General features: G+C 43.1%; 2 protein-coding genes, 5 long non-coding RNA genes and 1 other non-coding gene across 22 annotated transcripts; 5 read left to right on the top strand and 3 right to left on the bottom strand.

Moving 5' to 3' along the window:
• Positions 1-107,457: 107,457 nt before the first annotated feature.
• EBF1 (EBF transcription factor 1) lies at positions 107,458-483,632 on the bottom strand. Of its 11 annotated transcripts, none has more exons than XM_072953719.1 (17): positions 482,833-483,632; positions 480,578-480,734; positions 479,946-480,009; positions 479,244-479,299; positions 468,828-468,901; positions 459,045-459,113; positions 244,361-244,442; positions 229,909-230,026; positions 202,488-202,618; positions 183,061-183,187; positions 137,927-138,015; positions 121,849-121,914; positions 120,717-120,894; positions 119,979-120,158; positions 115,844-116,038; positions 115,599-115,666; positions 107,458-107,755 (listed from the first exon to the last, which is right to left on the bottom strand). In XM_072953719.1, exons 1-17 carry the CDS (start codon positions 482,964-482,966, stop codon positions 107,741-107,743), a joined length of 1,803 nt encoding a protein of 600 aa, XP_072809820.1. In that variant the 5' UTR covers positions 482,967-483,632; the 3' UTR covers positions 107,458-107,740. The 11 variants fall into 11 exon arrangements, with proteins under 11 accessions (XP_072809820.1, XP_072809813.1, XP_072809816.1 ...); XM_072953712.1 differs by having other exon boundaries at positions 202,488-202,621; positions 229,885-230,026; positions 482,833-483,629; XM_072953715.1 differs by having other exon boundaries at positions 229,885-230,026; positions 482,833-483,629.
• LOC140691067 (uncharacterized) lies at positions 110,074-115,632 on the top strand. The gene is made up of 3 exons (XR_012066516.1): positions 110,074-111,101; positions 112,010-112,184; positions 115,205-115,632. It is a non-coding gene; the product is annotated as an uncharacterized lncRNA (long non-coding RNA).
• Positions 211,319-213,960, bottom strand: LOC140691064 (uncharacterized). Its single transcript, XR_012066512.1, has 2 exons — positions 213,871-213,960; positions 211,319-211,970 (listed from the first exon to the last, which is right to left on the bottom strand). It is a non-coding gene; the product is annotated as an uncharacterized lncRNA (long non-coding RNA).
• Positions 215,916-217,769, top strand: LOC140691070 (uncharacterized). The gene is made up of 2 exons (XR_012066519.1): positions 215,916-215,990; positions 217,532-217,769. It is a non-coding gene; the product is annotated as an uncharacterized lncRNA (long non-coding RNA).
• Positions 233,522-237,151, top strand: LOC140689350 (uncharacterized). The gene is made up of 3 exons (XR_012064288.1): positions 233,522-233,603; positions 235,170-235,444; positions 236,982-237,151. It is a non-coding gene; the product is annotated as an uncharacterized lncRNA (long non-coding RNA).
• On the top strand, positions 483,416-495,473 carry LOC140691056 (uncharacterized). Of its 2 annotated transcripts, XR_012066504.1 has the most exons (5): positions 483,416-483,510; positions 490,666-490,837; positions 491,077-491,164; positions 493,198-493,612; positions 494,010-495,473. It is a non-coding gene; the product is annotated as an uncharacterized lncRNA (long non-coding RNA). The 2 variants fall into 2 exon arrangements; XR_012066507.1 differs by lacking the exon at positions 491,077-491,164 and having other exon boundaries at positions 493,440-493,612.
• Positions 495,474-505,663: 10,190 nt separating this feature from the next.
• Positions 505,664-572,129, bottom strand: RNF145 (ring finger protein 145). 4 transcript variants are annotated; one of them, XR_012066478.1, is made up of 13 exons: positions 571,776-572,129; positions 563,569-563,771; positions 555,744-555,852; positions 543,836-543,927; positions 537,544-537,779; positions 534,250-534,425; positions 530,516-530,656; positions 527,924-528,106; positions 522,692-522,839; positions 521,418-521,774; positions 519,016-519,208; positions 513,197-513,326; positions 505,664-505,850 (listed from the first exon to the last, which is right to left on the bottom strand). XR_012066478.1 is itself a non-coding variant. In XM_072953672.1 (13 exons), exons 2-12 carry the CDS (start codon positions 563,750-563,752, stop codon positions 513,310-513,312), a joined length of 1,836 nt encoding a protein of 611 aa, XP_072809773.1. In that variant the 5' UTR covers positions 563,753-563,771; positions 571,776-572,129; the 3' UTR covers positions 505,664-505,850; positions 513,268-513,309. The 4 variants fall into 4 exon arrangements, 3 of the variants coding, with proteins under 3 accessions (XP_072809773.1, XP_072809779.1, XP_015101262.1); XM_072953672.1 differs by having other exon boundaries at positions 513,268-513,326; XM_072953678.1 differs by lacking the exon at positions 505,664-505,850 and adding an exon at positions 512,576-512,867 and having other exon boundaries at positions 513,268-513,326.
• On the top strand, positions 533,414-533,486 carry TRNAV-AAC (transfer RNA valine (anticodon AAC)). Its single transcript has one exon. It is a non-coding gene; the product is annotated as a tRNA-Val (tRNA).
• Positions 572,130-576,716: the final 4,587 nt, after the last annotated feature.

Here is a 576,716-nt window from a genome sequence, read left to right as displayed (position 1 = left end):
ATATAAAGTCCTTCCCATTAATATGCTACTGATTTCTTAGAAATTAGTCTGGGTTTTAGATAGCATTTTTTTTCCTGTTATAAAAGATGACAAATTGGTTTTAGCTCATTTAAAATTATTATCAATTGACAGTGGTTAGTTGGAACTCTCTGTTGAGAAGAATTCAAATTGGGTTCAATGGAAAAAGAGGACTGTGATTGATTAGTGATGTCTGTTTTGGGCAAAGAGGGAGAAAGTGGTGGTGCATCTTTCATCCCCGACAGAGAATACTCCAGAGTATTACATGAGTGATACTTGATTATGTGGTTCAGGCTGAAGATATCTGTGTAAAATGGTGAGAAATAAAGGAGGGCTGGGATGATGCAAATGTTTGCAGTTCCCAGGTACCTTGAATTTGAGAAAAAAAAATTGGTAAGTAAAATTAAAACAATTTGTTTAAAAACTTCTATTCAGATGTGTAAATAAATCTTACCAGTTTAAATTGCCAAAGCACCAAAATATGAAATTGCAAAAAATTATTCATCTAATCATATTATATATAGACTGAAGCAGGTGTTTGGTATCTTGGGACAAATCACCTTGAGATTCTCTGTTGTCTTTATTAATGCCATCCATCCAGTATTTCCAGTATTTCTTCTGCTGGGTACAGGATAGGGTTGCATCTTCTCTGGCTCTTTGAAGGGGGCGTGGCTATAGACTTGCACTGGCCAATGAAATGTGAGTGGAAGTGACAGGGGCCTCCTTTGGACAGAAGCCCTTAAAGGCCAGTGTATGGTTTGCTCTTTTTGGTCCCTCTTTACAGCAGCCAGCAAAGCTGCAGGTGGCAGATCCTTCTTCAGCTTGAATCCCTGACTGAAGACAGCATGGAGCAGAGCAGAGTCTCTAACTGATCTTCTGTGGACACAAAGCATGAACAAGAAAGAAACCTTTTTGCTAACATTTTTAAGCCACTGAGTTCAGGTTTTGTTTATTGCTACAATATAGCTCACTCTGTCCCGACTGATACATTTTCTAAATTGGGAATTTGCGGTATGTGAGAGCACAAGGCAGAGATGAGATTAGTCGCCAAGGACCAGTTACTTGGCTAAGCATCCCCTTGCCTAAACTGTGGCTTCTGTTCACCTGAAATATTTAGGAAAAGAATCAATAGAGGGAGAAATGAAAGCTCTACCTCCCACTGCTCCTCGTCATGAACCTTGTGCTCCAGCCGAACAAAGCAATGCACTGTTCTTTATAATCACCCCCAGGCTTTCTCATTTCATGCCTTTGTTCCCACTGTCCTCTCTCCTTAGAAAACCTTTCTGTCACCTTGCATCCAAGTCAGTCCCAGCTCCCAAGGACCAGCTACAATGCCCGCTCCTCCAAATGTGTCTTCCCGCCGGCTGGGAGTGATGTCTCTCTTTTCTGAACTTTCAAAGCACTTTACCATTCTCTCTCATTACAGTGTTCATTGTCTACTGTAAAGTTTGTCGGTGATTATATGAAAGAATAGAGGGATGGAGGAGAAAGGAAAATGGGAAAGAGAAGGAGGCGAATTTAGGGGATCATGGGTGGCGTTGTAGAAGTAACATTTGCGAATTTGGGAAGTTGGTCTTTGCCTCTCCATTTTCTATTTTGGGCTTCCCTCCACAAAAAAAAAAAAAAAAAAAAAGTACTTTCTAATTCTAGTTACCCCCTCTCTGCCATCTCATTTTTCCTGTGCCCCACAGTTGCTTCCTCCCAGCTATGCCTTCTGATTGGTTATGACAGGATAATCATTCAGATAAGATATAGCCCTGCTAACAGGTGAAGAAATCCACGCTCCTTTGTGATTGACGTAACACATGCTTCTGTTGGCCTTCCCTCATCCCCTGGTGATTCATGATACACACTGATGGCAACTCTAGGTCTTCAGGATAGAAACATTCAAACCTCGGCTCCTTTAATGGTCCTTTTGAAAGACACAAACCGATTTGGAGTGCTTGGCGCCAAATGAAAATTCTAGGTCTCTCGTTCAGAAGGTACTGAGATTCAAGGTGACGACAGCAGAGCGTTAAACCAAGGGTGGGGCCTTTCTGAGCAGGGGACCCTGGGTCCCTGTGTGTGGGTTGCACGGCCATGAAGTCAGTTGTTGTGTGCGATGTCGGAGTTCTCGGTGCTTTCAAATCCTGCTCTGTGGGTGAAGTCAGTTTTGCTTCCATATAGCTCCTCTCCAAACTGGCAACACCTTATCTCCATCTTCCTATGAAGCACGTCCTCACAGTCATATGAAGGCGGTGACTTCCAGGAATCAATTTCCTAAGGAGTTTCAGGAACGTCGGGAATGTTGCCTGCTGATACCTTGGTTCCCTGTAGAGACAGTGGGATGCGGTCCAGCAGCAAAGCAGCGGCTTCACCGGGCTTCCTCCAGGCACCCTTCAAGCCGCTGCTAGAGGTTGAATGTTTGTGCCCCACCCCTCGGATTCATATGTTGAAACCGAATCCCCAAAGTGATGGTATTTAGAGATGAGGCCTTTGGGAGCTGACTAGATCACGGGGGTAGAGCCCGCCTGATTAGAAGTAGCACCTTTATAAAAGTGACCTCAGAGGGCTTCCTCCCGCCTGTCACCTCATGAGGACACAGTGACAAGACAGGAATCAGGCAGGCCTTTGCCAGCCACCGACTCTGCTGGTGCCTCCAGAGCTGTGAGAAACACACTTCTGGTGTTTGTAAGCTGCTCAGTCTACGACACTGTCTTCCTGCAGCCCGGATGGACGAAGACAGGTGTCGAGGAGGAATTCTGATTTGTCCTCATTTCCCTGTAACAGTCTGTCTGAGTTCGTCGACGAGAGCACGTACCTATTTCTTGACAGAGTTGAAAGTTTGCCCACGTCTTCTGAGAACTGTGGTCTTGATGGTCTGGGAGTATGTTTTATTTTATCTTAAAAAAAATTTTTTTTTCCCCTACCTAAATCAAAGGGAAGTTGAGAATACTTTTAGCTTATGTTGTCTAACTCCTCTGCAGTTCAATTCCACATCAAGGTAACAGAGAAACTGTGGGATGTTCTCCAGTAGGGCAGGCCAGCAGGAGTTCCCAGCATGGATCTGTGATGCTCTGTGATCCACTGGCAGCTTTGGAGAGTGCACCACACACAGGGGAGGACGAGTCTGCTCCTGCTCAGAATTCCAGGAAACACCAAAAGATGACTACGGGACCTGGAAGTCATATTGCTATTGTCCCTGCCCTGCCTTTGACAGACGAAGTCAGTGAGTTTGGTAAGGGAGTGCGCAGGACAGGTGAGGTCGGAGTGGTGGCTCCAGTCTCCCCAGGGCCAGGGCGCTCTCCTTGGCTACCCTTGTCATTTCCAGCTCATGTCCGCAGGTAGACCAGCATCCGTTCTGAGGGACCGGCACACCTGTCATATCAGTTGTCACATTCTGTTTGCTTTCATTCCTGAAACAAACCGTATGCCCATTTTCAATTTGGCGTTTCCTGTATGTCTAACTGAGGACTCCCGCAAGTAATTCAGTGATGTAGCGCTGATAGCTTAGAATTAGCCATAGTGGGAGATTTTACACCACAGAAATCAGCATGTGCTGCAAACCAGAGCCTTTTCGGTTTTGTTTTCAGAAAGCCAGCTTACCTGTTCATCACACATCTCAGACGGATGAGAGATGTGTAGCTCATTTGTTTAGTCAGTCATCCATTCTTTCACCCATGATACCATCAGAAACGTTTGTGGCTATATAATTTATCTCCCAGATGAGGACATTTCCAAGACTACAAGAGGACACTGTTAAAAATGACACCACAACAACCCAGAGTAAACAGGGACTGTGTTGGGCCAACGAGACTGTGTCGACACCATCTTGTGTTGCCTCTGGGCCCTGTGCTCGTGGTTGGGGACACGGCGATCATATGAGAGACATGATCTCGGTCCTTCTGGTGTGACAGCCTCGTGGGCTAAAGGGGTATATCAATAAATAGCATTATTTACTGCATCATCTACCACAAATAAGATAATGAATAAGCTGTCCAAATCAAATCTTATAAGGCTAGCTATGTAAAAAAAAAAAAGGTTTTATCTTCATCATCTAACTTTAAGAAATTTTGAGTTGTGACTCTACCAAGTAATTTTACTGTCTTAGAAGACAAACCACATAAACACTCTCATGTGCAAAGTGGTCACCCTAAGAGGCTGTAAGTTCATCCCAGTGAAGCTACCATTGCAAGAATACGCAAGTCCTCAGGCCGTTTGGATTAGCTTTGATGGTGGCCAGTCTTCATCTCTACAGCACATATTGAACTTTTTATGCCTAGCGTTATTTGGCATAAAGTGTAATGAAGAATGAAAATGCCCGAGCTGGGTAGAATATTTTGGTTTAAAACAGTGTGGAATCGTAAGATCTGGAGATAAAGCTTCCTGTGTAGTTAGCTAGAGGGGCTTTGCAAATAGACACTCCCAAGAAATCTTACCGAGTCCAGTTTCACTTGATTTATAAAGTTTTTTTAAAATCTGCCACAAGAATTGAAATAAGCTAATCCAAAGTCAAAATGTCTTAAATAGGGTTAACCTTAAATGTTGCTATGGGGAGAGAGCCGTGGCTGGTTTATTGACCTTTAGAAGGTGCTGCTTCTCACACGCATTCCTGTCAGTGGAGACTGAACTCCAGCCCTGGTCCTGCCCCACATTCATTCACTCAGCACAGGGTGATGGAGCGCCTGCCGCCTGCTGCGTTGTGGCACTTGGCCCTGAGCATGCGGGGCAAGGAGAAGTCCCAAGGCTCCTGTTTTCCTGGAAGTTACAGCCTCGCAGGCTTTGATCAGACAATATGCAAGTAAAAGGATGGTTTCGAGCTGCTGTGCTAAATCCCATTAAAGGAAAAGTGCAGGGCTCTGTGAGAGAGTAGAACCCTCGTGAGGAAGTCAAGTTCAAGTAGGATGTGCGAAGTATAAATAGGAATTAACTGGACCAAGTGAATGAATGAGCAAACTGTGGGAAGACATTAGCAAAGGTAGAGACTCAAGGGGCTCACGTTAGGGATCAGGGAGTCATTCTAATTTGGGGTTCACATCACCGAGCTCTTTTTTTTTTTTTGGCTAAGTGAGGAAAGTGAGAAGGTGGCTTCTAGAGACCAGATATCCTGACTCAGATGTCATTCAGAATGGTTCCCGGCACCCTCCCGGCTCTTCTTGGATTCCAGATGTGTCTGGAGCATACAGAGAACCTAAGAGTTGGGATGGTCAACAGGTATTGCTCTTGAGATAAGCATCCAGGGCTTGCGCGCATGCGTTCACACACACACACACACACACACAGAGGTGCACACACAAACACGTGCATGCACCTTTGAGCATAGATGCACACACACTCTTATATTTACACATATGCACACGTGTGTACACCCACATACACACCTATATGTATGTTTTGCAAATGCAAATGGCTCTTTATCTACTTTATACTGCACAGCAGGGTAGGATAACAGAAAGGACGCTGTATTCCACTCCGGGCAGTGCTGGCACAAGTCACTACCTCACTCCATGCCTCTGTTTCCTTTTCTGTAAAACAGGGGTGAATCTTCTGGTCTAAATAATGTGTTGGGTTTCAGAGGTGCTAATCAAGTGGTTAATAGGAAATTGTCATGTACACACAACACGTGATTATATTACTATCAGGCAGCCAGAAAATTAAACGGTGGTTTGGAGAGGTCCCTTGCGTGGTGGCACTATGACTTTGCTTTCTTCTTTCCCTGTCGATCTGGAAATACTTCCCCTCTGCATGGCCGCTTGGTGCAGGCTCCACAGACCGCGCCTCATGAGAACCACCCCACTGGGCTCACAGCCCTTCCAGGGAGGCTTCAGGGTCCTGAGGTCTGGATGTCAGGTCGTCATCCCAGCTCTGTTGCTCTCCAGCTCGATTGCCCTTGGGAAATCTACATCATCTCCCTGAGCCCCAGTTTCCTCATTTGTAAAATTTAGATGTTAATATTTCCCTCACAGAGGTTGAGAGAAGCAGGGGCTATTTTGGGAGTCCCCTGGGCCCCTGTCTGATGCTCAGTGAGCCTCAGGAGGCTGCATTTGGCAGGGCCAGTGCTTTGCTTCCAGCATCAGCTCCAAACGTTGCCAAACACCCAGAAGTCCCTGTGCATCTGTTGCACCATTATGGGTCTGCCATCCTGTGAACGTTACATTTTTCTTTTGGTGGTACTGTTTATAGTTTTAGTCTGTCCTGTGTCTTGGGGTTGATTTAGTTGCTTGTTCATTCAACAAACATCTAATGAGCACCAACGCTGTCCCAGACAGCATTCTAGGCACTGGTACACAGCATGAACAAGATAAACAAAAATCGCCACCCTAGTGGGCGAAGATGGGTAATAAACAATAAACACCACATATTAGTGAGTTCTGGAGTATGTCAGAAAGTGCCGAGTGCTGCGGGGGAGTAAAGGAGCAGTGTACTTGTTTAATGGGTAGAAGGTTTCAGTTATGCAAGCTGAGTAAGTTCTAGAGATCTGCGGCATAGCACGTTGCCCAGAGTTAACAGTACAGTGTTGTGTGCTTCACGTCCATGAAGGATAGATCTCCTGCTAAACGTTCTTACCACAAAAAACCAAAAACAAACCAACCAACAGAAACCAGTGAGACAGAGGAAAACTGTGGGAGGTGACAGGCGTGTCTCTTACCTTGATTGTGGAGATGGTACCATGGGTGCTTGCATATGTCCAGACTCACCACATTGTGCATATTAATTATACACAGCTCTTCATGTAGCAATTATCTGTATATCATTATCTATTACATATTAAATGTATATATAATAAATATGTATCAATTGTATAGAAAGCTGTTAAAAAAAACAAGGAGCAGTGTAAAGTTACCAAGAATGCCAGGGTTGGGGTGGCAGGTGCACCTTCTTACGGTGCTCAGGCAAGCATACCTGGAAAGAGATCATTTCAGCAAAGACCTGCAGGAGGTGAGAGAGTGAGCCATGCTCTCCCCCTGGGAGGTGGAGAGGACAGGGAATGTTCCAGGCAGAGGAAACAGGACCCTGGGTGATGCATGAGGAAGAATAACAAGGAAGCCAATGTGACTAGAGCAGGGTGAGCAAGGGGGGAAGTGGTAGGAGAGGAGGTTGAAAAGCTAAAAGAAGGCGAGATGATTGAGGGCTTTCTAGACATTGTTTAGACTCTGCATTTTACCCTGAGCTTATTCATTGCAAGTAGGTATTAGGTTTCCGGTTCATGGACGGCCATGTATTAGAAGCCACAGTGGCCAGGAGGAAGTCAGCAACAAAAGGAAATAACAGTGTGTTGGTCCTTTGCTATTTAGACTTGGGGACAATCAAGGACATCTCTTAATGCACCCCTTCTTTTGCTTATCTATACAACACATAGAGCCCTTCCTTTGATGGCTGCCAGGGCATAACTATGGGAAAACACCAGAGAGGGTCCCTGTCCGCTTGTGGCTTTCAGCCTGGCACAAGGTCTCTCCATGTTGGCACTAGTAATATTTTGGGCCATCTAATCCTGTGCATTGTGGGGTGTTGAGCAGCATCCCTGCCCTCTGCCCACCAGATGATAGTAGCATCTCTCTCACTTGTGACAACCAAAAATGTTTCCAGACGTTGTCGGTGTCCCTGAGTGGGGCAGGCAGAGTCATCCCCAGAGAATCGCTGTTCAGACTGGAAAGATGTACTGGACTTGTGTCATTATTTTTGGCTGTTAGCAGCTGAACCTTTTCCCTGTTAATCCGGAATCCCCCACTTTATGAGATTTGGGGATCTGAAAATGCCAGAGACTTGCTTTCAGGACTCCCCTGACAACAACGGTATGCACCTAGGTGGGGCTAGTCGCATATATCTACTCCTGGTTTTGTTTCTGAAGATACAGCTGCCGGAAGCAGAGCCTGTGGCGAGTGCTTTGGCAGTGATGGTGGGCACAGTAAGATGTAGTTTCCAGGTAGGCAGAGGAGGGGTGAAACCCAAAACAGCCTGGTCCAGGGAAACAAGTTCCAGAGCTGAGTGCTCAGCTCCCGGAGGAAACACTGCTCACATCATTTTGTGACAAGCCAGGGTCATCTTTCAGGCTTATAGTTTCTGTGCTTGGTTCCCACCGGTGTTTTCCCCTGTATCCTTTTGATAAATTAGTTTTCTGTGTAAGTCGCCCCCATTCACTTTCTGTTGCTCACCATCAAGCTCAGTTGTTTGCCTGAGACAGAAGATGAGACCCTGAATAGACAATAGCTAATTTCTGATGACAGATTGAAGGGGGTTGGTACTCACACCTTGCACGGAATGAGCTCTTACTGAGCACTTGCCATTTAAATGTTCCTGTGCATTTTGATATTTCAGCAGCCTACCTTCATGGCCTTTGGGTTTTTGAAAGGAGAAAGCAATAAAAAAATCTTAAGTGCTCAGAGGTACTGCCTTAGGCTTTTCCCAAAGAGAGACTAATACCTGGGGGACAAAGGACATTGTGCTACACCTGGGGACCCAGACTGAAGCCTCAGAGAGCTACCCCCCCATAACCCCCAAACTTTCCTTGAACTACAAAATGGTGGCAGCAGTCTACTAGAATGGGCCGGTGATTTGGCTTGGAAAGTCTGGTCACCTTCATGACCTAAGACCTTCTTGGTCTCTTTGCTAGTTGGTGACTGTGCTTGAATTTGGCCCTTCCTCAAGCAGATTCTGTAAGAGAATTAAATCCTGGTATCTTCACACATCCTTTGTATGTCATGAATGAGAGAAGAGATTTGTGCAGTAATGATAACAATAAGTAAATATCAAGAGCTAACACTGAGCACATTCCTGTGCCAGGAACCGTTCTAACTGCTGCACAGGCAGAACTTGTCCTTTAATCTTCACCTTGATGATATGAAGCAGGTGCTTTTATTATCCCCATTTTATAGATGGGAAAACTGAGGCACTAAGTGGTTGACTAACCTGTCCAGGGTCACACAGTCAGTAAAGGGCAGAGATGCGAGACTGATGACTGATGATTGATTGATGTAGGAGCGTCTCTTTCTACATAGTAATGAAATCTTCTGGCCTGGAAGCCATGGGTTTAAATGCTAGTTCTGCTTACTAACTGTGAGGGCGTACCTTTAACCTCAGTTTTCTCCTTGTTAAAATAAGCAAATAATAGTATCTAGTCTCATAGGGATCTGAAAAGATTAAATGAGCTAACACATGTAGAAACTTAATGCCTGGCACCAAGTAAGCACTCAATAAATGTTAGCCAATATTGTGAATATTATTGTTATTTCTTTGTGTTACTCAGGCCGACTGGCTTCAGAGCCTCTGTTCTAACTACTGCAGTATATTGTTTTTCTCACTAGACTCTGTGTCCTCAGTTCCTTAGCTGGATGGTTGATGCATGTTAAGCAGCCAGTAAATACTTGATGAATGAATGAACAACATGAGTAACTGAATGAATTAGCAAAAGCTGCAGAAGAGAACTGAGTCTCTTCCTACTGTGTGCGGTTTGGAAGGAGAAACACAAACTCATATTTCTTAGGGAATAAAAATAATCACCTGTGTTTGCTAGCATTAATGGACCAAGAAGTGTCCCTTCCTTCAAAGGAGAAGGACCAGCTTGTCTACACTAAAGCAAACAACAGGCCCCGGGACCTCCCAAGCGCTCCGAAGCCCTGGCCCCTCTCACGCTTTTTCGTTGCTTCTTCATCCGCACCTGACCACCGCCCCCCACCCCCTCAGCCTGTGCTGTGAATTTCATGGCCGTAGCTTATGCCACTGAAAAGCCTTTCATGCGCTGCTAATGTGGCATTTGTTTGGTAATATGCGGGAGAGAGCATTAAAAATAAATCCAGAAATGGCATCTTATAAATTTGGATTTTCTATTCTCATAATTTATAGGAGTTCATGTTAGAGAGCACTGTCTTATGCATAAATACAATTTCTTTGTGAGCTGATGATGGAATTTATATCAAAGGGAGTCGAACATATACTTCATGAACTCAGCATCCGCTATTATAAGCTATTTCATGTATAACTGGAGACAAATGATCTCTCCCCCTGTTTGTCTTAACTTAAAATTCAGTTGGTTTGCTTGAATTCATTTCCAAGGCACAGGAGTGGGGGCAGGGAATCCAAGATTTATACACCTTTAATATAATCAATTCCAAACGTATCTTTAGCCAAATAATTTAAAAATCTATGCATCACAAAACACCTCTATTAATTTCAGCATACACAGTTTGGTGAATTTTTATATGATCGACAGTTTGTGTGTTCAAGGAAATTTGGGGGGAAAAAAATTCCATCGTCTCTTTCCTTCCCCTTCAGAAAGAAATTTTAACAGCAACGTTTTGAAATAAAATCCCACAAGGAAACAATCCCCTTAGACAATTAAACTGGGAGAAGGTCCCCTGAGGGCAGACAAAAAATCCGTAAAAATAATTGCTGTGCTGGGTTTCTGCTGTGCTTTGGCTGGGCGTAAGCAACGACGTCGGGTGCCTGTGTCCACACTCACTGAAAGTACACACACAAACACACCCAGAGTTAGTGAGTCCCTCTGTGGAGCTGGCTTGTGACACTACCTGGCCACACTTGGGGCCTTTCTGGCAAGCAGCAGTGATTTGGAGACTGTAGGCAATATAAAATAACAATCAGGTCATTTACAAGGTTCTGCCAAATATTAACCTTCTATCCAATTCTCCTCCAGCCCTTCAGAGCCCCTAATGTAAACCAGGCCAGCTCCCACATCACTTTACAATATTCTGCAGTGGGGGTGGCAGCAGTGGGCAAGTGGGGGGAGCTGGTGCACATTGGTTACAAATACCTGAAGGGGGTGTGTTTATATCAAGATAATGATGTGGTTTGTTGTTGGGTTTTTTTTTTTTTAAGTGCCAGAAAGATTGTTTAATTGCCCTCCCCTCCCTTAGGGGAAACTCAAAGGTTAATTCGTCCAAGAAAGTGGGGTTTGCGCTTGCCCTGCAAGATAACAGAATTACTTGAGCTGTGGTTGAGGGCATAGGAAACTGTGGTTTAAGGCCAGGTGGCCGAGAGTGTTTTGGCAGGGAGCACTGAAGTTATGGTTTGGTGTCTGCGTCAGGGAATTGCTTGGGACGAGAACCAGGCAGGACTGCACCGAATGCCACACTTGAGAGCATGCGCAGACAGTTAATGCTGCATTAGCATTTATTGTTAACACAGTATCATAATGATCGTTAGCTCTTTAAAAGAGATCGCAGATTTGGACCTTGATTTCTACTTCCTCACTTCTCTCTTTCTCTCTCTCTCTCTTTTTTTTTTTTTTTAAATAACTGCTTTTGGGCCCTAACCATGTCTTATTTAATCCTTAGAACAACTCATAGAGGTAGATGTTGTTAACATCTCCGTCTCAGAGATGAGGAAATGCCTTCCCTCATGTTAAGTCATGATCAAATACGGAACTGGATGCAAATCCCTCTGCCCCGGCAGCCCACACTCTTGGGCACCTAAATTAGCCTCTGTTTTAAAATGGCATTAGCCATCCATGCCTGGATCTCTTCTGCAAGGATTTCTAGCTCTTGCTTTCACATGACAAGCCAGCAAAAGTTGCTGAACCCATCTGAGCAATGTCCCAGAGAACTCTCCTCCTCCAATCATCCGTGAGCACCAAGATTCAATACCAAAATCATTCCTGTTTGAAGAATGGATTTTGTTCCCTCTCCCTGCTGCCTAAATCCTAGCCAACTATCCCTTCCCCCATCTAAAGACTGATCATGCTTTTCTGCTGAAGGCCTTGGAGAACTTCAGTGCAATTTCCAGTTTGAAATTAAGCCAGGTGACTGGTTCAACAATAACTACAACAACTGAGCTGGTCTCTCTGGGTCTTCTTTGGAAATCGGTGGTGTCACAGCTTCACTGGAATCAGAGGTGACATTTCTTGTCAGCTGAGACGCTATATCTTACAGTTAGTGGTCTTTGAATGTATTTCTTTCTTCGTGGAGTGGAAAGAGGGGCGCCAAATTCTTCAGCAAATGGAGTGTTAGAATCAACAGCTCTGCTTGAAGGCAGGGATAGTGTTTTAAAGTGAGTACCAGCGTACGTAATCAGGAGACCCAGATTTAACAGCAGGGCTGTTATTTTAACAATAGGTTACCAGATCCATTGGGCAATCTGACTAAAAGCCCATATTTATTTCCCTAATTTTATAAACATTTAATAGGTCCTTATTAAACACATCAGCCAGCATGATTTAATAACACAATCAGTCTAGAAGTTTAAGAAAATTGAAAACAGGATTTGAATGTAATGCAGCCACAATTACTGGAGATTATAGAGAATCATTCCCATATGTCTCCAGTGGAGAGCTGCTAATCTCTGTTTGCGTGGAGGTGATTTCCTTTGGAAGTCTGCCCAGCCTTCAACAGCACTAGCGCTGAACAAATTAGATTTGAAAGTCCCCAATTTTATGACGAAGGTAATATACTCTGTGAATTTAGAGAAACACTGAGTTCCTATTTTCACTGGCTCTCAAATGCTGGACAGAGACCTTGATTTCATTTAGTTTGGCTCCACTTAGAACATGGTCATAGGTTTGAAGGGGTCAGCATATGTTTTTGCGTGTCTTTCATAGATATTCTAACTCCTCTCCACCCATCATGCTGAGGCATTCGCATCGTGGCTCGATGAATGACGACAGATCTCAGGAATGTGCTGCAATTAGACCTGGAAGACAGCCCTGAACTCCCCCCTCTGCACTCAGAGTCCCCTCCCCCCATCCCCGTCCTCTGCTCGTAGGCCCTCCAAGTGGCTTTTATTACGCTCCGAGTGGCAACCTGGGAAACTAGGCTTTTGTTTTTTGTCTCTTTCTTAGGCAGCTTCTAGAAAAAAGGGTGGATTCTTTGCAAGGAGGCAGAATTTCTTGACTCTGGGTAACACCCCAAGAGGCAGTAAGCTTAGGATTCAGGCTCTGAAAGGTGTGGTGTTAGGGGCAAAGCTGAAAATAGGTTTCCTGTTTTCTGACGGTCTCTGCCTTAACGTCCTCTTCCCATCCTGCGTCCTGTTTCCGTAGAACTAGAAAACCATAGTGATGGTATTAACGACTCTAAACCTCATCCTAACCCAGTAAGGTCAGTGTCACCAGTTACACTCTGTACAAAACGAAACTGGTATTCTGTCAGCTTCAGATCCTTGCTGTGGCCTCAGCAAAGCAAGGACTCCAACCCAGAGGTCTTTGATTCCGAAGCCCCTGTGCTTAATTGCTCTCTGGAGCTTGCTTCCAACAACCGGGAAGAGAGTGAGATGATGGCAGCACCTTATGTGTGTGGGAGAAGAAAGTGTGGGTTTTCCTAGACGTCTTCCCACTCAGTCCCGGGGTCCTGGTTTCACCCATTCAGTTCCTCCCTGGCCTTTCCCCTTTACAGTGGTTCTTTCAGCTTTTGAAGATACAGAAGCAACAAGAGGGGGAGAGTCATAGGACTAGAGGCAGAGGTGAGGTGAGGTTCAGGTGGCGTACTGGACATGAGATTACACAGTTCTTGAGTGAAGATGTATCCATCACTTCCCATGTTCCAGGAACTGTTCTGAGCACATTTCTTACACTTCCCTTCATTTCAGTCCTCCCAACCCTGTGAGGTAGTTCTATACATTAATCTTTATTTTACCCACGTTAGGTAATTTGTTCAAAGGTACCCTGCTAGTAAGTGGCAAAACTAGGATTTATACCCAGGTATTAGGGGTCCAGCATCCATCCCACCCCGACTCAGCTGTGTATCACGTAGAACCTTCACTCTGACAAATGCAAGTGAGGAATTCATGTTACGTGTAGGTTAATTTTTGGACCTCTTGCCTGCAGGCCTCAGCAGATTTATCTCTGCAGAGTGGAAGGAAAATCCATCACTTAGGAGCTCACCTTACAACCTAAGCCCCTCCTCCCCACTACACACACAGACACAGACACAGACACACACACACTCTCATGTGATACAACTCACAAGCACAAACAAATCCATTACTGTATGTTAAGATTATATGTGTTGAATATTAAAACAGAGTAAAACAAAATTCAACCCTCCGGCAATAGAGAACGCCAGAATTCTCCATTCATTCTCTCCTGTAGCCACAGATTTGAAGATTTGATGGTTACCCCGAAGGTGGAGTGTCTGACACCCAGACATTTGTGTACAGACTTTCCTGTTGTTCTTTCTTTTGATCTAGAGCAGCTGGTCCCCAGCTCTAGCATTAGAGACACTGTAGAGAGTATGATGCGTGATGGGTAATTGAGACGGCACTGGGGATGGCACCGGCACATAATACTAATACCACAGAGGATTGAATGCGCTAAGTCAAAGGGCCTCCACTGAACATGGTGGGTGCTGAAGGGTCTGCCTCCCCGGCAGACTGGAGACCACCCAGGAAAGAATTGGTTCAGGCGCCCAACACTTTGAGGCTTTTGAAATGCCCCAGCCACCTCCTTCTCTACGGTCCTTACACCAGCTGTGGGAGGTACCAGCCCAGGGCCTGGCCCAGTGAGATGTCAAGTTTATATCAGTTTCTCAAGGAGGGCGGCTGCAGCACAGGGAAAAGCCTCATCTTAAGTCAGAATGTGCTAAACTCTTACAGAGAACCTCAGAACTGCCCTGAAATATGTGGCTGGGCCACCCACAGTAGCATCTCTTATCAACATTCAACTTTTACGGGGAGGGTGTAGCTCAAGTGGTAGAGTGTGTGCCTAGCATGCAGGAGGTCCTGGGTCCCATCCCCAGAATCTCCATCAAAATAAATAAATAAACCTAATTACCTCCCTGCCAAAAACAAACAACAACATTCGACTTTTACTATTAGTGATTCAGATCGCTTCTAGAGCCATTGAACATAGCAGCCTGGGTGTTCAACAACTTTTTAAAAGAAACACAGATAAGCTCAGTTGAACTGTCTGAGTACAAATCCAACTAAATAAGTAGCAAATAGGCCTGGCTGTTTTCATAAAACTATCCCTCCTGAGTATCCTCCCATCCCATTCCATTCCTAAATACTGTATGTAGCCAAAGTTTTCCAGTGTGGATTTTCCATGAAGTCCTCAGGGTTAATTCTAATTTGCTAGCGAGGCTGAGTGACTGTGTAGCGTGACCTCCCCAGAGCCCACCCCCTGGATCTGAATCCTCACCCTGCCAACCACCAGCTTTATGTCCAAGGCAAGTTCACCTCATCTCTCTGGGCATCAGTTTCCCCATCTCTAAAATGGGGACAATAATGGAATCCACCTCCTGAGGTGATTGTGAGACTTAAATTAGTTAATCCATGTAAATTTCTTAGAAATACGGTTCCTGGAACATGTGAAGAGTTTAATGAGAGTTGTCTCCTCTGCCTTCAAATTGGAAAATGCTGCAATCAAGATGGAAGTCATTGGGCAAGATACAGATTTGGTTTTAAAATTAAGAAAATCAATTGAGTGTTTTGTAATGGACCAAGGATGGGATTTTAGGATCAGACAAACCTGACTTTGCATCCTGGCTCTGTCTCTTTCTAGAGTTGTTGTCCATGTAACTTCTCTGAGCCTCAGTCTCCTCATTTATTAAAAAAAAAAAAATGGGCGATTGATAATGTCTACCTTAAGATGCTTAATGAATGAAGTCTACGTGAGACAGCATGTGATCAGATGTGTGAACTTTCAGAGCCACACAGTTCTAGATTCAAACCCTCTGCCACTTACTGTCTGTGTGATAAGGGGAAAGACAGGTGCCTTTTCTGAACCAAAGGAACAGTGAAGCCCATTTTATGGAGCTGTAGTGAGGGTTACATGAGGTTTATGGACAGTTCCTGACATACAGTCAACACTCAAGAGATGGTAAGAATCTTATTATCATCAGACTTTTTCAGATCACACAGAGAGCTACCACCTCCACAGCCACACCTCCTGAGAATGACTTTTTTATTTTAATTGTGCTAAAATACATATTACATAAAATTTGTCATCTTAGCCATTGGTATTAAGTACATTCATGTCGCTGTGCAATCAGCACTACCATACCTCTCCAGAGCTCTTTTCATCTTGCAAAGCTGAAACTCTGTATCTGTTAGACAATAACTCATTTCCCCTTCTGCCCCCAGCCCCTGGCAACCACCGTTCTGCTTTGCATCTCTATGAATTTGACTCCTCTCGACACCTCAGATAAGTGGGACCATGCAGTATTTGTCTTTTTGTGACTGGCTGATTTCACTTAGCATAATGTCCTCAGGGTTTATCCAAGTTGTAGCATGTGTCAGAATTTCCTTTCTTTTTAAGGCTGAATAATAGTCTATTGTCTACTGATCCCACATTTTCTTTATCCATTCATCAATGAACACTTAGGTTGCTTCCACATTTTAACTGTTGTGAATAATGCTGCTGTGAACATGGATATACAGGTATCTCTTTGAGACTCTGTTTTGAGTTATTTTGGATGTACACCCAGAAGTGGAATTGCTGGATCACATGGTAATTCTGTTTTTTTAACCTGTTGAGGAACCGCCGTCCCGTTTTCCACAGCAGCTGCGTGCGCCATTTGACGTGCTCACCAACAGGGCACAAGGGTTCTAGTTTGTCCTCATTCTCACCTGCCCTTGTTCCTTTCTGTGGGCTTGATGGCCTTCTTAATGGGGGAAGCGCTATCTCCTCGTGGCTTTCATTTGCATTGCCCGAATGATTATTAACGTTAGAGCATATTTTTCTGTGCTTATCGGCACAGGAAATATTTGTATGTTTTCTTTGGAGAAATATCTATTCAGGTTCTCTGATGACTTTTTAATAAGGTTGTTTTTGTTGTTCAGTCATAGAGAAAAACATTTCATAAAACTTCCTGAGATTCAATCTATAGAGAAACTTTTGTTTTCTTTTTTCCTTAAAAAAAAAGGAAACATTCTTAAAGGACCTATAAGGTTATTTTTGCCGTAGGCTATCATAAAATCTCCCTTTCCCTAGAAGTAAATAGAGCTTGTGGGGAGGCTGGGGGGAGCAGAAGCACAGCTCCCTCCCGGGCCCTGACACTTTCAGGTGTCCATTATGAATGGTCACCATGGGGGTTGCTAGTCCTGCCTGGCAGCTGGGCTGTCCCTGAGGCTGGCTAACCCAGCTCGTCTCTGGATAACTTCAAGGGAAGAGCATGCCCTTCAGTTAACTGGACCCCACCTCATCCGCCCCCTGAGCTGAAACACTGACTCCCTCACTGCACCTTGTCACCTGGGAGCGAGCATTGTCTCTGATAGCCCTCAGATAGCTCCTAAGTGAAGACTGAGCTGGCTCAGTACGTGTGACAGTAAAATCCTGCTGTGTTTTACCAGCTCAACTCCGTGGTGAGAGGCCAGGAGAAGCAGCAGGTGGATTTTGCGAGAACCCAGAGGCTTCCATTCCTTACATTCTCTTGCTGCTGATCTAGTGCCCCCAAACCCCAAGGCCTACCTGGCACCATCTCCTGCCTCCATCCTTGGGGAAAGGCTGGATCCTCCCCTCTTTGCCTTTACCAGGTGGGTCACTTTGAATCCCTTGCCTTAAGCTTCTTTTATTTAACACCACTTGATTCTATTTTACCCACAGCCTTCTACCCTCAATTTAATATGCATTTACTCAACCACAGAGCTGGATGAACTTGCCATGAAACAGAAAGGGAAGTTCAAAATGTGAAGGGATATAGTGTACAAAGACCAAAGGATGTAAGTTCTTTGGAGCCGAGGACCATCAAATGTCTGGCAGGAACCTGTGAAAGTAACATTCCTGTGGTTATTCCTCCTAATGTGCAGACCTGAGAATATTTCAAGCATTTTATTTTCATGTCTGTGCCAATCACTGAAAACAATTTAAAGAAGCAAAATATCAGGGCCAAAATTTTTCAAAGAGATTTTTTTTTCCCCACCTCTAGCTTGAAACCAAATTGTAACTTTCTGAGCAAGCAAACAAAAAGGGCTTTTATGCATATCTGATTAGCTCATTTCCTTTGATTTTTGGCAAGTGATGTCATTTGGGCCCAGCTGCTGGTACACTGCAAATGATTTCCCTTCCTTGTGTTTCAGCAAGCCACTTCTGCCCCTAATGGAATTACTTTGACTGGAACCCAGCATTTTTCATGGTTCACCTCTCCTATCAGCTGATACCCAGGACCCCTCTGGAAAGAATGAAGAAAGCCCGCAAAGGCATTTAAATGCTTGGAGAACAGTCATTTCATGTAGACTCTTACCAAGCAATTGTTTTATTTTTTTTTTTTTAATTGAAGTACAGTCAGTTACAATGTGTCAATTTCTGGTGTACAGCACAGTGTCTCAGTCATGCACATACATACATTCGTTTTCATATTCTTTTTTATGAAAGGTTATTACAGGATATTGAATATAATTCTCTGTGCTATACAGAAGAAATTTGGTGGGTTTTTGAAATCTTTTTTTATATAGAGTGGCTAACATTTGCAAATCTCAAACTCCCAGATTTATCCCTTCCTACCCCTTTTCCCCCGGGAATCGTAAGGTTGTTTACTATGTCAAACAGTTGTCTTTTTGCAGTCTGTTTGCTTCCAGTGCCTGAACTTCTTCTCAGTTCATCCCATGAAATAGTAGTGAGAGTCTCAAGTCATTGAGAGGCTCCAAATTAAAAGGTCCTGGGCCCTCAGAAGCAGACTCAGCCCCCTTTCTGCCTCGAGTGCTCGCAGCAGATCTGACAGGTTAACTCAACAGGGAAGGCAGCGGAGCCTTGGAAAGACCTCGGCCATGCACTAGAGCACAGACTTTCAAGTTCTGCTGACCCCAGTCCAGATCCCAGGGCCGCACCTTGTTTGCTGAGTATTGGAGCCCCTGTAAGCCTCAGTTTCTTACAGATGAAAAATAAAATAAAAACCAGCTACTAAAAGTAAGCACAAATAGGGGAGGAGGCTGTGGGTTTCTGGGGTCAGGGGGTAAATGGGAAATCTCTGTTCTTTCCATTCAGTTTCTCTGTGAACCTAAAACTGCTCCAAAAAGTATACAGTTCGTTTCAAAAAGGATGTAAGTAACAGAGGGTTGCGGAGGCCTGCAGAGTGCTTAGAACCCTATGGGACACAGTAGCCATCGTCTGCTGCTCCTCCACTGGGTCAGGGATTTTTCAGTTGAGCCACTCTTGACCTTTTGGGCTATTTCATCCTTTGTTGTGGGGTGGGGGTGTCCTGTGAATTGTAGGATGTTTAGCAGCAGCCCAGCAGCTCTGCCCCCTCCACCACTAGATGCCAGTTGCACCTCCCCAGCACACACACATCCAGTTGTGATAAACAAACATCCCCAGACATTGCCAAATGCCTCTTGAGGGGCAAAATTGCCCCTGATTGAAAAGCACTCTGTTAGGTTAAAGGAAAAATAATAATCAGTGTGTTCAATGGCTCCACTGCACGGTCAAGGTGAAAACTCACCTGTCTCCACGGCGCACAGACTCATTTGCTTACGCTGATCTCCCAAGCACGTCTGATTCACCACATCCCTCCCCCTGATCCCCTGCTCCACATCTGGGATGCACTATAGTTCCCTCCCTGCCTCTCTCCTCCAGTCTGGACCCTTCCTAGCCTCAGCCCCCACCTCCTTCCATAATAAATTACCCCGAATCCTTTAAGCCTCTGAGTCATCTTCTTTTCCCACCTTCTTAGTCTGCCATTCAGTACAGCAGCTAATTCTGTCCCGGCTCTGCAATGAAGGTCTTAAGATAAGGGGTTTTAGAGCCGGGAGGGAAAGCACCAATCTTGTAACCCAGTGGCTTCCTGGAGCAGATGAGGAAATTAGGGCCCGGAGAGGTTAAAGACTCAGCTAAGGTCACAGTGCTGGTTGGTGGCAGTGCTGGGCTTGTAGCATCTACCCGGCAGCTGTTACCCCGGAGTGCGTCATCCTAGGAGCTGGTCCCTGTGCCCAGCCTGTGCCTTCATTCATGAGTAGCAGCTCCATGTTGAGACTGGTTGGCAGGTGTGGGCTCCTCACCTGTTCAGAGATGTTCAAAGCTTCTGGTCCCCCCACGGATGCTTAGTGGTAAAGACTTTTCTTCCTTGTTCCCCCTGCTTACACGAACCCTGTTTAAACTCAGAAGTCAGAGAAATTGTATAAGCAGAACTTCTCCAATTTGAGCCTGCATCACTGTCCCCCGGGAGGCTTTTAGAAACGCAGATTGCTGGGTCCCAGCCCTGGAGTTTCTGGGGTGGTCCTGGGACTTCGCATCCCCAGGCGATCTGGTGCTGCCAGTCCAGGGCCCCCACTTAGAGAGCCTGATGGAGAGCAGTGAAGAACCTGCGCTTTGGGACTGGGTAACCCACAGACAAGTGACTCCGTCTCTCTGCGCCTCGTTTTCTCATTTGTAAAGTCAAGATGATAATCATTGGAAGTGCTCGTAAAAATGAACTGTGATTTTTATTACTAAACGTAGTACTCTTAATTTCTGACATTTTTCCGGCTCTCGGCATATATGACCTGCGCAGAGGAGTAAAAAGAGGCCAGTTTCCTTGGATTTGTCTAAGCTGATGGCTTATGAGGAACTCACAGGGCAGCTGAGCTCAGGGAATGTGTCAAATTTGGTATGGAACTCTGAGGAAATCACTTGATTTCTCAGCCATTTCTTTAAAATAAGCAAAATGGTCCTTCTCTGCTTCCTCCCAGCCCGGAGCACCTGTTGCACAGGTCAGAGGAGACTGAGTTCTTTGAAAAGCATTACTTGATAATCCTTTATTCTTGACTCAGAGCCTCTTTCGGGGATCATCTTTTGCTTCTTTCAAAACCCTGCGTGTTTTCCTTCCCGTAGGCACTTTCCTCCTCGTTCTAGCCCACACCGTAGCTCCCTTTTCTGACTTGTCTCTAGTACCTAATTGCTACTCAGCTATAAGCTGCTTACTTTGAAACTTACCTGCCTAATGAGTGCAGGCTCCATGTCTCTTCCCTCCAATTAGAATAAACATTCTTCGAGGCAATGGAACTGTGATTTCTTTCCATTTCTTTTGAATTCTCCCTGAGTGCCTGGCATCATTCTATAAACAGTAGACAAATGTTGGTTGAATGTATGTTATATAGTTTGCATAGAATTAATATCAGAGTTTTAACCAGGACATGGGGACATACTTTCCTGTATCTTTTTATTTAAAGTGTAGTTCTCTTTTTTCCTCTTGTTTAAAATTTTTATTTATTTATTTATGTTTTTTCCTTCCAGTGTTTTGGAAGTATAATCGGCATCCACGCTCTGTAAGTTTAAGGTGTGCAGCATAACGAGTTGACGTGCATACAAATTGCATGATGAGTACTACTGTAAGTTTAGTTAATATCCATCACCTCATATAGTTACCTTTTTTTTTTTCTTATAACCAGAACTTTTAACTCCCTTAGCAACTTTTCAGTGTACCATGCAGCAGTGTTAACCACAGCCATCATGTTGTACATTACATCCCCAGTACTCATTTATCTTACAACTGGAGATTTGTGCTTTTTAGCCACCTTCCTCCAATTCCTTCATCAAAGTCTTTTCATTTCTTTTTTTTTTTATTGAGTTATAGTCAGTGTTGTGTTTACAGTGAGTTTACAGTGTTGTATCAATTTCCAGTGTAGAGCACAATGCTTCTATTCTTTGTTATATTGGCCTGTTCCCGTTCATGATCTGATCTTTCTTGTGTGCTTTGTCTTTATGCTTCAATTTGTTTTGTTTTTGTTGTGTGCTTGTGTTCGCTGAAACCTCATCAGCAGGACAGTGGGAATTCTTTGTAAAATGTAGTTCTTGTCGTCTTCCATGGTGTTTTGTTTTGTGTACGAGGGATTGGTCACTGACAAACTCCTGACCACTTGAGTTGACTGCCTGCAGAAGGCCAACTTCCTGGATGAATCCACATGCAACATATTTATCTGGTATTATATTAACAAAATTTCGTGGTGGTGGATCACAATCTTAGGAAACTGAAACACGTCTGGCTCTCAATCATCATTATTACTTTTGTAACTGAAATTATAAAAGCATTATGCTGAGTGAGTTACCCAGCTGTCCCGATTTAAATGGACAAACATTAAACTCTTAAAATAATAAAACCCTAGAGTAATGGGAAGTGGAGTGGAAAGGAGTTGAGAAATGAGACGAGGGCTTCCAGTCCTAGGGTGCTCATTTTTGTCCCACTTAAGTGTAGCCATAAAATACATAATAGGCTGGTTGGAGTACATGTGGTTCAACTTATATTTCCTCTGCCTTCCCAAATGTGCTTTATTTTAATAGAATAGTGATTCTCCAAAGATAGGTTCCCCTGGGGAGAAGTCAGGGCGAGATCCGTGACCTCAGGGGTCCGCGGAGTATCCACCAAGTCTAAAATCTTCCCATATTCTGGGTGGAATTCCTTGCTGTATATTTTTTAGCTAGTGTATGTCACTTCAGGAACACTATTCCACCTCTTTTAAGTCCCACTCCCTTGTTATTGCCACGTCTTCAAAGAGGACTTGGCATGCCAACCCCATTCCACTTCCAGTCATGAAGAATAACTCTGCTTAGCCAGGTTTGTGGCCTTTTAAGGAGACAATTGGATGGAGGTGACAGGATAGAGGACTTGTAAGAGGAGGCTTGATTCTCCTGCGATGCCCTTCACTTTGGACCAGCAGATCTCAAACATGACTCATGGCACGTTCGCATGTGGCGCCACAAGTCATGTGTTGCTAAGCAAAATGTATAGCCCTGGTAGGTGATTTTGTCTTTGTAAATTCACCTGGAATTTCTGTCCCTCTTGGGGGACAGAAATCACTCTCATGTATATTTTAGTGTGCTTTCTAAGGTGGGGTTCAACTATTGTGCCTACATATGCCTGTGTAACTGAAAGTCGATTGTCCAATGTTAAAAGTGATTTTAAAAGACTGAGAAGCATCATATTAGACGTTTGGATTCCGTCTCTGTAGTCTCAGTGAGTACAGTGTAACAAACAAGTCCTAGGTCTGGGGAATCCCACCTCTGCCATCTACCAGCTACGTGGACTCAGACAAAGCTGTTTAACTTTGAGGAAATCTTAGATTTCTCATGTGAAAATCAGAAAAATAAGAGATTCTAGCTCAGAGAGTTGTTGTGAGGATTAAATGGGATAAACTTTGTGCCTATATATAGTAAACCATCAAGTGTCAACATGTGTCGATACTGTTATGCTTATTAATCCATACCAGGTGCATAGCAGCAGGCCTAGCACATAGTGAATGCCTAGCCATTTTTAGCTGCTGTTACTTTTACTATTCCTTTTCCGCAAAAAAGTTAAATGGACTATAATTCTGATAGTCTCAGACTTTATATTGGCAGTTTTATTTCCCATCTTCTCTTTGGGTGACACCTAAACGGCCAAGTCACCACTAGAAGTGTTCCTCCTTTAGTGGATCAAGAAACTTTTCTTTTAAACTTCCTTTATTCTTTCTGCACTTTTCACCCAGGACTTCTCCTTTATCTAGAGATGATGCGTCTTATAGATAAAACACTGTGCTTTTCTGATGGACACCAATTTCAAACTTCACAGTCATCAAATTATTGCTGGAATTTGTTTTTTTGTTGCATCCTGAAGTCAGTGCAATGTATTTACTTGAAAATAAGTATATCTGCTTTGCCCCCTTTTTATTCAATTATCCAGAGCCCAACTACTGTACTAATGCTGAATGTTCTGAAAAATCATAAGAGCTAAAATATATTGAGTGTTCTCTTTATGCCAAGCATGAGAGTACGTGTTCGCCATGTGTGAGCTATTTTAACTGTGGAGAGAAGCCGCATGCATTTGGTATTTACTGCTAACCCATCCCACACATGAAGAAACTGAGGTGGAAGAATGAATTAAATGTATTGTCCTGAGCAAGTGGAAAAGCTGGATCTCAAACCTGTACTTGTTGGATTCCAGAAGCCGTGAACTTAAATGTTGCAGATCCAGTCTTAAAAATTTTGTCAGGAATAGATGTGTCCTCTGTGGTTCAACTGGCCTTCCCAGGACTGAGTTTTACTCTCCTAGACTGTAAGTTCCTTGGAGGCAGACACCATGTCTCATTCATCTTTTTGTGTTTCTCCCCCCTTTTGGTGTGCCTAATACTTTGATGAACTATGAAAAAAAAAAGCTCATGAGATACTTGCTGAGTGTTTTTACAGCACCCATCATTGTTGGTTGTATGATATCATTATTGCAAATGAGTTTTAAAAACAATTTACTCCTCTTCTTTTGAGGGATGCAAATAGAGACCATGAAAATAGTTCTCAAGTTCCTAGATCATAGAACATTTTCTGGACGCAAATCCTTCAAATGGAGAAATGGAAATTTCGGAGTTGTCTTTCCTCTTGATGCTTCAAACTTCATTCCTAAGGTAGCGGTTGGTTAACTCTCAAATCATACCATGTGTCCAGTGTCCAGTAATGGGCAGTCTCTGATGTGTGAACGAATTTAATTGTGGGCCCAGATGTTACTTTCAGGAGTCATTTGTCTGTGATTTGAGGAGGGGGCGTCCCACACATATCAATTGGGAAGGAGAAAAATATAGTGATGTGTAGAAAGCAGTCACTGCCGGGGGAAAAGGGTGTCTTTTCTGAACTCTCTCTCTACCGGGGAGGCAGGATGTCTTACGAGATTAAAAAAAAAAAATGCGTAGTGTGTGCACACTTCCCTGTCCAAACATTTGTGTCAGCCAGATCCCCATCTCTCAGCACATCAGGAAAGAACCAATATGAGCCCGTCAAGAAGGAAGTGGCTGTGTTCTGTCCTAAGTAGAGGAAACTTGAGGCTAAGTCCTCTCAAATTTTGCCCAAGCAAAGCTAAAAATGTCAAGTTGTTTGAATTGCAGACACTTGATCCCAGTTTTTGTCCTTTTATTCATGATGATGATAATAATGTTACTATATCCATATTTTTTGTTGCAGCTGGCATAACCCAAATTGCTCTAAGTGGTAAAATGAACAAGAAGCTTTCAGTAAAGTTGAACTCATAAATAGAGCAGGACAGATACAACTTTACCTGTTGCTTATTCTTTGGCCCACGTGATGTCACCAGGACCCCGTTTCTCTCCATTTCCCAGTGACTTGTCCCACAATGCTGGCTCTCTTGTCAGGCTCCGCATGCTCACAGAATGGCTGCAGCAGTCCGAGATTCTACTTTTGTTCTGATTCACTTCCTAGAAGGAAAAACTGATGATCCCTTTCCAGGACTCCTAAGCAGTGTCTCACTGCTGTGATGGGGTCGTTGGCCCATCTCCAAACCAGTCGCTATGGTCAGGGGTGGGGACGTGACCAAGTGATAACCTGTTCCTGGCATATGTGCTTCTCCCCAGAAGCCCATGGGTTCGGAGTTACCAAACAGATATCCATGATCAGTACTTAACACATACTACTATCGCCATGTATGAAGAACTCTGTACCAGGCACTACCTAATACCCACCACAGCCTCTTAGTCATTTATTCATTCACTTACTGTGGTCCTTCCATGATGAGCAAAAACACATATGGTCTCTGTACACAGTTGGGAAAGGGAATGTATGACAGGATACTTACTACATCTACATTTTACAGACGGGACAGTTGAGGCTTCCTACAGATATTTCAGTTCCCTACTAATGGAAAAACTGAACTCCAAACCCGAGCCTCTGTTTCCAGAGCCTATGTCCTTAACTATATGCTGGTCTGAAATGCCCTGCTTCGGGGAATAATCTGCCCCAGGCTAATATGTTTATCTGTGACCGTGGCCCCTGTCATGAGGATCATCTGATGATAAAGAATGGGGAACAGAATGTAAAAGGTCCAAGGGATATGTCTCCTCCCACTCCACCCAATAGCCATGAGCCAATATTAAATGCCTCTGGCTTCTTAGCAAAGTGATCAGCTGACGTTTGTGAAGGTGCTGTCACTTACACCTGTGTCTCCTCAGTGCTTTGTAAGTAACAGCCAATCTGGTCCCGAATACTTGGTCCCGGATACTTGGTCCCGTGAGAGCATCTTTGCAGCCCCTTTGGTAAGATCGGCATTTTTAATCCTCTGTGGCTTCCAAGAGTTCAGCAGACCACCTTACACTACATATGAAGAAACTGAAGCTCAGAGAGGTTACATGACTCGTCCAGAGTCACTCAGCTACTGAGGGGTGGAGCAGGAACTTAAATTAACTCCCCTGTTCTTTTAACTCCTGTGCTGGTGTGGCCCAAACTGCTCTCATCCTTCCAGGTTTTGTGGTGACATACTTATCAGCTTTATCTAAATATGTACTCTGGTCTTATTCTAAGTGATAGTATTTGTCAGCGTTACTGAGTGTGTATTTTTCTAAAGCACATTTCTTTTTTTTTTTTTAACTTTTTTTATTGAAGTATAGTCCATTACAGTGTGTCAATTTCTGGTGTTCAGCACAATGTCCCAGTCATGTATATATATGCATATGTTTGTTTTCATATTCTTTTTCATTAAAGGTTATTACAATATATTGAATATAGTTCCCGTACTATATAGAAGAAATCTAGTTTTTTAATCTATTTTTATATATAGTGGCTAACATTTGCAAATCTCAAAATCCCAAATTTATCCCTTTGCACCCCCTTTCCCTCAGTAGCCATGAGATTGTTTACTGTGTCTGCGAGTCTATTTCTCTTTTGTAGATGAGTTCATTAGTGTCCTCTTTTTTTCTTTTTCAGATTCCACATATGAGTGATACCATATGGTATTTCTCCTTCTCTTTTTGGCTTACTTCACTTAAAATGATGATCTCTAGGTCCATCCATGTTGCTGCAAATGTCATGATTTTATTCTTTTTTATGGCTGAGTAGTATTCCATTGTGTAAATATACCCCAACTTCTTTATCCAGCCATCTGTCAATGGACATTTAGGTTTAAAGCACATTTCAGTAAACATCCAAATTTTACAATCCATCCATGAAGCCCCTAAACACTTTTCATGCATCATCAGCAAGTGTCTGACACATTGAAAAACCTGTTTTGTGCTATGTAACTGCCTCGCCAATTTGTTTCAGAACCAAGGCCTAGGCTTACAGGCAGGCAGTAGGCAATTTCCATGGAAAGCTTTTTTTTTTCTTTCCAGGAAGAGGCATATATATATATATATAGTAAAATATATAAAATATATTTCTGTCAGCTGGACGGGGACATGGTCATTTTCAGTTCCTTCCCATCCGGTGCTGGCCTTCCCAGTTACAGTCATATCGCACACTCTGCTCACTTCCTGTCTTTGGCTGTGAGTGACACACACCTGCTACTTAAAGGCTAACCCAGCTTTTCAAGCCCCACTCTTTAATGCCTCTTAATGTTGTGCAACTTGCGTGAGTTTTTGTGGCATACTTCTTTAGTGGCTGTCAAACTGCATTATTGTTCAGATTGAGAAATAGATCTTTTGGAGAGTGACTTCAACAAAGCTATCGCCACCTTTACTTTACTTTGTTATAAATATGTTGGGCTCTCCATAAATTTTCCGACCGATTTCTGAAGATCTGCTACGCTCCTAAGCCACTTAAAGATGAAATTCAAATCCTGAAGTGCATTTTTATCCCTAGTTATACTTAGAAGAAAGGATTAGGAAAACGACCTAATATCTCCCTGTTTAAACACAGAGATTAGGAGAAAGAGAAAAGACCCGTTGCCCGAGCACATTTCTTCACCAAAATTCGAGCACTTGGAGGCGGCTCATTTGTTTTACCATTTAACGATGAAATTAAGGAAGTCTTTGTTTGGCTTCATAGCTGTTCTCAGCTGCCATGATGCTCAGGGAGATTGAAGATACTGAATGCAAGTAAGCCTTCTTGAGGGAGAAGAGTTGCACGTTTATGCTGTGTTTTAGTCTTTCTTATGGGAGAAGCTATCAAACTGCAAAACAGCAGTTTGATTTTTTTTCCCCAACTACACGTTAGGGTGTTAACCAGGTTACTAATGGCCACTGTTAACTCCAGACAGAGTTTAGATCCTTTCTCCTACTGTACTAGACCACAAATCTGTTGCACATTAGAATCACCAGAGATGTGTTTAGCAGATGCTTAGGCCCCAGGCCAACCAATCAAATCAGGATTCCTCAGGATAGAACCTGGGTATCCTTTTATCCATTTGAAAGTTCACTAGGTGACCCGAATGTGCACAAAGGTGAAGGACCTCTCTTCTCTGGGCCTCTGGCTTTAATGGCTAGACTTCCATGGCTAGATGCAGCCAGGCAGAGCTGGGGTTGAATCCCTGCGCCATTTACTAGCCTTGACATATGCCTGTTCATTTAGGATCTCTCGCTTTCATTCACGTGCTCTTTTTTGTTTGTTTTAGGTCATACACTTTTTCCCGTGACTCTTTTCTCTACCTGTCCATCCTGAAATAACACTAATTGAGCACTTACTTATGTCAGATGAAATTCGCTGTTCCCAAAGATGTCCATACATTGATTCCTCAAGTCTGGACAACAACCTTTGAAGTAGGCGCTCTTGGGTCTGTTTTACAGATGAGGAAACAAGGGCACAGGAAAAATAATATGCTCACATTCACAGTTAGTCAGCAGTAGAATAAGGATTGAGAAATACACAGGTTTATCTTCCTAATAAGCCTGCTGTAAGGACTAATGAGTTAGTGAAGGAAAAGAGTTTAACATCCTGGGTTTCCCAGAGGAGTTCCCAGTGTTGAAGCTGGTATTTGAGTCCCTGTTTTGCTGCTAAAAACCTTTCTTTAGTTGTCTCCCTACAGCTCAAGTCCTAAGCAAATACTGTTGTGTATACACAGATGTATATTGCCTTAACTCATTCATTCTTAGAGTTTTGCTTGCGCCCAAATTCAAGAAGCCATTGGAGCTTATTTGAGTCATCTTTGTCTTCCTATTAAGAAAAATTACAATAGTTATCTGCTTCTTGATCAAAAATGATCAGAGAAGTTGCTTCAACCCAGCACACTTTAATTAAAGACTTGGAGGTCCAAATGCTGATATTCAACTCTCTACAACTGAATTAAAGACACCTCACACAGAGAGAGTGTTCAGGAGGCCCAAGGCTTTATAAGACACTACAAACACCCATTTCAAGTAGCCCTCTGAATTTTTGGTTGGCAACCTCTAGCCAGATTAATTGATCACCTAGTTAAAGTTAAATGATGCACAGATCCCACTGGTAGGCTCAGAATTTGTGTAAGACAGTGGGTGGATTACCTTCTTTTCTCTTTATTGCAGCAAACAAAATTTAAATACTTCTGCATATCATACCTGCTGGGGATTCACTTAGTGTTCTTTTGATACATGTTCTGGGGGATCTTGTTAATATTTTGTCCGGGAGGCACATGTCTCTATCATTAAGAGCTTCCATTAGCAATGAGCCATGTATCCCAAAGGAAAAGAGTTTTCAAATGTGGTTGAAAAGAAACCATCTCAGATGGGAAAGACACAATCTTAATGAGAGTCAGGAATCTGGAAAGGGAAAAAATCCTTAGACCATCTTTGGAGTCACAGGACATTGGGTTCAGCCTGAACACTTCAGGGAGCCTGGGACATAGAAGATTCTGCGAGGATAAAGATGTCTGGTATATTTGAACTTACATCAGACTGCTTCCCCCTTCCATGTGACAGAAACATAATATTTGTTTTGAGCCCTTCTTTTTTTTTTTTTTTTTTTATTAAGGAGCATTCTGTTTTTGTATCCTCAGGGTCTCTGTCATCTTGCTTCCTAAAGACTCCAAGATTATTAGTTGTCACTATTATGATGCTTTAAACAGTGCAGAGAGGTAATGTGGAAAAACTAGGAATGAAAATCTGGTTTGGAAAGGAACACAGTTCAATCAAGGGAGAAGAGAGAAAAGAGAAAGGAAGGAGGGTGGGCAAGGGATGAAGCCCCACCCAACCCCCACACCCACAGCTGGGTATAAAAGGAGAACTTGATTGGGAATTGAGAGTGGGAGAGAGTTTGGGGGTGAATAGAGGTCATCAGTGTGCAGTACATAGGGTGACACAGGTGAGGAGAGATCATTTTCAGTGTATTTGGAAGACAAATGTACTTCTCCTCCTGTCCTTTCAGAGTCATTAAAGATTTTAGTGGTTTTATTGAATTTTTCCTCTGGCCTGCGTTGCTGGCGTGCGCTGCTGCGCGTGGACTTGACCAGTTATATGCCCCTTATTTGTGGTCACATATGTTAGGTTTCACTCAGCCTGTAGGTGAGCCTGGGTCATATTCAGAATGTCATGATTAACATTCATGGCACTGTTTCAAAAGACCTATACTGGCATTTAGTTTAACTTGAATGCAACCAGGGAGATGAAAAGAAATCAAAACCACTTCATTTTAGTATTATTCAGAAGAATCAGGGGCATTTGAATGTTTAGCTTAGAGAAAAGAAGACTTGGGATCATCCTGAGAGATCTTAATACACCACTTAGGTTAACGGTCTCAGGGACAGATGAACTTCAAGTTCCCCTCTTCCTTTGAGATGCTCTGATTTCTCAAGCTACTGATTCTATCTCAGTGTTGACGAGCATGAGCTCTGAATCAGATACCGGCATTAGGATTTAACTCTGCATGTCATAAGCTGTGTGATACTGAGTAAGCTCTTTAACCTCTCTGAGCCTTGATTGCCTCATCTGTACAGTGGAAGTAATGCTAACACCTACCTCATGGAGCTTTTGTGAGGATTAAATGATGTGTGTAAATAATTTGGTCTAGTGTCTGGCATAGAGTAAGGACTTGGTGTTAAATACGATGATGATGGTGATTCTCTTGCAAGGAAAAGAAATATAAATTTGGACGTTGGATAGCTGGATATTTCTTAAGATGAAATATGGCCAAAACACATATCAAGTGCGTATGTAGTAGGTTTTATGGATGAAGGTTGTGGGGTGAGAGAGTCACTGACATGGAGAAATATTCTTGTTTGAATACTATAGGATTAAAAAAATAAAGAGCTGAAGTTACTCATTTTTAATGACTCTTTTATAAGATGACGCTTAGATAGGGCTGAGCTTCACCCCTGCAGTTTTTCGCACTGGTTGTGTTAACCAAGAGGCAGCTTCTGCCCTGATGTCTAGGAAAGACAGGATGTGTCTGAGAAAGATCTTTAGGGGCAGGTGTATGTTTAGACTGGCAATGTTTTTTTAAAAAAAAAAAAATATATATATATATAGTCAATAAAAGGACATGGAAAGCCACCAAGCATGGGGAAATAAGACCATAGTTTGAGACTTCTGGGAGGTCCAACCTCTATCAAATATCTGCATGTGGAGAAAAATAACGTGGCACAAAGTTTCTAAGATTTTATTTTCTAGCTTCAGAAAATAAGAAAGATTGATGATCCTTCATCTGCCAGAGGATCCGTTCCCTGCTGCTGCCTTTTTTCCCCCCTCCTCCACCCGCTTCCCCCCAAACCCCCTTAAAAACAAAATCAGAGCCCAGTATCCGATTAGCACACTTCTGGCAGACCTTGGCTTTGGCATTGCTTTTCTGACCAGTTTACTGATTAGTGTTTACTGCTAATCATCTGTGGTTAGAAACATGACCCAGAGAAGAGAAGGAGCAGGGTGACAGCATGCGGTGACATTGTTAGAATTATTCCCAGTGTTTTCAGCAGGAATCACTCAGCTCAAATCCACAACCACAACAGATGCCTTCGCACGCCAAATCCCAGGCATTGGCAGCCGGGCAAAGCAGGCTTCCCTTAGCATTTGGCAAGAGTCCCCTTCCCTTTGCCTGGTATCCGGAGCCCAGTGCTTGGCCGGGAGTGAAGGTGAGACAGGCTGAGGGAATAAGAGTTTGCTGCATCTGACGGCAATGCTCTGATGGCACATATCTCCCCCAACATACCAGAGAAAATCAAAACTTGCAGTGTGTAAGGTCGTGGGCACACTGGGCCACAACGGCAAGGTGGCCAGGAGAATTTGGGTTTCAGTGCCTCTTTGAGTAATTTAACCTCTCAGAACTCAGATTTTCTGTTGAAGAAATTGATTCACTGGTGTAGGATGTCAGCAAATGTTCATTGAGTTCCTGCTATGTGCCAGGTCTGCAGGGTTGGAAGGCAGTAGATAAACAGGAACATTGAAATTCACTATTCAAACAAATGATAGAAATGTATCTGCATCTAAATCCGTGACTTTGTAACTGCCACTGTTGCTGTAAGCACTTAGAAGAAACTCAGACTGAGGTTTACCTTACTGGATACATATGATTGTATTACCTATTACCAGGTCCAGTGCATGACGATTGTTCACTTTGCTGATACAGTAGTTCCTTTGTCTGGAAATGTCTTTTAGTAGTTAAGTTTTCCTTCTACTTCCCAAAGTAAGAATTCCTGTTCTTAAATTCATTTGGAAAATGTGGGAAACACTTTTTTTTTAATCATCCATCACCTTGCCACCACCCCCCAAAAGCCACTCTTAACATTTTGGGCATAGAATGGCGAATTGTAGACCATGAAAACATGTGTTTAGTTTTTCTATTAAGCTAATAGATCTTATTATTATATTGCAAATTCAGCTTCCAGGAAACAAAGACAGGAGCAGAGTATTCCAATGGAAGGATTCTTTAGGAAATGATGGTTTCTATCCTGGGTGAAATCTTTCAAGTTAATGTAGTATTTTTGCCAAACCAGGAGGGTATGAGAGGTTTAGAAAACAGAAGAGAATGAGATGGCGGTGCTTTGATGTTTCACAAGCGTGTTTGTATGATTTTCAACTTTGGAGAGAATTCTGGTGTCCAAGAGAGCAATATAGCTGTAGCCTTGCTATAGTTCTGAATGGTGAAAATGGCTTTTTCTTACTTAGTCAATATTTTTATCAAGTGTCTCTCATACGCCAGTAATTAGGAAAAGAGACAAGAAAGCAGAGGTTTGGAGGTATGTAGTCTGGGGGACTAATGACCTCAAGCTGGTAGTAATACTCAGTTAAGTATCACGGGTGCAGGCCATACGGGGAAATGCAGACGCTCTGAGCTCACATGGCAAGGTCCGTTACTCACCCTAGGTAGTGAGAGACACCTTCCGTAGTCAAGCCCTTTAGGCTTAGGTTTGAAGGCAAGGGGTTTAGTCTGGTCCACGGTGGAGGCCATTCCAGCAACCATGGCAGGTTAGGACTTGGATTCCAGCTGTTCAAAATAACCATCCAACACTGGGGGTATTTTGTGCCTTCCTGAGATTTTGGTACTTTGAATATGATTGCATAGTGAATCTAGAAAATTACATACTTATGTGGTCAACCTGCTAAGTGACCTTCCTCGGAAGAGAATGCCACTTCCTGGAGACCATTTGCTGGAGCCCCAAGCCTTCAGCATTTGATGTATGGTATCACTTTGGACCAAGTTAAAGGGATACCAGGAATTCCAGGCTCTGTGCATAAATGGATACAAAAAGCATCAGATAGGTTCTTTGAGTGGTTGTGGCAAAAAGATTCATCATGATTTATGCCCTGTACATTGGGAGATGTCTGATGTGAAGTCAACAACTGAAATCGAATGAATAATTCAGCGTGCGGATCAATCGCATCATCTCCCTGGCCATGTTATTGCTATTTTTACGTAATTGCAAAGTGAAAAATAAATTGATGTCATAAATAAACAACTGTCATTTGATATGTATGAAACAGACCCTCGCATCTTAGGGATTTTCTACTTTCAGGTACTACTCTGAAGCTTTTTATACAATTAAAAATGTAACCTCATTAAAATATAGGGAGAAATATCTCTACCGGTTATTTCAGTGCCAATGTTGAAAGAAAACTAATGCAGAAGGATGAAGCATCAGATCTCTTCAAAGGCCAGTCCTTTGCTGGTCTTGTTCTGGAAGGCATTGCTCAAGAGAAAGCTTTTAATGCCCATTACATGGTGTGATAGTGCAGTTGTCTGCGCAGCCAAACCAAAATACTGTTTAATTCCTTTCATAATAGTTTTTAAAGTAGGTGGATATGAATGGACGCAGTCTAACAGCCTCTTTTTCTTCTCCACAAATCTTTCCTTGATTCGGTAAATAGTAATTGCCATATATTCATTTTATGCCTCTTTAAAGAAAAACACAAAACACAGCCAAGATAATCTCAAATCTTAGGCTGCAACTGTCACATCATTGTCATAATTCATGTTACAATGAGCACTTGTTCAGAAAAAGAATAATCAGTTTAGTTAATTGTGCAGTTATTGGCTTTTCTATTTTTTGAGGAATTTTTTTAACCAAAGGTTTGCCTCCCTTTGATCAGAAATATTGCTTCTTGAAACTGTTAAGAGAATTTGTTTTCTGGGTGGGAAATATAAAATCTCTGAAGTTTAAGCTTACTATGAAAATTAGAAACACCTCTTTATTTATTAGCCTTTGATCAAAAACGATCTCTAGCCTTGTTTTGGATTTGAAAATATGTGTGATCAATACAATTAGTGAACCTTCTAGCATGTTACCAACTGTATCTGCCCTTAACAGGATAGTCTTATTATCTTTAAATATCTTATCTCTGAAAGGCTGAACTTCATTTGAACGTCAGTTAAATCCACATCAATATTTGTTGTTTTAGACTAGAAATTCCCTCTGGGTCAGGTAAAGTACCTAGATAATGTATCTTGTCTAACAGTACACTAGGTAGAGTTAGTAGTAATAATAACAAAACAGTCGCATGATTGAGAGAGCACAGCCTTTTCTCCGTCCTTTCCGATCACTGCAGTTTTCTTTTATTCACTCTCAGAATTGAAAACACAGCGAGTTTTTAAAGCCAAATATAATTTAAAATAAACTCTTGCCTTCTCCTTTCCCAGCTCAGATCTGGGAATGGACAAGACCTAAATGGGAAAGAATTAGACCTTTTGAACCCTTCGGGGCGGGGGCGGGGGGTGGGGGTGGAAAGCAGAGAGAGCTTGGAGGCTTCTGATGTTTCTCATCCGGGCTGGGTTTGTATCCCTGAGATGCTGATGTTCTTGACTGTGCTCTTCAGTATGGTCGAGCATGTTTGTGCAGCCAAATGTTATTTCATAGGAAAAATCAAACTTGATTTGGTAAGATTTCTGGAGAAGAATGAATCCAGTCTAGGGTGGGACTGACAAAGCATACCGATGAAAATAAATGCTATGCGGTGCCCTGCACGCGCCATTGTAATGTCTAAAGATGATTGCTTTTGGAGAAATACAATGGTTTTAGCTCAGAGGTGACAAAACACATTCTCTTGGCCTTTTCTCTTGGTAGGGCTTTCTTTCAGAAGGGAAATGAATCTCTATTATGTCCCAGTGATCAGGGAGGAAAAGAGTACCTTCTGCCAGAGCTGAACGTCAGAAGCTGTTAGTAATAATGACTGAGCAAATTGGATTCATGGAACTGAGATCCACACTGCACATCTAAAGGAATACCATGACTTTGTCAAGTGCATGCTTATATCTGATTCTGTATTGTAGAAGCTTGATAACAGTTTTTTCAGGACCAACCTGGAATGATTTCTGTAGCCTAGAGTTAGATGTCGGATAGTTGGACCCAAGTGCCAGAGAGTCCAGTAGTGCAGGTTGGGCACTGCACCTTCAGGCTGTCACTCACTTAGGCCACAGCATGGACGTTGCCCCCTAGTGTAAAGGTGCGAGGCCTTTACAAGAAAGGGGCGGGGGGCAGTCCTGTAAGTCCTCCTCGTCCAGATCTGCTCCATTTAGTTACTTAGCCGTTTCACTCAGCCTTCTTCAGTACAAGAATCCAAAAAGAGGAAGTTGTTTACAGTGATCATTTTTTAAAACAACAACAGAATGATAGATACATCCACTGCAGTCCGGTGCCTCACCCTTTCTAGATGCTCGGTACACATTCGTTGGGTGTATGACTTTCTGTTGTATGTGTCGGTGAACTTCCTTCTCTACCGTTGAGCTGTAACTCTGAGGCAGCGGGGACCATAACTGTCCCGTTCACCTCTGTAACCGAGGTGCAGGCCTCAGGCAGTGGCAACATTAAGTAGGCATCCAATTAATATTTGCTAGATGGATTCAAAAATGATAAACCATTGCCTAACAAAGTACGTGCTATTAATAGTCCCATTTTACGTATGTGGAAACTGAGTTCTAAAAATAAAGTGAGGATCCCGAAAGGACTGATGCAGGGTGCTGTAGCCACCTATCCTTCTGTTCCGGGAGCCTAATTTCAGTTCAGTCATGAGAGGTTTGCCCTTTTCAACCCTTTTGGTCCACGTAGAATCCGTCACTTTTAACAAATTCTTTTGGATTCTTGCCATCAGGGATGCTGAGAGAAATGGCCAAACAAAATTTACTATTTTATTTATTATCAAGATATTCTTAAATACAAGTAATGGCCTGTTTAAGAAGACTGAGATTGATTTTTTTTCAGTCCTCTGAGCTGGGAAACTTTTGACTCCTCCCGAGTAACTAGTGGGATTTTAGTTTTGGATTTTGTGTATTTTGTGGGGGGTAGGGGTGGTATTTCATTTTTATTTTTAAATAGACTTTAGTTTTCAGGGAAGTTTTAGGTTCACAGCAAAATTGAGAGGAAGGTACAGAGGGTTCCCATGTAGCTTCTGCCCCGGTACATGCATTGCTTCCCCCGTTACCAACATCCCCCGCCAGACTGGTGCTTTTGTTACAACCGATGAGCCTACACTGACATGTCATGATCCTCCAGAGTCCAAAGTTTACGTTAGGGTTCACTTTTGGTGTTGGACAGTCTATGACTTCAGGGAAAATGTACAATGCATACATCCATGTTATAATAATCACCCGGAATAGCTTCGCCGCCCTAAAAACCCTCTGTGCTCCACACTCATCCCTCTGCCGCGCCCCACCCCACCCCCAGCCCCTGGGAACCACCGATCATTTTACTGTCTCCTTAGATTTGCCTCTTCCAGAATGTCATATAGTTGGAATCACACAGTGTGTAGCCTCTTCAGACTGGCTTATTTCACTTAGTAATACGCATTTAAATCTCCTTCCTGTCTTGATGATTCATTCCTTTTTAGTGCAGAATTTACTACAGTCTGTTTATCCACTCACCCCCTGAGGGACGTCTTGGTTGCTTCTAAGTGTTGACAGTCGCGGATACAGCTGCTGTAATATCTGTGTGCAGGTGTTTGTGTGAACATGAGTTTTCGGCTTTGGGGCTACATTCCAAGGAGTAGGAATGCTGGATCCTCTGGGAAGAGTACATTTAGTTTTGTAGGACGGTGGGCTTTTCATCTTGTGAACGATGTACATTGTGTAGCTGATCACAGTTCCCTTGTTGCTCTGTCCAGTAGGAAAGTCAAAGCCAACTTTGAAAGCCACCTTCAGTCACTGTGTACCAAAGTGTGTTTTTCCCTTCTGGCATTTTTATAACTCTGTCTTTCTTTGCTTATCATGATGCTTTTTAAATCAGCTTTACTCTTACTTCGTTTTGCTACGCTGCTTGCTGTCTGTAAATTTATCATTTGGAAATAAGAATTTAATAAATAACTCCAGCAGAGGCAAAGTTTGTGGGGGAAGTTAAGAGCTTAAGAGATCCTGGGTTGAAATGTCAGCTCTGCTGTTCACTATTTCTGTGACCTTGAGTAAACTATTTAACCAGTTTCTTCATCCATAAAGTATGATGATAGTAACTTCTACCTCCAGGAATTGTTGCCAGTATGAAAGGAGGTAATCTATGCTTGTTATTTTATTTTTGTGTTTCAGTCCCAGCCCCACCTCTTCCACCTAAATCCACTTACTTAATGCCCTACAGAAGGTTCTCTCAGCCTCCCCACTGTTGGCATTTGGGGTCAGATAATTCTGACCTATGGGGGTGGTTCCATGCTTTGTGGGATGTGTTGCAGCATTCACGGAGCCTACCCACTAGATGCCACTAGCACCCCCTCTGCTGTGACAGCCATAAAATGTCTCCAGACATTGCCAAAGGATCCGTGGGGAGCAAAATCATCCCCGGTTGAGAACCACTGTGTTAGAAGTCTCCAGGGGTCATCGGATGATGGGGACCACCCTCTCTCCAGTAATGCTCTAGTCAGATCCCGTCTACCCAGGCCAGTGCACACGGTGTTAGGTTCATTTATTTCTTAAATCTAAATTTATTAGAATCTTGCTCTCCACTAATCCTGGAGAAACATCCATTGGGCACCAGCAGTAGACTTCGTCTTTGAGGAGACATCATCTGGGGAGGAATTTGGGCCATGTATGCAAACCACTGTGATCACATCCCAGTGATGCTGAAAGCTGGTGACATGCAAACTCCCCAGGCCTGCACTGTACTTTCAGAATGAAAATGGAAGACACATGCTTTGACACAAGATTTTTTTTTTTGGTTGACATTTCAATTTATGTAAACTATTATGAGTGTATATGAATCAAATGATAAGTAGGTAAAAGTTTAGTGAGTCATCCTTTTGAAAGGAGTAATTACATGAAATTAGAAAGTGCTTGGGAAAACTGGGCTCTGTGACAACTGTTCGAGGAGGGAGTGAATAATTTTTCTAGAAATAGGCAGGCAGCCTGATTCATACTGAAGCAATGATCATTGATAAGAGGTTAAAGTGATGTCCCTTCCTGGTGCCAGTTACGTTTTGATGTGGGGCTGTGATGTGCTAGGTGATAGTGTGAGTAATACGGGGGTGATGGTGCTTGTAGAAATGGAACCTGAATGTTTTTTGTAAAACAAACTGAAAGCCACCGGGGAGACGGACTAGGCAGGGAATGTTCCTTTTAACAAACAAAAACGAAGCAAAACTCACCTTAACAACCAATAAACAAAACACAACAAGCCAAAACAAGAAAGATCAGGGTCCCTGATGATCTTGGGGATTTCTGCCAGGACTGGAGCAAAAGGAGCTTGGATAGAATCCACTAAGATCCCTATGACCAATGACGATGATAGGAAATGGATGAGTTAATGATGAATGAAAGAAAATCTTGGCACTATCCTTCTTAATTTTTATTAAAAAATAAATCAAGCAAACGTGACTTCAGCAAAACTTTCCTCCCTGCCTTTTTCCTCTTTGCGTTCCTGGCTACTCACCATCGCAAAAATGAAACCACCCCTTGAGTGCACAATAATTTAGAGATTTACTGAAACATCCTGGACTGCATTGGTTTTATCAAACCTGGTGCTGCGAATCACCAACACTATTTAATGGTTAAAGTTTTCTCCTATTACTGTGCTTTATAACTGCCTCATTTCCAAATTCAAGCATCTTTGAGCACAAAGCACGCTGACGTGGATGTGACATTTCTTTGCATTTGTTGCCGAGACTGTGGTGGGTTTCAGAGATGGAGGGAAGATGAGAGAGAAGACAAAGTGCTTTCTGAGGAAGGACTGCATTTATGTTTTTACATCAGGCTGTACCACAGAAGTTACGAAGGACCCCCCCATACCTGTATACTCATCTATTTGCCTTTGAGCCTAAAAGAGCCATATAATTCAGTATAGGGACTAGGTGAGAAAGCACTAATAGAAACCAGAAATTCGTTCTTGATGTGTTTTTCTGAAGCTCAACTTTGTGCAGTCCCATGAAAAGCATAGAGATGCTTGCCCGGTGTGTATCATGGGGTCATTTTAAGGACACATTTGTTGGACTTCAGCCTTTTGGCATCTGTTCAGGACAGCTAACAAAAGTCAGTTGTCTCCTACCTTCTGCTCGCCCCTCTCGGCAGCACCCCCCACCCCAACTCCCCGCAACAAATCCCTAGCAAATTCTGCTTGCTGCGTGTCCCCGTATTAGCATAATGGTGTGTTTTAATTTGGAGAAGAAGCATGTGTTTCCTATAAGAAAGTTGTTTTAAGTCTTTAAATGTCTCTGTCAAACACTTTCTTTTTGTTTGGAGAAATAATTACAGATCAGTACTGTTGAAACCAAGACATCAGAGAAATTGCCTTTCCCAATGTTTCTAATTTGGTGGACGTCTGCTAAGTGAATGACAAAAGTTTAGCTTGGCCATGCCAAGAAAAACACATCCAGTTTGACCATTGCAATTGCTGACTTGGTTATAAGGGAGGACAGTCACTGCACTTTGGTTGTTTTCCTCTCATCCCAGTGAAAGAGCTCTCCCTCTATGGGACAGATCTGTTTCTGTGACCCCAATAATGGCAGATACTCAGCGAAACCATGATGTCAGCCATGGTTGCCTTTGGAGACCACTTTTTCCCCCTTTTTAAGGAGGCATCGTATGTTGGCCCATTGATACTCAGAACCACCACTTTGGTATCTTAGCTGCTGTCTCCCCTCTGTAAGCATTTCACCCTAGACTTTTTCAGATCCCAGACCTGAATGTGTTTTTGTCATAACTGTCGTGGATCTACTGTCTGAAGTAAGAAGTAGATAATTTTGAGAGACTTGTATATAGTAGCATTTAAATGGACAGTATATTCATGGCAGAGAGGCGACACAGATATATGTCTGTACATAAAACTGTCTTTAGGAAATAGAGAAAATTACAGAGTGGAAATAAAAATCCGTCATAGTCATAGCACCGAGGGTGTATCGCAGACAGTAGCGAGTGGGTCAGCGGGAGGGGACGGATGTGATCTGCACCTTCCACCCCTGCTTCTGCCGACACAATCTCTCTCCTCTTCGGTGTTTCACGTAGTGGGATCCCACATGCAGTTTCATATCAAAGAAAGTTTCTACTGCTAAAAATTATAAAAGTTGAAAAATCACTCTCAAGTCACATATAGAACAGTCTCCTGACCATAGGAACGAACGGCCCACAGCTACACACAACAACCTGGGTGGGTCTCACAAGCATCATATTGAGCAAAGAAGTCAGGCAAAACAGTATGACGTGTACAATTCCACTTTTATAAAAAGGACAAAATCAGGCAGACTAGTCTATGGTGTTAGATGCTAGGGTAGTGGTTACTTACTCTTGGGGGTAGTGATTAGAAGGGAGTGTAAGTGGGGGTGCTTCTGGGGTTCTGGGAATGCTCTGTTTCTTGATCCGAATGCTGGTTACATGGGCGTGTTCAGTTTATAAAAATTCACTGAACTGCAGTTACATGTGCGTTTTTCCTGTGTATGTTCTACTTCAATAAAAAGATAAACACACCCACACACCCACACACCCACACACCCACACACCCACACACCCACACACCCACACACCCACACAGCCAAAGTTTGGCTACTAAGGTATAATAGTCATGTATTTTGGAAGTCTACTGAGATGAGGAAGGCTTCGAGAAGATCTCCTGGGGAGAGGCAGGTGGAAAGAGAAATGCAGAGTTTGTTAGTCTTCAAAACAAGTCTGTGGCTCTCGGATAGATGTGGGTGGGGCCGCCTTGTCTGCCCTCCATGGTGAGCCTCTGATACCAGCCAGTCTCTGAGGTCCAGTCTCATCCATACATCTGAATCCCAAACACACCTGCCTTTAAGATCCACAGGTGGTTGCTGTATTGATCCCTGGCTCTATGTTAGACAAACAAAGCATTCAAATCACAAAAATGTACATCCTCCTCTGAAAAGTCTTGCATTAAAAATTTGGTTTATTAGAGCAACAATTTGGAAATAGCCTAAATGGCCAACAATAGGTGATTGTTTAAGTCACCTTAGACCCAAACATCACAAGGCTTCATAAGAATATTTTAATAACATATAAAATGTTCTCATATGTATAGGGAGAAAATAGGTGAAAAAACATACTTTATAGTATGATAGCCAGATATGTATACATAGCAAACAAACACACACAACCCAGAAGGATATGTTCAATATGTTGTCATCTAAGTATGAGACGACAGTGATTTTTATTTAACTTTCTTACCTGAATTTGCTAAGTTTGTCATCTGGAGCATGTGCTGTTTTTGTACTCCAGAAAAAATTATGTTTTGTTTCTTTTTTAAATAAGGGCCATTCTGTTTAAGAAAGGAAAACAAAAAAAATATAAACACAAAAATTCAAATTCCAGGGAATATGTAAGTGCCAAGCGTAAGTATTGACCTTAAAGCTTGTGAGCTCAAAGAGGGAGCAGATAGAGGGGAGGGAATAGCTCAGTGGTAGAGTGTGTGCTTAGCACCCACGAGGTCCTGGGTTCAATCCCCAGCACCTCCATTTAAATAAATAAATAAATAATTTAAAACCCTACTTACTTTCCCCCTGCAAAAAAAATGAAACAAAACAAAACGAAGCAACAAAGAGGGAGCAAATACTAGGAAGTCATCAGAGGTGGTGGGACTTGAGCTGAGCTTGAATTCTGATGCCAACAGTGATGGGTGGGGCCTGCCTGCTGCCGAGAGCTGCCTCATTAGAATTGCCCATACGTTACCTCACAGCAGCTCCATGATGTAAGTGACGGTATTTCTCCATTTCTTTTTTTTAAGTTGAGAAAACCCTTTAGAACAGGAGGAAATAATTTGTCCGAGATCCCACAGCCAGTGTTAGAAGATCCCACAGTTGTCTAATTCCAAAGACTAAATTTCCCCGTTTTGCCTTCTTCCTTAGAAGGAGAAGCAAAACTGAGAAAGGTTACTTTTCTTTGTTCTCAGTCAGTGTGTGTGTGTTTGGGGTTGGGGGAAGGTGATGGTGGCAAAAAAAAAAAAAAATGGAACCATTCAATCAAGTAGCATTTCCTCCACCTAATAGCCTTTTTGCCTGATAGTAAGTTACGGGTCAGGAAAAATGGAAAAGTTCTTTCTCTGTCTAATTCAGCATAGGAAATCATTATGCAGAGGCTCTGTTGCCTCTTTCAGAATAAAATGTAACGTGACACTTTGGGTTTAACTTTTAGACGTGTACAGCCAAACTTTCTGAGTTTGTTGATATATATTGTCTTCCAAATTGTCTGCACTCGATTACCTGATTGGAGATGCTGTGCTTTGAAAAGGCGTGGAGCGCATCCTCCAGGTGTCTGTGAGAGCACCCTGGGCCTATTTATCCGATAGCTTGCTAGTGTTGCAAACAGAAGGATCTTTGAGAGGTGCAATGAGTTTGTGCAGGTGGTAGATATAAATCCATCAAAGATAAGTTCTCTACCTCTCTGATGAAATGGGTTCAGAGAATGAGAGGTGCATGAAATGCATTTGCTCCTATGCATCATCTGCCTGCAAAAAGAATTAAAATTCTGACTGTTCCTCTAAACGGGTATGACAATATCATTTGACATATATTAGACAAGTTCAGATGTTAGATCTTAATTTATGTTTAAGAGAAAGCTTTCAGCTTTATTACATTTTTAAGGAACCCCTCATACATGCTGTTTACCAAAAGGCAGACCAGGGTGACACTTTCTGTGTCTTTTGTTTACTAAATTGCAATGTCAGGATAATAAATGCTGCGGTTGGAGTATGTGTGTGTTTCATTTCTCTGAGGGAATTCTGTACTTCAAGGGCTTTCCTCTTCAACATTGCAGATAAAACACGACATCACACTCTTTAGTGAAAGAGACACTTTCTCCTTCAGGATGCCTGTTCAGCTGTTCCACAGCTGAAGAGCTGGGAAGACTTAAATTACATTCTTTTTCCTGCCATTAAAAGGGAACTGGGGGGAGGAGGGTGGATAAGAAACACACATCTGGTTCGATTTCTTTGCCAGATTCTTCATTTAATTGTTTTGTAATTTGAAGGAAACCGCAAATGACAAGATGAAATGGCTAGGAATATAAATACAGAATTTAATTGTTCGTGTCAGGATTTCAGTTCCCAAACCACGGTAATCCAAGTCGCAGCTTCGGACCAACAAACAAGAAAAACATTGAAGGCTGCTGCTGAGTTTGCTCAGTCCCCAGGATCCCACCTCCCTGCCCCCCACCGAGTTCAGAGAAAGTGTTTCAGTCAGAAAGAGAGAGAGGAAGAGGGACGTGCACTTCTCACATCTCTCTGGATTTGATCCCGACAGCGAGGATGCAAGATTTCTCAAGAAAAGCCGTTAATTACATCAAGCCCATGATCCTAAATAAACCAGCACCCAAGTGTTAAATACTTCATGGATGGGCTCCTACAAGTTCAAACAATCTTTGATAGTAAAGAGGTTCCCCTAAAGAGATGGCTTTGCTTTGGTTCATTTGCAATAATTGGGGTTCGTCTCCCCAGAGCGGTGGGCTTAGCCTCCTGAGAAAAGGACATAAGTTTCCCTGGACCGAGGGGCAGTTTAACCCAGTTGGGGTTATTCTTGATTTTAAGCTGGGAAACGTGTGTTATCTCAGCCACCAAGCTGAGTGTGCTGCTCTTGTTCTGCTGCCTGGACTCGTGTTCCACCTACAGTATAAGCTCAGTTCATACTTGTTGGATAAATTTGTTTGATGAGCGAATGCACGATAGAATGGGCCCTAGGGTTTTATAAAATAGTTGAGTTCCCTGTTCTGTGTTCTTTTCAAGTCTTATGAAGTCTCCAAATTCTAGCTTTCCAGATCTGTATCTCATTCCCTTCAAGTCCTGGTTTAGGCTACATTAAAATCTAAGAAAGTAATTGAGGCTAAGATGCTATCGACTTAGAATGTTTTGATTTGCCATCTGACTCAGATAATTTTCTTTTTGCCAGCCTGGTTTGCAGGCAGAAATCTCAGAGTCTATTGCAGAATCAGAAGGAGCGGTATTGGGGGATGGAAGCACCTCTGTGTATCTATAGGCAGCCAATTGATTTCTTTCTTTGAATCTGAACCTTGAACGGGGGGATTAGCTCCTAATCTTATTTCAAGGTACTATTTTATAAGATAGTTTGTAGGAGTGATTGGTTCTGCCATACACTGAAGCAATTTAAATCCCTTTTATATAGACATATTCATAAATCATGGAACAAAAAAACCCTAAAAGAGTCACAAGAGAGAAAAATCTAGAATTACTAAGGTCATGTGCATGATTAGGAAAGTATATTATGAAAGGAATTTGTTTATCCTGAAGACCCTGGTGAGGTTTTAAAGGCAAGTGTATTCTATATACATACTTTAAAATACTTTTTTTCAACAGCACACAGTGGACATGACTCACGGCTTGATGAGATATGAAGCCTTAAAATTTATATAAATACTTTCTGCTAAAGAAAACTAAAATTTTTATAAATACTTTTTGCATCAAGAAAACTATATTCACAGTTTTCCCTCTTCCTGATAATAGTGGGAAAATCCAGACAGATCCTAGTTACCCATCCAGTGTGGTCCATATTAATGGCTCTCAATCTTATTTACGTTGAATCCCCCCCCCAAATCTATCCAAAATCTTGGTTTTATCATGATGGGGAAATTTTTTTTCCCCTCAATGAGAAAAACTCTGTTTTGACAGCTACACTGTTATATTTTTAAGGATGTCAAATACCGTAGTAAAAAGTATTACTAGGAATGGATTGTGTAGTTCTGGCTTTAAGACTCAAATAAATGAGAACAATGGTGCATTGTTTCTTGAGTTGCATTATGATACTTTCCAAAGATTTTCTGTAAAATCTATAACTAGGACCAAGAGGAAATAAGAGTCAGGTTGTCTGTGTGGCTAGAAGTTAACGTGTAGACTAAAACTGGGAGTGGCCGGATTCTGCCACGTGTACAAGAGATGCAGATGCAAAGAACGAAAGAGGCACAGGGAGACAGAGCTGAGAGAAAGGGAGAGATGGAGTGAGTTCCTTCCAACTTCCTAGTTCTAACTACATCCCGAGGTCCAATCAGTTCTTGCCCTTGGTTCCTATGAGAGACCCTTATCTCTCATAATAAATTCTCTTTTTTGCCGTGAACTGGTGGCCAGGAGTTAGCTCTTATTGCTGGCTGCTGCCTTAGTGGCCCAATGAAGTCAGGTAATTTACCCTTAGGAGGTTTTGAAAATATTGGCCTGATTTCCCCTATTTGGCTGCATGCAGAGCATCTTGTTTCTTCTGAATGCACCCATGGCTTGGTTCAGGGATCTGACTTCAGCCTGTGCTGCCACATTGGGGGTTGGGGGAGTGGATTAAGATGAAGGGATTTCTCCTGACTTCCTAATTTCTCTGGGAACCATCTCAGCTCTTCTGAGCTGCCAATCTTTTTGGAAGGAGGATTCAAAAACTGTGCTCTACTTGATGTTCTCACGTGTCTCAATAACAAGTTTATACATAAGCATATTATATATAATTTTTAGCTAGGACATTGGTGGGAATCTTACAGCAGGCATCTTCTGATGACTTCAGTGCCAGTTCCCAATTACCAAAATTATGTTTTGAATAGATTTAGTTACATGATGTGTAGAAGCCAACTTTCCTTTATTACATTTCATATTTTGTAGTTTGACTCTTAATTTGCTGTAATCTTATTTGGAGAAATTTCATCCTTGGCTTTAGAAGGGAAGTCTTGCAACCTGCTTCTTCTTGCCATGACTAATTGACTTTTGACCATTGTTTTTACTGTGATGGCTACAGTTTCTTCAGTGTCTTGGTGGATTGGGAATCATAGATCCTGCTTTAAAAAAAAAAATAAAAACATGGTCCTGTATTTTAAATTTATTCATTCTCTCCTTGGTAAGTGATCATGTTGGGATTCTAAATTAGTGGCCCTCAAATTACAGAGCATGCCAGAATCACCTGAAGGCCTTGTTAAAATGCAGATTGCTGCATCCCACCCCAGCGTTTCTGATTCAGCATGTGGGGTGGGTCCTGGTAACTTGTGTGTCTAATGTGTTTCAAAGTGATGCTGTTGCTGCTAATCAGGACCACAGGTTGAAAACCACCATCGAGAGCATAAAAGAAAGAGCTGCTCTTGGCTTTCCCCATGTGTTACTCAAATCACCAACTTTTCATTTTGTTCAGCCACTAAACTAGTATCATAGAAAACCCACCAGGCTCCCTTTTATTGAAAACCCTTGCTATTATCATGGTGCAACTCAAGGATATAAGGAGCTGTACTAGGCTTATCCAGAGAAATGGAACCAATAGGACACACTGATATTTATTAATAAACCAGTGGGATGTATATTTATTAATAGAGAATTATTATAAGGAATCGGCTCATGCAGTTAAGGAGACTGAGAAACCCCAACATCTGTAACTGGCAAGCTGGAGACCCAGGAAGGCCAGTAGCATAGTTCCAGTGTGAGTCCAAAGGCCTGAGAACCAGGAGAGCCAGTGATGTAAGTCCAGTCCAAGTGCAAGAGAAGACGAGTATTCAGCTCAGTTAGACAGAGGAATGTCCCTTTCACTCCTCCTTTTTGTTCTTTTCAGGTGTTCAGTTGGTTGGATGAAGCCCACCACATTAGAGGGGGAATTTGTTTTACTCAGTCTATCAGCTCAAACGTTAATCTCTTCCAAAACACCCTCGCAGAGATGCCCGGAATAATGTTGGACCGAAAGTCTAGGTACCCCATGGCCTCGTCGAATTGACACTTAAAATTCAGCATCACAGAGGCCATTATTATTGTTTATTGAGATAGTAAAGCCAGAACTACATGGTTCCTTCTCAGCAGTACTTACTACTGTAGCGTTTCATATCATTAATAATTAAAGTTCATGAAATATATAATAAGGTAGGTACCAAAATAGAAATCTTTATATTGGGGAAAAATAAAGGCGTATTTGTTTCTATTATGATGAAAACCAAGACTTTTGGGTTTATTATAGACATTTTTATGTTGATTATAACCAATTCAAGGCCATATGATAATTCTGTCACTGTCTGTCTTGTTCAATACTGTATTTTCTTGAGTAGGAAAGAAAAGTGTGAAGTTGCCTCTATCACTGACCCTCAGCCTACGAGATTTAAGACTTTCTCTGATCCAGCTGTTGAATTGTGTCTATTTAACTGCTTATATTTTTCTCATACTCTTATTTTGTGGGGTAGAAAGGCTTTGGGGGGGTCAATATATGGGTAGCCCTTGGGAATATGTTACGAGTGTGAACTTCGTGGGTATAGTGAGGGGAGAAAAGGCTGAGATCCACTGCCTTATGGGACCAATGGCCACTTCTCTCACCTTGGATTTCACGAGCTGCTAATAGGAATCATAACTTATTCTGGGTGATCAGTTTGTCCCCGTTGTGGACATGGCAGGGTTGCCAGGCAACATGAAAATACAAGCAATAGTCTTACCATTATCACCGGTGGTTAAAAGACGTGGGAGTAGGAGGGGTCCCAGGTACTGCAGTCGAGAGCCATTCACAGCCAAAGCGGTACTGACCTGGGGGCTGGAGGCAAAGATTGACGTGAGGGAGGTGGAAGGTCAGGACTGTGAGTTGGAAGTTGCCGGTGTCCACATCTGAGGAGCACGTGAGGTAGGTAGGATTCTAGGTCCAGCAATTCAGTTCTGAAGGGAGGAAGGAAGACTTCAGTAGTCCTCATATTTCATTCATTCATTCATTTATTCATTTAACAAAGAGTTATTGAGAGTCTCCTTGTGCATTAGGCACCATGCTGGGCCCCGGAGATCATGAGATGGACAAACCAGGCATGGTCCTGCCTACCCACAGCTTACACAGTAGCAGGGAAGACAGGTCAGGAAGGATTAATTATCCCATAAATGATTTCATTCCATTTCTGCTGTTATTAATAAGAAATAGGTACAGAAGCTTGGACATTCAGGAACGGCTTCCAGGACAAAGCAAAGCTATTTAAGCTGAGACTTAAAGCAATGAGAAGAAATTTAATTATGTTTAGAGGAAAGGGCTGGAGGGAAGAGGAAGATGATGGGAGAGTGTTCTTGGTGGAGGAAACAGCGGGTATGAAGTGGCTGAAGTAGGAAGGAGCACGGGGTATTGGTGAATGGATGCAGGGGCTGGATTTCAGCCCCGACTCACGCCAGCAGCCAGGGGTCCTTGTGCAGGATGCAATCTGCAAACTTACACAGTAACCTGGGTTTTATATATGATGGCAAATTCTCTTTTCTCAGTTTATTTGGCCTCTCAGTTGTATTTCATACCAGTTAACCACCACCTTCTTCTTAAAGCTCTTTCTTCTCCAGGTTCACATGACCCCGCCCTCCACTTGTCTTCCTTCCTTCTCAGCTGGCCTCCATGTGCTTTTGCATCCCAAGGTTCGGTCTGTAGTCCTCCTCTCCTTTTTATTTACACACTACACTGGGGATCTTTCCTGGACCCCAGGGCTTTAAATCTCAGTACTGTGATTATGGTTTTATTATTACCTCCAGCCCTAAGTTCTCCTTGGAGATCCACATTCTTGACTTCTACTGCTTAGTGACATCTTTACTTATATATCTAACACACATCACCCCATGCATGACATTGATTCAGCAGATCTTCATGTTTCCTCAAATCCATCCTATGACTTTCCTGTCTCCCTCCCATCTCAGGAAATGGCACTTAATCCATGCAGTTGTTTGGGTCAAAAACTTAGGAGTTATACTTGAATCCTCCCCTCCTTTTTTTTTTTTTTTTTGATGCCACTGTCAATCCATTAGCAAATCCCATCAACTCTACCTCTAAAATATCTCCCACACTTTTATCACTTTTCACTATCTCTTCTCTGCTTCTCCCATCTTAGTCCATGCCACCATCATCTTGTACGTGGACAGAGGCAACAGCCCTCCACTGGTCTCCCTGCTTCTACCTCGTCCTCTGTAATCTCTATTCTATCAAGAGGTTAGGAGGCTGTTTCCTTGCATCCATCTCTCTAAGGGGTTCTTATTTCAACCAAAATAAAGTTCTTCCATTGGTCTGCAAGATCGTATGTGGTGTGTTCCCTGGCTGACTGCCTACAGCTCTCAACTCTTCCTCCTCCTCCTCTTCTCACCCTTATTCTAGGATCTGGATTGGAATGTATAAACAAGTAGGTAGTTTCTAGGCCAATGGCCACACCTGCATTGTAAACTTAGACAGGGGTTGAGTGTACAGCATGTGGCTGACATTTACACTTAGCATCTCCTCGGAAGGGAGAATACTGAAAAAAAATGTGGGCTCTAGGTTGAGGACCTGGGTTTTAGTCCTGTATCCAATTTTGTTATGCCAATTTCCAAACCTTATGCTCTGTCATCAGCTATACAAGGGAAATTATTCTGCCTGACCTGCAGGTCTGTAGTAAGGATCAGCTATTCTTACCAAAAGGCGTAATATGACGTCTGGCACATCGTAGATACCCAGCAAACTGCACTGGGCACGGCGGGGGCGCTAATGCTGTGACTGTCCTGACTGAAGCTATGAGAGTTCCGTGCTGATCCTAGTCACTGCCTCCTCCTTGCCCTTGTATTCACTCTGCTTGATTTCTACTTGCCCTTTCACGGCTCTCCTTTCCCTCAGAACTCTTTCCCTGACCACCTCTTCCAAGTCCTTCATCCTTTACGCCAGTCTCTCTTTGTGCATTTGGTATACTCCTCAGGGATTTATTGACTGCCTACTTTATGACAGATTTTCGGCTTCAGCAACAAACAGCACCACTTACCGTATTTAAGCTCTTATGGAAATAAGGGTCAAGAGTAGCACATTTAAGGGATAGGAGCCAAGCCTTATGGCACGGTACCAGCACATAGCAAATACTCAATAAGTATTTCATGACTTTGAAGACTGCTGAGTGTAGCAGCAAGTGTAGGGGATCTGGGGCTAGGTAGACCTGGGTTCCAGTCCTAGCATTACCGGCGATTACCTGTGTGACCTGAAATACGTCTTCTCCATTTTCCATCCCTCTCACCAGTATAACTGATGCTTTTCTCATCTCTCAAGCTCAGCTCTGGGAGGCCTTCCCTGACCCATCACACTCCAAGTTCATCCCTTTTCCTCTGAACTCTTAAAATTCTAGGTACCTCTGTTTTAGTGCCTAACCGCATCTGGCATTGTGTCTTTCTCCAATTTTTAAGCTCCTTGAGGAATAGAAAAATCATGTTTGTGCTTCCGTCTCAACTCTAACATAGCACACATGGTGGTCAGTCAATGTCTAAACTGGTTCTAGTGAAATTTGCCTGCTGTCCTTTTTCTGCTGCCCCACTCAGTTTGCACACGTCATTTGCCCTGGTTAGTTGTTCTGGAAGCATTGCTGAGATATTATTTGAGTGTTTGACCTTCCTAACCAAAGTATCAGCTCTCCAAGGACAGGGCCCCCATCTTCTCCTCCTTGTTTATTACTCCTGCCAACCCATGCTCTGCTCTGGTCTGTGTAAATGTCCCCTGTCCATGTTGTTGACCAAGCAATTCCTCAAATGTTAAATCCTTTAAAGAGGTCAGCAAAATCCCTATTTTGCCATTTTCCTTGTTCTTTGAGGACAAAAGAATCCCCCTAGAATTTCTTCTGTGCTGTTCACTTGCCATCAGCCCCAGGTGACCTCGCAAAGGCACAGCCTCTGTAGGTAAAAGGTATTTGTTCATCTTTATGAATGTCAGTCTCTTGACATTCGTGGTAAATAGACAAGTTCTCAGTCTCTTGACATTCATAGCAAATAGACAAATCCTTCAGTAAATGACAGTGGACCCAAGCATCACGTTAAAAACTCTTGGGGATAAACACTCAAGGGTAGTCGTGGTTCAGGCTCAACTTTCAAAGGCTTTGTAACGTTCTTACCTCCAAAAAAAAAAAAAAAAAGTATGCCGTCACCTGTTACAGCCCCAACAGCGGCATTTTTAGAGGCCTCATCTATATTTAAACTTGCTCTTGCTTAGTCAGGAGCGGAGATGTTGCCTGCCAGCGTTTCCAAACAGCGAGACAGACATGACAGCTTCCCGTAGAACAAGCACGCTTGCAAGGGCTGCTGCTTTGGTGCTCATCGCTGCACTGATTTGCCAGATGATGCTGATCTTAGGCCATTTCGGTAACTTCCTCCCTGATCCGCAACAGACTGGAGGGCTCTGGGCCTCCCGGTAGGTCATTTAAGCAACATTCTAGTCATTATTCATTATTGGATTAACAAGTACTTGTCGAGTAGTTACTGTGACCTGAGCACCTGCTCGTACTTAAGAAGGAGATTGAGTGATGGTTAAGAGCATGGACTCCAGAACCAACTTATGTAGATTCAAGACTCAGAATGTCCCACTTATTAGCTGTGGCACTTGGGGCCGCTTATTTAAGATCTCTGTGCCTCCGTTTCCCCATTAGTCAAAGAAAAAGAAGAAGAAGAAGAATCGTTTCTTCATGAGTTGTTCTGAAAATCAAGAGTTAACATCTAAAGTGCTTAAAGCTGGTTAATGATGGCTATTGTTCGTGTCACTACTACGTCCCTGGCCCTGAAAAAGGTTCCTGGAGATACAATGATGAGCAGGGTTGCTAATGTTCTTGCTTAGAGTTCAGTAAGAGAAATTAATAAAATAATGATGCTAATGACTCTATACCTTAATTACAAGTTAGAATAAGGGTATATATACGAAAGGAATGTGAGGCCATAATCACAAAGGAACCTGTACGGAACTTGAGTATTAGGTCTGCGTTCTACCTAGTCTGTAAGCGCCAGGTTTGTGTTCTGCATATCTATAAGCACTAGGTGTGGGTCCTCTGTAATCCACAAGCATGTACCCAGGTTGCACAAGTGGAGGTAGACAGTAGGCCGGGAAAGAGTAGAAAGAAAGAGCTATAAAGCGTCTTTCAAACCACAGTAAAGATTTTAGTCTTTATCCATTTGGGACTGAGAATTCGTTGAAGGATTTTAAACGGATAGGGACCCACTGTCTGATTTGTGTTTGAAACGAGAATTCTCGCTGCACTTTAGAAAATGAGTTAGAGAGGTGCCTAAAAATAGATCCGATGAGATTGCCTAAGTGACCATCTTAATGATCAAGGCACAAGACGAAAGTAGCTCAGATTACGTGGTGTACGTAGAGATGGAGATACGTAGACTAGCTCCGTCTCACGTTGCCTGGTGTCTTCTGTCCTTGGAATACCAGCTCTGCCTTTGCCCAAGCTGATGGACTCTGAGTATTCCCAGATCTCCTAACGGGAGGGACGGACCACCAGTTGATGTTCAAATGTTCAGAAATCATTTGCTTATGTGTGTGGGATCTTCTGGTGGTGCTGAGAGGCCAGAAGAAAATACATATGCATGTTCAGGGGGTAGAGAAAGGAAGGGATGTTGAAAGAAATTATAAATTCTGTTGTCATGCAGTGAACATAAAAGTGCTCCAACGAAGTGTGTTAACCATGGCTTTTCCAAGAACGGATGAGTTTTATAGGAGGTACACAGCCCTTTGGCACCTCCAGTGGAAAAGCTCATCTCCCTGAATATGGTGAGACTTTCTGCTCTTGCACGAAAGCAGATTTTGGCTAACATTTCACAGGCCTGTGTTGACAGTTTTCAGATAGGAAATTTTCAGAAACAGAGGTTTGGAAAATGGGTCCTTAGCCAGAGTGCCTGATGCAGGAAGAAAACATTTGGAATTAGATTAGAACCTCTCCATTTACTACCAGGAAATGGAGACAGGATAACAGCTCATACAGTGTGAGACACTGACATGGCAAGAGGCAGAAAGGATAAACATTCTGAATCTTGTTGAGCTCTGTTGTATGCTACGGTCTTCACCGGCCTGGTGCTTATTTAATCTTGATGGCAACGCTGGGGTATTTAGTGGTAGCCTTATTTCTCAAATGAAGACAGTTCAGTTCAGAAAATTTAAACGATTTGCTCAGATTGACTCGGCCTGGAAATGCAGATAAGATTTGCACCTGCTGCCACCTGGTCCTCCTTGCAGTCCCTTTTTGCTACTTGAGGCCTCCATGCTTGTGGCATTGTTGTCCCAACCTTAGCTGGCTTCACTGGGCCGCTCTACAAGGGCTTTCCTCCTCATTCCTCTCTTGAAAGTGTCAATAGCGCCCTTTGGGAATAATGAGAAAGCAAGACAAGAGGGGAATCAACTGTAATGCTTTTCTGTTTCTCCGGCACCAAAGCTTAGCGCTGCATGACAAAATACTAGAAGAAGGAAGAGAAAGCTATTGTATAAAAAAAAAAAAACAACAGTAAAATGGATTAGAAACATCACCATCCACCAATAATATTTCGTAGCATTGAAATTGGTAGCAGGTGCTACTTTCTGGGGGTCTGATGGATATGCCACAGGGAGCATTGTTATTAAACTTGGGTGCATGTTCCGTTTATTTGCGTAGAATCTCTATTTTGTGTCCCCCACGGGCCCTCCTGGGCCCAGCCTCCATTTGATAACGTTCTTCTCATCAGAACGATGAGCAGTGGTCTCCTCGCTGGGACATGACTTGGTTATGTGGAGTGCCAACAGTCTCTGGAAGGAACTGACTGCCTGAGTCATAGGCAGATGCCCATAATCCGATCTCTTAACAGCTGTAGCAAGGATGTGTTGGCAAGTTATACTGGAATTCTAGGATGCATTAAAAATACATGTATTCCAGTCCTTATGTGCGAGTCTCAACCTTGTAGCTTTTTCTTGATCTTTTTCCTCTTCTGCATTAGTGATGAGACAGTTCTTTCCCCTCTGCTTCGATAAATCATATCCATAGTTTTAGCCATTTCATTGTCTCATCTGTATTATTAGTAATTTTAAATCAACTGAATTTTTAATACTTAGTTTCATCCTAAACATAAGAGACGTGAGATCAAAGGTAGTTATATTTCTCTATTTGCGTTAGTATAAATGCAACACTATTTCTCCCACTTACCATCCATATTAACCTCCCATTGGATCAGTGACATACATACTGTATTGGAGGAATGTCTTGTACAGTAAAAAGAGGCCAATTCTGCTACTGAAAGGCCATGTAGGTGCAGTTATCTTTTTTTTTTCCCTTTCTGAACATCAGTCTCTCCATCTGCAGAATAGGAAGGTATCTACCTACCTTCTAAAGCTGTTATAAAGTCTTAGAGAATCAGAGCTAAAATTTGTTGTTTCATAGCGTGTGCCAGAGACCATACCACGTGTTTTCCTATTTAATCCTGACAATGATCTTGTGACAAAAGTACCACAATCATGTCCGCTTGACAAAGGAGGACCCTAAGGCTTTGGAGTGCTGTGTAACAGGCCCAGGGTTCTTCTTTCATCAAGTGGTAGGGTAAGAATTTGACCCCTGATCTGCCTGATACAAAGCCCTGGCTCCTGACCTTTTACTCCGCATCTTCAGTGTGTCTGGCACTGTGCTTGGCACCAGTAAGTGTGGAATAACCATGTACTCCTTTCCCATTGTTTGGAGATACCAACTCATGTTGTTCAATCCTGGGTGCTCGAGTCTCGCTGGCCAGAGCTGCCTCCTTCTCCCCCCATGGCCACCAGTAGCATGTTACACAGAGCTGATGCTCAGGGGCTGTTTGTGGATGACTTAACTGAAGGCTCTAGGATCCCAGTGGAATCACCTCTCACATTCGCCTCGAGGAAGATGATTTTCGCATCTCTCTAGTGGCTCTGAGATAGCCTGGTTGTGGACAGAAACTACATAAGCCCGAAGCACTCACCAGCTGACGGAGTCTGAGAGTCTACTTCCCTGGTTTTTCCCACCAGATGAAGACTTCCGTCTCCAAAAAGGAAACTTTTATAAACACTTTCTGTTGTGTACATTTTCAGAGTGAATTAGGAATCAAAATTAAGTTTTCATAGGGAAGGGGGGAAAGATTGCATTTGGATGTTTGGTGTCTAGGAAGGATAAAGGCCAGTATTGACCTGAGGAAAGGGCATGGTTAGAGGAGAGAGACTTCGCTTGCTTCGTAATTCCCCACAGAACTCTTCCTCACTCTGACCATCTTCACTCCCCTGATATAACCAGGTATTAACCTTTTATGTTTTATGATCTGATCTCATGAAAGCGATTGGCCCTCTTCCTAGGAAAATGCATGCCTGTGCATACACATGAATTTGTACACAGTTGCAGGGACTAAATGGACCCTCCTAAGAATCGATGGACCTCCCCCCACCCAGGTTAATAATTCCACAGGTTCTGGGGACTTGATGAGATAATCCTCTCAGGGCAAGAAAGCAATCCTTTTGGGGAATCTTTATGTTTAGAAAACTTGATATTTGTTTCTTTGGAACTAGAATTGTTAGGAGGCATTCCAAACAATAGTCTTCAGTTTTGGCATTTTCATTAAAAAAAGAGTTACAGTAACACTACAATTTCTTGCTTTGGACAATGCATTAATATCCTATTCCAGCACATAAGCAAGAAGGGAAGAAAAGATAACGAAAAGAGAAACAGAGATATGCCATATCAACTATTACAATGAAACCTCAAAAATCTGACCATTTAAAGATAACGTTCCTCTGTATACACTGATGCGCAACATAGAAATAATAACAATGATGAAAGGAAAAAATTAAGTAGCCTTTACAAAGTACCAAGCATTATTCTGTGTGCTTTAGCTAATATGTGTGATCTTGTTACCCCTTCCTCCACGAGAAGGAAAATATTTTCTTGTTCCTAGATGGACGGAATCCAGGGTGAAGGGGGATTTAAAAGACTCCATTAAAATGACAGAAGAGTTTGCATTAGTTCATTGTAATGATACTTTATTATGTAAGTTTTTATACCTCCGGGGACTTAAAAGGATCCACTGAACTGGTCACTCAGCAGAGGGGTCCAAGAATTCCTAACCCTCCAAAGTTCATCTTGACCGCCACCAGTGGGTTAACTTTTCCAAGGCCCGAGGCTGCCTTCAGAGGAAACTTGTGAAGCAAGATGCCTCCCTTACCCGCATTGTTCTCTAGGAAAACTCTTGTTTTCCACCTCAGTTGGTGTTTTGCAAACACTTTATCCCGGGGAAGCTGGGGGCCGTGGGGAATGGAATGCTGCCCACGAGCCAGATGTTTGTAAACCGTAGCTCTGAAATGTGGCACAATACCACAGGCTGTCAAGTTGTGTAAAAGCTAAAGCAAAGACAAAAACAGAATGTAATATTTACCAGATGAGATTTTTCTGTGTGTGTAATCTTGCTGGAATTTTGGGAGTATCCAACTCTCATACATTTCAAAATGAGCCTTGTGTCCCACCCCACCCCACCCCACCCCCAGCCCTCACCCCCAGTTTTTCCTTCCTGCTCGGGGAAGGAGAGCTGGAGTGAAAGGCTTTGTCCGAATAAACAGTGAGCTTGATGGTAGCCCTCGGCAGTCAGCTATACATCGAAAGATGCACAAGACTTTTTTGGCCCCATCTCAGAGGGAGAGTCCTGAAAATATTATTTCTGGAACAATTCTGAGAATTAATGCGAAACAATGGGATAGTGTGTGTGTTGGCAATTTTTTATTCAGGATAAGTGATTTAACAGTTACATAAACTGTACGTTCATTAGCTTGTCCAAAATTTTAGTGTGTATAAAATAAAACTAGATTCAGATGAGAATTTCCAGTCATGTGGGAGAAAATACTTTTTTTCCATATGACTGTTGATGTCATTATGCTGCGTGAGCTCTGACACAAACGAACAGCCTGAAGAAACAGTTAGAAGATACCCATTTAAGGGGATTTAATTTAGAAAGACTCAGAATGGGAAGAAATGGGCGAATTATAAGTGCATGTGAAACGCAAGCCTTCTGAAGAGGCATCAAGTCATTTGGGTTGTCATTTTGAAAGTATTCGGAAGACTTACATCATGAGATCTCATTACCAACGGGTGCTCTCTCTGTTGAGAGAGGAAGTGAGAACTTTGATTCAGTGGCTTCGTTATGACCCATTTGTGAGCGCTGAGTCTAGGCCAGTGGACTTGTACCATGTTACCTCCCCCATTACAGCTGGTTAGGTCAGGGGTAGACTCATGGCCCAGGGGAGCCGGTCTATCGATTCGGTGATGACTAATCCCGTTTTCCCTTTCTTTGGAAAATCTGAACTTGGAGCCCCGGTGCCTGAGATCAAACGATGGTAGGTTTCTAAATTGAAAGGGCACATTCAGATGGGCAGCGGGAAGGCTTTTTCAGCCCGGTGCAAGCTGGAGGGTTAGTAGAGAAAGCTAATCTGCCCAGAGAAGTGGGAAGTTTGGTTGCTTGCACAGAGAAAAGGATATAAGATGATGTATTCCCAGAAAGAGAAACATGGTGAGCGTAGATGGCTCAAGAATGGGTGGTTTTCCATTTCTGGTCCCTCTAACACCCAGAAACAGGTCACTCTCCTTCGTTTAAGCTAGCTAGGCAGGTAGCTAGGTAGATTTTCTGTAACTAAAACACATACAGGTCCTTCTTACACAGACATCAGTCTCCAAGAACACTTTGATTGTAGTACAAAGTTCCAGCGCCGGAAAACCCAACACTAGAAAATGTTGTCCATTCCTTCACATTTCAAGTTAAGAAAATTGAAAAAAGTTTAAATTTTTACACACCGGGATGGAGATTTTTTAAAGTTATTGCTTACTTGGTTTTTTTTTTTATATATATATATAAAAGTCTTTTACACATTTGGGTGACACTGGGGTGCAGAAGAGCCGGCATAAGAAATGGGTTTGCTGGGAAGGCATAGAGGCTGTGCTTGGCATAAATCTGTATTTGATGATTGTTTATTGAGTGGAATTTGTGCCGTGACACAAGTAAGGTGAGAGTACGGTGGGTTTGCAAATGAAACTGCTAATAGCTACATTCCAATTCGACCATAGACGGTTGATTTCCATTCTTTTTATCCAGCTGTGTTGAAGTAAGTGAAACTGTAAGTGTTAAGAGCAAATTAAATGAAATAGATACTGTACATGTGCATTATGGGAACCATAAACTCCGTAACCTTAGCAGAAGATTCCAGAGGAGGAGAAAAAGATCCTTGTGGTATGCTAGTGAATCATTTGAAAGAAACGACCTTACTTTCAAGCCCCACTTTTGACTAATGGAGGTTCTGATGACAGAAGATCACGCTGCCACTTTGGGAGGTCAAGATTCTAGTCTCAAATTGCCATTAAGATGGATTTCTGCATCACCAACCCCTCCCACACCTTGCCCAGCACCTCCCTTCTCCAGTCCCACCCCTGGATTTCTCAGTATGTTATGGCTTTCCCCAACACTGACCTGGGAAGTAAGGGTTTTATTTTTGATGTCTTTTTGTTTACTTGTTTGTTTTGGAATTTTTTTATTTCTTTGTTTTTTACAACTTTAACATACATATTAACAGTGGATACTGTTGGGTGACACTTACCTGCTGGGAACCTTGCGAAGCACTTTGCATATATTTTATCTCTTTAAAAGTCACAGCAAACCCAGGTAATGGGTGGGCATTTCCTGATCTCCCTTGTACAGGGGAAGAAAATGATGCCCGCAGAGGTTGGGTTACATACCCAGAGTGACACAGCTCTCAGGGCCAGAGTTGGGGTTTGCCCACAGCTGGCTACACAGCTCAGCTCGTGTTGTAAATTACATTGTTGTGTGCTTGAGTCCTGAAAGACCCCATCTCAGGGTCACCTCTGATACTGTTTTTTCATAAATAACCAGGAACCTGGATCAGAAAGCTATAGATCCTGAGAAAACACCAGTTCTCAGTTTAGGTAGTATAATTTTTCATGTGCTGACTAACCTGCAATGATCTTGAAGATTTTTTTCTTTTTTCTACGTAAAAACAAAATCACCCCTTATTGTATATCTACAGCAGCACGTTAAGTCAACATGTAATAAATGTTTTATACACTTTATAACTGCGAAGGTTATTTAACTTCATATAAATTAATATGCGTACCTTTAGACTTCATGCTTTGAGACTGTGTTATTGTGAGACCCCATTTCAAGGGACCTAGGACAGACCCACCTCCTGCATAAATTTGTGTGGCAGCAAGACTCAAGTCATAACATAACAAACACAGCATTCTTTGGATTTACCTGCTTTTTTCAGGAATTATTAAGAGAGAGAGTTGATCTAAGAATAAATTGAGGCTGTTTTTGGAGACCCGTCTTCCAGAAGAACACAAAGTTCTCACATTCTGGTTTTCAGTTTGTTTTTAAGGTTATACCAAATTTCCATTTTAAATGTAATATCAGGATAGAATTTAACCTATAGAACATGTAAAAGATCTTCCCCAAAGCAGTAAGGTGAGGGGCCAGGGTAGAGTAGGGAAGATTTCCACCTGGCAGGTGGACATCAGCTTTGGAGGGGAGGATGATTACTATTTAACCCCCTGGCAGTTCCCCAATAAGTTGTAAGGTCTCTTGTTCTGTGTCCTTCTGAATTGAACACTGTTGGCTTTGCTGCTGTGCTAATGCGGGAATGGGAGTCACAATTATGCAAATAAACATTTGTTTAATGGAACAAATTGTTCTATTCTGGCTCCTTTAGCCGCGTTGCATGTTTTTTTTTTTCCTTTGAAAATAAGCTGACATTGGAAAGAAAGGAAATGTAATCATTACCACGGGAAATAGAGTTTGAAGATGGCAAAGGAGCCGAAATAGCAATTGTGGAAAAGGGAATCCAAATCATTTGATGTCACCAACTGTACTATTAATAGGGCTCCAAGGAGAGGAAGGAGTGAGCGAGTTCCCAGAGCTATTAAGATTCCATCAGCCCTTCCCCTGCTTTCAGCAGTCCTGTTGTATACCTTTGATTGTTGGCATGGATTCAAAGCATGGAAGGGTACTTCACTTAGAAATTCTCTCTCATACTTGCAAAGAAGGGCAGGAGATTAATGAATACGATGCCTAGAAAGGGAAGCCTCAGCGCACCACCAAGCAAGAATCCATGGCAAATTCGGTTCACACATTCCCCACGCACACTTAACCCCCCTTGATCGCTCCTCTCTCCACCTCTTTTTTTTTTTTCTCTCCTCTGTTTCTTGTTTTCTATCTTTTTCTCTTCTTTAAAGAGAAAACGACATCTGATCTGGCAGGGAATGACAAACCTCCAAAGCAGGTATTTTGTATTCTGATGACACACGTTATCTTGGGGCAGTGACGCGACCCGGATGCACACACAGAGAGCGTTATCCAGTTGTAGCTGGGACAATGCCTGGTAAGCGGAGAGCTTGGGAAAGGCCTTCCTTCAATGGCTGGGTGCATTTTCTCTTCTGAGGAGAGTCCGAGTCTGCAGGTGGGTTTCTCTTCTCACCCACTACAAAGGGTTAGGGGCATTAGTTAAGACTGCAGCCCTCACCCTTATCGGAGTGGTCAGAATACGGTAACATGAGGCCTTTCTTTCTCTTACTAAATGTGAAACCCTGCCTCAAAGAAGGCAGTAGGAAACCCTTTGTGATTTCCAGGCTTGGACTTAGTTGAAGCTGCTTCTCTGAATTTGTGGTGCATCCCAGCTCGGAGCTCCCCTGCACGCTAGGCTGGCTTGTGTCGGAGTGGGATTCAGGGCAGGGGGAGGGGAGAGATTTAAGGTTCCTGCTAAGACTGTAGGATAGGGAAAGTTTGGCTTTTTATTTTAATTTGTTTCCTTTGGCCCATCACTGCCTGCATGGCCTTGGAGATAGAGCACAAAGTGGAAGATAGGGGCTGTTTGTTTAACTTCTAAGAGGCTGCGGAGTGGGCTAGTGTGGACCGTGAATCGTGGGTACGTATATAGCGTCATACATGCTACCATGCAAACACGTACACAGTATATCGTGGGGGAAATAAAAACGGGCCATGACGAATATGCATGGTATCTCTTTTTAAAAAATGCAAAATGTATGTATTTTGGGAAAAAGAAAAAAAAAGCCTAGATGGTAATAGACCAGAATGTTACAGGAGGTTGTTTTGAAATGGGAGATTTGGGTGGCTTCACTTTTTTTTTTTCTCTTTGCTTATTTACAGTTTCCCTTTTTTTTTTCTAGCATGTTCAACCGTACATATATTTCCATTTTAAATTAAAAAGTAAAAAAGTAAGATACCAAAGGGACAAAGTACATGAGACTTCCAAAGCGTGGGTCCTGCCCCCTGCCTCATTCTGGCTGAGGAAGGTGGGACTCAGCCATTCTTACAACCTCAGACCCCACTTGTCAAACAGGGATGATATCTGTATCTTCCTCAACATTGTAAGCATTTAATAACTTAATACCTAGGACAGTGCTTTGTAGAGTGACTAAGGAGTTGCGTTGACTCATATTTGCCGTCCGTCTAACTGGGAGAGCCTAGCCCTCCCTTAAGAGTTTTCTGTGAGCTTCCACCAGAAGCCCACCGTCTTCCCGGGTCCCACTGGAGCCCCCTGGTTTCCATCTGGCACTTGCTTCACCATGGCGGGAGCAGTGGTATGGGTGTTTGGAGTTGGGGTGGGGGTGACTCCTGGAAATCTAGTCGGGGGGAAATGGGAACCATGTAGAAATAGCTCCAGGATGGACTTGTGGCTGCAAAGGAGATCAGATAGGCTGGAATTTAGCATAATCAGCCTGAATCTCAGCTTCCTCATCTAAGAAAGGGAGCTGTCATAGTGGCTCGCTCGCTGGTACAGCACACGTAGTCATAGCGGGAAAGTGACCTTGTAGAACTTAGCAGAGAGCCTGGCCCAGAGTGAGCACTCAGTGAATGTCAGCTGCGCTGCGCTTAATCCCCTGAACAGTCCCTGCTGATGACGTTCAGCGCTGATCGCAGGGGAGAGTTCTTACTACAGACTGTTCACTAATAGTGAGAAGCAGTGTCATGTGGATTCGTGAGAGCCTGGATGGCGTAAGATGGTAGTGCCCAGTGGGCTGCATTCTTCTGATGCTAACTTTCCTATCTTATTGGTGTTTGAAATGCAACAGGCTTGGTCCACCGAGTGACTTCAGGGTTCTGTTAGATTCTGCCCAAGAGCATTTTCTTTGCCCACCCCAGGAGACTCAGGGAGAAAGTCGGGGAGAGAGAGCAGCTATTACAGCAATGAATAAACAAAGCTGTAATCTGAACATTTCTCCCCATCCAGTGCTTCAGGGCTTGCAACTCACTTTACAGCTTTGCTCTGACTGCCTAAGTCAGGCGCCCCGTCATTTCTTGGAATTCGCTGCGTCAAGTAAGGTGGCATGGAGGATGGCGAGGAACCCCTTCTGAAGCCCAGGGATCTGTTTGGCTCCTTCCTCCTCTATCCCTCAGTGATTTGTCCCTGTCCAACCTCTCAGCTGTCGTAAGAATGAGAAATGATGTATTTAAAGAGTCTGGCAAAATACCTGCATATACTAAGCACTTAATATACGTTTTGTTATTATTAATACCCCTCCTGTTACAAAGCTGAAGTAGGAAGGGAGGAGAGTCCTCTTCTGTCTGGTGCTAGACAAGCAGCTCCTTGTGCTGGGCTCTGCTCTGATCACCAGAGCAAGCGCGATGCAACACCCTGGGTTCTGGAAAAGACCAGGGAGGTGAGAGCAGCCGATTCTGGGCCATGTCATGGTTGTCTGATAAAAGGATACTTAATCTAAAATTGAGAGAACAAGGGACTCTTTAGGAAGAATAATAAAAACAGTAACAATTAACATTATTGATCATTAATTATATACCACATCACACCCTGTTCTAAATGCATTGCAAGTAGTAGTAAGTGTTTTAACCTTCAAAGCAACCATCTGAGGCATAACATGCTCACCGTGTTTAACAGATAAGGACATTGGGTCCTCAGGGAGGTTAAAGAACAAACAGCTAGTAAATTTGGGACCTGAAATTCAAAGCTGGGCCATGAAACTCCTGTGCCCATGTTGTGCGCTGTGCCAAATTCATTCCCACTATCTAATGGGTGGTCAGGGGAAAGAGAAATTAAACATTCTCTTTTACCCTATGAGGTCAAAATAGGGCCAGTAATGGAAACTTCAGGAAGTGGGATATCATCTCAATATAAGAAAAGTTAACAGTCATCAAAACTTCAAGGTTTGGCAGCCACATGAAGTGGTGAGTCTTCTGTCACTGGAAGTATTCAAGTAGTGGTTAGACAGTTATCCAGGATGGGCAGGTTTTGAGGGGATTCTAGTATCTGGAAATGGGCTGCAGTAAATAAACCCTAGTTCTTCTTAACAATGCTGAGCTTCTCCTGGTCCTTGCCTGACACACCGCAGTCCTTTAGTAAGAATTTCACCAAATGAACTGAATGAGTCCGCTGATTCCATGCCCGTATCAGACCAAAGACTTACCGAATACGTGCAGAGCAAAACTGACCTTTTCTTCCGGGTGCCTGGAGTGCTTAGTGACTTTAGATGTGTCAATCAACAGGAAAGGTTATCCTCAGATTGCAATTTTATATTTGACTGTTTTCTTTGCTGTAATTGGATTTTAAAATCTTTGCCCACAGAGATAATGCCTTACCTAGTATAACACAGAGCACATATTAGAGGCCCTAAGTATGGTGCTAAATGATGAAGTCAGTAGAAATGTGATTCGGTTCCAGGTAAATATTCTAAATGCTGCCAAGATGTCCTGGGTCAGAGGTCCGTCCTGAACCACTCATCCATTCATTTACCAGAAGTTGATGATTTTGCTTAAATTAACCTTTACTGTGTGCCAAGTGCTGCACAAAGAATGAGAATGACCCTGCCATCAAGGGCAGGCATCAGCCATGTGAGGTGGTAGATAAACTCAGAGTGGAGAAGGCACAGATGCCCTGGGAGCCCAGTCGAACTCAGCCTTGGAGGTAAGGAAAGTTCCAGAAAAACTCCCAGCCAAAGAAACTGGATGTTCAAAGACCTAGAGCAGGTACAGGGCCAGGCAAAGGAGGCGTTTAATAACCGATGTGTTCCCTTAATACAGCGGATCTGCAGGGCCACCTCACATAGACCAGAGGTTCTCAAAGTGTGGTCCCTCACCTCGCAGCTTCAGCGTCATCCAGAAACTTGTTAGACACTGAAGTCCTCAGGCTCTACCCTGGACCGGACTCAGGAACTTTGGGGGTAGGGGCCAGCGCTCTGTGTTTTGACAAGTCCTCCAGGTGATTTTGAGGCATGTGCAGGTTTTTTGTCCTCTGTAGAAACCAGGCACCCAAATAAGATTAAGCCAACTAAATTTTACCCAGACACACACACACGCACACCACGAATGAGATTACAGGTGAACACGGGTAGAGTGTCATTTCTCAGAAAAGGCAAAGCTCTTCTGCCCTTCGATCCTTTACAGTCTCAGTTTGGGAGGGGCAGATGGCCTGAGGGGTCAGCATCTGGAGCAGTAACACACAAGAGGAGGCTAATACATGCTGGCCCGAGCAGGCAGCCTGTAAGCCCTCTCTGATGACGGCACAGCTTCAGCAGTTCCTCCTTGTTCTCACAGGGGCGAATGACAATTTGTGGCTGCTTTCCTGGGTCATTCGAAATCAGGGATACAGGTCTGCTTCCTGGGTCTCCAAGGACAGCCCTGAGGTTTGGGCTTTGAGTCTCTGGACAAACCAAGGAAATAGAAAGTGAAAACAAACATGGACGTTTATTTTCCTAACTTGCCAATTGCAAACAGAATTTTGTTTAATAAACCATGAAATGATTCACAGAGGTCTGTGTATTATTCCAACGTGCAGCTGGCTAATGTAAAAGAATCTCTTCTCTTGGTCTTTCAGGCCATGTACAATTCCCAGGCATGCCAATTTGTATTTATTTAGTGGTGAGACCTGTATCTGCCTTGTGAGTCGGTGTATTGGAAATCCCACTGTCAGGTGGGCATGGTGAACAGGAACGTGCAGGGACAAATGAGCTGCTGTTAATCTCAGACACTCCTCCCTGTCTCCACGGCCCCCACCCCGGTCCAGGTCACCGTCTGCATCAGTGAATAACTCCATATCAGTGATTAAGTCTCCAAATCAGTCAATCTGTGTATCAACATTAGTTCTTTCCAACCTAACATCCACAACCAGGCAGAATAAATTTTTTTTTTAAATCCTATCTGATTATGTCAACCACTTGCTTGGAAGAATTTCTTCACTGTGTCTTCACTTGCATTCTTACAAGAATATCTTTCCACTGTGATTAGAATGAAGCACATGGTCCTTATTATGGCTACTCTCCTTGCATGTGGCCCTTCCTGCCTTTCATCTGCTGTCTCTGTGGCTCGTTCCACTCCAGCCACAGTGACCTACCTCCTTGATTTCAGTTTATGGCAATTACTTTGTTCTTCGCTGCCTCAGTGCCTTTGCATGTCTACAGTCCTCTGCTGTAAATGCTCTCACTTCTGCTCTTCACTCAGTGGTGTTCAATTCATTCTTGAGCTCTTATGGGAGCTGTGCTTTCTCAGGAAACCCTTTCCCTCAGCCCCACCAGACCTCACAGGCTAGGTTAGGCCCTTCTGTCACGTACTCAGAACATTCTGAAGATGACTTCCACATAATCATTATCAATTGTAAGAAAGTAATTGTTCACTTGCCTGGATACTAGCTTCTTTCCTTGTGAGACAAAACCTTGTAAGAACAAAGACAATGACCGCTCTGTTCACTGCTGCATTCCCAGCACCTGGCCCAGTGTGTAGCCAAGAGTAGGTTGTCAATCACTATCACTCAGTAGCATTCAATGACCCAGTGAATGAACTAAGTCTTTGTAAGGATTTAGGATTTCTGAAGCAATTTAAAGGAAGGGAGAGAGATGTGTTAGACATAGGGTGAAGACCATTCCAGCACAGGGAAAAGGTCTAATTCGAATTTCTAAGCCGAGGACTTGTGATTCAGAGGCCACAAGGTGGAAAGTCATCATTTGTGAGTATCCGCGTGCAGGCTCTGCTGGCGTTGCTGCCCAGGAAAACAGCTTTCCAAGTGGCAGGGAATACACGGACACCCCCAGCACGTGGGGAAAAAGACAGGATGCAGGATGTATCTTTTTACCTAAAGTTGGATGTGCTGTTGGAAAATCTTTATGGTTTATCAACTCAACCTCGATTTTCAGAGTTGAGGAGCAAGAGCATTTCCTCTTGCCATTAGCATTTAAGGGCCTCGATTCCCATCAGACTGTGCTTTCTAGAAGCCTCTACGCACAGACGATACCAAGTCTGGAGGCTCTGAGGACCGGGGCAGCTGTGGATTTAGGGTGAGGGAGTGGGGCAGCTGATGCAGCCTGTGACCTGGCTTCCCTCGGGTCTTTTGGAAGGCGAAGCTGTCATATCCATTATTATAGACTTGTGCCAGCTGGGAGGAGACATACATAAAGAGAACTGTGTACTTTCAAAGAAATATTGATGTCATGAGCTAAACGAAGTGTCAAAACCACATCTTCTCTCAGCACACACACACGTGTACACACACACACACACAGTCCATCGGACTCTGTGCTACAAGGTGGCTTCCTCGCCTGACACACCAGCCACAAGCTGTCTGCGTCGCACGGTGTGATCCGGGTTCAACACGTATGCATGTCTGAAGCCACCTGAGGGACGCTAGGCAGAGACTCCTTTTGTTTTTCTCTCTTCTCAGGTATTTTCTACTTAATGCCTCGGTGCCTTAAATCCCCCCATTAGGTGGTCCTTCTTTGGGGTAAAGTACTGCCGTTTCTACGTAGCCTCTTTAAATAGCGAAGTCTTAAAATTACAGCAAATCAGATCAAAAATAAGCTGCCTAATATTCTGTATCTTGATAACAGTTTGAGTCACACAGACTTTATGCATTTGTCCAAAGTCAGTGAATATACCCTTAAGATCTGGGTGTTTTTATGTTTTGGGTAGTTTACATCCAAAGAAAATAAACAAAACACCGTGCTTTCGCTAATGATACACGTGTGAAATATTTAAGGGGCGCTGTATAGACGTCTATAATTTACTTAGAAATAGGTTTTAAAAATAAATAAATTGATGGATAGAGGGACAGATATATGTAAAAACCAAAATAGTAAAACATTAATAGTATAATCTAGATGATCTTTATTTGTTTTTGTTTTTTTTTTTTTAATGAAAGCACTGGGGATTGAACCCAGGACCTCACAAGGCAGGCTAAGCGTGTGCTCTCCCAGTTGAGTTACACCCTCCCTCTAGGTGATCTTTAAATAAGTGTTCTCTATAAAATGATTCTGAATTTTCTATATAATAATTGTCATAATAAAATGTTGGGGGAAAGAAAAAAATAAGTAAGCTGCCGAAGTTCCCGTTAGAGAGCCTTGTATCCGGAGGCCACTCAGTAAACAGCCGAGTATTTGATTAATGAGAGGGCTGGGGAAGGAGTTTTCAACCTTGGATGCTCTTCAGAATCAATGGGGAAGCTTTTCTAAAATGCAGAGGCCTGGGCCCTGCTTCCCAGCATTCTGCTCGAATCGGTCTGGGGTGGAGCCCAGGCACGAGCATTGCTGACTGTCATCGCAGGCGATCCTTCCAGGGGACAGCGCTGGGCACCACTGTCGCACTGGCCTGCTGAGATGGCCACGCCGCCTTCCTCCCGAGCTGACGGGCAGAGTACACTCCGCCTTGGGTCGGGCCTGGGCCCCCGCAGGGAAAAGAAAAGGAGAGGATTCTTCTAACGACCAAGACCTGCGCTCAGAGCACAGGGCTGTGCTTCCCTGTTTACGACCCAAGCAGAACAGAAACAGTAAAGATCACGTCAATTACTCGGAGATTTTTTGTTTTTTTGTCAAGGTAGGAGGCTTAAATAACCCTTATTACTTTTAACTTTGAAAACCAGATATAAGAGCGTCCATGAAGGGGAAAATCTTTTCTGTTAACTTTTATTCACCTTCGTTTAATTTTTAAATACGTAGTAAACATGAGTGCAGGGCTTCTCATTAACTGGGATATCTTACAGTCATAATTTTTGATACACAACATTACTTACCAATTAGCTTGTCTTGTTCGTTTAAATTTCTTTGCTCATATTTTAATGGGAGCTAATGAAGCCTTTGTTGACTTATTTAATGTTATGTAAATGTGGCTATAAACTGTGAAGGGTTTAAGCAGAAGCATTATTTTTGCTTACTCTTCAGATTTTGGAGTGTAGAGAATCCCCAGGAAGCACACATATCAACACAATGAACGCAAGCTACTGAGGACACCAAATAATAATAGTAATTTTTAAAACAAGCAGTGAAGGATGTTTAGAGTATGAGATTTTTATTTGCCTCTGGGTTAATTGTTCATTTGGGCATCGAAGGAGTTTCAAAGTTAACTTCAGTGAAGTTTCTTATTTTTTTTTTCTTCTTCCGCTCCCATGATCACTCAGCCTAGACCAGTCTAAGACCATCTTCTCAGCTCAGGCAGGGACAGTGGGGTGAAAGGGCGCTCTTGTTAGGTTTCCTGCGCCTTGCTCTCAGCACAACTCCATTCTCCCTTATGGCTAGCATATGAATATTTGAATGAAGCAATGAATGAATAGGAACTGAATAATTTCACATACGTATAAATAAAGCTTCTAAGACACTGGATTCTAAGTACCATGGCCCCCACTCCTCCATCAGCCTTGCCCATTCCCCCACCTCAACCACCCACTGCCTTGTCAACCTGAGAATTTGTGATCAGCAGCAACCAAACACCATCTTGTGTCAATGTCACATGCTTCGCTCTCGTTACCACTTTGTGACTTTCCAGCTTGCTTCCTCAAGTGCCCCAACTTCATCTTTCCACCCTGCCAAGAACCCTGAGCCGTTGATCCTAACACTTTTTCTCTGTCCCTTACCACCTTCAAGTCCTCTCTTCCCTTCAACTGCATAGTAAATCTTCAAACTTCAAACTCCAGTATTAGACTGTTAATTGATTGTCTCCATTTGGACATCTGACATGTCAAACTGAGTGCATCAAAAATTAAATTACTCCCCTTCGTGTTTGTATCACTTTTACTTGCAGCCTTCCCCATCTTGGAAGAAAGAGATACGTCCTTTCATTTGCTCAAGCCAAAGATCTTGGGGTCATCACTGACTCTGCTGTTTCTCTCATATCTCATGTCCAGTCTCTCAGGAAATCCTGTTGGCTTCGCCTTTACCATAGATTCAGAACCTGACCATTTTTTTTTACCACCGCCACACCTACTGCTCTAGTTTGAACTGTCATCTCTTGGTGATGAATTATCGCAAATAGCCTAAGTCTTATTCTTAACACAGAGCCAAAGGGATTCTTTTAAGATACTGGGTCATGTCACTCCATTCAGAACCCAGCAACTCCATTTCACGCAGATACGAAATCAGAGCTTACGAGGTCTTGCCTGACCTGTCCATCCCCTCCTCTCTGACCTCACCCACTGCTCCCCCTGGCTCCTTCTTTTCCAGTCACATTCTTCTCCAAGGTTGTTCCTCAACATACCTGGAGCATTCCCACCCTAGGGCCTTTGTTCCAACTGTCCCTTCTACCTGGAAACCCCTTTTTGTAGGAATATCTCCATAGCTAATTCCCTTACTTCTGTCGTGTGTCTGCTGAAATCTTCGCTTCCCCAGGAGACCCTGTTGAATATTGCAGTATGTTCTCCCAAAGCTCCTGATCACCCTTAGCCTTGTCTTCTTTCACCTTTTCTCCAGAGTACTTACCAGCTTCTCATGTTAGGTGTATTGGTTCACTGGGGACACTGCAACACAATGCCACAGGGTGGCTCAAGCAGCAGAAATTGATTTTCTCATAGTTCTGAGGGCTAGACATTCAAGATCAAGGTGCCAGCAGGTGTGGCTTCTTTTGAAACCTCTCTCCTTGGCTTGCAGATGGCCACCTTCTGGCTGTGACTTTGGTCCTTTGTTTGTGCTCGCACCCCTGGTGCCCCTCCTTGTGTCCAAATTTCCTCTTCTTGGAAGGATACCAAACAGATTGGGTTAAGCCCCACGCCAACAGCCTCATTTTAACTTAATCACCTTTTAAAAGCTTATCTCCCAAAACACTCACTTTCCTCAGAATATACTGGGCATTAGAGCTTCATTATATGAATTGGGGGCAGGGAGGGAGACACAATTAATTTCATAACACTAGGTAACCTGCTACGTTTGTTAATTATTCCCTGCCTCAATTCCCTAGCCCCAAACGTGAGAAACTCAGTCATGACCACAAGCACCTTGTCTGTCTTGTTCCTCCTGTGCCCTCTGCATCAGAACCTATACCTGATACAAAGTGGGCTCTTGATAAATAATTTTGTTGAATGAATGAATGAATGAATGGATGGATGCAAGTCCAGGTTATTAAGAGTTAAGAAAAACAAGGAGAGGCTTTGTGGATCCCTCGGATTTAGGAGATCTCAGTTGCATTTCCAGTTATGTGATCTTGAGCAAGTAACTTATTCTCCCAAAATCTTAGCATCCTCATCCTTAAGAAAGAGGGTTCTTGTCTGCCTGTCTCACCAGATGGTTTTGAAGTTCAAATGTCATAATGTATTTGGAAGTGCTTTGGGGCCCTGGATTCTCATTCAGATATGAGTCACCGTGTTTACCACGTGGCTAGTTAGCAATCGTAACAGTGATCATGACAGCTGCCCTCTGCTAAGTCCTTCGTGTGTGGCAGGCCCTGTACGGAGTGCCTCATAGCCACTGACTCACTTACCCTCATAGAAACCTTCGAGGTAGCTACCACTCTCTCCCTTATTCTAACTAGGAAAAGCTGGGTAATGGTCATCGAGCATTGAAAAGGTGTGTTTGCTCTATGGCATTTGGCAGAAATTAACATGACCTTTAGAACTTCAAAGAAGCGTGTGTGTGTGTGTGTGTGTGTGTGTGTGTCTGTGTGTTCACAGGTTAGTGTTAAAAGTCTGTCCTTCAGATGATTAACAGTAAAAATCGGAGATCTGTAGATTGCTGTGTCTTCTGATATTTTACTCCATGCAGTATTGTGGTATCCAGGGCATTTCAGAAGTGGCAAAATCTCTGGGGTTTTTCGTCCTTTTTCTCTTCTTTCCTTTCTTTCTTTTGTTTTAAACTCTTAAAAGGGTAGCCACTAAGCTAGAGGACTTGGGCGCATTCTCCTCTACCCTCTAGATAAATATAATCTACTGGCTGTCCTGACTGTGTATTTTTTTAAAATTCATAACTGCCTCATCTCTCTTTGTTTTTCCAGCATTGTAGCAATCGCTAACGGTCTGCCAAGAGGGATTTTTGCTAAACCTCGTCAGAGCGAGAACCAGAGTAATTTGTGTACAGTAGAGTTAAAATTGCACCATTATACTTGAAACTAATATTATCCTAATGAGTTGAAATGGAGGAAGAAGGCTGCTCAGAAAAGACTGTTAAGTGACTTAGCGCTGGTTTCTCACTTCCAACGATAATGTTCCTCAGAACTGTGTTTTGAACACATTATTATAGATTTAAATATTTTAATATTCATTTATTCTAATTTCCCTTCTGATAGATACCATCTCCGTGCTTGCATTTCATCAGCTCTGACTAGTGACACCACTCTGTTTAACATCTTCCGTGGCCAAATTTCTTATGAATTGGGAACTAGATTTTAGCTGCTTAAGGAGGTTGCAGCAGCTCCTTTGTGGGTCAACACTGAAAACTCAAGATACTAACGTAAAACCCTTTCACAAGGAATTACTCAACCTCAAGCTTATATACATGCACTAGGATGCAATCTGTTGGAGATATTGTCAATATTTGCCCTAAATTGCAACCTCACTCCATTTTCAGTTGTGTGTGGAATTGAAATAGACATCTTTATCCTTAAGTGTCAGTTCGGAGTGCCTTCCAGGCAGTCGGTTGTTTCTGAAGCCAGCCCTGAAAGGGACCATGGGACTCGCCATGCTGGGCAGTGTGGGTGCCACGAGGCCCCTCTGCTCTAAAATGCATCCTCAGAGGCCTCCATCGTGCCTGGATGCCTTCATCTCTGCCGTCCATCTGTGATCATGTTGCCTTTAGTTGGTCCCCGTGAAATGCAGACGTCGTCTGGAAGAGTAACTTACGTTGCTTACTGTGTTAGCAAATGTGAGTGGCTGAGGACATGGGACGCAGGAAAGGCCAGTTTTGATGAAGAAAGAAAATCAGGAAAATAACAAACCCAGAGTCTTTCTGAGAAGGGGGGGACCATGGATGGTTCCTCAGGGACCGAAGGTACCAGTTAAGGTGCTGAGTTCCTGCGCATGAGGTGTTACTGGTAGACTCTGGTGGAAGGGGAGTGGACGAGAGGTGAATTGATGTCTAGCTTTTTCTGTGCCATAATTATCGAAAGGCCCAGTCTTCCTTACACATCCCTCTTACTCCAAAATTTCCTCCTTTACCCCAGATCTTCACTTGACTGTCTTTTTTTTTTTTTTAATCAACATTCAGGTCTTACCGTAAATGTCAGCTTTTTAGCGAGACCCTCTTAGAGAATCCTGCCTAAAATGGCGGTCCCCAAAACCAGTGTCTTATCGCAGGATGCCATAAAAACCCATAAATGTATGATCCCACAGATCTGGAGTCTGGAAGTCTGAGATAAGGATGTCAGCATAGTCGGGTTCTGGTGAGGGCTCTCTTCCTTTCTTCCAGATGACTGCCTTCTCGCTGTGTCCCCACGTGGTGGAGAGTGAGACAGAGGTAGAGACGGAGAGACAGGAAGAGCAAGCAGAGACTATGAGCTTGGCCTGGGGCCACAGAGCTAGTAAGCGTCAGAGATAGCATTTAAAGCAAAGAAATCTGTCTCCACAACCCACACCCTGGACTGTTACGCTCAGTTCCCTCAATACCATGAAAGTTACAGAGATCTGGATCTAAAGAATACGACCCAGTCTGTGAAGGATGGAGTCTGTAGCTCTAAGTTCTTTTAGAAGATGCAAGAAGCGAAATGGAGAGAAAAATAAAATGGAGTGAGGGAGCAGAAGTGTAAGGAGGGAAAGGAAAAGAGGAGAGAAATATGCCTGTGGTGTAGTGGGAGGGGGCTGCATTCACTTTCTACGACACACTCAGGGACCACGCTAACATTTACCCTCACTTGGTGACGGTCAGCGCTGCACCTTCCTGAACTCCCTCTCATGTGCAAAGTGGACAGGATGGTGCAGAGGGCAAAACAATTGTTTTGAAACTGGACAGATACAGGTTCTCACTATGGCATGTAATCCCTGTGACCATGGGTGAGATCTTACTGATCTCCTCTTTTACCATCTTAAGAAATGTGGGCAATGACATTTAAAAGTTTGTAAATACTAGATTGAAGCATATAGACCTAGAACTCTCCTTTGGGTATAGTAGATGTTCAGTAAATTCAGTCTCTCCCCTAACCTTATGGAATTTTTTTAGGGACGTTAATATAAATTTCAAACACCTGTGCCTTCTTAAAGTAAACCATAGAGAAGCCAGCAAAAATAACAAAATAAATAAAAGACACGCTTGGTTAACATTAAATTCAAAGGGTCGTTTATTTCCCAGTCCTTTTTCTTTTTCATCTGGAAGCCACAAATTGTTATATGAATGTTGTGGTTGTTTGTTACTGAAAGAAAATTTTATAAAGAATAAGAAAATTATACTTCACTTTTGGTTCTCTTTTGACATGTTTCCATTGGTCTTTGAATTAAAATAATATGGGTTTTTTGCTAGAAAATGGGCCTGCCAGTGACTAGATCTCCCTCTTTGAATTATTTTGTGATCTTAGGCACATCCATTACCTCTTCCCTGACTCAGATCCTCCCATAAATTGCAAGACCTAAAATGTATGGGCGTATAATAGAAGCGGTCGAAATATTGGGCATAAAAATTCCTGGGAAAACTTACATGTACAGTCATATGTTGGGCAAGAACTCTGACGCCTTCTGATCCCCTCACACACACATATTTGGAGGGTGAGTTTGGAATCGCACGTCTGTGAGGGCTAAAGTGAGAGAGGCAGAGGTGTGAGGAGGGAGGCAGAAAAATGAGACTCTTGAGGGAGAGGAGAGGAGAGGCAGTTTTTCTAGGTTGGTGATTCTTGATGCTCCAGAGATGCTGTCGGCCCCATCACGGAGCGAGTACCAGCCACCACTGTGCCTGCCTTGTTTCTTTCCCCCTATTCTGAGCTCGGGGCCATCAGGAGGAGATGATGCTTGCTTGACACGTGAGCCAGACACCTGAATCCAACACTCCTCACCTCCCACCGTAGAACGCTCCTCTCTCTCCTGATAGATTTGAACTTGAACTCAGTGACCCCCTGAAGTGATAGTAAAACCATGTGTGTCTGTGTGCCCAGGGGCACTTTTGTAGTGAGCAAGGCCATCTTTTTCTTGGTAACTTCCTGGAAGTTCTCCAAAATATCAAAGACTCTAATTTTCTGCATATTTCTACTGGGTGATCGCTCACTCCCGCAGTGTAACCGCCATCCTCAGCTTCACCCTCAGATGCATACAAGGTGTCTCCCCCGGCACCTAGAAGGCAGTGTGGCTGCTTCTCTCTCCGACATCAGAGTTCCTCGTCCCGTGTAATCTCTTAGCTCATGGCGCCACACTGTCCATCCTTCACCCTCTTCCTCACTCCAGCATCTAGTCAATCACCAGTCTCAGCAGTTCTTTGACGTTTTCCTGGAGCCAGTCCTTTCCTCTCTGCCCTCAGCATCATTTCCCCAGGGCAGGCGTTCACCGCCTCACACCCTGACGGGGATATCAGCCTCCCTCCTAGTCTTTTTATTTCTGTCCCTAGATCTGTCCTCCCTGTCACAACTGGACTCTACCGCCTAAAACACAGCCTGACCACGTCACTGCTCTGTTCACACAACTTCCCGGGGTTTCTTGGACGGAGGCTTATTCCTATAAAGGTAAATGAGACCAGCCATCCTGCCTACCTGGGCAGTCCCATTCTTCCCATGTCCCCAGCTACACAGCACATTCGAGTCAAAGTTTATGACTCACCGTGACCCCTGTGCACCCGCTGCTTCGTGTCTTTCAGAGTCCTGTCCTTTTCCCTTGGAGCGCCTTGCCCTCTGTTCTTTCAAGTCAGCTTCCCCTGACTCCTCTGATACCAGCTTCCTCACTGTCTCTGTCTAGATGGACCAAGTATCTTTCTGCCCCCTGAGTCCTCTTGTGCACCAGTGTTTCCCAGACCAACCCCGGTGTGCAAGTGAAGCCGTCTTCTGCGCGTCTGTGCTCCCCATGAGACAGCAGGCTCCTCAAGATCCCCATCCTTCCTGATCCCCGTGCCCGTCACGTGGCCTGTCCCTTCCCTGGTACTCAGCAGTGTCTTCTGAACTGAAGATAGTTCAATGAAAAGAAGGTCGCGGTGCTTGTGAGGAGTCACGTTTCCACGTTCGGCAGTGCAGAAAAGTGGTAACTAACACAGTCACCTAGTAACAACTTTACTTACTGATACTTCAGATGACCTCGAAGTTGCTTATTTTCTGTTTTCCTGCTTCTTACTACCTACATGCTAATAGGAAATGAAGAGCTATCTAGTTTAAAACCCTCTTTGAGAGATAGCAATCACACACGTCACTAAGGAATCAGCGTCATCCCACAATGTCGCTGGGGCCTCGGTTGGTCCCATGACACTTCATACTCTCCGTCAGATTCCGCTCACACAGTTGATGGCAGTCCTCCAGAAACGGTGATCCACGTTCATCCTACATGCCAAATTCCGAAGTCGGAGCAGATTTCTTACTTGGTAGGTGAAGAGTTCAGAGTTGTGCTACGAGATGCACTTGAAAACCCACGTGACTAAGGACTTACTGGCCCTGGACAAAGACCCATCGCAGAACGGGGCCTCCCAGTGATGGATGAGCTTTTGCAGGGCCCGTGAGCCCTGAGATGAATGTGTAGTTCTGGAAGTTGGGCCATTTCACAGGAGAAGATGCCCACAGCTTTGAGCATATGCTCAGAGGGGTTCATCCAGCACTTAAGAAAGCTCTAGGTCCCTTTTCCTGTGATGTCTTGTTCTGTTTATGAGTATTAATTCTGGGTGGTGGTGGTGGTGGTGAGTGGGCGGGAGATACCACGTTGAAGCAGTCTGTTCTTCATTGACCAACTTATGGCTCATAAGTGAGTAATCAGCATAATCTAAATACTCTAAAATGAAATATTCTTTTGGGCTCAACAAAATGCTTGTTAGGTTGAAACCCATGAGTAGGAAATGACTGGTGTTTGTTAGTGTTTGAGAGGAGAGACCAGATTCTTTGCACATTAGCATTCCAGTTGGTGCCAACATAAACCTCCAGACCTCCAAGTCACAGAATGTGTTATTGTTTTCATATGAGTGACTCTGGGACCTCTTGAGTCCTATTTCCATCCCTTCCTTGCAAAAGGGAGTTCCATGTTTCCACAGGTTCCACAGAGGTAACAGAACAGTCCCTCTGAGGGTTGAACATGCAGAGAAGACCCTTCTCCCTCAGGCTGGTGTCGTCCTGGCTGTCTAGTCGTGGAGCTGGGAGGGGACGAGTGGCACTAACTCTACTCTGACAGCCGTGTAAGCTAGAAAGCTTGTCTCACGGAACCCAGCCCGCACAGTGAGGGGCCCTTCCTGCGCCTGAAGGGAGCTCCCCCAGGAGGGACATGATGGTTCAGGCCTGTCTGGCATTTTTCTCAGTGTGCTGTAAGGTATTATGTTCTAGCATATTGCCTCTTACATAACGCCAATTTTCCAGGCCCGCAGAGCGTGTTATTTCTGTACGCAGAATCTTTGGATGCCTAGGCTGAGCGAAGTGATGCTGGCTGGGGGCTCTCCAAAAGCCACTGCTCTTCCTGAAACGGTGGGTCCGTGAGGAAGAGGGTCAAGGTTGGAGGCATCTGTTTGCCACCACCTTCCCGTTTCTGTAGTAAATGTGGTGCTGAGATTCCAGCAGGGAGGCTCCATAAAGCAGAATCTGAGCCCCAGCACCACTTACTAACTGCGCCCCTGAGGATATTACCTAATCTCCTTCAGTCTTAGTTTCATAACCTGTAAAATGGCCCGACCATTATATCTGTCTCATTGGATTGGGGTGAGAATTAAATTCTCAAAAGGCATATTGAGTGACATCAGCAAAAGCGGAGTAATAAATAGATCTTAGGCTTCTAAAAATTATCTCCCCCACAAAAGTAATGAGGAAACAGGCAAAAGATGTCAGAATCAATTTTTTTTTTTTTTTAGAACTCTGGAAATTAACTGAAGGCTTACAACTACCCAGGGAGCATTTATTAAGGAAACATAATTGCATCTCAGTAAGAATAGAGGCTTTGTGGCATTTTAGGTAGCCCTACTTCCTTTCCACTCCCATCCACCTTGAAAACTCACAGCCCACTGGAACGGTGAAAAGCCACAGCCAGGCAGAAACTGAACGGGGGGGCAGTATGGTGCTGGGGCTCCTTCAAACCTCATTCCCATTCTTTGATCTATACGGTGGTTCCTTGAAGACCTGACTAGGGAGGTTGTCTGTTTTTAACCTGACCGGGTGCTTGCCGTGTAAAAACATCTTTTCCAAGAGGGCATTTGTATAAAAGAAATAGAGTCAATTGATGAACATCACAACTGCCTGCAGACTGGATGACAGTAAACAACAGGGCTTCTGTCTCAAACGCTGGTGGTGGGACAGTGAATTGGTACAACCTCTTCAGAAGACTATTTGGAGGTATATATTAAAGCTGATTGTACCATGCTGATGACACGGCAATTCTGTTCCTAAGTGTAAATCCAACAAATATACACTTTTTGCACACAGGCACGATCTTGAATCTTCATAGCAGCCTTGTCAGTAGTCATCCCAACCTGAGGGCCATACAAATCCCTATCAAAAGTAGAATGCATAAATAAATCGTGGTGTGCTCACACAACGGAATCGTCTACAACAATGAGGATGAGCAGACTATAGCCAGATGCAGTAAGTTGGATGTGTCTTCTGAACGTGATGTTGCAGGAGAGAAGCTAGACACAAAAGACTCTGTACTGTATGATGTCATGTACACAAAATTCAAAACAAGCAAAACCGCTCTATGCTTCTAGGAGTCGTAAGAATACAGTTGGGAGAATTATCAGTGGCTAGAAAAGGGGAAAAGAGGAATTCTGGAGGTATCAAATATTCTATTTCTTGACATATTCATTTGTGTAACTCTGGAAAATGCATCAAGTTATACATACATGGTGTGTGTGCTTTTCTGTACATATGTTATGCACACATACTCCATTCAAAGACCTGAATACAAAGAAAAAGGCGAAGGAATGAATACCCATAGTCCCACTAACCCATTAACCCCAAATGATTGCAGCTAATATTTCAGATTATGCTTATATTTGAGTACCTGTTTATTTTTTCTCACAGAAATTGGATTCTACTATATTCCCTACTTTATAATCTGATTTTCTTCCCCTAACAGCATGCTACAGCCGTCTTCCCATGTCAGTATACGATATATTTGCTGGAACGTATTCAGTCTTACTTAACCATTCCCCTGTCATTGGGCACAGTGGTTGCTTCTAGCTTGACCTTTGCTGTGAATTGTTAAAATACGAAACATCGTACTCATCTTTATTATTTTTTTTAACATAAGAGTAGAATTGCTGGTGAAGAGGAATGCAATTTTGAATTTTTTTTAAAGCCTTTAGGACAAGTTTTAAAATCATTCTCCAAAACAACACCGAAATTGTACTCCAATCAAATTTTATGGAAGGACCCAGTCCCTTGCCAAGACTGAGGGTTATGATTCGTGTTCATATTTTCCATTTTACTGGGCCAAATAAATTATATCTTGATTTATTTTTGTAATTTTTATTACTGGAAGAGTTGAACATTGTTTGCATATGTGCCTTAGCCATTTATAGTTCTTTTGTGACTTGCATGTTCATATACTTTCTACGTGTTTAGGAGAGCAATTCTTGGTCCACTTTATGTTCCAAATATCATTCCCCAGTTTGTCATTTGCTTGTTGGTTCCTTCATACCATTTTGGGGGTACGAGCCAAATCTGTCATGATTTTCCTATCCATCACTTATTTATTTATTTAGTGTTATCTTAATTATTGTTTTATCTTTTACATTTAATTTCTTCATCTGTCTAGTGTTTACCTTAGTATATGGAGTAAGACAAGAACATGACTTTTTGTTTTCTAATAAATAACCATTTCTCTTCATTTACTGAATAATCCTTTCTAGGGCTGGCATATTATAGAAAGCAGTGTTTTTCCCCCCAAGGACTGAGGAAGAGAAATTTTAAGATAAGATCTTAGCAAACCCTAACATTCAAAGAAGTAATTCTTTCTGAAGATTTAATATTTTATTTAACATACAGAAAACAAAATTTTGCTTCTCAGCATTCCAAGTGGATTACGAGACCCTTAGTTCCTTTTGTCTTTATCTGTTTAGGATATTAACTCTTTGCTTTCTAATATATACATCAAACTATGTTTCAAGTGATCTCTGCCTTCCTGCAGGAGAAATAATAAACTTTTGGCAAAGTATAGATAAATTTGAACATGCCAGAGCAAATATAGGAAGTCCTGTTGTTTATTTCCTTCACAAATGGAATGCCAGCCACATGCCAGGTTCTTTATAATGTATACGAAGCACTTACAACAAAGTATACAAATTACATAGAATCCATAGCTAATTACCACATAGTGTAATGACTATATTGACCATCAGGTATTCATCAGACTCAGGAGTACCTTTGAGCACAGCCCTCAAAGTGATGGTGATTATTCTATGCATAGCTTTCCTATTTGTCGCTCATGAATCACAGTCACCAGCTCTTTGTTCCAGTCAGTGTAACCACAGGTCTAGACTCAGCTTCCTTATTGTTAGGTTGCTAATGAAAAAGGAGGAGGAGGGAAGGGAGGGGGGAGGAGGAGGAGGGAAGGGAGGGGGGAGGAGGGGGAGGGGAAGGAAAGGAAGAAGGGAGGGAATGGAAAAGAAAAGAAAAGAAGAGAAAAAGGAAAACTTCAAGCTAGGTAATCTTAAAAAGAGGTTTATTAATGCACGCAGACGAAACATTCATCATGGTCCGATGCATGCATTCACGTTATACGAGGAATCTCTCTCTTTAGAGTTTTTAGCCCTGTTTTCTCTACCCTTGGCTTTTCTTTCAGGCAAGACTTCACCAAATGGTAGTAAAAGTAACTAAGCTGCCAGCTGCTCTGGGGGTTTAGCTTCCTAGGTTAGCAATCCCGCCAGGAAGTAGAGCACCTCTCTCCCCCCAGCTCTGGCGGGTGCCCCGTGCGTAATTCTCACTGGCTCATCCGAGGTCCCGTGCACATTCTCGAGTCAGTCCCTGTGGCTGGAGAAGAGAGGAGTGTGCCCAGTGGGCAGGTGTGTGCCTTGTGCCCGTGACATGGCCTGAGAGTGGAAGTGATGTTGATTCTGTGAATAGTCGTTCTCAGGAGGAGAATGTTTGCTGGCTAAAGAGATAACCTTAAAAATTCTAAATAGTTGACTTGTGCAATCTTGCTTTCCTGTCCGCATTCTGCAGAGTACTGCCTATGGTAAAAATAAGAACTCTCTTATAAAGGGAATTTGAAAGAGACTTTTATTTTGTTTTGGAAGTATAGTTGATTTATATTTCATTTTAGCACTTGCTTTTAAAGAGGAGAGAGAGACCTTCCACATCTTGCTTAGTACTAACATTGGAAAACGTACACCATTGTTTCTTGCATTTTGTTTTGCCATGTGCCATTGACTGTCACATTTCACAAGTTAGGAAGCACGTTATTTCTTTGTTTGTTTCATCAATCTTTGGTATTCTCTGGAGAGAAATTATAATTATGTATCTGTGTTTCGGTGGAGTAGATTTACTCTGCTTGTCTTGTCTCTAGACTAACCTCACTCCTTGTCTTTCACAAAGGTTTTCCTTTTTCCTCACTTGGCGAACAGGCGAATCTGTGCTGGATTCTGGAAAATGCAGATTTCTAAGTAATATCCCATTAACAACTTTCTGTTGTAGAAGGAAGTTGCCCTGAAAATTTTATCTCTTGCTCCGATACTTTTTGGAAGTTGCACTGTCAATACAATTATTTAAGAACTCCAAAGGAGCCACTGACCTTGTGCTTTGAACTTTTCTACCATTCCGGTCATACTTGGCCTGCAGATCTCTTGTTAATTCTCCCACACGTTAAACATCCACCTTCTTATAACACAGATTATGTAGTATATTGTACACCTGAGATTGAGGTTCGAGGCAAGTCCTTAGAATGTCCTTCCAAGTAATTTGCCTAATTTTGTAGGTTTCCTCCTGAGCAATGTTGGGGATCATTTGGTGACATCCTGGTTATGTTACAAAAAAGGAAAGCAGTGGACCAGCTGGAGGCTTTACTGAATGTCTCACTAGTATGTTTTTATGAAGACGTTGGCTTCTCATCACTTCAAGTGGAAGGAAGTGTAGGTGTTGTACATGAGGCCTAAGTTACTCTTATCTTCAAGCTGCCTTATTATTTATTTGCAAGTTACACCCTATATTTTGAAAGTCTTCTCAGCCACCTATATATAAACATTATATATAGGCATATATTGTTTAACACATTGATTTATCATCATTAGTAATTAAACAGATTAAGGTCTGCAGCGAGCTGTCTTTGGCTGTCTTTCCTCCCTTTTTGAAAGCTTCATTCCCTGATGCACAGTCCACGGAGCACTAGTTCTGGACTCTCCAGTTCTCCAGTAAGTGTTGCCAAGAAGGGATTGGGGCTCCTTGAGCAAATGTACTTGGGAAAGGCCAGATGAGACCAAATGGAGCCTTTATCAGGTCACATACACTGTACTCTCCAAACAGGTTACTCTATGTGCTTCCTGCACTTACAGGAAAGTGAAGCCGGTCTGACCATCTCCTGAGACTAATGACCCATGAAGTACAACTTGGGAGGGGCCTTTCTGGAGCGATATCCCCAGTGTCAGCATTCCCTTGTTTCATCCTTACATTCTGACCTGTCTTCCTCCTGGCAGGGCTATGATTTGCCCCTCCAGGATTCCCCCAGATGTGTCACAGAAGACGTCAGTGGAGCAAAAACTGAGTCCCCTGATTCTTGGCTTATAACTGCTCACCAGGAACTTACCTCTGTTTGGATTTCAGTAAATTCCCTTGGACTTCCCTTAAAAATATGAAGAGGTGATGGCATTGTCTCATGGTCACGAATATATGGAAACTTTAAGTCTCACTAGTCTCTCCTATTCTGGTGAGGAGGGTTAGAGTATTTTTCTTTTTTATTGAGTTATAGTCATTTTACAATGTTGTGTCAAATTCCAGTGTAGAGCACAATTTTTTAGTTATACATGAACATACATAAATTCATTGTCACATTTTTTTCACTCTAAGCTACCACAAGATCTTGTATATATTTCCCTGTGCTATACAGTATAATCTTGTTTAGCTACTCTGCATATGCCTGTCAGTATCTACAAATTTTGAAATCCCAGTCTGTCCTTTCCCACCTCCCACCCCCTTGGCAACCACAAATTTGTATTCTATGTCTGTGAGTCTGTTTCTGTTTCATATTTATGTTCTTTTTTCTTTTTTTTTTTTTTAGATTCCACATATGAGCGATCTCACATGGTCTTTTTCTTTCTCTTTCTGGCTTACTTCACTTAGAATGACATTCTCCAGGAGCATCCATGCTGCTGCAAATGGCGTTATGTTGTCAGTTTTTATGGCTGAATAGTATTCCATTGTATAAATATACCACCTCTTCTTTATCCAGTCATCTGTTGATGGACATTTAGGCTGTTTCCATGTCTTGGCTATTGTAAATAGTGCTGCTATGAACATTGGGGTGCAGGTGTCTTTTTGAAGTAGGGTTTCTTCTGGATATATGCCCAGGAGTGGGATTCCTGGGTCCTATGCTAAGTCTATTCCTAGTCCTTTGAGGAATCTTCACACTATTTTCCACAGTGGCTGCACCAAACTGCATTCCCACCAGCAGTGTAGGAGGGTTCCCTTTTCTCCACAGCCTCTCCAGCATTTGTCATTTGTGGACTTCTGAATGATGGCCATTCTGACTGGTGTGAGCTGATACCTCATTGTAGTTTTGATTTGCATTTCTCTGATAATTAGTGATATTGAGCATTTTTTCATGTGCCTATTGATCATTTGTATTTCTTCCTTGGAGAATTACTTGTTTAGGTCTTCTGCCCATTTTTGGATTGAGTTGTTTGTTTCTTGTTAAGTCGTATGAGCTGCTTATATATTCTGGAGATCAAGCCTTTGTCGATTTCATCATTTGCAAAAATTTTCTCCCATTTTGTAGGCTGTCATTTTGTTTTACTTATGGTTTCCTTTGCTGTGCAGAAGCTTGTAAGTTTAATTAGGTCCCATTTGTTTATTCTTACTTTTATTTCTATTGCTTGGGTAGACTGTTCTAAGAGAACATTTTTGAGATGTATGTGAGATAATGTTTTGCCTTTATTTTCTAATGTTTAAGTCTTTGATCCATTTTGAGTTTATTTTTGTGTATGGTGTAAGGGAGTGTTCTAGCTTCATTGCTTTACATGCTGCTGTCCAGTTTTCCCAACACCATTTGTGAAGAGACTGTCTTTATTCCATTGTATATTCTTGCCTCCTTTGTTGAAGATGAGTTAACCAAATTTTGTGCGTTCATTTCTGGGCTCTCTATTCTGTTCCATTGGTCCGTATGTCTGTTTTTGTACCAGTACCATGCTGTCTTGATGACTGTAGCTCTATAGTATTGTCTGAAGTGTGAGAGAGTTATTCCTCCAGCCTCTTTCTTTTTCTTCAGTAATGCTTTGGCAATTTAGGTCTTTTGTGGTTCCATATAAATTTTATTGTGATTTGTTCTAGTTCTGTGAAATATGTCCTGGGTAACTTGACAGGGATTGCATTAAATCTGTAGATTGCCTCGGGCAGTGTGACCATGTTAACACTTCCAATGTTAAAATGATTCTTTGATTTGATTCTTCCAATCCAGGAGCATGGGATATCTTTCCATTTTTTTAAGTCTTCTTTAATTTCCTTAATCAGTGTTTTATAGTTCTCCGTGTATAAGTCTTTTACTTCCTTGGTTAGATTTATTCCTAGGTGTTTTATTACTTTGGGTGCTATTTTAAAAGGGATTGTTTCTTTAATTTTTTTTTCTCTTGATTCATTGTTAGTGTAAAGAAATGCAACTGATTTTTGAATGTTAATCTTGTACCCTGCTACCTTGCTGAATTCTTCACTCAGCTCTAGTAGTTTTTGTGTGGACCTTTTAGGGTTTTCTATATATAGTAACATGTTGTTGGCATATAGTGACACTTTTATCTCTTCTTTTCCAATTTGGATCCCTTTGATTTCTCTCTCTCACCTCATTGCTGTGGCTAGGATTTCCAAGACGATGTTGAATAGGAGTGGTAATAGTGGGCAGCCTTGTCTTGTCCCAGATTTTAGTGGGAAGCTTTTGAGTTTTTCACCATTGAGTGCTATGCTGGCTGTAGGTTTGTCATATATAGCTTTTATGATGTTGAGATATGTTCCTTCTATACCCACTTTGGTGAGAGTTTTTATCATAAATGAGTGTTGAATTTTATCAAATGCTTTTTCTGCATCGATTGAGATGATCATGTGGTTTTTGTCCTTTCTCTTGTTGATGTGATGTATTACATTGATTGATTTGAGTATGTTGAACCACTCTTTTGTCCCTGGGATGAACCCCACTTGATCATGACATATAATCTTTTTTATGTGCTGTTGGATTCTGTTTGCTAATACTTTGGCAAGGATTTTTGCATCTATGTTCATCAGTGATATTGGCCTATAATTCTCTTTTTTGGTGGTGTCTTTGCCTGGTTTTGGTATCAGGGTGATGGTGGCTTCATAGAATGAGTTTGGGAGTATTCCCCCCTTTTCAATCTTATGGAAGAGTTTGAGAAGGACTGGTATGAGTTCTTCTTTGTATGTTTGGTAGAACAGAGTGAATTCTTAACTCAGTAAATGTTGAGAATAATTTTTATATGCTTTAAGTATTGGGAAAAAAGAAAAAATATATATGACATGATTCCTGCCCTCAAAGGGAAGGTAAGACTCACACAAATGAATGTTATACAATATAAGATGGTATGTTTTTAACAACGGAACTGAATATAGAATAGACTCTTGACATTCAAAAGGAGTAAGTCCGGAGACATCTGTGAATCCCCCAATATGTACAAATTTGTTATATAAGATGCATGGGATAAGAATGGTATTGAGTGAGTGCTGATGTAAAGGGCTTCCTCACAGAAGAGACTCCAGTTCAAAATCTCTGCCAAATGACCAGGAATTCTGAACTGGACATTTTGGAAAGTTAGCAAACGGTTGAACCAGAATGTTAACTATGAATTGCAGTCATCAACTGCAGTCATGCCAATGCATGTCTTATGCATGACAAATATTATGAATAACTTAGAAGGGGAGATGATTGCTTTGAGGGAGAAGTATCGGGCTTAAATCATGGAAAATGGAAGTCAAAAGAGACTCTGAAATATTAGCAGAATTAGGAAATCAGAATAACCGTATTCCTGGAGAGGAACTGGGGTAGTTCTGACTCTATTCTAGGCTAGCCGTAGTCGTTGGGAAAGACCTTGTAGAGTTATCAGTAATCCATATCCTCTCAAGCTGGTGTCCCTCCTCTGACCTCAGACCAATTATGTATAGTGTCCTCCACCGTTACAGCTGGTCTCCCAAGGTCTGTGTCTCACCTTCCCATCCGTATTTTGCCCCTGGGTCCAGTACCTCCATAGACGGTTGTGCAGGTTGTACACTGCACACGATGTCATATGTAAGGGAGCACAGCTCACACAGTCAACATCACAGATTGGTAAAATTATTATGAGAATTTTTCTGCACATGGCAGTAAAGTATCCACTTAGAGCAGCATTAGTGCATTGCAGGGAAAGCATCTCAAAGGAACAGGTGTCATTTTCTGATGTGCACAAAGGCATTCTACGGGCAACTGGCGGTCTTTGCTGAGCGGTCCGAATCTCGGACACGCTTCCAGGGCTTAGCAGTCTAGGCTCTGCAGGTTTGTCAAAGCGTGCGAAGGACGTGGAAAGCAGCCCTTGTCCTTTATGCACAGGTAGAGAGTATTTTCTAACACTTGCATTGTTCCCAGAAAAGCTCGGAAGCGTCATGTGTCATCATCTGGTCCTAAATTGCTGTCTTACGTCAGAGACGGACAAGTATTACGTATTAAGTTACCCAGGGATATTGTCATGATTTACGAGTTGTATCCACGTGTGCATCTTCTTTTAAATTTCGTACAGCTTTGGAATTCTTCTATTCTCTGTCCAGACTTGAGGCCTCCTAGTGGGAGTGGCTTCTGAGATGCAACAGCGTTTTGCTGTTTGGACCCTTTTAAGTGAGCTCCTGCTGGTCACCCCACCCTACGCCAGACAGGTGCGTTCAGCGCAGTCCTCTTGTGCATTTGCGGGCCACTCGGCAGGCTCTAGGTCAATTTTCACAAAAAGACCAGTCTGACAAGTTGCCAAGTCACCAAAAACTCAGACAAATGCCCTAAACCAGGTCTGGAAGAGTCAGTCAGGCCATTGTGCCAGGGCACTCATCGGAGACCAGCCTACAGCCTACGTTGCCCTGTTCTTTGGAGCCTCTGAATTTTCAGAATGAAAACTCCTTTTATATTCTAAATTAGGAGCCGTGTGCACATTGTGAGTCCAGGTTTATATAAAAGACTGAAATTACCTTCTAAAGCTTTATGTGAGTCCAGTCTACTGAGTTTCCATCATCTTTTAGTTCAATGATTTGTTAAACTATCTTGATTAAATGTATATTCTGTGAGGAATTCGAATTTCAAAACCCAAACTAGGCTCAACCATTCAGGCACAAGGATATCCGTGCCTTTTAAATACAGTTCTGTGCTAATTTGCATCCCTTTATTGTGCGTGGGCTTCATTTGTTTTCCAAATCGTGGCTTTATATGCATGTTCATTTTCACCAATCTATGACAGCTTTCCTAATTGCCGAAGCTGCAAGTCTGAACCAAATAGACCCTCAAAGCCTGGAGAAACTGGCTCATCAGTATGAATTCTGTCAACTTTACAATTTGACAACTTGGTTATTCGGAATTGCTCATCTGGTGGATTGGTCTGTTTCCCATGAAGCAGCTGTGCAGAGAGGCTCCCAGCCCCTGCACCCCAGTGTACATACATCCTTCCTGGTGCCCTCACAGGAAAGAGAGGCCCTTCCCGGTAAGAGCTCTCTTCCGCAGTGTCGGGTTGGAGAGACAGCAGGACACCTCTGTTGCTGCAACACGCATCACTTTGCTGTCACTGTGGCTCACCGCTAATGCGCCCAACATCCTTGACCCAAGTCCACTTTCTTTCCTCTGCTTTCCTTGTCTCGCTTCCAGCAGCAGTTAACTGCCAGGTGCTTCTCAGTTCTCAAAGTTTGAGGGACCTCTGCAGCAAGTCAAAGTTCCTTTATTTTACTTCAACCCACCAACTTGCAATGCTGCCTTGAGGGTGATCCCTGCTGGGTCCATTAAAATCCTTTTTCTTTGCTGCATGTCCAAGGGCTGAGTTTTCTTCTGACTTTTGTTTCTTGTCTACTTGGGAGTTTGCAACTCTCACAAAGTAGCAAAAGGAGTCCTCGTAGGCTTGTCTGTCTACCAGCTGAAGAATTAACGTGCAGTAAAGCCTCTGATTTCTGGTGGTGTGGGAGTCAGGCTCACTAATCTAGAATTCTGGCTATAATATAGTCATCATAACCATTATATATGGATTATTGTTTTTCCAGGGCATAAGGAGACAACTTGTAATTTCCTGTAAAATTAGATCAAATAATTGCACCTTTGATAGCCCAGAACGTACTTGAAGAATTTATGAGACTTTGAAATCCTTTTTACTTCCACCGATTTTGAGTTCACCATTAAAGTATGGAAATTGTTAAGGGACACCTTTAACTAATAGGATATTGGATGATAGAAATTGTAATGTGCTAATTTTCCTAATGATGCCTGATTCTTTAAGATCTCTGGTCTATTTTGTTTGAGGGGAAGGGTGGTTGGTAGGGTAGAATTGGAGAAGAAAGAAGGAAATCGTGATTTCTCACCAGGGTATAAACATGACTACAGTTTCGGGGTCTTTGCCTGTTTGAGTCACATTTATAAGGCAGTTATTCCACTGAATAAACTTGGGGCTGTTCCCGTCCTATCTTCTGATGGGGAAAATTCAGCCACCTTTCTGGAGGAAGAGCCAGAGCTGAAGGACATGGCTGAGATCCTCTGGAAGAGCCCGGGCAGATCTTAACGATTAGTTCCCGGCTTACTTGACTACAAGTTAATTCCTCTTTTCAGAAACTGAACTTCCCTGACCATGGACAGAAATCTCGAGACCCTCTGCCTAGCCCTTTGGTTCATTTCCAGCCAAGCTCAGGGCGGCTGTGTCTTCTGATTGGCGATGTAGGCTGTTCTACTGTCAGAAACGGCTCGGAGGAAGATGGGGCTGTGATTAGCTCTAAATGAAGTTCTAAACCAGTGGTACATGAAATGAAACTGTTTTTTCTCTCTCTCTTTCTTCTTCCCCTTTCTTTAACCTGAGCTGCTGATGTAAGTAGCTCTAATTTACTTTCCTGGAGAAAACAAAGCAAAATAAAAGGCGGAATGGCAAAAAGATCCCTTTGCGAAGTGTAGCGCTTCTGCTCCTGATAAAAGGGAGTCATTTGCAGCTTTCATGGTGTCAGTATTAATTTCCAAGCAGTCAAAGCCACCGCTGATTTATTTACAGAACAATCTCCTTGCCCAGGAGCCGGGCTGGTGAGGCAGCGGTTTCTTAGCCTCCAGCTTTGTTTGTTGACAGGCTGATTTCCCACAAGGCCGTTTCCACCTGTGTTTCTGTTGTTTTTAGTGCGTGTCTCCCTTTCTTCTCCCGCACCACCGCCTCCCCAATGGCTGCTGAAGGCCCTTCTCATCTCCGGTCTCTCTCATCCGCTTCCTCCCTCCAGCCCCAAGGCCTCCTGGCAGGGCTTTGCAGTCACTCGCACTTACCCAGAGTCTCTGCTGGCAAAATCCCAGGGGGCCCCGCATTTCTTTTTCCTTTTCCCCTCTTTTTTTGTTTCAAGGACAAGATTCAAAAGAGCCTGCTACACACGGGTTGTAGGGTGCACCTTCAGATGTGCCTTCAAATAGGGGCTGAGCAATTTGAATTTTTGTGCTCCAGGAAATCAGCCTGTAAAATTGTCCCCCAAAGCCCATTAAATTCTGCAAAATTGCTTAGCTTTGAGGGCTTCATTATGGAGTCCAATTTGGGGCCCTGGCACCTCTCTGCCAAAGCACTCGTCTCCAAAGACGCCCACAATTGAAATTATAGAGTGGCTGATTTGGCCTCAGCTCGTTGCATATCAAAGGGTGGGAGGGCAGGAGGGAGGTTTCGCAGGAGCAGTCAGGTGCTTGCCGCCTGCCAGACCCAGACAGGTAATAGACTGAGATGTTTAAAGCGCATTTCTCATGCATGCACGTGGGCCTGCCTCTCTGCCCTTTTGTAGCTCCTCTGCAGGGCAGCATGGGAGAGGGTAAGGCATGTTTTGAAGTTCGCGATGGTGCCACATGGACACGGAGTGGGAAGTAGGTACTGGATAGCCCATTTTCCAGATTATGTTTTGGCTAAATTGATAAGGACTGTTGAGACTAGAAAAGACACCATCACAGCTATATAACCTGCGCCAAATATTGCCATCTCGGACCCATGAGACACTTTCTGATGAAGAAACACCAGGGGTAGAATTTTGCCCAGACAACATGCCTTGTGCTGGCTTCTCAGCCTCTGCATAGTACACAAACCATCTTGTGCGTCTTCTTTGCAGTTGCTGTTTCTCTGGATTTAGAGATACATGTCAGTTTTTTTGTGTTTAAAGATGCTGTGTTTAAAATAGCCATTTATTTGTGAAGGGAAAGAAACAGAAGGAAAAGCACAAAGCTTTGTCCATTTGGAACCATACAGTTTATCTGGAAAATTGTAAGGAGCTGGAGGCCTGACCAAGGGAATTTTGTTGTGTTCAGTGGTTGAACAGAAGAGGGTAGGGATGAGAGTGTAAGAACTGGCCTGTGGTTTCCGTCCCCCCAGTAATTATGGAATCTGAACTGAAAAAGTTTCGCTTTGCTAGCAGAATCTGCTTTACTTCCCTGCCCCCCTCAAACTCCTGCATCTTCTTGATTCAGATCTCCCAAGGCTCTGAGGTTCGATGCTTACCAGGGATGCAGGGATGCGGGACTCCCGGAGTTGGAAGGTTCAGCCGTTTCTTAGTTCTCACTCCCGAGCTCTCCGTGACCAAAAACTCTTCTATTTATTTCGGAAGCGGAAACAATGTCATTTCATTGCCTGCATGCATAACTCCAAGATGCCTGAAACAATTTTGCTCAAACTTTCTGCCCACTCGCCTTTGGGCTGAGGCGAAACAGGGAAAGTTTGGGCCCCAAAGGACAGTTTTTCAGAGAAGTCGGGAGCAGGTGGAGGCAGAGCGGAGTGATGAAACTGATCTGACCGTTGTCGTCTGCCCTCTTTGCATCTCCGGTCTCATTCCTCCCTGTCTCCTGGGGCTGCCTCCCTTTTCTCTCTTCTCCGTAATGTCGGCAGTGCCTCCCTCCCTTCCCCTCGCCTGCTTGTCCTCTGGGATGAAGCCAAGGCTTTAAACCTGTAAACTGTATAAATTTTCTCCCAAATCAACTTGAAACTCGGTTTAAATTGGATGGAGAGGCTTTGCGGATGGAAGTGGCAGCTGCGCACCCACACACGTCTGACGGAGCCTCCGTGCTGTCGGGGCTGCAGTCTGATTATGTGGGCTAGCCGGCTCTGATGTCTGCAGACCACAGTTGCTTGTGTCTGTCTGTATGAAGACAGCTCGCCCTTGCGAACTGTGAGAATGTGGGCAGACGCTCGGGTGTTCCTGCCGCACTTGGTGGGTAGGGTATCTCCGAGTCCCCGTTTAGATACGGGGTCTCCAGTGCAGGAAGTAACCCAAGGCCCTGTGGAAATGGGCACAGCAGCCGCAGCCTTGCGTCCATACCCTCCGATGTGCAAGAAGTAAACTTTCCCTTTTTACTAAAGTTTTGGTTTCACAGACCATTCCGTGATGAGGCAGAAACCTGAGTTTCCTCGACCCCTCTTCCCCCAGGGTGAGTTTCAGTTCCACACGGTCAGCATGGTTCCCAGAACTTTGGGAGGTCATTTCCCTGCTCCTCGTTCTCAGCGTCTGTTCTGAGCTCCCGTGGCCGTGTGGTCCTCAGCTGGGGGCCAGGCCGGATGCTGCTGAGGCACCCCTGTGCGGCTCGGCGTCACCCTCCACCCTGCCGGCTCGCTGGTCTGCTTGTGAGGGCAGGGGTGCTGTTCAGGGACCAGGTTTCTCACGGGGATTTGGAAATCCCTACCAGGCGGTCTAGCCCTGTCTGTCTCGTTCCCCACCGGCCACTCTCTCTCTGGGGGACTTGGGCATCCTGAGGAGGCAGAGGACAGGGCCCTTCTCTGGGACCCCTCCCCAGTTCTGCCTCACCAGATCCCCTCCACCTCTCCATTTCCTCAAGCCCAGGGGAACGTTTTGGTCTTTAGAGGAAGCCCACTTCTTCCGGAGCCTCTTGGCTTTTCTCCTGCTGTCTTTCCCGGACATTTTGTGAATGCCCAGAACCCTCTTTGTAAGGACTTTTGAAACAAGAAAGCCTGAAGGAAACTTCTCTTTTTCTTTGCTTCGCATCCTGTCGCAGCCATTTTAAGAACTTGTGACTTGGACCGTGCAGGGAATGACACGTAGAAGGGGAATCTGGAAGGGAAGAGGAATGTGCAGCCACTATTAAACCAGCTCTCCCCACCTTTTTAAGTATTAGTTGCAGCCAGTTAACCAGCTTAATTAACCTGTCCTTTGCTTAGAGACTGAATAACTTTTCTACCATATCAGGAGCCATTGGCAACAGTGTCCATAGTTAATGCTGGTGACTAGGACCTTACTAAGCAGTTCCTTTTAGCAGTCTTTCAGATCATTTCCGTGGCAGGTTACAGTCTTTGAATTAGCACTGTGATTAAAAACACGAGCTTTGGAATCAGACCCAGTTCTGCACTTACCTAACAGCTCATTGGCCTTATGCAAATTAAAGAACTTCTCTAAGCTTCCAGGTCCTTGGGTGAATTACATTAGTGTTATTAAGAGACACAGTTGAACTAATGTGTGCACAACACCCAGCGCATGGTAAATATTAATCTTTGCTTCTTTTATTATTCATCTTCTATTTCTATGCACTGCCATTAGAACAGATTTCTACTTATGAAAGCAGATCTGTCGCATAAGTGCTCAGAAAATGAAGTGAAATGGAATGAGGTGGTCATTTATAGCCAAAATTAAAGGGTGGCAGTGAGAGACATTCTTCCGGTCATCTCACTGGATGAACAGAGTAATTGAGAAGGAAGAACAATAGATAAATTTTCTAAGCTAACTTTAATTTATAGCCAATATATTTAAAATTGGGAATGATAAGAACCTATATGGAGCAAGCAATGCTGTTCTTAAAATTTTGTGGTTGAACTTTAAATTTTCTCCTGAGCTCCCTAGAAGCCAAAGCAAAAAGGGAAACACATTGCATAGCCTACATTATTAAAAGGGAGAAGCACATAAAGATGCTATGAATTATATAAGGGAAATAAACATTTCTTCCTCATTTTGACCTTGTTTTTATGTTGTCATTCTGTAGACTGGAGAGATTAAAAGAAGTACAGGGGGAGGCATAGAAGATAGATTGCAGAATAAAATTTCTCTCTCTCAAATGAATAAGGCTGGCTCAGAAAAATTCTCCTTAGATCTAAAGCTATGAAAAAGAAGAAGGAGGAGGAGGGGAGAGGGAGGAGGAGGTGGAGGAGGAGGGGGAGGATGAGGAGGGCTACTTGATACAGCCTCAGAAAGTCTTCCAAAAGCTTGGCAGGTTCTCCCTTGCTTCAGGACGTCTGCAGCAGCCCTTTCTAGCATCCTTGCTTAGAGGTGCAGCCTCTGGGAAACCCCTGCCAATCACATAGCAACAGGAATCCTGGGAAATTAAGTTACAGCTCTTGATCCACTTGGAAAAATGTTAAACTTCAGTTTCTCTATGTGAAAATAGTAGGCATAACCCTTGCCCTTCCCTGTTCAAAAGGTAAGTTCTCTTTTATTCCCCCTAAAATACTTCCTAACACCTATTTGGCACGAGGCGCTGTAATATGGGCAGAGGAAGCAATAGTTAGACGTGGCTTCTGCCCTGTGGTACCTGCATTCTAGTGGGAGGAACAAGTAAACGAGTAAACAGACAAAATCATCAGAGCTTTGGACTAAGTACTAGAAGACAGAAACACAGGGCTTGAGGTAGGGGATATCTGAATTGGAAAAGGCTGGGATTTGGGAAATTCAGAGATAGTCCATTTGAGAACGTGGCATGTGAGCCAAGACCTAAAGGATAAGAAAGTACCAGACATAGAAAGAGAAAGAAGAAAAATCCTTTTAGACGGTGGAAAGGGCAAGTTCAAAGGTCCTGTGGTGGGACAGAGCACGGCATACCACTGGAGCATAATGAGCAAAGGGGAGATGGGTACAGGATGTGCCTGGAGAGATAAGCCAGGCTCCTATCATGTAAGGCTCAGTGGCCCTAAGAAGAGGCAGGTGTTTTCTTCTAAGGGTGATGAGCAGATGAGAAGCTATCAGAAAAATTTAAGATGGAGTATTACATGGTCTGATTTGTGACTCAAGATGCCCACACTTGCCACTAATAGGAAACAGAATAAGAAGAGAGGCAGAGAGGCAGTCAGGAAGGGCCAGCATCTCTTGCCTGGATAGCTGCAAGCGTTTTCTAACGTCCAGACTCCACCAGGACAGCTTCTCTCATCAGAGGCTCCTAGTGCTCAGAAGGAGGAGCCTGGATTTGCCTGTTTGCTAGTTAACTTCTCCTGATCCCCCCAGGGAATTCTAGCCATATATGACTGGGTGCATCATTAAATTGACTTCAAAATTAGGAATTACATGGGCTTTCTAAAAATGACATATTTTAATATTTCTTGGATATTATTTTAGGAGACCCCCCCTCAGCAAGTAGAGGACTTTTTTATTCAACATTTCAGCTTTAAATATCCCCTTGACACATCTCTGTTCTCACTGCCCCAGAAACAAGGGGCGCACAAAGAGGGAGTGAGAAAAACAGCTCTTACCCAAGGGTGGCGGTGGGGGCCTGGTGCCAGCTCTGCCCTTGCTGTATGACAAGGCTGCCTTTTCCTGAGTCACTCCTCCTCTTGGAAGTGCGAGCGTAAGAAAAATAATCTCTTGTCTCTTTAGCTCACAAGGGTCTATGATTCTTTGGCCTTGGATCAGGGCACTGATCAAGAGGTTGGTCATTAGCTACTGATTTTTCTGAGCGTGAGACTGGTAGGAAATGGCTTCATGGTTCCTTACTATGTTTTTTTGGTCCTTTTTCTGAAGCCCCGTTTGGGGGTTTAACATGTCCAGAGTCTCCTTTGGAAGCAGGTGATTTTCAGTCTCTTCACTCCCGACCCCCGTAAAGGTGTTCGAGGGCGGCTAAGTGGGCGACAGTCTCTGCTTTGGCTGCTGTGTGAGCTGGAGCCCTGTAGGCTGGATGCATCGTGCTGGCTCCCCCCCAGCACCACCCCTGGGTGTGTTTCTGGTTCTCCACTTACTGGTTTCTTCGTTCTCCAGGATACTTCCTGGAAAATGTGATCAGCGGCCTGAGTTCTCTTGCTGTTCCCACTGCCCACAAATCAGGCTCTTAATAGCCCAATAAAATCATGAGACTCAGGGTGAAAAAAAAAATGATTGCCTTGCTCAGATACTAATGAGCCACATATATCTGAAACAACTGATTAAAGACCGTGGAAAGACGGTCTGGACACAACGTGCGAGGTGGCTGATTTACAAAGGGTGTGAAGCATTCCAGGTAACAGGACGTCAGGCCTCTTTACTTCAGAGAGATGTGTTTTAAAAAGAGCCTACTTTTCCTTACATGTTTTGCCATGAAATACTGGGACACCGAAGGAGGGAGTACGCGCAAGATGGCTGAGTGATTCTCCCATCAGGAGCCTTTCGTTTGCTGGGTTACAGCTCGCAAACACACCAAGCTGGCAGGCCAAGTGTCTCCAGCATGTCTCTAGCATGTGTTGAGCAGTCGCTAACAAATAACTCCTAAGTTGTGTGATGACATGACGACCGCCACGTTCACTCACCTGTCTATCCAAGGAGCCATACTTGAGTTTGAGCTCCCTTCCCCTGGGCCCGCGAGGCATTCAGCGTGGAGTCTTTAAAATGCCTGGCAACCCTGGGCTAAGTGCACTGGGGTGGAACGCAGTCCCTTTTGCTTAGTAATGCATTAGCTAATGGGCGTGAGCCCGTCAGTTTTCTGTTTATTCCTTAAACCATCAAGGTTCACCTGCTGTGCAGGAGACTGCACTTGACAAAAAAGAGTGATAGTTGAAATACAATAAATATCAAGCCTTACGAGATCTGATAGGTATTGCTTAAAACATAACGTGCTTCACGGAAAGGTAAAGGTGAACCCGCGATTACGAGCTGACACCTAGCATCCTGGGCACCACGCGGCGAACGGAGCTCTTTGTTACGTTCCCGCCCAGACGTGCTCACTGGTGGAGGAGAGTTATTTGAGAATTGACTTCCAAGTGCCCCCCCCATCCACATTCAGTATTTGTCAGCAATGTCTACCTGAGTCTCTTGGAAACCATTGATAAATTTCTTAGCAACCTTTCAGTGGCTTTTTTTTTTTTTTTTAATACTCTCTAGAAAAAAAAATCAAACTCTTCACTGATGTGCAGGTGACTCTGCATGGTTTGGGTCTTGCCTCATCTTTCACCTCCCTTCCCTTGCTCCAACCACGCTAATCTTCCTCGGGTCCTTTGCACAGGATACTCACCCTCACTTTAATGTCCTTTCTTGCCTTATTCATCCTTCAGATCGCAACTTGAACACTGTTTTCTCAGGGGAAGCTTTCCGTGATGGTGCAGAGGAAGTCAGGTCTCTAAGTAGATGACCTCTTGGGTTCCTGTCCTCCTCCGTAGGCATTAGAACCATTCAAAATACTGTACTTAGCTACATGTATACCTTAGTATGGTCTGCCTCTCCCACTAGTTGAAAAGCTCCTTGAAGGCGAAGACCCATTCTGGCTTAGCTCACCATGGTTTTCCCAGCACCTATAGCATAGAGCCAGTTGAATAAATAAAGGAATTCATTCAATCTTGAGCGATCTCCATGGACAGAAAAAACAGAGGTACATTGATGGCTACTGAAAAATAAAGCTTGTCATTCACTGGGTTTTATTCCTTACAGTTAAGGTTTATTGCGTGGTGCCTACTTTTGACTTGATCGGTTTCCGTAATTATCTCCAGCAATGATCATTTTGCCCTATCTAGACCAACTTACCAACAATGAAAACGTTTAAGATGGATATACTGCAATTAACACTGTGGTCCTCTGTTCATTACAAGTCAGGCAAGAAGACGGTCTCCTAGATGGCTCATTTTCCTGAATCATCACTTAGAAATCATTCGACTTGTTGCCTTTGTCCAGAAATCACCAAATTAGGGCCGGTACCACATGGGAATTCCCAATGAGCTGTAACTATCCCTGATTAAAGAGACTCTTCACACTGATTATACCAGTATTTTTGAAGCATGGTTGAAGGCAGAAACCAAATGTCTTCATCATATCCCCAGTGCAGTCTAAGCTTTTGAGGACTATAGAGAAGGGACCTTTAAATCAAAGGGCAGCTAGCCACTATTGCTGTGTGTCAGGAGCAGTTCTAGGCACTCGACTATGGCAGTAAAAAGGAATATTTACAAATAAACAGATATGTAAATGGAAGAATTCCAGAAAGAGAAAAGGGCTGTAAGAAACATGACAAACGGTAATGTCGCAGAAGGTGACCAACAGGAGCTGTTTACATTGGGTGTTCAGAGTCCGTTAGGTTCATATGTTCCACATCGTATCCCAGAGCCGGAATTGCACTGTCAGCTCTTGCCACAGCGGTGCTGCTGGACCAAAGCCATCTGAGCAAGCCGCACGGCTTCCACTCACATCATACCCATTAATATTCCATTGGTCCAAGCAAGTCATGTGGCTAACCCAGCATCCGTGGGCTGGGGGACTGTACTCCACCCACATTCTGCCTCTTTGAAGTAGATTCTTGACAGCTGTTTTCCACATCTCTTGCCTCTGGCTTCTGTGGGCCCCTTCTTTTTTTTTACTTTATTCCTTAGTCATTTCTGAAAGGGCAAGGCAAGGGTTTCTCCTTATCAGCAACTGAGAAACTTTCTCAGCCTGCTTCCTGCCTATTAGAAATGTTGGCGACTCAGATGTCATTTTACATCTCTAATAGCCACAGTCTCTTCTAATTCAGGATGGCTACATGATTGCCAATACAACTGTCTCAAAAACTGAGTGGACTGATTATGTGTTTAATTCCCTTGAATTCTGTGCACTGAAGCCATACTCATAATGCTTTTCAAAAACGCCTTTCTTTCTAGAAATAATTGTGGTTCTTAACTTGGGCACTCTGGGGTCTGCGCGATCTCTCTAGGAGCCTCTTTGTCTGGCTGAAGGAAACTACTTCATCTTTCTGAGGTCTTAGCAGAGGCTGTGATGGCCACATTCTTGACTTAGACGATGTTCCTGGCTTGTATCTTAATGGCCATGTCCTTGTTTTCAGTCTTTTCCCTCAGGCTGCATTTCGCTTTGAAGATATTTTACTGGATACAGAGTCTAGAGACGAAAAACAGTATCATTTTCCAACACAGCCTGTCCCCAGTTTTCTGACCTCTCTGTATTTTCTCTCAATTGTGTTTGTAAACCAGACCGTTTCTTTTCTGAGCTCATCAATTTCATGTAGCATCTTATCAAACGTGGCTACCTGCAGCCAGCTCCGGCTTTTAATATTCTGTTTCCAAATCTCCTTACCCGACCCTGTCTTCTGCCTGTCTAGATTATCTCAGGTACCACTTTAACCACATGTTTTACTAAATGCTTATTAAATGTTTTCAGTGTTGCATGACACAGGTTATTCTCTCAACCTCCCCCCCTTTTTTTTCTTTACCACCCACCACTGAGTTTTAAAATAATTTTTTAAAATATTTTCTTATAATCGTATCCACATCTACGGTCTATTTCAGTGTCAGTCAGCCATTGCCACAATAATTTCACATAAAAAAATCACTCCAAAGCTCAAGGGCTTACAGCCATGGCAAGGATTAATTGTCGCCCTTGCAGATTTGCAGGGCAGTAGGTCCAAGGAACAGCTGATACTGTCAGCATCGTGGGGTGACTCTGCTTCAGGCCAAGGGTCAGGGCAGCGCGGCTCTGAGATGTCAGCCGGGCTCTGGTCTGCTCCATGTGTGGGCACATGAGGTTCCGGGTTGAAGTTTCTACAGCTTCTTGGGGGAAGTTCTCCTGCCGGCAGATCTCTGGAGTGTGAGAACCTAGTCAGAATTCACAGTCACACCTGTAGCGTCTGCCTGTACCCTGTCAGCTGATGCTCCATGGACCACAGCAAGTCACATGTCCGTGGCTACCGTCAGTGAGGGGCAGAGGCAGACGGCATCCTGCCAGTTTCCCTCATCACCGGGCTCTTCTCAGCATGTGATTATATGTTTGCTTATTAGTTTGCTTTTGTTTTGTGCTGAATGATTGCCTGTGTCCAGCTCCTCTTACACTCAGCTCCTGGGATGATGACTGGTATACACTAGGCACTTAAATATTTGAGTGACTGAGTAAAGAAGAGATAAGTGATCAAGAGATTTCTTGTTCTGGATGCCAATAGGCTCCTAGTAGTCTGTTCCATGCCTTTGTTAATCATGTCTAAATTTCACCTAATTTTATTTCACCGAAACCTGTTACCTTCATATTTCTTGAACTATGAAAGAGCTTGGCAGGATCACACTTCATGAAATGATTTATGGATGCCAACATTTAAGTATTTCTTTACTCTTCTTCCTTGTGTCCCTGGGTTACCCATCTGCAGCCTTTGGCCTGACTCATCTTCACCATCCACGCTGAGTCCTTGCCCTGCAGATGTAATTGCCCGGGGTCCCCTTCCTTTGGCATATGACAGTGTGCAGAATGACTCCTCTTTTTCCCTGTCTGGAGCTCCCTGGTACCTACTCCAGTACCAGAGTATAAGACTCAGGGATTTTTTTTTTTGAATCAAGAATGTTCATCATAATGTTCCATATAATATCAAGAAATAGGAAACAACCTGATATCTGTTGGTTTGAAATCAGTTAAACATGTTATGATAAATCTATCAGTATCTCTATCACCTCTTCCTCCCACTCCGCCTCCCATCCATCCATCCATCCATCCATCCATCCATCCATCCACACCCACATGCACACAATGGAATCACAATCTCTAATGCTGACAGAGTGGCTCGTGTGTCCCAGGCACTGACAGACAGCTCATTATGTGGCTTACTTAATATCATCTTCTTAGCTATCTCTTAAGATAAATACTCTTATTGTCAATTCTTTTTAATAGATGAGCAGCTGAGGGTGAGAAAATTCCAATGATTTCTTTTTTTGAAGTCATTTTCGGTAGATACTGATTATTGGGTTAATTCATCCCATAGATACGCTAACTTCTTGTGTCTGCATGTCTTAAACAATGGCCTTCAAGGTCCAGTGGGGACCCTCTGTCCTCATACAAAGTAGGTGAGCATTCCATTTTCAGTTGAAGATCATTACACCCCTGTGTCATGACCATTGTGAGAACTGAACAAACACATTTCTATCAGGTTAATAGAATATCACTTCTGTGAAAGTGGGTCCCCTGCAAGAGAATGCCAGGTGCCATTAATACCATCTCCCTGATTTCCTGGACAAGAGGGTTGCCATGGTATTCCGTGCTTGTGGGGGGAAAATGGGAGCTCCGTGGGGGCCTTCTCAGTTGAGCACTTTGGGCTGTGGTGGTTTCTTCGAGGGCTTGAAATGTAGGGTAGGAATGTCTACCTGCAAATTCTAAAGAGCAACATGGGGACACATAACCTTTCATCTGGTTGCAGCTGCTTTTACAGGATTAAGGGAAAGCTGGCCACATCCCCAGAATCCCACGCAGTGAATTCGTAGGGCAGGCAGGAGGAAGGGTGGAGGTTTAGCAGAAGAGAAGGCAGAGAAAAAGGACATGACAGAGGAGTGAGCTGAGGAGGAGGAGCATTTTGTGAGCAAGCCTCGAAGGGCACCAGTCCTCCGCTCTGGGTGGCCCGTTGCTTCCATTTGGAGTGATCTCTCCACCCACCCCACCCCGCAGCTTTGCCCCGCTAACTCCTGCTCCTCCAGGTCTTGTCTCAAACGTGGGCGGATCCATGCATCTTGCTGTATGTACTCAAGGCTCCCTGTTCTTGCCCCTCAAAATATAACAGGTCAAACATTATTAACAAGGAACATTATTAACAAGGAGTCTGTTTCTTTATAATTAAATGTGGGTGTTGAAGTAGTTTTGAATGTGTGCAAAGTTGGAGCCTCATGCTCGCTCAGATGCATTAGGGTTACAGCAGCATTTATGACAGTGAAATGATGCTTGTATGGTTGGTTGAGTCAATCCTGTGTCGTCCCTAGGTGGGAATGGGGGAGGAAATGGGTCTGTTTAAGACAATCAAGTCCCCGGGCCTCAGCACAATGCTTGACACAGAGGAGGCCCTTGGTAAGAATAGGACCTTGAAGAGACAGAGGAGTTAGAGAAGGAATGGCTGTTGCTTGGTTCTAGTTCATTTCTTCTTACCGTCCCTGATTTTATGGCCACTACTCTCCTGATTCTGATTCCACCCAAATCTATGTTACGGAATGAGCCACCTTCAGTGGGGCCCCCTCCTTTCTGTTGACTCCTTGGCGGAGGACTGGATTCTCCTCATAGCCTAATTGCCTGTGTGAGACGTGTCCTTCAGAAAGCCGGCTTTCGGTCCTGTGGTTCACTCCAGGGCTCAGAACGTTCGTTCTTAATATAGAATGTGGAAATTCTACAATCAGTGGGAAAAAAGTATGCGGAGTAGATAAAAATCAGTCCCACTGTAGCATAACTCTCCAGAGAGAAGAGATAAAACTGCTTGATGCTTAAGTTTAAAAAAAAAAAAAAGGCAGCAAAATATTTCTAGTTCCGGAAACTGAATTTCATTCTAATGTAATTATAGAAGCCTCTGGAGAAGAGGATCAGACTTGGAAGAGGGAAGGAAAGCAGAGGAAACAGGAGGAAGAGATTTCACCATCAAGCTCCATAGCTTAGTAGCAGGGAAACAGCCCAAAGAGAGAAATCAACCATTTCTTTACTAGTCGGAGCCCCAGTCAGAAAACTGAGTTTTATCTTGATTTTTTTCCCTCTTCTTCAATCCCCACATTGCATCAATCACCAAATCCTGGTGGTCTGCCCCTAAATATTTTTTGTTGGGCTGTAATTGACCTAACATTGTGTAAGTTTCGGGTGTCCATGTTAGTTGCAACATGAGTACCACCCTAGCATTAGCGAACACCTCCATCACCTCCCGTAATTATGACTTCATTTTGTAGTGAGAATATTTAAGACCTAGCCTCTTAGCAGCTTTGAAGGGTACAGCACAGTGTTGTTGACTATAATCACAGTACTAAATATGCCTAATTCTGCCCGTGTCCTTCCTTGCCATTCTTCTGGTCCAAGGTGTTCGTTTCTCATTCATTTCTTGCCTCGCCCATTGCAATGGCTTCTAATTGTTCTCTCTGCCTCTCTCCAGTTCATTCTCTATGTAGCTACCAGGATACGCCTAAAATACACGTTTGATCCCTTGTTTACAATCTGTGAGACGCCCCACTGTTCGTCATTCCAGGAAACACCTATTGTACGTATAACAAGAGAATAGAGATGAAGAGGAAAAGACAGACCGGGCAGCTCCTTAGAGCGGACTTGCTATAAAGCAGAGCAGAAAGACGGTGGGCAGACTGAGAGCAAAATGAGGTCAAAGTCGTTTTGCCTTTTTCTTTAAGACGGGATAATGTGTGTAGGCTGATCAGAAAGTAATATTGAGGGAGGAGAGACTGATGTCAGAGAGGATGGTAATGCCAAGAGCAACACCGAGGATGTGAGCGATGTGGAGCCTGCCGGGCGACACGGCCAGGAGCGTGGTGTGCTGGAAGAAGTTTACTTCTCTGAAAGTCTGTTTAAAAATGAACTTGCTCATGAGAGTGTTTTGGCAAAGCAAAAGGATATTAAAAAAAAAAAAGCTGATCAATATATTTCCCATTGAACATGGCTACTGTAGCATACAGGGAAATTTTTCACAACTGTGTATTCCATTTTCCCATATTCCTGTTCCTTTTGATTCATTTTATTTTTTTTCTGACAGAACCAGCTCCAAAGGCGTTGAGCAGGGCCTTCCACGCACTCCTTGCCTTTATCTGCCCGGAGAGTGTCTATTTGCACCACTCAGGCCCACCCTTCTTTGCAGGCTCCTCGATCCCCACGGCCAGCACATAGCAGTGGGACCCTCAAATCAGGCTGTGTGAACATCTCCTTCAGTAACTCGTCATTTGGCCAGAAGTCCCAAACTGACATTCTTAGTGGCTCGTGAACTGTTTTTTCCCCCAATGCAGTGTTTTGAAAGTACTATTTTTGGATTAGATGACATTTTAAAAATGAAATTTTGCACCAAAAAAAAATTGGATAATATATCTAGCATTCCCTCCCTCTCCCTCTTGAGAAAATGAAAGCTGAGCATCACGGGGGCCATATTCCCTCCTGAGAATGACTTGAGTGCAGCCGGCAAGGTGCTGCTTGTCTGTTTCACCCCAGCTGCCCTGGCTTCGCGTTTCACCAGCACGGCCCCTGTGGGTGGACGCGGGGCAGTGAGCTTCTGTGTGAGCTGGGCTTTAGGCACCAAGGGCTGGACCGACGCCTGGTTTGCCTAGTGCATCCTCGCACCTAGTCCAGTGCCAGGCACAGAATAGGTGTCGGGACGTGTTCTGAATTGACCTTCCCAAGCTGCGCGGTGCCACCTGGCACATCTGCATGGTCTACACACACCGCCTTTCTGTTCTTGAATGCGCCATGTCCAGCCCCAAAGCTCAGAGTCTTACACCTGCCCTCGTTCCCTCTGCTCGTGTGCCCCCCCCCCCGCGTACCTCGTCCTTCACATCTCAGCTAAGGGTCACCTTCTCTGGAAACCTTCCCCAACCCTTCAGGTTGGATCAGATCCCACTGTAATATACTTTTGGAACATTCTTGACTTTTTTCTTGGTTTGTTAGTACAGATTTGTATGGTTGCTTAATGTCCGCCTTCCTCACTCGACTGTACACCCTCTGAGGGCAGGACCAGTGTGGCTGCGCTTGCCAGGGGATTTGCCACACCTGCCCTGCGCCAGATCCATACATAAACCCTCAAGGCTTATGTGAATGGATGATGAATGAATGCTTCCAGGAAAGAGGTCTTAATGAAAGTAGAAACCAGTGTGTAGATGTGAGGATGTCCGTTTTACTCTGTGGAGCATTGTGACATGACTGGCTAGCCCTAGACTTTCTAGACTCCTTTGGGTATAGATTTGTCTTGTCTGAGATTGTGAGCATCCTGAGGGCAGGAGCCTCGTCTTCATTTTTTTTTTCCTTCTGCATCTGATACAGAGAGACCTGTACCTAATACAGAATTGCAAAACTGTATATTGAATGACCAAGCTAATCACAGGTTTCTTCTCAAGAAAAGGTTGATAGCTTCTCTACCTATTAACTTATTTGCTGCACCCTTTAATTACCTCAGATTGGGCTCTATTCCAGAGCAAAAGTGTATCAGTGATGCACACCACGAATGATCGTGATGGTGGTTGTATGGCACCCTGTTAGCTGTGGTCATCAGGTTTCCGTTGGTCTGTGGCCTATTTGCTGAGTTTTCAAGGCATTTTACAAGCGTCATTAACCTTATCATGTCTAGTAATTGCAAAAGTAGGGAAACCATTGGATGTGCAACTGGAAAGACTTACGACGATGATGGAATTTAAAGTGAAACAGTTTCACCGGGAGGGTGTATCTATTGGGTGTTTGTGGCATGTTTGACTCCAGATACACTTGGTTTTATCTGACAGGAAAAAGTGTATCCACATGGGATTTAAAACTATAGATCATGGAAGGTTCTGTGTTCACACGTGTTCCTCGTCATCAGTGAGCCAGGGCACGTAATTAATTGACCAGAAGGCTCACTGGGATTAATTAGCAGCTGTGTGTGAAGAGCTTGGTTCAGACTTGCAGCGCGGAGGATGGCTTTCCGAGTGGCCAGAGCCTGGATTCACAATTCAGTCCCTTCAGGGGGATCTCATCGCTTGCCTGGTGAAATCGTTGGGGCTCTTGGCTCCTCCTTGGGCCAGTATGGGCACTGCGTGTCCAGCTGCTACCAGCAGAGGGCAGCAGTACGCTGTGCGTGTTCAATTTGCATCCCAGATTAGCAAATCCCCAAGGACTGACCAAGAGGGAAAGTGGGTGTCCCAGGACCACCCTGACTGCGTTTCTCTCGGTGTCAACAGTGGTCTGAGTAATTGGAACCACAGACCTTTTACATTACGTTGGACTTGGGCTCATCCGAAACAGAGAAATGAATACACAACCAGGAGCTGCAATCACAGACAGGAAGTAACTTTAATTAAATATTGTGAAAGTTGAAAAGTTTTTACAGCTTGAATTTTTGCAAAAAAAAAAATTATAACAATCTCTACAGTAGTTAGGTTCTCTAACAATTGAACTGTACAGTGTGTGTCGATTCCAAAAGTTTGATAAGAAGGTGAAAGGTTAGATTTAGAGATGACTTCGTTAAGCTGCATCCTAGTACAATGTGAGGCCAGGGCAGGTTATGCAATCCAGTCATCCAGAAGCTGTATTTTTCCCCCAAAACTGATATCTTAATTTAATTCTCTTATTTCACTTTCTTCTTAAAGCCATATTCTGTATTCAGGGGAACAATTTTTTTACTTGTAAAAGTTTTGTGTTGAAGAAAGAGGGTCAGAGGGTCAGAACGTCTTTTCATCTAATCGGGATAAATAGAGGCAATGAAACACAAATTAGTATGCACATTTTAAAGGCTCTTTGGACTTTCAAGAAAAGTTCTAACCACTACACATGGCTGACAATGGGTGGCGTTTGTTGTCAGGGTCTGAGCCGGACACCTCACGGGCTGACCGGTCCTTCACAAACGGTTAAGGGGCTCACCAGACAAAATATGGCTTTAAATTGTACACATCTTCAGGCCAGCACTTACCACACCAATTCAGACAACCTTTCTGAGTACCGAGAAGCAACGCGTCCACCTTGCTTACATTTTCCAGTTTTATTATTATTATTAATCATTATTATTATTTCTCACCAAGAAAAATCAGCTTTCCTCCCCGCCCTTCCCTCCCGCAACACCCCTCCCCCACCCGCCCCAACCCATAAAAATCGCACTCTGACAGTCTAGTGAAAACCATTGCAAAGTCCATATGGGGGCATGCACAGTTGCAGCATTGTTGTAAATTTCTTGCTCTACTAGAAAAAGTTACATTGTCTTAAGGTAACAAAACAGTTCTTTTGTGCTTTTCGATTTCTTTTTTTTTTTCTTTTTTCTTTTTCTTTTTTCTTAGAATGTTAGTGATGACTGACAGTTCTGGTGCACAGTTACAATGTACAAGTGAAACGAATATGATTTGCATTGTTAAGGCATCCAATCTGCTGGTTTATATTTATGTGAAAGACAGAGGAAATATACAAGCAGACTTAGGAAAGAAAGTATGTTCACTGATTTCTATGAAGTTTCTCCCCAGAATTTAATGCGCAAAATGCGTCACTCCAAAGGGAGAGGTTCCATGCATATTAATAGAGTAAAACAGCATTAGGGTTTTTTTTCTGTAAGCTTCCAAAGCAAAGGATACATTTTTTTTTAATCTACAGAACTAAACGCTACAAGAATAATATGCTACTATTTTTTTTTTTGCCATATATTGGAAAAAACTTCTTAACTTACAAATAATACAAAAATAGACAATGGCTTTTGGGTGAAAATTAAAAAAAAATTGAAGCATGGTTTAAAACAATACTAAAAATAACTATAAATGAAATGTTTAAAAATCACATTGAAACAGCAAGTACAACTATAGGAGACCAAACCAATCCGCACTTTTCACATAGCAAACGTACACAATCAAATAAACTGGGGGCCGGAGGAAGAGGAAGAAGGGGAAAGCAATGTACAAATTCCAAAGATAAATACATTATTTATATGGATATCTTACAAAATCCCCTTTAAAACAAAAAGCCTTTTAATTAACTTCGCAAGTATGTGCAAGCTAAAGGTAGTGAGCTTTTTTTCTTTGCAAAATATGCAGTAAAATTTTTGTGTGATATTGAAAAACTGTCTTAAGACATTAAAATGTATAAATAGAACAACAACTTTGGCAAAAAATCACAAAAATCTACAGTATTTATAACTACATACAAAAACACAACAGCAAAGAAAAGAAGTATCGGGCAGATGCATCCTCAGAGCTTTACGGCATCTCTGCTACTAATTCCTATTTTTAAGAACCCTTCCCAGATAATGAAAGCAAAAATTCCCATCGAACAGAAAACTATGTTTGGAAGTCTCAACTTTCTGCTCCTTTCTCCCGGTTTCCTTTTACTCTTATTTCCAAAACCCTTAATCTGTCGTTTTAAGCTACGAAGTTACAAATGATAAGGGTCGACTGATAGAGGCGCTGTCTGGAATAGGAAATCTGAAAGATCTGCCGTGTAGCTTTTGTCAGCTTTTGGAGTGTTGGTGTGAAGTCAGCATTTAAGATGAGTAAACGTGAAACGTGGAGATGGCGGAGTGTTAAGTGGGCTTTTGGCGTTTGCCACTTGGAGGGTGCATCGTGGAACCCTGTGCCTGACACTGTCCCATGGAGTCTCCAAGGAGGTGCTCACACAGTCTGGGTGCCAACCAGGTCTCGAGAGGCCATCAGCTTCAGAGGAAGTTGACACAAGCAAAAGAGAGCGTGATAATCAGGTTTAAATATGCAATTTTAACATCTATCTAGAGGCACTGGGTTTTTGAGTAGAAGGGGAAAAATTTGATCACTTACATCACTTTTTAACTTTCCAGGCTGCATTTATTTACACAGTTACTTAAGACAACAATACAAAAGAGATAAATAAGCTTGCACTGCTAAGGGATGGCATGTTAAGTTAGATATTGGAAATGCACTGTCCGAGTAACTACCGTTTGATATGCTTTAAGGCGCAAAAGCCGACCCTTAGTTTTCTAAAAAATCTAACTGGCATTCCTATTCTGTCCCATACAAGCTTTTTTTTTTTTGCTTTTTTTTGCTTTTTTTTTTTTTTACCTTTTTTGTAAATATCACCACTTCATTCTCCTTTTACACAGCTTTAAAAACATCATAAATTAAAATGTGGAGTCTTATTTATAGTGTCCCTTGTATACAGCTTTATGGTTTATAAAAGACAAATGATTGCAGAGTTAAGCTTAAAAAAAAAAAAAGAAAGAAAAAGTGGATTTGCTTTTATCAACACAGAATAAATATATCCCCAAGGACTTGGGAGGTACAACTGTAACCAACACCCTGCGTTCGCAGACCCCTTCCAATTTCAGTATCTGCAAGGTCGGTGATATTGTTTGTTTAAAAATCTGCAGTTATTGTGATTCCTCTTAAAAAGGCCTGAGTTAAAAGTTCCACTCTGGGACTTGTATCAGATTACTCTCTGTAGCAGAATCCAACCTCTTCATTAATAAAATTCTTCAAGGCAATTCTTTCACATGGGAGGAACAATCATGCCAGATATCGCTGTGGAAAGAGAAGACAAGAGTCAATCGTTCTGCGTCCAAACTTCTCACTGAGCGAGAGAGAGGAGGGGAAAAAAAAAAAAAAAGGATGGAAAAAAAACACCCACACACCGCTATGCTGGTTGCCTACTGGCCGCAAATGTGCGCTCTCATCTTGCCTGGAATGAGTTTTTGTTATGAAATATACATGTACTTTACTAAGAATGATAATATATCAGCCTGTGTATGTGTCTTTAACAGAACAGAAAACCGTCCCTCCAAATCTGATTTCAATTTCAGAACAAAACTGGAAAGTCACATAGTTTGAATACTGCTGGGAAAACTGCAGCCTCAAAGCTTGCAAAACAGTGAGAATTTTCAGTTTGTCACTCTTTTTTCCTCCCTCCCTTTCACTTCCAAAATATAAAGTAAAAAAATGGCCCACCCTAACTGCCAGCTACTTCTACAAAAAGCCGTGGCTCTCCGTGTGCTCTGGGTTAGCACGAGGACTGAGTACCAGGGCAGCAACCTGGGTGCCTCAGTGCCGGTCCTCACGCCCGGAAGACGGAGGTGCTTGCAGGAGGCATTGTTCACCGGGGAAGTGCAGTTGGGAGAAAGGATGGAGACGCAGGGGCAAGACGTCCTCTGTGCCACTGCTTCACTCAGGGTTTCTGGAATTGTCTCCCCAGGTCTCTAGAAAACTGGAGCTCAGGAAAGCTGAAGGGAGAGCCCAGGAAAAGAGAAGGCTGCATGGGATCATGAAAAACCTTGCCAAGTGTTTATCCAGGGTGTCGCGCACAGTTGCATTGGGAAGAGCGCGGGCTCTGACGGCCAGCATCCACCTCCGGCTTTTCCGCCTGCTAACTATGCCTGTTCCCCAGAGGTCCTTACTTGTCTCCTTAAGCCTCTGTCTTCTCAGCTAGAAAATGCGGTGTGTCGGGATTTGTGAGGGCCGTGGTAGCGAGGGTTGGTGGAGATTTAACTAAAATAACACATGTGAAGTGCTTAGCCCATATCGGCTCCTAGTAAAGACCTCATCGAGGTGGGCTGCTGTGATTTTTAACCCATCCTTTCTGCTGCTAAATCAGCTGTGTGACCTGGTGCTAACCGCTTAACTTCTCTGGGCTGTGTGTTTCCTCATATCAATCAGGCACCATCTGATACGAACACCTCACATGGTGGGGATGGGGAGCAAAGGGGTGAGTGCAGGAAAATGAACACAGTGTGGCAACCCTGAAAGATGTGCAGATGAGAGTGATGCTTACATGAGAAGCAGGAGGCAGCCACCTTTGGCTCCCAGTGATGGTTTAGCATCCCTTTAGGCAGGGAGAGAAAGTCACTGCTTTCTTTTTGTTGGCAATTCTAAATTTAAATTAATGTCCTTGTCAGTGGTGACTGCATCTGGGAAGTGACCCTCTAAATTTCCCAACTCATGCCTGCAAGAATGTGTGTTTTTTGTTTTGTTTTGTTTTGTTTTGTTTTTAAAGCCAGCCCCAGCTGCCTCAAATCCTGCAGCAGACACAGGGAGGCTAGGTGAGGCTCTGCGCCCTGGGCCCCACATCCTGCTGCTTCCCCTCCCCCACCTCCTGACATTTTAGATTCAATTAAAAAAAAAAGTATTTTGCCACTTTTTCCGTTAATTTTTAAACCCATCTGTATTCACAAGGAAATTTAATCCACATGTTTCTGATTCATTTACACGTAAATCATCCAAATGTTGTTTTGCAAGAGCCGTTTTGCAGTCCAAAAGCTCCTGGAGTCTTTTTCGTAAGCCCTCATAAGCCATTTTTCTTAGAAACAGGAAGTGTCTCTTGCCAAATGCAGACCAATGTAACCCCCCAAAGATTTGGGATGCGCTGGAAATGCAGTCCCCTAAGATCCAAGTGAGCCCTCGATTTGACTGAAAATGGGGAGCTGAGCATTTCAGTCTAAGTCTTGAGAATTCAAGACGCTGTAGCTCCAAGGACGAGGGGGTGGAGGGGTGGTGTCTCTGCAGGGTGACCGCTCAGCGTGGCTCTGCCTCCCTAAGGACCTTTTCCTCCAGGCTGGAGGTGGGTCCAGGCACCTCCACAAAAGGCAGGCCTTTCTGTGGGAGTTCTGAGCCTCTGGAAGCAGCAGTGTGTCTCCTTGTGCCTCTTCCAACGAAATCTACTCCAGGTGCCGGGCGTTAAAGGCCCGTCCCCTGTAGCACAGCCTGCATTATCAGGCTGCATCAGTACGCTACAAAGCAAAGTAGGAAACTGCCCAACTTCTTGCTAATTCGGCCGGTGGACCCAGCCCAAGTTTATCAGTTGGGCCCTAAAAACATGTCTTTTTTTCTTTTTTTAATTCTAGATGATCAGAATTTTTTAAAAAGACATCTACGCAGCGTCCTGGCACCTGAAGGATGTGTTAGGTCAATGAGAGTTAACCTCCACGAAGGCCACGTTACGAGTTACCGGGCAAAGCTCGCCGACGTACTGCCAGCCCAGCACCGACGGCGTGTCTGAGGCTGGAACATGGGGTCCCAGCTCCAGCCCCTGGAGGCCCAGGTGGGGATCCTACGCGAGCAGGGTGCCCTCGGCGGGGAGGGGCTGGCTCGGCCAACGCCGGCCTCCTGTGAGGTGGGCAGCCCTGCCTGCTCCCAGCCACCCATCTTCCCACTCACCTCCAGAGAAGGTGGAGAGGCGGATTTTTTTTAAGAGATGAAAAAGCCCAGTTTATACATGACAGCAAAAAAAAAAAAAAAAAAAAAGAAAACCAAAGAAACAGACAAATCTGAGAGTGACTAGGGGTGGCCTGCGTCCACCCACACTTTCCTCTCTGTCCTTCGCCAGCCCCCAGACTTCTCTGAGGGTCTCATGGAAGCTGGGGAACCCCTCTCCAGAGGAAGGCCCAGAAGTATGACACCCAGAATTTTGCCCATAACATTAGGGGGTTACAGCTCCCCAAATCTCATCTGTCACTTCCTAAACTCCAGATGCAGGCCTGGGGTCCTTTTGGGAAAGGATCCCCATTCGTGGCCTCTGAGCTTCGGCACCTCTGAAGAGGCCTTTTAACACAGAACCCTCCCTGCGTGACCAGAGGGAAGCTCCCGGCATGTCAGAGCAGTTTTCCTTGTGTCGCTGCCGCAATCCTCAAGATTGCTTACGTGGGTGAGAGGGATGGGTGTCGGAAGCTTAGAATGTTCCAGAAATGTCACTGGCACACAGACTCGCCCAAGCGAGGCCCGTGAAGATTTCCACAAGGACGTGACAGTCTCTGAAAGCAGCGTGGGCCAGGATGTCACAAGACCGAGGTGGCCCTGCCAGTTCCCTGGCAGCCGGAGGAGCACGCTCTCGGACAGAAGCTCAGAAAACTCCCGGCTTGGGAGGCAGCGTGCTTTTCAGGTCAGTTTTCACAGTCTGATAAGAACAAAGGCAGGACAGAAAGTTTTGCAGAGCTGGGGGAGTTTGGAGCAAGAGGGAGGAGTGTGGTCTTCCTCGAACCACCCTGTGTGAGAATGCCGCGCTAATCAGGAACAGAGCGGGGAGGAGAGTTTGCACAAGCTGAACACGTGCATCAGGCAAAAGATGGTTCCCTGAGATTTGCTACCAGACTCTGAAGAGCTGGTGGGGCCGTCCAGCCTGAGCTTCAGGAAGGTGGGGAAAGGAAAAAAAAACCAATCACTGTGGGTTGTAATTTTTGTGAAATCATTCTGTCCTTTTGGTTGTAATGTTTCCCTGCAGAGATTGTCTGGGACATGGTTAGGGTTTAAAATCACCACCCCGGGGGCAGGTCCGATGGCCTGGTGACAGGATTCTTGGGGCTGCCTCTCTCCTGATTAATGGAGTCCTTTGAGGCCTGAAATTGCACAGAATCCACCCGGTAGGGACACAGTGTTAGGAGAAGGGAAGGGATGTCTCCAGGACGAAAGCTGAGCACGCGAGGTGACTCAAGTCTCCGACCTCTGAAAACCGACCCACTTATGGAGTCTAAGATCAGGACGGATCAGTGACATTATCTACTAAGGATGGAAGAAGATTTCTCTGTGTTTTTCTCTTTAAATCCAACACGCGCCTGCATTTTTCCAAAGTTTTTCACGGGATCTTCACTGATCTTCACGTTCAGAAAAGGGTTCTGTGGGCAAGTAAGTTTAGAGAACTAAATGGGAATCTCTTTTGTTTACGCTCAGGATGTCTCAGAGCCTTTAATAAAACCGATGGGCGCCATGGCGCTCTCAGACACGGGTGCAGTGAGCACCGCCATCCGGGATTGTGTGACCATAACATTTTCTTTATTATTTTTTTTTCAACAGAACATCTTATGAGATTCCAGAAGTGCTGAGAGAGAGTGCCTTGTCCTAGAAGATGTCCCAGATGTACAGTAAATTGTCAGAGGTTTTATCTACCTGGGAGAGAGAATGAGTCAGAATCGCAGCAGAAACTCCGAATTTTAAAATAAATGTAAAGAACGGAGCTTAGGACTCCCAGGTGAGGACTTCCCTCTTCAGCCTGACCCCTGCTTCTTGGCGCCCGTGCCCAGGGATGCTGGGCGGCTTACTGCGTACCGCATGTGAGTCTTTGGCTCAGGTCATCCTGACTCCTTCTGCTTAAAGTGCACACCCTGTCTCCCTGTGTCCCAGTCCCGCTCACCCTTCACCCAAGGTCCAGTTCAAAGGCAACTTTCTCCACGAAGCTGTTCTGAATTCTTCCTAATCTTTCCCTCCTCAGAACTTCCACCGCGGGGTACCCATTCTCTCCCAGCCAGATCTGCCCTCTCTCCTGTGGCGTCATGTTTCCTCGAACACAGGAAAAGCTTTTAAGGTCAGGATTTCCTGGTCCACATAGGCCCAACCCAGTGGCTTGGGTATGACCATTCAGTTTAGCACAGGGGCTTACCAAGTAGCCTGTCCACCTGGGTTTTAACCCCAGGCTCCCCCCCATCTGCTAGCTGTGCAACTCTGGGTGTGCTGTCCTCGCTCTGTCTCGGTTTCTGCATCTGTGAAATGGGGCAGCAAACAGCCTGCACCTCAGGGTGGCTGGGAGGAACACGAGATAAAGCAGGAGCCAGGCTGGGGGTGTAAGGCCTCCTCCAGTGTCAGTGGCTGTGCCCTTGTCACCACCATCACATGAGCCTGCAGTGCGTGCATTTTGGGGGTCACCGGAGGAGGCTGAGAAAGGGTGCTGGGGAGAAGGGCCTCTAAGGAGTGGCTTAAAAGAAAAAAAAAAGACTGATGGACAATTAGCAGAGTGGTAGTTGGAGGTAAATAGACCTTTAAAACACTTAAACAGCCTAAATGTGTCACCTCCAATCTTGTTTATATGGTCAATTTGCTTAACCGGCTCTTCCTCCGTCACTTGCCCTGTCTTAACGATCACAACTCTGAAGACGCGGGTCCGAATGGAGCAGGTGTTGCTGTAACGATGGAAAGGAGCAGGAGGAAGAGGGCACTTCGGAGAGCCTCAGCCTCAGTTCTCTAACCCATCGATGTCCTATTTTTTTTTTTTTATAGACGTGGGATTTAGAGAGCTAAAGATGAAGTAATTCTTTGCTTACAGGTCTAGGAGCACACTGTCATCTTTCTCAGTGGCGTCTCCAAGGCCCCAGGCAAGAGCTCCCTGAAGACAAGGCTGCCCCGCACCCAAGGCTGCAGGGACCGCGTGCAGAGGGCAGGGGACAGCCCGGACGTGCGGGCGCCCAGTGAGTGCACTGGGTGGGGGTGGAGCGCGCGGGACGGAGGACAGCTTCCAGGAAGATGGTGTCAGTTCGCGTGACTTTAAATCTCTACTCATGCCTCCTCCGCTGCCCCCTCCCCAGTGTACGAGACAGTGTTGGAAAGACAAAAACCACCAGAAAGAACCTCCAAGACACATGCTCAACCAGAAACAAAAGGCAGTGTCGTCCACAATAGCAAATCCCCCACAAAGCGTGTCCCCGAGTCACACCCCGAGCCCCCGAGGCCGAGCAGCTGTGTGGCAGGCGCGCGATGGGGAGGTGGAGACAGAAGAGGGAGCGGTCTCTGTACTTTGGGAATCTGCACAGACGTGGGTTAGAAACGCCCTGGGGGTGACAAGGACACAAACTTTCTATGTGTCCCTGTCTTGACGCGGTTTCACCGGTACTTAAGTGCACACACGCACGCACACGCCCCGCTACACCAGATGTTCCCTAGAGCTAGCAGGTTCTAAAATCCGAGCTGAGTCCCTGTTTTCAGTCCCTTCCTGCTCCTTCCTGGGTGCACACGGCATGAAAGGACACTCGGCCTGGCCGAAGGGCTGCGCGCTGGGGTCGCTGGTGGCCAGCGAGACAGCGGCTGCGCCACCCCTGCAGTTGAGCACACACACCGTGCCACCGCCCTCCTGAGGCCAGGTCTCTGTGTAACAAGGGTTGGGACTAGCAGCTCGAGAACAGCAGACTGACTTCCCCTTTCCATATGTTTTATCCTTATTTGAACCCATTGTTAAGTTACGTTCGCTAAGCTTTCAATCCTTAACTTGCCAGCTGGAGGTGTACTGGGGGTGACAAAGTCTTATTTTTAGCTGAAAAAAGAGCTTAGACGGGCATGAATGGGTGGGTCCCCTTTGTGGGGTGGGCATTTCCTATCACAAGTGAAACTGCCTGAGGTGTAGTTACACAGGCCCATTATCTTCCTCTTCCCCCTAAAACAATGGCTTTGCCAGTGCATGTTTCACCGACCTTGGCCATGCCGGGCAGACTGGCCAGCAGGCTTTTGAGGAATGCTCTGCAGAGCCCGTGAGGAGTCAGAAAGGCAGAGGAAGTAGGAGCTCAGGTTCTGGAGACACACAGACTGGGTTCAGTGCTGGCTCCATCATTACTGGCAAACTGGGCCTTAATTTCCCCATCTGTATAATGGGAATAGTGCCGGCCCCATAGGGCCTTTGAGAGAATGGATGTAAATTTACATCCATGTAAAGTGTCCACTTACAGAATCCTTGAATGTGAGTATAAATAGAGGTGTAAGACACAGGGCTGCCATCCTGACCCCTCAGCCTCCACAGCTGACCCCCATCAGTGAAGATGGGCCTGCTGGCCACCAAAGGAAGGCTCCGTGGGGCTCAGGGTAGGCTGGGGCTTAGGGCACAGACCCTGTGGGGTTCGGATTCATCTCCACTGAGTCTGGCTATGCCTATGGGCAGGTACTGACTCTCCCTGTGCCTCAGTTTTATCATCTGTACAGTGGGGATCATGATTGCCCTCCCGTTTCATCAGGAAGTTGCGACAACTAAGTGAGACAGAGCAGGCTCGGGGCTGAGCACTGGTCAGTGCCCAGGGGCGGGCCGCTGATGATTTTACTGGTCTGTCTGCCCCACCAGCTGCCTCAGGAGTCCTGAGCGCATCCTGTTTACCCCTCTGACTAATAAAGTGCTTGGAGGGAGAAAGACGAGATGGAATTTGGAGCCTGAGTCTGAAGCCAGCCTCTGCCACGCACCACGTTGGAAGCCAAGCAATGTCCCAACGCCCCTAACCTCTGCCTTTCTCATCTGTAAAGCAGGGGCTCTGAGGGCCTCCCACACTGTCCCACTGCGGGGAACGAAGGCGGCCACACAGGTCAACGTCCCAACACAGGGCCAGCACAGAAGATGGACCCGTCTTAAAAGGGTGAGTTTTTCTTTTTCCTCCTTGAATAGCAAGGTCCCCTCAATTCTTGGTGACCGTTAGTTTCCTATTCCATGATGGGGATGAAATCAAACACTCTTAATATGAACCAGAGTCCTCTGGTGGCACTTCGGGGTTTCTGGTTCCCAGCAGGAAGTCTTGGGTCTTTGGTCTGAGCTGCAGTAACCTCAGGGCTCTGGTCGGGCCATCTCACCCCCTCCCCGTTACCAGCCCCACACACGTTCACGCTGACACAGGCAGCAGGAAGGGAAGGCTGAGTGACCTACGTCAGGAGAAGGCCAGGCCGGGAGGGACCCTGCACTGGAGAGCTTGCTAGAGTCCTCAAAAGACTGGTCTGATCATGGCCACCACAGGGAACGAGCGAGGAGAAAAGAGAAACGATGGCATTAGTGAGCGGAAACAGGATTCTCGAGCAGGTCCCGGGCCCGAGCAGAGCTGCCGAGCTGGACGGAGACCGGGGCTGCTCAGGCGGGCCCCGGGACGGGGCGTCGGGGCAGGGTCCGGGGCTTACCTTGCAGGCTGTTCCCGTTGGTGCTGGTGCAGGTGGGAGGCGGGGAGGTCTGGGGTCTGACGACGGGCGCGAAAGCACTCTTCTGTTTCACGGCTGAGACCATGTTGGCTGGTGAGAAGGAGAAGATGCCGGAGGAGCTGCTGCAGTTGGAGGGGAGGCTTGTGGAGGAGGCCATGGTGGGGCTGGATGGCACGACTGAGAGGGGCAACGGGAAAGCAGAAATGAGCGCCTCCTCTGGCGTCCTGAGATGAGGCCCCCCTGCTACCGCGAGCCTTCCCTGAACTCTGGGGGTCCCGTCTGCTGTAATCGTTAGGTACGTGGCATATGTTTCCTTTTGTTGGTGGTGATCTTTTTTATGGGTTTATTGTGGTCCTCCTGTGTGTCGGGTGGCGTGCTGGCGCATCCCAGGCCAGAAAACAAAAGTGCTTTTATAAGGGATAGAGTTGCACACCATAGCCTCAAAGGTGAGCATGGCCAACTCTGGGGAGGCAGGGTAGGGAAACCAAAGAAGGCTTCACAGAGGAGGTGTCCGGGGAAGCATTCCAGGTAGGGCTAAACTAAGGCTCCAGCAAAAGGGCTGGTGATACGAGAGCCAAGAGGCGGCCAGCCTGAGAGGGTGTGGTCAGGGGAAGGAGAGGTGTGAGGAAGAAGAGGGAGGCGAAGGCAGCGCCAGGATTCCAGCTTAAGGCACTAGCTGACGGTGGGGTGTGTGTGTATGTGTGTGCGTGTCCCTTGTCTCCCCCTGAAGCTACAGCCTCCTTAAGGAAATGACTGTATCTTAACGCTCCGCGACACACATAGGTAAGTAGGTGGCCAGGAGGGTAAACAGTCCGCCACGTGCAACATTTGTGGAGAACGCGGAACCGCAAGTCCCAAGCTCTGTCTCCCGGAGCGGCGGGCTGGGAGCTCCGTGTGAGCACTCCCAGTCTGGGGCCAGGGGTGTGGGCTACCAGTGCGGGGAGGTCTCTGGCCGTCCAGACAGAGGGAAGACCTGGCTGCTTGGGTACGAGAGAGGCTGGCTGATGCACACTGTCCAGCAACCGCGGTCCCCTCCGCCTCGCCTTTTGTCTTTCTCTAGCTGCTCGTGGTCTCCGGGCACTTGAGGAGACAGGCTTTGCACACGTTAACGCCCGCTACACTGCGGACTCGGACTGCCATACACTCACCTTGCGTGTCCTCCGTCTTCTGGGGAAAAGTATGAATCCTGTCCGACGATTTTCAGGCACTTAATTCGAAATTCTAGGTACCTCCTCCTTACCAGATTATTTTTCACATTATGTAATAACATCCTATAGTGCTTTATCGCTCACAGGAATCTTCACCTTTTTCTCACCTACATCACTGGACAAGCCAGCTTAAGTTGGGGCCTAATCCATCCTTTCTACACCCGAGCAAACCAAGATAGTTCAGTGACTTGCCCCGGAGCCATAGCTGGAAGGTGGCAAGGCCGCGAACCAAACCCAAACACAACCCTGCAAAGCAAACAGATCACCACGGGGGAGGCCCCTCCCCGTGAGCACTCCAGAGGCCAAACTGCCCATTAGGTGGCCTTCCCCTCGGCCTCCTGGCTTTGGAATCCAATCGGTCACAGGCAGCAGTTGCCACTGGGGCATCAGGGGGAAGTGACCACTGGTAACCAGCCCTCTGCGCTGCACAATCCAAGCATGCTGAATGCTTCATGGAGCAGAAAACGCCGCGCCGCCACCCTCAGAATTTTCACAAACATTTTCTAAACTGTACTTTTAAATGAGACCAGCATTTTTATACATCTCGTAGGATTTGTAAATGTGAAAATGCGCTCAATAATCACACCCATTTAAATTGCAAAACTCCTGCACTGGAGGTTTGATTTTTAAATATTCGTAGACTTGAAATCCTGCTGGTTCACTGAGGAAGGCAATTAATCTCGTTGGCAAATGCGATCATTATGTGTATTTAGAGGTGGGGGACTGGAGGGGGGTGGTTAACAGAGGAAGGGGCGAAATATAGTCAAGCAGTTCCATTTGTTACATTATCAGTTATCAGCCACCACACCAGAAAGTGTGTTCACCAGTGCAATGTCTTATTTTACTTTGGATTCTGGTCGGAATTTTTCAACATGAGTGGTTGATGAATAATTTAAAGATTATGGAGGTAAAAATTCACATCAGCTGGGCTTTGTGTTTATTGTTTTATTTGCATTTATGCAGATAAAACCGCCCCGTCTGAGAGCCTGTTTGAGAATTTAATACTATATTAGTGGACACTGAGGAAATCAATTAATGGAAAAGAAACGCTGGGAGTTTTGCAGCCTGACAGACGCGCTCTCAGGCTGAAGTTGCTGGGTGTCTGCACCAGCTTGGAAGGCAGGGCAAGCCAAGCCCCGGAATTGAATTGCTACCCTATAGCAATTAGGTTATTGATTTAATTAAGAATGCCACCTTTTAATTTGCAGGTCATAATTGAAACATTTTCTGATTGAGGAGAGAACACTGAAGTGATGGATCTGTGAGAAACAATCTTTCGATAAATCAAAGTTGACTCTTGGGCAGACAGACATAATGCATGCAGCTTGCTGGGGGAGGGGGCGGGAATCCTCCCTTCCCCTCCCCCGTAGTTCAGTGGACCCCTGAAGTAGGCACTGGAGGTTTTCATTTATCAGCCTAGCTGCTCTGGTCACAATTTGAGTTACTTTTATAACTATTCTGTCCCCCTCAGTGGGATGGTAGGTTTCCATATTAAAGGTGGTCTGTCTACAACTCACACAGATCTGGTAAGTCACTGGTTTTCCACCACTGCCACAAATATGCCTCAGCGTTCTGATTTAGTTTGGAAAGTGAGTGAAGCTTTGAAAGCTCCCCACGTGCTTCTGACCAAGGTGAAATTTCCTAGCCCCTGACCCCAGCCCATCCAGGAGCTGCCTAAAAGCAGCTGCTTTGATTGACCAAAGCACCACGAACATCGCAAGCCTTCCCACCAGTTTTTTTCTAAATTGTTTCCTTTCAGTTATAACTGTGTATTATAGCTTTTGCTCAAACCTAGAACACACAGTTCTCCCAGGTTAACTTAGTGGGAATCTGCTATTTCCTAGGAAGGACATGTGCTAACCTTCTGTCACTTACTGCATAGATTACTTGGTTTTTATTATGTTTCGAAGGTCGCTCCCCAAACAAAAGCCACTGTCTCCACGCTCAGAGGGTGGAAGCAAAATATGATCTAAAAGCTTGTCTGGGCTGGGAAGTGATCAATGTGGATTCTTATGATGAAGGAAATGAAAATGAGAAATCTGGGTAAGTAACCACTGTTTTAACAAAAAAAAGTGCTTGAAATGGAGAGAACAAACTGAGAATGCCAACGACAAATAAATAATTCTCAGAGGTTTAAATAAAGTTCTGTTAGGGGTTTTGACTCATGACACCTGCGTGTTATCACCAAGAGGAAGAAAGGGCTACTTTCCGGCCCAGGCAGTGAAGGTTTGACACAGGTGGGCGCCTCTTCCCACTGGAAAAAAAAACCTTTATGCAAACCCTTAAGACATTTACAAACAACATTTCCTGGGTATGTGTTCTATCTTGCTAAATGCTTGAAAAAATAAATTTTTTGACTTGTTCACTTTTGTTTTTTTCTTTGTACGTATCAAACACAAGGGGGAAAAAACTTCCATGCGTTAAAAATAATAAAGGAGGCAAATTTCTAGAGGGAGAGCCTTTCACTGTTAGCCTGGTGTCACTATGCTGTACTCCCAGCACCACTGAGAGGTGACTGGGACTTAGGGTTACTGAATGCATCTCCCAAGGGCCAGGCACCAAGACAAGCTCATCCCAAACGCATGATTTTATCAACGTCTCCCAACAGCTGTATGGGGTGGGTGCCGGTTCCTTCCCCGTTTTACAGCTAAGAACACAGGTGTGCAGAGGAAGGGAACTTGCCCAGGGCTACCAGTCAGCAGTAACGCATCACAGACAGACTCAAAGCCAACTCTGCCTGGAAGCTCCGTGACGACACACAGCTGTTCGGGGAGGGAGAGGCGGCGCAGGGATGCTGCTGCCGCATCACGGGGGCAGGGTCCCCCAGGCCGGGGAGGGCCGCCCAGCGGGCCCCACCGCACGACACCCCGTCCCTGGGGCAGAAACAGCGCCACGGGGGCTCTACTTACTGGCGTAGGGCGAGTTGGCCGCGGAGCCGTTGAGGAAGGTCGGGGAGCCGCCCAGGTTGGACATGGCGGCCGTGCCGTACCCGTTCATGCTCGTGGTCACCGAGTTATAGTTGGTCTGCTGCGGGGTGGTGCTGGGCACGTACCCGTGCGGCGACACGCTGCTCGAGTTGCGGGTGAACCCTGAGGGGGGCGGGGCGAGGGCGTTGGGGCGGGGCTGGGGCAGGCCCCGCCTCCCGCAGGGAAGGTGATTGACGGCGCAGTGTGCAGCCAGTGCACGATTAAAATGGGAAGTAAGCGAAAGGCACGTTCCGCAGGAGGTCACAAATACTTAGCGCGCGGCCGGGACAAGTGGCAACGCAGGGCCTGTGAATTACCATTTTGGGACAGAAATAAATCCCAGTCTAAGAGCTGGACCCTGGAGGTAACAGGTTCCTACTCCCCGGGAGACGGGGATGTGCTTTCGTTCCACACCCCACTCTCTGCGTGATCTGTCCCTCGTGGGTGACGGTGAAAAGGCACATGGAGCCAGGGCTGCATGCACATAGCCTTTCCAGTCCCTCCAGCAGGTTCCCAGACACTCTGGCCACAACCAAACTTCAATAGTATCCATACAGACTAGGAATCTCCCTTTGTTGAGGTGGGGGAGAGAATTTCTTAAAATAAAAATTGTTTTATGCCAAATAAATGGGGTGGGGTAGCTCGAGGTTGGGAAGGGGGAGGGCAGAGCGGGCTCCTGACCTTGGTTGGTGGCCTGCGACGCCTCGGAGACATTGACGGCCAGTTGTCCACTGAAGGAGTTGACGCCCATCATTCCTGCGTGGACCGAGGTGTTGGTGAGGGCCGGAAGCTGGCTGTGGTTGCGGGGGACACTGTACAGGGCCTCTGCGATGTCAGCCGCTCTCTTCAGAATAATCTCCTGGAAAAATAACAGGAAGACTCCCTTCAGCTGCCCAGCCACATTCCCAGTAGGACCGTTTTCCAGTTCCCCACAGGCCGTGCTCAGGGCTTGCAATGGTTAACTGCATTCACTTCTGCAGCCCTCTCAACAAATCTGCACGTTTATTCTCATCATCGTCATGCCCATATCACAGATGGGGCAACTGAGGCTCAGAGAGGTGATGACCTCACTTAAGGTCACCTACATTAAGGACAGAGCTAGGCTGCACAACTCTGCTTGTCTGACTGAAGGCCCATGAACTGAGCCAGTCCTCCGTATGACCTCCTAGTACAGGACGTAGCACAGGACAGCAACACGGGGCTTCCCTTCCCCACCAGTAACACACAGAGCTCTGGTCACACACACAGACACACGCACGCACGCACCCTGCAACGCACCTCCCCAGATGAAGTTAAGGGCAGATTTACATGATGACCTGTGTCCCTGAGAGTCAGTGGGACTTTGTCCCTTGGACATTGATTTAAGTGACACAAGAAAGGAAGGATTTCTCTGAGCAAGCAGAATCAGGTAGATGGAGTTGCTCTATGAAACAGAAGTAGGCAATATTCAGGTCTCATTACACTTCTTTTAGGAGAGGAAATTAAACCCCCCTTTTCCTCCTAAATTTTCTTGAAAACCTGAGAGGAATAAAATAAAGCACCAGTAACTCTCTCTTTCAGTTACGAAGTACATTCCCACAGAAGATGCATGTTAAATAAAGTCCCTTTCCTCATAAGGAAAATAGTTCCCTAGAAAAGGCAATAAAAGATTTACAAAAGAAGAGAGAAGAATGGAATAGCCCTGTGACATGTTATGTCTGAATGACTTACACTCTGAACTCGTGCAAGTGGCTTTTATATTTTTTCGTACTTTTTCACTATGATAAAGGGATCTTCACCTGCACGCGGGAGACCCGAGACCCAGGGTGCTCACCTGGTTGTTGTGTGGCATCCCATACAGAGCTTCCACCAGGTCTGCCGCCCTTTTGAGTATTACTTCCTGTCAAGGAGAAAAACAGATACCATCCTGAGTGAAGGCAGAATGTCATTATCTTTTCACACGATCACGGTCCAGTTTCCTCTGGCCATACTTTGCCAATGCACTGCTTTAAAGGCAGTAGCTTGGGGGACCCCAGAATGGCGTTAAATCACCAATTTATCCCTGTTCACATACACACTTAATCAAGTCAAAAGGTGAGCATCACTGGTACTGCAAGATAAAACACGTCGCTCAGTAGTCTGCCATAAGCACGATGAAGCACTCATATGTTTATTGCTGAATACAATTGCGAGGTCATTTACTAGATTACTGCAATCGATGTCATTTGGTGCATGTTATGAATCCCTAAGAAGTGTTTATTTTGCACTTAATTGCTTATTCCAGGAACCATGACCTTATCAGACAGGTCATTTTCAAGGGATTTCCAATCAATCTTCAGCTACTAGAAGCTTGTAGCATCAAACTTCTTTTGTTTATCTCCCTTGTGTGGCAGAGCCATGATACAAGGCGGTAATGCAGTAAACTCACATACTGGAGCAGTGCACTGTTGGCCAGAGGCTCTGACAAAAGAATTCTCCTGCCCCTGCAAGCACCCTCTGCACCAGTTTTCACGACTGGCAGAGTCTGTTTCTTTTATAGCAGTTCTTTGCTATTTCAGCATTGTTTGTCGTTTTCCCTGTTTGCTCAATTCATTCTCATCCTAGATAGATGCTCTGCTGTCATTCCATTGGAAGAAGAAAGATCTCCTTTTCGTTTAGGTGGGCTTCCGTATTTAGCTAGCGCGCTTGTTTCTAATAATACAGGGCACTCTGGGAAAGTGTGTGTGATGGTAATTTTCTTCATTCTAACCACAAGAAATCGTTCCCTCTACATTCTGCCCCAATTTTCTGCAGATTCATTGATACTGGAATGTGAAAATGAGTCAAGCTTGATACGTATAACACGGAGGCTGATCGAAGCAAACATAAAGGCATGGTGTGGTTATCAGAGGTGGTTTGCAAGAAGATATGTTTACAATTTTTTTTTTACTGTGGGTAAAGTTTCAAAAAGAACTTTAACTTTAAATATTTGACACAATAGAGTTCTCCACGGAAAAGCAGGGCTGCTCCATTTTCATATACTGCAGACACTGATCAGAAAATAGGGATCTAATTGCATTCATTTTGCTGTCACCATAGCCTCTTCAAAAATCCTTGAACAACTCTTGAAATGACAAGCTTTTAGATACATATTAGCATTTCTCAATTTTAAATTCTCTATAATATAAGATAAAATAGTTGTCACACTGCAGTAACTACTTATGACATATATAATGTCCTAAATTCAAAAATGAGATAGAAGGGTTTTCAGTTCTTGATAAACATTTATGCTTGCCTGAAGCTGCTAGACCCATTTATGAAACAGTTCTGTTATTTTTCCTGTAAGGAGTGAAAAGCATCATGTAATCAGTGGGGTTGGAATCCATACATCTGAAATACTTTCTTTTTTTTTTAATGCAAGCTACAAGATAATTTATCGCTTTTTGTTTGCGGCGCTGTCTGACCACAGCAGTTAATAATTTACCATGGGATGGGCACTCTAAACCCAATCCCCGGATCAAATTCAGCTCTGCCGCTTTCGCTAAAACCTCACTGCTTTATCTGGCTCCTAGGAAAGATTAAAACAAAGCAGGATCAAGTTTATTTACTAAAATTTGACTTCTCTGGGTCTATGTTCACTTATTTCTTAAAAAAAAATATGCTAGTGCTTAGGCTTCGCAGAGAAGGTATTTTTCTTTCTTTTCATTTTAGGGGGGAAAAATGCAAGTCTCCTGTGTCAAAAGCAAGATGAGGTACAGGTTGAAACCACACTCGTGAACGTCAATCTTGGGACACTATCACTGAGGGTTTAGAGCAGTGCTTCTTATTTTAATTAATCTCACAGAACCAGGAGGAGGGACGTTCAAAATAAACTCCAAGATCTGTGAAGTTTTTGTACCTGGGAAATTCCAACCATCAGTGTAGGCTGTAAATTTTAAGCTCATATATTTTTGGTGATGACATTTTTCAGTCACATAATCCCCTCGTTTCTTTTTCTCCTTATTCAAAACCCAGAGCTCTCACCATCATTCAACCCTTTGAATATGAAACATGTGACTCTCAGTTACTAGAGTTGCCTCCTTCTTCAATCCACGAAGCTGGGATATGCTTTCCACTAGGCACGTGGCCATAGGTGGGTCAGCAGCCTGGCCTTGCTTTAGGCCGGCAGTCAGGAGGACCATGAACCTGGACTTCATGTCCTGGAAGTGACCCCCTTAAATGATACCCATTTAAAAATGTCCTTCATCGCAGTATCAACTTTGGGGTTTAAGGGAGAGCCCGCTTTTGGTTCAGCTTTGCCAGTGTGATTCAGCCACTATTAGTTATTTCTGCAAATGGGAAGGAGAAAGGAAATGTCTGAGTCCTCTATGAGTTAGTGCAGCGGACCTGCAAGGTGCTTGGATTTCGGTGACCAGAAAATTGCTCTCACCTCCATGTCATTACGCTCCCAGTGAACTAGCCCCCAAGCGTGTTTGTGTTGGGGATCTAATATATTGCCTTTCAATCAGAGCTGAGAGCCACTGAACACACAGACAGAACATGACGAGCAGGTCAGGAAAGCAATAAAGATTTTACAGAGCTGTCCAAGGTGCTAAATTTACTCAATAATGGGTTTGGCACCATAGTGTTAACCTCTCATTTACTACCAGTTTGAGGGACTAAATTGAAGTAGCTGACTTCATTTACCTTGAAATGTATATTTTATGACATTATGTAAGTAGATTGAAAGGGCACTGCAGTTTTAACAATTTAAAGGCTAAAGCATGTTTAAGATGAAACTTGAATATTTATTGTATATTGCACTTAAAGTATATAGAATGTTAAAATGTATTGATTAAATTTGTAAAAGGCATTATAAAAGTGACAGGTAGTATAAAAGATGTATGCCTTTTAAAATCAAATTGATAGTATATGCTATCTCTTCAGTGGTCACAAGTGTAATTTTTTTGCAGTTTTATATGGTAATTTGAAAAATCTGTAATTTCACATTAGGAAATGATTGAGCCTAGGATGTTAAAAAAAAAAAAAAAAGAAGAAGAAATTTCCCATAAGGGGAAGAGCTGGATGTTTCATTTAATCTTTTGTCTCTGAAACTGTTCCTAAAGTCTTATTTTTTGTGACATTAGGAGGGAGCAGAGTATAAGGACCCTTCCATTCTAATATGCAATTTTAACATTTCTGAGAAGAATGAGCACTTGACTAGTAAGTACTAATATCTGATTTTTCAAGACTTTTTTTGTCAAGGGAGATATTCTCTTCTTTTTATAATGTTTAAAACATCTCCCTGCTTGCAGTTTAAAACATAAGGGCAAAGATTAGACTCTTCCAAGATAACTAATCCTATCCTTGGATTAAATATATATATATATATTTACATATATAATATATATATATATCTTATATATATATATACCTCCCATTGGGGAATTAAGAAGACAAATACTAGTATCCTAAATATTGAAAAGCCCCAGAATCTCCATATAGAGCTAATGCTTGTTCCCCAATCTACATCCTGCATCAGATAATTTTTCTTTTCATGCCTTTGGATTTCTACTCTCTTAAAGGAATAGAAAATGTTTATTCCTTAAAAACAGCAACAACTTTTTGCTGACCTATTTCCTTTCGCAATTGAAAATCTGGCTTTACCAGCCTTGCCATGGCCATCGATTGATGATTTTGTGAATGAGGGTCTGGAGAGAAAAAAAAAAATGGATGAGCCATGTTAAATCTGTTGAGAGTTAGCAGAAACACTGGGGAGAGTCAAGGATGAATGGGGTTCGAGAAACAGTTCCATTATCATTGTATACGTTTTACTTGTGTTTTGGAACCACTGTAATAAAAATACTGAATGAGCTATATAAATGCAGAGAGCAGATCAGGCCTTACTTCCTATGTTGCAACCCAATCGATTAGCAAGTAATTTCTGAGCTTCCTGTGGCCTCGGGAGTCACACACCAGCATCTTTCAAGGCACACCATCCTCCCAGAATCAAGGGACAGGGTTCTACAGGGATTGCAAAAGATTTCTGCCACCATCTGGTCCTACCCTCTTTATCCAATCCCGATACATCTGAAGAACCACTCTCCATGCTGGGCTGGCTAGTCCTCCCTCTCCTGGAAGTTAACAGGTTCGGCTCCTTCCAATCTCCATACATTTGCTAATTTTGCCATGGCATCATTGAGGATGCTGGCTTCAATCTGTGCCCATCTACAATGCCTTCCCGTCCTCTAAAGCCTGGTCGTGAAGGTGGTGGTGGTGGTGGCAGAGTAATGGAAAAGATAACTGTTGTTTATTGAAAGTGGGACATTAACTCACTCAGTCTTCACGGTGAAGACTCCATTTGGCAGACGAGGAAACTGAGACTCAGGGAAGTCAGCCAGCTTGCTCTGAGGTCACACAACTGATGAATGGCTGAGCAGGGATTCCACCCCAGGCCTGTTAGACATCAGAGCCTGAGCTCTTCATGATTACACTATCCATCAGAACTAATTCCACCTTCACGGATACCCCAGCTCCTCATCGCTCTCCTTCCTCTGAGAAACGGAGCTGACCGCGCCACGCGGCCCTGCACACCGGTAGGCGTCACGGGGTCATTTTGCTCTGGTCTTGTGCGTGTCAGCCTTCACTCTCCACAGCCGGCCTGTAGGCGCTTTGAGGCCATGGGTGCGTCTTGGTCTCCTCTAAGCACCTGGCACAGTGTTCAGCACACCACAGCCCTTGGGAAACGCTTGCTGAGGAGTTTATTCTAAGGTAGTTACTGATGTTCAGAAGTGCATGCTGAATTCACAGGAGGAAATGACCAAGTCATATACTTGGCATAGTTTATAAAAGCAGAAGACTTAAATTTGGTGCCACATTTGCCTCCAGAGGTTTTAATCCAATATACAATAAATTCCCAAAAGTCAAGTCTTGGTCACTGTGGGGGTTTTTTTATATCACTTTTTTTTTTAAATGAATTTGCTCCTTCACTCCTGCTGGCTTGGGCTTACTTTTTCATTTTGTGATTAATATACTGAATCATGTCGGTGCGGACATTATCTCAAGTCACAGGCTGCTGGCAACGTGAGGTGGGGCTTGGTGTGCATCAGCCTGTTACTAACTGTACTCTCAGGCTTTTAGAAATACTTAGGCATTTGCACACCCTTGGAAACCAGGCATCTCATGTCTGATATGCAGCCATGGCCAAGTCATCTTTCCTTCCGTTTTATGACAGTAAAATCTCTGAGGATTATTTACCTTCCTTGAGAATCTTCTCTTCGGCATCTGATCTCAAATGTGTTGCCAATAAGCTCATATGCACTGGCCCCACCTAGCCTTCCAGGGGGAAAGAGAACAACGGTGTCTGACTGTCCAATACTGAGTCCATTTATAAAGGTGGTTCAATGTTTTGAGTAATGCGAACCCAGATGAGCAGGGGAGATGGCCTCAGCTCTCTTTCAGCCAGAGCACATACGGGCCAGCTCATAAAGCCAGATGGGCACCTGTTCACCAAGAGAACATTCACTGCAATCTTCAGAATCAGATTTTGAGACTCTGGGAACTCCCTTATAAAACTAAAGCCCAGGGATGCTTCAGTAATTTGGGAAGAAAACCCATTTGGCTTTATGCTCCCACAAGGAGAAAGGAATGGCTTGAGGAATGTAGAAGAAAGCTCCGTTATCAAAGTCAAGTTGACTTGGGTGAGTCCTGAGAAAGAAGGACAATGCTCCTCTGTCTCCGCACATTTCCCTGACACCCACTTTTCACCAATTGCTTTGCTGTACCAGGGGATTCAAGATACAGTGGGTCCAACCAAACATCAGGAAAATAAAACGACATGAAGTGGCAAAATCACTCCTGACTTAAAGGCGATAAGCATCTATCAATAAAATCAGCCTTGATTCCATTCACCTCCTCACTCTGGAGTTTACTACAGGGTCCAAATTTTGAACAGTACATTCAGCTTACTGGCCTTTAAGTCCTAGCTCTTTCTGCACTGATGGGAAAACCTAAAATCTGAAAAACTGACTGCAAGTTTCTGGCAGCCCGCTTCCCGCGGAGCTGAACGTACAGTGCAATGAACACCAGTTTTCCTGAGAGGTGTTTCTGAGGAGGGGAGTTTTATATCCCAGCTTCCTTTATGTTTATTCAGCCAAATGGAAAACTCCACAATGGTAGACTTTGCATCCTAAAAAATCATATAATGAGAGCAGTGAGGGAAAGAGTAAAACAAACCAAAATAATACTTGAGCACTGTTTAGTTTCTAATCCTCTGAGACGTTCCTCAAATTTTTCTTTTCTTTTTTCTGTGAATATGAACTTCTTGAAACAGAGCTTGTGATCATTAGAAACCTTTAGCGTCGCACTTTAAACATTCGTTACTCAGAAGCCCCGTGACTGAGAAGAGTCACTTACATTTAGCATGGATGTAATTAAACATGTTTCTGTTGAAAGGGGCATTCTCATCATGGCTAAGGACCACTTTAGAGTAAATTGAAATGGAAAGGAGGAGCATAGATGGGGCGTAGGTAGCAAGTGGTTATTTCCAGGGAGGCATAAAATGCCAAATGTGTAACAACTATATTTCACAACCCTGCACCCTAAAGACTTCATAGGATTTCATTCTACAAGAAGCTTCAACTGAAGCTTACCGAACCTCCGCGCACACACTCATTGCCCAGGGTCTTTAAAGAAAACCTAAATTCAAACTACAATCACAATCTGCAGAAATTTCCAAAACAAAAGGAATTAACTATTTTGAAAGGGTCTACAGCTATTAACACAAGAGGCATCAAATGCATTTTAGTCTAAAGAAAATCCACCTGGGGCGGTGGGGAGGGGGAGGGGATGGGGCTTCTGAACCTGCTCTAATTTTAAAGTTGATTTTGCGTTCGCCTTCGATGAGCGCCCTCTTACTTCTCAAACATACTAGCTTGTATCATCGTGCCTCGTGACTCGAGGCGCACCAGAAAGCTTTGAATTTTGTTTCCTCGTATAGAAGACTCGGGAATCCCACGAAATTAAAGCAGGTTGTAAGCTAACGCAACTATACCAACGTAAGACATACTAACTTACATGATTGACTTTTACAGTGGGAAGAAAAAGGCTGTTTTCGAGCAGCTGTTATTGCCTCAATGGAAAAAAAAATCAATGAAAGTGAAATGAACAAGAGATTTTTGTCTGCGTTGCAGTTAATACCACTGAAGAGCTATGGATATTAAAAGGTCAACAAATAAATTAGCCAGAGTGTTATGAAATGAATGATTTGGCTTATAATTTTATTGAGTGAAAATTGCTCGCTGCCTATTAGACCAGGTAATTTTTATCCGGTGCCTCAATTACTGTTCCGTAAGCAATAATATAGTTGTAAGAGCTGTTGGTTCGATCGCGTGACCTCTGAGAAGCTGGCAGGACAGCTGACTTTACTATGATGGATCACTAACCCTGGTCTCCATGAGGTGCCAAACCTCCCTCTCCTGCAAGGGGATCTCATAAAAGAAACATTACGGCTTGATTCATTTTGCCAAAATGTTCGACTTTTCAAGTGTCAGCAGTTAAGTCTAAATTGTGAAACTAGGTATTCCTGAGAAGAGCTATGACAATGGCTTCCCCCCAACCCCCTGCCTTTGCTCTCCTGGCATTCTCTTCTAAATGGTGTCATGGTAATTGGTGAATGGGGGCCTGGGGTGCCTCCCGCCACAAATACAGTGAAAAATGGTGTCTGCACCCTTGTGACTATGACCTGCTTGGAGGTACAGAGCTGAACTTGGTAACCTCCGGCTGGCTCTTCTTGTTCCAATTCATTGTACCGGTTTAAGACCCGCGCTCTGGGTTAGGTCCTGCTGAGTGGCCTTGGAAATCGACTTTCTGATCAGGATGAAAGTCTGCGCTTAAAGAGAAGGCTGTGGACAGAGATGCCTTTTTCAGGGGTAGGTTGTAAAGTCAGCACATGAAACAAAAACTGCCCAGAGTCAAAATTACCCTTGAAACTCTTTTAAGTTGCCAAGGCCTGGGCTCTTAGAAACACGAAAGCCAGAAATTAACTACTTCTGTTTCTCTTTGTCTTTTGGCCATGGCTTCCCCTTCCCCAGGGCAGAGGAGAAAAAATATCTAGTTTGAAAGTAAACAAAGAGATTTACTGTCCTGTGCGTGTCTGTGGCTGTTCTGTGGATGTGTGTTTGGCGTGTGTGTACACAAACGTATGTGTGTATTTATATTTTTGGACAAGTACGTGTAGTTAAACTTGAGTAAGTGATGTGTGCAGGCTGGAACCGGGCTGTGCTTTCAGGATATCTAAGGGGGGGGGGTTGGGCAAACAGAGTGGACTTTTTGCTTCTTAAATTGTGGAACACCATTGGTTACCATAGGTACCTCCAGATGAACGGTGTCTGTAAATGATGACTCCCGAGGCTTTACAGACGGTCCCGACTAGAACTGCAATTAAAATCCACTGCCTAGAGGTGGCTGGGGCTTCGTTCTTACGACTTCAGTGCTTAATTGAAGTGTTACTCAAGGCCGAAGACCTCTCAACCTCTCAGGGTCTCTGTTTCTAAGGGCTTTGGCCATTAAGAAGACGATATTGGATGGTGAGAGGGTTGAGGGGAGTTAGCCCCTTGCTCCTCCTGTGACTTCTCCTTGAACGAATGAGTAATAATATTCAAGGTCCCCGTATGCAGGGTGTGACCTGAAGGAGGTTACACTTGGTGCCCCTCATTAAGAGCTCAGTGCTGAAAAAGAACTTGCAGGAGGCTCCAAAATTCAGCTATTGGAGTAACCGTTACTGCAAGTCCTTACCGTGATGATTCTGCAGCTAAAGACACAAAGAATCATCTCCAAGGTTTGTATGTGTGAGTTTTTCATCCCGGCTGCCACTGTCCCCTGGCTCGGCCATCGGTGAGCTAACAGTCTACCGCTTCCCTCTTTCCCTGGCCAAGCTTGAGGGACTTTTAAAGACTAGTTTGCAAAATTGCCTTTTTTCCTTAAACTTCCCTTTCCTTAGTTCTCGGAGGCTGTGCTGAGGGATACTGGCTCTGGACTCGAGGGAGCTGGCTCAGTTCCATGCTCTGCTGTGTATTAGTGTGGGGTTCAACTCCTGCCTCAGCTTCCTCATCTGTGAAGTAGGGTTAAAACCAGCACCCAGCTCAGGAGACACACACTTACTGCTTACTGAGCAACAGGCAGCAATAACATGGGTCACCCTCACTTATTGTCCAGAGAACTTGGGCAAATTATATGCATTCTTAGAGTCAAGGTGTATTACGTGCCCGAGTCCTGCTTGAGACGCGATCCTGTTTGCAAAAGATTGCAAAAGATTCTGAACAGACTCACGGTGAAGAAGGTTGGTGAGGTAGAAAACCTCCACCACTCAGCTGCGTGAGCGGTCTTCTCTGAGCCTCAGGTTCCTCATCTCGAAAATGGGCATGACTCAACAATGACAGAGTAACTTACTGCAGCGTCAGTCAGTTAAAGATAAAATAAATAATCTAAAAGAGTGAGAATTACAACTTTTGTGGGGGCCATGGCCTTGTTAATGAAGCTACAATCTCCCTCCCCAGAAAAGTAGTATGTGCACGCTCATAACACATACACACAATTCCATTTGCAATTTCAAGGGTGCGCAGAACTCAGCCAAACTCTCTTGATAAAAGAAGCTTAAGAGGGAGGGACACCAAGCCCCTAAACTGAGCATATTATCAAAATGAGGAAGTGGACTTTGCTTTTCTGTTTCCTGGCAGACCCAGGGGAGAGAAGGGGAAAGGAACTGCACTCCATAGTTTGTGTTTTTGACAAGAGAATGCAGAGACAAAATGGTTTTTGGGTCAAACTCAAGTGGGCTTTTCCTAAGAGCTGGGTATACTGTATGATTTGCTTTTGTTGCTGTATTTTTGGCTTGAGTCATTTTGGTTCCTGGATAGAATGTTCATAGAATTTCTTGAAATGAAAAGAGATTTAAAAATGAGTAAGGCAAGAGAGAAAGGCCAGCATCACTGTGTGGAAGATGAAGACATGGGGTTTCTTGGCCCTTTCCTGAAGCCCTGAGTCATCCCCCTTTTCTGCTAACAGGCAACATGGTTACGCAAAGATTTCTTACTCGTATTTTCATTGATGCAACTGCAGGTTTTGAATCACGGATAGTCTTTGCATAAAGACTAAAACAATAAAAGCATAATTAGAATACATTGTATACAGCCGACTCCGGTTGGTCTCATTTCGCCCCAGCTCTGCATTTATGATAAATCACTAAACACGAACGCTCTTTAGGGAGGGTGATCCGGGGTCTCATCTCTCCATTGAGCAAAAAACCGTGCCTGTGACGAGAGTCTGAATTTCAATTCTGCGAGTGTACAGTGGAGCTGAATAATATTTGGCACAATGCAGTGCACAACCGAGCCACTAAATGGCTGATTTACTAAATTATTATTAGATGAGCCCTTGCTGTTTCAAATGAAAGTGCAGTCACTGTCTTCCTTCATGGTGGGTTCAAATTGTTCTGTGTTTAAATATTCAGCATGAGGCTAATGTGAACTGATGAACTGAGACTATAAACATTCACTTTCAATACAGACAGAGCGACAGAGATGAAACCTATCATGCGGCCTGCGGAGGTGAAAATGATTTATATTTAAGGATGCCGCTGCCTACTGCCATTACTTTAAGGTACTCTTAATTAGCACGGTGCTGGAAATGACTAATTCCCCCGCGCACAGGAAGAGCAGGCTCCCGGAGGCGGAGATACCTCCTGCACGCCAGCGAGGGAGACGCCACCGTGAGGATTGCTGCCTGTGTTGTTCAGAACCTCGACTTTCATTCATGGCGGGCAGCCCCGCACAAGCAGAGTCACGTGTCTGCTGGGAGAACTATGGTTTCTGGTTTCAACCCAAAGGGTCTCCCATCCATCCTCTCTACCATCCATCCCTCTGCAGTCCGCCTCCCTCGCCGCCAGTACCCACTACACCTGCTGCACCACGGCCACCCCAGCACCTCACTCTCCATCTCACCAGCCTCTCTACTGACACCTGCTGGAATGAAGAGCAACCCTTTGCTCCTCGGACAAAGATAACCCTTCCTCCTCCCTCCCCTTTGAGGGCAGTTATAGGCAAGCTCTTAAAATACTGTGATCACTTACAGTAGATTAGAATTTTTTATTGGTGCCGTGTTGCCATAACAACACGAAGACAGCAGATGACTTAAGCTAAGCTTGCAAAGCAAAAGGCTGCTCATCTGGCAGTTAAAATGAATACAGTTCATTTCACAAGTTTCCCATATGGACTCTTAGTGTATGGTAATGAGGAGACCATATGGTGAGAGAAAATGCACTGAGAACAATTGGGTTCCACTGGCGGAGGGGGAAGTGGGGAGCGAGAACCCGGGTGAGAGATTCTGGAGCGTGTGCTCTCTGGGTTCAAGGTTCGGTGGAGGTTTGTTTGGGTTTTTGCTGGGGATGGTTGTTTTCCATAGGGGTTTCGCGTTTCTTAATCTGTTCCCTTAATATGTCGGCTGTGCGAAAACGACAAACATCTTGCAAATTTTGCAATATCATTCATCACAGACTGTCAGCAGTGTTTGCAAATCTGACTTGCGAGATCTTTTAAATGTGTTGTTCTTAAAAGGCAACAGTACTAAGTTTTTAGACAAAGTGCAGGAAAATTTAAGCACTTCTGACAAGCAGAAACATTAACAGTAATCATTTTTAAAACACTCGGCTTCTTTTGCCTGCATGTTTAGCTGTAAATAATGCTAGAATGTATAAAAGCTTTAAAGTAAAAATGTAATAAATACTTTTTATGATGTTTCATAAAGGCTAAAAAAAAAAAAAATTTGCTGCGAGCCGCGGGTCTGGGCTGTCTGTCCGTGCGGGGCTGTGGGGACCGGCAGTGCCCGCTCTTCCGACTACTCACCAGCTTGGGAACCTGGGAGGACAGCTTGAGAAAGGCTCTAAAGTCAACTCTGCACTGTACATGCTTCATAAAAGATGAATATAGATGCATTAGTTAGACACGGTGAGCTAAATTAGAAGGTCAGGCAGGGCTGGGAGGGCTGAAAAATCACACAAGCAATGAGTGTAATTACTCTTTTTTAAGTCTATTAAGTGGTGGTGTTGTATCGAGGCTCAGGGGTATAGGACATGAGCAACAAGATAAAGTAATGTGTATTTATTACTCCCACTGGATCAATTTACCAGATATTTTCAGCTCCATAAAGCAAAATACACAAATGCCGCCTCTGTTACTTTTCTCGAACGGCTTTACTTTCTCTGGAAGAGGGACTGGCTCTTGGAGAAGAGACGTGTCTGCCCTGTGGAGGTCCCTGTGCCAACCCCTCCCGGTGGGGGAATGAAAGACAAGTGGTGAGAGTTTTAGTAGGTTGGGGCTGAGGTGCAGACGAGGGACAGGAGAGAGAAGCTAATCAAGGCAGAGTCATCTGGGCTTCTGGATCTGGCGGGGAAATGGGAACTTGGAGCAGGGGTAACCGTGAGGCTGGAGGACCGGGGTGCCAATCTGGGTTCTCCCACTTGCTTGCTGTGATGGTGGCAAGTCACCAGCCCGCTGGGAACTTTGACTCTGTGAACTGGAAGTAGCCGCCTTGCAGGGGACAGTAGCCCCCGTTTAATGAAGTCACCCTGTATGCCAGAGAGACCTCTTTGCACGCTGGGGACTGAGGCTGGGGAGGCTGGGTCACGTGCACGGGGCAGTGCATCTGGTTTCCAAAATCCACGTCCACCTGACCCGGAAGCCCACTCTCTTGGCCCCTGTGCTCTTCAGAAACTTTGATAAAGCCATGCCAGGCACCCACTGGGCACGAACCGAGCATGACCTGCTTCCTGGGATTCACTGCTAACGCCCGGAATGCCAGCCATGCTCATGCTCGCTGACCACTCAGGCTGACCACCAACAAAGGGAAAGGGGACAGAGACACCTCTGCCTTCAGATCAGAGACAGCTCCTTGCCCAACATTTCTGGATGTTAGCATTTTAGCATCTCCAAGTTTCCGACTGACCACGGCCCCTACCCGCTCACCTCGATATTATAAGAAAAGTCAACCTTCGCCCCAAAGTTGGTCACGTGTTCCTCTCCCTTCTGTGTGACACAGAACAGAATGTCGCCACTTAAAAACCTCAGCCTGCCCTTCTCCACGCGCTTATGAAAAAGGAAACCAAGAGACATCTGGGGTGAGCGTAATTACAGTATTTCAAATCTGTGTGCGCAGCAACGATCACTGACGGTGACTTTCAGGGACGAAATAATTTACAGAGAAGGGGTCGGCTCGCTCCCGTTCCCACACGGTAAACGGGGATGATGCTGCTCTCCTGACTCGTCTCACAAGAGGGGCTCCAATAAAACAGAGCCTGTACGAGGTCTTTGAAAACAGCCCCAGCCAGTGGACAAAGGCACATTATTACGGAGAGCTGTCTGCTTGGTCTTGGGCGCAGTTTCATTTGACAGAATATGTGGGTGGTTGTATGAATCTAGCTTTGTCTATTCACAAACACATGGGTTTAATAAAGCGGAGTTTGTTTTTTAAGGTGTGTGGTCCCCGGCTCACTGAAACACTCCTGTTTGACAAACACTGACCACGATTCTGAGAAAGGCGGAGCCCGTTTTATCCCCCTAACAATGGACCGCGGAGTGTAAACCTCCCAGGTCCAACACAGGAACACCTCGTGCTGGCTCCATCCGCCCCTCCCTGACCTTGCTCTTGAACTCTCACTCCACCTCCCCATCTGGAGCCAGGAGGACACCACTCTGATCTGAGTCACACCGAGCGCTTCCTGGGGTGGGCTCCGGCCAAAGCCCTTGCACGGTCAAGTGGCTGGATGCAAGCTGTGGGGTGTTTCCTTAACACACAAACCCATTGTGTCCTTGATTACTCTTCCCAAACCCAGGAAAAAGGGGCTGGGAATTGCAGCACCAGGCCACCGGGGACGGAGGGACACGTGCCCATGCTATTTGTTCAACGTTTCTGAACATGATGTGCAACCAGGAAAATGGTTTCTAAAGTAAGTACACAAAACTCAACTATATATTCCTGTTTCTCTTCTTTCTTGATGAATAAGAAAAGTACCACTTGGCTGCCTCAGACCTCAGCCATTAAACCAAATTTGTCTCCTATTTTTCAGTAAGTATTTATAGAGTGGCAATTGTGGACCAGAAACTATGCCGAGGCACCCACGAGATTACCCCTTCTTTTCTTTATGTGATCCCGCCGAGGTCGGCACAATTATTACCCCCATTTTATAGATGAAGAAACTGAGGCACAGAAGATAAACCTCACACTCAGCTGCTGACCAGGATGATGATTTCCTGGTCTCCAGAGATTGGTTATTAGGAGAGCTCTCAGAAGCCAGGGTCCCACTCTCGCCCTGCTGGCAAGTAATCACAGCTACCTCTTGTTGAGTGCTAAATAAGTGATGATAAAGACAAACCCCCAAAGTAGGAAATATTATCATCTCCATTTGACAGAGAAGGAAATTGACGCACAGAGAGAGAAATAGTTCTGGGGGGGGTGGTGGGAAGAATTCTGACCCCGAATGCAGAGCTGGCAGGTGCGGGCACTCTGAGTCCCCCCTCGCCCGATCTGACTCTCCAGTCCCGTCTGCAGACTCTAGAGACATCAAATCCCAAATGAAAGTGAAAACGGTCGGTGCCCAAATGGAAGCAGTGGGAAGAGTCTGGCAATCCACGCATGGCCTCTTCCTACCATGGGGACACCACAGGCACTGACCATGAGGTGGACACATTATTGACGCCTCTGTGCTACCAAATTACCGTTGATTGTCCCACAGGAAACAGGTGGGAGCTGAGATCGTGCCAGACACAGGAGCCTGCAGGTAACGGTCTCCATGGCTAGTCTGTGCTGTGGAAGGAGAGGGTCGTCCGCTATTATTGTCCGATTCTTTCACTGCTCACCAAGAATGAGCCAGGGTGAGAGGCCGTGTAAGATGGAGGCCCCTTTCAAAGACAAGGCTGCGAACAGACCACGCATCACAGGGTTTCTCCCTCAGGTGGAATGCTCTCAAGGAGCTTCTCCAAGGTCAGCAGCGCTCAGAGGGGGCAAGGCTGCTGCGGGAACTCGGGGTTGAGATGGAGTGTGGCTCCTCCCCTGCGGCCCAGGAGAAGACAGGCTCTGCCTGTCACAGTTTCACCTTCTCCAGGCTCGTCGCGCCCCTCACCCACCCTGCCGGCCCCTCAGTCTGTGCATCAGTTTCGGGGGCAGAGGTGGACCCCAACGTGGATGACAAGTACAGAAGAGAAATCAATAAATGTGCATTGCCCGTCTTGTGCATTGGCAATTGATGACATAGCGAGCGCCGTATGACACTTATTTCTCTGTCTTGAAATTGTATCTAATTTCTCTCACTTGCGCCTTATTTCCCTGCGAGGTTGGATGCCTCCGGAGGTACGAGGCTCATGTCCTAATTGCCCGGTTGCGAGAGCTGCCAGTATGTTTTCTTGGGAGCGCCAGCTGTTCGCCCCCTCACCAGGAATAAGTAAAGATCCTCAGGGGGTAAAAAAGGCAATGTTCTTTTTCCCCTCGAGAATTGATGGGATGTGGTGATTAATAACCTGGACTTTGGAAGCCAGGCTGTGTGAGTTTGAACCTCAGTCTTGCAATTTACATGCTGTGTGAACTTGGGCAAATGATTCAACCTCTATCTATGGTTACTGTATCCTCTAAAATAGAGGGGGTAACAGTACCAACCTCAGAGGGCTTTTGAGAGGCAGAAATGACAGTATATACATAAAAATAAATACATACATAAAATATATATTACCTGGCACAGAAGTGCTTGCTACCGTATTATTGCTTACCTTAGAATAAATATTAAACCCACAAAGCACAAAAATACTGAGTTGCTGATCTATGAACTAATTTTTTATCAATGGCAAAGTTTTCTGCCAATCAACCAAGCCCAAGTTTTCAGAGACCATAACCCAAAGAGGAGACAGACTGACCTTCGGCAAACGCTCGGGGTCGCCAGGGTGCCGGGGAATAACCTTCTGCAACCTCTGGAAGCCGTAATCGATGGTGGGCTCGTTGAGCGCTGCGATGGAGAAGTCACACAATTAGAACAATTTCAAGAAATAAAACAACGCATGATTTGCAACACTGACGGCACAGAAATAACTGGGAAGTCCAAAGTTTCATGGATACTTTTGAATTAGATCGTAAAATGATTGGACGAATGATCCCTTTTCATGAATACTTCCACCATCCACTTCTGCCGCTTGCCATGGTGGGGACTGACTCACTCAAAAGCCCGCGAGTAGCAGGTCCTGAACTCTGCTCTTCTGGCCAAATTCTACATTCCTTCCGTTGTTGAAAATAGAAAGTGAAATGGAACTTGATGTCAGGTTTTGGGATTCCCTTAAGTCTGAAGCTTAGGTCAAAACACTAGAGGGCTTGTCCAAGGGCAAGCCCAAGGGCATCTACAGGTGGTGAACAGCAGAATTAAAAGTACTTGCTTAGCAAAGGGAAGTGAGCCAGAAAGAGAAAGACAAGTACCATATGACATCGCTTATATGTGGAATCTAAAAAAAAGGACACAAAAGAACTTAACTACAAAACACAGACTCGCAGACAGAGAGAACAAACTTACGGTTACCTGGGGGGGAAAGGGAGTGGGAAGGGATAAATTGGGAATTCAGAAATTGTACGTCTTGGGGAGTGATGGACATCTTAGCTATCTTGATTGTGGTGGAGGTTTCCCTGGGGTACACATCTATCAAAATTCATCAAATTGTACATTTGAAATATGTGTAGTTTACTGTAGAGGAACCATACCACAATAAAGGTAATAATTAATAATAATGTCTTTGCTTAGCTGCAGAATCTCTAGCAGACCTCAGCTGATACACCCTCTCGGTGTCATCTGTGGCCAGTAAGCCTGCAAGCGTGTGCTGAGGGGCAGAGGAAACTGGATCTTCTCAGTGTAAAAAGCCTATTCTACCCTTGGGAGAATCTAAAAAAGAGACAGGGATGGGAATGCCCTTGACACAGCACCCTCACATCCAAGATGACAGACCAATTCACCAACATCAATACTATTTCAAGGAAGAGACTAACCTCTGTTGGGCACTAGCACAGAGCAGCTGGGTCTCCAAGAAGAACTCTTAGAAAGACTAACAGAAGAGCAGCCCTGCAGTAGGATTGGGAGACACTGGGCCTTCTGGTACCTATGCTGACGATGCCTTCCTCAAAGCATCCTTGAACTCAACACAAAGTGGACTCTGCTGTGTCAGTTTTGAAATTCCTCCCCAAGATATGAGATGTCTTCAGCCTTCCTCCCCTGCCCAGGAAAGGATGGCAGCCCTGCCCTCTACCCGCGTCCCCCACGTCCTCTAAGCTGTGGGTAGGCGGGTGGCTTTTTTCTTTCCCTTTCTTTTTGCCTGTAAGCAAAGGATTCAACCGCACATTTTCTCCCATACTGAATAAAAAGACAGCCTTTGTAGTTCTGGCGTTTATCTATACATTTAGAAAACAAGTTGCCACGTGCTTGACTTGAAATGCATTTCCATTAACCTAAATTTTAAAAGTAAGATTCGTACTACCACTAACTTTAAAAAAACGGTATTAAATTCAAATAGGTCCCAAGGCTAATGGAAGCAATTTGTATACCAACCCAAACTGACTGGCCCACTTTTCAAAATACAGGTATGATAATCTTGTGGTTTTAAAAGGACATTTAAATTGAAAGACTGTGAATTTAGTACATAATTATACCAGTAGAACCCTTTAACTTGTCAACTTGTAAATCTAAAAGGCTATCAATCATTTCTAAAGAGGAAATAAACCTTAAAATTCCTTGATTGACAGTGCTTACTTTTTATGTAAGGAAAAAAAAAAAAAAGGAGGAAAAAAAAAAAAAGGCTGCATAAAGTGGCCAGAAATCCATTTACAAAAGTACATTGTTTTACATAGGTGAGTAAAAAGCCAATAATTACCCCTCCAAAAGAGACATAAATCAGACTAAGTACTTTTTCCTCACTTGTATATTTTAAGTTAGAGTGAACTTCAGGTAACTTTTCATTAAAGAGATTTTTTCCCCCCCTCAAATGCAAGGCTTGTTGAAGTTGCTAATAGAGCAGCATTTTCATTTAAGATAATGTAATCATTTTTGCAAATAGGAGGTTTAGCCATCTCCCCCCCTCTCTCCTTCCAAACAGTAAACTTTCAACCTGTCTGTTGTGGAAATGAACTAAAACGACACCCAGGTGTACCAAGTCCCACTGTCTATTCTGGCATATGAGTTCGGACACAATATTTATTATTCCCCTCTTTTTATGAATTACTTTCTAAACCCTGGAGAAGAATTCTTTTTTTTTTTCTTTTTCTTTTTTTTTTTCCCAGGTTAGACTTGTAGAGAGAAAGCCATGGAATTCTTTATGCAGGAAAGCTGTTACTCGTAAAATCCACGGTATTTAATCAAGAAACGCACGAGAGTGACACGAATGAGCACCTAGGTTTAAGTTGTACATCACATCCGTCTCCCACCCATAATGCTAATTGCCAGCAAAGAAGCTTAACCATAAAAGCAGCTTCCGACAATTAAATGTATCATTTTAATACCTGAGGATATAAATTCAGCATCCTGAAAATTCTAATTCTTGGCTTTATTTTTCAGTGTAAGCCACCAATAAAACTTGAATTGCTGACCCACCCCTTCAGTTGTTTGCATAATGAATTAATTTCCATGGTGTCAAGAAACCCACGGTTGTTAACCGAATGACTGTCTGATGTACTGGGGGGAAGGATGCGTTCCTCTGGCCATAGGGACAACGCACAGCCGAATGACCGATGTCTAACACCTGCAATTAAAAGAACTGATTCAAATATCATATGGAACTAATAGCTAAAGAGCTGAGGAGAAGTCATTGTGCTGCCATGAAGAGTAATTGAATTAGATATATTAAACTCATTATTCAAAGAGAAATAAGCATCTAGTGTATGGAAGTATGCTCTGAGAGAGGAAATACTTCAGAGAGAGGGACAAAGGCTTTTTATTTCCCATGCCTTTAGGATTTGCTCTATGCTCATATATTTAAATATATTAACCTGCCATCAGTTTAGGTATTGAATATTATGTTGGCCTCGTCCAGTGCTGTAAACAAAGGTACCAGTAAAGACGCAAGAAAAAGCTTGTTGTCAAATTCAAAGGTGCACGACACAACACTGTAAAATGATTATAAATCAATAAAATATGTTAAAAAACATTCAAAGGTGCATGATGATTTCTCTGATTGCACTAACTGGAGAAAAAAATCAAATCAGTTACTGAGTGAGTGGAGCCATCTGATTAAGACTCTTACTTAAAAAAAAAACCCAAAAAACAAAAAACCTGAAACCGGATGAAATGTCTAAGGCTGGGGCTGGTTAAATTACAGCCCACTCACTGGAATATGATGCAGTCTTCAAAAGCAATGCTTTTGGGGAAAAAAATATTTGCTGGCGTATAATCCATTGCTACATCAAGAAGCAGATTACAAGAGCATGTTACAGGGTGAACACTTTTCTTTAAATGAACATACACAGAGAATAAAGAAAAGGTTTCTGTGTATAAACTAGAATACTAGTAGTTATTTCTAAGAAGTGGGTCTTAAAGTGCTTTTCCTCCTCTTTCTGCTGCGTGTTGTCTACATTTTCCACAATGAACATATATTACTTTTATAATCAGAGAAAAAGGTTAAAAGCAAGAGATTGTTGCTGAGATGGAATCTGACCTGCTTGTATAAAGTAATGACATAAGAAACTCTGCCTTAAAAGGGGGTCTGTATACCCTTTAATAACCTTGCCTAGGTTATTACAGACCATAAGAAAAATAAGTAGTGTACTTTTGGCCAGTTGTATAAATATGTGACTATTCATAAACTCTCTGAAAGTCAACAGAGAGGGTAATGGGGAGGAATCATAAAGAATGGTATATTTATTTTCGTCAGTGGGGGTAGTGGTACCTTAGGGACATACATCTACTCTGCAAGAATGTAATATAAAGTTAATCCTTCAACAAAGTGACCTCATTGTATTCAAGCACAGGGCTCAGGGGGCACCAGAAGGAATGGGACCAGTCCGTTTTTTTCCTCTAAAACTTGGGACAATTCTGAGAATCCAGCAGAGAAAGAAAAAGAAATTAATTGGGCATAATTAATCACAAATAAAGAAGTATGAGCATCTTAGGTTGTAAAAAGGAAAAAAAAATGAAGCTGTAAACTGCAAATGGAATGCAGTGATGGGAGCCCCTCATGGCACCCTGCTTCCAAATACCTAGTCCACACTCTCTGAACAGGGTTCGAGAGGGTGTGATCCTAAACCAGTTAGGGATGGTAACAGAATAAGGGAGGCTCAGAGGGATAAACTGGGATTTTAAAATTGTAGAATAGATAAACAAGATTACACTGTATAGCACAGGGAAATATACACAAAATGTTATGATAACTCACAGAGAAAAAAATGTGACAATGAGTGTGTATATGTCCATGAATGACTGAAAAATTGTGAACACTGGAATTTGACACAACATTGTAAAATGATTATAAATCAATAAAAAAATGTTAAAAAAAAGAAAAATCCATAATCCCAAAGAAGGATATCCCCAATTTTTAAATCATCATAATAAAACGGGACTGACGTGGCATTTAAACATTCCACGAGATAATAAAACTGTCCACTGATTTAATAATCATTTCTAGTGCCTCCCATGTGTTCCGATGGCACTGGTAGGAATCAACTGTTTCGTGCCACAGCACCATAAGCCCTTAAAAATAAACTTTCTGAAAGGTGTACACAGTCTAAACCCAAAAACAGATGAACTGCTCTAGTGGAAGCCAGCTCCCACTTTTGCGGCCAGCCTTGCCTGCTCAGCAATCCATTCTCTCGCCTCCCTGATGGTCAGATGGTGGGTCACCACCTCTGCTCCTCTTTCTGACACTAGGATCACACCACACTCCGCAGGAACTTCAAGAGTGATCAGGCTACAGGGGAGCCACAAACACGTGAAGTCAAGACGCCTTCCACCCACCGTCCTGTTCAAACCTAGAGGTAGGTACGGACTATTAGTAGAGTGAGCCCAGGAGGACCACGGGGAGCAGTGCATACAGACCACAGTAAGTCTGAAACACAAAAGGCGAGATTAAATGCTGCTGTGCGGAGAGCAAGCTTGCAGGGCAGATGGATCTGGTTGAGATTTCAGAAGGGTCGTCTCACAGCTCCGACGGGAGGCAGGGAATGGGTGTTGATAAGAAAAATAGGATATATGCACAGGGCTGCCCTCAGCTGGATCAGTCATTACTTTTCAAAAAGGAAGCGTTAATTAAATAGTTTTAAAAAAATCAAACCACTTCATCTGGCCTTGTGTGGGGTCTGCTTGTAAATGGCTTGGGGTTCCCTTCCAATCGCACCATCTCAGACTCCCCTTGAAGGAAACCAGCAACTTTCCAGGCAGAACCAGTCTATGCAGAGCACTCCCGCTTTGGGCTTCGACCGAGGTGCTGGTCAAGACAGAGCAGCTCTGGTTACAGAAAGCTATTTCCAGGGTCCAAATGTTTACGCAGCATGAAATGTTATATGTAAAGAAAACTGAGAGGAACACAACTAGGTATTTCTGGGCTCCTAATAAGGACAAGATGACAAAATGCATTTCAAACGCCTGGTAATGAGTAAATCCTAACCAAATATATGTGTCGATTGTGGCCTTTCCATGCCTTAGTTGGCTTTTTTCTTGAATCCACTTCACAAACACATCAAATAAAGTTCTCTTTAAGGGGATTTACTTGCAAATGAAAATCATGTAGTCAAGACAAATGCATTGTCAGTTAAGAAAACTGATTTAACTTCTAGGATACTTATTCCTGGAAACAATGGCAGGGAAAGGCTGGGCTCCCCACTCCTCCGGGGAGGCGCGCTTTGGGTGCCGTTCCAACGTCAGCGTGCGGAGTCCCCCTGCTTTTTATAGCTCAGCGGCGCACCGCGCTGCTTTAACATATTTCGGGGGTTTTAATTTCCTTTTTTTAATGGCTGTGTGACATGATGTCATTTTGACTGGGAATAAAAAGAAATGCAGATATTAGAAAGGCAATATTTATATTCTATTGCCATTTAATGTCCAAACAAATATCTAGACTCCACGCCAAGTAATAAATAAAGCCGCAGAGCAGAGGCAATGATAAACCCAGCACCTGGGTCTCCAAGCTTCCCTGGTGACTACTCGACGTTTGAACTAAAGGAATAACAGCAGAGCATTTCCCTTCGAGGCAGATCCATTCTGGGCACGAGAGTTATTACATACGTGTGAGGCAGAGTCTTTCTGCGCCATAATGGCCCCATTTCTCCCTCAGTCACTAAATTAACAACCAGAGGTAAACAATAAAACAGCAAGTTATCTTCACGAACCTATCTTTAAGACTTGACTTTAAAGACAGAAACCACAAAACCAACCAGAAATCTAAACAAGGGCCAGAAATACGGTTCATGAAGGGACTTGCTGCATTGCCAGCCATTTGGGCGTTTCGTTACTGGCCTAGCTGTGGAGCGCACAAGCGGTATGCTGGGGCATCCCTCCGTGGAAGGGATGCGCTCCCCAAGAAACCTAACCCCAGATCCCTCGCAAGCAGAGCCCCTGCTTTCTGCGGGAAGTGCTTTCACAGCCTGGCGCCCTGCCTGGGAGCCGGCGAGGTTCAGGAGCGCTTCGGGAAGAGGCTCACTGAGCTGCAGAGAGCTGTAACCGAACCAGAAGGGTGTCAGGATGAAGCCAACATGGGCAGAATTCACCAGCATAGGAGCCAAGGGAACATTTCCAGATTGGCTTTGATCACGCTCTGCCTTCTTATTTGTAGTCTCCAAACCTCTTGATGTGGAGCAACAACTCTGAGGTTCAGAAAATCAAGCAAAGGAAGCAATGTTTCTCTCCACCGAGGGCACCCTCAGAGGTGCTGTGGGCCTGTGTGGCTGAGTACTTGTTACCGAGACTGGAGCCAGAGCTTGCAAGGTAAAGACGGAAGAGAGAAAGGGGCCTGCAAGGTGGATGGGAGCCCGGGATGAAGACACGCGGGGGCTCTGGGAGAAAGAGATGGAAGGCCCTGAGGCCTGTCACTTGGAAGGCAAAGGACTTGCGGATGTTTGGAAATGAAGAACTCTTCCAGAAGCAAAAAGCAATCAGGGGCAGGAAGAAAGAATTAAGAGTGACTTGCTTTTGTTTTTCAGAATGGAAAGAGCTTTACTGTTTTTCTAAATCTAGAAGGAACGTATCCTTATTGCACAAAAAGCAGAAAAGAAACACAAAAAGGGAAAAAAAAAACTCGCAATACCCCCACTCATATATAACCGCTATTTATATCTCAGGCATTTTTACAATACTATTTTCTATACATATAGATAATATACATATTTATATCCACCTCATCCTTTTTCATGGTTGTGGCATATTGTATTATATGAGTGGCCATAACTTAGGCAACAACTCCCCTGTTAATGGGGATATATTTTTCCCCCAAATTTTAACTGCTTAAGAAGTACTATAATGAACAACACTCAGGAGAAATTCTTGGATAAAAGAATATGTACATTTCAAGCCTTTTGATACATATATTTCCTATCTGCCCTTCATAAAATTTATACCATTTCACAGTTCGATGGGTTACTTTTAAAGGCATCTGCAAAAGAAAACTAATTTTGAAGATTTCTGCCTCCAGAACTCAATTATTCTCTAAGTTATAAGTTCCTCTGAAAGTTCTTAATAGAAGTGAGCGATCACAATGATTACATGTAGAAGGGTCATTTCGCAGACACCCCGAGGTCTGTAAGACCCTTTTCCCAGCAATACCAAAGCGCTCTAGACATTAGCTCATTGATTCCTTCCTATGCCCTTGACATAAATGTCAAAACTTATTACTCTCAATTCCAAAGTGAGAAACTGAGGCACAGAAAGAATTGGCTGCATGAATCAGAACACAAGCCTCAGTGCTTTATTTATAGGCCAGGACGACTGTTTTAATACTGATAAATCTCAGTTCACGGCACAGTGACAGGTCCAGCTACCCAGCCAATTGCATGGTTCTGCTCTTCCTGTAAACATACCTGTGAAACAGAGATCCAGCCCCAGGCGAAATCCTGACTTCAGACTCCTGACTTCACACGGGTGAGGAAGTTGCTCGGCCTGATTTATTGACTTAAAGCTCATCATGGCAACTAGCACAAAGCTCTTGGGGTGGGGGCCACCCTGCTGTTGTAAACTTGCCCCACAAATGACCAGGAAACTGTGCCTTCTGTCTCATCGAGTTCTCCTTGTAGATCTGAGCTGGGCTCTCAAAAGTCGATTTGTCTTTTGGGAAAAAGAGATGCCTAGTGCTGTCGAGATACATGAAACCAACTTACTCCATACCAAGACCCGCTGGTATTTGCTAGAAGGTCCTTAGTGAGAAGTCACTGGCAGAAGTGGAGCATCTCTTAAGTAGACCCCCTTCTTGTCTGAGGGTTACACTCCATCTAAACCGGGAAGTAGGGAGATGCAACTGCTCTCTAATTGCAATAAAGCTGATGAGAAGTCTCCCATCTTTTGCATACCATGTGCTCTGAGCAGCGTGGCCTTCTAGGAGCCTTCATTTAGATTTCCAAATTTGATGCAAGTTTAAAGCTAAACTCAAATCCCTCAAGCAAACAGAAGCTTGAAGCTCTCCATGATTTTATTTTTTTAATTTGATCATTTATGATTTGGTTTCAAAGCCGGATTTGCTCAATTGAACAAGAAAAAGATGACTGTCTCAATGCAATGGATGATGGTGTTTTAAGAATCAGGGGCCAACACACGATGTCTGTCTTTTGTAATTTTTAAAGATAAATCCATACTTTTCTTCCCTCCTGGCGTATCTTCTGATATAACAAGAATAATATTCCTTCTCTAATTGTTCTCCAGATTTCTTCCCAAAGAGTTTTGACAATAACTGTTATCAAGGGGGTAAAATCACCTGGCCTGTCTGATAAACATGTTTTCCTGCATGCCCACCCCAGCGAGTGCTTGACACTGTACTTTTATCATCTGGTGTGTGTTCAGAATGAGCTTAGAACAGCAATTGCCGGAAATAGGCAGGCGATAAACCGCATTGATTTAACACATCTTGTTTTCAATCATGCTTGGATTTTCTGAGCACGCATTTTTCCTGTACTCCGGCTTGTAGCTTTTATCTGACGAGCTGATCCCTTTTCACTGGGAAATGAAAAGGTCGCACAATAAGACACGGTTTACTGGAACTTGAACACGTACCAGGGAAAGTATTTTAGATAAATACTGTCAGACATAGTGGAGCTGAATTTCAACAACACAATTGTTGAACAACAATGCTTATTACTCTCCTGGAACAAGCTACCAGCAACTTACGGCTCTCAGCAGGGAGCATCACCGAGTCAGGCTCTGAAGCTCAGAAACCCTTCTCCGAGCCGCGCGCTAACCAAGCACAGGGTTCCGGGCCCAGGCCTGCTTGTGACTGTTAATATCACAGTTTTATGAGACAACTTGGAAAACTGCTCCCACTGTTCACAGAGTTGCTTCCTCAAAACCAGATTTCAGAAGGGCTGGATAATGAAGTTACAGCAGAGCTCTGCAGATAGACTGGGAAGGGGCGGAAAAAAAATCCCAAGAAAAGTGACATAAAAAGGGACTCCAAATAATCCATTAGTTCCACTAAGAAGACAGGAAAGTACTTGTAACTGAGAGATATTAGAGGATCAAGTGCTTATGCGGTTATATTTTAATGGACTCAGAGAGAACATATAACAAGTATGCTATGGAGAGAGCTAACAATGGCCTTGCAGATAAGCCTAGACATTGTTCTCAGCCTCAACTCCAACCTAAACAGCATGTGATATAAAATAAATGAAGTCAGCCTTCTTCGCTATTGACCCAAACTAAGTGATTATTATTACTGCATATCATTAGCCTACGACTCAGCCAGAAAGTCTCCTCTGCCTGACTGAGTCTGGAACCCTTCCCTTTCAGCCTGAGCACATATCCTGATTGTATCTTTATTCATTGTCTACCCCAGAGCTTCTTGAACTTTCCTCTGTTCACAGTACCTCAAGTGCCTCAGTCATCTTTTCCCAGTGCCCTCTGGCCAAGAGAAATGCCCAACAATTCTGTTTACTTAACTGCCTAAGTCCAAACCGCTTACTTTTTATACCCTAACAACGTAATATTTTTGTCCTTAATATTTACATCCTAACAATTTAGTAGCCATATGAAAAATAATACAAAGAAGTGAAAGAAAAAAATAATACTTTTATTTCATTCTAAAATAATCACAAAACATACTAATGGGATGTGTGCTCCTGTTGAGCACTGAACAACTTCTCAGACCTTGAAATAAGATTGGACACTGTCTTGTAACAAGCTATCATGGAAAAGAATCTGAAAATATTTGTGTGTGTGTGTATATGTATGTGTGTGTACAATTGAATCGCTTTGCTGTATACATGAAACTAACATTGTAAATCAACTAAATTAAAAAAAATGATTGGACATCGATGCCTTCTTTTTTAGTCCATGTTGATATTCACAGGACACGTCCTTGGATCACAGCATCTGCTGAAAACTCAGCCTTGCAGAGCTGCGACACAATCAGAAGGAATGCAGTGCAATCTACTGCTGAGCTATGAACTACCCCGAACCAGCAGTTTACGTGGCACCTGACAGATTTAAAGTATCATTTGTGTCTCTCAAACTGAAAATAATCCACGGCACCCCTGTACGTTTGCAGAGACACATGGGTGCATGAATTTAGGAAGCATGGGTCTACTCAGAAGCGTAGAAGCAATTAAATGCTGAGATGTTACACGGATCCATCGCATTCATTCATTGTGTCTTTTCTTCTAATAATTATTGATGCAAGAACAGCATCAGCTTAAGTCCTTCCTAAGGATGTAACAGGTGCCAACCCACTTTACATGGATTAACCTATCTGACCTTTACCACAATCATAAAGGGAAGTACTACTGTTACTCCCATTACACAGAGGAAGAAACTGAGGCTCGGAGGAGTTAAATATTGCTCCCACCCGCCGAGCTACTGAGTGAAAGGCTAGAGAGTCAGGCCCAGGCAGTCGGGCTCCCAAGCCCGGCTCTTAACGTCTTTGCTGGAACAGCCCAGTCAGGAGAACCAAGAGGCCTCCAGACTAGGCCTCCAAAAACCACGACCCACGATACTCTTCCAGTGCTCTTCTTGCTCCCAGTATACCCCTCGCTGTGCAGTCTGTTCTAATGCTTTTCTTTATCCCGACTTATGTCCTACTCCAGACCTCATTCGACTTCCATTTTTCTAACAGCACAATTCTTCCTTTCATTCCAACCCTTTCAGAGTAAGACAAAGCTGGATTATCATCCAGCCTGTATCACTGACCAGCTAGTGCCTTTTGGGAGAGTCGCATTCTTTACGTCTTCCTAATATGCACGGTGAAGATGTGATGTGATACTGTTTGTACAGTGCTTTGCACACAGCACTCAGCGGGCAGCTGCTGTGACTAATAATAGAATGAATACCTGCCGTGTGCTGGAAATAGGGGCAGATGTGGGGAGTACAGGATAAATTAGACATATTTACATATTCCTCACTCCTGAGACACTCCAGAGTCTAGAGGGTCAGAAAGACACAAACGGGATTCTACAGCAATGTGACAAACACACAGGAGGAAACATCATTACAGGAGACATCAGGTACGTTTCAGGTACGTTTCATTTGCTCTTGGGGTTCAGCCTTTCCTCTCCTGCTCACACTAATTTGAAATTATAGTTCAAAGGATTCCACTGCCTCTGATTCTCAAATACTACTCTGAAATAGACCCCTATCTGGAGTAGGACACAGTTGTTTTAAAACAATATAAATTTTGTGACAAAATGGGAACAGAAAAAGGTGGGAGATAATTCATTAAAATGGGATTTTTTTTCCCCCAGACTCGGCATGCTTTACATTGCTTTATTAATTCAGTAAGATGGGATGCTTCCTATATACAAGTTTGTGTGCTTAGGAAGATGAAAAAGAGAGAGAGAGAAAGACAACATAGGTCCAGCTTCCTATGCATCTCCAGCTGGAGAGGATTCCATTGGAAAACCCTTCTAGACACTGTGATGTACCCCTGAGGAATTTATAATCCCAGGAAGATTATAACCAGCCACTCAAGAAGATACAAAACTAGCATTACTAAGGCACAAACAGTACATTGCATAGAAGAAGGAAGTAATTATCTGTATGGGAGTCAGGGAAACATTTACCAAAGAGGTCATCTCTGACCTGGATATGTAAGGATAAATAGGATTTTTCTAGTAAGAAGGGTGGGGAAAGAATTTGAGGCAAAAGAAGCAGCAAGAACAAAGGCACAGAGATCTGGGGATGATGTGTTCAAATACAGTTAGACTTCCCAGTTTGGGGAAAGCATGGCTTACATATTGGGAGTAGGGTGCTGAAGAGTGACTATGAGTAACAGTATTGGCCTTGAGTGCTTTGCTGAGAAATGTATCTGCTAGGTGACAAGGGGCTGTTAAAGGTGTTCCAGAGCATAGGAGTGACACAATCAGATCTGTATTTCAAAGACATAACCACAGGAGTCCAATAAAAGATGGATTTTAAAGTCAGAACGATCACAATAATCCAAATGGGAAATGAGAGACCAGCTAATAATGAAGCGATCAAGGTAGATTTCAGAGATATTTCAGACTGGGATTTACATGACCTCAGTATCGTGCTAGATGTGAGGGATCAGAAAAAATAAAGATGACTCCGACATTTCTTATTTGCCTGACTAGATGAATAGGGTGCCCATTTAGCAGCATAAAGAATGCAAGAAGAATACGATTTATGGGAGGAGGAAACCACACATTCAACTTCAGACGTGCTGAATTTAAGAGACCAATAGGATACCCACATGAAAATGTATCGGCGACAGTTGGAAATAAAGGACTGAGATTCAGGAAGAAGATCGAAGACGCGGTTAGTTTTATGGATGAAGTTAAGAGAGAGGTAAGAGCTGAAACCACTGATGTGAAAAGAGAACCAAGATTCAGGGACAAAAAGAACGAAGGCAGGTGAAAAAAAAAATAGAAACAACATCAGGAAGGAATAATGTCACTGAAATCAAACAAGGAGCGTAAAATTGTCCACGCCATCTAGTGCCGCTGGGTGATCAGCCAGGAGCGGTCTGGGGAGGAGCTATCAAAGCAGACCAAGACGAAGACTCCTGAATGCTTTAACCCAGAGGCTCTGGCTTCCTTCTGTCTCACCCAGGAACCCCCAATACAAAGGTCTGAACCCATCGAGTAAGTAAGGGATGATGGCAAACCTGTTTGCCCAGCTGACCCTTAGCTGATGACAAGAAAGGAGAGCCCACGTGGTCCCCCACTGGAGTCTCCTGAGTCCTAAAGGAAGGTGCACAACTCCAGGTGCCCTGAGACAAAAACCATGATGCCAAGTACACCTTTAGATTTGGTTGATTTCTGGGAGCAGAGGAGGAGGGGTGAGGATGTTGGGATTTTCCACGGCTCCTGAGTTTTTCTGCTCCCAGTCTTGACGCCTGTCTTTTAAGAAGTGGATGGAGCCAGGCTGACCTTTCAGAGCACCCAGTGCTCTAGATTTAGACTTGGCAGCCATGAAGGACTGGGGCTCCTTGCCACACAATACTGACAAAACACATGTGTATATGTAACCAGAATTTAATCTTCTCCTTTGGATGCTGGTGGTCTTCATACTGGTCCCTGATGACTTACAATCAATAGATGTTTGGCTAAGCAATTCACTTGTTTTGGAGTAACGGTTATTGTGTGGGCAATGGGTATGCGGCCACTTCCGCAATAACCCCGCATCTCCGGGTGGAGCGAATATTACAATCATGCATTTGTTGCTGTTAGCCCATGAGAGGCTGGAAGCCAATTTTGAAAAGCGAGTAATAAAGCACCACATAAAAAATAATGGTGTAATTACTTCTTGGTCAGGTTAAACCTACTGTGATGATAAAAACCAAAGGGAGCAGCAGGCAGCATAAGCGGGTTTGCTGTAAATCTGACCATGGTTCTGACCTTCAGCAAGAAAAAGGCTTGAGCCCGCCCACCTAAGCCAGGTGCACAGAAGGATATTTGTGCTGCATATCTCTACCAAGTCTCTGTTTAAAAGCACTTTAATGAATGTATCCCAGGGATGCCTATGTCAACTCTCAAGAGCTAAAGACAATAACCAGTCTCTAAATTACCGACCCAGAAGCTTGCAGATTTCCGTTTGAATTCAGACCCTAAAGGGAGAGGATTTAGAAACTGCATCAGAGAGCAGTCACCATGCTGGTATAACTTGTTCTCTAAATGTAAAGAAGCAGCAAAGGAGGGGGGTCTACTTGGAACATGGACCACACTGCCCAGGAGGTGAAGGAAACGCTGGGTACTGCTGTTGATCTGTGAGCAAACACTCTGAGAACCCACTGATGTAAACAGAGGAAGCAAACCGGCCTCCACTGGTCAGGCTGTGCACTTTCACATCTCATCCCAACTGCTTGAGAGGCTTCCCCGATCCACATGAAACACCGTGGGGGGAGGCAGGGCGGGGGGCGAGGGAGAGCGCCTCAGCCAAAGGTGTGACAAGGACTTCTAAGGACGGCGGCACACAGTTCATGCTTTAGGGTATCAGATTGTTCTGACTTGCTGCGTTCGGTTACTTCCAGACCTGGGGAAGAGATTTAGTTAGTGTCCTTGTTTAGTCTCTTCTAAGAGTTGCAAATAGTTCTAAGGTCCGTGCGTCACGGACAGACTTTCGGACAGGACGCTGTTGGAGAACACCGTCAGTCCACTGGTGCAGCAACAGCAGACTAATTTTTACCAATCAAAGTGGCTTCTGTAGGGTAAATTCTCAATGACAGCAACTTGGATGGAAATGCACACTGATGGTTGGTTAGAAATGGGTACAAACAGTGTGCAGGGCAAACTGAGTATTTACAGGTGGAGAGGATGCAAGATTAAATTCAGAGACTAAGTCACCATGAGTTCAGAGGCATCCTTAAAAGGAGACTCGGTCGCCACACCAACCACTGCTAACAACACGATTTTCCCAAGTGGGCAGAGGCCCACACCAGGCACACCCGCCTTGGCAGCCCTCAGAAATGCCACCGTGTGTTTCAAGGAGACACCATGCCTGCTTTGACTCCCCTGGACCACCCTCTTCGTTCACACTGGAAATCGAGACTGAAATTCTCCGAACTGAAGCTTCCAATTCTGTCTAAATTGATGGGTGCGATGGAGTGGCTTAAAATGAATAATAGATGAGAACATGGGAAAAGAAGCCACCTTCCTTCCGTGCCCTCTCTCTGCAATCCGCCTGTCCCACTGGAGGCTGGTGAACTCAGAGGAAATGAAAATACATGCTTAACGCCATCTGTGGAATTCACGTTGCCTGAGGCCACTGTGTCAGATACTGGTGCTGGGTTTTTCAGAGGGTGGGACGCATCTGCAGGGGCAGAGGCCAGGCCTGATACACTGCTGACCTATTCCCAGATGGAAAATGTTCACGATTCTCTTGGGACAATAGGTGCTGTGACCCTTTAAGAACAAAATCAAACATACTGGATTGCATTTTTCAAAAGCTACCAAAATAATTTTTAGGGAAGAATACATTCTCCTAAGTCCCCTTTCTAAGTCTGGAATTAACAACTTGGCCTTGGTGTAACCAGGTAGAGGGGCAAAAGCACATCCATTCAATCAACTTCAAAATGTTATTGCTGCCAAGGTCCTCTTATAGCAGACAGAACCAAGCTTGGAGACCCTACGTGATCAGCGCAAGATCAAACGGATACTTAACAGTTGAATCAGAACGGAAGCTACAATGTTGGTAATCCACAACAGGTCCCCACGTCAGTCCTCCATGTAAGCTCGATTTCAAATGAAAAGGATCATTTACTGAGAAGTGGTTCTGGGCATTTTAACTTTGCTAGTTTCTTCTTTTTTCTTCAATAGCCCAAAAGGTAGATATTCCTGTTTCACAGATGAGCAAACTGAGGCACTGAGTCTGAGGGTGGGCAATAAAAAGGAGTGTGATTTAATTGTACCTTTGGAAAAAAGACATCGAACCTGCCCTTCAGACAAACATTCTTCATTAAAAGATCCATCTCCTCTAACTGCTGGCCATTTCGAAGCCAGACGGCCCTGCCATTTTATAAAATGAACACTAACTGCAAGGAAGACCAGAGAAGGCTCCCAGGATCTTGAAAGTATCATGGAGCATGTCTATGAAGTGTCCATATTTTTTTTTTAAACCATTGCCAATTTCTCTTGAAGTCTGTTTCACAGAAGCCCCTGGGATTAACAACAACGTGCTCTGACTTGACCTAAATTCTTGTAATGGAAATGTGATCATAACTGCAGCCCACAGGAACTGATGCGGAGTTAGAAAGCACCAGGGGATGTGCTCAGCACTACCTTATATATCGTTAGTTCTTAGCCAGCCCTGTGAAGTCTGTTCTGTTAGCATCACCATTTTTTGTTTGTTTGTTTTGTTTTTACAGATAGGGGAAGATCCTGAAGATGACCGAGATGTGACAGACCCTGCCTGAGTTTTAGGGCAGTGAGGGCAACATTAGGGCTCACGCTTAGGCAGTCCCCAGTCCCGCTCACTCACGCGCCCTTGCCGCCGGACCGCCCCTGTGGAAGCATTTAGCTAACACATTGGAAGAGGTGATGTTACCTTCCCCTTCAGGGCAACATGGAAGAAAACAAGCAATAAAAGATGTCTCAAGTGGAACTACCTGGCTTTGACTTGAAAATATAAATGTATACCCACATATGCCATAGAAAGACTTGACTCCAGGAAGACGTAAGTTTAAGAAGGGAAATTTTTCAGGATGGATCGCACTGAAACCCAAAACCATTTTCTGTGAGGTGTACGGTGGTGATGTCACCCATTAAAAAAAAAAAAAGATGAGAAATGACACATGCTTCTCCATTATCACCTTCCAGCTTGTTTAATCCCACCTGGCAAGTTTTCCTTAATCAAGTAACTTGAAAATTGTACGGAATCTTGAGGCAGCTCTGGGTAACACGGGTGGCATTCTGATAGCCTCCCTTCGTTAACTGCTCATAGCCCAGAAATGAGAATAAAGCCTCTCCTCCTGCGGAGCCTTTTAACTGAAAAACTCATCTTAATTGAACGCACCCATCAGTTAACTATCTTCGGATTCACAAACCATTAATGCCCCATTTTCGCAGAGTGTCTTCTCTCTGGCTTGTTGACAGACTGTCACTCTCTGGGCTGTGCTCAGAGGAATGTGAGATTCAGCAGGAATGTGGAGGGGACAGGAGAGGGAAGGGAGCACACGATGCACTCGGTTTCTCCAGCCAACGAGCCAGCGTTGTGGGGCTGAGCAGGGGGAGCAGCGGACACTGCTGCCCTTGCAAAACTGACATCCTCCCATCAACGCTCTGAGTCAACTGCAAGGGAATTGCAAAGAATGCCATCCTGCTCTCTGAGTGCCAGTCAAGCAGGCTTCCAGTGTGCCTACGGAGGGAAGACAAGGCTTGCAAACAGCCTGGTGGTATTAATTAATGATAAAAGGGAGGGGGAAAGAAAAACTGATTGTACATTTCTCTCCCGAAATATTTGGCCTGTTTAAAAGTGCCCTTTTTCTGTCTGTCTCCATCTAAGCAAGGATTTGAGGCGTGTCCCCTAAGGACTCTTGTGAGGTTGCTCTCTGTAGCAAGGCAAGTCCCTGAAGAGACCCTGGATTAACTGCCCTGCTGTGCCAGGGGCAGCCAGCCTCTCGAGAGAGAACTGTGCCAGCTGGATCTCTTACTAAGCAGGGAGCCTCTTGAAATCAGAAGGGTGTGAGACCATGGCTCTGATGGGGAAGGCAAGCGTAATTAGACTTTGTAAGAGACATATGTACATGTCTTCCTGCATGGGGAACTACATGGGCTCTATCAAAAACCATTTTTTAAGTGTCATGAAACTATCAGAAACCATCAGGAAGACCCATTTTCCAATTTAATGCAATGCTATCTTTTTAGACAGCCTGATTTTGCGTTTGAAATACATTCAGAATCTGACTGTGTTCCCCTGGGCCAAGATTCTAAAGTCAGCTTTGACTGTAATTCCATAAACGCAGAAAACAGACTCTTGACTTGCTACAGCCCTGACCTCGGGCTTTGGTGTTGAACTCTGCAGATCAGGCCGTTTGAATCCCAGGCCGACCACCCTATGATGAAATCCACACTCAGTAGGCAACGGTGTGAAAGTAGGCCTCTGGTACACCTGCTAATGATGCCGTGTCATAAGCTCCCAGAGTTTGGGATTTGGAGAAAACAAAGTTCACAGCAGTACATGAGGGAGACAAACACATGCTGAATAACAGCAGTTATGAGCTTCCTTTACGTGGCAGGAGTATTTTCTTGGCTTTGGGGCTTAGAATGTCAACAAGGGAGGCGGGGTGTGCCAATTCTCTGAGTTTCACTTGCTTGCCAGAATATTTCGAGGTTTGGGCGAGGTAAACAAACTCTCCCACGTTTGTGCTGAAGGTGACATGCCACTGACTTGTCTCAACCTGACTATTAAACTCTCTTTCCTCATGATGACACTGACGCCGAAGCTTCATAGAGAGCCCGTTTTATATTCCGCACTATGGGGGACTGGATTTTATTTCCCCTTGGACAGTAAGACTGTGGTTGGCACAATACAGTGAATTCAGTATCAATCCTCTGTCAGAAATAGTTTTATGAAGGCCAGAGGGCGGGTGGGCCTACAGAAGACACACCCAGCTGGAGGCATATAAACACTGAAAGAGAAACTAAAATAAATTCTGTAAACAATAGAAGTCAAAGCCCTCTTGGGGTCATTAAAGACCTACATTTCAATATTCAAACAATAGGCTATTTACTGAAATAGCAGATCAATTCTTAAAGGATTGTGGGTCCCAGTGGGCTTCATTTGTGGTCCTCTGTCCAAAGTCCGTTAGACGGGGCCCCTGTCCTCAGCAGAGTGGATCCGAATAAATTCTAAGAGGGGAACTAGATTCCATTCTCTCTGTTTACTTTATGACTATTGATTTCTGAATTCTCTCCAATCTCTTTCTTAACTGAGCAGATAATATACATTTAGTACCAAAGGTAATTATCCAAAATGAATCCAGTTTGCAGCTGGGTGATAAAAAAGAGCGAGGCCACCGAGAGATGAAACACTGATACATTAAAAAGTATGGCTGATTGTATTAATATATACAAGAGCTTTAATATGCTCACTTTATGGCTAGATATAATTTCCTAGGCTAATCGCAAGTTCATTTGTACACTTAGACATATTTTATTTCCACTATTCTGTATTTTATAGCATTATCGTACAGTACAAATGGTAAAATGATAAAAACAAAATCATTTAAAATATTTTTTTCAAACTCTACCATCTACAAAAAAGGAACTCTTTAGGACAGTGTTTTAAAATATTTAAGAGGGGTTAGAAAATTTAATTGCCAGAAATGACAGCAGTTTTGAAAGCATCAAAGATAGAAAAGAGAGCAAAGAATGTATAATTTTTTTTATGCGTATATAAAACAACTTAAATATCCAGCAATGGAGGACAGAGGAATGGATAAATAAATCTAGCAAATCCACACTGTGGGAGATTATGCAGCCTTTTAACATGACGTTTATGAAGGAGTTTTAATGCGTGGGAAAAGGCCTAGTAGGCGATGTGAAAAAAACAGGATATAAAACTGTGTGTGTCCACACATACACAGGATAACCACAAATATGAAAAAAATGTTTATGTATTTGTTACACAGAGAAAAATACAATAGAAAGATATGAAACCTTTAGCAGTGGCTATCTCTGGGTGGCGATGTGAATTTCTCTTATTCTCTCCTGTTATTCCCTGGATTTTCTGTAATTAGCATACATTATTTCTATATAACGTATAGTGTAATGTAATCACTATAATTACATAAATCTACAATGTAATTACTAAACAAGTAATAGGGAGATGGACAGGTGGACAACTGGGATTGGATGGAAGGTTGACACACGTTTTATTTACGCCTGGCTCAAAATTATGAGAGCCCTCACGTGCCTGGGGCTTCTGTTCTGGCCCTTCTTTGAAAATCTGCCCATTTGCAAGCAGAATGAGCTTTCTGCTGCGTCCTACCAGACGTGTCCAAGTATCGAACGTGCAGGGATCGTGACACTTTTAAAGAAGGTAGAGAGTTATATAAATATTGAAGTCCTTCCGAAAGACAGCACAGTGGAGCAGCTAAGGGGGAGGATTCTGGAGCCAGATTGCCTAGGTATGACTATGACTCCTCCACGCACCACGTGAGTAACTCCGGAAATGACTCCATCACTCCATGCCTTAGTCCTTCCCATGTAAAATCAGGACTGTGAAGTACCTACTTTGTAGAGATGATGGGAAGTTAAATGCATTAATATCTGCAAAACGCCTAGAGCGGTGTGACACATTGTAAATACTTAAATTACTTGTTAAACGAAAAAAATTTTTTTGACATGTTTTAGAATATAAAGTTACAAATGAAGAAATGGACATGGTCAAAATATAAGTACAACATCTGAGTTTTTGTAAGTGTCTTGATCAGCTCATCGGGGTCAGGAGTGTAACATTGTGTTGAATTTTGGTCAGTACGCAGGACTGCAGTAGTTTTAAATGGTCTTTCTGTACTTGCCAGAGATCTGTCCTTCATATATTCCTAGAATGCTGGTGATGGTGCCAGGGTACTACGTGCCAGTGTTGTTTGTAAGGAATGCCTGTTTGCTACTCTATACTTAGACGCGAACATCAGACTGGGAGCTAAATAGGTGTTCAATAAACGTGTACTGAGTGAAAAAGCCAATGGATGAATGAAGCACTTCCTCATGGCTGCATCCAGTCGTCCAAATACGGGCATACTTCCACAAAGGAGAAAACTAAGAACTAGAGTGGAAGTGTTACATTTCTTAGGATCAAAAACGTATTTGTACTGTTAGAACATGGAGACAATAAGATGGCGTTATCAAAAGAGCAGGGCGGTGGAAACACTATTTAGTCTGAGAAAACCGTTGTAGCTCAGCACTTGAATGTCTTCAAGGATCCTTTTCCCGGGAACCCATAAGGATGGAGGGAGCCATGGAAGCGGAGACGCCAAGGCAGCCCTGGCAGCACCAGTGAACAGAAACAGCGTGTCTCGCTGGCTCTGTGGGTTTTTTCCCTGCCAGGTAGTGCATGACAAGAGAATGTCAAAGCAACTGAAATCAGAGACAACACTGGAAATAACAGTCTGTAACGGTCAGTTTTACTGTGATAAATTTCATTATTGAGCGAGAGGGGAAAACAACTATTTTTAGACACTGTCCATTGTTTTGTACGCATTTCAAAGCCACTCTTCACGCATCTAATTTCTAACTTCATACTGTAACTTTGAGCATTTAGTGGAGGCCTTGGCTCCCAAGCAGCAAAAGAGAAGTGAAAGGTCCCATGGTTGTAAAATCTTGATAAGTTCTCAGTGTCACTTTTTTCAAATGTGGAACTGCTCAAACCACACAGATAATTATAGATGACCAGATTGTAACTGTTTTATTGCTTCTTTTTCCCCATAAATTTTAATTTTGGAAAGTTAAGTGAAAAATGTGGTTTCAATTTTCTACAAATTGCACACAATTTGGTTTTAACAAGAAAATAGAAAGAAAGGGTATGTTCTTTAAAGTGAATTATGAACTGGAGTTTGTTTTCGCTTGCTCAACACCGCAAGAATAATAAAGCACAAAATTTAGAAAAGATGCCTTTACAAAATGGAAATCATGAGCTGCAGTAAGAAAAGCAGAGAGTAATTTTTTATCTAAACACGGTTTAAGCATTCTAACAGGATAATACAATTGAGCTAGTCTTTCTCCCTCTGGTGAAACAAGCTAAAGTTAAAAAAGAAAGAAAGAAAGAATGAAAGGGAGCAGGATGGAAGCCGGCAACGTAATGCTTTGTGTAACAGGAAATCTCTTAATAAGAAAAGGCTGTGCACATCCCTGTCTCACCCTCTCCAAAAGTGCCACTGATGACAGAACGATTAAAAACCATTAATATCGAAATTATTGAAATGCACACCTAGAGACGAAACAAAAGGCAGGAAAGAGATTTTTCATGGTGAGGATTTACAGCCACCTGCTGGGTTCTGGCTGAAATCTTTGAGTTAGACCAACATGCTTTCTCTGTTCAAGGTAGTGGACAACACTAGCATGTTAAAGACAGGAAACCCACGATGTGTGTCTACCACACCAGAACCACCAGCTGGAAGGCAAACGATGGAATCAATCAACCGGCTGCTTTTTTCTCCTTTGTGCCAAAAGCTGGGTTGATTATACCCTTGTATTCCTTAAGCTGACCACCGCTTCCTTCTTGCCAACAATGTCGGCGATGCCGAAGTGTTAGGCAAAATGCATTATCCAGATAATAAACTAGTTCATCACAACTGTCACTCTCCATGGATCAAATTCTCCAGGGCCCATCTTATACCACAGCCCCACCAAGACCTCCTCGTATTTCCACTTCCAAAAATGTTCGCTTTCATATGGTGACAACCACGAAGATCATCTGTGCTTTATTTGTATCCTATAAAGAAAGAAGATTAAACAGTAACACGGGTACCCTAGCTGCACTGCTAGGTTTTCTTTTTTGGCCAAAATGTAGTATTTGCTACAATTTTTTTTTTCATCTGAGGTTAAAGTTCCAAGAAGAGAGTGCCTCTGATTGTTAGAACACCAAGTTCTGACTTACGGAGGTCCAGCTATTAAACTGGGACTTGGCAAACTTGAAGTATTACTCACTGACGAATAATCCTATTAGTCAAAACTGCAAACTTCTGGTCAACTGCATATTTTACATATTACTACAGAAAGCGCTAGCACACGTTCACCAGCCAAGACGTCCTTTGAAGGCATCACCATTAACAAGAGACGATTTACTCCCTTGAAATATAAAAGCTGGATATTCCCATCCAGAAGTCAGTAAATCTTTGCGTTGGTAAAGAGGCCATTTTCGACCTGCAACAATCGAGTCACGTAACCCTCAGCCAATGACTGTTCACTGAGCACAGACCTCACCTGTATCTCCGTCCCAATGGTTTGATGGACGATCCAGTCTGATTGAAAGGATGCTGCTCATCAAATGATGCTGCAAAATGCTCAAAACCTGCAATGACCTGGCTGGAGGGGACTCCACAGAGGGGCGTCTTGAGAGAGACGTAAATGAGAAGGAGGCTGACGCACAAACCAAGGCGGAAGTGTCCTTCTTTCACTCACTTATTCTTTCAAACATTGCTCCATGAAAACCCTCCCACCTCTGCCTCCCACATCAGCCTTGTTTCCACATCTGTGACACCAGATCCAAAACACCATCCTTTTTACCTGACAAGGATCCTCAAATATTTGGCTCCTATTTCTCATTGAGAAAGTGTCTGCATGACACCAGACGAAGGTAGGAAAAACTCCTCTCACTTCGATGCAGGTAATTGTTCTTGCTCAAAACTGAGTTCAAGTGAATGTTCAGGATTTCCCATAACAGGATGAATGAAATAAAAATAACCCAAATGCCCTAGATCTCTTGCCGGGGGAGGGAAGGTGGCACGGAACAGGAGGGCAGAAAGGAACAGTACAAACGATGAGGCTGAGAAATTGTTTGTATGTAGATTCTGGAATAGTGTGGAACATATTCCAGGAGCTAAAAGTAAAGACAGAGAGATGAGTGAGTCAGTTTCTCATAATATGTATTTTCCCCATTTTTAAGACGCTGGAGCTCAATAACAAGGGGAGAAAGCAGGAGACTAGAATTCAAAGGAATCCTACACCCTCAGTCCCCTCGGCGAAAACTTTCCTGGCTCCCGAGTTCCCTGGACTCAGGCTGGGCTGCCCTCCGCCCAGCCATTTACCCAGATTTCTGCCAGAGCATTTTGTCACTTTCATTAGCATCGTATGCCAACATGGCCGGCCCTCTCTTTAATTCTGCTGAGCACCTGAGTCCTATTTTGTATCCCCGGGCCTTTGCAGCGCACTTTGCACGTAGCTGGCGTTCAGTGAAAGGCAGAGAATGAAACTCAAGGGAGCGGCAGACTTGAGTCGGCTTTAGGAAGTTCATTTTATATTCGAACTCCTAAACCATTCATGGGACTAGTTAGCCGAAGGCCTAAAGGCAAGAGGAAGGACAGGGATGGAGAGGGCATTTTGAGACGTCTGATGGACCTGGAATCCTCGCGGGATCTCTGGGAAGCCTGGGGCTTCTGAGGGACCTGGAACAAGGGCCAGCACAAAGCGAGGGCACCGCGTCAGCTCAGCGCAGCACATCCGTAAGGGAGGCAGGGAGGACGGGGAGGGACCTCCTGGAAAATGGCTGCGCGGAGGGATGTTGGGAGAATCTGCAAGACTGATGAGGGAATTTGGGACAGGGTCTACCAGTAGGAATGAACACTAGACCCCCCATATATTCAAACCATAGTCTGGTGAAAGATTCTAAACGAAAGAGCATAGCTCAAGACAGCTGGTGGCTTTTCTATTGAAAAAAGCAAAGTGTGAAATCTTTCTTTTTTTTTTTTTTAAGGCTCTTCTCCTGAAATTTCTAACCTGGCCAAAACGTCTATGGTACTTTAACAGCTTAGAAAACTTAGCAGCAAACCTTAGTAAGGATCGGAATTGTCCCAGAGTCCCAGCTTCCTGAGGGTGCTGTGCCCTCAAGGGGGGGTCACCCAGTCCCCACTCACGGCCGAGCCCCTCGGATCCAGGCTCTCATCATGACAGGCTCTCTCCCTTCGGCCAGATCTCAGCCACAGCTCAACTTTCCCAGCCTCTGAAGACCCAGCGTTTGGGCTGCCTTCTGACCAAGTGTGAGAGAGTTTTTTCTGTTTATGAGATATGCAACAGACCCTTTCCTAAGACAATCAGTCATCTTGACTGGTGACCCCAGGCAGAGGCAGACAGAACTGGGAGATTCTAGATCAATGGATTTGTTTTGGGAAAAAAAAAAAAAATCACCGAACTCTGCTAGGGCAAATTTGATTTGGTTTTACTATATTTTTTTTTGTTCTTTTTTTATTGAATGACATATTCCTTCTTCAGGAGGTACTTTGAATATTTTGCTTGAACTCATTCCTAATTAAAAATAATCTCTTTAAGTATGAACATAATGGTTTTCTAATTTTCTTCTTGTTCACCCATCCATCAATCTGTCCATTCAACAACCATTACTGGACTTCTCACTCTCTACTAGGCATTGTGCTGGAGGTGATCAAAATGCAAACTCTGTCCTTCTGGCTGCCTATTTTTTCTTTTATTCCCCAATAAATATTTGGTAAACAAAGAAAATAAGGAATGAATGAACCAAGTCAGGAAGAGGGCAAGTCCAAAGAGAAGAAATGGGCAGAGTGGAGTAAAATTTATGCATGCAACATAGTTTGAACACTGATGCAAAGTCTTACAATATTCTGCCACAGATTTGAAAGGTAGGCATGTATTGTCCACTAAGTCCTGTGGCCTTGAGGTTGAGGTTCTAGACATTAAAAAAAAAAACAAAAACAAACAAACAAAAAAACAGTTGGTGGGACTTTTCTGTAAAAAACATGACTTCCGATGCTCAGAAAAGAAAATAAAGTAGGCTCTTCCCCGATGCTCCATCACCCTCCTCCATGAGCCGAAGCCAGAAGCTTGTCTTCTCATGGCGAGGCTGGAGCAATGCTTTGCTCAGCTCTGACCCAGAGGTTGGCATACAGACGGCAAGGCCACACGTCTGCTCACAGAATTTGAAAGCAGGAAGTGGCCTCAGTAGCATCCTGGGCTCCAGAAGGCGTGCATCCTGTGTTTTCTAAAGAGGAGGCAGGATGTGTGCCGGGTAACCCATAGTAACCATCCCTGTGCCTCCCTGACTGTCTCCTTTTCACTGTCATTTCTGCACCTGAATAGCCTGCCTTCTACCGCAGCAAGACTGCTAAGTGTCTCTCATGCTCATGGTCACCGAGGAAAGTACGCGATGAATGGAAACTGGAGATAATTAGATCCATTAGACTGTGATCTCCTTGAGGGCAGGGCTGTGCCCATCTCATACGTGGTATCTCCAGTAACTGGAGGCTGGATGGCGAGCAGTAGATACCTGCTGAATGAATGGGTGAATGAGTGAGCAGGGCACGGTACCAACATTCACTCAACCTTTATGCCTAAAGACTGAATATAATGCCAGTGCTCAGGGCTCTGGGGCCAGTCTGCCTGTGCTCAGGTCCTGGCTCTGCCAGCTTCCAGCTGCATGATCTTGATCAAAATCTCAACTCCTCTTTGACTCAGTGTCTTCAGGTGGAACGTAGTGATAATAATAGTGCTTGTCTCACAGTGCTGGGGCTTTTTATTTTTTAAAGAATAAATAGATGCCTGAAAATATATCATATGCTTAAAAGAGTGAGTGGTGCAGAGTAAGTGCCTTTTTAGCGTGAGCAGCGATAGACGTTGTTATTTTTAATAAGAATCAGGGATTCATTCCATCAACAAACACTTTTTGAACATCTACTCTGGGCCAGACATCGTCCTAGGCACTGGAAATACTCTGGTAAACCAAACAGAAATAGACTGTCAGATAATCAATTCACAGACCGAGAACAACTTAAGGCCATCAGTTGTAAGAACTACCCTTTCTTGCGTCCTTAATGTGCCCCATTTGTAATGTGCTAAGTGTTTTACTCATATTGTCTGTTTTAATCATCACAACAAACTAGTGAAGAAGATATGTTTATTTCCCCCATTATTCAGCTAAGAAAATAGAATTTTAAGTAGTGAAGTAACCTGTCAAAGGCCAGAGAGCAGGGCTCTTATCCACTCATTCATTCACTATCCACCGGCTACCGCTATGCTCAAGGCTCTGTGTTGCTGAGAGATAACCAGCACACACGAGAAAATCACAGTGACAGCCACAAGTTTGCTTTTCAGATTAAAAGAATTTGTCTAAAATTAAAAGAAGCACACAGCAGAGAAGGCTTATAATAGAGATGAGCTGCAATATGACATTTATCTCCATGAATTTGGGACACCGCCACCAACCAAGCAGCAGTTCACTTCTACAAGCTGTTTGCCAACAAGCAAATAAATAGCGTTCTAAAACAATTCAAATGCCCCTGCCATTTAAAAGCACCCGTGATTGGAAAAAAAAAAAGTATGATCTATTAGAAAAAGTAATCTTAATGTTCTTTTTAATTCAGGCACTACGGAAGCTAAGTAATCATTGTTGCAATTAATCGCTTTCTTGTTGCGTGCCACTTCCCTTTCATTATAAGAAATTAGAGGGTAGGAGCAATTATACAATATGTATTTATTCAAGCTAAGATGACTTGACATCATTTATTGTATTTGTACTTCCCAAACATTGCCTGGTTATTCTTTTAAAACGAAAATTCCTTTAGCTCCAAACTGACTTAGCATATTCCCTGTGGTGACACACTTGATAATCATGACTCAAAAATGTGGAGCTCGAAGGAGCTGAGATAATATGTTGTCACTCCCATATTTATCACCACATTTCCTGAATCATCCAGCTTCCTAATGATGATTTCTTTCCATTCTTTGCACTGTTTGGCAACTACATGTTTTGTGAATACCTAAGAACGCTTATAAATATTCTCTTTCCTTGCAGCCAATAAATCTTTAAAATTAAAAGACAAAGTTAAAGCGACTTCTGCACTTCACCAACGTCTCCACTAAATGTTCCATACATCTCGCAATTTCAATATTCAGAGTTTAAGGCTCAGTGATGACTTTCAATCTTTGCGGGTAAAGAAGGAGGGGTATGCCCTGCAGTTTATTGAAAGCTATTTTAGACCTGATGGTGAGACGTTTTATTCCTTCTGCTTCTCCAGCCACCTTTATTGACACCAGGCGTTGGCCTCTTGTTCCATGGACCTTTTTTTTTTTTTTTTTTCGTCTTTTAGAGCCAGAAATGGAGGGACAAATATTACAGAAACAACAATTTCAAGGATCTGGTGCAATGACATGGATCAATGCTTATTGAAATTTCAGGAAGCTTGATCTGCTGAGAACATAGTCAGCCGGTATGGCTCATATTTCTAGATAATGATCACAGAGTGGCTGGGGGATGGGGGAGGGAACGTGAAGCTTCTGGGCAAATGACAGCATGGCTTTTGCACCGGGGAAAAGCCAAAGATGCTTAGAAACAAAAGCTTGTCTGGGTGATGCTGTGCAGACTTGAAGTACTTTCCATTTATATGCTGTTCTGACTCGATTGTACTCATTGCTACTTAAAGGTAATAGCAGTTATCTTTAAATAACTGGGGGTAACCCACCTGTACCCATTATTCTCTACCAGGTCAACCCTCTTACTCCTTTCACAACACTGTTACCAATCTGACAGTTACATTGTTTACTTTGTAACTTCTCTGTTGCCTTTCTTCCCTCACTAGAAGAGAAGTGTCTTGAGGGCAAGAATCTGACTTCTCTGAGTCACAGAGCCCAGAAGGTGCCTGGAATGTAATTGGTAGCAAAACTTTTTTTTTTTTATAAAACTGGAATTTGAATATTATTGTACCCTCACCTCCAAAAAAAATAAAAAATAAAATAAAATGAGAGCAAAATATTCACTATTGATAGGATAATCTTCAAGTCTAAAAGAACCCAGACTTCTTCATCAGTGAAGTACATTCTACAATTTTAAGGAGTCACTGTGAGTTAATATACTAACACCTTAGAAATTATAGAGAAATTCATACATTCATAGTTTGTGAACATGAATTTCAAAGTCTCAGGCCATGTTAAAGATTTTTGCTCAGAAACAATGAATATTACTGCCTAGTCTAAAAGTTGTCTTAAAATATAAAACGATGCCGTATCAAAGCAAAGTGGCATGAACGTTTCGTTTTCAGCTTAGTGACTTAAGAAAACACACAAGAGATGCAAACGTCTTGGGTCAAGACAAGAATTCCTTCCAACCACGAGAGCCCATCATACAAGATGAGGATCTGTTTGGTCCCTAAACGAACCACACAGCATTGGAACTGTCATTAGCTACTACGAGGCAATGAAGAACGTATAAAATCAGAGCCAATGTGTTATTAAGACCAGGCACAGTGGCTTAAAGGCAATATAGATTTCTGAGCTACTTATTTATTTATTATTATGATTGCGGGTCCCACTCTCCCAGCTGCAACCATCCCGACTCTGCAGGGCCCGTGTAACAAGGCGATAGTATCTGAGAAATAATGAGCGGAGGAATGCTGTTCTTTCTTTCGGAGCAATCTCAGGTGCGATCTTATACCGTAAAGGGCTGGATCAATACTCCCAGCAGCAAACCGCTCGATACCCCCTGAATTATTGCTTCATTTTTCTTCTTATTATAGATGAGTTGTGTTATTATTTTCCCCAAATCAATATTTTACAACCTTTTTTATCCGTTTCTCCATAAATTTTGTGATTACTTTAAACTGGGAATTCCGGTACACTAAATAAGATGCAGTATCTGAGAGGGACGGAAGGTACTGACATGTTTTGTTTTTGTTTTACTCTTTGAGACACCGTGCCTTGTTTAAAGGCACATCATAATCAATAGCCAAAGGAACATTGTCACGGAGAAAAGTTTAACATAACCCTGTGCTTGCAAAATAAAAGTGCAAAGCCTTTAAAACAGCAGCAGCCCAAACAACGCGAAGGTGAAAAACACAAAAGGAGGCACGATTGATCAGCACTTTGCATCTGAAATTTCATTCCTAATGTTCTTTCCCCCTCCAGTTAAAGGGCCAATGCAATTCCCTTAAATTGTTTCTCACAAAGGAGATAACTCTACGTACCTTGGAGAGATTTAATTGGCTTCTCTAGCTGTCTCCTGCTAAGTGTTTAAAACATCAGCAAATCAAATCATGTAAACTCATACCCTGCTCTGCTGTCAGCCTGCTCCAAGCTTGATTATTTAGACGTTAACATTAGCAGCGCCTACACTTAAGGAAAGAGATCGGGAATATACTCCCTCCGTGAGTTCCGGGATGACTTGAGTTAATTCTATGCTTCCTATGAAATAATGTGTGTTATTTGGCAGAGATGCTCAGTGGTAACTAAATAATCATTACAGTGCAGCCAGTGGTAATTACATGGTAATTCACATTAACTTCATAATAAGTACTGTATTTTTCACTCTATCCATCTGGGGATGAGGCAGATTCACGGTCTTTCATTTCTTTTTAATGCCGCCCCAAATAAAAATAAAGTAAAATCACTTTAAGGGCAGGAGGACAAGGAATATAACCCTGGTGAATTAAGCTACAGATTTCATTAAAGAAATACCTAAATCCATTAAGTCTAATTAGACCTGACATCCCAGAAGTCACAAATAGTGGTTCTAATAAACTCATTATAATTTTTTGGTGGCTTCTTTAGAAAATGGGAGGATATTAGATTATATTATAGGCTGTTATATTACATTAAGGTTTTATAATTTTTTATGGCCTGTTCTCTTTTTTATGTAAAAGCCTACGAAACTTCATAAGAATAGTTCTGCTTAAATCAATGAGTCTTAAACAACAATGTGCTTCTTGTAATATGTACTTAATAATGCAGTAAACTATTCTAAGTAGGATAGGATGAAACGGGAGGCACTTTATTCTGATTGGCTGAGAGGTATCAGGACAAAGGAACTCAATCCTTAACAGCATCACGGTGCGCAATTTATGCTCAGCTCTCCATTTACGTATCTATTATTTAATTTCTGCAATTATCAAGTCCTGAAACCACTTTTCCATTACAACCTAGACCCTTAGGAGGGTTCACACCATGAATGCATCATATATTAGTATACGAAGAAGTGTTCCGAGGAGAAGAAAGCGGTGGGAACAACTTTAATTGAACACTTGTATTAGCAGATTAAATTAGGTCTGTTTTGAAAGAGCCACCCTTAATTAGCTGCAGTTAAGAAAGCAGAATTAATATATTTTACTTTTTACTCTACTTATTACATTTAGCATCAATGGACAACTAGCCCTTTCTTGCTTTTCACCAACAGTTAAGTGCCTTTTTAGGAAGGTCTGAAAAAAAACCACCTCTTTTATTTGAATTCTAACATAAGCCCCAAGCAAAGTTTAGAGCACAACCCCCTTATACAACCTGGTTGCTTTTGTTTTGAATGAACTGGGATATGCCGTTGATACAGTGGTGCCGTCCTGGATGATAACTGCAGGACTGGAGCAAAGCAGTTCACACATTCATTCATTGTCAGCCAGTCAGGCAGCAAACAGCGACTGGAACACCTCACTGTGCCAGGAACACAGCAGAGATCTGTCCAAAGCAGGGCTTCATCTTGTCCCTGATCACCATCATCTTTCAAGTATTTCCCTCCCATTGACTCTGATGATGGTGATTTTGCCTCCAAACCCACCAAGCATAAGATCACTGAATGCAGCAATGCCTGACACATCTTATCTCCTCAAGTGCTTCCAGGGGACTGAGATTTAAAGGCAGAACGGAGAGACCACAGATGTCCTATGGCTGAGGGAAGGTCCTCATAAATTCCCACAGGCACCAGACATGAGAGTGTGGAGGGGGCAGTCAACTCAGGTGGACCCGCCAAGTCTCTCCCTGATCTGGACCGTGGGAAAATGACCCTCCAGTCCCGATAAGGTTTCCCAACACTCTGACGACCAACAGATGTCCTGCTCTTAAGCTGGGCTCTCACAAAAAGACAGGATGAAGAAAATGCCCTTCAGTTCCAAGACTCCACTTCACCAGTGGTCAAACAGCACTTGACTTTTCCGTCGGACTTTGATCTACTCAGACATGAAGAAAAGCTCCTTATTCTTTTGTCAACAGAAAGACAAGGATGTGAACAAGTCAAAACAATGATGTCTGTGACACTTTTTTTAAAAAAAAAAAACAGATCACATATTGGAGGACCAGGGAATCAAACATGCGACACTATCTCACCCTTTCCTTGAAAGTCTTCTCAGAGATTGATGACCTTAAAGAATTCAGAAGGAGCCTGCAGACTACTATGGTGATGTTGCAGAATGATTTTTATACGTATGCAAAATGTGATGCCATATATATATATATATATAAAATATATATAAATATATATATAAATATATATATATATATAAAATATATATATATAAAATATATATATATAAAATATATATATATGGAAGTCTACTTACAAAATAGTTAATCCATGTATATATGATCTGTTCTGGTTATGTAAGCAAATCAATCACACATCGAAGAATGTATGAAGAAAATGACTGAAAAATCTGGTTGTAAATTTCTTCATGCATTCTCCCATTCATTAATTTGACTAGTACTTCTTGAGGGTTCCCACTCTGTGCTAGGCACTGTACTAGACCCTGAGAATACAGCGGTGGGAACGAGTCAGACAAGGACCCTGCCTTGAAGGAGCTTATATTCTAGCAAGAGACACAGACAATGCACAAGTAAGCAACAAAAAAAAAAATCCAGATCATACCAACTGGTGGTAAGTGGTATGAATAAAATAAAAGTGCGAAGAATAATGAAATGCTAGAGAGGCCGCCTAAGACTCTAGAAGCCCCCGATCTAATTAGTGAATCATGGAAATTCCAGCAGAAAGCTAAAAAAACGGAGTAAAAGTACTGTAAGTCCATTTGTAGGTGTAAAAATACCAAAGAGCATAGCCAATTACTTGGAGTCATACGGTTCAGACACCCGACCTAAATGACTTTACATGCACCACGTCTCCTCTCTCCAAACCTCATTTTTTATACCTAAAAATGGGGCTAAAAACACTTGTCCTTCCGCCCCTCACAGGTTAGTAAGAGAGAACAGAGTGGAAAAGGCTTGGTCAACTGAATGGACTGCATTGAGGTAAATTCACTTAATTAAACAGACGTGAGACAAAGCTGAGATGCACAGAGGCTCAACGGCCAGGCCTGTACTTTGGTCCCTGACATTTAACTTTCTGACAAGTCACAGTGATTTTTTTCAGCTTTGATGCTAATAATTTTAACAAGCAAAATTTCCGTGCCTTTAGATGGTCCTCTTACGTCTTCTGAGCTAAGCAGGGTACGTGTTTCACTTTTCTAGGCTTGAAGAAATTGGAGAAGGACAAGACATACAAGCTTGCTCAGAACAGATTCTCCAGGGATGCTTTCCTCCACCCAAACCTCCCAATAAACTCAGATAATCGGCTTGGCCTCAGTGAATATTCAGAAAGTCAGTTAACACTAAAAGGAAACTATGCACATATGTGAAATGACTGGGAAAGCCTTATGCTGTGCAGAGTGAATGTATTTTTGGCACTAAACAAAGGCTGAATTTAACTCCATGCTCTCTGGAGTTAAATTCAGCTTCCTGACACTTCCTAACACTAACCACCAAGGTTGATCCCAGGTGGCTCTGCCCGGCAGGTCAGACCTTCCACTCATGATACAGAGAAGTGAACCACAGACATGTTAACAGGAAAAAGATGAACAGTTACGCTTGGAGCCTGAAGAGCAGTGGGTACAAGGGGAAGTCTGTTCTGTTGTTGTTTCTGCCCACTATTTAGAGAGTCCCAGCTTCTGTCTATACCCCCTCGCTGTTGAGAGGTTAGGCAGAAATCCTCTAGTCTGACATCAATGGGATGGTTTCCACCTGCACTTTCAGTGCCATGAAGAATACAGGGTCCACTTGAAAGGTTCTTTAAATCAAAAATACTATCTGCACATGGCATTATTTAATTCTTTTTATGGCTGAGTAGTATTCCATCATATAGGTTACTAGGGGAAACGGGAGGCAGGAAGGGATACATTTGGGAGTTTGAGATTTGCAAGTTTTAGCCACCATATATAAAAATAGATTAAAAAAATGAATTTCTTCTGTATAGCACAGGGACTATATTCAACATCTTGTAATAATCTTTAATGAAAAAGAATATGAAAATGAATATATGTATGTACATGCACGACTGGAACATTGTGCTGTACAGCAGAAATGGACACATTGTAACTGACTGTACTTCAGTTACAAAATATACATATATTAGCTTACAAAAAAGTACTATGTGGTCAGTAGGGTCTGTAGGCAGCTCACACCAAGGATGACACACAGTATATGACCCACCGACAGCAAAGTTGGAATGATGTGCTAACACATATGAAAGAATGTCCTTCTAAAACAAAAAGGTTCCCTGGTTACATATTTGAATAATTTTAATGTTTCTCTTATGACAAGGTGCTTCCCAATTACGTTATTTTTAAAGTAAGTACTGTTTGGGGCACAAAACAGCAAGAATCCAGGGGTGGTCTAGTGATGCTCAAGAGGTCACCCAGAGAGGTAGAAACAACAAGGGAGACAGAAAACTTACATAAATGTGGTCATGTTTCCGAGGAAATTTACTTAAATGCCGTCATTTTCCCTAGGCCTCCCACCACCACCACCGTTCTTCAAAACAAGCCCTTCAAAGATCAGTTTTAAAAACTCTGCTAGAATTGGTTATGTTTAGAGATTTCAATACAGCCAATGGTCGGTTAGGGCTTTGATAAAATTTCCAGGGAAAGCAGCATTATGCACAGATTCAAAAAGAAGATCTTACATGATAAAGACAGAAGAGAATATGGTGGCACTAAAAATGGCCCTGGCTTTGATTTAAAAAAAACAAACAAAACAGAAAACCACTGATCTCAAAGACGGCTGCAGTAAGTTTGAACAAAAGTATAAACACTGATAGTGGAAGAAGTTATATTTATAAATGTTATAAATTACATATGTAGTTTTTAAATATGTTTACTTATGTATGTTAACATGTGAAACACTGTTAAGACGGTTGATAATTCACTGGTATCTAGAAATATGTATATGGAAAACTTGGTCCTAAGACAGAAGACTTTCGGTTAAAAAAATGAGGGAACATCTTATATTCAAAGTCACGCCCTATTCTGGCATATACGTTAAAAGTCCTGTGACAGGAAAGACGTGGCTGTCCAATGGTAGGGGATGATCAGCTACACTGTGATGCAGCCACAATGTGGACTATTACATACCCGCTAAAATGCATTCAGGAAGAATTCAAACTGACGGAGGAAATGTTCATTTTACAATCGAAATTACAAAGCAGGATACAAAACTATATCCATACACTGTGATTCACCCTGATAAAAATATCTAAGAGTTCACAAAGAAAACGTACTGAAAGAAAGACTGAAAAAGATGAGCAGTGGTTGAGGGATTAGATCACAGATCTCTTCATATTCTTGTGTCTTTTAAATTTTCTCTTCTATATGGGCACGCATTATGTTCACAACAAGATGATATGTTCAAAATATGTAAGGTCCCAGTTCCTGTCAGATCTCACTTGTCCTAGAAATGCTCATACTCTTCCATCCCCAACAACCTAGTTTGAGGGGCTCACATAATTCCCAAAATGAGTAACACCTGGGGGGTTCACTGCTATGCAGGTCATGGGACCCTTCATGCAGGGTCCAAATCCTGGCTCCTCCATCTATTAACTACATCACCCTGGGTAAGGTGCCTCCCCTTTCTAAGTGTTCTAATCTTTAAAATGGGCCAATAATAGAACCTGCCTTACAAAGATTCTCAGGGGAAAGAATGTTTCACCTTCCAGTAACTCTAGTCATACTGACAGGAAGAAGATGGAGAGAGAAGATAGGGTGAAAAACAGGGGGAAACAGGGGGAAGCAACAGGATAAAGTCAAGAAAGCCTGTTGGAAGCCACAGGGTGGAAAGTCAGCAGAGAGAGGAGAGAAGAGAGAAGTTCAAAGCTCCAGCGGGAGCATGGCTATCCTGGGGAAGATGGTGTGGGAAGGGGCCTACGCTGACCCTCCGATGGCTATAATGTTGGACTGAAGTTTCAGCTGTGTTTGCTGTGTTAGATGAGGTCTCATTTTCAGTTATGGAAAGTACAGTAGCTTCACAAGGGTGGGGGGAAATTTGCAGAATTCAATGCTCCCCCCCCCACAAGAGATGGTTCAAGTTGAGAACCAACAGCTGGGGGTGGGTGTATGGGGAGCTGGTCCCAATCCCTGAGACTCAGGCCATCTGAGACTTGAAGCCTTCAGAGCTACCTACACGCAGTCACCTGGGGTGGTTGACCAATCCCAACCAGTAGGCTAATGACTCTGTGCTGTAGGTTTTTCAGGAACAAAGAGACAAGAACCCAGATTCAATGCTTTAAGAAGATGAGGATCTAATGATGAGATTCCACTGAGGTGTGAAATGATGATCAGACGCTAAAAACTGTTTTAAATTCATAATGCCCTGATGTTGATGATATATAAAGTGAAAGATAAATTAATATTACGTAATACATAATATTATGTATTACATAATATTATCCAGTTCTGGTAATGAGGCAGATATAGGAATAGGAAAAAGACAAGATATAAGCTATTTAACATCAACAGCTCACATGTACTGCTCGTGTTTAAAGAAGTGGTAGAAATGTGGGCAATTTTAATATGATTTTAATTATTTTCTATGGTGCTTCCTAAATGGTCTGAAATCAGCGTGGGCAACTTTGCAATAAGGAAAGAGAAACAAGTTTGAATGGTCCAGTGGGTGCCACATCACTCAGAACAGAAAGACTAGGGTCCACACCGTTGTAAACATGGACAAACTAAACAGAATTACCCCCCATCAAACACTGGGGACAAATGTTAGGAAAGGAGAAACAGCAAGAAATTTAGTTTCTTCTCCCTCCCCACCCGCCCCGCTCAGAATATTAAAGTTTCAACGTACGGAGTTTTAAAACCTGAAGGGTTAATGTATCACGATGCTGGGTGAAAAAAAACAAAAAAACAACAGCCTTGAAAACCTCCAAATAGTTTATTGGCTTTGAAAACCAAATCATGTTATATTATTCTAAATAGATTAGAGGCTCAAGACTTTATAGTATTGTATTACGCTGGCCAGAATGCATATGAAGTTCAGGCCCTACCTTTACGCTTAATGGCTTTCTAATCCCTGACTAGAAATTTATAGTTTAGAAACGGCAACACATCTTAAAGATTAAAGCCATGTGACAAATAGTTCATGTCCCTTAATAACCAAATCACATGCCTTAGATCGCAGAAGCTTATCTGCCTTTCCCTTCTACATGGTCTCATTGGTAGGAAACACTTTATATCCCTATTACGCGAATGATGAATGAGGCCGTTGGTTATGGTCTGTTATTTGCTTGGCTGTAGTCAATATGTTTTCTTTGGACAGGGATTTCTGTGATTTATCTCTCTCCTGGCCTTATCACTTATTAACTCTGGGTAGACAGGAAAAAGCCAAGGTTGTATATAAGGCCTAGTGGCCACTTAGATCTCTAATGTCAGTGCAAATACCCCTTTTAATGATCCAGTTACACTTGCTACTCAAGCCCTGATTACTCTCCACTCCAAATAGGAAATAAAGGTCGTATTTCTTGGAAAGGATGCACATAAAATATGCAAAATAACACGCGTCCTTCAGACCAGCTTTCTTCTCTGCAGAAACGGCTTTCATTTTATCGATGTTACAGAAATACAATGGGTATGTTTCGTGATTCCTGTTGCCTGTTGTCCCCCGTTCCCCACCCATGCTGTTTAACTTTATAAAGGAAATGCCAGTGGGCTCGAGGTCACCCATCACATCAGCACACATCACATCAGGTGCAGACCCAGTGTGTGGAAAAAAAAAAAAAATTCCCTTTGGCGGAGGAGAAGAGGCTTGGGACTCAGCCTTTGGATCACAAAAGCAGAAAGAGAAGACGTTCCCGCTGCCTGAAATTCTTTTCTTTGTGTGTAAGCGGCTCATTTGGAGTAATAGTCAAGACATGTGGACAGGAGCAGCCTGTTAATTTTTCTTTCTTCTTGGGTCTTTTCCAATTAGGACACTGCTAAGGCGAAACTGCGAGTCAAGTGCTCATCACACAGCCCCCCTTCTGCTGAATCCTGAGTGAGAACAATCTGATGTAAAAGAAAACACTTTCTTGCCTTCCTTTCCCCGATTCTTCCTGGGTTTGCTCAGTCCCGTCTTTATAACAATTAATATCACTCTTTACGAAATATTTTCAAGCCCATTCTTTCACTGATGCTCACAAGACCCTCGGGGATGCCCAGAGGAGGAGTGGTCCTACCGTCTATTAAGTGGGGGGAAGCCAAAACTCTGGTAGCCTGAGCCCCCATCCCCTGTACCCTCACGTCCAACCTGTCTCCAGCTCCTGTCCACTTTTCCTCTTAAACACCCCTTGAATCCCCTCACTTCATTCTCTCTCTACCCGTTAGCGGCCAGATTAAAGTCACTGCATCTCTTTCCCTTCCAACATCTGTCCTGGTTTCCTAAGCTCCATCCAGCCAGAGTTTTTTTGTTTCTGTTTTTGTTTTTTCCCCTGAAATGAAAATCTGGTTATGTCCACCTGTCCACTTTAACAACCGCCCGTTGCTCCTAAGAGGACAACTCAGCTCCCTCCCCGTGGCTACAAGGCTTTGTGCAGGCTCGTCTCTGCCCACTTCTCCAGCCTTCTCTCTCACCATTCTGCTCCCTTGATTTCTCAGCCTCACTGGAATTTTTATAGCCTTCCAAGATGCCACGTTTCCTCCCATTCAGAGCCTTCTTACATGCGTCTTGCTGCTGGAACACTCATTTTCTTTCCCCAACCCCACCCTACCCCCATTCTTCATGAACTGCCAGTTTAACTCTTAATCACCCTCCGAATCACAGCTCTTGCAACTTCATCTGAGAGACAATAATCTCTTACTGACCAGCTGGGGTTCCTCTTATATTCTTGTCTGAAACTCTGTTCCTGTTTTTCTGGGTACTTAGGGGGTTTGGAATTTGTAAACGTATGAATATCCATGTTCCCTCTTAGACGACAGCATCAATGAGAACAGGGACCGTGTCTGGTTTTGCTCAACACTGTTTTAGAACACTGACTCGGCTGTTTTAGAACATTGCCTAGAACAGAACAGGCAATCCACAAACATCTGTGAGATGAGTAGATGAAGTAACAAAGAAAATCATAAAGTCAGAATTAGAACTTGACTCTTTTGCCTCCACCTCTAATGCCTAGAAAGAAATAATTTCTTTAATCAGATGAAAGCTGGCACATATATAATACCAACCAAAATGTGCTCTAACAACCGATTCTTTGGATTTTGAAGAGAAGCATGCCGGCTGTCTGTGTCTCTCTTTCTGAGGCTACTTTTAGTGAGCAGCCATGCTGTACCAGGCATTGTCAGGAGTCCATTACACACACTGACTAATTTACCTCTTAGATACTGGTACTATTAAAATAGCCTCATTTCATGGATGAAAACAGTGAAGAGTATTTATAAGACAGATCCAATCCCATTTTTTTTCAACAGAAGCCCCAACTACTGCGTTCTCTGCATATAAGTTCAAGTTAAAAGGGATAGATTCTTAATTAACAGCTCTTATTTACATTCCACGCCATCCAGAGCACAAAAATCAATGAGGACCCATTGATCCCGGGCAATGTGTCAATCAGTTATTAGGGAACACCTACGGCAAGGAAGACACTTTGTCAAGGTGCTTCCACTCAGCGGGCAGAACGGTGTAAGATCAGGGCAGGGTAGCTCTTCCCTCAGGAGTTTGTGGGCTTTCTGAAATGTGTCCACTAAGAACAGAAGAAGAGAGCTGAGGGCACGAGGAGGTGAACGATGGATGGGCAACCTAAGCTCACGCAACAAAAGAGATCCAAGGACAGAGACTTCCAGTTCATCAAGATGAGTCCCAGGGAACGTCAAAGTCACCTGGTCCAACTGCCTCATTTTGGGATGAAGACACCAGAGCCTGGACCACATCAGCAACTTGTCCTCCGTCCCACAGCCAGCGGGCAGCAGGGCTGGGGCCACAACACAGACCTCCCGAGCTCGGGCCAGCGCTCTGGCCGCTTGCAAGCGGCGTGAGAACCCTTCAGAGGGGAACGAGTGTTTGAACGGGATCTGAGAGGGGACTCGCCACGTCCGCCATTGCTAAATATGAAGCGAGGCCGAGGCACAGCGAGGCGACAGGTTTGAGAAGAGTCGAGGAAGCATGGGGGCTGTGAAGGCCAGGCCCGGGGGCGTGGGCTCCACCTCACACACACAGGGGAGCAAACAGGGAAGACTTACTTCTCTGTAGGGCAACATTAGGAAAGTGGCTTTTCGGAAGCTTCACCTGGCAATGGATCCATGTAAGAAGAGGCTAAAAACAGATTCATTAGGTGCAAACTCTGCACTTCTCCCCTGAAACTTACGACTTTGTTTATCCCCGAGGTGGCAGCCTTCATTTGTGCGCGAGGTTTCCAAGAACTAAAAACAGAGCTTTCTGGCCTGAAACCTCTTAAACCTGAAGTCGAAGCTGGTTATAACCTAAACACCTTTGAAGGGGGCTGGCGACAGACTGTACCCCTGTTCCTACGGCCTCCAGAGGAGGGCTCGGAATTTGGGATGGCAATAAGAAAACAGGCATTCTTGTTCCTGAAAAATCAGCAGCTGAGGACTTTATAAATCAGGGCTGCCTTCTTAAAATATTTATTATTTGAGGCTATTTCTGAGAAAGCTATTTGTTTTATCGAAACTGTTATCTTCACATTTATAAATCTCTTTTTCCTGCTGCTTTATTTATACTGTACTTTTTTGTATGTGTGGTTGATTGGCGTTGCTTGTTTAATTTACTGATCACTATAGTTTTGTTTCTAAAATTCCTAAAAGACATCCCTTAGACCTCTAGGAAGATGATGGAGACGATACACGTGAAATATTTACACCACGGTAGGGACTCAGCAACAAGTGAATGAATGAAAAATAATGGTCATCCGTTATTAATGGAAACCGCCGACATATGGCTAAGTGCTCACGCTAGCTCACCCTACGTGCTTTCCAGACATTTGTACTCAGAACAACCCAGCAAGTTATTAGTCCCTTGTAAAGATGAGGTGACTGTGGTTCACAGCCATCATCCAATGCCCTCAAGACAACCTCTCTGATAAGTGGTAGAGATGAGAGTTTAAATTACACCCATCATCTCTTGAATCCAAGGATTCAACAACTATGCTCCATTGTCTCCTTGGAAGTGAGGGAGGAAAGGCTGGGGGGAAGGAAAGAAAAGAGGGAGGAAGGAAGAAGGAAGAAGGGAGAGGGGGACAGAGGGTGAACACAAGAGAAATGGGGAGGAAAATAAGAAAACTTGAAAGACATGCTACATGTCATCAAGTTTCACAGAAAATATCCAGCCAGCATGGTTCCTCCTACATGCAAAGTCATTGTGGGCATGGGGTACAAACAGGGGAGAATTTTTATTTCAAAGTTAATTCTAAGTCTAACATCCAAGGATTATGTTCAGTCCTTCCACAGGGACAGGAAGTTTGTGGAAAATGTTCAGAATAGGAGAACCGAGCAGTAGAAATGTCCTCAGCCTGACGGACCTGATGATCGTTCCCGGGGGCTTCCACCAGCTTTGGGGGAGCAGGCAGTATAGGACTCCAGTGCACACCTGACCTGGTCCAATGTCCTGGTGGCCCATTTCCCCCGTCTTGTTTTCCCCAAAGACAGTATCCCTCCGACGGAGAAATAACTGGAATAAAAGTTAAAAAGTACATCTGGATTCGCTACCTCTTATCGGGGAAAAACCAATTCTAAGAACCTTGAAGAAGCAGCTAAAGGCTTCTGAGAGTCTTCTGATCAGCTCCCAAGGTTACTGAAAGATGTAACAACAGCAGGAAAGCAAGCTAAGAGGACCACCGAGGTCCACGGCAGCGGAGGCGCGTGGGGATTGACTTCCCACTGGACTGAGGGCTTGGAAAACAGCCCTGTCGTGAGGAAGAGTTTTTGTTTCCTTCTGTGAGAAAACGTTACTCAAAATGTAAAGTCAGCCTTGCCCTGCATTTACTTAAGAAGACCTGGCCAGGATAACTCAGATCTGGGGAGCGCTACTGAGCCTGTCTGTCCCGATCAAGCTGGGATTCACTGGGCAGACACGGGCGAAGCGCACAGCTGGCAGCTAAGAATTCCTCACGTGTCCCTGGTCTGAAGCACCAAAGATGGAGAGCCTGCCCACGTTCCAACAAGTGGAGCCAGCTTGCAGGCAATCTGTGTTTAGCCAAATTCTTTCCTCCCTCCCCGCAAAGTCTGCCTTTATTTGCATAGATTAAGCCAGGCTGTTTCTGGCTCAGCTGTGTGGGTTTTTTTTTTTTTCATCGATTATAGGTTTTTAGAGACTGCCACGTACACACACCCAAACTCTCTCACACACGCTCAGAAAACAACAACAGTGCTTTTCAGTCGTAGGACATTTTCTTTCTTTAAAGGGAAATATTCCAAGTGATATTCCACTATGAAACAAGAGTTGGCTCACCCCCTGCAGAAAACCAAGCCTCACATCTTGAAACGCTGTGGGTATTAAAGAAAATGAAACGTGAGCTTCTGCAAGCGGACGGAAGAGGGCTGCATGTTTACAATGACCTGAGCGATTGCTCGGATGTACAGACCGAGAGGTTCCAGGACCCACCTCTGTGCCTTCGCTAGAAAGGGGGTGACAGGCAGAGAGGTAAACTGAGCGATCCACAGAGGCGAGCCACGAACACTTGACCCTTGCTAGGGGCATTAATGATAACGAACAACCGGCCCACGTGTAGTTCACCGATTAAGAGAGATTCCCTTTTGTCAGAAATGATGTAATGTCACAGTGGCTATAAACAGCCTCCTAAATCAATGGGGAGGTTTGTGTACCAATTTCTCCAAAAGTTTATTTTTTCAACACAGGGAGAGGTGAGACTCTCCCCTAGAATGCTTAAGAAAACTACATCTTCTTGTCTGTTGCCCACAGTTGGAGGCAAGGTCAGCAGAAGCATCTTTTCCTGCGTTAAATTTCCCACATACCCACACACGTGCACGCACACCCAGGATTTTTCTCTCTCATCCTCTGGTCCTTTGCTAGACTCACAAATCGGCCGCTTTCATCTTTCATCTTAATTCCTGTCTGATACAGGTTTTCCAAGATGTGATTTTTTAAATTGATGGCAATTTTTTTTAATAGTTAAAAACCATTCTCAATAATGACGGGTTCCCCCAGCTATTTATTGTTGAGAACTTAATTTTAATGGGGATGATTTTCTTTTTAAACTTTTATGGCCAGGTGGCTCAAGGGGATATTTTGTTGAACACTGATTAAAAATAATTTCTTCTAAATGAGACCTGACCACAAAATGGAACCATTAATGGGAGGGACGTTGTCACCAAAGCGGAATCATGCCTGACTGCCTCTGGTTCCGCCCACCACAGGCGCACTTTCTTCTTCTTTTTCTTCTCCTTTTCTTGTTCTTAATGGCAGAGTAAATAAGCAGCCAGCGAGGCCTAAACGTTTTCGGCCAAAAACAGAGTCCAAACTCCTCAGAGAAAACATTTGGCCTCTGCGGTTTTGTAATATGTTCCAGAACACCAAGTTCAGTGAAGAACATTGTGAAAACTCCCATCCATTGGAATGATGGTGGGGAATGTTACAGTATCAAAAGTTTCAATTGGTCCTTTTCCTGCAGGCCCATAATGAGGCTTGTAAAAAAAAAAAAATTGCGCTATGTGGAAGTTCTCATGGGAAAAATGAATGGCAAGAAATCCTAGCTTTAAAAGAAACAGCTAATCTGCTAGTTACATTGTTCTTCAAAACTTACGCTGAACCAATGAGCCTAATTAAAACCACTTGGCCTACTTCTATAAAGCATCATAGCTTTCTGGAAGCTTCGTTTGTATACACCACAAAACTCCAGATAGACTATTATTTTTTCAAGTGCTCACAGACAAAGTGCTGACTTGGTTGGGATGGCTGAGCTAATTTCTTGAACTCAGTGTGAAACCTTAGCTAAACAAAATTGTGGTAATTTTCCTTAATTTGTAAAAGTGATTGGAGTGCAAACAAAATTTTCCTCTTGGGTCAATCCTATAATTTTCAATTAACTAAAACTAATCGTCAGGCAGGCACCAAAACCTGCATTTTGTTTAAAGGGCTGGGAGGCATTTCCAAGGGTCAGGATGCATTAATTGTTTTTTTTTTTTTTTTTTATAATTTCGAGAGAGGAGGCGGGAGAGAGAAAGGGAGTCACTAAGAAGCATGGTTGCTTTTGTCCCTAGTATTAAAGGACAAAAGGGAAGATGCTTTGAGGTGAAATGTGACAGCAAAATAAAATCAGTCCATTTAATTGCATGGCTATGATGAGGATGTGTTAACAGAGTTACCCCTTCACGCCCTGGAATCTCTTGGTGTGAAAGCAACATACACCATGCACTTAATCTGGCCTCGTGGTCCTTTATGACATGAAGAAGGAAACATGGGACCAGTTTCTGGAGACAGCTACCCACCGCTGAGTGCTACTGAGCAGGGGACCTAGAATGCCACACCACTCCCAGGGTGGTCCCCGGGATCATCAGCCTCACCTTGGAGCCTGTCAGAAATGCAATCTCGGGTCCCACCCAGCGCTACTGAATCAGAATCTGAGTTGTAAAAAAAAGATCTCTGAGTGTATGGTTTGCACACAACAATCTGAGTATCTCTTGAAGGGCACTTGATGTATTTCCACAGAGAGCCTGCCTGGTTCCCTCCATCTGATGGGAGGAAATTCACACTCACCCCATAACCCTGGCTTCTTACTGCAAGGCAGCTCCGTGTGCTGAGGCAGTTTTGGGTGGCAGGGGGCAGGGGAGGGGAGCCAAACGCAGCTTCCAGGCGAGGACAGCACCAACCCAGAATTAGATATGAAAATTACCAATTGTCTTTAATACAAGTGCTATGTCCAGGCTAGAAGGGAGTTGTGCTGTGCTTTAGATCACATCCCTGCTCCATGAAGCAAACCAACCCCAGCACAGACGGCTTAACATCCAGAGAGACTCCGGCTTGCCCAGCACACCCTTCTCATCTCTCAGGCTGCTGCTCTGGGGAGCCAACCAACGACTGAGACTGACCTGTCATTCAGCGTGGACACACCCAGATGAGTCCTCAAGTAACAACAATAATAATAGTAGCAACTCGTTTTGTCACACACAGGGTGAAAGGGAGAGAGGAAGTGGATCTTAACAACAACCAGATTTTAGAATAAGTGCACACCGTATACGAGATGGGAGGGAAGACCCACAAGGCCAAGGCCGCTGTCCCCACCATCCTCAGCAGTGCTTACCTGTGTAAATGAATCTTCCCGGTGTCCCTTTGCAGAACTGTTTGGATTTGTAGGACAATGTGACCTCTACAACACCAGGGATGTGCCGAGGAGGGGTCTGCACACGGATGGCGTGAGGGGTGATCAACTAGGAAAGACATTGGGGGGAAAAAGACTTTGTCACTACAGTATGGAAAGGCCTCATTTCACAGCTCTCCTATCATCAATAAACATAGCTTTAAAGCACGTAATTAACCTGTCACTGTTTAAATACAGTTGTGATGAAACCTGTATAAGAGACACTGACAACAGTATTTACAAGTGCTCTGAACACAGCCATAACAACTTTATCTGAGTTTTTCCACACGGCAGGCGCTCCGCTTCCTGGTTTGAAAAGTGAACCTGGCCTAATGAAATGATTTATCTACTACAGGAAATCCTTTGGAAAAATCTCTGTTTGAAGCAGACACCCAAATCAGAGCTGAGCTCTGTCATGCCTCTCCAGAAGCCGATGGGCCTGGTGTCTGAGCTGAGCCCTTAAACACGTGCAAAGCGCAGAGGTAGGAAGTCAGTGGGCCGAGGCGCCCTGATTAGCTGCAGAGCACGCGTATGCAATGCCCCTGAAGACCATTTGGTGCGTTAACTACCAGAGGCACAATCAAAGAGCTTTAAAGGGGAAACTCAAGAATTTGCCTTCCTGGGGTAGCTGACGGCTCTGGCAGAGCTAAGGACTGTCCATAAAAGGGAAAAGGAAGGTTGGGGAGGGGGCCAGAGGGTGATCAGCGGTCTGTTATGCAACGCCACGTGCACAGTGAGAAAGTTCATTTCTGAACCCTGTTGGCAATCAGAGTACACTGCAAAGCAGAATTTATTTTTTAGCACTCTTATCTTTGTTTATAGAACTAAAATGTTATTAATGGCCATAAAGCTGGCATTATCTGGTTCTTTGAAAACGCCAGCCCTGGTATTTGACTGGTTGCCCTCTGACAGTGCTGGACTCTGCGTGCTGTCTCGATGGTGTGTGTGCAGTGCCCACTCCTGACTCCGTTCCAACTCCTTTAGCTCAATATTGTGGTACCAAGTCAGTATGTAACGTGTGACCACTTGAGTTTGTGCTAACTTAAGCTTCTGCTGTTCTCATAACTTAGAAAGGGCTTTTGCTTCAATATGCAAACCAGGCCCAATTCAAATGTTTTGCCTGGAGAATTACAGGGGACACCGTGAGAGTCAAGGCAACCCCGACAATGCCAGCCATGGGTCCTGCCTGGGTGAACTGTCCGAGCACAGAGTCCTGGTGGACAGAATGAGAGGAAGTTGCTATTGCTAAAATCCACAAGGAATGTTTGTCAAATGCTCTCCCTTGAAACATAAAGAAAAAGTCATCTGCATAAAAGTCATTTTAACTTAGTAACTGTACAAGCCTAACCTCGTCCATCCAATGTGTGGACCTGTAGTTTATTTGCCGGAAATACACAAAAGAGACTTCAGTAACACCGTGCTTACATGGAGCGCCTGGAGACTGAGTTCTCCATGGCTGAGTTTTTTTGGAGAGCTAAGGGTTTACCCATAAAAGCACACAAAAAAATATTTATTTAAGATTCTGACCTTTTCATAATGAAATTCTTCCAAAACGCATTGTATGTTTTCTAAAATAAGCAAAGTCTATATAATTTAATTTAGCTTTGATAAATCAAGATTGTCATTCGGAACACCCTTTCTTTTTAGCTTGCTGGAATCTTAGAAAGCCCTAAGTGACTCCTGAGGTGTAAGAGGCTGACTGCCCCTGTACCCAGTGGCCCTGGGGTGCCTGTGAGTTTTCAATTATTTCTATTTTATTCAGTCTCTGTCTTTCCTCCTCCTGGTGTCCTTTGCACCTTCTATACTGCTGTTCTAATCTGTCAGCACTGAAATCGGGAAATCACATTTACTCTATCGTATAGAGAACAGGAGAAGGAAAGAGGGTCAGGAGGGCAGCAAAAACGATCTTCCAAAATCAAGCGCATGTTTAATCTCAGCTGTTCGGAGAGCATTTTTAAAATGTTGGGATCAACACTTGTTGAGTACCCACGAGGTAATCTACTGCACCACTGAGGGTTTTACTTACAAACACTAATGTGGTCAGAACGATCTTACATATTCTTGTCCCTTTTTTTTCAGATGTGAAAACAGAATCATAAATTGTTAAATTGCTTGTACAAAAATCACCCTCATTAGAGCAAATAAGAGCAAAATGTGACCCTGATACAGCTCAAAGAATGACAGGGACAAACACTTCCTATCTAATCATAAAGAAGAAACTGTTCATGTGCAAACTTTTTAAAGGTAGTAACCAACTCAAACTTTTCAGACCTAAAGACTGTGTGTGTGTGTTTTTCCCTCTATCCACACACTATATCCATTTTTCATTTACTGTCTGGACCTTGGCTGTATTTTTGATGGTGGAAGTCGCCATGTGGTTGTATTCCAAATAAGTGGCGTGCTTCTATTTTTAAGAGTTACTTGGAATGGAAAGGAACCATAATTCGCAGTGATACTTAGGAGAACTTTCAGCCAGTTAGAAAATATTTCACACCTGCCCTCCCTTTTCTCAGGGGAAATACATTTTAAAGCTAGGAAGGTATCAGTAAAGAGGCAACAGAGACACCTTTTTAAGTACAAGAACTTATTACCTATGAGTCGCTACCCTAAGGAACAAAATTCCCGGGCTTTATAAATTGATTAGATGTGACTGCAAAGAAACTGCTTAAGAGAGTGGAGTGTTGGCATAAAGTATTCAGCTCAGGAAATTGAAACAAATTTTCATTTACAATTTCATTTTCAATTTTAATCAATCACCCTAACGAAAGCAGAGATTCGTTCTCGAAATAACTGTCCTTCACAAATGAAGTAGGATTGGAATTGCCGTTAGAGGATGGGTTTGTTGATGTTTTCCCGGCTGTGGATGTTTGTCTGGGAACAGTCTCGAGCACTGACACGTGGTATCGATGGCTTACAGAAGCGAAACATTTGATCTAACGTCTTTCAGTCGAAAGCAGAGGCATATTTACTAATCACTCAAAGAATTACAGAGTTGACTGCTGGAAGGAATGCTGGTAATCATTTGAAACAAACACTCTGTGCTACACAATATAAACTTGTTGTTTATCTATTTTATATACAGTAGTACCTGCAAATCTCGAACTCCCAGTTTATCCCTTCCCACCCCACACACAGAGAACTGTATTCAATATCTTGTGATAACTTATGGTGAAAAAGAACATGAATGTATGTATGTTCCTATATGACTGAAGCATTGTGCTGTATACCAGAAATTGACACAACATTGTAAGCTGACTATACTTCAATAAAAATACTTTTTAAAAAAGAAAACAAACACTCACATTTTAACAGCTAACACGAAAGTCTAGAAAAGTCTAGTGGCTTCAAAAATTGACGCAACATCTTAGGACAAAGACAGGGTCTAGATCTGGGAGTCCAGAACCCAAGATCTACCCTCAACCCCCTCCTGCCGTCTCAGGATGAATTTCCCACGTTGTTCCAGCCTGGCTGAACTGAGGCAGTCAGTCTAAGTAACAGAAAGAGCAAGGGCTCTGGGAAGTCTGAATTCTCCAAATGTCTGTCATTGGAATACCACTTTCTTAGTTTTGCCACATCCACATTCCACCTAAACAATTATGTACTTAACATTTTATTATTGGTTAACTTTTTGTTTAAAATAACTCTATGTTAGGAAATGAGGAAATTTTATATTACTATCGCAACTGGTATCCCCTGCCAAAATAAGAAGGTACTGAACATAGTAATCTTAAAGTTAATGATGCTGTTAAATTCTAGCTAGCTAATGTTGATGACCTGAGTGGGTTTATCGAAAAGGGAGATCAGCTAGTGTTAAGAGTCACAGACTTCTTTGCCCCAACTGAGACTGTCTCCCTTAACATATAACAGGATTAAAAGGGAAACCAAAGGAGAATAACTTTCTCACTGTGTGATTCAGTTCTATTTCATGCCTGTGTCAAATCCAAACGTGTCTCCTGTACAACCAGGGGCACACCCCCACGCTTTGGGAAACACTCTTCTGAGTGATCAGAGTGAACAGGTTCACTCCTTTGACTTAACTTCCTTAAATCACAAACCAAACAAGCGGGAATAAAAATAGTCTTCTGAAACTCTGTAGCATCTGACACTACCTTCTTCCCTTTTGGAAGTTTATACTTTCTTCGCTTCTGTGACACTAATTGTTAAGACCTAAGACCTGCAGAATGTCTGATGGTTTAACCACAGCATTTTCACATTTGCTACCTTTTAAAACTCATCCTTATGGGATATGTACACCAGATGAGAAAAGTGGAGGGTCATGAAAGTTAACTAAAATCATTTGAAACAGCAGGCAGAAAATCCTTCTCTTATGCCTGTAAATAAGTGTTTTCGAGAGCTCCTCTCTTATTCATCGGTTCTTGTTCTGTTTGCCAACTCTTCCTTTCTGCCAACTTGTTAATTGTAGAAATTTCACAAGTTTTGTTCTATATTTTTCTCTCTTTTCACTTGCTTAACATTTCTTGCGTTCGCTCAGTGGCTCAGCCATCTGAGCTAAACTGACTTTCAAATCTACACCGATAACTTTGATCTCTTTGCCAAGCACCAAACTTTTATTAGCAACAGAGTAACAGAATCTCCGCAGACATGTCTTGGAGCCACCTCCATCTCAACACGACCCAAGCTAAATTTATCATCTTACTACCTATAAGTGGATTTCTTGCTCCTGTGTTCCCTCCCTCAGCTTAGGGAACGCTATCCTTTCAAGCACCCAAAATAGAAAAGTTAGGGTCATCTCGATTTTTCTTCTCCCTGCAAATTTTCTTTTAGTCATGTTGGCTTTTCCCTCCACTGAATTCCGCTGGCTCCTTGCTGCTTTCTCCTGTTCAGGCTGTCACCATTTCTCACTCAGGCTACTGCGACATTGTAACTGCTTCCTAAATGATCTCTCTCTACGTGGAGTTTCTCCCCTGGAATTACAGTCTTCAAATCAGCCTCGTCATGCCATGTCCTGACTCAAACCCTCACCTGCCCCCTTACGTACGGTACACAGTCCGGCCTCCTTGGCACAGTGCTCAGCCACTCCAAGGCCTGACAGCTGGCCGCCCTTTCTGGTACACTTCCACTCCACCGCTCCACATTCTGGACACAAGGCCATGTGCACACATGAAAGCACAGCCTCGCCTACCATCTTTGCTTTGTTCGTGCCATTCCTTGCTACGCATCCCCCTACTTACGCTGTCTCTTCCAATCTGTGTTACCTGATCCTAAGAGTCAGCGCTACCTGCACTTTTGTAAGACCTTATATAATAATGGCATATATACTACAGCGATTAGCATCCTGCTTTACTTAAGTATGTGAAGATTTTCCTACACTGCTTTTTCCCATTAGACACTCCCTGAGCTCAGCAACAGGGTCTAACTCATATCTGTATCCCCTAAAATATTTAACTTAGTGCCTTACTTACAGGATATTTCCAAAATATTTCTGGAATAAATGCTTGTATAAATTAGGCCAGAATTCTACTAGATGTTTGAGTCCATTAAGAGAAGTAATCCCTATCCATAAGCGTCCACTGTTCTTTTTTTTTTCTTTTTAAGAAATATGCACCCTAGTTTATTTTTATGTCTCAGTGTGGACTTACAAATTTACAGCAGGTATCCAGAGCCAGGAACACCATCAGGTTTCAGGCCAGGTTGATACCAGCTACTCTTTTTCTTTTTTTAAAAAAATTTGGGGGGGGCAGGTAATTAGGTTTATTTACTCATTTATATTATTGGAGGTGCTGAGAATTGAACCCAGGACCTTGTGCATGCTAAGCAGGCACTCTAATCCTGAGCTATACTCTCCCCACAAGTGTCCACTGTTCTTAACATGATAATATTTAACTCTCATTCCCTAAGTTGCTCTTAAAATTAATTATACAACTGGCCCAGCACTCAGGTCCCTGCATGAGACCACTGCTCAGATATCATATAAGTGGCAAAAAAAGAAGATGTCTGAGGGTCTGTGACTCACACTCTAGTGAGAAGGGATAAGATGAAATAAAGAAAAAAAATGGTTAAACAATACTAAAAAAGTGGGCCGTGAAAGATCACTGCTAAATGCTGACAGTGTTTGTTTCTGGACTGATCAATTAGATGGGATTTGTCTTCTTTCTCTCTTCTTCCTCATATGCATGTGCATGTATTTCTGTGTTTACTTGTTTGTGTGTACATGTGTATGTGCTTGCACAGGAAATAATAATCACATAAGTAATTCTGGAATAAACAAATTCGTACATTTATAGGTATTACTTATATTACGAGAAAAATACAAAAATCAAAGGTAGAAAACTGTCACTTTTGTGCAGTATGTACTGCATGTGATTATATAAGAATTAGATAAATATTGGCATGGAAGAAAGACTAAAAGGAAAATCAAAGTGTCAAGAGAAGTTACCACTAGATGGTAAAGTTATGGGTAATTACAGTTCCCTCTGCACACCTCCCTAAATTCTCAAACTTCTCGGGCAACAAGAATGCATCAATGTTATAATCAGAAGAAATCACTTTAAAGTGTGGTATGACAATGAAAGAAACCCACATGGTCTCTGCAAGGCCCCAGGAGAGGCCAGCACACCAAGGACTTGCTGGCCACAGCAATTATGCTCCCTCTGAGCTGCCTGTGTGAGCATTTTCTCTTCTCCAGACTCGGAGCACAAGTGCAGAAGAGTCCCAAGCGGTGGGCCAGGCAAGGCACTCTTGCTGTGGCTTCTGGCTGCAAAGTGAAGTTGCTGTGACCCTAAGAGATAAAAGGCAGACATGGGGGCGGGGGATGGGTCCCTCCTTGACAGAGTGGGAAACAGGAGAGAGCAACGCGTCCCTCTGTGCATGCACTGAGCATCTTGGAGGATGCATGGAGGTGGAAGCAAAACCCAGAGAGGCAGTTTGCAGAGTCTGAGAGTCCAGAGGAGAGGCATGGGAGGAGAGACCTCTCCAAATGGTTTTTATAGAAGTCTCCTGCAGGATCAGAAGTAGGACCCCGGTGGTGGGTAAATGAGAGTACCCAGCGTTTCAAAGCAGTAATGGAGACATGCTGAAGAATTCTGGGGAAAGGGGGCGGGTCTTGAGAATCATTGTCCTCTCTGACAGCCAGCAGCACTTACTATCTGTGTCACTCTAGCTCACACTAAGTGGATGGTGGTGACGGCCTTGATGGTGACCTCAGCTGCTAAGATGTTTCATTGTCTTGTAACCATGTGCCAAGTACCATGAAACACTCCTCCAGTGATTTCTGTCCTACAGTATTAGGCGCAGGCATGGGAATTAGCTGGTTCACAGATGTGAAAAATGAACTTCAGGAAAGGTTAACAAAAATGATCAAGGAACCAACCAGAAGCATCAAGTCTGCCTGCCTGATGACCCAGGTACACAGCCACGGCGGCCCCTCCCTACTGGTACGTATTGTTTTCCCATAATTCCTGGCACTTGTACTTTTCATTCTACCTCCGCTGCTGACCGGATGGACAGGGTCCTCAGCTTCCCCTACATCCTAAGAGGTTCTGGGAGCATGGTGGGTCCTCAAAATAACCTTTCTCACTTCGTGACAGGCTGGCCATGAATCATTTCCCAGCAAAACAAAAGAGCAATTCTAAGATGACCCTTTCTGTGTGTATGCCAACCAGTGTAACTATATGAAATAAATGCAGTTTGAAGTTCCAAGCCACAAAGCTAAAAAAAAATAACTGGGATTACTAGAGAGCACACCAGTGACTTTTCATTACTAGCCTTAGGAGTAAGTATTTTAGCCTTAATCACTTTCAACACTAAAAAGTAAAAAAAAAAAAAAAGTCTAAAGACTTAAAGAGAATGGGTAAAAGGAAGGAGAAGTTTCTTCTCTGGAAAAATAATATTTACAACTAGAAAAAGCCTTAAGTGGGCAGGGGGACAGTGGTTTCTAGATATTACTCACCCAAGAGTCTGGGTTCTAATGTATGCTGGCCCGTTCACCCACTGCCACCCTCCGTGCCTCAGTTTACCCGCTCATCCCCCTCCCGGGCTCCTATCCACTCTATGGGAGTACTGATAATAATGTTAAATATGCTTTGTGTTTGGTAGAGCTTCTCTAGGGATCCTAAAGCACTTTCCAGATTAATTTTTTAATTTATGCATTAATAATCTGCACAGCATTCTCCCTCCTCCTCAATTAGGGTAATACTATCCATCTCTTTTGAGATAGGCAGGGGGTGCTGAGTGATGGACAGAAAGCAGACACTTATACAAGGAAACTGCAGCATAAAGGCATAATTAAAGCTTCAAAACCAGATCGACCAAGGGGTTTTAAAGAGACACCACAGGGGAAGTGACCACACAAGCAAACTTAGTTTGCTTCCACCCAGGAACATTCATCTTTCTGTAGTTAAACGTGGTGTTGGAAAAATATTATTTTTCTGGAGTTCCCAAAGAAAGCTGAATTACGATAAGTTGAATGTTCTTGGGGATGGTGCTGGCTGAACCTACATATTCCATCTCTAGTCCCCTGTAGTGGGTACGACATAAATCAGGGGACGCCAGCTCTTCTCCCGAGCTCCTCGGTGAATTCTGGTTTGTTCCCTAATCAGACTTCTCTGGGTTTCGTAACACAGATTGTTTCCTTCCCGAGAATTGCCTGTCTCCAAGGCAGTATACGATTTCTCAGGGAACGTGAGACAAAGCCCGTGGAAGCACTTACTGTTGCACAAACATTCTGGTTTCCTTTTGTCCCTTCAAGAAAATAACTCAACCGATGTTTAGCAAAGTATGTTAGGTCATGTGAATTCCCCAAGATAAACTTTATGTATGACTGTCAGAGGAGACTTTTGAAACTAAAGTCTCAGGAACTGAGTTCAATAGGGGACTTAAAATCTGGCTTTTGAATCGTCAGCGCTATTTCTTCACAAAGTCTAAAATTTCTCTCCTATCGACAGCATCATAGACACAAAGAAGAGAGATACAGATCTATTTCTCTATTGATTGGATCCTCCCCAACTAGAACATAAGCCTCATGAGGATGTGAACTTTGTCTTTCTTGTTTTTTACTGCTATGTTTCCAGTTTTACCAGTGCCTGGGAACTAGGAGACATTCAACAAACGCTTGGGGAGCATTGAATGAATAAATACCGTGATGTTATTCACCACTGCTAATAATTAGGTTGAAGATGCAATAAAGTCCCTTACAAGTCCACCACTACAAAAAGATACCATCAATATCACCCCACTGAAAAAATCTTTTCACTAAAGAAAAAAAAAATTTTTTTTTTTTTTTTTACTTTGCCCCCACAGACTTCCTGGTATCCTCATTAACCATTCACAAAAATATACTGCCCAATTCTTCTGACCAAGAAACTCACCAGGTCCCTAAATCAATGCAGTTAATTGTACAAAACAAAACAGCAACAAGATCATCTTTCAAAATAACAGACTGGGGAGAAAAAAGGCTAAAATAAACACGTTATCCTTCGACTACCTTCGGTTTTGTGGGTTGATTGATTTATTTATTTTTCGGTAATTTATTTTTTAAATAAACTTTCTCCGGCTCTCTTCCCAGGATGTAAATCTTGTGCCAATTGGGCCCCATTAAAGACTGGATCTCATCCTGACCATCTGGGAGCTGGAGAAGCTCGGGTGAGTTCCTGAGGGCCAGCGTATTCCAGACGGAGAGGACTGGACACCAGGAACGCCAGCCCCTGCGGTTTGAAACTGCACAATGAGCTCTTTCTTGAGCCTTGTTTTTCTACATCCAGTCAAGAACGAACACCATGCCCTACTCAGGCCTGGCTCAGGGTCCTGGGCTGCTGCTTTGTTTGTTCGAAAATTAAAATATAAAAGAAAAAGGAAGCCCAGATGCATTTTTGGAAGGGGCCGAATGTTTGTTATCAAAGTTGGCAGTCCGCAGGGCAGAATCTCTGCCTGCAAAGATTAGGAATTAGGAAAGAAAAATATAAGGACCAAAAGGTGGGGCAGCAGCAGATAAATTCATCTTCCACCAAAAAAGTCTTTCAGGGGCTTTCCGAGCTCTAAGAATAGGGCATCAAAGCTGTAAGATACTCAACAGTGACTCGTTCTAACATTCTTTGGTGCTAAAGTTCTTATTTGCATCCTATCTACAGTGACACTTGGGCATCTATTCAGCAATTCCTGATTTAACACGTCGCTTCAGGGAGTGAGTGAAGCCAGCCCCCTTTTAATAAGGTGCCACCACGGCTGCTCTCTCTGAAGTCTTTGGAGGATGCGTTACACACATCACTCTGTTTCAGACAGAAGATAGTGAGTATAATTGCCATCGCCTCCTTGATTACTGAGGACCACTGTCATTACGAGCAGTCATTAATGTGCAGCACAGTAATCTAGTTCTGTGTCGGCTTTTTAGGTTTTCCTTTCCTGCCCTGACATTAAGCTGTCACTTCTGCTGTCACTGAGCCTGCTTCTAACAACCCGCCTCCAGTTTGCTCCTTCTGATCCGCTGTGACGTGGGAAAAGAGATAGCATAGTGTGTTAAAACCCACTGTTCTGGTTACCCCAAAGGCTGGGATTTTATACGTTTACTTTTTTTTTTTTTTTTTTTTTGCTTACTTCAAGTTTTATGCTGAATTTTAGAGAGTTGAGATGACCATAACACTCTTCTCTGGATTAATGACGTTTTACTGCATTCTTTTTAGACAGTTAAAAGATGGCTCTGGAGTTAGACAGATTCTGGTTCAAGTCCAAACTTTGCAAGGTACCAGCTGTGGGACCTCTGGAAAGTCACTCAGCCTCTCTGGCCATCAGTTTCATTGCCTAGGAAGGGAGGTGGGGGAGGGGGAGGGGGCTGACTATCTCACCAGTGTTATTACGAGGATTAATTGACTTCATGCCTGTAATGAGTTTAGGAGGAGGCCTCACTCGTATCAATCACTTAAAAAGTTTTAGTTTTGTTACAACTTAATCCTCACCATAACCAGCAGATTTACACTAAAGTATTTATGTGCATCCTTATTGCACCATAAATATATCTAAATATAAACTATCTAATCACACACGCATTAACAAAAATGAAACTGCAATCTGTCTGTCTGGTACTGACACTTGGAAGCTGCATTGAATATAACAGCTGCTAATAAGGAGCATTTGTTTGAATGAATGAATGAATGAAAGGCGAAGTAGTGTCGTTCTATACTATTCTGTATAAATGAATGTCTTGGACACGCAAGGCTCTGTGCTAGACACTGTAGGAGACTACGCTGAATTATGAATCCTGCCTTCAAAGGAGAGCGCATCCCCTTAAGAAAACAATAATTAAAGATAGAAAGTTACAAGGAACAGAATACAGCACAGATAAGGCCATTAAGAATTTAAAAAGAAGAGAAAATAATTCCGTATCTAGAGCTATGAGGGAAGATTTCCCAGACAAAACTAGTTTCTACTGGATCTTAGAGGGTGGAAGGATTTGGGCACAAAAAGGAGGGAAAAGCATTGTGGCAGGAGGAACAGCATAAGCCAGACAAGAGGGCAGAGGTGAGAAATCACTAAGGGGAATAAAGAGGAGCTACCAACTCCGTGAGAAAGGAGCATCAGTTAAGATGAACGGTGGGCAGGGATGTTAAAAGGTCAGAGTCCTCCACAGGTGTGCCTGGACCCCAAACTAAGGGGCTGAGGCTTTAAGAAAGAGGAAGCCAGTAAGACTGCATAAGGAGGAAGGCTTTTTAGCTCAGACCATCAGGGAGCCATTGCAGCGATCGGCACTGAGCACATGCACAAAGTGAACAAAGCTCTATATAAACACTGATTTTCTTTGTAGCAGTCACATGACTGCAGCCAGGTGCGAATCCTGTCTCTGCTTCATGTTAAAATTAGGAACGAATCGCACTTCTGTGGTTGCCATTCCAGTGAGAGGCACACACACGTGCCTCCTGCGTGCACTGGAGACAACTGAAAAACGTTGTTTCTAATTATCCCATAAATACCAACATACAGGATAGATTTCAAGTGTCTCAGGCTTTTAAAATAGCAATACAGATTAAAGCATTTCTAAGAATCATGTGAGCATGGTTATAACTATGTAACTATATTAAAAAGGCCATTCGACTATTTTTAATCTGTTTTTAAATATGCTGGCTCATTTAGAAACCATTCTCCATAAGATAACTTAGACTCGAAAGGTATTCTTCAAAGTCCTATTCAAAGCTTGATGCAACGGATTTAAACTGCTCTATTTATTGTCTACAAATGAAGTTTAAAATACGGCATTAGGCATATTCCTCCTAATAACAGATGATCAGTAATTACAGGTTGACTACAGACTTCGCAGCTGGTATATTTAGGAAAAAGGCCGCGACTACGAATTATTTTAAACCCCAGCATTTAATCAACTTTGAATTAAACTTATACTGTAAGTCTCAATATACGTAAAATAAATAACACAGCTATTAACATTGTACCATATTTATATTATAAAATTTTGAAAGAGGTAATATTTGAGACAATGTCTTTGTCCACCTTTCTTCATTTTCTTTTTGATTTTAGTGGAATTGTGTCCCCTATAAATGCGTTATACATACTAGTCATGAGAATTGTGATGCCACTGTGTACAGAGCTTGAGAGGGTCTGGTAAATGTAGGGTAATATGTTAAAAGGCTAAGGAAATATCACGGGAAATCCTGGGTACAAATGAAAGCTGAATGGGGAGCAAGATCGGGGTCAGGAGAATTGGGCCAGAATCCCGGCCCTAAGCAGCTAACGTGCTCCTGGGACCAGTCACTGCAGGGGTGGGCTCTGGAACCTCTTCTTCCTCACTTTCAAAATAAAAAAGCTGCACTCAATGACTGGAAAGGTTCCTCAAAGCTCTCATGATTTTGTGACTCTGCATGTGGTTCCGCAGCCAAGGGCAGACGTAAAGCCCGGGGAACTTGCACGGGGAACGTATGTATGAGTGGCAGTTCATTTTTTGATGGCACAGAGGAGCAAATACTAGTTTTTTTGTTTGTTTGTTTTTAAATTTACAATCCTTTCTCTGAGCTATGCGGACAAATGAGAATGGAAAGTTGACATGGAAAGGAAGAAGGAAAGAGACCAAGAAATGCATTTACAACCTTGTTTTCCAACTTTTGGATTCAAGCAGCCAAATTGCCTCTCAGCCCCACAAACCGCCATTTACCTAATTACGGTCACCCACCGGTCTCCATGGCTTCTTTTGCCTTCTCCCTGTCTCTGGAAATGCAGGTAAAGAAAACATTCCTCCAGATGAAAAAGACAACGTCTGCCCCTGGGTGAGGCTAACTGGTTCACACAGGGGTGTAACTCTGGCTTCTCTCATCCTCCCATCTAAGGGGTCCTGGCAATCTTTAAATACAGCTGTGCCACAGAGTCACATGCCATCCAACGCCAAGTGTGCACAGACTAAGACCAGATGCAAAATATGAGAGAAATTCTGTTCAGAGCCTTGCAACATTAAAGAATGAATGGCTCCAAACATTCCTGGTCTGAGCTGAAGAATACTTTGCTAATATTTCAGACAATTGTCTCACATCAACCCCAGCCCCATCACTTTATGATTGGATTTCATGACTTTACTTCATTAACATGAAATCTAAGTGACTTCCACCACTGTCAATATATCTTCCTGTAAGATGATCCCTAAAAAAAAAAAAAAAAAAAAAAAAAGGTTCTGTGGTCACAGGGGTTTGGGACAGGCTGCATGCTACATCTTAGATCGTCAAAGTGCACAAAGTCCCTCAAAAGCTCTCGAACAAGGACCAGTTAAATTTATTTCTTAATATGTCCCAGATTTGCTGGCGGACCTCCCTCCCCCATCTCCCATCTCCCAAAGAAATGGTGTACACCATAGTACTATCTGGAAGATGGATTAGAGCAACATTGTGGTGTAAGCCTCAGATTTATATCAGATAACAGAATCTGAAGTGTAGACAGTAACAATATTGACTGAAAACATATCAATAGGGAGGTCCAGTTTGGGGGCTAATCAAATTGCTTTGATGAAGTTCAAAGAACCCTTTCGCAAATAATCATGGTATTTGTATATTGCAAGCACGTTCTAAAAGCGAAGAACAGGAGTGGAAGAAGTTACTTCCCACCATCCTCACTCCCACTCTTCTTACTGTTTGGGGCTGGGATTCTTAAGGGAGAGCTCTCCAGATACAAGGAATTACTAGAATTGTTGCTGGTTTCAAAGAGGATTTAGCCTAAGACCCTCATTTTTAGATGCAGAGATGGAGCTCCAGTGACCAACAATGACTGTAATGTAAGGGAAGGGCTGTAATTACTATCTGGGCCCCCTGAGGGCCTCCCAGTCCACTGCTACGCCATGAAACCTAAATCCGTGCTTGGATGGGTGTCTTCAGTTCCTGTCACCTTCTGCTCCTTGCCAATCCCACCACTGGACAATTCGGAAGGCAGCTTAAATACCTTAAGTGGTGTAAATTCTCTGGGATATTTCAGTAAGTAAACAAAAGGATTGGGAGAGTCAAAAAATGTGCAGCACAGAGATCCACTGGGCTACGAGCAATTTGACTGGTTATTCGAACAGTCTACTTCTGACTACGGTATTCTCTCTGCCTTCTAGAACCCTGCCTGGAATCTGAAGTCACACGTTGAACTCTAGACTCCACCAATATATTATGTAACTCTCTAATGTGCTAATGAGAGCAAGCTGTCTTTCCAAATAAACACCAGATCCCCGAAGGCCTCACTCTGATCACCCATGGTACCTATCCCAGTGCTAAACACCTGCAGTCAAGCCAAGCAGTACCCACCATTTAGAAGTTACAGGAATTGAGAGGGAGGTGGTAAACTCACAGTTAGCTCTACAAAACAGTAACAGGAGCCCCTCCCTCCTCCAAATCACATGTCAGAAGAAAAGCAAAAACAGCCAAGCGCATCTCTATTTGCGGAAAAGCTCAACCCACGTTGAACACAAGCACACATCAACCCTGTTGGTTTTCCTGGGTTTATGTATAAAACACGACCAAGAATTTTTTTAAGTCTTCTGGGGCGAGGTCTGATAAGGAACACAAGAATATCAGTAAAATAATTTGCTTTGTAAGAGGAGAGAGAGGAGAAAGGGGAAGAAACAATAAGGAAGGCTAACAAAGATGGCGAACCAAATTCACGAGAACGCCCTGTGGCTCCCCCCAGACTTGGGAGCCCGCAGGAGGCAGCTGAGTTAGCAGCAGTTGAACGCCACCTTTCTTCTCCCCAGCCCTCAGGGGGCCATCTGAGAGCCAAACTGAACTACTCATTTGCAAAAGACCGGGCTGGGAAGAGCACAGACGAGGGTAAATGAAGCCAGCCCTATTTTCTCTGGCTCTTTTTAAAAATTCTTTAGCTAAAAAAAGACTCCAAATAATAGCGTCAGCTGCTAATCTAAAATGTTATCCGCTTGTCCTGGCCCACCAGCCTGCTTCCTGAGTGCCCTGGGCTACAGAGTGAGGACGCGGAGAAGAGATAAAAGGTCTACTTGGGATTAGAAGTACTAGACCTCAAAGGTGGCAGAACCTCAAGAGAAAATGTGGCCAGGGACAAGGCTTTGGACAGACTGGGGTCCCACTCCAGAGAGGAGGCCCAAACAGGTTGACTGTCTGAAATATACAGTAACTGTCACTTATGCAGAAAAAGGAAGAGGTTGTCATCTGCCTCTAACACAAATGGTAGATGTAGCCTTTCCCTTTGTAAGGATAATTTCTTCCTAGAAGTCAACGGATCCACCCACAAATGTACACAACTGGAAGGTGAAGGCACTGCTCTTACTTCTGATCCTCTACACGACAAGTCCACCTCACCCTGGAGGGTGTTAGTAACTGTGAAGATACCCTCCCGTTCAAGGCATCAGTGGCAACGGTGATCATTACAGCTTGGTCTGATACGGTAAAACCCTCGGGTACAAATTTTGGCCCAGGCTAACTCGTGGATGGTTAAGAAGGTGAGCCCTGGAGTTGGACTGTCTGGGTTCAAATCCCATCCCCGCCACTGGATAACTGAACAGCTTGTCCAGCTTCCCCAGGCCTCAATTTCCTCATCAGTAAAATGAGAACAACAGGGCATACAGCTGTCACCAGGCTCACGTGAGGGCCATCCCGAGCACTTAGCATAGCACCTAAGTTACTTCCTGACTCCTAGAATGTTAGCTGATACGAGTCAGCCTCTATGTTCATAAATATCTTCTCTTTGTATTCACAGTTATCAAGTTCTGATACTATCCAGTGGAAGCCTGGAGAAATGGCCCCAAATTTGGTTGATGCTTTTTGCCCCTAAGGCACTTAAGTAATTCTGATCAAAAAGAAGAGCCTCAGTTACTGCGCGCTGTTGCCCTTCGACTATGATCCAACTAGATCATGATGCGTGTCTTTTTTTCCTCTATTCTTTCTGTCTTTCTTCCCTCAGGATTCCACCCAGTTGCTCTCTCATTGACTGGGGCTTGTATTTCCCTTGTTAAAACATACATCGTGGTTCAGATCCCACCTCCTGCACGGTCTGTGTGGTGGTGGGTGAGGGTCTTAACATCTTGACGCTCGGTTTCCTTATATGAATCTGACACAGGGCTATCACAAAGAATACATAAAATAAAACCCACAAGGTGCCTACACATGATAAACCCTTAGTAAATGCGAGCTAGTTCTCAATTTCTTTGGAGCAGGACCAGATTCTCTCCCTGCAATAAAAAAAAAAAAAAAGGCACTGACACCGTATCTGTCAAATTTATAAATAGTTGAGAATATTTACAAAAAGTTCATCTCCGCAAGGCTCATTTTTCTAAATGTCAGGATCATCATGAGGATAACAGCCCAAATGAAAGTCTCCATGCAGACACCCAACTGCTCATGCCGCAGGGGATTGATTTATTTTCAAAGAATATCTGTGAAAACACATGGGGAAACTCTGTAGCAGGCTTCCAGCAGGTGAGGGTCATGGTTGGTTTCTGACAGACACATGGATGAGAGCAGTTTGGAGGAGGAGGTGGGCAGAGAAGGAGCATGCAGCCCCTGCCCTCAGCTTCTAGCTGGACGCCCCCAGATCCACGCTGAGGGGCTTCTGGGCATGTGAGGCAGGGGCAGTGAGGAGGCAGACGAGGGAGGAGGATGAAGTATCGCCTCAGTGGATTTTCCTTTTCATGATTTGCATTGATTTTGTTACATGGAAACAGATCCTTTAACGCAATGTAGGTACATCTAAGTGAGAATTTAACCTCCCTTACCTGTTCCCCAAAGAGGGCAAGAAAGTGGGGGAACCAAGAGGAAACTGGGGGACCTTGACTGGGAACAAGGTGGAGGGGCAAAGCAATGACTTCCTGATGTGCTGCAGCCCTCATCCACGTCCAGTGTCACTCGTATGCCTGGGCTAGGACGGTGCAAGGTTGTCAAGGAAGCGTCACACTAACCCAGCTTGCACTCAGGGGTCAACAATATGGACAGTTTTGAGCCCCACTTCTCTGCCCTCACTTTGACTGCTATGATCTGCAGTAAGGAGTTCATATTCTATTTATTCTTCCCCTCTGTCAGAGTCCAGGACATGAAACAGAACGAGAGACAGGAAGGGATGAAGACACAGCCCAGGAGACCTGGGAAAAGCTGTCCCGGTGAGCACTGCTGTATCCAGCAGCCATGAAGACACCGGGTCGGAAGCAAAATATGTCATGTACATGATGCTTCTAATTTTATAACCCAATGGTTCCAGCAAAGAACATGGTGCAAACAACAAGTTTATACTGTACAGCACAGGGAACTGTATCCAATATCTTGTAGAAAAAGAACATGAAAACGAACGTATGTATGTATATGCATGACTGGAGCCTTGGGCTGCACACCGGAAATTGACACAACATTGCAAACTGACTATACTTCAATAATAATAATTAAAAAAGGATGGGGTGCAGTTGCCTGGGCCATTTCAGTCCACTCTTCATGCCTGGGATATTCCAACTTGGACAACACTTAGTGTGGTGGACCGAAAAGCCCATCTCTGATTCAGCTGCACGGGAGCTTTGATTCTCGGGCCAAGCGCATGCCGCTAGCTGGCCGTGCGGGACATCCAAAGGCCGCGGCAGGGTGTGCTGGCCAGGGGCTGGCCAGAGCGGCCTCCTGGCAGGGAGATGTGCTCACAGAAGGCTTAAAAAGAAGGGCAGGCTCTCCTTTGGAAAGATAAACATACTCAGCTATCACAGTCTTAACTTTCTGCTTATCTCTACGGCCCTGCTGAAGAGAGAGCACAGTGGAAATATCTGGATGGGCTGAACAGCGGAGTCACGGGAGGACAACGAGAAATGGAACCAGAAAATCGCAGTTCTAGCTCCAGTGGTGCTACCGACTTCTTTCTGTGGCCACACACACATCGCTCACATGCTCTAGGCTCTGGGTGGCTGCTTTCAGGTTATGTAACAATGTATCTCTAAGCCTCGGTATCCTTATTAAGAAAGATGCACACTAAGAGTATCTCCATCGCGGTGTAGAGGGAAGACTAAAATGTTCCACGTCAAGAGCTCAGCTCAGTACTTAGCATCTAGTCAGTCTCAGGGAAGTGTCGTGATTCTGTGACCACGTGTAAGGTGTGCGGGATGAATGAACTCAATGGTACCTTGCAGCCCTAACATTGTTTTTGCTCTAAACGTCAGGGAGGTGAAGGAAGAGGGGGCTCTGGGCATGCTGGCTGAGAAATCGAGGCTCAGAATTTAGAAACCAAAGGCAAGTTTGCCACGGCTTGTATATAAGTGTGATGTTCATGTTTTGTGCTCCTGAGCTCACATTGATTATTGCCAGACAAGTCAACTGGCAGGTTACGACCATGATCCCAGTGCTTGGAAAGCACTACACACATAGAACACAGTCATTTTCAGATGGTTGCAGTCTCACACGGAAATGCCTGGGAGCTATAAGTTCCTAGGGCTGGAAAAAGCTCTGGGTTCTCCTCGGTTCTCCCGGCAAGTCACTCACTCTCTGATGACGAGCCATCGAAAAAGTCAAGAACCACCTACACCTGGATTATTACTGTCATGGGGATGGTGTTCCTTGAAGATGGGTCTACAAATGACTCCATCTACAAATATTCACAACTTCCTACTTTATTAAAGCCCTAACAGGGCTTTGCCTATATATTTGCGACTCTGGATCTGCTTTCCAATTCCCAGTGCACATTAGGACCTCCACTCCGTGGCTAGCCCGTGAGAACAAATGACAAAGCAGAAGCTCTCCTGGTACTTACAGGCCAGTGGTTGGAAGCCATTCCAGCAGGCAGTGATGCCTCTTGGTAGACCCAACCCATCTTTCCTGGTCTCCAGAGTTCTGTAAGACTGGAGCTGGCCCACCCAGAATGGCACCACTAAATTCCACACACTCTATTAGAAATTCAAGTGTAGACAGTATCCCCAACCAGACCAAGCTATTAGATATTAATGTTCAGACAACACCTACCTCACTCCAGACCAGCATGGTACCGAATATGACCTGTAACCCATCAAAGAAATTGTCCCCTATGATGATCACAGTCGCACCTCCCGTCGTCCATCCTTCACTCGGGCTGATGGCTTTGATACAGGGAGTAGCTGCTTTTCAACACACATGAAAAAGAGAAGGAGTCTGCCGTTAGAACCAAACTTTAATGATGGGAGACTTGAGAAAAAGAAAAAAAAATCTTTTATCTTTTCACTAACAGGAAGTCCCTCAAGACCTCAGCATTCCTAGTCGCATTAGGACCTGAACCCTCGGGGTGCAATTTCAGTTTGTAAAAGCATTCTTTTCATTGTTTCTGTTAAAGACACATATATTTCACCCAAATCTTTTTCAAACCTGAAAATCTTATGAAATAAAACATGGAGGGAAAATTTAATTTATGAAATGCCGAAGATTAAAAAAAAAAAAGAAAAAGATGGGTGGCTTTTTCGAACTCACTGGAAACCTTCCAGTGGAATTGGTTCATAATTAAATGTATTTCCTGAAAAGAAAACTTGCAGATTTTTAGATAAACATTGCTGTCCAGTGGGAAGGGAAGAAAAAGAGAAGGCTGGAGCAGAACATCATTTTCATTCCATGCCTTCTGTCGGTAACACTAACAGAGCAACATTCCTGTTTAAAGATCATTAAGATTTTTTTCAATAAATGTCATGGATCCCATTTGATAGATGCAAAGTACGCAGGTCACTCAGGGTGAATTATGTAACCCAAACGCTGAGTCAGGGCTGAACCACAGAAAGTCCCATGACCTTTGATTTGTTGTCATTCCCAGGCATCAAACCCAAGAAGTGGCTTTTCCAAAACTTCCTATCTCTTTTCTTTCCATTATAAATGGCCCTGGGAGATGGGAAATGCTTTGCAAATCCTCTGATTCCAAACAGACGGGAGGTGGTTTTGCCTGATGAGCAAGGCATGCTTTCAACCGAATTGCTGGGCATACACGTAATTGAAGGGTTTGAAATCTCTCAGAGAGGACGCTGGTGCCACCGAGGATTTTCAACTCAACAGTGCCCAGTGCTGGTGTTCCCATGATCGCTTTTACAAACAGGAACTGTGCAAAATTCTAAAGCAAAGGAGACACTGCATAAGGAGAGAAAAGGAGACCCTCCTTGTTCACGAAGTAAAAGTTTATAAAGTACCCCAGACTGGCTTTCCAAGTATGGAAGCCAATGAGAGCACCAGTTAATTTTAACAGGGGAAAAAAAAAAAAAAAACAAAAACCTGGCAAAAAAATGACTGGACTTTGTCAAACTTGGCAAAATGTCACACTTGAACTTTTGCAAGAAGAAAGGAAAACCTGAAGCCCAGCCCTGTGGGACCATCGCTCACGTGCCACCACACAAACAAGAAGAACGGTTTGACTTTGATTCAAATTAATCTCATAAAATTGCACGGAGAAATTTGGAAATATCCAAACTAAACACTTCATGTTGGCTGAACTCATAGCAATGCATTTACAACCCAAACTGGGCAGTTCAGAGGCCTTTTCTCGCCTCCACTTTCTCCCCCAAACAAAATGATTAATCAAGAAAATGTAAATGATTCATAACTTGAAAATTCTTGTCCAATGTTTAAGTCACATACAAGTTGTGATCAATGTTCCACAGGATAGGGCTTTTTCATAGATTCTTTTCTTTAAAAATAACCACGTTTAAATGCAGATTGAATATTCCCAAACCAATGGTAGAATATGATTCCAAGCAATTTATAAGAAAAATAAACTACATTTAACAACGATGTAAAATTCTTAAAATATAAGCAGTTTGTAAACATTCTAGTTAATGTCTCAAAAATCTTATTTCTTAATTTCTAGCTCCGTGTAAGTACTTAGTTGCTAGAGTGGAATAGAAAAGGTGTTACTTTATCCCTGGATACTTCTGAGAAGACAAAGACATTGGTTTAATTGAGCTGGTCTTGAAAGAGTCTTGCCTGATGGCAAAGCATGGAATCCAATGGTATCATTAAATGCTGACCCTGCGATTACCGTCATAAACCAGAAAATCATCTTGGTGCTTATTATCTATATTAGCTTTGGGATTTCCTTTAATTTTTTTACTTTTTTTTTTTTAATCACACAAGCATGTTTCTTTAGATAAGTGTGGGCTCTTCCAGGCTTTCTCATCATTGCACAAAAGGAGGCAAGGGGCGTGTTGGTGTATCTTTGAGAGACTCTCGTACAATAAACTGGTTATAACAGCATGACCGAGAACGGCTGATTTGAGATTTGACTCCAGTGCTCTTTTTTCCGTTTGCTATTTGTAGGATACAGAAGGCCTGTAAGTCCGCTTACATGTGTGTGTATGCTGTCAAACATTTCCTAACGAAAGTGATAATGTTTCCAACCATCCAGAAACAAAGTTACTGCCAACTAATCAGAGGTAAATGAGCATCAAGGAGCCAGAGAGAAGCTGGTGAGGAAACAGTGCTTAACACTATCTTCTTAGATCCATTGGAGAGGGAAAAAAGCCCTGAAGGAAGTGCTCCAGGAAAAGCGTGGCACCCTCCCTCTGTGCTCAACACAGTCCAGCCTCCCTGCTTAGGGAAGAGGTGCCACTCCTAAAGTAAGTCAGGCAGGCCTTTCTAAGTGGAGACCTCAAAAGGTCTGAAAGATGCTGCTCGGCACTGGTGCCACAGCAGTCTGGGGAGAAAGCTCTGTGCTCCTCCCCCGCCGGGAAGACTGGAAAACACGTGAAGGGCTCCTGGGCTGTCCCACTGGCAGAGAGGGCTGGGGAAGCACTGCTGCAGGCATTTAGGACCTGGACGTCGAGGATGCTAAGTGTCCCATAACGCTTGAGATGGTCCCCTATAAAGAAGAACCCTAAAATGTCAATAGTGCAAGGTAGAAAACACTACGGCTAGCTAGACGGATGAGGCCCAAAAGCAGTTGTTAAGAACTCACAGGTCCATACAGGTGAAGGCAAGACACAGGGACGAATATAACAGCTCAGGGTCTCCAAACAAACCTGAGATGGACGGCCGCTGACACCCTGAACTGGGGAAGTGCCAGCTACTAGCGTCCCCGCACAGAAGCAGGCCCACTGTGATCCGGTCTTCTCATCTTTCTAAAGAAGCCGGGAGCCCAGATTTTTATGTGAAATTTCCCAATCTTTAAACGCTGGCAACGAATTCAATTTTTTAAATGCGTAGACTAAACAAACTGTTTATAGACTTCAATTTAACTCACAGGCTACCATCTTACACTTTTACCCTTGTCACAAACAAACTTGCCAGACTAAAAGCAGCCCAGGAAATATTTGCAAATGTGCCTAAAAACTACAGGTACCCAAATGCTCACTGCAGTATTGACAGTAAAAAGTTTAAGAGTCTGGGTGTCCCCAGTTAGGGAGTGGCTAAATAAAGTATGGTACATCCATGCTGTAGGATATTTGGAGTGTCATTTGAATGGTTGGAAGAAAAAAAAAACTTCTATAAACTGACATGGAAAGATGCCAAAATAAGTTAGTAAGTTAAAAAAAAAGCAATTTGTAATCTAATGAATAATGTGATCCTGCTAATTTAAAAAAATGATATATATTAGCCTGTGTGCGTGAACGTGCAGGTAGGTGTGAACAGGTGTGGTGGACAGAGGTCTGGAAGGATGTGCATCAGTCATCCCCCGGGGATCCATGCGGGAAAGCGAAGGACTAGGACTATCTGCACAGCTTGAATTTTTTCAGTGAGCACATATGAAGGTAATAGTTTTAATTAAAAAAAAAAAGCACCACAGAGCATTTCATTCTGAGAGAGATAAAGATTTTACTTTTTAGAGCAAACTGATGCTAATTTTTTTTTTAAAGCCTTTATGTGCTAACAGACACTAAGCCTCTCTTGCCCTCCTCTTTCTGGCATGTTTTCTCTGAGAAAGCACGTAGAATGTCTGCAGGGGCCAGGAACTGGTTTTTTTTTTTTTTTTTTTCACTTGGGATACCCAGAGAGATGCAGGGGGAAGACAGTTTTTAATAGTCACAGTGGATGTATTCAGTGAAATCTGAGGGTGAAGATTCATGAAAGAGTTCAATCCAGCCCAGGAGTGTAATAATCAATACAATTCTGTTACTAAGAAAATACCATGGAATGGGGGAGAAAGGGTGAATTTAAATACAAAATCACTTCTACTGGCCAAATCTTCATTTAATTAATAAGAGATACTTCCTCACCAATGAATTTTCACACTCTGGTTACCCACAGGGACAGGAAACCAGTTCCTGGTTCTAAATCTCATTAAAAACAAGAGTTTGGGTTTTTTTTTTTTTTCAAACCTCTCCCCCTACCCCCAACAGCCACCAAAGTAAAGGAGATTTTCCTTCCTTCAAACTATGACAATAACATGATTACACCACCACAGTTTAGCATAATGGCTCTGAAATGCTCGTGGCACATTGCAGAGTTAAAGTGGAAATGATTAGGTAGCTCTTCTTTGTTATAATAATGATCACTCCACAAATAAAAGCTCTTCTCCCAAAGGTACTGCAAGGCACAAAATGCTAATTCTGAAGATTATGTGTGCGCTTTTATTAAATATTACTATGCCCTGCCTGTTTGAGGGCTTCTCTGCTCTGATTGTTTTATGAGTACCATGTTAATGTCATTCCCATCTTGCTAGCAGCAGGCACACATTTTAGCGTTTGTATGAGAGTTGATCAAAGGCCACGTGCTGGGGGAATTGCTGAGAAAACACGGACAAGCGATAAAAATCTAACAGATTAATTGGTTTAAATTTCATTTCAGGGTGTTGAACTTTGGCTCGGGACTCTAATATTACACTGTGAGTCAGGGCCTAATTACCAGATTTCCAATTTGCTTCTGAACAATGGTCGTGATCAGGAGAAGAGAGGGAAGAAGGAGGAAAAAAAAAAAAGAAAGAAGGAAGGAAAGAAAAGAAAGCGTTCGGCCTCCAGTACGCATTTAACAACCAACGCTCTGTGTGCAGACAACTGCACCAGGGGACGCTTGCTAACACCTGCTCTACCTCCAGAGCATTTCTGTTTCCTTCCAACAGCCACGGAAGGCGGAAGAAAGCACGGATGGCCTCAGCGGTTTGAAACTGTCTGATTTACGGAATCAGTGTTACACGATTCGAGGGCCTGCTCACTCACGCTGGAAATACCAGGCTCTTTATTAGCGAGGTGAATTTATAAGCTGGAATCACACCTCAGTCTCCAATAGAAATGATCTATTTCATTGACAGAAAGCAAGGGCCCGGAAAGCCATGTTTACCCCGGGGTTTATGGGTGGCCTTGGGGATAAGGGTTAATTGAACTCAGAGGTTCCTGCCCATTGAGGTGAATTAGTGGTGTGTGCAGCCATCAGCAGGGTCCTGAGGCTGCTCTTACTTTTGCCTCTGATATCACGTTATGCTGTGATCAATACCTCACTTGTTTGGGGGTGGCTGTAGAGATGACCTGGGCACGGCGTTTATCATCTCTCATCCCCAAAATGAGGCTTTTGCGACAGTCGATGTCCCCTTATGGAGGCCTCATTAGAGATGCACTCCCTGCCCCTTTTCTCCATCCCTGTATTTAAATACCAAGGGGAAACAACACTCAGATCAGCTGGTAAAAGGCTCACATTTGGAAGCATTCTAATCCCACTGCAAATCTCAAAATAAAATTTCACTAAAGTGGACACGAGGATTATTTTCCATTTCCATTGTGTATGGTACACAGGAAAAAATGGAAACGCTCCTTTCCGACATTCTACTTAACCAGGACTCTCTCCTAATGAGCACTTCTACAGAGCAGACACCGATGCTAACAGTGGAGGTGAAGATGCCAACCCTTACTGGCTTCTGAGTAAAGAGAGAAAGAAGCAATTATGCTAAGTTGATTTGAACATTCAGGGCATCATAGCATCTGAAAACGGGCAAGAGCTCCAGCTGTTCCAATTCCACATCGACCACTCAGTGCGACCTTGAAGCAGTCACTCGCCCTTTCTAAGCAGTAGTTTCCACATGGGGACCCACCACACAGACTCCGGGCGAAATGCAGGAAGTGCCTAGCTGCGTTTTGCTGCTTTACGTCTGTACCAGGCACGGGGGACGTGAGTTGCTACTATAATCATCGCTGTTATCATCACTTCCCCATTAACCAGAGTTCCATTCTTTACTAGAATTCGCCACTGTCTCACCACTTCAGATTACAGAGCATATTGCAAAACTTCGCTGGAAACGTCCAATCCGGCGACTTGCTAACACCGCTCAGTTTTCTGAGGAGGTGGATGTGGCTTCAGGAGTTACAGAGCAGAATTTTTTTGTAAGGCGCTCATTTGCCTGGGATGACACTAATGTCAATCTTCTCAGAAATGAGGAATTAACTTTAATGTTATTGTCCCAGATTCTTGAGACTTCGCAGAAAATGTTGCGAAATCCATGAGATCAGCTCATTTCCACGGGACTCTTATGACCTCATAAAACAATCTCAGGCCTTCCTCCCTTGTATCTGCTTGATTTTTGTGAGGTTGTACTTGGGAGAAAGCCCATTCTGGAGACTGATGGGGACACACAGTACCCCATGTGGACTCAGCACGCAGATATCTGCCCTTCCTGTTTAACAGAATTATTATTTTTGCTGGGCTTTTTTTTTTTTAAGTGAAAAGATGAGTTTCCTGACTGCTCACAGCTCATTAGCAGCAACACCTGCATTCTTTGATCCTGAAAACTGGTAGCTGCAGGCCAGGAAGGAGGGCAAACAGAGGGTTTGGCCCTCCTGGGAAGACTGGCCCTGCAGATTTGGACCATGTACAGGAGGCAGATCTATTCTGCGTTCAGCCACCCTCCAACTTGAAGCCTTAGAAATTAGTGGCGGTTTTGCCATCTGACCTTAACCCTGGCACCTAGAGGGGTTCAAGTCAGATGTAACTTTCATAAGGGGTTCATAACTTTCAGAATGCTAACCTCACCACCGGCTCCCCATCAGCTAGTAAACAAATAAAGGAACAAACTTGACAGCTTCCGATACTCAAGATGTGGCAGGCAATCTTTGTAACGCTGCTGCTCTTTCAGTTTCCAGATTTACTTCTGCCTGCCTTTATTTTCTTTAATAATTGCTTTATGCAGCTAAGCATTTTATTGTTTATTAGGGTTTTTATTTGGTTTGGTTTTGTTACGGGTCTGCCTTTATTGCCCCATCCACTAGCATATCTAGACATCACTTGGCAGACAATCATATATTATAGATGCAAAAGGGCCTCCACTTCTCTCTCTTTCTCCCCCTGTGTGTGTGTTTGTCACTTTAAAGAGAAATGTAACCCATGATATAGATATTTCTCAACACCAGATGCAATTAAAGCTATTAAATATTAGATGAAGAGATCAAGAATTTCAAGTGTTTTTTCATCCTTTATCCCAAAGTGACTTCATGTGGCAAGAAAGCCCTTTGCTTTGACAACATGCATGGCTCTCACAGAAAACGAATAAAGGAAGAATTCACAGTCAGTAGATGGAAACGTGGATCCACCTACACTAAGGCAGAGTTAGCCGAGTGGCGATACCTAGGTGCATCTAAACTTAGTGCCTCAGCTAAGTTCCAAACTATGCCATTTGCTAAGTACAGAGCAATCCCGAATTATAGCTACTTCCTGTTTATTTCTGCAGCTTTCTTATTCTGTTCTTAATCAGCTAAATTCCTCAACAGTCTGGGCACACACATCTGAACAAGGGAAGGCTAGAACTCCTGGCGCAGCAATTATAATCCAAACATACCAGGACGAGCACTTCTGGATTTCTGAGTTTGTTTATCTGCGATCCAGCACCCAGTGCAGGTTCACTACACCGGGTTATTTAACAATTTAGCAGTGAAAAATCTTGACATTTTGATGTACCTGTAACTTCTAAATTGCACCTGAAAGACGTGAAGGCTTTTTGATTTATTGACACAGCATTGTTTCATACTATGCAAAAATTGTTTGTTAAAAATGCTCCAGGAGCTCAGAATTTTCTAACTGAAAGAGGTGAGATACTCTGTTTTCCATCTCAAGTTTGATCTGCCAAATCCAAAATTAAAATGTACAAATATTAATCCTCAGGCAGCTAACAGTAAAAAAAAAAAAAAAAAAAGAGCCATCAGTTTTTCTCTTTTCTTTCTTTTTTGCCCTGTTCTGTGATTATCATCCACTTCTTTGCAAAGCAGCCAAAAAAAAAAAAAAAAAAACCAACGAAAAAAACAAAGATCATGGAGGGAGGAGGACAAACCCCCAAAATGAATTATTCATGGATCCAATAGTGATATTTGTTGCAACAATAGTCAATTCACTTGCCTCTGATTATACAATAAGTAAATAACTCTTTTCTTCCTGACAAGAACTTTCATGCACAAAATTACTTTTAGTCCAATTCTCCTTATTATGCTGTTGTAAGAAAAGTTCCAGCTATGAAAGTCAGGGGAGACAGGGAGATGAAAATAACTTCCCAAAAATGGACACCTAATACTGTGAAAGAGGAAACAATTTTCAGGTTTTGGAAAAAAAAAAATGTAACTGCTCCTTCATAGAATCCTCAAGGCTTTATTCGCAAGCAATCTTCCTGGGCCTGGAAAATCATAAAGTCAAATATGAGCAAGTCTAGTGGAAAATCTGTGACGTTAATCTTGGCTGGAGTCGTATTTTTAACAGGCCTTGAATGTGTGTGCCGGATTATCCAGATGGCCATACAGGAATCGGCCTGATAGGATTAAACCTTTATGCTGAACTCTGCTCCATCTGTTCTCCAAGGTTCGCCTTTCCTTATCTGAATATGAATTTTTAGCCTCCTTGTGTCTGGGAGCCGGACTAAATTCAGCATTAAAAACAGAGTTGCGTGCAGATAATCGAACATTTTATTACTTCATCTCAGATCATATCAGCCTGGTCTTTTTTCTGGAAAGCATGTTGGCAAAGAATTTTCCTAAGAAGGCAATTAAAAGTATGCAGAATCTACATTTTTTTTTTCTGTTAGAAGGCTTTGTCTTCCTTCTCCTACTGAATTCTAGAACTCATTCAACTCACTGTCCTAAGAAGGGTTTACACTGATGTTTGCATGGAAAGATGGGAAAGGAAGACCTGTATCCACCCTGCAGATTCTGACTTTAAGAACAGATGACATGTAATTCCGACTGGATGAATGATCCAAGCAGAATATGTTTATGCCTGTTTTGTTCTTTTTCTCCATTACAAGAAGGTTGGTATCAGTCGTCATTTGACAAAAGTAGCTACAGCAGCCATTTCTATCATGTTCATTAGGTTTTCCCTGTTTTTAAGGAGGCTTTTTCTGGGGAGGAGGTCTGTAATTCAGAGCTCCACCTTCAATGAAACAGGCTGATGTCGGTTTTGCCTTTCTGTGCCTCTGTCCCCAGAAGCAGTCAAGTTACTTGTTTCTCAGCTGGAAAAGTTGGCTTGGGGCAAGTTGCAAGATAGAGATCAGTAAGTTGCCACTGGGCCAGAGCTGGGTAGATGGTTGTGGGGTCCCCAACCCTGTGACAAAGGAAAAGAGAGGTGGCTCTGACTGCGGGGCTTAGCGAAGCAAACCACGGTGCAAAGGAGTGAATCAGCTGGATGAAAGAGGGATCTTTTAGAAGTCTACTTTGCGGCTGGCTTACACCAATGCGGTCAGCAGAAGTGATGGATGTCTGCTTGTGACGGCAACGCAACAGCCAGCAGCCCCGGCAGCCCCCGTGCTAACAGGAGACGGTCTTACTTGCCGTCTAGCAGGGCTCTGCTGGCTTCCCAACGTCCCCTCAGTCGCCCTGGCTCCTGGCTCTATGCCGTCACGCATGGCAGAGGCCAACAGCTCATCAAAAATTTAGGCTTTTCCACGCACAGATCTCATTATTATATTTACACAGGACACTTAACTGAACAATCACAGAGAAATCTCCCATTCGAGCTCAAGATGATGTTATGATTATCAATATGAATGTACATATAACATCTTGTAAAACATATGTATTTGGCTCCTTAAATTCACAAGTCAGGCGATAAGGGGTGGTCCCCTTCCCGGAGGCAGGTGATCCTAACTGGCGAAGCCCATTATAAGTCATCTCGCATAAAATACACACGCTCACACACACAGCCCTAGTGTCTGTTCTCCACATTTTATCCTAAACGAGGATACTTCACTGGATGTTCAATCCCGTGACTTAAATCTGCTCTGCCCAGTGTGGTAGCCACTGGCCATATGTGGCTACTGAAACTTAATTTTTAATTAATGAAAATTAAATAAAAGGAGAAATTATTCTCTTGGTCATACTAGCCACATTTTAAGTGGCCAGTAGCCACATGTGACTAGTGACTGGCACAGCGGATATCACGGTACGGAGGAAGAGCATTTCTGTCATCACAGGAAGTTCTGTGGAACGGTGCTGACCTGCGGATCAGGTGCAAATAACCGAGCTTGTAACTGACAGAATAATCAGAGCTACCACACGTGGGGCAGCCTCCATACGCCAGGAACTGAGCTAGGAAAAATTAGCCTGTAATTCTTCCAACAGTGATCACAAAATCAAATACTCATAGAGGCAGACAGGAAGGTACATAAACACAAGGGGTTGGGGGCAACAAAATGGGAGAGGGAAGGGAGCGTGGCCAACGACAGTGTAACCCCTTCCCAAAAAAAGGGACACAGCTTCTCAGTTTGACCTAATTGTTGCCATTTGAGAATGTGGGTCCAGCGCTACCAGCTCTTCTGAATAATTTTTTTAAATTTGGGGTGGGGGTAATTAGGCTTTTTACTAATACATTTTCATGAAGGTACTGGGGATGGAGCCCAGGACCTCACACATGCTAAGCGTGTGCCCTACCACTGAGCGGCACCCTCCCCCACAGCTCTTCTGAATATTAAGGGAATGTGCACATCCAGATTTTCATATACGATCTCTTCATTTCTAATTGTAAAGCACCAAGTACATAGCTTCGTAAAGCACCATGAGCACCAAACCTGACTATGACTTGGAGCTGGATTCAGTTCATGATCTGACCCATCAGTGTGCAACGTCTATCGGTCCTTCGAGGACCAAGAACAATCTGTTAGTTATTAATTTCCACAACTGCACAACTGATACTGCCATTGACTCATCAAACAACAAAGACAAGCCACAACCACTGGCAGTTCTGCTTCTGACTGTTCAGCCCAGAACAACACAGAAGTTCCCCGGCTAGCCTTCCTGTGCCCTGCAGAGGATTTTTTATGAACAGTTTGGGAGACGAGCTCCATGCTCCCGAAGGGTTTCTACTGTCATCGTACAAGACAGCATAGATGGTGACTTCTTTTAAGGAAACTGTGATTTGGATATGAGCAGCACCTTAAAATCAACCTTTCCCCGCCCCCAGTAATGCACAACTCCTGCTTTGGGCTTTTTGGAATAGTAATGCTTACATTTCTCTCCATGAGCGAGGCTCCTACGGCTAACGTGTTTGAGAGAGCTCTTATTATTGAGAACCTTATCGTTTTGAGCCAGTTTCCTCTCCTCCCTGGCACACTGGGGGATGCTGCGCTCCAGTGTTTGTTACAGCACAGATGTTTCCGTGGTGATGGTCAGTGACATCACAAGCACCATCATCAAAACCCACCCAGAAAGAGCAGCAAAGGAGAGTGGGAACACCACTTCCACTTGAACCCCACGTTGCACTGACTCATCCTTCTCAAAAATTACCCTTTGCGGGTTGAGCTGTTCGATCTGGACTGCAGACACTCCCCTTTGCCTGATCGTGAATCACTTCTGCTCACATCATCAATCACGTGCTAAGTCCCATCTACACACCAAACCCCAGAAAAACCTTCCCGTGATGCCCACTTTCAAAATGATGCTGCCCTGCTCAGAAGCTTTCTGTCCTCTCCCCTTAGCCTCCAGGGTCAAGTCCACCCTCGTGAGTCTGGCTAGTTCTCCCCTTCCAACCTCGCTCCCCACCTTCCCCACACTGGTGGAAGGGCTCGGCAGAGATCGAGAGCACTGGCTCTGCATTCAGGAAGCCTTAGCTCATGTTCCAGCTTCTCCACTCACCAGCCTGGGCAACTTACTTTACTTTTCTGAAGCCTCAGTTCCTACCACTCCAACTGGAGATAGAATTATAACAGAACCCAACTCACGAGACAGCTGTGAGGGTTTTACGTGAGTTAATCTGTGCGCACAGAGCTCAGCACAGAAGAAGCAATGAATAGATGTGAGACGGAATGAAGAGAAGGGGAAGTTACAGGAAGAGGAGGAGGAAGATAGGGAAAAAGAACACAGAGAAGATAATGGCAGACTCTCCAAACCCACTGTCTCCAGACATGCTTTGCACTTTTCCAGCATTTCTTTTTCAAGAAGGTTACACCACTCACTCCTACCTAGTCCAATGGTACTGTGCCCAAAGACTGGTCTTCCATGAGAACTGTTTCTATCCCAGTCTATCTACAAAACGCCAACTCTCCAGGGAACTCCTTCATGTCTTTCCCAGTCATTCATGACTTAACCACACTTTTACTTGAGACTTTGTCTTGAGATACACACTTGTGTATGTGTACAGCTGGGTGTGTGTATATGTGTGCCAATCAACCCAACTGTCAACACATCCCTTGAAGGCAAAGACCTCGTTCATTTGCAAAGGGGGTGCAGTCCTCTGCACTTAACCGATACCTGACAATTAACGAGCCCTATTAAGTTTTCAAACGGGTTGCCCACACATTCTCCTAAATATTCTTAATGTCAACCCTGAGTGGTGGGCAAGGAAATGTTATTTTAAATTCCACTCTAGAAATGAGGTTAGAAATTCACTTGAACTTGAGACTGTAAGAATCTGATTGATAAAGTCAGGTATTTAAAACACCCAAACTACCCTTCAGTTTTGGTATTTATCTGAAATGCCTGCTCAGTTTGGCTAAAATAGTCACTTCAATCATATAAACACAGACAAAGTCCCATAAAAATCTTAGTTGTGAAATTCCTTATTCCCAAGACAGAGGGTGGGTGTTTATTAACTTTACAGAATATTGCTACTCTGTTTCCAAGTAAAGTTATTTTCCCCCTAAGACTCAGCCCCACATATGAATTATAGTAAAATCTCTCTCTACCCTCTTCTGTTTCCAAGCTCAAAAAACGGCATCCGCATATAATACCACAGGTGCCAATTTAAACACAGGAACGCTGAAAATCCTGCCCGACTTCGAGGCTTAGAAGCTTTTCTATTGTTGCTGGTTGGGCTGCTAACCACAGAGATGGAACATTGAAAGTAAGCGATAGTAACACTGCGAGAACTTGCATTTTCAACCCGTCGGGCACTTCTCCCTAACTTTCATGTCGTCTAGACATTCTCTATCTCCATGATGTTCATGATAGAATTTTGCACATAAAAGGAAAATGGTAAACGTTTACTGATTAAATAGGTTATCCTAAAACCGTATCCCCAATAACATTTTCCTCAACTTTTTTTTTTTCTTTTGAGCACCAAGGATTGGATTCCACAGGCCTGAGCTAACCAAATCAAGAGGAGTTTTTCGGATTCTGCCAAAGTTGAAAGGTAGAGGAATCTGAGGTCTGACTTTATAGACCTGTTGCACATAACAGTTACTGGAAGAACACAGCTGGCTTGGTGATTCAGCCAGGAGATTTTAGCAAGGAATGACCACAACCATATTTTCCTCCTCCACTAAGACAGGATAAAATACACTGGGACCACTGGGACACAGTCCCCCCTCTTCCACAGTCTCAACATAACACATCTGAAAGCGTCTATCTCAGGCGCACACAGTAGGTGCTCAGAACCTGCTGTCTTCCCAACTGTGCTCAACGGAGAAGTAGCCGAAGAATAACGAAGAATGAAAGAAAAAAGGTCTCAATTTGCACCAACCACGATAAGTTTAATCGTTCTTCTAAATTACAGCCAGAGTCTATTGCTTTTTTTAAAATTTTCCACTTCAGTGTCACCCATTCACTTATTTTTTTTGTATATATATATTTTTATTGAAGTACAGTCAGTTTACAATGTGTCAATTTCTGATGTACAGCACAATGCTTCAGTCATACATGAACATACATATATTCGTTGTCATATTCTTTTTCACCATAAATTATAAGATACTGAATATAGTTCCCTGTGCTATACAGTGTGGCACTTTCGTTTATCTATTTTATATATGTCAGTATCTGCAGATCTCGAGCTCCCAGTTTATCCCTTCCCACCCTCATTCCCCCACCCCCTGGTAACCATAAGTTTGTTTTCTATGTCTGTGAGTCTGTTTCTGTTTTGTAAATAAGTTCACTTGTCTTTTTTTTTCAGATTGTCCATATAGTTGATATCATACGGTATTTTTCTTTCTCTTTCTGGCTTACTTCACTTAGTATGACAATCTCCAGGTCCATCCATTTGCTGCAAATGGCATTATTTTATTCTTTTTTATGGCTGAGTAGCATTCCATTGTATAAATATACCACTTCTTCTTTATCCAGCCATCTGTTGATGGACATTTAGGTTGTTTCTAATGTCTTGGCTATTGTAAATAGTGCAGCTGTGAACATTGGGGTGCAGGTGTCATTTTGAAGTAGGGGTCCTTCTGGATATATGCCCAGGAGTGGGATTCCTGGGTCATACAGTAAGTCTATTCCTACTCTTTTGAGGAATCTCCATCCTGTTTTCCACAGTGGCTGCACCAAACTGCATTCCCACCAGCAGTGTAGGAGGGTTCCCTTTTCTCCACAGCCTCTCCAGCATTTGTCATTCGTGGACTTTTGAATGCTGGCCATTCTGACTGGTGTGAGGTGATACCTCGTTGTAGTTTTGATTTGCGTTTCTCTGATAATTAGCAACACTGAGCATTTTTACATGTGCCTGTTGGCCATTTGTATGTCTTCACTGGAGAGCTGCTTGTTTAGGTCTTCTGCTCATTTTTGGATTGGGTTTTTATTATTATTATTATTAAGTTGCATGAGCTGTTTATATATTTTGGAAATTAAGCCCTCGTCCGTCTCCCTTTTGCAAATATTTTCTCCCGTTCTGTTATTGCTATTTGTATGTATTTTAGATACACCTGTCTTTTGACACTTCTCTCGCTGTGCCCCCAGGGGATGAAAGACAATCATGTGCTGAGAAGAAGCCCCAGACCTGCTGCCTCTCTTCCTCTGCTCCTGCTGCCTGTCGCCCCCCAGAACCACGGGTGAAGAATGTGGGTTTGAACAACTGGGGTCCTGCTGTTTGCAACTGTCAATTAGAGAAGCCAGCAACTCAGGAGCGTACGTTCGCACATAAAATATTCATTTCACAGATTGGGATAAAAATATATTAGTACTTGGGTTCCGCTTTCATGCTTAGTGGTCAGATAAGTATTTGGCCAACTCAGTTCTCTTCCTGTGCCCTGTGGGCCCGACAGTGTTACTTTTGTGTTTCGCTTTTCTTTTCCTTCTCTGGTTACCGTCTGGTTTCCCATGTCGGTGCCTCCGTTATGACTGACCAGCAGCACACGTTTACGCAGGATTTGAATTGCTAGGACATCTCCTGGCCAACTTGCCCAAGGCGGGCTGGCAGCAAAGTCCTATGATCCATGCCTTCCCTTTTCTCTTGCTCCTCTCCAGGTAACTCTCTTATTTTCTGAGGATGCTAGAATCCTGCTGACGGCATTGTATTCATCTGATAAGGATGATGATCAGCTAATTTCTATAAAGTTTCATTTCTGTCCACTGAGTATTTTCAGGTTGCAGGGCCGGCACAGGGAGGTTGAGATGGGGTGCCTGATAGCGTGACGTGATACCAGGATTTTTTTTATCTTAACCCAGAAAAGCACCTTCCCATATATCACTGCACATGCCAACTAAGGCACCCTGGGGATTCAGCACAGATCTGGCTTTTCAATTTGCCTTTGAGTAACGTCGTCAATTTGCTTCAGTTGAAGCAGGAATTATATTACGTGATCAAATGGCAAGAGAATTTCTCTCCACCTCTGAAGTCCAAAGTGAGGGGACCAGCAATGACTAAAGAGGAAAGAACAGTGGTGATGTCCACCTGTGTCAGCTACTTGGAGGTCCAAACGCTGCAGACACAAAAATCCGACTCTCTTTTCCTTTTTGGCCACAAACAAATGTTTGAAAGATGGACTCAGTGTCCCTCATTTGCTCACCGGAGAGAATAAGTGTAGTGCCCTCCTATGGCGGTTCAGAGCATTGAAAGAGGTGATACAAAGTGCTCGGCATTAAACCTGATGGCTAGTAAACGCTCAGCGTGCGAAACACTGGTAACAGCTAGCACTTAACTGGGCAAACGCTTCTGGCAGCCTGTGATTACAAAAATACATTGTACCCAGCAGTACTAACTAATACATATATATAAATAGATAAACAACAAGTTCATACTGTAGAGCACAGGGAACTATATTCAATTTCTTGCAGTAACTTGTGGTGAAAGAGAATATGAAAACAAACACACGGATGTACATGTTTGACTGAAGCATTATGCTGTGCACCAGAGACTAATGCAACATTGTAAACTGACTGTACTTCAATACAAATATATATGAAAAAAAATACACTGGATCCATTTTTCCAGGTTTCAGTGAGAAAGCAACCTATGGGAAATTTCCAAATTTATCTTCTCAAAAATGGATCTCAGACCTAACCAGCTTTTCCGATTAGTTTTCCCCCATGTTTTTTTTTTTTAATATTTTGAGCTCCCATGGAGTTTTGGACATGCATTCCCCTCTAAACCGCTCCTTTCTCCTTGCCTGACAAAACGCTACTCCTTCTTGTTTTAAAATTTAAGTGTTGTTGATTCTTCAGGCTTGGCTGAGCCCCCTTGTTTAAAGCTCTCTTAGCAGGCTCTGTCTCTCCGGGATAGCTCTTGCTTACCATCACTTCAATCTAAGTAGTTCTATGTGCAGTTATTTCCTTAATGACGACACAAAAATATACACACACGGGACTAAATACCTCATGATGTCAGCAACCGTGCCTACCGTGTTCACCTCTGCACCCCTGTTATTTAACAGGGGAGGCAGTCAATCAATAAATATATGTTACATCGATGAGTGACTGAATGCTCAGTGAATAAGCAAACGAACTTCAGAATCATTATCAGAGTCGTTCACATACTGAGGTGAGGCATGAAACAGACTAGCTGAAAAGTTGAGACATCTTCCAGGGGTTCTCAGCCGCCACTACCCCGACACGGGGCTTCCTCAGTGGATACGGCAGGGGCTCCGTGGAGTCCAGTTTCCTAGGGTGATTGGGTCCCCACTCCAGCAGCAGGCACTCCATTCTCATGGGGGTTAAAATTAGCACCAGTGAGCTCCCCCGGCGCTGGGCTCTCATCATGCAAGGGCCCAGGTGGGTCTTGCTGACAGATGTTAAGGTTAGAAGGAAGGGTAGCAGCCAGATGAGAAAACAGAGCCACCCCCTTCCGGAGGCACCAGCACTTCCCTTCTTCAGGCCTGGCTAGTTCCTGCCTGCCCCGCCCCTCCCCCCCGCATCAGTTTCCACGCGGTCGCTGCTCTCTCTGTCACTTGAACCCAAATCCTATCTTGGAAATTGATGGGCGATCCTGCCCCTGACAACACAATGTCCGCTTTGCTCAGTGTCCAGCTGGTTCCGTATATATTATCATAATGCGCTGCCTGGGAGGACAGGGCTGAGTCTCTCCCCCTTGACTCAAATCCTCCTTTCCACACTAATTTCTGCTCTCTGAATGCAGACACCACTTGTTTAAAAAGAAAACACAGAGTTAACAGCTTGGGAGACGGTTTGATCTTTAAAATCCTATGAGGACATTAAGTCTATTCTCATGGTAAACTGAGCTAAAACGGTTTTCTATTAAAATACAGTATTTGACTCATTAAAAAAAAAAAGTTTCCCAGAATCCTACACTGTTTCCTGGTGACATGAAAGAATTATTACTTCCCCCGAACCTAAAGTCCTCTGAAACAGTATTTCCCAAACTTCAGTCCTGGGTTTGTCCCGTTCCCTGCCACTTACTCCACAACTTGCTTAGCATTACAGTTACTATTTTTGTTTAGATTGACTTACTTTAAGTTGAGTCTTGCCCTTAGCAATAATAGCTGTAAGATCATGACTTTGGAGTGCGTTGTAAATTTTTTTGCTTACGTATTAAGATAGACATAACCATTAAAAAAATTTTTTTTAATGTTTTTCCCTCTGTTTCCTAAAGTCATCTCACACACTGCGTGGGAAACCTAGTCTAAAAGCTCACTGCTAACCATCAAGAGGGTTCAGCTAAAGGAATTCAGAAAGAACAACACTGGGTGAGAGGTACCTAAGGGGCTGTGCAAGTCACAGCTGGGGGCTTTCCCAAGGCCTCCTGGAACCCACTGTCAGCCTTCTGCAGAAATGCCGAAGGTGAAGGGAGGCTGGCCTCCGATTTGTCCTGGGGGATGACCATCACCTCGGCATTCTCGTGGCCTCTCACCAAGGCAGTGTGTGTGCAGCAGCGGCAGCTCAGGAGATAGGAGACCTCACACAGAATCAGCCAAGTTCAAGCAAGAAATCAGGGCCTAAAGGGCTCCCCAAGGCCCCCGCCCTGCCTCCAACCCCACTTAACAGATGAGGAAACTGAGGCCCAAAGAAATCAAAGTACAGGATGGAGGTCATGGGGCAAGGTAGAGGCAGCACTCTGTTTGTTTATTTCTGTGTGTATAACTGAAAATGTTCACACAAAATATGTTTCAAATCCACTCCTGGTCACTGCCCCTCAATATCTCAAGAAGATTTATGACCAGGGCAGGAAGCTTTCATTTGCAGATCCACAGGACTCGAATCCTCTGATAGTCTCAAGTAAGTGGAAAGTAAATAGGAAGAGGCCCTTGGCTTGGAAATAATCAACTATGCAGATAAATACAATTGGAATTATGATGCTTTTGTAACCAAAGAAACAAAAGACAAAGACTTAGGCTAGGAAAAAAAAAAAGTCCTTTCATTTTGATCCAAAATAAACGCAGAACACCACTCTGCCCCCCACCGCACCCCTGACACCCTGTGCTTATTAAAATAAGTTAGGTGTGGTGCACTCATTTATTAGGTCACACAAAACACCCAAAGCTGGAAGTTTCCCACAGTTGACGGGTTTGTCAAGAAAGTCATCAAAGAAAACTTCCTCCCCAAATCTATCTCAGTGTCTCACTGTCTTTTCCCACTGTGGCGTGAGGCTTCGTAACCCTTCCGTATCCCGGAAGGAGGCTCTCAGCGTCCTAACGGCCATCTAACAATTTTACCCTTTTCTCGTGGTCTTTTTTTTCTTCTACCTGGTATATGTGCCAGGGAGTCCACATGGTCAACACATGATTTCTAGACAGCGGAGTCAGAATACCCTTGCAAAGAAATAAAATATTACCAGCCTCTCTCTTATCTTGCCAGCCTCCCAGAACACACACCAGTCAGCAAATAAAACAGCATTTTCTTTGACTGTAGCCGTGAGGAAAAGCAGACCATTGAAGGAAAAAGAACTCTAAGGTAAGTACACACAATATGCCCAATAAAGCAAATATGTGTATGTATGTATATATATATATATATATATATATATCTGGGCTAATTTCTGAAAGGTCTATTTAAAATACGAGCATAACTGCCTTTCTTGTATTGAGAAAAGTAGGAACAGTATGCTAAGAGAGGGAAAAAATTTAGCATCAGGCCTAGAGCAAGCAGTTCAAAGTACAGACTCTGAATGCAGTCAGGCTCTCAGGGTTTGAATCCTCCCCCTACTGTGTGTTCGCTGTGCAACTCTGGGCAAGTGACTTAACCTCTCTCTGGTCTCACTTTCCTCATCTTCGCAATGTGGCGCCCACAGCACCACGTGCCCATCAGAGTAAGGGCTCAGTGAGCGTGTGTAGTCATTACTTAGTTCCCCCATGACACAGAGCTCTGCGGTTCGGGAGACCTGGCCAAGGTCGAGGCCCAGGTCTAATTCTAATCCGTTTGGTGGCTTTGAGTAAGCTGCTCAACTCACTAACCCCGACTTTTCTCATCTGTAAAATGGGGATGGTAATTGTTATAGCTCATCAGATTTGTGGAAGGATTTGATGTAATGATATAAATCAAATGATGACCTCAGTGCTGGCACATAGTAAGTGCTCCATAAAGGTGAGCTGGCAATAGTCCAAAAATAGCAGCAGCAGCAAGAAGAAGAAGAAGAAAAAGAATACATACTAATTACTACCCGGCCTGGCCACCATTAAGCAGGGCGGCAAAGTCTGAGCACGATTTCTCCTTTGTCAGCGATGGGGCTGGTGGTGTCATATTCAAATAGAGATACAGGAGAACACCTGCTTAGCAGTGGCCTGGGGCTCACCAGCTCTTTAATCTGCCTGATGCTGACAGCTTGCCGGCTACCGAGCCCCAGGGCTAAGATTTCTGGTGTTTCCTTTACTTACTTTATGGATGACTCAAGGGCTACTTTGAAAATCAGTTGCCACTTACATCCTTGTTCATTATCTTGACTTCTTGCAGGGTCCCTTCTATTGCAAGGGAAGACAAAAGCCACCTTCCCCACCGCTCAAAGAACAAGGCCTGATCTGATGCTGGAAAGTCTGGGGCCTTCGTCCTCTGTTTCATGACACATCTAGATTTTCTTAACCCTAATCTTCTGTTCTTGCATCTCTCTTGCTTTTTCAAGCAGGAAAACCGATTGAGAAGACATAAACATGCCACCCTCAGGAACAGGAGATGACGCCCCCATTTTCCTGCTGAACTAGACCCTTCACCAAAATGCTCTTGCCTACGTGGGCCTGGCTGGAGTTCTGCACCAAAACCAGTCCCGTGAAGGGCCACTGTCTGGGTGCAAAGGTCTGAGTCATTCATCTTCTGCCCTTGTGTTTTGAAGGTGCATTTCTGTCAGGGAGCTGGGGGGATTTTACAGACATGCTTCTCATGGCCCTTGGAATCCCCAGGAAGACCCCTGCATGCCCAGGGCAAGCGGAAATGGAAAGGCATCAGGGTGAGCTCCAGGTCCTCTGACATCTGCGCGCCCCCCGAAGCCCACACTGGCCGGCCAGCGGACCACGGGCAAGGGCAAGGAAGACCTTGACGGACACGAGCTGTGTGCGCGGGAGCAGGTTACGTGCCCTTCCCGGCTCTCAGTGTCCTTCTCTGGGAAACGAGGGGGTGGACTTCAGTGGTACCGCGCTCAGCAGGAGCTGTGACTCAGTCCCTGACTGTGATGGGAGGGGAGCAAGAGACCAGGATGGTGTTTCTCTTTGTTGTTTTGTTTACTTTCCCTCATCCCGTTTTCCACGTGTTGGGGGTTAGACAAGTAATATGCATTCCATAGGTCAAGAAACACAGCAGCCCTCCATTCTATAGGGCTTGCCAAGGCAAAAAAATCTCTACAAGTTCAAAAAGAAGTCATTAGGTAAACTCTTTCTAAGCTACTTATGAGGAAAGAAAATCAATAAACCAAAACCATCTGGAAAACAGAACTGTTCAAATGTTGGACTCCCTTCTTATTTGAAAGACATGTGCTATTAACAGAAGGAGAGGTGACCAGAGGGACAGCATTAAGGCACAGCCACCTCCCTGGTGAGCTTCCAAGGGCCGGCAGGGATGGGCGAGGTTATAAGCTGCTCGGAGAGAGCTCTCCCTGGGCCTTCACGACCACTTGAAGTCCAAGTAATTGACATTGAGCCTTGTGTGGCCCCCACATCACTTCCCAACTGCCACCGACCACTGAGCATCCACAGGCCTGTGTGGTCCAACCCTCACTAGCTCCCCCAGCCTCGCCCCCTGCCACTCCTGGTGGCCGGGGCAATAGGCGTCGTCGCAGGCTCCTTCTGGTTTCTTGAACTCACCTAAGCAAAACGGCTTTTGCACATGCTGTTCCATCTGCCTGGAAATCTGTTCCTGTCCCCTTTGTCAAGTGAAAACATACCCCTCTCTTAGGTTCTGGCAGGAGTGGGATTTCCTCAAGGAAGGCTTTCTTGACAGCTCACTCCTCCCCACTCCTTTTATGCACAAATCTAAGGAGTTAGTTGTAAATTGCATTTAGTGTCTTTCTTCTCTATTTACATGATACAATTCAGTGAAGACAGGGGCCGTGTCTGCCTGTGGTCCTGCACCTAGGCCGCCCTGTCTGGCCTGTAGTGGACGCTGAGCACGAAGGAAGGGAGGAAGGAAAGATCTCAAGTCCACCTTACTGACGCCTTATCCCTTGGCTGGAGATCCAAAGAAAGGGCCCTACTAGGAGCAGCCAGTGGACTTCCCTGTTCTCCCGAGGGCCTGCTTCTCCAAAGGCACCCCCGGAGGTACCAGATGAGGGAAGGCACGTGTCAGTGGCTTCAGTTCAGAGCACCAAGAAATCGTGCGCACTAAAAGGTCTACAGATGGCCCTACACAGCTCTGCGAAAACACACAAATCTGAGGCCACAGAAGCCAAGGGACCTTCTCAGAGCCAGAGAGCCAGTTAATGGCAGAGTCAGGACCGGAATCCAGCTCTCCAGCCAGACAGCTGACCCTTCTCCTATTAGACCCTGACGACACTGGCTAGTAAGCCCCTTCTCAGGGCCTCATCACACAGTGGGGAGGAGAGGCGACCTCTCCTTTCTTACGAAGCTGTGTGCTGTCTCTCAGTTTGGAGTGATCTCCCCAAGCCTGGACCATCTTTCTCCGCACATCCATAAAACAACAAATTTAAGTGCAGCTGGGCACAGGGGGTCAACGGGGCTGGATACCCAGGGGCAACCAGCAGAAGCAAATGCTGCTTCTATCTGGAGCAAAGGGATCAGAGGAGGTCAAATGCTAAAGAGCAAGGGTAACACCATATTGTCAGGGACAGCTGGACGGGGACACTGCAATGGAAAGGTCAGAACGAACTGGTGGTAGTGAAAATCTGCCTCTACGTCTCTAATGCTGTAGCTACAGCAGGGAGATGGGCCCAGCGATTCGAACGCCACTCTTTATTCCACAGTGTTTTTAGGGTGGCCAAGCCCCACTTGTGTTTTGACTTGTTTTATTTTGGGATCCTGGCACAGTTACACTTCACATCTCAATCGCTGTAATTACTTTGAAGGGAGATTTAATCCATCCACATCTAATGCTTGCAAAACTAAATTTCAATCGTTTTCCATTTCAAAAAGCCAGGGTATTTTTAAAACATCTATATTAGAGCCAAGAAACTAAGTAAGACCTCAGGTCAGACCTCATGAACATTAAAATGTTCATCTTCTAAAAACTCTTGATTCATATAGTTCTACTGATTTTTTTCCCCAATCAGTGTGAAGGTTGTACGAACTCATAACAACATTAAAAAAAAAAAAAACCTAAATCTGAAGACCACCGGCGTGGGACCTTAAACCTACTCCTGGAAAGGATGCCTACTGATGGCCAGCTGAGCTCCCTGACTGGCTCAGATTTCCCCAGTGATCGTGGAGGAGGCAAGTCCTCCAACAGGGCAGAACGGGGAGAGAGGGGAGGGAGGAAGGGAGAAAAACACATGCGTGCTAAAAAAAAAAAAAAAAGTCCCCTAAAAAAGCTGAGCATTTAAACTGCTTGTCAGCCAGCTCCCTGACAAAGCCACTGGAGTGCATTCACAGGCATTTGCATAAATGCTGCCGGTGAGTTCACCATGGCTGCTAGCGCTAATGGTACATAAAGTAATTTAGTCACTTCTCCCGGCATTCTATGTCAGAATGATGAGCACCGGCACTTTGCCTTGTTGCATATTAGATCATTAGATAATAAAGTGTTAGCACATGCAAGCTGACAGGGTCCCCGCACCGTAGGTTTGTGAGGGCACCGCACTTCGCCACAGGGGGAAAGAAACAGAGAAACTGATGCCACGATCTGCCTTCACGCAAGTAAACACAACCCGAAAGGCAGGAGAACGATGAGAACACACTCCCCAAGCCCCTTGGAGACCCTGAGCACACAGTCCCCAGGAATCTGCCCAAGTGATGGGAAGGCGGGACGCGCCCGCAGGCTGAAGCCCTGCATTCCCCATTGGGTGGGGTCAGCTCTACATCTTTGGCCCCAAGCTTGTTTTTCAAAAATCAGAACCCTGAGAGCAGTTAGGCTCTGAGGCTACCTCTCTCCACAACGGTACATCTTCCATAAAGCTACTGCTTATAGAGGAAACCTCACTGGCCTAAACTCTCTCATAAACATCCAGCCAAAGAAAATCTCAGTATTTATGAATGAAGAAAAAAATAGGGGAGAGCAACTGCCATGAGCTACCGCGTGCCAGGATTCACTGTCTGGACCACACAAGTGTCTATGAGACACATTTGCCTTCGTCAACTCTCCTGCTTGGAACACAGGGACAGTTATTCGAGCACAGAGGTTTGCGAGTCCGTGGGGTCACATAGGCAAGACGGCGTGAATGTGAAGCGTGGTCTCTGTTTCTCTGATATGCAGGCAGATGAGCCACGAAAGAGAACTCTCCTCCGGCCATCTGACAAGGGGAATACAACTAGGGGTGTGCAGAAGAGCTCAAAAGAATTCAGGCTACCTGTAAGTGAGATGGTAAAAAGCCCCAGATGAGGGAAAACGAAGGCTGCCCCAGGTCACCTATGAGGTGGGGTGACTGTGGGGTCTCCCTGTGCCGTGGGGGCGGGGGAGGGAGGGGCCAAGAAGGGGACGTGGTTCTGAGCATCCCAAACGGGGCAGTTTCCAACAAAATTCTTCAACGGAGAGATGAAGTATTACCCTACCCTCAGATCGACATGAATTAGCATCCGAGTCCACTCCCACACATCCCCAGTGACAGAGCCCACAGTCACTCTCTGCTGAGTAGGTATTTATGCATCTCCCTGAAGTGTCTCAATGAGTGTGGGTGGTTATGCGTGGTTGGTTGATTCATTCTGCAGAGAAGCAGATTTCCACACTGTTGTTCTTACTAAGAACCTCAGAGTGTCTGCTTTTTTATTCTTCTGGGGAGCAGTGAAGTCAGGTTTTGGCAAGAGGGAGGAAACATGGCTGAAGGAGACAGGCTAGACCCAGGTCCCGGGGATAGTTGACCACGAATCAACAATGAAGTGTCATCGCTCTCTTGAATAAGATGGCAAGAAGAACATGGCCATTTGTGGACTGGTCAACTGGAGCAGAGGAATAAAACGTTGTCTTTAAAACTGAGAATAAAATGATTGCCCAACTGCACTATTATAACATGCCCAACTAGAAGAGAGACAATTTGAGCTGGGAGGCAGCTTAGAGATGTTTTGATCCAGAAATCTCAAACTGTGAGCCTATGGCTGTCTTCTTCCCAAGTGACTTTTCCCTGCCTGTCTTCCCTTTAGGGGCTAAAACATTTGTAATCTAGTTACCAGCAATTAAAAAATTGGAGAGTTCTCATTCTGGCCAAACTGGGACATCTGGCCCCCGCGGGCTCTCCCTGACCTCGGTGACAGCTGCCTGGGGCTGGGGTGGCCGGCCGAGCATGAACTCGCCCGTCTTCCGCAGTCTCCACCCAGCCCACTTCTGCTTTATACGTGACCTGCCCTCACCCAAGGTACACATTTTTTTTTAAACCCCCAACAGATCATCACCTTCATTTTGCCAAGAAGGCAACTAAGGATTTCAAGAGGTAAGGTGACTTGTCTAAGGTCACACAAAGGCCAGAGGTGAAACTCAGCTGAAATTAGGTTCCCCGGCTCTTATTTCAAGGTGCCTTCCTCCACATCACAACATAAAATAATGTTCCTGACCGCCATTCCCTGGAAGTGTCCTGGCTGGTAGGTTGTTTTTTTATTGGTTTGTGTTGGGATGTTTTTGGTGGAGGGATGACTTGCATGATGTCATTTGCTCTCCTGCTAGCTTCCCAAGGGCAGGAATGAGAGCTGGGTGGGGTCTGCACTTGGGGCACATGTTGAACCTGTGAACCCACAACGGTCAGCTACCCAACTGACAGGCAAGTCTGTTCCCAGGCAGGACAGTATCTAACCAGCCACAGTCGAAAACAAGACTTCAGCTGTCACGCTCTCCAAATTGTATCCACTCAGTATTTACCTATTTTTTTACCCTTCTTCCTTCCACCTCAACATCTCTAATCATGCAATGCCTGAAGTGACTCCAAGGGTATTAAAAAGGCACCATTACTGTAAAGTGAGGATCAGAATAATTTTAAGTGCAGCAATGGAACTCGGAATGTAATCATGAGCAGGTGTTTCAAATGGCCTCCTGCAAAAAGTAATATCCATCCATCTCCGCACTAATGAAACCATAAAGAAGCAGCTTTTGAAAGATGATGGTTTACTTTAAAAAGACTGTAAAACTGGATGTGGCAAAGAATCCCTTCTACGAGTCTTACATCTGGCTAATTAATAAAAAGTACAGTTTGTATATTCCTTAAGTGCAGGACAAAAAAAAATCTGGCAAAAATGATGACAGTGGAGAAAGAAGGTTTCTACCTTTTGAACTAGATCATAAGACAGCTCATAGCACATCGGAAAACCAGGCAATCAGGTGGTAATTTGTGTGGCAGTGTTTTTAAAAGAATCTCGATGGCCTAGCAAACTGGAAAGTGAGGTGGGGAAATGACTTGAGTTTAACTTGAGGAGATTGGGGAAAATTGAGCATGGTTGATTGGTATCCTGTAGCATGCCAGTCACTGTTTCTTGGGTGGATGGATGGATGGATGGACAATGGATGGATGGATGGATAATGGATGGATGGATAGATAATAGATGGATGGATGGACAAATAGATGGGCAGATGAATAGATGGGTTGATGAAAGGACGGACTGATGAATGGATAGACAGATGGATACATTATATATACATGTAGCACTGAAACATTTGGCATAGGCTCAATCCAACCTATGGTTCCTCTGAGCAGCATTCACTTCCCTTGGTTCAAATTTTTATCTGATTTCCTCTCGTCCTCTCAAAGACACAACTGATTAGCCATAAAATCAAGATAAATGTGATTTCTATCCACCAAAGTCTACCTACAGAAAGCAGGCTGCATCATGTGGTGATGAGGGGAGGGGTGTGCACTGGGCATGGAAGGGACAGTTAGCTCAGACTGTATGCTCAGAGAACACCTCTGACCTAGACTTTGTACCTTATCTCCAAGTGAGGGTCAGAATGTAGTCACAGAGACACACCAGCAGGAATGCAAAGACGGTGAAGTTCATTACACAACCAATCAGCTCTAAACTCAAAATATGTCGTGATGTGTGCTGCTCTGCTTTGGCCTTTCTTTATTCTTTAATCCAGTGAGCGCTTCAACTAAGGCAGTGGTCCAGCCTCCCTCGGTCTCTCAGCCGGAAGGGAGGAGGCATGAGCCATTTTCAGGGTGGAGGGTTGCACAACGAGAAGCACTGGGCCTCCAAGACATCTTCCTGCCTTTAAATACTCAGCACCCACGTTGTCCAACAGGACATTCGGAATTTGAAAAGGGGTAGACAATGGGGTGGAGTTGGAAGAAAGAAACCAAATAAATGCACAGTTAAAGTAGCAATGCCAACCAAGGAAAATGATTCGCCTACCATGTTCCAGATAAGAGGGCGTACCTTCCGAGGGGTCAAGCCTCCGAGCCCTCCGCCCGTGCTTGGAGTTATTGTGGACAAACATGTTATCAGAGACTGCCAGGACATGGCCATCCACGTTGACTGTTGTAGACACCACGACCTGGAGACGGAAGAGAGAAATGAATGAACATTTTAATATAAAAGCACGGAGGGTAATAAACTCAAGTTAAATAAATAACAGCTGGGAGCTGAAGAAAATTGCGTAGCTATTTCACATAATAACTGGTGCTTATGCTGTACAGATCTAACAAGAGGAGCTATTGATGAGTGGGGCTTTGGCATGGAACGCTTTTGATGCAGTTTTAAGTAAAATTGCACAGTTTATAGTCATACAGCAGAAGGTACACTGTTAACCATAATTTTAACAAGAGGATCTTTATTAGCATATTTTTTTTTTACACAAGGGTGGTTGTGTTTCACCTAAATTACCCTACAGTTTAGACACTGAAGCAGATATCACAGTTGATAATGCAAATAAAAGTCTTTTGAATCTTTAAAATATTCCCGTCCTCACCCCCCAACCCCCGCCCTCCACGGTGTCTGGGTTAAGAGGACAGAGAAATGAAAAAAGAGAGGTTTCAGTAAGAGCTGGGATACGGCTTTCTGTCCTGGGTGTCTTTTTTGGGGGAGGTTCTTGTACTTTTCCCTTCCCACGTGAGCTCAGTTAATCAGACATCAGAGCAAAGCTCTTTTCCCCACCATCACCGCCACTACCACCCCAAAATCCTCGCTAATTAAGGGTGGTGTTAAATCTGTGTTTCAAAGCCAAAACATTTTTTTAAAAAATTTTTAAAAAGGGTAGCCTTGGCCCAAGGAACAATTCAGATCTCCTCTGGCCATCTCAATAAACTGAACTGAGTTTGCCAAGGAGGGACACAGGCAAAGGCGTTTTCGCAGAGAACTTTGACTAAAACAATGAGAAGGAATGACCTACACTTCTCCTTATATTAAATGGGGAGGAGGATTAAAAGTGAAACCCACAGAGATATGTTTATTCATGCGACCTCTTACAACCAAATATAATAATTGTCTGTAATTGCGGCTTCGCCCCCCCACCTCATGCTTTGACAGAAGGAACAGCAATCAGCCGGCTCCCGTTTAATCCACCTATTATGTTGACTAATTAACTTTGCTCGACAGTTTATTTCTTCCTCCATTATCAGCCCCTGTCAGCCGCGAGCACCCCGCAGCATAGGGGGGACCTCAGGCTCTTTGATTGATCACCGATAGATTGACATGCAGATTAATTTAATTAGAATCACCTCACTTGAGAAATGAAAGACAATGGCAAGAGGGCTAATAGACCTGCTCTCATAATGAGGCGGGCCTCCAGAGCTGAGGCTGAGGATTTCTGATTTATTTTTGCTCAATTCCCCAGGTGCTTGGAAAGACTCTGGCTTTAATTGTTCTTCGTTTTGAGAGCCTTTAGCCCCTGAAGAGGTGAACCGCTCTGCAAGGATTGGCACATGCTGAGGCCCCAGTTTCTGAGGAAGCATTTTCTCCAAGTTGGGGAAAGGGGGCCCTGACTTGGAGCGTCTTGTGCAAGGCTACGATCTCCTCACCCGAGTTGGGCAGAGGGGAGGACGCTGGGCCTGCGAACTGCAAGCCCTGCGTGGAGAAGCAGCCCCCTCTGTCGACCCCCCACCAGTGTCTGTCTGCCAGACCGAATGCTCCCACTGTCCCTCTCTTTGACCCAGAGGCATCCTGGAAAAACATGAGAGGTTCCCTGCCCCCTGCCTCCAAGATGGCAACCAAATCGGCTTCTTTCTTTTTCCCTTCTGGGCCCTCCCTCTGCGGACCTGAGGCCCCGCTCCTTCTATCCAGGCCCTGGTCTTTCTTGACCCAGATGCGGAAGCCAGGAAGCCACGCCTGTGGTCATCTGCCCTGGGGTCTCCCAGTGATGACTGCAGCGGGGGGCGGGCCCTCTGGGGGTTCTCTCCATCCTCCCTCAGGGTCCCCACCTTGACCCCCCTAGCAAGATCCAGGCCCTCCCCACCCCATGTTATTTTTTAACTCTATTATATGGAAAAGCAAAGTGAACAATTAAGAGAGCCCATTCGGGGACTCAGAGTATTCTGTTAGTAGTCACTCTGAAACTCAAAATTCCAGCCAGGGCAAGTCATTCATGGAAGGACCCAGTAAGTTCGAAGCAGCAGTTTGCAAAGTGGTTTTTTTTTTTTTTTTCTCTTTCTTCATGATTGACCAACCAGATGTGACAGCCTGCAGCCTCTGCGTGTGCTTCATCCATTGCAGGTGAATTTACAAGAAGGAGGGAAGGAGGAGGAGGAGAGGAGAAAGCCCTCCATTCTTTTCTTTTCAAAAAGTGCTCTGAGCAGTGGCAGACTCTGTCTTATTTAAAGCAATGGAAACTCTTCTTTTTCAGTCGAGGAGAGGACTTCCTGGGACATCTACAATTATGTAACAGAGCTGGGTCTTTCAAAGAGATTTTGATTTACTACACGACCACAATTGAGTGGTCACTGGAGTCGTTAGCTAAAGAAACTATAAAAGGAATGCCAAACGGTCTCTGTTTCCAGTGTCAGGAAATACAGAAAGTGGTTATTCTAGATGTCTGTCTTAAGAAGAAAAAAAAACACACACACACAATGACAATCCACCGTGCACCTGTAAGACAGAGTGCTACGGGCTTAAAATATTCAGTATCGTTTAAAGACATTGTCATCTAATTCCACAAATGTCAAAAAACGGTTGAGAAGAAAAAAACTACACCCTGTATGTTTTTCTCTTCTTGGCAAGAGCAGGATCATCACGACCACATGTGTGACAGAATCACTTCATTGAATGACTAATTATAACGGAAGAAAGATGACACAGAGAATCCTCATGCCTTTAATTTCTAGAAAATAAACACCTAATATGTTCCTCAAAAAACTCTTAGCACAATACATTTTAACTTCCCAACCCCAAATAATTTCTCTCATTCCGACTTGCAAATGACCAGGATATAGTTAAAAATAAATGCTGAAATTAATCCACAGAACAACTTGCAAATTAAACGAAAAAATACCTAATGGTGAGATGCAAAGGGGCACTGAGAAGTCCTTTAAAAATAAGCCTATAGTGGGAGGGAAAGAGGCCTTTACAGTTTAACACAAGATTAATGAGGTGCTGACACATTCATGCAGGCAAGGGGACGGGCAGGCCTGCCAAATCTTCAACCTTCCCAAATTTTGTCAACAAAACCCAGCTTGAACCTGGGACAGATAAACATGGAGAGTGATTTTACGTTTGGGCTCGACCACCCCTTCCCTTTCTGCCCTCCTTCCTCACACCCCTGGCCCAGAGTAAGGCGAGGAACAGGTATGTATTAGAATTTTACTCTCTAGAATTGCACGGATACGGTAACCACGTGTGTGGCTATTTAAATTTAAACGGGTTACGTACTTTCAAAATTCCATTGTTCCCGAGTCTCCATAGCCACATTTCAGGTGGTCAGTGGCCACGTGTGGCTGGAGGCTACTATACTGGGCGGGACAATTAAAGAACATTTTCATCATTGCGGAAAATTCTACTGGACAGTGCTGCTATGGGAGGGTTCTGAAACAGAATGTTCCAACTTATTGGAGGGGTGTGGCTTTTTGATACCGCAATCCAGAGATGTGCAGATGAACACCCCGTGTGTTTCATGGTATCTTCTCTCTGGTCCAACCCTCCAGGTGCGGGTATCCAGTGTGAGGGGTACCAAGGGCAGAGCACAAGTCCACAGCTATCCACGGACTTCAGAGATTTTACACTGACGTTTTTGATTTCTAGGCGCATCCGTGGTTCAGAATTTGCTCTGTTACATCCTGGATCTAAATATCCTGAAAGACGATAATTTTTACTATCTACCCCCATCTATTTAGAATTAGAATTCAGCCTAAAATGTATGCTCCTTGACTATCTAGCTTTCCTAGTTGATGAGACTTTTAACTTCTCTAAGCCCCAGTGTCCCTGACTCCCAAATGGAAATGATAATAGTACTTAACTCATAAGGGTTCTGTGAGGCTTATGTTATTTAAAGTGGCCACTATGGCTCTTGGTTCTTCTAGAGCAAATGTCAGCAGTCGTAGCAGAGTTGCTGCTTTGCTGGTGATGCACCAGAAAGTTGGAAACAGTGTGTTGGGCTGATAATTGGAAGCCTTTTAATTGCCATAAAGAGGACCCAGCATAAACCGTTATTCTAAATAAAAGGATAGAGAAATTACGTCTTCCATGTTCCCCGCTTGATCAGTCTAACCATGAAATCTTACAGATTTAAAGCCCTTTGTGTTCACGACATATAATTATATAATTTAGGTCTCTTGTGAATTGCAAATTTCACTGGTTTATGTAATTTTACTTTCTGTAAACCATCTGCCTATTAGCCTGTTACATCCTAGGCTTGAAATGAAATGAAACCTTACTGCTTTGAAACCAGTCTGTACATTTTCTGTCTCTTCTCAATGTATTCTAGTTTTCTCAATGCTTCATATGGATGAGGGGTCTCTGGTAATTTAGTTATTGGTTAGTATTTCCTCACTATCATTCTTCAGTCCTTCTTCCCTTCCTCTCAAACAGGAGACCTTGTATGTCCCAACTATGTCATCTCAGATTCCTGAAGCATGATCTCTGTCTCATGAGTAGAATTTCAAAACAAACAAACAAAACAAAACACACACAAGCAACTAAATTCAGTCATGAGTGGAAAATCCCATTAACCAAAGTAGCAGCTCATGTGGAAGGAAGGGTTAAGACAAAAGCAACCAAAGAGAGTTGAAATCTATATCTTTAAACATTTCTAGAACAAATATGGAACCAGGGGAAAGACCAAGTCATAAAAACAGTTTCAATATTTAAATCTAGAATATTCTGGTAAGAAGTATCTCCTCTAAAATATGACCATTTTAGCAACTTAATGGTTTTTAATTGAAGTATAGTTGGTTACAATGCGTCAATTGCTAGTGTACAGCACAATGTCCCAGTCATGCATATACATACATATATATTCATTTTCATTAAAATTTATTACAAGATAATGAATATAGTTCCCTGTGCTATACAGAAGAAATTTGGTTTTATCTGTTTTTATATATAGTGGCTAACTAACAACTTAATTTTCAATACTAATTTAAAAATTATAAATCTTGGTTTTCAATCCTTATATATGATACCTCAGCGTAAGGAAATTAGTGCTCAAGGTGGTCTGTTACATGGCTTTCTTACCTCTACGTTTAGCTTATTCTATGTTTGTATTAATTCAGAGCCCTCAATATAAGGCATGAAATGAACTGGCCTGAAGTATATGGAATAAAAAGGCATTAAGCAGCATTCTGTGGAATAATACTCAGCAGTGAAAAGGAACAAACTGTCGATACATCTGGATGAATCTCCGGAGAATTATATCAAGTGAAAAAAGCCAATACCAAAAGGTGACATATCGCATATTATGGGCTGAATTATGCCCCCTCAGAATTCATATGTTGAATTCCTAGAACCTCAGAATGGGACTGTATTTGGAGACAGAGCCTTTAAACAGGTAATTAAGAGACCGTTAGGGTGGGCTTTAATCTGATTGGCATCCTTATAAGAGGAAACTTGGACACACAACAGATTGGTGGTTGCCAGGGGTCAGGGACAGAGGGAAGGTGGCTGTGCTGTGATGGAAGGACAGCAGAAGGGACCCTTGTGGTGACACATATGTCCAATATATTGGCTGTAGTGACAGATACACAGACCCCACACATGATAAAATTTTATAGAACTAAAAACATATACAAAGAGTACAAATAAAATATTTGCATAAGATGAGTGGATTATATCAATGTTTATATTGTATATGGCTACTTTGTAGTGCAACATAATATAGCTTAATAGTTTTACAAAAATATTTCCACTGGGGAGCCTGGGTAAAGGATACACAGAATCACTCTGTGTAACTGTGTGCAACCACACGTGAACCTACCATTATAACAATAAAAAATTCAACCAAGTAAAAGGCATCAGCAACCAGAATGTCTTTCAATAGGTGAATGGATAAACAAACAAGTAATACATAGGATGGAATATTATGCAGCAATAAAAAGGAATGACCTATGGAGGAGCCAAAAGACATGAAAGAACCTTCAGTGAAACTTGCTAAATGAAAAAAGCCAATCTGTAAAGATTGTATACTGTATAATTTCCAAATACATGACATTTTGGAAAGGGGAAAACTATGGAGATGGTAAAAAGATCAGTAATTGCCAGGAGTTAGGGAAGCAGAAGGGAAGATAAACAAGTGTAGCACAGAGGATTTTTAGGGACATGAAACCATTCTGTATGACCCTGTAATGGGAGATACATAACATCGTGCATTTGTACAAACCCATAGACTGTGTAACGTAGTGAGTCCTAGTGTCAACTATGGATGTTAATTAACAATAATGTATCAATATTGGCACATCAGTTATAACAAATGTATCATACTAATGCAACATGATAATAATAAGGGAAACTGGGGGGGTGGGTATTAAGGGAGTCAGTGAACTCTGGGAGCTTCCCCCTTGTTTTTCTGTAAACCTAAAACTGCTCTACAAAATAAAGCCTATCAGGTCAAACTTCCACACTCAACTTCACACAGTCTACATTCTCCACCCAACCTGCCTGCTGAACCACTCTTTTCAGACTCCTCCAATGAGTCACAAACTGTTGATACATCGGGATGAATGAGATCAGCCAATCTAGTGGCTTCCAATGAAGAGTTTCAAATGTAGTGATGGGAACAACATTGCAGAGAGGGAATGCTGACTCATCCACAGTAAGGTTGCATCCCAACACATTCAGGAACTCTCCTTTGTTGATACGGGATCATATCGATTCCGTTTGGAAACCCTGGTTATCTCACACACACAAGGAACTCTGAATTGGCAGTTTCATGTGGCTTCGAATAATTTCAAAATAGAGAATGCGATGCTTAATAAATACAATTAGGCTGAAAAAAAAAATATCATCCCAAGAGGTTTGTAGGAGAAAATGACAAAAGGTGTCCTCAGTAGTTATGATCCTGCATATCTGCCCACTGCCTCCTCTTACAGCTTGGAGAACCCTGGCCCAAGGCTTTCAAACATCCTTAAGATCATAGGACAAATTAGGAGCAGACAAGCCTGATGGGAAACTTCAGACTCCAGGTCCAGTTCTCACCCACAGCCGCTTCTGGCCTCCCAGTACAGACTCCTGGCTGAAGCCCTCTCTCCTCCCACTCTCCTGCTATCTTCTAATATACATACATCCCTGTTTTCCGTCTGATTGACTACACTTCAGGTATTATTTACATAAAAATGGTCTGCGGCACTTGGGTCTTCATTAAATTTGTCCTTTAAAATATCCTTGACTGGTATGGAACGAGATATTCTTTGAAACCAGCCTGATTGCTAGTTTCTATCTGGCCAAAAGATCCCAGATAACTCACTAAAAATCATGGAGGATGCATGAACCTACAGGAGGTAACACAGTGGAACCATGGGAGGGAGGGAGTAACTGAATCCCATCCACTCGTTAAGGCTCAGGGCGAAAATACCTCTTCTCTTCTCAGTAGGACAAACACAGACACTTCGAAACCCTTGGACACTTGTGCTAAACTAATCCAGACCACTGGACAGTAGACTCAGCTTCTGTCTCCTGAACTGTGACACGTGCTGGACAGAAAAAGCTCATTGCTGATCTGAACCTGGTGTCTCTTTCCGTGGGTCAGGACAGTGTGGATGACTCTGGATTGTGCTGCCGGCACTTAACTGGTGCCCTCTGTTTATATGTTCCCACTGGCTGTTCTAAGCAGCAGTAAGCGCAAACACACAGAAAAGCTGGCGGGACTGTGGTGCACAGATGTGGAAACTGAGCAAGAAAACAGCACGTTAGTCAACAGCTCAGGTTCCAGGGTCACACAGTTATGAGTGTGAACCCCAACTCCACCACCTGCTAGCGTGTTAGCTTGGATAAGTCACTGAGTCATAGGAATAAGGGCCAGCCAGGCATTACTCCATGTACTAGAGGAGCAGCAGTGAACAAGCTCAAGTACCAGCCCGTCAAGACCTAAGTCTGTATTAGGGACAAAAAAAAAAGGGGTTTTCAGCCGCTAATAAGCAAGGAAAGCCAATTTCAGAATGTGAGAAGTTCCAAGAAGAAGATAAAATAGGGGAGATGCCCAGGCAGGAGCCCGTTTTGATTGGGTGACTAAGGAAGGCCTCTCTAAGGAGGTGGCATTTTATCTGAAATCCAAGTATCCAGCCATCAAATGATGTGGCAGAAGAACTCCCCAAGGAGATGAAGAGCGAGTGCAAAAGTCCTGAGGCAGGAATGAGCTCAGTGTATTTGGAGAAGAGGAATGATGGAAGAGAAGGAAGGTCAGTGCTCATAGGGAGCAAAGCAAACCAGGGAAAGAGGGAAGGAAAATAAATAAGATTATACACGTAAAACACCTAGCACAGTGTCTCACACATAATAAGAGCTCTGTAGGGTCCAACCTCAAAAGTGGAAGAATGTAAGAATATCTTGCGGGTAAGTCGCGGTACGCACAGGCATCCTCAGAACCAACATCCATCGGCAACACGATCAAACCAAACGCTTTCACATCTGTCCTTTCATGTACTTTACATTTTCTTTCAATACAACTGTACTTAATGTAGGAATTTATTTCCTCTAAGTGCCGAGCTACCACTCATCAAACCCCGTTCATAAGGATTCCTTTTCAGTGATGCATAATTTCTGCCAAGGCCCAGCACGGGGCTCATGCCAAGATACATATTTGCCCAATAAGCCGTAATGGTTTAATATATCAGGTTGAAAATCCACCATTTGTATTTACCATGTTATGTGAATTAATCCTGTATCCTGAAACTATCATTAGAGCTGCTTTCAGTATAATTAATCAGCATGGTGCATCTTGAAATTATTCTGTATGAAGAGAGGGATTGGAGCTCAGGCCCCCAGCATTCTGTTGGTAAAGAATTTAATTGCAAGATGTGCTGCTTGTCAAAACAATATAACACAGGGGTGGGGGACAGTGGGAGGGAAATAAAAGGGTTGAGAATATTTCCTCCTTTATTTAAGTGCCTTTAAAAGCAGATCGAGGCGGCAGAGTTTGGGCATATGTCTTAAGAATCCTCTAATCATGCCCTATGTAACATTGATTCAGATCCTCTGAGGGCTTCTGAATAAATAGCAAGGATTCTCCAAAATTCATAGAATTTACCAAACAACAAAGAAGGCAGGGAGTTGCCTTCTCATGTCATTTACCATGTCATCATCTCTAAAAGACCACACGTTTTTGGTGGGACTTTGGGAAGAATAAGTAGGTGGTTTCTCCACGTATTTCCTGTCCTCCACTCCAAAGGACTAGTAAGTGAAAGAAGAATGCTCCTCTCCTCAGACAAACACGAGATGAACGTGAATTTGGGGCTTGCTGTTCCCTCTGCTCAGAAAATGCTCCTGGCACCTCTCGGGATGATTTATCCCTAACTGTTAGCTCTGACATTAAAAGTCACCTTCTCAGAAGTTTTCCCCTGGTTACCTGCTTTAAAGTAGGTCCCCTTACCCCACCCCACACTGTTGTTCTCTCTCATAATATCCCATTTCATTGTCTTTATAGCAATAATTAAAGTTTTTCATGACTTGTAATTATTCGTACACATTGTAGCAGCTGATGGTAATTTCCCCCCGTATATCCACGTTCTTCTTCCTCTTGTCTGCGACTAGACAACCTCAGGCCTCTCTGTGGTCACGTGTGCCCATGTGACAGACTTGTAGCCAGTAGGATGTGGGCAGATTTGACAAGGATCAATTTTAAGACCAGGTTTTTAATAAGTCCATGTGCCCTGACCATGCAGTTTTTACGCTTCAACTGGATGGATGGAGACAGAAAGGTTCCAGGGCAGAGTGGACACACAAAATGAAAAGAGCCAGGTCCCCAGATTACTTCCTGTATGAGATCTGCTCACCGACCAGGAACACCAGCCTTCCACCATTACGTTAGCAAAAAATAACCTTCTGTTGTATGTGAGCTGTTATATATTCTTTGGTCTATTTGTTACAGCAGCTATTATTGTCCTAACTAATAGACCCCAACTGGAAGATAAGTCTTATTAGGGCAAACACTCCGTCTCTCTTGTTCATACACTCACCATCTACCCTGTCAATAGATACCACGGAGTGTCTTGCATTTATGTTCACACACAGTCATAGATCTAACATTCATACGCAGATAGAGAGTTAAGGCCTGTGGGAAACCTTTATCAAAGAGGTGAGATGAATTTGGGAATGTCGCTTTACTTCCCAGACTCTGGGTATTACGGTATCCACTGAGATGGCAGCTGGTACCCCACGCCTGCTCCTCCCCTCACCGGCCTGACTCTGCCAGCCCCAAGAAGGCAAGCTACTGATAAGGATTTAAATCTTAACCTTGAATTGTCTCGCTCCCGTCAGTTAAAAACCAGACCCGTGACATGGTTTTAACACTGTCCTTTGACATTAGCATCTTTTTAGTGTCAAGATGAAGAAACGGGCTCATTTAGTCACAGTGAAATTCTGCCTGTCATGAGCTGTTTCCATCCATAGCTTCCCCCTCTTCCTCCCCACGTCCCCACACCCACCAGAACTGAATGAAGCCTGTATCCACCGCTCTATTTCAGCAAGTTTGTCACCCTAACCACAGTCTGGGGATTTCAAAAGAAAACATCCATTGTAGATTTTTTTTTTTAAAAAAAAGGGAAAAAAGATGGTACCAGATTTTCTACAAGGTTGATTCCATACTGCCTTTAAGTATGAACATAGCCGAGCTCTGTAGAAAGTGATTAATTTCTTGAAAAACGCTAAGGTCGCAGTAACTGACATGACCTGTGTAATTAAGCGGTCTCTGTTTACGCACCAGAAGCTCGGCCGCTGGGAGGCTGAGTTTGCTTGACAGAACGTCTTTACATGTCAAGGGATCGGCAGCCTTTCTTATGTCTCCCTCAGTCACCTACACAGGCCCCCGAGTGCTGTTCAGAGGAGACACGCCCGGGCATGGCTGCGTGGAGACTGCTGGCCTGGTAATCATACAAAATGGGCCGCCCAGGACAGGTGGACAGAGCCCCTTAACAGGCTGGAGGGCACCCTTTCACTCAGAAGCCTCCAGGCCTCCTGTTTTCAGAACTGGGAAAAGCCACACTGAGAGAGAGTGAAACAGAATTTTCTTGTGGCTGCAATGACACACTCTCTCACTCCCCCTCAGAGGCAGCAGTGACATCAAAATATTTGAAGTCAGCTTCCCCATTAGGGTACTGTGAGAAAAATGATGGTGATTGTCTGTCTATTCATAGGAAACTGTCCACCAGTGTCTCAGTGACACCCAGCTCTGTCAGCCAGGGTAGCTGCCGGGAAGGCGCATCTCCCTCGTCTTGGTTCCGTCCGAAGAGCTGGGAGCTGATTTCCTAACAGAGTCCTGTGAGCTGCCAGGGGCCACTGGAGGCAGGCTCCATCTGATAAGGGGTCTTTCTCGCCCTGGAAAACTGGCCAAAACTTCCATCAATTCAGCGAAGCTCAGGCAGTCTTCTGAGAAATAGCTCCTTTCTCTAAAATGCACACAAGTGAACGCTGACCAACACTGCAGCTCTGAGCGGATACAACGCTCCAGTCCCCTTCCACGCACCTCCACGCTCTGCCAAGTGAACCTGCTGGCGCTCCAACGTCCTGCCTGCAGACAGTCTCCCGAGGTTCCATCGGGGCAAACACCCCTTTGGAAAACTGCTCCTTGGCTTTCCCGGGATTCTAACACACACTGGCGGGTAGCACCACTGAGGAATCTGTCATTGTCGACAGAAGAAGAGCTCGTCCTCAACGCAGAGACGGACTCTGCGGTGGTCAAGGTAGATGCCCCTACTGAGAGAGGTCCACCCACTGTAGGACCAGTTGGAGAATCACAAGAAAGAGCCATGCCAGGCAGCCCTCCTGCCTCATCAAAGAGTGTACTCTTTAGGACAGTGGCACTGTCACCAGGAAGAGTCTGTCAGAGGTCAGCAGGTGTAGGACTCAACCAGTGAGTCTCAACCAGGGGCAATCGTGCACCCTCAGCACAAGGGGACATTTGACAATGTCTGGAGACATTCTGGTCTGTCACAACTGGGTGGGGGCGGGTTCTCTACAGGGGAGAGGCCAGTGACAACTGTCAAACATCCTACAATGCACAGGACAAGTCCGCCCCCCAGCCCAAAGGACTATCCCATCAAACATGTCAACTGAGCCCGAACTGAGAAACCCTGGGCTGAACTAATGGCCCAGCTTTAGTTCATCACAGCTATTTTCTCCAAAGGCTTACATTTATATTGTACCATGTGCAAATTAGTTATGCATGCAAAATGTTGTCTTTTTGCAAAATAAACAGAATCATCATTTTCCCTCCATTTTCCAGGTGAGGAAACGGAGGCTTTCCAGAAGTCTAACTCATGCCCCCTCATCTCAGTAGCCCTCCTGCTGGTGAAGAATAACTATTTGTCTGCAAAAATAAGGCTTTCTAGACACTCTTAAAAATAACAGACTGATGGGTTCTCATCTCATCTAAGAGCTACATTCCTGTAATTCAAAGCTTTCAGACATTTCACTAGCAGGTCCTGTGAGGGAAAACAAGACCCCAGAAATCTTACACACATATTCCTTTAAATTCCGAGGGTCATCAAAGCCCACGTCTAGCTCTGCTGCCCTGAGAAATACAGCAAAGTTGATCCCGGTGTGCAGAAGGCATCACACATGCCTCCTAGATGTGTTTATTAGACATGAATTGATTCGTGCCTGGATATGACGTGTTCCTACCCTGGTCAAAGGAGATACACAGCCCATTGCAAGGCCAAGGTAGGCTACAGCACAGTTCATACTGAAGCCCGATCTCATGTTGCAAGACACTTAGCAACACACACTTAAAAGCATCACATGTGTTGTTTCACCAGCAACGCTGACTCCAGCGCAACACAAAACATCCTGGGTGGGGACGAGGGCACCCAAGTCTGCTCACTTGGGGTCAGAAGCTCCCCAGGAGAAACATTTTCCAGGGACTCAGGATTTCCATTCATCTCCGTCAGGACAAAAGGTGGTGAGGCCAAATGATTTACAGAAATGCTTCAGAATCTCAAGAGAGAAAGTCCCCCTTCTGCTGAATCGGTTCTTTCATGAGACTATTAAGCCTCACCTTAAAAAAATATAATCATTTTGGAGACAAAGAGAGCTTGACATCCAAAAATCAGTGCTCAGAATCACCCTTTCCCTCTCTCCCATCAGAAAACATGCAGCCAAGATTCGTCAAGATCCTTTCAGAGATCATATATTTCACTGTGCACTTAAAGCTGACTAACCATACCTAGGAGCACACCTTACATACACGCGGTTTTCACTGACAGACCCCGTGGGCATCCACAGACGGATCATGACTCTGATGGAGAAACTAGCATTGACCATGCAAATGAGTTAACCATGAAACTAGATGGCGAGCGACACAAGGGTGTAGAACCTTGCTACTCAAAGTGTGGTCCGTGGCTTTGCCATCACTTGGGAGCTTGTTAGAAAGTAGAATTCCAGGCCCACCCCAGACCTCAGTTAGCATTTTAATAAGACCCCTGGAGGATTCTCAGCACTTCGGAGTTTGAGAGCAGGCATCTAGAACTCAGCAACCTTTCCTAAAACTCAACCACCATTCTGTGTCTGGAAAGTTAACCCATGTGTTTTCACATCTTTTTCCTTTAGTAAATGTGTAATTATACGCAGTTAATATATGCTCTGAATGGTGGTGGATTAGGAAACTTTTACGTGTGCTCCACAAGGACATTTCTGAAACAGACTGTCACCCACATAGCCCTAGATACGCCCTGCTTCTTCAGGGGCCCATTTTTAGTAGATAATTGCTGCTAACAACATCCAAGATTGAGCAAGAACGTAGAGACAGGAAGAAGGACGGTGACCCAATTCCAAAACAGCACAAAGCTCCGAGTTACCAATTTTCTACTTGCAGAACTTTAGGCAAAGGAGTCATCATTACTATGTATTTCACATAACCTGCAGTGGCTTAAGCCTCTGAGAAGCCAAACTAGGTGGGGAAGGGTATAGCTCAAGTGGTAGAGCGTGTGCTGAGCCTCCAGAAGGTCCTGGGTTCAATCCCCAGTGCATCCTCCAAAAATAAAAGGAGTAAGTAAACCTAATTACTTCACTTATATATATTTTTTTAAAAAGTCAAACAGGTTCAAAGGCATCACTGCATCACCCAGAGCACACAGGTGGTTCAGTCCTATTTCTTCTCTAATATAAACAGCTCTTACGGTATGGACATCTGGGGACCAGGAGCCTCACCTGCTCTTCACCTCTGGGAAAACAGTACTCTGTCTTCATCTGCCTAAGACTTTTTACCCTCTCCTGAGACTCATGTCATTATTGAGGTTTAAGAAAGACACGACAGACCCACCTGGAATCTCCGCATGTCACGTGGGTTTCCCGCATTCTTTAGGCAATTTTGGTTACATTTGAGGAAAAATTTCAAGAAGAACCTGTGAAGAAACAAATGACCACAGTTAGCATTTCAGTCCTGACACAGAGGGTTAAAAAAACAACAAAAAAAAGCGGTAAGTCACTTCTGGGTCATGCGTTCTGTTCTCTGGGCGTTTTCTGAAATAATCAGAAAGAATGGTGTTAGAATATTTTGTTTAAGCTTTAGCCTTTGTTTTGCATCCAAACTGGACCTTCTTTATTAAGGGAACGCCCTCAGTGCTGCCAACAGATCTCACAGAAGAATTAAACCCCCAAGGAAGTATTTTCACTCAAACAGAGGGTAAGTCTTCACCATAATTTAAGGAGATAATTGCCTGAGAATTACGCTTGGTCCCCAACGACAACATGTAATTTAAGCCCCATAAATTCACAGATGATGAGCCAGCAAAATACACGCTGGATGAAGAGGAGGAGATGGTAAACACTTTCTATCTTAGCATCTCGAAATAAAATAATCTAAATTGTAGTGCTTATGAGAAGGGGTGAGACTCGCATACTGACTAAAGTCCTTTGACTTTTTGAATTTTTGTGTGTCTCCTTACATGTCTGCTGCCGACAAAGCTGCTTGTGACTGAATAAGGAATGTCCTGCCCCACTGCCAAGTTGGTCTCTGAATTAGTTCTAGAGTGATATCCATGGGTTTTACTTGCTAGGGTGACCAAAGGTCCCAGTTTGCCAGGAACAATTCTAGTCTACACCAGTGTATCAGTGTAAGTATTAATAGTACCCACTTTAACTCTCAAAAGTGCCCTGGTCTGGGTGACAAGTTAAATGAGATATTGCTATAACCTTCTGGACTATTTCTTAGGTGGCAGTTCTTAAGGCCCATCCTCAAAAGGCAGCCAAGATCAAGTGTCCTTTTAGGGTATTCTTGCCGTCCAGCCGCAATTAAACCTCCCCGCCTGCCTACATTTGGGAAAAGAAGCACTTTAAAAGCCACCGAAAGTTCTTCCTTCCATTCAACTTTTAGGGCTGTGGATTTCAGGCCCAAATATTTTCCCGAAATATCAGAACGCAGTAAAATGTTGGTCAATTGAATTCTTAGCGGAATTGTCTTCTTGTCTTCACCTTTCCCCCACTTCAAGTCTACACTGGAGTAAAACCCTCACCTCAGTACACATAATTTGTGAAGAACCATCACGCCAGGATGCCTCAAGTCTGGGTTTAACTCTGGGTACCAAGTCTTTCTATCAACCAAAGAACACCAGGGTCCTCTGTAATGAGGGCAGAGCACCAATATCCACCAAACTGCCGATTTCTGAATACTCCACTGCGAGATGGCTTGGCAGAACCTCTCCCCACTGGTCTCTTAGAATCAGTCAAGAAGGAAGCATGGCGTGGGAATAACTCTTTGAAGAGAGACAATGATTCTGTGCACCCCAAAGTGATATATTATTACGTAAACCTCTTCCTGAAATGGCTCTTTCAACATCATGCAGCATTCGACCGCCCGGCAATGAAAGCAGGCTTTGGAACAGTCATTCATCCCTGCTCCCAGGTCCTCTCCACAGAGGCCAACGCTGATCAACCTTCTGAACAAGGCGAAGGACCACGGAACATGGCTGAAGGCCAACTGTGGAATATGAAATCCGGCTCCAAGAGCAGCACGGTCATCCCCCAGCCCAGCTGGCCCATCCGGACCCCTGACTTTCAGTAGGGCGGTCTGGGGAAAGGAACAGGCTCTGAGGGGCTGGTCACAATCCCAAGTGCCTTTCCCCCGAGCTCCGTAGTGATCACAGACTGCTGCCCAAAACTGCTTCAGGAGGCGTAGCTCAGGGACGGCGAGGCTGCCATCTTGCTGGGGTTCCAGCCTACATCCAAAGACGCCGAAATGGGAAAACTGCTGCTTCTTGCAAGCACAGCTAGTTGGAAGGGAATATTTAAAAGCCACCGAAACCCCACGTCAGGGCTGATAACTGCTAATTTGATAGTCAGAGTCGGTGTCGTACGGTAGAAAAGCCACCATCCTTAGAAATACCCAGCATGGGGTTCCTATCCAAACTCTACTGCTGTGTGGCTTTGATAAGTAGCTGAACTTCCCTGCAGCACGCTTTCCTTATCTGTAAACTGGGTATAACACCAGCCCCTACGTTTTCAGGCATTTGTGAAAATTAACGGCAATGACGGATAGAGCCTGGCACATGGTGAGCATGGTGATGGTGGCGGTCATAGTCCTGATGTCTTCCGAGTATGAGGTGCTGACCTCGTGCTCTGAACACAAAGAACTCCAAGTACATTTTCCCATTCAACTCTTCTGAATAATCTCTATTAGTCCCATTTCATAGATGAGGAAACTGAGGTTCCAGGATGTTAAATACCTTGCCCCAAGGTTAGCAAATGTGCATCTAGCACTCAAATTCGGACGCAGCCTGTGCTCTTAACCATTATGCCACAGCAGTTTAAACAATAAGAGAAGTAGTGCAGTATTGATATGAATATTAACCGTACCATCGGCAGCAGTTGCACTACAATGGCAATTGCACAAATACGAGTAAATAAGAGTCATCGTAAGAATAAGACAACTTATTAGCACTACCATTTCCACATATCAGCAACGTGAATATTGTGGAGGGAGACCTTACCGCCTTTTTCTGTCCAGTGGGTACCTCCCTCCCCGGTTCCCCAGGGTTGACAATATTTGCCGCCTGTGTGTGTTTAAGCCATTGGAGCCCAGACCCGACAGCCAGATTCAGGTTGTGTTAGAAGGAGCTGTCAGCACACCCTCTGACATCTTCAAGTCAGACAACTGCTGGCCACCACGAGGGGGTCCATCTGGTGCCAAAATGGATTTTGAAAGACAGGCAAACAGGACGCTAGCTCTGCCAGGGAGGACCGGAATCAAGGGAGCAGGGGATCTTCTGCCTTAGCGATGCGCCAGGGCGCGGCGCCTGTCACCAGCCCATCGTTAGCACAAAAGCTATGTCGGGCACACACTGGATCCCCGTTACCCGAAGCTGCCCTGTCACTTGGCAGGCTGGCAGACTCCCCTGCCCGTCCTCTCGACAGTGGATTGCTTGCTGAAATTGAAAGCCTGACCATCTGTCATGGGGAAGAGACGGCGTCAACTGGTGCCTGGGGCCTTGCACAAGCCCTTATGTGGCAAAGACACTCTGAAGGGCTAGTTCTTTCGGGGGAAGCCAGCCCTTACCCCAGGGGGAGCACCAGGAATTCTTTCAAATCTTTCCTCCAAGTCGATGCCAAATGTCTGACCCTTTCAGATCACACTTCCTTAAAGGAACTGGGGGGACTCAGAAGTAGGAGTTAAAAATATCTCCACTGAGAGACAGAGTGAGACGTGGAGCACAAATTTGGTGGGGGGGTGATTTATCAGGCTGTTTTTAAGGTATCTGTAAACCTGGGGACACGTGCACGTCTGTTGGCTTACAAAGAAAACCTCAGGTTCTAGGGGTGGGGGGGTGCTTTGAACAAAGCAGAGATTATTGTAACTCAAAACCTCACTTTTGTCCAACAAAGTACCACATTTTGTGGGGCGGGGGTGTTTGATAAAGTGTTGTCAGGGGAAAGAGTGTGCCGCCTTACCCCAGCCATGGGAAACTGACCTCAGGCAGGATGGAGAGCCTACTGGCCCTTCAGAATTCCAGAGTTCTAAACTACAGGAAACAGCCCAAAGGACCAAGTCCAGTCTTTTTTTCTGGGGCGGTGGGGGGGGAGGTGAGAAATCTGACACTTTTCAGGTAAGTTTCAATACAAATACTATCTTATGTTCATACAGTGTTAGATTATCCAAAGCACGTATACCCCAAGAACCTCCCTGACTCCTCACAGAAGTCCTATAAATAGGCACGCCACAATGATCAACTCATTTGAACGGCAAGAAAACGAAGACTCAGTAAAATTAAGATATTTATCTACAGTCAGAACTAAACCGATACTCTGTTGGCCAAAAGGACTCACCATGGTGTGTATTTTCTGCATGAATTATAGGACTTTATAAGTGACGTTAACCATCCCTTAGTCTAACGTCCCCATCGTGTGTATGAGAAAAGTGATCAGAAGCCGTGACAACACTCACACCATTATAATGGTTCTGAGAGCTGGAACTATAATCCCCATGTCTTGACTTCCAGCTGCATGATTTTTTCTAATATGATGTTAGCTTCCCAAAAGCCAACCCAATAAAGAGCTCAACCCTGGAGCTATTGAACTTTGCAATCCACTACCTCAACTAGGAAAGTGATGGTCATAAAACCCAAAGTGACATCCTATTAAAAGTTGTGTTTAGGTTCGTCAGTGAGTCTAACGCAGGACACTACCCATCACTGAACATTAACTGAACCGAACACACATTTGTAGAACAAAATTATTTATTCAGGAATTTACTTGTATTGCATTTTACCAACCAAAACATATTCAGTATAAGGAGTAGCTTTCGTGTGTCCTGGATACCAAAGGTACCACTAGGCTCCCTCAGAAGGAAAACTGATGGAATTAGCCAACAGGATCTGACCCAATCCATACGAGGATGTAAAAATAACCAAAAATTATCTCTGCATACCCAGCACATGGCACAGGACCCAGAACTGGGTTTCAGCAAATATTTATACAACTAAACAGAATCCGGGACCTCCGAAGGGTAGAAATGGGAACATTCTAAAAGGAAGACAGCAGTAGAGTATACTGGACAGGATCTTGGGGTAAAGATAAGACAAGTCTGGGTAAATCTCTACAGTTCCCTGAACCTCAGCAACCCCAGTAAAATGTGGGAATATCAGTACCTCCCTCCCGGGACCGTGGTGTGGCTTTCACCATAATTCTAGCTTCCCTCGTCAATTAATTGTGTGACTTTAGAAAAGTTACTTAACCTCTCTGTGCCTCAATGTTCTCATCTGTGAAATGCGGAAAATCAAAGCGCCTACTTCAGAGGGGTATCGAGAAATCAAATGAGTAATACACGTGGAGCGTTTAAAGAGCACCCGGCGAAGAAGAAGGGGTAATTATTTTCATCATCAATTATCCCCGGCAACTGCTCACTGCCCAGCCCTCAGAGAGATTGAGACTTTCACGTACAAAAAGTATTCTTCTCCCTTTGAATGTGAAGGTTAAGAAAAGAAGCCAAGATCTATGTAACCGACAAGAACTACAGGTTTCACTGAGACCGACAAAAAGAAAAACAGAAGAAACCAAGGAGCGAGAATAATGACTCCAGCCGCTCTACCCAGAGGCCAAGACATAAAGGAGAGAGGTGGCAGCTTAAATCACAGAGGACCCCAGCTCGTCACAACTGAAGGGCGCACACAGTAAAACCGGCCATTAGGCAGCCGCTTGTACGTCGTTAATTATTATGCAAAGCATTGCAACAGATCTGGGCTGAGCAGGTTGAGGATTTACCTCCCCCCGCCCCCAAATTCTGAAAAGTCACGTTTGGATGTTCTCAGCTGCTCTCATAATGCCCAGGCTGGAACGGAGAAGCATCAAGGCACACCGACACCGAGATATAAAACCCCCATCTGCAGTCTTAAGGTCCCTGAAAGTTGCTCTGACTTATGCCTGCAGATGGTTGCGTGGCAGATGATCCTCGTCAAAGATATTCAAGGCACGGAGACCCACTCTGGCCCGGTGAAGGAAACAGCTGTGTGGGAACAACTGTGGGGTCCCTTCTGTGTGAAATTCAAGCTGCTCCCACCCACACTGGCCGGAGGGCGGAGAGGGAAAGGCCTCATGTTGCAAAGGGCCTCTATGAAGGGGTCCTTGCCATGGACCGCGCCATCCTCTTTGCTTTGACAACGAAGTGCAGGACCACCGGCCTCCAGGACCACATCTACTGCCCCGATGTAAGCCAGGAAGACTTTCCAGGAGTACAGGGGTTCTCTCAAATTGAAAATATGTAACCAGAAAGCACGTCTCCCAACCCAGACTGCCGGAGATGCCAGGGACTGGCTCAGGAGTGCCATCCCTACTCACTCCACGGCGGCCCTCCGTGAAGAGGTAAACAAACGCCAGTCCATGGCCACTGCCGTGAAAAACAGGTCTCCCTTGAAAACAGGGGACCAAAGCAGCGAGAAAGAGAAAACTTTATTTTCGGTGTCAACACTTCTGGGCTCCTGGTGCACAGAAAAAGTTGCAGAGTACAGTTCATCTGTGTGAAAAATGATACCCATCAGTCAGCCAAAATACCAGGGCTGCCGCAGGGCGGGCCGAGGAGGCTGACCCCGTGTGCGCCAAAGGCGTCTCACCACCCGGCCGACCTCTTCTCCTTCCCTGATGTTAAAACGCACGGCTGAGAGAGGACCTGCCCTGACTCAAAGCCCCGCAGTCCTGTCTGAGAGGTGGGGAAGGCAGGAAGGGGAGAAGTGAGGTCACGGAGGGGCTTCTCTGCAGATGAAGCAAATTCTCTCCCCCCTTCCCGCAGTGGGAGGTGAAATGACACGAGGCTGTGGCTCTATCTCGCGGACCCCAGGGGGAGAGCATGTGGCGCCCCTATTACTGGCCACGGACTTTAAGGAGTTTATCTCTTCCCCTGGCCACAGTCCCTCACATCTTAGGCATTTCTGGAAAGTGTTCTCAGCCTGAAAGGACGAACACGACCAATTTGAAAAGCATCCACAGCCTCAGAGCTCACAGTTGGGCCGTGATAGAAGGACATAATTAGTGGCGAGGATTTACAAATAATAATAATAACAACAACAACAACAACAACAACAACAATAATGGTGATGATGATGATGATGATGATGATGATGTGCTGGGATAGCCTAACAGCAGAGTAAAGAATTTAAAAATAATTTTAAGGAACTCACAGCAAATGGGTCTCCTCTGGCTTGAAGTCAAATCTGAAAGGTGGACAGAAGCCCTAGGATAGTAAAAGGAGAGAGTGGAGGACAAGTAACCAGCGGCCAGTGGGAAAAGAATGAAATGCAATGTTCTAGAAACGACACGGAGAAGAGAACTGAGAGCAAGGGAGCTGTAGCTTAACACCAACTGCTGCCAGTGCGAGCGGGAATTAAACGAGAAAGTATCACACATCCAGAGACTGCAGAAGTGGGTGTCGGAGAGACGGCGTTCGTGTTCAGGGATACTCTCTTACAAAGATTACTCTAACGCCAAGTGTATTGAGGTACAGACCCCGGCCTTGGGCAGACATTCAGAGTCATCCTAACAGTTTGATACGTAGCAGGAACGAGGCAGATAACAAACCCAAGGGTTTGTCCTTTTCCGGGCTACGCAGACTGAGGATGCATTTGTCTTAAACTGTTTCTGTCACAAGGATCGCGATCCGCAAGGAATCACGCAGCCCAGAGTTCCTGCAGAGCCAGGGACGGGATCTGAGACAGGCATCGGGTCTTGGAAACCTGAGTCCCTCGTGCAAATCCTTCCCCAGGCTGGGAAAGAGGCAAGTGTAATGGCAACTTTGCTTCAATAGCAGTGACCGGTCCCACAGAGCCAGGCATAAAAGGTGAGGCAGGAGGAACCACAACACGCCAACTTGCTAGCTGCTGGAGCAGACACGTGAGTTTACCACGTGCAAGGCCCTGTTCGGAGAGCTTTCCATGCATTCATTCATTCATTCTTCACAACGACCATTTGCAGCATTACCTCTATCCTGATTTTATCGATAACACTCCTAAAAGGTTATGTAATTTGCCCAAGGTTTCCTCCCGAATAGTAAGTGGTGGAGCTGGGATTTGACTGTGGGCAGTTTGCCTCTAAAACCCACATCCATGAAACGACACTCCTGGGTATGTTATATATTTATTATAGGAGTATGATCGCTGGCCATATCTGGCTCTGCTCTTATGGGCATCACCAGATTCATTCAAGATTAGAGCTGAAGTCAGCATGAGTATTTCTGGTTAACACTAGAATATTCCCAAGTATAAATGTTACTGTGTTTCAGTTTTGCAAATGAACGCTTTCGCCTATTTCAAATGCATTTTAACCGTAATAAAAGACCAGTGGGTCTGGTAACACAGCCAAGCCAAGTTCAGAGAACCATGTGCCAAAGCAAGGCCAGTGTAATCTGGGCCCCTCGGGAGGAGCCAATGAGCATCACCGTAGGGATTTAATTTTGCTACCTGTGGTTACCAGTTCCACAAGTCACCATACCTCTGAATGTCTTTCTTTCAGACAGAAAACCACAGGCTGAAAATGAAAGGCTTTTAATATCCCTCTGTTTAATACCCATGTGTTTAAAATTTAAAAGCAGACTCATTTAGAATCTGCTGTTACAATTTCACTTTTCCTCCTACGGACTCAGAGTTTCGCTATTAATTTCCCCTATGGAGGTGACAGAGGAAGATCAAGAAGTTCAAATCCACGGTAACCGAAACATGTGGGGGTTTTCTGAACACCCAACTCACTATTTTTTTTAAAAGACTTTCTGAAGTATAAACGCTCAGTGTCATTCATTCACTCAAAAAATATTCCCAGACAGCCAACCGTGTATCAGTTCTGTTCCCTTAATACCAGGTATACTAAGATCGCAATGATTTTTGGTTCAAGTTTTTCTCCAAAACAAAAATAATCTTTCATTTTTAAGGAAAGCACTTAAAATTGAACTTCCAGGAAAAAAAAAAATTGACTCTGCGGGCGATGGGGTTTTTGAGTAATTACCAAGAAAGGTTGAATACTCATAAAGTATTAATCTGTTGTGGGTGGTCCAGCTGGGGCAATTGGGGTGTCTTTTTTTTCTTTTTAGTATATATATTTTATATATATTTTTAATTGACAGTCAGTTTACAATGTTGTATCAATTTCTGGTGTTCAGCAAAGTGCTTCAGTCATACATGAATATACATATATTCACTTTCATATTCTGTTACACCATAAGTTACTACAAGACATCAAATACAGTTCCCCGTGCTATACAGTATAAACTTGTTTATCTATTATATGTATAGTAGTTAGTATCTGCAAATCTTAAACTCCCAGTTTACCCTTTCCCACCCCTTTCCCCCCTGGTAACCATAAGTTTATTTTCTATGTCCATGAGTCTGTTTCTGTTTTGTAAATAAATTCATTTGTCTTTTTTTTTTTTTTCTGGGATTCCAGATATAAGTGGTATCATATGGTATTTCTCTTTCTCTTTCTGGCTTACTTCACTTAGAATGACAATCTCCAGGTCCATCCATGTTGTTACAAATGGCATTATTTTATTCCTTTTTATGGCTGAGATCTTTCAAAGTTCCTATTAACACCAAAACTTTACCTTTCCAGGTACATCGGTCCCCTCCTCTTCACCTTCCAGCATTCTTTGCTTCAGTCACATCGAGTTAAACCCCATGCCCTGGGCATGAAGTTCCCTTGCTGCTTTCGCCACAGGCTGCAGTCTTGGGTCTGAAATGCCTTGCCCACCCCCACACCATCTCGGCTTCCCATAATCCTACTTATCCTTCCAGGAGCAGCTGAGATGTACTGAGCCCAGGAAACTTCCCAAGAACCCCAACTAGAATGAATCTCTTCCTCCTCCATTCCGTCCCAGGTCTTGCCACACTTGGCTTTCCCATCTTGTAGTCCAGTTACCTGAGTAACTGTCTGCCCCTCCACAGCACTACAGACACCTGCAGAGTGCCTTTCTGTTCCCCACAGCATCCAGTACAGCTGTATTTAGACAATATCCAACTTGACTGACTGTTAATATTAATGGCCATCAATGCTGAATTATAGCACAAAGATTATTTCTTCCTTTTGCCCGCTTTTTGTGTATTTTCTGAATTGTCTCTGACTAGGCATTACTTTAAGAAAAGACAAACAACTTATTTTTTGTTAAGAATTGAAGTATCATTCAGCAGAGGACCTACAGAATGCTGCTCCTATTTTGCAATGGATAAATTAGGAGCAAAAAATAATGAGTGTCTTTGCCAAAGTCTTTCGGCTCTAAGATTTGCCAGTTAATTCAAACGAGGACAGTTAAGAGCTATCCATCTCCCACTCTGTAAGAGATAGATCATTTATTAGTTTCGCATATGCATAATTCATAAAACAGTACCAGTGGGGCAGATTCCACACCCTTGGTGTCCTCAATTTCCAACTTCAAAATTCCTCAATGTCACATCTGAAAATAGTATATTTAAGTTAAACCTGCCATTGTCCTTAAACATTTAAGCATAAACCCAAAGGGAGATAAAGGTCATGGAACCAATAGGGCGAAATGGATCTCCTCTCTCCACAATGCTACAGACCCTTTGACGACTTTGCTGAAACCCAGTGGTTGAAGCTCTTGATGATTTGCTGTCCTGGTTCAGCCTTGTTCTTTAAGCCGTCCATTAATTCACTTGGTCCGCCTTTCATTCAGTACATTTTTACTAAGCACCTACTATGTGCCGAGCACAAGCAGAGACACTTCACCCCTGCTCTTAGGAAAACTCATCAAGGTGCATTTTGCAGGCCACCTGCATCAGATTATCTGGGAAACTTGTCCTGAAGGGAGTAGGTTAGGGGGTAAGGTACTCAAATAATTTGGACATACAATGAATCTTGAGCCTTGATATCTAATTTATTTTTTAAGGGTTAACAGTCAAGTCAATCCCATGGGATACATGCATGTAGTGATGGAGTTACATACCAGAAATAGTGAAGCACAGAAGGGATGGACATCTAATCACGTGTCACTGAAACTTACTGCAAAATCTTATGTCAAATCACCTCCGAGTAAACAGAAAATTTGAATTCACTCACCCATCCCACCTCCTGCCCAACGTAAGCCACAGAGAAAGAAGGGAGTTCCTGGTTGCCAAAGAAATCAGATTATCTTGACAAATTTTTACTAAGGAAAAGAGACAAGCTCACTTTTCTACCAAAAAAGAAAGAAAAGATACAGGCATCGGGTGAAGAAGCTGTTCCCCATGAGAAAAGCAAGGACTCTTCCTTGGAGGAAAATTATTTTGAAACTTATTTAAACCATCATCACCCTTTAAAAAAAAAATCTCCCTCCACTTGTCTGCTTACTTTTCTGGACTCATCCCTCCCGGGCCCAGTCTCACTGTGTGTTGCCTGCCATCCTCCAGGCTCACACACCACGGAGGATAATGAATTTAATTTGAGCAATGGCTTTCACTAAAAAAAAAAAAAAAAAAAGTACTGCATTCCAACACGCCACACAAGCGAAGTTCAGACAAAAACAAGTGACTCCTTAATTTGGATCTCAAGCTCAGGATCAGTCTCCAAATAAAAATGAACGGCGAGCACCACGGCCCCAGAGCACTGACAATAATCTCATGAGCTCCAAATGATTCCAGTTTATATTATGGGTGATCCAATAACTCTGTGTGTTCCAGTCCATAAAAATATAAGAAGAAATGTATCATTTTAAAATCGTAATGCAAAATAGAGTCTGACACATTATTAAGCACTATTTCTCATGATATCATAAGAATGCTGATGGAAAATGAAACTAAAGCAATATTGCAGATGAACAATAACATAATTTAGACTTTCTGAGGGTGCTTTTGTAGCTCATAGGTCACACTCCCTTGCCCTCCCCTCCCAACATGTCACTCTTAAACAGCTTTAGTTTAAACCAGAAAGACTGGAAACAAAACTCCAAAGAAGCTTTTATTCTTGTCCTTTACAAAGGTTGGTCGATCATTTGGTAAAATGGGATAAGAATTGTGAAATTATCTAGGCCAGATATTCTTAACCTAGAGTCAATGGATGGTCTACATGGGGTTCTTGAACACCTCAACATTGCTTCTAAAGTTTTATACACACTTTTTTTTCCCTGGAGAATGGGTCCAGAGTTTTCACAAGAGTGTGGAAGGATTCTCTGAGTTGACTGCCCAGAATCCATTTTCCCCTAATTTGATAACAACCATCCACTCTTCTTTTGAAGAACTCCTTGTTCTCACTCAAGAGTTCTTGTATTTCAGCAGCATGAAGTCATTCCACGCCTGGCCAGAGCAGTGCCTGTGACCCAGGCCTGGCCAGTCATGGCATCGCAATCTCCAACTAAATGATTGCTTTAGAGATGAGCATGTGATCCAAGTCAAGCCAATTAGGCCTAGCCCAAGCTAGTTGCAGGACTTCTCTTTGAGTGGCAAAAAACAGACATGGGCTCCATTCTACTAGAGCTGAACCTGGAAAAATGTGAAGCTGGGTTTGCTGGGAAATTCTGTTCTTTGAGATGAATCCATAACAAAATGTAATCCACTAATATCCCCCCTAACAGAGATCAAAGGAGGAGGAAACTCTGTTAAGCAGAGGGAGAGAGAATGCAGGGAAGGCTCACACCATACGATGCCCTCCAAGAAAGGAGGAGGCACGTGGAGACGGAGATGCCAGAATGATGAAGCTGCGAAGGTGGCAGAAAGGAGGTCCCCAAAAAGTACATGGGAAAGAGAGAGAATATTCTGTTTTGTTGAGCCCTAGTAATTTTCAGGCTGTTCAATTTCAATATCCTGTGGCCTCTTCTCAATTCACTGGTTGGTTGGTTGGATGCATGGATGGATGGATGGATAGATAGATAGGTAGATAGATAAGGATAGATAGATAAATAGATAGGTAGGTAGGTAGGTAGGGAGATAGGTAGATAGATAGACAGATCGATCAACAGATAAATCTCTCCAGGCAGGTTAACACCAATGAGTACACTAGGTTACAAGTAAAACCACAGACAGGACGAGGACCTTAGGAACTAAAGAGAGAATGAGAACGTGTGGTCTACACGGGCAGCCTCACTCTCCTCCAGCCTAAGTGACTCCATCGGGAAACTTGGGGACAGTGTTGCCAGAGCTTCCCATTCCAAGAGAAGCTGGAAATACATGTCGTTAAGTGTGAAGTTTACCAATCTTCCAGGTGATATGAGGACCCATTAAAACAGATCTGGGGGTGGAGTCCCAGTTTGCGTCTCTTGCTCTAAACTTTAATAATCAAAGTAGCAGCAACTCATTTGTCTATGAGGCCAGAGCAGGGCTTCCTGGGGAGTTACAATGTTGGGTTAGTTTCTGGTGTACAGCATTGAAGATTCAGATATATGTGTATATATATTCTTCTTCATTATAGGTTATTAGAAGCTACTGAATATAATTTCCTGTGCTGTGCATTAGGACCATGTTGTTTATCTGCTTTGTACATGGTCTTTTGTATCTGCTAATCCCAACCTCCTAATTTATCCCTCCCGCATCTTCCCCTTTGGTAACCATAGGTTTGGTTTCAATGTCTGTGTGTCCGTTTCTGTTTTGTAAGTAAACTCATTTGTGCCATTTTTTTTAAATTCCACATATAATTGATATCATATGATATTTGTCTTTCTCTGTTTGACTTACTTCCCTTAGTATGATCATCTCTATGTCTGGACTCAAATAAACAAAACAAGAAATCCAATGGGCCCATCTTTTGATTTCAAAAAATAATGATGTAAGGAGGAGCCCTGGGGCCCCCTAAATTGGACTCCGCTTCTTAAATAAACAAAAGTAGCTTTGGCACTGGCAGTACCAGCATGTTCTGGCTTGCTGTCTTTGAGAATTCTTCTCACCTGAAATCCAAGTGTACTAAAGCTTGCTTTCCTCCCAGACCTTTGGCAGCTGACACGTTGGGTGAAGGAAGAAGTTAGGGAAAGTAGCTGTGCCCAGAAGCGTATTTACCAGCATGAGGTGGTCCACAGACAGGAACACAGACACAGGGAAAACCGCCCATGCCCACCTGTTCACAGCTGGATTTCCTAGGGCGCTTAATTCAATCAGAAGCAGTACGTTTTAGTAGCATTTTTACAACCAATTAACCACACAGGAAGCAGAGCACCTGACTTGGTGCCTTCCTGTTGGCTTCTGAGGAGTCTGTGGCCTGGAAAGTCAGCAGTTTGGAAGTTTCTCTGTTGAAGACACTGCCAACACTGTGCAAGCAAGTCTCCGCCCTTCTTACATTTAATGGGAGGCCACATGAACGTGGCCAGGCCTCCTGGGCACGGGAGTCACTCCTGTGTTCGCCTAGAGAGCCCCCACTTCACTCAGCATGTGCCAGGCACTGGGCATTACAGGAACCAGCCCAGTGAGTCCTGACACATCCCATTAGGTAGGGTCTATTAATATCCCCATTTCACAGATGAACACGCTGAGGCCAGAGAGGGTGGTAAAAGAGCCCAAGGTCTCATGCAGACCATAAGTAGCAGAACCAGGACCTGAAGCCAGGATAGAGTTCACAACAGAGAGCAAGGCTGAGGTGGAGGGCTCGCTGCCTCCCCTTGGATCAAGTTAAAAGAGAAACTCTGTGATAAAGTGCGGGCTTCTGTTATATTAGGGGATAAATCTCCTTGGATGGCAAGCAGGTATTCAAACTTGAGCTAAGTTCTATGCACAATAGTTCGCTAAATTGGTAATGGAAAAACTAACAGGGTGTACTTTTTAAACTATGCTTCACTTAAAAAAAAATAATTTCTTTTCTGACTATTCTTCCAACTGCTCTTCCAAAAATCTCTCAAAGGCTGTGTGAGGGGTGGGTAGTGTTGCCCCCATTGGATGGATTACTCTTCCGAGGCTCAAAGAGGTCAAGCAGCATGGCCAAAGGCACCCAGCTGGCTAGTGGCAGCCCTGCTCCGACCCCAGCCTTGGGGGCTTCCTTCCACTCCCACAGACATGCCAAGCTCTGCCTCATCCTGGGCTCTGGAATGACCTGGCCCACTTCTCTCTCATCCTTCAGCTCTCCCTTAGACATCACCTCCCCAGGGATGCCTTCTCTGCATCCCACCTCAGCATCCCCTTCAGTCCCCATCACTGTCTTTCTCACCCAGAGTCTACGATAGGGCTTGATGTCTGCCAGTCAAATATTTGCTGAATGAGTGAACAAGTAAGTGAATGAATAAACACCTGAGGGATTCCGAATTTGCTGATTTCCCTAACTTTTAATAGTGATGAAACAAAAGGACTTTCTACCCAGCACGTCTGATCAGATCCCCTCAAGGAGCGACTGATGAAAATAAATCCTGCCCCAGATGTATTTAAGGGCCATTTGCTGAAATGAGACCATGATGGGACCCCCACATCCCACCCCAAATGCACATATTTGACCTTTAATGTCTTTCCCAGTTGACTCAAGGCTAGATTCTTAATTCTGGTGCAAAGACTTGTACAACATGGGAGAGGTAAGTAAAATGGGGATAAATGAATAGCTTCCTTACTAATGGAAAGCAGAGAAGTTGCAGGTGGGTGTGAAAGGCTACAGTTGATGCCCCTAAGTCTTCTCCCTCCGGGATGCTCCTGCCAATGGCTGCCCTGCCTACATAACCGAGGGGCCTCTGATTGAAACCTGTCGCAATCTCCCCACCCCAAACCAAGAGCTGTGGAGACAGAGCAGTGAGCCCGCCTGAAGCCCAGGGTGTGTTCACTCCCAGCCAAACAGCCCACTTCCCTGAACCCATAGAGGGTTTCGAGTCTTAAGAAAGCTCTTCTCTTACAAAGATAATGATGATGACAAGTTGTTCTCAAAGGGAACAGCCTGGGAAAATGTGACATTTCTTGTATTCTTCACTGAACTATATACAAGATCAAGTGTGCATGCAATCTCTAGTGAGATGATTCAGAATCTCACTTTCCTTCTGATCATGGTTGGGTTTTTTTTTTTTTTAAGGGAAAGACTGCTCCGAAGCAGCCTAGCTGAATACTTTACCGAGAGCTGCTTTAGAAACACAGCAATGAATAAAAGCACAGCTAATGCTTATTGAGCGGTTACTATGTGCGCATTTTATCTTAACCCTCAAGGCAACTCGACCCTCCTCCATTCCCCCATTCCCCCTCCACCCTGGCCCCAACTCTCTGGGCCAGAAAACAGCTCGATGACAGAGACATGAAGCAATCTGTCTACCAGCAGACAGCTCGTGGCAAGTACAGGCGAGATCTGAATGCAGATCTAACTGGGCAGCCTGCGCTCCTGGAGCTGGAGCCGAGGTTCTCTGTGCTCCTGGGGGATGCAGCGATCAACACACACCAGCAGCTCCCTATTTCTCTCAGTCCAAAGACACCATGTGCTAAAAACTACACAAATGTCTATCTACTTAAAAAAATAAAAAAAACAGAAGCCTTCTTCTGTTGTCGAAGCACCTCTTGCCTTCATGATCTGGACCAAATGTACCCCTGCAACCTTTTCCTCCCACTCGCCGCCTTCGAGCTCAGTTGTACCCACGCTGGACCACTTCTCCTTCCACCCGGCACTCTCTCTGCTTTGCCCACGGTGCACCTTTGCACATGCCACGACTCCTCCTAGTGTACGTCCTCTTTCCCTCTCCCGTGCCTTCTCACCTGAACAACTAATCATCAATGACCACCAAGTTCAAGTATCACACGCACAGGGGCACTTCCCTGACCCTCCCAAACAAACATCCCCAAACTCTCTCCTCCGCGCTCCCACCGTCATTATTATAAGGTTGCAGACAATCAAGCTTCATTTCTCTGTGGCCCTCAAGATCCCACTCATTCACCATGACATACAGTTTCATACGATTAAAGTCCTGAAGACTGAAATTTCACCAGCGTCCTAAGTATAATCTCCTTGGTGCTGTTAATCATTGAGCTAGAATCTTGCACTGGGCTATTTATACCCTTTGAATTGCTCCCATTTATTCCCTTAGGAACTAAACATAAAAGCAGCCACAGTGCTCCTGTGCCTCCAGTAAGATGGTCCATTCACCAGCAGTCTCATGTCGGTGTTGGGCAGCGGTTTTCTGTACTAAACATGGAAAGTAGGGGGGATAAAATCCATTTGCTTCTGATTTCTCGCTTTCTTCTAGAAAGCTTTATAAGTCACTGCTTGGTCTCCCCTAGTAGAAGGGTCACTGCTTTCGCTGGGATTGTGACAAGTCTCTCCAGAATGAGAGTACTTTATTATCACATTAGTACTAGAAAAAGTCACATAATTAACAGAATTTATCCTCATTTACTCTGTAAAAGCACTAATATGCAATCTCTCTGCCTCTGTTTAATTACTTTCCTTAACACAACTTTTTTCTCCAGGTTGACCCTTCCGGGGCTCATCTCTGGAAATGTGCAAAAACTTTTTCTCCCTCCACCACTCCATTTAAACCGCTAGACTTCGTTCGTTTGAATAAGCAGTAAAAGGTGCACCAGGGTCTGTCATAGTTCACACAATGCCTTTGAATTAGCAGCCGTAACGGTGTCCTACTTCTGTGGCGATCCTCTGTTCAGGGTAAGTGATGACAGCCACCAGAATTACTGTTAATTGTAATATGACACCGGCTACTATACTGGGTGTCTCTAGTGGTAAACTGGCCTTAGTTCAGTGCCTAAGAAATTAAGAAGCTGAGACACTGCAATTCTTTAAAGAGAACAGCCGACCCGCCTGACACATGCCACCTTCTCAGGTAATGTTTCTTCAGACCTGCTTGCACAAGAGCGTGAAGAGGCGGGAGGAACACACACACATGCATCCACCCAAAGTAAAGTAACCATTAGCTACAAACTCATCGTCAAACAACAAGTCTGGAAGGCACTCAACTTGCTCTTTACTCTCTCCTGATTTTTTTTCCCCAGGCAGTGAAATAATAAGGTAAAGAAACCAAAGCTTAAATGACAAACATTTAGTAGAGACTGAATTTCTGCTCCCCTTTTTCTGAAACACAGATTGAAAAAAAATTTAGCCTCTGTATTTCATACTGAGATGATCCAAAGCCTGGTCAGGAAGATGGGGGCTCAGAGGGAAGGAGAGGACCTTTGGTTTGAATAGATCTTTTGGGGTCGAAGCAGTTGGTTCCCTTCTAATGGAAGGCAACCCCTTCCTGATGAGCTCAGGGGTGGGGCTGGGTGAGTGACAGGAGACAATAGATAAAATGGGCAGTTGTCCTGGTTCCTTCAACAGTGAGTTCCAGGCACAGAGGATACAGTCAGACTTCTGCCTGGGGCGCATCGGTGGCCTAAGAGACATCCACAGCCATCATCCTTCCCCGTGTTTGTCCATCAAGGGAAGAGTCAGCCCCAATTCATTTTCCCTACTGGAGACCCAGTTCAGCTGGAATGTGAAGAAACAGTAAATGAGAGCTCTTTCTCATCCGTCTTCCATTTTACCCAAATGACACGCTGGAAACTACAGCGGTCTTTATCCCAAAGCAGAATAACTTTGTGAGCCCACAAACACGATATGGCCATGTCCACTGGGAAATAAGACAGTCCTCTCCAACCTCCAAGCTTTAGCTCAGCAGTTCCTCTGGTCTGCAATGCCTTTCTCTCCCTCATCAAGTCCCCGCATCCTTCCAGGTTTTGTTAAGATTCTTCCTCTTCCAACAAAACAGCCCAGATTCTCTTGCTCCTCCATACACCTAAGGTGTTCAAGATCTGTCAGTGTCTCTCTTAGGGTTCTTCCCAAGGTCATTTGATATTTAAGCTATCTATGCGTAAAACTGATTGCTTCACTTGCCTGTGAGCTTTTGGGGGGATTATGAGGGTTGAGGCTTTGCCTAATCTCAGTGACTATCCGTGGGGGCCGTGCCTGGCTGAACCTAATTCAATTTTTGTTTCCCCAAAGCTGCCCTTCACTTAACCTTTGGCCAAGCATCTTAGCATTCCCTAAAAGTTTGCTGTTTCTCACCTGTAAGCCTCTGCACATACTGTTTCCACTGCATGGAATCCTATTACTGAAAGGAAATCAAATCCATCCTTCAAGGCCAACGCCGAAGCCCCCTGGATCCCATTGGCCCAAACAGCCTTTGTTTATACCACATTGGTCCCTTAGCTTATCCGCATTTACATTTTTTATCTGCCCGACTGGATTATAAGCATATTAGTGGAGGGATCATATTTTTACAATCTTATATCCTCCATATTCCTCAGGAGACTCTTGTTTGTGTATCCAAACATCCATTGCATAATGAATAAATGGACATTGATGGAATATTTGCTTTAGGATCTCCAGAGAAATAAGGCAAGTCTTGATAGATAAACTACTACATTATTGGCATTAATACTTCTACTCCAGCTACTTCCATGATAGTACCATCATGATTACTATTGTGTGTGCTTCTTACTAGCGTTCCTATTATTTGAGCACTTACTATGTGTGAGGTAATTAGCTGAGCACTTCCCTAATATTATCTCATTTAATTCCCACAACCCTAAGGTAGCAACCATTAAGGTGGACAGTATTAGTAGTCTGTTTGTCTGAGGTCACAAATACAGTGAGTGAGAGAGCCTGGACTCAAATCCACGTCTGACTAAGGCCAGAAACCATGTTCTTGCTCACTACACAGTCTGCATCCAGCTTGTCACTGTTTGGAAGGTATTCATGATGCTTGTGCCCTGCCTGCCTACTCAGCCTGGCTCTCAGATAGAGGAATGAGGATGTCGGGTATAAAAGGGGCCCCATTCAGAGTTTAGAGACAAGGTACCGCCATGTGGAAGGGAGGCACCTCTCCTGGTTTCCACTGGCAACGAATTTGGCCGCCATCTTGGCGTGGTTCTCCTTGGGGCAACTGAGTGCTGTTCACTTTTAGAAGGACAAGAAAATCCTCTCAGCCCCTTGACTCCCCCACTGCCATCCATTCCTCAGTCTAGGTGGTCAGCTTGAACTTTAAAAGGGCTATTGCTTAATGCTTTGCAAGAAAGACACATGACGTTTCTGATTGCTCCAAGTCACCTGTTCTTGCTCCCCTTCAGTCCGAGCCCATGGAGCATCTTTGGTCCCACACCTTTGCCTCAGAAACCTGGCAACGCCATCCTTATGTCCATCCCCACCGCCCTACACAGAGGCGAACGTGGGGCCTCTCACCCTCAGCTGTTCCGCCATGTCAGCATCCCAGGCAGCGGGATGTGCATTCCAGAGCCGGGTGGATTAACCTCCAAGATGACACTCAGTTTTAGCTTTAGCCTCCCTAAATCCTCAACAAAAACTTTAACAGCCAGCTCTGATTTAGGACCTTAACTGTAAATCTCCTCTCTTCTCACGTACTCACTAAAGGGGTGAGAGGAATCAATTCAGACCTTTTCTAGTCACTTGCCTCTTATGTTTCCTGGAGGATTCAAGGTAGTGGGTAAGAACTTTCATCATCATGAGCCTCACTTACAGACAAATTAAAAAAGAGAAAAAGAAAAAAAGAAATTGGAGGGTGGGGAGAAATACTACCAATGCCTCCTTTTATATAGTAAGCACAGAAATGGGTGGGATTTTTCTGCAAATATTTGAAGCAACATCATTCATTTATAGAAATGAAGCCAGCTTGCTGGAATGTTAAAAAAAAAAAAACCAGCAGTAACTGAATTTATACTGAATTCTTAGAGCCGTGCTGATCAGCGACTGAGCCCCACCGTGAGAACAGATCGCCTTTTCACTCAAGCGAGGATCTGCGGGGATATTTTCAAAAGTAAATAAATGGCCACAAAGAACAAAAAAGATCAGTGAAGAATTGAGTCTCTCAAGAACATCCGTGACAAAATAAACCCCATGTTTATGTATACTCCCTCAACTGGCCTGAGTCAGAAATCTTCCCTGCAACTTAAAACCGACTACCCAAGAGTTGAGAGAAATGTCCGGAATTAGCTTAGTCAAACGCTGCCTGAAATAAATGCTGCTCTGGTGCTTAACAAGATGCTCCGGCCAAAGCAGTTTTAGCCTGACCTTAGCAATTCCCCATGTTTTGCCATCACGCATCACAACAACTTCTTCTTCTTTTTTTTTTTTCTGTTGGTTATATGGCATCTGAAATGTAGACACTGCTTTAGAATTCCAGTTAAGACATTTTAAAATAATGTCTAGCTTTTTCCTGATTAGAAAAATTGAGTTAGTGTTAAGAAAAAAAGTTTAAATACTCAAAAGTAATGAATAATAAAAACCACCTGCATCTCATCTTCTCCTTGTTTTCTCATATATATACCAATTTTATAATGATATACAGATTTTATATCCTTTTTTGTGTCAAGTAATCTTCAAATGTGATTTTTTTTCACTCTATAACATTTCATTGTATATAGCAGAGATTCACCAAATCTGTTATTTAATTACGTTCAAGATTTTGCTGTTACAAATAATACTTTAGAGAACATCCTTGTACGTAAAATTTTTCTCATATATTTGAATATTTCCTTACAGTTACCTAGGACAAGAATTGCGGAGTCAAAGCAGTGTATTATTTGAGAGTGAAGGTAGAGCAGTTTCATTCAAAAATGTTGACATGAGTCAAGAGAAATTGAGATTCAGCCAAACCAGGTGGGAGAAACTCTTAAGAAGTGGCCCTTGCTGTGCCCAGTGGTACAGGGGTCCCAGGGCATCCGTGTTTATAACTGACTAAAAGCAGTGAATGTATGGCATATCCACAGGTCCAGCCTGTTTCACCTGCACTCATAGAATGCATTGATGCTCATGAGAGCACAGTCCTCATCTTAAGTTACAATTAACCACAAATGGAGGCAGCCAAAGAGAAGCGCCCTGCGTGCCCCCAGTGCTCATGCTGGTCTCATTGTGCCTGCCGCAGGGCTGAGGACAGGACTCAACTACGGCAAAGCCAGTCACATACCAGACCTGGTCAGAGTCTCTACCAGGCCCATGCTCCCACCAGGATGTCACGTCCAAGAGTAGGGTGAGAGAAAGCCCGTGTTAAGAGATCTCTGCTAAAAAAACCTGAATGGCCTCATATCATCCCTGAGAAATTGCATCCTCTGTAGAGCAGGCATCATATTGTGAGTTCATGCTTTAGGGAAAGTTTAAAGCAAGTGACCTGCAACATGGTCATCATTTTCTTAAAATCCTACCTGGAAAGTGTTCAACAGGAACATCCCATCGTTCATTGGAATAACATTCTCCAAGTGAATTCCGCAGACCCTGCCTCTGATTCCTGAAGGTACCTTGTTTTCCTGACCTACCAGCCTCAAAAATAACTTATACTGCCTCAGATTTGCACATGATCCCTTCTCACTGTCTCATGGAACAGAGGCCGCCATTTGTGACCCGGCCTCCGGCAACCCAGTCAGCGACACCTCATCCCACGTCCCACATCCCTTGTGTTCCTCTGTGCACAGAACTTGGCGTTTCCTGTACCCTCTGAGCTCTCTCGGGGATCCTGAGATGTTATTCCTTCCTCCTGACGTGGGCTGTCCTCGCCCCACCCATTGCTGATCTAGAAGAACCATCTACAGTTGAAGAACCATCACAAATACCACCTTCACCGTCTGAGAAGCCTCCCCAAGTTCCTCCATGCAGACATGGACTCTCCCACCTCAGGGTCCCCATGACACAGCCCTGCAGAACCGTATCTATCACGTGACTCTGTGACTCTCCACTTACACGGTCATCTCCCCAACTGCACAGTAAACATCCTTGGAGATCACAACCATGTCTTTTCAGCTCTGTGTCCTGAGAACCTGGATTAGAGTTTATAAATACCTGCTTAATTCTGAAAGGACAATCAGCATGTAGGTGGCATGGTTAAAAAAAAAATGCCACTTACCCCTGAGAAACAACCAAGAAACCAAAATAAATGAACTGAAGGACCAAGGGCCCCAAACATTCTAGCTGTGACTTGTGTGTACAGAGCATCGTGGCCTATTGTAAAAATCTATATGCTGGAATGTTTGCAAAATCAAATTGTACTAATGAAAAACATCCACAGTTTTATACTATGTGGCAACAATCTTAATTTTCATGCAATGGGGAATATTATCTGTAATAATAAACACAAGTTCTGTCAAGTGTCGTTGGTCTAATCCAAACTTTTTCTCTGGTGCATTCTGAACATATTTTACGGAAATGATGCCAAAATCTCATGCTAATGCACATGATCCCAAAGTTGAGTGGCAGTAAATGTACAGAATTCCCACAGAGTTACTGAGGGAGCAAATTAAACCCATTAGCTCGGAGGTTATCTTAGATATGAATACTGGTTGTAAACCGACCAAGAGCTGATACTGAGGTCTTCTAAAATCTCAGACATTCTCTTGTCTTTCTGATAAGGCAAGGAAACAAGGGGAACTACTGTTAAAACATTACGATGCTCATGGGTTGCAAGAATGAGCAAGAAATACAGGCGTTATCTAGTGCAGCTTCCTGCCCAAAGAAGGAATCTCTTCCCCAGCATCCCTGACAAGTGGCTGCTCGGGCAGCTCCATGCCTGTCCCGGGGGCTGGAGACGGAGTGCAGATGGGAAGGCTCCCACCCCTTGTGGACTTGACATTTCAGTGTGGAAGGAAGACAAAAAGCAAGTATGACCAAAAAAACCACACAGGTAAACAAGATAATGTCCGTTACTAATTAGAAACTATTGAAAGAGAAAAGATGAGAAGTGATTGCTGGTAGAAAGAGGAGAACGTTCAAGAAGGCGGTCAAGGAAGTTCTAGGAGATGGTATTTTGGCTGAGACCGGAAGGACCAGGAGAAGGCAGCTATGCCAGGTTCTAGGGGAAGAGCATTCCTGCAGGTGCAAAGGCCAGCATGACTGGAGAACAGGCAAGTGAGGAGGAGAGCGACGGGATTGCTCCAGCTGTGACAGAAAGGACCCATCATGGGGAGGCAGGCCCTTCCAGCCACACTGGACAGCTGTGCGAGGAGGCTCTCTCTTCCTGAGACCTGAGCTCTGCCTCCTGTCATTTACCCTCAGAAATGTCAGTCTTGGCTTGGGTCAGAGAACAACATGCCCATTCTTCCTCAAGATAACCCGTAAATAATTTCACCAAGCCACGCTCTCTTCCCAGGCCCCCTTTCCAGGACAAGGTTCCAGATGCTTCACCACCCTGTTCATCCTTTTCCAAATACCCTGTCCTGGTGTGCCGTCAGAACGGAGCAGGCGCGCAGCACGTTCGGGGCACGATGCAGGCTGGTCAGGACGTGAAGTCAGACGAGCTCGGTTTGAGCGTGGACTCGGCCGCTTACCAGCGTGTGCCCTTGAGCGAATCATTCAACCTCTCTAAGCCTCTGGCTTCTCATCTGTGAAAGGGGAGTTAATATACCTACCTGGGAGGACTGCTGTGCGGATTAAATAACAGTGTATGTATGTGAAGGTCCAAAGGGCCGTGAACGGCGTGGCGCAAACGCTCGGCGAAGCTTACTATTACCGTTATACTAGTTGTTGTCGTTACTGTTATTATTATACGAGCTCAGTCATTCTCCATCTTGGTCTAAAAAAATCCGTATTTGTTCAAGTGCAAGGTAAAGCTGCATTTGTTTCCATCTTGCTTTGTTTTGTTGCATTTGCATTCCCTAATGCAATTCCAGGGAGTGGCTTCGAGGTTGGGAGCCACGTAAACGTAGACTGAACCTCTTCCCCTACGTCTTTTGTATATAATACAATAGCCTTAATTGGGTCACGGCAGCAGAGAGGTCCGTGAAGAGCTGAACCCTGAAATGGGAATCCCAATTGCTGGAGGAAATGTGACCCTGTCCACGGGACTCACAACGCTGCGTACGCTGAACCACGCTGAGGGATCACCATCCCGGGACCAGACAAGAGTCTCAGCCACACACCATCGGAGCCCACACACCGTCCTCAACAAACACCAGGACACGTAAAGGAAAGGGGACATGAGTTAGAGGTCCACCTAGACTTACAGGATCACGTTTGATCTCCAAGCTCTCAAAGGGACCCAAGTGAAACAGATCAGAGGTACAGAGAGAGAGGCTCAGAAAGGGGAAGGGACTGATCCAAAGTCACACAGCTACCTTGGCTCAACGGCGGGACTCTTAATTAATCTCTTCCTAGAAAACCACCCTGAGCAACCCAGTCACAGACCTGAATCTCGGACACGTCCTCTGTCCTCGCTCAAGGCCTCCCTGCAGAAACGTCCTCTCAGGCAGAGGAGAGTCAGGCTTCCCACTTCCACCATGTGCAGCCCTAGTCTACCCAAACTCAGAGTTCCTTAGGGAGCAGAACATCAAGGCTGGCACCCTCCGAAGCGGCACATCCCTCTCACCTAAGGAACGCCGTCATTTTTCTCTTGTCACAACCCTTCCAGCTGAATAGTTGACAGCTCCGATAGGGTACTGTCCAAACATTTATTAAAACATTTTAAATGATGAATACATCCAATTATTACTATTAATGCAGCTAATACTGACTAATGAGGGGGAAACGCAGGAGCTGGTGTCCCGCAATTCATTACCCCTGCCTTGTCAACAATTCAAAGCCTGGAGCCTAATCATCCATACCGGGCCCTGTTATATTTCACACGTCACTTTTAATAAGTCACTCAGTGCCTATAAATTAATGTAACATGTCGGCGTTTATGAGTGCGGCTTTGTCGCTGTTAACAAATGATGTTCTGGGCCAGTCTACAACAGGCAGTGACGAATGATGGAAGATGATTTCTTTCCAAACTATAAACTACACACTTGGGACTCCAGGAATACATATATACATATGTATAGCCACATATTATATACATCTAAGCACACACAGACACACCCACACAAACTAACAAAGCACACCAACACACACACGCAAACACAAGTGTGCACTAAATACGGTGCATCATTTGCAGCGAGGAGCTGCGTAATAACCCCTGTTCTTTCTTCTCCAAAAGATTAACCGTGCGGCACTGGGAACCATGACAGTCCCGTAAATGTGGTCAATGTCAGTCTCAAATTTGTCCTAAGTTCTGGTCTATCGCCCCTGGCCAGGTTTCAGGACAGGCTGACATCCTAACTAATCATGAAAACCCAGTGGTGTTGATGGAAGGGGGAGGGTCGACGTGATGCCAAAAATACCGGCCGTCAGAGGAAGGGTCTGTGCTTTTATGGCATAATTGATGGCCATCGCGTGTTGGGGTGGAAAAAGGTACTTATTTGCTCCTAAACAGACCTGAATAACGTATAATCTTCTAAGCCATGACTTCACATTTCTCAAGATCATTAGGGGGTAACTTGACCTTCCTATTGTCACCTAATTCAAGACTCAAGGAGAGAGAGGATGTTTCTTTAACTGGCGTCCCTTCTTCGTCACCTTGCCCGTGACCGAGGCAGCTCTGGCACTGGGGAGGGTCTAGCTCCTCTCACACGTGGGTCGAGCACTAGGCAGAGTGACGGAACTCCAGGGAAAGAAGCCCAGGGCTTTCCTTGGGTGTCGGTCTGTACTCAAGGCTGCAGCTCTGGGGGCTGAGTTCTTGGTGTTCACAACATCCCTCTCCACTTGCCTTGATTTTGGTAAAACAGCATAACTCTTCATTTTTTTTGGAGTGTACCAAAACCTCCACATGGTTAGATTTTTTTAAATTATTATTTTATTTCTCAGCAGCATGTCATCTTAATTCCAAAAACGAATTGTTAGAATAGACATCAAAATTAACAAAAATTTTTAAAGTTTGTACTCTGTACTTGAAAAGTTTGGAAAGGACCCTACAGGGTCTTTATTATATGCCTCCTCAGTGACGGGTTTCCAAACCAACAGCTCTCAGAGCCCATTTTTACTTATTTTTTTTCTACCTGACTACAAACTTTAGAAGATACTGTCGCTACCTGACTATACAAACCCTACAAACATTTTTTTTTTTAATTTCCCCCTGAACATTGAACGCTGATGTCTGGGAATCCTCTATGTGGTTTTATCACAAAGATTCAGCTCATATATAGTGGCCAACATTAAAATTATACTTATTCAAGAAACAACAACATGGCTTGTATGAGTCCTTTGCCATGTTCCCCATTCTACCACTAAGTTAGAAAGTAATAACTAAGAGCTTTAATTTCAATGCCTCAACAAAGATTCACCCAGAGTTTATAAAGACTTTAATTTTGTGTGCAGCTAAGAGGTTAGCTCTACTAAGCTGTGTCCAAGAGGCATTAGAGAGCTACCCATGGTACTTTTTCTTGGAAGCTTCACTCAGAAATTTAAAGGAAACTAAGATCAGCACTGCAAACATGTTTTCATTACATGTTCATTAGAAAAGAGAGTTTCACTTAACGCGGTGGAGACCGCAGCAGCCGAGTTGTTTTCCTGGGGCCTGGATTGTCTAGTTCAAGTGCTAACACCCTTCACACACCCTAAAAGGCTGGAGAGAAACCAACAGTGATGCAAGCGCATTGCTCTTTTTGTTATGTTTCAATTGGGCAACGTCTGATGCTCATGAAAATGATTTCAAAGCCCAGTCTGGGGTCACATGTAACCCAGCCAACTGGAAAGACTAGGGCACAGTCTTGGGTTGGGTGACGATTGGGTGCCCCAGTCTCCTGGTATTTGCACAACTTTGGGGCCATAAAGATGCTAAAAATGCTGCCCAGTGGACAAGAGCCATGGCACTCCTTTGTTGGGGGCAAGGGGTGGGAATGGCATAAGCAAAACTGGGGACAATTTCAACATGTGTGATGTTGAAAGCATTCACTTGCAACCTACTCTTGGAAGGATTACGATGACTTCATAAGACCAACTCACAGTGACTGAAAGAGGTTTCATGTTCTCTTGACAAAGAGGCACCGGGATAATGTGTACCCTTCCTTTGGAAGCCTGGGGAGTGAGGCATTCAACTTTGTCTCCTTTGTGTGTGTGTGTGTGTGTGTGTGTGTGTGTGTGTGTGTGTGTGTGTGTGTGTGTGTGTGTGTAAAAGTGAGGCAGAAATGGAAGACACCAGAATTCTGGGCACCATGTGGAAAGAAACGCAGAAGGCTGCTGCCCTGGTCGCTCTATAAAGACATCAAGCCGGGAGGAGACAGCTGAAAGGCGCTTGCTTTTCCCAGCAGAGACCTTCACAAGGCGCAGCGAAATCCCGCTGGGAACAGAGACAATTTGCATAACAATGTGCTGTTGCTTATCAGGGGCCCCAGAGGATCAGATCCCTTCGGAGACAACACTTCTGAGTCCAGCCCATTGTAGAGAAGGGCACGGGTATTCAGTTCATGGGGCCAGAGGACAGAGAACCCCCTCTTTCAGCATTACTTTGCCACACGAAATCGAGACCCTCATGTTTCCTCTTCTCCAAAGCACCTGTTTTGCTGTATCAGTGATGGGTTGTCCTCTTTTTGTCCCCAGCTTTGGGTCAGGTCCTCACATGTCCCCCCCATGTTCCTTCCCCCCTAATTTTTGTTGTTTGCTTTATTTTTATCTTTGGGGAATCCCACCTAACCCCCAAATTTCCCCATCCCCTTCTCATTTCACTATCCTGCCTTTTTATCCAGGCCCGTGACTTGGACTCAGGCCTGAGAAATTCAGTTCCCCATCTTGTGAGCGCTGCGTAGACAGTCTTTATTCTTTCACGACAATGACCGAGGGGGCCTATTCTCTGCTGCTCTAGGGGACATCTATTTTGTTTGCCTTTCATTTGAATTTGAAAGAGGCACGTCTGAGGGTGATATTTATTCCTGCTGTTTTGTTTCGGGAACCAGGTAGGGAGGCTGGTTGAAGAAAGCCAAGAAAATCCAGAGAATGCACAATTCTAATTCCACAACATGCCAAATACTCATAAAGAGCAGGACTTCACGCTCCAAAGCTACTGCTGTTTATCAACAAGCCGTCCCCCCGGTGCCAACACAAAGTTTCTTTTTGCCAAAGCACCTTGGCGAGGGCTAGAGACAGAGGGCCTGAAGCAGACGTGCACATGCCCTCCACTCCAGCGACTGGGGAAGTAACATTTGGTCCTATTACTAGAAATACGGTGCTCAGGACCCAGGTGATACGGAGATTCTGCTCGACTCTCCAGGGCACTCAGGACTCCTGGAGTCGCACGTCATTTCCGGATGTCATCATTTAGGACAGACAAAGAAAAAAGTAATGCGGAGCAACAAAATTTAATTTAGTACCTACTGGAGACCCTGGATGATGGTAGATATTTTCAAATACTATCACCATCTTAAGGGTGAGAAATCTGAGGCTTGATCGCGTAGCCCACGGCCACACAACAAGGTGAGCAGCATACCTGGAATCTGAGCTGACATCTGATTGACCTCATGTTCTTGCTCTTTGCACTTGGGTATATTTAGCGTAGAGTGGTCAAGAGGTCAGAGGACTCAACACAATGTCATGGGGAGGACATCTGCAATCACACCCAGTCTGAAGGACAGAAGCCCTGATGAGACCAGAAAGCTTTTTCTAAATATGTGAACTATTTGCTCTGTGGATGAAGCAGCAGATCTGCCCTTTAAAAGTCCAGAAAAGACCAGACACCCCTTGGCAGAAATACCAGAGGAGTGAGGGGCTCATCTTGCTGGCCACTGACTTCACTTCAAGTCATTGAGTCTAAGACAACAGCAGTTTGGAGAGTTGCAACTTCTGACATGCAGATTGCTGCAGAAAACAGATTACAGCATCCGAATCAAATAACAGGGACTTAGAAAAAACAAAGGTACACAATTTTTCATTACCTTCCTCCCCTTTTTTATTAATGTTCGAGATACACTTTGACTGCTTTAGAAAAATACCATTCGACCACATTAACCCAACTGTTGCTCATAGAAATAGCTACCTAATAATAGTAATAAACAGATTAGAATAGGAAGGAAGTAGCCAGAGAGCCATTCTTACCTGTGGTCACAGGCCTATTCAATAAGCAGTCCTGTTTAAGTTATGACAACTAATATTCTGACTTTCTAAGGGGGCCAAGGATCTGAATTCTATCACCGTAGTTGTCAACAGTGAATAATGGAACCACAGAACATTTGAAGGGAGAACCCTGAATTCAATCATGTCTTTAAATGGGTAGTTTGGTGGGACTTACTCCATTTGGTTCATCAGGGGGTAGCTAGGGGCACCACCTTCCTCAGATCCGGCCTTGAGATCCAGGACGTCTTTCTACAACAGTGTACCAAATTCCTTCTTTTAAAATTGAACTTCAAGGAATCACAAGGCCCGAGCTTGGAACAGTCAAGAACCAATGGCATAAAAGCCTGAAGGAAGACCGACATTTACCAGAGCAGGTGCAGAGGTGCTGGGCGGACTGGCAGCTGCGGCTTTCCAAAACACAGAGTGTTGGCTGAGAAAATTTTAAAAATGCTTCACAGCTCAATTCTGTTGCCAAAGCAGACACTAACCAGTAGCCAGGAGGGATACAGTCTTCCCAGCCCCGAGAAGGCCCTAAACCTCCTTCTGTCTCTAGACAAGACTCCTCTGTCTACCCAAATAGAGAGCTTTTGGGCTTTCCTGATTTGGGTGACAGGATGCAAGGAAATAATACAAGACATTCACGTCTGAATTTTAATTTTCAAGCCTGTTTAGCATACAATTCAGACTTGTCAAGTGCATTGTCTAAGGAACTATGTAAGTGATTCCTGGGCCACCCCCCAGCGTACAGACACAGGCATTTACGCCACAGGACACCCTGAGTAGATGAAACAGTAATCTAATTTCATCTTCAATCATAGTTCGCTTTTCTGTGCGTAAATTTTAAGGAAATAATAGTTAATCAGAGCTCCGCTATCTAGCATTAATTCAAACACAATGGATACACGCTAAGTTATTAGACGTGCCAGGCGCTGCCCCTGGGCACGGGCCAGAAGTCTTCCAGGGCACGTTCTCTTTAGATAACAAAACAAGCTAATATCCTGGCTTTACTGAGCAACGTAGCTTGTCTGAGAGCTCTTCTGTAGAGAATTACACTAATTTCCTACACTTCTATCTATAGTAATCTATAAGGTGAGCTGCAGTTTACAACCACCTCTCTGAGCCCTCAAAACCCTCATTCCTTAATGATAGTCAGTCTCACACCTGGCACCTGTCTTACTATGTTGGAAAGGGGACTCCTGTGCCTTTAGAAAAAGTGGTCATCAATACAGGTGGATCTTCAGCAAGAAAGAAGAGAATGTTGAATGGCGCCCTATTTAGCTAGCATAACTTTTACTGTCTAAAGACAAAGACCGCTGAATTGCACAGAAACGCATGTCTTCATCCCACCATCGTCTGAGTTCTTCTTTTTACACATCACTCCATCCTGTCTTTTCCTTTGGCTCTATGGACTCCCCAGCTCCCTAGAGTGATTCATCACTGCCTTGGCATGACTGTCCTACCCTCTAAACTTTAATCATTCATAAAAGCACTTCATAATTTTTGCCATCTTTACCTATCACCTATAATGTTATTTATCTAACATTTATGGATATTTAACATTACGGATATCACCCCTTTTTAACTCCCAATAAGCTTATTTTTAAATGACTTTTCATTACCATTATGAATGCAAACCAATGCCACTCGCCTTAGATAAAAGGAAGTAATATAAATGAAAGTCCATGAAAACAAAAGAAAACAAAAACTAGCTAAAGTTTGGCTAGATACTGTTTCTTGCCGAAGGGTATTTACTAAAGAAGGAGATGAAGCATGTATGAGAGAGACCTTAAAGACAGATTAGCACCGAACGGATACCCTGGCCTAGTTAGAAGCACTGAAAGAAATTTTACATGGAATTATTTCCTCCTTGCTCAATTTAGTGTTATTTAAAGCCACATTTGGGTACCACTTACAAATCGTCTACCTGCCAACTTAAAATCACCCACCCCACGTTCCGGCAGCAGTATGCAGGTCCACTTGAGAAACAGTGAGTCGGCTGATCTAGGTGTGGGAAAGTGCACACCGCACACAGAAGGGAGGGCAGCCTGCGTGATGGAAGGAAGGCTCGCAGGGAAGGACGGATCAGTCTTGGGAGAGGAGATGGAGGAAGGTTTGCTGAATGATTTGTATAGAGTTGGAAGTCCCTAAACCAGCAGAAAATTCATGAGTTTCCCCTGGTGCAGGAGAGAACTAAAATACATCATCAGTGTGTTACGAGCTGCCATGAATTTTCCTATCTGTTTTTTTTCTGCTTTAAACATGGAAAAGCATAGTGATATACCAGGAAAGTATGCTCTGTGGTGAGCCAGGCTTTTGATACTGATTAACATTAGCATGCTCTTTTGAAACTAAATAATGCGAAGAAAGAAGAGATGCGATGGCAGTTTTCTCCAGACCCTGGAGTACATTTCAAAACAGTATAATGTATGTGGACTAGAGACCAAGTTGGCAGAAAAGGGGAAGGAGCATTAGGAAGGTAAAATAAATAGGTGCAGAGAAACTGTCACATAATTGAGACTCGGTATTTAATTAGGGACAGCAAGCTTGAAAGGCTCCTTGTAAATGTCTCCCCAAACCAACCACGTGTTGGTTAACACTGAGACATACAAACTGATCAATAGTACACAACAAAAGGGCTCAGGTATGCATGTAGAGTCATACATCATTTCAATAAATTATGCTGTGTGTAAAGACGGTTTGGTTTTTTTTTTTTTAAGAACAATCATTCTGGGATCAAGAGCTAAATCATTTCAGCCACATCTTGATTTCTGCAAAACTCGGCAGGAATTATGAGGCTTAACGGCACCCTGACAATTAGCATATTATAAATACAAAACTGATATATTAAAGGGAGAGGAGGAAAAAAAGGCCAGCGTTTTACACCTACAGTAATATAATTCCACTACTTAATGCAAAGTAACAGGCCTCAGAGTGTTTGGGATCTGCTCGTACGGTGTTATCTTCTCTATCAGTAAATGAGACTATGTGAACAGTACAACCTATAAATAATTCAAGGCCTGAGATGGCAATTATAGAACCATGCACAACTAGCATGAATATTTTATGAAGGCTAAAACAGCCCTCAGAATGAATCATGGAGAGATGAACACACACACATACACACACACACACACACACACACATGCGCACACCAGGCAGTTTTGGCCAAATTGTATTCCAGGACAAGGCTTCTCTTTGATCCCTGGCACACCTTTATTTTACAGAAATAGTGCCCATGGTTATGTATTTTTCTTTTCTTGAATTTATTTCTTAAAATCCAAACAGAGGAATGGAGGAGCAGACTTGCCAATACGGTAGAAGAGTTTGAAACAGAGGAAGGACAAGCCATTTTTAACTGGAACTTGGGCAGAGAACTCTGAGTGATTTTTTTTTCTTTAGCCTCTCCAAATGGACTCTGCACAAAGGATAGAGTTCCAATGCATCAAAACTGAAACCGAAACCAGTATCATTTCTTTGCAACTCAAGCAAGAATGCATCCTACTCAAACACCTCCCTGGTATGAACAAGCTTTTATTTCTAATTATTCCTGCAGGATTACCTGTAACCCCTGCTTCCACTACATTTATAAGACAGAACAAATGCAACTGAGCCGTAAGCCTGAGCAAACAAGGTGCTATATTTGAAGGAGAAGCCCAGATGTCACACTTTACTAGGAAATGAGCAAAACCACAAGTCCTGTGCTGCTTCTGTGACCAGAGGATGTGCACAGCTCAAAAAACTGAAATCATAAGAACTCATGTCTTGATTTCTCTGTGCAATGTACTTGTACTATTTGAATAAGAGTTAATATTCATTTGAATTTTGCAGAGATCAGTATTCACCTTTTTCAGCCCTCTCTTATTTACACATACCCAGATAATATCCATGTGGTTTGAGCAACAAATCAATTTTACATAATCCACTTTCTTAATTACAGCCTAAAACTTTTCAGGCTTTTCCCAGTTCCTTCTTACAAGAGCTCTAGATTTATGGCACTTTCGGTATGAATGTGTGCATTTTTTCTCCTGATGACAACAAAAAGAACGGCCCCTGAGAACTCTAGGGCCTGACTATAGAAAAGAACTTCAGAGATCATCTGCTCCAACTCCTTCATTTTGCAGATGAGAAAAGTTTAGAGGCTGAAAAATGTTCTAGGGCATATTCAATATCACATGGCTAGTTGAAACACCAAGACCAATAATAATAGACATAATCATATTAGCAACAATAAGAATCAGTAACAACTTCAGATATTAGCAGAGAGCTGTGCTTTGTAGGTTCTGCCTCCTAATACCAGGGAGATACAGTTACTGTTCCCATTTAAAGATGAGGAAACAGAAGTTTAGAGAGGTTAAGAGTGTCTCCTACACGCAATCCCACAACCCTTCCCATCTGCCATGCTCTTCAGAAGCTACGTCCAAATCCTCTCCTTAAGCCTCAGCTCTGACGCACCTTGATGACACGGAACCATTGATTCTTACTGGAGATTTCCTAAGTGTGAGACCCACTGGCATCTTCCATCTTACTCTACCTGCTGCTTTGTAGGAACTCTGAGGGCAAAGGAAAAAAAGAAGAAAAAAAAAAAAGGAAGTTCCTACCACCTGCACCACAAAAATGTCCAGAAAAACAACCTTTCCATAAAATGTGTGGCATTCCCCTAGGACTCCGTTTTAAAGTTCTGAGCCGCTGCTCCACTGGGTGTGCCCCTCGTGTTGGATTTAAAACATAAAAATACCTGGAGAATCTATAAAGCGCAAAGCAACAAATTGATCCCGCCTCCCACAACAACCGATGGGCAGGCTAGTGCTGTGTGTTAATTGCCCTCTTTGGGTTTTATTAACGCAAAGGAGATAACTGTGTGACTCTCCCTCTCTCCCCGCTCATGCCCAGTTCCGGATCTTAGTATCAGGAGGGTAACACACGCAGGTCTTTTTCACACGAGTGCACTCATCTGGTATAAACAGAATTATTCTGTTTGCTATTCTGTTTTAGGTGCTCACTCCAATATATGCCTTGCTCTAGACCACAGTTCAGAGAAAAATCCCCGTATATTGAAAGAGTGTGAGGACTTAAGTAAATGGTCGGCTTTAGGCATGTTCTTCCTTTAAGTCTGTCCCCCTATCATCTCCTTCTCCCACTGCACCCAGATTTCACTTTAGTGCTTCTAACCCAAAGTTCCCAGCCCAAGCCTGAGATGTCCCGAAAAGGAAACCCAAGCAACCGACTAAAAACCACTCTCTGGACCGTTGCCTCTTCTCTTCCTGCAGACTCCAGGCAGCTGGAGTGTCATTTATTATTTACGTGCACCTGAAGGGGTTAATCTTTTCTTTTCCTTATTTTGACAACCGCGTTTATCTTTCGAAAAGGCTAGCAGAGGCGCACCGTGGCACTGGAGTGCTAACTGCTAACACATGGGCTGTGCTGCATCTCGGCAAAAATTTCTTTCATACTTGCACAGGCACCTCGGCCAAGATCAACACCATAAGTTTGATTTTCTTCATCATGAATTGACAGCTTATTTATCTCCATGGAAGAACTTTTTAAGCCCTTGAGTCACCCAGGCAACTTAGGAGGCATTCAGCTGACTGTTCAAAAAATATTATTATAGCTTCCTAAGAAAGAGAGACTAAATTATTTCACCTCTATTAGGCTGCTCTCCCTTTAAAGAGACGTTTTGGTGACCCTGAGTTATGACAATAACCAAATACTACCAACACAGTGTGCATACTGCACCCCCCAATGCTTTTTAATTGGTATTTTATTTTGAAGACCTTTTTAGACCTAATTCTATGCTGAGAGTACAAAGTTTGGGGATGATGCACTCTTTCCATGGATTTCCTGTCCAATAATGCTCAGGAAGCCTCATTAGAATAATTAGGGAAGAAGTCGTTTCCGTTTGTCATATCTCGCTATGGAAATAATAGCATCTGATGCCTGTGAAACCAGCAAGAAATAGAACTCAAATGCCAGCCCCTGAGTCACGATGGAAAAGAACATAACCCCACGTGGCCGCTGTATGGAACTAAAACCAAGTACAACTCTGTCAGGCTCTGCCTTCCAGAGGGAACTTGCTGCTGCTGCTGCTGCTGCTGCTGCTGCAAGAAGTTTAAATAAATTCGCAAGCAGAACGTGACCCAGAAAATACCAACAAACTGAGTACGCAAATGCAGAATCCAAAAAGGATTTTTTACCAATAATAAATCACCTGCAATTTAGCAACTAAAAGCAGTGAGGATATTGACCTGCTAGTGTGAAGGGACAGATCTGTATTTATAACTACCAGCAAAAACAAACAAACAAACAAACAAACACCGTGAAACAAAACAAAACAAAAAACTGTAAATGAGCATGAGAAGTTTTCATGGGAAGACAGAGAGAGAGAGAGAGGTTTATTGGGTAGATTGGAGTGACTTCTGACTACAGAGCCTGGTGCCCCAATTCTCTAAGAGAACGTCCTCAATTAAGACACGAGCTTCTGGTGTTAAGACTTCCACACAAAAATAGCAACAACAGAAAATGCTGCGTCCTCACTGTGGGCTAGCTGTCCTGCTCCGCTTTATCTCATTTTCTCTCATTATCTCATGTCACCCCCGCAACAACCCTATGAGGTAGGAATATATTACTGCCTTCATTTTTCAGTGAGGAAACTGAAGCTCAGGCCAGTAACTTACCCAAGATCACCCATTTCTACTCTTAACCAGCCCAAATTTCTTCACATACCCCTAAAGTCCAATAAATGGAAGAAAAGCATCGATTCCCATCATTCCAAATTTGAAACTAAAACTCAGTTTTATTCTGTCCAGTGTATGTTCCCTTATTCACTCTTCCCTGATTCCTGTGTCCCTGCTGTTGCTGGAGTGTTTTGTGCATAAGTCCCTGGAGTTGGGTGGCTGGTCTGAACAGTATGAAGTCAGGCACTTAAATGTGATCAGTGGTCACGATGGTGAACATAGAAACTGGAGGCACTTCCTGTGTCTTCAGCGTGGCCAAACAGAATTCAGTCTTACGTAGCATGTATACGCGCACGTGCCCAAGGGAGAATTGCATGCATCAAGGTGAGTTTGGCAAAGAAGCTTTCCGAGAGAGGAAAGTTCCAGTGGAAACACCCTTGGGTGCTTCTACCTGAATTAATGACCGGGAGAAAAGAAAGGCACAGAGTAAATATAACAGAGACTCTTAGGAAGAAACTTATAGAGAAATTAACATCCCGTGAAAGGTGTGGCTGAGAAAAAAAAATTTTTTCAAAAGTTGCAGGAAGTTTATTAGTGAGGAGAGAAAAAAAAACAGAGAGGAGGACCATCCAGCACAGGATTAGCCCCAGTGGTTCTAAAATGTGTTTTGAATATGAATAATCCGTGTGGTCTTAAGATTGTGAAACACTTGGGGGCAGAGATAGGTCCACATGACTTCCTTTCTCTCCCTCTCCTAAAGCAGGCTCTCTGGACCATGAGGGCAGGAAGCAAGGGCAGTCAGAGAGTCCCCAGTATGATGGAGGTGCGGATGGGCTCGATGACTGGCCAGCCTCACGCAGCTAATCAGCCGCAGGAAGCTCAGCCACCAACGAAAATCCAGGCCTGTTGACGCCTCACCCTGCACATTCTTCAAACTGCCCTGCTGCCTCTTTTAGGAGGATCTCCATAAATACCATCAAACTCTGGGGACTCTGAGAGAGGAAAGAAGAGAGGGTCTTTTGTTCACATGCAGACCTCAGGGGTACACAGGTCCTAGACCATGCTGTCCCCGCCATCCAAGCCTTGCTCAAAAGAGTTTCAAACAAGAGAAACTGCGGCTTCAGAAAAGTGGGTGAGGATATCGTGAAAGTTAAAGTTAAGGATTTTTAAATGAGGGAGAGCTAGTTGGAAATTGTGGGAGAAAGCAAAGTTTGAAGGACTTATTATCAATCTGGACATAAAGATTATTAGGTAAGACATAAGACGTGCTGTCTGTATATATACACAGTTGTGTGTTACCACCCTTGTACGCCCAGCGCTGTATTAACATATGTACATATTTGTTCAACAGAACCCTTCAAAGTCCTCTCCCTTAGAATCATTTTCAGACATTTCTCAAACATGATGCAGATCAAAATGCAATATACAAAGTCAGGTAATGTCCCGGCATCAAATTAAAATAGCGAACCGGCCAACAGATGGCAGCTAAAGCAAATCACTTGCCGATTTAAATAAGAACAGCGTTCAGTTCAGTTGCGCACATTTTTCTAGACAGAAGTTGACTGCTAAATGAAATCAACTTCAGAGCCCAGTTGTTTGCAGTGCGAAGGGGAAATTACAAAAAACAAAAATGTCTCCTTTGTTCCTGGAACCTGGGGTGATTCACAAGCACGGACATCCCCAGATCTTCTGATTTTAAATCATGAAGGTGGAAATGTCATTCACCCAGGAGGTTATTGATTAAAATAAAGAACAGGAATGTTTTCTGCATGAACCTCACTTCTGCTGGCAACGTTACATCTTTTAAACACTGAAAGGGAAGAAGAAGAGGGGAGGGGACAAACAGCAGAGAGAGGAAGGTTCAGAGCAGTCACAGACTGGGAATAAATAACACAAAGAAGCTTTCTGGCCTGAGGATAGAGGCAGAGGTTGGCATTATTTTACATTAGAAACACTTCGTATTCAAAACGGTAATTGATAGCAGTGAAGTGTTGGGGAAAAGAGCCACTTGCGTGCAGGCAGCCTGCCCTGCCAATCAAACTCAACCTTTCTTTGAATGAATAAAAGCTTCATTGCCCTATTATGCTGATACAGTCAGACAGGACTAAAGTAGCCTGTTTGTCAAGTTTATGTGCAGTGCCCCAAGCTACTTAGATTCTGATGCTTAAATAATTCCCTCCAAATCAGCCGTGATTTGGGACAGGGTTCTCTTTCTCACCAGCACAGTGTACTTTTTACCTTGGAGTTGCCCACCACTGGCCAAAGACGGGGGAGGGGCAACTCCCTTCCCCACCCCACCCCCCACCTCCTGTTTTAGTACCAAGAGGGTATTTGGCTGTCTTTTGTTTAGAATCGCGGCGCTGAAGTGTTCTGCACGCAGTCTGTGTGTGCTGCGGGCTGTCTGAAGACATTTGCCAGATTCTGTATTCCCAGCTCTACAGGAAGCCAGTGTGGAGAAGCCTCTCCATCGCCTCTCTTGTCATCAGGGATTTGGGGTAAACAGCACCAAACCTTGCCTGCTACTAAGTGATCAATGAAAACTGAAGCACCTGGGGGGAGATTTTTCTTCCTAGATCCCAATCCTTCTCTGCCTGCAGCCGCACAACCGTGCTTTGGGCACCAGAAGGACTGGAAGGTTACACAGCGCCCCCCACCCCCATACCAGCAAGGCAGGAAGCCTGAGGAGGGTCTTTAGGCACAGAGGGCAGCAGGGGCTCAGGCGAGCTGAAAAGAAACCTGTCTCCCCCTGCCTTCACTGGCCCATGTGCCTTGCCTTCCCGGATGCCTCTGCTTAAAAATGCACGTGACAAAACTGCTCTGTGTTTGCAAAGGAGGAGTCGTGGGTAACAATGAACAGCAATTGGGCTGGAAATAGATTTATCAGGCTTCAAGGATTATTGTTTGCTGAGAGATAGTACACACATTACTATTTCACAGTTCAGCTATGACATTATTAACCTACTGTGCAAGGATTTTTATTGCCAGATTGGTCCATTTATCAAAAATAAGAGAAACTCAAAACCCCATAAGGAAGTTAACATTTCAGGCAGCCTTGGCGTTCACTTAATGCCATTAATCTATCTATTTACACAAGAGCAAGAAATGTTCATTTAGTAACATCTCTGTTTGGTACAAAAGCTGCAAGATGGTGCTGGACGCAGGCATGTGAATGTCATGCTTGTTGTCACAGGAAAAATGAGTGTTTTCTCCTTAAAATGAGTTCGAGCCCCTAGAGCTTGCCACATCTTCTGGGCTGCCATGTGCTAGGAGCTTCATGCTCAACCAGAGAAGGGCTGAATCCAAGTACTGGAACATTTAAAATGCTCAAGCTGGAAAGAGAGGTGAGGAAGAAGGTGGACACTCCTCATCATTTTGTGACAATCCACAAGACAAAAACACACCAGGTTTCTTGAAGGAAAACAAATCCTTATCCAACTGTATCATAGTAACGAGCCCTTATAATAAAAAAGGACAGCAAAGCAATGGCAAACAACTCAATAATTCGTAGAGATGCAATTGATTTTGGACTACAAAGACAGTGGTCTGTTGACCTGTCTTCTCCAGGAGGGCGTTCCACTAACACAAGGATATTCACAGAGCAATACACACAGTCATGTCACACATTGTCGAGCACCCAGCCCCACGTGGACACCCTGAGATGTCACACAGCACTGCCGTTCATGCATGAACCTGCATGACGGTGTTAGAAATTTACTGATCTGTGGGTAAGGACATTGGCTTTGGGGGGGAGAAAGGAGGAGGCAAATGACTCTGTTTCCATTTTCAATCTTTTTTGTTTCTTTTCTCCTTCATCTTTTTTATTATTTCTTTATGGAGGAGAAGACCATCTACAAGCTGATAAAATGCCTGCAACCACCAACATTGATCCTATCAATCTTCTTTTCTTCAAAAAAAAATATATATAATGTTGGAAAAAGTGAAGGGAGGCCCTGCAAAAAAAAGAGAACACCTGTTTTGGGAAATATGTGCATCACGTATGTGTTCATATACATACATGTATAGACATATATATGTAATGTATTTCAAAAATGAATGTCTCTTTTTCTTCTGACAGTCTTCCTTCACTTTTATATACACGCACATCAGTGTAGATAAACATGTACCCGAGCTACATGGGTAGTTAATAAAACAGTCAGCAAGCCCTATTGAGCTCCTCCTACAGAAAAGGCACTGTGTTCGACAGAGTGGTAAGTACTCCATAAATGGTAGCCTTGAATCAGCACCAGGAACTGGGCTCAGGATCTTATAAAATTACTGTATTGAATTCTCATAACAATCCCACAAGAGTAACTAGCCCCATTTTACAGATGGGGAGGCCGAGGCTGCGGCAGGTGATGCAGCTTGCTCAGGTTCACACAGCTGAGAAGCTCTGCAGAGCCTGGGTTCAGCCTGCCTCCAAACCCTGCTAAGCCCTCTGGCACTGCACAAGGAACCAAGGAAGACATCATAATAAAAAAGAAGTGACCCCTGTCCTGGAGGCATTCACAGTCTAGCCGAAAAGCCACATACACAATTAACTAACGAGGCAGAAACCAACCGGCTTCATCTCAGCAGGGTGAAAAGTTAGGGGCATGTGGTGAGCTCAGCACTGACTGGGAGCCCAGAGGTCTTCCTGGAGGCCGTGTGCTCCAGCACGTTCACGCGCGCACACACACACCCCACCTTCCTCTAGGACACACCAGCCGCAACAGCCACACAAACGCCCTGCATCTTGAAAGTTTCTGGTACAACGCTGTCATTTGTTCACATTTCCCCCTCTGAACGCTGGAGTCACTGCTCTGCTGTTCTCAGAAGCTCCCTCTGGTTCATGGAATAGAATAGCTGCAGTGATACTAAATCAAGTCCCGTCCATTTCAAATTATTACGAGTCAACCCAGCCAAATATGGTAGAAGCGCGGTGACGTCCACATTTGGGGTGATCGCGCTGCTGGATGGTGGTCCTGCTGGGTATGTGACACGGAGAAGACGAGCCGCTAAGGCCCGAGCCCCAGGGGAGCTGTGAAGAGCAGGAACAGCACATCGACCATCACCGTGTTATCAGAGGTTTGCTGAGCACCTGGTATGGGCCAGACACTCAGCCAGCACTTTGTCCACATCTGCTCATAAAATCCTTATGAAGCCTCTGTGAGCAAGACACTGGCTTCTTTACACACAAGGAAACAAGGTCCACAAAGTCTGGGCAAGTCCCGCCACCTGCCGCACTACCGAGGGGCAGAACCGGGGCTCACGCCCAGGTCTGCCAAGCTCCAAAGTCTACATTCTTGATCGTTGTTTTCGCTTGCTTGATATACTCTATCTTTTTTATTTTTTTCTCCCTAGCAGAGTAAATTGTCAACAAATGTGTGATTGGGTCTATAGGGAGTACCACGCAAAGTGCCATGGAGGTACTTCTCCACCTGTGCCCACCTCACGCCTCCCCAGCCCCCACCTAACGCACAGCTTGAAGGAGGTTGTTCTAAAGCAGGAGGAAGAAAGGAAACCGGCCGAGGAAGCTGGCTTGGCTGCAACGCTCAGTGTGAATGGAAAAGTGTGCCACAGCCCGTGCCCAACTCTCCCTCCCAGACCTTCAACAGGACCCACCAACGCCTGCCCCCTAGGCGACCTGCAAAGATATACCTGTTACCTATGCGGCCTCTGAGAAGAAAAGTCATAACGTGAGGCATTTCTGTCATCAGCATGTGGCACTGGAAAAGCAGGAGGGACCAGCAAGCTAAACCACAAATTTCAGAAACCCAACAGGCGTGCGCTGCATTGGCAAATCAGGGGCTGATCTAAAGCCAGACGCTCTGTGTCTTCCAGCAAGACTCATCCATAACTGACAAATTCCACGCTACATCTAAAGTGTAACATTCCAAGTTAGGCGGATGGGCATTCGCTTTGTATATGAGGGCTTCCAAGTCCAGGAGACTCACAGCCATGTTCCTCGGGTTCAAGCATTTCTGTTCAGATTTGGGGATCAAGGAGGGTGTTTGTCGTAGGGAATTCCAATCACAGAGTCTATGTCAATCTCAAACTAATTTCAAGTCCATGATGTTTCTGTTTCTCTTTAAAATAAAACAAAAAAAAAGATTTAACCCTCACACAACATCTTTATAAGGTAGTGCCGCTTCACCACTAAGAGATTAAATACAGCCACTTTGGGAAAAATGAGTATTTGTTTTAATTCCAAAACAGAGAGAGGATGGAAGAACATTCTCTTTACAAAAGGAAACTTTACATTTGAAAAAGGAACACCATCGATGTACAAACCTACATTTTTCAAAGATCCCAATTCAAATATTCAGTCTCTTTCGGGTACCCTGGCTGGCAAAAGCAAGTTAATACTAAATAAACTTTTTTTTTCCAATGACTGTCTTTTCACTTTTTTCAATGAGCAAATTGAATCCTTCTGTTCTGTTCTCATGACTTTCTTTGATTTATAAGACCACAACTCCCCATTCTGATTTGACCATGACAATCGACAAAATTAGCAGATACATGGATTTCTGCTAAGTGCTAACAGGCAGGCCAAAGATTCAGCCTTTCTTTATCAACAATGTGCACATCAAAATTTACCAAAAGTTACCACAGTTTAATTTCCCTAGATTCAAAAAATAGATTTCGATTTACACAGAGCTTCTTCAGAAAGAGCCACGGTACCTCCTGACGTACACCTGTAACGTTGTAGAATTAATAAGCTTTATGCTCAGGCTCGTCTCCGGAATGTCCTGTTGATCAGAAATGGCTTTAACCTCATTTTCATATGTAATAACTTAGATCACTAACCTTATAAACTGTTCGAGGCAACTCTGAAGAAGAGCTTATGAGGAAGTTACTGTTTTGAATAATCGCCATCATGGGCCGTTTCTACCAGCATCCTCAGTCAGCCCCTCTGTGGTCGGGAGGTCCTTTTCCCACTCCTCTCTTCATTTCCACTCTAACCTGCTATTCGAGAAGTGGTTTCCACTCCATTTCATATCACCTAGTGGGACTCGTTTGGTGGGAGATGGAGTTATCAGACAATATATTTAGAGCATTTCATATTTATGATTCAAAGGGGAAGAAAAGTCTAACCTTGAGCTCTAAAAAGTTTGCCAACAAATTTCCAGGGTCCAAGGTGAAGAATTATTTCTGTTTTGTCTCAATATGACTTGCAAAATTCAAATGATTAACCTCACGACTGGGTTCTCCGCTTCCAGGGGGCAAGAGGAGTGAGAATGATTTCTGGGCTTCAATCTCTAAATCAGACTGCATGAAGGAGAGCTGGCAGGTGAACACTCAGCTGAAGTCACATCCTTTTGTCCCCTTGCAAATTATTTACTTGATCCGAAAGAGGCACACAAAAGGCGGCATATATTGAAAGTTACTACTTCTGAGTTTATTTTTCCATTTTTCTCTCTTGGTGAAGAAATTAAAGAGGCTCTTAAAATTCACTCTTTTTTCTTTTCTTCTTTGAATGTGTGCATGCTGGGTATGTAGAGTGTGGACTTGATGTCTGACTTAAAAATCAAAATATCATAGTATGGACTATGGCTTGCATGTATTATGGCTAATAAAATGTTAAGTGGGCCAAATTGTTCTCAGAAAAAGTTGTGTACATTCCTAAGGGGCAAGAACTTGGACCAAGTCTACGATCACAAAGCTAATAAACCCACAGAACCACAGAAAGCGTTCACATCCAATGTGCTAAATTTGTTCAGTGAGTTGGCAGAAAACATTTTCTAGGACCATGCCTCTTCAATTTAAAATTTATACCTCCACCAGATCCCAATAAAATTTGACAAATTACATTAAAGGCCATGGAACTGGTATGGATGTGTTTGGAATGGAAAATCCACAGTTGCAAAAAATAATAACCCAAAAGGTTTGATTTCTGTCCCTATGTGAATTTGCTTCAGTGTATTTTGGCTAGTCCCCTTTATCTCCCCCATAATCAAATTCTCCTCGGGCCTCAAGCACCCGAGAAATACTCACCCCCACCTCCCTTTGCAGACCTAAGATTCTCTTCCTCCTTAACTCCTTTCCACCTGCCCGTCCAATTTTCCTCCTGCTGCCCTCCTCTACGTGGATGTGTCCTTCTAACCAACACAAGCAGAATTTCCTTTCTTCTATTTCTCCCACAAAGATGATGAATAATTCTCTTCCTCTGCTGTCCCATCTCACCAATGTCTTTAGTCGTCAAATTCCCATGGACTGTGTTAGAGTTTTTGTCCAAGTGTGGACCTCACTCAGCAAGATCTGCTCGCATCTCTGCCAAACTACCCTGACTTCCCACAACCTCAAATTGCTCACCTTTTAGAAAGTGGCTGGCATTCCAAAATGCTAATTCAAACACTTAATACAAGAGGCCTGGCCAGCGGAAGGCATTCGACCAATACCTGCTGAATGAATCCTTAGGATCCAAATCAATAAATTGGTAAGGGGGAACGGAATGCATTTGTAAGCAGAATATGGCTAAAAGGAAGGACTCTGAAACTTCTGCTAAAGATAATATTTAAACCTAGTATTTCAGTGGGAACTGAAGTTAACTTCTTTCGTCAACTTCTGAAGTTAGAAAGCTCAGTGCAATGAAAATTGATTTCAACAGGGATACACCTCAATAACTCTGAGAAGGAGCCCTTCTTTCTCCTGCGGGAGCAAAGTCCTCCTCCCTTCTTGCTGATATGTGTGTGTGTATTTTCCCCCTAACGCTCATTCTCTGCAAACAAAAAATAAATCTGCCCAGCAGCCCTCCCCTGCTACTGCCTTTGGGATCAAAGCAGACTCAGTACTAGAGGCGTTCACACTGTCATTCTGCTTTGATTTCTTAAGGTTTAAATTCAGAAGTAAATGTGTTCAAGTCCTAGTAATTGCTCTCAGGCCTAATGGCGCCTATGGGGCGGGGGAGAGCGAATCCTCAGAGATGTTGGCAGAGATGAGTAGAAAGCTTGAGAATGAACGCAACAAAAGCAATGATGATGCCGAGCCAAGAAAATAGAATTTCAACCTGCGGTATCCCTCATTCATTAGGAATACTAGGCAATCAATGATTCCTAGAATTTGGAGCTGAAAGGCCCCATCAATTATTTGCTCAAACACTCTTATTTTGCAGATGCAAGGTCCCGAGGGATAAAGGGAATTGGTGAAGAGACAGAGTGAACTACCAACACAGCCAAAGCAAAATCTAGGTCTTCTCTATTCCCTTTTTCTACTTTTCTTCTCCTGTTAATTGGAGATAATAATATTCACCCTTCTAATCCCCCAGGTTGTTGTGAGGAATAGAATGGAAATATATACGCTAAATGCAAAAGAGTGTTGCGAAGCAAAAACTTTCACACAAGGAATATTATAAGGGATCCAACAATATTGTTTTTTTCCCTAAATAATGTACTTATGTATTTTTCAATTGTTTAATCCCTGTTGTTCTGGCCACAAGAGCTTTACTCTTTGTAGTAATTATGCTTTTCCTACGAAGAAAGTCAAAGATCATCTCCATTTGCTCATTCATTTAAAAGCCCTTATCCCATGTTTGACACCAAAACAAATAGCCATCGGCCACTTTATGCCCCTCAGGACCGTCCAGGCTTCCCAACAGGCCCCTATTAGTTTTTTGTTTTTCTTTCCTAAAGACACAGGCCTTTTTCCTGTCTAAACCATGGGACTCCTACAGCGTTATCTCGCACACCTCAGTCATTTCTTTCTCATTGTTACAAATGGAGACACGAGCTGAGAGCAACATTATAGTAATTTCCTCTAGGTTACTGTATACTCAGTACTTCTATTTACACTTTTCATTTTGTCTGCTGCCTTTGTTTTTGGTCCCTCCTCCCAGCCCCACCCCCCTGCTGCTGGGCCTGGTGTCAAATAGACAAGAGTTTCAATATTCTGCCTCTGAGATCATGCCATGTTCTCCTGACTTGGGCGTGGGTCACTCTTGAAGGTGTAGGTGTTCTATTTAACATTTTAAAATAAAACTTCACAAGTTTTGATGGCATTCGTTCTGCCCTTCTTTTAGCCAAGTCTTCACGCTGTGACTTACTGCCACTTAGCAGCCCTGTTCTTTCCCTGCACCCTGGGCTAGCGTCTATCTCATGATGGGCATTCAAAGGGCCACTGTCCATCTTCTCTCCCCGACTGAAATGTTCAAGACAAATCAAACGCCTTGAATTCGGAGTACCAGACAGACCTTCTGTCCGTTCAGGAAGCTAATCCAGAAAACGAACTGGTATCTTATAGTCTCTTTTCCACAAAAGAATCACAGATGATTCTGACGTCAGGGGATGTCGACGCACATCACTTCCCACAGTTCACACTCAGTTTTGGGTCTGTGATTGTCCTCGTTTAAGCACAACAATGCTTTCTGATTTGGGGGGCAGTGGAGTGGTATTTTTTAAACCCCAAGTCGTCTTCTTGCCGCTGCTTTATTTTGGCTTTTAAGATACCATTCCCATCTTTTGCCAGCTTCTGAAGTTAGAAAACTCAGTGAAATGAAAATTGGCTTCAGTTGGAATCACACCCCTGTAACTGTGAGGAGGACCTCCTCCTCCTCCTCCTGCAGTAGCAAAACCCCTTTCCTCTCCTGTTGATATATGTGTGTGTATTTTCCCCCCAACGCACATTCTCTGCAAACAAAAAATAAATCTGCCCAGCAGCCCTCCCCTGCTATTTCCTTCGGAATTAAAGTAGATTCGGTGCTTAAGCCTTGCCATTGCCAGAGCCACCCCTTCCCTAGTCTCAGCTTCAGGCTAATCTTTATTTCTCTGGGCATTTTTTCTCCTAGAGCCAGCTAAATAGTGCGTGTGTGTCTGTACATGTGTATATGTGTGCCCACATATGAACACACATGTATATATGTGTGCACGTTGCACATGTGCGTGTATGTGTGTATGTATGTGGACACTGCACGCACACAAATTAGCTATGCTTGGCTCAGTAAGTTCTAAACTGGAAATGTCTCGAGTAGTCAACTCTCTCTTACTCTACAGCTTTCTAATTCCTATGGACTAGGAATCTTTGGGTGCATTTTATTTTTCATTCTTTTCATCTCACTGAAAAGCAAATGAAGCAAAGGTCAATACTGGCTTTGTTTTTATTTTATTTCAAAATATTTGTTTATTTATTTTTTCCCCAACTGGTTACTGCGCAATCAAATACCCTCCTTGCTTTGTATATGCACTAGCGTGGCCCTTATTGATCTGGTGCACAATTACTATGTGCAGCCTACCAGGGAACATTCTCTTCCAAAGATCTTTCCCCCCATTTTATCCCTACACACACACAGTATCGCCTTCTCCCACCTACATGTCATCTAATTCGGCGTGAGTGATAAGTCTGATTTCCCCGTCTCATAGGTAGGAAGGGAACAAGTTAGAGGGGAAGGATCAACAGACCACTTGGAGCTTGGCCAAGGTTGGAATCCGTTGCCCTGATGCACAAACAAGCTCTCAAAATTCCCCACACTGATCAGAGCATATGATACGACTCTTCCTGAAGTTATGCTTTACAAAAAGAAAAAGAAAAAAAGGAAAAAGAAAGAAATGGTGCACTCGATTTCTATTCTTTATTATCCTTGATTTCAAGCCATGATGATTTTGCTCCCTCAGCATGAACTCCAAGGTCCCCTTAGACCTCAGTTTTTTCTAAGCCTGACTTTACACATAAGGTTATTCCTTTGGTTTTATTTCCAGCAGCCTGACACTTTTCTTCTTTGCAGATCTTTTCTAAGCAGTTTATGTCCCACAGTATTTATTCTTCTCCCCCACACACCATTCATTTTCATTACTCTTCCGCGATTTGGCTATACCCATCATTTCTGAGATAGAGAACGCCTGAACTTCTTTGAAAATCCACACGTCAAAACGTAATAAAAATGTTTTCATTGCTACATTGTTTTAGAAGAAATGAATGGCCTGCTCAACCACCAATTCCAAATGTATATTCAATTTTGGGCAAATATATTATTAAGCCCTTTCTTCTCTTTCCCTGGTTATAAAAGACTCGACTGTGTGGTCTTGCATGGCTGGGATTAGGAGCTAAGGCATTCCTTATAAATCAGCGTAATCTTTACAACAGGACATGGCTGTGCTGAGAATTCCTCTCTGAATTGTGCATTTTCAATTATGTTACATGTTTCTACTTAGTAAGCCAGCTTAATTCCACCCTGTGTCACAATATTAGAACATGTCCAGGTTGGAAAAAGGAGCAATCTTACTTCTCTTGTAAGTTGTTTAGCCTTTGGCACTTATAAATCCCCCTCCAAAACACTGGGGAAATCCCTTTTCCTTGCTTTTAATATGTCTTTAGATTTATTACTCGAAGAATCTGCTCACTTAATCCTTTGCTGAGGCCAAGGTTCATCAGCATTCTAATAAAGGTCCTACAAAGGGGAAGGAAGAAAACAAAAACCACGAAATCAGGTGTCCCAAGAATGCTTGAGACTGAAAATGAATTTCCAAGTATATTCTCTAAAGGAAGACAAGAACAGGCAGGAGGCTTTAAATTACTCTGCATAAATCCAGCCCCACTCGTCTTGGACTCTGTTCCTAGACAGCTCAGCCTGGGCAGGCAGCAGGACAGAGCCTGAAGGGCCCTTCAGGGACCAAATTACTGTTTCAAAATGGGGCTTGTGTTCCAGGGGTTAGGACAGTATTATCTGAGAAATGTTGCAGAGATGTGGTGTTCTTCAAAGGCTCTGTTAAAACATTTAAAATAATCGAAGCTTAAGTCATTAAAAAAAAAGGGGGGGGGTACTGGTGGGGGAGGATTGAGAAGCTTCATTTAAAATGTATTTTATGCAGTTCTGGCCAAAAGACTACAAGTCCTGCAAATGACCAAAGGAAAAAGAGTCGCTCCTGAAAAATGAACCTGCTGGCTAAAATGCCTCGTCCAAGTTCCAGGCAAAAATGGCAGGGTCCTCAGGGTATTTGTTACGTATAGTGAAACAATTTTTAAATTTCCCCATGCAATTCTCATGCAAAACTATAAGGCTGGGAGAATATGTATCATTTGAATCAAATCTGATTTCTGTTCTTTTTCCGAGCTTGAGTTAGGGAACAGGGTATTTAGGTTTTTTCCGTTGGTTCTTGAAAATCATCTATATTCACAAACATGAGGAAATACCGGATAGAGGGTAGAGAAATAAAGAAGTAAAATTCTCTTAAAACCTAAATACATCTTTATCCCTTTCAGATTTATTTTTTCATACCTCTTGAAACTACGCCGGGTTAAGTCAAGAGGCAGATTATTCTCTGTGACATGAAGAAGTTCCCAAGGCAAGAATCATGAGTGCCTCCCTCTCTACAGTTACTTGTGGATCTAGAAACTGACCCATCCTATAAAGTTCAAGCCTGGTATCACCTCCTCCATGGTCTTACTGGCAGGATTACTTGTTCCTTCAGCTTCACAAAGAGCAGAGTGTGGTAGAAAGAACTCAGCCATTTACTGTGTCAGGGGAAGGTCATAGAACCTCTGAATCTCCATTCCCGCATGCATAGAACGGGGCTCATGCCTACCCTACCGATTTCAATGGACTTTTGCAACCATCAGATGGGCTAATGTATATGAAAGCATTACAAAGCACAAATTCTTCCACATCTCGGAATCTACAGTCCGCCATCTGAACCCCTTAAGGAGCCACATATGTTTCACAGTTCAGAATTCTTTAGATTTTAGAAAGGAAATACAGACCATGTACCACACACACTATGTATTACGTGACACTCCACCAGTGGAATGGATGAAGGGGAACATCAAATGTTACAAACAAAACCATAATGAGTGCCCAAATCTCTTTCAGAATCTTGTCCAAACCTCCTCACCTGCCAACTGAAGAAAATAGACTATCATTTTCCTTTCTAGGCCCCTCAACATCAGTAATAAGTCAGTGCCAGTAGGAAACGCTGCTCATCAACATTATCCACTGATCATTCACCAGGAGCAGGACGCTCTGCACAGCATTTTGCAAGTGTGAAAAGCAGTGAAGAAAATAATATTTTGGAGGCGTTTTACAATAATGACGATGCTATAATAACTTCAGCTAACATTTACTGAGTGCTCACTACGTACCCCAAGCATTTTACATGCATTCACCCATTTAACACTCACAACTATCCTGAGTTTTGTGCCCAACCTGCAGATGGGGAGACTGGGGCTTAAAGGAGGGAAGGTATGTTTCCAGGTCAGGGCTCGAGGACAATGCTGTCATTCTAGTGGCGGATCACCAATAAGTAACAGACTTCTGAGGGCACAGAGGTAAGTAATTGAAACAGGGAGGACTGACCCAAACAAGGGAGATTCTGAAGTCTGTTATAGCCTGAACTATCTAACCTGTAACCTGGATCCCTTGAGACAGAGGTGGAAATCTCTCCCAGTCTGTAAACATATCTGAAGTTTGAGTAGTCTGAGTTCCCCAACCAGCTGTTGATGTGCAGCTTCCAAGTTCTAAAATTAAAACTCCCGAGATCAGCCACATTATACTTCAGGGACTACTGACACCTTCCAGCATTGCTTCTCCTAAAATGCATTCTTGATGCAGCAAAAAAAGAAAAGAGAGGGATGAGGAAGAGGAAGAGGGTCAAAAAGGATGGAAAAGAAGAGAGAATTTGACACAACATTGTAAAATGACTATAACTCAATAAAAAAAAGTAAAAAAAAAAAGAAAGAAAAGAGAGAAATTCCAAATTATTCTACACAACAGATAACATATGAAAGAAAAATTAAGGGCAAAGGCAGGCTGAACAAGGAAAGATCCTTTAGACACAAAGACAATAAGGGAATAATGATACGAATTGTTTACTCTTCACAGAAACCAAGTTTCAAATCACTTGCAATCAAAATAAAACATCCCTTAATCACTCGAGGATAAAGAGCTTTTGAGAAGCATGGTATGATCCTATGTGGAGGATTATATTATTCATTTATCTTCTGTATAATAGTATTTTCTATGCTGACAGTATGCAGGTTTTTTCATCTCTGACAGATTAGGTAGTAAGCATCCAGAGGGCAGCGGCCCTGCCCCACACTTTACTGCATCTCCTTAGTCTTTATACACATTTCTGAAAAACTAAATACTCAGTAAACGCCTCATTCCATAGTAATAGTCATAGCTGCCTTTCCTGATGATGCATAACGTCCCATGTGCTACTTACTTTTCCTAATTCTCTTGTTGAATCTTGTTTAAAGGGAGTGCTCTTACCAATAGTTTCCTGATGAAGAAATCAAAGCTCAAGACGCTTGAGTAATTTGCTCAAGGTCACACAACTAAGTGGCAGAAGTTGGGACTTGAACTGTATGATTTCTCTGATGTTGCGCTGGTGTGTTGTACAGACTTACACACATAGGATATATTCACATGGGCGGGTGCTTTGTTTTTCCGTCATCTTGCCACCTTCTGCCATTAGTCCATCAAAATGGCAGCCAAAATGCCTCAAATAAGATTTTTATAACTTTTTATAGAAAAAAAACCCCAAAGGCTTCCCAATTTTGACATCTCATTTCTCTCCTAGGGAGATGAGGAGAATCCTGAGCGTCTTCCCTCCTACCTAACATAACCAGGTGGCTCAACTGGAGATTCAGAGACGTGCCCAAGATCACACAGCCAGGCAGTCACGGAGGCAGGGCCAGAACGTTTGTCCCTTGACTTCAGCCCAACGCATATTTAACTTGAGACATTTTGAGCAGTTGTTTTGTATTTATTAAGCACCTACTAGCCACTCAGCACTAAAATCAATTTAAATCATTCGTATTTGCATCAAGTTCAAGAGAAGAGCTAATACATACGTGAAACTAATAAATGAACTCCTCGAGTCGACAATACTAACCACACGCAACAAAATTTCAGAAGAGCCACCATCCAATGGTGGAAAGAACACTGGCCTAGAGCTGCAAAATTCAGCTTCACGTCCGAGTTCTGCCCAAGGTTCCAGGGCTGTTTGGGCCAAGTCCACTTTCACCTTCCTCTTATAAGATCAGGGAAAGGAGCAAAATGATTGTCTCAACCAGTGAAGGGTGGTGTGAGCTTCAGCAATGGAAAATGGGGATATAAATATACCTCTGCTGGGCTGCAGTGAGGAGGAAATGAGACAACACACGAAAGTCGACAGACAAGGTGTCTGGAGTGATTGACAGGCGCTACCCATTACTGTTCGCCATGGTTTAAGGTCATTGCCAATTCTGAAACTGTGTGATAGGAAGAGTTTTGCCAGAGTCCAGTTCCCCAGAAGACTCTCACCTCTTGCTATTTAAGGACCATGCCTTCTAAGCTTACCCTTGGTCTTTGAAACTGTAAACATTAAAGCAATATCAAAAACGTGGCATCATTATAGGAAGTATGCAATTAGCCACTGAACACCAGAGACATCCACGTTGAGTCGAAGGTCCCCGGTCTTTCTTGATCTTACTAGGTGCCCTTCTCTTGCCAATATTTGCACTGGCAACTGTTCCCCATCATTACTACACATTTGACATCAGACGTAAGAATTTCTGACGCTGGCAGAAAAGTTCCTCCCCCTCATGATACTTTCTCAGAAATTACTCATTGTAGTCAAATGTGCCCAAGGCCGATGAGACGAATCACTGACCAGAATCAGAAGTTCTTTCCATCATGGAGCCGTGAGGTATCTGCCCAGTCTTACAGCAAGATATTTCTTCTCATTTTCAAAACGTAGCTTTTATTTTTTTCCAACAACCCAATACCAGAGGTTTTTCTTATTGGGACATTTGTCAGCCTTAGAAGGACAGAGGACAAGGTTGAATATAAATCGACATCACATTTTCATTTTTCCCACTTCTGCTATTTTCAAAACCTCAGAATTTCCACTAGTCGCATTGCAGCCAGTGAGGCTGAATCCCCACCATAAGCAGCGGATTATCTTTTTTCTCTCTCAGGAACCTAGCTTTTCTAATGAGCAGAAGTTGCAACTCACTAAGACAATGAAGCTTGAGGAAGGACCCAGGTTGCAGGGCAGTGGGAGGCAGTCTAAGCTGGTCGTCCTACCAGCCCTGAGAACAGAAAACTCTTGAGATGAGGCTTACGACAGCTCCTCTCCACAGTGACACCCCAGCTTGCTCACAATGAACAGTGACAGCAAGGTTTCAGCACAAGGTGCCCCAATCTCCTAATGAAGGGAGGGTAACCAGCAGCCCTTAGGGTGCAGATTTACCCACTAAAATCCTCCCGGTGCTGCTGGATACAGATAACCATCTCTCAGTCCTTGACTTACACAACCATATGTCTGGATAATTACAGGAGCTTAAAAATTACACATTAAACTATTCCACCAAGTGCCTCTTTAAAATTAAAACAATTTCAGCCTTGCCAATATCCAGAAAAATACTGCAATTCTTTCTAAATTAAAGCATATACACTAGTGTAAAGATATAATATACAACCATTTCCTGGCATTGAAAACATGCCATTGCTAAGACTTTCCTAGGTGTCTATGGATTTGGCATAAAATATATAGACAAGGTAAGAGATAATTCTACTGTGTTTACCAGGTTGCTTGTGTAGGACTGTCAGTGGGCAGTTATGAGGCAGAAAGACATTCTTGAATGGTGGAAATCACATGAAGCAGTAATCTCATCCAGAGTTTAACAGCCGTGTGTGTGTGTGTGTGTGTGTGAGAGAGAGATTTTGATCATTTTTCTTTTATGAGTGCCATATGCACAGACTCTTGATTGCTTCTACAGGGGAAAGAGAAGAGGATGGCCCTCTGAATCCCAATGATCTGCTTTAGCCAAAATCAGATACCAAAGCTGTTAATAGGAAGAACACTTGCAACACGGGAAATCCTATAATCTAAGGACCGATGCAGTTGGTTACAAACTCACCAGACACTCCCAAGTTGATGGAGGATGGCCGTTCCCACTGACAACTACACAGCTAAACCTCTCTGTTTAGATTCTATTTAGATTAAAGGATAAGAAAGGGCTACTTCGTGGAATAATTTTTTATACATTCTGGGTGGCCAGAGCCATGTGTTTTAGGGTGGCCTTTTCCATGAGGAAGGCGTGGCTTTGTGGGCAAACGTTTTAATCCCCTTTCCCGTGCCCCCAGGCCATGTCACACAATTAAAAACTGTGGGTGGGAGAAGATGGATTGCTCACTGCCCGCCCACTCTGTGGTCCCTCTTTTGGATGGCATTATCGGACCCAGATGACAAGCCAGGAGGCGAGAGGCTTCCAGCAGCAGCATCTGGCCCTCTGGCAGATGGTCAGGCCCTCGGGTTCCCAGCTGGGGTTCTCTCCAGATGTGTCCCGTGCATCTTCTGCCTGTGAGCGTCCTCCATCCTCTGCAAGGCGTTTTTACACAGCCTCATTTTTGGACCAGAAGAATCGGCAGGTACTTATCTGAGAAGAAGAGCTGATGATTTTCCCTCTGGGGTTTTATTTATTTATTTTCAGAGACATCTGGACCCAAAGGCATATATGAAAGTAGTATCAGGGCCATCACCCCGGAGGCCTGGGGCGCCGGGGGGAGGGGAGGTGGGGGCTGTGGAAACAAATCATGCTGTGTCCTTTCCCCTCCATCACTTTCTACTCCAACGCTTTCTTTCCTACTCAAATCAAATTTTAATTAACAGTAAGGGCAGCTCGGAAGGGGAAAAACAGAAAAGAACTGTCTGGCACCTGGGATGAGAGAGCGCTGAGTAGTTCTGACTTGGTGGTAACAGGAGCAATGGGCTTGAGACTTGGTTGCCTGTATCCGACCCTTAATTTTTCCAACAAGACAGCCACCACCTGTTTCCCACCTGCCTCTAACTGCTCCCCTGACTTATTCCCCAGTCGCTACCTCAGCAGGAAGGGGCCCCTGAAGCAGAGCATTCAGGTGGCTGCTCCCAAGTTTTGGTGATAATCACAATAACCACAGAAACATCAACTGCAACAGCAACTGCCCTTTATAAGACACCAGCTACTATGCTAGGTGCTTTACATGCCTTAGTTAACTTAATCCTGACATCATTCCTATGAATCTACCCATTCTACAGAGGAGGAAAGTAAAGCTGAGAGACATTAAGTAAGGTCCTGCAAATAGTATTAGAACTTGGATTTGAACTATGGTCTATCTGTGTTCTTCTGTGTTCCTTCTCCCACAACACCTCCCCAGACGCCACGTGTGATTTATCAAAAAGAAGTTAAGTGCAGGGAGGGTAAAGCTCAGCGGCAGAGCAGATGCTTAGCATGCATGAGGTCCCGGGTTCCATCCCCAGTACCGCCACTAAAATAAACAAAAAAACAAACCTAATTACCCCCTCCAAATAATAATTTAAAAAAAAGAAGTTAAGAGACATCCTCATCTGCCAACTGGATAAGGAAGACTCCTAGAACGTTTACACTGGAAAGAACCTTAGAGATTTTCCAAAGCAACTTTACAAGTGGTGCCAGAATGTCCCTTAGAGTCCGCTTGTCCTCCTCTTCTAGTGACACCCCTGCTACCCTCTAGGCAGCCTGTGCTACTCCTGGACCCCTGAACCAGCAGGGTCCTAACTAATCAGAGTTGAATGCAACTTCTCTGTTAACTTCCCCTATTTGGATTCTTGTAATTGGGAGCAACACAGAATAAGCCTTTCTCTCATAACTCTCACTGGACCCACTTGTGATTCCACTCTCTGGTCTCCACTGGGTTGGCTACAGTCAACCAGTTCTTTCTAATATCCCCCATATTCACCTAGGACCACTAAAACTTACCACCTGAAAAATGATCTTGATTATTTATTCAACTTCCTAATTATCTGTCTGCCTCCACTAGGATTTAAGCCCATGAGAGCAGAGGTATTGTTTGTCTTATTCATGGCCATACTCCCAGCTGCTGCTCAGTAGGTAGTCAACAAGAAATGGATAAATATATCTGTGTCTTGTGGCTCAAGTAAATTCATCCATTCAATCATTTGTTCATCTATTCATTCATTCAACATCCGGCTGGCACTTAACTGAGCACATCTGCCAATTAGAAGCCAGGAAAAGTCTTAGGTGATAAACTCAGTCAGATCACAAAAATTTACCATTATAATAATAGCTAACATTTATTAAAAGCTTACCAACGTATGTGTTGGGTACTTAACCAAGATATGTGCTAGGTATACAATGCAGGTTATTTTTAATCCCCTTGTTAGAACTATGAAACCAGAGGTTTAAGGAGAGTGGTAACTTCCCCAGGGTCACACTAACTTTCAGTAGCAATGAGGAAACTCAAAACCAAGTATTCTGATTCTAAAACCCAGGTTCTTACCCCTACAATATACCACCCTCCATGGACTAACAGTAAGGAGTGCTTACCTGTGTAATTTTTTTTATTGCTATGAGAAAGGAGAGAAAACTCTTACGATGCTAACCTGAAGGCTTCTCACCAATTAGAGACAACCACACAGTGCAACCAAAACTCCACCTCTAAAGCAATTACAGATCAATTACAGAGCAGGGGCATTGACGAGACTGTGCCCAAATCCCAAGCTGACCTGAGTAATGGAGTGCTCAGAGCAGGGTGAGGCCATAACAGAGGCTCCTTGTAGGAGCAGAGTAGATTTTAGCCTGGTCCCCAAGACGCACAGCTGTTTGCAGAGAGGAACAGGCAAGGGTTCCAAATGGGGGTCGTCTGACCCTAATCCCACAGATGCAAAAGATTCTGCACAAGGGGTCGTGAGAGATCTGCCAGGCTGGAGTGAACAGGGACGGAGGAGAGGGATGCGTGGACACCCAGAACACAGAGGAAATCTTCCTGAAACAAAGTAGACCTTGCAAGGTCAAAGAGCTGGGGTCTTCAGTTTACAAAAGTTCAGAGGACAAATTAGCACCACCATTAGGTTGAGGCCCCATACGAAGAGGAAAACCCTCCCAGCCTGGGCTGCGAGCGAGGAGAGCGCCCCTGAGGTGGGGAAGCCTGTCCTGTGGGGCTGTGATCATAACCGGCAAGCTCCCCTTCCCCAGCCCAGCTCGTTCGTTTATAAATAGGAAGACTGCTCACTGCCCACATGCGTAAACAGCTTTCCGCATCAGTCTTAGGGTGTCTTCCCTCCGCCTTGCCTGCCTGTATGTCTCTTTCCCTCTGTACAGGCTCGCCGTGTCTGGGTCACGGTGAGTTTTCCCCACCAGCCGGCATCAATTAACAGTTCCAAGTCAGGCCAGCCATGGCCTCTCTCCCCCGCTTCTCCGAAGGGGAGTCCCTTGATTGGGGGATGTGGATGGCCCCGTCAGTGGGGGGCCTTCATGCTCTGTCCTCCCTGTCACGAGCCTGGCAGACAACGGGCAGGATTTGGGCTATTAACTCCTGTTCGGGTGGTGGATCTCTTTCTGTCATGCTCTTTTTCACCGAAAATAAATGCAGTCTGCTCACTTTCCAGCCATTAGCAGTGGCTGATTAATTTTCAAAGTGAGTTCAGTTTTAAGCCACTTCTACAAATAGACACTTCATTGAGTTGAAGAGTCAAGAAGGGATTGTTTTTTAATTGTATTTGATCCAAAGACCATCAGCGGCTTCACCACCTCACCTCTCCGTATCCTCTGATTAATTCTGAGCACTACTCTCCCCACCGCGCGGGTTGACAGAACACGTCATAATTGTCCGTGCTCTTCTGCACTGACTCCTGGTGTAATCCTTCCCTACACCCTGCGGGGCAAATCGGGCAGGTGATATTACCTCTACCTTGTAAGGTGCAAGCTCAGAGCATCAGATCCAGGACCCACTCTCACAGGAAGGGGGCCACTGCAACACCAAAGCCCCAGGCCCTGACTCCCATCCCGTGGGACCACATCCCATTGGGCCACACCCACCAAATCAAGGGGAGGGGGTTGTGGCGTGGTGTTCAGGAGTGCACAGAGCTGATCTGAGTTCAAATGCCACCTCCGCCTTTTGGGGCTCCAGGTTCCATAATTGTAAAACAGGAAACAATGTAGTATTGGCTCATAGTGTGATGGGAGGAACCCTGGAGCCACACCACACACAGCTTAGGACAGTGCTGGCACCTTCAACCCTGCCACAGTTCTAAACGCTGTCCATCATGGTGTATTTGCTTTGTTCTGTTTCTGGCCCTAAACTGCAAAGTAGAAGTCACAAACTCTGAGTCCATGGCCTTCGTTTTATAGGGGATACAGGGCTTTTCTGTTTTTGGCTTTTGGTTTCGGTTGTTTTGTTTTTTTTTTTTAATTGGCTAGCATTTAAAAATTAGGAGATTTCACAGAAAAATCAAGATTTCCCAAATTTCTTGGAAAATGAGATGTTCCAGCAATACTAGGTCCACATTCCTGTGTGGCAATAGTTAGCTGGGGCTCAGCAGAAACTGCAACTTTAGACAGGGCATAGGATCACCAATTTACCCCAGTCCCCACCACTCCCTAATGCCCTTTTCAAACCTCACTACTCAACTCATTTATATTACTGCCTGGCTTAGACAGCAATTAAATTTGCCTGTTCTCCAGCACTGAGACAACAGAGGGCCCTGCTACAGGAGCTGCTGTAATGTGGCCTACAGACAGATGGGCAACCTGCACAGTGAGTTATCATATTAACCATCACATTTCAATGTATCCTCTTTATCACCCCAGCTTCTCCCAAGCAAATCTGCATGCAGGGGAAAAAAGACATTCAGCCCATTTTGCAAGCAGAAAACTTGAACTGGAATCAAATCAGAAGAAGCTGTAACTAAACGAGGATCACAGAGTTCGGCCTAGAGTGATAGCTTGGACTTTCTGTAAAAAAAATCTCCCAATTGGCACCTATTCACATAAGCATTTCTGCCGTGTGACTCCAAACTGCCCTTAAAATGTATTTTGTTACTTGGTAATCAAATTTGCTTATGCCATAAAACGCCCTAGCTTCTATGTGAATATTTTATTTAAGCCAGAATTGAGGAATATTGACTATTATTGGGAAATTAAAGGGCCTTGCACTCTCTTAATCATGAGATGAGTCGATTAAACGAGCAGTTTGCTGGAGAGTTCGGACAGTGGCACTTGGGCACCGTGGTGCAGCTGGGGGAGGGTGAAGTCATTGCTCAGCCTTCCCTGGCAGAGTTTTTTATTATTCCCAATATTTACTTCAGGGAAGTCTTGGCGCGTGTCATATTTATCTTGCTGAAAAATGGGCCCGTAAATGCGTATCACCTTTTGAACAAAGCCAAACGTTGTGGTACTAATTTGGTTCATGAAGTGCGTAATTCAGTTCCTTTGCGCGGGGGCAACGTTTGTCTTCTGCCTTTATTAAACTATCATAAACCAATTTTTCTTGCTCATTATTGAAATATGTGTCGTGTCGCCAGCGCTGGGGCAAAGGGGATTTAATGACTCAAGTTCTAAAGGCGTTCCAGTGTCACTTCCTCCCCGTTCTACTGCGTGCCACCGGAAAAATTAACAAAACAAGCAACGTGTAGGGAAACCTTTGCCCTTTCCCCGTTTAGCGGGTAGCAGGAAGGATATGTGTACACAGCAGAGGGGGGCAAAAGAAAGCCATCACTTTCATGAGATGATTTCCATAAAAAAAAAAAAAAAGCCTCCCTGAACAGGAGCTACTTATAAATCACTCCTGATTTATTTTACTTTTTCATTTCACTCCAGTGGACTTTTAGTCTCGTCAAGGTGAGCTGCATAGAAACCTTGCAACTAACATACCCTGGTCCCAGCTCTGCCACCGTGGGGAGGCACAGTGAGGAGACAGGGGTTAAGTGGAATTAATATGGCTCCACCCAAAGCTTCCCTCTTGGCAAGTCGGGGTGTTATTTCATTGTTCCTCCTGCCCCAGAACATTGTAAGCGACAGTCTCACTGTCCCACTTGTAACAGCTCGCATGCTTGGCTGCCTGTCTTTCCAACCCCAGCTGCATGGAAAGAAGTCACCTAGACTCTGGGTGAAATAGATGTGACATTTCAGAAACCAATCACATGCACAGAAAAGTATTCTTTTCCCAGGCAAACCCTTCTACACAGGAACAACTCTAAGTTCAGTTTAACAAGACGTGCCACCAAGAAGGCTCTGTCACCTACTGAATGCACTCAGTATTTGTCATGGGTTGGAGAAGGAAGGGTGGGGTGCAGGGGAGGAGGAGAAAGTTTGCAAACACCACACCTGCTGTAGGGCAGACTGTGCTCCGTCCTTTGTCTCAGCGATTCCTGGCACCAGTTCTGTGACGAAGGTGCTATTCTCATCCATCCCCATTTTACAGGTGAGGACAATGGAGAAAGACGAGACAGCAAGTAGCCTGCCCAAAATGGTAGAGCCAGGAAGGAACAGAGTCTGAGTTGACGCTACAGAACAATTTACCATTTGATCATATTTTGTTTAGCACTTGACTGAGTTATAACTTGAAAGGGTTTCTAGGGCACCATGGGAAATTCAAAGAAATAGATGAGACACAGTCCTGGCCTCCCATCCCTTATCATTGGTAGGGGAAATGACGGGTAGATATACGATGCTAGCCAGTTATAAGCAGAAGCTGTGTGCAATTTCCTCTCACGTAACTGTAACCTCTGTAGGATGATTCATTCCTGCGGCTATCTCATTTATTCAATAGGGATGAGCGCCTATGGGCTAAGATGGCCTGCGACTCGAGGGCTCCCTGGGGTTGGAACTCTTGGTACTAAAACCAAGAAAGCCCTGGACAATCAGGGCACTTGGTCACCCTAAAAGTGACTGTGGCTAGAAATCAGAGGTATAGTAGTGACCCAGAGAGACATCAGCCCTGCTTTCAGCCAGCAGTCAGTCTAATGGGGATCCTGACGGATGAACAGACCAGGAGGGATATATGGAGCAGAGCAACGACACAGACATGCAGGATGCTGGTAATATGCGTCTCTTAGGTCTAAAAAGCCTTCCGGGGGGGCAGGGGATAGCTCACGGTAAAGCTCATGCTTAGCATGCATGAGGTCCTGGGTTCAATCCCCAGTACTTCTTCTAAAAAATAAATAAGCCTGATTGCCTTCCCCTGAAGAAAAAAAAAAAAGAAACATTAAAAAATAAAAATTAAAAAAAGAACCATAAGAGGCCTTCCAAAGAAACAAAGTCAGAAACCGAAAGAAAAAAAAAAGTGACTTTTTTAAAGAGTGGCAAATATACATTTATTATTGAAGTTTAAAAGATGAGGCTGAAATGATGCACACAGCATGCAAATATTAGAAAGTGCTTATGTCTTTTAGAATATTATTAAATGATTAGTTGACATTTAGAGTCATTTTGCAACATATTTACTCATCTCTGAGATGTCCTGTGTGAAACTGCATAAACTGAAAAGCAAAATTTTCTGAGTTAGTTACCAAGAGTTAGTTACCAAAAACTTCCCATTCTCATAGGCCTCCTGGTTCCATCAGATGAACTGTTGAGTAATCAGTACCATTTGTTATTTTAAATGAGTAAGAACAGAATCGGGTCTCCTCTTCTACCGCTACCAACAACCAAAATGTATTTTTCTGAGCAATTCTGACATCACAGTGGCAACTGATGTCGACAATATAAAAAATAGCAAATGCTCAGAGGTGTAACCAACCAAAACCAGGATGACCACCCCACGAGTGGATGCGCGGTCTTTTTGTCTCAGGGCATCTGTCAGGTAGGCAGTAGAGTCTAGAAATCACATCAGTGGAAACCCCGCCCCCACATCACTATCATGAGTTAAGCAATCGAGGAATTAGAAGCCATACTGACTTTTCTTTAAAAAATGTAACTAACCGAGAAAACATGAACAAAATGAGATGCTCTTCTTCCCCACACACCCCCCCCAACACGCCACCATCAAGTTCTGGCAGGTGAAAATTACTGAGATGGAGCTTGGTAACAGACGCACAATACGTAAATCCTGAGAAATCACATCTTGGGGGGAGCTTTGTGGCTCCTCTTTCTGGCCCCATCCTTACTCACAACACACATTACCTTGTAGGCTCACCAATTTCCCAAACAACCGGGGAGGTGACACACGCGTACATGGGCACTATATACCTTTATGCACAAACGCGCTATCTTTGTACACATTGTCCATGTTCTCTATGTGCATCTATGCAGGCTTGCACATATATTGTCTCTACTCACAAAAGGTAGAGTCACGTGTATCATCCTAACATGATACCTTGGTCCAAGGGGGTCAATATATTACTACATTTTTGTCTATAAAAACAAATCCTTGGCTAAACCCTCATCTCTTTCCTTCCCCGTCTATGGACCGCCTCTCAGAGTAGAGGCTTCTGTTACCTCTGCCCCAGCTATGAGGTTCGAGTTTCACCAAGCTCTTTCCGGTCCCCTTAAATTAACCTTGCTCAGCCCTGCAACAGGGAGACAGTCTCGCCACAAGCACATCGTGTATTCTGATCAGGTGTGTGTTGTTCCTTCCACCCTGGCAGTTCCCAACTTCGTTTTAAATATGGCTAAGAGGTCTCAAGAAATGCAGATTTATACCTGAAGAGATGTGTTTGCACCTCCAAACGCAAATTATGTTAATCAGGTATTCCAGCCGGAGCCGGGAAGAGGTGAGGTGATTATTCTCAGGAAGCCTCCACGATTGGCAGCCAACTCCTACTGAGAACCAGAACTGGTTGGCTCTTTGGAGCCGTGCAGAGTGCATGGCTCCCTCCCCTTAACTAAAGGCTGCTCCACTCTCTACCTGTCCAGCGGGGCCGTGGTCAAGCTGTTCCATTTGCCATGCATCAATGCCACTTTGTTCAGACCGACTGGCTCTCTCGCCAGTGACCCTCCTGCCGCCTGTATTATTTAAAGGAGATTTATGGTTGGGTGTCTTGTGTTGTGAAACACGAGCTGTGACCCCCGGGCTGGGAAGCCAGCAGGGAAAAACAATATTATGGCGCATGGGAAAATGAAGCTCATAGGCAGCAGCAAAAAATAACAGCGGAAACATGAGATGGGAAATGTATGGACGTGTCACCAACTGCAACCAATGTTTGAATTTCTTTTCTGATGGACCCTCAGAATATGCTCAGGGTAGGGTTGTAGTGTTTTTTTTTTTTCAATTTGTTTGTTTTCTTGTGTTTTTAAAAACAAATGTCAAACAAGGGCTCATGTGAAAAAATACCCCAGCTTCCGAGAACACCAAAAACCCTGGTTGCATATAAAAGAGGATCAGATCATTTTATGACCTTTAGGACCATTTGAAGTTATGCATACTAAATTAAGGGGAATCAAAACTCACGCTTCGGGGCACACTCTGATCACTGGGAGGGTCAGGAAGAACTCAGCCTTCTTCTGGTACCCTGTTCTTTAGGATGAGCGGCACTAGTCATTTTGAGGGTTTTTGCAGTTACAGATCAGATGAGAAGCAGGGGAAAGACCAGAGCCGGAACGCAGAAGAACCAACTGGAGGGCTTTTAATATAATCAGATGTATTCTTTCTGATCTCCCAATTGCGTATGTCCGAAATGAAGAGGCATTTCTACCCTAATTGAGCTGTGAGTTAAGTCTGACATTTTATTACTCGCTTTCACTAGCCGGAAACAATTTGTCCTCCTTTGGTCTCGGTGTGCTAATCTGTAAAATGGAAATAAATATTCACTATTCTAAGCAGAAACAGGCCACCCACCAAGCAGTGGTCCTTCCAAAGATGAAAAGGACTCTTCTGGCATTTATTAAAGTGTAGTGACACTTTAATAAAAATGCCTTTCACACGTCGACCGATCATCCTATCTTTCACAAAAGCATAATCTCTCAATATTTCTCTTAGGAAAAGACACATTTCATTTCCATTAATAGTACTTAGAAATTCATGAAACTAAATGAACATAGGGATATGTTGAGAGAGGTGGGGCACCATTAAATCCTAAACACACCTCTTTGCTTGGAAAATGTTTCACGGAGAACTGTGAACTTCAATTTCCTTGATGTGATTAGATCCTATACTAAAGAAATAGTATTTGTAATCTCTGCAGCAAAGATGATTTTTTTAAACCATATATTTTATTTAGATGTGATTTCCTTTGCTCAATGAAAAATTAATTGATGCATGCCTTCAAATCTCAGAAATACATGGTGATCTTCTTTCCAATCTTTAAATATTTCTCAGAACAAATGGCATTTATGTTTGTGGAAAGACCTGGCCACTGTGAGCCCCTTCTTCACTAAATGCACACAACAGTTTCATGCAGAATCCCGAAAAGTACTGCAATGTCCCCAAACAAAGGTTGGCTGAAACTTGTTGCGACGATTCAATAGGAGATTGTAAAGTCCAAGTTGTAGCCCCAGAAGGAAACACTGCTGTCCTTACGGAATCTACAAAATTCAATTTCCAATTAACTCCTGCTTCTGGGGAAGCTGGAGCAGGTGCTCACAGCCCAGCAGAGAGAATTTCCTTCTCCTAAATGTTCTAGTCTCCCTTTTACCTTCAGTCATCAAAAGCATATCCTGAAATTGCAGCAAGTCCCAGAAAACTTTCCTCGATGAGTCACCCATCTGAAGGGGGAACCTCTACAAATCTCCTCCCTTTCATTAAAGCACTGAATACTAAAACTAAACGTAACATCCATTTTATACAAAATGCCTAGATCTTCTTTAATTTACTCTTTTCATGTTCAGTCCTGCTAATTTATCTTTGTGTGCTTCATGCCTAACTCAGTATGACTAACGAAAGCTGTCAGCTCCCAGAGGTCAGAGACACCACCATTTAATTCTTTCTCTCACCAGCCTGGCAGTCCACTAGTTACAACAAGATGATTAACCAAAAGTGCTTGATGCATATAGGAATTTTACTAAAATTGCCATAATCCTCAGGGTAGAAAAGGAAAGAGGAAAAGAAGCCATCTTTTTTCCCGTCTCCCTCCTAAAACCAATCCACAATCCATAACTCATGCAAGCTAAAGAATCAGGGCATTTTCAGCAGTGATGGCACAGAGGGTGAGCAAATCTTCCCACTCAGCCCATCCCACCTTGCGCAGGGCTGGGCGTGCCTCAGCGCGGCAGTATGCCTGCTGCTCCAGCTTTAATCCTCAGCTGGGACCACTGGGAGCTGAGTGAGGATCTCAGCACCCACTGCATGTGCCCAACCTGGCCGCTAAAATGTAACTATTAAGTAACACTGATATTAGATCAGATGATGCTGTCATCTCATTGTCATCCAATTTACTCTACCCTGACATGGTGCAAAGCGGCTCTGCATTAATAATGGTTAACAAATACAGCTGTACCTGAACCCTATCACCATTTCCACGTGCTTCCACAGACATGAAGCTGCTCCCTCTCCCATGTCTCCAAGTGCATTTCTTTAGAGGGTAATGACAGTTTCACCTCCAGAGTCTATTTGACTGTAGAGAACATTCACAGACTGACCTAGACACTTGGTTCAAAAGCACCTGCTGTTGACCGAGAGCCCATCCAACGAGTCTGGGCATCGTGTGTCTTACTGGGAGTTGAGGGAGTGGGGTCAGGTGAGTGACCCTTCTCATGGGTCCTCCTACATGGACACACAGAGACCTCATTTCTGCACCAACACCGCGAATTTCAGAAAACCACTGTTTTCATCCGCTGATCCCAGTGACTTACCTGGCCAGAACTCAAATTCCAGAGTGTAGTTAATGCTTGGAATTCCTATAATCTAGAATTTTTCCCATTAAAATTTCATGCTATGTAAAGGCACAGGCTTGAACTCGTTTTTAATTACTTTGCAAGTCATGTCTCCTTAAGAGTACTCTATTTTATAGAGCACTTACATACAGTATATGCCTTCCAAATTGGCTGGATCATAAAAGCCACGAGAAAATATTTCAGTATACAGATTCTCCAGCCCCGTCCCAGACCTACGGAATTGGAATCTCTTGGTAGAAGGGCCTGGAGATGTGTATTTTTGACGACCCTCAGGGGATACTGATGAACAGGAGAGTGTGCGAAACGGACAGATCTTGGGGAATTTTCACCACAGCCCTACGAAAAAGGTAGAGCAAATTGTACGGCTTCAGCTCCATTTTACAGATACAAAAAAACAAATAAATAAAATGAAACTCAGAGAGGTTAGTTCCTCCCCTATGATGCTTAATCCTGCCTCATTAGCTCTGTATCATGTTTTATATACCACTTATACTCCTATCCTTCCCTATATCAGCCCCCATCAAATTATATGTAGCACTCTGTAGGTGACCTAGGAGTTATTCCTGCAGACAGTATGGGCGCTGACTGCAGAGCAATTCCTGAGACATTTTCTCCGCTGTTTCCAGAGGATGGCTGGCACACTTGTGCCCACTCTCCATTCCTGGCATCGCTTTTGGTCCACATTCTGATATAATCAACATCCGTTCAAGGGAGCCTCCCTCTGCTAAGGAACTAATCACCAGAAATACCGCACATGAGGATATAATATACAAAATGTCTCTATAATACAGCTTCTTAAGCAATTATCCCATACCACTGGGTCACATTATGCAACTTAATATTCCCCCCCCTAACAAAAGTAGAGTTATGGGATTTTTTTTTAATGCATACGTTGTTAAGTTTTACTTTAATCATTTGCGGCATTCTTTTATATTATTTTACTATTGCATGTCAGTAATCAGTGGCAATTAAATTTTTTAAAACTTGCACTGAAAATTAACTCTCATCAGAAATAGGATTAAGACCAGGGCTTTCATGGTTCTAAAGCCAAACTAAGTGGAGGAAAAGATGTTACACAGAGGGGAAATTTCCCCCGACTCAACACACGCCAGTGGGCTTGAATGATTTCTGAGAATTTTCCATCAGTGCTTTCTCAAATGGCCTTTGGTAGTCTGGTCTCTTGGCGTTGTTCCTTGTAATTCTAGCAGGAGTGCCTATACCCCAAGAAGGGGAAAGAGGGTTCTGTGCGTGCTCCCACGAGATTTGGGGAGAGGCTATGTAAACAACTGAAGAATGAATCAGACCCCAGTTCTGATTTACATATTGCCTGGGAGGAGGGAGAGCAGCAGAAAGGGAGCTCAGGACGGGCTTGGCATGGCAGCGGGCAGGCCCTCTGCCTCTGCCTCTCGGACACCTCCCAAGGACACAGTGCCTATTCAGAATCCAAGTTCGTGGAGGCTTTTCAATCAATAACATATGGCCGCGAAAGCACTCATGCTATACAAACAGACTGAAATAAATATGCTCAGCAAATAAAATATCTGTATGTGAAACAATAAAGCTTTTAGTTTAACTGCAGAAAATGAAAAGCAAGTCTACTTGAAACCAGGCTAAACGAGTCACCAGTTATTCAGTGGGAGTTTTTGGAGATGAATGAGCTGGCAGATGCTTCATTCCAATCATTTAGACCAGATATCAGTAATTCCTGAGGAACGGAGGCAACACTCACTAGCAACTTGGTGTGGCTGGGGGCCACACTCTCTCTTCCCCGACTAGCTCTGGAGCAAGGAACGCTGGGACACACCGGCTGTTTAAAAAGCCAAGTGGCTTCTAGCATACCAGCTTGTTAGCCTTTATCTTACATGAATTTTTTTTTTCCTCCCGCATTCATGATCTCAGATTAGGTAGGTGGTGGGGGCGGCTCTAAATATACCTTCCTGTTACCCGAGACCTGGATCAGGGAAGGTGCTTATTAATATCATGGAGATATGATTTTTAATGATCTCTGAAAACAGCCTATATGGGTGTGAATAATGGCACTGTCTCATTGCATGCGTGGTTTGTGCTTTTGTCTCAGACAGGTTCATTTTTCACTGGAGGGGAAAGGTTCACGCCGCACGAGGGGGGTAACCAGTTGATGTTACAAGGCTGACTATTAGGCCCCTTGCTGTTCCACATGTCACAGGGAAGGACTCCAGCCGGCAACCTTAATGCCTACTTCAGCATCTTGAAGAAATTAATGAACACAGCTTCTATGGCAAAACATTTCAATCAACCCTTACCAGCTGTGCCTACATTTAAGAAAAAGAAAAAGTGGGGGGGGGAGGTTGGGATGCCCAGGTTTATCAAAAAAAGTTTCTTCGAAAGCTCAGCCGTGGTTTTGGCCGTGAGCAGTGATGGGGGGAGGTGGGGAAAGGAAGAGCAGAAGGAGCGGAGGTGGAAGACGCCAGTGCCGAGTGCCAAAAGATGTGCTCTGGCCCCTGTGTTTGTTGAACAAATTAAGCACGTTCTGGTTTTTCACCTGCTGAAGTAGCAGCAGTGCATATGGCCTAGAAGTTAAAAATAAGGAAATATGCATACATTACCATACTTAATGGACGACCCTCTCCATTTAATATGCAAATTTCCTGAAATATTACTGAATGCCGTCTGTTCTAAATGAATAAATTTGAATTGCAATTAGAATAATCCTTTATAATTAATGAAAACTGTCAATTTTAGTTCATAAGTAATTTGATTAACAGGATGATGGGACACTTATCAAGTTCACTGGACTGCCAGGGTATGAGAGAACTGACAGTGAAAGCGGGGCGGGCCAGGCACTCAGGCTCCACCGGAGTATTATCCTAAATTATTGATAACACAAGCTAATGAACTTCAGAAAGTGAACTCTGGGGGCCTCATTTAAAGGGACAGCATCGCATCGGTGCGCGAGGGGCAGTGTGAGGGGAAGATCTTTCCGACTGCATCTTTGTTGGTATTTTTGGCTCATAGGAAAATAAATGTTTAGAAATGCCAGGGCAAAGGAGAACATTGGCTCAAAACACAATTTTACCATTTCCAGCTGTTGCTGGAACAAAAGGAAACAATCGTCAGAGGATAAATGTAAAGAGAGACAATGCAAAAACATGTGGAAAGAAGTTTGCGGTAATGCATCTCAGACCGAGGCTACAGCCATGGCAGTGGGGCCATCGCCGTTCCCCTGCATTGTTTCTTCCTTCAGACAGACCGGGAATGAGGACTCCTTCACTGGTATTAATTGGACATTTATATAAAGCAGTTGGGGGAGGGGGCTCCTTGGGGACACACATGTAACTCTTCCCTAAGGCACAGACGCTAAGGGCACAGAGTGGTCCTATAGCAGCAGCGCCCGACGACGCAGCCTCACTGAGGGGGGAAGGAGGGAGGGAAGGGTATGTTACAAGGGAACGCAGGCATTCTTTCCCGTTGTTAATTACCATGAAGCCAGAGCAAGGAAAAACAAGAAAATGAGCCATAAAATCAACTTACTTTATCTTTTCCAGAAACTGATTCCAAACTTGACGCAAAAGTGCTGCTTGTATCGAGACTGAATCCGCATTTGGGGGCCTCCACGCTCACTAGCAGGTGAGAAAGTGCATTAAGAACCTTCTCCTGGGAGTCTCTGAAGAGCAAGGGTCTGGTTTTCCTGATCCACGGCCTCTTGGCACACCTTGCTCTTTCATGCTTTCCATGCCTACAGCCCATCACAACCACCGGTGACCCACTTGCTGCCCACGGAGGCCCCTAGTTTGGATGATGCTGGCAGAACGCAGGCAAGTCATAGTCCTCCACTTCTGTCTGGTTCTCCTACATCCACTGAGAAGTGCCTTAACTCCAAGGATGGGATGTATCTCTGTGAAAGACCTCCTGTCCTTGAAACCTTAGTCAGAATTCACGTGGTGATAACCTTGTCATGGTCATCTCAAGATCATCAAGGAATAATTTTTCAAGAATAATACTCGTCATAAGAGTGTGTCATTTATAGGCACAAAATGAGCACTTTCAGGGAAATACCAGAGATTCAGCAGTCTCAGGTTTGTCCCTGTGGGCCGCCTAGACCACTCGCCTCATTCAATTTGATATAAAAATTAAATAAAATAAACCCATCACATAATAATGATGATGGTGATGATTTAAAAAAAAAAAAGCACCCACCATGTATTTCAGAAATAGTCTAAAATGCCAGACATTGTGCAAAGTTCTTAAGTCATTAAGCACTTAAGGTGACTCCAGAAGTACATATCACACCCATTTGACAGATGAATAAACCAAGGCTCAGAAAGATTAGGTACCTTGCCCAAGGAAGGACTCACAAACAGGAATGGGCAGAGTCAGGATTGGAACTCTGGGTCTGTCTCTGGAGCCGAGCTGCACCTAAAATATATTCTGGGCCAATGTTCATTTTCTAACAGTCTGCTTAGATGCTGGGCGCATTTAATTACGCTATAGTTCCCCCGATGTCACAATTACATTTTCATGCCCTTGCTTTGGACCACCATGACTGCAAAGTTGTCTGTGCCATTTCCAAGCCAGCTCAGCGGGTATACATTTGGAATCATTGGCCATCCCCCTTGCATGGAACAAGCAGGTCATAAACACTGTCTTTCATTCTACAATGTGTGCCGAAAGCAGCCCTTTAGCATCCTCTGCCTCCCACAAAGTGTCTCTTGGAATCTGTGTATTTAGAGCTCAGTTTTCAAAGCCTGACAGGCGCCAGGTAAGGCTCATTCCCGCTCATGTCCTAGAGCCCCCCTGATGCCACTGTCCTCGCTAGCCGACTTCGGCCCTGGGAGATCTGTAATAAAAGCTGTTAGCTCTTTGACACTCAATAAAAGAAACAAACAAGAAACCAATGATGTTCTTGGTTATTAAGCTTCCTATTAGACCTAAATAAAATTAAGCAGCTGGTGGCCCTATGTCGCCACAAAATTAATATTAAAAACTCTCTTTGAGCCATTTAAATCCTTTGTACATATACTCTCAGCCTCAAGCGCCCTCATTCTTCCCAGCAGTACGAGCACTTTTTTCCCTCTCCACTCCCACTAGTCTTTCACATGTATCTGGTACCCAGAGGATTTCTTTGTCTTTTCCCTACAACTTACCCCCATCTGCAAATCCCCGAGGTAAATCACAAGAAAGACCTGTCTGGATACTAACGCCTCTGACTACTGGAGCACCGAGGACTTTTAGAGAACTTCCAGCTCAGTGTTCCTCAAGGGTTGTATGCACACCACTGATTTTAAGTGATACCCCTTTTTTTTTTAGTGGTTATACATTTATTTTTATCTCTCTCAGCAAAGAAAAACCATAAGCAGACACCAGACTTTTGATTTCACACATAGCACTGCCTGGCTCAAAACCTAAGTGAATATTTCAGTAAGAAATAGTGAATAGATTTTTTTTTTAATAAAGACAAATATGGAGTGAATAATACTCCAGGTGGTACCCCTCGATAGCAAGGGGCGCAAGGGTTTCCTGTGAGAAGGATGGGACTTCCAGGAAAACTGAGCTAGCTCCCACTCCTCCTCCTCCTGGCGCTCAGAGAGGTGTGGCTAGTGAAGCAAAGCAGAGGCAAGGCTGGAGCTGGAACTCAGATGTCCGAATGAGGTGCTCTGTCCCCCGCCCAGGGACCCAGGCCTTCGTCTGGGTCACTTTGGGAAGAGAGGGGAGAGTGAACTCCAAGAGGGCTACAGAGCTGCCTTGGCGTGCTCAGGATGAGGGGAGAGAGAGCAAGCAGCAGAGTTGCCTCGTCCCCTCCTGAAGTCAGAGCACCTCCACGTGGTGTAGGTTTGACTTGGGTCATCCACGTCTGATGTCATTTGAAGAAAAAGTTTTACAGGAGGTTTTTTGTTTTTTAAAGCATTACACTGATGCAATGATAAAAAGTCTTCCAACTACTGGAAGCTCCTGGATTCGGTCTCGTGCCATTCACCCTTGCTCATGCGGAAGCGAATTGGTCTCCATCAGCATGGTCCACCTGCCCAAAATACAGCTCAAGGACTAGTCAATTATGCTCGAATCTCCTCAGGTGGGGTAATCTGTTAAAATGCAAATTCCTGGCCCCCACCCAGGCTGTTTATAAAATCAGACTTTCTGGGAGTGAAGTCCCATAATTTGCATTTGCACTAGCTTCCTAGGTGATTACACCTGAGTTAAGACCTGAGACCCAGCGTGGTGGGATGACAGATTACCAGTAGGGCTAAGAGAGAGACTGAAAGAAGAAGTCTTAGTAAGAGAAAAAGCGATTGTGACCAAGGGAGAAAGACCGAGAAACTGAGATTTAGCAATTTACTGATCCCTCAGTGGAATACTGCCTTTATGCTTAAGCCATCTTATGATAAAGTTAGCTTAGCCCTTATGTAACTAAACCCATCTCTCACCCACGCAGCCTCATCCCTACACTTAACCCTTCCTGTACACTGAGTTCCCTTCTGAAGAGAACAGTGTAACCATGAGGTTATGACTTAATCACTAAATACCCAGAGAGGCATCACCCTGTGTGCTGGGCAAGGCATTTACACCAAAAGAAACTGCTCAAGAGCAAGTTGCACTCTGGTTACGAAGTCAGCGTGTGCATTTGGAAATGCATGCCTACCCCCAGTTTAAGTGAAGGGTGGGCCTGTAATATAGAAATTAGCTGCTGATAGCGTTTGTGTGGTCGTTCAGCTTATGCGTTCATTATCAATGGAGCCGACACTCCCAATATACCATCTCCTAGGGCTTTTTGTAAATGGATGTTAAAAATCTCATTTGGTAAAAGAACAGATTTCGGGGGAGGGGGGGCGGGTAATGCAGCTCCGTGCTCAGACTCCATCTGTTTACCACTTGTTGGGCCTGCAAGGATGTGCAGACACCCTCCAATGCTGACATGGGTGGTCACCTCCCAAAGAGCAAGAAATAAACCCGCTTTCATTAACTGCTGGCATTTATGAGGACTTATAATAAAATCAGAATTTTTTCTTTTTAATGGCAGTTTAGAATAATAGCAACCTTGTAGGGGAAAACAGTAGTCAACTTACTCGGGTAACACGTGGTCTAAGGGGCCAGAGGGGGAGCCCCTCAGAGGGCGCCTATCTCAGAGATAAGACCAAGCACCCCAGAGAGGCCAGTGAGGATGATCTCAGTGCCGGCCATCCTTGGATCTGGGACATGGGACACCACCAAATAATGTGCTGGCAAATCATGGAGAGACAGAGACACCAAATGGGGAAGCAGGTCGTCCCCCAACCTTGAGAAGGAGAGGTTACACCAATCTTTAGAAGAGATGTATTTCAACAAGGGTGCTCATGTTTTAGAAGACTTGAACCTGAACTACATCTTCTCTCAACCAAAGGCTCATCAGGAGCGTATGCGGGGACAAAGGATAGGAATGTTCTGGAAGCAAGGATGATAGGGTCTCACATGTATATCAAACTCCTACCAAACGCACCCATCATCTCATTTAATCCTCACTGCGGTAGACATTATCTCAATTCAGAGAAAGGAATGTTAAGCTGATCAAGAATGAGCAACTTTCCAACTGCAGAAGCATCTGGAAACAGGACTCTGGTACCTAAGCTGTGTTTTCTGCCACATGCGTCGCACACAGCCCCGCAAGATGTGCAGAAAGCAAAATCTACAGGAAAACCCTGACGTCTGTGAAAACGTTCTCCGAAGTTCCCCATGACTGAAAATAACGACAGCCACGATCTCCTGGCACATATACATGACTCCACTAGACCTTCACATCCGTCCCGTCAGGTACTGCTCTTAAGCCACAGACGAGGACACTGAAACCAAGAAGAGCTCGGCTTCCTGTTCAGGTTTATGCAACGTCTAACAGAACGCCTAACCAAATGGCGATCTAAACCCAGACCTGTCTGATCCCCCATCCCTGGGGCTTTCTACCACACCCTTCTGTCTTTTCCTAGGAGCGAAATCTTCCTCTTCCATTCCTTTCAACTGGAGAGGAAGGTAAACCGAAATCTTAAACGTCAACTCTAAAAAGGCTAAAAGGAATATGTTACTCCGCGCTTTCAAACATTTGCATTTTATGCCGCCTGGACACACGGTGGGCCTGATCGGTCACTGTTCACTGTGAAAGGTAGGGACGTGAAAGCCACGAGCAGCAGGCAAACTCTTTCCCAAAGCCAGCACATCCCCTGCAAGCCAGCTCCATCTCATGGACGGGCCCCTTTTCCTTTGAACACAGGCTATTCTGTTGGTCTGGCTAACACCCACCTGGAGAAGGCAAGGACAGAGCTGGAGCGAACGGCATGAATACTGAGGTCCCTGTGTTTTAATTTGCCTAAAAAAAAATCTCTGTGTTGTTAAAACAAATGTAGAAATTAGCCATATGGGACCCTAGCTTGGGTACATATCTTCATCTGTCACCACATTTGGGGGAGAAACACTGCAAAATCATCATAGTGTTTAAGCCTGGAGAGAGGGAGGAAAGTCCGCTTGGAAGCAAGCGAATACCGAACACATGTTTATGTTTTTGACCCCGCAATATGGTAACTAATGATGGCTCGGCAAACAGACTTGGGAAAATACATGGGTGACTGCAGAGGGGAGAACCCCAACGAGGGCAATGAGTTTCCTTTCACCCACGTTAGCCCTTAATTCTTAACAGGACAACCAGCACAAATTCTACACAGCTTGTCTAAGCCGGCGAAACCGACGCCTTATTCTGAATTCAAGTCTTAGACCCAGTGCCTGTGATACAGCGCCTTAATAGGTTTCCAAACTCTCATTTGGCCTCCGTTATACAACCAGCTGACACTGAAAATAATTAATGCCCTTTAGGACTCGCATCTGCTCCTATGGTTCCAAGTCAAGGTTTTTAATTGGGCTATTTTGGCATTTGGAGACAACGGCAAGGTGAAATAACCTTTCTTTAATATTTTTGAGGTCAGCAGATAGCCCTGCCAAAGGTCACCCTTCAGGTTCACAAATGAGTCATTTGTATCACCTAATGCAATCTGTGACTTGCAAATTGCGCTGGGATGTGTTAGCGTGCATTAATTAGTCCATGTGATGAATACTGAATTCATCATTACTAGCCGGAGCTTGCAGAGATGTGCCAATACCTGTTTTGGCGGTTTGGGGTTGCTTATTTTTCGTTTTACACTCCACTTCCAACCACGGTCTGAGATCTTCAATGCCCTGAGCTTAGTAACTGACATGTGGCACAGCCAGGACCTGGGGAAGGAGGCACCAGCATAAAAATGTTTTCTAACCAGGAAGCACCCAGTCTCCTGGTCTTCTGTTTGTTTAATCTGTAATTCAGCATCAAAAGATGATTCTGTCTCCTTATGAGCCAGAGCGTTGCTAACCTTGAGAGAGACAGACAGACAGAGACAAAGAGGAAGAAACCCTTGTTTCAAACCATTTGCTCAGAGCAGTGCCCTGAGTTGCACTGGGTCCTCTCAGCTGCTTGGCAGCTACTGCCTATAATGAAGGCGTTATTAATTTCAGTTTCAGGGGATAGAAAATCAGGATGTGGACACTGTATGGCTATACCATCTGTGCAGTTGACATATATTGATTCATACCTCCTTCCCATCTGTCCTTGACACTGTGCAGTAACAGAGGTCACAATCTTCTCTTTCCTGGAATCCACCCCCCCACCCAAAAAACAACTTACACCCAGGACCCTCTCAACGCTATTGTGCACTTCCAAGGAAAACTGGGGACAGAGTGTCTGCACCTGTCATCCCCCAGGTAGGTCTCTTGGACCCAACGCCACAATAACCAACCACATCAAAAGGATGCATGAAAACAATAGCTCTTCCACTTTAAGACAGAGTCAGTGAGGGGCAGACATTCAAAATGGATCTTCCAGGTCTCCCGCATCTGGAGGATAACAAAGAGAATTAATGTGTCACTCTGGAAGTTAGCACATTCACTTTACACAGAAAGGCATGGCAGCCAATTAAATGACACACAGCAGATCAAGGGGTTTGGAGAACTAGATGTGCAGAAAGTTATGAAGCTGAAAACCAGCAGGTGGGCACACTTGGAGAAAAAGCAAAGTTTCTGGTTAATGAGGGATTTGTGTATGTTATGTTTAACATCCATTTCTTGGGAAAAAAAAAGAATTGTTTCTGTTATTGGCGCATCACAAGTGAGAAAGCCTGACTGAGCCAGATTTCAGAGTGATTTTATTTCAAGGACTATCATTTATTTCATTCCACTTTTTTTTTTTCCCCTAGCTACTCTCCGTCCTGGTGGAATTGGACACACAAATAACTGAATTCACAATGGACTTTTTGAGGATTCAAGTGGCCACTTCTGTCTGCAAAGTAAGAAGTGGCTAATTGCAGCCCAAGTGAACGGCGGCGGAGCCTGCAATTAGCCAATTAGGTTGTCTGCTAGGGGGAGGAGCGATTCGAATGCAGAAAGCCTTTTCGCGAAGCACGGAGGCCTTTCCAACGGGCTCGAGAAACCCCAGGAAGAGGGGTTAGAAGTCTCTCCATCAAAGCAGAGCTAGGCCACTCAGATTCAGAGAATTCCTTTTGTCAGTTTTTTCCTCTAGCTCTAAAATTCTCCAGGTCCAGGTAATAAGCACTGTACCACCCTCCCGATGGGGGGGAATTTTTTTTAAAAAAGATTTTAACAGGTGCCTGCAAACATTCACATTATAAACAAAGTAAATGTCCAAACTTGCCTTCTCTAAAAAAAAAATCTCCTTCTCCTCTTTCCTTTTCTCATAAAATTATAGATTACATTTTCGGCCCATCTTTAATGTTGAAAATGAAAACGAATCCATCCTTCAGTTACTCCTGAGAGAAAACACTGCCGCTTTCAAAGTATTTTAAGGAAATTTCCCTTGCTTTTGGAGGGTGGATCTCAGATCCCTCAGCCAATTTGATTTCAAAACAGGAAATTTTGTTTTGATTAAGCTGTAGCTCTGCTGAACTTCTGCAATCCAGGGCAAGAAATAAAAGTGTTTGGGGGAAGGGGGTCGGATTTGAAAATAGCCACATTATACCAAAGGGATATACTATTAGCTCCTTTAAGTCAGCTTGAGAGGAAATAGTATTAAATCAAGAAACAGTGCACAAGTCACACCTTTTCTGGGCTTCAGGTTTTCCCCGCGTGTAAAAACCAGGGGAACTGGCCTGGATAATTTTAAGGTGACTTTTAGATCCAAATCGCCAGGATTCTGAATCTTTAACACTCACACTTCACGAACCATAAACTGGTGATAAAACCACTCAAGCCCTGGCCCCTGGCAAGTCAAGGAAGATTCAGAAACCGTTGCCTCTGAGCTTAAAGCCAAGCTTGGGCATGGCTGATCATCCTCGCCTTTCTCCTCTTTCTTTCTGCCCTTTTGGGTTTAGCATCATTTTAATGGTCGTACCTCAAACTAAGTTCACACAGATTTAATCACTTGTTTTAGGCGCTGGAGACTTTCCCCCACAGCTCAGATGTGTCATTCACAAAGACGCTGTCCCTTGTGAGAATTAAATCCCTTGGGAGACAAAATCACATGTTCTTAGTTACCTTACTTTTCATCTTTCAGTGGTTCCCTGCTGAGTCCCACCTCCCCCAGCCCCAGGCCCCAGGAGCTCGTTAACATCTCTCTGCCCCGTGATGAGTAAGTAAACAGTTGGTAGAGAAGACAGTACGTGGTGAACCTTAGTTTCGCTTTACCAGTAGTCTTCTTGCCTTCTCACTGTGAACTCACTCCCCTACTCATGCAGGGGTGCGGCAGAGAGCAATGCGGTTTACCTCGTGTCCCTAAACTTGCAAGCCTTTCAGGCTCTGCTAAAGCCACATCATATAGCAGAACACAAATCTCTGGATGCCACTGGGCAAAAAATCTCTTTCATTTGTTCAACACAGACAAGCGAAGCCTCCTGACGTTTGCTGCAGCAGACTGGTCCAGCGCCACTGGTCTGTTTCATTTGCCATTCTCCTTGTAGCATCCAGAATGATCTATTTTTAAGAAAGATTTACCTAATCACAAACACACCCTTCCTCCCCTCCCCTCCAAATGGTTTCCGCCTCTTTTAGAATGAAACCCAACCCCCTAACCCTGGTCTGGCCCCTGCCTACCCCCTAAGCCCATCCCATGCCATTCTTGCCTCGCTTTCTTTCTGTACCTGAAATATACCAAACTCCTTCCCATCTCAGGGCCTTTGCACATGCTATTCTTGCTGCTTGAACTACTCCTCTGTCCCTCCGCTCACCGCAGGGTCAGCTCTATCTCACCAGTCAGATTTCATTCAGCTCAAAGATCATCCTTCCAAAAAAGACACCTTTGACTGCTCAATCCAAAGTAACTGCCACCCTCGGCCATCAGTCAACTCTGTTACATCCGTCTGCTCTATTTTCCTTAAGGCATGTATCACTTTTATCTTGTTCAACGTCTAGCTCCCCCTGGAATGCAGGAGCTATTGGAACAGGGAACTTGCCTACCTGGTTGAACTCTCTATGGCTAGGAATAAAGCAAACATGTAGTGAGTGCAGAATAAATATTTATCGAATGAATGAATGATGCATAACTGAATAAAAGAATGAAAGAATAGATAAATATTTTAAAATAAGGGGTTCTCAGCTGGGGTTCATAGGCACGTAGGCTTTAAGAAGTCCTTGAACTCTCAAATTACTTGTAAAATCCACCTACGTATATTTTTCAGGTGAAAGGTTTCTCAGTTTTCATCAGATTCTCAGAGGCATTAGGACACTTGGAAGATAAGGCATAGTGTGGCAGAGCCTGTTAGTAAAAGGATCCCTAATTATTAGTTGATCACAGAGCTGCCTTATCTATCCTGGCCTCCCGTGTGGCTATAAGACTAATTCTGACCAATGGGATATGCAGAGAAGTGGTAAGCATAACTCCCTCAAGTATCTTAAAAGGAAAGGGGCATGTCCTCCTTCTCCCCATCCTTCTTCCTCCAGCTCGATGTGGAGGCAAAGGCTGGCGCTCCAGCAGCCATCTTTGACCATTAGGTGCCCTGGGGAATTGAAGCCATGCACAGCAGAGCAACAAAACAGAAAAGACACCTCTGAAGCACTGCCTAGCCCTGAACTATCTCCAGACTTCTTAGGAAAGAAAAAATAAACTTCTATCTTAAACTATTGTTGTTTGATAGGGGTGTGGTGGGTGGAGATGAGAGGGTGGGTGGTTAGAAGGGAATCAATATGTTAATACCTGTGAGCAGACAGGGTCCAAGATGCTGCTCCCAGCATTTACCTGTCCAGGAACTAAGTTTGGTGGGACAGAGAAATAAGAAAATGGATCCAAATAGTACAAGAGGAATTTCATTCCATAAGCCACAAACTTGAACGCTTATTGGAAAGCAGAATCATGAATGCAAATATGTGCTTATTTGATACGTTTAACTTACACATCCACCCTTAAAATGTGCCTCTATGGCTAGGAATAAAGTTACATTTCTAACAATAACAAAAAAATCCTTTTCAGAACTATCTTTTGACAAAAATAAGGAGGCCTACCTATGCGTATTTGTCACTGTTTCAACAGTTACGCCAAGCACCCTAGCTCATTTTTATTCAGGTCCACCCTATTAGCAAATGATGGCGCTTTTTGTTACATAAATGCATCCATGCGGCGTCAAAATTTAATATTGATCTTTATATACTGATTCTGAAGGTGACAATAAGAAATAATGACATCACCATATAAATCAGGATTATTATAATATATGAAAATGTTCCGATCCTGTGTATTATTAGAAAAGCTATCATAGTTTTAAACTATTGACCCACAGTGATGAAAATGCCCCAGATTTATGGTACATGGTATGTGTATAATAGATTATTTAACAAATTCACCCGCAGAGAATTCAGTAATTTATTAATTGCAACTCAATCAATATAACCACAAATAGATGTTATTATTTACAAAGTGATGAGCCGGTGGATAAGCAAGGCCCCTTTGCTGGTGCAAAGAATGATGAAAAGCAAGAGCAATCCAGGTCTCCTGAAGCCTCGCACCATCACTACCTCGGGGTTAATCTCAACAGGCTGCACTCCATCTATGCAGGAAAGGGCAGTGGCAGAGACGAGAGGATGCAGAGAGAGATTTACAGCTATATTACCTTGGGCAAGTCATTTAACTTCTTTGATCTTTCATCCTCCTCCACTGTAAATAGGGACCCACTAGTTCTTATCTGTGGAGATACGGTGAGCAGTGCATGGGGTAATTCCGCAGTATCTGGCAAATAGCAAGCCCTCATTACATGTCAGTTGCCATCACTGATGTCGTCATCGACATCGTCTCCGTGCTCTCGTCTTAACTGGATTTCCTGCAGTGGACTGCAGAGAGTTCCTGAATTTTCGTTCATAAATCCATCCCTTTGCTCTTTTTTCTGTCTCCTAGAGCCCCGAATGGTGTCTTGAAGCACCGTGCCTCAGGGATGCTGGCTGAGCTTGGGCTGAAGAGGAACGCCATATACACCAACTGGTACACAGCTGGCCATTTTCCGAGTTAGCATCACTACCCATCCTAGTAACAAGAAAGCAAAGCCTTCTTACCTCAACGCCAGGCACAGCCCATGTTATGCTAAATGCCACTCCGGGTCATTCCCAGAAAACACTGGCAGCAGCCAAGTTCTCGGAGGCGGCCTCACCCGACAGATAAGATGAGGCAAAGAAAATCACACTGGATGAGACGGATGACCCTGCTGACTCGCCTTTAGCTAACAGTAAGCACGGCTATCACTTACTGATCACTCACTGTGTTCCAGGCACAGTTCTGAGCACTTTGTACACAGCTTCTCATTTAATTCTTGTGACAAATTATATGACAGAGTCTCCATTACTACTCTCTCTTTACAGTTGTGGAAACTCAGGCTCAGGGGATTTAAATAGCTTGCCTAAAGTCACACACAACTAGAAAATTGCAGCTCTTGGCTTTGTACCCAGGCGGCCTGATGAAGACCTACTTGTCACACACAATACTGTGATGTTCTGGGAAGCTGGTCGAAGCATTAAAATATTCGCAGATCCTACCATCTTCTGCCACAGGCCTCTGATGACAGTTTACAGAGGCAACCCATACAATGGTTAATTCAGATCACAGGCTGTTGACACACAGGGGTTCAAATCCCAGGTCTGCCCCTCACTAGCTCAATCTCCCTTTGCCTCACTTTTCTCATCTGTAAAATGGGGATGGCAATAGAGCCTGCTTCACAGGCTTGTGAAGAGTACATGATGTGCCGGAGTCAAGTGCTTAGCACCCTGCAGGGCACACAGTAAGTGCTCCACAGATAACTGAGTTGACTCATTCTTCTCTCCCCCTTTCAGAGACACATTATTTAAAAACAAAAACACAGGCCCCCGTTACTCATCATATTCGGCCTTGAAGCCCTCCTCCGTTCACATCTGGGTGATAAAACGTAATTCTGATGAAAAAAGATAATTTTTCAGCACGGCGTTCCCTATCTGCAATTACATCAAAATCGCATTAATTGAGCTATAACACTGTCAAGCTCAGCAGCTGGAAAGCGCACCCATACATTCTAAAGAGAAGGCCATTAATTCCGCTCTCTACAGCACGGCAGTGAAATTGGGATGTCCGTTCCCCGGCGTGATTTACTGTCTTTCAAGCTGCTTAAGTGGGAACCTCTACAAAAAGATTTAAGTTAAGTGACTCTTGTGCTGCTCTGAAGCTCATTTATTATTGAATTAAGTTTTCATTTCGTTTAAAGGGAATAAAGAAATATAGTTTTATTTGAAACAAGGTAAAACATTTCGAAGAAATAGGCTATTATAGTCCAGGAAGCCAGTTTATATGTCTGCAAATGATCTCACTCTGCTTATGCTCTGCTGAAAAGCCAAATTTAAACTCATAAATATTGCTAATATGCATATAATTTGAGACTTTCGCATGAGAGCGCATGCTTACTTTTCATACTTCATCATTCTTCTCTTTAAAAAAAATTTTTTTTCTTTAATCCAAGACAGTTAGGGAGTGGGCTGGAGAAAAACCAGGCATAAATAAAACATGCATTTTTGAAAAGGCTAGATTTTTCCTTATGACATAGAAGGAAACACAGGAGGGAGAGGAGACGGACAGTCAGGGAGATACATGTTATAGGTTATCGGTGTGCGGCAGAAGAATCAAGGTACGGTAGGCATATAGTATTACAAGATGTACAGCGTCTTGGTCCACAGATGAATTGTGTGTGGCAGACAAATGGAGAATGATTCCCCACTGGTGGAGGAAGCATAACTTCAGTGCCTAAGTTACCAGCCCTTGCATTATGCACTGGGCAACAAAGCCTGTCTGCCCACTGTCTAGATGAAAGAGGTGCTCCATTTCCATAGAATGCTGCTTCTTTTAAATCTCATGCAAAACAACCAAGGGGAATAGTCCTTATACCATGAAGTCCCTAAAGAAGTAAGCACTTCTAAACAAACTATATTTTCAAAAAATCTGCTAGGACCCCTATAATGGTGTCATTTACACTCCAGTCACATGTGTCTACAGCACAAGACCCTTCATAATTAGGTATATACACTACACCAGCTCACTGCCTAATTAGCAAATTATGTTGAAAATAGCACCCTGCTAATTAACTGTTATTATGGCATTTCTGAAGCTGAGGCTTTAATTATCACCAACCTAATGCTTGTGTACAGAGAAAAAAAAAGCCCCCCCCCTCTTTTTTAAATGATCAATAAGTGCAAGAGATTATTATAAGGCAAATCTGCTGACAGCTGATTAATTTGTTTGATGCAAAGTTGCTGCGTGTTTCATATTATTTTATCGGAGTTGCAGGAAAAAGGTACATAATTTGGTTTCATTAGCAACCTCTGCGATTTATCATTAGAAAATGCACACCTCCCCCTCTTTTTTTGTTGTTTGTTCAATTCCCTCTGTGTTTTTGCCTGTACCAGCATCAAAGTCAAGAGCAGGAAGTTTTAATTAAGTGACACTAATGAGGTCGTTGAAAATGATACTTCAGCAATTCAGCATGCTGTTAAATGTGTTTATTCTATAATGTCATCAAAGGTGATTGTTTTCCCTCGTAATAGATAAAATTCATTACCATAAGCATTGTACTTTTGAGTGCTAGAAATGCGAAATGCAACTTAGTCAGGTGTATCTGTTGCAAGTTTCTTCCCTTTCGCTGCCAATTCGAATTACTGGACCTAAAACAAAACTTTAGCAAACAAGGCTGACTCGGTTTTGTTTTTTCTTTCGTTTTTTTTTTTTTAAGTCTCCCCTGTTTGGTAATTAACGGACCCTGCCAGGGAGAAACAGAACAAAAATGAGCATGCAAATGACTAATCAAGGAAAGCTGGAATCAAAGGGAGTGATGAGGGGTGAAAAGATGTTCCTCTGAGCCTGGTCATTGTGCCGCTGATGTTGCTGTTCTGCTGCCCAGAGCCGCCCGCCTCGTGGCGTGGCGGGCGGTTGGGGGCTTGGCAGCCCCACCACCGACAGCAGGGACGGCATTGCTGTGTCATTCAGCATTTGATTTGAAAATGAACGAGGACATTTTGGATACCTCTTCCTTTAAAATGGTTTCAGCCGCCCAAGTACAATTTGGCTGTTGTGACCCACTTTGGGAAATTATCACATTGTGAATTTCCACACTTCCCAAGAACGGAGAATGATATTTTCACTTCTGAAAGCTTTAAACGGTTCGGAAGCAATAAAATGACTCCATTTTACAGATGGGGAACACTGAGCAAAGTGATTTACCCCAGGTCAGAGCAAAAGCAGGCAGGGATAACCCCTGTTCCTCCTATTCTCATCAAGTTATACCACCCCTGCAATTCCAAACAGTCACTCTTGTTTAGGTTACTCAACTCATTGCCCATTTTCATAACATAAAAGTTCCACAACGTTTCTGTTTCTCTTTTAATGAGACTGCCATTAATGACAAACCCATCATCAAAGTAGCAAGTCACATCTTAACCAGGATTTAGATAATAGTGATCATCTCCTACACCAAACTTCCCTTTTCTAAGGTTTATTTGCTTTTAATGCCGAAGGAAACCCATTCTGACCCATGTTTCATAACTTAGAGCAGGAACGATTCTTTAACAACGGTGCTGTTAATTCACAGCAAACTGAACAGACTCTACACTTTTTTTTTTAACTGACTTCCCAGCCACAGATCAAGACAAACAGAAGTTTGGGGGACTTTTTCAAGATGCTTGTTTTAACTACTAAGAAATTAAACTTGCTTTTTCCTTCCTCACTGTGTCTCTGGGTTGACCTGGTTTGATTCTGGGGCAGGAGTCTGGATTAGGTGACCTCGGGGAAGGCCTCAAAGACTGTCTCCACCAAAATTATTAGCCAATTCCCTAAAACGTCTCGGGAAAATTAAATACTCAGTATTGTGGAGCAAATCAAACTTTGACTTAATTTGCCATTTTTCAACCAGTTAGCTGCAGCAGAAGCTCAAAATGATCTGGTGTGACGTGGAAGCACAAGAGGTCACCAGCCTTTTATTGGAGGGCTGAGCACAGGGAAAGCATTAGAATGGCTCCGAAGTATGGACAAGATGGTAAAATCCCTATCTAATGCACATTCATTCACGAAACACAAGAACACACATCGAGAGGCTGAGGGGCAGCTGATACTCTGGGAGGCTGTCAAGTACTGAGGCAGCTTCCTAGAAGCAAAAGATTCTTGTCTGCAAAATAAGGGAAGGATGTTTCTGGAAGAACCAGAAGGCCTTGGCCAGTTTGGGTGTATTGTCTGGAATTTAAACTTCTGCTTCTGCTTTTGTGGTTTTCCCGCCTTAAACTTTAGCAATCACCAAGATGCTCCTGGGTGCAAGGATGGGAACAGACGCTGGCATTCCGCGCCGGTGAGGGTGCAGTGCGCTGAGCCCTTTCAACCCAGGGGTGGGGCGGCACCAATTGGAACAGCCTCTCTGGAAAGCACTTTGGTTGCCCATCAAGAGCTGAAAAACATTCACATCCTTTGATCCCGTAATTGCACTTCTAGGAATCTATCATAAGGAAGTCAGAGATGCTCATCAAAGCATTATGTATAATAATGAAAAATTAAAATCTTAAATGTCTAACATTGGCAGATTGGTTAAATAAATGATGATGTGTTCACATGATGTAATATTATGCAGTCATTAAAAAACATGCTCAAGGAACACATCTTAATATAACAAACACAGAGAAGAGGGTTAAAGACATTAGGCGTTATATACAATAATATGTATATATTATTAAATCATATTTATAGATTGCAATACATCTATTTATATAAGCATTAAAAATGAATACAAAACAAATTCCCAAATGCAAACAATGGTTATCTCTGGAAAATGGAATAAAAATATGATTTGAATGTCTTTATACTTTGGAAAACTCAGTCATTTAAAAATATTTAAAGTATAAAATAATTCAGTAATCTTTTTTCAGAATGTGCCCAGCTGGTATTAGGAATTTTATATAATGGTATTATAATTATAAATTATACACCATTACATAATTTACAACAGAATCAGTCTAAACATTTTTTCATAACTATTCAGCCCCATGCAGCTCAGAGAATATTGAAATGCTGGGAACTACTATTCTGGGGCTCTCAGGACAGCACTCCCAGAACACACCTTTAAAAGATGCCTTCCCATTTCATAACCAGAGGAGCAATCTCTGTCTGTATAAAAGTTTCCTGCAGATTCTTACAAGGCAAGAGGAGGACATGTGAAGCCCTGAATTATCTCATAGTGCTATCTCGGAGCCTCGGGAGTGGGTATTTTCCTTCCAGGTTTAATTTATTCATTTTACAATGATGGACACTCTTGTCTCTGATTCCTTAGAACTTCTGAAGCCACTTGTCAGTTGGGTTAAAGAAGTTTGCACAGGGCTAAGGACATGTGTAGCCAAGGCTTAGTTTTTTGGCTGTGCGGGTATCATTTTTCCCGACCAGTGAGAACTGTCAATACATGCATACTGGGTATTACTTAAATTTTGAAAAATAAAAATTCAAGGTACCGAAGGGAAAATGTTTGGATGTCTAGTTAAACCTCTTCACCGAGACTGTTTCCTAAAGGAATATTTGAAAAATAGTTTCCACCAGAGAAAAGAGGGGAGAAATCAGCTGCTAGTAGAAAACTTACCACGATAGGCAACCATGTTCCTTCCGACGGAAAACATAATTACAACAAAAATGAAGACAGAGAAGGTAGTGCTCAACAAGCTACCTTGTCAGCTGGAGATGAGGAGATCGATGTATTGTTTGCCTAACATTTCCCAATCACATTCTTAACCCAACTGGCTTTACGGGGGCTTTGCGGATGCTCAGAAAATAACATAGATTTATCCCAACTGGAGAGTAAATAAAATAAAGTTAAACTGCTCATCAAAGGATTCATGGATGGTTTGTTTGTGTGTTTGTTGTTTGTTCTAACCTTTTCAGACCTGTGAGGTAGAGGAAACAGAGCTGGAATAAATAGAGACCCAGGGTTGCGTCTTTGTCTTGTTGCTCACCTGTCACTTTCAGAAAGTGACAGAACCTCTCCGAGCCAGTGGATTCTAACCTGTGCATGGCTTTTCTCAAAGTGTGTTGAAGAGTTAAGTAACCTAACATAGAGCTGGAGAAACAGGTGGTGCTGGATACAGTTTGGGCTTATTTTTGGTTCACTTTAAACAGAAAAACAAATAATTTGGATCTGCTCATACCCCAGAAGGAAAGAACCTGAATGAATACATCTGAAGCAGAGATCTTTTAACAAGCGTCTCCTTTGCTTTACACCCACATGGAATGACGATCTGTAGTAATCGCCCTACCTCTCAATTATTCTTCTTGTGTTCTGCTCTTCTTTAGATCACAGAAAAACAGAACTTGCCCTTGTGCAATGTCTACCATGTAGACGAGAGCAGAGTACAGGACCACAGGACATCTTTGCCATGTCCAAGACACACAGGTAAACAAGAATGCATGTGTGATGGGTGTATGAGTGTGTGTGTGTCATATGATTACCAAGCACTAGGGAAGACACAGACCCTCCTGAACACTCATGGGAGCTGACTCACACCTTAGAGCCATGTGCCATTGACATGCACGCTGGCTCCTTCCTTCCCTCAGTGTCTGCAGTGCAGCACCGTATAATGCACCACCCCAACACACACACACACACACACACACACTCTACTCACCACTGCCAGACTGGATTGGCTCTTTTTTTTTTGTATGACTTTTTTTTTAAATTGAAGTACAGTCAGTTACAATGTGTCAATTTCTTGCATACAGCACAATGTCCAAGCCATGCATATACATACATATATTTGTCATATTTTTTCATTAAAGGTTATTACAAGATACTGAATATAGTTCCCTGTGCTAAACAGAAGAAATTTGTTCTTCATCTATTTTTATATGTAATAGTTATCATCTGCAAATCTCTAACTCCCAAATTCATCCCTTCCCATCCTCTTTCCCCTAGTAACCATAAGATTGTTTACTACGTCTGTGAGTCTATTTTGTAGATGAGTTCATTAATGTCCTCTTTCTTCTTCTTCTTTTTTTTCAGATTCCATATGAGTGATATCATATGGTATTTTTCTTTCTCTTTCTGGCTTACTTCACTTAAAATGATGATCTCCAGGTCCATTCATGTTGCTGCAAATGGCATTATTTTATTCTTTTTCTTAGTAGTATTCCATTGTATAAAGTTACCTGGAAGATAAGCTATGCTGCTCTGTAGAGCTAGGAGGGGAGGTGGTTTGCAAGACAGAAACAAAAGCTTCTAGGGTGAAAGATCTGGGACTCTTCCTTTCCTTCCTCTTTTACCAGCTCTCAAGTTCAAAGGTCTTCCACAGTTCATATGAGCCATTCAAACATCGACTCTCAGACAGGCCTTGCCCTGGGCAGTGTCAGACACTTAGCAAGAGTGCAGGTTCTGACACTGAACTTGAATTCGAGTTCAAGTTATTTAATCTCTCAAAGCCCCAGTGTCCCTAGTAGGCTGTTGTGAAGGTCAAAGGAGTTGATGCATCTGCATTGTTTGGCGCAGCACTGGGCACACGGTGTCCACTAAACGTCTCTGCTAAAGCAGCAGCAGGACAAGCAAAGCCTGGTCCTGACCTAAATGCTTTACGTATATGACTGTACTCATGACAAGTCTACAAGGTAGACACTATTATTAACCCCATTTTACAGAAGAGGAAATAGACTCATGGAGATTAACTTGCCCAAGACTCATCAAGAAAGTGGCAGGACTACGCCGAAAGGCCAGAAGGCTGGCTCCAGACTGAGCTGTTAATGGCTACGCTGTATATTTTTAATCTACGGGAACCGAAACCTATTTAAGCTGTTAAAAAGCAGAGCAGACACTAGTGTTCGCCTTGAGAAATGGTGAGTCCAGTTTTTGCCTGGTCTCAAGGAAAGTGCCCGGGCAGGCACACGCCCTTCGTCCGCTCCCTGACCCTTACCGTGCTCCTCTGCCCGGGCGCTGCGGACGAGGGGTCTGCCCGAGGGATCTTGGAGGGAGCAGCTGGTCAGAGGCTGTGCTCCAAGGGTGCAGTTAAGGTGAACTCAGCACAGCCCATGGGCACCAAGGAGCTGAGGAACATTCCAGAGACATGACACAAATGTGCTTGCTGCAGCGTGGCCACCCCGCTTGCCCACTGAGCCTCCCGGGAGCCACGGGCACAGGTGCTGCTGTCCCCCTCCCAGGTTAGCCTTGGTGACCCCGGGACCGGCTGCTGGTGGAACATCCAGTATCTGCTGCTGCTGGGTCTCACTGCGCCGACACACACACACACACACACACACACACTCTCTCAAACACTTAGGAGAGCAAGCAGAAGACAAACTAGACTCATCCCCCTAAAAAGCTTTTAATAAAGGGACAGCATATACAAAAAGGCATTTCATTTTCTTCCCTTTAGCGACTCTGCTCACGCTATCCCATCACTATAATTAGCCATTTCTTGACTGGAGCACGTTTATACAACAGAATAACTCTCACCCCAGAAAGTATAAAATATACCAGAACAAAAGTGGTGGCCATGTGTTCATTTAAACAAACAGGTAGTCGACACCTACTATGTGCTGAGTACACAAGACAGTATCAACATGACACCAAAAATCTGCCAAATACCCAGAGCTTTTCCAAATACACAGATGACTCATGTATCATTTTTATTCTGCCATCTTTGCACTGCATGGCCATTTTCCTCTGCCCCCTTCCCAAGTAGGATTTGGTCAAGTAGATGGACTGGCTGAATGAAGATGATGCTACTGATTCTTTAAAAAAAAAAAAAAAGGAGGGGAGAAGCTTGGTCTGACACCAGCAATGATAAACAAACACCTGTGCCTGCTCCCGGGGCACCTGACTCACAAAATGCCTTGCGGATCCCATTCTTGCTGTTTGTCAATATCAGCACGAGGCAGATGACGTCAGGCATAACAGGAAAATGGCCTTTGATTACCTTCCTTGTGAGCCATCTTTCCTGCCTCAGTTTCCCACCTCAGCTGAGCACAAATGGCCGATCCATGCACACAGAACAGCAGACAGGAGAACGGACAATGGACGCCGCACCACTTCCCACCTGTGTGACTTCAGGTGAGTTGCTTTATATCCTTGAGACTTGGTTTTCTCCTTGGTCAGTGGAAATAATAATAGTACTGAAAGCTGTTCACAAGTTCATGAGGTGACACACGTAAAGCGCATGGCCTGGCAGGCATGAGCGCTCCACACAGATATTCCTGGGCACCTACTACCTTGAAAGCACCTGCTAGGCATCGGGGGGACAGTGAGCCTTCCCACATGCATGAGCTCACGACCCACAATGGGAAGAGTCACTGTCACTCCTGCTCCGCAGGCCTCCCGGCACACTCCACCCCAGCCTCTCCCTGTGGCTGTGCACTGCTTCCTCCTCTGCCCCGGCAGCTCCTTGAGGGCAAGAATTCCATCTTGGGGTCTTAATCTTGTTGTGTGCACCATAATAGCACGAGACGGAGTGGGTGCTAGATAAATGCTTGCTGAACAGATACAGGGATAAAACAGAGAACAGAAAGGGCCACAGAGCAGGCACTACGGAAGTGCCCTGGAAATTCGCAGGAAGGAGTGATAACCGTTACCTGGTCACGTCAAAGTGGGTGATCAAAGAAGGGGTGGTGGAGGACCGAATCCAAAAGCTGGGCCTTGGAGAATAGACTGGATTCAGTGAGACTTATTGGGGAGGGTCATTCCCATCCCTCCACGGCCTAAATTCACGCCTCTTCTGCCCTCAATAGTACAATGAAGTGTAGGTGCATGAATATCAGAGGACTGGGGTTGGGGGGGGGGCAGGGGGCGGTCCCTGGAGTCAAAGTCATTTTTCTCTGAAGTGCCCAGAGTCCTATCACAGGGGGTTTGCATCATCTCTGTCTCTCTAAATGATTCTTATTTTCTACCCAACCCAGTTTAGCATCATCGAGAAAGCCTGCCGTATGAAAGATTAATAACTACTACAGTTAGGATGCCTGGGGTTCATTCGGGGCCCTTCGGTACCCCTGAAAGAAATAGGCAAATTGGACCGAAATCAAAGAAGGGAAGCCACGAGGATTAAAGAGAAGAGCAGCAGGAGCTACTTAGAAGGGTTCCCGCGGCACCAGCCAGGGATAAGCAAAGCTCGGGGACGACAAAGAGGACCGAGGATCAAATACTCTCCCCGAGCAAGGGTGTAGGCACACCGATGAAGGGAAAGCATTGCTCGGGGTCACACGAAGGGGTAGAGCAGAGAGGGATGGGATGTAATTACAGAAAGGAAAACTTGGGCCGCCGATCAGGGCAACCTTCTTAAGAGCGGGCTCAATTCGAGTGCGGTATGGCTTCCCAAGGGAGGCGGTGGAAGCCCCATCGCTTGAGGGGCACAAAGCCGCCGGACAAAGAGCTGAGAAACAGTGTGAGGAACAATCTGCCCGCGCAGGGGGTGGGACAGGTGACCTCACAGGCCGCGGGCTCCGCACATCAATGACACGTCAAGATGTATTTCATCAGGCACCCACCGGCGCCAGCCGAGAGCATCGCCCCCACCACACACAACCCCCCCCCACCCCCGGCCATTGTGCTTTCTCAAAACGCCACTCAAGAAGCATCCCCATTCACTTCAAGAGACCCTCCACGGCTCCTTGCTGCCAGCGAGAGCTGTGAGAATAATGTCTCGCTGTGGACCTGGCGTGTTCACACTTTAAGGCAAAACGTAGCTTTGAAGGAGGGATTTTAGCTCCAGCTCAGGTGCCTTAGTCTTGGCTCCTGGAACTGGGATGTTTTTGTTTTGTTTTGTGTGAGAGCCTTTTCGATTCAAATGACACTCTTTATCCCCACTATGGGATCCTGAACGGCCAGTGTAAAACTGGGACATTTTAACAAATTCTCTGAATTGATCAAATGGCTCCCCATCACTTTCAGAGAACTCGGTACTTCTCACACGGTCCCTAGTGCCCACAATGCCGTCTCCGGACTCATTTCCCATCTCGTCCCCTCTGCGCCAGCATCATACCCCTTTCAGGGTTACCCGAAGCGCCTGGGTCCCCTCCTCCTCTAGGACTTGTCCCTGCTGACTTCGCTGTCCCAAACACTCTCATGCTCTCCTCACCTTCATTGCTATAACCATCTGCTCAGATGGCCATAACACACCAGCACAGGTCAAGGTGGCTTAAACAGCAGAAATTTATTCTCACAGCTCTGGAGGCTGGGAAGTCCAAGATCAGGGTGCGGTGGGGTAGGGTTCTGGTGAGGGCCCTCTTCCTGGCTTACAGACTGGCTGGTTTCCTTCCTCCTATCCTCACCTGGTAGAGAGAGCAAGCTCTGGTCTCTCTTCCTCTTTCTATAAGAACACTAATCCCATAGTAGGGGCTTCACCCTCATCACTTCATCTAAACCCAATCACCCACCAAAGGCCCCACGTCCTAATGCTGTCACACTGAGAGTCAGGGCTTCAGCATGTGAGTTTGTGTGTCTGTGGCGGGGGGGACCACTCAGACCGTAACATTCCTCTGCTCCTCCTCCGTCAGGACCTAGCCTTAAACGGTAGCTTCAGGAAGTCTTCCCTGATCTGGCTGGGGCCCCTCCAATCAGCGTCTGAGGCATCCCAGACTTAGGTCCGTGAAATCACATTCAACTACCTCCCCACCAGTATACAAGAGGACAGGAGTCGCGTCCATCTCATTCTCTGCTGTAACTTTGAGACCTGGCACCCAGGGCGATCTTTCCTGCAGTAAATGAATCAAGAAGCATCACAGTGAATGGGGTCCATGAGCGCGCTGTGCTCCTCACAAATTCAGTGCATACCGGGGGGGGCTTAACGTGTGTAGGACAAAGGCTGGGTCTTTTGGAAAAATGCAAAGATGAACAGAAACTAATCCTCAAAGACTTACAAACTAAGCAGGGAGACAAAAATGCATCAATAAATAACCTGCACCTCAAGGCAGAAAGCTCCAGGTGCTGTGAGACATAGTGCTATGGGAATTCAGAGGCAGGACACGCATTCCCAGCTGGGTTGGGGAAATGGAGCTGGGAAGACTTCCTAGAACAGGCTGGTAGAACATGAAATGTGGAGACGGCGTGCGGCAAGTGGGTGTGCCAGGTGCAAAGACTAGAATGAGCAAAGGCACCGAAGTGGAAAATCTCTAGCACCCATGGCTCAAGAATAGAATCAAACTGAAATCGTAAGGCAGCTATCTTGATCACAAAGTATCCTGAATATCAAGTTTAGACTTTATTATGTACACAAGGGAGTGACACAATCAGACTTTGCTCTGCGGTGTGATTTGGTAGGAAGTGGACATCTGAGCTATAATTTGTAAGGAAACCTATGGTCTTTCACTTTTCAAGCAACCAACCAGTAAGCAGTCTGTATTCTCGGAGGGTCAACCACGTCTGCCTTCCCGAGGGGAGCTGGGAGGCTATGAAGTGGTCCCTTGCCTCGGAAATTGTCTACCAAAGTGCCACCAGAGAACTCTGTCCTTCTTAGATCTGTGGACCCCAGGATCCCATGCATAAATATCCAAATCAGAATTCTGAAGCAGTCGCAAGGAACACATTCACATGCCCTCTTCCTGCTCTGCTCATGAAACACTTTTCCCAGAGGCTTCCTGAGGTCCCTTCCGACTCCAGCCCAGCTGGCGGGCAGCTGCAGGGTCTGACCCTGCTCTGGTACTCTCTGGAAGGGTTTCCCTTGCCCCCACCTTCTACTACCCAACATGGGCAGCTGCAGCCTTTGCTGTGAGAGAACCACAAAGCAACTAGCTAAACAGCGGTCCAGCCACGGTACCTGCAAACTGCTCCACCTGAAAGAGGAGAGAGCGACTTGGAGACTGTGCCCAGGATGTTTACTCTGCCCACACACCTGCTGGGACCAAAAGGGTAGGATTTGCTGAAGAATGAGAGGTCCCACGTCGGATGGGGGGAGGCTGGGGAGGAGTCACACGTGCAAAAGCAAGGACTACCATTCACTGAACTGCAGGGCTCAAGGCTGTTCAAGCACATGAGTGTTATTAGCCCAGCGTAAGAGGCCAGGAAACAAAAGCTTAGACAAGTAAATGACTTCCCCAAAGTCAGACAGTTGGCAAGTGGTGGAGCTGAGATTTGAACCTAGGTTTGTCCAACTCCAGAGCCCAGGATTGCAACCATTTTGCTACACTATTTGGTTGATGTATTTCTTGGACTAGTCTTGGGGAGACAAAGAGGACAGGCTGTTTATTAACAGGACACCCTTGTTTCAGCCTTTTATAAGCATAGGAGATGAAGTGGGCTCTTCCCCACAGCTGGTCTTCTGCCCCCTACTGGTCAAATGGGGGATGGACTTTAATACAAAGTGCATCCCCAGTGAAGGCTGCTTCCCTGTGGACAATCCCTGGTATAAACCACTGCAGATGAAAGGATGGCCTATGGAGGAGTTGAAACCTATTATCATTATAATCATTATCTGTGTAGCATTCGGGCAGAGACAGCTCCTGACAGTTCCCTGTGAGAGGTTATGCCTGTCTGACTGAGCAGAGTTTAATTGAAAATGTCAAGCACCTTGAAGATCATTAGGGCGAAGTTCGTGGCCTCGGGAAAAGACAAAACTGAAAACAATCACCTGTTGCTGCTTATAACCAGCTGTACTGGGGTGGACAGGAAAGGAAAAGGATGAACATATGGTGCATGGGGCTGTCTGCAAGCCATTCAAGCACCAAATCCTCAGGTTACCGTGAGTGAAAGAGATACTCATTCTACACACACATTTTGGGAGGAAGGAGACTGCAGGGGCTGGATCCACACAATCATGACTGGACAAGTCACAGTAGGGATGTGTCCAGATGCAGCAAGTCTCATCTGGAGAATGCCTTCTGGAGGCAGGAATTTGGCTCTTCTGAGGCAAAGCAACCAATGAAACAGAATCACCTACGGCCAAAGTCTTAAGCCTCTGTAACTTCATTTGTAAGTCGGGGACAACAGTGGTGCCTAGAGCCCCACAGGGAAAAGGCACTCAGCACAGTGTCTGCCCCACGGGCAGCCCTCAGCAATGAGAGTGGCTGTTGAGTTTCAGTGGGCACTAGGACTGGGTGAGTGGGGGCAGATCGCCAGTTGTCATGAATTTCAAACAGGAGCTTTAATTTCACATACAAGGAAACAGGGAACCAGGGAAGGTTTCTGAAGGAGGAGTGGTGTGACAAGGGGGCCTCTAAGGGAGGAAGAGACTAGTGGAGTTTAATATTCTATACGGGAGAAATGCTGGTGCAGTGGACGTCCAGCAAGGCTGTGCAATGATCCAAGCCCGACCCCATACATCTCTGGATGAGGGTGATGGAAATGGTAATGGCCAGGAAGAGGCCTTTAAAGGAATAGTTTTAAACGAGAAGGAAGGGAGGGGAGGGAAGAGGACAAAAGAGAGAGAGAGAGGGAAGGAGGAAGGAGGAAGGAGGAGGGAGGGAGGGAGGGAGAGGGGAAGGAAGGAAGGAAGAAGGAAGGAAGGAAGGAAGGAGGGAGGCAAGGGAGAAAAAAGACGGTTCTAGGCGACTGACTAGAATGACTCATCATGAGTCAAAGACGAATCCAGGGCAGCCATCTGAACAAACTGAATCTCCCGTCTTATGACATTAATGCAGAGTGGCCAGAATGACACACAGACCCGTCATCATTCTCACCAGACAGTCTTTCGGGATCCGTCAGGGCTGACGTCCAGAATCTGAAAGATTCCTGACAATCCTTTATTCAGTTCATTTAGAAAGTATTTATTGGGCACCTACTATGTACAAGGCACGGCACTAGGCTCTGAGGACACCGAAATGAAGAGAGGCAGCAAGACGGCTCTTTTGGAGCCCACGATCTGGGTGGTGAGGCAGCTATGCCACAGTTCCCTGCAGAAATACGTCATTAACTCCCACTGTGCTCTGTGTTATAAGTGACACCCCCTTCAGACCCAAGTCCCTGTGGAAAGGCTTCTACACAGGACAGGTCCCTCATCGAATCCAAACGCCAGACCTCCTACCTGACTTGCAGGATCACTGTGGCTTCTAGAATTAGGAGAGGCCAGCTGAGTAGGCTTCACTAAGAGCGTGCTCATGCCTCTTCTGAGCAGCAGCCTGTGTGCCCGGGAAAACTCTGGACCACCTCTGAGATCTCGGCTGAAGTGGGAAGCAGGAAGGGAGGGCAGAAGAGGGTCTGGTGGGGGTGGTGGGGGGAGCCCTGCAGTACTGCACACGGCACAAGTGCTGTAAGTCCTGGCCAGACAAGTCGCTTAGAATCACTTCTCTCATGGTCTACAGAAAGTAAGAAGATTAAGCAAAATCCAATGATAAAAAAATACCTGACAGTCACCTCCACTCCTACCTGTTACAGAGTTGCATAGAGGAAGAAGTCACTGCTTTATCACAGCACCCTTTCCTTCCTACGCTCCTCAAAGGAAAGTACTGCAGGCAGCCACTAGCAGTGGATTTGTGTAAGGAGGAGAAACAAAAGTATTATAAATTCATCAGTTACTAAGCTCCTTTCTAATCTATGTCACGGCAACCTACGACTCTAGCATTTGGGAGGTAAACGGAAGGGTTGCAGCCAAAAGACACTGCAAAGGATGAGTAATTGTGTCAGAGCAAAGCTGCCCCTGAAACAGACTTGGGGTGAGACTCATTCAGCCAACACGGAGATGATCAGTGGAAACGTGGAGCCTGTTTTAAGAGTCCCTCGCTGAAGAGCTAAGCATCCTTACTCCATCGAAATCCAGCCTTTGCCTGTAAAGCACGTCCTCTCCATATTTTTCTCTGAAATTACAATATGAGAAACACAGCATATACTGAAGAACGTGTAATGATCCTTAAAAGAAAGAAATCCTTCATTCCTAGAGGGTGGGTGTACTTCTTAAGAACTATTCCGGAGCCCAAAGGGACAGACCGCCATGGGGAACGGACAGTCCAGTTTTTCCTGTGATGGGGGTAGGGTGGGGGACACAGGGTGGCGTCAAACGTCCCCAACGTTCTCCGAGGGTGGGGCCCTCACTCCCTCCTTTGCTCAGGGAGAACCTGGGTTCTTCTCACACGTCTGTTTATTTCTGTGATGTCAGGGGAGGCCTGAGGGCAGACCAACGGTAGCTTCTGCTTGGCCAAAGGATAGGGCGCTGATTTACTGCAAGATACGGCAACAAAGATCCCCATGGAAGAACATACATTGGAATGCTTCAAAAAAAAAAAAAGTGTGCCACTGGAGCAGGGGCATTACACAAGTATACTGAATAAGGGCCAAAACTGCTTAAAATGGCTCTTAAAAACATCAGTCTTTCTGAGATTGCTTCTTGGGTATGTTATTTTTATCTGTCCCACTGGGACTAAGCATGGCCTAGAATCCCAGCTTGAAAGGCAAGAGCACATTTTTCACTACCTGCGATCTCTCCGTATTCATCAGTGCTCATCAGACGTCTGGATGTGGACACCCTCGGCACCAAGCACAATTAGGGCCCGAGAGGGGGCCAGTCGGAGCTCCGCCAGAGCCACATGGACCCTACGTGACTTCCTTCAGTCTCAAGCCCTGCTCTGCCGCTCTGCCTTTGACTGACATGTGACATTCCTGTCTTCCTGGACGGAGAAGCCAAGCTCTTGATGGTTATCGACATCAGAAAATGTCATGTCTGAATATGCTTCAGCTGGGCCCTCCTCCCTCACTTCACTTCCTGCCTCCTGCCCCTCAGTTTATTTTAATTATGCAATGAAAACTCTCACGTATGGAATGGCTGCCCGCTGTAGCGCACAAGCCCTTAATTGTACTCTGGAGCTGGATCGTGGCATTTTATCAGCCTGTGATGGTAAAAGGCACATTTGCAACAGGAGTAGGTCATGGAATATTTTCTGGAAGTCCCAACAGATTTCAAGGCCTCTCCTTTTTCATACTACATTTGCGATTTCATCTGTGCGTATAGAATAGTAACTTATATCTCCCCTCTTCTACCATGTCCTGCTCTCCTTATAATCCTATCCGATTCCTCAATATGTGGATGAATATTATCCTAATCTATAATCACTTGTCTCATTAATCCACAAAAGCACTTGAGCAGATTTAATTTTTGTATTACCAGTGTTCCTATACCATGATGGTGGACCCATTTATCATTCTTCTTGCCCTTTTAAAACATTTTCATCAGTAAGAACATAGATCACAAGAGAGAAATTATGTTCAGGCTGTTCCCAAAAGAGGCCACCTCAACTAGATAATTTTGCAGAAGACAAAAAAAAAAAAAAAGTGACCCACACTGACTCTGGACACGGCTGGCCAGTCTGGGACTTGGGTTCAAGTGTTTGTAGATGCTTTCCCCACAGTATATGTTCAGTAAATGTTCACTGAATGAGTCTTCCCAACCATTAATATGCTCAAACTCAAAGGCACCCTACCCATATGCAACCAAGAATCCCCATTCTCTGGTCATCACATGTTGACTGCTCATCCCCTAATTCACACTAAGAACCAATTCTCTTCTGGTAACCACCCTGCCCTAGCTCTACTCAAACCTTGACGAAGAAGGGTTCATGTGTTCACATGGTTTATAAGCCATGCTCCCCACAGCAGTATTTTTCACTTGACAGATTAATGTGGTCTCGCTTTTAAGCCATTCCCAGATGTGTGTGGTGGTGCCTGTTCACAGACCTTTCCCCAGGACTGCTAAGTAAAATGAAAGGTTTCAGGCGAGCTTCCACAGAGGCAGTGGGCTAAGGAGAAATGGATTACCAATGCTTTTCTATTTCCTGGCCCCAAATTCTCTAATTAACACTCGTGAAATTGGCTTCTCTTGGCACTGCTGCCTACTCCCCTTGGATGGTATTCACTTCAGGACTTAGGAAGGGGCAAGGTTTTATGTAACAACCTCACTCATTAATCCTTAGTGAACGCACTCAGGGCAGACGAGAGGTCTGGAGTCAGTAGGCAGGACGGAATCGTAACGTGGTCACACTGCCATCTCCCAACAGAACTTCAGTCCAGGCAAATGTTCCACTACAGCAGTCCAATATTTTCCATCAACGTCTGCTGTCGTCCCGTCCTAACGGAACCAAAAAGGAGCCAACTCATGTGAAAAGTGCCCAGCCCGGTGTCTTGCAAAAAGGAAGTGCTTAATGAAAGTTACTTCGAGATCTAAAAAGAAATACAAGGTATCTTTAAAAATTCAGATGTTGGTGAAATAGGCAGTGATCTGAGGACCACACAGAAAGAATCAGAAGTGTTTCACACCCAGTGACCTGGCAGACAGCCTTCAGGTGTGACATCTTTGAATTCGAGAAAGGAAAAAGCTACAAATGAGTGATGCGAACCATGTGAGGTCTCCCCATGGGTGAATACTGTGGGAGTGTGAAGAGTTAATTTGACAGAGTTTGTCTGAAAGTCATCCATCCCTGACCAGTCTAACCCACCATCACTCCCACCTCAAACCCCCATTTCCCCAGGTAGAAACCAGGCAGGTCTGGTGTCCAGCTGGGAAGAGCAAGGACAGGGTACCAAACTCCAGCCAACTGTCACCATGTGAGAACAGAAGCCCCATGTTGCTAGTCCTTCTGACTTTTCAACAGAAGATGGAAATTTGGATTTTTATAGAAATCTCTCAATTTTAAATTATTAGTTCAGATTTAAAAAGAGAAAAATACAAGTCAAACAAAACACACCTGACTGGGGGCTGGACTCAGTGCATAGTTTACCATTTTGCAAATCCCTGGACTCTTTGATTCACGTGGCGCTGAATCACACACCCTTTGCGTTATTTCACTTCTCCCTCAGCAGGCTGTGACTTCCCAGGCCGACTATACACACTGTTGACCCCGACATATCTTTGAATAGGTGGGCCTGCGATGCCATGCATTTACTCAACAGGGACTCTATCATATATCGCCACATTGAACAATGACTCCTAGCAGATGTAACGCTTCCCAGAAAAGAATGCAAAGCAAAAGAGGGACCTTGACGTCCAGTCAAGTGACTGCTCCTCCTCCTCTTCTCCATTCCTCTTTCTTCCTAGCAGGTGCATATTTGTAACGGTGATTTCTCATTTAGTTGCTAAGGATTTCCACGGCAGAGTAAAACCCATCTAGGAGCAGTCATGGGAGTGTGCGGATTCCCCACTTCTCTGATAATGCGCAGATTCAGCGGGGTCTTGTTCCCGCCAGTGTGCGTTCATAAATGCCATTAATAGTAATGGGAGTCAAATGCAAAATATCACTGAGTAAGTAGGCCCCAGTGCATGAAATGTATTCTCAACCACAAGGACAAGCTGCCACACAGCTCACCGCCTTGTGCTAAATTAGGGGCCGGGGAGTCTCTGATTGGGACCAAGATGGTGATCGTGACAAATAAAAAGAAAAAAGCCAGCCCCTGTTCCCTGCTTATCCGCTACCAAGACTATGCTTGACTTACAGGTCAGAGACAATGAGGAGCTTTGAAGCCAGGAAACGGAGACAGGGTGCAGAAAGATGCGAACTCCCAGCCTTGTGGGGGGAAATTAATGAAACACAACTCAGCCAGTTCAACACGGCTGCCCTTTAGTCATCCCTCCCACTAAAAGACACTGTTAAAAACCCCGCCAGCTTTTATTAGCAGAAACAAACGGAGTTGACTACCGAGCACTCAGGAGTTTTTCATCCTGAAAGTCCAGGATGGCTTTGGCATAATAAAGGTCAAATCTCCTAACCATGGTAATGTTCTCACAGCAACCCGAGCTCCAGGCAAGAGCCAGGCCGGCTTCTCAGTGATCCCCCCTGTACAAGGTGTTGCCGATTAAACTATCACATTTCAAAGGGCTCCTTACAGTAAATAGGAAAGAAAGGAAAAAAGAGATCCAGGGCCTTTTGTTAGTCAAAAAGCTAGGGAAAGGCGATAATTAACCCATTTTTGTAGAGAAATCATTTGGACAAAAGTCAAGGGATTTACCACCCTGTCAATTGTAAAGTCTGGATGAGGACATTATATTCCCCCGCACAAAGGGGACTGAGACGGAGAATGGAAAGTAGGCCACTACCACAACTTTACCTCACATCTGAAAAAGGACTGTTTTTTTTGTCCTCCTGATGCAGTGATGGACTAAAGGATTTTTCCCTCCTTGCTCTAAAAACATAACTTCACAGCCCAGCTTTTGCATTTTGTTAAATATTCAAAGACACTGTGCAATTAGCATGTCATTAATGAATAATTAATTACAGCTAAAGCAGCCTTCAGATTTTTGCAGCTAAATTATTTAAACAGCAAATACAACAATACAATGCAACACTTTCACGCCAAGTTCTGTTACTGCGTTATTTGAAGGGAGTGGCAATGCTGCTTCGCATTAGTTGCAAGAATTACGTGCAACGAAAGCTGTGTTCATTTTTTTTCTTACCCAAAAAAGTTGCTTCGTGCGCCCTAAAAGGGAAAATTAATTCAATTCAGATTGGATTTCCTAAGAATTAATTAGCTGCAAATACCTGAAAACTGTGACGAGGGATATAAGGCCTTGATAACAGAATCTCAAAGAAAAAAGTAAACCTATTTAAACCTGTCCTTTAGAAGAACTCTTGCACTAAAGTACCCTTTTTCTAGGTATTCGGTTACCACTTTTGGAAGAGGAAACCTGTGAAAAATCCTTTTTTTTGTTTTGTGTTTTTTTTAAGCAAGTGGATATTACCAAGTCACCCCCAGCAAATAGTTAAAGAGAAAGTAATACGTTGCTACTTGCAGACATACATCACTGGTAAGACGTGAGTTTACACTTTTAAGCTGTGCAGCTGGATTCCGTTGACTTCTCCATCTGCTAACTACACCAGTAAACAGTGTGTCTAGGCCCGTCATATCCTCGCATCCATCACAAATTCCTGCTTTAATTGTGTGTTTACGTGGCAAACCTCTGCTTAAGTATATTTTAAGACTGTTTTAAGCGGTTGTAATTGCCCCCTTTCTTCTTCATATTAACTCCAACATGTTTTGTTTACCATTATGACAGACCGGGATTTTGCAAGCCTCACAGATAAATAAATGCCAGAGATCATAGTGCTCAAAAGGAGGCAGCAGAAACCCAGAGGCAGAGTGAGTTCACCTGTCTGGCCTGAAGAGCTTCGACCTCCTGCGCAGAAGTCAGGGCCTTGAGTCACAAGTTCAGATCTCACCACGGCTAGCTGAAAGCACCTGTCTCCTGAACGCAAGACAACTACCAATTATTATACACATCCTTTTTGAAGAAGAGGGAGGGGAAGATTTGGGGAGAAATGTTAAATCACAGTGTGGGAAGATGAGATGCCACCCAAGGGTTTCCTTCTTTTTCCTTAGTGAGTCCGCCACCACTCTGCCAAGACAGTCCACCAGAACTTGAGAGCTGTGGGGCGCGGGTTTCCAAGGCGGTAGGGGAGAGGATGAGCCAGGGGCAGAGTTAGATGTGTTAAGAAGCCCAGAAGTCACAGGAGAATGTAGTCTCTGGCCTTGCTGGATTTTTAACCCCTGGTTCTACAACTGAGTTTCATAAGCATGCTAAAAGCACAGGCTTAAAAAAAAAAAAGGCACCTTCCATAATTAGGGAAAAAATATGCAGTGTTCTGCACAAAAGAGGGGATTTTACTGTATTTTTCCCAACCTGCCTTTTACATTTATATGTACAGCAGGATGTCAAACTTCACACAGCATTGTTAAACCACCTCTCGGGTTTGGGGAACTGAAAGTCTTCCGTGCCTGTGTATTATTGTACTGATGCAAAACAGTGAAACTTTTCTACGTGATCGACCATCATTTTTCTCAGGGTGTCCTGCACACAGCTTGCAGTTTCCAGCTTCTCAGTAAAAGTTCGGATCGATACACGGCTGATAGCTGCAGACCCTTCCAGAAACAAAAGCGTCACTCTGGCACAATCCAGTTAAATGACAATATGGCAGCAGGCAATTCACCCAGGCCCAGGAAGCTGTGGCTTGTCAAAGACATTAAAATCCAAATGGGCCAGCAACGGTGCCAAATGTACTCATAGGCCTTGCAAACATATAATCCAGACCAACCGAATTAAATCGCAACCCGTTTATAATTAATTTGCTTTTGAAAGTCACGCCATGAGAACAAATGTGCCATCCATTTGCAATTAATTGTTCTTAGAACGCCCCTATTTAATAACGCCTCTGCATGCAACAGGAGCGCCTTTGGTGCTGGCTACCAACCTTAGTAGGGGGTGATCAGTGGGGAGCAGATTCCAGGAAGCTTCATCTCTCTGTCAACCTAGTGGAATCTGGTAGCAGTGTGGTAGGTGGTGTGGTCCCGTGGCCTCTCTGACCTCAAATGCCAGCTCCACTCTGCCTGAGATGCTAAAATTAGAAACACATTCCTCCAGATGGGGCAGCCCTGCCCTTCCTAGACAACATCTTTCGAGTCCACATACTCGTGGGAAGGATAAAAACAGCAAGAGACCAAGGCAGTAACACTTCGTGTGAATTTATTTTCTAGGAGTGAGGAGCCAAGCAATGTGACAGCCCCATAAATATATGAAAAGGAAACTAAAATAATGTAAAAGGAGAAATTATCCTGAATCTTGATACGAGTGTTATGCACCAAGCACATTTTTTTTTTTACCTGCAATCCTCAGGGGGAATAATTAACAAAAGAGTAACTTCAGAGTAGATGATTTAAGTCAGAAAGCTTTAGGTCTTATAGTTAGTATGGGGCAGAGGTAAGGATTCAAAGCCAGGTCTAGCTCAACAGCCTGGGTTCTCAGCCCTCAGCTTTTCATTTTACCAAGAGTCAGATCTCATTCCCCCTCTTTCCAAAGCACAGAAGCCAGAGTGAGGCTTAAAGAGGGGCTGCATGTTCAACACCCTTGAACCTCGTATCAAGACAAATCCAAGCCCATCCCGATCAGTTTCCTTGGGACACTGTGCTGGTGCGCATCGGCAGAGTTCCGAGTTCCCCTCAGTGGAGTTCCCTCACAGGCACACAGCCCTTCTCATCCAAAATGGTCCTCAACAGGCTGAAGTTATCCACCAGCCTTGGCACCAAAAAGACTGCTGGCTGCTTCCAAAGCTCAGATCAATCCTCAAAGGGTGGGAGGGTGCTGCCACTGAGAATCGTCCTAAGAAGGAGCTGCAGGTTCAGCAAGCAACCAAGAGGAAGAGGAACCACAAAAACACATTTGGCAATGCCACTAGTGAAGGAAGAATGCCTGTACAGTGGTCATTCATTTGTTCATACAACAAATACTGATGTCTTACAAGCTCTTGCTTGAATGTGCCAAACGCTGCATTAAGTCAATAAAAACAAATATGCGTGGGTATGTGATGTGTGTTTAAGATTTAGGATCACACCTGAAGTCACAAAGATAATAAACGGTCAAGCCAAGATGTGAACCCGAGTGGAACTCCGGCACACACGCTCCGATCCACAATACTACTCTTCCACCAAAACTGCAGCTTTCCAGGGACATGTCGGTGGCGCGTCCAAGGCCTCCGCAGGTCAAATCTGATGCTGCCATTTCCTTTTACTGAGATGCAGCCTCATGGTCTCTGGACACCTTCACCAGGAGGAGAATGAGAGCACTGACCTCATTGGAAGGACGATGCCATCAAAAGGAAGAGAAGAAATGACAAAGAAATTTAAGAGGCACTTGACTCCTGGAGTCCAAAACCGGAATTTTAACTGGAAGCTTAACAGCGGAACTTACCTTAAAATACACACACACACACACACACACACACACACACACACATACACTTCCCTTCTAGTCATTCCATCCGCAACAACCACTGAGAACTTATTTCAAATCATGACCATAGTGTCTTCCAAGTTATTTTCAAGCATCTGAATAATCATTGGTTCTCAGAAACTAGCAAGGCTTACCAAAACAAGAAAGGAGTACAAAATCTTATAGAAAGATTCCAATGGAACTGACCAGAAGAGTCAGAGGCCCTGGGTGTTAAGCAGACACTGTCACTGACATCCTTTCCAGTACCTCCCCATCAGCTACACTAACAGAAACACCAGTAGCTCCCAAACGCGGCCTGAGCGTCCCCGCCATGCTCTCCGCTGAGTGCCTTACTGCTTTATGTCATTGACTCTTCACGAGCCCCCTCCAGGACAGGTACTGTTATCCTGTTTTACAGATGAGCAAACCAAGGCTTCCAAAGCTTAAACGTTACACGGACAGCTGGTCAAACAATAGGAAAAGCATTCACCAAATCCGTCTGTAAGGTACTGCAAAGCTAAGCATGGTAGTGGATGCAAGAAAGTACGCAAAGTTGAGCCTTCCCATCGAGGGCCAGAAATTCACAATGCAAAGATCAAGACACATAAGAAAAGCAAATCGATGGGGGGCAGACCTAAAGAGGAAGTCCCAAGAGGGCATGAGCCAAGTCTGTCTTGCAGCAGGTTGGGGTCCCCATGGCCTGGCTCAGTGCCTGAACTATAGGACATGGTGGACGAACAACTGTTGATAAATGCAGAAAAGAGTAAGTGTCAAGGGAATAGTTTAGAATTCCTGGAGCTTACCTCCGGAGCATTTGGTGAAAGGAGGTCAGGGAAAAGTGGTCCTGATTCTGCAGCTGCCATTGTGACGCCCCCTGACCCAGGGTGCCCAGGGTGCTTCAGGGCAGCTTGATTCCCTCTTTGACGCCATATGCCTCTTATTTTGATTGGATTTGGGCACCAGGGGTTTCGAAGGCTTAATCTGAGAACCTTTATTTCTCTTTGTCCAGATTCTGCCACGGCTGCTTCCTCTGCCAAACATTTCATAGTTACCTTAAAGCCAAACAATATCTTTCAAGGGAAGTGACTGGCAAATGGCCATCACCTCTGATGCAGAGAAATACCAACATCACTCCCAGCCTTAAATGCCTTCAAGGAGACCCTCGAATGAAGGAGTCTTCACAACCAATCTGGGTTTTTTTTTTCCCCGCTCTTCTTTTGTGGAAATATCTTTTACACAAGGCTTAAAGAAAAAAGGGAAAAATAAGAAGAAAAAGCAAAGAAAAAGGAAACCTGCCTTAAATGAAAAATTCCAATCTTGCCTTTGTAAAAACCCTCCAAGCCCCAGTCAGCTGCCCCTCCCCCTTTATCCAGGCCTCTGTGTTTCCCCGGCAAAGGGGTTAGAAAGCTGTTGAAAAACATTCTCCTGCTGTATTGAGAGTGACATCTGACAGAGCTCCGTGGTGTCCTAACTTGGGTGAATTTAAATGACCAGCTCCGCTTTATAAGTAAGGGATCCTCTTTTACAATAGAACAGCATGATTGCTTCATGGCAGAGGGGGAAAAGAGGAAGAATCAAAGTTTTCTTCAAATCCCCAGTGGTGCCATTGACCCGTCGGGAGGTTGTGACCCACTCCTGTTAATCCATGCAAATCAGATGCCTCCAATTTGTGTGATTGGACTACCACACCTTTAAATTCAGGAAGCGGCTTTAGAGTGAGGTTCTCATCACAGAGTTCAGTTCACCTCTCATTTTTTTCTTCTTCAAAAACACGATGACAGCTGACTTCCTTCCCGTCCTGCCCTTGCTCAGTGAGGGAAGACTGTCTGATGGTTTCCTGATTAGCATCAAGGCAAAAGCGGCATGTTTTCCACAGACTAACGCTATCACCGAAATTACAGGCCTGTTGCTCTCAGCATTTTCCCCCCACGGACAGGTTAATACACACATCCCACTGGTTTATCGCTTTGCGGACAGTCACCCAGTCATTTTTATAACACTGAGGGGGTAAGGACCCGTAGTCCCTGGAACAGGCTTCAAATCCAGATGAGAGGATCATAGAAAACCAGAAATGCTGTTTTCAGATCATACCATTCAAAACTTACCAGCCCTCCCCAGGTTCAAAGCCATGTGCCATTCGCATCTGAAACCAGCAGTCATTTCAAGCAGAAACATTCAGATACAATCAGGAAACCCAAAGGCTGGCATTTGGGATGTCAACAGTAATGCCCACGTCACTCAAGCTGCCCTGCAGTCATTCTGAACGGGTTATTCATACAATGTCAGTGACCAGAATCTCTGTGAATCCTATCGAGGTAATTAAACAATTCCAGGGGAAGAAGAAGGTGTTTGGAGGACTTGAACAAATTTTCATTTTCTAAAACTTGGGAAACGGCTATCTTAAAGAACCCCCAAACAATGAACATATATGGACACTAAAAAAAAAAACTGTAAAAACCATTTTGCCTATTATTTCAGAAAATGCTATCCCCAAAAGCAAAAAAAAAAAAAAAAAAGTTAAAATAAACAGAAATAAGCTCAACCAAAAATACAAAGAAAAATTCTAAAGCTAGTAAAAATGAGAATAAATGGTATATATATTTATTCAAGGTAGGAAAACGCAATATAGTGTAGATGTCAACTTCCCTAGACTTTAATAAAATTTTGCTCAATATCTTAAAGGAATTAGTTTAGCCTAAACAATGATCCTGTAGTTATATACAAGAATAAATAAGCAGTTATAGCTATGAAAATAGAAGAGGATTATAATATTAAAACATACTGTAGAGCTGTAGACATTAAAACTGTGTGGTAATGAAATCAGACTTAACAGACCAACCAATGGAACAGAATAAGCAGCCATGTGCCCAGATGTCCTTAGTTAGGGTTGACGCTCAACAGAGCAGGACTAACACCTGCATTGGTACCAGAGGCATCACACCCAGCCTCTTCCATGTGCCAGAAGAGACCCTTTAATTGATAAAGAAGGGCCTGAATTGAGGGGGAAAGAAGGGATGGAATGCTCAGAGCAGCAGCTATTTGCCAACCAGCACAGAACAATTTTAAGATTTTGATAAGGCAACAATCACTAGAATTAAGCACATCACAATTTTAAATCTCTCAATGTGAAAAAAAAAAAAAAGAAAAGGACCAATAACAAATCAGAGGAAAATATTTAAAAGAAACATTGCAAAAAATTTAAAACAAAAAAAGCTAGGCTCTGGTGGCTTAAAAACATGTCCACACATTCTTTAAGAGGTGCTGCTTCAAGAGATGGGACTCAGTTCCTCTCCGTTGAATGTGGGCCGAACTCAGTGATTTGTTTCTAAGAAACAGAGTATGATAAAAGCGCAGGGTATGACTTCCAAGACAAGGTCATTAAAGGCATTACAGTTTCCTGTTTCCTCCTTCTCTGGTCTGGGGAAGCCAGTGGCCATGGCATGAGGACACTCAAGCAGTCCTAGAAAACGCATATAGTAAGAAACTGAGGCCTCCCGCCAAGAGCCTTGTGAGTGTGTCATCTTGGAAGCAGATCCCCCAGCCCCAGTCAAGCCTTCAGATGGCTATCGCTATTCTTGAATTCCTGTGAAAAATAAATGTTCCATTGTTTGAAACCTAAGTAAAAAATACCATGAGAAAAAAAGAGAAAAAGAAAGAAAATGAATAGTCAATTCACAAAAAAAATATATAAATGACCAAAAAATGCAAAGGAAAATAGTCAACCTTAGCAATACGTACAAAATGCAAATTGAAATAGGAGTAAATAACATATTTCAACTTACTGAGTTGGCAAAGGCTTGTAAGTGAGAGAGGTCTGTTGAGGTTGCCTATAAAGTGAAATATCTTAAAATGGTGGTGATAGTGTAAATAAGTTTGTCTTTCTGGAGGGCAACTTAGCAATATAAAAATATTCATAGCCTTTAATTCAAAGATTATACTTCAAGGAATTTAACCTAAAGAAAACAATCAGCTTGCAACCTAAAGATTTATATACGAGGTGGCTCCATTGTAACAATCATAAAAAACTGAAAACAACCTAAATATTCCACCAAAGGTGGGTGGTTAGATAAGTTATAGCCATAGGAGGTAATGCTATGCAATTATTTTTTTAAATTGTGAGCTACGTTAAAACATTCACCATGTCACACTGTATTAAACAGAAAGAGCAAGATGCAAAACAGTATATGTAATTCAATTTTACAAATACATAGAAAATATTCTGAAACAAACTGCAGAAACTGTTCAAAGAGATTTTAACACGTCTTTGGATAAAAAATAATTTTTGTTTACTTGTCTGTATCCTCTCAAAATTTTTACAAACAGCAAATGTTATTCAATTGAAAAAAATTTTTTTAATCATTTTAGAAGCAAGAGATAAATGACACGCTTACACTCACCATCCAGTAAGACTACCATGTGTGGAAGTCATTTCTGTCTAAAAAATAATTATTTTTTATCTAAGTTTCCAGGAGAGAGAGGAGGGAAGAGAGAGAAAGAAAGAGAGAAGACATTTTTAAGAAAAGAGAAAAATGAAAATTCTAAGTTCTAGAAAGTCTTTTTCTAGATAAAACAGGAAACCTTGACACCTTGATAACTTTTGTATAAACCTGAGTAGCCTGAGTAGTTAGTGGCACAAATGCACTAATCGTATTTGCTTATGCCTCGCATCTGTGCTGATGCACAGACCGATTAACCATCTTTTCATACAAATGCTGAAGGCTGCCAATTGTGACAGATTTGGACTAATGTTGATGGCAGCACGGGACTTGGTTTAAATGACTTGATAAAGCCAGTGGCAGCTTGAGGGGCGGTATGCTTCCAAATGTGTAAACAACATTGTCAACAACCAGCCCATCCCATAAATGGAGCCCCCTTCCCAGATGTGTTGAGAAAAAAAAGGGGGGGGGCATCTCCAGCTTACCTTACTGTACACCCCAAACAAAACAATCACACTAAACTCAGAGCTCCTGGTTCAAAAGACTCTGAGACCAGGCCAGTAATCTAAAGGAGGGAAGCTGCTGGGAGCAGTGGGGACTAGGGCAACCCCCAGACCATACACCCCATCTAAAAGCACCACCCAGACAAAATGCTTCCCCAAACCAAATACGGTTACAGCTGCCAGTCTGCAACTTTGAGTCTGCACACTCCCTGGGAAAATGTTTTGTTATGAATACACAGAATCATGGAAGATTTCAGCGCTATAAACCAGAGCGTCACTGCGGCAAAGTATTACTTTATCAGACTACGACATATCACATCCTATTCATTCCCCTCAGTTAACTAGCACTGCTTTCTGCACTGAGCTTATAATCAGGGGGAGAAAAAAAAGCACTTTTGAAAGCTCATGTAGAGTCTCACACTGAAGGGTAAAGAACAATAAATTAGAAGGAGGAAGAGGGTGGGAAGGGATAAATTTGGGAGTTTGAGATTTGCAAGTGATAACCACTACATATAAAAATAGACAAAACAAATTTCTTCTGTATAGCACAGTGGAATTCTATTCAATATCTTATAATAGCCTTTAATGAAAAAGAATATGAAAATGAATATGTGTGTGTGTGTGTGTGTATATATATATATATATATATATACACATATATGCATATATATATATATATATGCATGATTGGGACATTGCGCTGCACACCAGAAACTGACACATTGTAACTGACTATATTTCAATTAAAAAAAAAAAAAAAGAACAATGAATTGGTTGGAGGACTAGGTCTAAATCCCACCTGTGGGACCACCCAGCTCTGGGACTTTGGGCAGTTGGTTCATCTCTGCGACCTCCATCTCCACGTCTTTAAGGAGAAGGTTTTTATCAGGTTGTGGGTGAGTTCCCCACTGACTCAAAAGGCCCACAATTCCATGATGTAGGAAAACAAGTTGGGGACACAAACCATTGGTGTCCATCTAGCCCAGCTCCCTGGGCCTCCCACACCCCATCCCCATAGCCAGCCCAGCATTTACCAAGGAAGACAAAGAAATGCTTTTCTACCAGCAAGGCTGGAAAAATTTCACAAACTGCTCCATTTCCCTGGCATTCTGGTCAAAAAGGTCTGACTATAATAATGTGTCTCTTTAACTTCTTGGTGGCCTACAGTTTGTATTTTCACTTGCAGACTGTGGAGGTCCAGGAATGAATGATATTCGCTGAAGAAGATTATGCTCAAATGTCTGTTCCACCGCTGGACAATTATGGTATTCCACCAGATTTGAATTTGTAAAGAAAAGTTCTCGGCACACCACTTCTGAGTCTTAAAAATGTTTGGGGGTTGACCGCAGAAAACAAACATTTTCCAACAGATTTGCAATGATACCTTGCTGTTAACTTTCACAGAATGACAATACAGCCTTCTTTGAAACGTTCATCTCTTACATCAGATTACAGCAAGAATATCTTTAGAACTGACCTCCAAGACAAGCCACAACTCAGGAAAAGTCCAAAATCCATGACAGAGGCTTTTCTCTCCAACTGAAAAACAACTCTCCAGCCTCTTCTTTAGATTACAGGGTTCTGCCTACATGCAACACGTGTTACGAAGAAGTGAAATCACCAATGAACAACCCCGGAGAACCAGTGTTTTTAAGGGTGCTGCTGGAGACAGTGGTGGTCAACTGATTCCTAGTGTACCCGGTAACTCTGTTTTGTTAAAAACAAAACAAAACAAAGATATTGAACCCAGACATTAAATCCTGATATAAAAAGACACTATCCTGCTATTAATGAAGACAGTATATGATGGAATTGGTAACTGAAGATCATCAGAACATTTTCCTCTGCACAACTTACAAGACCGAAAATTCTTCTCAGGGTTCCTTACTTTCTTTCCTTCCTTCAGTGTTTATTGATTTCCTCCTCTGAACCAGACACATTACTTAGAAATAGGAATGCAATGAACAACAATACAGGTTCCCCGCCTTCACGAAGCTCAGTGGCGGAGGGGGGGGGGGGGGAGGCTGTATGGTAAGACATCACCACTTGGTGAGAAGAGTGCTCAGAGAGAGGGTGGGGCACACACTGGATCCTAAATCAGTGGGTCCGACAAGGCTCCTTTGAGCAGCTAATGCTGGATTGAATTCTGTGGTTAAGTCAAAGACAGCCAGACGAAAGCTGAGGCAAGGAGAAAGCCAAGAAGGGAAGAAAACAGGAGTCAAGACAAAAGTCACCTCGCGTTGCACGGCGAGTCTGTGTCAGCCCAAAGTAGCCCAGCATAAGGAGAAGAGCAGGGAGAAATGAGACCAGGAGGGACCCTGGATGCAGGGCTAAAAAGCCCGGACGTTTATCTCTGGGACAATGAGGAGCCAGGCTATCCCAGTGATGGCCAGCTTTAAGCAAGAGAGTGATGTCGAAAGGGTTTCAGAGAGGTGCTTCCAGCAGGTGTGTGGGATGGAGATGCATGTGTAGGTGTGCAGATGGGGGAGGGTCAAGCCTAGAGGCCGCAAGGTAGCTGGGAAGCTGTGGTAGTAATCCAGGTGAGAGATGACGGTGAACTCAATCCCATCATACAAGTGCCGTAGGATGGAGAGGGCAAAACAAACACGGGAGATGGCTGCAACGGGACAGAGGCACGTAGGGGCTGAACTGATAACCTGTGAGGGTACCTTGGAGCTCAGCATTCTCAACCTAAGGCCTCCCCAGTCCCAGAAGCATCAACATCACACAGTCGCCAAAGCCCAAGGAAGTTCTCTAAGCTGAGCAGCACCCTACAACCCGATGTGCAATCCTTTCAGTTCTTCAAGCAGGTGGGGGCCCACACCGATAACCAAGTACCCTGCTTGTCATTTCTTTTTTTGGCTGGACCAGCGGGCGTGGTAGAGCATTTACTCTGGAGTGGCAACTTTCCATTTTGACTACACACACAACATGACATCTGCCTACAAGGAAAAAAAGAACATGAATTTCCAAGGAGTAGATATGCAACAAATCCTCAAGACGTGTAAGAATATATTTCACATTTGTCAAACAGACTGACTCCAGTAAACAGAGATATCTTAAGACTTGACACGTCAAACAAACAACGCAGTGTGTCAAGATACTTTGTAACCAGACTAGAGATGCCTTGTTGTTTACCAAAAATAGCCCGGGACTGTGAGTCACAAACTTGGATTTTCAGCTCTGGCTTGTCACAAGTTGTGTTAAGCTTTGTGCTTCCTTGCCTTAAAATGAGGAGGATGCGATAAAAGACCTTCAAGATTTTTTTCAACCCAGAGACTCTGGAATCACCTCCATGTTACAAGGCATTTTTTAAAAACTGTGCAGCCAGAGCTGTGGCAGAGGACTCTGAAACGGAGCTTCAAATCTCTAGTTCATTTTGCAACTACAGCAATCCCCTTACATCTTTTATACATGTTATTTGTTTAAAGAAAGGTTATTAAAAAAAAAAAAGCCTGTAAACTTGTGCCCAATGGATTTGTATGTTTTTCTTTAAGATCCCCAGTCATCTCTCATTCTCCTCTAGGAAGATTAGTATCATCCAGAAGTTAGTTAGGGTTTAAGGTTTAACAGAGTAAAGATTGCTCTGCCGCTTTGGATCTTTGCGATTGTTTTAAAAATCCATACAGTTAAATCAGTGATTCACAGATGCAAATTCTGTGTTTATCCCAACCTCCAAGCCTTCCATGGCATTTAGTTTATAACAGCTTCTGTAAACGTTGATTTAAGATTTGGGATTAAAGTGGGAACACACCACCTGTCTTAAAGTTGACATAAAAGTTATAAAATGGGATGCTACACTTTTTCTAATCCTTGTCTCTAACCAGACCCATATGTAAATTTCACACAGTAGTATTTAGTAGCATAATTAATCCCTACTTTATGTTATGAGTAATATTTCCTATTCCCGACCCTGTAACGTCCTTTAAGAAGATCCATGTTCCAATTAGACTAGGCCATCGGCACTCTTTTAATGAGCAGATTAATCATTCAGATGGGTACAACGGTGTCATCACAGGTTTTAAATATGATAATCTACATCCTAATGGTGCTGCAAAGCCTTGGCTCGGAGCAAAAAAGGTAGACGAAATTGGTGAGAGTCTCATTTTGTTCTCTATCCGGCACAATGCAGGACACAGGAAACCTTGAATAATGCAGAGGGGGTAGATTTAGGAACGTGATCATAATTCAGTTGCGACAATGATTTTGGGGGGAAGTCACACTGTTGGCTCCCTAAAGCACATCCTCCTATGTCCAGCTTTCACGTGGGGGGAAATGTTCATATTTTCTTGGCCAAGCGGCTTTTCTTTCAGAACTCTATTCCCAACCTCCCCCTTCTAAGAAAGGGTTTAGGATGGGAACTTCCAAATGAGAGCAGTTCTAAAATAAAGTTAATTTTGGTCAAGTCTCACCCATATCGATCAAAAGGTTCCTCCACAGACATACGAGAGGGAAAAAAAAGTCTTTCCAATGTGATGATGACTTCCTTCCTTTTCACACGGGCTTATAGGAAACCACTTACTTTTTTCTGCCTTCATTTCTCCTCTCTACAAAAGTAGCTCTACAGTGAAATCTCAGACAGCACCAGTTCTCGGGGAAATATAGGGCAATATAGGGCAAAATCACCAAAAAAGAGGTTCGAGGAGAAAAATCCCAGTTAACTGGAATTCACTATGATTCACCCTGACAAAAACTATACTCTTCAGAGATTAATAAGCTCAAGAAACTCAAAACAAACACATACTCTCTCTTCTGTACCTCTCAGGGTTTTACCATCATTACCCTGAAATCAAATCCTTCTTTCAATTCTCACACTGACATCTAGCTTCCTCCATCTCAGTAAAGCTTGTTCCCCTCCAGGACGGGTACCTGGCTTGGCCATGAAAACAAGGTCTGACTCATCTTCTTGGATGAGCAAAGTCATGGTCACATTTTTATACAAATAGCTGAAAGCCAGTTCATTTCTATCTACTGCAAGGCTTAGATGCCTAAAAATCTCCAAAGAGAACAGAGGCTGACTTGAGCAGATAGTGAAGGATAGTAACTTGGGGCAGATGTCAAGTATATGATAAAGGAACATAATGGGATGGCGCTGTTAATACGCTCAGGGCAACCCCAGGTCCATCAGCAGTATCTGCAGTAACAACCCAAGCTTCTGGATCTACACAGATAAAAGGCCCTTTCAGGAAATAAGACATTTAGAGAGCAGTGCTTGAGGGGAGGGGGTCGGGGGGGACGGCTCACTAGTGATAGCTCCGCGCACTCGATTTTACAAATGCATATTGAGCGCCTAGAAGAACTAGGCACTGTGCACACAGAGGTGCCAGGGACACACAGCCCCCTTCTCAGGCTGCTCCATACAGTCTAATTCTGTTTGGAAATACAAGAATGAGAAACATTCTTATTTCAAAAAGGCTGCATTAAAATACAACTTTCTTTCTTGAATTTGAACCAGAATCAAAATGTACCTTCTTGTAAAATGGAGACCTTTTCTACGAGACCCGAATGAAGTCCTCGCTACCATCAAGATCCTTGTTCTAGGATGACGCTGCTCTTCAGTGCCACACTCGTGTCCACCTCCCAGCTTTTCAGTACTTTTCCTATCAAAACGTGCTCTGGAAGGACCCTTACACTACAAGTGTAAGCGTCGGGTGTGTGTTTAGAACGGGAAAGAGGGCTACGTACTTGGTCAGAAGCCAAAAAATCAATATGCTAGGATTTCAGGCAGCAGCAAGATTGGGAAGCAAAATTTAGGTAGGGAGAGAAAGGTGTGAGGTGGTTTTGGGGAACAAGAAAGGCAGGAGGTGTTTCCTGTCCCAATGCCGTAAATTTCTCACTTCGGAAGCCTCCTCAAGACACACGTTAACCACGCTTCTCGGACATGAAGTCACCACCGTGAATAAACGTGAATTCACCTAGTTGCTTCCCCGGACAATGATTCTGAGAAAGCTCCAAAAGGGCCAATTTCTGAAACTCAGAAATTTCAAAAGGTTTGTAAACAAACTGTGCATCAATAGTCTTAAGAATGATGGCTCAGTATCTGCCCATGGGAGAAAAGTATTTAAAAATCTGGAAGGCCTTCCCCCGAAACGTGGACGACAAGTACAACTCAAACGTGCATGTCTTTCCTCCAGGAGGTTTGACTCAGCTCCGTGAAGTACCACATCATGGAAAAACACGTGTCAACAACCACCAATAATTGCCAAAAAATAATTATAAATTAGTTCTAGATGTCTAAGTCAGTGCGATTCATTTAATGCTTCCACTGAGATCCTAGTCCAAGAAGAGTTAATCAAGCATAGCGGCTTCCTAATCAGAACAGTGAACTAATGATCCTATTTCTGAGTAATACCAGTCAGATAAAGCTCTCAAAAGGTAGTTAACATCACTTTGGTGGAAAGGAATGACAAGTGCAAGTCCTGGTAGGGGTAATGCATCATTCATGCCCCCTCTCATCCTGACATTTTAACGTTATCTTGTTTTACTGTGTCGGCCTAACACTGCCACTGCTGGCAAATTAAACTGTGAACTTACAAAGTGGGTGGCAATAAATACAAATTATGAGAGTTCAAAAGATGTCCCTGGAGGTGCACTGCGAGACACAGTCTGTCTCCAGCTTTTCCGTCGCACAGCAATAGACGGGAGACAACGTAGAAAAGGCGTTTTTGGAGGAGGGAATAAAAAAAGAGAGGAAGAATTAACTAGCTGATGATACACATGAGGTGAGTATGAAAAAGACAGAGCACGTTTCAAAAACCGATTTGAGGAAGAACCCACCAATGAAAAAGGGAAGAGGTCCAGAAAAACTACGTAAACATCAAAGGTCTTATTATATACGGGTCTTTTATGTCAATGACGTTAAAAATCTATTTTGAAACTGAGCCAGGTATTTACAAATTATCAAAAATAACTGCCAAGAATTCTGAGTAAAATTTACAATGAGAAAATATGCCCTGACGCCATGAATCCTGTTCATCTTATAAAGTTGTTGTTGTTCAATGAAATCCGAACCAAAGTCCACGCCTCCCCTCCCAGCCCAACAAAAAAGAGAAAACAGAAAGAAAATTAGCTCTTCTTCTAAGTGGCTCTGAGTGGGCCAGACCAGCGTGGATGCCACTGAAACCATAAATATCAAGAGCCCCTCAGGAAGCAGTTGTAGGCCAAGAAAGGAGGCTCTCAGGAAGCTGGATTTTTGCAGGAATTCCATGTGCTCTTCTGGTCAGCTCATCCTCATGAGATAATAGGCAAAGTCAGGGAGGAGCGAAGGAACATTAAAATGTCCCTAGAAAGTCTTCTGGGGGCTTTGCCAACTTAAAATGCCTACAATAAACGCCAGACACACACCTCAGACAAAAGAAATCTGCCCCTTTCAGGCCCACGGAAAAGGACAGATCTAATGAAAACAACCACGATCAGATTTTTTTTTAATATCGCCTAACTCTGAGACTTCTGCTCCCAGTTTGATCCAGTTCCACTAATGAATCTTATGAAATATTTTATCTGCCTCTTCCATGCCCACAAACCACTCACAGGAGACTAGGAAATCATCTTCTCTTCCAGAGTGCAGGTATCAGTTGGGCCATATGCAACAGCAGTCTGTTTATTTTTCCCATAAACCATCGGTTTCACAGAAACTCATTAGCATCACCTGTGTTAATTACACCAGCAAACCAATCAACAGCTCCTTCTTAATTAGGTTTTCTTTATTAAAGCCGGAAATTGCCAAGGAGACAAAAGTCACCTGGGGAAATTATGTGAAAAGGAGTGTTTATGCCAAATTACACACTAAAATAATAAAAAAAAAAAAGCCCGGTTTGTTTACAGGAAAAGGAAACAATATTAATATTCAAGGTCACTGGCACACTCCTTATTCATTATTCTCTTTATATTAAATTGTGATCATTTCTGCTTCAAGAGGGCTTATAGAAAGCCTTTGTACTCTGAGTTGACTCACATCAGATTTTAATGGCTGTGGTCAGCGATTATGACTTGCTTATTCCATAAACACGAGCACCCACGGGTTAAAGCAGTTAATACTAATTTCATGAGCTCATGTCCCAAATGTAACTCAAAATCCTGCATGTCTGTTAGCCAGCCTAGAAAGGCATATAAAAATCTACTATGAAAGGAAAAGACACACATGTGACTCTTGGAATTTGTAATTCTCCTGAAAGAGAAAGGAAAAAAGACTTCCAACCATATTCCTCTCACTTCCAAGAGCCTTTCGGCAGAGGTGGGGTGGTCACAGCACTGAGAACACAAAAGCAGCTTTTAGAAGGAGATTCTTTCTCTAAGGTTAGACTTATAGGGGGGTTCCCCTGGGACATTTAAACCAAGCCTGGCCAAAGCACTAGAAAGCAGATTGCAGGGAGCTTCCTGTTCTGGTTGTGGGCAGGCGGAGAGGGAGGGGCAATCCTGGGGACCTAATAGGCCTTTTTATCTTCAATTGAGTCTAATGCCAAGTACACTGATTGTGGACTCAAAATCTATCTTCAGAATAATGAGATCTGGGCACACCCCTCGATAAGGCGGGGATAACAATGCTTAACCTGATTCTTATGAGAAGAATTAGTTCATATTTAGAAAGCACTTTGATGATAAAAATCACTGAGTGAGTGACATTTGGTCTTATTCCCATCGGTCCTGGAAAATAGCCTGTCCAGGAGGCCTATGAATTCTGGTTCTCTGTGGCCCGTGAAATGAGCAAATGTGAGAAGTCACCTAGCTCTGGGAGCTGGACCTGTAAGACAAGCAAACGTGGACCTGAGCAAACATCAATGAAATCACTTTTCGGCGTCAAGTCCAGCACACAGCAGCACTCGCTCTCAGTGGTTCCCTTCTCAGGGTCTTGTTGGCTTTCGTGTGGGTTGCCAGATACCTGCCAACGCAGGTCAAGGTCTAAAGAAGCAGCCGATTTGCTTCCTAGAACACATGCCACAGAAGAGGACCAAACGACCACAAGCAGAGACATCACAAATGGTATCACAGCCTGAAGAGGTATGAACATCAGATGGTTTTTGTTGTGGGCTCTATTTTGTCCAGCGAACAAATACCTGTTCAGCTTTGCCTTTAAGAACTAATAAGGCTCTGGAGATGCTCGCTCTCCTCCACTTTGGAAAAGCGCCTAGAACCTGGAGCCCAAAACTTCGGATTTCACTCCTCGTGCCGAGACATTAATATCAAAGATTAATATCACAGGAACATAGCTAGAAAGGCAAACAGAATGGGGACCCTCAACTACGGGTCAACAAATATTTGGATACAGATGGCAACAGACCTATTTCTTTTCCTCGATTGCCTTGCTAATTGCCATAGTGATTTTTAACCTTCCTTTCAGAGATCCCACTGGCCCCTTTAGAGAATGAAACTTCAGCTTACACAAAAGGCAAGGTGTCTGGGCTGAATCCCCATGACTGACTGATGACCTTTGTGGAAAGGTGCTTATCAGGACAGGCCATTGTCTTGCCTGCCCACCTCAATCTGCATCCCCAGCTGCTCTGTCTGCCTCCCCGCTCCTTCATGCTCCCAGCTGGAGACCTTGTCACTCAGGCCTCTCTTTACCCAGAGAGCACACACGCTGCATTTTGGGCATGCGTCTCTCATACCACTAGACAGCTGAGACAGAATTTTAGCCACAGGGTTATCAAAGCAGATCTGCAACGGGGGAAAAGGATATGTTCCAAAATACATCTTCACGAGTCAAGGCCAGCCTAAAAGTCCTGTTAGTGGACCTGACACAGAAGCCAGCCTAAAAAAATAAAAGAACTTTAAGTTGCAGTGGTTTTATTTAGGGTTTCACTCAGGAAATGCCAGGAGACCTCGAATGCAAAATGCCTGTTGCTGGAAATGCTTCCCTTTAGTTCAGGATTTATGAGCTTTTGAGAGACAGGGGAGACATCTTCCTCGCTGTCTGAAAACCTTCCCATCTATTAGTCCTCTACCTCCAGCGGCTTCCCATCTCACGCAGAGCAGAGGCCCAAGACCTTTATAGGCCCACAGGCCTCCTAAGGGGCCCCATTCTGCCTCGGACATCACCTGCTGCCCTCCCCCGAGCGCGTGCTATTCAAGCCCCACTGTCCCCCTGGCTCTTCCTCAAACCGGACAGGCGCACGCTTCTCTCAGGGGCTGATCTGTCCTGGCTTCCCTTCCTCTGGCTAGTCTCACCCCCTCTGCCCCTTCAGGTCTTCGCTCAATTACCAACATATCCATCAGGCTACTGTAGGTCAAACAACAATCCTAACCTCACCGCAAATGCTGCCCTTCCCCATTTCCTGAACTATCTCCCTCGGTAGAACGCGTCCCCATCTGACGTCCTACGCATTTCACTCGTTTACGGTCTGTCTCACCCCAGCTACGGTGTGGACTCCAAGCGGGAAGGGCTGCTCGCTCACTCTTCCCTCCATGCTGAATGCCCAGTGCCCGACCCAGTGCTGGATCCTGGGAGACACTCAAGAAATGTGTGTTGAAAGAGCAAAAGAGTGAAGGAGGAGAGGAAAGGAAGAGAGGAGGGATATTATTCCTACCCTGTCTTCCATGTCTCCTCCCACCATCCTTTTCTTTTCCTCTCCCCTCCCATCTCCAGAATATTCTGCACCCTGCCACTCCGCTCCCAGCCCTTTTATCTGCTAAACCCTCCTTCCTCTTTCATCACCTTCTCAAGCATTTCCCCGGCCTCCCTACCCAGGTCGAACCGCCTCACACACACTCTTCTACCCCCACTAGGCAGGCCCAGCAAATCAACCAAATATTTGGTGCCCTCTCTTTTATGAACTGATCACATTACAGACTTCTCATCTGTGTCACATTTTTTTCAATTCATGACTGAACCCCAGGCCTCTCAGTCCCACTCACTGAACCCAAGAATGGGACCCCATCTATTATCATGATACCTAAAGTTACCAGCACACAGGAGGCATGCAATTCTATTTATTGGTTGAATGAAGTACACATTTGCCCTCTGAAGTAGACATTGATTCTCACACTATTCTTAGCTCAGTGCTCTGCTGAAAGTCTAACAATTCTTAACAGGAGGAGGAGGAGCAACCGTGGTCATTGTTGAGTGTCATCACACACAGCGTCACCTTTTGACTGTCGCCATCTCACCCCACCTGACCCAGCACCCTCAATTATTGGCGCCCACTGCACCCTGAGGAAACCTGCAGACACCTGACTCTGAAGAACTGCAACCCCCTTCTTTCTTCTGACGCCCTCTGCATGAGCTCCGATTTCCACTCATGCCTCACCATCCTGAATGTGTCAAATTCACCATCCTGAATGTGTCTACAGGTCTACATGCTCCCCTGGGTCATAAATGTAGCTTATTCTCTTTACATCCCTAATCCCTAGCTCAGTGACATATTCAATAAAAGTCTGAAGAAACAAACAAGTAGTTATTCTTTTCTGACTGATTTCAAGCCCTCTGTGATTAGGTGACAATCTATGAATCAGAGACCACCCTCCTCAACAAAATCAATGCCTTGTCTTTTGACGTTCAAAAGCACGCAGGCTTGACAAAGGAAGTCTTGCAAATCACCCAAATCTTTGGTAACCTACGTTCACAGTCTCAAGTAAGAGTCACCAGCAGTTCTGATCTTTCATGTCCTGGAGTTTCTCAATTGCCATTTGAGAGGCATTTCAAAAATTCTCAGTTCTGAACTGTCTCACTTTGATGATCTGTCTAAATTTCAGTTGTTTTGCATAAGTTTCCCAAGTTTATTGGTAAGAAAAAAAATCCTCATTGGAAATATACACAGCTTTGAGATGGTTTTTTTTTTTGCAGACAATTTCTTGAATACACACACACATTATCTCCCTGATAGGCAATAATGGCTCTTTAAGGAGCTGTCATGATCAATCGTAAATATACATATTTAGAACACTTTTTAAAATGTGTGTAATATAAAACTGTTTTCAAATGAAAACTATTTACCCAAAAGACTATAATGGTTCTGAAGAGTATTTTGTAAATCCATATTTGAGTCTTTAAGGGGGAAAAAAGAAAGATTTCTGACCTGGGAGAGCATAAAGACTTCACTAAGCCATTAACATTTATTGTTTCTCAAGGGCTACAAATGTTGCTGGGAACATGTTTCCAGGTTAGAGGGAAAAAACACAGCCCATTCTTGGATGCTCCTCTCTGTCCTGCCCCAAAGGCTGACAGACACCAGTCCATTATACTAGCTAATGGCACACTTAGAGGACAATGCCATCCAGAAGATGTGAGCCTGGGGACCCTGACTAATGGGTACTGTCTAATGTTCAAAGACCCCATCAGCTCTGGTCACTGATGAGACGTTCTAAGAGGAGTGCATTAAGACCTCGGTGGAGAAAGTCACTGTGGGAAATGTGATAGGATGAATCGGGTATCTGAGGAGAAAACACTTTTTATCCTTTTCATCTCAAGCCTGATTCAGGAGAAAAGAGGTGGTTAATAATCACACATAAAAAAAACCTAGTCTCCTACACCTTCTGCATCCCCTTCCACAATCCAGACCAAAGAAAACCCACATTTGATGACGATCCCTGAGCCCTTGCACTTAGTGCTTACTGTGTGCTGTGTGTACTAAGGCAGGAAAATGGGGCGCTCTCCGGTTAGTAGGAAAAAGTGCCTTCACTCCAGTGCTACCCTGGAAATTTTCTTAAGAGATGCCAAACTCTGGTGAATGACAGAAAGTACCCTGGGTCACTCCCAAAGTTGTGAATGCTATATAGTGCCTGCATTTTTTTTCAATTCTTTTTAACAAAAGAGTTTTGGTTTTTGTAAGGAAAAAAAAAGAGAGAGAGAGAGAGAGAGATGGGGGAATGGAATAAAAGCATAAGGGGAGAAAAAGAGAGCAAAAAGAAAAGGAAGGAAGGTTGAAGGACATCGGTGATATTATATATGAAGTGCTGGCCTGAAGCAAAATCGCACAGGTAACCTACAAAGAGAAGTCAGAACTGGAATGACAGAGAAACTTAGCCAGAACCACGTGAGAAACACTATGGGATACAAACAACTGGGGTGGGGGCGGGCAGGGGGCTCTCGGTGACACATTGCTCACTTTTTTCTATTATAGAGTTCATAAATCTCTACTGGGCTTCCTCAAAAACCTCACCTGTCAGGTCTGAAGGGCTAGCAGGGTTTGATTAGGACAGCGGTGCACCCCCCATCCAGGCAAAACGAGGTCAGGGATGACCGGACTCGGCTTTACACCAAAGGAAGGTCAGTCCCTAATAGTTAAAGAAACGAGGTTTCCCTTCTACACCTGAGATAGCCTGCCTCCACAGCCTGCCCAATATACTGTCTCCGAAAGCAAACAGCCCCGGCGAAGAGTACCTTCAAAGCTGAGCTTTCATTTACTGTCCAGACAGAACCAAATTGGTCCTTTTTATGTAACACGTGAGTTAGGCTGACCTAGCCATTCGTACACAGCGAAGTGCTGCTTCATTGTGCTGGCTTCGTTCCCTTTCCTGCAACATAACAAAAGGAATCTAAATGCTCAAGGGCTCCTAAGCCCCGTGATTGAGGGTACTCAGCTCTCACCAGTGGGAACGGGACTTAAACCTAGCATTCTAGGCAGAATGGATTTCTTTGTCGGGTACTTTTCCTCCTTTTTCCCTGAGCTTGATTTCACACCAGCTCTGTTCTCAAACCCATAATAAATCACTGGGAATGTAAAATACACTACACTTTCCCCCCACCACATTGGCCTGGGCCATTTATCATTCTGCGGATTTCAAAAAGATGGTAGTGTTTTTATTGCAAAGGCCTCGTCATTGCAGAAACTTGAAAAGAAAGTATTGATCACAATTAGATCATATATTAGCAGCCCCTGATGCCCGGACTGCTGAGGATTTCAACCCAAGATCATTCTCCCCTCTGTTAAAATTCTGAACAGCACATTTCTTTTATGTTAGAATAACTAGTATAAACCCATAAAATGTAAGCCAAAAATGTAATTGTAATTGCCATGCCAAAAGCAAGCCAGTCAATATCTTCAAGATTCTAATAGTTTCAAGCACTATTACCTTAACGGTCTCACATCACAGTACTGATTAAAGAAACATTTTGTCTTTTTATCTGTATGGAATGGCTAGCGTAATCACTGAAGCATAGAGAGCTAAAATATTTATTAGTGAGTATACATCTTGGTTCAGGCAGTGAATGTCAATTTAGGGCTGGAAAGTTACAACACAGCCCTCCATTCAATCCATTTTCGGGTTCTAATGCTCCTTGGGTGGTCATCTCAAGCAGAGGAGGAGATCTTAGAATCTGCCCCTCCACCCAAACAAACTCCTCCTGCAGATTTTCCAGTAAGAAGCTCTTCTCAAGAAGCTCTGAAACTGGTCTCAAATTGACAGCGACTATCATGGAACCAGTGTCAACCAACAGAGACAAGCCTGAAAAGAGAGGCTCTGAGTGGACGGAAAGCATGAAGGGAAGCCAGCCTGACAGCAGCTGGTTCCCCCACCCTCCCTTCCTGTCCAGCCGAACAGACAAGCAAACAAAACTATTCATTTTAACTAGATTGATTAAAACCAATGCAATCTAAAATCTGAGTCAAACCCTAGCATTTTCCCACAGAATACATCATCTATAATTTATTTCTTAAAAGGCACCTATCATCACATTCTAGCCAATTACCAAATGCAGAATTAGAAGGGACACGTAAAAGGGTTTCTCCAAGCTAGACGCTTAATAGTGTTTCTTTCTCCAAAGTGTACCATCAAATTCTATAGATTAGGAATGTAAGAAACATTAAAAGGTGTTTTTAAATGAATGGCATTCTCCTGATCATTTCTCTAAGTGAAAATATATTTTCTCCCAATTAGTTGAACAGGATGAAAATTTAATGTCTTAGTTCAGAAGCATCGGCACGGTGGTTAAATAAAAATTTCTACCATGTGATGTGCACAATTAATTTTACAATTAAACTTATCCATGTAACGTGCATTTCCAAAGCTGGATATGAGTCGGGTGGAGAAAATCTGCTTCGTTTGGGGAAATACACTCTGTGACTTGGTAAAAACGCCACGGCGCTGCCCTCCCAGCGGGCTGCTGAGGGAAAGCATCCATTATGACTCTTCACCAGTTTTTAAGTAAACAGGGTAGCAGGCTCCAAGCCGCCCCGCCGTGGGGAAGAGGGGGCAGAGAGGACAGACACCGAGGCGAAAGGGTTGGAAAATGGATGATGCCCAGCTCCAAAATTAAGTAAGAACGCCCAACCTTGTCATCCAGGGATGGTCAGACAAAGGGAAGAGGCAGCATCTCACCCCCACGGTCTACCCACGGGTTAACTGGCATTTCCAATACTTTTCACCTAGTCTGACTTGACAGGTGCCTAACCTTAGCTACTGAGTGGAGACAGGCTGATGGGTCTCGGCCATACAGGGGGAAAATTTTTGATGCTTCTCACTTATGACATGATTGATTTTCTTTCAGCGGCCCTTCACTTTGGGAAGTGGCGAGGGCTGGCTCACTGCGCCCCGGTGCGCCCTGACCCCCGACACGCGGCCGCTGTGAGGCTGGAAACCGATGACGGCAGAAACCTAAAAAATCAATAGGCCCTGTCAGTCAGGGGCGAGGCGGACGTCTTTGAAAAACCCAATCACGACATGTATGTGCTGCATGGTGTGGAGCTGCTGCACACTTGAGAACACACTGAATTTCCCCTTCCCCTTATGTACTTATTTATTTGGCTCTGCTTTGCACTTTGATTTTACCTCTTTTGGGGGAAGGGGGTCAGAGGCGGGGAGACCTTCCCCTTTGAGGCAGTGAGGGAGAAGGAGCGAGCCGTGGGCTGAGGCTGGTTCTTCATGATATTAACAGGAAAAATTCCCTGGAAACTATTTGAATAGTATGAAATAAATAGAGCACCTTGTGGCTGCCAACATAAACAGTGACATCATTTTTTTTTTGACATTATCTGGAAAGAATTTAGATATAAGACTTTTAAGTCTAAAAACACATGAGGGCAAAGCTGCTTACTAGACTTGGTTAAGGCAAGAGTATTGTTTAATTTCTCTTTGGGGGTTTCTGTAAGGTGAAAGAATTGAGGACACACACACACACACTCTCTCTGTAGTTCTCTGCTGCCCTCAGAGAATCGCTCAGTTTCCAAGCAGGGTCAGTGTAATATTCTCCACTCAGTATGGGAGAAATATCAAATATGCATCCTTTCTTTGGGAGACAGACAATGCAAAAGATGGCATTTAGCTTTTTCGTGATCTGAGGAGAGGAGGGGAAATAAATATCAGCTATGACAAGCCAAAAAGATAAGAGAAATGCCGTCAGCTGGAAAGCTACCACCCAGAGACAGAAATCCCACACTCACACAAAAAGCAAAAAACGAGTGAGAAGGGTTTGGAGACCACAATAAAAGGGAAAGATATAGCATTAGGTGTGATTAAAATGTATATTCCGAGAGCTAGGTGCTAGTGTATTTCAGAATCTCTGCAATGTGCTTTTCTTCTTTTCAGAAACATAGGTATATTATGCTTCATCTTAACACCCACCCAGGTAAATATCATATATAAAAAAGAAAAGCAAATAAACAAAAATCTGTGCCTGAATTCCCAAACTAAGCCCAATTAAAGGTTTTTTTTATGGCTGTAAACCTGACAAGCTACAATTTCCCCCTGTTGCAGTGGGTGTGTGTGTTTTAATGTAATATTAATGAGCCAGGATGGAGGGTCATAAAAAGTGATAGGTTTTTTCGATGGTAAATTATAAATCGGTATTGATTTTTCCCGGCACTAATGCAGCCAGCTTATTGTAAGACACCACAGGCAAAGTGCACTTTATCAGATTAGACTGGGGCCGGTATCAAATATACATGAGAATAAGGATGCATTTGTGAGTTAGACTACACTTTTCTTCCCTAACAATGCATGAAAATTTTAAGGAAAAAAAAAAAAAACACCAGACAAGGATACTGGGAAATTCAACATCTTTTTTTTTTTCCCAAAGCACAAATTTCCAGAATTGTTGCTCTTGGGACAATTTATTTCAAAATGAATAGAGGGCAGTAATAATACTAATGAAATTATAAACAGTTTTCTTTAAAGGCTGGTCTAAGTTTCTTGCGTTTAATTTGGAGTGGAGGACTGTGCCAGCAATGGAAGGGCACCCTCCTGGGCTCTCCACCGCCTCCAGCCTCGGCTGCAGCATCCTTCTCTTCCCTGTGCCCACAAGTCACTGGGGTGGACAAGGAAGTGTTATTTTTCCAAAAGTCTGAGGTTCCTCTCTGCTGGAATTTTATAGTCATAAGGACTTCATTAGACACTTCAGAGGAGATTTTAGCTATTGAGAGGAAAGAGGAGCCAAAGCGAGACTACGAACAGGAGAAAGAAAAGAAGATGAGTGGCCCCCATTTCCCCGGACAAAGATGTTATCATTTGCCCTCTCTCTCCAAACATGGGTCAGCCTCTGACTCACTCTGATGTCAACAGAGATAAAAGTCCTCCTTCTGAGTGCGTGTTTGCCTTTTGTTCTTTGGAGAGACTTCTCCAGCTTTGTTGGGAACGCTAGCAGCCCTGTTTCCAAACACTTCCCGACTTCTTCCTCGACTGCCAGCACGCTCTCCATCAAAACCTGCGGCTCTCCCCGCACAAAGGCTGCGCTCCCACCACGTGACGCCAAGCTGCGCCCGGCTCCCAGGCTCCCAGGCTCCCAGGCTCCCAGGCCGGGGCCTCAGCCAAGACGCCTTCCCTGTCTCCACGGCGGCGTGAACAGGACTTGGAAACCCGCACGCTCACCCCCAAAACAGTCTTTTTTAAGAAGTCGGGGAGAACATGTGTTTATTGACAGTTCATTAACAAACATCAACCCCCCTGCAAGCTGTTTACTAAGGAACGGAGTAAAGTGAAGAAGTGTGAATGTAAATAACTAACAAAGGAAGAATGGGGAGAAAATATCTCAGGGCTGTTCCCATACTAATGTATTTCGAAATCTGTTTTCTCTGCTGCTGGAAATGTGATGCTCCTGAAGGTATACCCATGGCACCCAGGACAGTAAAAACAATACGTGTTCGTGTGCTGGTACCTAAAACATTCAAATAAAACTCAGAAAAACTGGGCTCTGCCATTCCGTCTCGTATTTTTTTTTCTCCTTGTCTGTATCAAGAGATTTAAACAATTTTTTTAAAAGGAAAAATAAGCTAGTAAGTTCCAAAATAATTAGGTTATGGCTATAATAAAATTTCTTCTTTCTAAAATATGAAGGATGTCAAAACCGCAGCAGAAGTTCACAAAAACCAGGCCCCAATCTTGAGGAGCATAAAAACCTAAGTTAGGGGGAAGCAAAATCAGCAAAGAACATACGCTATTCAATAAGGTGTTTCTCATTTGTTACATCAATACTCAAAGTGGATCGTATTGAGTGAGGGTAGTTAACTATTTCCAAATGTTTAAAAAAAAAAAAAAGTCTTACTACAATATCCTTGCATCAAAATGACTCCTGCAATTACAGAAAAAAGGGAAAATGTTTTGAGACAAGAACAAATCAGGTAAAACCTAATAAAGCCGAAAGGAAATTAGAAAAATAGAACGTTGTTTTCATGGGAGTTTAATCTTTTCACTGAAAAGTGATCTTTACTACATGTCAAATCAACATCTTAAAGTTCTATTTTATAAAGTTACAAAAGTGAAAGCGTACATTTTTATTTTTACCTATGCTAATTTAACTTTATTAGTGATGCCAGAATCCTCATTTACATTTTTCATAAAATCATGCAGAGGTTCTTTCTGCTTTAGGGATAAAGCTAATAAACAAATACATAAATTAATGTATTTTAATTAAACGTTATCCCATGAAGTAATATTGTACACCACCATCTAATATGAGAACAACTTTCTTACTTAAAATCCAGCACAATATTAAAATATTAAAACTCATTAAAAATTAATTTGAAAATACTTTATAAACATTCAAGTACTCTGAGTTCTGTGTTTTTTAAAGGTTTTATGTTGCTGTTGTACATGTGATGTAATCCTTAAACTCCTAGCAAAATAGTGCCAGAAGCTAAGTTCACTTTGCAGAACTGCACTGATGGACTTAGAGAAACTGCAATTGTTTTGTTTTAAATATTTCATCAAAACACTGTTACTAGAATCTCAAAGGGGTGGGGTGTTCACCAGACATTTATAGCAAAACAGGATTGAATAATGACCTCATTATTGTAAATTACTCAGGTACTTGATTCAAGATTTATCTCCTTTAGGCTCCTGATTACATCATTTAAAATTACATCAATTCACTCAACCAGAACGTATCTGAGGGCCTACTATGCACCTAACATGAGCGGCCCGCATGGGATTTCATTGTCAATTTATGGCTTGGGGGCGAGGATTCAAAATAAGCTACCAGCAGCCTAGACCAAAACACAGACTAATTGAAACTCTGTGATAAAGGGTAGATAGGTTTTGGAACAAGCAGAGAAATGTCTTTAGAAATCCTCAAACAGGTAAGTGCCCTGAGACAAGGAACTAATGAATGCAAATCACGACATTTATTAAAATAAATATTAGCTGCTACAGTTGTTACTAATAGCACTACTTGCATAGTAAGGCTCAAAGAAGCAGACTGAGCAAAGCATTAGAACACAGATGGAGAGGATGCACTTGGGCACACTTTCTACTCAAGTTAGCAATCATTTGCTGAGGGACCACTCCTTGTATGTCAGACACTGTAGTAGGCAATGAGGATGCAAGATTAAGCTGCCTGAGGACCATCACTGGGCCTGCCTGATTTACTGCTATGTCTCCAGTTCCCAGCATAGTGCCTGACACACTGCAGATACTCGATAAATATTTGTTGGAAAAAAAGGTTCAATAACCAAACAAAAGTTCCTGTTGACAAGGCATTCACATTCTAATTATTTTTGCCATACTGGCAATTCTCCTATCACAAATCCAGCTGGCTCTTTTTGAAAACTCCTCCCTAGCTAAAAGCAATTTAATAAAAGAGCCATGACCCCTTGGCTGGGGGAGTATAATCCAGCTGGTGTTCAAGGGGAAAGATAGATCCTGGGGTCTGAAAAGCTTCTACACAGCATCCTATGTATGAAGCTCTTGGTTTAACCAGAATTGCCCTGGAAGGAAATTCACCACCACAAGTGCTCAGAAACACTGCCTGGTCACCTTATGAAGCAGAGCCGCCTTCATAGGACCCGTCGCCCACACTTCATCTAAGAGACCCTGGATAAACATCACGGAGGCCCTGGACTCCTCCGCCCCGTGACAGAGCTCCTGTCAGGAAAATACCAGCTTTTCATTTCAGCCAAATTACTGTGATGGCCCAGAAGGTGGTAAAATAGCACAAGGGTTCCCTTGGGCAGCAAGCCTTGGAAAAAACCCTACCTTTCATTCGGTTGAAATTCTTAGTAACCTGAAAACATGAAAGAAGGAAGGAACAATGGACCCCAAGGAAGCAGGTAGGGGTTTTTTTGTGTATATAAGTCGTTTTGAAGAAGAGGTACGTTCACTCAGCAAGCTCTCTGAAAGTATGACTGACTCGACATTTCCAACACGACTAATTTACAACATGATCTGAGCTCCACCGCATCCACCGGTGGACGCGGGAGGCATCCTTTTTCCAGTGTTGGTGGAATGTTCTCTAGGGTGCTATTGATTGCACAGTGATGGGAAACTGCAGGACAAACCTGAACTGATTAAGCAGTAAGCTCCAAGACTACCTACCTTCAATACTGTTTGAAGGTACATTTAATTATTGCGTGGATGCAATGACACGGAGAAGAACACGCCATTTAGGTAAATGTATCAAAGAGTATTGACCGCACAACTAAGGCTCCCTATCGGCTCTAACGTCTTCGGGAAATCAAAGGGAGTAAGAAGCAAATATTTCAGGTTGGAAAGAGCAGACGATCACGTGGGCAGGTGGGGGGGGGGCGGTGGAGGGAGGAGGTGGTGACCGAACCAGAGGTAATGAGCTCAACCCAAGCCTGGAATCAATAGGTTCCAAGCCTCGGATAGGTCACTTCCATAATACCTGAGAGCATCTCAGCACTCGGTCTGGGCGGGCTCTCAACCTGCAACTCTGGGTGTGTGATCAAATGAAGTCAGAACTCTCTCTTCAAATGGAAATTCAGTAACAAAAAAAACCAGAACTAAACTGCTGATTACTGTGATGATATTTGAGCCACTTTAGTTAGTAGCTGATTTCCAACGAATCTCATAAAAGTCCAAGTCAAACTTGGAATCCCAAAAGAAGGAGTCAGATCTCCAAAGGAACCCGTTAGGGCCTGGGGCACCTCTCAATTCAGCTTGCCGCTTTAGTGGAGACCAGTGCCTCCAAAGTGTGCTGAACGATAAGACACCCACGGTAGCCAAAAATCACAACTGTTAATATGCTCACCTGGCTTGAGAATGTGTTTCTCTGGTTCTGTCCACGATTCCTTTAGGTTTCTACCTCGTATTCTCCTAGGCTTACTCAAGTCTCTTGTCTGATGACCGGAGTTTAAACTTCGTTTTTCTATTTTGTGCATACTTGACCTTTCTTAAGAGTGTTTTTCTTACAGGTACCAGCATCATCTCTTTAAGGCCAAGAAAGCAGCACGAATCACGTATTCAGGACGATTTTAGTGCTGTGGGTCCATGAGCATCAAATAACACCGAATCACAGAGTGAGGAAGTCTGTCCCTTTTCAATGTTCTCTTTATTGTTCTGAAGTCAGTGAGATAGTCTCCGTTTGGGGCTAGCATTTCTTGAACACCTAACGCTTGCCAACATCCACGTTTAGCAGAGCCGCCAGCAGGCTACGCCATTCAACTACGCCAACCCAACGCTGCTTCCTTTCCTTGCACGTGTTCCTTGGTTACCACCCATTCACTGCAGGTGAGACTGAACCACCACTTACTGCAGCATGTAAAGTTTCCTTTTCAAATGAATGCAATTTTGAAGAGTTGATGCAAATAAAGTTTTTTTTTTTTTTAAGTAGAGATGGTACGAGGATAGGGTAAGAGCCACGGAAGGGGTATGAGAGTGATGTTTGCCAGGAAACCCTGGCATAAGACAAAGCACCTAGAGCTGAGAAACCAACAACCAAAGTTTTCCAGGGTGGTTCTGCCACTAACCAGCGTGGTGACCGTTTGCAAGTCACTGAACGCCACTTACCTTGAGCATGAAGTGAAGGCGTCAGACCAGGGTTTCCAACTGAGCATTACTGTCACCTGAGCATCTTTCAGACAATGCTGATGCCTGGGCTCTACCCAGGACCAATTAATTCAGAATGTCTGGAGATGGGGACTGGACGTCACTATCTGTTTTAAGAATTCTCGGGAAATTCTAATGTCAGGCCAGGGCTGAGAAGCCCCGGGAGAGAGGATTTCTAAAATCTTCTCAGTCCTAACAATCCACCAAAAAGTGTCTACAAAATGCAAAAGTCTGTTTTCTCCCTCCTTTTACTTTTCCTTGTTTTCTTTTCAAAACTTCTCCCCCTCTCTCCCTCTCCAAGTTCAGGATCCAAATGTGCTTTCTGAATTTTGCTGACACCTCCCAAACCACCATTTCCATAAAAGCCACTGACGAGTTGTTTTCCTATTGCTCAGATCAGTAATAAAGCCATTATAATGGAGGCGTCAGAGTCTAAAGTCAGGAATCTGGACAGACAGTTCAGATTTCGAACTCCCAGACCAGAGTCTGGGAGAAGGGGAACAGGAGGAAGGTACGATGCCTTGCCCTGGAGGCCAGTGGAACCCACAAAGTTCAGCTGCTGAATCCAAGTGCAGGCAGGCCTGTGGGGCAAAGCCCTTGGGAGAGGTGGACACTGCAGAAGCCTGGGGCATCAGCTCTCACGGGGGCCTTCTCCATACGCCACTTAAGCCCCTTCATCAATAAGCACTTATCCCAGGAATGGCCTATCAGCAAAGCCATTCCGAGCAGCCTGGCTCTTCCGTCCAGCGCGGCCCTCGGGTCCGGGGGCAACGGCATGATAAATGCTTAGCTGCAAGCTTCGCTGTCTCCCCCAGCCCCCGTCTCCTTCCCCAGCTGAATTAAGAGACCTCTCTCTGGCTTTCCCTTTCAGCTCCCCTTCCTGGGTCTGCAAAAGGGGGGCTGCTTTCTACTGCATGGTATGGCAGGTGGAAGAGAATGCTGATGACAAATCCCAAGGAAAATCAGGAGCAGGGATGTGAATTTCAGGACTAGATTTCTTTCCTTCTTAGTTTCTTTCTTTCTCTTTTTTCTTTTCTTCTTTTTTAAAGAGCCACCTCTGTCTCCTCCCCTAGCTTTCCCAGGATGATTCTCAGGCAGGGGACTCAAACTCAAGCTCCTGCAGGAACACACGAGAAGGGTACACCCCCATTTAAAGAGAGAAGCCACAATCAGCCAAGCTGGGCCGCTGCAGGCAGGCACGTGAGCCCCTTGTCACATACTCTCTCATTTTATAAGAAGAGCCATATACACAGATACGAATGTGCAATCTGATTTTATGATGTTGGCACCTAATTCAGATTTTTTTAAAAAATATTCTGCAGACAAAACCAAAAGCATCTGAAGTCTGAATTAAGTCAGGGAGCTACACATTTGGGAATCTCTGTAAGCAGGGAGGTTGGAGGAAGGAGAGAGCAGATTCCTAAGAATTTAATCTCTCTCATTTCACTGGATTTGCCAGACTTACAAGACTCTTGTCTGGACCCCAGCTTAGCAATTCAATCACTCACCATCCAATTAATAATGATGATTATTACTATTTTTATAGCTTTTTGTGTGTACTGCTAAACACCCCTATGAATAAAATGCTGTTACCGGCAGCATTTCACAATAAGGAATCTGAGGCTCAGAGAGACGAAATAACTCACTTAGATCAATCACACAGGTCCAATCGTTAGAAGCAAAGCTGAGGCTGCCTGATTCCAGCACCCTCATTTCTAACACTGCATTGACAAGGAAGTGCCCCATCCTAGAACTAAGAGATCTCAAGAAATATCAGGGGCAACACTGATCTAGTTGGGAAAATAAAGCAGACAGATTTTTAGTAAAATCCAGGCGTCCCATGTACATCAATTATGTGCCTGTGGGCAAACTACATCAATTTTCTGAGCTGGCTTCTTTAAATGGAGAAAGTGTTAGTATTTCCCATATAGGCTAGCGGGTGGGCATTACATAAGACAGTCCATGGAGAGGCTTAGCAAAGTACCTGGAAGATAACCCACACTGGATGAAGTGGGGCTGACACTGGTATTCCTTTCATTTTCTTTGCTGAGTCATCACTCCTCATATCCAGCCCGCTACCCTAAAGCTACAGAATTTCCAAATTCTCCCTTGGGCTTTGAGAACACTTTTAACTTTTTGGAGGCTAAACATGCATTATTTTATTTTATCCTCCCCAAAACCTAATGAGGTAGGTGAGACAGGGATACGTCATATGACAGTAAGAGAATGAAAAAGGCACAGAGAGGTTCCTTAGACTTCCAAAGTCACACAGCTAGACATAATAACCCTGAGCTTTCTTCTGTTACCAGACCTTCAAGGAGCAACTAGTCAGGGAAGACCGCTAAAGGCAGAAACACTGCATGTGTCCTTGGGTGCCTGGAAAAGGAATGGGGGTCATAATACAACTAACTGCCCAGGAAAAAACAGAAGAGCACTTCTGAAGAAAAGTGAATAAGTTGGAGTTAACATACTGAAAATTATGTGGATAAATACTTACAGGAAAAAATCTCCTAGAAGAAATTACTAACATGAGCAGAAGCTTTGACAGTGATGAATGAAGGACTTCCTGGCGGACAGTGAGGGGCCTAGGGCCCCTTCACACGTCGCCAACTTACAAGAATTAGGATCGGTGTCCTGTGGGCTAACTGGAGCTGACTGGGGCAGCGCTGTGGGGAAAGCACAGCATCCTCCCCAACTCCCGTCTCCGGCGCCCATCCGACAACACGGACAAGTGAATCGTTAACTATAGTATTTCCAGCATGGAGCACGTGATCCGCCCCACAGCAGGTGCTCATAGTAGGTGGACTGATGGGTTGAATGAACGACTGAATGAATACCTCTGCCCAGAAAGACGGGAGAAGCTGTGAGCCCCGCTGCAGTGGGCCTGGCCCGTTCTGGTGGATGTCTGCTATTTGTCCTGCCAAACCCCTCCATCATTTCTTTGTAATTGTACTTTTCCTTTGGTGAACTGCCCCTGATCCACTCTTCATAATCTAAGAGGAATTGATAGCCAAGGCAGGCCAACCCACCTCTCTCTCCTGAGATGCTGAACCTTGAGAAGAGTAGGACACAGGGGAGGAAGCGGTAGGAGCCCAGGCCCTCGAGAGACCATTATGTCCTATGACCCCGATCCCCAGGGCTGCCTCACGTACTCATCTTCCCAACACCTCAGTATTCAACCCTTCTGCGGACTTTTAAGCTTACCAGCTATTTCTCCAATAAATCCCTACTATTTTGCTTAAGTTGTCAAGAGTCAGTTTCTACTGCTTGTAAGCAAAGGACCATGTGCCTCAGAAGTGAGCAGTTGAGTGGACCAGCTGATGCAACTCCAAGAGGCTTTAAACAGGCCCCATTGTTCTCCTGAGTCTGCCTCCCAGAACATATCAATAATATAAATATAGAGAAGGGCACAGCCTGTTCGGGCAGCCCCAGCCGATGCAGGGAAGAGATACCTGCTTTAAATATTTCACTCCATGTCTTTCCTTCTGGCTTAGAATTAGCCAAAACAGAGCCGATGGGGTGACACAGAGAGAACGGGGGAACCCTCAAAGGATCTTCTCCTTTCTCCTCCCTCAGAGCTCTTTTCTCCAGTTGAAACAGCTCCTATACAAGTCCGACAGAAGGCCCTCTGGCAGCCACCGGTCTTGCCCACCGCACGCTGAGGCCCTCATCTCTGTCCGGGAGAAACATTGCTGACACTCAGTATATCCTCCCACCCAGACACCTAACTGAGCCACAAGCCTCCAACGTCACAGCGGCTGGACACCTGTAATCTGCACCTTCCGTGCCAACAAGAAACAGGCAAGGACAGACTCGGGGAGGAAGGCTTTCTGTAAAGCCTCCTCTTCAATCCCCAGGTCAGAGAGCTGGGCTTCCTGGGACGGGAGATCCCTGCTCGATGCCAAATGGTGGTCAGTTTCTTGTCAGATGGGAGAGGAGACACAAACGACTTCAGGTCAGACGATACATACAGACGCCCACGGGGCTCTTGGAAACGCTCAAAGTGCTTGGTCACGGTGATCACTGTAACCCCCCGCCAACTAACGCCACGTGCAGGCATCCCTGGGGCCAAGGCAGACAGGAACTTGCAGTGCAGTCCAACCCTTCTCACGGGAGTCTTCCTGTCTGCGTGCAGCTCCGAGCCCAGCTCGTGGCCATGAGGGCAGAGCAGCCGTGAGCTCCAAGAACAGAGGACAGAGGAGCTACTACAAACTCCTCTTCGAGAGACTGGAAGGGCCTGTGAGAGGTCAAGTGCTATCACAGCTACTCCTTCACGTGCTTAACTTATTAGGACGACATCCAAGACGTGCTGTAACTCACGCCTTCTTTCATTCAAGACAACGCCTGCTGATTACCGGGGCTGCCATGCTGAGTGCTATAAGGAACACTGTTTCTGTGCAAAACTCAAGATGGTACAGCCCTTGAGGAGCTTACGGTCTTCGCAGGATTATTTAAACATAACTAGAACACAGCAGGACTGCAAAGGAGCCGTTGGAAAGGGTATTAAGAAGCAGATGAGGAGTACAGCATAACATCCCAGAAATTGACACATTGTAACTGACTATACTTCAATTTAAAAAAAAAAAAAGAAGCAAATGAGGAAACTTCAAGGAGGAAGCAAAACATGAACCTCCTGGCACAGGGTGGGAAGGATTATAAATACAGGAGTGGGAGTCTAGGGGTGGCGCAGTCAAAGGGCAAGTTGGACAGTATAACGGACATACTCAGAAAAACACCACCACAGCACCACGCCAGTGCTCTTCTGCTGGACTGGAGTGCGCTTGTGGGGACACCCCGGGCAAACCAGGCTCTGGGTGCAGATCAGGATGGCCACGGACAACACTCAGCGGTCATGGCTCTGTGAAGCTAGCTGAAGTCTCTTCCTTGGAAAGAAACGTGCACACAGAGAAGCTTCCCTGGCTGCAGTGAGGAAGAACAGATGCAGGGAGGAAAGTTTTAAGCTGAGACACAAGTCCGACATGAAACGAGGCAGGCCTGAACTATGGTGGTGAAACCAAAGGGTAGCCACACGAAGACTGGCTGTCACTGAAATATCACGCATTCAATCCTGGAAAATAAAACACCGGGCTTGGCTTTGAAAGGCAATATGATTCCACACAGAACTGGGACCCAAGTTTGCTAGCCCTGCCTCAAGCAAAAGCTAGCTGTGTGACTTCAGACAAGTCCCTTAACCTCTCTGTGCCTTGGTCTCCTAGTCTGTTACTCTCTGTAGTTACACCTAAGGGAAATTATGGTCAGGATGGGCAGACGTGAATGTACTTTTACCTTTTTGAAAGAACTATAAAAACATAGGCTAATAACAGAATTATACTATTGCTATAAAATGGTCCTTCACAGCTTTGTTATTTTCCTGGCTTCTATGTCAGAGGTAATCCAGCTGTAGACCAAGGCTAATCTCAAAGAAACTCATCACTTTCCATTTTCCTGAGCCCTGGTGAGCCAAGTGATCACAAGAGCCAATGACACGTATGAGGACTCTATTAATGGATGCCAACACGGAACCTCAGCCACGGTGCACAGTTATTATGGAAACAACAACAGAAAAATAATGTAAGGATGTCTCAGATCTGCTGTTCACCATCTGTGCAACTTTGAGCAATTTATTACTAAGCCTTAATTTCTCCATCTGTAAAAGGGGTCAATAATCTCTATCTCCAAATACTAAAGTATTAAATTAATATGTGTCACAGAGTGCAGTGCCAGGCACATAGTAAGCCCTTAATAGTGGCTGCTATTCATTGTTACTTTTTTATTGCTGACATCACAGCCATTGTTTCATTAATTTCCAACTACAATATTTTGCATATCTCCTCTAGCATACCAGATGGCTGCTTAAAAATATCTGACTCGCTTATAAAAACAGTTTGAGACATTCCATTGAATAAGTCACTGGTTTATTTTTTAAGGTGAATAATCTCCTATTTTATGTAAGAGATGCCTTTAGAGAGATAGTCTTTAAAAACACTGCCACATGTGTTGCCACTATGTCTTGACAAAATGTTTTTCAAGAAAAGAGAAAGCACACACACAGACAATTATTCTGTTGTCAAGAAAATAGATCAAGTCTGAGATGTTAACATTGCCAAAAGATGACAGTATTTGGCAAGCCTAAAAATGTTTGTCATCTTAAAAGTATTTATACAAAAGCAGAAAATAAACTTTTCAATATTTTAGTCACTTTAGGTGATTCAGGCAAGTCATTAGGTTTGGTTTAAAACATTCTTGCAGGAAATTCACCCTTCTCCAACCTAGCTAGTTTTATCCTGCTGCATATAAAATGTAACTGTTTCGCAAGTTTTATCTGTGTTACCAATGGAGTTTGCACATTTGTGCAATGCAAGGGCTAGAAAAACCCCTCGCCACCTACCCAATCCACCCCGCTGCAAGGTTTTGCAAAACTTTTTCAATTAAAAGCATTTACTAGCTGAGACCTTGAGCAACTTACTAACCTCCCAAATCTCAGTTACCTCTTGTTTTAAAAAGCTAGGGTGGGGGTAGGGTTGAGCCCTGCCTAGCTCATTAGACAGGGTCAAGAGAGAATGGATCTGAAAAATCTTTTTGTTACTGGTAAGGCCATTTAAAGGGGGGAAAAAAGGAGAGGGGGGGTGGTATTTGAATTCATAAAGCCAAAGCTTATACAGCTAGGACTTTCCTCAACATTTTCCTTTCAGAACCCTTAAATAAATCCTTGTGAGGGCAAAAAGGTGTCCCTTTTGCCTAAATGCAAGTTAACTGTTTAGTTCATATAGAAGCAGAGGCCAAAATGCTCCCAATGGCTTTCCTTAATGATTTTTTTTTCATCAGAATTAAAGAAATGTATGCCCTTTTGGAACTATTTATGAATGTGTATCTTGTGAGGTTATAAATACATTTAGATCCATTTCTCTTCCCTTCTTATAAAGACATTGATGTGTTTTTTCTGACATGCCTCATGAACTCAGTCAATCACAAGTCTTTCTTAATGGAAACCACATGTCTGCCCAGAACTGTGTAATTATAATGCTAGGATTCTTGGCACTGCCAGGAAAAGGGGCACTGTCAAACCAATTAAAGTTTATTTACTTACATACCATTTCTGGATCAGAATGTTCTTTCTTTTATGCTGATGCTGAGAAAATATATATCTCATCAAGTTGTTGTAATTGTTTTTTTTGGACAGATTTACGTTTCTAACCAATTATACTCCTGGTTTTCAGTTTCTTTGCATGTAACTAAAAATTTCTTTAAAAAGACATCTGGGAACAGCATCATGAGATGTTCTGTAAATAAGACTTTGCACATTTCACACCAAAATTACCGTCTTGTCTGTTTTGCTGCTGAAATGTAATTTTATAGGATTTATCTCCTCTAAGGGGTATATTAGAGCATTTCTTTTAGAGTTGTTAGGAACTGAGCTACAAGGAGGTCTGGGCTTGGAATCGATAGAGTATCAGGGGAGAAAAAAGTTTCTTAAAGTCTCAGTATTTTCTGGCTGGAAAATAGAAATAAAAACTCTGTTCAAAGAAATAGCAGTGATAATGGGAAGGACCGTGGTTAGTGAGGAAAAGAGTGGAATAAATATTTGGAGACATAGACACCAACTAGCTGCAAGGCTTTTAACCATTCTGAGCCTTCTTTTCTTATCTGTAAAATGGGACTATTAAGTGTCCCATTATAATAAGTGTGAGTCTCAAAGGACTGCTGTGAATTTAGAATGAAATGAGAAAAAGCCTCGCAACGTGCAAAGCAACTACCACGGCCGCCTTCTCTGACTCTAGTCTTTCGAGTCTAAGTCAAGAACTGAGATCACAAACTGGGCAAAAGTAAAACCAAGGAACAGACTTAGATTGTGGCCAGAGGAAAGGGACTAAGCAAATCAGGCTGAAAAGCTCAAACGCCAGCCCACTGGGGAGAAAAGGGCCAGTCAACTACGGCTGACCGAGGTCAACAGGCAGGCAGATGAAAGAACTGCCTGTAAATATCATCCTCCACCTTCATCATTGGAGACAAATGCTCCCACTTTGCTGTCAAGGCAGATGGGGTGGGGGTGAGCTACCTGGGTTCTCTTCTCTCATTCTAATGCTGGCTCCCCACTTCCCAGGAAGAAGGGGCAGAGAGCAGGTGTTAGGAAAGCCACTCAAACCCTTGGTGAGTTGAGTTTGTCTGTCCTGCAGGTGGACGTCTCTTAGAGGGGGACCAACATGAGGGCCACCTCTCATCTCTTTGGGCCATCAAATGAAAGGACTGTGAGATTTTTCTTGACCACCGAGAGACAAACGGGAAATTCCAAATATGGGAACAGACACAACCTGATTTTCTACAGGTGCAATGAGCCATCTGATTCCCACTATCGCTTGGTACTGTAGACCAGCCTCACCCAAATCCAGCAGGTAAACCAGCATTAGGCTCTCTGAACTCTTGCTCTTAGAGACAAAGGAACTTCCAACTTACAAAGTCCACCATAAAAAAATCTGAACATGCCCAACTACAGGGGGATGTGCTAACACAACCACAGGCAGAAGAGTCACACAAACTGTGGAGAGCATCCTGTGACGTCAGGGTCTACTCTGCTAAGGACGACTCTGGAAACATCACTTGTGCTCCTGTTTGAGTAAAGCGCTGTATTTCCCAGAACTCGAAGTCTAAAATTCTGCCTGACTTTAACACTGATATTATATTAGCTTGATGCCTCATAACGAGAATGACTGATCTTGCATTACCATTTTACATATCATCATTTGAATGGCTATTTTATCAGAAATTCATTTCTACCTCAAAATCCCAAATATACCATTACATTAAGAGACCCAATAAGGAATTAAAAAAAAACCATATATTTGCTCAAACTAGTAAAGCAGAAAATTCACGAATGACTTTTTTCATTAGTTAGAATTCTTTGCTCCAGATGGTGCTAATGGTAAGTCTGCTAGTTCATTTTGAGTTTTGAACATTCGAAGGAACAATGCAGAAAATTTAGAGCTGTATTTTTTTCCCATCATGCAGAGATCTTTGACTGGAAAGCGAGTTTCTTCTAGTCTATTTTGGTTTTTGAAAACTCCTTCTGGATTTAACATTTTAAAAATGCACCAGTTACATGAGAGGTGTGCTCTGGTCTCCAGCCCTCCCATGGGTGAACAGCCACGGACTAAGAAATCAGGACTTCTGGATGGTTATCCCGCTGCATTGTCTGACAGACGTCCCCCTATGTCCTGGCCAAGCTTTGGAAAAAAGTCAGCATCTGCCTTGGAAATCCTCTGCCCCTTGATGGGAGAAGTAGGCGACTGGGAGAAAATGGTATGGAATTAGAGTAAGGGTATGCCAGGGTCCCCAGCAACCCGATTTTCCCTCTTCTGCTTCCTCCCAGTATCCTATTTTCCTTGGATGCTTGCATACAAATGGTATAAAATAATCTGAACCTAGGTATTAATGGCGTCTTCCTGGGGTTATATTTTATTTAACAAGAGACGAAGATTCAATGGGGGCACAGTCACTGAAGAGGAAATTTTTAGGCGGAGTGATGAGAGGACTTCTCATAGGTTTGGCTTAGACCTGCTGGGAACGCAAGCATCAGAAGAATTCCAGGACTGTGTCATCTCCCAGCCCCTCTGAGCCCTGCAAGTCCAGGAGGCTGAACCATATCCCAGGGCAAAGCAAGGCTTTCAACATCCCTCAGCCTGGTGCCGAATAAAGAGCCTGAAACAGGCATCATGTAGCCAGCACTGTGACTCCAGGACCAGCCATTTGTGAAGTTCTGTGAGCCTGGATACATTCCTCAATCTCTCTGTCCTTCTTGCAGGGCTGCTGTGAGGATTAATTGTACAGTTAAAGAAAGAACCCAGCGCCCTGCTTGGCACAGGGCAGCTGAAGGATAAAATCTGAGCTCCCTCCTGCTTCCCATCACAGCGCACAGACATTCTGTACTACTCCACCTATGGGTAGGGTGGTCCTGGCCTGAAACTATGAGCTAAGAAAAATGATCTCATCGCTGGTCAGAGACACGCAATGCAATTTTATCGCATGATGCACAGAGACTCCCAAAACGTGTTAGCTCACACCTCCCAATTCCAGGGGTGCAACGATGGGTCAAGTTCTGCAGCAAAGAGGATTCAGGCTCCCTGAGGATCTCAGCCCTGCTTCTAGCAGTCTGGCCTCCAGCTTTTGAGAACACAAATGGCTCTAACAGATTCTGGGCCCCAAATCTAACTTTAATTTACTCGTGACCTCATGGCTTTCAGGAGTATTACACAGGACTTTTCTGGAATTCACTCTTTCCTACGCCCTTTCTTTTATTGGATAAATCTGATGATCATGCTGATTTCTTGGATCTTTTTATCTAGAAAGGAATTTTTCTGGAAGTACTTAGTATTTTTAATCAAATCAAGAAAGGACTTTATTTAAAAAAAACATGTTAAGCATATAATTTCTTAATATATTTTCTTGGTAAATTAGTGATGGTTTTGATATAATTTTTCCTAATTTTTATGAAATATTTTAATTAACTTTCACTCTGTAGGTTAATCACAAAGATTGTAGTTCAGACATAGGATGTAGAAAATTGAGATTCCCTGTCTTTTACCCAAAAAGAGGGAAGGGGGTGCCGATTTCTCTTACTTTCTCCAAATCTGCTTTCTAAAAGCAATTCTAAAATGTGAGCTTATTCTTAATTATTTAATTCGATTCTGGATGTAAATTTATGAGGTAATGAGGAGGTCAAAGATATGGGAAAATGATGGAAAGTAAGGCAAATCTTGATATAATTTCTCAACAAAATTGCATTATTTAGTAAAAAGTCTACTTAAATAGTCTCACAGGAACTGGACATCTCTATCAACTATGGCTGCATTTCTAGCTTAAAGGAAACAAACTTAAAGTTACAACACCCAGGCCCATCCCTAATAAAAGGAGACTCACGTACCACATGTCTAAACAGGTCAAAGCTGTCAAACAAACTTCAAATGCAAAACGGTATAATGCCTTCATGATGACCTGGAAGGCCGTGTTTGACTTAAGAAATCTTGGAGTCTTCAAGGTTCCACTCAAGAGCTTGGTGGCACAGAGAGGTCAGCCCCATCACATCGCCGCCTTCTCCTTCCAGCTCCGGCTTAGACCCACATCTCAAGGGGCTTCGGGCACCGCGTGAACACTCCAGCCCTCACACCCAATCCGCCTCCTCTTCCTCTACGAGCAGCCCTCTGCCCACCCCACAAGACTAGGATGCACACACTCTGAGAGGGCAGACTCGGGAGGGCCTTTGGAATTGGGCCTTTGGAGGCTCGAATTCCTGCGTGCCAAGAACTCCAAGTGTGATCTAGAGGGTGGGCAGGTTCCGAATGGCCCCACGGACCTCTCATCCAAAGGAGGGTTATGTCTGGGGGCCACAGTGGGGCCCTCTGCAGAGCAGACTCCGAGAGCAGGGGACTGTCTTAACCGGGCCTCAGAGTAACATAGAACACTCAGCCACATTCTGAATAAACAGAAACACTGGCCATTCTGTACAGTTTAGAACTAAGTATTCCGCAGTTTCCAATTTTCAAAAAACTGCTAATGTACCTTCCTAGAACTGTGCACCCTCCATCTACCTCTCAATCTCCCAAATTCTAGATTCCACCTACTAGAAATGTTTTTCACCTTTACATATGCTGTTCCCTCTGCTATAAAAGGCTCACCCTACTATCAGCTCCATCCCTTGCTAACTTCATCTCATTCTGAAAAATTCAGTTTAGGGCAACTACCCCTTGTAGGATACCCTCCGTGACCTCATCTCCCATTGCTTGGGCTAGTTATTCCCCTCCACTGTGCTCCCAAAGTATCTGATTACCCTGCTACACTGCACTCCATCCTATTAAACTCCTAGCTCTGTTAAACTACTAAATTATCCGTTCTGCACTCGCCCCCACTCTGAGCTGCTTCTGACCCGTGTTGTTTGTATTTGTATGCCAGAGCCAAACATCCAAGACATACTTGCTAACGTGAATTAAACTCAACCCATGGCGGTCTCTTCTCAAATGCAACCTTGTCAACAAGGCTTTCCCTCAACTTTCTCTAAAATAGCACCACTATCAAGCTCTAGCCCCTAAGCCTACTTTATTTTTCTCTAGAACATTAACTACCTGACAGTCTATTGGGAATTTATTTATCTTCCCGATCCAGGATGTGAGTCCCATAAGGGCAGGGTCTTGGTTTATTTTAGTGACTGCGGAGTCCACAGTATGTAGAATAGGCAGGCATTCAGTCAACAGTGGACAAGTACATGAACGCACTAAACTTATCTGAACGATTTCAGCTTCCTCAGACTTAAGTCATTTGTATGCCTTTTGCCAGTCTACCCACCACTGTTGTTACTGTCATTTACTTGATAATTTTACTTTAAAATGATTCACTCCTTCATTTTAAGTAAAATCATTTTCAAAGGAAACTATACATAGAAAACTAGTAAATTGAAGATGATCATAAAAATAGGTGTAGAATGATTAACTGGAACACGCCTGTGGGCCTCCTAAAATCATCTTACAGGCCAACGCTGGTACATAAACTGGTAACTTACCACACTTCGGGAAATGCTGTTGACTTGATCAAAGAGACTTTTGATTCCCGAACTGTGCCAGATCGCAATGTATATTATGCATGCTTCTCACCTACTACTGAAAAATATCCACAACCTGAAAAATTTAGTGCCTACACCCAGAGCATTTCTCTGTCATGGAAGCTTCAAAGACTCAGCCCAAATACCACGCTTCTCAGGTTGCAGTGAATGAACCTCCAACACACACAAGAGTTTTTCTGTTTCATTTTCTCTTTGAAAGAAAGAAAAAATTCTCACAGAAAAAGAAACAGAATGAAAGACCCACATTGACAGCTCTTACCCAGAGACTCAACTCTGAAATGTATCTGTGTCGCAGCCTGAGACGTCTCTGAGTGTGCGCAGTGCCCCAGAATAGGAAACACGGCCAACAGTCATTTCAAACAACGGAGGGATAACTTCAAAACAACAGTAGTAATTATAGGCCAGTTTCCATAATTACAAATTTTCTTCACTTCAATAGGGTCAGGTCTCTTCTTTAAGAGTCTTTCAAAATTAGTTGCTAAGTTTAGTTTTTTAGAAAACTCCTCACATCTAGTTAAAGGATCAGTCTTCAAACCTTCTCTCTCGGCTAAGAGGGAACGAGAGATGATTTTAGTTACAGAAAAGAAAATTTTCCAAGCGTTTGTGAGAAATTGGTGGGTTTTTGCCTCTAAGATGCTGTAACTATACACAAACATTTTAAATCTATTCCAAGTAGCTAGTCTTCAGAACTATAAACAGACGGAGAATCAGTATGTTCCTAAGCTGACGTGGGAAAAGCAGAATGTAGGTTCAGTCGCGGCTGATACCTTCAAAAATATGTTATCCCCTAATCCGCAGTGAATATTTTTCCTTCCTTATTTGAAATGAAGCACAGAAATTTAATAAAAAATAAAAATCTACCAACATTTTATTTGCCATTATAGACATATGTGTATAAAAACATGCATTAAAATTGTATTATGAGAATAATAAAAGCCAACTCTTTTCTACTAGTTTGCTGTCCTATTCTTTGTTTTTCCTGCCATTTTGCTGCAGGAAGTTGTTCTGACATCACTAGCATCTTTAAGGCACAGTACTGTGTAGAGCAGCCTTTCTAAAATGTGATCCCACGGCATCCCGAAGGTCTCTGCATCTCTTTTAGGAGGTGCATGGGGTCAAGACTATTTCCCTAATAATATCACTCTGCTGACATTTGAGCAGAAGGTGCAGAGTGATGACGATGCCTTAGCGACAATCAAGGCAATGCCACCAAATTGTACCTAGTAGTCATTCTGTTCTTCGCCACCATGAACTTGCAGCAAACAAACAAGTGCACACACACAAAGCATAAAAACCATTTCATTTAAGGTGTTCTTGATGAAGCAGCAAAAATTATTAGTTTTGTTGAAATGTATCAAAATATTAAATTGTATTCAATCTCAACCCTTCTTACGTCTTCTTAATATTCTGTAAGATGACATGGGAAATACCAGTAAAGCTTTCTGCTGCATGCCAAAGTTAAATGGTTATGTTCAGGGAAAGTACTTGTGCAGTTGTTTGAAGTGTGAGCTAAAGAGGTTGGTTTGAGGGTTTTTTTTTTTTTTTTTTTTTGCAGAACACCGTTTTTACTTCCAAGTACAACTGACAAACAATGGTTATTCAGACTTGGGTACTTGGCAAACATCTTCTCAAAAATGAGCAAAGTGGACTGTTACTTCAAAGAAAACAATTGACAGCCATATGTCAAGCATTCAAGGGAAAAATAGAATTTTACGAAGCTTGTATCCTCCACTCTTAGCTTATAAGCTTGAAAGCTTCCTAGTGATTTCTCTGTTGAGGTTAATCCTGATATTAATGAATACGAATTTTTAATATTACATAATCAAACGTCATTTAGTTCAGAGCACATCGTTCAGGGGAACAGGTTATTTTCCAAATAACCAACACATGGAGTTACAAAATCACGATGGACAAAATATCCGTTCAAAGTGAAAGATAAAGAAATGGACTTTAATATCAAGAGTATTAAAAGTTCATTATTATGGTGTCAGATTCAACACTACAACTAACTTTGAAGAAAAAAACCACTTGTCAAGTTTTGGTGCACTATCAAAGGAGAATATGCACAATTACCTAAAAAAAACTATTAAAATAGTTCACTTTTTTCCAACTACATGTGTTTATAAAGCTGGATTTTTTTCATATGATTTAGCCAAAGTAACATATAGCAAACTATGCACAAGCAAATGTGAGAATCCTGCCTTCTATTAAGGCAGACATAAAAAAGATTTGTAAAAGTGTAAAGCAATGCCAGTCTTCCCACTAGATATTTTTCTTTCAAGAAATAGGGTGATTTCCCATTTTTACAATACACTGCATATGTTAACATAACTTATATTAACGTATATTAACTTTTGTTAATAGCAAACATAGGTTTGCTATTGTCATTTTAAAATAACTAATAAATAAATATTTTTCAAGTTCCCATTTTCATTTATAAAACAGTGAGTACAGATAGATACAAACCATATTAACAAAAGTTCTTTGGAGTCTCAATAAATTTTTAAGAGTATAAAGTCTTACAGTTTGAGAAGCACTGGCGTAGCATTGAAAAGACTGGGATCTGTAGTTAAGAGAGACCCATACACTACAACTCAGCCATTCACTGGCTGGATGACCCCTTGCACGAGTCATTCATTCTCTCTGAATCTCAGTTTCCTTGTCTGCAAAAATAACGGTGTTCTTCCACCGCACAGGGCTGTGATGAGAACTCCATGAGGTAAAGGCTATATTGTCCTTAACGCATTATACAGTCTTAGTAATTACTAGCTGTTGGTATCACCTTCACCTTGTCCTTTTTGGACAACTTATTAAGTGGGTACTGTTGAGAGTTGTTCAGAGTTCGAAAGAGAGGAGAAACTGCCCCTCAAAAGAGAGATGAGGGTGGCCCCTCCTCATGGATTCGACGGCCACAGGCTGCTCCGTCTGAGCCACAATTTACCACAAGATTGCCTGACCGTGTACCAGGGCTTAACTCACTTCTCACCAACTGGTACTAGGAGAGTAGGAGCCAGATACGGGAGGAAATTCCATCACTTCCTGGCCATCACAGTCATTTCCACTATCAGTCACCAGCTTGTGTGTGTGTGTGTGCGTGTGCGTGTTTAATGCGAGGTGGATGCTCAGAGTCGACTAAAACAATTACCACCAAGTCAGCTTTGTGATAGTTTCAGGGCTCAAACGCAACTGACATATATCATCTTCCAAACTTTTCAGTCTTAGGAAAACACAACCAGCCCTATAGAATGAGATGAGAGGAAAAAGAAAAGAAATCCCCCCACCTTTTTTTTTTCTTCCTTCTCATTTTCCATTGACGCTTTAAGTCCTGTGGGATAGGGACCCAAACTACAAAAATGATCATTTCTCAATTTTCCCCTATTACTTTTTTTCCATAACTTGAAAACATACAGCTCTTTCCACTGGCTTCTTTTCTAATTCTACTTTCTACTCCTGTGCCAGTGCAAAAAGAATTTTGCCAACGAAAGTGCTATAAACAGCCATGCCCTGGCTGCAAAAGGCAATATGCCGTCAGTCTGACATATACCTTGCTTTTCCGCTCATTGTCAACACTGTGATTGATGGTGCAGTTCATTAATGTGGGACGATTGTCAGCTTTTCCTGAATAAATATAAAAAGAAACAAAGAAATCCCCACCCTTTTCAAGCCTGAGTGAATTATTTCCTATTTTCCAGGCTTAGGTTTAAGGATCCATAGGGCATTTGTCTCAAAGTAAATAATGAACCTACCCTTTAATGGAAGAAATTTTGGTTTGGGTTCAGGGGTTGAAATACTTTATGTATATATATATAGAAAAGGAGGAAGGAATGCTATTCAAAAGGGTGAAGTAATTTGGGCACCTAAAACTACACTTCCTTTACGGCAATATTTCATCTTTACTATATATAGTCACGTACAATGCAAGAAATTATCACCTTTGGAAACCTGTGAAGTAAAAATGATCTGTCAGGTGCGGAGCTGCATGTAACAAGAGTCACCAGGAAAGAAAGTGGTGGCCTGGACGGATATTTAGGGGACGAATTCACAGCTGGATAGGAAAGTTGATTAACGTCAACCCACATCAAAAGAAAGTTTCATGGAAATTACCAACATAGATTTTCCTTTCAATTCCTGTACTCAGAATGCAAGTTAGGAATGTTTTCATTGCCAGACACATCTACATATATAAGCTGAAGAAAGGTCAGGTGGTCACCTCTAGGTCCCCTTTGCCCTTTTATGAGGAGGCATCCCCTCTGTGACTTTTCTCTGCACTGACATCCTTATCTTTCTGCTGGTCTGAACCGTCCTAGTTGGATCTTTGCTAACTCCGTCAGTCACGGGATCAGCAACCACCACTGGGTGTGTCTAGCTTTTAGCTTTGGCGAACAAAAAGCAACAACTGAAACAGAAACATCCTCATCCACGCGGTGCTCACGAGTTGATGAACATGAAGCGTTTCGCCCTGGGCATTCTGTTCCTGCACAGATCTTCCTGGGTGGTAATGTGCTAATGACAATAATAATTTATTCTGAAGATGTGCTAAATTTCTTGAGTCGAATTGCGAAGTATTTTGAATACCACTGCAAGGCACGGGGAACTGAGAACTGTAGGAAAAACTGGCACTCTGCCACCGCTTGGAGATCCAATCTGATCCTAATAGAAGGTGATTATTGATGACTCACCGCAGACCCTGGATGATGACTCTTGAAATGACAGCTTTCCTGGGTCTCGTGCATTCTTGGGGCATATCTGCAGGGCTCTGTTTTCAGGAAGTTCTCATTCTTCATGATGTAGGTAAAGGGACCCAGACCCTAACTACAGCTCACAGTTGCTAAGCCCTCAGCACATGCCAGGCACAGTACTGGGCACAGTTCTCTCCTTCAATCTATGCTCCAACTCTGCTAGGTCTGAACCATCATTACTCCCATTTTAAAGATGAGGAAGACAGGGGCTCAGATTACACAAGCAGCTTATCCATATGAGCAAGTGATACAGCCAGGATGCTCACCCAGCCCTGTCTGACTCCAGAGACAGAACTGTGAGCCACTAAGAGACGTAGCTTCTAATAAAGTCCGAAATGTTGGGAGAGTTTCTATCAAGGGAAGAGCAATCTCCCCTTGGCTTTTAAAATGCTTGATAAAGTGATAGCCATCTGATCTCTCACGTCCTCCTCACCCCAACTACGTTAAGTCAGCAGAGCAGATAATATTATGTTCATTGTACAGATGAGAAAAGGAAAGTCCAGAGAGGCCAAAACACTGTCTTAAGGCTCAACAGCCATAACCAGAAGAGGTGGGACTGGAAGTTGGGTCTTTCCAGTCCACTATTTTATTTTGCTATAAAGTGGCAAAACGAAAAAGCAAATGAATAAATCATTGAAGCCTATCAAAGTCACGTAGTGGAAAGGTAGTTGTTGCCATATTTCATTTTGCAACTGCTTACCTTGGTATATAATGAACACCATGTTTCGCTACTAGCTACCCAGTGCTTTGGAATTCTCCAGATCCACTGTCTGTCATGTTATCTCAATGGCTTCAGCTGATCCTGGATTTTTTAGGAGGAGGCAAGGCTGAGAGTCCTAAGAAGTTTGAGGCCAAAGTGGCAAAGCTGCTTAAAATCAACAGCCAGACTCAACACAGAGAGAAACCCTGCCAGTAAGTAGCCGGTCAGCAGTACATCCGCCCATACTTCTTAAATAGTCACAGTGACGCTTCCAGCATGTCATAAAAATCCGTTGTGGGAAATGGGGACTTTAAAAGACGGAAAAGTGCCCTCCTACAAACTCCAGGCTTCACATGTCACGGGCACCCAGGGGCTGCACTACAGGGCTCCCGTGGCCTCCTTGCAAATTAAGACGGATGTATTTTCTGGAATCTATCAGGCCCAGGCCTTGACATTCATTCCGAGTACTCCACCAGGGAGGAAATAAGCCACAAGAGCAGTAAATATCGCAGTCACATCTCCTAAGTGTCCCTAACTGATAACACCGCTCACCTCTAAAATTTTATGATGCCAGAGGATGCAACTTCACCTACCACCCCTTTGACTGCACGAACCCAGCTCACGGCAGTTCGCAATGTGTGGGCCCTTCCCCTAAATATTACCAAGCAGGCCAGCGTGTGCACTTTTTGCTTCTTAGAGACGTGCCGAGTTGTGGGCCAACGGGGGATATGATGAACCAACACCGACAATGTCCATACAGTGAATTTATTCTGTATTCCCAAGGCCTCTTCCTTCCTATTTTCTCCCCAGCAAATTGAAAATTATATTTGTAACCTGATTTCAGAGCACTCTGACTGTGCATTTCTCGGAGCCATTAACTGCGTTTGGATAGGGTTTTATATTTCTTTCCTGTACATTTATTATAGGATATCCACAACAGAGAAGAAATTAAAGATCAAGGAATACCAGACTTGTGCCTGCTTTTTCCCTCTTCTGCATAAAAGGAAATAGAACATCAACTGTTGAAATAAAACATTCAAAAAAATTATGAAGATGGAACACATTAGTTCCTTAACCTTTTGTGGGCTGTGAACCCTTGTGAGAATTTGATAAAGCCTCACCTTGGGAAAATGCTTATTGCTTAATTTAAAATGTCCCATTCATTCAAAAAGTTTCACGGCCTCCCGCTGAAATCTAGTCTTGAATTGCCTATAGGATAAGAATCCCTGAATTATCAGCCCCAACATCATGGAAAATCAGTTCATCTAACTGACTTGTTTTAGATGCTAACAGTCATTGATGGCATTTACGGTTTAGCATTGCAAGTGCAATGGCTGTTTCAATCTTACCGGAACCCACACCTCTTGACCCCTCTCTTCCTCTCTTCTTCACTGGACGCATTACTTGGTTTCTGCATGATCATGTAAAGGAGAATTGAATTAACACTATAGAAAAAGCTGCTTTTGCGTCTCCGCCACTTAAGATGCAGACCTTGAGAGAGGAGGCTTCAGCATCGAGAGGAAAAGAGTGTGCATTCTCAGGGCAATCAAACTGGAACGGTCACACTTGCAGGAGATAACTGAGGCTGAAGGAGAAGGCAGGCTCTTTGGGGAGCTGGGTGATACCACAAAGGAACTGTGAAATGATTTCCACTGGAGAGGTTAAGGGGCTGACACCATGAGTCCTTCACCAGTGTCCCGGGATGGTGCCAACTGTGTCCATTTTTACAATCTAATTTTACAATAGATTAACTTGGAAAAGGCCGAATGGCAAAGAGGCTGTATGGGGCACGTAAGTGGAACCAACCAGTTCAGTCATTAGTGAGTGCAGTACTTTTATTCTCTTAGAGAGAGAAATATGTCAAGAGCCATAATCATCAAATCACAAAGCAACCAGGGACTCTGTTTCAAGTCGTACCACTTTTAATGCTGTGCAGAAGTTAGGTTTGCAATTGCACAAACTCATATGAACAATCATAGTCAGGTCCAAAAAGGCCCATCGTGGATTCTCACTCACGATGACTTCAAACACAGAATCGATTGGTCAGACTTATATCCAACCATACCCAGCTACACCCAACACGTAAGAATGTTTGGCTCCTAAATGAAGCAGGAAAACCACTCCAATTTCTATTCTCTATCAAACAGAAGGTTTCTGTTTAATTTGTTCTCTGCCTTATAAACCCACACAAATGAGTCTGACTTGCAGAATTCTGTTTTTAAAAACTCTTCATATTTACATATGCTTTACTTCTCAAAAGAATGTCACCTTCCTATTAATGCAACACTTAACAAAGGCAATGTCAGAAACATGCCATTGGTGGGGGCTTTGTTTCTCACTTGCCATGTTTTGATTGGGATCTGTGTTAATTTAGGTGCCCTCATTGTGAGACAACTGAAAATTATCATTGTCAATACAGTTTCCTAACAATCCCAGAACCCAGGCAATTAGGTATAAATTAGTCATTGTCGGCAAAATAAAGAATGTCGTCTAATGTCTCAGATGAATACAAGAAACAGCTGGAAAAGGAAGGGAGGGAGCTCAGAGAGAGAAAGAGAAAGCAGATCCAGAACTTCTTTATGGGGTACAAGTAAAAGGAAAAACTTTTTATGCCTAAATAAAGACATCAAAAAAAAATGCCTCAAAAATCATTATCCAATATACTTTTAGCGAATTCCTAAAAAGAGCTTTTCTGAAATGCTTTTGGATGACTGTTTATACATTAAAACCAACATTTAAATTGTGCTACAAAGCTTACTGTGCACTGCGTAAGCAGTTCTAAGACCTCTAGAACAACACGGCTTTGGGTTTAATCCACTGAAAACACACACTCTGCACATGAAAATTCTGTTCGCTTTGGTTGGGAAAAAGTGAGGAATGTGCTTGTCTCCAAGTTAGAAGAAGGTCAAGAAAGTATTTTTAAAATATATTCCTCCAGGAACGACCAAGTAGCCAGGGCCCCTGTGTGCACCTGAGAGGTTTGCCAGCCAAGATGCAGATCGATTTCTGAAAGAAGCATTCATACCTTAAGTATGCATTTATGCTCCCCCCAAAATGCACAGTTTCAACTTTTTTTTTTCTCAAAAGTAGGAGTTCAGAAATGAGGGGAGTTGAAAACACATAAGTTCTGTTTGTTTAAGCCAACGTATCATAAGATGTTAAGGAAAGAAAAACTTTAGTGATCAGATAGATCTCAGTTATGTGACAAATGTTGGCATTGATTTTACAGGTCACTTTCTCCAAATTGGAAAGCAACTCTCTACCACGACGTTCCGTGAGGACAACGATCCATTTAATGATGACACAGGAGACAGATTTTATTCTATAATCTGTAAGAACAGCTTCATGGTCACCACTTTTCAGAATACGACTTCACCTGACAGTCTGAATAACTCATCAGATTTCCAAACATAAGAATAAGGGACCATTTCTACTAAAACAAGTAGTACCAGCAAAAACCAAATAAAACGAGACTGATAGAAGTATAAGTCAAAGTTTTGACCCAGAAATGTTTTGTCTAGGAATCTATTGTAGGACTGAAATCAGAGTGGCAAAGATAGTCAACACAGGGACATTTATGGCCGTGAAAAACTGGAAATAACCTAAATATCCAATAATGAGGGAATGGTTAATGAAACAGTAAATCACTATTGAAATATTTTCCAAATATGCCTAGATGACATAGAAAAAAACCTCATGACATCATATTAATACAGGTTACAGGATTTAAAGCCGTATATACAGATGGTGAGGTTGTACTGGTTTGTAGTTAATCGTACTCCTCAGTTTACGACCCATAATAATCACTAGAATCCTTCTTCAAAATTATATATGCATGTATCTTATAATATATGTGTACTTTATTCTAGTTAAGAAACAGAGAGAGACAAAAAAGAAAATTGAAAGAAAAGGAAAAGAAAAAAAAGGAAATATATTCCAAATGCATACCTGTGAATTATTTTAATTTCCTTTTTAAATGTTTTCATAGAGGCCAAGTTTCCTGCAACATGTAGTATCAGCAAAAGGACGTTTAAAAGAAGTGGAAAATGGCGTTTCTCAGTTTAAACTCTAGATAACATGATCTCTTTTAGACATGAGAACTGTAAACTGCTAGCAACAGAAGGTGATCTCCACGTGGGCTTCCAGGTTGCTCCAGGGGTCTCAGGACCGCTGTGCGGCTGAGAGGGAGGACCGAGCCAGTGGGATGGTACCCCCGGCTCATTCTCCTCGACTACAGCAGCTTTGCCTTTATTTATTCTCTCTGTATTTTTTAATTTTCTGTCAAATCAAGCCCTCTTCAATTTACAGATCAGGAAACCACCACCAGAAAAGGTAAGCATCTTGTCTAAAGTCACAGAGCTTGTTTTAGAGGAAGATCTCGGATTAGAACTCAAATATCCCTAAGTCAGATTATTCTTTATCCATGATACGGTTCTGTCTGTCCATGGAAGAGCACAGGCTTTCAGATAATTGCTTCACAGTGGTTAAGAGACCCACACAAAACCACCCCCATTTTCTTGCACAGTCCCCTCCCCCAACCCTGTGACTACAGAACTTAAAAAAGAAGCTCTGATTGAGAAATGTCACTGGAAGTAAGTTGAAAATGTCCGTCTTGGTCTTAAAGCATCTTCCTCGAAAATGATCACTTGCCTTCCCTGATCTTTAGAGTAATAAAATTTATAATACAAATATGAAAAAGGGGGCTGGTCTATCGAGGACAGCTTCCTGTTATCCATGAGATAACCATTTTATACAGCACATATAAAACTAGCAAAAAAAGATAGTGTAAGGATTAAGTAGTATGTGATATTAGTACCGCTGACACTTGCTTTTCCATGCAAAAGAAACATGCGGGAAACCTCAAAAGCATTTCATTTTGTCTTCAAATAACCTGTGGTTGGGTTTTTATAGAACATCAGAACTTTCTCCCACTGCAGTTATGTGCTGCCTAACCAAAAACCTAATATTCAGACAGTCTTCAGAATATTAACTATTATCCCAAAATACCAAATACAGGTACATTCAGATATTCAGTTAATGCTAGAATCATAGTTGAATGATGATACCTGGTAAGCAGGCAAGTACATGGCCCAAAAGAGTAAAGACTAACCATTGAAACAAAAGACGGAAGACGTGCCAGGCATAGGAAGAGCAAATTTTCAGTAAGGTATCTGACCAAAAAAATGTCACGACATCCTTGCGCATGAAATGGATGTGAGTGGGTGGGTGGATAGACATGGACAGAGGAAATGCAGTTTGCAGGATTCAAATCTGCATCAACAACCTTCCCTAGAGAGGTTACCAAAACTTTGTTTGCAAATGCAAAACCAACCTCTGCTCATACACGACACCTCCAGTATCCTACCTGTCAGTTACTTGCAGGCTGTTTCTTCATGTGTTCTATTGTTCCAAAAATTATTTATCTTCTTGCAAGCAAAGAGGAAATGGTCTATGCTAGGTTTAAAACCCCGGAAAATACTCCCCCAGAAGCATGACTACTTTGCATCTTTGGGACAGCTAAGATCAAAGTGATTTAAAATGTTTATTTTTAAAGTAAACCATTTACGCTGATCTTTGAAAAACCCCTTTTACCCTTTAAGAACTGTATTTGTCCCCACATATTTTTTAGAGACATACCAAAATCACACTCTATATTCAGGATGGCACTCGCAGGACCGGCGCGCCTGCTTTATCTGACACAATCTCAAAGTCAGCTCTACGGAGAGTGGACCCCAAGGAGGGCAGGAAAATGAATCAGGTTGGACCGCGAGCAGCAGGGCCACCAAGCCCAGGAAGGGGCTGATGGGTGCCACGCGGCTCTCTGATTGAAAAAAGCTGCCAAGAAACAATGCTGAGGGGGGAAATCACAAACACCATTTCTCGGGATCACTTAGGAAGGAAAACTTCATGGATCTCCAGCTCCTGCTCACAGAGTAGGAAGTCACAACTCCAAGTCCAGTTCTTTCCAAATTGCAGACACACACCACAAAATAGTAGCTACCAACTGCCACCAAGGGCTTGGGGCACTCGGTGAGCCCCTCTCCTCTTCCTTTTACAATCTGGAGGACAATTTGAATTGCATCTGGGTCCGTATAGGAGGGAGTTCTCCCAGCATCCCCCCCCCACCCCGACTTCATTTCGCATCTCAAACACAACCCTTCTTTTATGAAAACCCAGCTTAAATATTAATGTGTGTTTTCTTAAGGAAGTGGAAGGCAAATCAACTTCCTGGTACCCAGGGTATCTGATTTCTAAAATGGTCTAGTGCTGATTGTCACAGCTCCACCAGATGTGAAGGGTGAAGCTCTGTAAAAACGGAAAGGCTGGCTTTCAGGCTCACTGCTGTGCGGGTCCCACGCCTCCCCGAGCCGCATCCTCTGACAGTATATTTTTGTTAGCTGGCTGCCGGAAGCCCTCAACTGCCCGAGTTGTTTTGGGATTCTATAAGGACCTTCCCAGCCCTGCTGTCAGCCCAGACATTAAGAGCATGTTTGTGTTGGTAAGTTTTGGGGGCTGGTTAAAACAACAAGTATTATCATCAGCATTCCCGCCTCAGCAGAATGGAAGCGGGTGGGGTCCAAGAGCCCTGCTCCAAAGTTCGCCAAAAAGCCTATTTTGAGAAAACCTTTGTTCTAAACTCTCTTGTTTACCTCCTGCACCAAGAAACAATGTCTTTTGTTACCAGCCCCCTCCTTCTTTGACTGCTGAGTTTGTTTACTGACATTTTCAACACCAGGCAACACAAAGAGTATTTCCTCATATTAATTCCAAATGTCACAAAGAACAAAAATTGGTTCCAAAGAAGCCTGTCTAACTAGATGAGATGCCCTCAGTTAAGAAAAAAAGAAGATGAAAATAAATCTTGCTCTTTAATGTAGACCCCATAACCTTAGGGATCTGATTCTTGGCTTTTCCTGCTCTGTCACCCGAAAGCTGCCTGGCTTAGCCTCGCTCTAACCAGGCCAGCCAGGCTGGGCCACAGTGACTCCAGCCTCTGCTCAGAAAACGCTGATTTGTGATGTGAGGAACATTAAACTCCCATGTAAGCTAGAATCCACGATGCTCCCCAAGCAACTGCTAAGCTTTAAAAAAAAAAAAAAATGCTGATTATAGAGAGGTCATACAAGTTACCGGAGGCTGCCCCACAGATAATTTATTGGTTTTCAAATTCATTTCTTCTGCAAATATTTGTTGAGCACCAGGCTGAGCACAGGGGATGCTGTGCTGAGCCCCAGCAGACGTTGTCCCTGCCTGCACTGAGCTTACAGACTAAAGGAGGAGGCAGACACAGATCAAGTGTCACCTAAGAAGCGCCGTGACTGCTCAAGATGGGCACTCAGCAGAACAGCAGCCCAGCGTTGTGAGAGTAAACATCAAAAAGCCGGGCCCATCTGAGGGCTCGGAGAGGCTTTCCTGGAAGCAGGGTTTGAAGGATGAGGAGCAAGTAAGTAGGCATAGAGGGTGGGTAGGCCCTCCAGGCAGAGGGATCAAACTGTAGAAGGGCCCCGAGGCGGGAGGGAGCCTGAGTGTGGCTGGAGGGCTGAGAATGTGGGCCAGTGAGGTGGGGGAGGGGGGTTCATTCCACCACCACTGTGGACTGAATTCCGATGGACTCATCCAGTGAGACCCCACTGGAGCTTAGCACCCACTGCATCCCTATTTCCCGCATAACTTGTCAAGATCTGCTCTAAACTAAACGTATCGCACTCCCCGTCCCATGCACACCTCTCTAGCTCACAAACCTCCCAGTCAAAGGTGCTGGATTTTAATGAGTCTTCAGAGTTTGAAAAAAGAGTAGACGCTTCTCTCATTTGAAAGGTACGTCTCTCTTTTAAGCCAGTCTAATATAGTGACAAGGATAGGTCCAGATCCAGATGTAAAATTTCACAATTAATCCCTTCCTTTAAAGATTAACACCAAGATTATTTTAAATTGTGGTTATGTTGACCATATTCCATGCACAGTAAAATTAAGTTCTGTAAGAAAAAGAGACCATCAGTGAGAGAATCACCAGAAAGAGAAAGAAAAGCTAACAACTTCACATTGTCTTAACAATTTCTGCTCCAAATCTCTTAGGATTCATGATCCATGCATTTTACCACCTCACGTTGACAAGAAAGGGATGCTGAACTAAGGTTACGTGGTGGCCAAAAGATTCAAAAGTACTGTTTATTTTTTATTTTGTTTCCATTTCAAAATGTTATGCATTTTTTATTTCCAAACTAGAGTTCAGTTCTCTTTTATTATTATTATTGTAGTACAGTCAATTACAATGTGTCAGTTTCTGGTGTACAGCACAATGTCCCAGTCAAAAGCGGTGTTTAATAGTGATCACAGCACATGCAGGAAAAAATGTAGAAAACAAGCATCTTTCTCTAGTAACTATGTTAGCAGATCTATAAAATTAACAGAAATAAGGAAGCTCAATCGTATTATAACTAAAAATAGCTATGATGTTTTCAACGGTCCCAGCTATGCCACATGATATTCAATGCCTTCCAAAGAGCCCCAGTTAATCCACTAACATCCTTGGACTTAGACTCTTAGAATCACCACCACGTTCATTTTCCAGACAAATCAAGAGGAGCCTGAGTTGACCAAAATCTCTTGCTGACCCCAAATATCTGTTTTCTCCTTCATCTGAAGTGATAATGTTTTCCTTTTTGATCTGAGCACATGACTGCCCAGAATAAAAACCATGTTTCCAAGACTCCCGCTTTAGGAAGGTAACCACGTGACCAAGTTCTGGCCAGTGAGAGGCAAACAGAATGCCACATCTACCGTCTTGTGCTGTAAGAAGAAAGGGGGCAGCCCTACCACAGGTTTGCTTGGTTTTCTTTGGAGGGTCAGGACACAATTTCCCTTACTTGCATCTAAATCCAACCATGACACAGGCACACAGAGAAGAGTGTGATACTTGGAGCAAATGATGTAACCTCTCTCAGTTTCCCAATCTCTAAAACAGGATGGGCAATACCCGTCTCAGAGTATCATGTGAATTACATGAGATATGCTAAAAATGCAACGCTTAGCACAGCCTCTGGTATATAATAAGCCCCAGTAAAGGTTAGCTTACCGCCACCATATTCCTTGCACAACAGAACTCATCTGAATTTCACTGAATTCTCTGTAACCAGCACCAAAGCTCCAACATCTAGTTGGCTGTACTTTAAGTTAGGACACCACTGAAGTTTCAGGGGCGCATCTTGGATCTTCAACATCCTTCTAGAGATAACACTAACTTGGTTTAAGTGGACCCAAAGCACCTGCAGGGAACTGTAATGTCCATGGGTCCCTGAACTTCGGCAGCCGTAGGACCTAGCTGTTTCCCCTCCAGACTGCCTTCTGCTGCATCTCCACTTCCAAAGAACGTCTCCCCTAGACTGGCCAGCCTTCTACGCCCCAGCTCAGGAGCACTGACACTGCCTAAGCTCCCGTGGGTTTTCTCTCCCCACCACGCCAACCCTCACATTAACAACACATTCTTCTCTAAGCACTGGGGACAGTGGCTATTTATCCCACATCTCTGTGTCCAGCCACCTGAAATCATGCATGAAGACATCTTAGACATTTAGAGGAATTACATCTCAGCCAGGAAGGCAGATTCTGAAGTTAGCATAGAAGGCAAAAATCACACATACTCAAAACTAGCCTTGAACATCACTTACATCATCCATAAAGCACCACATATATGGATGCATGTTCACAACCCACAAAAATTTGAGAACCACTAAGAGGGACTAAGGAAAAGTCTCTATGCTCATATCTAGGTGTTCAAACCATCCTGCCTTTCAGAAAGTTATTACAGCCCTCACGAGTCTGGGGATGGTGGAGACTCTGACACATTCCTCCTTTCCTCTCTGGTATTAAGCACATAAAATCTCAATAGAGACTACCAGATGTGTTTTGTGAGACGAGAATTAAGTGAGACAATGTCTGTGAAGACATTCTGCACAGAACCCAGCACCTAGCAGGTGGATCAGAATTTCCTGGATTTGAATTTAGTGCCTGCTTGATTTGATCGACAAACACATGGTTCTCTGAAAAACTGGAGAGAAGAAGTGACCAGCAGCTCTCCCACCCTCCAAGCTGGGGTTTCCAGCTGTGGCCCCACGGACCAGGCATCAGCTTTGGTTAGTTCCTGAATCACCTGGATCAGTTAAAGTGTGAGCATCACGTGACTCCCACTCTGACGGTGACGGCTTATCTTGGGCAAATTTCAAGGGTCTGCTCTTTCTTCCAATAACACAAGCTTTTAAAAGCAACACTGAGGCAAACAAAACACACATGATTCCCCGAAGGTCATCACTTTTTCCTGAAGAACACAGGTACCGAGGGCTGTGTGCCCAAGACTGGGACACCAGATGTCAGGGTCACCATTTCTGGGGCACAGGCGGGAGCAGCTGGGCACACACCCACTGCCAACGAAAACCTGAGCTCAAGGCTTAAGATCCATTTTTAGCTTCATCCTTACATCTAAACTGACCTGGCTGGAGGGCTCACCAAAAAAGCAGCCCCTCCGTGACCTTTAGGTTGATCTAAGAAGAAGAAAGGACTACACCAGTGGTAAGTCTGTAGACCTTCACCCACAGAAAACCACACACACACTTAGAGGCTGCCTTAGAGGGAGAACCCGGCTCAAATTCTCTACAGCAACATGTCCACTAGAAACATGCTGCAAGCCACCAGCGCATGCCACACGTCATTTAAATTTTAAACAGCGAAAGTAACCAGCTAAATTAATTTTAATAAATATATTTTGTTTAACAGCGTATTGACATTATCATTTCAACCTGTAATCAATATTTTTATTTTTTTTTCTGTTTTCATGAATCTGTTCTATTTACTGTAATCAATGTTTTTAAAATACCGGTACATCTTGCAGTCTCCAAAACCCTGTGTGCACGCAGTACTGATTGCACGTCTCAGTGGGAACCAGCCCTTCTGCAAGTGCCCGGTAGCCGTTGGCTACCTGGCAGCTGCCACGCGGAACAGTGCCACTCTCAGAGAAAGGTGACAAAGCAGCAACCCAAAGAATTATTTTGATTTGGCTTTGATAGTGATTTAATGTGTTAATTACTTGTCATCATTGAAAATCGGACTTCACATTAAAATACCAATTTCTGGCTCCTGTGGAAAGGTCCAGTCAGGTCACCCTGGGTTCCGATGCTTCAACAGCAACACGCAGACGGAACTGCGGAGCAGCTGCAGCCCCTCCGTTTAAAAGAAGCATCCGCTTTCCAGGTGCCTCCGTCCCTGTCTCCCCGCCGCTGTCCCCACTGCGTCAGTTCCTTAACGTTTCCTGCCTCCGTCCACAGAGGTAACATTAAAACTACTGGCTTGTTCAATGCGGTGCATTTTGAAAAAGAAATGCATTTGTGGATCGCGCTTTATTTGTTTTCCTCCCATTTGCCACTTATGCTATCATGAACCCTGAATTTAAATGGGGTCATATACACAGAGAAGAAACAAATCCTTGCTTATGGATTCGGGAGAAGACGGAAATCAGCCCGGGAAAGGAAGTGATCCTGTTTACTGTTTTTCAAGTAACTGAAGACATAAGACTGAAAAGGCTTAGAAGCATTAGAACTCCTAAGATATTCAACTACATCACTAAAAGGACCTCGGTCTCTAAAAATACTGGCATAGATCAACATTTTTCTCTCCGTGTTCCTTATTTCCCGCATGTGGCTACTCACCCATTAGGTCTCCTCCCTGAGACCCATTTCCTCTCTCCCCCACCCCTGTCAGGACCTCCTGGAAGGGGCCGCAGCCCCTCCCGGCACCTCTCACTCAGCTCTCCCCCTTTGATCTCTCTCTCCCTCACACTGGACATTTACGAGAGTCCTACCACTTTTCCCTGCTACCCGTTTTCTCTCTTTATCAAAATCATCCAGAGCCACACCTAGATTTCTTCCAGGGTCTCAACTGAAGGTTCAGGTCCTTCCTTCAGCTCACCTACTGGTTCCCTCCCATCAGGCCATTGACAACACAAGTATAATACAATGGCTTCAACGGTGAGGGGCGAGTTAGCTTCTAAAGTCAGAGTGTAAGATAAAAATTACATCCAGTCAAAATAAGGCTTGAAAGTCACAAATCACACGTGGCATGTGTTATACATGCGTTTACAATCTTACACATTAATATCCATCCACAGAAATGTCTGGTTATCAGCAAATTTACATGGAGAGCTCAGTCCCAGGCGGGGACGCAGTGAGTGGAACGGAAAACATCATTTACGCTGTTCTTTTCCTTTCAATATTCTTTTTTATTTTCTGTTCAGCTACACATTGTTGAACAAAATGGATAAATGCATGTACAATGAAAAATCGATTGTGCTAATAATTCTGTAATAGATACCATTGGCCAAGCCCTTATAATGGACTAGGCTCAAACCAAACACTTTATAAATATTCTATTATAATCTTCACAAAATCTCTATGAAGTAGACGTCATTCTTTTTCTCATTTTACAGGAACAGGCTTGGAGTGGTCAAATTACTTGCCCCAAATCTTGCAGACAGTTAAGGAGCAGGGCCCGGAGTTGAACCCAGGTCTGTCCGAGAATCCCCCTTTTCAATAACAAAGCCAAAGTCTGCAGCTTCGCTCCTCCTGTCTTCTGATATCTATAATCCCCACGGACTGAATCTGAGTGCTCACTCGCCTCCTCTCCACAAGACTGACTCTAGGCCACTCCAGATCTTGGACCTGCCTTATATTCCCGTTTCTCCAAACATCGCTATGTCTTCTCCAATCAGTGAGAGTCCAGTAAGTGTTTACAGATGGCGAGTGTTGAGCACCAGAAGTTCAGAAGACGCCCAAACCAACCCTAATTCCCACGACCAGAGAAAAGTTTTTCAGTGTTTATTATTTAGAATCCACGGGGCAGGAGGCTGCCCCTCTTCTCTCTCAAGACGCCATGAGAAAACGCTTTAGTGAAACGCCACATCATTTACATGTTCTCATTTCCGTCTGTAAAGATTATAAATCTCTGTATAATTTCCCACAACAGTTAACAGGAGACTGTTTAAACCAAGAAATGTCTTGTGGAAATAAACGTCAGGCTCATAGAACTCAGTGTGTCACGTTAGATAACTGAGTAATAGCCTAGACTTCCTGTGTGTGTCTGCATCACAGTACTGTAAATATAAATGAAAAAAATAAGTAATAATTTATGAAAACTGATTTGCATTTCCAAATATAAAATGTGTAAAATCCAACTAATTAGCAAGAGTGAGGACTGAGGTGTTTCTATAGCAACTATAAAAATGCTAAATTATTTTTTCTCCATAGTGTTTTATATCTGCCTCATTAATGTTTGTTTTTCCGCATTTGTTTTGTGGATATTTCCAAAGTGAAAGGTTTCAAAGATTGCAGAGATTCTCTGCTTTGTTGCAAAGTTCAAGAAGAGGTTTCTCACTGAAAGTGTCTCATGTGCCGACAGCCATGTGCATGGAAACTATATTTGGTCGAGCTTTTTTCATGCCAGGGGCTCCAGCCTTTGTTCTTAGCTTCCTCCTCAAGTCCCCTTTTCTCTTACCATCTCTGATTATTCTCAGTGCATCTCTGCTAAGGAGATGTTAACCTAAGGTCAGTTTTTCATCTTGCATCCTTTGCCGCCACCCCGAGCTCCCAAGGCGCCTGAGCCAGGCAGGCAGTATTCCTTCCGCTGAGGATGATAAAGGGCCCCGGGGAATGGTTTGGGGAGCTTGGGCAACAACCTCGGCCCCTGGCTCTCAGTTTCCCCACCTGAGAATAAGGTGGATGGACGGTGCCCATCTCTAACATTCTCTATATGTCTCCTTAGTGGCTCCCTGTCGCCTTCTATGTCAGAGAAACTCCTTTGCCAGAATTTAAGTTCCAAGCACCTCCAAAACCAGCCCCACTTATGCCCCACAATTCCCAAAAGGCAGTAATTCTTCACCTTGGATCAAGGCATCAATTGATGGGCTTCAAAGGTACCAATGAGTTCCTTGAATTCCTTGTAAACAAATGTTTAGTTTGTTTAGGTTGAGTCTGCCCTAGGCTCTAAGCTCCCCAAGGGCAGAACAGTATCTTATCTACTTGCGTCCCCAGACCCCATCTACAGATTCAACCAACCGTGGATCAAAAATATTCAGGAAAAAAATTCCATAAAGTTCCAAAAAACAAAACTTGAATTCGCCACATACTCGGACAACTATTTTCATAGCGTTTACATTGTCTTTACAACGATTTACATAGCCTCTACACTGCCCTAGGTATTATACGTAATCTAGAAATGGGTTAACGTATACCCAGTCATTCCTAGCAGTATGTGCACAGCATATTTGCAAACATACCCAAAAAAACTTGAGCATCCTCAGATTTTGGTACTAGGAGGAACCGCCCTAAAACCAATCCCTTGCAGATACCAAGGGACAACTGTAATGTATATGAATATACTTAATATGGCAACCAAGGTGATCTTATTTGCGATGACCTTTGCCTCCTGTCTGAGAAGATGGGCTCCTCTGTCTGTCTCAGTCTCCTCTCTCTTGTGCATCTGGTGTTATTAATCCATGCCACGTTCATTATTCAAGCTCAGTCGCAACTTAGAATTCATTCCCAAATTTCTCTCTGCAACTTCCTTGCTTTAGAAATGAAAACCAAAGACTAGGGCTCGATTAGCCTGCAAAATAGTTTCCCCTTGTTGGATTGGGTGTTGAGGGAGCTAAAATGTCTTAACAGTTGAAGGAAAGAATCTTGAAGGAAATTCATATAATCTCTCACCCCAAGAGAGGGCAATCACATTCACGGGTGGGGGGGGGAGACAGTAATGTGTGCTGAAGGTTACAGATTGCTTATTTCTTAAAATCTTGGGATCCAAACAGAATTCTTTTCTGACACTTCTAATTCCCTAAATCCTGCTGAGTTCCAAACAGAACCGTCACACAGAACAATGCAAGTGAGCCTGACTTACGTGTCTATCTGTGCACGTGCGGCCAGGCACTAGAACACTGCTGCCCATGGTTCACGAGCACAGACAATCCCGTGTGAGAGTCACAGGCCTCGGTACGTATGTATAGAGACAGAGGGCTTTGCCCAAGAACTACCCAGCTTCGCTTACCCTAAGCCAAGCTTAATCAAACACTAATTCCCAGTCTTTTTGTTGCGTGTTATTTATACCTTCAGTAAAGTACAGGGCATCACGTCTAAATGATCGTGAACAATAAGGATGTCCTTAAAGGACTGGGCTGTTGACAAAGAGCATAGACAACCAACCCAGCTGGAAGGGATTCACTCTGAATGCCCCTTTAGCAATAGCTGTAATAATTTAATACCATTAGTCTCCGTCTCAACTGTAAATGGCCTTAATGGACCCTGCAGTGTTCCTTTAGATTATATACCGATATCGGGGCACAGCTTTTATGCTCGCATTACTGCTGCTAATTGTAAAGCCCTTGTGTTGGATACACTCAAGTGTTGCAATAAGTGTCTTCAGTTAACTTCTTAAGGGCACAGCTTTCAAAGGAGCATTTGTCAGCACCATGAAAAAAGGCAAGAGAACGTTTCAATCTGCTTTCCACGTCAAGGGGGATCCTGAAAAAAAAAAATCTTGACTGCCTCGCTCCTTACTTCTTTGCAATGAGCACTGTTGCTTCAAAACTTGTTCGCAGCCATCTCCTCAAAGGATTTATTTTGATAGTTCATGAATGTGTTGTCACACAGCATAATTAAAGCTTACAGAACTATTAACAAAACACAGAGGAAATGTGCTCAGGGAGGCTGATGGCTACCCGGCCGCCTGTGTCTGCCTCTTCCCACAGGATGTGCGCTGACTGACCAGCTGGCTTCCAAGTTCTGACACTAGGCATATGGAAGAAAGCGAGGCCTCCGGGTAAAGTGCGCGGGCAGGCTTCGCTGAGCAATCAATTACAAGCAACAGCCAGCCCCCTCTTGGTGACTGTATGTATTCCCACCATCACACTGCCAGCTTGCCTCTATTTTGAATGCAATAAAACTTGTAGGGAGCCGACTCATGTGAAACTCTTAAAGATATATGGTAGGGATAAACCATAAAAACACTAATTAAGGATGGGCTGAGGAATTAGGGGACAGGCAAAAAGGCTTTCTGCCTGGCAGTTTGTATCGAATGAAGGCGGAAAGGGACTAAAAACGGAGTCTTCTCTGTTTTCTGAAGCCTAGCCGTGGGGTAAAGGTACAGGCTGCTTGCGCAATGCAACATCACTTCTCAAAGTGACTCCTCAGCTCTGTTGTGTTAAATGAGATGCAGATGAACAGAGGGACAGGGATGAAAAGAACAGACCATGCAAGAACGTCTGTGTTCAAAGGTTTCTCTTTTCTAGCATGGGACTCTAAAAAATATTTTGTAATGCACTAAATGAAATATGAAAAGGAATTGTGAAATGAAAATGAATGTTCTTCCAAATGGCCCAGAATTTGGCCCTTGCCGTCTCATTTCGTCCTTCAATATAGCAAAGTTCCTGGACTTCCTTCTCGCTTTGGGAATTGTGAAAGCTTGGGGCTATCGACAGTAATAAAAAGCTATGTTTCACTTGTAGGAAAGAGAACACTTAAGCAAATATTAATTTATTTTCTATATCAGTGCCAGAATTTTCTCACTCCAAAAAGAAAAAAAAACTATACTAGGTTTGTGCAATTCATTTGATGCAATAACTTTAGGCAAAAGAAGAGAATTAAGAGATCACAGACTGCTCAGGTGATCCTGTGATGTGCCAGTTACATGATAGATAGAGCACAAAGAACCCTGTGAAACAAGAATTATGCCTATTGTATAGATAAGGAAATGAAACGCAGACTGAAACAAGTAAAGCCTTCTGGCTGGTAAGGGAAATGCTGAAATTCAAATCTAGTCTCTCCAATGTCCAGGTTATGCTTTTTGTTTTTTTTCATAAGTCTTCCCATTGGCCGTCTACCTCAGAGTGATACCTACGAAACTCCCTATGTTGTGGGTCCTGAAAACATATTCTCAAGCAGTTAAGTCTTTGGAAGAGAGGAGCCTTTTCTCTACCACATTATATTTGTAAAGTTCCACAACTGTATGGTTTGGAACACGCAGATAGTGATATAGGAAAGGATTATGTTTGCTTAAGTTTTACATTACTTTGCCTTTAACGCAGAAAAACAAAATTCTATCAGCTCATTTTTATACCTCCGACCCTGTTCAGATCTGTAGGGAAAGCCAGAAACATCCTAAAAGAACTGTCACGGAGGTATTCCTTGCCATGGAACAGCACGAAGCACAACAGAGAGGGCCCACTGCGAGGACGTCAACCCGTGTGGAAGTCCTCAGGCCTTGCCCTCTAAATAAAACCACCCGCGGTCGCACGTGGAGCTGGGGAAAGGGTGGGAAATGGGGAGAGAAGAGATGGGCACCTAGAAACATGCTTGCTTCCCTGACAACTCACAGCTTTACGAGTCTGCTTTTTGGAATCAAAATTCTTTCTTTAGATTGCTACTGGGATTGCTCAAGCAAAGAAGGACGAAGTGTTGGTGAAAACGGAAGCTGAAGGTAAGACTTTTATTTCCTAGAATGGAAAAGCCAACAAAATTCGGACAACATCTCTGTGACCTGGGCCACTCCTGATGCCGAGATCCTAGAAAGCTACACACTCCACAGCCAACGGCCAGGAGTTCGAAAGGCTCAGCAGAGCAGCCACTAAAGTCACTTCTCACAGACCTCTAAAGCCTGCTGGAAGATGCTTCCTGAAACAGAACCTCACCTTCACCAATGTCACCTGCACTTGCCAACCCGGGCCTGTGGAAGGGCAAGGCTGATGCTGAACCGACCTGCCTCCCAGGACCCAAACCTTGGAAGAGCTATGCAGTTTTTCCAACGTGACGGCCCCTTCTTGACTTTTTTTTTTTTTTCTGGAGTTTCTCTTTTGGAAATTCCATCACAGTCCTACTGCAAGCAAAAGCAAACAAAAAGACTCAGTGCTTTATCATCTAACGCGACAAAGAAAACTTATCCAAGGGGACCACCTGCCTGACTCTAACGTTTGGCTCTTTCCAAACACATCCCCCAGAATGGAGACTTGCCACTCTCCCAGGGATATTTAGAGTGAAATGCTACACCGGGGATGGGTGCAGCTCAAGTGGTTGCATGCTTAGCATGCATGAGGTTCTGGGTCCAAGCCCCGGTACCTCCTCTAAGAATAAATAAGTAAATAAACCTAATTACTTCCCCCCACCAAAAAAAGAATTGCAAAGTTAAATGCTACAGGTTGAGGAGCAAACAACGTTTCAAGGGATTAAATAAGCCCACGGCTTCCCCCAAGGGCAGTCATTCACTACATGTGTAAGGAGGGGTACCCGTCTTTAAGAAATAAACACATCATACGAGTCTTTGCACTCAGGGTTTTGTACTCGTAGGATCATCTCTAAGTGAGACTGACTTCTCGTCAGAGTATCCGCCACAGCCCCTGGGTCTGGAAGTAATCAAAGTGAGGCTGAGGGGCCAGCTAGAATGCCCAGTTACCAACCACTTAAACCCGAACCAGAACTCGGCACTTACTAACCCAGGCAAAACGAGCCATCGCACCTCCGAGACTTCTGCCCCAGAGGCCCTGACGTGGCCGATGGCAGCATCTATGGGTGTGAAGGCAGTTCAGCTGCCCGGGCCTCAAGACTTCGTGCCACTTATAGGACATGTACAGAAGACACTGCAAAATCCTTCGGCCACTGTATATCCCCAGTCAGCTGGGCAAACAGCCCACACAGAAGGCATCTCTCTGACGCCCCTTTCTAGGGCGGAGGTCAAAGGGGGCTGAAGTGAACCACCTCCCTGGCGTGGCGGTTTATAACCGCCTTTCCCTGCCATCAGGTGCTAAGCTACGCTGGGTCTGTTCTTCCTACATTTTACACTCTCTGATTGATGTTAGCGATTCTCCCACAAGGGAAGCGATTAAGTGATTTCCAGACAGGAAAGGGGGCTGTGGAGATCTCCGAGTGAGCATGCAAGACGCCCAGGGAAATAATCTGGGAATTCCGTAACTATTGCCCGAGCATGTGAGTTATGATTTCTGGTTTTCCCACACAGTGTGTACATGATGTGACATGCTTTATTTATTGGGGCTGATTTATCCACACTGCTTTATTGTTGACCAGCTTTTATTTCTTCCTTAACCTTATTAACCCTTGCTAGTCTTTGACAGCTTAACACCCTCCATCACTCTGCCACCATTCACTCCGAGAACCGACGTGGAACTAAAAGCAGTCTTTTTATTTCCAATCTTGGGGGTCACAAGCAGATGCCCTAGCCTGGACCCTGAAAGATTTTTCTCTAGGTAGTTCTCTTTCAACGGGTCGTCTCCTTAATGTATCTCTACAGGTCTGTCTGGATGTTTGAAACGAGATGTGATTCCTGCTAACTTTAGTCACTGCCAACATACAGCCTGGAAGAGAAGGAATGAGTTTTACCTTTGGAAAAAAAAAAAAAAAGCCTTGAGCAATTCAAGTGAAACCACTTGGTGATTTTCTTCTGGGGCATTTTGTCACTTTTCAAGTTACATCCAAGGGACGACCGTTTGGGGACACCTTTGATTGTCTCGACAAAATCCACCAGTGAAACAAACTCAGAAACTTCTATTACCTGGCGTAAGTGTGAGTGAAATAGAGCATGGTGGGTGAGATTTCCTCGCTCCGATTTTCAGCCTGGATTGATTAACTCTAATAAATTCAGGGAGGCGATTTCAGATGATGCCCGTCAAGCTCGATCTTACAGCCCAGTTGTTTATTATTTCACCCTGCCCTGGGCTCAGTCTTTGACATTCACCACCCTAAAAGGTCACAAAGTCAAATTCTACAGCCTGATTTAGTAAGTATTTTGGTGAGCAGGCTCTTGTGTTAATGAAGACTAGTTTTTTTGCTTTTTGTTTTTAATAATTGAGACTTAAGGAAGAAAAATTCCACGTTGAATACAAGTATCTCCAAGTCAGGAAATTCACTTTTTAAATGGCCAGATCAGTATAAGAACATCTGAGACCACAGGAGAAGAGGATATAGAGGGAAGCCAGCGAGTGCTCACAAACCAAGCAAACACAAGAGTTAACAACCGTGGGGGCAAAAATAACATTTCCCACCAGCAGAGATGGGAAACCTACACAGACAGTCAACAGAGTCCACGGTCTATGTGCTCCATCAACGTGCACTCCCAGGCTGACCGCCAGTGCTCTTTCCTTCCCAAAGATGCTCCAGGTCTTTGTTCCCCAGCATGGAAAAACCTAGAAGCTGGACTCACAGTTCTCCATGCAAACTGTGCAAGTCAAAACTAGAAGCCTTAGAAGCCACCCATGTTCTAAGTCTTTCCTTTCCCAAAGCTTAAAGCAACCCTCGATTTTGAAATTGGGTGGCATCAGACCAGCAAACGCTTCCTAGAACTTCTGTCTGGGAGGAACACGACATGATAGACGAGCACAGGGTCAGTGCCACTTTCTTCTTCTTCTAGCCATCAGACCTTCTTCATCTGCCTTTCTCTCTCTGTATCTCCCGCACCCTCCCTGTGTTTCTGAGCTATGAGAGGGAAGCAGGCATGTGCCTACAGCATATGCAAATTCCCACTGGGGTAGAGGTTGTTGGTGGGAGGTGGCAGCCCTGATCCAACAAAAGGAGAGTGAAGAGAAAGAAAAGACAGGGTCTGTTTCACTTGGTTTGGGCCCTGCTTCATCTCCATTAACCCCACCCATTCGGCTTTTCCGGCCTCAGCATCTACCTGTACCATGAGCGCACATTCTCGTGACCAGCTCAGATACACCCGTCCCTCCATTAGGTAACAGGAAGGGGGTATGTCCAGCCTTTCAGCAAGGGCAGTGCCACTGTCTACACAGCCTGACTTTTTCACAAATACATTCTTACTTTCATATACTCCCATTCCTCATTCTTGGTAAACACACAGACATTACACCCATTCACTCTGACGACCTGAATACTTCTCTGAGAGGTACCAATCTATAGTATATCCTAAACCAGGCTAGCCCCCAGTCTCTCCCAGATAACCCTGCTCCTCCAAGTCACCACTGAAATATCTCTTCTTCAAGAAGTCTTCCTAGACCACTGCTCACTCCCGCATCAGGTTAGGCTGCCCTAACACGCCCTCTCCTTGCTTAACACTCAACACTTCATATATCTTTACAGTCATTCCCCCCTATAGTACCAGACCTGTGTGTTCCAAGCCCAAGCATGCAAAAGAATCTAAGGGGAGCTTGCTGAAAATGCAAATTCTCAGTTGTCTGTTCCCAGGAATTCTGATTCCAGCAGAGGCTTGGGACTCATCAATTCACCAAAGTCAATGGCTAGCCCCTGCCCCAAAATGTTAGCCTGTGAGGGTCTCGTCTGTGTCTCAATCACAATCGTTTTCCCACTATTCAGCACTGTGAGCCTAGCACGCAGCTGGCATTTGATAAGTGCTGAGTTAAAACAAAGGCTTTCTGCCCCTCTAGTTCTAATGTCCCTCCCTCACATGACAGGAGTTCAGCAGGGCGGACCAGCACTGGAGCTGGTGTAGATTTCAGCAGCTCCTGAGTTGCACAAAGAATTTTAAACCCTGGCTTGCCATGCCCAGGGTTCCCCCAGCTCATATGGACCTGTCATTTACTCTCTTTTGGAAGAACGAACTTCAGCCGATTCCTTTTCCAAATAAAGCTCGCAAGGGAAAAACTGACATGGACTTGGCAAGTCAGGGTTTCTACTATTAAAAGCAGGCTGAAGTGGGGGCTCCGTGCAACTGCTTCCTACTCGCCGAAGCGTCTCTATTTTAAGCGTGTAGACTGCGCTCAGAGGTTCCCAGCAGGCTCTAGATGAGACAGCATCGTCCTCATTAACACTCATGGCAGCTGGGCTCATGCGCTAGAGGAGGAACACATCCTCGGGCCAGACCTAGTGGGTGGTAGGATGGAAACAGGAAGATGGGGGCGGGGAAGAGGGAGGACACCCCTTAATTTCATTCTATCCAGGAATCTGGTGGCCAAGGTAGAAAGAGAGAAATCAATTAAAATGGACTGCTCGACGAAGAATGTCTCAGCTCGAACTTCTAAGCAACTGAAATGGTATCGTATTAGGGGCAGGGGAGGGGATGAAACATGTATTCATTCAGCAAATACGTATTTACCTGATGTAGGTCTGGGATGTAACAGTGAGCGAGGAGCACCTGTTCACATGGAATTCTCATTCTACAGTGGGAAGTGAGGGGATGATTCCAACAAGGAAGCAAGATATTCCAGTGAGAGCAGGGGTCTCACCTGTTTGGTTTGCTACCCTACCCACCGCACCAAGCACCATGCGGATGCAAAAAGCATTTGTTACAGGATGAATGGAGGGCCAGATGGATGGATGGTTGGATGGCTGAACAGAAGGATGGAAAGGAAAGCGGGAGAAAAAGAGAACAAGAAAGAGTTCTCTGAGAAGGGGACATTTCAGCTGAAAAGCAAGAAAGAGGTAGTCGTCCTGGCACAAGTGGCCCAGGGCAGTGGGGACAGTGGCAGGGCTGGAGACCGGAGCACAAGCAGGGACATATTGAGGACTAAGGACTAAACAGTCAGCGGCTGTGACAGTAACTTTATCCATCTAACTGTCATTTTCAGCACCTCTAATACATAAAGGACTCGATGCCTGTCACTATGGAAAATACAAAATCTCCTTTACCTCAAGGGGCTCAGCCAGAGTTTTATAAGAATGAAATCTTTGGTATTTATTTTGCAAACAAAATGGAAAAATCAATCACATGTTTCATAACCCTAAAATATGTACAAAGCATTATTTTTAGCTATTATCTTTATCATGTAAAGATTTCAACTGATAAATCAAAATACTAAGATCCCAATAAAGAAATTCTCAGTGAAAAGGAAATAAATAAGTCACAAAAACGGACATGTAAATAATAAATGTCCAACCACACCGGCAATAAGAGAAGTGTGTACCAACGTTAAGTCCAACTTTCATCCATTAAATTAGTAAAAAAGCAAATTTAATGATAATGCAGAATGTTCACAAAAATCTAGAGAAATGGTACTTTCACAAATAATCAATAGAATTGAGCACTGGGAACTCGAGTTGGGAGACAGTCCAACATCACGCACTGAGAGCCACGAAAATGTTTATAATGTCTGAAGAAGTGAATCCTCTTCTGAGATTTATCATAAGACTTTCAAAGCATTTCCTGCAAAGCCTAGGGTTCAGCAGAGGGGCCACGAGGCCTCTGGTGATTTTGAAAGGGGAAGAAGAGGTAAGGTTTTAGATACACTTCCTCGTAACGATCAGCACAGGTCTGTTTTATATATTCAGGCTCTTGAATATGTAACAGAGTTTATTTAAAAAGGGAATTTTTGATACCTAATTTAAAAAAAAACTACTATCTTAAGGAAATAAACCAAATTTTTAAAATAACTGTAAGTATGAAAATGTACATCATTATTTATAATAATAAAAGGAAAAAACTCAATTTTCAAAAATAGGAAAATAACTTATTATCCATTAAACATGGCCAATACAGTCATATGGAAATTTATGTATATAAAAAATACTAGAATTATTTTATATTTGTATACATATATATGAACTGGTATTGATACATACATAAATTGGAATTTAAAACAAAGACTACAAACCTGTAGTTATGCCGTCATAACATTCTAAAAAATACACACAAGTTAAAAATGCAATGTGGTGAGTATGGCTGGATCGTGGGGTTTATCACTCCTTTTTCATTTCTATCCTAATTTTTCTGTACAGTCATTAAATTACTTCCATAACTTAAGAAAGAAAAAAATGTTTAAAAATCACCTTGATGGGGAGGGGAATATTTTTTTCTTTACTTTTTTATTATCATTATTATTATAATATTATTCTCTGTGTCCCAGCATCAAGCAAAGGAGCTGGCAGAGAAGAGGCACTCCACAACTACTGGTTGAATAAATAGGTTTGTTTTTAAATTAAAATCTGACTGTGAATAAAGCAGTAAAGAGAGGCAGGAGAGAGTCCTTCTGGAGGGCTGAAGAGCCAGGTAGGAAAGGAAGAAGGGAGAAGGGAAGTGAGGACTCGAAGGTCGGCAAGCGCTGGCTGTGTCTAGGAAAATGAAGATGCCTGGCCTCCAGGTGCGTGAGGCACCTGGGAGATGTTTGAGGAATATGAGGCTGAAAGGTGGTTTGAGCCCACAGGTCAAATAACTTAGACTTGACTTGGGAGGAGGAAGGCTCCAGTGAATTCTTGTGAGCGGAAGTGTCCTGTTCAGACCTGGACTCGATGGGGACTGAAGTCACCATAGTGTGCACGGTGGACTGGACACGGCGCTGTGGGGTGGGAAGAGAGTAGGGCCCAGGAGATCAGGGGCTGAACAAGGGACAGAGCTATAGGAATAGACAGGATTGTGCACTGGGAAGGGACTCTGTGAAGAACTTTCCAACACGCCTGGAGTCCACCAAGACACATTATCTGTCCTTAAGAAATCTACATGGGAGGGAAGCAGCAACTCCTTCCTCGCCTTTCCCATCCATCGCAACCAGGCTTCCTTTAAAGCGCAAGCATGCATGCACGCATCCCAAAGTTAAAGCCTCATCGTTTCTAACATTTGTTTATTAGCGGCCCCAAATGTTTCCTGTGCTATATAAAGTTTACCTTCGACCTCAGCTGGGGAAGTGAAGGGTGGAGCCGGGAGAAGGGGAGGAGGCGTTAATCTGGGGCAGAGTCACTTTGTGTACAATCCCGTTTTAAAATAATGCATTAACTCTGAAGCCCAAATCAAAAGGTTGCAAACTTGCATAAAGCACCGGTGATTTAGAGCTCCCTTCCATACACAGCTCAGCAATGCATGGAATGTAAAAATACATGGAAACCACAACACAGCAGGAATCTTGCTGTGCTGCTGGCAGAGAGCGCCGTTTCCCACACAGGCCCTAAATCTGACCCAGCGATGAAACTTTTAAAATTCGTAAAAATAGAACAGTTGGGAAATCTTGGCCACTTCTCATTAAAATAAAAAACAAAACCACCATATTTATGGGTGCGGTTGAAAATCTGCCATACTCCTCCCCTCCTTGAAAGAATTTTAATGGTTAAAAAAAAGATTTTTTTTTTAAATTTTAAATGTCAAACTGTGTTTTTCTTTTAGGTCCTGAGTGAATACATTCTGGGATGCTCTGGCGTATGTAATTGTTTGGGGTTTAGAATCTCCACCAAGACCAATAACAAATATCTCTGCTTAATTTTCTTGTGAAGGATAACAGCACGACTACCACTTATTTGTACGTTATGTGCCAGAATCATTGCCTGCAGTCCTCAGTCCTCAGTCCTCAATTCACAGCCCTGTGAGGGTAGGTACCATTATCCTCACTGTACTAATTAAAGAAACTCAGTCAGTCAAGTAGCTTGTCCAGGGACAAGGGGTAGCCAGGATTCAAACCCAGGACTGATTCCAAAATCCAGCGTCTTTCTATTACATTTATTTCATAGGAATAATTCCCCTCATCCACCAAAAACAGTTATATTTAGAAATCAAAACATACCACTGGTTCCTTGATTAATTCTTAACCAGTTTCCTTGGACTATTATGTAAAGCTGGCATAAAACAGAGTGATCTTTCTGCCTCTTTACCAGATCTCTTACCTACACATTATTCTTCTTGAACACAGGCAACCCCTGTGCCTCCCAGCAGAGCCCATGTTAAATCAGAGAAAATTCTATAGAAAGAAAAAGTATCTGTCTCTCTCTGTTACACCACCCAGTCCTTTTAAAGCATCTCACTAATATTTATTTTGGAATTGCTACAAACACTATGATGACATTGGCTTCCTTAAAAATTTAGCATTCACGATTAGCCCTTGAAATGAGTATATCCAGAGAATGCATTCTGTTCAGTGCTTACGACCAAATTATCTCAAGAGGCTATCAAGTGCTCTCAAGTCATTTCGTTAACTGTTCTCCATTTAACTGAGCCCCACACACAGGGAAGCGAGGGGAAGGAAAGCAAGACGGAGAATGTCACTTAAAAAAAAATTTCAATATTCTATTCCCTCTCTCTTTTGCTTCCCTACTCTCTCCACCCTCCCACATCCGCCTCGCCCCCAAAACTAAATCTAGAGACCAAACACCCAAACTTGAAGGCAAAAATCCCCCAAGTAGTAATCAACAAATAATTTTAACATGGAGCAAGGAATTAAATGCAATGCCCACGTCCGCATGGGCAGCCACATGGAAGACGGGAAGTGGGGCACACCTGAACAGACTTTAGGAAGCTCTGCCCATGTGGACCCCGCTGGGGCAGCCGTCCCTTCCTTCCACTCCACAGCACAGGAAAGGCAGATTCTGAGTATAGCACCAGAGCGGGGCCTTTTCCTACCCTTAATCGGAAGGTTAGATCCTGGATACAGAAATGTTAAACGATCAACAAACATGAAGTTAGCACTGAACCCAAACGATTTTTTTTTTCCTTTCCCTTTCATTGAAGGGAGAGGAAAAAAAAAAAAGCTGCATGTGGCTTCCTTTTCTTGACCTACAACAAATTCCATTAAACTTCAAAAACAATGCTTTGAGATGCTGGAGAATGCAGACAGGAAACTGAAGAAAGACTTTACACAAAAGTTAAAAATGTCTGTTTTGGAGGGAGGGCTGTGGCAAGGAATGACTGAATCTTGACAGTTGGAGAGCTCATGGCAACTGAGAACAAGTTAGAGCTGGATGCCGCATGGTTGTGACCGAGATGTACAGCGCATCAGAATGGATGGACTGTTCAGTCAGAGTAAAAGAAATACGTAAGTTTCTGTAAATAACGATTACCTCAATGTTTAAAAATTCATCAAATGCTCTACAGATTAAATTCCATCATATTTTCAAGTCACTTGAAATCATCTTTTTGGGAAAGAATATCAGTCATCTGCCCATGGTTGATTCATCTTTAAGACTAAAAGAGCCTTGCTACCCACCCACTTTCAATACCCCTTCGTTTCCTGGGACACTTAATTTATGAGTGTTTAGTATATACAATAGGATTATCTTCCCAAAACGGTGTAATAAAATCGGGCTTAGAGATCATCATCATTATTAAGCCTGCTATGATAAAATGCAGTTCTTGCAAAGCAAACCAGGTTTATATCTGTATCAAGTCACCATCCACAAAGTTTGGGGCCATTTTGAAACTTGACTCACGTGACTCAAATTCAAGATTAAAAAACTGCTTCCAAATGATATTCCGCAGTGATTTTATTAGGCTTATTTTGGGGAGCACTCAAACAATGCTTTTTTAAATTCCAACGTGTTGGTCCCCAACCCAAGAAGGGTTAACCTTGATTGCAAAATCAAGAAACAAAGATACAGGCCTATTGTGCAATAATCAGCCCACATTTCAATGAATAAGTAATATTTCTCACAAACCCAAGTTAGATAGTGGATTTATTTAACCTCTTGGGGTCAGGTAATAAATACTAAGTGAATTATTCAGCCCAATGGCTAATCAATACAATTCCATGATATATTTTTTGTGTTTCATAAAAGGTTGTACACTAAAGGCAGTGAGCAATTATGGAAATTGGGCCAGAGCGCCTCTCAATTCTTCTCCAGCTTGAAACCCCAGCAGGCCACCTTGACAGCAAATCGATTAGTGTTCCAGTGAAGCGGCTCACTGACCTCTGACCCGCCTCCAGCACGGCCTGACAGAGGAGAGAGTATTTTATATTTATTTTATTGAATTAACTCCATCTTGCCTGTGCCAACGCTCTACGCGCATTAGGCAGCCGGCTACAAGCTACTTCATCGTCGCTGTTTTCCGTTGCTCTTGTTGAGCAAGGCCCGCCCCACACCCTGCAGATTTCTTTGTCCTGGTTTTCCTTTCACTTTTGGCCTCAGTATAGGATTTCAGTCCAGCCTGAGCCTCACGATGGAGCTCCAGGTAACAAAAGCCAAGAGCAAAGCACAGAATCCTCTCGCCCTGTGGCTCCTACCTGCCTGGTCCACACAGGATGGGGCCCTCTCCCCATCTTCCCCGGATGGACAAAGACGGCTCAGTAAGATCCGGCTCATCATGGAGCTCGTTGGAAAACAGAGTTAAGAGAACATCAAAGAATGAGGATATTTCCCACTAGGAAATCAAAAACAAATTGGCAGCCTTCTATTCTCCATTTCTGTCGCTTAATTATATTACTGGCTCACTGAAGCCAGCAGAGAGAGACAGACAGACAGACAGACAGAAGACCCAGGCCAGCTGAGTTTGGGGCACTGTTTCATCAAGGGAGCGATAAATGCAAAGGCTCACCAACGATCAACAACTGAAAACTTATTAAAAAAAAAAAAAAAGGGAAAATTTCCAAAGCATCGCAAATTTCTTGGCTTTACTTCCACTGTATGGAGCATCAGTAAAAACCACCAAAACCAGCAAAAAGTAAATGCCAGAAAGAAGCCAAGAGTTCAAGTCTGCAAATCCAGTTGGCAGCCCTGGGTATTAAACAATACCCAAGGTAAAGTTATCAGCAGAAAGTTGATGCTATAAATCACAGGAGGGAAAGCAGGAGGCTTTACAGAACAGTGGTTTAGTACACAGACTCTAACATTCAACTAGCTGGATTCTAATCCCAGTTTTTCTAACTAGTTGCAGACTTTGTACCAGCCACCTAGCTTCTCTAAGCTTCAATTTCCCTCATTATCCGTAAGGATAACCATCACAGTCTTACATGCAATAACTGATGCTGGCTACATGATTTAACCAGATACCCAAGTATTTTATACACGTAGGTAAGAGGCAATTTTTCAGTCTCGTTTCATGAGCAGGGGGACTGAAGGATGTAGGGGATCAGAATGTATCTTCCAAACTGTTGATCTTCCCAGTTTCGTATACACACAAAAGTACCGTGATAACCACCCACTTCTTAAAATCTCTCGCTTGGTTTTCGGGGGCTTTGAATTTCGCCATTAAAGATTCAGTTCTTGGGGTGGATCTCCCCAAAGATCTAAAACAGAAGCTCTCCTGCTCCTCCCCCCACTCCACATCCAGTGGCAGACAGCAGGAAACCATCTCTTCCTGTTCATAGCGTCTTGCCCTGGTCAGAAGAGACCTGGGCCGTGAGGAGCACTGGCCTCATGTGTGCAGAATGAGGGATGCGGTTTACGATGCAGGAAAAGAGGCTGCAGAAAGCGGGTATGAGATCAGAAGAGAAGGACTCCAGGCTTGTGCTTCAGCTGCTCCACTGTCTCATCAGGGACAGGCCAGCACCTCTGGATAGCTTGCTCCTGATGAAGGAACACACGCTCTCAACTCTTGAATCCCCCAAGCTTCCGCAGCAATGGTGACCACGGTCACCTTTCCACCTGCCACATCAGACACCCTTAGATCTTCCAGCAAAATAGGACCGGGGTCCATGTCCATTTGCTGCTGTAGAACTATTTCTACACAAACGCCCTCACCTAGGCTGTGGGCATTGCCAGAGTGACGGGAGGTGCTGGCTGCCAAGGCTATTTTCAAAGGAATTCTCACAGTTCTTAGGGAAACTGAAAGAAGAGTACCTTGATTTTCACTTTGCCCTCAATCTGTCATTGTCCCTTGATATCCTAAGGATTCACGATCTTTTCTTTACCTGAGGGGTCCATTCTCCCTCGGCCCATGCCCATGCCCGGCCACCATCCCTTTTGGTAGATAGAAAGGTAGGCTCCCCTTCCTCCTCCTTTGACCTACAAACCTCATGACGAAAAGTCAAAAAGCCATGGAAAGCAGAGGGAAACCCACCCACCGCCACCTTCTCTACTTAGCACTTACGTAACAGCCCGGATATTTCACACACGTGGAGCCAATGAAAATAAATTTTTATGTACATACTCTCCGATCAACATGGACCAGGCTAATCATACCAAAGAGAGAGATCAAAGACTCAGGGTCAAAACAACTTAAACAAAACCCAAAGCAGTAGCTCTAGAACGGCAACAGAAGAGGAGTTTGAGTCATGATTATGTTGGGGTGCGTGGGGTGAAGGAGCTCCAACACGCATCTAGAAGCTGAGCCCCACAGCAGGCAAACACGGTTTCTACTTAGAATGTGTGTTTATTTGAGGAGGCCTGGGAGGGGCGGATGGAGACTAAGGGAGGGAGACTAAGGACCTCACCTCAGGGCCACTTCTCAGCAGTGGCCATGACCCAGCGATGCTTGGTTTGCTTTGGGGTTGCCTGACCTACTATATTAGCAAGACTATTAGCAACCCTTTTCAACGCTCCCCTCAATCTTTGCCTGTGAAAGTCTCCGACACTCCGCAGTCACTCTTCGCAGGAGGGCTAACAGGTTCCGATGCTGGCTAGCTGTATGACCTTGGGCGAGTCTCCTCTGCTCCGGACCCCCATCCATAAAATGGAGAGGCTGTTTCCTTTCCATAAACATTATGCGATTCAAAGTGGTTTGTTTATCGGAATGTGTGAGAAGCCTGAGATGGAATGTTTCCTTCCTTTGGAAAATTGGAATTTAACAGCCAAAGGAGTCTTTTTAATTTTTTTTCTCCTATGAAGGAATAAAAAGAAATGCATTTACTCTATCGGCTAACCCCAAAACCGAAACCAAGAGAGTCCGGGGAGTTGGCCTCAACTCCTGTAAGAGCTCTCTCTCAGGAGTCAGCCGTGTTCCCTGAGGTTTTTGGGAGTTTTTTTTTTTTTTTTTTTTTTTTTTTTTTTGCAAAATGGTACAGTACCTTCTTCCTGGTCCCAGAAAAGAGAAGATCTTTCATACCTTTGTATAACTCTATGCATTAAACCATAAATTATTCTTCCCCTCTCCTCCACTTTCAGAATCTACACAAAAGTGATTACTTCAGTCGTTCTTCAATATTACTTTCAGACTTGGAAAATGCATTTTCAAAAAGTTATTTATTTTTCACAGCATGTCAGGTTGTTATACTGCACTAGTTAAAATAAAACCACTATATAAGCTACTGTATACTTCTGCATGCATCACATTGCCCTACAAATGCTGTGAAGTAGGATTTTCACAGGTCTCGGGTACATTTATTTTAAATATTACATTGTACCTTATTTTAGCACTATTCCAGATTTTAAGAAAAGCCAGTTGCTAAAGTAACTTAGCTATTAAATAACTTTCTTATTGAAGCTTCCCCACTTCGGAAGAAGAATTATTGAAATATTAAAAGCGGTTTTACCATGAAACCTGAAATCAGCTCATACTGTTATTCCTTCCCCTGAGCTCTTGGAATAGCTCAAAATGCCCCCTTCGGATTTGACTCATGCCCGCCTAAAATCAAGAATTGGGCAGAATTTACTAAACGTGTAAAAAAGCATAAACTATTGAATGAATACAAGCCAGCATCTCTAAGAATGAAGCCCACTGGTTCTTGGCTCATATGGTTAGGCCGGAAGTACCTCTAAAGATGACAAAACAAAACAAAAGCTTTGCTTGAGGTAATCCTACATTTTCTGCCTAAAATTGTTTTCTGCTCAGACATAGTATTAACCATTCTCTAAAGTGCCGGGGATTTCTTCAAAAGACCACGTCCATTGAAGACTACTACACAGACAGACATGGGACCAGGTGCTTTCATCGGCGTTTGTATTCTTGACCCAGGCATCCCTCGGCTATGGGTGAAGGGTGCTTGCTGTAGGGTAATCCACCAAAGCAAAGCCGACCCCTGCCTGCATACTGAAGGGACTACAGCTGCACACTGGTACCTTCTGACTTAGAAGATGCTCCTCTCCCACTCTCTGTGTGGCTGAGTGAGAGGCAGAAAGAGGAAACACTTAAATATTTAATAGATGATTCTGCAAAGGCTTTTGAGCCCTGGCATGAAGAGTTTGAAAGCACTAGCTACTTTACATCCACTGAGGATGCCACCAGAATGGCTGTCTATGATCCAGATGACCAGAGACTCAAGAAACTAGTTTCTTTTTTCCTTCTTCTAAAGTTGAGTTGACGGCAGCCTATCTTGAAATCTTTGAGAATTGCTTTCATCTTTCATTTTAGTTTCGTCTCAAGCCACACAGAATGTCCACCCTCAGTGCCCTAGAGGTCACAGGCAGTGAGTCAGACAGGGCAAGCACGCTCGGAGAAATGCAGAGAGAAAGAGCGGAGAAAATAAAGTGCAGACACTCCACATGTATTTTTAATACCACCAAATTTAGCTAAAATGTGTTCCCTGGTAGTGCTTTTAACTAGCAAGCAGGCAATACATTGCACTGTAAAATGTTTTATTTTAACACCTTACAGTTTTTAGCTCTGTGGCCGTTACAGGTATATCCATTAAAGCAACACAGGCCATAAATCAGAATTCCATACCTTTTCACAGCATATGAATCTATTCTGCTGCTGGTAAGCACACAGCTTTCATTGATGCCGATGGGGGTGACATATACTTATGCAGGGGAGAATAGACCACTCTGTGCATGTGAATTTATGCTTTTAGACAGGTGGCTGTATGTAGACAAGAGGCACCAATAAACAGATTTTATTGGAGCTGTTTAGCAACAGATTCTGTGCGACATATCTGCGGCGAAACAGTCATCTTTTTCAAAGGGAAATACAGAGGCAAACCCTTGGCAGAGTTATGGTCCGCAAGTGCACTGCACCGCAGTGGGGTACCCATCCTCACACGCGTGCCTGGTCATCTGAACTGAGTCTGACCAACCCTTGACGCTTTAATCAGCTAACAGCAATTATGAAATTATACTTCAGCTGAATCTAATTGCAGTATCACTCACTGCAGTGAAAACAGAGCAAACACCGCATGGTCGAAGGTAAATGGTAACTTTTTAATGGTCTCGGCAATAAACACACCCCCACAAACGAAGGGTATGGATTCTCAGAGGAATGGGTTTTTCATGAAGCATTAATCTTTTAGATCCACCATCAAAGGGGCTGATATCCTGGCTTTAAGAGAATATACCTCTGGTATTTCAAAAATAAATACTAAAATAGTACGTGTCACACGTGGATTCTGTGTAGTTATTTTATCTATTTTTATTCTTGAGCAATATTTACTTTTATTTTGTTTCTGCATTGCAGTCACTTCTAAGGAGGGAACCCGGGAATAACGCAAGTTGCAAAAACAGATGTAGCAAATACTGAAAAACAAAAACAGGCAGCCTAAATTTCCATAATTTACAATAAAATATTCACACCTGCACAAAGGGGTTGACATTCAGCATATGTATTTATCTGTGTGTGATGAACAGAGGGCTTTTACCAGGATAGAATATCTGTTTCCTAAGAAATAAACTAGACACACAGCAGCTCCCATCTTCAGTGTCTTCCCGTACTTCATTTTAAAGATAGCTTCCTAAAAGCTACTGACATCGGGTCAGTCCACTTTTATTTACTGCACCAAATATTGCTTATGATTGACACTGTCATGTCCATCTGTTGCAGGGACTTACATGCCATGACAATATTTAACTACTCACATTTGCTTGCATGGCTGTGGTAGGGAGAACCACAAAATACTGATCTATCCAAAAGAGAAAAAAAATTAGAGAGTGGCACAGTGGAATTTATGAATGAGAGTGCTTTGGCTGCAAAAAGCATTCCCATTATAGCCCTCAGCCACCACAAAACTGCTGTGTAATTGGAAAGGAACTTTTTCCCATGCAAAGAAGCTTGCCTTTGGTGCCAGCCCATCAGAGACGGCACGTTGGCATTAAGGGACACACACCTGCAGCCTCTCTCACTCACTGGGGCCTGGCCCTGGTCCGTGCCCTCTGCTCCCCAAGCCGGGAAAGATCTGAGAAAGAGCACAGATCACAGGGGTATGGGCCGAGGGACTGTTAAACTGCGGGAGTCACTTCATCTGTTGCATTTAGAGGTGAGGAGACTGAAGCCTGGAAAAGCAAAATAAACAAGTCCCAGGTGCATAGCCAAAGTCAAAGGCAAAGCCAGAAGTCAGTGCCCCTCCTGCATCCTAGCCTAGAGCCCTCCTCTTCTGCACGTCTAAGAGCTGACCCTATTTCTGAGTTTATTTACCTAAAACCATGATCAACCAATTCAAATGTTATCCCAAATGTCATTCTAGTCGGGAAACAACCAACTTCCTCCAAACCAGCTTGAGCGTATTACCGTTTTCCCAAAGGAAAAAAAAGAAATTTTTTTTTCTTTGTATGTATGTATGTCTTTGCATGTACTTGCTTTTTGGTCCCCAAGCAACAAAAGTTGTACGGAAGCTTAAAATAATTATCATTTTTTTTGGCCTTAAAAAAAAAATCTTCTAAACAGAATTATACCATAGATCTCACATGTATTAATACCTTAAATTTCAAAAAGACTAACTTCTTAAGTTCAGAAGAGGGGTCTCAGGTTTTGATTTATTATTATGCTTCATAGCATAAGTATTACATATATTATCTTTTTATTTATCAAATATTAACAGTATAAAGAAAAGTCAAACAAGCTGTCATGATAGAAAATTGCCTTAGGTTAGGTGATTAGGAGAGGTTCCTTTAAAAAAAAAATCTCTCTGGAAAGATTTATACAACTCACATCTCATCATAGAAGAAAGAGTAGTAGTGAGCACCTACCATCTAACGGAATCAGGCATTTAAGAAATGTATTATGCCTACAAGACAAAACAATCCAGCAGGACAGATGCTGCTTTTATTTTGAAGATAAAAAAAAAAGTCTAAGTTTCAAAGAGATACGTTTACTTATTCAAGATCGCATGGCTAGTTAGCAGACACGCTTGAAACCTTTGTCCATCTGATCCCAACATCCAGGGTGTTTCTACTCTGCCACCCTAAATTCTCTGCCACACTACAAGGAGCAGACAAACAGACAGATTTGCTCGCCATTGGATCATCATATCCTTGGGGCCACATTCCCAGACTCGCCCCGTGAGTCAGACCCTCTTCTCCCTGGTACATGCACCTGGCATCTATGTGCCATCCTCCTCCCCCTGCCTTTAGAGCACCTGACATAACTGTAATCTCAGCTTTATTTGTCATTCTTTGAATGACTGTCTTTCCCACTAGACTGTAAACTGTACGCAAGGTCTGTAACTGTCTTTGCTTGGCACCGAGTAGATGATCACTGAGTGAATGAATGAACGAACGAACAAACCACGGCTTCAAACTTACCTTTGCTGTGAGGAATTCAGTACAAAATACATAATCAGAATCCAAATTGCTATCTCTTGTCTTACTGTTCTAGCCAGATCTGATAACAACCACAATTTAGATTCAAATTACATCTTTCATTTAAACATCTCGAAGCAAGATAAAAATAAACAGCTGGAAATAGCTAACAAAAAAAGAGAGAGAGAGAGAGAGAGACCAAAATAAGTTTAGGACTTTGCCAAAGGTCTTGATGGTAACAACAAAACCATAAATGTCTCACGGCACTTCATACGTCATGAGGGCTCACAGATGGAAATGATATCTGTTCCCTTCTCTGTTTCTCCTTCGGCTCACCAAGACCCTGCTCCAGGAAAAGGCGAAGTGATTTATCCTGCTTTCGATCATTCTCAATCCTCTATTAACCGGCACTTGCACAGTCACAGTACAATGATAAATGATGGTCATAATTATGACCCTAATTCACAGCAAGTCACCAAGGTATCCTCTGGATCATAGGAAAATGACATTAGGTGACAAGTGCTTTGAGAGTTGAAACTACGTTACACGACTCTCCCAGGGGCTTTATACAAAACATAACTGTTGAATAAAGCTGTATTAATCACAACAATGTTGTCATATCTGAAAGAGATATTCTGTATATACCATAAGAAGAAACTATTTCCTAAGCAATATGTTTAACTACATAGCATATCCATTCATGTTTGTTAAGAGAAATTTAATTCATCCTAAGTAGAAAGTGATGATGATCTTAGTGGAGAATATTTGGTCCCAATCTTCAATTCACTAATCAGCTAAGAAACTACAATATTAGGACTTTCAAAGAGCTGTAAGTTAATCAAAGCATTGTGGTTGGTGTTATTGTTGCTGTTGTTTTAATCCACCAGACACTGCTGTCTGGATATTTAAATTTTGATGTAATGGGACAAACCAAAACTTTGAAGAAAAGTCTGATCTGTTTGTATAGGAGAATTCTAGCAGCAATGCAAGAGAGGCAGGAAATTAACAGAACTAGCCTAGACTCATGACAGAGAAATTCACTGAGTTTTTTATCGTATAAACTAATCATTCCCCTCCTTTCCCAATTTAAGTGGGAGAAAATACATGGGAACATGGACATTGCCACAGACAATATCCATCTGATATAAAAATTTTAAGCAAAATTACACGATAGAATAATGTAAAATTATTCTATGTATTCAGAGTATGAATTTCTGAGATTTTTATCTAGGAATCAAATAGGTAGCCTATTATTAATTTTTTTATTTTGTCATTTGTTTAATAACACTCGGTGTTAACTAGGCAGTCTAATATTGTCATTATTAAGATTTTTTAAATTTCGTCTATTCCTTCTCTTTTTTTCCCCTCTCATCCATTTGTATTTATTTATTTCTAAAGTAACTTCCACCAGGATCATAAGGGAATTATTTAATTTCTATAAACAAAAACATAGGGGGAAAATATCCTCAATGTACTAGAGCTAAAAACAAAGATTCCAAAGAAGGAGAAAATATTAAATAATCTTAGGACCCTATCAAATACATTTAATCCCTTGGCTAACTGCATAAATATCTGAATATCTTTTATTTATGTTTTCATTCTTTGTATTTTAAAGATAGATTTTATAAAGCAGTCCTCTTTAAAAAAGAAAAAGAAAAAAGAAAAGAAAAGAAAAAAGAAACTGTGGTTTATTATCTAACTTCCGAAAAGCCAACATCAAAGGTTAGACTTTTGGCCTTCAAGACCAAATTATTTGTAATTTCTTCTCTTTTTTTTTAATTACTTAAAAAAATTTTTTTTCATGTGGAGAAGAGGCAGAGATCTCAAGAATCTTTATCTGGAGGCTTCCTTTAGCCAAGCTGAGTTGATGGGAATTACTCTTTTGTGCCAAAACCCAAAAAAGAAGCTGTATACACGCCCTCCCTCCCTCCCTCCTCTTCCTCTGTCTCCTCTACATGCCCCTCCCCTTCTGACTCAAAATGAAAATATTTATGTTCTTTTTTTCTCTTTGTATTTAAAGGAAGGAGATTAAAAAAGAGAGACAGAGAATCCTAGCTGAATTGGGGGTGTGAAGCTACAATTTCATTGCATAAAAGAAATGATCTGAAACTCCCAAATTTATTTAACAAATCCACAGTGTTTCTTTAGGACTGGGGTGAGAGATGCTTCTTATTTGCATAGGCTATCCTATGAGTTTACTACGTGCATAATTTTAAGGTACTTAATGAGTGATCCTAATAGAAACAGAATTAAGTTGCAGACGATGACAGGAATGGGACTCAGGGACAATGAAATAGGATGCAAGTCCAAAGCTGTTTGGCGGAATCAAATTGTGCATCCTACAATCCAATTTCTATTGAAACTGCCGCAGCTTGAGATCAAGTTGTCATAAAGTCTTATCAAGATAAGTCAAGATAACATGAACATGAAGAAACCATATTTAGATCATCTCACTTCTCCCAACTCCCACCACACAAAGGGGGAGATGAGAAAATGATCCAGGCAGGTCACCTCGGCTCTCTTCACTGTCAGCTCCCCAGAGCCAATCTGATCCTTTGTTCGCTGCCCAATCCCCTCCGTTCCTGCCACCAGGACTTCATCACCTCTGGGCCTTCCTATCACAGTAACTCCCTGCTTTGTTCCCCTTGCCTTGGGGCTCCACTCTCTACAGCTCTGCTCATCCCTCCACGTCCCAGTGCAAATCTCTCTTCTCCCCAGCTTTCCCTGACCCCACACAGAATTCATCAGTTCCCAATGCGTGTTCTCCTTGATCCTGTTACGTCTAAAGCATCTTAGTGGTTAGCTCTCTGTTTGCATACGTCTGTACCTCTCAATGGTTCACACACTCGAGAGCAGGAAGAGCCTCTGTTTCACTAGCATGTGAGCAACGGTGTCTCCCACAAAAGAGATGCTCAGATAATCTCATTGTATTGAACCCACTAGCTGTACTGTGGAATTTAGCTATTTATTTAACTGTGCCGAGTTATCCATGATGACAAGAATCCTGCTTATTAAAACACGTTTCTACGGCATAAGTAGAACGTGTAAGAGTCACTGGTCTAAGTGGAGCGGTGAATGGAAAGAGGCCTAAAGTGTCATTTCAAAAGCACTTCAAGGAGCATGTTAGGTGAGACAGGCAGCACAACGTGCCTTCAGACTCAAGCTACTGGTTACTTCGCTTCTTTTCTTTTTTAAACAAATGGCTTACTGAGTTAATGGTCTTTGCTCTGTATTGACAACTCAAAGCCTAATATGATGTGGTCACTGCTCTTCAGAAAACTGATGACTGGGGAAGGGTATAGCTCAGTGGTAGAGCATATGCTTAGCATGCACGAGGTCCTGGGTTCAATTCCCAGTAACTCCATTTAAAAAAAGAAGAAAGGAAAGGAAAAGAAAATGGATGACAAAGATTCAACATGGAAGGAAAGTTTGAGAAGCCAAAGATTTGATAGGAATCATGATTGATAGAAATCAGCAGTGTCCTGGTGAAGTGGATGGAGGCAGCCCTACTTTGTACAGTTGGCCAACTTCCATGGTGTAAGTACTCCTACCATCAATGATTTCCAGCTAGGAATGTAATATCACTAAACAGAGTCGGGAAGAGATTAAGATTCTTAAGAACCGGTGCAAGCCAGCTCCCGCACACCATTGGACAGCATCCGTGCCCCCACAGCAACAAGTTAAATTCCCCATCGCCCAATAACTCATCCAACAGACATTTACCGAGCACCTACCAAGTGTCAGGCACTGTACTGGGTAGGAATACAGCAGCCACTGCCCCTGGCCTCGTGCAGCCTGCAGCCTGCTGTGCTGGGAACGACCCAGCTGGAGAGGTCAGGGAAAGTGCCTCTGAGAATCGAAGGGAAGGCAGCTAGAGTCTAATGGGTGATTTGAACTTCAATTATCAAAGAAGGGAGGAAGTATCCCTGACATAAGCAGTGCGAACAGGATATAAAGAATCTGGCCTTTATCCAGTAAGAAATCACGGATGGGTTTTAAGTTCGGGAAGGGCACTAACAGATCTCAATTCTGAAGAGCTTATTCTGGCTCCTGTGTGGAGGAATGGATCCTAGAGAGGCCAAATGGGTGCAGAGACACCATCCTGGAGACAGCGCAGGAGGTGAGGTGAGTGGCTGTGGGAGTGGGGATGGTGCGGAGCAGACAGAGTTGAGAGATGCCCAGTGTGGCTGTGGGGTTGAGGTGGGTGGCAGCAGCAAGGGTGGTTCCCAGGTTTGTACAACTGAAGGGACAGAGAAATCTGTCCACTTCTAGGAGGAAGATGACCAGAATACGGAGAACCAGAATTGAGGATTCATGTTTGGACACTACATTCCTCAATGGGGATTTTATGCCTCATGCTTTATGTAAAAATGGCCCCCTATGGTAGAAAACCCCATACCTCTTACCATGGCTTCTAGGGGCCTTCACACAGTCATCTCGACCTTCTTCCCGGCCTTCTTTCCCACCAGTTGCCCTGTACTGCTGCTTCCCTCCTTCAGGAGTATCCGCTTTCCAAAACTTTTAGGAAACTCATGGAACCCTATCTGTATGTCTTTCCCCCAAGTCCCACATCAAAATCTGCCTTACAATTCTTGCTTCTTGATGAGAGGCAAACACTCAATACGTAACAGAGTCGCCCACCCAAGAACTGTCTTATTTCAGGCTGAAGACAGGTAGCTCAGATCATGTCTCATTCATCTTGTATTTCCTGGACCTGCCAAGAGATAGGTGCTGTATTTCCATATTCTGGTACCATATTTATCAAAGCAAAATCGCAGCACCCGGTCTGACAACATGAACACACTTAGAGCAAGACGACAGACTGGCCTTCAGACATACAGTAAGTACTCATCAAACATTTGCTGAATATGAATTTGCATACTCATATGATTCAGCAAAGAATCCTTGAATGCCTACTATGCCCATGCACACAGCAGGTGCTTAATAAAGAACAAAGGATGCACCGGTCAGAATGGCCAACATCAGAAAGTCTACAAGTAATAAATGCTGGAGAAAGTCTGGAGAAAAGGGATCCCTCCTACACAGTAGGTGGGGATATAAACTGGTGCAGCCACTAAGGAGAACAGTATGGAGGTTCCTCAAAGAAACTAAAAATAGAGTTGCCACATGATCCAGTACCCGGACTCCTGGGCGTACAGCTGAAGAAAACTCTAATTTGGAAAAACACATGCACCTCAATGTTCATAGCAGCACTAATTACAATAGCCAAGACATGGAAGCAACCTAAGTCAACAGATGACTGGATAAAGATGTGGTATATATACACAATGGAAAACTACTCAGTCATAAAAAAAAGAATGAAACAGTGCCACTTGCAGCAACATGGATGGACCAAGAGATTATCATACTAAGTGAAGTAAGTCAGAAAGAGAAGGACAAACACCATATGATATCACTTATAAGTGGAATGTAAAATATGATACAAATGAATTTATTTACAAAACAGAAATAGACTCACAGACATTGGAAACAAACTATGGTTACCAAAGGGGAAAGGGCTTGGGAGAGGGATAAATTATGAGTTTGGAATTAGCAGATGCAAACTACTATATATAAAATAAACAATAAGGTCCTAGTGTACAGCTCAGGGAACTATATTCAATATCTTGTAATAAACCATAATGGAAAAAAAAGAATGTAAACAAGTACATAGATAGATATGTGAATCACTTTGCTGTACACTAGAAACTAGCACAACACTGTGAATCAAGTACACGTCAATTAAAAAAAGAACAAAGGATGAACTGCTAGGCACCAAAAGCTTCCTGCCCCTAGGCTTTCATACTCAGCTTCTGTAACAGATGTTTCCAATACCTGCCTCCCATCTCTGTGGTCCATTCGGCCACGTACCTCACCCTGACTGCGTGCTGTCACAAGAAGGCTTCCTTCCATGGCACACCAACTCTGAAGGAGCTGCCTGGCCTGCACACAAGCACAGCCCACAAGCGTCAAGGTGTCAGTGCACCCAGGGACAACCCTCCACCAGCGGGGCACAGAAGTCAGGAAACAAACTCTCCAGTCCCTTGTCTTCCAGGAGCACACTTCTAGGAGGCAGATTTTACTCTGCCTCGTAGGAGATTCCAACAGGATTGCACGCCCATTGGCCAAGCAGTGACTTTGACAATGCTCCATTATCTTAGTTTTCTTCTTTAGCTGTTCTCACTCTCCTCACATTTCTACTTCCTAGGATCATGCCCACATCAGCTGCCTGTATCCAAATCCCTGCCGCAAGTTTACTTTCAGGAGAAGTTCGAACTAAGATAGCCTCTAATCAAAAGCAGCCATTCCACTGTCCACGAGACACTTCAACTCTCGCTCTGGCTAATGAATTCCACACTGAAAGCTGGGCGAGGGCCATTCAGAAACTTTTCCAGTGCCGCTGTCCTACGAAGAGGACGTTCGTGGAATGCTACAGTGAAAGCAGCGCATAGGAAGTGCTAAATGCATGTCTTGCAAATTAAATCCAGGTAAAAATCCAGCTTCTTCACCATAGTGGAAAGGAGGTTCTGTGCGTGGCTTCCCAAATTATTGGGTTTGTCACAATATTCCTTCGCATTTTCTAGAGTTTGATTTGGCTCTTTTTTCCAACCTTGGCCCAGCATGTTAGAACATATTTGTCAATATATTCAATGCTACTTAAACTTCCTAAAATGATCCTGGAACAGTAAAGAGAGAATAAAAAAAAAAAAGCTTCTGAGTGAAACATGTTCAGCTGTCCATTAGCATGACAGAGTCTGCATTTTATTTAGAAATTGCCATTAATAATGAAAAGATGCATGATTTCCATTCCTGCAGCTCTTCCTTCCTTGCACAATCAATTATACATTTAAGAAAATACTTGGTGGATAGAAGGCTTCTGTAATTAAGCATCACTTGAGGGAGCCTTGTGAGAGTCTTAAAACTAGAAAAGCTCTCTCAAATACATAGGATGGCAGAGGGAGAAAAAAAACACTCAAAATATTTGAGCCTTAATTAGAAAAACAAACTTTTGTGCATTCTGAACTGCTACAGAAGAACAACTCACATGCCCGCATCTTTTTTAACCCAATAAAGACTTGGAGGTGAACTAAATACTCTGCAAATTCTGTAATATTCCGTGAATTCTTTCTCTCTTTGTTCCAGCTAACAAGCCAGGACTAAATGGAAATTAGATATTTGGAGTCAGATCGAGTCCTAGAATCGCTGCCCCTTAGACAAAACAGTCTTTTCTGTCAGAATCGCTGAGGATTTAAGATGGTTGGTCCTTGAGAACCCTGGAAATTTTCCAAAGCTAGAATCAAACAGAAACAGCGAGCAAAAGATTTCCCAGAAGGCAAAACAAGGATGGTTTTTCTCACTAAAATTATTACATATCACACCCTGCTGTCAGGAGGGGTGCTTATCTGGGGATAATCTCCGGCCGGAATCTGCATCCCAGTTGTCCTCGAAAACTAACTCTCTCCAGCACACCACAGAAGACTTGCTCAATTTGCCAAGTCCTAACACTTTCTCTTTCTCTCCCTCTAGAGGCAGAAAACGAAGCACTAAATAAGGCTTGATGTCCAGGCATTGGAAATAAAACTTGGGATAGGCCACTCCAACAGGCACAGAAAGCGGGCCTTGAAAGAAGGCAAGGAGTGTGTCAAGAAGAGCTGTAGAGAGGACAAAGAGGGGACGGTGGCCTAGGAGGGGCGGGGACAAAAGACGGTGTACAGAGCCCTAGCTCTTTCATTTCACCCTCCTGTCTCCATCTACTTCTGCATTCTGTCCTCCATAAGTCCCCTCCCTCTCTCTCTCCCCGCCATGTTCTCAATCACTCTCCCCGCCAACCCCCTACCCCGTCTTCTCTCTCTGTCTCTCTCTCCATTACTGGTCTCTGTATCTCTGTGTCCCTGACTATCTCTCTCTTGCTCTTGTTCTCCCCCCAGCTTTCCACCCCTCACAGCCCCCCAGGACCATGGCTCCATTCCCCTCCTGTCCAGGCCACTCCTCTTACAACAGCTTCCTGAATGGACTCTGTGTACGGTGCCAAGTCACCAGAGACAGCAGATGCCTCAGGACACCTCCTTCACACCCAGCATCTCTTTCCCCAGCACTCCTCAGCCCCCCGAGCCCCGGTCACGGCTCTCAGACCTTGGGTCAGCTGTTCTGGGGCAAAGGCGACTTTCTCCCCCTGTGCCATAAAGCAGATTTTTAAAATACTTGTGCACGAATGCACTTCTAACTACAGATGGATTCCTTAAAATACTTGTGCACGAATGCACTTCTAACTACAGATGGATTCCTTTCCTCCTGCCAGCCTGTCCCTCGGCGGCGGCCGGGAGCCCTTCTTCCCTGCCAGAAGCCTCAGAAGGAAACTCAGAAACTCAGCTGCAAGAAAGAAGTCATTCCCGGGAGGCAGGAGAGGGGACAAAGCTGGATGCCTGTGCTCTTTTTAATTCCACATTCTGGCAAAAAAGAAAACCTCAGGTCTGACTTTAGAGCCTTTGACACATAATTGGTAGCCAATTTTCTTAAGTGGTGAGTCAATTTTCTGCTTGTGAAATGTAACTTTACCCTGGTGCACACCAGGCCCCAGGGTTTTCAATGTGGCTTAACAGCAATTATATGAATGTTAGGAAGGGGGAAGTGTTAAAGTCCCTACATTTACATTTTTTCATGTTTTTACCTCTTAAAGAGATAGAAGGCATCTCCTCACCAAGGAGCCCACGAAAAGCCCACCCCAGGACAGACACAGGATATCCCGAGAAAGCAAGCCATTCTAAAGCCACATCACAAAGGGTACCTTTTTTTAAATTCTCACGTCTCCGGGCAAGTAGTGAGACGCAATGGGGAGGCAAGTAACGGTGAGGGGGGTCAGGGCACCCTCTGCCCGGAGTCCCGGGGGCCGTTTTCTCTGCTCCCACCGGCCCCTCCCCCCTCCGCCAGCACCCCCCCCCCCGGGGGGCGGCGGGCGGTGGCGCTGCTCGCTCCCCCTGCGCGCCCGGGCGGCCGGCGGCTCCCGCCGCACATGTGCGACTCATGTTTCGGCTTTCGCTGGCGACAAACTGGAGCCGGGGCCTTTCCGTTTCGGAGGAACTCGCTACGTGTCGCTAACAACAACACAAACACCGCGGCCTCTGCTGTGTGCTCCGCTGCCCGCAGTGCTCTCGGCACCAGGCTGGATTTATAGCAGGGAGCCCCGACTGTAAGAAGTAATTCATGAGTCCCCACAATGCCACTACTGAGAGGCGGCGGCGGCGGCGGCGGCGGCGGCGGGGGGAGCTCGGCTCGGCGCGCTCCCGCGCCGGGGCCTCCCGCGAGCCCAGCCCGCTCTGCGGAGGTGCAGCCGCCAGCAGCCCGGCGCAGGCGGTGGGTCCTCGTCCATTTTTGCTGCAATTGTTTTTTCTCCATCGGGGGGAAAAATGGTAATCTCTGCCACCTGCCTCTTATCATAAATTGTTAAAAAGCCAGTAGTCTTAAAATAGGTTCTTTTGTCGTTAATGGCTGCAGCAGCAAAGCCACACTACCTGCATATGTTTACACAGACCTACGTGGCACACACAGGCGCAGGCTCACGACACAAACCCACGTGCAAAAACAAAAAATTGTATCACTATTATGAACTTTCTTGGAAGATTTAATATGTTTGTTTCAGAAAGACGAAATTTTGTTAAAACCCAATCTGATTTGGGAAGCATCTACCATGAATGAAGTTTTGGAAAGGTGAGAAAGAAAACAAAGTAACTGATGTTAAAAATCATGGAATGGGGAAAAAAATATACTATGTAAAAATCCACCCAAAAAAGAAGAAATCGTATATCCTGTGGACATAGATTTATTGTTTCACAGCTCCAGGAAGGCTCCTCAGCTGCCTCAAAGCAAAGAGGGATATATTGCACATGAAAGGTACCCTTTGGACTATCAGACTCAATTCCAAAAGATATAGAAAAAAAAAACACAGCAAAAATACACACATGAAACTTTGTACCAGATTCTGTATTAAAGGTAGGCTTGTCAGGTCTCATGAATGCCTCCGTGGTCTGTGGTTACAAGGTTCTGTGTTCAGCCTTCAGCAAATCAGTTTGGGGTTTCTCTAAATCTGAGCCACAGCCTGTCAGGATGATCCTTTGCAACACCAACGCCTTTTAAATCTCACATCTTTGTTTTTCTCCCTCACTCTCAGACGAATTGTCTTCAAGTTCCTGCCTAGGTCAGCCGTTCCAAGCTGGAATTAAGAGCCGGACAGATCCTTTACCCGGAGACTTTGGAGCTGCAAAGCTTCAGAAGAGGGCCAGGGAGGGATAATTGTTTTAGTGAAGCTCGCTGCCTCTTCAGCGGTCCACGAGACCCTGCTGAGCGTGGCTGCTTACCTTTGGCAATAACCCAGGGCAGGTTCAGGAAACCGTTTCGTGTTCCTGCCCTTAGCCTTGTGTCAATGAAGCCTGGCACATCTTTTTTGTGGTTGTAATTTAAATGAGACAACCAACTGCACAGCTGTCTCGGTCAAATTATGCAGGGCCATGTGGCCTTTCTTCCATCTTTAAAAAGTCCGGGGCACCTCTGACCATGTTTGAGGAAAGCCCAGGGGAGCAATGGCCAACAAAAGGAATAGTGATTATGCCAGCAAAGGATGGAAATTTGCCTAAATGAATATATTAAAGGCTGTGCTCAGAAAATGGAAATGTTAGTTTTTAAATAGAGGCAGAATGGTGTCATGATTAAGACCCTGATCTTTGGGGTCCGGCACAGCAGGGCTGGCGTCCCAACTCTACCACTTAATAGCTGTGGTGACCTTGGGCCATTTATGTAACCTCTCAGAGCCCTAGTCTCCCCATCTATAAAATGGGAGGAAGTAAGAATACTTCCAACATAGAGTTATTGTATGAAATGAATGAGAACATACTTCGCAAATGTGTAGCTTAATAAATGTTAGCTATCATCATTAACAACAGTAATTACAGTATTTACAACAATAACTCATGGAACATGTAAAAGCCAATGCCGGTCACCATGCCAATATTCACGTGTAACCCAGGAAAAGACTAACTTCACTCTGCCTCTAGTCTCTTATTTTACTTATTACAGAACTATGTCCTTGCCAAGCAGCAAATAAAACTTATTTGACTGAAGTTTCTGTTATCCAACTTTTCTTATTCTGTTTATACTGCATTGAGTGTTTTTTGTTTGTTTGTTTTTAATTGAAGTATAGTCAGTTACAGTGTGTCAATTTCTGGTGTACAGCACAACGTCCCAGTCATGCATTTACATACATATATTCATGCATTGAGTGTTTTAACATCTCTCTTTCTCTCTCACTCACACACACACACACACACACACACAATGTAAGTATATACCTAGATGCTTTTACACCATTACAAGCCAGCAGATAGATAGGGAGACAGAAAATTAGTATACGCACCCCAGAAAGAAAGGAACATAATTACTAACTTTTTTGGAACAACTCTATTTGATGATACTCAATTATGAATTTCAAGGCAAAAATAAACTCTTTTAAAGCCTGAAAGCACGAACCTATTGCATCTTTGCTCCTCAGGGCCCTTTAAAAGTTGAGGCTAAATTATAATCAGATGGCAAAGGATAAGGACCTCGCCTCAGGGCACTTCCTTGGGATAAATGACCAGTTCTTGTCCATGTTGGAAGGTATTGTTGGCCCAAAGCTCCATGGGGCCAGTGACCCCTTGCTGGTCATTAATCGTTACTGAATTCCCTGGAACCAAGGTCATTATCGCTAATACAAACTTAAATAAAAATTCCAGAGACATATGGATTTCTTTTAATAGTTAGTCTTATTTCTTTTGGTTTTTATAGGGTATTACTATAGAATTAACGTTCTATACTTTAGCTCTGCAGTTGGTTTGTCTTAACAATTGATCTCGCTTAAAGTAAAGGCTTATTAGACATAAAATAAGAAATGAAGGAAAGCAAACAAAAAACAGGAAAGCGTGAGAAGGCCTATTCTTTACCTGGAATTCTCAGAAAGTCATTATCCATGAGACTCACAAGTTTGTTTCCTTGAGGATCCGTCAAAATATTATGTTTATAGGAAAGAGCTCAAGAATTCCAAATTTAAAAATAGATATAGATATACAGAACCTTATTCCTATCCTGGACAGTTTTGTTTCTCAGTCTCTTATCTCTGCATGTAACCACAAAGGAAAAAAAGAAGAAGAATTTTTTGAGATTTCGGTGAAATTCTAATTTCTTTAAGCTTAAGGGATATATACTGTGTTCTCTCATATTAGCACAGGATACAAGCAGACACAGAATTTTATAGCTTCATTCTAAAGATTGTCAGGGTTATTTGGCCTTAAAGAAAATTAACCTCCTCAAAAGTACATTCACAATGTGGATCTGCTGACAATTAACAAGTATTTCATGAGCACATGCTATGTGCAACTCAGTGTGCCTTCATACAGGTACCAGCATTTAGGCGGCTTCATCTGGAACACAAGTCTAAACCACAGGAACCTGGTTCGACAGCTCTGGGATGTCGTGAAGGTAGCCTCTGCTGATGGCCCTCTGGGGTTACTGTCTCATGTATTTGTCCACATGCCTCACATTTTACAAGCCTACAGTTTTCTTTTTACTAGATCCCCTTCTCATTTTGCACAAGTTATGCTACCAATAAATTTAAATATACCAATTCAATTAGCCTTGTAAGGGACATCGTCTTAAGACCTCACCCCATGGCCCCCTGCCTTCAAATAAATCTTAGCAATAGACGTGGGCTGTGCTGACTGCCTTAGCTTCTTATCACCTAGCTGATACCCAGGCCAAGGTAATAGAGGAGTAAAAGTTCGTTGAAAATATTGTTGGTGGTTTCATTCTAACTGTGAGGCTGCTATTTGCAGCACAGCACATGCTGCCCAAGCAATGTTTAATAATAGGCTACTGTCCAATATTACGGGTAAGAAATCACCAGATTTATAGTAGAGAGGATTAAAATCAGTGAGAGAGAAGGAACCTTAAAGATCCTGAAATGTCCAATCCTCTCCTTTTATAAATGGCAAAACTGAGACCCAGAGAAGTTACAAGACTTGCTGAGGCTCACACATCTGAACAACAGCAGAGGCAGTATTAAAAACCTGGTCTCCTGTGTCCTGGTTCAGCATATGCCAGGTTGCTTCTCGTTTCCATTATAAATGAAACATCCGACTTCAGCATGAGCAAGTTAACGTATCAGGCCTATAGGAGGACCAACACGTGCTGGCTCCTTAACAAAAGAGCATTCTTGAATTTGGGTTTGTGATAGAGGTAGCGGTATCTTGATGATCAAAAATTAGCATGGTAGGGCACTGACCTACACTGAATCTGATGTATAATGAATTACTTTAGATCTTATGCTGGGAGTGGGGCAGGGGGCCAGGTGATGGCAGGAGAAAGATGAATGACTCAGTGGACTTGGTGGTCCAATGGACTCAGTGGACTTGGCAAAGAGAAAGGGAGTCCCCAAGAAATGCAATTTCCTTACTAAGTGAGTCACCTGGAAGTGCCACATGGTACCCTGAGGGCAGCCCCCACTCAGGAACAGGGGCTACAATTTATGTCATACAGTAAGTAGATGCTTCATGAACATTTACTGAATAAATTAACGTGCTGGTTCATTTCTCCTATTTGAGGTCAATGAAATCAATGGGTGTTTGTGCTTATCGCCTCTGTGAGTGAAAACAATGGTTCCCAAACAAGACTAGCCCCCATGATGAAACAATTTTTATAGATTTAGCAGAATTATTCTTTCCGGGTTCCAACGTCCAAATATTTGGGAGCACAAGGGAATTTAGATCATTGACTTGTTTATGACCATTTGGGAAGAGGAAAAGAGAAGATGTATCAATTTGAAATTTCACGTTTTTAAACTATGGCATTGGCCCTAAATGACCAGATCGTGGATGCAGGAAAGGAAGACTTCGCCCTTGGCTGCAGTCAGTCACATAGCTGAACCAAGATGGAAAACCTCAGATTCTTCCAAATCAGCCCAGTCACTTAGGCAGTCCAGACAGGCATGTAATTCAGAGGCTGAGATACCTGCGGCTTCCTCCTCTCCCCCACATCCTGAAGAGGTGCAAAAGCTGCCGATGACCCACTCCCACCCCCAGCTTCCCAGGTGAATGCCCCCTTGCCTTCTGGAATCACTCTTGGGCAGCTCAGCTGGGGACTAACCCAGGGTGCTCGCTCCCCTCAGCACCACACCCAAGCCTTCTGCCCCTCCTTGGTGGTTCACCAGGGGTGACAGCCCTGCTCAGGCAACACTGGGCACAAAGTCCATTTACAGTAGGGGAAAGTTCGACGTACTTTTTTTCCCCCTTTCACTATGATTTCTTCAGAATTATATTCTACAACAAAGCCTCATTTCTTTTATTATTATTTCTGGAAAGGACAATTTATTAAATTTGTTTAGGTTTAAATATAAGATAACCTCTTAAAATGAGGACTTACTTCAAAAATTGCCAAGATCTTTATTTACGCACGTCGGTGCCTTCCCAAGAAAGGTAAGGGTCAGGGACAACTGCTCACGACGAGACGTCTAGAATGAACTTTTCTGAAATTCCCACTGAAAGACGACTATTGATGAAGTATCTCTGACATTTATAAACAGAAATGGCTACTTCTTGCAGCGTGATGACATACCATGAGCAAGCACGGTTGGAAATGAATGAAATATGTGAGCTTTTAAAAATAAGGTAGTATTTTTAAAAGGAGGTATTCTGTCGCTCCCTCCTCCCCATGACTGTTACACTTTCTTAGACACAATTTACCACGTGTTCCTTGTATGTGCTGTGCACCACGCTGGACTTTGTTGGAGATACTGAGCTCACAGGTTTCTTTGGACCCAGATCCGGAAAATGCAAGTTACACACTTCCCTGAGGCTGATCTCGCACAAGGTGAAGCGGAGAGCAGAGTGGGACCCAGATGGCCCAGGGTAGTGGCAGAAAAGCCACTGGAATCAGAGCCAGAAACTTGGCTTAAGGTCCTGGCTCTGAGGCTAATTAGATCTTTGGACATCATTACCGAGCTTCCCTTGGCCTCAGCTTTCTCATCTGTAAAATGAAGGGACTTCACTCTAATCTCTGAGAGTCCATTCAGCTCAAATAAAAACCTAGTCTCTTCCTACAACAACCAAGATTCCTTAGAAAACCTGCCCTTGAGACTTGACTAGCTTATTTATTAGCTTCATGAAGCTAAACTATTCATTCTCCATCTCCAGGAAATGGGTACCAACCCCTGCTTATCTCACAGGGTTGCCATGAGAACTAAAATGATTTAGGTCAAAAGAGTATAAATGTAAACTGAAAAGAGCCAAGCCCAAGTAAAATCTTTATTTCATTCCCTTGGAGAGGTAGATGAGTGAGTTAAGACAGAATTAAAGCGTTAGCCTTCTCAAAGTTATGTATGGCTTAGGAAAGACCAAAAGCGCTTAGCTAAAGAGATGAGGCTCTAACAGTAGAATTCCCAGCATCAGCCAGAGCTGGGTGGGAAAACCTTGCCTGTCGCCTTAAGAACTCCGCAAATGTTCCTTATTGTTTTTAAACCCGGCTGTTTAATCAAACCTCAAGGAGACTTTTCTGGTGGAGCTCAGAGACTTGCACAAACTACAAAGGATATCTAAATGGGGCAGCAGGATTGGGGGGCGGGGTGGGGGAAGTCAGTAAATGATTTGTTAATGAATCAAGATCCTACATATCATTCCTGGAAACCCTCACATTATTTTAGGCCCATCAGCAGAAGCATAAGGCAAGCTTAATAAACGACAGGATGCGAAAAATTCATGGTGATGGCACACACCCAAGAAGTCCCCAGCTGAGGGGGACCCTTGGGAAACAGGCAGCCTACCCCAAGCCCTGTCTTGAAAACAGACAGATGAAGCTGCCTGCTAGAAAACTGAGAACCCCTTTCACTTTTCCACACAGAGTTGTTTGTGGGAGTCCCCGGATTCATTTATAGCTGAGAGAACAAGAGAAGCCACCTTCAAAATCCAGTTTCAATAGATCTGAATCCTTCTGGAAACCCAAAGCCACTACACCATTTAGCATCCCTGGAGAATAGGAGCCAGAGATAAGATTAATCCAACCCAGTGGAAAGAAGGGCCACTGTAGAGCCTGGGCTAATTCCTTAGTAACATTCAGCCCTTGCCACACATTTTCCTTCTCTGTCATTTCCGTGTACCTTGGAACTTGAATTCGTAATTCATATCCCTATTTTAAATTCCCACCTCTAAGGGAGCCTATAAGGAATACTGACACATCTGTGTCAAGAAATTGCCAAACAGGTACAGGGAAAGGACTGAAGCTGAGTTCCTTCCCCCCAAATTCGGGGGCTGCATACCTGGCTTATAGGACTTGCTAGTTCTTATGACCTCCAAATCCCCAAGGGATGCTCCAGGGACACAGCCACTCCGACCAACATAGTCGCCATTTCAATCAGGCCCCCTCTTAACAACTTACTCCTAATTTCTACACTATCTAGGTGGCAACCGAAGCTCAGTGAGTACTTGTAGATACAAATGAAAGCTTGCTAAGACCACTGTGTCTGAGAAACTGAGAAATTCCCAGGCAATCTACTCTGAGCAGTACACAAAAATAAAAGCACTTGGGAAGAAGAGAAACAGACATACGATGTGACAATTTCCTGAAATTCCATATACCAAACCTTCATGACATGTCAAGGAATCTGACCTAATTCTACCCTGATTATTTTGGGTATGTTATTACTCGTGCTGCAGAAACATTTTTAAGCCACTGTCTATCAGCAATTTGATGAAGGAAAAAATGAACATCTCACAAGAAATGTTGAGAGCACTGTGATTTGAAAGAAACTACTGTTAGTAAACTAAACAGCTCTCTAAGTAAAGGAAATTACCGCTGTTAAGACACACTGTTCTGAGAATTATCAGGAAGAGTCCTGAAACACTAACACTGACGTATATAAGAAATTATTCAAGTATGCATTTGAGTAATTCTGCATTTTAATTTAACCCTTTGAAACATTCATCAAACCGTGGCTAATTACAGGAATTAAGGAATTAAACGATGGAATCTTCTAAAAGATATTATTTAAAAGGCAGTTTATACAATTACTTGTATAGATGTTTGCTTTAAAGAGGAAAACAGTTCTACTGTAATGAAAAGGGTCTTAGAAAATTAAATTAACAAGGGGGGACCAGGCTGATATGAAACTAAATTAGCATCAAATGCAAATTACAGGGTACTTAATGGTAGAAACAGGTGCAGAGAAGAACCCTAAATGAGATAAATGAATAAAACATCCCTCTCCACAAATGTGGAAGCTGACACAAAGTCAATGATATGAATAATTCAGCAGCCTCCACACTGCTGCTGAGGTCATCTTGCCTTGACCTTTGAAACAGGAAGTAAAATTCAGTTCAAATTTGAGTGACTGGAAATATAACAGTTATTTGTTTTTTTATATTAAAAAAACCCACAGAATTTTTTTTTAATAGAGATACAGGAAATACACAATAGAATTACAGTTTTAACTGAAGAGATACTGCATAATCAAAGTTGTTGGTAAGCAAACAGAAAAATTGTTAGATGAGATTTTTCCACAAATCGTGTTTCAGTATGGAAATTCTTAAAATAAAACAAGTAAACACATATATGTAAAAGTAAACACTTACTGATCAAACTGCCTGTGAGAGTAAATTTCTAAATGTTTACGCTTTCTACATAATATTTTATGGTGCTGATGTCAATGTGAAAAAAAGTATGTTATGATTTTTTTAAGTAGCCATTATTTTTATGCATTTTTACATAATGCAAAATAATGGCTCACATTTATTAGACAAAATTTGGTTAAACTAGATTTTTAAAAATCTTTATGGAGCTTTTTTTTTTTTAATCCTTCAAACCCTGATTTAATAAATGTTGCCTCCCCTAAATTAGGTTATCTTATAAAAATGCAACCCGGGTTCAAAAAACAAATCATCCCCATAACTGAATATCTGCTGTGGTTTTATGTGTCTTTTATGCTTCTCTTCCCCCTTCTTTGCATGCTTCAAAAGTCTTTTCTACAGTCAACTTGTGAAAGTCCTTTCCTTATTTCAAATCGAATTTGGTGCTGCTAAAGATTAACATGGTATGACAACAAGCCAATTTCTACAAGCCTGAAGGGCAGCAAAATGCATGTGGTATATCACCCTTATCATTATTTTACAGGATGGCATCGAAGATATTTGATAATATTGGTTATCTCTGCCCTCCAATTGGTCCTATTCTTGGGACCCACAACTTGGCTACCTACCTTTCATCTATCTTCTGTGCTTGTCAAATGGAAGATTTTGTTGAAAGATGAGCTTAATTTTATTTCCTACATTTACAGAGGGTTAAACACACACACACACACACACACACTCCCCCCACACCCCAGACATCTATGAGAAAGCAATGGTAAACTAGTCTACAGCATAATTACCATAGGAGGAAGTTTGAGATACGCTCGCTCTAAATCCAATAGCCCGGCCGAGACAAAATGAAAGATGCGGGGTGTGTTTCTTTTTAATTATTATTATTATTCTATCGGCTAAATCACTCCTCACTCGACATTTAATAAAGGGTGATAGACCAAACACTGCTGATTTGGAGCTTGGCGTAATGACCGACCTGAGTGAAGGTTTGTGTACAAAGTGGCTCCCCATTAAATAGGGCTCTGTGGAAGCAGCTGGTTCTCATTTTGAAACAACCGGTTTCTCTATCCCCAAGTGCTAAAGAAAATAATCCTTGCAATCTATGACTACACACTTTCACAGAGGCAGCAATGAGAATCTGATTGTGGAGATAATTAAAGTCATTCCTGGAACTTCCAAGAAAAAAAAAAAAAACCGGGAGGAAAGAGGTGGGATTGAAAGAAAGAATAGTCAAATGATAGTGTTTAAAATTAAACTATGACAAATCATCTGGAGGGGAGGGGGAGAAGGAGGAATCCCCACCCTTCACACAGCTGGGTGGGAGCAGCTCTGTTTTCTCCCCAGTCCGCAGCTCCAAGGGCAGGCTGAGATGCCATTAGTCAGGGCCACAGCCCCCAGTGTCCCGCTTGGACGCAGCCCGGGAAACTCCTTATCAGTAATGGCACATCACGATGAGTTTTTTTTTTTTTTTTTAAGTTTCAAGCTTAAATAAAATAGCCGGGGTTGGGGGGGAATCCCATCTGGATTCTTCAACAAATAGTCATTCTGGCTGATCTGAAATTCTGAGATTATTTTAACACTAAGAAAAACCAGAGAACAGAGCAGACATTGGAAGGCACACTTCCCACAGTCATGAGGAGAGCTTGTTTTTTGTCTCTGATTTGTTTTGTTTTTAACGCTGTGCTGTTCCATTAAGAACCCATGCTCCAATAGTCTGAGTGACATTCGGCCGAAGCTACGTTCCCTGCGCACCTGCAGATTCCATGGGCTTGGGGGAAGCTAAAAGATGTGTAATCTGTCTGTCTGCACTATCGGCCTGTAACAGGAAGAAGAGAGTGGCTCAGTCAGGACGATCCGGGGCCTCTCAATTAACCTGATTAGTTCAGCACATTGCTCTCAAGAACGACACCTTATCTTGAAAATAAGGGAGAACGTCCTCCCTCGATAGAGGCAGGAGCCCTCAAAGCCACAAAGACGCAGCCTGTCCAACGTGAGCCGCCTCTGCTTCTCCCTCCTCCCGGCTCGCAGGTCAGGGAGATGGGCAGACGTGGCGCCTGATTGGATTTTGTGTCCTAAGGACAGGAGGCAAGCTCCCGTCTGCCCAGGTGGCCTTGGAGAAGGCTGGGAAAAGGGATGCCCTGTGGGCAACTTCAAGCCCCTTCTTTCAGAGTCAACCAGGCACATGATGGGATTGGGGTGGGGGGCAGGGGGGCTGGAGGGGGGGCTCATTAACCCTTCAGTCACCAGAGTAGCACATCAATATTATACCTGCCTGAAAGAAGAAATGGTGAATTCTTAAGTCTTCTAACATTATATAAAACAAAGGAACTGCTGAAATGTATGTTACCCAGATTGCACGTTTGATATAATAATGGGAGACTACCAAGGTGCCATACAAAAATGAATGTTTTCCCCAAACTCTCTGAAATCTGCCTGCTTGCAAAGGGTCCTGTATGTACGTGTGTGAGTGTGTGTTAAATTCACATCACCGTGGGTAATAGACATACTAGTTAACAGAATATATTCTTGAAAATGTGCTTTGTGTGAATGTCAACAGCCGGGTTTTTCACTTACTTGTCTGCTCTGTGATTTACTTGATCAATTAAACAGTTAGGCAATGAGGGGATTTGCATGGTAATCGTGTGAAGATTAACATTTTTAAGTGTAACAAATTTAATATTTTTAGCTCACATTTTTCTGTTCCTCGTCCTTCTTGAATGGCAGTGCCTTTTCACTTTACTATGTAGTTGTAACAAGCCTGTCTTTATGCAGAGCAACGAGACCACCAGATTCAGCAGCTGCATTTCTAGCTCCTTTCTTGCATTTTACAAAAACATACTCTAAGCATCTACTACACAGCAGTGAGACAGCCGGCCTGAGCCCTGGGAACACAGCAGCAACCAACACCCATCCACCGCTGCCCTCTGGGGCGTCCAGACTACCTCCTAAAGAGTTTATTTGCCTCAGCAGCACCAAAGGGAACTAAAATTAGACTTTCATAGCTGGAAAGCATCTCAGAGATCTTTTCATTCCAGCCCTTATTTTAAAAACAACAGCCACCTTCTGCTGAATATGATTCATGTGCCGAGCATTGTGCTAAGTGCTCTCCATGCATTATCTACTTATTTCTGACCACAGCCTATCAAGTAGGAGCTCCTGGTCTCACCCAGGTCTTACAGATGAAGAAACTGGGGCTTACAGAAGTTAGATGATCTGCCCACAGCCCCAGAGTTAACACCGGCAGAGCTCGGATTTGATCCCAGGCGGTCTCACTCCACAGCCTGTGGTCTTAACCGATGTGTAGCCTGTCTCAGAGGAGTGCAATAAAACCACGGAGTTTGCCCAAATTCAGTACCACGGAGCAAGAGCTAACAGGCAACTTCAACCCAGGGAGATTTTTCCCTCTGCATCCTGATCTCTATCTATCTGAAATAACATTCTTCTACTTTAAAAAAAAAAAAAATCAGTGTGTTCTTTTTCACACTTACTATTTCAGTTTTTTTTTTTCAACTCTGAGACACTGAAAGCTCCGTGTTATTCATGGTTATGTCTCCAAGCCTGGAAACAGTGTGCAGCATATAGTAGACACTCAATAAATATTTGTGGAAAGAAAATCTATGAAGTGAATCCTTACCAAGGGGACTTAGCCACCGTAATAAACTTCAGTAAGGTAACTCTGCTTATTGGACAGTTCCATGGCAATCATCACATTGAAAGCAATAATCCATATGGAATAGATTATATTCAGATTACAAGAGCTGCCTGATTTCAAGCACCTAATATGTGCCAAACCCTGTGCTAGGTGTTTTAACCCACACATCTCTTTAAAATTGAGATGACTTTTCCCATTTCAAAGATGAAAAAGTTGAACCCCCTGAGGCTCAGGTATTAGGTGGAGTGGTGGAAGGACTGGATTCTCTTCCCATGGACTCCAAAACCAAGGTCTTTTCCATCATCTTCTGCCTTCTCCCAGACTTCTCTCTGGCTTAGTGCCTGTTTTTTTCCCCCAACGAAACACATAGTTGTTTACTCATCAAATTAAACGAGGACACAAGAACTTCAATATTGTTCTAGCAATGGGGACAACAATTTATATTATGTTTTTAATTAGTTTTTTAATCCCAAAAGTTAAGTGCCAGATCTACTAAGAAATCTGTTTAGGTAAAAGGGTTTAGATTAATTCGTGGAAAGGATGAATCATGGATACCAAGAAAAATTAATGAGACTGCATGAAATACTGAAAACAGTATTTTTTTTCTTTCAACTGGGCAATTGAGAATGGAAAAAATCAGGCTGAGAACTAGGACATGGAGTTTCTAATCACTTGCTTTGTCACTAATAAAGTTCCTGCAGCTGTGTGCCTCAGTTTACAGATCTGTAAAATGGAGTTAATTCATGCTTTGGCATTTGTGTGAAAAGAATTCTTTGAAATACTACACCTTAAAGGTCTTCAAAAACTTTGCAAGTACCATTCAGAGGTAAGTTACAATTAAACTCTTAATGGTCAGGGATTTTGTTTGTTTTAAGGTGCTCCTGGGCCAGGATTCAGATGCTAGTCTTCAAGAAAACACATGGACGGCCAGAATAAGACACTCCCACTCCTACAGCCACAGAAAGAAGGACTCGATTTTCTGAAAGTTATTCTGAGATGTACTCCGTACATCTGAGACCAGAATCTGGCTTTGAGAAAACACCAAGACCATGAAGAGAAACATGGGTTTTCGACATTGCAGTAGCTTCAAAGTTACCCAGGCTAACGCTTAGCCAACTTTCTTTTCTAAAGAACTTTCTAATAAGGAAGAGATTTCTCATTTCTCATCTTTGTTCCTGTCTTTGTAACGAGTGTGTGTGTATTTGTGTGTGTGTGTGTGTGTGTGTGTGTGTGTACATGTGAGAGTCACAAAACCTGACAAAAGTCCAGGGTTCTTCAAACTAACTTTTCCAATAGGGCATCCAAGACTATTAAAAATGACATTTAAGGACATTACTAACAGATGAGAATACTAGTGAATGGGAGGCATATTAAAAATAGGGGGAAGTCACCATTCTACTGAACAATAATAAGTAAATGGCGAGTAGCATGATTGATCTTCAGATAAAGTTTTAAAAAAAAAAAAGAGCTTTAGTCAAATCACGGTGGCTCTGGAAAGGCGGAGGGTGAACAACCTCTGACCATCAGAAAAGCTGTCCAGCTTCACTCCCACCTCCATGGCCTCACCATCGGCCTGGAGAGAAGGCGCCATCCAGCACGGGCAACACTCGGGGCCCTAACAGGGAGCGAGGCTACCTGAAAAGGCAGTAGCGTCATGGAACAAAATAACCTAATATTTCACTTCAATAACTTCCAGTTCGTTGATTGAAAAAGAAAAAAGTTATTTCAGCCTTGAAATGCCACGTCATGAGCATTCATACCCTACAGAAGGACTCTTAGGACCTCCTCTTTCATCTCCCCATATACAAACTATCAATATCTGGTCAATCAAGCAGCAAATAAGCAAAAAAAGTTCTTGCGGGATTCTTGATATGGATCAAAGGGGCATTTTTTTTAAACCACTATAATCTTGACATGAGCCAAAATTTGAGACTCTTGCCCAAACCCTATACGCTATGCCTGGTGGCCATGTCCATACTAATAAATGCACACGAGCAATCGGATGACTATTTTCTCTTTTTCCCCACTCTCTCGGCACTGAAAGCGTTAAGGAAAACAATAAAAGAACAAGTAAGTGTACAGGGCAGGATTTACTGGCATTTACTTTTAATCTACGGCCCTTCACTCTGTAGCTTATCGGGCCTCTGTCAGTCCTTTTTCCTCCTTTATATTTCATGAGGAGCCCCCCATGCTGCTACTGAGAGACAGAGCCCAAGTGTCTATAAGCTTTTTGTCAGGTAAAAAGAGAAGAAAAAGGAAAGGAACAAGAGGAAAAGCAAAGCTAAGAGGCATCTATTAGATGTCACTCGGCTTTTGTATTCATGTCAATGATTCAGGATTAGAGTATTTGAAATAATCTTATTGAGAGGAATCAAAAGGCCCACCGAGTGAGAGCCTGCTCTGTGGCACACGGCAAAGGCACGAACAATATCTTATTAAAGATGTGTTGGCTAACACTATTACTTTATATTCTGTTACAAAACTATTGTGCCTCCCACAGTTAGCAGGATGGTACAGTCACCGAGTGCCACTTTGGAGGTCATTGTGTGGGATCGAGCTATACAATTTGCCAGCTTGTCTAGCTAAGTCTTTCCAAGTAGGGTTTGGAGGCAAGTTTGGAACTGGAACCAAGCGCTTTGCCTTCAAAAATCAAAATCCCGCAAGCACACTGAAGACCACTCTGTTCCCACTGAAAGCGGAGTATACATACCACGGATGAAATGCCAATGGCATTCTCTTCCCCAGAACCAGTTTCATTAAGTTTGCATCATTTACCATATGTGACCCCCTGCCCCTCCATGAAAAATATGCAGGGTTTTTTTTTCTTTTTGGCTTGATTCCCCTCCTCATGAAAAATATGCGCGCACACACACACATACACAAACACAGATACACACTCAGCTTCACACATGAGCAGAGTTAAGGCAATTAAAATTCTATTACAATAAGTACGGTAACGTTAAAACCTTCATTTGCTCCTGGACAAAGGCTCGTAACCGGAGGAAGAGTTGGCTAGGGAGATTAATCTCCATCTACCCACACGTTTCAAGGCAGCGAGCGACCAAAGACAAACCTGTACTGTTCACCATATTTCACTGGTTGCAATTGGAGTATTTAGGTCACTTTTATATTGTCCAGGATGGTATACAGTTACACAGTTTGTAAAAGGAGGGACGGGACGGTGGCAGGGGAAGGAAAAAATTAATAGTCTATTTCAGATAATACCTGATGTAAGTTAAAATGACCAAAATGCCATTTCTTTATATGCAGGAGCTTCTAAATGGAGTCTTTAAAATTTGGTCAATTTTTATTAAAGATTTTGTCAGGTGCAGGCAGTAGGGAAAAACGAGGGGGATTTATCAATGGAGAGCTGCACTTGGGGAGGATTTGGTGTTTTTTTTTTTTTTCCATTCTAAGCAATTTCTTTTAGAAAAGTAAAAGCAAATTTAATATAGTGATAGATTCTCATCACGAACTGACTGTGCAAAGTTGTTAGATGACACACAAGGGACTTTGTACTGCTTTTCTGTATGTTTCCTGAACTGTTACAAAAGCAAAGTTATGATGACACGGGATAAAAACCCACATGGGCTGACACCCGGGCCAGTTACACACATGCACTGCTGATTCTCTGAAGCTCCATTAAATGCACTTCTTGGAAGTGGCTGCCATTATTTCCTTTACAGGAAAACCACTGTTGTTCATTATACAGTGTCTGCAGTAGTATTATATCATGTAAAAGTACTTTGCATTATGATATATTGTCAGCATATTCAAAATCCATTTGAATGTATCCTGGTTGTGTATTTGGGAATAGCTGATAGTAAATGGAATACAGACTGCTATTAGCGGATTGTATTCATTATTTTCTTATCACGGTAGCAAACTGCACACAAATGTACCGGCTCATCTCATATTCAGAATGGTATTATCTGATATGTGATAAAATTTAGAATGATCGACTCTCACATAAGTCTCATCGCTAATAATCACACGTGAATTCCCACTGAGAAAACAAATGTTTAAATACAGGAAGGGTTAATAAACAACCATAAATTCATGCTCAGTGTCAGCGCTGGCTTCTCACTTTGGGAAAAATGCAAAGCTCTCAGACCAACCAAGGGGACAGCAATTATCCTGCCAAGGGCAATTTTAAAGGGTGGGTTCCTCCTCCTTTTGTTTTAACAGAGATCAGAGTTAGGAAATCAAGTGATATAAAAAAGGCTTATCAGAATTCTAAGAAATGTTATTTTTACGTCTGGTTCTTTGAGCCTCGGATAGCCATATGTGTCCCCTACAGAGTGATGTTTCATGGTTCTTCTAAAAACTGGATGAAGCCCCAAAATAGTAAGTTGAAAGGTCGATGAAATGAAGCCATGAAACTCTAAAAGCCTCATTTGCAACTTTAATAAAAGTGTACATTTATGTTCGTGTTAGTTGAGGACTTTCTTTTTACAGAAAATAAAGAAAAAAATGTCGTGAATTTTGGGATGGATGTCTGATGATAAAAGATAGAGGAAAATCATTTACTGCTGAGGGGCCCTGATAAGTTCACAATCTTAAAACTTAGAATAGATCCCATCCTGCTCCACGGTTAAAAAAAAAAAACTAAACTAAATTATACCCTAATTCTGAAGTTTTCCTATTATACAGATGACATATATGTTATATAAATATATCTGGATCAATTTAATCAAGAAATTAGCTTGGTGATAAGACAACACTGCACTTTTATGAAAACCTATCACAGCACTTATACCTCTTAGAAGAATGGATCTTAAACAAAATTGTTTCTCTGAACAAGTGTGATGTAAATCAACAGGTAAAATGGCCATTCTCATGTTCTCACTCCTGAACATTCCATTTCAGACGACAATCATAAAGAAAACCCAATCAGTGTCACCTAAGTTAAAGGGATCTAGGTATGGAAGATCTTTAGAAAATTCTAGGGGGGTAAAAAAAAAAAAGGGGGCTTTTTTAATTTTATTTTATTTTAGGAGACCCTTGGGTGAATGTAGCCTGAAGAACTAGTTCCAAACGGGCTAGGTCTTTCATGCTTCAGAATTCTTGTGTTTTTGTTTTTTTTTTAATTTTGCGTGTCAGGGCTACGTCTCAAACACAGGTACAGAGATTCTTACAAATGCAAAAGAAAGATCTGTTAAAGCTGCAATAAGTAAACTTAAAGTCTTTAGAGTTTTATTAATTGGTGGGATTTTAAAATCTATGTTTTTAATATTGGCGGTGAGGAACTCAAAACTTGCTGGTTACTCAAGCCACAACATATCCCAAAAGGACTATGTCCGGATTCGCACGAGACCGGAGAACGTAATTCGAGGAGGAGTTACATCCTTTATTATTTCTATCTATTAAAAGAAAAAAAACCCACTTGTCAACTTCTCAGGATTGACAGTAAAAGGAAATAAAGAATTGGCCTCTCATTTTCTCCCTTTATTTAGTGGCCCAACACTCTCATCAGTTACACTGATCTCAAATTGAAAAGCCAAACAAACAAATGCCGAGCCGTCCCCTCTCCTGCCCCACTGGACATAAGTGACACAGATTTGGCCGGAAACTTGAGGATTCTATGCAAAAGGAATCCTACAGCATAATATGGAGGAAGAAATGTTTTTGTAAGACCGTCTGTATTCATCTGTGTCATTGCTCAAAGGCAGTTTAGTGAGTCCAAGGTTGGAAAATAAAGAGTTTCTTGAAGCAAATCTAGAAATGGATGGTGATCCTAACTAACTAGATAAGGAGTAACAGTCTACACACTTCACATATTCAGTTCAAGCATTAATAAAGAAATTTCCACCTAGAAAATGGAATTTTTTTTTTTTTTTACAGATTCAGAAAAACTGGGTTCCCAATTCAGACTACCCTATGTGACTTTTGTCATTATCATCTTTTCTGATTCTTATAAAGTAAACCTAATTAAGAACCTCCCTCATTAGTCTTCCAGAAAAATTAGCACAGCTTATGCTAATTACTCCTGCAAAATTTAATAAACTCGTTGAAATGGGAATAGTCTAATGAGGTTTTATTTATTGAACTAAGATAACTCCAAGGAAAAAGGTTAGGACACAAGGATATCCAATGTGGTAATAAAACTACAATTTATTCAATTTCTAAACACGAATTTTATTGCAAACCTTTTAAATTCAAATATGAGTTACTATGTGAATATGTTAAATCAATCTCCACCTTAATCCAATAACTGCAAGTCATTTTTTGCTTTTTCGCTTTAACAATAATTACCACACATAGCCCTTTACCTCAACGATAATGAAATCTGCTGTTATTAGTTCCTGGTCATCAGCTATTAAACATAACATATTTGACTTTTCCCATGTTTGCACAGCTCAAATATCCAGATCAGTGGGCAAGCCTAGTTTATATAATTCTCAATCAAGCCATTTGGCATCAGGCAGAAATATGACCTGGCGGTCAACCCCAGATGCACATTTCGAACACTTACAGAAATCCTCCTCCAAACTTTTTCCAAGAGACTTGACAAATTGTCACAATTGTAAAAAAAAAAAAAAAAAAAAAAAAAAAAAAAAGAGTTTGGGTCATATGTGTCTTACTTTGTTGTATGATATGATAAAAGAATGAAGTGGAAATCCATTTCTAAATCACAGTATTGAACTTCTGATTTTGTTCATTTCACATTTTTCGTAGAGTAGGCCAAGCTGATGTCCCCACACCACTGGCAGCAATAATGCAGCCAAAATTTAGCACAGAAATAGCTTACCCTGCACCACTGCCGTATGACCAGAAAGCCTCTTCTATCAATCCTATAAATAGTTTTCCTGAATAACCACTGCTAAAAGTCTCTTGACTGATAAAAATAGCAGTGTTCTTCCAAAATCCGAAGGACAAGCAAAGGGAGGTAAAAATTATTGGTGCCCAAAGGGTGACTGCGTGTTCAAATTATGCTAAATCCAAACACAAGGATTGCCTGCCCCCTCAGCTCTATAATTGCATATTGTATGCGTCTTGTAAAAACAGTTACTATTGCTACTGAATGCAGGTCCCATAACCTATTTCTGCAAAATATGCAGGGATTCACAATCATAAATCTGAAAGCAAATCAAATCCCAAGCACGTAACGCACATATTATGCAATCGGTAATATAAGATCAAATTGGAAACTATGAAATTCAAACACGTTTGCCATCATTTTTTTTTCCTTTGCAGTAATTCTATGGAATTGAAAAACCTTTTCTGTTTTGCCTTTCCTTGTGTAAGTTCTTTTCCTGTTGTTTCTCTCTCCCCTCATTGTTAAAAATGGAAGTTTCACATATCAGCATAGACAGGACTGGAGCTTTTTAAAACCTTTGGCAGACTGAAGGACAAATAAATTCTGAAGACTCCGATGCAAATGAAAATAGCTGAATGGGGGTTTGCATATCAGCTGGCATCACTGCTTGAAAAGACAGTTCATGGGAGACGGTGGCAGCAGCCAGCAAATTAACATATGCTGGGACTCGTGCAGATACTCTGGGTTTCAACCGTTTTTTTCAAGTGCTCCTCTCTTAAGAGACCAAGATTGGCTAACACTGTTTTCTACTTTGTCAAACCAAAAAGGAAAAAAAAAAAAACAATGAAAAGGATAAATGTCATGAGTAATATCTCTAAAGCCACCAACAGTATAAAGTGCATACTTATTTTGCCTAAATTGTTTGAACTCCCCAGCCAAGAAAAGGTTTTAAGTACCCTACTGGGACAGATGCAAGGCGGCAACAATAGAAGCTGCCCTAATGCAATCCAGGTAACACAATCCTGTTTCAAAAACACGGGCCGGGCTAATTACAGCGCTGCTGAGTCAAGTTTCTTATGCCATCGCAACCCACAGGAACAGGTCAAAATCAAATGTTATTCAAACCACAGTCATATCAACCTCCTATATCAGAGTCACGGCTTAAAACCAAACGAAGAACTTAAAAGCTTAACCCATTCAAAAGCAAAAAAAAAAAAAAGTGTTTTCATTGCGGGTGGCAAAGTAAGGTTCTTGTCATCATCTAAACCAAAAGAAACTGTGTGGCAGAACCAAATGCTGATAGTTTCAAAGTTTCGAGGACTATTTGGACTGGTCCTTGATCAGAACACGTTCTAACAGAAGGGTAAGAAAAACTTGCTTAACAAATGGTATTTTGAAGAGCTGTTTAAATGAAACAAGTAACACAAAGCTTGTATTTATTTACTACCTTATTCATTTGAGGATTTATCTGCCATTGCAGAAGAAGAAATTACGTGAATCGCATGTCTGCTTTTGTAGAAGAACATCCTATTCTAACTCCATGGGCGGCACACAACTTCACTACACTGAACTGCTGATGTTAACTCTGCATCAAAATTATTCATCCTCATTTACCAAGCAATGGTATATGTTTTCAGTGAATATTAGTGAAAGATACTTAGTTAAAATATCTGATTGACATGTTAACTTTAAAAAGCTACTCGGCAATCAAAATTGTGTTTAAGCCTTAAGAATCCCAAAAGTCAAATTCAACAAGCAATGTTTCGACATAAAATACAATGAAGCAAACGCTTTTTCAGTTAACTGAAAAATGGCAGCACAAGCTCCCAAAAGGTAAAGAACTGGAAAGATGGGGCAGAAGGGTGGTGGGTAGCTCAAAAATCAGTATTACCAGACTCAAAGGGGACTTTTGTTCAGACGCTGATTTTCTCAATAAGGGATCAGTCAGTCTTACTTGCAAGACTCTTCCAGCTGGTAGAGGATGCTAGCTCCTTTCTTAGCTGACAACTGACAGTATCTATAAACCTTCCAGGCCATTTAACTCTCAATAAGTAATGCTATGTAACAAATGCTTTATCATACATGTTTCCATACAATGAATTTCAATAATTAAAATGTAAAACGAATATTTGGAATGCAACTTTGCATAATATGTGCACACACTGACTCGAAATTGCGCCCAACAACTAAAACAGATTTACTGTTCTACAGTGATTTATTGGTCATGTCAGATTAGTAATATGGATCTGTTTAAAAACACAATAATTAAGACAAGCAGAATAAATTAATCAACTTACAATGCACTATGAACTACAATCAAACCCGGGAAATAACTGTAGAAAATCTTGGTTCACAGATCTCTTTAAAGCTGCTTTTATGCATAAATAAAACCTTAAAATGTAGATGGATTACGTCCAACAGAACTACTGTAGCTAAAAGTGATAATGATTCAAACATTTTTCAAATAAAACTTAAATATTTATAAGTATCCAACCACATTTCATAAATCACAAATTATTATTATTTTATTTCTGAAGCTTCCTGGCACAGCGCGAAGATTGAGCCACAGAAAGTCAAGAAAGAAAATATTCCTTTAGGAGCATGAATCAGACACAAAACTGGAGCAATCCAAGAAAACAGGCCTCCAAAGTACATTCCATATGGCTTTCCCAGGAATCACAAGAGCTCAGCGCAGCTGAAGTCATGACCAACAGGCAAATTTCGGCCACATGCCTTCCTAACCCTCACCCACGAGCCACACAAGGCAGGTGTTTCATTATAATGAGGAATAAGGACCCAGTGAAAGTAGAACCATCCCTACCTGTCAATTATCACTGGATCTGAGGGAGTCTCATTTCGGTTGCCACAGCTTTTCTTGTCACAACAGCGGCTATGGAGCAAAAAGCAAGAGGATTTAGTACAACCATTACAATGTAAAATCGTCATTTAGGCAGACAGAAGGTTCAAATTGCTGGGTTGCGAACGCTAGAATTACCACAAAGCCATACCTGGCAATCAACGGATCCCTGGGACAGAAAATTCTATTTGGGTCACCTATGGGTTAATGGCCAGGCTTAACCTCTCCCTGCACAAAGGAGGGAGGGAGAGGGTCTCTCACGGAGCCAGCACTGGCAGCCCGAAGATGGGGTCTCCCCATCACTGCCCGCGGCATTGGAAGGGTTCACTGGGAGATGCACTGTTATTACATCTACCCAATGAGAATATTCCGGGTTGTGGGTGGCTCACACGCTCTTCCCTCAAGATCACACTAATTGTGTGGAACGCGTCAATAATGAGGTATGAGTGATTTCTCCCCCTCCAGTCATCTTGCATTAAATGGATTCCTTTTTCTTCTCCTTTCTCTTTTATGGGAAACGTTTCCTTCCACCACAGCCTTCCCCAAATCCTGAAACTTTGTTTGCTTTCGAACCATCTTTGTGAGAATAAAAGTGCGGCGTAATAATTAAGGCAAAGAAGCAAGATAAAAGTGGAGGTCCGCAGGTCCTCTGGCTTTTGTGCCCTGCGCCGGCCACTGTTTATTTACGTTTTCTGGGAGCATCATGGACAGTTGATCCAAAGGTTAGCAGAGCCCTCACAGTGGACGCTGTTTATTAGGTCCGAGAAAGGACAGACACGGGCAAACGGAAGGCATCCACTATCAAAATCCCACCCAGCTGTGACCTTAAGGTTGCCAGTTTTTTCTTAAACTGAGATGCTTCTAAAGGGTGAAAAATTAGGGTTTTAGAAAATTACCCATGATCAGTGGAAAACTATCCATCTGAGACTTGTTGCAAATTTAAAAAATGTGTCCATTGGCCAGTCTACACCTAGGGGCACACTATAAAAGCATGTATTCGATCGTCAAGGTCAAGGAGATGAGCGAGTTATCTGAGCATTATTTATTACCCTGGGCCACAAATAAAATACATACTTTTTTCTCCCTTTCTCTTACACAAGCACACACGTATGTACGTACACGTACACACACACACACACACACACACACACACACACAGTCATTAGACTTGGTGAATCATAGAGCCTAAATTTAGAGAGCTGCTGGGGAGAACCAAACACTGAACTTCATTTCCAGGACCCAGAAATACACGCCTGCATAGGGAGTTCCTCCCCAAAGTTGGGAAGTCTCGCTCCTGTCTGTAACCCTATCTCTGAGAAGAGACTCAGCTTCCAAATCTGATGCTCAGTCTGCTTGTCTCTCGTATCTGCAGAAAGCAACAGCAAGAACTGTATCTCCTTTGTCAAGGTCCCAGCTAAAACCACTCCACCCGCCACAGAGCCTCTCTCTTACTGGTTCGAGGAAACTTTTCCTCCTGGTCTGAGTTCTGCTACACTAGCACTTTGGGGATGGGAAGCCCAAGGGACCCCAATACCTAAGAGACAGATAAAGAAACAAGGGAACGAAAAGTACGGTGGTTGGAACGCGTGCACAAAAATAATCCAAAACCCAAACTCCACCATCCCTGTATTCTCATCACCTACAGCTACGTTTCAAAGGCTTGCCAGAAGAGCACGGTGGTTAGGAACACTGGCTTTGCAATTGGAGCTGTCTGTGTCACCTCCAGTAAGGTATTCCTCCTGCTGGAGTCTTAACTTCCTCCTTTGTGAAATGGAGCGATTGTGGTACCCACCTCTAAGTGCGGGAGCACAGGTCTCCAAAAGCAGCCCGTTGACAGAGCCCGAGTCCCCTTTACTCAGTGAGAAAAGACATGGATGGAAAGGCCTACTTCTCCTTTCTATTTTCCATTTTTTTCCCCTTTTTCAAAACAGCGATTAGGCAGAACCCCACTGGTCAAACCCTCACCATCGTCCTGCCCAGAATAAATGGCCTCCAGGGACTCTTCCAACTCACGTGATGATAATTTCAGACTGGAATCTACATCTCAAGCCCCTGTGACTCTCTCCCCTCACTCCCAAGTCACTTGCATTTCTCGCTTGGACTTCTGCAGTAGCCTCCCATCTGGCCTCCCTGCCTCCACTCTTTACTCACTGCAACAGCCAGAGTGATCTTCTCCAAAGGTCAATGGAACCATGTCCCTTCACTGCCCAAGACCTGTTAATGGCTTCCCAGCACACTCAGAATAAGTCTACGGCATGACATGGTGCCAGGCCACCTCCCACCCTCCTGTCGCTCTCCTCCTACTTGCCAAGCTCCAGCCTCACTGGCCAATTTCAGTCTCTCGGATGGGCCACACTCAGTCTGACCTCAGGCCTGGGCCCAGGCAGGCTTCCCAGCCCAGACTACCCCTCCTCCAAGCCCTCTCCAGTTCCCCAGACTCTACCTCTACCCTCTTTAGGCCTCAGTCTCTAGCTAGCCTACTTTCTCAGAGAGGCTGGACCTGACACCTGACAGGTTTCTCCTGGTTTTTCCTTGCAGGGCGCTAAACACATTGCAAATTTTATTCCTACATATATATCTGTGTATTTTTTGTTACTGTCTTTTTCCTCCCTTCCCCCTTTAAACCATATCTTCATAAAAGAACACACTGTCCATTTTATTTACCTAATGAGGGGTGTAAGGCCTGGGACAGAATAGAGAAGCTCAAATATTAACTGACTGAATGAATGAATGACTTCATGAATGAATGCAATGTACTGGGGGAAATACAATCCAAGAAAACAGGAAGGCGACTGACAAAGGAAGCCAAGCTGACCCTCCGAGCAGATACAACTGAGGGAAGGAGGGGTCACCCCCACCCCACCCCAAGCACCAAAGCCACCTCGCCCAAACAAGCGCCACACTAGGCCTGAGATTTGTCCTTTGCCTTAAGCACTTCATCCCCTTAAAATAAAAGTGCCCTTGAGCTCAGTCAGATGAACTGAAGCACAGCCGAAGTGAGAACCACCCCTCTCTGCTGAGCCCCAAGGGACCCAGAGCAAACGGCAGATGTGAAGAAGTGTAGAAGGGAAGACAGACTAGAAATAAAATGGGGGTAATAAAGGAAGAGAGAGAAAATATGAATAAAGGGCTAGAGGTCACTTAACATTTAGAGAAAAAAAAAAAAACTTTTTGCAACTATTTAAAATAGCCCAAGAGTTTTCCTGCCTCGCACGCCATGTCACTGCATCACCCAGTCATCATTCCCAAAATGGGATCCCAGGGCTCTGCTTTGCATATGGGGTGGCGACCAAGTAGTGTCCACAGTTTGAGCCCACTTTAAAAATATATGCATATACAAATACACAAATGTACACATGTACACATGTACATGTATGTATGGAATTGGGTGCAGCATTAAAAGGAATGAAGGTGGCTTTGCATACACCATTATTGAAAGAAGTCCACATCATACTGTGACCTGAGAAAGCCACGCTGCAGAAGAGTGTGTATGATGCGATCCCATTTCTGGGAGAACAAAATGAAAGAGGGAGAGACAGAGGGGGAGGGATGGAGGGGAGGAGACAACCTGTCACAAGCAAGTTCACATTCTCACTTCCAATTCCTGCACAAAGTCACGGCCTCTGACTACCGCAGAGCTCGCGAGCCCCTTATCCTGCCTCACTTTCCTTCCTAGCACTCATCACATCACATATGTGTTTGTCGGCTTCTCTACTGTCTGTCCCTCCATGAGGACAGGGTCTCAGACTGTTTGGTTCATGCCTCTGTCTTGTTCATCCCTATCTCCCCAGCAACTAGAACAGAGCCCAGCACACGAGAGGCCCTCTGAAAGGTTTTCTTGTTTTTTTGAGTAAATGAATAGACCCTTCCAAGAAATAACCTACAGGAAGTGGAATACGTGGGGAAGAACAGAGGCTATATATTTTATTGCCATACTCCCGCTGTCTTCTGCTTTGAATCACAATCTTACTTTTCTGTTAAAAAACTAAAAATCAACTGCAAGTTGGGGACAGAAGATTTTCCCTTAGGCTGAACTGACATCTAACCCTCTGAAACTTCCTAGTTCTAACCCAGAGCTGAGCAGAGCAAGGACCCATCATCCTTCCCCACGACAGTCTTTCTTGCCTTCTCTTTCCTCCCGTCTCCAAGCTGAACTGCTCCCTAGTTCCCTCTACTGAACTCGGAAGGACCAAGAAAGGTGGGTAGCAACCTCCACCACACACAAGACAGGCATTAACCAAGAAGGACCGGATGAAGGCGAGAACAGATTCACTTGTGTTTAAGGCAGGAGAGGGCTCAGGCTGAAATAATGCAGTGGAAGGAACAACAGACACAAAGGCACTCCAAGGGAAAAGCTACCCTGTTGACAAAAGAAATCACAGTGATAATCACGCCCTCATTGCTGTGTGACTGACGGATCTTCAACCTTCCAAACGGCGTTTTCTAGGCTCCCGCTGTGTGTGCCAGGCACCACACCAGGCACAGACCTGCCATTTGCTCCGTAAAGTAGGCGTCTATCGGGGGACTTGGAGTTTCCTAGTTTGCTTTGTCACAGAGCAGGACTCCCTTTATTTTACATCCCTTCTTGACCTGCAACCCAAGCAGCAGGAGAGCAATGTGGCTCATCACAGGAGTGGGTCCCCAGCATCCGGGGACCTACATACACTGTGGACTCCAAACACAGCAGCCTTTTCCCCAGCAAGCAAGTTCACCCCTCGGACAATTCTGCACACCCAGGGAAGAGCACACTTCTGAGTGTCAGCCCTCGCAGCCTAACACACGTGGTGTATCTCTAGTGAGCGTCTGACACGCAGCTTCATAAATCGGGGCAAGAAACATCGACATGCTTCCTGGTCCTGGGACCTGCAGCTCCTCATCTTCAGGATGTGGAACCTCTTCCCATAAGGAGAAGCGCTCTCAACCACAGAAAAGCAGCGTCTCCATCTGCAAGCTTTACAACAAAAAAATTAGATTACGTTCCCCATTTAGCCAAAGTGGCTGGAGAGTGAGATGTGTAAATTATCTAAATAGTCTGATTAACAGTGATAAGAATAAGTCCATCCTGTCAGTTACCGATATTATCAAGTTTTCCTATTCTTAAAAAAAGAAAAAGAGGGAGACTCACTCCTTGTTTTCTCTAGAGTTGGTTTCTTCCCTGCCCAGCTTTCTCCCCGCCAGAGTCACCACCACTCCTGGCCACCTGAACCTCATAAAACCTGGCTTTGCTGCCGCAGCTCCTATTTGAACATCCTCTCCTGCAGTTCACCAGTGACCCCCTGGTGCTCTTCTCAGTCTTCACGTCCATCTGGATTTCCCTACACTTACTACACAGATGGTGCTCTGTCTCTGAAACTCCCTTCTTTTGTTTCTATGCCCTGTATGCTCAAGGTTCCTTTTTTTCCCTAAATCTCGAACACTCTAAACGGGATCTTTCGCCAAGAACGTACCCATGGTCTCTTCCCCTTCTATTCCCCCATCCTTGTCGGTCCCATGTAAGCCCACAGCCTCACCTCTCACGTTTGAGAAAAGACCCCTGACGTTCATGATCCTTCACCCTGACTCTCTGCCCAGCTCCAGGCCACAGGCCCACCACCTGCAGACCTCTCCCCAGGAAATCCTGCGGGGACCGCCCACAAACAGACCAAAACACTCCTTCATGCATCCTCCAAGATCCCCGTCCTGTCTCACCCTCCTCCCCATTCCTGCAGCTACAACCACCTGTAAGTACGTCCTCCCTTCCCTGAGCCATGGTCCCTGGCCTCGCCTCTCACCCCAGCCCACAGTGCAGTCTAACCTGCTCCCGGGTCCTATCTCCCAGGCTAGCCTGGAGGCTCTCCTACAGCAGGCGCCAGCCCCATTCGGCTCTGCACACCACAGTGCTTTGCATACAGTAGGTGCTAAAAGAATGAAAATATCCTTAACCACCACACCAAGAGCCAGCAAAGTATGTTAATGTTTTAGTAGACACTTCACTTCCTTTCAAGGTTCTCTTACCATTTGCTCCTCCGAGCAGCACCAGGTACTGCAGACACGGCTGCTGCTGCCACTGCTTCTACTGTTTCTGTTAATCTCTTTTGAAATTTTTAAATTTTTTTATTCTTTTTAATTTTTATTTATTTGGGGGGAGGGAAGGTAATTAGGTTTATTTACTTATTTATGTTTAGAGGAGGTACCGGGGATTGAACCCAGGACCTTGTGCTTGCTAAGCACGGGCTCTACCACTTGAGCTACACCCTCCCCCTGGCTTCTGTTAATCTTACCACTAATACTACTGCTGCTACTACTAATAATAACAAGAGACGTTCAGTGCCTACTAGGTGTCAGGTACTGTGACAAGCACTTATGGGGATTATAGCATTTAACCTTCACCACCATCCCATGAGACAAGCAGTGGTTTCTCCCCACTTCACACATGGGGCAACCAAAGCAGAGAGGAAAACTGAGTAACTTCTTTGTCTTCAAGGAGCACTTAGTCCAGCAAAAGAAGGCAGGCCCTGGGCACACAGTGACAATGTGATGAGCAGTACGAAGGAAAAGCACAGGGTACCACGGGAATGCCTAACAAGGGGACCTCACTCAGGCCGCGGGCCACGGACGCTTTCCTAAAGGAACCACGCGTCAGTGGGCATCTGAAAGACAAAATCGGGACGAGCCAGCAAAAGAGGAAGGAAGAACAAGCCACATCTAGGGACCAGGCTAGCCCTGGGAGCGCATGGTCCGCAAGAGGTTAGACACTGACAGTGGAAAGAGAATGCTTTCTTCAACAGAGCACTGGTGCCTGCAGCCGTCCTGTGCACTGGAAAGGGAGCCAACCTGCTGTGCCCTGTCTGAGAGGCCGGGCCCTGCACTCACCTCCCAAGCATGGTCTCCACTTCCCAGTCACACTTTAAACACAGGGTGTGGGGATGCATTTGTAATCAAATTCTTTGTGGAATGAATCCTACTTATAAAAACCCTTCATGGGGCCATATTTTTAAACGACTATTAACAAAACGTAATGATGATTGGAGTGATAGATTCCAGTTTACCAAAAATGCAGAACCTCTCCCAGAATTCCACAGAAAGAGGGCTGTGCCATCAAGTCAAAGGGGTTTTGTCTCAAAGAAAGACAATAATTATAATCCAATGACAGCAGGTCCTTTAGACAAATCATGCAATGGGGCTACCCTCTCAAAAGAACAAAATAGATTTTTAAAATTCTCAATGATTTAAGGTACAATTCCTTGTTTTGTTTGTTTTAGTTTTTCTTTTTCCTTTGCCCACAACAAAACAGAATCATCCCAAGCCCTTTCCTGTCGATCTAAATTCTGTGTCTCCTTTACCATAGCTCCAATGTACTATAAATATACCTCTTTTGTGACATAAATGCAAAGTTTTATTGTGCCGTTAGCCTTGATAGAAAGCACTGCAGAAAGTTGTTTAGAAATTAAATATCTAAAACAAGCTATTTTAAAATCCAGGGCCCTCACTATTTCATGTCTGCAATGAAGAAATTTCATCTTGGGGAGAGGAAGCTGTCTTTCACACCATATGGTTAATGGTGGTGCATAGCAATTAGCCAGGCTGATTAATGGTGAACAGACTCTAATTTTATGCTTATAATTGAGCCTGCATTTGCACCCCTGGTGCAAATTCAGCACATCCCAACTTCCACTTACAACAGGCAAGAAATCAAGAGAAATAGGATGGTGTGGAAAGTGAGAATTTTTTTCCTAAAGCCCCCTAAAGAGCATCAGATTTGCAATTTAAAAGACTGTTAGCCACACAATAGATGACAGGCTTGTGTAATAGGGTCATGGCAGTCTGGTAAACAAACAGTACCCCTTACATGGCTATAGGCTGCCAGGAAAACCGTCATCTGTAACATTAGCAGGATGACATTTTGAATATGGCTTTTCCCTCTTAGCCACGCAGTACAAACATCATTTGCCTTCAGTGGCTTGAGAATTTTATTTTTGCTATTTTTATGTTTCTGAAAAATAGAACATCAGCAGTTAAACACACCAGCCAGCATAATAAAGAGCTCTGGACCAATGAATTTTAAGAACAAGAAAAAATATAAACTGCATTAATAGCGGGTAGGCTTGTGTGTGAAAGGCATAATATATCTTTAAGTCTTTTTAAGAATAGAATTATTTCTAGCATAGTCCAAACATGTACAGATATGAGATGCAAATCTATGATTTATAGATATTCGCTGGCCTGTTGGTTAAGATCTGTCTTACTGTCTGTCTCCTATTTGCTAGAATCCCATGTAATAGAACATGGAAGATTCATTTGAATGACATGCTAATTGTGGGAAGCTAAAACAGAGATATGGCTGGAAAAATAGTAATACAAAAGAGGCCATTTGTTTTAATGCTTTTCAGAATACTTTTTACTCGTGTGATTCTGCAAAGTGTAACTCAGCTTTAATTGTGCGATTGTTGTATACAATATAACTCTAATTTTGTCTAATAATATCTTCTGAGAAATCTGACTCTGCTTTTGGATTTTTTTTACTGCTTTAAGTTAGAGAAAAGCAACCTGTTTTTGGAATAATTAACAAGTTTTACAAATCGCTGAAGCGAAAACTTGTGAAACTCCTGTGTATTTTAGAATAATATATTAGAATATGGTTTTTCAAGGAAGAAAAGGAAATTCTGATATACATACAAAATACAGAGAAGTTAATATTGGGGAGTTTGCTAAGCAAACACGTTCAGCCCTTTCCCGTTTTATTTCCACCTGTGGAGTTTTCAGATCACTTTGCCCACAAGCCCACGAGCAGCAAATACAGCCCACCCAGGCCGATGTGGCCGCTGGAAGCCCCAAACGGACTGGACAGTCTCAGTCAGGAGCCAAGCACGCTTTGTGCCAGGAGAGCCTGCGTGGCTAACAAAGCGATTAGCAGCCCTTCCCTGATGCAGACCGTCATCGTCATGCTTTATCCAATTACTCAGGCGATATCGGAAGCGAAGGCCCAGTGTTACTTTACGAAGAATAAGAATCCGAAACTGCAAGTTGAAAGGCGGTTCTCTGGTTTACTCTCTCCCATGTGGAGGGTTGGCTGAGGCCATGGAAGTGAATGTGGTCTGCTTGCCCGGTTTCACATGTAGCTTCAGGCCAAAAATAAAGAAACTCATTTCTGGACGACGTGAATTTTTGTACCTTTCAGGGACTCATCTCTGCCATTCTTCCGAAAGCTCACTACCAGCAAGAAATATTAGTTACACTGCCATAGTTACATACCAGGTAACTAAGGTTAAGAAGTCAGATGCAAGAGGGGAAAGACGCAACCACAGTCAGCTTAAGGGGGAACGATGCTTGTGCACGGATGGCCATGTTTCTAAGTGGGAGAATTAAAAAGGGGAACTGTAACTTTCAAGTCTTATCCAAACAGAGGCTTCTGCTGACATCAGTAGAACTCTTACTCATTTTACTGGCAATGCCGTTGAGCGCATAAATTAACACTAAAAGGGTTATATTGTATTTTATCCGATTGAAAGGAAGAAGGGGAGGGCAACGCTTTGTGCCCATTAACAGTGTGATTTCAAAATGGAAATGTATGTCTTTTTAGGATGAAATCTAATAAATAATTGAGAACCACCGTGATGCTACCAAATACTCACGTCTAACATTTTTTAGATTGTCTAATAGAAGCAAGATAAATATACACCCAAAAATCGACCTGAATTCACCTAGATTTGGGATACAAATTCACCTTCTCTTTGCTAATTAAAAGGGAGAAAACAAGGTGTTTCTTACCTGCACATGATCTCGTGTGTGAGCAAGACTCGGCACATTTCTGGGTTCTTGTCTTGGCCTTCATATACTATGGCCTGTAAAAAAAAAGGCAAGATTTGAGCTAAGAATGGAACCCAGTAGCAGAGAACAAACTATCACAGGTGAGTTCTTGACCGTCCAGCAATTCCACAGGCCAATTAGCTTTCAGAGCCCAAGGCCTCACTGGGCTGATTGTTTCAAGACCTGTTATTAAGGGTCAACCCCAATCGAGTGGAAGGGGGTGTTTTCCTCCGTGTCCTATGAGCCACCTTATTATGAAGCACATCTTTGGATCCGCGTATGAGTTGTCATCAAGACAACCACAGTTCTTTCAATTCAGATTAAAAGTAAATCTAATCAATGGAGAGGGAAAAAATCTGGTAGGTTTAGCAGATTGAGAAACTAGTGATTTAAAATACAGAAAAGCACATGGATTTGATTTTTAAATGATTCGTGTTTATCGCCTTGTTTTACTGCTTCCAGCTCCAACATGCAGTGCTCTAGCGGTAACTGGTGGAAAACAAGGGAGCGTTGGGGTCAATGAGTCCACTCGCTAACTGTGTCCTGTTTGAGATGATTCATCAATCAGGGGGAGCCCTTTATCCCACCTACAGGCCGAAAACATGCACCCTCCAGGCACAAACGTACCCCCCTAACAGCGATACTCACCAGCACACGCTGGGAAGGTGGGGAAGGAGGGTTAAGCCATGGTTCTCTCCCTCAACTAAGAAACATCACATCTGACTTTCAAAATTTGGAGTCACAAACCAACTCACTAGCGAAGATTTTCTGTCTGCTTTCAGTTATATGTGTACAAACATTTTGCTTAAGGTCACCAGGAAGCTTCCCTGGAACCTCAGCTTCCTAGAAGATCTCCATGTCCTCACTTGGGCCAAAGAAACACGCACAGCTTTCAGCAGAGGAAGGCTCTGCATGGAGATACATTTTAACTAACTTAACACTGTATCACTGCATAATAGTAAAATAACACAGCTTCAAATTGTTGATAAAATTACTTTCACACATTCAGATAACTCTCAATTTCTTGGTGACGAAACTACTTAAGTTAACCAGAGACTAACCACCCTTTTATAGGACACAGGAAGTGCAGCAACTAACTTGTGGTTGGCTGGAACATGCTATGTTTATGAATCTGAGTCTTTGAGAACCATAAATGATGGGGGACAACTTATGACACGGTGTGTGCAGACCCTCGGAGCAAGCTCTGCTTATGGTACCTAACTCCATTACAAAGCAACAATTGCAACAAATATAAAAATGCTAAAAAGTATCTGCATAAGGAGAAAACATTTCTGTACCATTAGACCTTCATAAGCTTTTTTTGTTAGCTTGTTATAATTCTGTATTTTTTTAATGTTTTATTTTGACATAATTTTAGACTTAACAGAAAAGTTGCAAGAATATATAAAGAATTCCAAGATACTCTTTACCCAGATGTCTCAAATTCGTAAATTTGCTTTATTCTTTTTTCTGTCTCTGTTTGCTTTCCCTGAACCATTTATTAGTTAATTGCAGACATGCCCTAAATACTTCTGTATGTACTTCCCTGAAACAAGGAATTCTCTTACATAACCATAGCAGTACAATGCCTAAATCAGAAAATTAACACTGATACAAAAACTTAATCTAAACACTTTATTGAGAATATTCCAATTATCCAATAATGTTCTTTATAGAAAAAAAAAGAAAAATTCTAATATCAATTATTGCATTCAGTTGTCATGTCTCCTTTAATAAGGAACATTCCTGAGCCTTTGTGTTTCATGACATTGACATTGTTGAAGAATATAGGCCAGTCATTTTGTAGAAAATCCTCAATCTGAGTATGTCTGATGTCTCCTCAGACTTAAAGTTATGCAGCTTAGGGCTGGAACACCACAGACACAATGCCGAGTTCTCCCAGGGTCATATCACACTGTAAGTAGCTCCATCGATGGCAGTCAACTCTGACCACTTGGTTACGGGGGTGCCTGCCACCAGAGATCACAGCCAATTTCCCGTACTGTGAAGTTAATATTCACCTTATGTAATTCTTAACTGTCTTCTGGGGAAATCATCTAGATTATGTTAATACAGTATTGCTCAAATTTTCACCCATTAGTTTAAGCATGCACGGATGATGGCATTCTTAAAAGACCTTTTAAATATCCAAGAAGTTTCTTTACTCAAGAAAATGCATTAAGTCAATTGAAAATCTTTTAAAAAACCAAAACGTATATCTCGCTACTTTATTTATTGCAATCGCTGCTAAAAAAAAAAAAAATCAAAGAAACACTGTAAACAACTGATTAAATCTCATATACGGTGCTAAAAAATTCTAATCATGCATTTCTGCGAAATCCTATTATCACTACATGTTTTGTATGTTCTCTTAATACCCCTGACAACCTCTGTTTCAACTTTAGTTTTCTGTCATGCTAAACTAATACAAGTAATTTGGTAAATAAAATTCACAGGTATTAATGGGGTTTTCCCTCTTGTTTAAAAAAAAATGGCTTTTTTGGGGGGAAGGAGTATCAGTTACATCAGACTTTCTCATTTTGATTCTTTCTAGATAAGACCAATATTATTTTTACTGAGGCTGCTGGTTCTACTGAAATCAGTGGGCCCATGATAATACTCAATTAAAGATACGCTGCAGTGAAAATATGTTGATGGCGCCCCCAAACAGCAGGTGATCTGCAGACTCCCAGGAACCCCATGCTTTTATCTTTGGTGACTGAACACCCATTGTGGAAGGCCCAGGGCCTCTGTTGTGCCTCTCTATCAAATGTCAACCTGCCACTTCGCTTCTGGCAGCAGAGTCAAAATGGAGACTCTCTAAATCAAGCAGAGAAAAATGAAAGCATGAGTTTGGATTTTCTCAGAAATAAGTGAGGAACTCTGGGGAGGGGGAGAACCATGATGTTTCTGCTGTCCCTTTCCTCGGGGCCTCAACAGAACAAAGTTTTCAGCACGTCAACACAGAAAAAGAAGGGCTTGCTGCTTCTGTGACTTCTGAAATAAAAGCAAGTGACATGGAGAGTCTTTGCCCTCTCTTGGGGAGGAGAACTAAAATCCTGGAAATAGGGTAATCTAGAACCTCAGCATAATACAGCTAGCTATCAAGTGGAACTCCGTCAAAGGCAGATACATCTCCCTCGCTAAGCAGTTTTTGTTACTGAAAAGGCTTGTTCACTCACACACTCACACACACACACACACACGCACGCACACAATGATAAAAGTAGGGTCTGAGAAATCAAACTTCTGATGAGATTCAACAGAAGAAAATAGGATAAATCTATTTTGATGAAAGTCTCTGCTGCAGAGGGCGACAATCAGACAGACTTAAAAATGCCACCAAGCTGTCCCTCCAGCTCACACACGCATCAAACCTCTACCATCTACATTTAGTACACACGACAAGACGGAGTCACAGTACGCAAACCCAGATTTTACGCCTAAAAGGCTCCTTGAACAGCAACTTAGGGAGAAATTTCTGCTTTTCTTTCTAATTTGAATATGTGCCTCGGTGGGGTGTGAGTGAAGCTCATTGAGGCTGGATCAGCTGGGAGATTACAGAAGCATATAAACAGCATTGACTACTTTAAGTGAAACCATTTTAATAGACAGCTGGTTTAGGATGCAGACAATGGAACACCAAGAAGAAGGCTTATTTCCACCCTCCATAGTAAATCACATGTCTGCTCACTGTGAGAAAAGTAGTATGCTGTGAGAGAAACAAACACAACAGTGGTTTAAATAAATCAGTGTGTTTATCAGGACTAAGGATGGAGGCCTGTACAGAGATGGGCAGGAGGGGGAAAGAACGTATATAAAATATATTACTTAAATAAATGAATTGATGGTGAAGCAAGTTGAGATTCTAACCAAAGAAACAAAAAAATACGGTATCAAGTAGAAAATGATGTTTACGCTAATCTTGCCAACAGCAAATAAATCCCTAAGGTGGCAGGAACGCTTGTGCAGGAAGGAAAGTAAAAGAATAAACAGCACGAACTTCATCTCAACTTTAAAAACCTGGTGAAACTGACAAACAAGTTGTCAAAACTTGTCATATTTGGAGCAGATTTATTTTTCTGAATATACTAGCCTCCTTTTTCTTAACGTTCTCTGATAAGCATAAAGAAAATATCACAACTATTTTTAATACTCTATTAACTTTCAGATTGAGGTTTTTTTTCAAGAATAATTTTTTTTATATAATTAACAAGAAAGAAGGAAAAATAGGACTTGTTAAACTTTCACATCCTTACACAACAACAGCGCCAGGTTTACTGGGAGAGGAGAAAATGCCATTAATTTCAAATGCCCAATTATACATTACCCTACACCATCTTTGAAAGGAAATAAATCAGTCAACAGAGAAAATCTGCCTCGGTTGCCACTGTTTTAAAAGCATCTTGGGAAGTGTGGTTCATTTCTGCTTTTCTAAAATATCACTAGAATATCTTAAAAGTTAATTGAAACTTACTATGGATAAAGACCACATGGTATGATGAAAAATACACGGTGAACGTATACCAGAATCACACTACCAGGGGATACCAGAGGAAATACAGAGGATCCAGCACAGCTTTTCTTTACTTTTCTGATAGTTTTAACTCTTTGCGTTCCCTGCCAAAAGAAAGTGGACAAAGAATACTTTTGACTGTGTTTCATTGAAACCCGAAAGGGTTTTAGGAACAAAATGTTTTCATTAGAAGTCTTTCTTGGCTTACAAACAGTAAGAGACTTGTCATTAGTTTGGAAAGGCAGAAAGAGAGAATGAAAGAAAATGAGAGAAAAGAAAAGGAGGAACTGGGAAAGAGGAAGGAAAAAGGAAGACAGGTAAGCAGGTTACTTATAACTAACAAAAACTTCTAATTTTCCACTTAAATCAAAAGAGTCATCTTGAAAACATGTCACTCTTTTTTCCAAATACAAAATAAAAGGCCAAACCTAACTTGTCACATTCATGAATGTACAAAGTACCTCCTTTAATCGGAAGTTAAGTGTCCTTTGACTACAAACTGCCTTTGGCAGCAAATTACCAAGAACTGAAACTAATGAAAAAATATCATGAGCACCTACAATGTCAATGCACTGTAATATTAATCACTACATTCGACCACCAAGTTCCACTGCTTGTCACTTAAAAAAAAAAAAAGTGTTAGCCAGTGTGGTTTGAGAAATTTCCAGTAGGTGAAGGAACTCTAGTTAAAAACTAACCTGTGCCAAAGAAAGCACTACTAATCTGACATTTCATAAACAATTGTGTCAAACAGCAATCCAAAATTAATAGTGGGATAAAATAAAAAATTATTTTGCTTCAATTAGCAGCTTGGCTACTGGTGAACACATTACAAAGATGTAATTTCAGCTCAGCAGCTAAGCAGGCCGGTTTTCAGGACTGAATTCGGAAAGTTGCAAAGGAATGATACCATGTTCAGTTACATCACAGCCTTGAATAAAAAGAGTGTGTCCCAAAAGCAGTTAGCTTTAGAATGCATCTTTCCTGTCTCAGAGAAATAGAATCCCTCATGCTATCCAAACACCAAGATAAAAACAGGATCATTCTAACAATACCATACTATATATTACTTTTTCTGGCAATAATAAAAGATACTTCAATCATATGACAGCTGCATTTACTATCTGTGTTAGTAGATACAACTGGTTTTGTCAACACAGCGAGGCAATAATAATAATAAAATAATAAAAGCAGCTAATTTATTAAGCACTTAATATGCACCAGCCACTGTTCTAAGCACTCTCACGTGTATGAACTCGTTGAATTTTCACAACAGAGCTTCCAGGTAGGTGCTACCACCACTTGCGTTAGTTTCCAAATGCTTACATATTTTAATTACTCACTAAGACCAAATCATTGTTGCTCAACAACTGTATAAACAATTCACCAGCATCCAAACACTCCTCCTTTCCTCTCAGCAGCATGAGACACGAAAATAGACTATCCGTGCAGTCATACAAATTCGACAAACGCATCACGACTAATATGTTCGTTTTTAATGCTGTTCAAACATTCGCATGGAAACAGCTCTAGCGTAAATATCCCCGAACAAATGGCTGTATATTATCCAGGAGGGAGCAGTTGGACCGCCAGACTGGGGAAGCACTGGGCCATCTGGCTCCGGCAATCTCTCCAAAACCATCAGCTTTGTTTTCACCCCCAGACTCCAAACAACACATTTTCCACTGTGATGAGTTTACATTTTCCCAAACACAGGTCCTGATCATGCATAAAAATTCCAAACTTCTTCATTCCTCTATGTGCAAGGAAATTTAAATCACCTGCATTTTTGACATGTTACCAAAGAAGAGAGAGCGCTGCTGAAATATGGCTCCTAACTATAAACTTGCCCTGTTCTTTTTTGTTTGTTTCTCCAGATACATGGAAGGACGTCTCTGCTGGCCTAGCTGAATTTCTTTGGAACTTATCGATACACTAAAAATGTGTTTATCCACCAATGAAGAACCATGAACTGAAAGGGTTATTAATCAAATCTACGTAGCTGTGGCAGGATATAATGAAACAATCAATAGGAAAAAATGCACTTGCATCAATAACTTAAAGTACCGGGAACATCAAAACAAACATATAAAGATTAGCTGGAAAGAGAAATATGACAGCATTTCTGATTATTGTGCCTTAGATTTTCCACTGTGCAGGGACTTTTTAAAGGACCCCTCACCATATCACCTACCTTCAAATCGATACATATAAAGATTACGTGGCCATTTTTTCCCCCTTAAAAAAAAATAAAAGCTTTTGTTTGGAGGCAGGGAGTGTTTTGTTTCTGATAACTTTGTGGAATTTGTTACTCTTTCTTTAAGTGATAAAAATGTCACTCTTTTCAAAGGAAGATGGTAGGAGGAGAGGTAAGTTAAAGGCTTTAAAAAAAAAAACACTAAAGCTAACTCACTGAAGCAATCACAGAACATAATCATATTTCAAATACTACATGAAAATCTGAAATGAGCCCCATTAAACCTCAGACCTCCCCTACTGGGTTCATTCGGGTCTCTGCATTCGACAGCCATAAACTTCTAGATCCTTCAGGCCTTTCTGCATGCTCACTAATGGAATACCAAAAACAGCAATGACACAAAAACAACCTATTTTTAGTCCAGCTAAACTTGGTTTTGAACAACCCTTCCCAAAAGCAAGCCTCTTATTTTCTAGTTGGCGGACAAATTTTTTAAATATCATTATATCCTTTTTGTTTTATAAGAGAACCAGAGGACTAAGAAGGCTTAAATCCTTACACATTCACTTCTAATAAAGCTTCCGCTTTCCTGGTAGCATCCAAAATTAAGAGTCACCACCCAAAATAGTGTAATGAGACACTTTGAAAAGGTGTGAAATACTGTGTCATACCAATACATCTTGGTTGATTGAGTACATTTCTGTTTGATCTCAATGGTGCTAACTCCACCCAAGATCAGGAACATTCTATGAAAATATAAAGGCGCATAACTATTTTTGAATTTTGCTTGCCAAAGATTCCCTTCCAGTTTTAACCCCAACTTGTGAGTCAAAGGCGTGACATCACACACATAAAGTTGCATCTCTGAGATGGAAAATGTTATGATAAATAAGCAGCTAAGAGAAGAAACTTCAACTGTGTCTAGATAACCCCTCCAAGTTTTATGATGTTATTAGAACTCATCACATCACTGAAATTATTCCATTCTGCACTCTATAAATATCAAAATCCTGAGTCTATCTGAAAGAATTTCATGGGGGGGGGTGTTACTGGGGAGAGGGGAGTAACCATTTAATCAGCCAGCTTTTATCAAGGCTTACTTTTGATGGAAGGGGTCACTGCCTACTTAACTGAAGTCAAAAAATGAAGAAATTTAAACTCAGACTTGGTATTTAATTAGCATAGAATAATTTCAAGCTAGATGAGAATCCATTGTTTTACTCATCAAGGCTAAAACATAATATGTCACAGCCAAGGACGGTTATGCTTCTTCACGCTGATCTGCTTTTTGAAGACTATTGTATTAGCTGTGTACACAAGAAGCTAACCTACTTCCCAAACTCTTACAGCACATAATCAAGGAACAAGCAACCGGATAATGGGCAGGGATTGCCTTTCAAAGTAAAAGCTACAGAGGAGGCATCAGACAACTCCTATGAAAGCAAACAGGTATGCCTCAAAAAAGCTTTTTTTTCCTCCTATTTTTAGACCACCTTCAGGTAATTATTTAAAACTTTTTTCAGGTCACTCCCCATCAAAATATATAATTGCATCCATTTATAAATTTAACTTTCAGCCAGATGGCAGATGACTTTATCACACTTGCTATGACTAAACTATATATTGTTCTGGTCTCACCCCCATCCCTATGGCTGATAGAATTTAGGATACCAAGCAGTCAAAGAATGCCTTAAACTGTAGTTTTTCTTAAGCTTGATGGCCTCATTAGTAAAATGATTTTTGATGTACTACTTGATAAATATCAAGATTATTCGTCCACTGATAGAAGAGAGTGTAAAGTCAGTTCACTTCATAATGGGACAGTCAATTCATGGGCACTATCTAGGGGCCTAAAATCAAGCTTAAAGAGAAGTTAACACTTTAAACATGTCCTACGTTTGTGCTCCTTACAATTGTCCACATCGTAGAGCTGCTTATAATTTAATATCTAAGTGACCAAAGCTTCACAAGCAGACAGGTCTTATTTACTGGTTTGTGGGGCTTTTATCTTTCAAAAAGGAATTCTAATAAATCCATAAGGAGTATGTGCTAGAATTCATACTTTCCATCTCCCCTCTTATCTTTTCTTTCCTATGGTAAGAATGACAGGAAAAGTTATCTGAGGTACCGAAGACAATTTTTTAAAACAAAACTCCACTTGAGACATTTTTGTTTTGACACTATTTTTTTTAATTTACTGAAATCAGTCTATTTTGTTTTTCTGATTGGCAGGGGAAAAAAGTTTTAATAAAATACAATCTGTCCAAATGAAAAGAAACTATCTCATGTAATGACAAAAATCAGAATAGTAATAAATAATAAGACTAAAAGTATAAACGTGGATTTACTCTGAACAACTGACTAAAATAAACAGATTTTCAAAACAGCCAAGTATTTTGGGCTAATAACTTGAAATAAATTTCAGTAGATACTTATTTACCATTTTAAAAACACATTTCATACCCTCATGTTTTCTAGTTGGTTCACAATAACATGTGAAAGTAATAATTAAAATTAGCTGTTACTAAATTGGCTCTTGTTAAGCAGATTCTAAAACTCCCAATAGCTTATTAATGTGCATTTGGTACAACATATTTAAGTCATGGCTTATCTAAAAATAATTTTTAAGTTTGTATGCATACCCTAATTTGAAACCTTCCAAGTCAGCATCTATGAAGATTATCTTCTTTACTTTAAAGGGAATATTTAAAAATCACAATCAAGCAAATGAGCTTTAACCTTCTTACTAAATTGGTGGTTAGTAGACAAGGATAACTTTTCTTTGTTCTGATTTTTTCCCCCACCCAATAAAGCTGTCTTCTTTTTTGTTAAGTCTTCCAAAAACCTAACCAGATACTTAATTCCGAAACTAAACTTTTTCTTAAAATTAAGAAGAAAAAAAAAACATTCCTGTGCCTCGTTAAAACGTCAGACCTCTTTTCTGACTCGGCTCATAATTGTATCTTTTAAACCATAACTCAGCCTTAATGTATACTGCCTGGCACCCGTGTGTTGGGGAACTTAAGAAAAATGCCGTCGATATACCTTTAAGACCACAGGCTCACTCATGCTGCCTGGCTTCCTGCCAAACTCAGAGGCAAAAGCAGGAGGACTTTTGCAAAATATCCTCTAACAATTGTCGCTCCCTCTTCCAACACTACCACCACGACCACCTCTTAAAAAAAAAAAATGGAGTGGATAACCTGCGCTCTCGGTCCATCTCACCATTCCTGGGGAAGCTGCCTCTGCCCCTCATCCGCTCCCTCTACCCTCTCCCTCCCGAGGGAGGCCCTGATGGTTTGAGTTTCTACAAGTTCATCCCACTCTGCACCAAGGTCCCTGGGCACCTTTTTCGCCCCCTGGGAGTTCCCGGCCGGGTCAAAGGAAGTTCAGCCCATATTCTCCCCACTCAGTACCCCACAGTCGTTCATTCACAAGGTCTCAATTTCCCGGGTAGGGAAGGAGCGTCGAGCTATCGTCTCCACGCGGCAAGCCGAAGCGCGTAAGAGCGTTTGGAAGGCAGCGCTAAGAGCGCCGTCCGCGAGACGCGCGGGTACTGAGGGTTCGAGTCCCAGCCCTCCTGCTGCGGAGTAGCCAGCTTCTTGACTCTCCCAAGTTTCGCCGCCCTAGAGTCACCCCCACGGCGCGAAATTAAGAAACTTACTTGTTTTGTCATGGAGTCAATGAGGCGCACGTAGAAATCCTGCTCCGTCCTTATTCCTGGAGGAGAGGGTGGGGGAGGGGGGCGAAAGAGAATTAAGTGAGAGAAGATCCGCACGAAACAAACAAACGAACAAACAAACAGCGGGGCTTCAAGGCTGATGGAACTCCAACCGCCCTGGAGACGCACAGCCAGGACCCCCGCTTCCCCAGGGTCCAGAGAAGCGCCTCTGGCCTAGCCGGAGCGCATTTGGAAGCCAGCCCCCAAGCACGGCAGCTGGGAATAAGATGGACCCCCACCTGGCTACTCTCCTTTTCCCAGGCGGAGCCCCTCTGCGTGCTCTCTGGGAGCCACCCAGGCCGTGACCTCTCAAGCCCCCGGAACCCAGGGGACTTTGGACATGAAGTCTACGCTAAGCCAAGGAAACCTGCCCCAGGAAGGGGAGGAAGAAAGCGAACAGCCCAGCGGGGGCCAGGACGCCACACCTGACCCCAGGTACGCGCCGGCGGGCGCAGGCGCCCTCGGGCCGCTCAGAACCTCCTCAGGTGAAACCTCTTGAGGCGAAACTCAGGTGAGGCGGGTTTACCCCGAAGATGGCGGGCGGCTGAGCTTTCGCTCGGGGCTCTCGCCCACCTGAAGCTCCTCGCGCCCCCTCCCCGCCCCCGGGGCCCCGAGGTGCCGGCGCGGACCAGGTGGGAGCCTCACCATTGCTGTAGAGGAGCTGCAGCCGGTAGTGAATCCCGTTATTGGTCTTTTCGCTGTTGGCTTCCTGCGTTGCACCGGGACGCAAAGACACAACAAGAGATGCAGGAGAGAGGTCGGCGTGAGCTAGTAGACCGACTTCGAGGCAACTTTCCCCAAGCAGGGACCTCTGGCCGGGGAGCCGGACAGAGCCGGGAGCAGCAGAAATTGCCTGCAACTGTGATCCCTCTGCCGTCCCCCCGACACTTACTGCTCCCTCTAACCTTACAGAAAATTCTGTGGGACGCTCACGGGCGATACCCTTCCAAGGGCCCGGGGGCTCGAGCCTGGGCCAGCAGAGGCAGGAGCCGCGCGTGCTCGCGCGGTCGAGGGCGCGTTCATCTCGGTCGCCCTTGCCTCCGGAGTGCGAAGCCGGGCTCGCCTCCCTCCAGCTCTGGGGACTCCGCGCGAACTTTTTTGGAGCAGAACCTCATGGATGAAGAGCCCGGGTTCGCTCAGAACGGGACGTTGGCTAGGGGGACCCCGCGCACGAGTGTGTTATGGATGCTTTGCACTCGCGGAGGAGCGTGCCTCCCGAAGCGCCTGGGCCTGCTCCCCAGCCGGGGGCGGGGGGCAGCGGCGCTGCGCCCACTTACTTTTTCCTTCTCCACGAACCCCACAAATGCTGTCCTCTCGATCTCCACGGGCTGGCCCTGTCTGTCGTAGAGGGCCAGGACGAAGTGGAAGAAGTTGGATTTCCGCAGATTGGAAGGCGGCTGCTTCTCAAAGTGAGCCCGGGCCAGACCCACCCCGCTGCGGCCAAAGACGCAGAGTTAGACGGCTAAGCGGGGCAACTACCCGCGACCCCTTGTCCCCCCTTACACACGCGTGAACCTTCAAACATCCACCTTCTCTGCCCCCAAAACGCCCATGGGCGCCCTAAACGCCCCCTCAGGTGCCTCGGGCCCAACAGGCGACCGGACATGCGTGCCTTCGCCTGTCCCGTCCTCCCCTCCGAGGACCATTGCGCCCCAGAACTTGCCAAAGAGGTGTGAAAGTTTGTCTGGGTTTTGCGCAAAAGATAAAACACTGTAAGCATTTACTCCCACCTGAGGCGCGTTGCATGGGGATAAAGAAAAGTACGGGTGGTTGAGGTAGACCCGCGGTAGCCGAATAAAGCTAGTCGTTTACAACTTGCAGGAGGGTATGGGAGTTGGTTCCCACCACCCCCTCGAATCTCCCATAGGCAGCTGAGAATGGATGAGGAATATGCTCAGCTCCTCTCTGCAGCAGCCACACTTCAGGAAACCTCATGTGCCACCCACAACAGCCAGCCGTGGGTGCCCGGCCTCGGGAAGCCGCATGTACTCCCAAGTAAAGCATGTGGAGAAAAAGAATCTGAGGGTGGAACTCAGACCTGTCACGGGTAGTCGCTGTGGGAAAGGGACCTGGGGATTTTTTTTTAAAGACCTGTCCTAAGTTTCGCTGTTCTCCAGAAATCCTCACACTCATTCCAGAAATCCTATGGACAAGGGCTGACGGCTGAGTGTGCCTTCCGGGGGGCTGGAGGCTTGGGCGCCAAGGGCGAAGGGCGGCCACTGACAGCCAGACCTACTCGACACAAGAGCGCTCACACACGCAGGCGCCATACACACACACACACACACAAACACACACACACACACACACACTTTCGCTTCTAGCCTAGTTACCCAACTCACTCTCACTACCAGCCACCCCCATCTTTATAATCAGCGGGGATGAGAGCAGTGTTGTGGCCCAGAGAAGATGAGGATGATGTAATTAGTCATCTTCCTTCTTCCCCTTCCACCCTCTCTGGGCCCGATTGAGCCTGGGGCCACCAGATCTCCCACTCATCCAAGACCAGCTGAAGCCCAGGAAAAAAATAAAGGCCATATCTCACTTGGGACCGGGAGTGCCCAGAAAGGGTACTGAGAGTGCCCAGGAAAGTTCCCCCAGGTCAGTCTCCAAGGGCAGTTCCTCCAGGCCACACTGTCTAGCATCCCAGGTGCTGAGAATGGCAGAGGGGCTAGAAGGGGCCATGGTGACAGAGGATGGGGAGACTTTTAGAAGATGTCAGAATTAAAGTTAGGAGTTGCTGTTCTCAAGAACAACTAAAAGCTAAAGAGGGAGAGACAACCAGAAAGGAAGAAACAAGAGAAGATAGTCGGAGAAAATGGAAAGAGAAAAGAGGAGAGAAAAGGAATTAAGAGAAGGAGACAGAAGAGGGAAGAGTTAAGAAAGAGGAGGGAAAGAAGGAAGAGAGGGAAGAAAGAAAAGAAAACAGGAAAAAGAAAGGAAATAAAGAAAGAAGGAGGAAGGGGAAAAGGAAGTAAAGAAAAGGAGGAAGGGAGGGTGGAAAAGAAGGAAGAAGTTTTAAAAGGAGGGGAAAGAAAAGAAGGAAGAAAGAAAGAAGGATGGAAAGAAAGAATGAAGGAAAGTAGGGGGAGGAAAAATAAGAAAAAAAGAAAGGGAGAGAGAAAGGAAAAGAAAAGAAAGAAAAAAGAGAGAAAGAGGAAAGAAAAGGGAAAAGAAAGAAAAAGAAAGAAAGGCAGCCGGCCGGAAAAGAAATAGCAATCACAAAAAAACCAGATATCCAACATCATGCTGGTGAGACGCCTCTTCTGGCTTAAAACAGAATGAAAACAGTCACAGACGAGGCAGAGGAAAGTGCCGGCAAAGCGTGGTCTCCTCTCAGGCAGCTCGCGGTTCTCCGGCCGCAGGCGATCAAGACCGCGCGGCCCGGGAGCGCGAAGCCCCGGAGGCGAGCAGATCCGAGCGGCAGACACGAGAGTGCGGCCCGGCCCCGAGGCGGCCGCTGCAGCTACCGCCTCCCGGCCCTACTGTTCGCGGCTCGCCTCCCCGGCCCCAGTCCCCGAGCGGTACCCACCTCTGCGCCGCCGTGTTGGCGTCCAGCACCCCGGCGCCCTGCATCCACGTCCGCACCGCGTTCATGCCGCTGCCCAGCGGCTCTTCCTTCATGCTGCTTCCACTCCGTTGGATGCTTTCCTGAATCCCAAACATGAAAACAACCTTTTCTTGTGGAAAATCTCCTCCCCCTTGAAAATTAAAAAAAAAAAAGCGGGGGGGGGGAGAAAAAAACGCCAGCCAGAGATTTTTTTTTTTTTTTAGCCGATGAACTCGCGCTAGATCAACGCGGGCTGGAAAGCAAATTTTTAAAAAATGTAAACCTTCACTCAAAACTGAGCGATAACTAGAAAAAAAAATAAGAGAGAGAGAGAGAGAGAGAAAAGAAGGGAAAAATCCAACAAAAAGACCAAAATAAAAAAAATAGAGATGTATGCTTGGCTGTTGGGGGTTGTTTGGTTAATTTTTGGTTTGGGTGCTTTTTTTTTTTTTTTTTTTTTTTTTTTTTTTTTTTTTTTTTTGGTAATGATCACAGGCCAGTGGAGGACAGGAGGGGCTGGAGTTTCCTTTTGTAGAGGTACCGTTCACTTGAAGAAGCAGGAAGAAAAAAAAAAAAAAAACCCTGATGGCAATTTAAGAAACAATAGACTCAACTCGCGCTGCCGGCTTTGCTACTTCAAGTGTCATTTTCCACAACCAGGCAAGTTTTTCCTCTTTTTTTCCCCCCTCCTTCTCTCCCAACCAAAGATGTTTCTTTCCTTTCAGTGCGTATAGACGAGGAGGACGCTGGTTGCCGTAGACAGATACACCAGAGAGGGAGAGTGGGGTGGGGGGAGGGGGGAGGGGGGAGGGAGAGACAGAAAGATAGAAGAGAGGAGGAGAGGAAAGGAGAGGAGAGGAGAGGAGAGGGAGAAAGAGAGAGGGGTGGACCCTGCTGGTTGGAGATTCTGTTTTCTCCTTGCTAAAATAGAAGTGATTTGCAGGCTTTCCCTATGGAATCCAGTTTGACTCTCCCCAGAGCTAAACACAGGCACACTAACCCCAAAGGGAGGAGGCGGGGCCCGCGACTCGTGGACCCGCCCCTTCATTTGCATAACGTCATCCTTCCGCTTCCCCGCAGCCAATCGTGGCGCAAGAGCCTTCTGGCTCACAGCACTGGGCCACGCTCCCTCATTAACATCCCTCCCCCGGTGGCGCAGGGGAGCCGGCCAAAGTTCCTCGCAAAGTGGCGAGCGAAGGATCGCTGAGCCCTGGCGTCTGAGCTGGGGAGGAGCGGGGCTGAGCTAGGCTGAGCCGGGCAGGAGAAGGGAGACAGAAAGAAGGGGAGGAGGATACTCTTCTCAGGGATTTGAGCTGGGTTCTTCATCCTGGCCTTTGCGGTCCATTAAGCATCCTCACCGTGCCCTGAGAGCGCTCGAGGCGCACAGGCTGCGCCCTCCCAGGGCCGATGCCGTGTCCTGCTCCGCTGTTCTGGGACGTCGGGGGCAAAAGCGGAGGAGACGGGAGAACCGGGCAGGAAAAGCAGGACGCGCATCCCAGGTGCCCACCTCTTCACTTTAAGAAGGGTGTGGTGGGGTGGAAAATGGGTACCCCAGATCGAGGCTGGGAGCTCGCGGAGGGCACTGCCTTCATGCTGAGAGGGATGAGTAGACCCAGGGCCCCGGCAGGCCAGGCGCTGTGGATCCCCAGGGAGTGGAGGACTCGGATTCTGCGCCTAGCCCAGCGTCTGAAACGCTTCTCGCTCGGCCGCTAGCCTGGAGGCCACTAGCATTTGGCACTGTCTTCACTTGCTCACTGTTCTCGAGCAATCCGCGGGATACGTAAACGGCGAATGAATGCTCCGACTGGAACTGTGTCAGGATGCGTTTTAAAATGTGTTCGATTCAATCACCACCTTCTCACCCCTGCCCCCGCAAATACTTTTTCTTTAGAGTAACTACCAAAGTAACAACAACGTCTCTGATTAGTTGGTTATTGGATGCAAGGTTTTTCTCTTCCTCATTCTTTCTGTGAAAAAGAGCGACTTGAGCAAACCTTCCTCCAACTTCTGCCTCTGCCACCTGTCAAGAAAGAGAGAGATTGGGAAGGAGGAAAGGAAGGGAGGGAGGAAAGAAGGGAGGAAGAAATGATCTCCTACCTCAGACCTTTCAATATATATGCTTGTGGCTGGCAAAGGAAATAGCTAGATGCTTCTGGGTAATGTGCCCCATCATTTTTTAGCAGGTTGTAACCTCTAATAAGCACATGGTGAACTTCTGTTTCATTGCCCTCAAAGGAACTCCCTGACTGAAGCCAAATCTGCTAAAGACTCCTTCGGGAAAATCCTCTGCCAGAAATCCAGGTCCCCTTTCTGTCGGCCTTCCTCGGCCCTTTGATTTAGGAAGCTCATAGGGTCAGTGATGGAAAAGTACACATGCCCATGTGGAATGGAATGGAGACAGGCAGAAGTTATGCTTTGTGCTCTTGGCAGAGCAGGAAAGGAGGAACCACTTCCAGATTCCCAAACTAGATAAAAGACTGTGTTTTAGGCCTGAAGACACTGTCCTCAACACTGCTTTATCTCTGTGCACAAAGCCTGCCCTGCTCTCATACCATTTAATTTGGACCACTTAGTGTGCTGAGCACTTTCTCCTTGGTACCATAATTAATGCCATCTCCTCTAAGACGCTCTTAAAGAGACCTCTCTGATCCATCAGGATCCCCACAGCATCCACCAGAGTTCATGGTACACAGTAGATGTTCAGGAGGGACACACTAGTGGAGAGACTGAAAGGATTATAGGTTTGTGAAGAGGGGAAAGGGGGGAGCTGGACCTTCTTCGTCTCCACAGAGTTTAAATGCACAGTTGAAACTGGACCTGCTGAAAACATCCCAAAGCTCCAAGCTTAACTCCAAAGCCCAAAGAGTCCCCAGAGCCAATCCCTTCCCCTACCTGGACCATCCCCTGACTTCTCTGAGGGGCTCCTTCAAAGAAGGGGGACCAGGAAGCAGAGAGGCTACCCTCCTATCAATGAGTCCCCAGCATCACTGGCATAAGGCCCATGCCTCCCTCTCTTTAACTGCTTGAGCCTCCATTTTGCTCTCCAGTAGACAGTGTTCAGGAGTCCAAGCTGACTCTGGTGAGGTATATACCCCAGTGATGGGAAACACACAATGAGGGTCAGATCACTGTCAAAGGGAGGCAGCAAAAGTGACAGAGAAAGGAGAGATATAACCACTCTGAGGCCTAGGATCTGTAAGAAGCACACAACAGATGGATTTCTGGGGGGTCGAGCAGAATCTAGAAGCACGCTGCAAATGACATGTTTGTCTAGGAGCCTGAAGCTGCCTGATCCAAAAAGGAAACTGGCCCAGAGAAAGAAGACTTCAGCTGCCCTATTCCTGCCCCAGAGACAGTAATCTCCAGGAACTAAGTAAGAGGAAGGCCACATCCACCAGGCCATAAGAGGAAAATTAAAAGGCGGCAGATACACACTTCAGTGTGTCCCTCCTGAACATCTACTGTGTACCATGAACTCTGGTGGATGCTGTGGGGATCCTGATGGATCAGAGAGGTCTCTTTAAGAGCGTCTTAGAGGAGATGGCATTAATTATGGTACCAAGGAGAAAGTGCTCAGCACATTAAGTGGTCCAAATTAAATGGTATGAGAGCAGGGCAGGCTTTGTGCACAGAGATAAAGCAGTGTTGAGGACAGTGTTTTCATTTGTGAGTGTACTTGATTTTAACCAAGCAGAGTATATTCATTGCTTTTCTTCTGGGTGTCCCTGTGCTTTCAAACTGGCTTTCTCACCCAGTAATAGATGTTTAAGTAGGAAGGAAGCTCAAGAGGAGGTGGAAAAAAGAGAGGGTGCTAGAAAACTGGGGGTGAAACCCAGGCCAGCAGAGTGGTAGCTTTTTGTGGATTTCCTCTGGTGACTGTTGAACTAGCATTTGCAATTTAAAACTTTGGGGGGAAAAAAATCCCTTAAACACCTTTCAGTCTTCCCTCATGTAAGGTTTGCACCACCTCCAGAAAGCAAAACATGTGTGTACAGGAGAGACTATAAAGTATGTACTGAGACTCTCTTCATTCTTTTGACGTTATAGTTCCATCTCCTGTGTACGTGCAGCATTGCCCAGGGTTTATAGCATATCTGTGACATGACTTAAGGGTAGCTCGTCAAGGTAACTCCCAAATTCGACTAATCAGCTTTATCAAATGGGGGAAAGGGGTGTTTTGTTGGAAACGCACATTTCCAAGCTTTGTCCAGACATGCAGAATTACAGAAGAAGAAAATAAGGGAGAAAGAACTCGTGCATGAGGAAAACTTAGAGCAGGACGAGTTTATACGTGGAGGGAGCAACTGGGAAGGCTTGATGTTTCCCCTGGAGTGGAGACTCCCTCAGAGCTTCTCGCAGTTTCTTCCGCTAGGCGGGGCGGGGGCAGGGGGCGGTTTATCGTCCGCCGCCTCTTTCTCGGTTGCTCCAAACAGTAGACAGGACTCCCCTTGAGGTCTCCGCACTCTGGAGGCAGCTCAGGCCCCGTGAGCAAGCCCCCTTCCCCATCGCGAACTGTGAAACCTTCTCTCTCTTAAGGCGCAGGGAGATCTCACTCTGAAGTCTATCCCAACCCTCTTAAGGCGCCGGCAGATCAACTCCCTTTCCTAAAGAGCATCAGTCGCCGCAGTAACTTCTGGGGGCTGCAAGTGGAAACACACCCGCCCGCTAAAAGAGCGGAGACAAGACTAAACACCGCCGAACTAGGAGCAGCGCGATGTCCCTGGGAAAAAGGGAATCTTCTCTGCTCGTCCGCCCCCAGGAGGCCAGACTTGGGACCTGGCACTTGGAAAATTCCCTCGATCTCCGATCCACTTAGGTAGACGCGCCCCCAGAAGGGCCGCCTGTCTGGGGGAAATGCCCTCTCTTTTTTGCCGCTAGCCAGAGGCCGTTCAGAGTGAAACCGGAGGAAAGACGCCTCCTTCAATGCCGGGAGGAAGGAAAAGAGAAAGATGGGGGGATGAAGGCCGAAGAGGCAAAGTCCTGCTGCACGCGGCCGGCTCGGAGGGCGTCCACCCGCGGCCTGGGGTTGCCGGCGGGGCTGGGCAGAGGCCGAGGCGGTGTCTGCAAGAGGAGATGGGTAGGAGTGGGTGGTGGCCCGAGGCCCTGGGGAAGTGAGGACCTGAGCCGGGCGCAGCTCTGCAGGGGCCACTGAGCCGCAGCCAGACGCCGCGGGGGTGGTCGAACAGCGGGTCCCCGCCGCCTGTGGCAAAACCCTGCCCCTGCCCCTCCAAGACCCGTTGCCCTTGGGAACGCGTGGACCAGCGGGCTGCGGTTCCGCCGGAAATCCGTCTGTCCTCCCACCTTGCTCCCAGCCCTCTCTAGCAAGCGGCAAAGGGAAGGGGGCATTTCCTCGGGCCCCGACCCCTGTTTCGGACCCCCATCGCTGCAGAGACGGCCCCGTTTGCTCGCCCAGCCTGACCGGCACTTCCAAACCCAGAAACTGGGGCCAGAGCCAGTTTCCCTGTCTGTACACTTCCGCATAGTACAGACAGGGAAACTGAGGCCTAGAGAGGGACAAAGTCACCCGCAGAGAGCTAAGAGGTAGAAATCAGGCTAAAAAACACCGTTGGGGCTCAACCTGGGGCTTGGGAGCGCTTAGTCTGCCTAAAACGAGGGCTTGGGGCTTAGGGGTTCAAACAAACCTTTCCCGGATCGAGCCTGCCGACTCTCTTGGGTTTCCCCTGGGGCGGTCCCCGGATAAGAATAGATCCCATTTGTTGAAGGTTTTATGGGCAAAACCTCACTGAATTCCCACAACAGACAAAGAAAGCAGGTAAGAGCACCCCTATTTTACAGGTGAGGAAACTGACTCCCTGTGATTGAAATGAAACTTGTCCACGGCCGCATTGCTAGCAAAATCGCCAAGCAGAAATTTCTCCAGAGTCTCTGCCCTGAACCTTGGAACCAAACCACTCACCCGGTGGCTGAACGTATCTCCCGCATTTGCCTTGATGTTTGCCGCCCAGTGCTCGAAGGTCCCCTTAGCTCTCGAGCTTCTGGGTATCATGGATGACGAGGGAGCGTGACCGCAAGTTGCCTCCCGAGGGCAGGCAGCAGAGTAGAGAGGAGGGTAAATGGTTCTCAAGAATTTTAACGCGCGGACTGTATGCGCATCCCCGCGGTCAGATACCGCCGAGCGTCTCTCGCCGCCCCCCGCGACGGGGCGCACCAGGGTCGTGCCAGCTCCAACCCTGACTGCCACATTCGCTATGTGACCCCCAGTCAGCCGCTTCTCCCAGCCCTAGCTGAGGTTTTAGAGCTCCAGGCTCACGCAAAGTCACCTAATTGAAATAGACTAAACACAAGACTTGAAGCGGATGCCTGGACGCTCATCAGTCAGCAGAAATCTGGATACCTGCGGATGTGCTGTAATGGAGGAGGCCACATGGCCTTGGAATGACCATAGACAGTTAAAAGCCAAAATTATTCTGTGCCGAGAAAATACAGCCCGGGGGGGGGGGGGGAGGGCACTGCCCGAAAGGTCCCAGTCCAAGGCTGCCCCGGGGTGCGACCACACCCCACCCCCTGGCCCTTCCCCACAGTCCTCCCTCCCAAGGGATTGGAGGCTGCTCAGGGAAGGTCCCTCATCCCTGGGAGGAAGGAGGATCCAGGGTAGGAGGATGGAGATCCCCGCTGTTTGAAAATTAGCATCCCTTCAGCAGTGCAAAACTGACTGAAAGAACCTAAGGCCATCGAGGATTTGGAGAGGAAGGGAAGGAGGAGAAGGCCTGTTTGATTAGAAGAAAGTAGGAGAAGGGAGGAGTTGAACAGAGGAGATCGAGATGACCGGGTCACAAAAAATTCGCGAGTGTTTCATTTAAGGGGCAATTCAGTGAATAGTTAACGCACCGCTCGGTGTTGGGAGATCTTTGTTGGGTGCGTGTGATGTGACCGTGCGAATGTTTGTATGAAGGAAGAGTGGTTGCATTATCTCCGTGGGCCTGTAAAGAATGAGTGTGTGGCGGTGGGTGGCATCGCTCACCTGGGTGCATATGGGCGTGTGTGCTTGAGAAGGATTGTTGCACACAAGCGTGACTACACGTATGCATGTGTATAGTGTGTGCATGTGCCATGTGTAGACGTTGTCTCTATGTGACTGGGTGTGCATGTACAGAAATGTGTATGTGCAAAAGCATCGTTCACGTGAGTGAGCCTGAGCTCTTACGTGGTGTGTGTGTGCACGTGTGCATGTGAAACCAGCGAAGAAGTCCCCAAAAATCTCAGGTCCAATCACAGGCGCAGGCAAGATACGAACTGAGCGCCCTGGCGCAGGCGTAGAAACTGTTGCTCCTCTGGCTTGCAGGTAGCAGGGAGCCGCCCATGGGGCGCAGGACCTGACCAGAGGCTGCGGGTTAGCGCCCAGCGCGGCTCCCGCCGGGCGAGGCAGGGCTCCCGCCATGGCCCACAAATTACCCGGACTGCGCTCGCAATGATCCCTGCTGGACAGTTCCGCGCTCTTAATTGTTCCTCGCGGACAGTTTCTGATTATTGATGCCGTGTGTCCTAAAAAGGACTGCTTCCGGGTTATCTGCCTAAGTATTTATTATCTTTATTACCGTCATTATTTGATGGCTGTATGAAGGTGGTGCCAAACCCACCAAGACCGCCCTGCCCCTCCTCTTGGTGGCCGCCCTGGGCGTGTGGTGACCCGCGGGCGCCCTAATCTTCCCCTTACATGGAGCCACAGCGCCACCTCGCGGTCACCCGGCCTCCCTCCCGTAACTGCCAGAGAAGGCAGAGCCCTTCCTGGTCCACACGCCAAGTTCCCAGCGCTGGTTTTCCATTCGCTTTCGCTATTCCTCTTTCCCTCACTAGAACGTCCGACCTCGCCGGAGCCTCGAGGTTCTCCAAACACGCTTTTGCCGCCTCACCTTCGTACAGAAGTGGAACGCCTACGCACTTCTCCACCTGGAGAATTTCCTCTTCCCTTGCGATCAATCACCGGCTCAGTTTCACCCCTGGCGTGAAAACTTTCCAGACCTACTCTGTAAGCAATCACTCGCGCCTTTTCCTGACTTGCTTAGCGCTCATATCACATTGGACAGGAAATAGTGTTTAAATGTCTCTCTCCCCTCTCTAATCAGGGAGCTCCCGGGCAGTGTCCATTATTGCTTAAAGCAACAAAAATGACAAAAGCTAGTATTTACTGAGGGAATACTTTGGAGCATCTTATGCAATGCACTCTTCTAAGCACTTGACTTTTATTATCTCATTTAATTTTCCCAGTAATTCCATGAAGCATCAGTATAATTTCCCAGTTTGCAGATGAGGCTGGTGTTCCTGTCCAAGGTGGCACCGGAGAGCCCGACTCAAAGTACGTTGATCTGACGCCAGAGCCCCCATTTTCTTAACCTCTGTGCCTTGCAAATTTATTCAGCTCTGTATCCACAGGCTTTAAGACAAGGCCAGGCACAGAGTGGGCATTCATATATCTGTGAATAAAGGAACTATTGCCAACTTAAATTCTTTCCTCTCCAAGAGAGTTGGATTGGAGAAACACTGCAATTATCAGATACCTTGGTTGAAATGTTACCATGATTTGTCCCAAAAGAGGATTCCACTGCTAACTAGCTAGGTGACCTTGGTCAAGTCACTCATTCATCCTCAATTTCTTTCTTTGTAAAAGTAAGTCTTCTATGAGGAACAAGTGAGGGAAAAAACATGGAGTACTTAACCTAGCCCCTCTTACTGTAGTCAATACTCAATAAAAGTTTGCCATTAATATAATTAATAATGATAGTTTAAAAAACTAAATCACAAAACACAAAACTGACTTACCCCTAATCGAAGAGAATTCATGAACCGCTGTATAAAATTATCTCACTATTATATCTTCATTTCCATCTTGAACATAAAATATGTAATAAAATATTGTTTGGTTTATTGTGGTTGGGGTGTTAATGTGAACCCTGCTCTGTTATAAAATTTTAAGGGGCAGGGGGGAAAGATATAATTAACCTGTAAATCAGCAAACTTTGACTCTCACCCTTTCCTCCTGCTTTGTAGATTTTTACCAAAAAGGATTTAAAGAAAGACTATAAAAGTCCTTATTATTCTGGAAAGTACAAAACTCTTTTTTAATTTACGGGACGTTCTGAGCTAGTTTGAGTTTTCCCCACTTGAAACAGTTTGTTGCCAGTAATACACTAAAAGTTTAAAAATATGTATTTAAGCAAATGATTGCACTCAAATAAAAGAAACACATGAGGGTTGTTGAAACATATTCCAGACCTTCAGCCATTTCCCAAAAAGGCTAAGTTTTAAAGGTTCGGGGTCACTTTGCAGAGTGATCCATTAAATAATTACTCTTATTAGCAATTAGAAGCAAGTAAATATGAACTTTCGGTCTGATCAGGCTCTAACTTTCCTACTATCAGATTACTTTAAAAAGACTCTATTGACTGGTATAGTCATGTCATAAAGAAGTGATTTCTTCTCAGGAAATGAGTCTAATAAAATCCACAAAAAGCATAACTGCATCTCCCCACTTAGCTGGCCCACAATGCATTTCTAGAAACTTCATCTCGGCCCCAATTTAGTTTAGTTCATTCGTACCTGCCTCCCATTCTTGGCAACATTCTTGTGTGAAGATGAAGAAATGGATGCAGAAAATTTTCCCTGCAGCAAATTAATGCATTACAAGATTTTATTGTATAGCTGACAGATATTTTATCACCTCTGATTGGGGATTTGACTCATAGCGATGGTGTGAGACACTGACTTTGATAGTTGGGGTTGGGGGGGTCTGTTCTATTTATTTTCTTCTTTTTATTCCTAGTGTGGGAGCTATTAGAGATGCTCACCAAAATTATGGATTTCCTTCTCCCAGGTGCATGGTCAGATTGAAGCATTCTGATCTCTTTGCATTTAGATGTGACCTTGTAATTTGCTTTGGCAAATGAGGACTTAGCAGAAGTAGTATGTGTTATTTATAGGCAGAAGTTTTAAGAGCCAGTGTGCAATTCACCAAAGCCCCTTCCCTGTGTCACAGCTGCTGTGACAACTCCACCCCCAGATGGAGTTTCCCTCCGCCTGCCCACCTTTGCAAAGGTAATATGGAGTGAGGAGCCCTCCATCCCACAGTGGACATTGAATATGAATGGGAAATAATCTTTTGTTACTCTAAGTCCCAGATATTTTGTACTGCAGCATAACTGAGCCTCTCCTGACTCATAAGTCCAGGAAGGAACTTAGCTTTCTCTTCCTTTTTGTGGACAATGTGAAAATTCTCCTCCTATGGTGAAAAGTAGGCTTCGACATCTAATTAAATAGAATGATCAGATAATGGAATTATTCAGCTAGAGATTGGGATCTTGTTTTCTTACTCAAGTCGTACATTTCCTGTAGATCAAAACATCATTTGGAAAACTCTGAAATGGGGAAATCAACTGAATTTTAGACATGCAGAAAAGGAATCTCAAAAATCATTGCTGGACCTTCACAAGAATTTCCGATGGGGTTTTTGTCCGCTTGCAGGTACACAGTGAAGGGAATTTCATAAGCTCTGATTAGAAGAGATTTTATTAGCAATTGTATGAGGGAACAGAGAAACGTTTCTTCCTCCATTGTGTTCATTTCTGCAATTTCAGGTTGAGGAAAGGATACAAATGTTTGACTCATCAACTCGTGTTTAAGGAACATGATCTGGGGCAAACCAGTCAATTTTTCCAGACCTTACTTTGCTCTGGAAAAGAAGAGTGTTGGACAAGATCATCTGCGGATGCAATCCAGTTCTGCTAAGCTCGGCTTCTGGGATACCTGAGTGAGTTCAGGAGTGATTCGGTTTCAGGCGTTAAGGCTACAGTGTAAGAATTTTGCTGTGTTTCTATCCTCAGCACTATTTTGTGAGACGTTTGTAATTTTTTTTCCATATGATCCCCAACTTAAAGCTACTGCTTCTGAAGCAAGTTCATGCTTCCTTCCTTTGATCTCAAATTGTGTTAATGTGAGAATTATTGTGGCCCACGTAAAACGCTTTGTCATTTTCTAGCCAAGAGGACAATTTTGCTTTCTTATTGCATAGCTCTTCTCTTTAGGTTTCATTATCACATCATCTCAGGAAATTTCTTGTGAAGTTCCAGGAAATTTTTGTGACAAAATATTGACCGTAGGACAAGTGCTGGAGGGTGAAATCATTACTGTCTGTTCTTTATCCACAGTGTGGCATGACTGATGGCCGGAAACCACACTAATACCTTCATCTGGGGAATAATTTACAACTGACAAGGAGGTTTCACATGAGTTATTGCATTGACTCAACGAACCACGCAAGTGACACTTCTCCCTCATTTCACAAAGCAGGGCTGAAGTTAAGATTCGCCCTTGCCCCTTGGCTAGTAAGCAGCAGGGTTTGGCTGTAACCCAAAGAGCCACAGCTGCCCATGAAATTAAGCTGTTTGCAACTTTACCAGGGAATTGAAAATGTTGAAACCGGGCCACAGGGCACTTCTTTACAGAAAGATGAAGGATGCTTTCTGTGGCACACATTATTGCTACCAGCTGATTCCTGGTTTCTCTGTCCTCTGGACACCCCCCACCCCCCACCCAAATTATAGTCTTCTCCTGGAAGTTTGCTAGGTGTGGTCATCTACCTACTTGAGCCCAGAGCATTTACTTAGAGGTGAGAAAACCCAGAGTAGTCGTTCCACTCAACCAGACTGATTACCGAGGGTAGGTCCACCCCTCTGGGTGTTGCTGTCATGATCACGATGAGCTGGGTTCTTGGCCAATGCCCAACGGATTTAATGTGAGCAAGTGGTTTAAGCCACTGGGGATTTCGGGATTGCTTGTTATTGCAGCTCAATTTAGTCTGTTCTGACTGGTACAGTTTCCTAATTCAAGGGCAAGTCTTGAGGCGGAGGGTATAGCTCAGCGGCAGAGCACGTGCTTAGCATGCACAAGGTCCTGGGTTCAATCCCCAGGACCTCCTCTAAAATAAATAAATAAATAGACCTAATTACCTCCCCTCCTCCCTGGCCCCATCAAAAGAAGTAAAAATTTAAAAAATTTTTTTAAAAAAAGGACAAGTCTTTCGTAAAAGAAAGTTATCTCTGTAGGGGAGCCTCTTGTAAACCTGAGTCAACATGCAATCTGTCCTCCATATCCACAGGTTCTGGACCCTTAGTTGGTCAAATCCACTGGATGCAGGAACTGTGGGTAGGGAGGGCCTTCTGGACCACACCACTTTATATAAGGAATCTGAGCACCTACAGATTTTGGTATCTGTGAAGTCCTGGAACCCATCCCCCCAGGATACTAAGGGACGACTGTACACATTCCTTTTAAAAAGAAAATGTTCTCTCAGAGCCCTCATTTTTATTTAAATTAATTTTCCTATCTTACTTAAATATGTACAAGCATAAAGTCATGGATACATTCTTTATGCATGTGACACAAATTACAAAAATAATGAAAAAGGAAAACACCACAAAAGCAAAGATTTCTAAATGAACAATAATAAAATGCTGGAGAACATTGTTTTGCGGAAACTAAATTACCACTCAAATGTCAACATGGTTCTGAGTTCAATAAAATAGGTTCTTTGGGGGTTGGCAAGTCTATATAATTATATCCTGTATAATGTCTCAATTCTTCTGCCACTTTCTCTTTTTTTGAACCACCTCAAAGTATTTCTTAATGCATGTGGGTGTAGGAAAAGCTTAAAGGAGTCATTTCAGTATCAAATCCACCTCTAGCCCTTTTTTACCTATGACAGTTAAAAATCACTATTGGCACCAATAAACACAAACTAAAATGTGAGGTTGAAAATTTTGTGTCAGTACTGGGTTTTAAGGTAATTACCCATGTAAGTCTGACTCTGCTTAACTTTTTAACATTATCATTAAAATGAAAGTCCTGAGCTTGTAAATTCTTATCAAAAGCTAAGAGACTTCCCACTCTCAAAAGTTTATTTTATATCCCACTGAACTCTGCACTTAAGAATGGCTGAAATGGTACATGTTATGTATATTTTACCACAATTTAACAAAAATTTCAGAACTAGTGCAAGCTTCAGAGCAAGATATCTTGACTATCAAGTTCCCACTCCCACTATTCTGATGCTGGGCAACCTTGAGGCTAGTTGCTCAACCTCTCTGAACCTCAGGCACCTCATCTGCAAAGTAGTCCTGTACTTATTACACAGTTGTTTTAAGGAACAAAGAGGATACAGCAAATGGAAGAGTCTAGCACAGTACCAGTCAGCGGAGAACTACCTTGTGTTTTCCTCCTGGACCAGCAGCAGACTGTTTCTCCACCTCCCTGTATGACTGAGCTCTGGCCAACAAAATGTAGGTAGATTTGATGGAAGCCATTTCCAAGCATAGTTCATAACAACCTCCCACAGAGTCTTCCATTCTTCTCCTTCCCCTCTCCATGGGCTGAATCAGAGAATCCAAGACAAGATTCTAGCGCTCTAAGGCAGGGCTCATGGGGCCATACACTGTAAATGTGTGGACAGTCAATGTTAAGGCTCATGGGCTATACACTCTGCCATTGCAGTGTGAGAGCAGGTACTAAGCGCAGGTTATCCATAATGAATAGATGTGGCTGTGTGCCAATAAAACTTTATTTACAGAAAGTTTACAAAAAACATTATCCAAATAAGACCCACGAGCCGCAGTTGGCTGACCCCTGCTTTAGGATGTCAGAATCAAAAGCTGGAAGGAATCTGGGTCCCTAAATGACTGCAGGAGGAAATACACTTTAATACAAGCAAGAAATAAACTTCCCTAAGTCATGGAGATTTAGGGTTGTGATGGCATTAGCCTGCTCTGACATGGTTGGAGGAGGTCATCCAGAGGACACGACCACCTGTTGACCCTGGAGTTGAACCAGGACAATTGGAGGATCCTCACCCTGTCCACGTCCTTGAAATGTATGTTTGCCCACTGTTCCCACAGTGGGAACTGTTTTCAAGGATGCAGCCTTGAGAAAGCAATGTGTTGTTGAGACCATCTGGATGACATATGTGACTGAATCTAATTAAAGTTTCTACCTAAACTTTCAAGATTCTGGCGGGCAGGTGCAGAGACCTACTCATCTTGCAACCACTCAAGACAAGCCTCATATATAACAAGTTCTCTTGCTTATCAAACCTGCCATCTACCGGCTTGGAGCTGGCTGCCTCTTCCGTGTCTCCTTGCCCTCCCTGTATGTGGGGCAGTTCCCGATTTCAACCATGGACGCTCCCACAGTTTTGAACCAAGAGATATCACACTCAACCACATAGATGACTTTTTACAGATATTAGATTTCCCCTTCTTCCCTTCATCCCTTTGAAGACAGGGACTGTGAGTTATTTATCTGCCACAAAGCCTTCCCAATACATGTTAATGAAATAACTAAAACACCATCAAAAAGATAATCATGTGCCTGGGGAAATTAATGGATGTAATTGTCACATACTGTCCCCTCTCTCCATTCCACTGCCCGATGCCTAGGTACACATCCGGGATGCTTTGTGCCCAATCCCAGACAGCCAGAGGTACACATCTGGGGGCCAGTTTGCTTGGGTACAATGAGCAGAGCTTGGTTAATTGGTTCATTTTATGTGAATAGGTTGCTGCCTCTTACGATAGGTCCCTGGAACGCATTGCAAAGTCAGCTTTCTCTTGTTGCTCAGATACAATGTAGTAACACTTGGGAGCCTGTCACCTGTACAACTGCCAATGCCGTCACTGCAGGTTGGTACTTTTACCCCTCATTATAGTCAGGACGCCTAAGACCCAGAAGGGTTAACGAACTCTCCCCGCATCCTGTGCGGGCCACACCAGAAGCCCAGGCCTGCCCGCGTCCCAGACATCATGCTACCCAGAGCTGGAGTCTGAAACCTCTGGAATCTCGCTGCTTGAAATGTGTCTGTTGGCGAACAATTAACCTCAAGATGAGTAATTTGTCACTATTCTGTGTGAGTTTCAAATTTTCCCATTACAAGAGGAAAATGAGAAAAATATGTCCTAGATAACACAGAGAAAAATGCTTCATTGTCTTAATTGCCTTTCTATTTCAATCAAGGAAGGCATTTAATTATTTCTGAACGACATTCAAAACTCTCTCTCAAGAATATTACTCTCCCCAGGTGAGTTAACCAAATCTGTGCGAAACATTTCTCATGTCTGAATATTACTGTCAAACATTTACTGAGCACTTTTTATATGCCAGTGACTGAATTCTTTCCACTCATGATCTCATTTATTCCTCACAGCAAGTCCATGAGGTGGAAACAGTCATTATCCTCTTCTAACAAGGGCGGGAACTGAGGCCCAGAGAGGAGAGGGAGTCTGTCTACGTCAGGAGGTAGGAAGTGGTAAAGTCAACATTCAATCGCAGCCCCCAGCCCCAGGCCACCCTGCTCCCGCCACTACTCCGCCCTGGTGACTCTGAAAAGAGAGGTGTGCCTTCCCCTTTGAGATTTCCACATCTGAGTAAATGTGCAAAACCAATGTGGAGGAATCGCCCAAGATGACTTGAGTCAGCTGCTCCTCAACGGTCATTCAGAACCTCAAGCTCCTGGAACTTGTGGGTCCTCTAAAGGCCGTCGAGTCAGGAAGGGCAGAGCTGTCTGACTTCTTGCACAAGGAAAGAAGGCTTTGCTGCTGAACACCACTGCACTGGGCCCTGGAAAAGGCCCTCCACCCCGGCATTCACTCAGGGCCCTATTCCAACTTCATCATCGCTGTCGGAAACCACTGGGAGGAGAATTAACTTTTCTATGACATGTACTTTAAGATCATTATTTTTGGGGAGGGTGTAGCTCAGTGGTAGAGTGCGTGCTTAGCATGCACAAGGTCCTGGGTTCAATCCCCAGTACCTCCCCTAAAAATACATACGCCTAATTACCTCCTCCCAAAAAAACAAAAAAAAATTTTTTTAAGACCATTATTCTTATCTTGCTTTACTTTGCTCTTCATTCTTTTTTTTTTTTTTTTTTTTTTTGGCAGGGAGTAATTAGGTTTCTTTCTTTTTCGAGGAGGTACTGGGGATTGAACCCAGGACCTTGTGCATGCTAAGCCTTCGATCTACCACTTGAGCTATACCCTCCCCCCACCCTTCATTCTTTAAAGTCAACTATTTATACTCTAAAATTGAATGACATGAACATGGTGTTGTATGAGGAAAAGAAAGTATTTTCCTGTTTGAAGGCCTGCACTCTTCAAAAAAGCATATACCATAAAACAGAATAAAGACTGGATTCTGGAATCTGTGGCCACGTCAGCAGGAGAGCTGACACTTGCAATCATTCACAAAGATTTTAAACTTCACAGCATGGTCAGCTCCGGCCAACAAGAGTACACATCTCCCTTCAGAACAGAATGTTCTATATTTTGGGTTAATAATATTTTAGTCTTCACTGTAGTCTTAACTTTAATAGCATAGTTATTTGTAAATGTTTTCATGAAAACATTCTACTTCATTAACTTTGCATAAGAGCGTCTATGAGAAAAGTGATATTTTAAAAATCTAAGAGATAGCCTGTATTCCTTACAAATAAAGGCAATTGTTGATTCTTTAACTGTGTGCCTTTGAAGGTTTCTATTCAATTTGTTCGGATGAATCCACTTCCTTTCCAGTAAATCCATTAACACTTAAAAAGACTGTGTAAGCTCAGCCTCCTGTATTAAGACGTGTGGAAATCATACAGCCTGGAGACGTGCAGGCAGTTTGTCTAATAAAGACAGGAACCATAGTCTCAAAACTACTGGAATTAGGTAAGAAGCTTAAGCCAAGTCCGTTTTCCCTCGTGCTGGTCCGTGCCGTGTGCTTCGCACTTGGAAAGCATTTACACACCCAAGTTCCACTATGTCCTGGGGATGCGATGCCAACATGAACACATTTAAGGACGTGAGAGACCAGAAACAATCCCACGGAGCTTCCAGCTTCCAGTCACAGCAGCTGTGTCCTCCGGATCCCTCCCTCCACAACACACTGGTTTAAATATTCTCAGCAGCTCCTGAAAAGGACTGAGAAGCTCAAACCACAGTGAGGACTTCCCAGGCCAGTTTCTGGAGAAAGACGCGTCATCAGAGAGATAAATCAAAGTGCTGGAAGCACTTACACCTGCTGGCATTCTCAGTTATTTTTCACCTGGGCTCCTGCCCGGGGACTGCATGCGGGCGGGGTAGGGGAGAGTCCTCAAAGGTCAGGGCGCCAAGTCTATGCAAGGTGCACATTTTTAGCTCCCTTTAAGCTTGGGTTTCAAAAAGCTACATTTTCAACATCAGGGCAAAATTAGTGGAAACGCATCCCTCTTTCCCAAAAGCCAGGGGACTTGGGGGCCCAGACTGGGCCTCAGGAGGATTTACACCTAGGTCCTCATCACCCTAGTTGGTTAAGGAATTTCAAAATTATGCAAATGGCTTAAGGCGATACCCAAGTGGTAGTGAGTGCAGCCAGTACCTGACAGCGCGAACCCAAGCTTCTCGGGGGGTAGGGGCACCCGTGCCAGGCTAACAGATAGGGTTATCCCTATCAAGAACTTCACAAGGGCAAAGAAGGTGAGAACGAAAGGTTAGCAGGGGCAGAAAGAAGCTTGACTCCATCACGAGATCCAAAAGAACCAAAAGGAAGCAGAAACAGACGGGGGATCTTACACGTTTGAAGAAAAAAGGTCCTGCAGAGACACCCTCTTGCAAACGGGAGACAGCAGACTGGACACCGCAGCAACATTCGCTGCGCAGGAGGCTGCCATTTACAGAGGGAACTGACCTCAGGTTGGCTCATCAGTTACCAGGGAAGCCAGCAGCGAGGGCACGTCCCCTACAGCCCCTCAGGCTAACGATCACGAGGGTGGGCGTTTCCCTTTAATAAATCAGCAGGTGGAGCCGTTCTGGCTTAAGGATTAGAACCATCACTAGGTGGGGCAGGGGGCAAACACAGTCACATGAGTAGGGTTTAGGTGAAGCAGGGACTGGTCCAGCAGGGGACGTACAATGAGCAAGGGGACAGCCATCTGGAGTGGCCTGACCATACAGGCGTACCCTGGAAACTAATATGATACAGTCTAAGTCAATACTTCAACTAAAACTTCAATTTTTTTTAAAAGACAATGGACTGGTATCTTCAACATATCAAAAAGAAATAGAATTTCACACCCAGTGAAAAACAGACTAAACCTGAAATTGTCACCGGCAGACTCTGACTACAGGAACTCCATTCACATGCTTCGGGCAGGAAGAGAATGACGGTGGGGAAAAGAACTGAGATGCAAGAAAACTGGTGGAACAAAGTAGAGAATGTGATTAAGTAAAACAAGCAGCAGCTGTATAAAATGGTCATGAAAATTTCTGGCGGGGGACAAAAGACATTGGCAAAGTATTAGACACCAAAAGTGTGTAAGTTGGAAGAGGCGAAATGGAGAAATGATAAAAGGTGCTTTTTGTGGTTTCCTCGTGTTCCCTATTTGTCCAGGAAAAGGTCAAGTTTCTGATGACTTCTAGACCTGGGTAAGCTCATTATGCAGGTTGTAATTTCTAAGCTATATGAGATTCGTCAGCTTGATGGAACCAACTACCACAAACCGGGTGGCTTAAAACAACAGAGATTTATTGCTTCACTGTTCTGAAGGCTAGAAATCCAAAACAAGGCGCTGGCAGGGCCACGCTCTCTTTGAAGGCTCCAGGGAACAACTTCTCCTTCTGTAGCCCCAGGCTCGGGGCAGCAAAACTCACCTCTCTGCCTCTGTCGTCACGGAGCCATCTCTCTCCTGCGTAACTTTGTTGTCTCTTTTTATAACCCAGTCATATTGGATCGGGGTCCACCCTAATAACCGCGTCTTGATTTGATGACATCTTCAATATCCTATTTCCAAATTAGGTCACGTTCACAAGTACCAGGGGTTAGGACTTCAATAAATCCCTTAGGGAGGACCCAATTCAACCCATCAATAATGTAACAACAAAAATTGTAGAACCGGATGGAGTGTGTTGCTTTCAAACTAGTAGAAGTGAATTGAATAATTACGAATACTCAACCCTGAAAATAATATTGATACCAAAACCTAATGAGAAGAATATGACAAAGGGATATTATAGGCTAACCTTATTCCTGAACATAGGCTTCTAAATTTTTTTAAAATGTTAACAAATTGAATTCACAACACATAGAAAGATTTTGAGTTTGATGTAACATAATGAAAATGAAATCATATAATTTACCTCATTAGTTGATTAAAAGAGAAAGATCATGTTATCATCATATGTCAGAGAAAATAATATTTGATACAGATAATAATAGCACATACATGCCAGGGCTGTGGTGATGATACAATGAATCTGTATGGAGCCCTTAGAACCGTGCCTGGCACAGAGCAAATGCTCAGTGGAATGTTACCATTGTTATTTATAAACTAACAAGGCGTTTCACACACACACACAGAAGACATCCAGATGACCAATACACAGACAAGGAAATACTCACCTTTATTAAGATTCTGGCAAATACAAAATCAAATCAAAATAAGAAACGTTATACTCTTCAAATAAACAAAAGTTTAAAAGTCTGACAATACTAAGTTTTGCCTGCTACATACAGGAGCTCTCATATACTGCTAGTTAACTGCAGCCACCTTGGAAAGCAGTCTGGCATTATCTACAAAATGTTTTACCCTATAATCCAGAAATTCCACTCTGAGGTAGATACCCTACAGAAGAGCTGGAGAGGGTGTGGAGAAAAGGGAACCCTCCTACACTGTTGGTGGGAGTGTAGTTTGGTGCAGGCATTGTGGAAAACAGTATGGAGATTCATTAAAAAACTAAAAATAGACTTACCGTATGATCCAGCAATCCCACTCCTGGGCATATATCCGGAGGGAACTCTAATTCAAAAAAATACATGCACCCCAATGTTCATAACAGCACTATATACAATAGCCAAGACGTGGAACCAACCTAAATGTCCATTGACAGATGTCTGAATAAAGAAGTGGTGGTATATTTATACAATGGAATACTACTCGGCCATAAAAAAGAATAAAACAATGCCATTTGTAGCAACATGGATGGACCTAGAGATCGTCATTCTAAGTAAAGTAAGCCAGAAAGGGAAAGAAAAACACCATATGATATCACTCATATGTGGAATCTAAAAAAAGAAAAAAGAAAAAAAAGGACAGTATGAACTCATCTACAAAACAGAAACAGACTCACAGACTTAGTAAACAATCTTATGGTTACTGGGGAAAGAGGGTGGGAAAGGATAAATATGGGAGTCTGAGATTTACAAATGTTAGCCACTATATATAAAAATAGATTTTAAAAAGTTTCTTCTGTGTAGCACAGGAAACAATGTTCAATATCTTATAATAACCTTTGATGAAAAAGATATGAAAACAAATATATGTATGTACATGCATGGCTGGGACACTGTGCTCTACACCAGAAACTGACACATTGTAACTGACTGTACTTCATTAAAAAATTGTATGAATCATACTATTAATTTGTCAGTTTATTCAATAAATATTTGTTGAGCAACTTCAGTCGCGAAAGGCACAGTTCTACACAGCAGGCATACAGTAACAGGAAGAGAAGTTCTCTATTCTCACGGAGCTTACAGCTCTGTGGGGAGATAGACAGTGGAAAGCAAGCCCCTGAAAAAGGTAATTTCCGACGACAATAAAGAGTACCAAAAGCAGGTTATGTGCAGTAAAATGAGGCTTTGGGGATGAGGGCCTTGAGCCAGATGTGTCAGAGCAGGTCTCTCTGAGGAGATGACATTTGGGACCTGGAGAGTGAGAAGGCGTCTCATGTAAAGATCTGGAGCAAGTGCCTTTCAGGGAGAGAAACTCACAGGCTCAGAGCTCAGAAAGTGAGCGGGGAGGGGCTCGCACACTGACCCCAAGCATCTGAAGGCGCTGCTTTGGATGCACTCAAGGAAGTGGAGCGAGGGTCAGCAGGTGAACGCCTATGGAGGCTGACTTCTGCTCAAGGAAGGGCAGGATCTGCAGCCAGCAAACTCAAAGGGGGCGGGTTGTACTCTGAGGTGAGTCTGCAGCAGGGGAAGTCATCTTTAATAGCCATCATTTTAACCATGGGACGTGGGAAGTCATTCTGCTGCCCTTCTGTTTTTGGAGTAACTCTTGGAAAGCACATTAACTTCAGGAATATTAGCTCCAGTACCTCATCTATTTCAGTAAGATGGTCCTTTGCCTTTTACTATACAGCATAAATGTTCACAGGATTAGAGCCAACAGAGGAGTCAAAAGGAGGAAAGGGCGCCCCACCTTTAGGAGTGGATGTAGATGGTGTGCTGTTTGTGAACTGATGCCACCAGGGTCCCTTGCAGAAAGAAAGACTCAGGCTAAACCTTAGAATGGTTTTTAAGAGTCTTTTTCACAATCACGTACTAGGAAACCAATTTCATACTGAACTGAGTGAATAAAATACACTTAGAACCTTTAACTGTTTGCACTTACAGCTCTTTTGTAAATATAAACTATAATTTGTTGTCTGCTCTGCATCTGTCTTGCTGTAACATTTAAGAAAGACCAGAATTTTTTTAAAAGAGTTTATTTAGAAAACACTGTAGTGTCAACAAGTTGTACCACCTTTTCTTTTAAAACAAGACTCCTGATGCAAAGCTGAAGCCACTAGTAAGGATTGTGTTTCTCTAAAAAGCTGAGATTTTAAAAGAACATGTGTGAAGCATGCGTGATTAATAAAGATTTCCTTTGAGGCAGAAGGAAAAAGTTCCCTTTCCCCCATATTAAGAATTGGACACAAATATTCATACCTGCTTTGTTTTCAATAGTCAAAAATGGGAAATAACTCGAATGTTCATAAACAGATGAAGGGATAACTAACCGCAGTATATGTAAAGATAAGACTATTAATCAGAAAAAAAGAGATTCCTATATCATTATGGATCTCAAAGTAATTATCAAACAGAAAAAAAAACCCAGAAAAAAAAAAGAAGAGTCAATATTTTAGGATTCCAATCATATAAATTCTAAAAAATGCAAAGGTATCTATTGTGAGGGCAAGTCCATCAGTGGTTATTTGGAGGGCTGTGGGGGGCAGGGAGAGAGATTATAAAAATACATGAGGCAAATGGACAGTGACAGGGTCACCATCATGACTGGGATGCCATTTCACAGGTGCATACGCATGTTTAAACTTAGCAGATGCTACACTTTAAAGATGTACACTTTATCACATGTAAGTTACACTTTGATAAAGCTTTTAAAAATGGTTCAAGATTTTCAAAAATCTAGATGTCTCACGCTTTGGAAAACAGACCTGATGGCCCTGTGCTAACTGACAAGCACCCCATCAAGAGCTACAGCTCGCGGCACTGGCAGCGAGGGTCCCTCTCCTGCGAGGTTAGTGAGCACATGTCTTGGCCATCCCTCCTTCCTAGCAGAACAGCCTCTCGTTTTCCTAGAGGAGAGTGATCTCTTCCCTATCATGACAACCTTGACTTAATAATAACTCTGGACACGGCGTCACATCATGACTGAAGACGAGCCTCGTGGACTGTCCCCGCCAGGACCCCCTTCTCTGCAGTGGTCCCGGTGGAGTCCGGGAGGCAATGCAAGGCTGATTCCCCGCCGCGGTTACTTCAGTGGCAGGTTTACCATTTTTGTGTAGAAGGGATGGGGGTGGCAATCCCTCCGAGGGAAGGACTAGGGGGGAACAGCTTTAAACTATTTCACATAGCATTCTGAATACGCGCAAAAAATCTCAAGTGCCCAGACTGAAAATTGGGACTGGGGGCAGTTTAAAGTTCCCTCAGATAAAGGAGTCACCACTGGATAACTCCCAAAGACACCGCTGGTTAGTGCCTCCCCGGGGCCCACACGGTTTCTGACCCTTCCTAGCCTGGGTCTTTGGCTGGTTTTATTTATCCATGAGCCGCCCTTTATGAATACAATAAACACCCTTTTTGGTGTCACTTGCCCAGAGTTGGTTTCTGCTGCTTGCACCACAGAAAGCTGACACGCTGAGGACCCGGCCACCAGATGGGATGAAAGGATCTTTAAAGCCTCTTTGGAAGCCGTGGTCCTAAGATAAGCACAAACATAATTAGGCTTCTCTCATAGAAATCGATAGTCATAGATGTGCTGGGAAGACAAGACTTAGCTCAGGATCTCAAAGAGACACGCCGGCCCTAGACATGTTAAAACAATGAAATAAAGCATGATTTGCAGCCCTGGGGACATATAGGGGGGCATGGTTCCAGAACTGGGCTCAGCGTACACTTCCGTGTGATTTTCAGCAAACCCGGGAAGGAGATTCTGCCAGAATACCGTCATCCATTAAGACCGACGTCAACATAGAATGCAACAGTTGCACAAATGTTGCGGGGGGCGGGGTGGGGGAAGGGCAGGAAACTGTGAACATCAAGAGGGTGACGGAATCATAAAAGTTCACCAGCACCAGTCACAAGCATGTCAGGGGACGCCTGGAGGATCCTTCGGCGGCTCTCAAGTATGTCTCTCACCAGAAAATGATCATGCTCATGTTTGATTTCCTATTTTCTTTTGGGGGATTTTTTTAATTGAAATACAGTCGATTTACAATGTGTGTTAATTTCTAGTGTACAGCATAGTGATTCATTTTTAAATATATGTATACACACACACGCTCCTTTTCATATTCTTTTTTATTATAGCCATTACAGGGTATTGAACACAGCTCCCTGTGCTATACAGTAGGACCTTGTTGTTTATCTATTTTATATATAGTAGTTAGTAACTGCAAATCCCCTTGGTAACCATACATTTGTTTTCTATGATTGTGAGTCTGTCTCTGGTAAATAAGTTCAATTATGTCCTTTTTTTTTTTTTTAAAGATTCCACATGTAAGTGATATCATATGGTTTCATTTGTATATTTAGTGTATCTTGTGAAATCTTTAATATCTGCTCACCCTGGTTTTGAATCTCAGCATAGTTACAGCAATGAACACTGAGAAAAGAAATAAAACAGGATTTTGACCCTGAATTGGGCTAGGTAGGTGATTAGGATGTAGTTTTACAGAATTTGGTATAGAAACAAAAGTCTCTATTGATACAAAATCAACCTTTTTATGAACATTTCTTCTGAAAAGGTCTCTCTCCAGATAGTTTTTTTGTTTTTGTTTTTTTGGGTTTTTTTCCAGATAGGAACAGTATTTTGTGCTAGAGAAAAAACACTGTTTTGTTGAACGCAGAAACTGACCTCTTAGCTTTTGGGCTTCTAATGGCAGATTAAATTCATCTCACCAAGTAAAGAAAATTAGGAAAAAATAACTTTTATAATGTGGGAAATAATTAGTATATTGATCTTCAAGAATTTCCTGATTTCTTTACTTTGTAATGATTTTCCTTAACAGCGACACAGGCATTAGGAAAACAAAACACATCTGATAGAAATGCTTTGTCTTCCCCTTTTTAAATTATTTAGTAACACTGGGTAGCTAAGACATTGTCTCTGCTCCTGCAAAACCCCCTATGCTAATTGTGGCCAGCAAATGAGTAATTATAACAGACTATACAAAGCAGGAATGAGCTACACAAATGTGAGGGAGTAAAGAGTGCAATTAGGTAGCCCAGCCTCAGACGTCTTCGCTCGGACTCTCTGTGAAGAATAAGGAAAAAGCCTTTGCACCAAAATTGAAGGGGACCAGTTTTCTGATTGTGTCCTGGGGGATTTGGATAAAGCTCAAGCAATTTGAAGCATACCCTCAGGTTGTACTCAGCAGAATTCCTGACCTCTGCCACATCCTATCTATCATAAGCCTTTATCAGGAGAAGATGCCAAATCACAAGTCACTTGGTGGCATATAATTGCTCTGACATTGACAGCAGACAGGTATATATCATCTCCTCTGTTAAAAAAGGAGCGAGTGTTTTAAACGGAAGAAGACTGAATGTTAAAGCAAATTTAGATCAACACGAAAGGGAAGCAAAACCCATACTGAACTGAAAGGACTGTCAAAATAAAATGAAAGTTTAAATACAGACTGAAGAAAACAATAATGTATGATTTCTAGGGACGCTCTTTCTGATCTATCAGAAATACTGAAGAATCAAGAATGAAAGAGACTCACAGAGGAAAACAAATGTGACCATGAATATATGTATGTTCACGTATAACTGAAAAATTGTGCTCTACACTGGAATTTGACCCAACATTGTAAAATGACTATAACTCAATAAAAAAAGTGAAAAAAAAAAGAATGAAAGAGAGAAAGAAAGAGAAAGAAAAGGAAGGAAGGCAGAAAAAGAAAGGAAGGAAGGTGAGGGAGGAAGGGAGGGAGGGAAGGAAGGGAAGAAAAAAGACAAAAAGAGAAAGAAAGAATGGAGGAAAGCAAATACTGTAACTTGAAACAGCTTATGAAAGCATAGGACTGGTTTTAGATGGTACATGAAGCACTGTGGTTGGTTTTGCAGATACAGAATTAAATAATACTGAACTAACTGCACAGAGACGAAAGTCTCTTCTCATTCTCAGTTCTTTTTCTTACATCAAGAGGAATGTCAAAGGGCTAGCCTGTCTTCAGCTTCTCTTTAACACCTCCAAACCTCCCTTTGAAGAGGGAAAACAGAGCAGGCCACAGGCTCTGAGCCCTTGGCAGACAAAAGCATTTAGTTCAAATTTAATTACATTATGTTGTTTTTATTGTATTTATTTTTGTGGTTACTTGCTATTTATGGAAAGTGGACTGGTTTCCATTTGTGATCGGACTATAAATTTTTTTTTCTTATTTACATTTAGAAAAAACAGAGTCAACTTAAAAACAAACAAATAAAAGAGTCCTGGGTGAAAAAATACACAAAGAAAACCAATATTGTGTCCAATGTGGGTTGGGCAAAAATCTTGTAAAAGGCACTCAAGTGATTCTAGTTAAGAAAAAACTCAGCTTAAATCATAGACTGTGAGAGCTTGAGACTAGGAGCCGGCAATTCAAATCCTCTTGGTTTCACAGGAGGCCCAGAGACAGGGCAGAAATTGCCCAAGAGACAGAGACAAGCTTTAATCTCAGCTCGCTACAGCCTCCTCCAGCGCTAGACCATTACTTAACTTGTAGGCACCTCAAATGCTGTACCTGTTGGAATTGGCTACGGTGTCAAAGTAAAGAGGCAGGCCCCAAAGGAAGTTACAGTCTTAACCAACGCGGATAAAACTTGTGCAATCTGTAAAACCACACTGACATCTAGTGGTCATCTTTGATAATGCAACTTCTGATGCACCCCTTCGCGAGCAAGCTTGTCGTTAAAAGCAAGCATCATTTTGTAGAATATTCCTCACTTGGGGCTTGTCCGCTTTCCTATTTTTCATAGGAGTATCACATAAGTGAAGTTGCATCTTCCTTAATTAACCAGACCGAGAGGCACATGGTAATGGTAATGGTTTGTCTACACTTTGGTAGTGTAAACTTGGATCATTTGGTTCAGGCTGTATCCACCAAGTTTACCCATTGTAAAGTTACTGTCTTTCCTTCTCTAATTTTTTTGGAGGGTTTTGGGAGGTAATTAGGTTTTATTTATTTATTTACCTTTTAATGGAGGTACTGGGAATTGAACCCAGGACTCTGTGCGTGGTAGGCGCACACTCTACCACAAGCCCCCTTCCCCTTTCTAATTAATTAATAAATGATTTATGGGGCAATATTTTGAGACTATATAAGTATATTTTGCCTTTTCAAATTTTCATCCACTAGTTTTAGTATCCACTGATGATCCTTGCCTGAACCAGTTATTACTATAATGGTTGCAAAATGGTTAATTCCCCACTTTTGGCATTTCTTTCTACATTTGTATTAGTTATTATTTTATTGAAAGAAGAGATTTCTCTACTCTCTTATTTATTTATGTTAGTCTTTATTTGTTAGAATGGACTCATGAGTTCTTACATCACCTACAATCTATACAGTAGATTACACACGTGGATATCCAATACGGCTACCAAACGGAACAGAACACACACATTAAATTTCTCTTGGTTCCCAACCAACCAGCCATGTCTTGCCTTGCCTCTGGGTCTTTGCTCTTGCTGCCCCCTCTCATTCAAAGATCTCTTCCCAATAGATCATAGATTATGTAAGCATTCATGGGTATATTCATGTACACATTATATGGTATTATATATACATTACATAGACTGGAGAGTGTAAATTTATGTAGAGATTATACATTATAATGTGTACCTAATCTAGGATCTATTCCTATTGTAATTTATTTCTCTTCAAATATACAATCGCCATGGAAGTCAAAAAACTGTGAGGAACTGTTCCAGATTAAGGAGACTGAAGAGCTTTGTCGAATGGATGTGCAATGCAGTGTTAAAGCCTGTGTTTCGTTCTGTGTGGGATGTGGGGGAAGGCCGTGGAAACAGCTATAAAATAGGACGGTATTGGGATAATTCATGAAACTTGAATAACCGTATGAATTAGTCAGTGAGGATTAAATAATGATACTGTATCAGTGTTTCACTCTGTCTTGATCATTTTACTACAATTATGTAAGAAAATGTCCTTGTTTCAATAAATATACTCCAAAATATTAGAGTAAGGCAGCATTATGCCTGCACCTTATTTTTCAGTGGTTCAAATAATAATAATAACGTGTGTATGTGTTGAGAGAGAAAACAGTAAGCAAATGTGGCAACATTAACTGCTGGGGAATCTGGGTGAAGGGGACACAGAGGTGCTTTGTACTATTCTAGCAACTTTCCTGTAAGTTTAAAATTGTACCAAAGTAACAGTGACCACAAGAAGGTCAAATAAGGAATTTTTATGCCTTCTTAAAAAAATGAAAAAAGAGCAAAGCAAATGTGTAAACTTGCACATAGAGGCTTGAGAATTTCTAAGTTTCATCTACTAAACTTCTTTGCACTGCTGCTTACAGTTTGAGATAAAGTCCTGCTGTTCTCACTACAAAATTATCTTGCTAGTCAAGGAAACCTGTTATAACGTACTAGTTTAAATTCCCCAGATGTCTGAAGAACTCCTCAAAGGCACACATTTAATATCATCCCACACAGAAGATTTTTATCCAGGTTGGGTTCTGGCATTGAACCCAACTAACCCTGTGGTTACCCTTCATTTGGAATAGAAGCAGTTGGCTATGGAAAAAAAAAATTGCTCTGAAATATAATTCTCCTCGTCTTAAAAGGAACAGAAAATGAATACTGGTGAGGAGGCTGTTGCAGAGAGAGACTCGCTGAGTGTGGGGAGAAATTGATGTGAACATTGTACAGAGAGACAAATAAAAATAAGACATAATCTCAGGCTTTGCAACTAATTAGCAGTAGGTTAGAATCAAAGACCTGGAACTTCCTAGCTGTGTGGTCTGTGAGGTCTATTTTAACCACCTGGACCTCAGTTTCCTCACCTGCGGGACTGGGGCTATTTGGGGAGATCATGCCCACCGGGCACCACGAGTGATGACTGCACTCCGGGTCCTAGCCAAGCACGGCAGAGTGGGTAATGGGTAATGTCTGACTGCCGGGGCATCACCTCTTACCTGAACTGCCACGGCCTCTTATCAGGTCTCTAGCATCCACTCCTGCCCTCCTTCCAATCCACGTTCCACACAACAGCAGCATGAGCTTCCTAAATGGTGAATGACCTCATGGCCTTGTCCCTGAGCATCTCTCCAGTCTCTCCTGATGCCCCTTCCCCACCCCTTCCTTTCATCTTCTCCATCCCCTAGGCTCTCGGGCAGACCAGCGGACTTGTGGAATGAGGGACACGTTCCAGAACTGCAAGATCCCATGTGTGCACAGCCGTTCGACAAAGCAAAAAGTTCATTTGTGTTTGCTTTTGTGACCTGAGAAGTACGTGTTGGCTCCGTATTTCAGTAAAAGCGTGCTAAGTAGTTAATACTGCCTTCTGTCTTTTGAAATAAAAATATTTCTTAAAAGTTGGTTTTTCGATTCCTCCCAAATGACCAAGTGGCCTTTGGTTGCTGCTTTCCACTGTAGGCACGAATGCATTTCTTAGGTATCATTTCTTCAAGCTACTATTTGCTTTTTTCTCCTTAAATGTGAAAGAAATGACAAAAACCTAAACCCATAAGATAAACGACACTGGTCTGTTCTCATGCTGCAAAGTAGCTCAGCTAATTGGCTTCCTTCCCTTGTCAACATACTTGCTCACACACATGTCGTTTTAGGAACCAGTCCTCCACCGTCAGCAACACCACAACACAGAGGTCCCCATCTTTCAAGCTCACTGCTGGGCGAGTAGTGCACAACACTTGCTTTTGACAAATGTAAAAACAACGGTGTCTGTCTCACGTTTTAAGGGAGAGGGAGGAGTTTCAGGGTAATTTAGGGAAGGCTTCGGAAAAGATCTCTTAAACAACGAGGGAGAAGATGGGGATTTATCATGTTTCTAGCTATCGGTCCCTGGCGTTCTGCCCTCAGAGCAATGCAAGACTTATCTTGGCAGGGAAGCGGCTCTCTAGTTTAAAATTCTCTCAGCCAAGACTTGACTCCCCGGTTTCAAACACTTCCCATCTGTCCCTATAAATAGTGTGACCACAGGGTCTGCACAATTTGTGGCTTTGACTACACAGGCAGCATTTTCCTAATAAACGGTGTAAGGGCATTTTATAGCCCCCAGTTTCCAACTCCCATGTCTTGATGGGCTGCGGCTTGCCACATGTTACAATTTATTCTGCACCTCAACTATTACCTATTTTACTCTTTGTTTCCCCTCTTTTAAGTAGCTCACCAAAATTTTGATGTCAGATTGATAGTTTTAAATGTAATATCCCAGAAATTCTTGACTGTGTCATCTTTTCAGCAAAGCTTACATATAATGCCTTTAAATGTTAACGAAACGGCACTCGGGAATGCAACATAATAGACACGGGTGTTTGGAAATTGTTTTGAGGGGAGCAGGTGTAGTAGAAAGATCATCAGACTGGAATTCAGGAGATCCAAGCAGTATTCCCAGCACTGCCATCAACTGTGTGGCAATGGACAAGTGTGTGGTTTTTTCTCATGCCAAAGAGCACATCCACAGATGACCTGGATCTCTGAAGGCTAGTTTACCTCCAAAAATTCTATGGTTCTTTAATCCTGTACGCTGTAGGGGGGGAAAAAACTGACAATGATTTACCTTCGAATATAAATAGTTCCAGCCATTTCTGGGTGGGTAATCAACCAGAGTCGCTGGTAGACTGGGTCGATCTCACACGTACACCTGCACTGACACGCCGGCTGGGCTGTGCTGCTTCACAGCAGGAGCCCTGCGAGCTGTTCTGTCGCCTACGATCCTGAGCCGTAAATGTTCCGCAGAGGCAAACGCCTTCTTGTCTATTTCTCCTCTAAGAATCTTCTTCCATAAAAGCAGGAGTTCCAAAAACAAGGAACCACCCCTCCCACACCCCGACCTACCCACCAAAAAGTTCTCACCTTTCGATGGGATCGGAATCATCTGCAAAATCTGTAAAAAGATAAAGATCCAGGCTCCATCCCAAACCTACCCAGTCAGAATCGATGGGGTTGGGTCCAGGCAGCTGTGTTTTTCACTTGCTTCCAGTGCCTAACAAAGATGGAAAAACGCTGTGACAATTTGTGGATATCACACTGCAAAATTCAAAGATAGACCCAAATTTGAAAATATCTTCAAATGAAACACTTGGTCTCTGATTTTTTTTTTAACTAATGCAATTAAAGAAAAATTAAAATATATGGATTCTATGCTTTCACAAATGAACATCAGATTTATCCACGTTGCTCCTGGTTCTATTTCTCACTTTGATCAATGCAGAATATTTGCACTGTACAACTTCATTAAGTGAGAAGTCGAACTTGCCCAGTAATCGCAGCACCTCTCATGTGAACAGGAGAATTTGATGATTACAGTCTAATTTTCTAGAGCAGGTCGTGGTGGGGAGGGTATCTGGGGGTGATCAGAAAGCCCAGTCGACCCTCCTCCACTCCTGGGAACCAGTGCCAGGCAGGAATGAGTAACCTCAGGGGGCAGCTCTTCCAACTTTCCAAAAGAAGCTAGAACCTGCATTATTTGGATGTATAGTCACATAATTTTTAAAGGGTTGGCGACTAAGTCAAATGTTTTTTTTTAAAACACCATTTAGAAATGCACCATTAAGGCCCAACAACAAAACAAAGCAAAATTCATCAGCCCACATTTCACCTGAATATGCCAAGTCTGTAAGCTCTGTTCCAGAAGCCCTGAACTCTGTATCTGAATTCAGATAACAAAACAATCATCTTACAGAAATTACTTCTAGCAGGCACATCACATTATGCTGTCTCTAGAGCTAACAGAATTCCCTGCCATTTTTGAACTAAGGGGTTCATACAAGGAGCTACCTACTAAATCTGTTTGCTCGGTCAGAAGACACCGAGAGAGCTCCCGCCCTGTGTGAGGCGCTGGGAATACAGTGGTAAAGCCGAACCTTAGCTACGTTTAATGTTTGGCATAGCACGTTAAAAAAAATACACGAAGCTCTTCACTCTGTCAGTGGTAAAGATGAAAAATACAGATGGGCAAAATCTTAAGAGCAGAATGACACCTCGGTGATTATTTTTCCAAGTGAGGCTGAAGCCCAGAGAAACAAAGGCTGGCCAAGGATCACACAGCTTGAAAGGGAGTCAAAAGCATCGCCCAGAGCTCCTGCCTTTACTCAGGGCTCCTCTCACCCATTCTGCTATTTCCCTAAATCCAAGGGGACTGACAAAGGATCGTCAAAGCAAATCAGCAGGCTCGATGTCAATCAGAGAGATGACTGCAGTTTGGGAAGCTGTCGTTTGGAAAAGAGAATATTCCACCCAGAACTGACTTGGAATTTCGTCTCCATTCATGAGATGATCATTACCAGCTAGTCAGAAGCCATTCGCTCTTACCTTAGGACATACAAAACAACAGCAAAGCAAGGAGTTACTTCCATCTACTAAGAATAGAAATAAAATTTAAGGTCAAACAGCCAATATTCATTTAAAAAAAAAAGAGTTGGAAAAAGAACACCAAGATTGGTGTCAGTGAGAAAAGGAAAATGAACGGGACACCAGAAGTGTGGTTAAGAGGAGGGTTTACTGTCCTCCCTAGAAATGCCCTACATTTTACTCAGCCATACTGTAACCAATGTCCAACGCACTGGAGGAGAGGAGGAGAGACCTTCTCTGAGTGCCCACAGTCACTCCTTCTCTACACTGCTCCTAGAACTTTGGATTATTTTCTTAGCAAGTACTACCTACAAAATATAACCCTATTTTTAAGTCATAGTATTCTCTCTCTTCAAAAGCGGGAGGAGCAGGTGTGCCTTAACTGATGAATTACAAAACTGCCTGGGATGTATTTGAATTTCAGAAGCCAAATGATACGTAGTGGCCTTTGAAAAGAGAAGTGAAAGAAACCCCTGGGGGTGGGGGGGCTTGTCAACAAGGGTAGTTCTGCTAACACTGGATGTAAAACTGGAGGAGACTAATTCCAAAAGTGAGATGCCGAGTGATTTTTGGTTTTGTTATTTTTTTTTAATATTTTACTTTCCAAATAATTAGTGTTGAAAAGCATGAGGAAAAATAAATTTTTTAAAATAGAGCATTTTCAAAAAACAGTCAAAATCTTCTAATTAATTCCTGTCTTAACTTGCCATGATTCTACAGTTGGAGAAATTCTATTTTTATTAAAGCCAGAATGGAGGCAATTGGAGTGTAAAATCTTGTTTTTTTTTAAGGTTTTTTCCCCCCAAAACTGGCACATAATTTAGTAATACTTAAATCTCTGTATGGCTCTTGTCCGATTACCATAGACATAGAAAAAAGCCCTCCCTTTTAAACTCAGAAACTATAAAATTTTTCCTTCTCCATTAACCAGTTAAATTTACCATCTGACATATACCCCCAAACCTTTTGGAAAAGCACAGTGCTTCTCACGTAAAATACTCATGAAAACCTAGCACATTCTTAAGAGAAAACATGGAAATTCTAACGAGGGGTTCCAGGCAACCTCGTGTTCAGCCCAGTGTTTGAAAGTCAGACCTCTAGAGACATGCTGTGCAAACAGCATGATTTAGATCATTAGGACAAAGTTGTATGTGAATATATGAAAAGCAAGAAACAGTGTAATACATGTTGAAAACCAGTATGACAGTTTTGATTGTCTAGTACTAACTTCGATGTCAAAGTTCATAAGGTGATCAAAGTTTTTAAGAGAAAGCTGATGAGTGAAACTGTGTATGCACTGCCTGAAAAACAGTGGAAATCATTAAGCAGACTGGCCCGTGGGGCTTTGATATTTTCTTAATTTGATCAAGCATCAGAGAAGGCAAAGTGAATCTAACTTTCTGGTTTTCTCTGCAGCAGTACGAACTAGGTGGTTAAACTCTGTGTTTCCTTCTTAAGTCAAAAGTCTGGCCGTGAGTTGAAAGCTATAAAAACAATAAGGACCGGAAAACAGAAATGTGAAATACAGACGGCATTATACAATGCTACCGTCCCAGCTTGCTAGAACAGAGAGCAAGCTAAGTCAGAGGTTCTCAGTCATGAATTTTGAATCATTCACAGGTGTGCTCCCAAATTTTGAATAATGTGTAAATAAAAAATGAAGTGTTGCTTCAGCTGAGGTGTTATCAGCCCGTCCGTCTCCTTCCAGGTCCGGGGTTAGGGTTAGGGTTGGGGTTAGGGTTAGGGTTAAGGTTAGGGTTGGAAGGAGTGAACTTCCACATCCTCTTGTGCAGGTGGGGCCACAGTCCTGGCCATGGGGCGGTGCATCCACTGCCGGGAAGAGCATGTAATTGCTAATGGACAGACTTCTGGAGCCCCTTCCCTTGCCATGACCATCAGGAAGGTTCAGGACAAATTTGCCTGTCTGCACCAAACACAGCAGCCCTGCCAACTCACTGACAGACATAGAGACAGTATATGTGACATAATCGTTTGCTTTGAAGCCACAGAGGTTGTGAGGGGTTCGGCTACTACTACAGCGTTAACGTTGCTCTTCTGACTGGAGCAAAAGCACACACGCTGGCAGAGGGGCCATTTGTCCGCCAGGCTGCTGGGCTGAGAGGCTCGTGCCTTGGCAAACAGAGCTGGGGTCTCTGTGGGGTCTCACCTCTATTAGGAGGTGAGACTGATGCCAAAGGAGTCCCTGCTTTTATGAAAACATCTCAGTACTTTTTCTTAGGTCTGAGAATCCTTTGGTCAGAAGTGTAAACAGTGCTGAAGGATGGCCAAGTTCACTGCACCGTAAATAACTTCAACTTTATCTGCAATTTTATTTCTTCAAACAGGGCACCAAAAAGTTTAATATCTGACCACATACCTTTTACACAAAGGCTGAAAATTAGTTTTAAATCTGAGATCACTGGTAGGTCTCTGGACACCAGCCTGACTACCACTAGAGGGGGCCCTCTGCTCTGTTTTCTGCCTAACAAGGATTGCCAGCAGGACGGTGAGAAACTTCCAGCTACGTCTGGGGACAAACCCATTCTGGCCTAGCCACTTCTCTAAATGTAAAATTGTGCTGGTGTCAGTCTGGATGGATAGAATCACCCAGGAAGCACTGAAATGCACCTTCACCCCAAAGGCTGACTCAGTACGTCTAAAGTGGGGTTCAGAAAATTTTTTAAAAAGCTCCCTGATGCTTCTGCTGCGGAGTTAGGCTTGCTACCATTGCTATGCAGGATTTCAAAGAACTGAGACTTCCCAATCAAAAGGTTTTGCCATCTGCAGGGCATACTGTGACAGGGATCACGATATCAGAAGCCCAGCTAGGTAGAACCTCCAAGAACAGAACTTCAGCAAGACACTTTACAATAATCATCATCACAGGAATAAAACAGGGTTATCTTCAAATTTAAATTTATTAAGACATTCAGCTATGTCTGTCAGTCTACATCCAAATTTGCTACTAAAAATAAAATAAAGTCACATCCCACATTAGGAATACCAAGTCTGAAAAACACTTTTTGAGCCAAGCCTATTGTATAAATAAATGACTAGTTTCTTTTCATATCAAAATTCCCATAAAAAAGTTACATTCCCCCCTCCCCAGATCTACTGGTAGCCATGATGAATGTAAAAATTTAAATATGACACATCCTTGTCAAAGAAAAGGTGCAAAGTCTATTAACAGCTTTAAAAGCGGCATTTGCAGAGTGTGATCATACAGTCATGTACTCATTCCCAAAGTGCAAATATTGCCATTATTTAACACTGTTTTGATTCAGCTGCAGGATTTAAACGTTACACAGGATTGAAAAGCAGTGCACGCAGGGCCTTTATCAGTGCCCTAAAGCCCTTCCCACTTTGGCCTCCTACACTAACGTGGACTCCAAAGTGTTCACCAGAGTTTTAGTTTACTTCACACAGCCAACACAGTATACAATGTATTAACAAAAGTTTCATATACATCAAAATATTGAAGACTCCGTCATAAAGTTCAAGAGTCTCAGATTACATGAATGCACCCACAAGGCCCCAGTGCCCACCCCCCTCCCCCAAAGCACTTACGAAGTACGAGCGTGCTTCAATCTTTGAATACAATCAATGCTTTTACATCTTTGATTTCATTTCAGTGCTGTACAAGTAATCACCTGACTGAGTTCCAATTAACTGAGGGAGAAGAGGGTGGAGAAAAGGGCTGGTCGCTACTCATACTTTGTAACGAGAATGATCCTGTCCCACAGAAAGTGAAGCCTCGGTCCCACCTCTGCCTGCTTCCTCCCATGCCGGCCTCATGCTCCTTATCCTCCTCTCGTCAGCCCCTTTCAGACACTCAAATCTGTTTTATTTATCAGATCAGGGGCAGTTTCTGAAGCTGCTGAGGTTGAATTTTCTTGGCAAACCTCTACCAAACATCAGCATAGGATATATAAATACACTGCGATTAGCATACATTGCAAAATTTCTCTCACACTGTCAAGGGGATGAAAGCAGGCCATCTCCACTGAGAGTACTTCCTGGATTAGATCCTTGGAATGTCAAGTTTCCCGCCTAATCGCCTCATACATTCATTCCTCACATCTGAGCCCAAAATGCATCGTGAGCTAACTTCTCCGCCGGGGCAGCAAAGCGTTACTCCTGCTCCTGTTCTTGCAGGCTGACCTCAGCAGGACACGCTTCCCCTTTCGCAGTAACGGGATTGTCCTTGGGCTCACAGGTCCCTTCCTGGCTATCTGATCTTCTGGCAACGCATGCGTCATTGTCCCTAGAACCTTCGTGCACCCCAGTCCCTCGAGGACGCTCCTGGCCCGGGGGTTCAGTACCTTCCTGAAGCACGTTTTGCTCGGCTCCAGCAGGAGGCTGTGCACCCGGCTCAGGCCCCAAGCCTGGCAGCTGAGAGGAGTTTTTGAGGTGGCAGTGGCACAGAGGGCAGGTCTCCTGGACATACAGCCACTTCTTGAGGCAGCCTGCGTGGAAGAAGTGACTGCAGGGTGTGATCACAGCAGACTTCATGTCCTAAAGGGGGGGGAGACACCCCACACACGTCTGTTATCTAAAATCTTTGCTGCCGCGCCCAAGTTCTAATTCCAACATTTCTTTCCCACAAATTCTCCACAGAAAATATGTAACACAGATCTTAGAATAAAACTCATCTTATATTTTAGTAATAATCCGCTTGACACCAGAGACCCCTTCATACAAATAATGCAAGAACCACTGGATAAGCAATTTGTAAAAAGAAGTAAAAACCTAAAATGAGGAAGAAACAATCTTCTTAACTGGATTCTCCCTCAGTATGAAACATGAGGTGACACAACTGTAGCAGCATGATCTCTGGGTTGCCATCGGGATGGCACAAGTATAATTAAAACCTCAGAAAATATGACGCGGACAGAACTTTTCCACCATTTTGCTTCAACACAGCTCAACAGAGTATTCCACGATGAGCTTATTGGCAAGGAGACAATCAGCCACATAACACCAGGGTATTGGCAAGGAAGTGGCAATCTCGTCAGGGACGATGTACATCCCGGTCTTCCGGATATGGCATAAGCCAGTGTTTCTCAATTTGCACTGGAACCACCAGGGATGCTTGTTAACCACGCATATTCTGGGCGCTCCTCAAGATCTACGGATCTGGATATCCGAAGATGGCATTCACAGACCCACAGACACAGCAAGCCACCCGTGTGACTTCTATGCACACTCAAGTTCGATAACCACTGGGATAACAAGTGGTACACTTGGCATTAACAGTCCTTGCGTTAAGATACTTGGGGAGGGAAGTCTGAGGAAATGAAGTTTAAATTGTAAGAACAGACATTTGATGGATCAACCATTAATTCTGTTTAAAAGTCCCAAAACAAGGAGTTGTGGGTATCGAAGAAATTCCTTGCCAAGAACTGGTAACACCTGGGAGTGAATTTTTAAGCAGAAAGCCATCCAAGGAAAAGCAGCCAGCTGGGAAGTTCAGCATTCTGACGTTCGTGTTCTGTGTGGTATCAGCAGGGAGTTCTAGCACCTCAAAAAGTGATGTGACAACAGGAAACACAAAAAGGCGACTGTTACACCCCAGAGATGGTGCTTTTAGACCTCGGTGCCCTGAATCTGCCCTCGCTGTGCTTTGCTCTGAGTACAAGGCTACTGAGCATAATGGAGCCAGAACGAAGACAGTGACCACTTAACCTGGAGGGAAAACTGCATTACTCCTCAGATCCCTGCCCCAGGTGCAAAAACAACCTGGAAAACGTTATTTTGCTAGTACCTAAAAGTACACTCTGAGAACAATCAAAAAGTGGTAGGTGAATTTTTCTCTTAGGAAAAATTCTTATTCTAGATAGTCTTGACACACACACATACACACACATCCCATCACACTGTAAACCAGCCTTGGAGAAGGCACCTCCCTGGATGCTCACTGACACTATCCAGAGCTGTATTCCACCAGCCCATGCTCTTCAAGAGTGATTTTAAACAGTCTGTATCATTGCCCCTAATTTCCGTCCACACTTCCAACAGTACAGGTTAGCTGTCAAAGCTGCTACTCAGTCACCCTCTTGCATAGGTGGACTGGTGACTAAACTCTAGGCCTATTTTTTATTATTGTTATATTTCCAAGGGCACAGGTGCCAGGTGGGCCAAGTGCAATGGTACACATCGGTTGCCTCTACCATCTCTCCCCCGCCCCACTCTTCCACACACACAGGCTGTACCATCTCAGATACCCCTCAACCCACAGGTAAGCACATACTCTCTCCACCTATGTTAAGTGAATGAACATTTCTTCCCCACCCTGGGAATACTGGAAGGAAAAGAATCAGAATCTTGGCACACCACTTTTCAGAAGCTGCCGACTCCTGATTGATAGTATATATTTGATAGTACATATATATGTGTGTGTGCGTGTGTATATATAAGTATATATATATATATTCAGGAGTAAAATATAAAATACACCTAACCTGTTTTTCCTTTATTTGCAGGTGAGCAATAATGTTGAAAATAACAATAAATTAGAACTTCAGGGACTAAATTAAAAACCTACTTTAGACATAAAATGGAAATATTTTATCAGGTCTTTAGTAATTTCTGAGGCCCACTTTTTTTTTTTCACCCAGGAGATAATTTCTGCCTGGAAATGTAACTTGAGTTTGGGTAATGAGGATGAAGTCCCAAGGGATACACAGCATGACCCACCCAAACGGCTTCTTACTGTGAGAGTTACCTGATAACAGATGGCACAAATATCATTGTGTTTCTCAAGCTGCTCTTTCGTAGCAATGGGTAACGATTTAATCTTATTCACAGCATCCCTGCGGAGAAGGAAGCTCTTCCACCCCAGCTGGGCCCGAAGCCACACATTATAGTAGGAATGGATGAAGATGATCATTGAGCCCATGACTGTCCACTCCCCAAAGATGGTCTCCGAGACGCCGTAGGCCACCACACAGAGGGCCACAAGAAACTCCAGCAGGCGGTAGGTGCCATTCACATAGTAGATGACATCGTCCATGTTTTCCACTGGCTCTTTTCTGAATTCCTCAACCATAAATAGGACATAAATAAAAAGTGTTCCCAGAACCTGGAAGAAAAGTATGTATAATAAGACAATATAATCACTAAGAAAGGTTTTTCACAGACTTTAAACAATAACACATTCCTAATACATTTAGGAAGCCAGACGTAACATCCAGAGGAGACAGTGGTGTTACTAAGACGCGGGTGAACCAGCAACCCAGGTGTCAGACACTGAAAGTCGCACCTCGCCACAGAACTCTCCTAAAGTGACTCTGATCAGTAATCAGCTTTCTCTGACTTTCCCTTCTTCCCTTTTCCCCTTTCCTCTGGTCATCAAAATCCTCACAATTCTGTCTAAATTTTCCTAATTCTGTAACCATAGCTTACTCCTCAACTTTCAAAGAACCTTTACTCCTACAAGGAACGATGACTACATCTTTACTGCCAGAGCTACATTTTCTTTTACTTCTTACTGATCAGGCAGCCAAGATCTACCTTCAAGTTACAGTAAGCTTATCATTCCCAGGGTAATGTTGTGGGTATGTGTAAAATATACATCCTAGCTGTGTAACACATACACAAGATGCCGTATCATGAAACTATGAATATTTCCAAGTGGGCATTTGCTAAAAAGTGTGCTCCAAACAAGTGCTTAAGTTTTTTAATATTTGATAGTTACTTTTCTGTTTTAAGAATTACATGACAGCTCTATATCATACCATTTTGAAAAAAGAGATATTGCAAAGTTTAATTATCTTGATAAAAAGAAATACAGTGACGTAGATTGGCCTAATGTTTTAATTGGCCTACCTTCTAACCCCTATGCTCAAATAAATGTAATGCATTCTAGCAAAAAGGGTGGGAAGTAATCACCTAAATAGGCCACTTAACATCATTAATCCTGAAAAAGTTTAATTTCTTTTCTGGAAGGAAAAATAAGAAAATCGGTTATTATATAAAGTCAATTAATCCTGGGCTTACCTGAAGAGAGGTGAGGATGCTGCTGGAAATAATGATAAGAAGCCAGAAGTCCATGTGGAAAAACTGGCAAATCATGTAAGCCATATAAGCAGGGAATACCAGTAAAAATAAGCAAAGGCTCACAGCACGGAAGTGTTTCCATAAACTCCTAGAGAAGGAAAAGTATTCTTTAAACACGTCTGTCACCAGCAGCACAACCAACAGGTCCTGTGCCGTGCCTCAGTCCTGCAGCATGCACCGCGCAGCCTTCTCCAGACCAGCCATGGTGCTGGACTTCAGGGCAAGTCACGGCAAAGGCCGGGGCTCCCAAGCCCCTGACTCGTTCCTAGTCTCCTAGCCTCCACACTCAGTCAACCGCCAAGTACCGTCAATTCTTTTTTTTTTCCCCTCAATAGTTGGCTTTCAGCCTCATTCTTATTCCTAGCAATTTCAAAGTGATTTCAGGCTTTTGTAGCATCATAGCTTAACAATTTTAACAGTAATCTGCAGTCTTAAGTCATGACGTTCTCTTCCCTGCGGCCGTCAGTGCGGTGTCACTAAGAGGAACGGCTCCCGAGTAGCAGGGCTATCACTCCTCTCAACTGCTGAGACGGGAGGAAACTATGAACTGCTGCGCTCTCAGATCTACTGGCGGATCTTCCTGCCTTCCAGCCCCTGCGCCTGGACAGACTCATCTTCCTAAAGCTCAGCCAGCACAAAACTGTCAGCACCTCCTCTAAACTTCCCAGCCTGGCATTTGAGGTCCCCCACTCCCAATTTTTCAGTCCAATCTGCTCAGTATCTGTTCCCCCCACTGTAAGCAAAGATGGTTAATTAATTGACGTCTCAGAAAAAAATATAAACATTCTTTAATATCCCATCAGAAACACCTCTATCCCACTCTTTTTCTAAACCCTTTAGACTAGCTCAAGCTAAATATATTTACACGGGTAATATAATCCTTTCCCTAGGAATCACTCAGAACTCGTAACACCAGTACCAAACAATCATATAATGAACTGAAACACTGTATCAATACACAGATATTTATATATAATACATTTTTCATATATATCATATGTATCTAAAGTTCTTTATATTTCTGTTTTATATTTATTACCTAAATAAAAATAGTTATGCATGTGTGTGTATACACACACACACACACACACACACACACACACACAAATAAAAAATTCTTATCACCCAAACTTAAACTCTAGCTCCTAAGGACAAAGGCTTGTCTGTAAGTGCCAAATAATACTTGAAAATTCACTTCTGCCTGCTATTTTTCAAATTACTTTCCATCTATTACTACCATTTCTTACCTACCCGTCTATTCATCCAACTGCAAAGCCCTATGATGTAGGCAGGACAAAAGTTAATTCATCGTTTTTACAAAGGGGAATAGTCACATGTATAACTTAATGCTTTTAAGACACACAACGTGTCGAGATTTCTCAGACTTAGATTTCAGCTTCTGATTCCACTCGAACCCTCCTTGTCAACAGTGGAATGCGCAGCAGGAGTTCCCCCACCCGAGTTACAGCAAAAGAAGAAGGAACATAATCTTTTCTTTTACCTCTTTGTACACTGCAATATTTTAATAGATTGTTCTTTAAATATACCCCAAATTTAATACAGATCATATGCCAACTTCTTCTAATAGAAAAATATAAAAAACCCCGTCAACAAGTGCCCTAAGCAGAACTTTGAAAAATTCTTTTTGTGCAATAGAAGAAAAGGCATGATTTCCACCTTCTACATGTTTATTATTTACTTTATATATCCAATTTATAAGCTAATAGATTATGTATTAAAAAAAAAAGATGCTCAATACTTCCATTTCCTGGGCAAATCAGAGTCAAAGCTGGGGTGACTTTTTAACATAGGGATTACAAATCAAAAGAAATCAGCATGAGCCCAAAACAGTTGTCCCCTCTCTCAAAAACAAAACACAGTTAACAACCTACGTAAATTGAATATCAAGACTTAAAATTATTATTTAATGATTTCCTATAAAAATGAACACATATTATTTTAAATCATTATGAGGAAATGTGAATTTCAACCAAAACAGTTTAAAGCTCACAGCTGTAACAAAAATTAAGCTGGCTTAACTAAATATTAGTACCCGCAGTATGTCCTCAAATCCATGCAAAGGACCTCGAGGAGACAGAAAAGGAGCGTGACTCATCCCTCCTACCTTAACTATGATACAGGTGGGAGGGAAAACAACCACACACAAAGTCAAGCGCTATGCTGTGCAGGACTCTACAACTAGCAATTCTGAGAAGAAAGTGAATTATTATCATGGCTAAAATTAAAGCTAGGTACTTTGAACGCATTTTACATCTTTTCTTGCCAAACATTTCTCTTATCAGAAGTTGTGTCAAACATAAACCTGCCACCGTAGCTCTACTTTGAGATTCCAAACATAAAAGGCTTATTTTTTTAAAGATCGGCAGGCAGAAAGGGACCACTATAACAGTAGTTATACTGGGACAATTTGCCTTAAAACTTTAAATATATTTTTCAAAATCAAGCTAGCCATGATCCATTTATATAATATAGGTACATATTTACATATACATACGAACATACTTATACACAGACATAGAAGAGTAAATACATTATGCCAACAGTTTTAAATTCATGTCTGACTTCTGTGTTTTATATACACACACACATAAATACATATATATCCTTATTTAAGCATTTAAAATCCAATAAAAATCTAATTTAAAATTAAATATAGAAAGAATAGAGGAAAATGATACTGGAATCTTATTCCATTAATAGTTTAAGCACTATAAAATGAAAACAAAAAATTTTAATTCACCCCAACCCATTTCATGAAAAGTTGGTCATTTGAAAATCTGCTGTATAATTTGAGTATATATTTATGTATACATATTTGAGCCGTTTCTATATTCTTAGGCAAGTGTGAATATTATGAACATCTCCCAGTTTATAACGATCATTTCTAATTTATCTTTAGGTTTAGAAAATATTAACTGTAATAGATTTACCGTGCTTTTCTTTCACAATCGTAGTCATTCTTAGTCTCAGTCTTTCATAGCCAGCTCCATCAGTTTAAGAAATTTTTTCCTATCTGAAGGTGTAAAATACACTACCCTATGTAGAGATTTAATTTTTTATTTTGATATTTATTAAGTCTCTACCATTCTGGAGCTGATTTCTTTTCTTTATGGTTGTGAGACAGGAATTCCATCCTTTAGCAAATAGAAACCACTTTTCCCAGCTACGCTACAGAAGAGCACCACCTGTCCCCACTCATGTGACACGCACCTCTGTCACGCACCAAAGTTCCACACATACACGGACCTGTTTGGGGCGCTCTGTTCTACTGATCCAGCTGTCTATACTTGAGCCCAATTATTCATCGTATCTCCTACTGTAAGTGAAATAAACTTTATCTTACTCAAATTATCTGATTTCAGTATGGATTTGGACTGGCTTCACAGAATGAGCTGGGGTAGGAGAGGTGAGTATTTTTTCTATAGCCTGTAAGTGTCTGTTAAAAACAGGGATAATCTGTGCCTTCAAAGTTCGGCAGATCTTGCCTATAATGCTATTTGGGTCAGGATGTTTACCACGTGCTTCCATTTCTGTAACAGTTACAGAACTATCCATGCTTTTTAATTCTTGAGTCAGTTCTAGTAAGTTACATTTTTCTCACAACTATTCCATTTCATTTGTTTAAAAAAGTATTGCCGTTTAACTGCTGATCATATTCTCTTATTACCATAGGTAATGGTGGGAGAGAAGACAGACCGGAACAGTTCACTCCCATTTTATGCTTTTACAGCCAAGAGCCTCTCTTGACTCAGGCGAATGCTGCTACAGACAGCAGTAATAACACTGACACCAACCCAAAATAACTACTCCACACCCACACACAGGGCTTCTCAGCCTTGCTCCTCTCCCTCTAAATTTCCTCTGCGTTTTATCTTAGAGGAAGAAGCCAGTAATGAGGTGAGTTCAGCATCCCGAAAGGACTCAGAACTGGATTTACTGGCTCTTATGACAGTGGAATCATGGGGTTTTTTTTATTTCTCTTTTACAAACTTTCTACAGAATTACATTAGTCTTTTAACTAGAATAATTAATAATACTAAAAAAATACTGCCAGAGATGACAAAATAGTAATTGTACTTCAGTCAAAACCCAATTTAAGTGACTATTTAACTCAGTTCACTGAATTCAGCATCTTAAATGCTCCTAGTGAGAAACCCTAAACCTCAAAATCAAATCTCAAATAACTATGATTATGATGATTTAAATTATCTCAAACATATCCAAGAGCTTTCAGCTTATTTACATTAAGTTGATTCTTTCAGCCATTCTACCATTTCAGAAAATTTTCAGAATGCTTGGCAATATGGGATTAGGGATAGAAAGATAAATCTGATGAACTATAATTAAAATGATAATTTGGAATGTTTTAAAAATCTTCTGTCAAAATTCAGTCTCCCCCAAAGATTGCCTGTTCCCTTACTCATAAAACAGTATCAAAGAAGCAATTAAATCAAGTATTTCAATAACTGATAATCAGAATGTATAGACAGATGTCAAAAAAAGAGCAGCAATGTATTTCAAGCAATTCATTATAGAATGTCCTTGTATAAATTACAATAAGTCAAAATAGCATTTTAAAGAGCTAGGTAATCATTTGACTTTTATTCCCTAAGGAAATTTCTGTAGTATGAGATGAACATGAATCCAGCTGGTCCCCATAAGGTGTCAAGAATCCCCATTATAACCTCAGTTAGCTGCAAAAAGCCATCAGATGAGACTATTATTCCATAAATGTGTATCTTTATGATTGCGTGACAGCCTTTATTTCTTTATCTTCATTTGCATTTCTATCAATGCTTTCTCTCCTTTAGCATTACACAGAATAAAATTAAATATTTGTCATATTTCCTGAACTAAATGCTATGCTCTATGTTCTTAATTTTAAAGCTGGAAAAATATAAAAAGTATTACATTTCTCTGAAGAAAAAGTTTATGTGTATTTATTTGGCTCTCAATGTGACTTTTAACTATAGGAATGTTTAGAGAAAAGAAAAAGCAGAAGTCAAATATATAGGAAAAACAAAAATGTGCACTTGTTAATAAGCTAATACCAATTATTTACCCATTTTCTGACTGTAAACAAAATTAAATCTTTAGACAAGAAATTCACGTAAAGAATATGACAAAAATTTCTTTTGGAAAGTTTCTTACTTGTCTCTCGATGCTCCCAGCGCCAGAACAATAGGGTCTGCAATCTCCAGCATAGACTGCAGGATAGAAGCTACAACAATGAAGAGGATAATACTGAGCAGGAATGCCCGGTGGACAACCTGCAGCTCTATCAGACCCGTCTGCACTGCCAGGATTAACAGCGTAACTCCTTCTGTCATGCCCCTAAAAAAAGCAGACATTTTCCAAAAAACAATCAGAATCACATTTAATCCCAAGAGGAAGTAATCCAAAGGCCGAGACAAATATTGTTCCATATTTGTGATCTATTCTGACTTGAACAAAAAACCTGATGAGAGTATTAATTTATTAAATAACATCAACGTAACAACACAAAATCATAATACATCACCACATGTGCAAAACATTCTTATCCTATTATTTTAGCATATAATGAGGAGAAAAAAGCAACTTCTAAGATAAATAAAGTGTTCTAACCAGGTTTGCTAATGGACCAGATACCTCTACTATTCTTAGATATCCACTGAATTATCCATACTTACATCATGAGCTATATCCTGATTATAAAAGATAAAATCATAGGTGAATGTCCTTATAATCTTGGATTAGGAAAGGTCTCCTTAAGAAGAACGTAAGAACCAAAGACATAATACATTTTTTGAAATTCAATTTCCATGTGGAAAATACATACAAAGTCCTAAGACTTTCTTATCCTATTGACTTACGAAGAACTTGCAAATACACCAGAAGCGAGCAAAGGAGAGGTACAGTTTCAAATCCACATATTAGCAAATATTTTAAAGTCTGATGACCCAAGTACTGACAAGGAATGTAAAAAAATATGGACAGACTAACGTGGAGCTATCAACAGATATAGCATTTCTGGAAAAAAATTTGCTGATAAATTTAAAATGTACATATTCTTTAACAACAATCCTACTGGCACTTTACCCTATGGATGTACCACAGAAGTTAAGATACAAATATATAAGACATAATAGAGAATAATGGAACATGTTCTGTGACATCATGGTGATACAATCAGTAAAAACTAGACTGGAAAACTAAGTAGGACAATCTCATGTCTTCAAAGAATAAAATTAAAAGGAAAAACAGACAGCAGGGACTTAAATACTGAAAGAGACTTAAGGGGCATACCAATCAACTGCAGTAACAGGCCTTGTTTGGATCCTGAGTTGAGCAAACAAAAAGTTTTTAAAAATTTAGATAATTAGGGCAATTTGAAGACCAACTAGGTATTTGATGTTAAGGAATTTTTGTATTAAAAATGAATGCTCTATTGTAGTTCTTTTTTTCCCACAAGGTACATAGGTAAAATGATATTATATCTGGGATTTGCTCCAAACAAATGCAGCTAGGTTATGGAAGACGGGGCAGGGTGGGTGGAGGACAGGGGCACACGATACAAGACGGCCATGTCACTGGAGACAGTACCAGGTACACAGGGGTCCATTTTACTACTCTCTCAATTTTGTTAGTTTAAAATTTTCCTAATTAAGGGTTTAAAAAAGAGAGAGATAGGAACAAAGATACTCACAGCAGCATTATTTTTAAATAGCAAACAAAACAAAACAAAAACCCACCAAAAAAGAGTACATCTTTTTTTGTAATACTGTCTTCATCAAAAAGAATGAGATGCATTTTTATGTGTCCACATAAAAAACAAAACACCAACCTAAACTATATTAAGTGAAAAACTAAGGTGCAGAATGGTGTGTATAGAATGTGGAGATGAATCTATAATAAACTGTAAAATAACTGTCTATGGCTACTGCCTGTGGGGAAAGGAGATGGGAAGTCGGGGGAGCATGTTGTCACTTTCCATCTGGTGTTTTCTGAATGGCATGAATTTTGTGAACTTAAATATGAATTATTTTTCTTTCTTGCCCCCACCCCCTTTTTCCATTATAGAGGTGCTAGCTGGAACTGGCAAGAAAATTAGAGAGGACAGCTTTTTTTTCTTTTCTGTCATAAAAAAAAACTAACGTATACAAAATTAAAATATCCCCTCAATTTACACAGTATCCACTAATTCTGAACTATTCCTTAAAGATTTAAATAATTTAATAAGTTATATAAACTTATGTAAGTGAAACCATTAAACCTCTGTATTAAGATAATAGAAACCCAGACGCGTTCCAAAAATAGTTTCCTAATACCTGATCTTAAAGATTTAATAACAACTGGATTTAAACTATTCTGCATCCTCATTAATGCATCCTTTGAAACTTCAATCACTATCAAAATTATGTTCAAACATAAAAAAAAAGTCACAAAAGTATCAAATATAGAAATTTGATTTTAACAGGGCAACACAAACTGGAAAATGCAAGCTATCAAAAATCTCTTAACTAAGTCTAGGAAAGGAAGTGTTTAATATGCATTTTTGTAAGATACACACAACAAAAGTACATCTTTCATACATGAGAATTTATCTTTTTCATAGTATTTTAATCCAAATATTGTAACCGTTCAAAAAAACAAACTCAAAATTTCATTCTGTCTAAAATTCATCAACAAAGAAATTCATCATTACTTCTTCAAGTCATGTAAGATTTAAATTTCTAGAGATATTCAGGATACAGAACTTACCGATTCATGGCAGGATCATTCATGAATGCTCGATAACCCTGCAAGTAGAACTTGCAGAGTGTCAGAACACCCAAGGCAACAAAAGAAACCGTGAAGACCAAACCCAAAAGTGAGTAAGGGGTGCTGCAGCACTCCGCAATACTAGAAAAGAGGGGAAATAAACTACAGATAAAAACTTTTTCTGGAATAAAAACACCTTAGGTCTTTAAATAACCACCAAACTTGATCTGATCCTCAATGAAAACACCCAAAATGTGAGATGAAATCACCTAACCACTGTTAATAATTCAAATTCATTCTTATTATTATCCTAACCTCTTTTTTCTGTATCTTTGGCAAATATTCAGTACATCACACCAAATCTAAAACAAAGTCTTCTCTATTTTTATTTATCTATCATCTCCTTCAAATGCAGTAAAACCCTAAGGGCCTAAATCTTGTTCAAACCTTAAGAAACATATAATCTACAGGCTGATAATATTCAAAAGAAATGTGTATAGTTCCTTCTGAAAAATGTTGGCTGTTCAAACTGATTAGACTGTACTGTTAATGAGGTTACTTGCCCAAACTCCCTATCTGACCAAACTGCTATGTGGCAGAGCCAAAGCTGACTTCACAGCTCCTGACGCCTCTCACAACAGTGTCTTCCATTTTTAATTTTAACTTAACTTAGGTAAATGGATTTTTTTTTCCTGGGTTATTTCAAAAGCATGTCCAAGCATATAGCCCAAGACATTTAAAAATAATTTTAATATCAATTTTTAATAAGGAGAACTGGAAAACCTTACACTAAAGCTTGGAAATACTTTCATATTTTATAGAAATACATTCAATACTTTCATTAAAAATAGAGAATAATTTGAAAAATATTTTTCAAATGTGTATAATATTATGTACTAACAATTTGGATTCAGCATGCACATAGTAACTGTTCAAAGCACAATGTCATATGTTTAAAAATTTCAGTGAAGAATTAGAATTTCATTTGTAAGGATGAGGAATTCATTTAGGCAAATCAGTATCTGTCTTTCACTACATAGCTCCATGCTTCTGCTACATAGTTATCCTTCCTACACAACTGCTTATGTTAGTTTTTATATGAAAATACCCAATTTTACATAGACAAAAGTGCATTATGATGAGAAAAAAATGTTTGGCTTTCTATTAAGGAGCCAAAATATCTACCAATCATGGCAGCTGACAACTAAAGAATAAATAATTTTATGGCATTCTTACAAATCTAATTTTTCAAATACTTGACATTTTTCTCAGTGAAATCATTGTATTACATGTTTCAATAAATTGTCCAGTAATTTAAAAATATGAGAGTCATGGCTAAAAACACTAAAGATTTTACTTCATTCCCACTGGGTAAGTCTGAAAATTTTACTAAATGTCATACAATTTCTCTATTCTTATGACTATATTTAGAGAAATCTTTTACAACCAAACAGTATGATTTAATTATATTTTCAAAAGGAGAGTATTTTTTCCCTCTCTTTAGAAAAGTGTGTGTACTGTTTTTCTAAAGAGAGCATACTAAAGAAACAAGGTTTTAACCTAGCTTTGGGGAAGTGAAAGAGTGGGAAATTTATAAAACTTTTTTTCCCTCTGTCTTCAATGAGACATTTTACTGATTTTAGTTTCTACTTCCTGACTGCAAAAAAACCCTTCTTCTTGTTTTTCAGTTTGTTTGCTCGGGCTTTGTCAGTTTGTTTCAGCCAGGGTACCCCGGGAAACCTGTGATCCTCCTTTTTTGTAAGTGAGTTGTCCTCTGGCAAGGCAACAGACAACTACAGCCTGGCGCACGAGAGCATCAGGACAGAGAACGCTTACCGAGATGTAAGTGAACGAAAGACCCAGGCAGGGACTCTCTACTAAACACCAAACTAAAACAGCCTTATTTTGAGAAAAGCAATCTACCCTGTGTATGGAAAAGAAATAGAGAAGAAAACTACTTTGGCAAGATACCTAAACCTTACCTAAAATCTCTGCGTTATTTTCTTACTTTGTAAGTAGATCCAAATTCATTCACAGCTTACTGACAGAATGCTCTTTTCCATGTGATTAGGCTTCACAATGGGTAACAATCTAGTTTAAACATGATCAATCTCAGTCCTACCCTTAGGTTACTGGTTATCCTAACCACAGAACTGTGTATTTCTCTTTCTCTTTAAATTCAGTTACTTTTTGCATCATTTTTAAATTCTCCATAATATTTACACAACAACAAATAACAGTGAAACTTAGTTAAGAATGAATTGGCCATTAAATATATATATATAAATGTATAACTGAGTCACTTTGGTGTAACACCTGAAACTAAACTGTAAATCAACTACACTTCAATAAAAAAAATTTTTTTAAGTCTTTGGTATCAATTTGTTGCATGTTTACTAAAGCTACTTTTTAATTAAAAGTCTCAGAAAGTACAAAATTTAACTTAGTACCAATAAGTTTATTCTACTTATGTGTTAAAATAAGTATTGCTCCATGACATTTTTATTGATATTTAACTCTGTAACATTTTCAATCTTAACAAATGACATGTTCCTTAAGGAGAGTAAATTTGTCTTAAACTTCTCATTCCCTACACCACTTAGTGCATGATACGCCATCATTTTGGATGGCTGAGAAACAATGGCTCTATTAACTAAAACTCAAAACTTTTATTCACCTATTTTATTCAGGAGGAGAGATTCTTTCTTGCCTTTTAAAGTGACAATGAGCCACAGAATGAAGATATACACCCACTTGCTAGATACTGAGGGCTTGAGATTAAAATTTGGAATAGAAAAATGGTAAATGTCCTAGCATAAGCTCACAACGAAGACAATGAGGTGGAAAAGGACTCTAATGACTTAAGACATTCTTCTAAAAACTAATCTACCTTGAGTGGGAGGGTATAGCTCAGTGGTAGAACATGTGCTTAACATGCACGAGGTCCTGGGTTCAATCCCCAGTACCTCCATATAAATAAATCAATAAATAGCTACTAATTACCTCCTTCCCCCAAAAAAATAATAAACTAAATCAAAAATTTTTTAAATAATAATAATTTACCTTAAAAACCAAATCTTAGCATTCCTTTAGGTTAAACAGTAAACTACTATGACATACTCATTTCACTATTATTTGACTCTATCTCAGTAATGAAGCAAAACGTTAAAAATAAGATGACATAATGAAAGTACACAGGTAAGTCACAGGGTTTGGACCCAGATGGGGTCTGAGTGTCAGCGCTGCTGCTTTGAGCAGTGTCATCACCTGGAGCAAGTTACTCTTGGTACAGTTTCCTCAGCTCTAAAATGGCAATGATAATAAAGGCACCCTTCTCACACGGTTGCTATAAAATTAAGTATGAAGAAGTGTTTAGTAGTATAGCTGGCACATATTAGCTACTTAATAAAAGTAAGAATTATTTTTAATAACATATTTTTCTTTTCCAATAATTTAACTTGAAATTGAAAAAAGTTTTTACAATTTGCTGTGTACCTTTCCACAAATCATTTGCTGCACTTTGGTCCATGGTGCAACCAAATAAACCACCATTATTATATTAGCACCTTTCTGCATTGCCAGAACTAGGCATCCGCTGAATGAAAACTCTATCTTAATTAAATATGAAGCACTATAATAAGATTGATAAAAGTTAATTTGCAAAACTTAACTATTTCTAGATCAGTTTTTTCCTCCTAAGGTTATAAACAGTAACATATTCTCTTATTAATTACCTTGTCAGGAAAAGGAAAAGAAGCCTCTCTCGTGACGCAGGCTGATCTCGAGTACTGAAATAGGAGTAAATCTGAAGAGCAAATAAGACGAGCCAGAAAACCATGAACAGTACAGGGACTACCAGCTGATTCCACAGTGACATTCCCAAGGCAAGCAGGCCATACACCTCCACTACCTGGGTAAGAAAATACAACAGGAAAACATCTTGCATCACTCCAATAAACACTTTTAAACACAAAAGAGTTTAACCTGAAGTACTTAAAAGACAAAAACTGAATAGCTTTTCTTTTATTGCAAGACTGTTTCAGCTAAATTCCTTCAAAGTTAACTCTATACATACAATCAGCAAATAGTATATTTTTTTTAATTTACTGATTTTGCATTATTATTAACACTTGACACACACTCACCAAATGGCAACTACCCTAACAGTCCAGGAAAAAGGTCACATTCAGAGTAAAACTATGCCAAATGCAGTTTGAGGAGGCTTGGTAAACTCACTCATACCTAATTAAGAGGATCAGGACCAGCATGAATGACACAATACTGCCTGAGGCGCTAGGGGGAAGGGAAATGTAAAAGAATGTTCCAGGGTTTATTTAGGAATGTCTCATAGATGAGAAATAGCCTGATGGAAGACAGAATAATTACTGGAGAAGTTTACTCTATTATGGAGCAAAGATAGCTAGCCAGTGTTTTCCCCTAGACAAAACAATCCCCCTTGCTCCTACTGTGTATTTGTCAAGCAACATTTCTCAAATGACTTGGTTTGCCAAGTACATTAACACTGGGAAAAAAGGTACACCCAAAGTTTACTAAGCTACTACAGGTCAATAAATTAGCTGTCTAGTTTAAAAAACAATCTCTTACAGAGACTGATTAGGGAGAATTAACTCTCACAATCTGATTCAGCCTAAGAGTATAGGCGTAACCAAGTTTCTGGAGTTACTAAGCCAGGGACCAGACCCTGGTAACACATCAGGCAGGTTACAAACTCTAACCTAAGCAGCCAAATGGTCTTTCTGGAACTCTCAACGTGATGCCAGAGTGTTTCAATAACTATAAAGACCTTAAATTAAAATACATCTATTTGGAAGTTGTTCAAGTTTCTGATTAATATCTATATCTAGTAGATAAAGTTCTTTAAGCCTCAAGTTAAAATACACTGACTTGCAGGTTATTCTAAATTTAAACTTTTTCATCTGTAAATCAAATGCTTTTTCTAAAATCTAGTCAAGATTAACCTCTGTTTTTCCCCAACAAGAAAATACTGAAAGGGAAATTGCCCAGCTAGCTGCAAAATTATTACTAGCAGCAAACTGATCACTGAGCAGCAAACTGATTAAAGGAGGATCACTTTTCCTCCTTTCCATTCAAGGAGCAGGCCACCAGAAAACCTGAGTTTCCGTTTCTTGCCTATCCGATTCTTTCCAAGTCATGACTCTCATAACCTATGCTTTATTTTCAACACAACACCTAGTGATATATGAGCCTTATGGCAACCGAGAAGGTAAACATGAAACTGAAAATGGAAGCTTTGTCCTTACAGTGATTAACTAAACATTTAGTATCTAAGTAATATTTACTGAACATCTACGGCTTCTTGCCCACTAGGGTAGCTCCACAAGGCTGAATTCAAATAAAAAAACACATAAATTTGTTACTGTGACTCAATACAACAACCCTTCCCCATGAAGCAGCTCTTCACTGAAGGTGTGAAAGTCTACTCTCAGGCAAGTTGCCCAAGTTAATCATTATATAAGATGAAGAAATCAGTAGAATCAGGCTCAGGCCAAGAGCTTAGGGAAATTCTTCTGGGAAATCTGCCCCTAGGGCCACAACAGAAACAGCAAGGAATGCTTGACTTCGCTTTATCAGTTTGGCCAATCTGAAAGCTTCCTGCACCCTCAGGGCATATGCACTCAGCAAAGAAGTGGAAGACACTTGAACACTCTTTATACCAATGTCATTGTTAAGTTACATTTCATATACTGAAACCTACTGATTAAAACAAGTAGAGCTATTTATCTCCAGAATACCTATTGTTTGTATTTGGGAATAATCTGTCTGAGAGCAAAGGCTGAAGAAGTAGGAGAGACAGAAGCTCGATATGTTGGCAAAATCAGTTCAAGCACCACATCTAAGTGAAATCTGTCATATTACAGTCTACAACTATCTAACTCTTCAGTTAAATAAATTAAACAAACATAAAGAAAAATTATAGTCAGAGTAGGACTATTATCAGGAAAAACCCAGGATATGACCTCTAGGTATTCAATTCTACATTATCCTTGTCTTCATCACAATAGTTACTGAAGAAAGGTTAATAAAATGGCTGCACTTAGGCTAACAGATTTGCTTATTCTTACGCTTGCCCTTAAAATGGTCAACTGACTTGACTGACCAGTTGCTACTCACAGTTCCAGGATCATTACTAAAACTAAAGCTATTGATCTTACTGTTTCTACTTTATTCCAGTAATCAAAGCTATAATCATGCTTGGTTTCTGAGTCATCTCCAGGGAGAAGGTCACAGAACTGTAACCTTACGAAGTAGGCTTTTAAATACCAATACCACACCTTGAATGCTTACGAGATAAAGAGATCTAACTGATAGACAGCCTCTACAGAATTGGTCACCTGAAGGGATCATGGCGCCACTCAAAGTCTTCTGATGAGAAAATGATTCTGTTGATTATTATGGATGCTTTATTGTTTGAGCTATGGTTATATAACCACCCCACCCCATCCCCAAGGTGGGTTCACAGTCTTGAGGCACTGGCCTGCTGTGAGCCCCCTTTGCCCGGCAAAGTAAGAAAGCTGCCTCTTCTCTTCTAAGCTCTTCTAAGACCCGGGTCTCTGAGTCATTTGGCTCGTCATGGATGGGGCCGATCTTTCAACAACCTTACCACATATTGAACATCTTCTGCCTGGCACTGAATTCACTTGAATCTCACGGCTACCCTATGCGTTACGTACAACAGTTATTATTAGTTCCACTTTACAGATAAGGGCACTTGCGTGACTAGCCCCAGGTTACACAGCTCGCAAACTGCAGTGCCAGAGTGAAAACCCAGACGGTCTGCTTCCAGAGGAGCACTTACTTCACTTTCCTGCCACTCAACTGAAGTTAGTAAAGAACCTCAGATGCTCCTAGCTGGGTTGAAAATAGTGATTTTGAAATAGTCAAACATAATGTTACCATGATCTGGACTGTGAGATAAAAGTGAATTAATCTTCAATAACTTAATGTTTACTAGAATGTTATCTACCTGTGTGTGGTGTCAGTCTTACCTGAACCAACTCTCTGTACGCAGATTTGGCAAGGTTATAAGGTACTAGAAGGTTAGACCCAAGAAAATAGAGAACTTCCAATCCAGTAAAAATCATAGCAAATTTGTTGATGACAACAATTGTCTCCAGAGGAACAAGGCAGAGGCGTGCTAGGAGAGGGAGCATGTGGGCCGAGAAGAGCCAAATCTGCTTCGTCTTCATGACACAGGAGCATAAAGTACACACCACCAACTGGCCTACAATGGGAGGAGAAGGCATTTAGTTCTGACAGCTGGCGTCCACAAAATGAAAATAAAAACACCGTCAATAAGGGTGATAACACAGCTTTCCTCTAAGACGTCTAATGAGGATGAGGAGCTCTTAGATATTTTAAATCAAATTTTAACATCTGACCGTAATTACATATGTACATGTTCTGTGAATTTTGAGCACCAATTCCCTAAGACTGACTTGAAAAAAGCAGCACAATCAATCACTGGTCTTTACCACATTCCAGATGGCACATATAATACACAGAAAGATTTTTTTTAATGTCTAATTCAATATTACAATAATTCAGTCACTACTGAATATATTTAGCTCCTTCTCAAAGGCCGTCAATATTGAGCTGTTCTGATCTAGAACTGAAAGTATAAAATCCAAGAGATACAGTTACCTGTCCAAGATCATGCTGCAACAAGATTTATTCTGAGGTTTTCAATCTTTAATTGCTTTTACAAGACCACACATGCCTTTTCAAATGACTCCAGAATGAAAATTAAAACTGAAAAGTTTAATAAATTCTCCTCACAGAGGATTATGCATGATTATAATGAAAAGTTAGAAAATACAGAGAAGTAAAAAGGAAAAAAACCTCAATCTCCTACAGTCCTATCACCCAAGGAAGCACTGTTAATATCTTGGGTTCCTTAAATAAAGTATCGCATTGTAAAGCCTTAGCACTGTATGTGAAACCTAGTCAGTGGTCAATAAGTTATTCATATTATTTGTTACCTTTTCAGATTTTCTACATATATGAATATACACAAGTATTTTACATAAAGGAGATTATAGTGTACACATACAATCAGCTTTTTTTCATTTAATACATACTATGCATGTATCTCTCTAATAAATATACATACATGGGGTTTTCTTAGTTATGGCATATTACATTAAATGTATATGACATAATATTAGCATTTGGCTATTTCCAAATATTTTATAATTATAAAATGCTTTGTTATGAAAAAGTTTGTACATTTATGATATCCTTGCATAAACTACTTGGAGCACATATCCTAAATTCCTGCAAGTAGGATTACTGAGTCAGAACAGAACTTTTTTTTTTAAGGCTTTTGACATATACTGTCAATTGCCCTACAGAAACAAAACACCCAGTGAACAAGGTGCCCATTTTCCCACTGACTTGCCAACAGTGAAAATAATTTAAGGAAGGAAAGAGCAGGGAATATTCCCTAAGCTTTTTCATTTGTATTTTGTCAATTACCAGTGGCATTGAACATTACCAGTAAGTATATAAAAGGACCTGCAATTATTTGGCAAAAACGCATGTTCACATTCTTTGCCCATTCTTCTGCTAGGATATGTGGTCTTCTATTGTTTGGTTAAGATATTAATTTCTTTCGTCATATAACTACATTTTCACAATGTGTCATCTGAATATTTTAATAACTTTTTTTCTCTTATAAAGAGTCAAACCCTTAACGGTTTCTACTTCTGGTGCCATGGCTAATTACATGGCTCTCCCTGCTCAGGATTATACAAGTACTTATATTTTCTTTTAGCATTCTTTAATTTAAGAATTAATATATCTGGAATTTGTTTAGAGTAAGATAAAAAGTAAAGATTTAAGTTTGTTCTTCCAGATGCACAGTCAGTTGTCTCAAAACTAGCTACTGGAACAACACTGTAAAATGATTATGAATGAATAAAAATGTAAAAAAAAAAAAAAAAACTTACTCCTAGAAAAATACCGAAAGATGGTCTAAATGCTAACTCTGTATGACAATGAGTGAATTATCCCTTGTCTTCTAAATGTACATGCACTGACCCATTGATAAAAAATATATATATTGATAAGTTTGATAAAAAAAAAAACTAGCTACTGGAATCATCCAACTATTTTCTTATTAATTTGAAACGCCACATTAGTATACTTCGAAATCTTCTTTATGTTTGTGTCTGTGTCGGAACTTGCTACTCTTTTTCCAGTGATCTCCTCTGAAGACAGTACCACACTATCCCATTTCACTGACTGGACAAGTCTCCTCTCATCACTCCTTTCAGAATTTCCTAGAAATTCTAGAATGTGTTATCTTCCAAAGTAATTTAAGAATCAAATTCTCTTCCTTTTTGGCAATAAAAAGCAAAACAATATTTTTAAATTTTAATTGGTGTTCTATCCATATTATTGATAGACTACAAAAATGGCAACAATTTTCACACAAGCTTAACATTTATTAACAATCTACTGTAATACATGTGGTATTTTCTCCCACAAAGTATTAATTTTAGCATTTAAAGAACTGATATGCAAGTCACGTGAAAAACATTCAAAAAGGCATAAAAAAGAGGAAAACTTCTAACAATAAAGAAAACTGAGAGGAGAGGCCACCTAGTTAGACAGGTCAACAAAATTTTAGGGGATAGAAAACAAAGCAATATAGGCAACCAGCTGTGATTTCAGCCAGGCCACTACTCTTTCCTGACCTGGGAAGAAGACTGAAATTTGCTCTCTGGAGAGGCTGAAACAGGCTCCTGGACACCACGCACAACCGAGGGCAGAGGTGAGGTGCGGTGCCCAAATGGAGTGAGGAGATTAAATAAAAGTCTGCACCCAGAAAGATAAGATCTCTCTAGATATGCAAACACTGCTGCCACATTTATCAACATCCAGCTCTAGTTGCCAATACCAGCCTTCTTTACGGGGAATAAACAGATTCCTCTTTGGGGAAACTGACTCAAGTTCAAGTGAAAAGTCCTACAAATACGCACACTTAGGGGTCCCCCCCGAAACAGCCAGCCCCACCTGAACACCAACTGTGAAACACACCAGGTGGCAAGGCTTAAAAAGATTCTAATCAACAACTTAACTCATTTTAACACAAGTGATTAAAAAAGGACCCCTGATATTTATGTAAAACTTATGGTTTATCAGCCTCAGATGGGGTCTAGGCATCAGTGTTTATGATTTTTTAATTTAATATAACCAGGTGATTCTAATCCAAGCTCAAGAAATACTGCTGTCTCCCTTCGAAAAGACCAAAACAAATAGAAAAAAGATTTTAGAGGAAATGGAGAGAAATCTAGGAACAAAATTTATTTAATGAAATAAATGACATATCTAAGAAAGTCAAAAGACTGTCATAATTAAAAGCAAACAAGCTCCAGAATATTAAAAATATATAGCAACAACAAAAGGGCTGGAATATAAGGTTGGAGAATTGCAGAAAGTAAAACAAAAGACAGAGAGAGAGAAGAAGAAAGAGAAAAGGAAATTAGAACAGGAAGAAAGTTAGAAGCTCAATGCAGAAGGAACCTTATCCAGTTAACAGGATTTCCAGAAAAGGGCAGAAGAGAGAACAGCAAGGAAAACATGATGGTGCGCTGAAAGGAGAGAGGCCTCTGGGGGACGATACCTGAGAGGGAAAGGGCGTGCTACAGGAGAGAGCTGGTTTTCTTCATAAAATTGTGCTATTTCTTGACTTTTGAAAGTTAAGTATATCTCTTTGATTAAAGAATTAGCTAAAACTCTGAAAGAAATAAAGTCCATGTAGGAAATGCTTTAATACTAGGAATAATTATGAATTTTCATTCTGGCATATCTTACTTTCACTGTATTCATAACTACGATACTGAAATTTCCTTGTTCAGCATGATGTAAACTTCCCCTAAGCTCTGAGAATTTCCAAAAGTCTAGGCCAGCACATTCAGTGCTCAGCTCTGGGGTTCATTTATCTTCTTTCTCAGAAGCATATGACTCATATGCTGTGATTCTAAGAGAAGGCTCCTCCTCCTATTTAGGTGAAAGAAGGAAGGAGTCACACTGTTAGCGGAATTCTCTCATATAGCTCCAGAAGAATAGAAGTTGTTTAATTCAATGTGCCTATTCCAAATGACAGTTCTGAATAAATCAAAATCACAATTGGATTTCCAGATTCCACCATAAGAAGTCTGTGACAAATGATGGCATATTCAAATTACTTAGTCTTTCATTAAAAGTTCATTAGTTAAATGGAAGAAATAGAGTAGAAAGTTACTTTAAAATCAAAGTCTAAAGAAAAAAATGCTACTTAATAGTTTATGGATTTTGTTTTGCTTCTAACTGACCGAGTCTTAGTTGAGTAAACACACTGTCATAACCGCTGACAGGAAAACTTTTAAGGAAATATACAGATTTACACTAAATTGCATCCATCACAAAATAAAAGAGAATATGAGCTTTGTAACCTAGCAAATATTTTCATACTTGGATGTTACCATTATTGAATACATCAACTGACAGGACATAGCCATAAAGCAACATCATTTTTGTGTCCTACTGTCTTAAAACCCACTCTGTGACGACTAGTGTTCTCCTGCCCCGAAGGCAAGTCCCATAACTCTTCTGATCTAGCACAGGTTCCACAGTCTCAATGTGATAATAAACAAAACTCTGAAACTGATTTAAACTTGAGGCTTTTCCTTGACTCCAGCTCAGGCCTCCTACGGGATCACTGAAAACCCGCAATTGTGAGAGCGGGTGGAGCAAACTTCTTCCTCTTTCTCTGCCAGCACCATTTCACTCTCTCCCTGATTTAACCAAGATTTAAGCAGGGAGGGAAGCAGGAAATTCTTACTCGACTATATTCTTACAAACATATGGTGCTGGTGCTCCCTAGAGTTGGGGTATTTACACAGACCTCCTTTCTCCTGGGCACTGTATGGGTTCCTCTGACTGTTCCGTCACTGGTGCCTCTCTCACCTGCAGTACCCTTGATGCTTGTTCTACACCGGCCTCTGGCTGTTTTTGGCTCTTTCCTCAGCTCCTGGGAATCTGGAAGTTCAATCCCTGTTGGAGTCTTCTTGTCCTTTTAAGGGCCCTCTCAGAAGGACCTAAGAAAATCCCATGGACTCTTGCGGCCCTCATCTAGTCCACAGGAAACTAATATCCTTTGCTTACATGGATTAGATGACACAGGAGAAACCCCATGAGACACTTTCACTCCAAAGTCAATAACAGCCATCCAGCACACTGCTGGCCTCTATATCAGATTAGAATTATAATGTGAGCCATATACATAATTTTTAATATTCTGGTAGCATTATTTCATGAAGTAAAAAAAAGCAAGTAAAATTAATTAACAACATACTTTATTTAACCTAATATACCCAAATATTGTCACACATCCAATCTATATTAAAAAAATTAACAAGACATTTTGCAGCCTTTCTTTGTACTAAGTCTGAGAAACTGGGTGTGTTTCACACTTAAAGTATATCTTAATTTGGACTAGTCACATTTCAAATGCTCATGAGCCACATGTGGTTTTGGACCATGCAAATTTAGACTTTGTAGCCCAGGTCAGACACCAGTCCGCAGTATCCTACCAAGCCACAAAAAACATATGAATCTTCAAATGGTCCAACACTAAATTGTTCAAATGTGAAGGGATGAGGAGGTATTTTAGAGAAAACAGATCTCTAAACAAATCCTCCTTCAAACTCCAACATTCAACCCCTTAACACCCTCTACATGAGTGAGTTTGAGAATCATACAGGTATTCTCCAACACTTCCTTTTTTGCAACTCTGGCCCGGTAGGGTCTGGTACTTCACTTTGCACTATATCTATACCGTTTTGGAGTCCTAGCCAACACTTCTATTTTTAACATTCTGCTACCTGAATATTTCAATCATGTCTAAGTTCTTGACATCTCTGATACTTTATCTTTGACTAGAGGGTGATGGCTTTCAGCAACAATAAATAACATTAAGACATTACATACTGCATCTTAATCTCACAAAGTAATACTCAGCTTTATTTAAAAATTAATCTCCCCAAAACTTAAAATACCCTTAAAAAAACACAAGCAACTATAAGCCACTTGCGACTATAAATACACAAAATAAGAAACACCTATGAAAGGGGAAAAAAAGACTAATACGAAAATATAACATTTAACAATGGCTGTATTCTGAAAGAGTGAGTCTTCGAAATTTTTTTGTATTAAGTATGCACCAATTTTATAAGACAGTAATTAAGACTGGTTGGTTCCTATCTACACTTATAATTCTTTTATGATACTTACCTATTAAGGCTGTGGTAAACCGATTCATGGAGAGAGGTTCTAAATACATTGGTCCTTCATAGGCGGACTCCAGTTCACTCCTAACATAGTCCCTAAATAAAATGGTAAGAATGTTATCAGGTATGTTCCAAGTACATTAGGGGAGAGAGAAGCAGCTAAAGCACAATATTCTTGTAAAACACGTATTACGTTAATAACACCTCTCTGCAATCTGTACTAAGGAAAAATTTAGGTACATAAAATTATACAGGGATGAACTTAACTATGCAAAAAAGACAGCCAAAGCTCCACTTTTGTGCGGTTTTATTTCTTCCCATGGCCTTATTAAATAATTGAGGCCCGTAAGAAGCCAGTTGAGAAGCCATCTCTCAACCCTACTACTTAACTGATAACACCTAGTACTACTACATTAAATTTCCCCTCTTTTGGCTAGCTTCCATCACCCCTACTGTCTTATTTTTCCCCAAAGTTTTGTCCCCAATTATACTTAATTAGTTACAGGTAAAACCACAAAATAGAAAACTGGCTTGAGGCAGGGAAATCCTCAAAGACTGTCACTTTCAAGTCTACAGGAAAACTATAATTAGAATTATAATATTTAAGTAGCCGACAAATCATTTTGAAATAAATTTTACATCAAATCAAACACTCCTTTTTAAATTTAATTTATTTGACATTAATTGCTGAGAAGTAATTTAAGATTAAGTAGTGATTTAAGATTTAAGTAGTGGCCAAAGAGCCTTCACAGTCTGAGAAAACAGAACTTTTAGGGCACAGGCAGGAAGCACAGAAAGGGAGAATTTAATTTCTTATCAGTAAGTTTAGTGGTAACACTAGAACAGGGTTGTCTTAAGTTCTTTTGACATCAAAGTAGAAAAATCTGTGTTAAAAAAATTCTCCCTCTCTTCTTCATCACTGAAGGCTATTCACTGTACAGTTTGAACATTTCAAGTATTTCTGAAAAACTCATATGGCTGTATTTACTTTTTCCATGAAATTACCTCCTATTAGGCAATCAAGCTGAACTTCTTTAGCATAACACAGCCAATACAAAAAATGACCCTTACATAATCAGGAAGGAGAGTACTGCCAAAAATCAAAATTAAAAACTAAAATAAAAAATTTAAAGTAGTTTTGGGAACAATTACAAAAAAAAATCAATGAATGACTAAGCTTCTTAGGTGATTTAGCAATTCTCCTCTGTCACTCCAAGATGACTATTTCTAACAAATAATGTATTAACAGTCTCTTTCTACTGAAAGAGAAAGTCAAATTCTCAAGAGGAATGATTCTAATGCAGTGGTTGTCAACCAGGGATGATTCTGCCCCCGAGGGGACATTCTGCAATCTCTGGAGACATTTTTAGTTGTCACAACTTGGAAGGGTTGGCGGGGTGTTACCGGCACCCAAGCCAAGATGTTACCAAAACATTCTACAGTGCACAGGACAGCTCCCACAACAAAGAATTATCAGTCCAGAAGGTCAGTGGTTGAAACCCTATTTTAATGTAGAGACACAAATACTACATGTGCTAATGACATATAAATATCTGATTACTAGGTCACTAGAGGGAACCATCGGTGTAATTATTATAGTTTATTTAGTTTTAGGATAGAAAGCTAAAGAATTAAAAGAGAATTATGAAGTTTAAAATAAAATACACATATAAACACCACTTATAATTATGAAGTCTTTGAAAATGCTATTAAAGAAATAAACTTTTCTTTAAAAGAGCTCTGAGTCCCAGTAGTATCTAGGCCTTTAAAGCCAAATAATTTCTTTTTGGCCACAGCATGTACCTCTCAAATAGATCCAGTTTAAAAAGAGGCCTGGGAAAACCCATAAAGACAGAAAGCAGAATGGTGCTTGCCGGGGGCGGGTTTCATTCCGGGAGGATGAGAATGTTTTGGAATTAGACAATGCTGACGGTTGCGTACAACGAACGAACTACACGCCGCTGAACTGTCCACTTTTAAAGGGTAATTCTGTGATGTGAATTCCACCTCAGTGAAAAAGGGGCACCTACAGGAGCACTATTCCACAGGGAAAAGCCGGAAGGGGCCTCAGTCTCAGGAGCTCTCACAACGAGGAGCGAGGGGAGGAGATGGCAGAGGCCAGTTCCGTGTCGGGTTTTCTCTCTGCTCTTGTCATATTATTGATGTTTTACAATAAAACTCAGCACACTCAACATTTCTCAAGAACTTCTTATTGCTCAGACATGTGTTAATTGTTTCACTTTATTTACTAGCCTACTTTAGTTTACTCTCTTTTCAAAAATCTCTTGGCCTTTCTTTAGTCTCTTATCTTAAATTCTAATTTCACATAACAAAACTTTTAAGGAAAATTAACATTCTCTATACTTTTTTAACTCAGAAAGAATCTGCACACAATATTGTAAATCGATTATATTTCAATTTTTTTTAAAACTGAAGGAAAAAAAGAATTTGCTGTATACACGTTGTTAGCACACTGCAAGGCCCTGGGGATACTGCAATAGACAAGAAAGATATAGTTGCTATTAGCATAGCTTACACATCACAACACATGAAGGGGAGACACACATTTAACACGTACTTATCCTAACAATTATTTAATTACAATTGTGATAAACTCTGTAAGAAAAATATACTATGTTGTGACATTTTTTTCAAAATTTTATTGAATTTTCAATCCATTTTTCACTTTTTCATTTCACTAGTTCTTTCTGCTTTTTACTTTTTATTTTAAATATCATTTATTTTATTTATTTTACCTCTCATTCTATTTTATATGGTTATTATAAAAGGGTTTAATATAACTATTTTCTTTTCTCTTATTCTACCCTATGTTCATTTGGTTATTTTTTTTAAGTCTCCTCTTAACTTTCTAATTCTTTTTATGATTTTCTTTTTAGTTTTCACTTTCCATATTTCATTACTTTGTGACTTGTTATAGGACACTAAAGGAGGTCTACATTCCAGAATAATCAACACTTAGGTCATAATGACACATCCTGATGTTCAGCCGTTTCCTTCCACTAGTTCTCCCACTATGCCCTCCTCTAAGACCCAACGAATAGCTCTCTTTCAATGCCGCAACCTCCCCCATTACTGCCCAGCCTGAGACACTGGCTCAATCATCCTACCACAGAAATTAACATCTTCCCTAGGCACCTTAGACCCTCTCCCCTCTGCTCAACTCCTGTCTCCCAAGACAATCTTCAGAATCTTTCTGTTTGGCTGACTCCCCAATAAGCCCCACCTTAGTAAAGACAGCCAGGCCCACAAAGTCTACAGTCCCTCTTTGGGCTAGCTGAGCTTGGCATGCCAGAGCCAGGCAGTGGCTTTGGTGAAGGCTAAACTATTAGTCTTGCCAAGCAGCTGCTACTGAGCTGTCCCTTCTGAGAGAAGAATCTGGGCACTGCATCCCAAACTATACAAAAAAAACTAAAGAAAACAGCAACAACATTAACAAAAATCTCTGTATCTAAGTTATGTACAACTTCAGGGTATCTCATGCTGGCAGTGAAAATTCTTGGGTACTGGGTCTCAACAGAGTAGTTTACTTACAACACAAAAACAAACAAACAAAAACAAGACAGTGAACCTAAGTCAGAAGGATCCCGAGAAGGAATTATCCAAAATTCCACTAGTCATTTTAGGCCAAAATTTAGTCCAAGGCAAGAGCCATGAAATTCTTAATTTTAACAAAATTTTATAGCTATTTTTAAGACTGAATCAGATGAGATATTCAAAAGCAGTATTAGAATTTTTCAATTTATAAGATTGCAATGGGAGAATGTATTTACTTGGTCAGAAGCAAGAATTCCTGCCTTTTACCTGTGACTGAATAAAATCTTCCCCTTCTCAAAGTTCTTTTTTCACTTGTGCAACTTGTGCAATGCGGACAGTTAGCCCTGAGCACTAATAAGCCAAGCACTCTGAAAATCCACTTTTCCACACCTCCTATGCTTGCCTACTCTCCTCTGACTGTAACGATTTTGGGGCATAATGAATATGTGAAATGTATAAAAAGAGCCCCAGGGACACCTTACAATTGGAGAAATTTTGCTATAAAGAAAAGCATATGAGTTATAAAAAAATAATAATAACAACAAAATCTAGGAGCTTACCAATTCATCACCTGATTAAAGACCTTTATTTCCAACAGCCTCTTAAGCAACCTGGCTGAGTCACTGAGCAACCTTGGAACAATCTGTACATTCTGACCACTTGAACCAAAGTAACTTAATCCATTTTTACACAGAACAAAGTGGTAAGGCCTCCAAGTTATCTTATGCAATATGTGCAAACAAAAGGCACTGTTCAATTTAAGAGATTCCCAGACACTGAAATGTTCAAACACCTGAACCAAGTACCCACCACACCCTAAGAACTGTGCTAGCCACTGAATAGTTCATTTCCCCAGGGTTTCGTTTTTTAAACCTTCTCTGCCACCCTGCCATCCCATTTCTCTCTTCAGCTTCTTTCTGACCACCTACTAAATATTTTATGCTGGATTTGATAATGTTCAAAAAAAGAAAATGGTATCACACACCAAAATGGGTCAATTTTATTCCTGTCAGAATTAAAAGCTGAGTATATAATGATAAAATTCATTTTACAATTCCTTCATCTAACAGCAGTGGTTTTCAAATGAGGAAAATTTTGTTCCCCAGGAGGTAACATTTGGCAATTAGGGATACTTTCTGGTTTCACAACTGTGGGGCAGGTGGCGCTCTGCAATACAGTGAGAAAGAGTGCTGTTGTTAACGTCTCATAATAAAAATGCACACAACTGTCCCACAGCAAATGACCTGGCCCAAAATGCTAACAGTCCTGAAAGAGAGAAATCCTCATCTACAGCTTTGAATTTTACAAGCTTTCATAAAATGGAGAGCTAGTGATCTGTATCTGGCACATAAGTAACTCACAGGAAAATGTTTTACATTTGAAATCATAGTTACTTACCCAAGACTAACTAGGATGAAAAGGGTATCCTTTCATCTTTTGAAACCCACAGGCTTAAGTCTTAACTATTTACATTTGAAATCATAGTTACTTACCCAAGACTAACTAGGATGAAAAGGGTATCCTTTCATCTTTTGAAACCCACAGGCTTAAGTCTTAACTAAAGTCATACACATATAAAATTGATATATTGGTTCATAAGTCGAACAATAGAACAAAGAATTTAAGAATAAATGAAGTTTAAAATTTTTAGAGAAAAACACTTAAGTGTGGATATAAACCATGACCACACTCTCACAGATGATCACAATAGTTTGTCAAGTTTTCCTTTTTTTTCCCGGTAATTCGGCATAGTGTCAATTTTAAAATAGGACTGGTACTCAAAAATACATTCCTTACATCATTCAAAATGAAAAGCATAGTTTAGAATTTTAAAAATTAAAGAACTGACATTTATTAAATTCTAATCAGTTCAATTAGAATATTAATGTTCATATTATACTAATTGAGCCCAGGGATCTTCTAAAGTTTAATTCTTCTGAACTGCAAGTTATATCCATTTTATAGACATGTTCTAAATAAGTTTTTACTCACTTAACGAAAATCAGCTTCATTATGCGAGTAAAGGCATATCTTGGAGATACTGAGAGTTCAGTTCCAGACCACCACAATAAAGTGAGTCAGATAAATTTTTTGGTTTCCTAGTACATATAAAAGTTATATTTACACTATACTGTAGTCCACTAAGTGTGCAATAATAGCATTATGTCTAAAAAAATTTACATACTTTAATTAAAAAATACTTCATTGCAAAAAAACACTAAACATCATCTGAGCCTCCAGCAAATCATAATGTTTTTGCTGGTAAAGGGTCTTGCCTCAGTGCTGATGGCTGCTGCCTGATCACGGTGGTGGCTGCTGAAGGCTGGAGTGACTGGCAATTTCTTAAAATAAGACAACAATGAAGTATGCCACACTGACTGACTCTTTCACAAAGGATTTCTTTGCAGCATTCAATGCTGTTTGATATCATTCTACCCAAAGCAGAACTTTCAAAACTATAGTCAATTCTCTCAAACCCTGCCACTACTTTATCAACTAAGTTTAAGTAATATGTAATATTCTTAATCCTTTGTTATCATTTCAACAAAGTTCACAGCATCTTCACCAGGAGTAGATTCCACCTCAAGAAACCACTGTCTACGATCGTAAGCAGCAGCCATTAAAGTTTCTGTTGTGAGACTGCAGCAATTCAGCCACACCTGCAGGCTCCACTCCTGATTCCAGTTTTCTTGCTACCTCCACCACATCTGCAGAGACTCCCTCTACTGAAGACGTGAACCCCTCAAACTCACCCACGAGGCTGGGACTCAACTTCTTCCAAACTCCTGCTTATGTTGATGTTTCTGCCTCTTTCCATGAATCATGAATGTTCTTAATGCCATCTAGAATGGTGAATTCCTTCCAGAAGGTTTTCAGTTTACTTTGCCCAGATCCATCAGAAGAATCCCTAGCTATGGTAGCTATAGCCTTATGAGATGTATTTCTTAAATGATAAGACTTGAAAACCAAAATTGCTCCTGGGCTGTAGAAAGGATGTTGGTCAGCAGACATGAAAACATTGATTCCCGTTACACATCTCCAACAGAGCTCTTGGGCAACCAGATGCATTGTCAGGGAGGAGTAATATTTTGAAAGGAATCTTTTTTGAGCAGTAGGTCAAACTTTTATTCTGCAGTTTCCTCCTCTCTCTCAGCCTTTATTGATGTGAAGAGAGTTAAGGGCCTTGCTCTGAATTAGGCTTTGGTTTCAGGGATGGTTGTGGCTGGTTTGATCTTCTATCCAGACCACTGAAATTTTCTCCATTATCAGCAATATGGCTGTTTTGCTTTCTTATCATTCAGGTGTTCACTGAAGTAGCACTTTAACTTCCTTGAAGAACTTTTCCTTTAGATTCACAACTGGGCTAAGTGTTTGGCACAAGAGGCCCAGCTTTCAGCCTTTCTCAGCTTTCAACACGACTTCCTCACTAAACTTAATCACTAGCTTTTGATTTAAAGTGAGACACATGTGACTCTTCCTTTCACTTGAACACTTAAGAGGTCACTGCATGATTATTAATTGGCCTAATTTCAATATTGTATCTTAGGGAACAGGGAGGCCCAAGGAGAGGGAGAGAGATGGGGGAATAGCCAGCCGGTAGCACAGACAGAACACATACAGCATTTATTAAGTTTGCAGTCTTATATGGGTGAGGTTTGTGGAGCCCTAAAACAATTACAATAGTAATATCAAAGATCACTGATCACAGGTCACCATAACAAATACAGTAAGAATACAAAAAAGTTTGAAATACTGTGAGGATGACCAAACTGTGACACACAGATACGAAGTGGGCAAATGCTGTTAGAAAATCAGCACCTACAGACTTGTTCGAAGCAGGGCTGCCACAAACTTTCAATTTGTAAAAAACGAAGTATCTACAAAACACAATAAAGCGAAGCCCAATAAAACAGGGAATGCTTCTATACATATTAGGGGAAAAGAGAGACCCAGTTATTTCAGAGTTTATGAAATTTTCATTTTAAGAAATTAATATTTGCAAATGTCTTTTTCTATATTCAGTTTTTTTATTGTTGTTCTTGATTTTTTTTAACTTAAGTATAGTTGATTTATATAGTTGTGTGCAGCAGGTGTACAGCAAAGTGATTCAGTTATATGTACAAAGACATATATATTTTTATTCAGATTCTTTTCCATTATAGATCATTACAAGATACTGAATACAGATCCCTGTGCTATACAGTAAGTCCTTGTTTATTTTATATACAGTAGTATGTATATGTTAATCCCAAACTCCTAATTTATCCCTCCCCCTCCATTATAGCCAGTTTCTGAAGAATCAAATTAATTATTTAAATTATCCAAGTATTGATTTTCCTTCTCAGGACCACACTACACTCTGCCTTGATATAACCAGACTGGACTGAATGGTGGAAAATACTTGTAAATCATACTGATAAGGGATTGTATCTACAACATACAAAGAACTCCTAAAACCCAATTTTTTAAAAAGACAAATAACCCAGTTAAATAATGGGCAAAGGATCTGAACAAAACACTACCCCAAGGAAAACTTACAAATGGTTAAATGAACACATGAAAAGACGCTAAACATTATTAGCTATCAGAGGAATGCAAATCAAAACTACAATGAAATACCACTTCACACTCACTATCATGGCTATACTGAAAAAGATAGATATCAGCAAGTATTAGCAAGCATGTGGGGAAACTGGAATCCTCATACACGGCTGGTAGAAGTGTAAAATAGTGCAGCCACTTCAGAAAATAGTCTTGTTGTTTATCAAAAGTTTAAACGTAGATACTGTTTGATCCAGCAATTCCACTCCAACATATATGTCCTCCCCCCACCAAAAAAAGTACGTCTACACAAAAACCATGAATTGTCACAGCATTATCCATCCAAAAAGACAGAAACAAATGTCCATCAATGGATGAATGAATAAACAAAATGTGGTATATTCATACAACAGAGTATGATTTGGACAGAAAAATAAAGTACTGATACATGCTACAACATGGATGAACATTGAAAACATGCTAAGTGAAAAAAAAACCAGGCACAAAGGACCACACACTATACAATTCAATGTACATGAACTGTCCAGAATAAGCTAATTCATAAGAGAGAGAACAGACTGACAGCTGCTTATGGCTGGGGCAGGGCGTAGGAAATGAGGAGTGACTGCCGATGGGTACGGGGTTTCTCTTTGGAGTGATGAAAATGTTCTAATCATCAATTGTGATGATTTGCACAGTTCTGTGAATGTATTCAAAACCAGTGAGCTGTACACTTTGAACAGGTATGTGAATTGTACCTTAACGAAGCTGTTTATTTTTTAAAAGATACTTGGTTATGAAGCTGCCACATGAAATATGAACCATTGCTTTTTAAAACTAAAAAATTCAGCCTTAATATTCTATAAATGAGACATGTTCAAGACTCAATGTTATTAAATGTAACATTTTATTAATAATTCAACGACACCTTTGCTAATATTTTTTGAAACAGTATCATGTAGTGTAAATTACACTAAGAAGAGAAATACTAAAATATGCCGTTTCTTGACCTTGTTAGTTTAATACCAAAACTAACTCTGTAAGATAAGCACTGTCTCACTTAACAGTTTCAAAGAAGCAACTTGCCAAGGTAACATATTTACTAATTTGGGAAATTATTTCATACCTTATTGACTCTAAAACCAATTTTCTTTCCAATTTCCATGCTACCTCCCAAGGGGGACTGAACTAGGAATCAGAATACATGGATTCAAGTTAACGTCTGGGATCATCCCTTCCTAGTGGTTTGCCCATTTCAGTTTTTTTCATCTGTATAGTTCAAAGGATTATAAGGATGAAAATGAAATAAAAAACAAGAAACTTTTTTGCACACTGTAAAATTTCACTGCAATTCTTTTTATTGTTTAAAGTAAGTTAAAATTTTCTGGTAATGAAAATAAACTTTAAACATCAGAAAAAACATTCCCACAAACTAAAAGTAGAAAGTTGAAATTATCATAGAAGAATGGTCAGAAAAAGGCTTTTCTTTACCTCTGACACTTTTAGGGTCCCCTTTATCCCTCCATAACAGAATTTTGACCCCTCTAGTGAAGCCTAGATGGTTACACTGCAGATAAAAATACACGGTTTCAGTCATCACTATACCACTAAAACACATGGAAACCGAAAAACTGTGAAGGAAAGTGCAGGTTCATTATTTTCTCACCCAGAATTATAGTAACAAATAAAAGTAACAATTTTAATAGCTCTACATTCAACTTTGGGATTTCTTTGATTGAGCATCAAAATCCTATCAACTCCAAAAAGCTATCATTAGATAGCTGGACCACAGAATACCCTACATGGAAAAAATCATTTTTAAACGACTACTGACAAAGGAAAATGCTGACAAAACATTGCTGCACAGTAAAAACAAAACATAATAATGTTAGTTAAAATCCACTGAGCACTTATGACATGTCAGAAATTGTGCTAAGAGCTTTACATGAGTAATCTTACTGAATCTGTGTAACAGCCCCTTAAGATATTGTCAGCATTTCACAGGTGAAGAAACTGAGACATACCTTTCTGGTAAGTGAAACTAAGGTTACAGAACAATAAATAAGGGACATGGAATTGAACCTATCCAATCACCCATTTTTCCAAAAGGTATGGCATTCTTAGGCACTCAGGCATTCATTTACGTACTAAAACAGTGACCTACTGCACTATACTACATAGGTTAAATTTTTGTTCAAAAAAAAATGAATAAATTAAGATAGGGAAGGGTCTCCACCTTGAGCTTGAGCTAATTAAGATTCAAAGTTTTCCGGGCAAGGCCACAAGAAAAGATCGTGTCAGGGTTTGGGGCTGGTAGTTCTGGAATGGGAAAGACATCATGCCGTCTGAGTCAGTACTGGCCCTTGGACTCCTAGTCTAAGCTCTGTGGAGAAAGATGTCACAGAAAAAGATTCAATTGTTACTGTGAAGGAGGTTAAGACACAGTGACATACTTGTGTGACAAAATTAGTAATGTCTCCACTTCACAGAGTAAAACAGCTTGATGGGAAATACTGTGACAATTATAAGAAATGCAGCACTCATCCTACAGCGCCGTATTTTGTAACTGATATCCAAGGACCAGGACAGATCCTGAGCAAGAATAGCAGCACAAGTTTAAAGAGTAAGACCCCACCCTCCAGAGACGATTCTGAGCAGAAGAAATCAACCAGACAGGAACTGAGGAGAGGAATGTTGAGAAGACGGAATTTCTGGGAAATACTTTGGGGTCTCTGAGAAATAACTCGATGAAATAAGGAAGATGGAGGTCTTGACTCAAAAAGAGGAATCAAGAGTCAGTGACTATTAGCAATTTTTTTGTATCCATCGAAGTGGTGAAAACTGGGAAGTATTAAAATTCTCGTATTTCCTTCTAGTTTTTTAACACATCTATCTCTGGGTGATACTAATTTTAGGTGACTGCTACTGCCTTTAAATTTTCTGTATTTCCCAAAATTGTCTACAGTGAACAGTATAATTTTATCATCAGTGGGGGGGAGATTTTTAAAAAGTCAACCATTCAATTCTAGTAATAATAAAAATGCTATTTCTAAGATTAAATTTCAAACCTACACCAAAATCCGTGTTTCAAAACCTCTAGACAATTATACCTTGTTATACATGCAAAGTAACTGACACTCTTAGAGTTAGGAGTACATTTTATTATGTTATGCATTTCAATCAGAACAAAAGAAATATTATCCCCCCAAATTGATTCTGTTCCATGACATTTACTGTGTGGCTTTTGGTCACCTGCATTTTAACAGTCTGCTTCAAAGTAGGAAGCTCATATTCATTGGCAGATCAAATTCTTACATTTAGTACCAGCAGACTTAGATAAATAAACAATACTTCTGAAGAGGCAGAAGTCCTGAGCTATATAATTAATCTTGTGAAATAATTTATATCAACCATCTGCTAAATACACGGTTGCATCTTTTGTTGACTCTCATGCATCATAAACAGACTTCCTAAAATGATGAAAGGAAGGAAGTCCTTAATTGTTAACATGTTCCTGTAGCCTGTATTTGGAAATTCTTGTCTTGGGTAATACAGAAAAGTTCATGGGTATCTTTGTAAACATAGCCTTAAGGCCCATTTCATATTAACATTGTTCTTAAAAGCAGAAATAAAATTTGAGGCATAACCTCAGCTATTAATGGTACAGTAGTATTTATTTAGAAAACAGGTATCAAAAATCCTGTTTTGGACACCTCAAAGCCTCAGCTTCTTAACAGTGTTCATGAAAAATATTTTACTGGTAAAGGAAAACTTTAAATTCAGGCATACATTTAAAAAATGGGTCACATTCTTACCTGGAGATCTGATGTCCAGCATAGAGGAGCAGGGCAGTTAAAAAATATAGGTAAAGCTGAACCAGATGCTGCCTCGGCAAGGTTAGCAGCACAACACTTAAGATATACCCTGTAGTAGAAATTAAAGAGAGATATAAATAAAATACAATTCTAATTTAGTCTCCCAATTAATTACACTAATAAAAAAGGCTTAAAGTTAAATTACTTTCCAATTAAATTTCAACAACTCTGAGGTTTTTTACTTCATTACCAAAGTAAGTTTAGCACAGTAAAATCACAAGGATTTTTCTATTGAAAATATATAGCATTTTTCTATTCCTTTGTAGATTTTTCTACTGTATAATCAAATACATCACACAGAAGTACAACAGGATTCTTCTCATCATCTACCCTTGTCACCTTATTTCTTCTACATCAGTTCTAGCATTCTCTAGTCCCAGAGGGAGAACTGGATGTCTCACTGTCCCTCTCTACAGCCGCCCCTTCCGTGTGACTCAGATCTTATTTTTCCCAATTCCAAAGACCCTCTATCTTCTGTTATCTTCAGTCATTCCCTCGATAGTGTCCTTACCTCTCTTTTTAAAGGATGTGCAGGGCTCTTCTCCCCAGTCTTAAAGAAAAACTGCTTTCCATATTGATTTCTCCTTTTCCTATTACCTATTTTTCTCATTCCACTGACATGTTACCAACGTATCTGTCCAGTGTGCCTATTTTCTAACGATCTATTATCCTGCCCTTACCCTTCCAGTCTAAAGAAACTTGAAAATCAACAATTACCTACTTGTCAAACTTACAACATCCTGTTTATTCTTGTCCCGTCAGCAGAGGCAACTACCTTCAAAATGGTTATTCTTTGGCTCTATGACAGGGATTTCCTTTTACCCTCTAAACCCTCCCCTCCTCTTTCCTTTCACCCTCTCAAACGAACATAGGAAATTTCCAGAACAACTTCTTTTCTCTATTTAAGAGTATCTAGCCCAAGGAATCTATCTTGTTGCTTCAAATATACCATTCCAGATGATACAGCAACAGTTCTGAGAACCTACTACATAAGCAAAAAACCTAATAATGTCCTGTTCGAGGTAGACATCTAATAGCTCATGATGCCTGAGATACAGTCCACTTAAATGTTCTCATATCGAAGGACAAACTGCATTCCTTTCTTCCTCCCTCAGCAAGCTACATCACCTCACCCTCTTTCACTCTCCTACATCCCATTCACTCTGACTCAAACCTGAGTCATCTTTAATCAGCCAGTCCTGCTGAGTCTACTCAACAGGTCTCTCATATGTTGCCCCACCTTCCAGTCCCTATGTCCCAACCTAATCTGCTCTGTTCTATAATAATAAATTCTATTCTTCTTTCAGTCTCTTTCCATCCTCATTCATCCAATGCTTTGCTATAAGGGTAATACATTCCCCAGACCATTACTTTCATTTAGATAACTCTCATGCTCTGAAACCTTTGAAAGTTCTGAATCTCTCAGCCTGACATTCTACGTCTTTCAAAATCTGGTCCAACTTCATTTTCCTCTTATGAATGAGTCTTTATTAGCACACAGATATCCCTTCTTAACACCTAATGTCTCTCCCATGCTGAATCGACCATGCTTAAAGCTTAAGAAACAGAGGTGGTGTGCTAGGGACTAAAGAGGTAGAATTCGGATTTCCCACACATCCTAACTTTAAGAACAATCCAGCAAAAGCCAGAGATACAGATTTCTATCTGCTTTTCATTTTTAAAAATAATTTCCCCCAATTTATTTTGTTAATTCTTATCTCACAGGATTTTAGAAGTATTTAGAATGATGTTTGCTATATTTAGCAAGCATTTTCAATGTTTGTGGCTGAAGGATTTTATAATCAATCTATTGCATTAAATGTTTCCTTAACTTTTGTTTTTTAATGAACTATCATTCTCCTTTCCTTTCCATTATCTTTCCCCTCTCCTATACATCTCATAAAATCCAGCTACTAAATCCTCTAGATTAAACATACACATTTCATTCTTTCTTTTGTTTATTCACTCCTTCAACCAACATTATTATGTGTAAAGTAAGATAGATATGCATTCCTAGACATGGAAAATCCAAAGAAGAAAAAATAAAGAAATCACAGTCTAGAGAAAAAACAAACATGGACAAAAGTATGACACAATACGGTGCTCTAATAAACAAATATTAGAAGGGCTATGGTAAAGTGGTTAAGTTTGACCTGGACCTCAAGGAGTGAAAAGACCTTTACTAGGCTAAGAAAAAGGGGAAATGTTCCAAGAAAAGAGAACAGTAAGTCTAAAAATCATAAAAGCACAAAGGATACTTTCAGGAGACAGTAAATTCTGTAGGCCAGACTAGATTTTGGTGTAAATAGAAAGAGTACTGGGAAGTTACTGGGAGATGATGCCAACAGAACATGTGGCTAAAGCCTCAGTATAAAGACTTGTAGATGATAATGAGGAGTTGAGCCTCACTAGTGTTCTCAAATCCTTTAGATACCATTCAGGTGAGGTAAGAAAACAACAAAAAAAAAACAACAAAAACTGTATGGCTCACCTATACCCCTACTTCCACATTCCAGTGAAACAATAACTTCGTGAAAACAAAATTTATCACACAAGAAGATTTTTGAGAGATTATGAATACTTATTCTGATACAAGAGCAGTATGAACAAGTCAGCTAAACGACAATCAACAGCTGACCCTTGAACAGAGCAGGGGTTGGGAGCACCAGCCCCTCCGTATAGCAGAAAGCCCAAGTGCAGCTTCACCGTCAATTCTCTGTGTCTGCATTTCCACATCCACGGATTCAACCAACTGCAGATTGTGTAGTACTGTAGTATGTATTTCCTGGGAAAAAATCCACCTATAAGTGGACCTGCACAGTTCTAGGGTCAACTGGATACATATTCTAGTTATCTGAAAAATACAGAACTATTGCTTATGCAAATACTCATCACTGTTCATGCTACAGGATTAACCAAACAAACCACAACCAACTAAATTGATAATGATGAAGCTAACCCAACAGTAATTTTTAATTAAAAACAAGACAAGCAGCATTTAAAAATGACAACCAGCTTAAGGACTGATCAATCTTCCTAACAAAATACAGGAATTTCTGCTATGTAAAGGGTTATTTTACTAGTGGGGGAAAAATAAGGACACGGAATAAAACAGTAGCTTTGGGTATGGAGTTGGCAGGGCCAGCTATAAGATACATACTTAAATGAGTCTTAGTGGTGATCTACGGATGAGTGGCTGAGAACAAGGAACTGAAGATGTTCTGATGTTTCTAGCTTGGGTAATCAAGACAATGGCTATGCTATTAAGACAGGAAATACACAAGGAGGAAGTGGTTTGAGGTGAAGTGAAGACGATAAGTTCAGTGACTGATGGTAAGCTGAGGTGTCTATAGAATATTTAGGTGACGTTATTTAAAGGTAGATGGAAATTCATTTATTCAACATCAAGCACTAACTAGGTGCTGAGAATACCGAGATAAGAGACAACCCCATGCCTACCTTAAAGGAACTCACAATCTAGTTAGGAAGACAGATGAGTACATGGACCCTTAGAATGCAGCACAGTAAGTGCTATGGGGGAGGTAGAAACTGCGTACCATGGAAACAAAGCGGAGGAACACTACCCCAGACCAAGGTGGTCAAAAAAGCAGTGAAGAGTGGACACAGAGATCTGTAGCCAAAACTACGCGAGATCACCCAAACAACAAAAGATGAAAATTAAACACAAATTCTGGGAATGTCAGCACTAAAGAAGCCCAAAGAAAAAATACAGCAAGAGAGTCAGAAGGAATGATCAGTAAGTTAGAAGAATCCAGAAACATTTTTAGGAAAGAGGAAGTGGTCAACACCTTCATAAACATGGAAAGGTCTTCAGAATAAGGACACAAATGAAGCTTGAGTTTTTTATTTTTGGTCACTAATAATTTTAGTGATTGCAGTTTCAAAAGAATTATTCTCATGTCCACTCCTTCCTGTGCAGCGTTACCATGCTAGCTCTGGCTCTCTTACTTTCTGCCTAAAATTCTAACTCATCTTCTTACCTCCAGTTTCTCCCCTCCCCAATCCATCACTCTACAAAACACTGTCTAACTAGTTTTCAGATGCAGCTTACCTGCTCTAAACCCCTTACTGACCCATCACTACCTACCAAATTAAGCACAATACCTAATATCCGTATTCAGGACTTTTCACAAATGGCCCCACTCTACCCTTTCAATATTATTTCTATTCCCCTTTTAATATCCTATACTCTGCAAACAATTCTACAATTAACATTCTATTAATTACATTTGGACAGTCACTTCTCTTTGCTGTTTTCAGACAGAACCCATACTGGAAAGTTTCCAAATTTGAAGGTACAATTCTATTACATAAACTCAAACATTACACTCTCTACCTTGACTTTTAAGCTCTCAATAACAATTAGAGGATACAAAGGGGAAATAACTCACAACAGTAATAAAAAAGATAAAATACCTAGGAATGAACTTAACAATAAAAAATCTAAGACTTATATAAAGAAAACTTTAAAACACTCCAGAAGGACTCAAAAGAAATCTTGAACACAGGAAATCTGTGTTCTTACCTAAATAAGAGTTAGCATCTTTAAGTTCTCTCTACATCCTAACTTAAAATTTTAATAATATGCAATCTCAACAAAAAGGTCAACATGTTTTTGGAACAAGATTAGATAATTCTAAAGTTAATATAGAAAACTAACAATAACAAAAAACTGAGAAGGAAATAAAGAAAAATGAAGAGACTAACTCTATTAGACAGTAAAATATAATCTAAATCCTCAATAATAAAATAGACAAACTGAAAGAACAGAAACAAAGTTTAGAAGTGAAATAAAAAACACACTATACGTGGAGATAAATTCTAAATGGAGCAAAGATTTAAATGTGAAAAACGAAACCACAAAAATAATGGAGTAACATGTGATAGAATTCTTAATAAATTCAAAAATAGAGGGTTTTTTATTTTCTGAGGTTTTTAAAAAATTGATTCAAAATCCTAAAGCTATAAAAGAAAAAATGATCAATTTCATCACATTAAAAACAAATTCTGCATGTCAAAAAAATCTTAAGCAAAATCTAGAAAACTGAAATTGGAAAAAATAATTCCAACTCATCACAAAGGGGTTTATTTCCCTACTATATATCAAACTCCCACAAACTGGTAAGAAAAGGCTACAATCCCACAGAAAAGTGGGCAAGGGACATGAACTGACAACTCTCAGGGGAGGAAATACACATTTTCCTAAACACGTGAATAAATTTAATCTCACTCATAAGAGAAATACAAATGAATAATACATTTAAAAACATCCATTTTTTTACCCACTGGGCAGCCAAATATTGAAGTCTGATAACACTGTTTTGATAAGCATGCAGGACTGCAGGAATTCTAAACCACTGTTTGTGGAGGTACAAAACAGTATAACCCTACAGAAAGCAGTACTGGCCAACAGTACAAACGTACAAACTTTTCAACCTGGCAGTTTCACTTCTAGTAACTTATCCCAAGGTTACGTCTGCACCTGTACAAATTATGGCTATAAGAAATTATTCAATATCACACTAAATGAAATAGCAGAAGTCAGTGCTATCTAAAATGTCCTCCAACAAAGTAATTAGTGCACTATATTACAGTAGAGCCATACAAGGGTACCAGGTCACTATGACACAGAATTGGAGGGTGGGTGGAGGAAGAGGCCTCAACATTTAATCAGAACCTTAAGATTTGGCAGAACAGAAAGTATCAACATGAAAAAACAGTGAGTATCTTAAAGCAGCAGTTGTGGCTCTATGATACGTCATTAAGTTAAAACAAAAGGTTCAGAACAATGTGTATTATGTGTACAAAAAGGGGGAATATATACATTTATACTTATATATTATACTTGCATATATATCAATATACATTCATATTTACTTACATATACATAAAAATATCTCTAGAATTACTCACAAGGAAATAAAAATAGCTACTTGTTGGGACTCAGAGTGAGAACTTAGCAGATGAGGAACAGAAATAGGAGAAAGACACTTTCACTGTATACTTTTTATGCTTTTTGGTTTTTGAATATAAATTACCAATTAAAAAAATTTATTTAAGGGTAAAATTTTATACACTGAGACATTACATAAACACTACATAATATTCCGACACAGAGGTTACTCTAACCAAAAAAACAGTTCAAGCTGTAAGCATCTACCCAAGTAATCTCTGAGCTTACTCCACCTAGCATGCACTAAGTGTATTTAAGAAGGCTCAGCTGGGTTCCCAAAGTTATAAGCCAGTGAGCGTGAATTTCAACTGAAGACAACCCACTCAACTTCTAAAATTAATGTTTCTGGTTATTAAGTAGCTATTTTATAATAAATATTTCAATCTATTAAGAAATAATATATAAGGTAAGCACATTTTTAAAACCACAGTATGAATTACTTTGCTGATTAAGCCAAAAATCTAAGCCAAGCACCTAATTGTTCTTTTACCACAGACTGGAATTATTTTCCATAAATTAGCTAACATACAAAGCCTTTAATAAAGGTCTGAGAATCAGTGTTTTGCAGCATAAAAGAATCTTCTCATTGCAGAGACTTTCCCAAGGTAGTGCCAACAAAGAGCGGTGAGTCTATTATACCTAGATGTTTCAGTGCACCGCCCTTTCTCCTATACCATACTCCTTCCCACAATGACTTACTTGGTAATCTCCTAGAGCTGTTAAGGGGTTCTTAGCACTAAGCTTTGGAACCCAGAGAGTCCTACAGATAAAAATGAATCTCACAGAGACAGGACAACTCTTCACAATTTTATAAAAGATAACCTTCTCAATTTTAAAAAAGATATACTTGTTGAGAGGCAATCCTACTAACAAAAATATTAATAAAACCACTACAGTACATCATTCAAACCACATCTTGAGTTATGCAATAACAATGTTAAATGAAAATATACTGTTTCTATTATTACATTTAAACCAAAAATTAACATAAAAATTAAGAATCGTAACTTTATTCTAAATGGATATCTGCTTCATGTCTGTATTTCTTGACTTTAATTTCTTTAACCTCTCTACTTCTACCACTAACTCCAAATCATATCCATTTTATTTCAAGGAGTTATTTGTTTAATATAATACTACCAAGGTGGGGAGGGTATAGCTCAGTGGTAGAGCATGTGCTTAGCATGCACATGTTCCTGGGTTCAATCTCCAGTGCCTCCATTAAGTAAATAAATAAACGTAACCCCACCCCCTCCAAAAACAATCAAAAAAAATTATACCATTTTTCACATTTCATTTAACTGAAATTAATACTTTATCTTCAAATGATATTAATGTTTTGAAACAATAAAGAATACTGCATTTTAAAAAGCTTACTTTCTGAATTACTACCAAAACCCAAAATAATAACAAATTAGAACAAGCCAAATGTCTGGAAAAGTATTTCTCATTATTTAATTTTATCATATTAAAATCTAAAATTTTTTCTTCTATGTATGTCAATTTAACTCAGTAAACTAGGAAGAAAAAATACATTAAGAAATAAAATGTTTTCTTCTGCCTCCTAGTTTCATACAGTAAAATAAATCCAACACTGTCTGTTCTCCTCTGGCCCTAATGATTCATATGCAGTAGAGAGACAAATAACACTATAAACAAGATTCATAAACATTCATCACTGCCATCTCAAGGTAACCAGACCTCCCTTTACCCAAATTCAAGGATATACAAAGACATAAAATAAATCAGAATGCTCACTAACAGGTTAGAAAAGGTGACATGGACACTCACCTACATAATGCATATTAAGAGCCAAATACTTATACTGGAAAAGAGGGTTGTTACTGAGGCTACTCCTTTGGATTTGTTGGAAGAAAGAGCTGACATCCCATCTGTACAGGACATCCAGCAGCATGATGCTTGGCACCCGCAGGGCCACATTTAACACTGCCTCCAGTTTCTCCTTTGCAGCCATGTTTTTTCTTGAAGCAGATCTAAAATTCAAAAGACAATATATAAAAATTAGTCACCTCAAGTATCTTTTAGATATCCTCTTATGAATCGAATGGGTTGTCACATACTACACCAGAGTTATGTTACAACGTAAAAAGCTCCTTAGACACATCTACTACCTCTAAATATTTAAGAAATCAGCTTTGTACTGTGCTTTCCCATTGACTCTCCCAGGTCTGCTCAATTTTAAGATTCTGATTAAATGTTTATGCCTCAAAACTTATTTTTAAAAAGCCCCTGACTCCAAATCTAGGCACTTAAAAACAAAATGCCCTATAAGAACACTGTAGCCATTGTTCAATTCACTTGAAAAGAAAAATTCACTCCTATTTTTATTTGAGATTTATGTAGTTTTTAAAAAAAGAGGGCAAATTTTAAAAAGTTGTTACATGAAAAAGTCTGTTATTCAATAAAAAATTGATAACTGCACATTCAGTGCACAGCATCTCAGTCTATCCTTTTCCTTATTACTTACAATCAAAACTGAAGTACTGAATTTCCATGACAAGGACACAATTCAGAGAACTCATGATATTTGCAATATTGTTTCCCTGAATCATTAAACTGTTAGTCTGAAATCCCCACAACCTGCCTTCAAAGTAGGAAAATGCACATCAAATTCTTCCCTTGACACAAAGACATGCCGGCACATGGAAGAAGTCAGGCACTGTGAGTCTGCAGCCCCTGTCTTTCCTTAGCTGTTGATGTAGTGGAATGCAAGGGAAAAAAGGAAGGAAATGAAGGGTCTCCAACACAATCTACTATCTAAAAGGACAATTTAGCGCAAAACTGCTTTGTACGACAGAGCTCCAAAATAATCCAAGGAATTATGGGAAAGAGAATAGAGCAAACAAAAGCGGTAAAGGACAATTTTAGGACTAAGTATAATTCTGAAATGTTGGCTCTGACAATATCCTTTTAAGAATTTTGCTGAGAAAGCTAAACACACTTCTAGCTTTGGCAGTAATTTCAGACATTACAGGACAAATGAAAACACTTATTTCTGCAGAAAATTATAGTGACAGATTGCTATGCTATGGTTAAATATTTGTCGGTATTTCCATTTTACCCTCTAATTTTCATAGCCTCCTAGCTCAGATAGTTGAGGGGGGAAAGGCAGCTCGACTCAGCACACTATTAATATAAGGTTTTCAATCACTGAAAACCTGATTATATATCTATCATTCCCACAACCCAAATGTTATATATATCCTACCAATAACACAGAATCAACATTTTTATAAATAAATACTGTGATTCTGATTACTTTAAATAAACAAGACCGCTTAAATTATTTTCCTATATAAGGAAAAGATAATATTGTGAGAGAATCACAACCAAATAGCTGTGTCCTAAGGGGAAAGAAGCACTGAAAAAAATCTCTAATCAACATTTATTACAAATTGCGCCATTTAGGAACCTAAATTTCTCAAAGCTCATGATATTATTAAGGAAAAAAAATTCTGGGAAATAATAAACCAAAATATTCATACTAACATCCTTTCAACAGTGGCACTATAGTGATTTTTATTCCCTTCTGTCTTTTTGTTTGCCAAATGTTTTAGAATACTCGTGTATTATTTGGTGGGAGTGAGACCACTTAAAAAAAATTCTTGGTAAACAGTGTAATGTGCCTAAGCCATCTAGATGACTTAAGGAAATACACAGGAAGCAACTACTTACTCTGGTGGTCAAACTGATAACTCAATGCAGCACTCTTGGGAGTTCATTTCAAAGTACATGAATGATAGATTTTTCTCACGAACCACCAGTCACATGTGAAAATTACCATGTACCCAGATAAAAATATCAATAACAGGCTTTAGTCTATAATGGAAAAGTAAGTATTTTTCCGTATTCTAGAATCCAATATATATCACTACTGCTTTTGTAAGTAACCAAAAAGGAACAATTACTGAGTTAATATTTAGAGCCTTCATCTGTTTTTAATGTTTTGTTATTTTTAAATGTGCCCACTTTCACTATTGCAGCTCTTAAAAAGGTAAAAAAAAAAAATTAAACTAACAAAATAACCAATCCTGCACTAAAAATCACGATCCTAACTGCTAAGGAAAAAAAAAATCTCCCAAATTCTTACAGAGGACCATATCTCTACTACAAAAGAAGGCTATTAGCAGAATGGTACACGTTCCCTCTTAATTACCACTACTCCTGCCTCACAAACAGAACAAGAATAAAAAGAAAATCCTGGGTCCCTAAAGCTGTTGAATATTCAAGACAGATATTTAAACCCTATTGCCTGGTAAACTCAAGACTCAAATGTCTGAATTCTTTAGAAGGACTTGGATAGAATGAAATATGTCCATTTTATAACAAATATATTGCCTACTAAATGTTTCATTTATTTCCCTATGTGGGTGATACTTTAGCAAGTCATTGGCAAGTGTCGGAGCCAGCCGACAATCGATCAGGTCCAGAAACCTGTGCTGCAGGACTGAGAAAAGGAAAGACGTAACAAAAAGACAGCAAGACAAGACTAAAAGGTGGGGTTGAGAGGGTCTCACTCTAGCCCGCAAGACGCTAGGTCAAGAGTGGACGACGAGTTTATTTCAGGTGGTTCTTTTATATGATTTTAACCCATTAGCTCATACATTCCTGCACGTAGGCAATAAGGCCTAACCTCGTGACTCGTATACATTCAACTCAGGTGATACATTCAACTCAGGTGATTGTTCTCTAAAAGGATCACTGATTTGTGTGCCAATTGTATCTCTCCCTCCGAAGGTCTTTTGTGACTTAATAGCTCAAAGATGTTTCCTCAGGCATTAGCGCACCTGGTGCATTCTTTAGTAAAAGAGGTGGCGGGACAGAGATTGTTCTAACTCAATTGACCTTTGAGCCGGGCGCCCCGCACTGTGGGAGTTTAGGCCCAACCTTTGTGCTCGGCAGCCTCAATCTCAGAGCCTGGCGCCCTGCACTTTGGGGTTTTACGCCCAAGTTTTGTGCTCGGCAGCCCTCCGTCACGAGCGGCTCCCCGCAACTCCCCCTTTTATTTTTATTAAACAAAGACCTAGGTGCTATATGGCGGAGGACGATGAATACGAGTAAACGCAAGCAAACGTTGCGTCAAACATTCAGATAAGCAAGAGAGTATACAAGGGGCCATGCAAATCAGGATCAAAATTATTATGACAATCACCAGAGCATGTTTCCACCAGCCACTCTTAAACAAAGCTAGTCAAAGCATTAACTTTTGTCATAATATCCACAGTTCCTAAAGAAGGGACAAAGATAGCAGCTAGATAGTCATACCATTTAAATGCTGATCGAGTCCATCGAGCATGTAAATTAGGCATATTAGCAGGAACCCCCTGTACAGATTTTACAATTCTACCAGGGGCTATAACAAATCCTAACGTACAGTGTCCTACCCAAACACAAGGTAACCAGGGCCAAATATTAGTTCCACAAAGCCATTTTGTTCCATTAGGTGCAGCTATTCGATGTCCAGATTTATAGTCCCAATCAGATCCCGGCCACTGAAACAGTTTTTTTCAAATGAATGTAACATCAATAGTCCTATTACACAATTTTTGGGGTAGATATCCAAGATATTTCCAATCTTTTTTTTTGAGTGCATGTTGGGATGCTGTTGTGATCATCTTCTGAGGTGGTGTTCACAAAGCCGGAAGATGTTCTTCTAGGAATCAAGCTTCAGCAGCCACCCAAGCTTCATTTCTTTTCTTCTTTAAAGTTCAGTTTAAAAATCTCTTCCAAGTCAGCCGAGGGGGGCTGAAGAGGGATTCGAGGTGAGCTGCCCAACCGGAAAAATGTGCGAGAAGCCGCCCTACTGCGAAGCAGACTGCGCGAGGGGCCGACAAGGAGCCAAACAGCACTTTATTCTAGTTCAACAAGATGGCGCGTTCCCCACATAAGAGCTGGATCTAGTTCTGAATCAAAAGGACTATCGGTTGCATTTACTGCAGCAATATTTTCTATTTTCACAGTATCAAACCTCTCTCCCTCAGTGGCTGGGTCGAATTGCCATAAAGGGAGAATAGTAGCCGGCATTTTATTTGGACCATTAGCAGTATAATAGTCTCTCAAACGAACTCCAACAACCTTCCAAGTTTCTAAATTAACAGTACCTTGTTCCGGAAACCAAGGACAAATTTCTTCTACAAAAACAAGAAATTGTTCTAAACGTTGTTTCGTAACCTGAATTCCTCTTTCTTTTAACATTACTCTAAGCATCTGTACAAATACTATTATTTTGCCCCATACTCTCAAATACACTCCCCGCGGAAACCCACTTTCACTTTAAATCTGAGAGCTCTCCGTTCTCTTCCGCGGCGGTCACTGCAGCAAACTCCTTCCAGATTTCAGGTCCCTGTTCGGGCGCCACTTGTCGGAGCCAGCCGACAATCGATCAGGTCCAGAAACCTGTGCTGCAGGACTGAGAAAAGGAAAGACGTAACAAAAAGACAGCAAGACAAGACTAAAAGGTGGGGTTGAGAGGGTCTCACTCTAGCCCGCAAGACGCTAGGTCAAGAGTGGACGACGAGTTTATTTCAGGTGGTTCTTTTATATGATTTTAACCCATTAGCTCATACATTCCTGCACGTAGGCAATAAGGCCTAACCTCGTGACTCGTATACATTCAACTCAGGTGATACATTCAACTCAGGTGATTGTTCTCTAAAAGGATCACTGATTTGTGTGCCAATTGTATCTCTCCCTCCGAAGGTCTTTTGTGACTTAATAGCTCAAAGATGTTTCCTCAGGCATTAGCGCACCTGGTGCATTCTTTAGTAAAAGAGGTGGCGGGACAGAGATTGTTCTAACTCAATTGACCTTTGAGCCGGGCGCCCCGCACTGTGGGAGTTTAGGCCCAACCTTTGTGCTCGGCAGCCTCAATCTCAGAGCCTGGCGCCCTGCACTTTGGGGTTTTACGCCCAAGTTTTGTGCTCGGCAGCCCTCCGTCACGAGCGGCTCCCCGCAGCAAGTTGGCCATGTATAGAGCCAAGGAGCAAACAAATTTAATACATGGAAAATCAGAACTAAAAAGTTACCCACCAGAGCTGTGGAAAGAAAAGAGGGGGGAAAAAAACCCACATTTCACCCAAAACTTTAAAATGTTAAATCTTTCTACAGTAGAAGTAGCACACGATAGGGCGGTGACCATTACAAGTAAATACCATACGCTACACTTGAACACCCACACACTAAACCCACACCTAAACAAAATGCTGAAATAGATCTTATTTGCATATTATCTGAAATCACTCACATCTGCCAAATCACTAAATTAAAAACATGAAACACAAATGGAGACTTCTCTCTTAGTATACTTCTAAGATGTCTGGTTCAAGCCTCATTTATCCTTTTCTTACGGTTATTGTTGGACAGAGCTAATGACCATATTGTAAGTCAGAGGGAGCTCAAAATTATCTTCAAACCAAAACAGTACCAAAGTATCCTGGGAAACAAGCAGAAAAGAAAAAGGCAAATAAAATTCAAAGGCTTGGCACTCCTTAAAGCCAAATACATAAGATACTTTACGCCTTGTTCAGTTACATACATTTTACCTTCCATTCAAGACTTAAATTTCTTTCTTGAAATGTGAAAAGAACTGGGACAGTAACACTCCAACACAGTCTTAGCAAGTAATGAAAACTAAGTGTGACTCAAACCTAAAGATGCTTTACACAGTAAAACAGCTTAAAAAAAAATCTTTTTTTTTTCTGCCAATAACGGCAAAAAAGGCTCAACAAAAGCTAACCAAAAAAGGATCACACAATTTCATAAAATGACTTCCCCAGGCTTGGAAGCAGCAAATTGCTACTTACAAACACAAGAATGTCCTGTGCAAGTATAACCTTGCAAGGCTCACCATTCATGTTTGTGGGTTAGGAAACACAGGGACCTCATTTTACACTTTCCTGAAAACATTACATTTTGGTTTTGAATGTGAAGAAATCAAATAAATCACCCTGAACAATATGAAAAACAAAAGCCTTTAAAATTACAGCTCATCTGTTGAAGAATTATGTTAAATAAAAAACAGAAATGGAAAATGTTACCTTCCCCCCAAAATGAACAGAATTCACATTTCCTAGATAAAATAAAAAGAATGCCATATAACCCAATTTAAAATTATTCAGTACAATACTTAGATAATTAAAGCCTTAACGTTTCTACCTTTTCCCTCAGCACAAGGAAAACAAAAACTATCATTTATCATCAGTCTCCTTTCTTTGTCCAATCCAATTTGAAAAAAAAAAAAAGATGTACCATCAGCTAAACCCGATCTTAAGAAAGACAGATTTTCTGGCTGTCCATATGTTAGGATGGTAAGCCTTGAAAATGTTTGAGGGCAGAGCTAAAGCCTAAAATCATAAGTAAACTCAGCCAAAAACTGAGATACCCGGGAGAAGAACGCACTTCTTACATAAGCATTGGCACACGTTTTAAATATAGCTGGTCCTCCCCACTCCCACTCACTGCTGGCTAACTTTGTATGTACCTGATTTCCACATAAACTACTAGCAATTCTGTGGTTTCTGGTCATCTCCAAAGCGGCAAAGACAGGGAGTCCACTCTGAATACAAGGGCCATCTTTCAACTTAAGCAGCCAGACAGAGGAAATAAAAGCTGCTACCTCTGCCATTGGGCGCTCAGCCTGGGTCACGACTGCAGCACCGACAGCTCATCCTTTGGGCAGGATTCAAGATTCAGCAGAACTGCACACTCCGTATTTTAAAAAATAAAGAGACACAGCCCCTCTCCTTTCCTTTCCAACTAGTTTCCTGTTTACTGCAGACTGCGATGCAAAGCCGTCCATTAACCTTTGATGTCTTCTCACTGCAAAGCCCCCTTCCTCTCTCCCCGCACCTCCTCCCCCGCCCCCACGCCTGCTGATCTCAGTTGCGTTTGAACTATAGTAACCCCAAACCAGCTCGCTGCAAAGCAGGCAGCGCAGCAGCAGCGGGGCCGCTGCCGCCGCGGGGCTAGAGGATTACGTTCACAAAAACTCTGCCAGGAAAGAGGCCCGTGCCAGGGAGCTTCCCTCCTGTCTGGCCAAGGGTGCTGGCTCTGCCGTGCCACGCACCCAAAAGCTTCCGAAGAAAGACGCGGGCGAACTTCATCATCCCCGAACAGAAAGGGGACTCATTCCTGAAGGGAGGGCAAGGGTCTCTGGGTCCCTCAGGTGGGAAATGCCAAAATGAACAGGAAACACAGAAGGGATGGCAAGTGTGAAAAGGAAGCGATGGAGACAAAAAGTAAGAGATGAGGAGCGGTCTCACTGTTGTTAAAAAGAAAAAACAAAAAGGACTGACAGACGGGATGCAGAGCAAATGGGTCCCCATTCCACGAATGACTTCGCAGGCCTTTCCGCACTCCCAAACTACCTCAAATCGAATGAAAGGGGGGAGGCTGAGTTTCAGGCTGCGCAAACCAAAGAGTAGGGCGAAAGAAAAGAGGGAGGGAAGCTTGGAAGCAAAGTGGACAAAGACGCAAAAGAGGGAAAGTTGGAAGCGGGAACTGGAGCAAAGGAACTGGAAAGGGGCAGCTAGGAAAGGGGCAGCACAGGAAGGGGCTTAGAAAAGGCCTCGAAACGGGTACTGGGGAGGGGCTGGGGGAGCGCTCAGAGTGAGGGCATCTTAGGAATGCCGGGGGAGATGAGGGCTATCTCCAGGAGGGTAGGGAGGTGGTGAGGCGGCGGACAAGGCCCGGGAGCTGGGAAAGGGGGCTCTGCGCGCGGCCCCAGAAGATCAGGGCAGAGTCGGAGAGAGCCGGTGGGGCAGCCGGGAGGACCGCGGGAGGGGTTGGCGGTTGGGAAGGAGGGGGCGCTGCGGGTGAAGAGGGGATGTGGACGCCACGGATGCTGAGAAGAGGGAGGCGAACGGGGGGGAAGGAGCAACCGGATGGGGGAAGGGAGGGCGAAGGAGAAGGGGAGGGGGCTGAGGCTGTGGGATGCGGACGGGGATCCGGGATGGAAAGGGGACAGCCGGCTCGGTCACCTCGGGGTTCGGCCTCCCTTCCCGCGGGGCGGCGCCGCCGGCGGACGGACGGGCTCCGCAACTCCTCGGCTCTCTCGCCCGCCCTCCCGTCCTCCTCAGGCGGCGGCGGCGGCGGCGGGGACCGGGACGGCGCGGCTCACAGCGGCGGCTCCTCCGCGCCGGGCCTTGGATGCTGCGTCTTGGGAGGCGGCGGCAGCGGCGGCGGCAGCGGCCCGACCCGTGCGGTCACCATCGTCCGCGGCGGCAGGCGTTCGCGGGCCGAGCTCCTCAGCAGCCGGCGGCGGCCATGGCCTCCTTGGTTCACTCCTCCCGCCCCCGGCGCTCTGCGGCGGTCGCGACCCGGCTCCCGCTCTCTGCGCCTGCGCGCGGCGCTGCCAGCGCGGCGCCCCTCCCCCGCCCGCGCGCGCCCGCGTTCACTCACAATCGCGCAGGCTGGGTGGTTCCCTCGCTGCCTCCGGTACGTGGGAGGGAGACACACGCCTCCCGCAGCCCACACAGCCGGGCTCCGGCTGCTAGGAGACGCGTACCACGCCGACACCTGCACGCGCACTGTGACACGCGCCATTCTGACACACGTGCGCTCTCGCACTCCCCAAACACCAGGAGCCACACGCGCTCACACCCACACTTACCTGTCAGGACCACGTAGGAGAATTGGAAGGGCTGATCCTCATCCGATGCAACCGCAGTGGCAATGATGCCAGAATTTTTTTTAACTCCCTTACTGACTGGTCTAGACTGTCAACTCTGGCGTCAGGGACCACGTCTGTGATGGCTCAGCAGTGCCTAGCAAAGACTAGGCGCTCAGTAAACCTCTGTTGGATAAGTGAGTGGATGTATTAATAAATGAATTGGAACTCTTCACTGAGGATCTTTAACTTAAAAAATTCCGATCCCTTGGTTGAAAGAATTTGTTCAAAGAATTTTACTGTAGTATGAAATTAAATAATGTGTGTGTGTGTTTGCTTTGTCTTTTGGTCCAAGTTTCAAAACTGGTTAGTGTACACACCCCCTTCACAAGGTAAGGAAATCTGTTTGTTCTGCCAAAGTCTCTAATACTGACCAACATTCCTACCTTAAATAAATGTCAACACACTTAGTAGGGCAGGAACTCTTCCCCACTTACCCACAATGCAAAGCCTCAAACACACTGTACGCACACAGAATGAATCAAGGATGTTGCTGGTCTTCTGGGTTTTGCCAGGACTCCTTATTCCCCAGTTTTTCTACTCCCGTGCCTCACCACAACCTTCCACAAATCCCCTTGCCCCCTCTCCTATGTCCCCTCCAAAAACAAAACAAAACGAAAAAAACACCTACATTGTTCCTTGCTTTGTCTCTGGTTAGTGCCTGGAGAGCTAGTTGCTACTAGTAACCAGTCTGGCCTTTGAGGTTGGCAATGCTGACATACACACCCAGTAGTAGGTTAAATGTTGCCAGTAGACTGGATCATCCTGAAATTGTAAAGCCTCAACTTCTGCATGTTAGAAGAGAAATTAATGTACTACAATCTAGGTTTGTGTTAGGGGCCCTCCTTGGAAATTCAACCTCTGGCCTACATACTTTAAATGGTAACCCCCCTATTCTGAGCAACCTTTGTATCTTGCTAAAATTGTAAATGCAAGCTCTACATTTAGAAAATTTAGTTCCTGTAGGCATCAGTCAATCAAATTCAGAGTAACTTCCCTTCTACCAGTTTGATAGCTCTATAGACATCAAGCTTTTTAAATTTCTGGGAATTATGTTCCTAACTATAGCCACCTTTCATCCTGGTGCCTCAGATACTTTAGAATAATTGTTAAGCCTGCTACATGGCAAGGAGGCGGTTTTATCAATCTCTCTATATAGACTGATAAATGAGAAATTACAGAGGCCACCTGACTAATGACTGGAATAGGAAACTGCCCAAGATAGCAAAGACTTTCCTTTGGTTTTCTCCTCGTTTTAACAATTTTACTACTGACTCAATCAAGAAACATATAGCCAGAAACAGAATACAACGAAGTTAAAAATCTATATAAATAGATTCTAACTGGATTTATTCATTCTTCTAGGGTGAATTACAGAATTGTGAAAATATTAATTTAGCACTGCTACTGGATTTGCATGTTTTATTTAGATGGAAGAGAAGCTTGACTCAGCTCTCACCGTTCCTTTTTCAAAGGGGGGGAAAAAAAAGACTTCAAAGCCCCATAACGCTCACTATAACTTGTCTGGATTTATAAAAGCAGAAAAAAGTCACATATATTTTTCATCTTTGAATTTTACAGTAGCTGCCTGTAAATGCTGGAGTTCAAAACAAGCAAAGTAAATTACTCTGGTAATGAAAGGGTTACTGCTATTTTATTGCTGCTAATCCAGTTTCAGGAAAGCTCTACATTGCCAGAAGCAGGTAACCAAATCAAACTAAAAAGAAAAGCAGAGGAAAAAAGAACAGGGGGGTTGGGTAATAGATCTGCTCAAATAAAAGAGCAATCACAATGCAGACAAGTAATTTCTAGAGGCACCCAAACCCACACAAACCAGAAAAGATCAGAAGAAAAACCTGGTAAGTACCTGGAACCAAACTTAAGAAAATACCCAAATGCCACAGCTTGGTCATAAAAGGAATTAGCTTCGAGTGCTAGAAGGAAAGAAGTGGCATGTTTATGACTGCGGCATGGCAGACCAGTCAGGACTCTAAAGGTTATCTTCCCGTTCAGTTAGTAACTGTATCCAACATTGAGGAGGAAGTCAGTTCAAAGTTTAGAAGAGTGCGTATTTCTAGCCATTCCAAAAGTCTAGTCTCTGAATTCTTTATAGAACCAACTCTTGCTAACACAGAAATAGTCCTTTGTTAACAATCTGCAGATAACTGGTGGCCAGTTAGGCACTACCTTTTAGATCCAGAGATAAGAGTTTATGTTTAACAGATTACACATAGTGGGGCCAAAACCCAAAGAACTTATTCAATACTGGAAATATTGGGTGAAGGAGAAATTTTCATGGATTCATTTATTCACTCACTTTATTCATTCCTAATATTTTCTGGGCACTTTGAGGTTTTTCTATATCCAATTCAAAAATAGTTAACTCTTGAGTAGAAGAATCTAAGTGATACATCAAATCTCATTCAACCTGGCCACCTCCATGGTTTGAGTTTGAAAGCCAATTATAACAGGAAAACAACAGTATTCTTAGGCAACATGGTTCATTAAAGGGAAGAGTCACTCTTTTTGAGATATAATTGATGTATAAGTCACATATCATAAATTACACCTATTTTAAATTGTAAAGTTCAGTGGGTTTTCATATATTTACAGTTGTGCAGTCATCACCGCAATCCATTTTAGAACATTTTCATCACCCTTCCAAAAAAAAAAAAATACCCTGTACCCACTAGCAGTCACTCTCCCTTCGTCTCCTGTTTTAGCCAACCACTAATCTTTCTGTGCCTACAGATTTGCCTATTCTCAATATTTCACATAAATTAAATAATACAAGATGTGGTTTCTTTCATGTCTGGTTTATTTCACTTAGCATAATATTTTCAAGGTTCTTCCATGTTGTAGCATGTATAGGTCCTTCATTTCTTTCTATTGCCTCCCAAAATTCCCTTGTATGGAGATACCATATTGTGTCAATCAATTCATCGGTTGATGGACATCTGGGTTGTTTCCACTTTTCAACTCTTATGAATAGTGATATCATCAACATTCATGTACTGCAAGCTTTTGGGTGAACACGTTTTCATTTGTCTTGGGTATATACTGAGGAGCAGTATTTAACTGCTGGGTTATACAGTAACTCTGTGTTTAACCTTTTGAGGAACTGCCAAACTGTTTTCCAAAGTGGCTGCTACATTTTACGTTCCCACCAGCAGTGTGTCGAGAGATTTACTCTTAGACTCAGACGCCCTCCACTTGTTCAATGTGGGACCCTGTGCCACGTATGTGCATAAAATTACAAACAACTCCATTTGTCATCTGCAAAACAGGGATAATGATAGTATCTATTTCCCAGGATTATTATGAAAAATAAATGCAACCATGTATTCTAATATTCCTGGTACAAAGTAAGCCCTCCATAAATGTTATTAGTTCTCTTCCTTCTATCTTTGGTATTTGGTTGGCAACATTTATTCTGTAATAAAGTCAGATAGAGATAAAACTATAACTCCCTGTTAAAAATAAGAGATGCATACACATAGTTAGTGCTGAATAAATACTTTTATGGATAACTGGAAAAGCAATAGAACTTATATTGTTTTAATGCCAAAATAAATTTATCTTTTTCTACCTCCTAGACTACAAGAGGGAAAAACATGGAAACAAGTCAGCAGTTTTTTGGTTGGGACTTTTTAGATTTTCCCCCAAACACTTTTTATTGCTCCAGCTTTTTATTTTGAACAGTTTAAAATATACAGAAGAATTAAAAGAATACTACAATCATTAATCCTGTATTCACCATCTAGATTGAACAATGGTTAAAGTTTTGAATATTGCTTTATCCATATGTGTGTGCCTTTAAGATATCTGAGAGTAAGTTGCAGACATCAACAGATTGTAACTCTAAATGCTCTAACCTGTCTCTTCTAAAAGAAAGATGCCATTACCACACCTAAGAAAATGAAGTATAATTCCCAAAATCTTTTACTGTCCAGCCAATACTCAGATTTTTGAAGTTCTCCCTGAAAGATCCTTTACAGATAGCTTTTTTCTAACCAGGATCCAACTGAGTTTCACTCATTGCCTTGTTATGTCTTATGAGCCAGCTTTGCTTTTAATCAATCTGAGTGCTTGTGACTGTTTTAAATCTCTAATGTTAGGAGGGGGAAAAGTGTTTTGATGTTGCTTTCAGATTTAAGCTCAGCTGGTGTACCTCTACCCTATCCAGCCACTGTCTTTGTCTTGATTCTAATCAAGCCTGAGATGGGCAGTAATACAAAACTGTGTGTTGCTT

This window comes from Vicugna pacos, chromosome 3 (genome assembly GCF_048564905.1).
Source record: "Vicugna pacos chromosome 3, VicPac4, whole genome shotgun sequence".
In the NCBI taxonomy this organism is placed as follows: domain Eukaryota; kingdom Metazoa; phylum Chordata; class Mammalia; order Artiodactyla; family Camelidae; genus Vicugna; species Vicugna pacos.
Note: the sequence above shows the minus strand (reverse complement) of the source record. Positions and strands in the feature narration are given on the sequence as shown.

Bases quoted from the DNA above. Each gene is read 5' to 3' on its own strand.
- EBF1 (XM_072953687.1), bottom strand. From the start codon at position 482,966: ATGTTTGGGATTCAGGAAAGCATCCAACGGAGTGGAAGCAGCATGAAG. The intron at 202,619-229,884 runs GTAGGCGAATCA...GTTGAAAAGCAG, and splicing joins GCCCTCTTATCTGGAACATG to CTACTCCCTGTATCAAAGCC. The intron at 121,915-137,926 runs GTCAGTCTGTCT...TCTCCTTGACAG, and splicing joins ACCCCGAGCGTTTGCCGAAG to GAAGTAATACTCAAAAGGGC.
- RNF145 (XM_015245776.3), bottom strand. From the start codon at position 563,752: ATGGCTGCAAAGGAGAAACTGGAGGCAGTGTTAAATGTGGCCCTGCGG. The intron at 543,928-555,743 runs GTAAGAATGTGA...CATTTTATTTAG, and splicing joins GCTGGACATCAGATCTCCAG to GGACTATGTTAGGAGTGAAC. The intron at 528,107-530,515 runs GTAAGTTCTGTA...TGCTTTTTTTAG, and splicing joins AATGATCCTGCCATGAATCG to GGGCATGACAGAAGGAGTTA.